This window comes from Neovison vison, chromosome 11 (genome assembly GCF_020171115.1).
Source record: "Neovison vison isolate M4711 chromosome 11, ASM_NN_V1, whole genome shotgun sequence".
NCBI classification, from domain to species: domain Eukaryota; kingdom Metazoa; phylum Chordata; class Mammalia; order Carnivora; family Mustelidae; genus Neogale; species Neogale vison.
Genome location: NC_058101.1, coordinates 174,945,283 through 175,521,998, shown reverse-complemented (window position 1 = coordinate 175,521,998; position 576,716 = coordinate 174,945,283). Strand labels below are relative to the sequence as shown.

The 576,716-nt window shown below is 41.3% G+C and overlaps 1 protein-coding gene and 2 non-coding genes across 4 annotated transcripts; 2 read left to right on the top strand and 1 right to left on the bottom strand.

Moving 5' to 3' along the window:
- Positions 1-176,290: 176,290 nt before the first annotated feature.
- Positions 176,291-538,305, bottom strand: ZMAT4 (zinc finger matrin-type 4). 2 transcript variants are annotated; one of them, XM_044225331.1, is made up of 7 exons: positions 538,187-538,305; positions 469,975-470,080; positions 406,540-406,629; positions 337,464-337,620; positions 310,505-310,732; positions 234,086-234,182; positions 176,291-178,373 (listed from the first exon to the last, which is right to left on the bottom strand). In XM_044225331.1, the coding sequence occupies exons 2-7, from the start codon at positions 470,074-470,076 to the stop codon at positions 178,358-178,360; spliced, it is 690 nt and encodes a 229-aa protein (XP_044081266.1). In that variant the 5' UTR covers positions 470,077-470,080; positions 538,187-538,305; the 3' UTR covers positions 176,291-178,357. The 2 variants fall into 2 exon arrangements, with proteins under 2 accessions (XP_044081266.1, XP_044081267.1); XM_044225332.1 differs by lacking the exons at positions 176,291-178,373; positions 234,086-234,182 and adding an exon at positions 310,275-310,295.
- On the top strand, positions 355,705-355,831 carry LOC122890815. Its single transcript, XR_006381236.1, has one exon. It is a non-coding gene; the product is annotated as a small nucleolar RNA SNORA32 (small nucleolar RNA).
- LOC122890651 lies at positions 372,070-372,208 on the top strand. The gene has a single exon (XR_006381115.1). It is a non-coding gene; the product is annotated as a U4 spliceosomal RNA (small nuclear RNA).
- Positions 538,306-576,716: the final 38,411 nt, after the last annotated feature.

The following is a 576,716-nucleotide window of genomic DNA, read 5'->3' as shown; positions in this document are numbered from 1 at the left end:
GCCTTGACAGCAACCAGCCTTATCGTACAGCAGATGCTGCAGAAGGCAGAGACGGAAAGAAACAGAGCCCCCAGTGACCTGAGGGGGTTGTTGAATCAAACCACCCCTGAGGCTGGAGTTTCCTTCAGCTTTTCCAGTTACGTAACACAATAATCCCTTTTTATTATTTAAGTCACTTGGCGCTGGGCGTTCTGTTACATGGAAACAAAAGCATCCTGAGTGACGTAGGTAAAGACCATGTTTATCTTTCTCACCACCGCATCTCCAAAACCTGACCCAGTGTGTAATGCAAAGCAGACAAAACTGAGATATATTTTGAGTGAATAAGCAAACTTCAGTTGTGCATTCTTGTTTTCCTAGCAGACTAAATAATCACAGCACATTCAGAAATTGTCATGGTTTGTTAAAGAACATGGCTCATATCATTCAGCCTGCTAAGCTACACACCCATGTATTAAATCTATGCTGTATACCAAGTGCTGTGTTAGTTTCTGGGAACATAGAGATTTTTGATAGAGAAGATGAAATCAATTATATGTTTACTGACCCCCTGAAATTGTCTGGGCACTGGGCAGAGTGCATTTACCTAGATTTTTTTCAATTAACCCTCACATAAGCCTCATGAGATATATGCTATTGTTCTTATCTTTTAAAACAAACAAAATGATCTCATGATGAGTAAATGATTAGACCAAAATCACAGAGCTAATTGGTGGGGAAACTGACATTCAGACTTGGATTTTGCACTTCCTCCTAAGGCATGGTTTGGTGCCCGAGCCCATGAGCCTCAGAGCCTTTCCACCTTGACTGGAGGCCTAGAAGGAACAGGGCTGCGACAGAAAAGTCTGGAGTTTCACGGCTGATCCTCTGCAGAGGAAACTCAGTAACTCATTGTTCCAAGGTCATCGAAGGGAAAAATAGAAGCCTTTGCCTCAGAGAAATAATAATGTTTGTTACTCACAATGGTTTTTGTCTTATTTTAAAATTTAATTAGTACTCCTTTTTAGCTTCTGTGACTGCCAAGTGACCAAAGAGGTCAGTTGCCCTGCTGTGGGGTTTTTAGCCAATTCATGAGGGTTATTTCACTTGACAAGGGTCCTGTTTTAATGGGAAGGGTTGTCACATCCTATCCACATCCTGTTTTTGATCTCACTGCAGCCAGTTTGGTCAAACTATTCCCCTGTCCTCAATATTGTCCCTTCCCAGATTTTTCTTTTAGCAGCCTCACTTTGATATGCAGGGAGAGCTGGTCCTGGTCAAGCTGTTTCCTGCCTTTTTGGATTTCCCCCAACACCTGAGTGTGCTGTTTGGCGTCCAGCAGCGTGGAGCCTGCCAGACTCCATGGCAGCTGCCCAGCCAGCTGCTTTGGGATTGCAGGCAATACAGGTGACGACCTTATCAGTCCTAGCTTCCCAGCCGTCACCGTCAAACCCCCTCCCGGGTTCAGGACCATTATGCACTGTGCTGCTCTACTTAGCGGTAACTTTAATTTCTTCTCAGCGGCAGATGCCATTGTTCTGTGGCAGACAAATGTCTTGAAACGAGTCTCTGGGTAGCCCTGTTCTCGTACACAGAGGCACATCAGCTTGGCGTTCCTTCTCAGGGGGGTGGGAACCTGAGTTGGATGACTCCATTAGCACCAAGAGACAACCACAGAACATGGGCCGTCAGAATTCAGATAAGACACGAACAAAGGAGAAGGATGAGTGGGAGAGGCAATGCGAAGAAAGGAAGGAGAGACAGGAAGAAGGAAAAGAAGGCATGAGGCTTGTTGAGGTAGGAAAGAACACGGTCTTGAGGAAAGTGGCCTCCTATCCTCCCTCTCACTGCTATCAGTCAGGGCCCCTTTCATTCAGGGCTGAACCCACTTCCTGGCCTATCGCAGGCCTGAGAGTACCATAGACATGATGGATGATTGCAGCTGAGGTCTGCAATTAGTCTCAGTTTAGTGGGGACCCTGTTCCTGGGGCAAACCCAGGATAGCCAGATACCTTTTGATCTGCAATTTTCCGCATAACCTCACCAAGCTGACCCAGTTGATATGTACAGGTTTCTGCCTGCTGTGCCTCTTGCTGGGACCGATGTCCTATACAGATTTCCAGACCAGGGGTATCCCCAGAACTGCCACAGAACTTCATGTGAATCAGGCTCATTGAGGTTGTCCTTGCACAGACTGTATGACCTTTCGTGACAGTCCTGTTACTTATACCCCAGCGCCCTTATGGTGGGGTAGAGGTGTTGGTCTCTTAATCCTAGATCTCGGCTAACTTCTTCCCCCACCAAGCCACTATGTCTGCCTCATCTTATTCAGAAAAGTGTCTGTTTTGCTGTGTACATCTAGGACATTGAGCTTGGACTAAATCAAGGTCAATCCTCTAATCCTGGGTCTTCCCACCCTTCAACTTCCCATCAGGAAAGCTTTATACAACAGCTGAGTCAGTTCTCCTCCTCCTGGTCTGGCCCACATCCTAACCCAGAGTCTCTCCTGCCCCACTGCTGGGCCCAGGAGGTCACAGTGGGGCTGAGAGTCCAGCTGCCTGAGCTGTTCTTCCTGCCCATGGCCCCACAGAGGACAGAGCGATCTTTCAAAGCACAAGCCTCTGCCGGCTGTTCTCCTGCTAAAAACTCTTCAGTGGCTTCCTCATGCCCTCAGAAGGAGAGAGAATTGAAAAAGTGAAATCAGAGAAAATCTAAAAACTAATCCATTTTGATGAAAAGTATATATTCTATCACATAAAAATAACAAATCTCTGGCTAATTTAATTTGAAAAATAAGAAAGAAGAGATATAGAACTATTATAAAATATATTTATATATAATATTTTATATACACACACATATATACATAAACAGTTTTATATGTACATACATAGTTATGTTTACATAAATATTTTGTACATATATTTATAGATATAGATATACACACATGATATTGTACTCAAATTAGAAATCTTGATAAAATTTAACTATATTTAGGCTTTCATATGACTCAGGTACAGGAAGGAAATCAAAATAGACCAAAAATGTGAAAGAAATTTTTGAAGTTTATGAAAGAATAACCTCTAAGAAAGATATCAGTGGGCTTTACAAGACAGTTATTTCAAATGTTCAGGAAATAGACAATCTCTACTATTTAACTATTACCATTTAAATGGTTCCTAAATGGGCACCTGGGTGGCTTAGTCAGTTAAGCATTTGCCTTCGACTTAGGTCATGATCTTGAGGTCTTGGGATCAAGACCATGTGTGGCTTCCTGCTCAGTAGGGAGTCTGCTTCTCCCTCTCCCTTTGCTCTCTCTCCCCACCCCACACTCAAATAAATAAATAATCTTAAAAAAAATTTTTTAAATGGTGCCTAAAGATTCCAAAGAAAGATTTTTTCAAAAGAAAGATTTTAAATTTCATTTCGGTTAGTATGATTCTGATATTAAAATCTGATTAAATTGTTTTAAAAATAGAACATTTATGTTTCTTATACCACTCATGAATATAGATGCCAAACATCTTAAAAATAATAGCTTATTAAGTTTCTCAGTATATTCTAGTATATTAACATCAGGAAATCAATGGATCAGAAGAATAATATACTTTATCAAGTAAGACTTAATATAAGAACATATGGCTAATTAAATATTAGAATACCTATGAACTTAATGTATAATACTCATACATCAAAGGAAAAGTATATATTTGATAGAGTTCAAATTTTATTCCAATTTTTTAAAATAGTATATTAAAACAAGAGTAGAGAACTATATCCTTAAGATGATTAAAAAAAAAAAAAGAATCAGAAAACAATGCATGTATCTCACCACATGACAAGAATGTTAATGGTATTATTCCTAAGTCAGACATAAAACCAAGAAGGCTTCTTTTTACTAGTACTATTATTATTATGAACATTTTACTCACTGTTCTGAAAATTATAATCAGTCTACTAAGTTAAATTAATTCTAGATTAAAAAAGGGAGAGCTACACAACCACATATGTCAATTATTTCTCACTAAAACTGGGACAAGAAAGGGAGAACAGATATTAGCAATCTTGCAAAGAGCTTTCTAGACAGTAAAGAATCAGACACTTTTAGAACCTGGTAATAAGAATGTTTGTGATTAAGCATTTCAGAAGGATACTTTGGTAATGGGTATATCAAAAATCTTGAACATATATATGAAATTCTTGGGTCTCAGACAAGCAAAATGGATATATGCTTACTTAATGCAGTGTTTTTAGTACTTACATAGGCAGAAAGTGAGATGATGGAGATTTATACATGAAATATATATTATATAGTTAGATCTACAGACAGAATAAAAGACAACACATTAATAGTGGCTCTGGGGACGCCTGGGTGGCTCAGTTGGTTAAGCAGCTGCCTTCGGCTCAGGTCATGATCTCAGCATCCTGGGATCGAGTCCCGCATCGGGCTCCTTGCTCGGCAGGGAGCCTGCTTCTCCCTCTGCCTCTGCCTGCCTCTCTGCCTGCCTCTCTGTCTGCCTGTGCTCGCTCTCTCTCCCTCTCTCTCTGACAAATAAATAAATAAAATCTTTAAAAAAAAATAGTGGCTCTGGGTAGTGGAATTACTAAAGTAGGATTTTCAACAAGGTAAAATTCATGACTCATAAAAATATAAAATGAACCACACAAACAACACTGTGTTCAATTCATGAAATAACGAGGGAACCAGTAAGATATTAAGACTAGTTCAGAGAAACGTTTAAGAAGAATGTTTAAGACATTTTTGGAAATTTAACAAAAGAATGTAGGATATAATCACCTGGCTCAAGACAGAACTGGTTAATATTCTACAACACAATATGGCCGGTGATGTTATCTTTCCTATGGGACAGAAATTATTCGGATCTCAACTGAACAAAAAATCTATGAGTTGGCCGATTTCACTAAGACTGGGAACCTTAACCAAAAGTAAATGAGTCAAACAAAGTAACTTTTCCTTGATCTATTGTTGTTCAATATGGTGGCTAGTAGTCGTATGTGGCTTTCAAACACTTGAAATAAGCCCCCCCAAACTGAGATGTGTTCCAAGTACAAAACACATGCCAGGTTTCAAAGAGTTAGTACAATAAAATAATATAAAACATCTCATTAATAATTTCTTATATGGATTACATAAAAAAATTGATAATATTTTGGATCTATGGGGTTAAATTATATTATAAAAATAAATTTTATCTGTGTGTTTTTAGTTTTTTCATATGGTTATTAGAAATTGAAATTATAGAGTGCCTGGGTAGCTCAGTGGGTTAAGCCACTACCTTCGGCTCAGGTCATGATCTCAGGGTCCTGGGATCGAGTCCCTCACTAGGCTCTCTGCTCAGCAGGGGGCCTGCTTCTCTCTCTCTCTTTGCCTACCTATCTGCCTACTTGTGATCTCTGTCTGTCAAGTAAGTAAATAAAATCTTTATAAAAAAAAAAAGAAAAAAAGAGATTGAAATTATATAGTGCTTCACATTATACTTTTATTGGTTCTAGAGAATCCTTGGGTGGGCCATTGCTCTCATCTGACGTTGAAAGCATGTGCCACCCATATTTATGTCACGTTTCCAAATTTCGAGTAATTTCTGTTAGGAGAAAAGGAGGTCATTTAATTTTTCTTCCTTTTTGGGTAATTTTACAAAATATCTGAAATAGGTAAACATTGATTTTATAATGTGAGAAAAGATCAATTTTTTTATATCCCACTGAAAATGAGGGGTAAAACACCTAAGTCAGGTTGGGAAATAAAAAGCACATGGAGCAGGGTTTTGAATAGGGCTCTAATGGCACGTTCAGCTATGTTAGTTCTAAAGTCCTCCTGTGAGTTATTTTCACTAATGATTTTAAGCAGCCAAGCATCTCTTAAAGTCTATTTCAGAGAAAATGAGAGCGGCCCCAGGCGTAAGCTATGAAAGCCTCATCTGGATGAGAAGACGCCTCACTGTACATTTCTCCAAGTAACACACTTTCTGGAGTAGCTATCAAGCCAGACGGCTCAGGACTAATCACACAGATAATTCAGGTGCTGATGTGAGTTTGAGTTGCAGAGTTTGGCTGGTGGAGGAGCAGGGGAGATCAAGATGTACTACATCTGGTTCTTAGAGAGCTCGGATTAGAGGCTACAGTGAACAATGGCCACAGCCTTAGAGTGAGAGAGACCAGGGACCCTCAGCTCCTCAGCCTCCTATATCTTTATCCTGATTGCTAGTCTACATATGACAGGTCTCATAGGTACTCATCAAGGTCAATGGGTAACTCCTAGCCCTCAGGTAGACTCTTTAAAAAGCTAGCTTTCATTTTTTGGTTTTTAGAGTATCTTCTGATCTTTGGGTAAAATTTTGGGACAGAAAAACCAAGCCACTAGTATTTGTGTTTTAGTCTACTATTATGCCCCCCACGGTCAACAGTATAAACCTTTGAATACAGGATGATAATTATACATTTAGAAATCAAGGTGACTTTCTTTTTTTTTTTTAAGATTTTATTTATTTATTTGTGAGAGAGAGAGGGAGAGAGAGCGAGTGACTTTCAATCTTGGATCTAACACCATACGTTTTCCAAACTATAGGCATTTTCTATGAAGTATATAAAATAAAAATTACTAATCATATTCCTAATCCCTTGGGTTTTGGAGGAGTGTGTAATCCATATAGAATTATAAAATTGAGGTGTCAGTTTGCTTTAAAAATACAAAAAGGGAACACCCAGGTGGCTCAGTTGGTTAAACATCCAACTTTTGATTTCAGCTCAGTTCACAGTCTCAGGGTCCTGAGATCAAGCCCTAAGTGAGGTTCCATGATCAACATGGAATCTGCTTGAGATTCTTTCTGTCCCTCTCCCTCTGTTCCTACCCCCTACTCACATACACACACTCTCTCTCTTTTTCTCTCTCTCAATAAATAAATAAATCTTTAAAAAATAACAAAAATAATACATTATATCTCCCTCTTAAAACAAAAGTGAAATTTCTTCAGTAAACATAATGTCAGACGAGATTTATCCATGTTTGTCTTTGAATTTTGAATTTTAAACAGTTGTCCAGATTTTCAAGTTCACTTAGCAAAATGCAGAACAGTTGAAGTAGAGACTGCTTCACAGGGGCTGGTTCACTAAAGCAAGCTAAAACTACATTGTCTTTTCTGTATATACCTCTGTATTTAGGGGCAAAATAAAGCAGATCAGGCAGCAGTTTCTGAGTTGGATGAGCTCTGCTTCATGTAGCCTGTTAGAACCCACCTTGCTCAGCCTATTTCCAGACATCCACTGGTGTAATTCCATTTTCTAGTATGCCCCTCTATGTCCCCTAACCTCTCACCTAACCCTTGTCTTCCAGTCTTCTAATACAATGGTTCTCAAAATAGGGTCCAAAGATTCTTATGGTTCCCATAATCCTTTCAAGGCCATCTGGGAGGTCAAAACTATTTTTATAATAATGCTGAGATCTTATTTACATTTTGCACTGTGTTAAAATTTTCATGATGGGTGCAAAAGCAATGACAGATACCTAGCCTTAATTAGGACTGTGGTCCCGAACCATACCATTACCATTGCCTCACCATTGTACATTGTTTCACTTAAGGAATGCCCTGAGTGAAATGGTAAACATTATTAATTTGACTAATTTTGACACTTAAGTACATTTCTTTCTTTTTATTTTTCTATGTAAAGAAATAGGAAGTACATGAAAATGTCTTCTGCTAGAGGAAAACTCCTTGGGTAATGAAGTTCTGGGACTGGCACACTAAAATCCATTAGTCCATACAGGCTAGAAACCACTAGCCTATATTCATACTGATCTATAAAAATCCCTTAGTCTGCTTTGAATGGATCTTTCACCTACATTCCGGTTGTAGCAGCATTCATTGGTCACCCAGAAAATATTCATTCACTGAGTTATCCAAGTCTTCCAAATAATGCCTCATTAGATATTTCACAAATTTAAGAAACGGCCTCTTGGAGAATTTTACAGGGGAAGGAGCAAAAGAGAATATTCACAATTAGCTGAAAAGAATATTAAAATACTCCTACCTTTCCAAGTTACATATTTGTATGAAGCCAAATTTTCTTCCTATACTTTAAACAAAAAAACATAGTATAATAGATTGAATGTTGAAGCACGTATGAGAATCCAGCTGTCTTTTATTGTTAGACACTAAACAGATAAGCAAAACATTAAATAAAGATCTTTGATTTCTCAATAGTTTTTAAGACCATGAAGGGGTTCTGAGACCAAAAAGTTTGAAAACGTGTGATCTCATCCATCTTGTCTCATCCTGGAGGCTTCTGTTTGTCTCCAGTATACTTGTTCCCTCTTCCTCTGGTATCTTCTAACATGATCCTCAAACTTTAATAAATATATATGCAGATCACCTGAGGAAAGTGCCCAATAAAACACAGATTCTGATGCTTCTGGAGTGGGGCCTGAACGCCTGCATTTCTAACAGGGTCCCAGAATATGCCAGTGCTTCTTGTCCACACACGCCCCCCTTAAGCCCCAGAAGTCCAACTCACATTAGTGCTGCTCACATGATCATCACTTGCTGCATTGTGACATCTGAGTTTTTGGCTCACTTCCAACATTATTATTATTGTTACCAATAATAAGATTCTTGGTATTATTATTGGCTCACTTCCAACATTATTATTATTGTTACCAATTTTGGTATTATTATTGTTACCAAATATTTGATTTGGTAACAATGGCTACTGGACACTAAGTTGTAAACTGCAAATCTTACATGTATTATCTCATTTAATGCTCACAGCATTCTAATGGGGTAGATTCCATTACTATTACTAATCCACAGTTGAGAAGACTAAGGATAAGTTGTTTGCCAAGATCACAAACAACTAGGAAGAGCCAGGATCTGGTACCATACCATTTGACTCCATAGCCTGTACTACTAATTGCTGTACTATATAGACTTATATCATTATAAGTCTCATAATATAATTTGTTTTCACGGTGTGTGCTTTGTCTTTCTATTTAAATTATATGTTACTTAAAACCCAGGTGTTACCTCACTCCTCTCTACATTTTGCCCAGCAATCTTTTCAGAAATCTACAGTGACCCAATACGTATAATATTTGTGCAATAAATGAATCAACATTGTTACAAAGAAAACCCCAGCCCAAATGGAGGCACTTATGTCAAGGCCCCACATCAGCAAACCCAAACTTGACACCTAACTGTAGTTTCAACCCCCACAGGATTGTAACCTTTAAAAAGCCAGCCTGGAATTTCCTGGTGGGCACTAGGGAATTTACTGATAGACCCTTTTCATTCCCCTTAGGAGGGCCACCTTGCCAAAAACAATGCATTCTTTGCTAATCTTTTCCCTTTTCTCACCCCCTCTCTGCCTTTAAAAATCTTTTCTTTTTTGCACCTCAGTGGATTGCTGCCTAATTCATGAATCGATTAATAAAGCCAATTAGATCTTTAAAATTTACTCAGGTGAATTTTTGTTGTTTAACAATGTAAATGTGCACATAAAATAATATCAAGTGACCCCGAAAGCCCAAAGCTGCTGCTCTTCCCACACCTTCAGTAAGGCACGTGCTGTGAATTCTTTTAATACCTGATGGTGAGACTGGATCTGGACTGATGAATTTTTATTCTTTATCTCTAGTTCTGACAGAAACATAGGTCCATGATGTCTTACCAGTGTCTTTTCTGTGGTCCCAGCAGTATTAGGTCTTTACCTCTTTTTCTTGTTCATCAACTGGTAATATTTAAGAATCAAGGAATTTCACATAAACGCCCCGAATCCACTGCTCTGGCTGTAATGGAGCCCATATTCCCCGTTAGCCTAATTGTATGAAAGGAAGTAGTAGCTGCAGGTCAGCGGTGGGGGGCCCAGCATCCCTAGTCCTGCCCCACTGCTCAGGTTCTTCCCTGGTACCATCAGCCATTTTCTGCATGTCTCCAATTTTAAGATACTGGTATGCTTTTATTTATTTATTTTAAGATTTTATTTATGTATTTAAAGAGGGAGAGGACAAGCAGAAGGTGGGGCAGAGGAAGAGGGAGAAGCAGGCTCCCTGCTGAACAGAGATTCCCGAGGAGGTGGGGCCATCCTGATCATGACCTGAGTCCAAAGCAAGAATCCTAACTGACTGAACCATCCAGGTGCTCCCTGGTATGCTTTTAGAAATGACATTCTCTTATCACCAAACAAGGTGTATGTCAAAGAGATGTGTTCTCTTACAGTCAATTCTACAACATAATTGTTGAAAACTTTGTCTTAAATATCAGCTCAAACCTTTTCTTGGTAGAGTTTCATAATTGTTGTGTTTCGGGAAGTCCCTGCTCAGGATGGCCTAGCTAGCCAGTTCTCTTGGAGGTTTTGGATTGGGAGAGGGGGAAAAAGAAAGAAGAAAGCAAATTCCCACTACGAAGAGGTGAGAACGGGGCTAAACTCTGGAAACAGCAGGGGATGCCAATGAGACCAGAAAGAAGGAAGATAGACAGAATATTCAAAATTGGGTAATTTGGAAGTTTTCCATTCTTTTTTTTTTTTTTTTCCTTAAAATTCCAGTAATTTATAGACTTTGTTTGAAAGCTCAGGGTCAATTTTGCCTTTCTCTGAAGAGCTTCATCAAGAAGGCCAACTGCTTTCTTAAGAGAGAAGAAAATAGCTACAATTAGCATTTGTATGGGCCTCTTAAAGTTTATAGAGCTCCTTTGCTTACATTAACTCAATTGATCTTCCCTGCAATCTAGTGAGGTAGGGATTATTACCTTCCTATTAAAGATGAAGCTACCAAGCCTCAAAGCATCTTCCCAGGTGCTCAAGGTCACTTACCTATTAAGTAGGTAGAACAATGTACCCACATCCAGTGCTCCCTCCCTTCTTAGCAGTAGCATTATAAAAGGCGTAAGAACCCTATAAAAGTATACACTTAGGTTGCATATTGGACTGGAGCTTATTGAAAGTTAATTGTTAACTTCTGTCTCTGAACCTCTATAAATACAATTAGCAAATATTTGATTACTTTAACCTATTACATTTAACATGGTTTTTTTGGTCACTATACTTACTTGTATTTAGAGAGGCTACTTTCCACTCTCTGCCCCCTTTTGCCTTGAAGTTTAGTTTATTTCTTTTTTTGGTGTTCATTGTTAGAGGGGGAAAAACTATTCTGAGCTTGTTAAAAGAATAAGGCAGACTTTATTTAGGGACCACTACAATGGGGGTTTGCAGTAGAGGGGATTGGGCTCAACTCTGACTATAACAAGGAAAAGTGGAATTTAAAGTCAAGGAGCAGAATTAGGCAGGGGGTTGGGGTATGTGGGAGGAGGTGGAGAATCTGGAGATGGAAAATTACTGAAGAGGGCAATGTAATTCCTTACCAAATTGATCTAGAAGATTCTTGCTAAAGGCAGGTCAAAGTGATCAGACATCACTTTGGATGGAGTGGATGGAGGATGGAGAAGGATGAAGCATTTGGTCAGATCATCAAGAGTGATCAGATTGAGCATGGAAGATTTTGGCTAAACCAACATGACAGGATTCGTGCTACAACTGGGCTCTTGAGGACTTACCCAAGTACAGGAACTAGTTGAAAAAAAGAACTCAGGGGAGGTTGACTAGAGTTTGGTCAAGGGGAGATTCTTTGTCATCATATTTATCAAATTAATAATATTTGAATGGAGAATCAATGGAAACCCTGTTGCCTTTTAGTTCTATTTCTAATGAGTATGTGTGTGTGTGCCTGTGTGTGTGTGATTGTACATATATGCATATGTATTGGGAGACTGAAACCAAACATCAGGTTTTATAGACATTTATCCCTTTATCCTAATTAACATTTGGACAAGTTTTTTTTTTGTTGTTTGTCTGTTTTCCATGCTAACTGTTGCCTTTACCCATAAAGCGAGAGACCTGGCTGAAATTTCTATGTCCCAACAAGCATTAAAACTCTTATGGGTCAAAATTTTGCTTTCATACTTTGTTTTCTATGACAGCAGTGGGAACTTCACAGAGTGATAAGGATGAGACTTTGTCTCCCCATCCCTCCCATGCTATAAGTCTTCCATTCCTTGAAAAGCACAACTGACATTTTTCAATCATTCATAAACTTATGTTCAAACTTAATTTCAAGGCAAACTTAATTTCAAGGTTCCTAGGTCTTCATTTTCAACTAAATTGCCACTACTAAGTTTCTTCTATAGAAGTCACTATATTCTGTAGTCCCCAAAAGGACACTCAGAGACATGTGACTGTGCATCTTTCCATAGCTGTCACCATGGGTCCTAAGAACATCACTCTCCTTATATGGTTGTGTTGAAGACTTCTTCAGAAAATCACATTTAGATTTGAAAGTATCCCCAGATGTCCTGAGTTTGCCAAAACTGCAGTGTTTCTGCATTGCTCTTTGGGCTAAAACTCTTGTCCCTTTCCTCATGTCTCAATGATAAAATTGGGTATCATTTAACAAATGTTTGCCTTGTGCCAAACATTTTCCATATATTATCTCTAATCCTCATAAAACCCATGCAAGATATAATTATACCCAAGTTTACTAATGTCAGAATTTGGATTCAGAAAAGATGGATGGTTAGACCACAACTGGAAATGACTCCAGGTCTGTTCAATTCCAAATCATGTGTTTTTCTGACTCTATCATGCAATCACAGTGTTCTGGCCTTTTTCTGGCTACAATTAACATCTGGGGATCCAAAGCAATTCATCTCTGGTATAAAACAGAGAAATCAGCAAATATGTCTTCTTTAGCACTGGGGCTTATTTACTCTGCTTACTGACTGTGCAGACTCAGACTTCACTGCCCCTCTCTGCTTCATCTGAAGGGGCTTAACCCCTTTGTGGCCAGGATGCTCAGGATCTCAGCTCTTCCCCCACAAGAGCTGGAATTTGCTTTAACTTTCATTGGTTCATCCTTAACTCATTCTGCATAGTGATCATTAACCATCAATAAAGCAGTAATGGGAATTTCTTAGGAGACTTCAGTTCACTCATGTTTCATCTGATAGGTCCTCACATGGAAGATTCCTATCTGTCCCCATGTAATTCAAGACTTTTGAGCAGAAATAAGCCCTAAAGATGATTTCTTCTATTCCTTCACTTTGGGGATGATTGAACCAAGGCCTAGTGCAGTGAAATGATTTTATTTACAAGATGTTCCAAGTGCATAGTGAAGGTGGACTGGGTCACGGGTTTCCTGACCCATCACATAGACCTTGACCACAACATCACACTGAAACCAGAAGCCTCCCCTGCAACTTACAAACCAGGGGGAATCATTTTTGCCTCTCTCCAAGCTCAGCTGAACCAACAGCCAATGTGACCATGAGATTTTTTTCCAATCTGAGAGGAAAGTCTGACAAATGATAAGCGTTGATCTAGAGCCCATTGTCCTTGATCAAACTGAAAAGCACCCTGCTGTCAGACAACCTGGTTAGAAACCCAAACAACACAAGGCATCCAGTCCTGTCAGCTAGAGACAGGCATCCTGCTGGCAAACTAAATGCTTTGAGGCAGTTACATTTTAACTTGTCTTAAAAACAAATGCTCTGAAGCCAAAAATGTATTGAACCACACAGAAAATAGTGCACAGCTGTAGTCTACATATTTCCTTCTTTTGTCATTGGGAAATTTGAAGTTTTGAAATTGAGGGAGAATAAGCAACCATAGCAGGGACCCCACATGAAGGGACAGTTGGATGGGAAAAGATGCCCAGTGGCAGAATTGTTCTTCACTGGTCCCTGGAGACTTGGGTTGCACTCAGGTAGACCTCTTTTTAATTGGAGACATTGGAGAGGTTACTACACCAGCTTCGGACTTAAATTCCTCATTGGTAAAATGAATGGCTGAGGTCTTTTCAGCCCTTCAAAAATAAATCAGAGAAATTTAAAATTTATCCATTTTCTTCCAACTATATTTCATCTTCACCTTACATACTTTTTGCCCCCCATAACCTCCAGTCTTTGATCCCTTCTCATCATGGAAGGATATAATTCCTCTCTTAGCTTAAACTGCTCATCAGTATTCTCTGTGCCCTTACCTCCTTGTCCTTCTGTCCCATCAACTTTGTTAATTGCTACTCTTTGACCAGCTCAGTCTTCTACTCCTAAGAATTGAAGTGGGAGAGAGGGGAAGAAATTAAGCTTTACTAATTGGACCTATTCCAAATTTATGGTTTTCTTCACAAGAAGATTCTCCATACTCCTCAGAAGTTCTCCTAATCATTTCTAGTTGGCTTCCTCTGACATTCCCTTTAATAGTAAGTCCTAACATTAATTATTCTTATTAATATCTTGCTTCTACTTATGATTATAAATTAGATGGTATTTTCTCCAAATACCTGAGAAATTTTATTGTACAAAGTCAATGACTATGAATTAAGCACTTAGTATCATCAGGTACTATTCCAGGTAGCAAGGATAAAATGAAATATTTGTGTTCTTAGAGTCTAGTAGTGTAAGGGCCTATTTAGCCAGAGTGATTCCATCCGGTTAAACTGATTTTGTTGTTTATGCAGTAAAACTGGGGAACCTACTGCATAAACAACAACTTTTGTTGTTTATCCAGTCCCAGATAACAGAGCCCAAATACATGGGTGGGTCAGGTCAGGTGGAGATAACAGAGCCCGGGAATGCAGGGATGAGTCAGGCCAGTTGAAGACATCCAATCGGTAGGGCATGCATACTGTTTCCCTAGCTACCAAGGAGTGTGGGCCCCACCTTTTGGGCACCTTTTGGGAGCCAATTCTGACCAAGGTGATAGCTAGTTCAAATAGCTACTATGGGGTGAATTGTAATTCAACTGGCCACCCGTGTGTGACCTAGCATGACTGTGCAGTTTTCTCTGTATGTTGCAATCTCATTGGCCACCTGCATGTGGCCAGGCCCAACCACATGGCCTTTGCTCTATAAAAGTTAGTCTGTAAGGCAAGGGGAGGAGGTGACTCCGAACAGTCGGTTTGATTCTCGGTGCTTGGCATGAAATAAAGCTCTGCTTGACCTTTGCTTTGTATCAGTCTCGCTCCTTTCATCACAGACCTATAACTGGGGAACCTTCCAGTAGGAAGAATGGAAACAGACAAACAAATAAGTAAACCTGTAGAGAAGATTCATTGTCTTGGTTGAATTCCAAATTGCTCAAGTATAAGGCCTGGCTCCATGACATTGCTCCCAGAATAAATATTGGGAAACTGTAAGCCAAGTAAAAGTTCTGGAGCTTATTCAGGACTTGGAATTTTGAGTGTGTTAAGTATCGTTAAGAGCTATGGAGAAAATAAAGCAGGTAAAGGAGAATAGAAAGTGTTGGGGGGTGAGGTATATATCCTATATGAGTTCATGAAGAAAAGCTATATTTACAGGTATTTGAGGCAAATACTTGAAAACAGTGAGGATATAAATCATGTAGATAACCAGAGAAGGAACATTTAGTGATAACTGTAAGTAAACACACTGAGAAATGAAATTAGTGTGCTTGCAGAAGATCAAGAAGGCCAACACATCTGGTTTGAGGGGATGAGAGCTAAAATAAAACATGAAGTCAGAGAAGTAACAGAGAGGTCGATGATTCAGGACCTTATAAGGGGCTTGAGAGAGACTTATACTTTTATACTGGATAAGACAGAGACTCTCTAAAGAGTTTTGAAATAAAATAAATAAAAGGAATAATAATAAGATAGTATATTGATTTTATTTATTTTTTAATACGCTGGACCTCTGTTTCTTTCTCTGATTCTTATAGGGTAATTGGCACCAAACCAGCCCTCCCACCATAAGTACTCTAAAAATTAACCAAATATATGGAACAGTTATTTTCAGATTTTAGACAACAGATAGAATGGGACTGTGCTCCTGTAAAGAAAAGAATAGGAAGAATTAATTGAGTGTCCTGAATTTCTGCCCAGAGGCCCCTTCTCAATAGCAGCTCAGGACTTTGGAGTCCATACAAAGTTGGGTTCCATGTAGGTCCATACAAAAACTATCATACAGACTGTGATGGTCTTATAGGATTGCAAACACATAAGTCAGAGTTTGGGGTAGCCGAGGAAAGTGGAATTTGTAAGGCAAATTATCAGAAAGGTAGGAACTTTGCAGAGAAGAACCTGAGGAAATTGATTAGGTGCCCCTTTAGTCTTGGATGAATACCAAGCTTCACATGTGTAGAGCAAGATTTTATGGTCTTGAGTAAACAGTAAGTATGGGGGAGCTATGAGCCAAATAAGGATTCTAGGAGATGCTGGAGTTCTGACTGGCCTAAGTAGAGAGATTTGCTGAATTACAGAGACATTTAGTAGATATTTGAGAAAGGATGTACTCCTGAAATAAGGCTACTATAATCCAACAGGTGTTCGAGATTCTTCTGAACAAAGCTTTAACGAATTCAGTATAATCAAAATAATCCATAACAGGGGCACCTGGATGGCTCAGTGGACTAAAGCCTCTGCCTTCAGCTCAGGTCATGATCCCAGGGTCCTGGGATCAGCCCCACATTCGGCTCTCTGCTCAGCAGGGAGCCTGTTCCTCCTCTCTCTGTCTGACTGCCTCTCTGCCTACTCATGATCTCTGTCTGTCAAATAAATAAATAAAATCTTAAAAAAAAAATCCATAGCAAAATCCAACACTCAATAAAGGAGGACAACAAAATCTTAACACTCAAGATTTGAGTATTTACAATATCCAGCGAACATTTAAGAATACAAAGATCTCATTCATTTTTATGGTTGAGTAATGTTCACTTATATATATATATATATATATATATGTATAATCATTTTCCATTAATTTATGGAGGGACACTTCGGTTGCTCCCATATTATAACTAAATGCTTCAATAAATATAGAATACAAACAACATGGATGAACCTAGAGGACATATGCTAAGTAAAATAAGTCAGACAGAGAAAGATAAATATGGTAAGATTTCACTCACATGTGGAATTTAAGAAACAAAACAAATAAAGAGAAAAGAGACAAAGAAGTAAATAGCAGTCTCTTAAAAAATAGATAACAAACTGGTAGTTACCAGATGGGAGGTGGGTGGGGAATGGGTGACATAAATAAAGGGAATTAAGAGATGAACACTGAATACTATACAGAGTTGTCGATCATTGTATTGTCTACCTGAAAGCAATATAACACTGTGTGCTAATTATCCTTCATTAAAAAAATACATAAATAAACATTTATATACAAAAAACATTTGCATATGAAAATACTATATATGGAAAGAAAAATCTACCAATAAAAACAGACCCAGAGATGACACACCTGCTAAAAGACAATAGTATTAAAGAGATAAAGATTTTTCAACAGCTATTATAAATATATTAAGGATGTAAAGGAAAATATAATACAGAAGAAATATCTCAGTAGATGTGTGGAAGCTAAACCAGAGAATAAGAACTATCCAAATTGAAACATACATAAGAAAAACTATAGGAAAAAAATAAGAGCAGAGTATTGGTGACTTGTGGGTCATCAAACAGAACAACTTATATGTAGTTTAAGTCTCAGAACTAAAAATTTCTACAGCAATAATAGCCAAAACTCTCACATTGGAATATGTATATATATATACATATTCCAACAGATCCAAGGAGCCCAAGAAGCATAAACACAAAGAAAACCATCACACAAAGGGCTCGTAATATTTGTGGGGTGCTCCAATTAGGTGGAGGTTGATGACATGGGTTGTGAAGGAATTCACTCCAGGCAGAACAAAGAAAATAGAAGTTTATTGAATACACTGCACGGGAAGAGTGTGCAGGACAGGAAAGGAGAGACTGGGACAAGGCAGTGGTGAAGGGCCATAGTTATAGAGTAAGTGAGGAGTTATGGTAATGTTTGGAATCTTTCCTTTTTTGGTAATCTTGGGAAATGTGCCTGGTTGTAAGACCAATTACAGCCTAGGGCTCTTTCAAGGTGGGTCAGTTAATGAGCCTGTTTGCATTCAGCTTGGTAGTTGCTGTGGGTCCTTTTACCTTACTTTAACCTTCCATTACTCAAGACTTTCGCCTAAAAGCAGTCTTTAAAATATTCAAACTGTTAAAAACAAGTAAAAAACAAAAAATCTTAAAAGCAGCAGAGAAAAAGGATGCACATGAAACAAGAATAAGAATATTCACTTACTTTTCAATTAAAAAAAATGTGAACAGAGATCGAGTATTAAAGGAATGAAAAATAATATTTTAAAATAATTTTAATAATTGTATTGTTAAAATATGTTATATATTTTATATTTTAATACTATATTGTAAATATTATTTTAATGAGGTTCTGTAACCAGACAAAATAAACTTCAAAATTCAAAGTTACAATTTCAGACAAAAGTTGAGAAAATTCATCACTTTAGACTTGCATTATGAGAAGTAGTAAAGGAAAATTTTTAATTGATAATGAATTTTTTTAAAAAAAGATTTTATTTATTTATTCAACAGAGAGAGACACACACAGCAAGAGAGAGAACAGGAGCAGCAGAGTGGGAGAGGCAGGAGCAGACTCCCCGCTGAGCAGGAAGTCCAATGCAGGGCTCCATCCCAGCATGCTGGCATCATGACCTGAGCTGAAGGCAGTCGCTTAACCAGCGGAGCCACCCAGGTGCCCTTTGATAATGAATTTGACACTTATAGAACATTATATACACAGGAACTGAATCACTGCCTCAACCCATATGAAAAATTAACTCAAATGATTAAAGACCTAAGTGTAAGAGTTCAATCTACAAGATTATTAGTAGGAAATTTAGGTGCAAATATTCATGATCTTCAATTAGGTTATGTCTTCCTAATATGATACTGAAAGTATAAATAAAAAAAGAGAAAAAAATAGATAAATTGAAATACATCAAAATTTCTTTAAAAAACTTTTGTGCTTTAAAGAATACAATTCAGAAACTTAAAAGGTAACCTACGACATGGAAGAAAATATTTCAAATCATATATTTAATAAAAGTCCCGTATCCAAAATACCTAAGGAAATGTTATAGTTCATAATAAAAAGAACACTAACTCAACTAAAAAATGGACAAATTATGTGAATACATCTCCAAAAAAGACTTGCAAATGACCAATAAATATATGAAAAGATGCTCAGCGTTAGTCATTAGGGACATGCAAATCAAAACCACAACGAGATAAGACTTGATGTCCACTAGAATAATTATATTTTAAAAAGATAAGGAGTAACAAGTATTGACAAAATATGAATAATTGGGAAGCCTCATAAATTGCTTGTTGGAATGTAAAATGTATAGCCCTTTGGAAAACAATCTAGAAATTCCTGAAAATACTAAATATAGACTGACCATACTCATTCCACTACTAGATATATGCCTAAGAGAAATGAAATCATATATCCATACCAAAACTTGAACATGAATGTTCTAATATCATTACTCATAATAGGCAAAAAGTAAAAATAACCCAAATGTTCATCAGCTGGTAAATAGGTAACATGTGGCATATCCATACAATGGAACATTATTTGGCTAATAAAAGGAATGACTATTGCTACATGCTACAACATGAATAAACCTTGTAAACTTTGAGCCAGTCGCAGAAGACAGAAGGAACACTTTCCAAATAATTTTAAAAGATCAGAACTTCTTGGATACCATATCCCAACAAAAATATTACAAGAAAAGAACACTATAGACTAATATTACTGGTGAACACAACAGCCAAAAGGATTAGTCACCTATCACATCATCATAATATGGGAGAAGAATCAATGATAACGCAAAAAAAAAAAAAAGATAAAAAAACATTTGACATTTGACATTATTGTGGACAGAATAGTGTCTCCCCAAAATTCATATGTTGAAGTTCTAATCCCCAAAGTGACTGTATTTGGAGATAGGACCCATAGGAAGGTAATTAAGGTGAAATAAGATCATAAGAGTAGGGACCAAATCCAATAGAATTAGTGTCCTTATATGAATAGAAAACAAAGATCTTGCTCTCTCTCTCTCTCTCTTCATCATGTGAGGACAAGAAAAAAGGCAGTCCATAAGCAAGCCAGGAAAAGAACTCTCCCCAGGAACTTCATCCTTCCAGACCTTGGTCTGGGACATCTTGCCTCCAGAACTGTAAGAAAATTAAATTTCTGTTGTTTAAGACACTCAACCTATGGTATTTTGTTATGCAGCCTGGGTGACTATGACATTATTCAACATCACTCAATGATAAAAAATTCCAAGTAAAGTATGAACAGAAGGAAACATCATAAATTTAATAAAGACTTTCTCTGAGAAAACTACATCTCATATTCATATGTAATGGTAAAATACAGAACCCTTTCATTCCTAAAATTGGTAATAATAGAAGTTTGTCCAATCTCAACAATTCTATCCTTCATTGTACTAGAAATCTTAATCATTTCAATAAAAGAAAAGAAAAAAAGGCATACATATTGGAAGAGAGAATTTAAGACTTCATTATTGGCAAGCATTAGGTTGCATACACAGAAAATCCTAAAATTCAGTTGTTCTAAAAACCCACTAGTAATAATGAGTGAATTAATCTAGGTCACAAGACAGAAAATCAATAAAGTAAAACCAATTGTATATCTATGCACTAGCAATAGACAGTTGGAAAATAATTTTGAAATTTAATTCATAAAAACATTAAAGATAATAAATGCTTAGAGATAAATTTAATAAAACCTGTTGACTGAAAACTACAGTATAATACAATGTTAAGAGAAATAAATGACAACCTAAATAAATGGATAGAAATCTATGTTAATAAGATGACTATATTAGAAAGGTAACAATTCTCCCCCAAACTATCTATAGATTTAATGTCACTTTTGTGTGTTGTACAAATGGAAATTCCATCCCAAGAACATCTTTTTGAAAATGCAAAAGATGTAAAATGGGCAAAATCTTGGGAAAGAAGAATGTAGAATACATGAACTATCTGCTTTAAAGACTTAATATAAAGCCACAGCTATTAAGATATATACTGTTGATGTAAAGATAGATATGGACCGGTGAAACAGAATAGTGAGCTGAGTTATAGATCTGCATGTATATGGTTAGTTGATTTTTGAGAAAAACACAAAGGTAATTCAAGAAATACGATTACATATTCCTTAGATTGGCCAAAGCCCAGAACACTGACAGCACCAAATGCTAGTTAGAATGTGGGTGCTGCAGGAACACTCATTCATTGCTGATGAGAATGCAAAATAGTACAGCTCCTTTGGAAGACAGTTGGGAAGTTCTTACAAAACTGAGATACTGTTACCATATGATCCAGCAATTGTGTTCCTTGGCATTTATAAAAAGGAGTCAAAAACTTAAGTGCACATAAAAACTGGCACATGGATGTTTGTAACTTTTAAATTTTTAATTGGCAAAATTTGGAAACAACCAAGATATCCTTTAGTAGGTGAGTGGATAAATAAACTATAACCTCTGGACAATGGAATAGTATTCAGCACTGAAAAGAAATGAACTATGGAGCCATGAGAAGACATAGAAGGACCTTAACCACATGTTACTAAAGACAAGCAGCCAGTCTGAAAAGGCTACATACTCCATGATTCCAACCATATGACATTCCGGGAAAGGAAAAACTACGGACACAGTACAAAGGTCAGTGTTTGCCGGGGGCTGGAGGAAGTGCTCTCCTTGACTCCACATCTTCACTAGCATTTGGTGTTGTCAGTGTTTGGGACTGTGGCTGTTCTTTTCTTTTTTTTTTTTTCCTAAAGATTTTATTTATTTATTTGACAGATGGAGATCACAAGTAGGCAGAGAAGCAGACAGAGAGGACAAAGCAGGCTCCCTACTGAGCAGAGAGCCCAGTGTGGGTCTGATCCCAGGACCCTGGGATCATGACCTGAACTGAAGGCAGAGGCTTTAACCCACTGAGCCACCCAGGCACCCTGATTTGGGCTGTTCTAATAGATATGCTGTCATTGTTTTAATTTACATTTCCCTGATGACAGGGTCTGGGGCATCTTTTCATGTGCATATTCTGTCACCCATCTTTGGCCCACCTTTTAATAAGGTTTTTTTGTTTTCTAATTGTTGGGTTTTTAAGAGTTCTTCATACGTTTTGGATACAGTCTTTTATCAGATGTGTCTTTTGCAAATATCCACCCCCACCCCCACCCCCACCCCTAGTCCAGGCTTATTTTCTCATTCTCTTGACATGCCTTTTACACATTAGAAGTGTTTAATTTTAATGAAGTCTAGTTTATCAATTATTTTTTCATGGATTGTGCCTTTACTGTCATGTCTATAAAGGCACTGTCATACCCAAGGTCATCTAGGTTTTCTCCTATGTCATCTTCTAGGAATTTTTTTGTTTTACATTTTATATTTAAGTCTGTGATCCATTTTGAGTTAAACAATATTGTTTTATCAATGAAAAAGCTAGAAAGAAATAACATAGAAGTAGTTAACCCTTCCTGTGTTTAGAAGTAGTATCTATATATAAGCTATGGATCAAAGAGAAAATCAAACTGAAAAATGATACTATATATTCAAACTTATAGTATACTGTGAAAGCAAAATCCAGAGGTAAGTTTGTAGTTTAAAATATTTTTATTGGGAAACACAAAAGGCAAAAAAATAAAAGTCAGTATTCAACTTAAGATGTTAGGAAAAATAAACAAACATTAAAAAACCCTCAAAGTGGAAAGAAGGGAAACTATAAAGAGGAGAGCAGAAATAGGTGAAATAGAAATAAGATACAGTAGAGAGCCCAGATTTGGGTCTCTGAAAACAAAAGACATTGGCTAGCATGACTAAGAGAATAAAAGAAAAGCCATAAATGAGGAATTAAGGACTGTAAAGAGAAGTGTCATTAGGGAAAGAGCAGAAATTTAAAAGAAAAGTAATAAGACAAATTGAATAATATAAGTCAATAATTTTGAACAGAGAAAATGTACAAATTCATAGGAAAAAATATCTAATCAAAACTGACTTAAGGTGAAATAATGATTCCATAAAAACTATATATATTTAATTCTGAGTTAAAAGTTTTTTCCCCTAAGAAAATATCACATCTAAACAATATAATCAAATGCTACCTTTAAGGAACACATTCTAATCCTATAGCAATTCTTCCAGAGGAAAAAGGGAGCACTCTCAATTGCATTTTATGAGATTCTTACAGTCAGAAGACAAACCAGACAAAGACAGTACTAAGGAAAGAAAATTGGAGGCCTATTTCATTCATGAACATAGGTATAAATGTCCTAAGCAAAACATTAGCAAACCGGATCCGGCAATTTTAAAAGAAATAATATATCATGACCAAGTTGGGTTTACCCCAGGAATGTAAAGTCGAATCGTTTTAGAAAATATATCCATAAAATTCCTTACATTAGTAGAGTAAAGAGTAAAACAATATATCTCAATTGAAGCTGAAAAATTATTCAATTAAATGCTACATGTATTCAAGATTTAAAAAATACTATCAAGTCACTCAGAATAGGGGAAAAAAATAAAGAAACCACCTTAACCTAATAAAGCTTTAAATAAAAAAAGCAATAGCAAAAATCATATTTCATTTTAACTGTTTGAAATAGTCCCTTTAAAAACAGGAGAGAAGGCAAGAATATCTTGCAAAACTCTATAGAGTGAGAGGGTCACCTGGCTTCAAACCCAGTCTCCGCTGCCATTGGCATGGAATTCCAGCGCAGGGGTCTCTAGGTGACTGGGTTCAGGGACTTACCGATTCACTCCTGGTTATACTCTTCCTCTACGACTCTCCTCAACTTTCCTCCTACCAACTGATCCCATGTGACTCACTGTTCTCAGTTCTCAGGTGGTGATCGTCTAGGGAGGACTGCTCAGCCTCCACAGAAGGCCGTTTCCTTCTCTGTGAGCACCAGCCTTCCAGAACAGTTTTTTGGTTTTTTTTTTTTTTTAAGATTTTATTTATTTATTTGACAGAGAGAAATCACAAGTAGGACAAGTAGGCAGAGAGGGAGGAAGGAAAGCAGGCCCCCTGCTGAGCAGAGAGCCTGATGTGGGACTCGATCCCAGGACCCTGAGATCATGACCTGAGCCGAAGGCAGCAGCTTAACCCACTGAGCCACCCAGGCGCCCTCCAGAACAGTTTTGAGGGGTCCCAACCATGTGCCCTCTCATGTTCAGGTCTGTGCCTCTGCCCTTCCATCCCCTTCATTCAGAGTGCCTCTCTCCTCCCCAAGCTTCCCAACATGAATTCGCTGGATCCTTCTCAAAGGAAATTGAGAAAAGTCTCCAGGGTGGACGTGTAAACCAGCCCGGAGGTCATTCCCAAAGCAGTGTCCAACTCTCTTTGGACCACTAAGTGAAGTCTCATATGTGTAATAGATATATAGTCTCCCAAGGTGAGTAAAAAATAGTATTTATTTGACTGTTTATTTTCCGGCAGGTTTTTTGTTTTGTTTTGTTCTTAAGATTTCTTCATTTAGAGAGGGGAATAGAGAGCACATGAGGGCAGGGGCAGAAGGAGAAAATCTCAAGCAGACTTCCTGTTAAAGCGTAGCTGGCTATGGGGTTTGATCTCATGACCCTGAAATCATGACCTGAGCTGAAGTCAAGAGTCAGAGGCTTAAGGAACTAAGCCACGCAAGTGCCCTTCTGGCAGATTTATTTTTTTAGAAACAATTCACCATTTCCACAAAGCTATTTCCACATGAAACAAATTTCTCTTGCTTCTTAATGCTCCCAGTACTTTGTCTATTTTATCTATGCCTTCCTGACAATGCTGATCACTTTTTACCTTTTACTACAAATGTTTTGTTTATAAGTCTTATCTCTCCTGTTAAGCACTAAGTTCTCTATTTAATCTATCTTTATACATCTCAAACAACCTTACCAAACATGGCCAACATTCAAATAACGTTGGAATAAAAACTAATAAAACAACAGATAACATATATTGGATACTTAATGTGTTCTGTGTGCTCTGATAAGCACCTTACCTCTGTTACACACAAGCACACCATTTTAGGTAGATATTATTAACATTCCCCATGATACTGATGAGGAGAAAGTCTCAGAAAGGTTAAAAACCAACTTTGTCCGAGGTGACATGACTGGAATGACCAAAATCAGTATTTCAGCTGAAGATGTCATACACCTGTGTTATTATATCTCTCTGTCAATGGCCCTAAAAGGGGCAGCAATCTGTATAACCAAGCCCCCCAGTCTTGAAATCAAGAACTTCAATAAAAACAAAATAAGACAAAACAAAACAAAAAAACAAACCCCAGAACTGAACCCTTAATCTAGTTCTGCACATAACCACTGAGGCATATTTGGGAAATCACTTACCCCTCAGCCCTACTCTCCCCAGCTTTAAAATGAAGAACAGTCCAGGTCAGCTTGAAAGTTTCTTTCACCCCCTGATTCTACAGGCTATCAAACTTGTTAACCATGTTTCTCTAATACAAACACACTCTTGCACAGATTCCACACTACACTACATGCACGCGCTAACTCATCTTACCTCTGTTCCTTTCACTGTGTCTTCCCATTTTGAAACACCCTGTCACTTTCTCTTGGCTCCTCTATTTCCGGTGTCCTGTGAGATGTCATCTCAGCTCTATTTTTTTCCATGAAGGCCACACCAACTTACACAAGTCATCATTTGCCCTAAAGGATGTGACACTTCCTATTTCTTACTGTTCTCTAGTTGTTGACTGTTTGCTCTTTTGTGTTGGCATCTCAAATATAAGCTCCTCAAGTTCACAAACTAGGACTTTGCATTTTGTCTTGTTTTGCTTTATGTTTTATAATATGCACCACAGTCATGAACATAGTATCAGAGCTCATTCACATTTGATTGTTTAATTTAGGAAAAAATGTTTCATTAAGAGGAAACTCAAATTCAAAGAGTTTACAGAATCAGTTAGAAGCTTTAATACTGCATTCTTCAAGATCAATATGCATGAGGAGTCCAAATTACAGTGAATTGTATTGAAGTCATAGCTTAGAGAGTAGATCTCAGTCAATGTCTTTTGTTGGCAAAACAGATGATATAAAACTGAATGAGATTAATACGTATCAAAACCAGCATTCCTGAAAAGAATCGTTGGCTTTTCTTAGATAACACACACACACACACACACACACACATATACACACACACACGCACACAAACAACTTAAAAACTAAGTCTACTATAAAAGGAAAACTAGAAGAAAATTAAAGTAAATTAAATTATTAAAATCATAGTAAAATAATGATAAGCACAAATTTCCTTTGCTAACACAGTTTCTGGAGAAAAAAGATTGACAGCCTCGGCCATCGGAAAGAGCTGGTTCTTGGGTCATTTCCTCTGTAGTCAAGTCTGGTTGGATACTGGCCCGTAATTCATAATCACCTCTCAAAGGACCATCATTTCCACCTCATCTTCTCCCTAACTTATTCTGGGCAGATAAGCTCACTGTCTGCTTCACCAAGAAAATTGAAACCAAGAAAAGGAACTCTCTCCATTACATGATTCTATTTCCCCTCCTGCCTCCTCAGAGACTTCACTTTCTCAATTTTCTTTGAATTATTCTCAATTTCTCAGCTATATTTACCCATCCCACCCTGCTCTCTGTCCTAAAGCATTCAAGTAGCCTCAAAATCTCTCCTTTCTTTGTGGAACGAAGTCCCTCCATCCTGTATCCTATCTTCCCTGTTTCGCCTCTTCTCAGCTTCTTTGCCAAACTGAATAAAAATTTTAACTAAAACTTGCTCTCTTGCTCTCTCTCTCTCTCTCCCACCCATGATCTAGCTAACCAGCTGAAATCTGATTCAGGATATCAGCACTCCCCTGAAATGGTAAACAGTGCTCTTAAGGTCATTAACAGCCTCTTCTGTGGTCAAATCCCCTGGGTGAGGCTTCAGGTCCTTTAGACACTTGAATTGCAGCCCCTGCTGGGTTTATGACCTTCTGTAGCTGCTTCATTTCCACCCGTGTAAAATGAATATAGGAATGGCTTCATCAGAAGACTGTCACGATGATTCAGTGAGGGAATGTGTGTAATGAATTCAGCTCAGGTCTGAATATGCTGCCATTTACTGAAGGCTTACTATTGCTGATGTCTCTGCAGCTTTGATCCCGTTGGTGCTTTCCTCCTTTTTGACCTTCTATTTTCCCTTAGCGTCTGATGCAGTGAGTTGTTCCTGTGGTGTTGATCACATACTTCCCTGATGAGTTTTGAAAATTTGAGAAATATAATGGGAATAAAATCAGACTCAATACATTAGCTTTATTGCAGGAAAACTATTGGAGATTACCTAGGGCTAAAATGAGACTTCCACTACTTTCCCCAGGGTGCCAAAGTTTGGAGTCACATGAAATCACAGCTCCCTCTGTTTTAGCCCATTGCAGTTTACAATTGCAGACCTCTCCCACCCTCCCGCCTCCCCCTCATCACAGGCATCTTGCTGCCTTGGCAAAGCTAAGACAGGCAAGAAGACACTTGGCTTCTGCTCATGTCAATCCTGGAAAGGAGAGAAAGTCCAGAAAGTCTGAGTGACCCATGTTCACTCACTGTGGCCAATCTTACCAGCAGAGCAATGAGTAAAGAAATAGAAGCTGCCATCTTGTAGGAAAAAGTAGGAAGGCCAGAAGAGGAAGAAAGTGATACATACAGCCACATTCATCTGACTTGACTCCTCCTTGGCAAGCCACTCCTTTACAGCTTCTCTTCCTCTTTCCTCCCTTAAAGGTCAATCTTCTTAAGGAATCCACTCAAGCCCTCTCCTCATTTCTCTGTGTACACACTCTCAATGTTTACTCCCACATGCCCTCGTGGCTTCATGAATGTTCTGGGGACTCCAAAACTTGCATTCCTATTGTTGCATTGCAAATCATCACAAATTGTATTCATTAAAGCAACACTTAATTAATTAATTAATTAATTAAGCCTTCTTGTGAGCGTCCATGCCAGGGGAAGGGCAGAAGGAGAGGGAAAGATAGAATCTTAAGCAGACTCCACACCCAGCCCACAGCTTGACATGGGGCTCGATCTCACAACACTGAGATCATGACCTGAGCCCAACTGAGCCATCCAGGTGTCCCAAGCAACACAAATTTATCATAGTTTCTGTGGCTCAGAATTCTGGACACAGGTTTTCCCCCTGTGGATGTAAAATCACACATACACACACAAACACACCCCTCTTAGAATTTCCAAAAAGAAAAAAAGAAAAAGGAAAAGAAAAAGAAGGAAGAAAGTTTTATTTGAGCCCAAGTGAGGACAGCTGCTGCCTGGGTTACATAGTCTTCACAAAGAAGAGAGTGCTCCAGAGAGGGAATGCTTAATATAGGGATATATATATATATATATATTTTGTTGTTGTTGTTGTTGTTGTTGCTGTTACATCTAGAGTTACAAATCATGGCGACAATGGACATTTCAGAAAATTACAAGCTTTAACTTATACTTGAATATATGAAAGGTCACAGTGGTCAGAGGTCTGGAAGCAGGACCTGGAGAGATTTCTACTCTTAACTTTAGTTCAAAATGTCTATTTCGAAGTTCAAAATGTCTATCTTATGAAGCAGATGTACAATGAGGGCTCCGGGCAGCAATAGAGCCCATGCCTTCAAGTTTGGTGAACTTGGTAAATTTACAGTTTTCTAGGAGCCAAGGAATAGGGCCCACAAACATTAAAAGTTGAAAATTTCCTTTAGCAGTCATTGGCACAGATTCTCACTAGGCTGACGTCAAGCTGGTGGCTGGGGCTGTGATCCCATCTGAGGCTCAGTGTCCTCTTCTAGGTTTGCCTGGTTGTTGGTAGTCAAGTTTGGTTTCCTACAGCTGTGGTTGAGGTGCCCGTTTTCCTGCTAGAAGTTAGCCAAGAACCACTGTCATCTCCTAGAGGCCATCACAGGTCCTTGTTATGCGGCCTTCTCCATAGGTTTTCTCACCAAATAGCAGCTTGCTTCTTTAAGGCCAGCAGGAGACTCTGTTCATCAGGGATCCAGCTCCTCTGGGATCCGGTCTAATATAATTTTGACTATCTCAGAGTTAGCTAGTTCATCTAGTCATGAAATTAGAATACCAGTGCATTCACAAGTCCTGCTCACACTTAAGGAGAGGGGCTTGTTCAGGATATGTGCTCCAGGAGGCAGACATCTTGGAGACCATCTTAGAATTCTGCCTACTGCACAGCACAGCTCATGTCTTTCTTCCTCCTGAGTTCCTTTACACACGCACACATATCTCTGCACAAATGCCTGTTGAAAGGGACCTCCAGACAGAAGTCCCAATGGCTTCTCAAAACAAAGAACCCAACTCAAGTTGTCTTTCTTCTGTACTCTAGTCTACAGTGAAGTTCACAGACTTCACCATTACTGTCAGTCATATTCAACTCCTCTAAGAAAAACAATTTCGATCATGAGTAAATCACATTCTTGGCATCTAAATGGAAGGACATGGCCCTGTTATTCTAACCAACAGTGACTGGACCAAGAATTTGTGCATATCCTGAAGTCAAGTCTGTAAGAATGAGAAACCAGCTATCATTGCAGTGGGTGGGTAGTGATGAAAAGGCATTTCGTATGGAATAATGGTAAATTGGCCTTGTCAAGTTTATGTTTTCAGTAATAAAATAATTCCTTCCTAACCAAGGAAATTATCTTTCTGAAAATTATCATATTCAGGAAAAATCAGTCTTTAAGGTTAAGATACCATAATTAATGCAGAGTAAGAGTAAAAGTAATTTTAAATTGCCTTATTCATATTAAAACGATGGTAAGTAAAAATTTCAAAGACACCTATCTCTATTTAAAAAAAAAATCAGATAATATAACATTAAAGTTTTTGTCCTCTCAGTCATGAAGAAAATAATGAAATCTTGCCATTTGCAACACCATGGATAGACCTACAGTGTTTTATGCTAAGTGAAATAAGTCAGAGAAAGACAAACACTGTATAATTTTACTTATATGTGGAATCTAAAAAACGGAGCAAGTGAACAAGCAAAACAAAGAAGGAACAGATTCATAGATATAGAGAACAATCTGGTGTTTGTCAGAGGGAAGAAAAGGGGAGAACCGAAGAGAATATAAAAGGTGCAGACTCTCTGTTATAATATAAATAAGACAGGGAAATGAAAAGTACAGCTCAGGGAAGATAGCTAATAATATGTAGCAACTTTGTATGGTAACAGATAGTAGATTTATGATAGTATCACTTCCTAATATATATATAAATACTGTACACCTGAAACTGACATCATATTGTATGTTAACTACACTTCAATTAAAAAAAAATAGATCTTGTAAACCCTTTTTCCCCCCTGAATCACCTTGTTTAGTTAAAAAACATTGTTTCTTATGTATGACTTGACCAGGCAGAATTCCCCACAAGTTTTACCCTGTCAAGGGAAAATTCTTCCTCTTAAGATTAAAGCTTTCAAACTAGGCTTTCTTGGTTGAAATCCAATGCATTTGACCTCTGGGCTCTTGTTTTGTTTTTGCAATTCATGGAAAAATAACAGCGTGTCCTTTGCAGAAAATATATCGATGGGGTCTGATCTTCTAGTTATAGCCTAGGTCTGGTCTCTAGTCGATGTATGGGCAGGTAGAGCATAAATGCGGGCTCGCCTGTCTGCGCTCTTTGGAGCTTCATTTAGCAGACTCTGTATTGTCCATCCATTGATACCTAAATTTTGGATAAGATTGTGATGCTTCTGGGGTCAAATGCACCTATTGGTCCTAGAGCTGCCTCTACAGACAGAATGTGCAAAGCAAAGTCAGGAGCAAGAAAACAATGTTTGCAAGTCAGAAACAATCAGTGGGCATCTGCTTAAATTTTACTGAGCTATTTCATTCGGATGCCATATTCAAAGCCTTCTATGGTTTTCTTTTGTTTTTCCATAGCTTGCAAACAGAATGCCAATTCTGTAATGAACCAATCCTCAGGCTATATAACAATATATGTAGTTTATGTTGGAGGCATGCTTCAATTTTCCTCACAGATTGTGTTTCAAAGAAATTCTGTTTGCATCGGAATTTCCCTAATTGAAATATATTTTAAATGTAGTAGGGATGGAATATTCTATAAGCAGTTAAGAGTATCTGAGTACTGAGAAAATAATCCTGGAACAGGAATTATGAGAACTGTATTCTATTATCCATTCTGACAGCACCCAGCTATAATCGTAGCTCTGGACAAGTCATAACCTATAAAGCCTTTATTTAATTAAGTGTAAAATGAGAAGTTTTGATAACTAGACTCTGTCCAGTTTTATAAATTCTGTAACAAAGCATTTGATGCATACCTATTTCATGATTTTTGGATGGAGAATGTTAGAATGTATTAAAACCGAGGCTAATCTATATCTTCATTCATATATTCTGGAATTGGGATCTCACTTATTTTTTTTTTTTTCCAATGAGCAGAAATATTACCAATGCTCTGCTTCCTAACCCTGGAGAGCTGCCTTATTATGAAACTCTATCTAGAAAATAATAGCTTTGCCTCCACTAAAGATTGTGACAGAAATAAATCTTTTGCGTGTAAGGAAACCAAGGCTGCAACAGCCCATGATCAACTGGGTCAGGCCCCAGCAAGAAGATTCTCACTAGCCGGCAGCCGGACAGAGGCCTCCTGACATTCACCACACAAAAGTCAATATGCAGTTACAAAACAAAATAGCAGGATGTGGGCAGTTTGGTTTAAAAATGGATTCTTGGGGCATCTGGGTGGCTCAGTGGGTTAAACAGCTGCCTTCAGCTCAGGTCATGATCTCGGGGTCCTGGGATGGAGTTCCACATCGGGCTCTCTGTTCAGCGGGGATCCTGCTTCCCTCTCTCTCTCTGCCTTCCTCTCTGTCTACTGTGATCTCTCTGTCAAATAAATAAATAAAATCTTAAAAAACAAATAAAAATAAAAATAAAAATGGATTCTTGGGACACCTGGGTGGCTTAGTCTGTTAAGCAGCCGACTCTTGTTTTTGGCTCAGGTCATGATCTCAGGGTGGTGAGATTGAATCCCAAGTCCGGCTCCAAGCCCAGCTCAAGATTCTCTCTCTCTTTCTCTCTCCCTGCCTCCCAGGCGCCCCTCCCCCCACTCTAAAAAACAAACAAATAAATAAAAGTGGATTTTTAAAAAAATTAATAGTATTTTAAAAATTTTTTAGAAGATTTTATTTATTTATTTATTTGACAGCGAGACAGAGATCACAATTAGGCAGAGAGGCAGGCAGAAAGAGAGAGGGGAAAGCAGGCTCCCTGCTGAGTAGAGAGCCGGATGAGGAGCCTGGGATCATGACCTGAGCTGAAGGCAGAGACTTTAACCCACTGAACCACCCAGGCTCCCAATAAAAGTGGATTCTCAATCTCAAAACCAACTTTCCATGGAGGAACAGAGTCCTAAAGGTGGCCTTCTGCTAGGTGGGCTGGGCTGTGTGGCTGGCTGTCCAGTCCTATTCAGTGGGAAAGAACAGATCTCAAAGAGCATGTGATATCTCAGAATTGCACATTATCTTGATATTACATTTATGACAAGATTCTTCTTATGGTAGGTTAAAAAGCACATGTCATATACAATATCGAAATCCAAATCGTTCCATCAACAATCATACATCTGGCCAGCGCTCTGTATGTCTGGCCCCTATGGTAAGTGCTTTGGATACAGAGATCCCTGCAAAACTGCAAGCTGCTGGGCTCACCCAGGAACAAGCTATACCCAACACTTGACATCTAATACAGCATTGATACAGATGAAGATTTAATGACCGCTGAAAGAACAAATGAACTAGTCTAATTGCATGTGGCCCAGGGAAACTCCTTAAGCTCTCTTTGCTTTCATTATTTCATCTGATAAAATAGGAATCATAATAATGCATATGTCTAAAGTTACAGGGGAGATTAAATGAATTAAGACAGGGAAAGTGCTCAAAAAGTGCTAGCCTTTATAATTAGTTGGGGCATAAGATGAGCACATACATAAAACAAATACAATTCGAGGGAAATAATAAATTGCCCAATACAGTGAGTAAGAAAATAAGGGAAGTATGTTGAAACGGGTTTTCCTGGAGTGAAACAGATAAAGCGTAAAGTCAGAATCGAGTAAGAGAAGCATCAGCGGGTGCTAGAATCCGTACTTGGATCTGGCCTGGAAGGATGAACGGGTAGTGGCTAGGCAGATGGAGTATAACAAAATGAAAAGTTGTGAATGTTACCTCGGTATTAGTTTATAATACAAGTGAATATTTAGGAATTCCTACCAACTTTAAAGTGCCAAAGAAATCTACACACAGAACATCCTGATGAATATAATCCTATGTAACTTACATTATTGGAAAGACTCTATCCTCATGCTATTGTATGTGTACCCGCATAAGCTCACATGCTTAAATTTTAGAATGCATAGCACCTAATAGGTCCAAGGCTTATCTTTCCCCACCTTTCAGGGTCAAGGGAAAAATGATCTAATGATTGTGAAAACGTGTTTTTAATAAGACTAGATTGCATCCTAAAATCCATCTGGATGTGCTCAAATATAATCAAGTATACTGAAATATGACTAAGGTAAGATAGAACTGTAATGTCGTATTTGCCTCATGTCATTGGTCTGGAGGTAATCGCATGCCCGGCAAGTGGATCAGCTGAAGGTATGAGCGGTCGTACTGGAAGTGGAAGAGGGGCTACGTGACAAGTTGTGCATAACACTCCTAAGGGTCACCATGAAGAAGAAAGTGGGCTGGAGTATTAGCGTAAGAGGGTAAGGCTTGACTGGTGTCCTTAAGTATCATGATAATGCATCACATTTATATTTATTTGATGTCTATTGGTTGCTTACTGCGTGGCATGATTAAGACCCAGAACAAAGTAGAAGTAAACACATGTCCAGCCTAGTTGTTTAATCTAAATTACATGATTAAGTGGATGGCATCTTTGTAGAGTATGAAAGGAACTCACAAAGAGCATTCAGGGTCCATGTCTTTACTAGAAGGCAAATGAATGAAGGGTTTATTATTATAACAACTAGGACCACTCAGGCAATTGGATAATCTTGCAGTTTTCCGAGAAGAAGCCAGAAGACAGCTAGGGTATGACGAGCCCATGTTAGCAACCAGACTTCCTGCATGATTCACATGAGTCCTTCTGGCATAATCAGAGAGATGTGTGGGGACCATTTGACCATGCCCCATTTTCTAATGCCTCCTTCTCAGGGTCATTTGTGTGTCCATAGACACACACACACACACACACACACATCCACGCCAAAGTCATTCTGGTACATGGAGAAATAATGTCCATTATTCTCACAGGCAAGAGGTAGAAATAGATAGAAGAGTTCCCAGTTCATTACAAAAGGATGGGACAGTGCATGAGGCTCAGCATTGCCTCCTGGCTCTCTCTGGATTAGAACAGGGACAATCCTCCAGGCTGAAACGAAATATTCCTCAAGACAACACAATAGTGCATGTTGTATATTTCATGCTCCCCAAAGCAATTTCTATTTTCAAATGATAAATCCAAGCAAATACTTACTAATATATCCCAGTGCTATATTTGCACCAAGCAATATAGAAATAAACAAATGTGCATACAGCCTGGTGAGAAAAATGCCTCTTCAGCAGGTAATTAGGGTAATTAGAGGATAGTGAGTGCCTCACATGAGGGGTGTCTGATGCCTTGGGAACATTTGCCAGGGGCCTGCTGCAGTCTAGGGGTGAAGCACTCCCTATGGAAGTGATTCTTAAGCTGTGGGATGAGAGAAGCTTAGCTGAAAGACTGACAGAGGACAGGAATAATGGTGCTCCAAGCAGAGGGATCCAATAGGAGGTAAGAGCAAAGGTGAAGGGTTGGGGAGATGCCCCATTCAAAAATCCTAGTTCGAGAAACGATTCTGTTTGATTGTAAATCTGCTTCCTATGAGTCTGGTAATCATGAACAGGTTCTCCAGCTCAGTTATCCCCCTGAAGCTGACAACAAAGGGTCAGATTGGGGTCCTGGTTGGCTGGTTGAATGACCCTGTGATTGCACAAATGGGCTGGCATGTCCATCTTTCCTTACATCTTCATTCGGAAGAGCTGCTGGTTGATCAAGTGTACATAAATTCAATCATATTTTAGGAAGGACATGGCAGGAATTTTGCAATAAATCCTTTTTAGCACAGAGACTTATGAAGAGTAGGGTAAAGACTTGTATCATAAGCTACACCCAGTGCAGGCAGTGCCCTTCCTGTTAGCCAAGCCGCTTCTTCAGTATGCTCTGTGATTCATTCTCCTCTCCCCAGTGAACCTGCTTGTTCCCAATCATTGCTGATGGCAAATCTCCCTCAAAGACAGAAACGTCTAATAGGAAAGAGATAAGAGGAAGGAACCCTAAAACATGAGGGTAAGAATCTGTAATATTTTCTCATCTGTGTTAATGAGCTATTCGCAGAAACCCCTTTCCAAGTGCTCCTCATTGGCCAAGAGTGAGCACCACTCTGGTATTAAGGGGGTTGGACTCCAAGAAAAACCAGGGCCCCTCTCTTGGGAGGTGAAGCAGGAAGTAGCAGGTAGAGAAAGGTCCTGTCCTTTTAAGAGCAGCTCTAACATTGAGGAGAGTGTCTCAATGGCATTTCTGTTTTAAGAGGTTACTTGCAAATTGTTGTCAGCAAATATTACCTAGAATTCCAGGTTCTCCAAATTCATCCCCAGCTGTATCTTGAACCTCTCTATATTTGACAGATACTGTTAGTAATTAGCTCAATACTCATTTTCCCCTTAGGATAAGTATGACAGAAACCTTCCTTCTGACCTTCTAGATTCTTTCTCCTCCCTTCTCCCTCTTGATATCAATCTCAGGATACTGACCTATAATGGACAACATCAAAAGGTTTGTCCTCTGGCTTCTGTTTGGTCTGGCCAATAGGGAGTTTGGCAGAGAGGAGGAAGGGTGGGAAATAAATACAGGTTATCAGTCCTTCGAGTTTCAGTCCTCTGAGTTTGCTCTGATTGTATCCTTTAATGAAGTTAATCCCCCTTTCAAGGGGGCATCCTCTACTCCAGCTCTTCCTGGTTCTCTGTCACTCTCTCTTCATCCCTTTATACCTAAGGATAATCTGGCACTAGTCCAAGGTTACTGTATCAAGCCTTCAGGATGCCCTAGACCCAGTTGTAGTATTGTGTAGTCTTAATATTTTCACTTGGATGTGCCATCTTTTTCTTATTGTATGCTTACTGATACAGATATATTGTTATATGAAGCATACAGAGCCATAATCTGTTTAGGGTAACAATGGGATGATCTTAAAACCAAAGCCTAAAACTCAGCTTAATTTCTTGTAGCCAAGAGTGGTCATGTGACAAGTGAGGTCAATGAGAAGCAACCCAAAGTTGGGAGGGGGAGGGAGACTTCTGGAAATGCTCTTTAAAAGGAGATGGATTCATCTGCACAGTCTCTTTAGCCCTTTACCTTCTTCCTTCAAGGACAGTAGATGTTGTGCCCATTTTGAGTATGAGAATGAAAGCTGCATACTAGGGATGGAGGAGAAAAAGCTAATGAGTCTGGGAGCCTTATGGCATTGACATGGTCACAGCACCAGCTCTGGACTTCCAATTTCCAGATTACTCATTACATAAGAAAAATAAATCCATATTTAGATTAATCACTGTGGTTGGGTTTCTGTCACATGCAGCCAATGGGATCCTAACTTATACCCAATACTTTCTCCAATGCTGCTTGCTTTATGCAGACTGTTTATATAATCATCTTTTTTTTTTTTTTTCTCCCTCCAATGTCTTCAAGTTTGAAACTAGTTACCAGCTTCTCTAGTTTTGGACACTTCCTTCCTGCTTCTTATTTCCAGGTACCCCGACCTTGTGCACTTTCAGATGAACCACTTAGAAACTATACCCTCTTTCTTGACTTCAGGATACTTTCTGATAAACCTCTTTTGAGTTCAGTCCACTGAAACAGCTCCAGAAGTCTAGACTCTAAGAAGAAAGTAGAACATGGCAAGATAATGTAGTCAAATACTCATGGGAGTTGGAATCAGACAATATGTAGTTATTTCTCTATTACTTTCTGCTTTGTGACCAGGGGCAAGTTAATAATCTCTTAGGGTCAGGTTTTACCATGAAAAAAAAAATGGATAAGTTGGTTTTACATGCAATAGAGTTGTTTTGAGATTCAAAATCAAATAAAAATGTTTTTCAGTTTTGAAAAAATAGTTGCATGGTCAGCATACTAATTTAGGGATTATTATTGGGATCTTGGTGCCAGAAGATTGGGCAGGAGCCAGGATGCCTAGGCAAATGTGAGCCTAGAGGAGTCAGTTAACCTTCTGGTACTTCAGAGCCTCCAGTAGCTAAATAATGATATTATTAATATCATCTGCCTCACAGGGTTTTAGGATATTCCCTACCCCAAATAAGGCTTTCTCATGGGCACTTGACTTTTCCCCCCCTCTCTCTGTTGAGAGCATAGCTAGTGTCTTAATTGGAAGTGGTAGGGAGGGAGGCATTAATAAATTAGTTCAAAAACTACTCCTAATTACGGCAGGATAAAAGAATCTGGGTGTTTGTGACAGTGCAGTTTATTTCCTCCTATGGAGCTGGAAAAAAAGAGGCATCTGGCAGATATTTCCTTTTGTCTGAATCAGGCTTTCTCTCCAATTCATTTGGTGCTCTCAGTACCTGACCAAAGTCACAGCCAATTAACTTCGATTCACCAAGTCACTAAAGTCCTATGCGGTATTTCCTCAGGAATTAATTTTAAGAAATGAATCTCCATCTAGCTTTTCCTGCAAGTTGCATACCGAAAGGACTTAGTAGAAGCGAGTGCTGCACACACAGCTGATGCTTGTAGCACGGAGGCCGGTCTGGTTTATGCGGTGGAGCAGGAGTTTGCTGCCCATAACAAACATGCCTGACTTCCAATTCCATCTGCAGCACTTCTGTTACGACTGAAGTTACTTAATCTTTCCATGCTTCACTTTGCACTTTTACTAAATAGAACTGATAAGAGTTCCCTCATCATAACTTGGTTGAAAAGATCATATTATAAGCAAAATGTGTGGACCGGTGTCTGCCACATGGTAAGGCTCCACGGGGTTTTCCAGATTTCACCCCATTGTAACTAAGTGGGAAAGTGGACCCACTGTTCCAGATGATTCAGTATTCAAGAAAAACTAGACGGTGGATGTTTATTGTCATTTTACATATGGATACCTGATTTTAAAAACCTTTAAAAAAATTTAAAAACCTTTAACACTGTGCCATACCAAACAAAATATGGCTGAGGGTTGATATCAGCCTATGGGCCTCTACTTTTTCTGTGAATTAGAGATACTAAGAGTAGATGTAAAATATCATCTAATGATTCACAAATTCTGGGTCCCTATTCCTTGGAAATGTCGGCGTGAGTCAGGGCTGCACCTAGATCTTGAGTGGAACAAGTCAGTAGGAAGGAGGAAAATGCATACCTGCTGTGTGCCAGTTCTTTGCCAACACTTGACAAGTAGAATTTTATTACCTTTTCACAATAATATGAGTCATGGTGTAATATTGATTTATAATAAGAAATCTATATTTGGTCGTCAGGCCCGTTTCTGGTACAGAGCTTCTAAAAACCCTTGGAATTCTTGACTGTTGAGAGCTTGAGAGCTGTAAAGGTGTCTTTTGTCATGTTAATGAGTTGGCTTCCTGGGCCACTCCTAAATCTATGGGCCAGGAGAACCAGCCATGTTACTAGAGGCTTCGAACTTTCAGTTCCAAGAGGGGAGACAGACTAGAGATCGAGTAGATCTCCAATGGCCAATAATGTAATCAATAATGGCTATGAAATGAAGTCTTGTAAAAACCTAAAAAGAGAGGCTTCAGAGAGGTTCTGGATTGGTGAACACATGGAAGTGTTAGGAGAGCAACTCTGAGATAGTGTGGAAGCTCCATGTCCTTTCCCCATATTTTGCCTTATGTGTCTCTTCATCTAGCTGTTGATTCATATCCTTTAACATCCTTCACAATCAATCAGTACTCCAGTGGGAAAATGAGTTTCCTGAGTTCTATGAGCTACTCTAGAAAATCCACTGACCCCAAAGAGGGGATCCTGGGTACATTTGATTTATTACCAATCCATCAAAAGCATGGATGACAACCTGGACTTATGGCTGGCATCTAAAATGGAGGCAGCCTGGTGGGACTAAGCCCTTAAACTGTGAGATCTGATGCTATCTCTAGGAAATAGATCAAAATTTAGTTGAGTTGTGGAACACCCAGCTGACGTCCAAGAATTGGTGTGTGAGAAAAACAGGAAAACAAAAAAACAAAACACTCTGGAGTTAGTACCAAAAGCCCTTAAGTAGGCATCATCCTTTCATAGATGAGAGAACAGAGACTCAGAAAGGTTAAGCAACTTGCCCAAGTTTGCACAGCCAAGATTGGCAGAGCAGGAATTCAGACTCAGATCTATGTGACACCAAAGCCTATGTTCTTGACCACTTTTTCAAAGTATTTGTCAATTAAACCAAAGAAAGGAAAGGAATATTTGCCCCTGGTATAATAGATAAATTCCAACATCTACCGGCTTTCCTCAGTAGGAGGTTATTTCTCACTCATGTAAAACCCAAAAGTATGGCTCTGATGAGTGTTCAATCATTCAGAGACCTGACTCCTTCTCTTCTAACTTGGCCTTGTCTTTTATTCGTGGTTTCCAAGAAGAGAGTGAGGGAAAAGAGCATGGGCTATATTGCATCATGGGTATTTATGGGCAGGGCTTGAAAGTGGTGCATATCCCTTCCAATCACGTGCCCTGTCCCCCATCTAGTCATGTAACCATACCAGGCAAGAGAGGAATCTAGGAAATGTAATCTGCCTATGGCCCAGAAAGAAGGGGAAAGTGGTTGGTAAACATCTAGAAGTTTCTGCCACAGAGGTATGTCTGTCAAAATCCCATCTGAGATGTGGTAACTTTTTCACTCACCTGAATCCAGTGGATTCTTCCTGGGTGGGGCAGGGAGGTAAGACTTTGAAATTAGGTGATAGGATGGTCCATGAGATGTTGATGGAATCTCATGTATAACTATTTTCTCAAGAACATGTTTAGATTCTTCTGAATTAGCATCTTACAGAGGCCATTTCTTTCAGAGAGTTTATAACCTCAAAAAGTTACGATGTGGACATTTCTTTAAATCCCACAATCCATCATCAACAATACTATTATGTAGTAACTCCCACTTTTAAATTGAATTTTAGTGCTCCCCATTAACAGTTCACTAGAGAGAAATGACAAATAATTTCATGGCTCAAGAGCAGCAGACAGATGAGTTCAGCAAAAACGAGGTCTGGTATCATTGTGGGGGGTGAGCAAAATGTGTAGCCTTCAAATTAAGGGTATTTGCTCTCCATCTTTCTAATTGCATACTGTAGCACTGCTAAGGGTCATTAGCCCATTACTTTTAGATAAGCAACCCAACAGGATCTGTGTCTTTGTTGCCACTCTTCCTGGTTGCCCCATGTTTTTTTACAGCAGTGGGCTCAGGAACCTTGCAAGGTTAAACTCTCTGCTTCAAGGTATGAACCGGTTTCTCACTCTCATTTAAAAGGAAGATGTTCTGGAGTACCTAATCTTTCCCTCCTTTGAGATTTTTCTTTCTTTTTACACTCTTCCAGAAAGAATAGCGCCATAGCCTTGGTTTATTGGGAAGACTTGTAAATGCAACTGGGGTTTGGCTTCCTTACACAATGTCTTTTTTTTAATGCATGGAACATCCCCCTAGGACACCAGATTCACTCAGCACAGCTGCCTCTGCATTCGCCCCAGAGGAAGGAGGGGCAGGAGGGTTGTCTTATGTAACCTTTATCCTGGGGCCTCCATAGAAGGCAGAAACTGGTAACATTATGGCAATTTATCCTTATTCTCTAGGAGCAAGCCCCCACCAAACTATGGGTTATCTACTCCATAGCTTACTATTCCTTGACCTCCAAATACTCTGACCACTGTGGGGCTATGAGCAGGGTGCCCCAAAATGTGTCACTTTGACATACTGATTACTTCAAATAAAAGCTGTGTATGAGATAGTCCGTGCAGGAAGGACATTCAGACCTTTCTCTGTCCCCCTGAAAGCAGGAAGTATGTCTTCCACATAAAAGATACCCTTCCCCTACCGGAAGGTAGAGATATCTTTATCATGAGAGATGGGAAATTTATAGAAAAGAAGGCTGTGTAAATGACCCTTGTTAGATTTTACTAATTGACTATCCCACCCCAAATTCTATATAGAATCCCTTACTCACTGAAACTCCCAAAGTTCAGTTTTCCTTGACTTGTCAATTCCTCACAGACTTATTGTTTCTGTCTGAAAAGTATAAAGACTGCCTGCCTTGGCCATTTTTTTAGGTCTCAATTTCATTTTTGGACCTCCGTACACACCTAAAACAACTTTGGTTTTTCTCCTGTTATAATGCCTCATGCAAATTTAATTCTTAGTCCAGCTGGAAGACCTTGAGGGTAGAGGAAGAATTTTTCCTTCTCTACAGCACAGTATTGGGAAAGGAAGTTTAATTAAATGACAGGAAAAGCAAGTGGAGTAATTTGTTTAACACTAGGAAGTAAAGAAACAGAAATTCCTGCCATCCCTTCGAGGCTCATAAGAAGCTATTCTCTGCATCACTTCCTCTCACTGGAGAGAGATATAATTTCATCCAAGTCCACAGAGGTCTTGTGGCACGGCCATTTCACTGTCCTCTACCAGAAAATCATGTCATCCACCCATTCCATAATACCCCAGACATTAACCATCTTTCTCTGCTGCTATACTTCTCACTGAGAAGTCAGCCCTCTGACTACTGGCATGTAGTAAACCAAAGAAAAAATTTCAGAGAACCCAAGGGGAAAAGTCTTCATATCCCCTTCCAAAGCAGTTCTGCATACTTTAAAATCATCTGCTCCTCTTAGACTCTACCCTTACTCACTCTGAAGAACTATGAGGCTGGCAAATCTGAGATCAGGGTGCCCCTGTGGTTGATTTCTGGTAAGGGCCTTCTCCTGATTGGTAGACAGCCATTGTCTTGCTGTGTACTCTCATGGTGGAGGCTCCAACCTCATGACCTAATTAGCTACCAAAGGCCCCATCTCCAAATATCATCACATTGGGGATTAAGGTTTCAACATATGAATTTGGGGGAGAACACCAGCATGCTGTCTAAAACGACTACTTAAAAACCATAGTGAGATACCCCTTCACACTCACTAAGATGGCTATCATAAAATTAAAAAAAGAAAATAACGACTTTTGGCAAGGATGTAGAAACATGGGAACTCTTTCATACTGCTGGTAAGAATGCAAAATGCCATAGCTACTGTGGAAAACAATATAGAAGCTCCTCAAAAAGTTGAACACAGAATTACCACTTGACTCAGCAATTCCAATCATAGGTATACACCCAAAAAAGAATTGAAAACAGATATCAAACAAATATTCATATATGGATATTCATAGCAACATAATTCACGATTGCCAAAAGGTGGAAATAATCCAAATCCCCATAAATGGATGAAGTAAACAAAATGTGGTTTATACACACAATGGAATAATGTTCGTCCCTACAAAGGAATGAAATTCTGATACGTGTTGCCACATGAATGAGCTTTGGAAACATTATGTTAAGTGAAAGAAGCCAGATAGGGAAGGCCACATACTGTGTGATTCCATTTATATGAAATGTCCAGAATAGGTAAATCCAAAGAGACAGAATGCTAAGTATTGTTTCCTGGGTGCTGTGGAGAGGGAGGAATAAGAAATGACTGCTTAATGAGTATGAAATTTTCTTTGGGATGACAAGATATTTTGCAACTGGCTAGAGATGGCGCTTGTACAACATTAAGACTCCATTAAATATCACTGAATTTTAAGCTTTTAAATGGTAACTTTATGTTATGGAAATGTTGACTAAGAAAAGAGGAAGAACTAAAATAAAACAGAAACATTTATTTGGGGTCTTAGAATTGCAACTTGGGGAGCACAGATTCTGGTAGCAATCCAAATAATCTCCCATTAGGGGAACAAAAATCAGGGGTTTTTACAGACAAAAGTGGATGCCTATATACATGTTTACAAAGAACTTTGATTGTTGTTGGAGGTAGAAAATGAATCTTGGCAAAACACAAGTGTTTGTTGAGGCTGTCACTAAGCAAAAGTCCATTACTGGAGCAAGTTGCAGGTGCTCCTATGGAGTCCTTGTAATATTTGGGATTTAGACTGGTTCAAAAGTTCATGGTTCTCCCCGCCAAGGAGGACATGCAAAAGACTGACCTCCTTGGTGGTTTCTTGGCTCCATTTTAAGACCCATTCACCTAAGTGAGTACATTTTATTACACCTTTCACAAAACTTCACCTCAAAAAAAACCAACCGAACAAAAAACAAACAGAAAGGTTCTGTATATACTCACAAACCCATGTGAATTTCTAGTCTGATGATATTTGACCAGAGCTTCCAACACTTAGATTTCCCATTCCCTCCTTTTCCTGTGTGTTATAGACTGAATGTCTGTGTCCCTCCAAATTCATAGTTGAAATCCTAACCTTAAATGTGATGGTATCTAGGAGGTGGAGGTTTTGGGAAGTAATTAGGTCATGAAGTCAAAGCCCTTATGAATGGGATTCATACTCTAATAAAAACGACCCTACAAATTTAAACCACAATAGCAAAAAATGGGCAGAGAATCTAAATTGACCTTTTTCCAAAAAATACATACAGATGACCTACAAGCACATGAAAAGATGCTCAGCATCACTAATCATGAAAGAAATGCAAATCAAAACTACAATGAGATATCACCTCACACCTGTTAGAAAGGCTGTTATCAAAAAGACAAGAAATAACAAGTGTTGGTGAGGATGTGGAGAATACAGAACACTTGTGCTGGTGGGAATGTTGGTGGGAATACAAAATGGAATAGCCACTATGAAAAACAATATGGCGTCTCCTCTAAATAAATAAATAAATAGATAGATAGTAGAATTATCACATGACCCAGCAATTCAACTTCTGGGTATTTATCCAAAGAAAAGGATAACTCAAAAAATATATGTACTCCATATTCATTGCAGCATTATTTATAATAGCCAAGATATGGAAACAACCTAAGAATCCATCAATGAATAAATAAAGAAGATAAACACACACACACACACACACACACACACACACACAGAGGAATATTATTTAGCCATTCAAAGAAGTCAATCTTGTCATTTGTAACAATATGGATGAATCTTGAGGACACTGAGGACCTTGAGGACGTTGAGGACCTGAGAACCATGAGGACATACTTGTGCAATAAGTCAGACAGAGAAAGACAATACCACATGGTTTCATTTGTATATGGAATCTAAGAAACAAAAGAAACCCACGCTCATGGATACAGGTTGGTGGTTACCAGAGAGAAGATGACTGGGATGTGGAGGGTGGATGAAATGGTTGAAAGGAGTCAAAAGGCACAGATTTCCAGCTATAAAATACATAACTCATGGGGATATAATGTACAGCATGTTGATTACAGTTAATACTGTGTTGCATATTTAAAAGTCGCTAAGAGTGAAGTCCTCATGATGAGAAAAATAATTGTTACTATGTATGGTGATGGATGGTACCTAGATTTATTGTGATCATTTTGCAATGTATGTTGTGAAAATTAATAAAAGGAAACCTCATTTAGAATGGAGTTGGAAAGACATCAAGGGGAGCTTCCATGCCCTACCACTCTTCTTCCTTTGCAAACCCATTAGGAAAAGGGGAACCTTACAGAGGGATGCTACTTCATTATCTCAGCAGGAGGGAGGAAGTTTTCTTCCACCCCAGCAACAACCTGGGCAATGAGAGACAGTCACAACTCAGCTAATGAGAGGCCACTATACTTTGAACTCCCAGTTTACCCAGTGGGCTTTTTGTTTACAACAGCCAACCCAACTTCTCCCTTTCCTCTCTAAAAGAGTCTTCCCTCCTTTGTTTTGTGGCCTGGCCTATGGTTTTGTCATAGCTTGCTTGTTGGGGATTGCAATTCTCTGTTATTCTCGAATAAACCCATCTTTTGCTGGTGAAATAACTGGCAGCTTTATTCTTAAGATCAACAATATAAACTTCAAATATTTATGTTGTACACCTGAAACGAATATGATGATATATGTCAATTATACTTCAACCAAAACACAAAAGATTCCAGAGAAGCTCTCTCAGCCTCTCTGTCCCTCTCCACCACGTGAAGATATGAGAAACAAAAACCAAGCTGAAAGTTTTCAACAAAACCCAACATGCTGGCACCCTGATCTCAGATTTGCAGTCTCTGGAACTGTGAGAAATACATTTTTGTTGTGGATAAGCCACCAAGTTGATGGTATTCTGTTCCAACAGCCAGAATGGACTAAGACACCCTGTGACCTCACCACCAGCCAGTCCCCTTGGGGGACTACATCAGCTCATCCACTCATCTTCACTATCTTTACCCATCACGGACATGGTCTACACATGGTGGGCGCACCAGGGGCAGGACAGTTCATCAGTTGCATTGGCTGCCAAAGATGTTCACGCTGATATGCAGCCAAAAATAACCGGGGCAGGCAGAATGTTTCTAAATAGAAATGTGATACACTTGCAAGTGGGCATGAAGCAAAATGTGGCAGAGCCCCAGAAAGACAACAGATGGGTGGTTTAGACACAGCTGCTGTCACTTGGGGGGGACAGGCTTGCTGATTACCATAGAGATAAGGGGCAATGAGGATTTATTTGGGGAGAATGTTTCAGGGCATGAAGAATATAAATGGTCACTTTCCACCTAAAACCCAATAAAGGGATTATAATATCAGATTCAGGTTGATGGAATAGGAATTACAAGCTTGTTGAAATGCAGAGTCTTAAGGTAAGTGATAATGGAGTCTGGAATGCAGAGGATCTCATGGTGTGGCACACACCAAGGAAGTAGTGACTGATCCTACTAAAGAATCTGAAAGGACTTAAGAAGGAAGTTTACATGCTAAAGGCATTATTGCATTTTTTTTTCCCCTAAAGTGGGGAGCAGAGAATACTTAAGTCACTTTCAAGCAATTTTCATCTGGTCAGGCTTATCTTTCTCTCCAGACTTTCAGGCAGACTTCTGTGGTATCATGTAGGGTGGGGGGTACATGCAGAGAGCCCAGGTCTGGACCTGCCCTCTCTCCTTGCCAGCATCTACTAAGATGCCAACTCAATGCATCTGGTCTTCAGTCATCTGCAGACTTTGTTCAGACTGCTAGCACCTCCAAGGATTCTATAATTTCCTTAAAATTACATCAGCCTAAACAGTGTGATATTATTTGTGCTTAGTTAAATCCACATTTTAGAGCAGTCAGTTTCTGTATTCTCACACTCCTGGCGTTGTAGGCTGGCACAGTTTATGGGTGGTTGCTAGTTTCTCCTTTTACTTAAACTGAACAAATACATGTTCACTTTATGCCAGGTGCTAGGAAAAATGTTTTGAAAATACTAAGTCATATTAATGCATAAATAATACTGTGCACAGAGTAACTACCTTTGTCTACCATTGACCTCAGAGGTTTTAGAAAATAGCATGATGGATTCCCATGGATTAGTGATATTCAATAGGTAGAGTTTAGCTAGAATGTCATGGAGACACCCTCTCTTTTGCTTGAACATCTAACCAGCTTGGCAACATTTTTTCTAAAAGAGAGTACTTGAGGCTTGATCTCTCTATGGTCCTGTGACCAGCTTTAGGATAGAAGATTCTGGTTATGTAACATTGAGTAGTCTACTGATAACATAATCCTGTCTCTAGGCAGGATTTAATGCAGAATTGCTTTGATGAGCTTTAAGGACAGAGAGCTAAAGTTCATTCCATTATTTTATGCCTACTTGCTAACAAATGTTTGTCTAGAATATGTCCAAGTGTGGGGAAGAATTTAGTCTAAGACTTTATTTCATTAAAATCCCACAGCACGATGTGTGGAGTGATAGCTAATCCTCACCCATCTCATACTTTTTGGTGGCTACCATTATCTCCCAGAAATAACCTAAACTGGCTTAAGGAGAATCGGGCTCTGAACTGTACCAAGAGTAGTCTTCACCCCATCTGTAGCCATACACTCTTACCACAACCATGACATTGCCCGGAGCCCTCTGCCTCTCAGGATTGTAACATTGCCTGTCTCAGACATACGGGAAATGATTCCACTGATTCCACTGCTCGCCACCGGCATGTGGGACCTAATTGGTCGAAAATTTCTCATTCTTCCTGGCTATAGTGGCAGGAGGAGTGCTGTAATGCTGCTTATTCTTGGGATCCAGAGAAAACAACCATTTGTCTTCTGACAGCTTATCCTCTGTGATGACCTAAGCAACCCCTGTGGGGCTCCTAATCACCTGCCCCATCTCACACTACATGTGGTAGCCAGTGTCCAAAGCAACCCCATAACCTGTGTCTTCTGGTAGTCATACCGTCCTGTAGAGCCCATCCAGATAGCTCCAAGGTTGGTCTGTGAAACCAATAAAACACCACCACCACGACTACCATGACAAAATGATATATCCCTTCTAAGACTAGGTAATAAAGGATACGGTGACTTTCATTTTGATTGCTGTCTCTCACTTCTACAGTTGGACCAGAGGACCTACCAAGAGGAAAATAAATTGCTTGTTATGCAAGACCAGGATGGTTATGACCCCGGCAAAAGAACTGTATGACCACATAAAAAAAAAAAGTATCTCAGGGAGCCTATTGGTAAGGGACCACCATGGGGATCAATCAAATATTTACCCAAATGGAACTAGAAATCCAGGTGCCTGAATGCCATTCCCATAAACTTTGCCTTTCACCAAGAGAGAAGATGAGATGGTTGTTGTTATTATGTGAGTGGCAATGATTCAGCAATTTCATGAATTCACAAACCCACCTACTCCAACACTGGCCATGAATAGACTAAAGGTTTCAGGTATGTGAGAAGGTCACATAGTCGTATTGAGGGTCTTTGGATCGGGGACAAATACTGTTATGTAATAGGGTGACCTTTTGTCCCTACAGTTTCCAGGACTGAATCTGGTCAATTATGGTTGTGACTTTGGGAAAGTCATATAGTCTCTTGAAGTTTTAGCTTTATTATCTGTAAAATAGACATAATAATCCATGCTCTAAATACTTTGTAGAGTTTCCAAGAGAATGAAATGAGTTAAAATTGTGTGCAAGTGTCTGGTAAACTATGAAACTATATAAATATAAAGAATTATTATTATTTACCCATACCAATTCAAATACCCCAGTCTAAATTTACAAATTAGAAAGTCATTTGTGCTAAAAATATTGTTCCAAATCTAATTAAATTAGAACAGTGGTTCATTTGTCGATTTATGTTCTAAGTATCTAAATAGCAATGCTATGGCATGTAACCAGTGAATAGGAATAAACCAAAACGATGAATTTGTTACATAGCTAAAGCCTCTACCTATATTTTAGCCAGGTCTTAAAAACAATCTTACTCAGAATTCATTTTTTGAAAGACTGGAAATCAGTGAGTTATTAACACCCAGGTTACTTAGGCCTCTTATAAACAGGGTTAAATTGTATTCCAAATTTTTATTGGCACTGCACTTTACAGTTTTCACAATGTTTTCATGATGATTATCAGGAAATACTTTGAAGCTAACAAGACACATTTTATCCCCAACGTATATGTAAGAGAAGAACTTGAGCTTCAGAAAGTATGAATGTCATTCCTAGGTCATACAATGATTATGTAACTGGTTTGGCTGAAATTCACTCACCGGTTTTCACTTCAAGTTCCATATACTTTCTATTATACCACAGATATTGTGAACTCTGTGGATGGGCGATCTTGATTGTTCAGCTTCTCTTCCCACTCTGGTCTCTCAAGCAGACACACAATCATCTCCACTCTCAGCAAATCAGCTTAAATCTCCACTTCATTTTGGCCCAGGGAGCGAGAGTCACTAAGTTCCCTTTGGCCAAGTCTGAGCTGGGAAATCTTTGCAAATCATACTAGTTTTACTTTTGTTTTTTAAATACATGAAATGTCCCCATTCTTTGTACCTTCTAGTGTTTCATGGGCTTTGTGTGTAAATGAATTTAGTGCCAGGGGCTTTGAGGAGCAGGGGTCCCTGGTTTATTCCAAAAATAGAGTTGGAGATAGTAGAAGGGATTCTGCACACCCACAACCTAAGCAGAGAGGGTAACAAGGAAGGTTAATTCCCAGTATCTATTCCCCTGGCAGACTCATGCATAGAAGAGAGAAGCTAACATTTCGTTTTTCTTCCTTTCTTTCTCTTTCTTTTTTTATTGTTATTTTTAATGATTTGGTGTCTTTTTAATACATGTTTTCCTAACAGCCTCTCCTTCACCCCCTTACTCCATAGAAGAAGAGATTCACCAATTTTAGAAGGGATAGGGGTAAAGCCTGCTTGTCAGATTTTTGTTTCTACCGGGGTGTCCACCCAGTCGATTTGAAGGAGCTGAGTCTGGAGGACTATGGTGTGGACAGGTGCCCTGAAGTCTTGTACTCATTTCACTGGGGCTTTTCTAGCCCCCTGGTTGAGAGTATAATCAGGAGATAGCCACATGGGCTCCCTTCTCTCCCATTTCTTTTCTGTTTCTGTTTAAAATAGAAAAGAAATACAGCTTCAATGCTTCTATTTACTCCACACAATAGAGATAAAGCCCATGGGTGGCAGATTTCTTCAGGGAATATAATCAGCCGAGAGTAGAAGGTGCTGCTGGAAGCATTTATTTCTGGCAGACAATTCTTCATTTGATGGGGGATGGGAAGAAATGGAAATAAGTAAACATATTCACTTGAGGCCTTTAAAACAAAATAATGATTGGAGGACCAGGCTTGTGAGAGAGTGGGTATTCCTGGGACAGTAAGAGGAGGGACTGGATAAACACACACACACACACACACACACACACACCTGTGTAGGGACACCAGCAGTCCTAACCTTGGAGACAGCAGCTGTTTCTAGATCAGTGGTTGGGAGCAACTTTTCAGAGAAATCCTACACCACAGTGTGGTTAGCTGGCTTGCACTAACTCATAAGGGCCTACTTGAGCTCACACATTCTTGAACACTGATGTTGTTGATAAGGATTGCAGTATGTTACAGTGTCCCTAAGGGAAAGTGTCTTCATCTTTTCTAAATCAGGAAGTTCTTGCTTTTTTTCCTTAGAAAAACAAGGATTAATTACATGTAAACCACAGGTTTAAGGGAAGCAGTAAATGTTGAAAGAATTTTAATCATGAGGAATTTCAAGTACGTTAGTGCCTGACAAATTTTGTATTTAAGTTTAATTTATTCCAATAAATGCTCACTGGTCTCACGTTAGTATCAACTGGCTACTGTCCTCCCTCCTCCGTGATTCCTAGCTTAGACTTCAATGAAGACTGGCTTCGGGTGGATGCCAGAAAGAGGTGTAAGAGTGCAGCTTAATATAGATGTGGATGTTATGTGAATAGTTCAGAGGAACTTTTCATCTCCTTTCAGAACTTCTCCAGTCTTATATGTTTGATCCTCAAGACGGCCCCTCGACATCAGGCTCTCTTGGACAAGGAGACGCTTCATGTTCCCCCATGCTCCTCTTCTGGCTTTAAAACCATCCTGCACTTGTATTTTAGGCAATTTATTTTCCTCCAGGTGGGCTATATGGTCCAACCATAGAAATCTAGCCTCCAAGCTGATGTCCTGCTTAGTTTCATCTGAAACACATCCATCAGCTACATGATTTAGTTGTTTCAACCCCACCATGAGGCTTCATCTTCATTCTACACGGCTACAACCATGTTTCCTATCCTTCTTTTGAAACCAGCTGCAGATGCCTGCCTTTTCTGTTTCAGGGCTGGGGACCCCACCATAGATTCAGGGGAGATGAGATCTCCCTTCATGCTTTGAGCCTGAGGAGCTCTCCTAATCCCAGCTGCCCCAGAGATGATTAGTCTACCCGTGGTCCAAGATGCCATCAATCCAGCCTGACCCAGCCCCCAGTTCCTTCGGAGGATTGATTATTGTGTTCACCCATCCATCCCCGAGCATTTAAAATAGTTTCATTTTGAGTTAATGTACGTAATTTTAAGCCAGGGGAGAAGAGGTGACTTCCTCAAAGAAGATTGTCTCCATGATACTCCAGGAGGAAGCAGGACCGGGGCTAAATTGCTGCTCTGTGGCCAGCTGAGTCTCGGCGTGAGAGGAGAACGCTCAGCTGGGTTTGCAAGACAGAACCTGTGAGTGTGCTTGACCCCAAGATCTGCCACCAGTCAGACTATGACTCTTGCTAAGTATCTGTTTCCTCTCCAATCTGTCAAAACACCCTCACAATCTCATAGTGATAAGTGAAAGTAAATGAGAATGTGCTTTAAAAAGTTAAAGCTGAGATATAAATATCAAGTGTTGTTGTTTATGCTTATATCTAGTCCAATATTATAGCTTCAATGAAATCCACTGATATATTTTTCCATCCACGGCCACATTCCTTTTTCTATATCACTTTATGTATGTGGCTGTGTGTCTAAATGCAGACATAAACATATTCATAAAGAAGGATGGCTGTGACTGTGGTTATAAATGTGCTTTTAGCTTTTTTATCTCCCTGGTGCAGATGACTATGTGTCTTAAACCCCTCAAGTGAGCTATGTTTTGCCTTAAAAAGCTGGTGCTCCTAAAATAAGGCTTGGGCTGAGTCATCAAGCCTGGATCTAGGGAGGAGATGTGATGGAGGAGGGGGTAGGAGGCCTTTTCAGTGAGGATGGGCTTAACAAACTGGGAGGACTTTGTCCCAAGGAGATCGGCAACCTTTGGCCCACAGGCTATGTTCTACCCTTTGCCGGTTCTGTAAATAGTGTGAGTGGACCACAGTCGCCTTCATTCATCGAGATACGGTCCTTTGCTGCTTTCGTGATACAATAGCAGAGTTGAATAACTGGTGATAGAGACTGTTTTAGGCTTAAAAACTTAAAATATTTGCTATCTGGACCCTCAAGTCATTTGCTGACCCTGCTTTTTCCTGATACCTGCAAACATGTCATATTTTCCCCATTGTTCTATGCTTTGACTCATTTAGCAGCGTCATTCCCTAATGAGTGTCTGTACGTCCAGTTTGCTGATGAGGAAAATGAAGCTCAGGGAGATCATACAGCTTGTCCCAATTCTATCATCTAAAACTAGCCAGGGGGACCAGCACTGAGATTTCTCAATTCTCTGTGCATTCATACTTCACTTCAACTTCTTAATGGGATCCTTGGGGGTGTAATTGGGGGTGAATACTCTATCTATCATCTATCTATCTATCTATTATTTATCTGTCATCTTTCTGTCATTTCTCTACCATCTATCATCTCAGCTTTCTTGAGGTAGGGAGGGAGGAAGAATTGAAATTCAAGTTATTAGACACGTCCTTTCGTAGACTCAACACTAACCTAGAGTGTAAAGAACACTGGTTTGGGACCCCAAATTCGCACCCCTAACTAACTGAACAGCCATGGGGAAATCACTTGGTTCTTCTGGGTCTGAGTTCTCCATCTATAATATAAGTGGGTAAGTTAAAAAAAGAATATTCTAAATTACTGATGACTTGAACTTTGAACAATGTGCCTCAGTTAACCTCCCTCTCCGATACCATGTACCACAACATTTCTTGTAGGGTCAGCAATCCCTGGTACATCGACAGTGGCTGGCAATCTGTGCCGCGGTGGGGAGGCAGCCGGCAGCAGGAAGGGGTGGTGGTCCTAAGATCTTCTGTCCCTCCCTTTGTCTTTTCCCCCTTCCATGGGTCCCCTTACTACAACTAGCTCTTGTCCCTCATATTTCCTGGAAAATTGCAACTCTGCAAAGAGTCTGGCGAGGGGGCTGGTGTCTGTATAAAAAAAGGGACAAAGAGAACAGTCACTTATTTTGTTACCAAAGAGTCTTTCTTTTTTTTTTTTCTTTTAATGGAATGTGCTATTTTTAAGTCCCCGTCAGCCTGCGAGTGCATGTGCAGCAATTGCCCCGAACACATTTGAATAATGTCCCTGCATCCTTCTGTGATGTGGTGCAGAACGACAACTTTGTACTTTGCATTTTTATTGTGATGAAGATATTTTATGACAGTATTTGAATTCCGACAAAAAAAAAAATAAATTCCTGAAAACAAGGCATTTCTAGACCACTTACACAGAAGGAAGGGGGCCCAGAGCCCAGATCAATCCCCTCTTGCAAAGTTTGGGTCAGGGTAGGGCTGGCCCCCCACGGCAGCAAGGAGCCCTGGGAGGCAATTTGTAGAAGCTAGTGACCCCTCCATTGAGAGCCTCTAGTGGCCCCACTCAGACCCCTGGCCCCCCTTGGCAGCATTAGGGTCAACCCCAGGGCAACACCAACAATTCCAAAGTCAGCTTCAATACCAGCAAATCTTTGTTTCTCTCCCCTCTGTCTTTTTCCTTTCCCTAATCCAGTTGAATTTGTCTTTTAGCATGTATCAGGCAGTTTCCAGTCAACAGAAATATTTCAGTATGGGGAAATAGAAAATATGGGAAGAGATAAAAATTCAAAGAGAGCTCTGTAAGATAAATCATATAATTGGCAATACTGGACACTCCTATCACATCTAGAGCTGGAGAGGCACAGGGAGGAGATGCCCGTTACCAAGGCTTAGAAGCTAGAGCTATCCAGGGAAACTGCGCCCATGGCTCGGGCTGCTGGTAGGAGTTGGGCCACAAGAGGGTTGTTTGAGGTGAGCTGCTACCAAGGGGGAACATATAGTCACTTCCGGAGATATAGACCAAAGCAAAGGGAGTGAGGGAGATAAATTCCCTGGCCTCTCCCTTCTTTCTGCCTTCCAGTCTCCAGCCAGTGATTCCCAGTTGTGGATTCAAAAGTTAACAAGAGAGCCTTAGAAATGTAGTTTTCAGGTCAGCTTCTTATAACACAAGTCATGCTAGAGAAGGAGGGTGGGGGAGAAGAATTAATTTGAAACATTAATTTGAAACCTTCTTTAAAAAAAAAAAAGAAAGAAAGAAAGAAAAAGAAAAAAAAGGAAAAGAGAAAAAGAAAAATTATTTTGGATATTGTACATTCTGTCAAATCTATTACCCTTAAAAAATTCTCCGTTGTTCTGGAAAAGATTCCCCTCTGCACCTAGTACATGCCAATGACCAGAGGTGACAGAAATAGAGCCAGGAAAAACTGACCTGTGTGAAGACCTGGGTGTAGGCAATGGGGGCGTGCAGTGGAGAGACAAGTATCAGATGGATTTCTGTTGGTGTCTGGAAGTATACACTAACAGGATTGGTTGAAAAGAGGCTGCAGCAGAAATCAAAATTATAGAAGATTCTTATGAGCAGAGATTATGATTACATCATGCTTCTGGTGGCCAGCTCATAGTTGGGCTTGATTCCAGCTAGCAGCTAGTAGTGTATGGAGCAGGCTTCCTGAGGGAGTCATTGGCATGCAGTGAACTTAGAATTTAGGCCTCTATTACATTTAAGCAGGGCTTAAACCTTGGCCCCAGTCCAAGCAGTGTCAACCGAAGCCTGGTCCCTTACACTGAACCAACACATTCATGCACAATACCCAGTAGGCTTATAGAAGCCAATTTCAAAACACCAACCTGGATTAAAACAACTGTCTAGGCTGCCTAACCAGTTTGCACTTAAATTATTGCTTCTTGGTCTTAACTTCCTGATTCCAAAGGTTTGATTTTTTTTAAAGACTTTTTTTTTTGAGGGGGGCCCCTGGGTGTCTCAGTGGGTTAAGCCTCTACCTTTGGCTCAGGTCATGACCTCAGGGTCCTGGGATCAAGTCTCACATCTGGCTCTCTGCTCAGCAGGGAGCCTGCTCCCCCCACCCCCAATCTGCCTCTCTGACTACTTGTGATCTCTGTCTCTCTGTCAAATAAATAAATAAAATCTTTTTTTAAAAAGATTTTATTTATTTATTTATTTCAGAGAAGGGAAGAGAGAGAAAGGAGGAGGAGGAGAGGGAGAGAGTCTTAAACAGACTCTGCACTGAGCTTGGAGTCTGACGCAGAGCTCGATCTCAGAACCCTGAGATTACAACCTAAACCCAAACCAAGAGTCATGCCACCTAAGGCCCCCTCAAAGGTTTGACTTTTGTATCTACCTCTGGCTCCTTCAGAACTGTTTTTCTCTGCTGCTTCTGGCTTAGTCTGCTCTTGTTGTCCTGTTACTTCCCATTGTCTTGGGAAGAACTCCCGGCTCCAGCTCCTTGGCCTACAGAATGTTCCCCGGGCTCTGTTCTAATGCCCATCCTCTGCCAGCCATGGCCAGCCCTCACCCTTCATGAGGGTGCATTCTGAAGGCAAGGAAGCAGTGTGTCAGGCAGGGAGAGCATTGAGTTTCTGTTGGATAGGCTGGAAAAACACATTACGGGCCAGGGAAGACTGAGGTCCCTAATATATTCATCCTGGTCAGTCAGCAAGATGTGGCTGTCAAAACTTAACAGATTATCCTTTTATACATATATCCCAGGTTTCCTCGCCAGTCAGCAATGTGAGTACTCTTCTATCTGTCCCAGAAATTCAAGGAAATCCATCATATATCCTTTCCTTTCCAAAATGGCAGCCACTACCTCTGTTTTCAAGAGTTTCTTTCTGTTAAGAATCATGAAGTCTGGCCTTCTGTTTTTAAATACTAGTCTCACCATGGACTACACTTGTGACTTCAGAGAATCGTTTAACTGTTATAAGACTCAAACTCCATATCAGTAAAAGATGCGGAGGGTTGCTTTAAAAAATTTAAATTGAGCGATTCCATAAGGAACTTAATATAGTAAATGTTGATTGACACCACCACCACTACCATCATCATCATCATCATCATTCAAGCCCGAGCAGTAAAAATAGTCTTCCTTGATCTTCACTCCCTTGACACTTCTCACAATAACATTATCAGCTTGCTTTTAATGGTTTTTACAAATCACTGTTAGACAAAAGATAGCAGGGTTTGTATAAGTCACTAAATTAAAAAAAAATTTAAACTCCTCATTTTCACTGTCCCTGGTCAGTAATTTCTACATTTTTATGTCTTCCAGGTCTCAGTAGACTTGTTGGCTTTCTATTTCTCATTTGGAAACATCAGAACTCCCTTGGCTCTCCTTCTAGTGTCTGATAATTCTTTGCCTCATAAGAATCTGACTCTCCAGTATCTATGTTTATCTATGTCCTAGTTCATGTTTTCATTTCCTTGTGGCTCATCTGTAGGTGATTGCTTATCTCTTAGGACTCTCTCATCCCTCTACAAACTCAACTTTCAAAAGTTTCCAAAGAGACTAAACCCCATGTTTTTGGGAGTTTGGGACAAAGAAAGAAGGTATCATTTATAAAAATCTCCAGCATAACTAGCCTTCTGAAACTGGGTATCTCTTGGATGTCAGCTGAGTCACAAGGTGATTGACTTCTAGGCACATGTCTTTGTTTTCCCAGCATATTGCTCACCATTTGAAGATCAGGCCTTCAAAATGTGGGTAATGAATTGACAAATAAAATATTTGTTTCTATCTGAGCGATCTTGCAATCTGGGATAAGAACCCAGAATCTCAGACTCAGCCCAGTGGATTTCTCATCTGATGTGCTTACTAAAAGATTTAAAATCCCAGTGGAAAATGGACTGTAAAGAGAAGAAAAGAGTAAGAAAACTGTGAAATAGCTGTGACCTGAACTGATCCTATAATTAAGAACTAAGTGAATGGGGTGCCTGGGGGTGGGGGGGCTCAGTTGGCTAAGCATCTGGCTCTTGGTTTCAGCTCAGGCCATGATCTTGTGGTTATGGGACTCAGGCTTTGTGTCAGGCTCTGCACTCAGTGCAGAGTCTGCTTCAGATTCCCTCTCTTTCCATCTCCCTCTTCTTTTCCCTCTCTCTCTCTCTCAAATAAATAAATTAAATCTTAATAAAAGAGAACTAGGTGGACATACTACATAAACTAAACTGTAGTTCCAATACCTATTAGCTGCATGACTTTAAAAAAAGGATCTCAATGACCTCAGCCTCAGTTTCCTCATTTGCAAAATAACTTTATTTTGGTGGTGAGGTTTAGATGAATTAATACCTATAAAACACTTAGAACAATTTCTGACTGGCTCACAAAATTAAATAACATGACATAAATAATCACAAAATCTCAATGGCATTTCCATATGTCTACGGATCAACTGGGGTAACTCAGAGGTGCTCGTTTCTCTCATCCTCCTTGGGCCAGTTGGCTAGGCAGAAATAGTTTTCTATTTCTATGGCTTTAGAGGGCAAGCCCAAACAAGTAAGCACCCTAACCCCTGCTTCTTTCTTACCTGGTGAGGTCCTGTTGTCCAAACTGTTCTTATAGATGAGTCTAAAATCAAGAACCAGGGAAATATGTTCTTTTATTGTTGGTGGTGGCACTGTGAAGTTACATGGTTAAGGACATGGATTTGAATGGGAGAAAGTATGAAGAATTGGGACCAATAATTTAGTCTACTACATTGGCATATAATAAAATGTAATTGATATTAGCTATTGCTAGTAACACTATCCTAGACATTCTTGAAAGAAGAAGGTTCTGCTTTTCTACTATGTTTATCTAATACCCTCTTTCTCTTCCTGAGCACTGTTTTCATATACTCCCATTACTTGCTTGTTAAGAAGTGACCCATGATGGATCCATCTTGTTTAGGGTCTCTATAGCAGTGTCCAATGCAGGCTCACACTGGCAATACAACTTCTCCTAACAACTTTTCCCCTAACAATATTTAATTGGCCTACATCCACTTTCTCCTCTTCTCTAAGATAGGTGCAAGTTGACAGAGACTCTGATTAACATCTGGCAGATTTATACATTAACACTGCAAGTGGTCCATTTATTTTAATAGAGAGCTCTTGACAAAAGTTTTCATGGAAAAAAATTCAGTTAATAGGAGAAACTTGCAGAGGGAGACATTCAGGGATCTGGGAAACATGGATCAAAAAGTACTCAAGAGGATATCAAGTTGACTTCAGTGTGTCCACCTCTTAATCTTTGGAACCAGTGAATATGTGTCCTTCTCCGGCAAAGGGACTTTACAACTGTGCTTAAGTTAAGGATCTTGAGATGAGGGAGATTAGATTTTCCAGGGGGGGTCCAATGTAATCCAAAGGGTCTTTATAGAGGGAAACTCTAAAATTGCATCTTTAGAAGGCAATGAGATGATGGAAGTAGAGGGACAGAGAGAGAGAGATGGGAAGATGGGAAGATGTTACATGAGTGGCCAGGAAGATGGAGGATAGGACCACAAGCCAAGGAATGAAGGAAGCTTATAGAAACTGAAAGAAGTGAGGAAATAGATTCTCCCCTAAATTCAAAAAGAAAACTGCTCTGCTGACTTTTTAGGACTTCTGACATTCAAAAATATAAGAGAATAAATATGTTTTGTTTTTAACCACTAAGTTTTGGCAATTTCTTACAGTAATGATAGGATCCCTATCATTTTGTAAAAAATGAAATCAGGCAATAGGCCATAGTGCCTGTTTTCATATGGCCATAACTAAAACTGGAAAAGACTAACATGAGACTTACACCTCTTTTTCAATAACACTGATACAGTGCTTTTAATAAGACAAAGAGTTAGGGGACCAAGCATCTAGGCTCCATAGACTACTAGCAAGTTGGCTTGAACACAAACTTTCCTAATGTCTGTCTGTCCCATGTCTCAACCTATCAACAGTTCCGTTGCCCAGCAGATCTAGACGTCTTGTGCATAGCCTGCTTTGTTTCAAAGAATATGACCCATGTAACCCATATCCAGGTTTCTTCTAAACATGGGCTTTTGGAATCTTCATTCTCAGTATATATGGACTGTTCGGGCTGGAAGTTCTGTGACTACCGAGGTCTGTCTTATGGATAGGCCATATAAGCAAGCAATGATTTGTGATGATCATCCCTGTTACCATATAGGACTTGATCAATATGAAGATGATAGAGAATACCAAGTGGCTTAAATAAAATGGATTTATTTCTTATCTCTTTTAAAAGAAAAGAAAAACTGATACCAGGTAAGGAAGACTAATATGTAGGTGTGCTTAGTAGGGAGCCAATCTCCTTCTTTCTGTCCCACCATCTTAGAGCATTGCTTCATACTCTAGGTTGATTGATACTCAACGCCAAGCTGATTGGCAGAGCTCCAGCCAGTTTGGCAGGAATAAAGAAAAAGAGGAAACGTAAAAGAGCATGTCTCTCAGAGGGAGCATTCCCCCTTTTAATTAGCTTTCTTGGAAGACCCCCATGACCAACACTAACACTTCATTAGACATCCTTAGCTTTAAGAAAATTTGTTAAAAGTAATCTCTCTCTCCCTCTCTCTCCTCCTCTCTCTCTCAACGGGGGCATTGTCTCAAAGAAGAGTATTCAAATTCTGTTAGAAGGAAAGAAGGGGAGAATGAACACTGGTTAGACAATGTTTCTGGCATAGTCTACCCCTTTGCTATCCAATATCCATAAAGACAATGCATAAAAGATATCCGCCACCTCCTTGAAAGAGTCAGTTCAAACTTCTTATCAGATTGTCCTATCTAGCTCAAAGTTCAGGATATCTGGACAATGTGCAGTTTTTCACATCAAATCTGGGTGTTTCTTCTTGTGGTCCAGTTGCACATAAACCTAAAAGCAGTTACTTACTCTACCAACACACCGGGATGAAGAAAGAAATAAACAAATAAACACAAACCTTCTATTTGAAAAAGGGGAGAATGAGGAACATCAATCCATAATGATTTCAATTCTTTTTGGGTAAAAATAATAAGGACTCCTAGCCCTGCCCGTGGAGGATTTCAGTGGCATGTGCGATGTGTTTGTTTATCAGGCAACCTCTGCGCTGCTCTCTGGGAAGAACCCTCTACCTTGTCTTCCTTCTGCTGCTGCCCCTAGCCCTGCATGCTAGAAGTCTTATGATTGCTCATCATCCTCTGTGACCGCCTAGAGCATCCTCCCTTGGAGGGCTGTATATCTCTCCTAGTCCACTTGCTGCTGGTGCAGTTTTGGAGCCCAGAGATTGCTTTGGAGATAGAAAAGTCTTGGGCTGCTGATGGCCCTGTTTAGGTTTATTATCATTACTATCTTGTTTTCTCTAAAGTTGACCAGGCTTCCACTAGTCTTCATTGTCCATAAAGTAATTATAGGCTAAAAAGAGCTGTTAAGCAGGAAAGGTTTCATCTTTTATTTACTGGACTCTCTGCTCTGCTATGCTTTGCTTTCTCAAAATAATGGTCACTTCCTGGATGCATCTGAAATAATGAGCTTGGATAGGAATTTTAATACCCTTAATCCTATGTTTCAGCTGGTTTCTAGCTTCCTATGAAAGGAGATCTATCTTATGTGCTGTAAATACAGCAATTGTACAGCCATACTTAAAACTGCTTCATTTTGAGATACAAATGCATTTGGCTTTTTCAACTCTGCAAGACCTAAATTATGAGACTCCTGTTCTACCCAGCTTGCAGACTACAGGAAGGAATATCTCCATCAGTAAACAGGTACTTCTCTCCCTCTGTGTTTTTAATGTGTGGCTAGCTCCACTCTGTCCTTCTTTCTCATTTGTAAGATGCTACAGAAAGCTGCAGGAAGAGGCTAGCTCATATCAACATTTTAAAATTTCCTACCATTTTCCCGACTTCAACCTTGGCCAGCATGCCATCTGATTTCCGAGGCAGAGTAGGCAACAGACTGACAAAACGGTTCACCACTGCAGTAACAGGGGCAGCATGGTTTCCAGAGTACAATATTGGACTCCTTCATATCTTAATATCCATTCAGCCAGATTGGTATTTTGGGTTCTGTTGTCTCTAGCATCCTATTTCTAGCAACCGAATTCTGTATCAGTTATGAAGTGTGTTTCAATTGCATGTAACAGAAAACCCACATAGGCCATCTAAACAAGGTAGGTAGACATTCATTTTTTTCTCACATGATCAAAGTGGGTGCCCTGGGACTGGTATAGTAGCTCTAGAGACTTGACAGGACTAAGTTGCCTGTACCCTTCTGCTCCATCATCTCCAAGGTTACCTCATTGTTTTAAGTGTTTGCAGACTCTCTAGCCATCACCTTCAACATTCCCAGCAAGAGAAAGGAGAAGGAAGAGAGGTGCTGAACAAAAGTAAAGCCTACCAGCTGAGTCAGCTTGACTTAAATTTCCTTCCTCTGTGCTTGTCCCAGTGACTGTTACTTACATCAGTTTGGCCACATCTAACTACATGGGAGCCTGGGAAATAACATAGCACATGGCCATTCAAAATAAAATTGGGTTTCTGTTAGCAAAAAAGAAAAGAATAATTGGCAGTCAAATCTCTGTTCTTTCTACATTTTCCAGAAATTCTGTGATCTCCTGCCTTGTCCTGTTAGGAAAATGGCCAACACCCCATCTGCATTGTAGCTGATTGCCAGAGACCGAAGCTAAATATTTCCTGAGGTGGGGGAGAACAATGATTGTGAGTCATCTGCACCTTAATGCTAATGTATTTCCCGTCATTTCCCGAGAGAGTGGTGTGATGTAAGAGAGGGACAGAGGTGAAGGGGAGCCTCAGGAAGGGCACAGCCACCAGAATAGAGGAAGGGATAGGAAATGGATACCAGAGTCTGTCGGGGACCGCCTCCGGCCGGGAAAGTCCCCACCATTACACGATGGTGCTTGGCTCACTGCCAGCAAAATACGCTGCAAGTGAACACCGAACTTTCTGGTGAAGCCCACCTGAAGGAGGACATAGTCATTGGCTGTTTCAAATTTAATCAGCATAGTAACAGGACTCTCATTGGCTCTCCCCATTGTTTGGCCCCTTATTGGTCACCCTGACACATATAAGCTAAGAAAGTTGTCGAAATAAAGAGACGAAGCATTAACACCATGCCAGGCTGGTTGTCGTTCTTGCAGGCCGAGGGCGACAAGAGTCTATCTCATCAATTTCTCTGAGGTGACCTCATGCCATGGCCATGAACAGATGACCAGCTCCTCTTTCCCATCTGAGTGAGAGTTGAACAGCATGTTTTCTGTCCTGTCACTCCCCAAGCAACCTTCCAGATCACTTGTGTTGCACCATCCTGTCTCTAGGGAGATGGAGCTGGGCAGTATCACATGTTAACTCCTTCTTGGGTTGTTGGGGAGAAGTGATTTGAACAGGAAACCTAGTGCCTTTATAGTGAAGTGGTCACTGTACTCTGGGAATATCTTTCACACAGTGGTCACCTCTTAGCAAACAGTACACCAGACCCAGAATATCTCACTTCTGACAATGGATTTGTCCCCACCTTGCAGTACCAGTACCATAATCATGGTGAAGGTCTGTGAGCGCCCATTGGTTGGATGTTCTGGTGCACTGTCCAGGACTGGGACACTTATTTCCCCAGCCACTAGGAGTGTTAGTGGCTGAAGGCTCTCCCCTGTGTCCTTCTCTAGGATTTGCCTAGAGAAAGCCACTTGACATAAGGTCACGCGCCTTCCCCATGGGGTGGAAGGTTAAATAAAGGCCGGACTCCCTTACCTCAAAGCAAGACAACTGAAAAGGACCATTCCAGCTCCAGAGTCTCTCACAAGGTGCAGGGAGATCTGTCCCTGTTGCTGGGAAGTGATGGCCCAACTTCTCCCGCTCCTCATTTTACTTCCTACCCTCCTTCTAGGCATGGATTTTTAAAGCATTTCTGTAGGAAAACTTCTGCATGCAAATCTAAGTCTCTGTCTGTTTTTCAGGAAAACTGACCTGCTAATGCCCAGGAGGTGAGGAGGCAAAGCACGAATTGCTTTCCTGGGTCATTGTCCACTTGGACCAGGGTCATCCTTTTTCATAGCAATGCCTGGTTACCTTCACCGATAACAGCTTCTAGGGCTACAGATGATCTCCAGACTCCATCATCTCCTTTAATAATCATAAAGGTCTATCAAGAACTTATCAAGATCTCATGTGCCCATTACATTATTTTAAAGATTTATTTATTTATTTTATAGAGATAGCATGTGTGAGTGGGAGGGGCAAAGGGAGAGGGAGAGGCAGAGAATCTCAAGCAGATCCCCTGCTGAGCTCAGAGCCTGATGTGATGTTCAATCTCAGGACCCTGAGATCATGACCTGAGGTGAAATCAAGTCAGATGCTTAACTACCTGAGCCACCCAGGCACCCCCATGTGCCCATTACATTTTTAATCTGTATCTCCCACTTAGGAAATGGGTTCTGTAATTTCATTTTACAAGGTTTATTAAGGAGTTTTTCTTAAATGAAACCCCTTTCAAACTTTAAAGAATCCTTGCTTATAATGGATTATAAACAATGCCCTGTGCCCTACCTGTATTATAGGCAACACATAGACATTCTTTCCTGAAATGTACCCCTTGTTTTACACTAACCTTTATCAGCCCTCTAACAGATTACTATATTGTAGGTGTAGGGAGGAAGTGTGAGGTGTCCCCTAGGAGCTTGGAGAGAAGAGAAATAAGATTAGCTTTTAAGGATTCAACTAGTAAAATCCACACACAATGTTTAAAAACCTGGATGAGTAAATAAGAGCTTCTCTGTAAATATGTGACCAAGGGATTTGCATTGTCCCCTAATTCCACACAAGGTGACCTGGATCTCAGAGATGCAGGACAGGAATGTGGTTAATATTTAGTAAGCAAAGATCTAATCAATTGTATTACAATGCATGAACATAAAGGAACAGTCTGGATCCCAGAAAGTATCGCTCAACAGGACAAGACTTGGCAGTGTTTTCCCAGCATTGTCCAAGCTGAGAAGACACTGAATCTGCAAGACAACGTTAATTTAATTACTAGAGAGGTGTTCTGTAGCAAAGGGCAGGGATGATTCATCATACCGTGCCATGGCCTGGATAAAATCTCTCAAACTCTCCCTATCCTTTGCTCTGATTCTCTGCTTACCATGCAGCTTGAAAGTGAGTGTTTTGACCTCTCCAGGGAGGGACTGTCCCTGGGAAAAAAAATGAGAATTCCTCTCATTGGATCTAAGTAACTTCCATGGTGTACTAATAAGCTTTCAACCTCCTGCTGTGTTTTGATTTTAATTTGGTTAGTGTGAGTGAGTCAGTGTCCCTGCTCCGTCTTGACTTCAGGACAATGACAACATTGGGATCCCATAGGCACAGCAAATCCATCCAGGTAACACTGTCTTGTGAGATGACTTGGCAAACAGCCAGCTAATCTTCCTCTTATGACCCTTACGTAGCAAAGTGGGCAGAGACCCTTGAAGAGTTTATCTCTGTCTGCTTAATGATTTACATCCAGGAAATGCTGAAATGCTGAATGTCGTTGGCAACTTGGAGGATTTCTCTGTGATCCTGCCCTTCCAGATGGCTCATAAAAACAAGAGATAAAATGCCTCCCAGGCTGGAGAGACCTGTTCTACGTATACTTGTAAGTGCAACGCCTGTTCATTTCCATACTTGATATCATAAATATATAAAAATATTACTGTCTTTGACAAAATATTTTCCTCCAACCACAGATGCTTGGCTGGAGCAGGGAGTGCTTCCCAAAAGCTTCAGGAAAGCTTGCATTAATCACAGTTTTGGGTGCTTTCTCTACTGGGTCCTTATGCTGGATCTTTAGACAATTGGGGCCCAAGAGGCCCCAAAACCAGATTGCTCAAAGCGCTGCACATTCCTCTTGGTATGACTTTTCTTCTGGTCACCTGGCCCTGAACTCTTGGCTTCTTTTCTCCAGTCTGTCTGCCAGATCTGGCCTGCCCAGATTCGGTGCCCTTCTGGAACTTTCCTCAGTGTTCTAGCCTCAATTTCCCAAATCCTGTATAGACTAGCCCGTACCCCAACTCTGAGGATTAGCTCATCTCTGGTTCATTATCCATGACTCAGCCTCCATTCCTTTCTTTTCTTAAGACTGAGGAAAATAATTCATTTTCCTGAAACTCAACCACTTCGGGATTTTGTCTTCCATGTAGGAAAAATGAATGAAGTTGCTCTCATGTCCCACACTTGTTGCCTGTGGGAAGGTAAGGCTGACGCTGCAGGACAGAGGTCAAGTTGGCGGGAGGGTTAGTAGAGCAGGTGGGACCTAGAAGCAGCACTGTGGAGCAGTCCCGTGGCCCTGCTTTACATCCCAGCAACACTAGAGGAGTGACTCCTGACATTCCCAGGCTTTCTTACAAAGTGACAATCCTCATGCATTGGCTCTGTATGAGAGGATAGTATTTATAGGTAATGCTTCCTCTTCCTGCCACCCCAAATTTCTTATTAGTTTCATTTCTCCTTTTATCATCCCAAGAGAAGGTTGATTAAAAAAAAAAATAAGAGTTAATTCTTGACTTTGGAAGAATGTAAGAAATAGAACAAGTTTTCTGTGTTCCTGAGACTATAATTGATTCTCTTGGTTGAGGGTGGGGAAGGAATCAGAAAGGAAGCCAAGATAATTTAATGTTGGAGATGACCAAGCCTTGAGGAAGAAATGACTGAGAATGTAGAAAAGTATGGAGACGCTAAGATTAGAGGGGATTGATGACATCCCTCTGCATCCCCTATCCTTTCCAAGGCAGGTCCCACAAAGCAGAAAAATCAAGGAGGAGAAACCAATGGCCTTGTAATGTATCTGAGGAGGTGGGTCTGAGACAGATTTGTAATTTTTCCCAGGAGGGAAAGAGTAGAAGTAGAAGAATGCCTTCCATGTGCACATGGCCCATGGGGTCACAGCCCACCGGAGACTCTGCAGCTGGAATGAGAGGCTCTGGGAGGGAACCCCATGGATTAAAGAAGATATCAAACACCACATACCCACTCTCAAACCTTGGCATTATATAAGCCACTATATTAAAAGAATTTTGACCTAACTGAAAGTAAGTTTTCATTAACTGGCAAAGTTGGAACTCAAAGTAGCAATTAATATTAGTTACAGGAAATAAAGAAATTTCCATTTCTTACCCATCTATGAATTTGTGGATCTATTTATTTATTTATTTATTTTTAAAAAGAATTTAATTTATTTATTTATTTGACAGAGAGAGAGAGATCACAAGTAGGCAGAGAGAGATTGGGCAGCAGGCCCCCTGCTGAGCAGAGAGCCCGACAGGGGACTAGATCCCAGGATCCTGAGATCATGACCTAAGCTGAAGGTAAAGACTTAACCCACTGAGCCACCCAGGTGCCCCTGAATTTGTGGATTTAATATCACAAGCAATATGTTGGACAATCTGGGTTTACTAGGAAGCTCCATGGAGTAATTTTTGCCAAGTCATACTTACTGCTATAAGTGGAAAAAGGAATGGTTCTTCTGCCATAATTTGGCCTACACGTCCAAGGACTTGGTATTAGTCTGCTTCATCTGCCATAACAAAATATCATAGGCTGGGTGGCTTCAACAACGGAAATTAATTTTCTCAAAGTTCTGAAGCTGGGAGTGTAATATCAAGGTGCCCACAAAGTCAGTTTCTTGTAAGGCCTCTCTCCTGGCTTATAGATAACTGTTTTTCTTCTCTGTGTGTGTACATGAGGAGGAGGGGAGGGGGAAAGGGAAGGGAGAAGAGAGCCTGAGTAAGAGAGGAAGGAGAGAGGGCGCTCCTGTCACCTTTCATAAAGACTCCGAGCCCACGGGTTTAGGGCCCCACCCTTATAATCTCATTTAATCCTAATTTCCTCCCCAAAGGCCCTATCTCCAAATACCATCACCTTGGGAGTTACAGTTTCAACATAGGACTTTTGGAGGGACACGGTTCAGTTCTAAACAGACCCTAAGTATTTCAGGCCACTCTGTAGAGTATGATGAACAATTGACAATGTTTCAAAATGACCACTTAAAATTCTTCAGTTGTCCCTCCAAATCTTTCTCCAGCCTTCTCTCCCAGATCTGGCCCCATGGAGCCAATGCCCACGGACTGTTCATCCAGGGATCCATTCATTGCCTTTTGGTTTCCAGTTGGGTTTACCCAGTAGGAGATACTGAAAGAATTAGAAAAGGGAAAGTTTGGGGCACTTAGTCTTCTTGTTCCTTCCCTATTAATAGCCACACATCCTATGGGGCAGACCGCTACTTTCTAGGGTTCAGTAACAGCTTCCTCTTCTTGCCCCTTCAGCCTAGGTATGATAATGCTTTTCCTATTTTTAGTGTCTGGGTATTTCATGGTCCCTTATTAGTCGAGTAACAGTAGCTACTTCTCCATAGAGTCCCTTCATTAAATCCTTTGAGCATGCCTGGACCCTGATTATGTAGCAAAGTTCTCATCAAGCTGAAACTCAGCAGCTGAGTGGTACTATCCAGTGCTACTGACTGAGCTTCCTGCAAAGAAAAAACCCACAAGAGTGTGAGTGACTGACCACTCTGGCTTCTCTGAGAGGTTATCGTGGCTTGACATTATGACAAAGCTCTCTCCTGTGACAGGATGGAGCAGTGTCTGATGGTTCCCTGGTGCATCCATGCCTCTCTTAGGCCACAGAGCCTGGTTCAATAAATGACCACAGCTCTGCAGCCTTGCTGTAAACATTGCTCTAGGGAGGTGGTGCGATCCATAGTTGGAACACGAGCAGATTAAGTGGCAGGTTACGAGGAGGAACAAAGTGTAACAAGAGCTACAGAAGTGAACTCACCTCTACCTTCAAGGGGCTCACGGTTCAGTGGGAAGGTAGGCCAGGAACCAGTTATAGCACAAAGAGGATCAGAATAGAAGCATCTGCCAAGGGCTTTTCAAGATGAAGGGAAGGAACACCTCCCTGCCTTATGCTGACTCTTGGAGAAAGGGGGGTTTTCTCTAGTAAGGAAAGGGTGGGAAGAATGCTCCCAGCAGATGAACGGCATGACAAAGCACCTTGGTGTGGAGCAGGGTAAGACAGTCCAAAGCCATAAGTAGCCAGTCTGCATGCGAAGGGAGGCTTGCCATAGTCAATGTAATCTTGGAAACTCCTTAGGAGACTGATGTATCATTCCTTACTAAATCTAACAGAGATTGTTTCCCAATATTGAAACAAGATTGTATGTCTTCATTTAAGCAGCAGATGAAGGAGTTGGCTTGAGTTTCAAAGTCATGTTCAACAAAATGTATTTATCTTCAAACCTTAGGCTGAGTGGTGGCACTCACACTGGGAGAAGCCAAGGAGTGAAGACAGCAGAAGGAGGGGGCTGGGTGGGTTTACAGCTCCCGTCTCTCAGTGCAGCTCAGGACGAATGTTCATCTAGCACAACAGGAACGAGGAACACCGTCCGTTTAAACTATTGCTTCCTCTCGCTATTCCCATTTTTCTCAAGGCAAGTGTGTACCGTGGAATCTGCCTGGGATGTGGCCACAAATGGCTGGGCTCCAGCGTCTATACATGGCCTGAGGGGTGGCAGCTGGGAGCAGAGGGAGAGGAAGAATCAAACAGGAAGTGGGAGTTGGTCAAGTGCCATATTGTGATGTGTCTTGTGTCCCCTGCTGTGCACTTTGGACATTGTCTTTTAAAAACTAGGAATCTGAGAAAGGGTCTGCATACCATCCTGATGGAAGCAGAAAGGACGGATTAAAGAGGGGTAGAAAAGGAGGCAGGAAAATCATTTGTCAGGAAGCTGGGAAACCCAAACCAACAATGTTTAAGATCTCAGCCAATAAGACAATTACTGGAATAGAAAGGAAATGTCCACTTTCAGAAATATGTGTGTGGTGTACTTGACAGGGCTAGGTGACTGGTGGGAATTAGGGGGATGGGAGGGTGGGTTCAAATGACTTGTAGATTCTTGATTGGGCAGCAAGAAAGGTATAGGCCCTGAGTCAGTGAGAATTCCTGGGAGAAAACAGATGAATTCTCCAATTAGAATAATTTGAGAAGGTTTTTTTTTGTTTGTTTGTTTGTTTTTTTGTTTTTTCATTTTGTTTGGTTTGGTTTGGCTTGGTTTTACAAAGGGTCTCCTTACAAAAGTATTGGCAGGGTGCAGGGGGACCATGAGGGACTATACAGGAAATTGGGGTGAGGTTCAAAGGGATAGGGAAGAAAATAGTGACCCAAGGCAAGGGGGCAAGTCCTATAGAGCAGACCACCTTGAAAAGAGTATTAATCTTCTGATAAGGGATGCTATCTGCCCAAGGGAAGGGACCCTTAGGTCCTTATAAGGTCCTTATAATAAGGTCATTATTCTCTCACTCCTTCACCCTTCTGCTCAGGCTCCCTGCTGACACACCCAAATGGAAACAGTGCATGGGAGCCTGTTGGTGTTAAGTTTTTCAGCACGTCTCCAGGGACAGAAAGCAAAGTAGAAAAGTGTAGGAAGATGATCTCGTGCCAGGAAAAGGGGTAAATTTAAGATCTCCTGCCCAAGAGTTTTCATATGGATCAGGAGTTAAGGAGGAACAGTGGGCCTGCTGGCAAAAATAACAAGTTTAGTTGACACAGGATGAAGATTGGGAGAGGCAGGGTCCTCGTTCTAACAGGATCCAAGGAACGCCAGGAAGTCAAATTTGGATGAGCACCTAGTACGTGCCAGACCCTATTCTATGGGCTTTGCTCAACATAGCTCATTGAAGTCTTACCACAATAGCTCCAAGAAACATTATCTCCACTTTACAGATAAGAAAATTGTGACCTCGTAAAAATGTGACTAGTCTAACATCAAACTCACAAGTATTACAAGGCAAGATTTGCATCCCGCCCTGCTCTGCTTATGTGCTCCTTCCTGTCTGAAAATTAATCAAGGCTGTGCAAAAAACAAGAGAGGTTGGAAGCTCTAACATCCCACTTCAGTGCCTACAATTATCCAGACAATTTATAAACAATTTCACACACTTCACCTCCAAGTTCGGATCAATGTCTATTTTCTATGGCTTTTTTTGCAGTGGTTCGTTTACCCATCAGTTCCCTACAGACTTGAAAGGCCTGTTTGATTATGATATTTGGGGTTTTCTGCAGCCTCAGGCTCCAATGAGAACAGAGGAAGGGCATAGAGAGAGGTGGGGTGAACGTGAAGGGAACAGGAGCCACGTGACAGCACCTCACAGGGAGAACCTTGCTGGGTAGGATCGCTGCAGATGGTTTTGCATTCTTGGCACCTGTGCAGTGCTTCCCTTTGATGCCAGTGGCCATGGTGAATGGCAAGGTGACCTATGTGTCTCATGGAGCTGATAATTCATAAGGCAGAAACTTAGTCTTGTTGGTCAACAGATTCCTGGCACATTTTTCGTGTGTTCTTAATCAGCCTTAGATCTGATTAATCTAAGGGAGAGAAGGACAAATTCCAGTTACACTTGGTTGCTAGTTACAATCCTGCTTACAAGGTTTTCCTCTTCAAATCTGAAAGTTAACACTTAATAAAAACACACACACGCACAAAACCTCCCACTTCTTTCTCTTCCTCTTCTTCCTCTTCTTTTTCTAATTGTTCCTCCCTTCTCCTTCTTCTTCCTCCACCTCCTTTCTTTCTCTTTCTCCTTTTCCTGATCCTTTTTTTTTCTATCTCACTATATCCTACTAACTGGGTCAGGATAAAAGATTCTGATCTATGAAATTTAAGCCCTCTGTCAAAACCTGCTGAATTTCTCAAACCATTGGTACATGAGAAAGGGGATTACGGTCCTCATGCCAGCATTTGTAGGATGGACAGACTGACAATGACACCAGCTGAACTCAATAACATGTCAACCTGAAGTATAGTGGTTAGAGCCTAGGAAGCACTACATGGAGGCTTTCAGTGAAAAGCATCCCTCTGGAAAACAAAGAACAGATGGCAGGGCAGGGATGGAGGGAAAACAGGAAAAGCAATATGGTGGTGGAGTACTGGGAAATGAGCTTTATCATCTGTTAGACCCACGGAAAAGTGTTGGCTAGGCATAGGAGGATCTCTTTATGGCTCACAGATTCTTGAGGAGAGTAGCCGTAGGAAAGATGAGGCTGTTGTTCCAGTGACTGAGTGGAGAGGAGACAGCATGAAGTCCACGTGGGTCTTGAGAGGTGGGATCCTAAAAGATGAATTAAGTGCACCTCTGGGCCTCAAATGGCCACCTGGACTAGAATCTCCATGGAGATAGCAGACGTAAATGGGTTTCATAGTCAAATGTAACTAGAAATCACCAAATTCTTCTTGTAGTCTATTCTCTTGGCATTTTGTATAGTATTTTCTATTCACTACACTCCTTAATGTTACACGTTGATGTGTGTCCATTGCTCAGATGTTCTCAGGAGTACAGAGATAGGGGTGAGGGATGCTCTCTGGCAAGAGCCCATGAAACTGATCACCTGGAGAAAATTCATGTCACACAATTACTTCGGATGGTACACACATCTGGCATTTTTAAGGAGGATGAGAAGAGAAAGATACCACCTGTTTGGACTGTAAACCTTGTCCCTGTGTAAAATATACCAAGTGCCCCTCTTTTGAGATAATTTTCATATCAGTTCATCAAGTTTGGGTGTATGGGAAGAGAATTTCTAGGAAGATCAACATTGCTAGTTTTGTTCATCATTATCTACCACCTCGCACCAAGGGTTAACTCTGTAGAGGGTACTTAAGATCCAGGAGCAAGTAGAGCTAAATTTTCTCCGTAGAAGCTACAAGTTGGGATCCTTTTGTCATTGAAAATTATACACCAGTAGATTTTGGCTTCAGCAACCCAAAAAAGATGCAGTATGGGGGTGCCTGGGTGGCTCAATGGGTTAAGCCGCTGCCTTCGGTTCAGGTCATGATCTCAGGGTCCTGGGATCGAGTCCCACATCAGGCTCTCTGCTCAGCAGGGAGCCTGCTTCTCTCTCTCTCTCTCTCTCTCTCTGCCTGCCTCTCCATCTACTTGTGATTTCTCTCTGTCAAATAAATAAATAAAATCTTTAAAAAAAAAAAAGATGCAGTATGTTTCTGCCACTTAACATTTTTTTTTTTTTTCTCTCCCAGTCCGTTTGCAAAAATATAGGTTGCTCTCTGAAAACAGTTATTTTTCCTACCTTTCGTTTCGGTCTGGGAAGCTGTATTTGACAAGCCTTACATCACGTGTCACAGAATTTCATCACCTTAATAGCTGAGAGTTCTAGTGAGATTCCGGCATATCTCTGATGGTGAGACCAGAAAAAACAAACAAACAAACAAACATGGATGCCGCTGGAACAGGAACATGAAATACCTTTGATGATCAGGAAGAGAAGCCAGGGCCTCCAGGCACAACCTGCCAGCCCACTCCCTCTCTCTACATGAGGACAGGAGCTGTGAATGGAGCTTTTCACTTGTTTCTCCCTGAGCTGTGCCTCCACTGGCACCGCCTGGAGCCACGTTTTTCACAGATGCACCTCCTGCACAAGTGCCACCATAGGGTTCAAGCAAGAGCTGTCCTTGTCTTGGCTCGTATTTGCTTTAATCTGTATTTCTTCCCCATGAGTTCCTCAGCACTACCTCCTATCTTCTCAGGGCTCACTTCATCCACTTAGCCTGCCCTTGACCCCTGCCAGCTTCTTTCTCAGGCTTCTGATGGTCTGAACACGTTCTCTTTGAAAACCATCCTTTTCTATCCGTGTCCTATTGCTGCCATAATGGAACACTACAAATGCAGCTGCTTGAAGCAGCCTGAATGTGTTATCTTACAGCTTTGTAGGAATCCAGCACAAGTCTTCTGGGCCAAAATCAAGATGTTCGGAAGGCTCAGTACCTTTCTGGAGGCTTTGGCGAAGAATCTGCTTCCTTGCCTTTTCTCGCCTCTAGAGACCCCCCGCATGCCTAGGCTCATGGCTCCCTCCCGCCATCTTCAAAGCCAGCCCTGGCAGGTTGAGTTCTCACCTCACCTCAGTGATCACATCTTGTTCTCCACCTCCTCTCTCTACTTTTAAGAGTGTGTGATTTCACTGGGCCTACCTGAATCATCCAGAACAATTTCCCCAATGCAAGTTCCTTAACTGGATGACAGCTGTGAAGAGTCTTTTGCCACGATTGGTGATATGTACCTGGGTGCCAGGGATTAGGATGTGGCCATCTCTGGGATGCCATTGTTTGGCATACCATACCCTTCCTGACCCCATTCCCTAGGATTATTCTAGGTGACTAACACTAATTTATAATACGGGAATCTGAGGTACACTGGTGGGCATGGGGAGGTGCCATTCTGTTTGGTGTAAACAGAATGTTCTAGCCCCTCAAACCACAACATACTGACATTTGCTTGCTTTGCCTAAGGCCACATACACTTGCCAGGGGACCTTCATCAGAGCATGTAGCTTTAGGATCCAGACTCAGCATCACAAACTGGGGCTGAGCAGCTGTTTGGGGGACTGGGTCCTGTTCTTTGCTTGTTCCAAGTGCCTGCTGCAGGAAATCATTAGAGCAAATGACATTAATTTCTAGAGAAGAATAAATCCTTCTGTGCTGTGTTCCTCCTCAGGTAGGGTAAATTTCTTGAGGGTAAAGGAGAGTAGATATTATTGATCTCTGACTTTCAAGTAATGCATGCACAGACCTACGCATACACGCACACATTCATTCATACACACCACACATCTGAGCATATGCATATGCCACAGGCGGCACTGCAGTGAGCCCAAGCCACTTGAACTTGGAACATTTAGGACCATCTCCTCCATTTCTGTTCTGGATATCTCAGAGAGAGCAGTACCAGCCCAGGAAACAACAAGGGGAGATGAAAAGTGTGGAAACTTTGAGAAAGGTTTGCGGGGAAAACAAGGCTATCGATTGCTGCATGATGAGAAAATGAAGAAGGATGTGGCACATTTCACGATATTGATCTGACCTATTAGCAACAGTGACAGGTCACTCCATTCTCCCCAAATCCTCTCCAAGTTCCAGGCAAGGGCGTTGTGTGTGTATGTGTGCGCACATGTAACAGAGACGGAGAGGAAGAGAGAACAGGAGAGAAAAGAACTAGAAAGAGAGGAGTATTTGGAATAAAGTGGACAAGTATTTGGAGTCGATCAGTTTTTAACCAGAAAAATGGGCAGTTCAGCACAGACCTCTCAAATTCTTGAGAACTTGAAGAGTAAGTAATAGTCTAAACAAATAGCATGAGGAGACACCACCATCTCCCAGAAGCACACACACTGGCCTGTACAGCTAGATTTCAGAAGCTTTTGGAAGCCTCTGTTCTTTCTGCAGTGGTTGCTATACATGAACGTCCATTAGTGATTCATTGTGGGAAGGGAAGGGAGCTCTGTCTTTGCAAAAATACCCATTTTAGAAGGAAACCAGTACTCCTTGGATTCGGAGCTTACTTGATCTGAAGTATTGTTATCAGAAATGATCTTCAATTGAAGGGAAAGCAGCTGGAAGTGAGGAGGTTGATATTTTGAAGAAGAAGGAATAGTCAGTAAAAAGCCCAGAGAGACAGAGGAAAGAGGAAAGTGATTTAGGGAAAGAAGAGTAGAATATGAAGCTGGCCAGGGAGACAGAACAGAAGAAGGGCTTTGTAATCAAGACCAGGATTTGCATTGTGGTTCTGCCTCCTGTGTGTTCTGGCTGATAAGCTCCTTAACCTCCTTGAGACGCTGCTGCACAATTTTTCCAGCCCGGGAAGTAGAGATAGAGCTCTGGGTTGTTGTGAAGATTCGTGTTAATGTTTATGAAGTTCAATGCCTGGTGCTTAGCAGGTGCCAAGTAACGGGTGGTTTCTGCCCTGGAGGGGAGACTAAGGATTCCTTCCAGGAGATTAAGGGTAGGCTGAGATCCAGGTGGGGAGATTGGAAACGCTAACACCGATGATGGTCCGGGACACTTTTGAAGGGTGTCCACATTGTCCTGTAACTCAGTCATTCTCCAAACAACCCCTCAAAGTTGATTTTGGAAGAATTTTCAGGAAGATTCTGACCCCATTTCCACAGATGAAACATGAGTTAAGATAAGACTTCCTTCTAGGTATTTTCCCTCCCCTCATTTCCTGATCAGTTCTTTCTTCCTCTTCTCAGGATATTTCCCATCATGGATGGGATGGGAATTTGCATGATGTGATTCACACATCTCAAAAAATATTTCTCTTGACTAAGTTTTCTCCCTGCCTTTTCTCCCATGGTTATGTTCCTCTTTGCAGCAAAATCCCTAGAGAAAAAAAAAAAAAAATGTTTTTCTTCCTGTCCAAAATTCCTCTCATCCTGTTATCCCTGAAAGCCATTGCCATTAGGTGTTTGCCTCCACCTTTCCATGAAAATGGCTCTTGTCAAGGACACCAGTAACTTCCATTTGCTAAATCCAAAGGTCCTGCATCTCATGGGACACATAAACTTCATTTGACGCAGCTGGTCACACTCTGTCTGGCTTCCAGAATTACATTCTTTCTACTATTCATCCTACCCTATGGCTATTTTCTTTGCACTGTCCTCTGCTACTTCTTCCTCTTCTCCCAAACCACTTAATGATGGAGAGACCCAGACTCAGTCCTTTGTCCTCTTTTCCTCACTATTTTCCCCTCATTCCCTTAAAGATTTTATTCAGCCTCAGGCTTTATACATAATCTGTGCTGTTGTTTCTCTGTGTAGTCTCAACCCCAGATCCTTTCTCCACCCTCCTTTGCCCCAAGAGACAGGCTGATGCAGGCATTTCCCAGGCCCCCTTGCTGACTGGCTTCTGACTCTGGCTGGTAGGAGATGGAGTTTTCCCTGGTTCTACTCCTCCTGGGGTTTCAGGCACACCATTCCCTCTCTGTTTTTCCATCAAATCTGAACGTAATAATGGCTTTCCATTTAGCTGTTCCCTTGATGCCCACCATGCCTTGTAAATCCCTTTAATCCTGCCAGCATCTCTGTAAATAGCTCTTTTATTAAATTCTTTTTGGTTAAAACCTTTGAATGTGTCAGTGTTTCCTGCAGGAGTTTGCCTGATAATACCATCTAGAAGACTGATGATTCCCGCTTTTAATACGTTCAGCTCAGGTGTCTCTTGAACTCTGGGCCATATACCCAATGGGATACTTCAAAACTTTGTTTAGATATCTCCCAATTATTTCAAACTTGACATGCCCCAATGTGAGCACATAATATTGACCCCAAATCTGCCAATGTCACTGTCTTTCCTATCTCAGATGACATAACAGCCTCCTTCCAGAGCTTCATCCTCATGTCCTGGGAGTCATCTTTGACTCCTCTCATCTCAAATCCCACATAGAATCCATAAAGAAAACTTGCTGGTTCAAACCTCACAGTAAACCCAGATTCCAACCAATTCTCTCCCCCAGCCATCACTCCCATCTCTGGCCAAAGCCACCTTACACTTGGAGCTGGGTACTGTGACAGCCTCAGCAAAATGGGTCTCTTGACTTCCACTTGCCTCTGTATAGTCTATTTTCAGCATGGCGGTCAGAATAATCCTTTTAAAAAGTGAATTTAGGTCATGTCAATCCCCTTCTCAAGACTCCACCATGGCTACCCATTTCCTACCAAGTGAGGAGCAAATCCTTTACAACAGTGTAAGAGGCCCTTTGAGAATTCCATGCCCACATCTCTGACTGCACCCCACCCCAGCTACTCTGGACACTCTGGCCACCTGCTGCTTTTCAAATATTCCAGGTGAACTCTAGTTTTAAGGCTTTGACACTGTCCAGGTCCTCTGCCTGGAATTTTCTCCTCTGACATCTGCTTCACAAACTCCTTCACTTTCTCCAAGGTTTTTTGTTCATTTGTTTTGTTTTGTTTTTTTAATCAAATATCACCTTCTTAATGAATCTGAGTCTATCCTGGTCACCATATTTAAAACTGCCATGGAAAACCCTGATATTCCTGATGTCCCTTCATTGTACTTTCTGTTTTCTCATAGGACTTCTCAGTTGTTAACAAACAACACAATGTTTTTATTGGATTTACATTTGTATGTAATTTGTAATAATAGCTCTCATTATATTTTTAATGTATTTATTAGGTTTATTGTTTATCATCTGTACTCTATGCTGTCATTTAAGCTTTATGAGGACAGGAGTCCTTGCCTGTTTTCACAAAAGCAATGCTTGGGACATAGAAGACACTGTACAGTTGTTTTTTTTTAATAAATGAATGGAAAATAAGTGAATTACAAAAGTTTACTAAGGGCAGATGTGCCATTTAGGACCCTATCTTCTCCTCCCACCCCTGTGTTCTTTTAACCACACTATATATTCTACACATGATATAGTCTTCCCTACATACTCCATATAAGATAGAGTCATTACTGTATACGCCAAGTATGATAGAGTCTTCACCATATACACTCTACCCAATGCAGCCTTCAACAGCAGAGCAATGTGGTTAGTGGCTGTATCTACAGGCAGACTGAGAAGGTCTGGATCTCAGCTATCCCACTTACCCACCGTTGGGTAAATTACTTAACCTCTCGAAGATTCATTTTGCTCATCCATAGAATGAAATGCCAGTGCCGAGACTTCGGGTTATCACATGGAGTAAGTCAGAAATACGCATGTGTGCATGCACACATTACACTTAGCACAGGGTCTGATCCAGGGTAATTCCTCTGAAGTGCACCGAGGAGAAACACTGCAAGTGTGGGAGGTGGCATTCAGTGTTCATACACATTTACAGGCTTCTTTTTTTTTTTTTTAAAGATTTTATTTTTTTATTTGACAGACAGAGATCACAAGTAGACAGAGAGGCAGGCAGAGAGAGAGAGAGAGGGAAGCAGGCTCCCTGCTGAGCAGAGAGCCCAATGCGGGACTCGATCCCAGGACCCTGAGATCATGACCTGAGCCGAAGGCAGCGGCTTAACCCACTGAGCCACCCAGGCGCCCCCATTTACAGGCTTCTAAAGAGGAGGTTAACTCTGTGTAAACCTGAAGATCACACCACTCCCTTAACACTGGACCTTTGGAAGTTATTAGTTCTGTGATCAACATTTATCTTTCAAACAGGTTAAAGACTTCATAAAACCCTATTCTTGGAGGTTACTGAGTTCTTTTCTTAGCCATTGGGACTAGGAGCAGTTGCTTAAAGTCTAAGACAACTTTTCCTATATCCTGAAACTATCCTGATCCAGACAGAAGAGTTTTGAGAAGATTGTGAGTAGGTTTTGGTCAGCTGCCCTAAAAAGTGTGCCTGTGGATACCCACTGGTCTTGCAACCTTGGATACATACCATTTATATATGAGCTCCTGCTGCTCACTCCAGGATGGGATTCTGCCTTGAACTTAGGCCAAGTGATGGAGCCCTGACATCTGCATGAATCTTTTAAGTACCCCTTCTGAGAATCCTACTCCCTTACAGTACTAGTTGCAGCCTAGGATGTTTCCCAAATGAATAGACTACACTGAATTTACCACCACCATCTTTTCCTGACACCCTTGTGGAGTATTCGGACATCCAACACCTTGGACATACTTGGATAACAGTGCCATTCTGGGTCATCAACTGTGACCTTTGACATTATCCAGAGCCTGGTTTAAGCCCAGGCTTACCCTCTTTCCTACTCATATCCACGGGTCCCACCTGATGGGATTATGGGAAGAAGAGATAGGCTACCACTCATGCCAATCCGGAAAGAACATTAAAATATCACTTAGATAAATAGGAATTATGATGCCAATTAACTCAGGTTTCCATAAGGACTTATTAGGTGACTAGTAAGGTGTTAATTGGTCCTGCATTCCAGAGTGCCCTCAAAGGTAATTTAAAAATTAAAAATTAAATACTTGTCTGTTGCACGTGCAAATCTGAGATATATCAGATGATGGTCCTCTGAAATTGGCATTCAAAATCTAAATTCCAAATCAGAATGATGCTTGTTATAAGCCTGTCTGCTAAGCTTTCTTCACAGCACAAAATTAGTTTCAGACAGTAGCAGTGAATTATTAGGTATATCTTCTCTGGTTATTTACCAATAGAAGTATTAATTGAAAAAGTTTCCAAATAAATATATCACCAAACAAATCCCATCTATTAAATGTTGAATAAATATTTGAAGAAAATCAATTTAGAGAGGTATGAAATGCTTTTCGTGTGTTGGCGCAGTCTGTCCTGTGTTGACTTCACCATGCCTCATGGTAAAGAAGTGTTTTCCAAGTAGAGCCCAGCTCCTCTGGTGTAATAAACAGCAGGTGGCTTGCCCAGTCTAGCTCTACTAAATCAGGAGGAAAAGACTGTGATATACATTTTAACAAGTCACCACAAGCAATTCTCACACATAATCCTAATCTGAAGGGCTATTACATCAGTAACTAAAAGGTTAGTAAGGAAGGGGGAGGATAATGAATGAATGAGAACAAATGAATGATAGAACCTAATATGCCACTTTTCTTGCCAGTGGAAAGGTTTAAGAAGCATTCTTCTCCTCAGAGGTGACACCTTTCACCTTCTTCCCATCCCCCTGCAATTTGAGTGGACCTCACTTTGGAGTGTGGGGTTGCTGAGCTAGGGGCGGTGACAGTTCTCATCAAGCAGCCACTGGATTCTCAACTATCTCTTCTGGTAATTAATTCTACTACAGGAACATTTAATACAAAGGAGAGAAATCCTTCAGTGCACAGTTTTGCAAAGATATTACAAAGCCTAATTGAAATTCTTTACCTTATTTTGAAAACAATCTTCCCTAAAAGGGTTTAGAAATATTTAAAGGTAATAAAAAGACAGATTAGTAAAATGAGCTTCTGGTTGTAGAATAATCCCAAGATGCATCCATGTCTATAGAAGCGTTTTTAATTCATTGGAATGCTGGGTTTAGAATCAGAGATTTATTTAAAAGTAGAGCTGGACTAGAAGTAGCCAACATTGCATGATGCTCATACTGGACCAGGCACAATTCACTATTCACTCTGGATCAGGCACTCCACAGGGAGGTTAACTGACAGCCCCAAGGTCACAGAACCGTTAAACTAGACTGTGAACGTGGGTAATTTGCTCTCCACCCCTGCACTGACTCTCCCTCAGAGAGCCATCCCACCCACTGAGTTTCCAAATGGAGAAAGCCAATCCAAGGAAATATGGTGGGTGCACGGTCACGTGGCCAGGGAGCAGCTGCGCTGTAGTGACAACGGGCTTCCTAGTCCTCTCCTCCTGCCCTACCGTGAAGCGCCTATCAACAGCAAGAGCACAGAATTGCAGTGGAAAGAGCAGCCTAGATTTCACTAACTCTTGAGTCCACCTCCACTGAATTTCCTAAGGCATGTGTCAGGACTGACCCTTCAGTTGTTTCTCGTTAGCATTGAAAAAACTTTTTTTTCTCTTTGGTTTAGCAGCACTGTTCATGAGATCCTTTTCCAGCTGGGAAAAGTCCTCTAAATAAGAAAGGTCTGAAGTTAGGACAGCTACCTCACTTTCTCTCTGTTACGGTTTTGCTTCTTCTCCTGCTGGTCAGCTAGCAGGACAGGCTTTCCTCCTGCATCTGGGTGTGTACACTGGAGAGGGAGGTTTTCTTTATCCCAGCACTGTGGTGGGGACGATTAGAGTCCTCATAACTCCCAGAAATCTAGCAAACTGAGATGACTTTTCACTCTACACATGTTTGTGTTTTCACTCTGGATTTGATAGAATGAGATCCCCATACTTTCAGTTGGACTTGACCTTAACATTCTTTGAGCTTTTGCTAAGGCCCTCTCATAAGATTGTCAAGCTTAATTTGTTACAGCCAAAGGCAAAGCCACCAACTACAAGTTCACCAAACATTTCTTCATTCCAAGAGAAGCCATTGGTCTATTAACTGTAGTTGATTATTTGTGTCACAAAAGGATTCCAAACACTTTTACAATCTGTGAAGTATTTATTAGTTTAGGTCAAATTTCATTGCTGCTAACTCCAAAATCCTTTCTATACTCTTTAGTGTAAGTGAATTTTGTTCCGGGAGAATGTTGCTTTAAAAATAATGAGCTGTCAAATGGAGCTTAAAAATCATTTAGTTTTGTAGAAATGTTCACTGCACCAGCTATCCAAATTCAAGAAACACCTCTTTGATATGCAAATGAATTTAGTTAATTCCAACCTTATACTTTGGCCTTTTCCAAAGATGAATTCTTATCTTTGTCTCTCCTCTCTGCACACTTCCTTGGGTAATCTTGTCCAACGATGACCTCACAGTTCACCTGTGTGCTATGTAACTTTCATATGCTGATAACTCCCAAATATGTATCTCTCATCCAAACTCTCTTCTTAGCTCCAATATGTTCAGCCGCCTACTTCCTATCTTTACATGGGTGTGCCTCATGCCCTTCAACGCTGATCTTCTGCCAAAACCTGTTTATCCTCTTTCATTTTTTATCCCGATAAATCTACGTAATTATCCAGTTTAGTAAATCAGCATTGTGGTGGCCAATACCTTCACTTCCCCAGTCAAAACAATTACCACTTGCATTTAAAAATGTTGATTGTCTACTACACATATACATCCTCCTGTCCCACTTCTAGGAAACATTGGTTTTGTTCAGATTTCAAGCTGCCACTTCCCACCTGAAACTTCCCTCCCTCTACACACACACACACACACACACACACGCATGCACGCACACACAGTCCACTTATTTCTGGGGGAGTCCCACCATCAACTTCAGGAATGTTCCTGACTGGCCCGACCATAATCCCATTTTCCTTGTCATTGATTGATTCTGGGATGGGCACATGACCCAATCTACCCAATCTAGGCTAATGAGAATCAAGAAAAGTTTATTAGGAGCTTCTGGGAAAGTTTGTCCCTATTTGCTGGGCAAGGTTCTGGAAATAATTCTCTGTATGGATGACTTCCTGCACAGGTAATAGGCCTAGAATTGCTATAACTGTCTTACTACCATCTTGAGAATAAAATCAACACAAAGAAGTGAGCACAGAAAATCAAATGGATATACAGAGTAGGCATCCCAGTAAACAACTCTGAAGTTAAATGCTTTCTGGACTTAACATGTTGTTAGTAAGGAAATTTATTTATTGTTAGGGCTAGCTTGTACTGTTTATTTTCCCATTATTTTCTGCAAAAAGCTTCCTAAATGATTTATCAAGTCTTATCAGTATCTAATGTTTGTCTCCCCATCTTTGTCTCTAAGACCACTGTCTTATTTCAGGTTTTCATCATTTTTCACTTGGATTAATAGAACAATCTTCCTACCTGGTCTCACTGCCTCTAACCTCAATCTGCAACAATCCATCCTCTGCAGCTGCCAAAGTGATCATTCTAACATTAAAGAAAAATCTTTAAAAAAATTTAAAAAGTAGAAGTCTGCTTATTTCAAACTCTTACTCAAAATTTCTTTAGGTTTTTCCTTCCTCTTATTTTTCTTAACCCTCGATCAATGCAAAATGACTTTATGGTTTACACTTATTTGGAAAGCACTAAAAAGGTGGGATTAGAGAAAGAGAAAGAGCTAACTTTGCTCCAGATCAAGACAGAGGCTTGAGAAAAACCCAAGGAAATGGAAGGTACAGCAGCACGTTGGAATGACTTTAATCAGGACTGGGTAAGTCTTCAATCAGACTGTGTGGTTAGAGGCTAAAGCATGCGGACTCCACAGTGTCTTTTTCAAGATCAAGGTCAAGGTGTGTTCCAGTTACAATGTAATAGTTTATCTACATCCTGTTGTCCCAACACTGAAGACTTAGGAGGTACTCAACTCCCTTATTCTTCATCACCAGCTCTGAAAGAGTAGACCGTGCAAACAAAATTCTCCAGAACAAACAGAAGAGTACGGATTATAAGAGTAGAGGATACAGGGTGCCTGGGTGGCTCATTGGGTTGGGCCGCTGCCTTTGGCTCAGGTCATGATCTCAGGGTCCTGGGATCGAGTCCCGCATCAGACTCTGTGCTCAGCAGGGAGCCTGCTTCCTCCTCTCTCTCTCTCTGCCTGCCTCTCTGCCTACTTGTGATCTCTCTATCAAATAAATAAATAAAATCTTTAAAAAAAAAAAAGAGTAGAGGATACAAACTTAGACCAATTAATCAAGTTGTATTGCCTATAGGAAATTGAAAGCCCTTGGCATATTATTTAATGTCATAATGATGGTAGCCTAGATTTTCTCTTCAATGATAATGGACAACTACTGTTGTATTTTTCTAGCATGTCAATAGCCACCTACCCCTTTCTTGGAATGGTCTCTTCTGCCTGAGACTATCACATTTTCAACACAAGCTTTCATGTTCCGATAGAACCCTGATGTCCTGCCTTCATAGCCTCAGTAAATTGTTTCAGAGTTGGGTCTCTGACTCTAGCAGGAAAGTCAAGTGACTTCCCTGGGAACTTTTGAACTAGAATCAAGAGAGGATGTCAGCTGGTTTAAATGTCTAAACTGTGCACTCTAAAGCCACTGGCAGTGAAATTTCCTGCAAAATAAATTGAAAAAGCAAGAACGTTGGTAAAAAGAGAGGGAAGAGGTAGAGGGAGAGAGAGAGAAATCCAGAAAGAAACAGAGAGGTGAGAGGAGAGAAATGCTTGCCAGGGTCTAAGTCTTCTGCTAATAGTTGCTTCTAAGACCTGGATATATTGCTGTCCTTAAGCTCACTGAGATAGTACAGTTCTTTATGACAAATAATTCTCTCCCTTCTTCTCTACCTCTTTCTTCTTCTTTTTTTTTTTTTTTAAAGATTTTATTTATTTATGTGACAGACAGAGATCATAAGTAGGCAGAGAGGCAGGCAGAGAGAGAGGGGGAAGTAGGCTCCCTGCTGAGCAGAGAGCCCGACATGGGACTCGATCCCAGGACCCTGAGATCATGACCTGAGCCGAAGGCAGAGGATTTAACCCACTGAGCCACCCAGGCACACCTACCTCTTTCTTCTTGCTTAAGCTATTTCTACTTGACATTTATGACGCTTGAAACCAAAATAGTGCTAACTAGTATGGCTGTCTCTTACCTCACCACTTAACTCCATGCAGCCCATGCTGCAGACATATGATGGCCTGGTTCCGTATATCCCTCTACCGAAATCTATGGCTCTTCCCAGTTGATCTTCCGTCTCATGCTTCTACCTTTGCCTTGGCCCATGATTTCCCTGTGGTTCTTTTCCTGGAATACGCATGTGACCCATTCATCATGACATTTCTGAAATCTCTTTTTACACCTGTAACTCAAGTTATACTCCTTCCCCATGCTCTCTCACAGTGCCCTGTGTATAACTGCACCATTATTCTTAAAACACTTTCCCAAAAATGCTGTGCTGTACCACTGACTTAGATGCTGAGGTCTGTTTAGGGCACCGGACTTCACCTGGCTTGCTTTCTCCAGCTTCTGGCAAAGCATTTGATAAATAGTTCTTGATGGACTAGTTCATCCAATCAATCAATTGACAAAATAAATACTATAAACTATACAACAACAGGAGTGCATTTGACAGTTAGGCAAATTAGCAAAATTTTTAAAATAAATAAATAAAAGACAAGATGCTGAGAGTCCTGGAAAACTGGCACACACACATAGTGTTGATGGCATTGTAAATCGGTATGTCCCTTTTGGAAATCAATGTGATAATGGTTAGCAAATGCTATAGACATGTTCACATTTCTAGTCCAAACATGAAAATTTTTCCTAAGAAAACAATTCTATACAATTGAAAAAAATCAGACATGCCATTAAATAATGGCAGTAATTTTTAATAGCAACAAAGTTGAAAGAGAAAAATTATTACATTAGAGTACACCATCTTGGTAACATATTAGTTATTTAAAGTAAGAAGTGAAAACCAAAAATTGGCAAAAATGCTGATTGTATATTAAATTTTATAAAGCAAAATTGCAAAAAGGGCAAATTCATGATGGTTTTTAAATTTTCAAGCATGGTTTTCAGTATTATCAGTATTGTATTCTTTCTCAACATTTTATTTTAATTAAAAAGATGTAATTGCAATAATATTAATTTAACAGAGGAAAACTTACTACTGTCCTCCATGTTGTGAGTCCTTCCTAGTCATTCCTGCAAAGCATTCCTCTGAATGCGGCATGGTTCCCCCTGCTGAAAAACTTCCTGAAACATGGAATTCAGTACATTCAATTGAGAACCATTGTACCAACTCAGTCACAGTTGGCATGATTGCGTAATAATTTATGGACATTTGCCCTAACAATTGTGTGGGGATATGAAGCAGCTGTTCACCAGCTTGGTTTTGGCTTTGCTAACAAGAGCTGGACAGCACTGGTTAACGAAAACAATTGCTAATAGATAATTCCAATTTTTCCTTTAAGTGTGCTTTGGTATTGCCAGTACACAGTGAGTTAAATAGAGAGACAGATCTACAGCCTCATTCCTGCTTTACCCCCTGGCTGTCTTCAGACTCCAACCTCCTGGGCTGGACATTATGGGGTGATTGTTCCAGAGGCAAGCTGGGAGCACATTGCATGGGAGGGGCCTGGATCCTGTTTCAGCTGATTGAAATAAATTATGAACCCAACAACGTAGATTGGGTAGTTTGTAAGGAGCTGGCAAGGAGAACAAGGCTCAGATGACGGCTGTGAAAGTTCCAGCCTTAAACACCAGGATCCTTCTTACAGGTTCTCTAGAAAGTAAATGTCACTCAAGAACAGGCATAGGAAGCCAACCAACCCTAAGACAGTGCTCTGACATCCAATGCTCAGGACCCATGATTTCTACCCTTAGCATGGCCATCTTTGTTGAATGGCTCACCCTCTTTAAACCTCAGATCGCGGGGCCACCTGGGTGACTCAGTGGGTTAAGCCTCTGCCTTCAGCCCAGGTCATGATCTCAGCGTCCTGGAATAGAGGCCCACATCTGGCTCTCTGCTCAGCAGGGAGCCTGCTTCCTGTCCTCTCTCTCTGTCTGCTTCTCTGCCTACTTGTGATCTCTGTCTGTCAAATAAATAAATAAACTCTTTTTAAAAATTGGGACTGAAATTATTGTAGACAGATTGTCTTTAAATGAGCCCAAACACATTGGAGACATATCTGTGATTGCTGAGGCCCTCAGTCATTTCTTCTGAGTATAACTTATGAGTTTTAGTGCAAATGTGGAATGACAATGGGACTTAAATTAGAAATTGGGTAATTGGTGAACTGTGCAGTGAAATATTTTTAATGTATTGCAAGTTTCAGTTCATATACCACAACTTAATTTAATGTGCCCTAAAGTCCTTAAGTTAAAAAAAAAAAAAAGTGCAGAAACTAGCATTTTCAAGATAAGTGTGGGACCTTAACCAAACTCCAAAAACAAAATGGTAGGTTTTTGAAAGGCTAATAACATTTTTCTAATCAAAGCAATAATGGAGATATAGAGACTATTCTCTTTTTTATGGTGTGCAAGAGAGTTCTATCTCAAAGGCAACCTGATACCCTCAGGAATTTGGTTAAGAAAAGAACATCTTTGCAACATCTAGAGTAGGACCTCCCTTGGCAGAGCTTGTGGCTCAGTCTACTGCCCCAGTGAGGTGTGTTTGCACAGATCCTAAGGCCCTATACAACTGGGCCCCTCCTCCTTGCCAGTCCCATCTCCTGCTTCTCTGTTTCTTGTCCTTTTCCCATTACAATGTTCCTGAATTTCCAGTATTTTTGTATGCTGTTCCCTTGGCCTGAATTCTGTTCCCTCCTTCCCCAACTTTCCTGCCAGAAAAACTTCATCCCAATCCTTTGAGAGCCAGCTCACCTGACTTTGCAGCCAGTTAGACCCAACTAAACCTCTTGGCTCTACTGCTTATTATTGGTGTAATTTGGATCCACGCTTTTGTGCAAGGGACTCACATTCTAGTGAAAGAAAAAAAAAATAGGTCAGCTCTGAGTTGGATCTTCAAAGATGCACGAGTTTGCCACGAGGACAACAAGGTCAACGACCTTCTAAGAAAAGTCAATGGCATGCACAAGACATAGAAGATGGATAAAGAATGGAACATTTAACATAACCCAACACAACCAGAGCACAGGATCGGGCAGTAAGAAATAATATGGAGCTGAGGTAGAAAAGTTAGGTGAGAACCAGATAATGAGGGACCTTTTGTGTTAGTCTCAGGAGTTTGAAATATCTTTAAAGAAATGGAAAGACTTTGAAAGATTCCATTCTAAGGAGCCCTTGATTCCTTCTACTAACTCTGTAATAGTCTGACAGCTTTTCAGGATTTCAGTTTCTCTTTGGGAGCAAATGTATGTTCAGGGTAACTCCTCATCTTGGTTTATTTGAAACAGTCTTGGTTTTACCTGTTGTCCTGGTTTAATTATTAATCGTGCTCCACTTTTATTCTCAAAAATTTCCCAGACTGTACACCCAATATCATTCTTATCACCACAAGAGATTACATATGAAGAAATTCAAAATTATTTCTAAAAGTTTAATGGAATAGTTTTGAAAGGAAAGCCAGAAATCATTCTTAAGGGAAGCTTAAAGATCTCCAACTGCCGAAGGTTATGGATAATCAGATCTCAGAGAGGAAGGTGGGTGGCGTGGGGGTTCAGGGTGATTCAGCAGCCTGGGTGCTGGTTATACATCTGCTTTCTGTGTGTCCTTGGATTAAGTACTTAATTTCTCTATGCTCACCCAGTTTCTCACCAGAAACTCACTCAGTTTCTCACCCATAAAATAAGGAAGAATTAACAGGGCCTACCCTTGTGAGGCTCAAAAGAGTTAAAATAGATAAAGGCTTTGCAAAGCTTAACGTCAAGCAGGAACTTGATAGATGTCAGTATTTATTATTGGATTGGTAGTTGAACATGATTTTCCATGTAGATGAGATCGGTATGTTGTGATTCTGCTTCTTGTGTCTGAGTAGTCCTTACTTTTCTGTGTTCTACACAGATCTGGGATGGCACACCTTTAAAAAACATATTAGCATCTTCATTACTTATTTACGTGAAGTTTTTCAATGGAGCAAATAAAGACAAAGGCTTCTTTAAAAAAAAAAAAACAAAACTTCATTAGGGACAATGCAGGTATAGCACGGGCTCACACTGCTGAACTTGTTTCTTCCACGCTAGAAGGAGCTTTCTAGGAGCACAGGGGTGTTTCGTACCCACCTTCATGTTTCATACTTGACCTTTTACCTGGTTGATAGTAAGAACACAAGAAGTCGAGGATTATTTTGGAGAGAAGTTGGGATTATTTCCAACCTAAACGAAGCTGTATTCTGAGGCACAGCTATGTGGTTGTCATTCAATGACTTTGTTACAAGTTTATGAGATTTCTCACCCGGCAGTCAAGTACACAGTGCCCTCTAAGAGCCAGGATCCTTTAATTGGGTGATACAGAATAAGCAAGGTGAGCAGTTTATGTAGGAGACTTCTAACACCCCTTTAGCAAAGTTAAGGTTTGATTTAAGTTTTTGGAGAAAGGTAGGAAATTGCAGCAACACACTCAGCAGATAGGAAGAGATTAGTTTTATTTTTTTCATTTTTCTTAAAGATTTTATTTATTTATTTGGCAGAGAGAGACACAGTGAGAGAGGGAACACAAGCAGGGGGAGTGGGAGAAGGAGAAGCAGGAGCCTGATGTGGGGTACCGTGTGGGGCTCGATCCCAGAATGCAGGGCTCATGGCCTGAGCCTAAGGCAGGTGCTTAACGACTGAACTACCCAGGCGCCCCAGTCACAGCAGTTCCTGTGTGTAGCCAGTTGTCCCTTTCCCTGATAGCCTATCCTCATCCATTTATGTTTCCTCTTAGGAAGAAATTCGAAGGGGAAACTGTACGGCTGAATTCAGTACCAAATGATGTCTCAGAGCATTAGTGTCTCTCCTGCCCTATGGCTCCCCTGACACATCAGTGGATATGATGCTTATGGGAGAGGCAGAAACAAAGCAGGTGTCACCAAATAGCCACGAAACTCATCTCTGCCTTAGTCTCCAGGGCTGCTTTGGGGGGAACTTATCAAAGTCTGTGAGTTCTCATGGTCACTATACCTACTGGCCTGCCTCGGTTTCCTCTGAGGAAGTCACTGTTGTTCAGGAACGTATCTGCTAGAGCCTCAAAGACAGAGATGCAGGGGCAGCACGGGCCGAAAGCAGTGCTTTCATGCTGGGGGCTCTTCGGGCAGACCTCGCTCACAGGGGCACTCTGTTTGGACTTCACTGTCTTAGTAAAAATATTTCACCTTGAGCTTGGAGAAAAGACTCCCCAGACAACAGACTATCAAGGAGCTATTGTCTTTGTGGCATTGAAACCAGTGTTTGAAATCATGGTATCTTCTAGAAAAGTTCTGCCTTTCCTTCCTTTAAAAAGAAACCAGACATTGGATCGTCCTGGGTCTGAATTTCCACCTGGCAATAAGGAGCTGAAGCAAAATAGGGACTTTCCACTTCGGATATGGAATATTTGCCATAGTCAGCCCCATTTTCTCTTACCTGATCTGGCTGGTTTCACTCTTTTATTTTACTTTTCACTGCAGACTTTCCAGTTTTCAACCCTGGACCTAAAGTTTTCTGGGATGTGATGGCTATTTATCATGAAAATTCAGGCTCTTGGACTCAAAAGGTATTTTAAAAAATGATCTGGTCTAAACCTTGTGACCCTGCCTCCACCCACAAACGTGTTCATTCAATACCTGTTTGGGTTGGCTTTTCAAAACCGGAATAGCTTTTTGGCTTTATTAATATTGTCATATATTTTCTCAGTTTTAAAAAACAGACATAGAGAAAGGAACTTAAAAATTAAAAAAAAATATTATCACATGACATAGAGATGCACTAGAAATTTGATGTATGTCTGAGGCACCTAGAGCAGAATGGCTCCCTGAGGTCGATTTAAATTCCTGTAGCAAGTTTCACTTCATTTTAGAATAGGGAACTGGAAGTCCCATATTTCTCAGGCTTCCTTAAACCATCTGCCCCCAAGTCAAAGCACTGTGCGAGGTCTGGAAGGTGGAAATGAGTTGAAGCTGGAGCTTCTGCTGTGTCTGCAGTTTCCCCTGACAGCGGCCCAATTGTTGAATCAATAAAGGCGGGGGCACCCGGCCCCTGTTGTGCTAGGTCCACATGCGGCAGAGGGCACTGACATCTCAGGCATGGTAGTAGCAGAAGGGGTAGGTCTTGAGCAGCAGAAGGGGTGGGTCTTGAGCCCCAGAAGGGGTGGGTCTTGAGCAGAGGAAGGGGTGGGTCAAGGCCGCTGAGAGTGGCAGAAACAGTGACATCTTGGCTGTCTGTTCTACAATGCTGTTTGGAAAGTCATCACTGGAAGGTCAGGCCAGAGCCTGCTGCTCGCCCCTTCCAATGACTCGGCAGCACTTAATGCCCTGTGTTAAATTCCTCTGTTACTAAAGAGCTAGAGTGGACTCTGTTATGTGCAACTGAGCCCTAACACTGTATTCTTCCAACTTTCAGGTTGCAGGTTTTATAAAAGCAGGCCCCCTTTTCATATAGTAAATGATGTAAAAGTCATTTTTAAATTAAACTTACTTTGTGATTATTTTTGTTTCACATACAGTTGTAACAACTAATACAGAGAGATTCCAGGTACCTTTTACTGCCTTCTTCATGGTACTATCGTGGGAAACTATAGTGCAGTGTCGCAACCAGGGTATTGACACTGAAGCAATCTACTGATTTTATCCTGATGTTCACTGTTGCACTTGTGCTCTGGTGTGTGTGTGTGTGTGTGTGTGTGTGTGCATGTGTGTGTCAATGCAGTTTAACACATCCATAGGTCATGGACCCATCCCTACAGTCAAGGTACAGAACAGATGCAACACCACAGGGATCCCATCACATTGCCTTTCTGTAACCACGCCCACCTCCCCAGCCTCTGCAATCTCTGACTCCACCAGTCTCTACTCGGCTTTCCAGCTCAGTGGCACTGTCATTTCAAGAATGCTTAATGAAGAGAATCACACAGTATATGTTCGGTCAACATAACACCCTGCTGAGTCATCCAGGTTACTGCGTGTATCAGTAGCTCCTTACTTTTTAGTGTTCAGTGGTAGTTCACCATTCGGATGTCCACAGTTTGACCATTCACCCGCTGAAGACATGTGGATTTTTCCTGTGTTTGGCTATTATGAATAAAGCTGCTGGAATATTCATGTGCAGATTTTTGTGTAAATAGAAGTTTTAATTTCACTGGGCTAAATGCCTCCGAGTATAATTACTGGTTCATATGGTAATTGCATATTTAGTTTTGTAAGGAACTGCCAAACTGTTTTCCAGAGTAGCTGTAGCATTTTACTTTCCCGCCAGCAGCCAATGAGTGGTCCAGTTTCTCTGTACATTGGTCAGCATTTGATATTACCACTTAAAAAAAAAAAAATTAGGAGTGCCTGTGTGGTTCAGTTGGTGGAACGTCAGACTCTTGGTTTGGGCTCAGGTCATCATCTCAGGATCCAGCTCCGAGTCAGGCTTTGCTGTCAGGATGGAGCCTCCCTAATATTCTCTCTCCCTCTGTTCCTCACCCACCCACAATCATGCTCTTCTTCAAAAAAAATTTTTTTAAGTTAGCCATTCTGGCTATTAAAAATAAAAATTAGCCATCACTGTGTGCAGTAATATCTTCTTATGGACTAGGCATCATTTTATGTCAATGTATGCAATACTACATTGTAATTTCTGTGGTTGTATATAATTTTTATATCATTGTATTCAGACTTGCTATCCCACAGTGCTGCCTCTCATTTCCATAGCATGTTCATATATTTTATCTTGTTCAATTCTCGCTGCTTTATGGCTTATTATCACCATTCCCTTTTATGTGATGAGGATATGGAGACAACAAAGATAAATTCGGCAAGGTCAGAGGAATGAAACTATGTTTATTGAGCAACTACAGCACACAAAGCACGTGGTATCATTTCCTTCAACTATACCAAGATTTCTGCAAGTGTATACTATTGTTCCTCTTTGAAAAAGATAAGAAAACACATATTGGAGCTACCAATATGTGATTGAGCTAAAATTGTCATATATTTCATATATTTTCTTGTAAAAAAAAAATAGAGGTAGAGAAAGATACAGAGAATAAAAAAGAAATCCACACATTGTCACATGATATAGAGGGACCCACTAGAGATGTTTATCTCCATGTCTGTGGCAGGTAGTGCAAAATGGCTTGCCAATCTCTCTTTGAGCTGTGTGGCTGTGTCTCCTCCACTCTAGTGCTCAACAAGCCATCTAAGGTGCTGGAACCGGAACCTGGGTATCTGATGTCATGGCTTGTATGCTTTCCTTCACAACATAGTCACCTTTCCTTCTAATCTGAGAAGATTAAAAAATGTGAAATGGAAGTCTTAGGGGATGTTCTAACTCTGTATATCTACTTATTAAACTGTTTCCTCCTTGATGTTCCATATTTTCCACCTCCTGTGTCTGCCCCTGAGATAGCATCTTGGGCAAATGCTCTATACCCTAGCGCAGCACCTCACAGCAGGATGACTGTCCACCCTGGGGAAACTTGTATGATTCCAGAATTCTGGACCTCATCACTTCATACAGTCATGAGGGCTGTGAGGTGGGCTGGTGGGAGGAGGAGACAGAATGGAGAACAGAGGGTCACAGGTTCAAGAATTAACCAAACTTGAGCAAATCAGATCACTGCATTCTTAAAATACAGCATTGGGTCAAAGTACCTTCAGGTTCCCTTCCCACTCTTTGACTGGCTTCCATTTGTCTTTTGACTGTAATGCCTGCTGTACTTTGTAGCCTTCAATGAGCAAGGGAAGCTGGAAGTCGTCAGCATTGGGGAATTTCATGGATCCCTGACACTTTGGCCCCTTCTCAGAGACAAGATGTTGAGAGAAATGAAATTTCATTTCCTAGGGAATATGATTTCAAACAAAGACAAGTACATGTAACTACAGTCTCCCTTCAAGCATTAAAATAAACAAAAAGAAAGTGAATTTGAAAGCCTGTATCTCATTTCTAATGATCATAAGTGACTTCCCCTGAGATCCCTGGGATGATACTCACTTGGAAGATGAATTTGTTACTTGTTCATGTCAGTCATTTACTTGGCCATGAGACCTGGCCTGAGTAGGAAAGTAGGCACAGAGACAGTGCCTGGATCTCTGTAGTAGAATCCTATTGGTCCACTATGATCCTTCTTCGTTTTCCCATACTTTCTGTAATCAGGAGGCAGTGGGTCATAGGAACCTTTAGCCTCCAGCCTTCTTGGTGCCATGCTACTACAATGATTAATAAATTACTATGAAAGCCATGACTTCCTCTGCTGATGTGGGATCCTCCAGAGCCAGTTCTTTTCCAATTGTTGTCACATCCCTATAATTAGGGGCCAGCATCTGCTCAATGGTAATCCTTAATTGAAGGCACATGGTGGAAAAATAAAATCAACCCCTAGCCAGCCTCCCTTCCTTATACTGCTAGAGGCAGGAGGGACTTGGAGATCATTCACGCTAGTACATTCATCTTAGAGACAAGTAAATGGAGGTTCAGAGACTGACAGCTAGATAGCAAGAAAGCCAGGCTGGAGCTCAGGTTTCTCAGTTGCACTATTTTTTCAGAGCCTCCCTGCATTTGGTCACGTGACAGCTGCTAATACCAAGGCCACTACGAAGAACCTGTTTCAGTTTTGTCTTGTTCCTGGCAGTGTGATGGTGCTATTTTGGGGGAAGTACACCTGGGGTGGGGAGCTACATATTAACTACTCCTCTGCTCCTAAGGAATCAGATCCTAAATATTGGCAAATCACCTCATGGCAAAACTCCAAAGATGTCTGTGTCTCCACATCAATGGCCCAGCCATGATTTCCCGAGTCCTAGAAACAGTATCTTAAAAATATGGATCAATATAATGATTCTACCTCCTGGGATCCATTCCATTGGTGTGGAAAGGTCAAGAAAAGCATCAGAAAAAAATACACTAGAAATGCACCATAGGTTGCATATAAGGAAGGCAATTCTACCAGACACAGCACCTGGAGTGGCTTGTAATCTTGTTAAGATTATTGCTTCCAACCCATGGGACAAAATAGAAAACAATTTACAGCAGGCTAGGGTTGGGTGGTACAACGATGCAGGCAAAATACTAGAACTCTACGAAAGTGGGAAATATAACTTGCTCAGTGTTTTATTTCTAGCGCTCCCCCCCACAGGGCTCCTGGCACCTGGTAAACCCTTATTAAATTTAATATGCCATCTACTCTAAGGTAGCATTAACGTAAGGGCCCACTGTATTTTATCCTCTTAAGAAACAAGAGCAGTACCAATTAAACACATCATACAAGTTTTACAAATGTTAAAATTTAAACAAAACATGCATCTTAAAATCAATGAAATTTAATAGTTAGGAATGAAATAATTAATGACTAACTCGGGTTAGAATCCTGGGGCAGCTCTCCACTGCATGTGTGATCCTGAGAAAATCACTTCAAGTTTCATTATCTTGAAATTAGAAGATAATGATAATAAATCCTACCTCACAGGTTTTTCACGATGATTAGAATATGTAATTCATGATAAGCACTTTGTAAACTCTGAGTTTTAATAGAAAATGTTAATTAGCTAAGTTTCCAAATTAACTCACATACAATAATTGCAATGGTCTGGTGGGGGAGGGTATTATGGGACCTACAGCATCAAGAAAGGCATGTTGGAAACCACAGGACAGGCACTGTGCCTTGAGGATGAAGGTGATTAGTACAAGTGGCCATGTTCTGCAAGCTCTGAATTGTAAGTGCAAGTCTGGTAAAAGCAGACCAGCAGAGACTGGCATTAGGCCCAGACCCAGAAATCAAGGGTAGAAAGAAAGACAGTTGCCCCAGATGTCTGTCTCTAAAAAACAAAAAGTCGAAGAAATGTGGCATCACTTTCCTCATTTCCAGGTACAACCTGTCATATGACTGGTCAACCACAAATTGCTTCTGGTCAACCACAAGTTGCTTCTAAACCAAACCAGTAGCAATAGACAAGTCTGGAGCAGACCTTTTTTTTTTTTTTTCTCAGTAGAGTTGACACAACGTTACGTTATTTTCAGGTGTACGACTTGGTGATTCAACTTCTCTCTCCCTTGTGCTTTGCTCACCACAAGTGGAGCTCCCATCTGTCACACACAACGCTATTACGATTCCATTGACTGTATTCACTATGTTCTACTCCCTGTGACTTACGCTATCCAGTGTGTACCTCCCACACCCCTTTACCTATTTTGCCCATCCTCCCACTGCCCTTCATTATGGAAACCGTCACTTTGTTCTCTGTATTTATAGGTCTGATTCTGTTTTCTTGTTTGTTCATTCATTTGTTTTGTGTTTTAGATTCCGCATATAAGTGAAATCATATGGTATTTGCCTTTCTCTGTCTGGAGCAGACGTTTAAAAATATTCCTCATTAGTGCTGACTTATGTCTATTGAGAGTTTTGTGTCACTCATTTTGGAAATCCCAGTTAACTGAAGTTCTGAGTCAAACAATGCAGGATGTAACGTGACTTACCAAAATTTAATGATTCTTTTAATTATGTACATTGTAAACTATTAATGTATCCCAGGGAGTTGTCTGGTCCTGGAAATAATGAAACTAAACTGGAAAACAAAGAATTAAGGAAAAAATAAAAAAAACTTTTACAGGTTTTTTTTCCCCATGAATATTGACTCTGCTTTAGCAAATAGAAGTAAATTAATAAGCAGAAGCATTTCCTTAAAAATTGGTTATTGAATTCTGTCAAGATAGTAACAGAAATCCCTTTGTTCCCCCCTCTACTAAATAAAGAGTGAATACATATTTAGGAAGTGTTAGTTTGAAGATGGTATGCTGTCTGGGATACCCTCTTTTTTTTTTTTTTTAAGATTTTATGTATTTATTTGACAGACAGAGATCACAAGTAGGCAGAGAGGCAGGCAGAAAGAGAGGGGGAAGCAGGCTCCCTGCTGAGCCCAGAGCCCAATATAGGGCTTGATCTCAGGACTCTGGGATCATGACCTGAGCTGAAGGTAGAGGCTTTAACCCACTGAGACACCCAGGCACCCCTGGTATACCTCTTATATTTATCTGGCCCTCGTGTGAACTGAACCTTAATTTTTCTAAGTTGATGTTTGGAGGAATGTTCCTTCTGCTCAACCTACACAGGAGAAAGGCTGAATAAGCATTCAAAAACATAGATTTCTCCCAAGCCACTTTTCTTTTTCTAGCGATTATCCCTTCAGGAGGAATTTTGATTTTGTTTGAAACAGTGGTTTGGGCCAAGGATAACTCAGGAAAAAAGGGAACCAACCATTTAATGAGTAAGCACTGAGTGTTTAACCTGGCACCACCCCACTTTGACCTGCCTGGAATTTGAGATCAGGGATGCAAGAACAGCAATTTCTGTCATGGAGTTCCCACCAGAAGCATCATAGGAGGTTCATATCCTGATGAATTCTATATTCCCAAGGAACAATCCAGAACAGATTCACTCACTCAATGGACCACTGAAATTCTTGAAAGCTGCCAATTCCTATTTTCCCTACTACTGTTTTTTGTTCACTGTTTGCTGTTTTCTTGGCTATATGACAAACATGTCCACCTCCTAGTATGGTCCTTGAAATGCACCCCTCCACCAGTGTTCTGACCAACTGGCATTCTCAATAATTCTAGACCTTTGCGTCCCTCCTCTCTTAGGGAGAGGTTCAAGGAACCTCTTCATCTTCTACATGTTGTACAAAACAATGGTGAGAGAAGACCATCTCTCCCCTTTGTTATGATAGAGGTGAATAGCTTCCTGGGGCTGCTGTAACAAACCACTAAGAACTGAATGGGTTAAAACAACTCTAAGAAGTGTTGGAGGCATGAACTGTTAGAGGCAAGAAGTCCAAAATCAAAGTGGCGATAGGACTGTGCTCCTTTGTAGGCTCCTGTCCTACCTCTTCTAGTTTCTGGTGGCTCCAGACTTCCTTGGCTTGTGCCGGCAACACTCCAGTATCTGCCTGTGTCTTCACGAGGACTTCTTCTCTGTGTCTCTCTTCTGTGTTTCTCTTATAATGACACTTGCCATTGGATTAGGGCCCACACAGATACTCCAGGATAATTTCATGCTCAATTACATTGGCAAAGACCCTTTTACCAAATAAGGTCAGATTCACAGGTTCCAGGAATTAGAACATAGATATATCTTTGTGGGGGCTGTGGGAGAGGGCACAATTCAACCAACTACAAGGAGCGGGAAGGTCTTGTTTTCTTAGTTAATGTCTATATTCCCACTGCAGTAGCTCTTACTTAGCTCACTTTTTGGCTTCTCCCATTCTCTTATGGAGAAAATTCAATTAAGGTACATGAAGTGAGGTGATAAAAGTTAAGACAGGGGCACCTGGGTGGCTCAGTGGGTTAGGCCTCTCTTTGGCTCGGGTCATGATCCCAGGGATCGAGCCCCACATCGGGCCCTCTGCTCAGCGAGGAGCCTGCTTCCTCCTCTCTCTCTGCCTGCCTCTCTGCCTACTTGTGATCTCTCTCTCTGTCCAATAAATAAATAAAAATCTTTAAAAAAAAAAAAAAGTTAAGACAAATTGTGCCCTACATAAAAATATTTTTTTTTTCCAAACTTGGCCTTTTTTTTTCAGAAAGGTTCTGTTTGCATATAGGCCAGAATGTTTTATCAGGTATCACTTGATATATGACCCTGACCTAATGGTCAGGAATGTGCAGGACATCAGGCATATGTACAGGGATCAGGCTGCCCCTCCCTCTTGAGGAAGAGAAGGAAATTCCTTAGCCAGTGCCACACCCAGCTAGTCCTACCAGGCTGCAGCTGTCCTAAGAGGCTGAGAAAAATATGCAGACTTTTTCATCTTGGCTATCTTGAGGTTAACTGCAAGATCTCTCCGATACCTTCATCATTGTTGCAAATATAAACTTCTCAGGTCATTTAATTTTTTTTCTTTACGCTCATGCCCCAAATTCAGCACACCTCCTTTCTCTTGATCCAACTTCCCAATGCTCTCCTGCAATCCCCTGGAATGCACGTTCCAAGAAAAGCAGACTAACCTACATCCTTAATTTTCTTCCCAGCACTCCTAGGTGATGGTCCCTAAGTCTGTTGATCACCAGAAATTCTAAAGAATAGTTAAAAATATATGCCAATTCCCCATTCTAAACCTATTGAATTAGAATATCCTGAAGCCACAGGATCCCTGTGCTTAAAAATTCTCTACATTAATGTGTTCATCTGTTGATTATGGGCCATAGTCAACATCCACTGGGAATTGTAGATACAACTAATGGGAAATAAAAATAAAATAGCTAGAAAGTCAAATTTGGACTTGGCAGTACTACAGTAATATGAAATCTAAACTTAAACTTTGAATCTTTTAATGGAAGGAACTGCCAAGTCCTATCTGTTCTATATTCTTTGAAAAATATTGCTCCAGTGAGGAGTTTCTACCATACTCACTATTAACTTTTCGTGTAAAGAGCAGTTCTGTATATTTCGGTGGAGATTCACAGCTGGTGGTTCTACCAGGGACTTATCCAGAGACCATCTTTTCTTCCTCTGGTAAAGGTAGCAACAACAAAAGAAAGTCTCCTGGATCAGCAACTTATTTTATATAAGCATGCCTTTCACTTACTCACATTAAACCTCTCAGGTTTACCTGGATCCAATTCTACCAGGATCCATGTTACACAAGTTCTCCTGAGGTTCCAACATTGTCTTCTACACCTTGGATTTAGAAGTCTGCTAAGTTTCTGATTCATACCTTGCTTGGCATTAAGCCATTCATTTAGCAGATGGTTTCTTCTTTTGGTTTGTAAAGTTTTGCAGACAAGCCAGAATCATCTCTGTTTCTCTCTCTCCCTCCCCACCCTCTCTCCATGTCTCTTTTAACTTCCTTATTTTTATTCGAGTTTCTAGTATTGCTTTCAAGCTGATGTACAAAATTATTTCATTTTGGGGGTAAAGGGCATATGGACAAATTTACCACTCACACTTGTCTGGAACTTCCATAAGAATAAGATGAAGATAATACCAATCGCCAGGAAATATTTTATATGTGATTGTTCTTTTGAAAAAAGACAAACCAACTACTAGTGAAAAACACAAAAAGACAAGTTTTTGCATTTCAGCTGATGATTCACTTTCTCCTTGACTTCAATTTCCTGGAACATACTATGAATGAAATCTCAGTGTCTATTTCCATTAAACGTCTCTTACCGAAGGACTTTTAACTTTCAGAACCCATGCAGTGCCTGCCTCCTCTGAGAATTTTAATGACCAAGTCATTCCTCAGTGGCCACTGGCTTCTACCCTGGATTACTTATTTGTTCACTCTTCATGTTTGCAAAGTTTTCTCAAGCTCCTACAAGACACGGATTGCATTTACATGCAGATAGTTATAGTGTGGTAGACTCTGGATTCAGAGTCTAAAATCTTGATAAAGATTTAGGAAATTTATTGTGAATGTTTCTTTCTATGTAATCCGAGGTTCTCCATCTTAGATTTTCCATGCCAATTAGATGCAAAAAAAAAAAAAAAAAAAAAAAGTAAAAAGAGAGAATAAGGGCTTAGTGACTGTTTTGAGCAGAAAAATGAGCCAATAAGTATTTAAATGGAGATTAGAGAACCAAGCTTATCTTCTAGCTGGTTGTATCATTAATAAGTTACATAAATCTTTAACACATGCTAACTTTATATTTGCATAGAAGACATAGATTTTAGCTTTTCGAAAATGATATTTGATGCTTTTGGAAGTCCTACTGAGATGTCCATTGGCTTACTTCCTATCGCTAATTAAACTCTGCTGCCCAAGAGGTGCCCTTTGGGGGCGGTTTAAACCTAAACAATCTTTTCTTAACTTTGAAGGGTGAATCCTTAGAGGCAATGCAAATTTGCTTTTGCTACCTCTCAGTTTCTCTCTCTCTCCCTTCGTTCTTTCCTTCTCTGTTTTTACTTCTTAACACTGTGAGGTTTTGTTTTATCTTTGCTTCTGGTTCTCAGCTCTATTGGGCTCTAGTTCTTATTTGCATGTGTCGCGTAAGCTCACTGATGGCAAGGTTGACCGGTGGTTTTATGACCTGACCATTACGTCATCTCTATCAGACAGAGACAGAGATCTGTCTCGATAACAACCTAATTTCTTAGATTTTTGGTTTGTGTGTTTGTGCAAGAAAATGTCTTACTTCCACTGGAAATAACCATAAATCATTGATGTTAAGATTGGTACATTTTGCTTTCTGTGTTATTCTGTCCTGTTGCTGCAAGGTTTCTGTATTTGTAGTTAGGAAAAACCTTTTCCTCTCATTGTGTTGTGTGTGTGTGTGCATTTATATTAGTATACAGAATATATTAATAAATTAATTTATAAATTCTCTTAAAATAAATGAGCTCTGTTCTCATAGGTTTACAAAGGTAAATAAGAGTTTATTTAAACCTAATAATCTCATAATTCCCAGAAAACAAAAAAACTAACCTTCTAATGCTTCAATTGTGCTGACTTTTAAAGGAAAAAAAAAAGCGTCTCATAAAACTGTTATATCAGAAGCTACATTCATACAAATGAATCCTTGGTCAGAGCAGACTGGTGTGATAAAACGGCTTTTAAAACAGTGATATGTATTTCCCTGGTTTTATCAGTGTGGAGTATAATACAAATACACATTTTATTTTACTTTTTAAAGGAAGATGTGGGTCGGTGTTTTGTGATTTTATTTTTACTTTTTTAGTAATGAAGTTGGTGAATTTAATCTTCTTAAACTTCTTATGCTGGTTTATTTACTAAAGAAGCTTATATTACTCCCATAAATGTTTCTGATCATGAAAAACCTAAAATGATGTGTTTAAATTGAATCATAATTCTGGCAAATGTTTTTATATCAATAGTTATTATGTTTGGCAGCATGTCAATTTAAACATAATTGCCAGATCCCATGGTTAATTTTAAGATCTTAAATCAATATTAATTGAGTTGCTTAATATATATAATTTTTGAATACTTGGTTAATTTCTAAGTAAGATAGAATACTACCAAAAGAAGCTTCTTAGCTTTTCATTTTCGTGCATTATAGAGTGGCTAGCTACTTCCCTGTAAGGTCAACAAAAGCATTCATTTTTCCACTTTAGAAAAGTAAAAAGGTGTAGAAAATACATATTTGTGGCTCTAAGAGTCATGCGATATATGTAAATGAGCTTTGCAGGGTTGCTAAAATGTTTGATATAACAGTTGTCACCTTTCTCCTAACTCTTTCTGTGAAAGAGCTGTTGCACACTTTGGTGAAAAGGTATAATTAACATACATAACTGAGAGGCTACTTGAAGCAATAATAGCACAGAGGTACAACTTAGTATTAAGCTAAGTAGATGTGCCTTTGTTGACTTAAGTGAAAAAAAGAGGAGAGTTTCGTTTAAAATGAAAAGAATGGTTGTTCTAAAATGTGAAAGAAGTTATTGAAGAACAAAACCTGAATTGCTTCTGCAGAAGGGAATTTTATTTGCCTTGAATTACGGCATATGCAAATAAGTCTGAAATGAAGTCATGAAATGTATTGACATATTGCCAAAGGTGTCTTGGTTTTAATGAGTTTATTCAAAAGATCTTTTTAAAGAGCTGTCATTCCTTTAGTATCAAATATTATACTGACACAAACCTGGAATTAGGTTTTCTCTCTGTTAAAATGACAGATTTGTCTTGGAATATTGGTCAGTTCTTCTTTACCTTCTGTGAAATATGACAAGAAAGCTGGGCTAGTTCCTGTTCTATGTCTTAAAATAGAGTTTGGCAAACTAGGGCCTGTGGCCCAAATCCAACCTGCCAACTGTTTTTGTAGATAAAGCTTTATTAGAACATAAGCATACCCGTTCATTTATATATTGTCTATGGTGTTTCTGTGCTACAACAGCTGAGTTGAGTAGTTAAAACATAGACCTCATGGCCCTCAAAGTATAAACTATTTATAATTTGGACCACTATAGAGAGTTTTCTGACCCCTGCCTTACAACTTTCCTATCCATATGGGTAGTAAGGAAAGGACGGGCCAGGAGCCTGAGGAAAGAAGAAAGGATTTCACCCATAATTATACATACTGCAGATAAAACTGGTAGAGATGAATGTCTTGAGTTTGATTCCCTAGCCTCAAATTAGAAGAGAAAATAAGAACAATGTGAAACATCTGTGAAATACTGCAACAATTTCATTTCTCCAGGCAGAAGTTAATTTTCTGGCCTTACCAGTTGCTTAACACCATAGGGCCTTAGATTTGCTGACAGCATTAAAAGGTGTCTTATATATGTAAATTAACACCTTTTACTGCAGTTATGTAAATGAATTAGGCCCCAGCACAATGAAATCCGCTTTTCCATGGTCACCGATAATCTTTAGAGATATTCGTGATTAAAAGGGAGACTTTAAAGAAAATTATCTAAACTATAAAAACAGACCAAAAAGATTATTGAATGTTCTTTCTGAATGTCTTCTGGCAGGCCTTTCTGTGGATTGTGGGTTCTCCAGGTCAGAAGTCTACAAAGTATGTCTATAAGTCAAACATGGCCATCACCTTCTTCATGTAATAGGAACAGCCATGTTCATTTATGTACATATTTTCTATGGTTGCATTCATGGGTTGAGATGAATAGTTGTACCAGAGACCATAGGATTCACAAAGCCCTGAATTTTACTATCTTGTTTTTTATTAAAAAAATTGTGCCCATGTCTCCTCTTAGAATGTTGTTCTTTGTTTGACTTGTTACTTACTATTGGTTAGGATAGTTTACAACTCCGAATGGATAGATGATAACTTATGAAAAATTTAAAGCACTGCAAACAATTTTTGTCTGATGGAAATGCCAAATTTTTTGATTATTTGTTTGGCATAGATGCAAATGATTTCTTTATCATAGGGTGAATGATCTCCCAAATTGGAATATCATTACACAATAGGATCTTAACTAGTTTTGTATGAACTTTAGCCATCTCATCCAAGCATCGGCCATGACAAACTCTTCCTTCTCTCCAATTCTCATGAACACTTCACTATTTTGTTAGTTTTCTCATTAACTAATAAAATGTATCAGGTGTTCATTTTAAAATAACAGATGATACTATATAATTTTTTTACCTTAAGAGGAAATATTGATCAAATCCTTATGTAGTTATGATTTCAACCTTATTACTGATCAGAAAAAATATACGTAAGTTGAAACTACCCAAGATATTCAATGTCATAACCAGCATTATTGACAAACAGTGAAATCTGATAATATCAAGTTTTGGAGAAATTATGGGAAAAACTATATTATTTGTGGTTTATGGAATTATATACTAGTAAAACCACTCGAGAAAATAATTTGTACTTATCTAGTATCTAAGAAACTTCAGGTAAACTATGATAGAGTCTTCTCCTGCATACCAACCCTAAAGAAACCTATGTACTTATGCATGAGGGTCCATGAGCAAGAATGTTCATATCAGAGTTGCTTGTAATATCAAACAGGAAAAAATCTAGAAATAAAAATGTCTGCTGACATTAAGAAAAAAATTGTAGTCTATGCATACAACATCAAAAATAAATGTATTATTACTCTACACTACAATACCAAAGAATCTCAGAATATAATATTGAATTTAAAAAGGAAGACAAAGAAGAATATATACATCATATTTGCACTTACAGAAAGTTGAAAATCATATAAAACCACAATATGTAGAGATATAAAAATGTGATAAAATTATAAAGGAAAGGAAGGGAAGCTAACACAAAATCCAAGATGGCGGCTACTTCTGAATGTGTACAGAAAGGTTTAGAATTTAGGGGAAGCTACAGAGAATTTTTTTTTTTTTTAAGATTTTATTTATTTGACAGACAGAGATCACAAGCAGGCAGAGCAGCGGGCAGAGAGACAGGAGGAAGCAGGCTCCCCGTGGAGCAGAGAGCCCGATGTAGGGCTCGATCCCAGGACTCTGGGATCATGACCTGAGCCGAAGGCAGAGGCTTTAACCCACTGAGCCACCCAGGCGCCCCGCTACAGAGAATTCTAAACAGCCATGTTTTCTTTCTTAAATTGGGTGTCAAATAATTGGGAGTTTGAATTGTGGTTATTCTTTAAATCTTGAAAATACTCTTTTTTTGATTTTCAACATTTCACACAAGTAAATTTTAGAAAACATTCTCATCAAGATTTTTTTTTAAGATTTTATTTATTTATCAGATAGAGATCACAGTAGGCAGAGAGGAAGGAAGAGAGAGAGGGGGAAGCAGGCTCTTTGCTGAGCAGAGAGCCTGATGCGGGGCTTGATCCCAGGACACTGGAATCATGACCCAAGCTGAAGGCAGAGGCTTTAACCCACTGAGACACCCAGGCACCCCTCATCAAGATTTTTTTAAACTGCAGTATATAACACTGTGTAAGTTTAAGGTGAACAATGGATTGATTTGATACACTTATATATTACAACATGATAGCCATTGTAGCATCAGCTAACACCCCTATCAAGTCACATAATTATCATTTATGGTGGGAATATTTATGATCTAATCTTTAGCAAGTTTGATGTTTATAATGCAGTATTATTGTCTATGGTCACAATATTAAGCATTCTATCTCCAAGATTTATTTATCTACTAGTTGCAAATTTGTACCCTTAAATCAGTCAAGATTCTTTAGGTTGCAAATGAACAATAATAACAATAAAAAAGGTTTAAGGAAAGAGGGAATTTACTGGCTCAAATAAATGCTAAGTCTAGGGGTTCAGCCATAGCTTGATGGAGAAGGTAGGAAGGAAGACTGTGGTCAACTATGTCAAGAGATTCTGACTTCTCTGAGCTCTGCTTTCTCTGTGTTGGAGCTATCCTGAGATGGTTTCCTCCCTTGGGTTAGCAAGATGGTTGCAGAAGCTCTAGTCCCACATTCTCTATGTTTGGGCCTAGAAAATAATCCTTTTATCCAACAGTCCTGGTAAATGTCTTTATAGTATCTTACTAGGTCAGTTTGTGTCCTGTGACCATCCTTGATGAGCCACTGGTGGGGAGGATGGTTGGTATACAGTGTTTGGATGGGCTGGAGCTAAACCACATGTTCTCACCTTGAGCTAGGTTTGGAATGAACTTCACGGTTCTCCACTCCATGGGAGTGGAGAAGAGATGACTGCCATAAGAAAACAGATTTCTTTTCTTAAAAGAAAACAAGTCAATTCTAGGCAGCCAAAATTAAAAATCAAATCTACCATGGAATCAAACTTTTTCTCTCAGTGATCCTTACCAGAAAGTCCAGTCCAGTATAATGGAAAGTAGGGGAAATGGCCCAGAAAGTGAGTACTTGTCTACACCCAGGTTCCCCAAGGAGTTGGGCCCAAAGCAGAGGATTTCATGCTTTTAATTCACTAGGGAACTTCACAGAACAGGACACAAGAGTGAGGAGAATGAAGAAGATAGAAGAGGGAGACAATCTAAAACATCCTGATACAAGAATTGTCATTAAACATGATGGGTGTTTTGTCCTCAAGGACACTCCACCAAGAAGTGTAATACATTTCTTCTATCTCCCCCACACCAAAGTTTCATGCCACAGGTCAGGCATGTAAGTTGTCAAGTCAAGAAGCCCTGAAATAAGGAGCAAGGGGCACCTGGTGCAGGGGTGAAGTGAGGTTCTGCTAGGCTGGACTTGTGGGAAGGTATAGAGCTGCTTTCTATAATGCCAGCTGCAACAGGAAGTGGGAGAGACACAGCAAATCCAATACTGTGCCTTGGTTAGAGAGACACATGGGTGCACCAAGCATGACAAGTCCTTGCTTTACTCCAGCATGCTTTTCATTGTGCTGGCAGCCAAAAGTCACAAGAGGGCTCTGTCCCAGAGGTTTTCCTCCCTCCTGCCCCAGAGTCTTCAGATCTCCATTGGTCCAGTAGTTGTCTCACAAAAACCATTGAGAAGCAATGTTCCTTGTCTGGTGTAGCACAGAGGGTCAAGTGAGAGGACTCTGTTCTCTGACTTTCCGGATGACCCGTCTCAAGCCAAGGTTCTCGTAGGACACCTCTCACTTTGCCCTATGCCCAACAGTCATAAGCAGAAGTGGAGAGCTGGAGGGACATGAGGGCAGTATGGTGATAGCAATAAAATGATATAGGGCACTGAGTGCTTTGACTGAAGGAAACAGAGAGTCTTCTAGAATCTGTAGCTCGTAGAGTCAAGAGAATGGCACTCATGGTAAAAGCACTGTTTTCTTGTTACATGAACTGTTATAGCGCCTCGAAGGTTAAGTTTCCATGTAGCACTCTGCACTGCTCTGATGCATAATTGGTTTCTGGGAGGTCAGCAGTGCCCTCTGAAAAAACCCATTTGAAAAAAAATCAATCTGAAACATTAAAGTGGAAATAATTCCATGCTTAGCTACAGATACTACGGAAACACATTTCATTGATGAAAAGCTTTTAAAAATAATATAGACCTTCATTTCCTAATCCATAAAACGAGGGGTTGGATTAGGTGCTCTTGGAGTTCATTTGTTTTTCTTTGTCTTGGTTGCTAGGAAGCTTAAGCTCCGGTTGCTGCAGATTTTAAAGAAGAGTTTGGGGTTTGGGTTTATGTCTCTTCTTTGTTGTCTCCCTTTCACCTTTTCAGTCTTTGTTAACAGCGTCAGTATATATGGATCTCTGTGTTTATGGTGAGCCATTGCAAATCCCTTTGGTAAGCGTTTATAACCAAGATTGCTTCTCTTTCTATACTCTGATTCTAATAAGCCAATACGTGCTTTTCCCATCTGAAAAATACAAGCAATAATTCTGCAGCTCTCTCTCCCCAAGTGCTGAGTCTTGGGTATACTGAAGCATCAGATGTAAATAGCAGCTCTGAAAGGTTCCAGGGTGCCCAGAGCACCTTGTCAGAGCTCTGACCTTGACTGCGACGGTCCTGGAATGCACAAGATGGTTGTTCGGTGTCCCAGCTTTCATCATTACCAGACTCCCTCCTTAAGCACAACCTTCTAGGTCTGCCATCCTGCTTTGAAATTCAGCCACAGAATTTATGGTGTAACCTTCTTACACTCGATTTCCTATATCAGGGGCACAAAGACATCTGGAACACTTCTGGCTTTCTTTGCCCGTGTCTTTCCGGACCTTGAGAACCACCAGCAGTCTTGGTGGCAGTGTAATGAATCATTCATTAGGGCAGCAGGGCCCCTTCCTGGGGTGGCCTGTCTCCATTTCAGAGCTGGTCACCTGAGTAGGAGGCTAGCAGGTATGAAGAGGTGTCGCTTGATCCAGATTTCTTCCTCTTTCTTTCCTGGCAATCCCCCCTTTGCCACAGAGCTCCTGTATCTTCCTCCACAGACCTGAACTCTTTCTGTAACATTCTGTTTTAGTCACCATCCTTGAGTTTCCCTTGGTTTCCTTTGTCTTTTGATTCTATCTTTTTCTTCTCCCATCAAATGCCCCTTCCCTTTAAGAATAGCTTACACATTAGCTCGTATTCTATAGCTGAGGCCCCATATTTTTAAACAGAGGCAAATGACTTTCATATATTCTCTTTGGAGCTCGTTGTGGTAGTCTGAAAGGAATGAGGTAGGTCGGTGACCCATCCCACTTGTGCTTCCTGGGCCTGTGCCTTTCAGGGATGGCTATTGGTCCTTGTAAATGTAAAGTTTGAAGGCGCCACATTAATGCACATTTTCTTCTTGCCAACTCAGGTGAAAAATCTACTCCTACGACAGTTGTGACCTGGGCTCATGGAATCTCCAGCAGGGTCCTGACAGGCAAGTCCTTGTTGGCTTTGATAAACCAGGGATGGTGGCGGAAACCGTTCTTTCCTACATGGTTGCCTGATGAGTGAGAGCAAGCCGGGGTGGACAAAGGAAGGGCCGTGGCATTTTTACGCCTCTAATACACACTAGACCCTTTCCTATGCTCATAAACTATCATTTGAATCCAGTGCAACCAATGAAGAAAAGATGCGTAAGCCATTAAACAGCCAAATGAAGCGAGTCTCTTACGACATTTTGTCTTCCCCGAAGTCCTGCTGCCAGTAGACGGCGAAGCCAGGATTCCTGTATAGGTCAGTCCAATGACACAGCCCACGATCATTTTACCCGGCATTGTACGAAGTGCTTTACGTATGTTTTCTGAAGTAATCATGACAGCAACCCTCTAAGATGGGGACTAGTATCCTTGATTTACAGAGAGGGAAACCGAGGCCCAGAAAGTTCCATGCTGTGATGAAACGGCAGGGAGCATCCCCACTCAACTCTTGTTCCAGAATCATCATCTGCGAAGGGCCCCACCAAACAGCCAACACATTTAATCCCCAGGGAGGTGGCACTACACGCTCAGCACCTCGGGCTCAGAGCAGGCAGTTCTGGCTGTGCAGCAGGTAAGATCTTGGAGGCATTCTGTTCGGCTTCCATCAATATGTACTTAAGCCCCAGGGAGCTTCCCAGACAATCAACGTGCTGTCTTCTCATGTCAGGCACCATTTGTTCAGCACACCCATTCCCCACAGCCCCGAGTGTGCTGCTCTGCCGGGGCAGCTGCACCATTAGCAGCCCATATGGCGGAGCCGCAACCCACTTATCTGTAAAGGATGCACCGAGAGAGTCTGACAAAAGGCAGCAGCTTAGCTGCCCGGGGATGATCCCATTTGGAAACCAAAGCAGGGGGCCTGGGGTCCTGCAGTCATGACACCACACGCCCAGCCAACCCCTGGCAGCAGGAGCCAATTGCCAGGGGACAAATCTGCTCTCTTTGGTGCCTAGGAATTGCTAACCAGATTTTCAGTCACTCCTCCCCCTCCCTTCAGCGCATTATCTATGGAGATAGAAGCCAACAGAAAAAAAAAAAGAACACCGCAAAATCAGAACGAATTACAACTTTCCATAACAAAATGGCTTACCTCCTGAGTTCTAGGGTGTCTGTCCTTGTGGTACACTAAATTTCCATTGTAGGAATGGATTTTTCTTCTTCCCCTATTTTGCCATGCCCTTGTAGCTGTTGAGCCCTCCTTTGCATTATTTCCTTAATTATTTATTATTATTATTAATCATTATTAATTATTTCCCGAAGAACCAGCCAGAAAACCATTAGCACGGCACAGGGAAAAGAGGAATGTTGGGAATAAGGGCACTGACCTAAGAGTGGACTTCGATAAGGTGGCCTTCTCAGAGCCCCATCCTGAGGCTGGATGCCAACTGATATGCCTTTAGGAGCAAAGGAGCCACCAAAAAGAGCTCAGAAATCTCAGCACAGCCAGAAAAAAAGCCTGTGTATCTGGGAAGTTGTGAAGTTACACACTGAAATTCTTCCCAGGATGTCAAAATGGTCTCACTTTTTAGATAGGCTACCTGTAATCCATCCTCTGATGGGTTGGGACAATACACGTATCTCTGTCCAGAAGGAAGCCATCCAGAGTGAGAGATACAGCAAGTGTTTACTCCCGTGGACAGGAATGAGCAGTGGTGGTGTTGACGGGGACCGGGTGTGGAGGGTGACAAGGCAAAGCCAAAGGCACATGGGGACTGAGGAACAGGGGGGTTGGTTCCAGAAGCTCCAGGCCATCTCCCCTGCCAAATGTTTGTGTTAGCAGAGTGAGAGGACTGATTCCAGCATGTGGTGTGTTTTGGCACAAGGCGAAGCTGCATTAATGAAAAATACCTTACGCCCTGGGGCAGTATGTTGTTTCTCCAAGATTCAAAGAAACTTGACTGGTAACACGAGGGGAAAGAAAAAAGAACGAGATCATGGGAAATGACGGCTTGGGAGTATTATCCTCACAGTCTGTTCTCCACAGGGAGGCCCTGAGATGCATCACAAAAGGTCATGTTTATTCCCAGATGAGCAATCTTAAAGGTTAGAGATGGCCCTGAAGCAAATAAGTCCCGGCGTCTAGAAGCTGAGACAAGTATCCTTTTTACTAATGTGGCATAATGCCACCTGTCCCAGGCAGGCCAGGTAAATAAGAAACCAAACATTCCTCCTGGCAGAGGACCTCCCCAGGAGGAACCCTAGCTAAGGATGCCCGCTGGGCACTCAGAGCTTCCTGAAAGCAGCTCCATACTGCCTAATCATCAGTCTCGGATGCACAGGGGGCGTCCTCTATCAGTGTTCAGGCTGACGAAGTTACGATTGCTTCAACCAGTCATGTACGGCAGAAATGATTCCAGGTGACAGGTCTCAGAAAGACTGGGCAGCTTTCCCATAATTCTCTTGGAGAGGCTTGCTCACAGGTACTCAGTGACTATTCTGCAAGAAATTTGTATCCCTTGGAGATGCCATGTGCAGGTATTCAAGACCTCATGCCACCCAGCCCAGGTGTGAGAAGATGGTGGCGGAGAGGAGCGGTCCTCCCTATTGAGGAGGCACTTTGAGACTGGAGAGTGAAGCAGGCCATGCCATACAGTTAGCCTGGAGTTTTTTTCAGGGTAACTTACTGACGGGGGGGAATTGGGAGGATGACAGTCCAGACACCGTACAGAGACTCTCCCCCAAATCCAGACCCAAGTCCACAGATTTCAGAGCAAGGGGACGTGCACGAGGACACTGTAGTGAAACCAAAGGGTTCACGTGCACCTAACTGACAGATAACTTTTAATTAGATCTTGGCGTGCCACCTGTGGATTAAAAAAGGGTAATACTCTACTCTGTAATAGATTTATGGGAGCCCAAAGCAAGCCTCCCCCTATCCTAGCCTTGGCAGGCATTTCTAATTTAATCTGTATTAATCTCTAAGGCGCCCATAACACATAGCCTCAACAGAGGCCATCAGGTGAATGTGAGCAAGGTAGCGGGCCAAAGATGGAGTCATACTGTTAATGCTCCTCACGAGGTACCAGACATGTGAGCGAGGAAAGCCTCTGTTGGTTCCAGCCCCCCGCTGTTGAAGGCACCCCAGCTCAGGGCTGAGGCACTATTGAGCAGAGACATGACATTCCCCCCCCCCATTCCCGGTCCGAACTTCCAGCCTTCGGAATCGGTGAGTTCAATAAAGTGGTTATTGTTTTACATCGTTAATTTTGGGGTAGGTTTGTCATTTTAGCAGTACTACGTGGGGGACCAGCTGACACCAGCGTGCTCAATTTACAACAGTCTGTATCCCTTTAATGAGACCATAAGCTATATCTTCTAAGGTACTAAGAAAACTAATTAGACATCAGAAACTTGCTTGAAAATCACGGGAAAGAAGACTGGTGGTCTCAAGGGGTGTTTCATTCAGACCACAGTGATAGGGTCCGATGAAAGACTTTGACCTTTATTTCAAGTCAGCAGTTGTATCTTCCTTTTGAGAATATATTAGGAGCTAGACACTCTGTTAAGTGCTCAATATATAAAAACAAAAGGTATTCTATTTGTTTACTATTCTAAAGATTTTATTTATTTATTTATCAGAGAGAGAGGGGGAGAGAACGAGCACAGGCAGACAGAGAGGCAGGCAGAGGCAGAGGGAGAAGCAGGCTCCCCGCCGAGCAAGGAGCCCAATGTGGGACTCGATCCCAGGACGCTGGGATCATGACCTGAGCCGAAGGCAGCGGCTTAACCCACTGAGCCACCCAGAAGAAAGTATCAACATGTACACTAACACTCTCAACAATGAGTTGAGGTCTATGAGACAAGCAGAAACAGAGCCGAATAAGGAGATGACAAGTGAGATGCATCTTGATGAATTAGTAGATAGTCAGCTGCAGAAAGGTGGAAGGGTGTGCTATTCAGGGGAACTATACATGCAAGGCCTGGAGGAAGGCAATCATAGTGTTTTTAGAGGAGCCTGAAGATCTTTGGTTCTCTAAGGTATAAGCAGGGAGGAATAGGAAATAAAATCCAAATGAGAAATCTGTGACTATGCCCATATATCATGGTAGGAGTTTGGATTTCAGTGTAAATGACTCAAAGCCAGGGAATATTTAAAATTAGGAAGGGATATGGCCAAGTCAATCTGGTGGTTGTAGCCAAAAGGGCAGGCATGAGAGCACAGAAACTCACTGGGTTGTTATTTCAGCAGCCCGAGTAAGAAAGTATAAAAGATTGAACTTGGGTAGTAGGGTTGCCAAGGAAGGAATGGACTCCAGAATATTTTGTAGGTAAAAATTTTCATAAGCAATTAGATGTAGGATGAAGAGTAAGGAGGAATCAAAGTTTATGAGCATGGGATAGGATACTTGGGAGATACACACATGAAAATGCCCAGCAGCATTTGAATATTTGAGTCTGAAATGAGGGAAATTAAAATTTAACAATGGAATGGAAAAATAAATTCAACTGTAGTCATGGAATAGAGTGTAATACACCAACGAAAATGAATGCTACAGCACTCATTTTTTTTTTTTAAACTAGGATTAAAGAAAAATTCTTACCAACAAATTGACAAGAAACATCAGTATGGAAAAGATACATGACATAAATTATATAAAGTTGAAAATGTGTAAAAAATTAACATTACATGAATCATATATCTGGGTAAAACTATGGTGGACGAAAGGAGAATGAAAAACACATAAGTCAGAATAATGGAACCTCAAGGTGGACGAAGAGGGAGTCCACTGCAGACAAATACACTAGGGCTCAGGAGTGCGACTGACACTCCATTTCTTAAGACAGGCAAAAGTGTCCCAGCTTCTATGCACATGACATATATTGTTTTTGGATATTTCAAATACTTCATAATACATTTTAATGAACCAGGAAGTGACTTGGAGAAACTCTTAAGTAGGGACGCCTGGGTGGCTCAGTTGGTTAAGCAGCTGCCTTCGGCTCAGGTCATGGTCCCAGGGTCCTGGGATCGAGTCCCGCATCGGGCTCCTTGCTCAGCAGGGAGCCTGCTTCCCCCTCTGTCTCTGCCTGCCTCTCTGTCTGCCTGTGCTCGCTCTCTCTCCCTCTCTCTCTCTGATAAATAAATAAAATCTTTTAAAAAATGTTTAAAAAAAAATTACTCTTAAGTAGCTCGACCAACAAGAGAGAGTAGATGGAGTTTAGTTAGAGGAAGGCAAGAGACGAAGATGTTGTCCTTAGAATGATAGTGATGTGAGCAATTGTTCAGATCCAAGGGACTGAACACAGGGGAAAGAGAGCTGCTAATGTGTGGTACAGAGATCCTGGGGAGCCCAGTAGGAGGACTAGATATCTATTTTTTTAACTCTGCTTAAAAAGTAATAATTGGATGGGCCCAGGAAACCTTCTTTGGTTAAATAGTTTAATTTTCAGAGGAACCTTATTTCCTGGGAGAGTCAGGAGCTGTTCTGGACAGTGCCTTCTGAGGCCCCAGCAGGAAATGATCCTAGATGCCAGATAATTTATACTCCAACCAGACAGGAATAGGATTATTTCTCTAAAACTCCAGGAAGAAGGAAACACAAACTATCAGTAGGTGACCCTATTACAAAATGTTCAAAGTCACTCAACGCTTTGACTGATCAGAGTCATGCTGGCATGATGTCATTCTGGTTTTCATTTCCAATCGCTCCTTGCTAAAGGGGTGGGAATAGCCCTCTCATTGCAAACGACTGGAAGCTTCAGTTCAATGTCTGCTTCTCTAAGCCATTATCTGTCACCCACCCCTAACCTTGTAACAGATGGCACATGGTGCCCCCGCTGCACTTCCTCGGTACCCAGTCATCCAACTACGGGGCTTTCTCTGCTTTGGTTCTAGAATAGCCACTTTGCACTTTGGGCTGCCTTTCTTATTTACTTAAGGTGACTGCTAACTTTATTCTCTGGGCCTCATTTACTATTCTTTCTCAGTCTCATTTTTTTGCTGATCACAGTATTTAGAACTACAGAATGTTTGAAAGTGTTGCATGCTCAGTCTTCCTTGTGTTTATTGCCCCAAGCTCACCTGTCTATACTCTCATCTTGAATTATTGGCTCTGTAGCTAGGTAACTATGAAGGGGGGAGGGGAAGGAAGAAAGAAAGAAAAAAGAAATATCATCTATCTTAACAGCTAGCACAGAAATTTGTCTTAGGTTTGGATATTTTTATTTTAGAAAACACCATCGGTCGGTCACTTGAGCATGGAAGGTAAGACCTTAAAAAGATGCATTAGAATAATGAAAAAAAAAAAAAAAAGCCTGCAAGAAATAGTTAATCTTCTTAGCAGAAAAGATGAAAGCATCACATCTTAACAAAAACAAGAGAGTTTTACTTATGGTATAAAGGCATAAGCCCCTAACTGACCCACCCACAATAAACATTGAATACTTTACCAAAAATGACCATCTGAAGGCACTGAAAATGAACAAGAGCAGACAGATTTTGAAAGGAAAACAACAAAAAAAAGCATCTATCTTTCTGTACATAAGAATGAAAGGAAAGTGCATGAGGAAGCCCAGCCACCAGAAGTGAAGAGAGAAGGTGAGAATGAGAAAGCGGCCAAGAAGAGCCCCAAATCCCTTATGTAAACTTTCCCGGAGTTTCTGGCTTGTCCCTGATGATTGCACATGTTAGACACTCAAAGCTGCTTTCAGCAAATACTAAAAGATGTGATCTGAGCTTTAAGCCGGGCCCTCCGCAGCTGAGGAAGGACTTAAATCTGAATCTAATCAAATGTGTTGTTTGCTAGAAAAAATATATATATTAACAGTCTTCAAGAAAAAATAGTGGAATCCAGAGTTGCATAAAATAACATTGATAATATCCACTATACTCCAAAATCACTTGATCTAAGAATAACCAGGAGAACAGAACTCATTCTTAAGGGAAAAGACACAGAACAGAGCCTAATCCTGAGAAGTCCCACATGTTGGAGTTACCAGAACAGGACTTTCTAACCACTATTGGGGAAATACAAAAGAGATAGAAAATATTTTTAAAAAGTAATATGGGAATTCTAGAACTGAAAAATGAAATATCATTCTATTATGTACCCATCTTAATCCTAGCTTTTTAAAAAATTGTATTTATTTGTTATAGAGAAAGAGTGAGTGAGAGAGACAGCACGAGCTAGGGGGAGAAGCAGAGGAAGGGGGAGAAGCAGAGGAAGAGGGAGAAGCAGACTCCCCGCAGAGCAGGGAGCCCGATGCAGGACTCAATCCTGGGACTCCAGGATCATGACCTGAGTGGAAGGCAGACACTTAACTGAATGAAACACCCAGGCACCCCATGTACAAATTTTAATCCTAAGCCAAAAAACAAGCCCCCCCAAAACTCAACAGTACCAGTTGTTGGCAAAGATGTTGTACAAATGTATCTTTAATACACTGTTCATGGTAAAACACAAAACAAACACTTTGGCAGGTTTTTTTTTTAAAGGTTTTATTTATTTATTTGACAGACAGAGATCACAAACAGGCAGAGAGGCAGGGAGAGAGAGAGAGAAGAAAGCAGGCTCCCCTTGGAACAGAGAGCCCGACGTGGGACTCGATCCCAGCAACTTGGGACCATGCCCTGAGCCAAAGGCAGAGGCTTTAACCCACTGAGCCACCCAGGCACCCCTGGCAGTTTTTTAAGTGAAGCATATGCTAATCATATGACCCAGCCGTTCCACTTCTAGGCATTCACCCAAGATAAACAAAACGTGTCCACAAAATGTCTTGTACACAAATGTTTCAGCATTTGGGGGATTTGCACTGCAACAGTCCCAAACTGGAGACAACCTCAGTGTTCATCAGCCGCTGCATGGGTCATGGAATGCGGTGTATCCATCCAATGGTGTACTACACACATTCTCAGGAATAAACATAGGTGAATTTCAAATCATTATACTGAGTGAAAGAAGCCAGGCAAGAAGAGAAACACAAGATATTAAACACTGCGATTTTATCAATATATTAAATACTGTGATTTTATTTTTAGAAAATTCTATAAAATTCTAGGGGGTAACTGGTGGCTTCTGCCTTTGGCTTAGGTCATGATCCAAGGGTCCTGGGATTGAGCCCTATGTCGGACTGCCTGCTCAGTAGGGAGTCTGCTTCTCCCTCTCCTGTGCTCGTCCTGCTTGTTCTTGCTCTCTCCCTCGCGCTCTCTCTCTCTCTCTCTCTCAAATAAAATCTTTAAGAGAAAAAAGAAAATTCTGGAAAATGCAAACGAATCTATAGTGACAAGAAGTCACCTGCATGGAGGGATTGCACAAAGCTGGTGGAGAGAGAGGCTGGGTTGTGAAAAAAGCATGAGGAAACTTTTGTGGGTGATGTAAGCCTTCTTCATCTTGATTGCAGCACTGGTTTATTGTGCATACATTGTCAAAACTGATCAAATTGTATACTTGGAGTGAATACAGTTTAGTTTCTGTGAAATAAACTAATAGAGTTAATTTTAAAAATGAACAGTAACTCAGGAGTCAGGGCAAGGCAGAGGAGAGAGGAAGGACAAGTAGCAGAGAAGTCCAGGGGCATCCAGGAAGCTTTGAAGGGCATCACTTCTTAAGGTATGGGATGTGATTTCCCACAGCTTGTTCCCCCTTCCACATAACTTCTGTAATTCTGAAAATTGTACAATAGTCTGGGAGGGGGTTTCCATGAAACTTAAGGGCAGGAACGTAGCTGTACATATGGTCTGATGTAGGATGGAAGTAGGACAATGCAGAAAAAGAAAACGCACATATACACACACACGCACACACACGCACACACATGCACACACACACACACACACACACAGGCCATAAACTGAATGGTTTTAGCAGAAATTGAAGCTTCAGGCCAAAGGTCACCAGGCAAATACAATATTCCTCTAGTTGGAAGAAATCGCAGTGAGGCGGTGGTCTTTCTGTGGGATTTGTACAGAGGATTTGAGACAACTGTATCCAGATTTTATTTTATTTTTAAAAGATTTTATTATTTATTTGACAGATCACAAGTAGGCAGAGAGGCAGACAGAGAGAGAGAGAGAGAGAGAGAGGAAGAAGCAGGCTCCCCGCCGAGCAGAGAGCCCAATACGGGGCTCAATACCAGGACCCTGAGATCTTGACCCGAGCCAAAGGCAGCGGCTTAACCCACTGAGCCACCGAGGCGCCCCTGTATCCAGATTTTAAAGGGCAGCATATGTGTGGCTAAAAAATCTGAGCGATAGCTATAAAAGTTGTGAATGCTAAGCTTCCCCTTTGGTCACTTGTATCTGTGGATGTGAATCTATTTTTTTAGAGGTAGTAATCCTCAGTTGGGAGAACACATACAAATCTCCTGGGGGCTTTTTAAAAATCCAGCTCAACTAAGTCATTATCTGTTGAATATGGCCTGGGCATGTTTATTTTTTTAAATGGCTCTAGGGAACTCTGCACTGGCTACTGGGTCACGGAGAAAGGACCAGATGGTTCGCATTTTGACCCAGATGTGTCATAAACCACTTTAAACACCAGGGTTCCTGACCTCCCTGGAACCACAAGTTTCAGTGATGGGCTGGCCTGAACCTTCTGGTTACACAGTCTGGGTCACTCCCTGATGAGAAACCAGTCTTCAACCCAGAAATCCACTGGGCAGAGAAGGGACTCTTTAGGATACACTAGAAAGCTATACTCTAAGTGACAAAGCTATGCTGTTTCTATAAAGTGCCTCTTGGCCCTTCATTCTGAAACCTTCTCTCTTCTGAATTCTGAGCCAAGCACAGAAAGGTCATGCTTCTAATGTGCCTGCTGAACTCCTGCTATCCTGCTAGAAATGCCTTTCCACACTTGTAACCACCCAGCTCCTTTCTGTCCATGAAATGAACTGTTCAAATACCCAGGACTGATGATTCCGTCGAAGGAAAACTGAAAGAACAAACATGAAATAATGTATAATAATGTATGGTTTTCTAGAATTTGACATCTTGACAAATAACAGTGTTTTTAAAATTTTTTCCATTTTTTTGCATTCTCAATATGATTCTAAGATTAATATGTTGGAATAATAATTTCTTGGCTGACATTATTGCTTCCCATATGCTATGTATTAGTCAACATTTTACATGTATTAAGTAGTTTAATCATCATGACCCCAAGAATTAGTGATTATTTTTAGTCTTACTTTACAGGAAAAAAAAAAAAGAAGAAGGAAACTGAGGCAGAACAGGATTAAGCAACTTTCCAAAGATTTTTTATTAGGTGGTAGAGCGGAGATTTCAGCCTCTAGCAGTCTGATCCAAAGACATCGCTCAATGTCTAAATCATTATGCTTTGTCAACTGTCTGGGCTCCAAATAGTTTTCTCTCTACCATTTCTCCAGGATCACATTTGCTAAAGAGTGGCATTTGAAAATATTCATGGAAATATCTGGAGTGGTTTATTCAATTTTAACCTGCTACAGTATGTATTATAGGGATGCTACATGGTCCAGTATCCCCCTACATTAAAAAAAAAGGTAACCTAAAAATCCATGCAAGAAGTTCTTCAGAACTGAAGACCAAAGATAATCTTTGTTCAACATAAGAAAAGTATCACTTATGTATTGTGATTTCCTTCCATGCTCTTATGCTTTTTTTTTTTTCCCCCCCTGCTTGGACCACCAGAAAACTCATAGCTTTAATTGTGAAACAATGTTTCAAAAGCATGGGCCCTTTTGCCATAGTACATGTTTATTGGGCTTCCTTTCTCATTTTTTTTCTCTGTTTTTACTGATGTGACTTTTTATCTTATCTAATTCACTGAATTTTACATATTATTTAATGGGGCTTTGAATCCTTGGTAATACAAGGGAACTATGGAGTATAAAAGCAGAAACTTTTTTTTACTAGAAATTCAAAAAATCTCAAAGCCTTCCAGATAGCACATTTGGATTTAAAGACAAAGAAATAGTCTATTTTTTTCTAAGAAAGAGTTTATCTAGAGCCAATTTCTAATTGATAGATCTCCTCTTAAAGATTTCTTCTTCCTCTCTCTTTGTCTCTGTCTCTTCCCATTCCTTCCCTCCCTCCTTCCTTTGTTCTTTCTTTTGTTAAAATAACACTACAAATATTTTACTGTTAAACACAGGTTTCCATATTTATGTGAATATCTCTTCAGAAGAAATTATTAAAATAAAATTATTGAAGTCCCAATTTGTAAAAGGTTGTTTGTTCTTTGTCTTAACAACTTGAAATAATCATATATTTGTATATATAGAGTAAATCAATCCTTTATAAATGCATTGTAGATATTTTTTGGGTTGTCACTTCTTTTTTTATTTAGTTTATTTTTTTTTTATTTTTACCTCTAAGGAATCAAATAGATTAATTTTTTAAATGGTTGTCTGGTTTTCTGTCATGTTTAGAAATGTCTCTCATACTGCAATTGTGTAAAGAAATTTATTTATATGTGTTTCCATCTTTTCACATTCAAATCTTTAATATGTTTGCCACTGATTTTTTTTCTAAAGACTAAGTTGTCTTAATGTAATTTAAATGATATACCTTTCCCCCACCACTAACTTTATCATCCACAAAATCCCCAGTTATATTAAGATCTATTTCTGACTGTTGTATTACATTGATTGGTCTATTTACCTATTACTGTGCCAATATAAATATTTTATAATTTCAGTATGTTTAGATTTTCAGCAAAGTTTATTTTACTCTGTCATTCATCTTAAAAAAAAAAAAGGTATTTCTGCAGGTTACTTTCAAAATATTGTTATCAATTTCCCCAAATCCCAACTTGGTTTATTGTTGCAATTTCAAATTTATATTAATTTAAAGAACACATATAAAGAATTTTTTTAAGATTTTATTTATTTATTTGACAGACAGAGATCACAAGTAGGCAGAGAGGCAGGCAGAGAGAGAGAGGAAGGGAAGCAGACTCCCTGCTAAGCAGAGAGCCCAATGCGGGGCTCGATCCCAGGACCCTGAGACAATGACCTGGGCCGAAGACAGAGGCTTAACCCACTGAGCCACCCAGGCGCCCCAAGAATTTTTATGTTAGTGAACTTTCTTACTTTGACATATATATGTCAATTTATTCAATATTATTTAATTATCTTTAGTAGAATTTAAAGTTTCCTATATATCAGTTTTATATATTGCTTATTAATTTAACTCCTAGATATTTCTCCTACTTTAAACAGCTTCTTATTTTTCTATTATACCTTATAACTGATTGGCAGTGGACATATGCTTTTATATATTCATTTTGTAACCAGACTTATTAAACTTTGCTATAGCTTTTAATATTTTACTAATTATCTTGGATTTTCCAGGTGTACAGTTATATCATGTGCAAAACTAACTTTAACATTTGCACTTACTTCTTTTTTCTACATGTGTTGGATAATACTTCAGAATATATATTTTTAATACTTCAGAATATTATTTAAGAACTGTTGCTAATAGATGTCTTTATTTTGTTTCTGATACTAATGAGAATTCAGTTTATTCATCAAATCTAATGCTGGCTTTTGCACATAAAATCATGGCAAGGGGATTTTTATTTTATTTATATTTATTTTTTATTTTTATTTTTTATTTATTTATTTTTTTCTTTAAAAACTTTTTTTTAAATAATTTTTTTATTTTTTATAAACATATATTTTTATCCCCAGGGGTACAGGTCTGTGAATCCCCAGGTTTACACACTCCACAGCACTCACCAAAGCACATACCCTCCCCAATGTCCATAACCCCACCCCCGTTCTCCCAATCCCTCTCCCCCCAGCAACCCTCAGTTTGTTTTGTGAGATTAAGAGTCACTTATGGTTTGGCTCCCTCCCAATCCCATCTTGTTTCATTGATTCTTCTCCTACCCACTTAAGCCCCCATGTTGCATCACCACCTCCTCATATCAGGGAGATCATATGATAGTTGTCTTTCTCCGCTTGACTTATTTCACTAAGCATGATACGCTTTAGTTCCATCCACGTTGTCGCAAATGGCAAGATTTCATTTCTTTTGATGCCTGCATAGTATTCCATTGTGTATATATACTACATCTTCTTGATCCATTCATCTGTTGATGGACATCTAGGTTCTTTCCATAGTTTGGCTATTATGGACATTGCTGCTATAAACATTCGGGTGCACGTGCCCCTTCGGATCACTACGTTTGTATCTTTAGGGTAAATACCCAGTAGTGCAATTGCTGGGTCATAGGGCAGTTCTATTTTCAACATTTTGAGTAACCTCCATGCTGTTTTCCAGAGTGATTGCACCAGCTTGCATTCCCACCAACAGTGTAGGAGGGTTCCCCTTTCTCCGCATCCTCGCCAGCATCTGTCATTTCCTGACTTGTTGATTTTAGCCATTCTGACTGGTGTGAGGTGATATCTCATTGTGGTTTTGATTTGTATTTCCCTGATGCTGAGTGATATGGAGCACTTTTTCATGTGTCTGTTGGCCATCTGGATGTCTTCTTTGCAGAAATGTCTGTTCATGTCCTCTGCCCATTTCTTGATTGGATTATTTGTTCTTTGGGTGTTGAGTTTGCTAAGTTCTTTATAGATTTCGGACACTAGTCCTTTATCTGATAAGTCATTTGCAAATATCTTCTCCCATTCTGTCAGTTGTCTTTTGATTTTGTTAACTGTTTCCTTTGCTGTACAAAAGCTTTTGATCTTGATGAAATCCCAATAGCTCATTTTTGCCCTTGCTTCGCAAGGGGATTTTTAAATTGTATTAACAGTTTAAAAAAAATTTATTCCATTTTTATTATTTTCTAACTAGTAATGGTATATTATATTTTATTAAATATCTTTCTAAGATCTGGTGAAATGATACATTATTACTTCCTTTTGTTTATAGAATATAGTTCTTGAAATGCCACCTTGACTCAGTTTGAAGGCCCCACTGAGAGGGCCTTTGACTCCCTTCTTGAGCAGCTAATTAAGTCTGCCTCACCACCACCTTCCTTATGGGAGATTTTCCACTCTGAACCATCATCTCCAGCCCTAATCGCCCCAGGGCCAGGCACCAGACACCTGGACACAGTCCCTATGCTCCAGAGCCAGCTGAGATCATTTGAGTAGCACACCCCAAATCTGCCTGCCCAGCCTTGCCCCTTCCTTCCTGCAGAAATGAGAATGAAAGTGCTCGCCCACAGTTTCCTTCTGGGCCTTGTGACCTAGCCAGGGTTTCCCCCCAGGGTCCTGGAGAGTGTGCTGAGCTTCCCCAGGGAAGGGCGAGTAACAAAACTTTAAAACTCCTTCCTTCATCTGGCCTCACCATACCTCGCTTAAGGTAACAGGGTAAAAATAACGTTATTGACATGGGGACTGATATTGATAGATTTTATAATAGTTAAACCTTGACATTCCTTGATGTAGTATATTAATCTAATATGCTGCTTGATTCTATGAAGTAGCATTTTATTTTAGAATTTGGGATTTTTATGGTAAGTGCAGAGTCATAAGGTAGATTGGTGTGTGTGTGTGTGTGTGCGTTTTAACCATGCTTTATCAGGTTTCATTATCAATACTATGCTGGATCTATAAAATCAGTTTGGAAGATTTCCTTTTTTTCCATATCCTGCAACTGCATCAATAGTATAGATATTACTTGTTCCTTGACGGTGTGAAAGGATTGACCTATGAGAGAGTTTGGGCCTGCGAGGACGGAGGCGAGCAGGTAGTGTATAGCACCGGGAGCTTTCTTTGTTCCACAGTAATTGTTCTGTTCAGCCTTTCTATCTTTTCTAGGATATACATATCTTATACTCTCTCACGGGTGCCCAGTGGGGATGGGAAGGCAGAGAAGCTCATACACAGGCACGACACTTTCACCCAGCCCCCCCACCACCCCGGCTGTGCTCGCTGTCAGCTCCCGCTCGCTGCTGGCCTCTGCCCAGAACACCCTTCCTGGGACGGAGGGGTCCATGCTCTCCCAGCCAAAGCGCGCTGAGACACTGGGCTGACACTCTTGGATTGTGACTGGAAAGCATTGGAAGCATCCATTCATCAATATTTGGACAGGACCCACCTGAGACCCAAATAGAATGGTTTTCCTATTTTTTTGAGTCTGTGCTGGTGAGGCCTGAGAGGCAGCTTGAGCTGCTAGTGCTTTCCTAGCTCGGTACCAGAGGCAGGGCCAGAAGGATGTCTGGAGTGAGCCAAGATTCTTTCTAGAGTCCAAGACTTCTGTGTTGATCATCGTGATCACCCCTTGGAGGGAAAGGCCTGGACAGTGGAGACTCTGGAGTCATTCACTCTGAGGAATGCTGCGCCCAGAGGAGAACAGGGTGACGGCAATACTGTACATCAGATGCTTTGGAAAAGGTGGAGGATACAGCCGTTCTCTGAGTACATAAAAATTCAGCTGTGAACAGAATATTAGCTGATGGGGTTATCTCACTTACAATTTGATTTTTATTAGCCAAGCCATTATTTGAAATGAGGCTAGAATGCATTATATAGTTCATTATTCAGATGTGAAGTTAGACCTGAGACTTGCGTCATCTTCTCTATCAATGGATCTCTCCCTATTGGGGACCCAAATTCTATCCCACACCCTGACTCCAACAACAGCTGACTTGCTCATGCTCCCCAACACTAACTTTCCCAGTCACCATGACTTTCCAGAAGCATGTGGTGAGTAACTGGGTGAAAACAATGGGAGAGTAATGCGTCTGGCAAGGCCATTCCTCTGAGCAACCTAGTCTTGGGGTCACATGAAAGAAAACACCAGTTCCAAGGGGTAGAGAAGTAGGATGTGGACCAGAGATGGGGAAAGGGTTTCTTAATAAAGACTTCTACCCAGAAATAAAGGTTTATGAGTGTCTCCACAAGGTGGTAAAGGGGGGTTGTTTTCTATTCTCTCTACGAAATAAGGAAAACAAATCACAATCAAAAATTGACTCCAATAAACTTTCTCCTATTACAGGCTGTGATTGCTCCTGTGATATCATGTGCTGACCATCTGTGGTCTCACAAAACAAATGTCATTCTGCCAGAAGGGGACAGTTTGGACAAGACCCAGGACTGTTGGAGAATCATCCTCCATCCTTTCTCATCCCTCATCCACTACCCTCTGCCTTAGGAAAACCAAAAGAGAGTTAATACATTCCAGGGAAGGGATTTGAAAATATTGAACAGGAGGGTCAACTCAGCACCAAGAGGCTGGCCAGGAAATGTCCCTCAGGTCCTGCAGAGTGGAGCCACACTCGGTTGGAACTTGGGACAGAGCTCTTCATGTGAGAAGAAAAACATTTCTCTTACTCCTAAGATAACTTCCATCTATGAGTTCAGCTTCCTAGGAGCATTTCTATATTCTGAGGTCATCATTCTTATTCTCTCCTGATTCTAGGTGCGATCTTAGGTGAGAAACCAGTCTGTGTCTCTGCCCTCATATTTGTTTCCTGAGAAATTATTTTTAGGGTACACACAAAAAAAATCCTTTTACACCTCTTTGGAAAAGTAGCATGTGAAATGGGAAAATTAAAGTCAAAGCAGAAGAACCAAGCTGTGGCTCTGGGACTAGCTAATTGAATGTCCTTGGACTTGTCATTTCTCTTCTATGGGGTTCACCTATTCAGTAAATGGGTATTCCATTAATTCAAGCAGAAAACATTTTCTGAGTATCTTTTATACAACAAACACAGTAAAAGGCATTGGAAAATGAAGGTGAAGATTTCATCCTGATCTCCAGGCAGCTCAGTGTGTGTTTATTTTTCTATAGTGTAATACATGTTATAATTGAGAACAGTGCAATGATTTTCTTTTGGAAGGGTGTACCAACATTTGGAATGGATAATCCCCAAGGTCCATTTATTTAGGTGTAATTTTCAAAAATATTGAAAAGCATGTAAGAGAATTCACTGCCAAAAAAATACACCAGCCTTATGCACCAGCTGACTGTCATCAGCTCTGCCTTTATAGTCACAACTCTGTTATTTGGCTCCATTTCTTCTTTACCAACAATGCTCTGTTTTGTTCAGGGGCAATATACCAGGTCTCAGGAGATAAACTGTGGCCATTCTTCATCAAGCATCAGGACCCCATTTCTCTATCCACAGTTGATCTAGGGGTAGTATTGGGCCAGTTCAGACCAGTGAGATGTAAGGTGATGTCTGCTGGGGAGTTTCCGGATGATTATGTATGAGAGGGTCACAAGAAGGACTCTGTCTCAATCATTCTTACTCCTTACTCTTACTCCTTACTCCCTCTCCCTCTTTCTCTGTCTCTCTCTGCCCTGGCCATCCTCCTAATTCCTATCCTGGGGCACAGCCATACAAAGAGCTGGTACCTGGAGCCAAACTAGCCATTTGGTAACATTGTGGGAACGCTAAGGAAATCACATACATATCAGCCAGGTGTAGGTTGGAGCTGCTTTATCAACCTAGAAATCAACTGCCTGTAGATTTAGTATTAACTATAGTATCTACCTATCTACCTATCTATCATCTATGTATCTATCTATCTATCCATCACATGATTTGAGCCACTTTATTCAAATTTTGTTTCATGATGCTTAATGCATTCCTAATTCATACAACAATAGAATATTGTCTGCTTGGGCACCTGGGTGGCTCAGTCAGTTAAGTGTCTGCTTTCAGTTCAGGTCATGATCTCAAGCTCCTGGGACTGAGCCCTGCTTTGGGCTCGTAGCTCAACAGAAAGCCTGCTTCTCCCTCTCTGTCCGCCACTCCCTATGCTTGTGCTCTCTCATGCTGTCTCGTCAAATGAGTAAAATCTTTGAAAAAAAAAAAAAAAGGACTATTTTCTGCTGCAGAACTTCCAATGAGCAAGAGACTCTTACACAAAATGGAGGTTGTAACTTCATCTTTCAGCCTGCCAAACCCAGAGATTCCCTTGGACTGGAATATTGGAATTTTTATCTTCTTTAAATAAATCAATACAAGAGAACCCCTTTTCCCTTTTAGGAAGCAAGTCATTCTGCCCCAGTTTCTAACTCAGCATTGCTCTAGAAACATGACTCCTTTATGTCTTATAAAAATACATTGTCAAAACATCTTTTTCTTTGTTCAAAGGTGGATTTCAGGCTTGGCCAGGGACAAAGGTAATAGAACAGAGTTCTCTGTCCCCTTCATTCTCTATATTTCTTTCCCATATGGACCTTGTGTGGAAGAGATTAATAGCATTTTCAAAAGTATGCTGCCAGAGAGTGAATAACCTACAAAAAATTTGTTTTTAGTTTGTGTTACTTCAGAAAGCAGATCCATCAGTGATATTCTAAGTCGAGGGAGAGAACCCCAGCCATCAGATCCAGACTGGTCTACTTCGGGAGATTGGGCTGACAAAAATAGGACAGGCCATGTATACTGTGCTTCAGATACCAAAAACCTATGAAGTTTGTGAGTCTGGAATGGGAAGGGAGTGGGCCAAAGGGAGATACTGTAGGTCCCCAGTGGATAAGGAATTTGAACTACAGTTTAAATATAACGGGGAACTGTAACAGGAATAAAATGTCTCTGAGGTTAGGAACTGCAGGGAACCGTGGAGAGTCTAGAGGTGGTACATGGAGTAAAAGTCATGAAACTTAAGTAGTTGCTTGCTCTGGAGAAACTGTTTGGCAGATTAGAAACTGCTGAGGAAGCATGTGCTAAATTATTGACCACCTGGCAGAAAAAGGATGAAAGAACTCCCCAGTTTTTGATGAGGTTAGAATTATTTTTACATATGACATTGAAAAGAAGGATGTCATAAGGTGAAGTTCCATGAGAATTACAAAAGTGCTGGTGGAAATCCCATAAACCCCAGCTCTGCTAACAACCTTATGGATTTTTGAGAGGATGGAAGGATTCACCATTATTTCAATCGACTTAGGTGGAAGAGAAGAATGTGAAGCTGCCCACAATCAGAGAAACCCGCAGTGTTTGTCTGGATTGAAGGGAGAAGCAGAAGTTTGCAAGTTTCTCCTTTCACAAATTAAGAGTGAATATCTACGCATGTTCATGGACTCTCCTTAGTCAAGTGAAGACCCATCTTCTACATCTTTTGCATCTGTAATATAGATGGCTTTGTGGGGGAAAAAAAAATCAGAAGTTCAAGTGGAGTCAGACACTTGTGAGAACCAACCAAACTCAAGAAATTCTTGGTTTTATTCTATGTGTCTTCTCCTAAGCCCATTCCTTCAGAAAGGACTTCAGCCCCTCCTCCATCAGGTTACTGGTACCTCGTATGAACAGAGGGAGTGGTTTGCCAAGCATTGCTGGACAAAGTATCAGATATTTACAAACACCAATCACCTGTGAATGATATTTGTTCCACATTTAGATACCACAATCCAGTGGGACCTCTATGATTTGAGGTAGAAAATTATGTTATCTGGCTCTCTCTTTTTATATACTTTCATGCCATATTTCACCCAATAAAATTCTTGCATGTTTAACCTGTCTTTGCATCTGCTTCTCAGAGGATCCAGACTAATATCTTCCCTGATACAGGAATTTTCTAGACTCTGTATTCTCAATGTGGGTAATATCAAACCCAAAGAAGATGAAAATTGGTTCTTCAATCCACAAGAAAACTTTGATATTGCAATTGTTTATGGAGAGTACATAAAGAGATATACTACATCTGTGGTATTAAAATTTCACGGAGGAGAGGCAATTAGGAAAAAAAGAAAATCAACATAAATTCCTTGAGGGAGCAATAATTTTAAAAAGGTTAAGAAATTGTTCTAGATGAATGGTTCTGTCAGAAAGCAATAATTTCAGAGCTCATGTTAAAGACCTCTTTGTATTGCATTAAAGCCAAACCTTAGAGTTAGTGTGCCTCTCCCATTGTGATGTATGGAGTAAAGGACACTGAACAGGTGAACTCAGACTGATTCATATACCCTGCCCCAAGTTCAGAAGGTTTTAGATTCTCAGTATGAATCCAGTGGTTCTCCGACATTAGGTCTAAGAAGTAACAACTTATTCACATGCTCATTTCTCTCCTCATACTGGTACACATCCCTCTAAAACCCTCTGGAGAGATTTTCCTTGGTGGAGGAGATCAGTACAACTCCAAGTCTATAATCATAATCATCCCTGGTTAGCCAGTAGTACCTTGGATAACTCCTTGGGTGTCTTGCATTTCAGCCACATCTTGTGATGAACAATTGACAGCTTACTTCTAAACTATCTTCCAAACTATGTAGGGCAAACATCTTTTTAAGATGGCAGGAGTGTCTTTTTTCCAAGGACGTAAGAATATTTGTTTCCTGATCAGGATAATAAAGATAATTTCTCCTTCAGTTTGAACACATTTGCTAGAAGCCTCCTTGTAAGATTGGAGGCTTACTAAGCTGGGGGTTCCTCAACAGAGACAAACCCATTATGTATGCTGCATCTACCTGGGTCCATCAGCACATTCCCCACATGGGACCTGGAGGCAAGAGGAAAAAATGGGAACATGAAACTCATGTTGTTTGCTGAGTAATATAGTAATAAAGTGAGTAATAAAGTCATTGGTCTCTGACCCAGGAGTCTTGTGTCTTCTTCCTATACTTATAAAACTGTAGCAGGCTAACTCAATTGGTTTGCAAGTGGAACAAAATCTCAGATCCTTCATGGCCCTCACCAGAAACATTACCAGGCAGGAATTTCATCCTTTCCTAAGTGAGAAAGCAGTAATTAGGCAAGAAGGTGGAGAGAATTGACAACACCCTTTTTTGAGGGATGCTGGCCCTCTTCCTTCTGCAGCGCCAAAAAAGAGTAAGCCACTACCCACACACCTGAACCTAGAAGACTTAGAACCCAAGCTTGCAAACCCAGATGCTGTGTTCAGGATGAGAACATGCTGAAGATAGAGCATTATCTCAGCTATGTTTTCTATGTGGCTGTGTTTCCCTTGTCTGACATTGAGGATACTATGATGTAACTGTTCCTTCCACTGGGCTCTGTCTAGTAACTATTGTAAGACAGAATGGAACTCCATAATTATAAAGTTCAAAAAATTAAGGTAGAGGGTTAGAGTGGAAAGGTTACCCTTTATGTCCTACATTGTGTTACATCCTTATGTGAAGAAAACAGTTTTGTTTTTTTTTTACTTTAATAACATATTGAAGTTAATTCAGGGGATAATCCATAAACAGAAGAGAGTTCTATCCATCTTGTAGATGTTCCATGCTGAAGAATCCCCTAGAGCTGGGGACTGTGGCAGAATAAAACTGAGATGATGGAAGGAGGGGTATGAAGGAAAAGAAAAGGAGGGAGTAAACCTATAAAAAAGGGAGCAATGGGACACCTTGGGTACCCATTCAAGGTTTATCTCATTGGATATATTAGAAATCTAATACATACTAACTCAATTAATCTCACTGAGAGTTTGAAGTCAGAGTTCAGAGTCAGTCAGAGTTCTTCTCATTTTATAGATGAGAAAATAGAGTCACAAAGATGATGCCAAAAGTTACAGTGTTAAGAAACTCAGATCCAGGCAGCCCTGTTTCAGTACCTTCACACTTGACCCCTACACTGTGCAGTTTCTCTGATATTCTATTTCTCCCTCGCAGATACTCCTAGATCTCTTGCTATCATGAACCCCCAAACAGTACTATTAAAAAACAAAATTCTAGTAACTTTTACTAATTCTTTCTTTTTTAAGATTTTATTTATTTATTTGACAGACAAAGGTCACAAGTAGGCAGAGAAGCAGGCAGAGAGAGAGAGGAGGAAGCAGCCTCTCCGTTGAGCAGAGAGCCTGATGTGGGGCTTGATCCCAGGACCCTGGGATCATGACCTAAGCCGAAGGCAGAGGCTTCAACCCACTGAGCCACCCAGGTGCCCCAACTTTTATTAATTTTTAAAGAGAATACTGAATCTCTTTAGACTTTTTTTTATATTACATAATCATTATGGAGAATCCCAAATAAGCATTTCAAAATAAGAGGAAAAGGCAGAGACCAAATATGAATGTGAGTAGAATTCCTGAGTCATACTTTGACATTATTCTTTTTATTAGAGCCTCGGTATCCTCATCTTCAATAAGCTGACGGGATGACAATAGTTATATATGGTTATCTTGTGAGGATTAAAAGTAATAATGCGCATAATGGCTTTAGCGGACTGCCTGGTGAGTAAGTTCACAACTTGTAGCTCCAACTATCCTTATGATTGCCATAAAGAGAGGTCCCTGCCTGAGTCCATGGAAGACTTCATAAAATCTGTAAAACCCCTAGAGCTGTACATAAAATTGCCCTCAAAGACTCATAGGCATTTTTTTCTGGGTAAAACATTCATGTGTTTCATTGGATTTTCAAAGAGAACCCTTAGCAGATGGTTTGAACTCATTAAATCTACAATAAAAGGTTTGGAGATTTTGAGGTAGGGAGAGAGGGAACTTAGTGTCAAAGTACATTTTGCATTTCTTTCATGTGTGCATTTACATATGGGTGTGTTTTCTCAGAGACTGGGCTGCTCAAGTTTCTTCCGCCATGTAGGGTTTTTTGTGTTGTTGTTTTCCTTACGCTGGGTTTTTCCTGAGGAAGGGGACCTGGATTCCCCCATGTCTGCATGCTCCAGGAGGGCAGAAATACCTTTCCTCAGCATCTAGATACAGCCTGGCATGGGACGGGCCCTGAGGACACATGAGTAGAGTGAATGAAGCTGACGGTGTGTAGGCTGGCAGGAAGGAAGGCCTTTAGAAAAGTCGGGCTAGGAGTACAGAGCTGTCCGTGACCATGCGGGATTTTGGCAGGAAACTGAACCTGTCAGTCTTACTGCTCAGACAAGGCCCTGGTCACCTTTGCTGATGCCTTCACCCCTCTCAGCTTACCATGAGGCCCTTCAGAATTTTCAGAGACCACCTGGGGGATCCTTGAAATCCTGCCCTTTCTCACAGGTCTTCATGAGGGAGGCTCAGTTTTCATGGAGCTGAAACCACCAAGGAGTGTTGTTAGAGGCCAATTGTGCCCTCCACCAAATCCATCCGTTGAGATCCAGAATGTGACTGTATTTGGAAGTCTTGAAGAGAGAGTTAAGTTCAAAATGAAGAGAGAGTTAAGTTCAAAGTCATACGGCTGGGCCTCAGTCCAATATAACTGGTGTCCTTTTTTCTTTAAAACTTTTTAAAAAATTGATTTATTTGACAGAAAAAGAAAGCACAAGCAGTGGGAGCTGAAGAGGGAGAAGCAGGTTCCCCACTGATCAGGGAGCCCGACGTGGGGCTTGATCTCAGGATCCTGAGATCATGACCTGAGCTGAAGGCAGACAATTAACAACTGAGTCATCCAGGTGCCCCTGACTTGTATCCTCTTAAGAAGAAAATAGGACACAGACACACACTAAAGGGAAGACCCTGTGAAGACACAGGGAGTAGTGGCCTCGGCTAGGCCAAGAGAGAAGCCTCTGAAGAAATCGGCCACTGTCCAGAACTGTGAGACAATGACCTTCTGTTGCGTAATCCAGCCAGTCTGTGGTACTTTGTTATGGCAGCTGGCATCAACCAACGCATATGAGTTAGTACTTAGGGTTCCGTTCTTGCCTATCTATCTATCGTGGTGTGGGCAGTGCTTCTCAAAGCCCCGTTCTCAGAGCAGCAGAATTGGCAACAGCTGTGTGCTTGTTAGAATATAAACTGACAGGATCCACTCCAGATCCACTAAGTCTGAATGTCTGGGAGTCCAATAAACTGTTTTAAAAGGCCTCCTATGTGACTCTCAGGCACGTGAACATTTGAAGATCCCTGGGGCAGAAGTGATGGGGTGTGGGTATCATCATGATGAGCTGGGCTCAGCCGTTTCCCCTCACGTTGCCACAGTTCCCTTCAAGCTCTGCAAGGGATAAACGTGATATGAATGTTGTGATTGGTGACTTCATCTGAAAATTAGAAATGTAAGGGCTGTCTGGTATTGAGGCAAGACAATGAACTCACCAGGAAGCATCGTGATTCTGTATATATATGGAACCAATGGACCTGAGAAACCACACTGTTGGCAATTCAGTCAAGAGAATAAAAAATAATTAGCCTTTTCCTAAAGGAAATCAATAAAAAATTGAGTTCCCCTGCAACAGAAAATTCTAAAAATCTCTGGTGCTTCAAACCTTGTCTAATTGCAGGATTCTCACTAGGTCTTTTTGCCCAAAGAGAGCTCCACTTTCCTTTGCCAGGAAACATACACTCACATTTGAGGCTTATTTTCCTCTTTCTGGATGGGCAATTTTAACGAGTGATTATGCTGATAAAATTTGTAATTCCTAGAAAGGTGAAAAGCCAGGGCAGCTTTTTGGCAAAACTTCATAAATGGCAAAGTTTGAAAATGAATTTGGAGTCCCCAACCCTACATGGTTACCCAACTGTTCAAACACATGTATTCTCTTAAGGCACCCAAGACCCTAGCCCAAGAAGAGACTGTGTCTCACTCTGTGTGACTTCACTGTGTGCATATGTAAATGGGCTGCATCTCCAGAGATTTATAGTTTTGCTTCTACTTCTCCTTGACAGTAAAAAAGACTGATCTCTTTTCCAGACCAACAGGCAGGAGAAGTCAGCACCTTCTCCCTCTGTGGTCTCCTGGACAATTCTGACACTTAACTCCTATAGTTTCAGCCACCACCTCTACCAAACACCAGCCTTATATCTTTGGCCCTGAACTCTTTGATCCATTTTATGAATCAGTTGTGGTGATCGATGTCCAAATAACTTGTAAGCAACTTAAATTCAATATGTCTTAGACTTCCACATGATAAAAAACAGCAACACCTCCATAATTTCCAGGCCAAGTGGCACACTCTTCATTTAGCATTTCCTGTCTACTTACTCCCTGCAAGCCATGGGTCCTGCCATATTTTTAGTCTCTCTTCTCTCTACAGTCCTCCTTTCCCTACTAACCCAGTTTAAAATAATCATCCCCTTCATTGACCTTCTTCCGCCTTGACCCTTCATTCTATTGTCATAATAATGTTGCATAAAACCTCAAATTTTGTTAACTTCAACTCACCTTCTCTCAGTACCTGAGATACAGATAAACCTGGCTAGGAAACAGAACAAAACAAAACATATAGATCGATCTCACTTTTAATTTATGAGCACAGATCTCAATGTGACCCTTATTGTTGTCTAGTAATCATATTACATTTTATTCTCCTACTTTCTGAGATGACTGTTTCTTGCATTCTCTCTCCTCAAACCTCCAAAAACCTCCTCTGCTTTGCTGCTATTCAACTGATGCCTGTTATTTCACTGAAGAAACAAAAGCAGAAACAACCTCCATAATCTTCCGCCACAGTGCTGCTCCACAACCTCTGTATGTGCTTATACACCTGCTCCTTCTTCTATTAATGAGGATAAAGATCATCTGCTCCTACGTGTACATGATCTTGACCCTTCTTATCCACTCAAAGACATGTATCTAGAAATCATCCCCTCTCTACTGCATCCAATGTTCCTACTCTTGCGGGGTCATTCCCATGTTCTTATAAACACGGAATTATTTCTGCATCCTAAGAAAGAAAGAAAAAAAGTCTCCACTTCCTGGTCTAGTTATAGTCCCCTTTTTCTCACTTTCTTCAAGAAAATTTCCAGAGAGTTATGTGTATTCACTGTGGCTCAATCATCCCTCCCTCTTATCTTTTGATCTCATGCCAATCAAATGTTCACTCCTACTTTGCCCTCCATTAAAACTAAATTTTCTCATCAGGATCACCAGGAGCCGCTTAGGCAACTGATCTAAGAGTTAACCCATCTGTCTTCACTACCTAAACCAATCGCTTCTGAGGCCCCAAATTCTTCTCTACACCACACTTTCTGCATCCATTCACCCATCAACAGACACTTAGATTGTTTCTATATCTTGACTATTAGAAATAACGTTGCAGTGAACATGGGGGTGCAGATATATTTTCAAGTTAGTGTTTTCAATTTCTTTGGATAAATACCCAGAAGTGGGATTTCTGGATCATAGAGCAATTCTATTTTTAATTTTAGTGAGGGGGGGACTTCCATACTGATTCCATAGTGGCTGCTCCAATTTACATCCCACCAACAGTGCAAAGGGTCCTCTTTTCTCTGCATCCTCGCCAATACTTGTTCTTTCTTGTCTTTTGGAAGTAGATTTTTACCAGGTATGAGGTGATAATCTCATTGTGGTTTTGATTTGCATTTCCCTGTTGATTAGGGATGTTGAGTACATTTTTGTGTACCTGTTGGCCATTTGTATGTTTTCTTTGGGGAAAAAAATATCTATTTAGATTATATGCTCATTTTTTAATTAATTTGCTTTTTCACTACTGAGTTACATAAATTCTTCCTATATTTTGGAGATTAACCACCTATCTGATATGTGGTTTGCAAATATTTTCTCCCTTTCCATTGGTTGTCTTTTCATTTTATTGGTTTCCTTTGCTGTGCAGCAGGATCAGTTTTTAAAGCTGTTTTCTTCTATATCTTTTCGCACTTCCTTACTGACCTCATCTGTTCATATGGCTTTAAATATTTTTAATTTGTTAGTGCTCCAAACTTATATCCCTAATGTAGGACATTTCCGTGAAAGCCATAATGAGTATCCCACCGCTTACTCATAGCTCTTCTTATAAATCTAAAAGTCATCTCAACTTTTCCAAAACCAAAATTCTCTTCAGATTTCTCCATCTTCTGAATTCAATAAATCGTTACTCCATATTTTTGAGGACTTTTAACAAAAAATCTTGGAGTCATTTGCTACCATATTCTATAATCATCCCATCAGCTAATGGTGTCTGCTTGACCTTGAAAGTACTTCAAAAACCTAACCCCTTCTTACCCTTTTCTTTTTTAAAAAAGATTTTATTTATTTATTTCACAGAGAGAGAGAGAGAGTACAAGCAGGGGAACAGCAGGCAGAGGGGGAGGGAGAAGCAGGCTTCCTGCTAAGCAGGAAGCCAGATGTGGGACTTGATCCCAGGACCCTGAGATCATGACCTGAGCAGAAAGCAGATGCTTAACCGACTGAGTCACCCAGGCACCCCCACTTCTTACCTTTTTAACTTCTGCTTTGCAAACTTGTCTAAGTCACCCTGCTTTGTCACCTGGATATTAGCAGTAGCCTCCTAATGGATCTCCTTCTTCTACACCTGCCACTCCATATTATCAAGGTAACATTTAAGACATTAAAAATTAATTAATCTTAATGTATGTGTATTTTATTTTATTTTATTTGAGACAGGAGGGTGGGAAGGAATGTATGGGTGCAGGGGAGGGGCAAAGAGAGAGGGAGAGAGAGAAACCCAAGCAGGTTCCATGCCCAGTGTGGAGCTCAGTGCAGGGCTCAATCTCACAGCCCTGAGATCATGACCTGAACTGAAATCAAGAGTCAGCCACTTAACTGACTGGGCCACTCAGGCACCTCATACGTTTTATTTTTTATCACAGTTTAACATCTCTGAAATCAGGATGAATCTTACAACCATTGGTGTCTGATAGTCTTTATCAGCCAGATTATATTACTCTACACAAAACCCTCAAAAAGCCTGTCATCCCCCACTCCCAGTTAAAACCAAAATCGTTACAGAAGTGCACAAAGCCTGCCAGGTCAGGCCCAGGGTTCCTTCAGCCTTATCCGCTATAGCTCACCCATTCACTTCACTGTGGCCATTGTGCTTTCTCCTTTTTCCTCCATATTCCAAGTGCATCTACACAGGAAGGCCCTTACACTTCCACTTCCTTCTAGGACTTCCTTCCTGTCCAGGCCGTTCTCTCATCTTCTGTGTATATTGGGTTCAAATGCCATTTCTCCATGAAATTTCTCCCCACCACCTCCACCCAATATTTCCTATATCCCCCACCCCAATTTATTATGTAACGACTTCATAACCCTTACAATAACACATAATCTGTGTCTTACTTATTTTTCTTGTGTAGTGTCTGTATCTATTATGATATAAACTATATGATGACAGAGTTTTAGTCTGTTTTGTTCTCTGCTAGAGCGTCAACATCTGGATTAGTGCCTGTCATAGAATGAGCAATTAATAAATGTGAGCAATTTAAAGAAATAAGCAAATTGAATAGTAAGTTAATATCATCTACTATTTTATTTTATTTTGTTTTTAGTTTTTTTTTTTTTATTCATTTGAGAGAGAGAAAAACAGTGACAGAGAGAGCACAATAAGGGGGAGAAACAGAAGCAGACTCCCCACTGACCTGGAAACCTGATGTGGGACTTGATCTCAGAACCCAGAGATCATGATCTCAGCCAAAGACAAATAAATGCTTTACTTACTGACCCACCCAAGCACCCCATTTTTTACTATTTAAAATACTAATATAAAATAGATAATATTTGTTGAAAGAATGAATGGGTGACAAAACAAATCAGTTGTCTTCTTTGTAGTTTGTCTTCTGTAGTCCATGCTGAGCTCCCAGTCATCCCAGAATCCAGGAGCCATGCATTCTTCCCCCAACGGCCTTATACAAAGCTCCCAGGCAGTTACTGAGTCCTGATCAATTCTACCTCCTTATTGTTACTGGAACACATTCCTCCTGCCCATCATCATTTTTCCAGTCTTAGTTAAGCTAACAGAATGTCCAGCTTATGGCTAGAGGCTAGGAGGCAGTGCTGGGGATGGAGGCAATGGGAGGGTTGGTGAAGCACCTGATCTGACCAGCTTCCTCCTGGCTGGCTGGGCAAGACTGAGACAATGTCTGGGTTACTTGCTGGCTGGGCATCCTGGCTTCCTGGCAGCATACCCTTTCCTTAGTGGAAAGGGAGTATAGTGTTCTGAAACCTGGGCATTTGGGCTACAGAAACCATCCAGGAAAGGAACTTGTGCAGCCTTGGCAAGGTAGAGCCTGCTCTAAGAAGCTGGTTGCCTATTTCCTCTCATTAATTAAAAGCTAAACTCTGAGGCCTTTCTCTCTGACTCTCATGAGCAAAGCTGAATGTGCCATGGTCTGGTGAGCGTAGAGACAGTCATCATGGAATTTGAACTCAACCCTCCTTTCCAACCCTTTGGACAGGGAAAAATGTATTGTGGGGGGTGCATGTTAGCTATCTCCCAAAGATTTTAAGAGAGAACAGTGGTTGAGGCTTGGGTCTTTATCAGTGACTTCATGTGCTAAGTGAACATGAGATAACTTCATTCAGTGAGTGGTGAGAATTTTGTGTGTTGTTTTCCCAAGGATTTTTCTGGGACGGGGTGGGATAACATTGAGCTGAAGGCAGAATGTCCCTGGACCCCAGCTTGTAAGATTTTAGGGCTGGAGTGAAGAGTTTTCCATCCAATATTACCAAACAATGTCTAACCAATGAGGACAATAGAGAAGAGCAAAAAGCCAAAATTTAGTTCACTAAAAGAGGATTTTAAAAATTGTTCAGTGGAAGTAGCCAGAATCAGTTAGCAAAGCAGAGGAATGTGGCCAAAAGCCATAGTGCCATGGAGCTAAAGAGCAAGCAGATCACCCATAAACTTAGAGGGATCTACAACAATGACCCAGTACTGCACGTTATTGTTAGGAATGTCTGGGCACTCTGTAGCTCAGCCTACTGATTTTGAAGATGTAGGTAAGAGGAGCCCCTTGACACACAAGATCTAGCCCTATCAACTCTACTTCTTTTCTTCAGCCTGGAATTGAATGTGGGATGCCCAGTGTCGCCAAAGCAATACTTTTAGGTAAATAAAGTTAAGATGATATGCAACAGCAGAAGACCCTCTGAGACACTGTAGAGGTAGCTGCCCTCACTGCTGATGCCAGCAGCTGGCCCTACCCAGCATCTGTTCACAGTTCTCCAGAGCCACTGGGCATTGACTGAACTGCAGGACTCTCCATCAGATGAGCCGAGAGAGCAATAACTCAACTCAGTTCCAGTGGATCTCATCCAGTGACTTTTTGTCTAATGGGGAAATAATTTGACCTGAATGAATGAAGATTTATCTCCAGATGTCACCAGGAACTGTAGAGGAAACAGTCTCCCAAATCCATTAGCTATTGAAAAAATGAGTCCCATTCAACAAATTAAATCAATCCTTTACATGCCTACTACTCAAGCTGTCGTAAATATGGCAAAAGAATGGCTGTCAATACAGAATGGGTCTATGACTTTCGACATTATTGGCCAATGATCACGTGGAATGGTAACCAGAGAGCCACTGTCTTCAACAACTATTGCATTCCACCCAGAGCCTGAGATCAAAATGCAGCAACTCATACTTTTTCACAAAAGGCCCACTCACATGAAAATCCACTGATTTAGTACCACATTGGGACACACACTAAATGTCAGGTGCAGAGAGTTGGTTCATGTCTTGTTGGGTCTAACTCATTGCCTGTGTTAGCTTATCTGAAAAAGGTAAGCAAATAATTTTTTTTTAAGATTTTATTTATTTATTTGTCATAGAGCACAAGCAGGCAGAGTGGCAGGCAGAGGCAGAGAGAGAAGCACGCTCCCTGCTGGACAAGGAGCCCAAAGCAGAACTCAAACCCAGGACCCTGGGATCATGACATGAACTGAAGGCAGCAGCTTAACCGACTGAGCCACCCAGGCATCCCAAGGTAAGTAAAGATTTTTGATAGTGGTGACACCTTCCTCCTTTTTGTCTAATTCACAGATCCTATTTAGTGATCGAGTTTCAAGTAAAAAAAATTGTCAAATTAACCCTGGACACAATTGGATTAGAATATGGACATTTCATATGATTATATCATGCCAGCCTCTCCAATATTAACAGCAATTGTCTCTAGAACTTGATAATATGGCTGATGTGAACTTGTATTTCTCTGTATATTCCAAACTTTCCACTAAAAATACATAGTATTTTATAATTTAAGAAACTATTTTTTTTTATGAAAAAGGTGAGTAGGTAAGAGAGGAAATGAGAAATTTCTTCTCAACAAAGAAAGAAAAGTGGACAAGACATCACCACAGTTTGAATCCAGAAGTGACAGAGCAGGTTTAATGCCAACTTCTCACCCATGTCTATGGTCTTATGATTTGGTCTTACATTTTCTTGTAGATCTTTTGAGGTGTAATAGCTTCTGTATTTGCATTATCAAGGGACTACAGAAAATAGGGGGTGATTGACAGCCAGCAAAGAGCAGATTCTGGAGGCCATTACTCATCCCAGTGGCCCCTTCACAGCAGGCAGGCATCCTCATGAATTCCTGACACAGGAAAGGACAGGTGTTCACTGACGGGTGTACCAGCTCCCAGAAGAAAGCTCTTGGCCACTGCATGGGTGTCTCCATTATCCCTCCTTGACTCTCTCCCAGTTGCATGGAAGATGATTACATCTAGACTAGTAGATTTGATGTCTATTAAAACAAGCTGATGTTTCTTGGTTGAGATTTTAACCCCATCACCTATCAAACTTCTCTGCCTCCAAAACTCTCTCCAGGTTAAAACCCTCTTACCATCCTGCACAGAGCTTTGTACCTGAGGAAAGTGAGTTCTTCTTAAATACTGACTGTAGACAAAACCAATACCCTTGGGCTGGGTTATACAGTTCTTCCCTATCTTCAGTTTATGATTTCAGCTTTACCTCTACCCAACTCATCTGACAGTTCAATTTTACCAGGCTAACATCTGTCTGTCTTGACCATATGCTTTCATAACTTTCTCTTCAATTTTTTTTCCCTCTGCCAAAAATATAATCCTTTTGTATTGTTATTCATTTGGAAAATTTCTACTCAGCCATCAGTACCTAATATTTTCAGATGTCTCCCAGACCGAAGAGTAAACCCCTGCCCTCTTCGGGATCCCATACCACCTTGTACCTGTACATGGATTATCACATTTCCATCTAACTGGTGGTTTGTTCGCCTTCTTATACATCCAGATTTCACAGGGGAAAACCACTCATCTCTATGTTCCCAATAATCAATCACATAGTAGCAGTTCTCTGAATGTTTGATGAATAAATGAATGCTTTCTTCTGCCAGGTTTTCAAATGCTGTGAGATCATGAATCCAAACCTAATATGAGTGGAGTTGAGTTTTTTTTGTTGTTTGTTAGCTTGTTTTTTTAGTTTTTGTCTTTGTTTTAAATGTCTTCCATTGTCACTTGATTATTTTGACTTTGTGTTTCATTTAAAGGAGTGAATGATTGTAAATTTAAGCAAATAAATAAATGTGGGTGACTATAGGCCACCCATCAACAAACACTGAAACCTTATTTGAGGCCAATTATGTCTTGGGTACTGGGAAGACACATAACTTATTAGGCAAGAAAGAGAAGGAGCATAGTTCTAAGTGGGGAGATGAAGCTGAGAAGATTTAGATATGTATCTATTTTGGCTAATTTAGATTAATAATGTGAGTCTGATTTACATGTCATTACAGTAGTGCCTTTCAATGAGGGCATCGGTTCAGGGCTAGAAGGATAAAGGTAACCAGGGGAAAGCCAACACAAAGTGGGGGGCTGCAGCAAATCCTCAAAGCACTGAGGCTGGCACATAAGCCTATGTGCAGAATTGGCATGAGTGCCCACGCAGCAGAAGGAGAGGAGCCTTTGTTTTCTCTGCGAGAGGCTGCCTGTCCACATCTGGGACAGGTTTTGTTCAGCAGATTGATTTTCGACAGCACAGTTTATCCACCTCAGCACTATTGACATTTTTGGACAAGTTAGCTCTTTGTCGTGGGAGCCGTCCTGTGTATTTAGAATGCTGAATGGCATCTCTGGTTTCTACCCACCAAACGTCACAGAAACCCACCCTATTACCTCCATTATGTCAATCAAAAGCATCTCTAAACATTGCCAATTATACTCTGGGGGACAAAATATCTAAAGGTAGCCATGGTAAATGTGCCTTTGCTTTTGTGGAGCATTCTTCTGTTTTTGTTAGAATTCTTTCAGAAAGAGAGAGAAATTATGTGGGTTACCAGGAAGACACCTCTTAAAGATTCAGTGTTTTTGTTTTGTTTTGTAAATAGCTCGTATTAGGAAAATGAGGAAAACACACACTATTCACTGTATATTTCCTAGCGTTTATTACTCATCCAGGATGAACTGATAATACTCCAGTGACATGAAAATGGTGCCCAAGGCCATTGAATGTGACTTTGAATTAAGCTTTGAAAATATTCCTAGCAACATATTTAATTAACTAGGATACTTGGTTTATATTAAATCCACATCAACTAATATTAAAAACATATATATTGAGGCTTAACAGCTTCAGGAGGGCTCAGGATCTGATTGTGATTTTATTCATTTTCAGTGTACAGGTTCATTGAATCTTTCGAAATTGAGCATTGGGGACTGAAACATTATCACTGATTTGGAAAGCAAAGTGGGGAAAATTAAAATCTTGTGTAACAATGTTTATATTTCTAAACAATGTTTAGAATCAGCTTTAAAAAGAGATTGGGGAACCTTGCTTCATTGATTGCAGTTTTCTTCCTTCTGTCTCAAAATGTCTGGGTCTCCCTTCCTTAAGCAAATGCGAGACACACATCGTGACAAATTGTGAAGTAGAGTGACCTTCCCTATTTATAGGAGAAAATCTTGCCCCCTGGCTAAGTATAGTTCAATGTCCATGATCTTCATGAAGGCTACCCTTTATTGGACCTGAGCTTAGAGGAGAGAAAATAGACCAGAATCAGGAAGCAGGTCATCCCTGCCTAACCTAGATGAGATAGGCATTAGGCAGTGGGGTTGGGATGAATACCAGGACAGGGAGGATGGCGGTAGATGAGAAAAGTGGCAAAAGAAATTTAAAAAAAAGGTTCAAGGTTCATTTGATATTTTACCCAACAAATATGGCAGATCTTAGTGTAGGTCATCTGATGCATGAAATTCAGTTTAATGGTATAAGCCCTCTTAAAACAGAATTCTTTAATATTTTGCTTAATATTATAACTTTGTCTTACTTCTCACATTCTATTGTCATCAAATGCTCATTAATAGTTCCTTATGTGTTAGCTTTGTTGTCTCCAGAATATTAGAATCCAAAAGATGGAATGAGAGAAGGTAGCAGAGACTGCCCAAAGGAGATCTCAACCCCAGATTCCTGTCTGGGCCTCATGCTCAGGAATCTGTTGACTCTGCACTGTGAGAGTATCTTTGGACCTGCCATAGTCACCAACATGGGAATCCCTACGGGCTGCTGGGATCTTAGTGCCTGCGTGGTCCCATTGCCCTGATTCTCAGCCTGTGCCCACTAACATGATCCTCAGACTGTCAGAATACTGTGATCTAGCAAAGGCCTGCAGCACCTCGGTCCCATTCTCCCACCAGGTGCCTAGCAGGGCATTTTCCTAGACCTGGACCATTGTTAAGGCTCTGAGAAGCTGTAATTATTTTTTCAAAAAGATAACAGGGCTTGTGAGGTTTTTCTCCTAATTACAAGAGACAAAGCGTTTTTGTGTCAATAAATTCCTACAAACCGCAAGAGCTATCTGCAATTTTTATTTCTGAGTAATATTGTCACTTCTCGACTCATAAATCCATGTTTTGACTCAGCAGACTCTGGAAGGAATCAATACAATTTTGTATAGGTTTGGCTGCTTTACCGAAGTAGACAAGTGTGTCTGTGCTTGCCCACCAGTCAGAAGAAAGGAGCAGAATGGTCTTATTTATAAGTTCTTTTTTTCTTCCTTTTTTAAAAATAGAATTAGCCCATAATTTGGAGTCAGTGTAACTGGAGCACAATGGCATAAAGAAGGGAAGGGTAAAACAATGGGAAAAAGGGGAGGGAGCCTAAAGGCATTTAACAAGAAAAATTCCCATTGTCATTATTACATCTTAAGAAAAAAGACACATGTCATGTCTCCAGCTTGGGATTCTGAGAGGTTCCTCTCCACTTTGAGATCCTGTTTTGGCTAAGACTCACCTTTCTTGCTTATTTCTTTAACTTGATGCTTTTTTAAACCTTTGGGTAGAAATCAGAATAGCCACCTTATTAGGTGGACTCCCATTTGTACTTTTCAGCTTTGGTTTCATAATGCAAATCTCAGCCAAGCATGAATCTCAGCCTTTGTTCCTGAAACTTGTGCTTTCCCTGGTTTTAAGGCTGAACAGTGGACCGCAAGGCACACCTGGTACAAAGTTCAGAGGGGGATGTCACCGAGGATAGGACAGGATTATAGACAGGAATAGCCCATGGGCATAGCTCCAGGAGAACCTGTCAGGTGTCTTGTTTCCTCTGCCCATCTTTTCTTAATGCTCCAAAAAATCTCACACATGCACATGACCTTCAGAAGCCCCAAATTCTGACAAAATAGGAAGCTCTGGGCAACATTTCCTGTTTGCATCCTGATAGGATTTAATATCGCACAGACAGTCATCTTAACATTGGCTGCAAGCAATAATCCTATCTCCCTGTCTCAAGGGTTGTTATAAAGCAGAGCTCCTAGCTCTGCCCCATCTCATTAGAAGGGGATGGGAGACTTCACTGAGAAAGTTGATGTGTATGCAACAGACACAGGTATCTTTTTCCTTTCTTTATCTTTTCTTTCTTTTCTTTTTTTTTTTAAGATTTTATTCATTTATTTGACACAGAGAGAGAAAGATCACAAGTAGGCAGAGGCAGGCAGAGAGAGAGAGGAAAGCAGGTTCACAGCTAAGCAGATAGCCCGATGCGGGGCTTGATCCCAAGACCCTGGGATCATGACCTGAGCAGAAGGCAGAGGCTCAATCCACTGAGCCACTCAGGTGCCTTCTTTTTCTTTTTCTTAATCAGTTTCAACTCTGAGGCACAGCATTGAGATTGCACAGAAGTACCCCAGCACAGGTGCATGCAAGCACAGAGGCAGAAAGCTACGCGTAAAAGAAGAGCAGGATCATGTGTGTACCCCCCTTAACACCAACTCATGAAAACTCGGAAAAGTCAATTAAAAGTTAAATCCCTTTTATAAAGTAAAAGAATTTGAGCTTGAGTTTGGCCAGTACAGCGCACCACAGGACCCCATATGGTCCATGGTCCTCTGTGCTTCTGGTTTGCACGTGCTATTCTATCCGGAAGGCTTGCCCACCTTTAGCCACTCAGTGAAAGGAAAACCATTGATAGCATGGCTCCCAGGCAATAAAAGCTGAGGGAACAAGGAGCACACCCATTAGCAACTTAGCAGGAAGTCACATCTGGCCAGGAGCAGATTTATGTAAAGGTCAGTCCCAAACATTTCTTTCTGGTTCTCCAGGAGTCATGGGCCTTCTCCTGTGTGTTTGCAATTTTCCAGTCCTAGGTGTTATGATGGTCTTTTCCCATGTACCCCTACCCCCATTCTCTGCTGCTCCGGTTGAGGTGGCGGTGAATTCTACAGCAGCATTCTCTTCTGTCCTGATGGGAAATAACCCCTCCGTGGGTGCTGGCTGTACAAGGTCCCTGGGTGTTGTCAAGTCTTCAGAGCAGAAGTGCCTTGGGCTCTCTGTCTGTAAACCGGATTTTGGTGGTGCCTCTGCATTGTCAAGATGCCCTTTCTCAGTGACTGTTCTTCTTCTCACACTCATGTCCCTCAGGGTGACTTCTTTGCCTTGCGGCCTCTCTCAGATGACTGAGGAATTTGTCTTAGGAGGCTGCCAAAAATCTTTCAGAACAGACACACAACTCCTTCCCTGGGCCACATGGGGCTTAGTTTCTCCCTCTTCTGTGGCTCTTATGGAGGCAAAATGTTATTGTCTGCCTACACATATGTCTCTCCAAACCGTGGGCATGAGCTGTAGAAAACGGAATCTATTCGTCATTCAACCCTTGTACAGATTTATGTATATAACTGACTACCTCACCTTTTCTTTCTTTCTTTCTTTCTTTTTTAAGATTCTATTTATTTATTCATGAGAGACACAGAGAGAAAGAGAGAGAGGGGCAGAAGGAGTAGCAGACTCCCCTCAGAGCAAGGAGCGCAACGTGGGACTCGATTCTAGGACCCTAGGATCATGACCCCTGCCGAAGGCAGACGCTTAACCAACTGAGCCACTCAGGTGCCCTACCTCACATTTTCATTCAGGTATCTTAACAGACCTCCTAATGCAACTAGTGCAAAACTGGTTTTCAGCTCAAAATTCGTTCCTTCCCAAATTTTGTGCAGCGCAGTAAGTGAAAATCCGATTCTCCAGCTACTCATGATAAAACCCCTGGAGCCACTCCTGACTACTCTTACGTCTCACAATCCATGTCCGGTTCAGCAACACGTCCCACCAGCTCAACTTTAAAACACACAGAATCTGACAACTCATGGCCACCACCGCAAGCGCCTAGTCCAAACCACCATCTCTTTCCTGAATTAATGAACAGCCTCTTAAAGAAGGACCCTCGCTTACTGAAATCTCTAATCCTTGCAGCAGGCTGTAGAAGACGGAATGATGTCCCCCAAAGGGATATGTCCATGTCCTAATCTCCAGAACCTGTGAATGTGATCTTACTTGGAGAAAGGGTCTTTGCAGATATAATTACACTAAGGGTCTAGAGATTAAATCATCCTGGATTATCAGTAGGGGCCCTAAAACTGTGAGGAAATGTTCTTATAAGAGGTAGTCAGAGGGGCACCTGGGTGGCCCAGTAAGTTAAACATCTGACTCTGGATCTCAGCTCAGATCTAGAGCTCAACATCATGAATTCAAGCCACACACTGGGCTCCATACTGGGCATGGAGCCTGTTATAAATAAATAAATTAAATAAATAAATAAATAAATAAATAAATAAATAAATAAATTTCAGAGACCAAACCTTGGGAGGAGAATTGGTGATGTGGAGTCTGAGCCAGAGATTGGAGTGATGCAGCCACAAGGGAAGCAACAACCACTGGAATCCAGAAGAGGAGAGGAACGAACATCCCCTCTGATTTTTAGAAGAAGAACAACCCTATCAACACAAGTACCACCCTTGATTTCAGACTTCTGGTCTCAAAAGCCATGAGTGATAATTTTTCTATTGTGGTCCCAAGGTCTGTGAGAATTTGTTATGGCATCTCTAGAAAACAAACCACGGTCTAAGGAACACTTTGGGGTGTCATGTCCTTTATGTTCTACCAATATTCTCCATCCCAACCCAGAAAGTAATTTTCATCTGGCTTCTTTTTTAGGAAGTTGAGACAAAGTTGCTCTTTAAGAGAATCCAATAAGCCTTATAATATCAGTGGGAGGTGCTTCCCATCCCCCGAAAAAGGCAACATCAGCAGTGACACGGGTACCTGTTCCATGTCTGCTACTCAAAAAGAATCACCAGGCCAACAATGGTAGGTCAGTGAGTGACAAAACCAACATCAGATGGTTCAGTGGAGATGTTGGTAGAGTAAAGATGGTAAATTGAAAAGCAAAGAACACTAGCTATGGCAGTGCCTCATCCTGGCCAGTGGAGGGAGACAATGATGGCTCCACTCCAGTCAATCTGTGTCTGGACACTCACTTTCTTGAATGTAGGTCTTGAAGATTCTCCCTCAGGTTGGTGTGGACTAGGGAAGTAGGAGAACTAGGGATTTCACTTAACACTTACAAAGCTCTTTACTTTATACTATTTTTTTTTAATATTTTATTATTTTATTTATTTGACAGAGAGAGATCACAAGTAGGCAGAGAGGCAGGCAGAGAGAGAGAGAGAGAGGAGGAAGCAGGCTCCCCGCTGAGCAGAGAGCCCGATGCGGGACTCGATCCCAGGACCCTGAGATCATGACCTGAGCTGAAGGCAGCGGCTTAACCCACTGAGCCACCCAGGCGCCCCTACTTTATACTATTTTATTTGAAAACAACTATTACTGAAGAAAGATGATATAAAAGTTTATTTATGTATGTATTTATTTATTTTTTGTCTTTTGGAGTTGATTTTTTGCCTCAAACTTGTCTCAAGTTTATTTATTCAAGCCCATTCAAAGCTTTAGTTCTCAGTAGAAGCAAAGTAACCAAGTAGTTGGAGATAGATCAATCTACCATTTTGTCATTGCGGTTGTTTGGGGTCAATTAAATATTTGATACTAAAATTGAAATATCCTAATTAAGAACATTTTTGACATTCCACAAGAAATCCTAAATACTCTACTTGTTAAAGACAATACTGACTTTCACAGTCAATGAGATAGGATGTCTATATTGTTGGCCCAATCAGAAAACTTTTCACTATGAATTTGATTGCACAATTTTGCTGGTCAGTCTAGAGGAGAAAAATGCATTTGGAAGGAAAGAATAAAAAGCAGAAATCAATTGCAAGTCACTTACAACTTTTGGAAGAGTATATATGATCAAACTTGTTCTAAATTATTGTGCTCATTTTTAACGTCTGAACAGGGAATGAAGGGGAAAAGGGCAGGAAACTAACATTCTTCTATGTTCTAGAATCTTAGTGGTTAGTAGACTTATTCTTCATGTAGTCATTTCATTTAATCCTCCCCATGATCTACTTGGTTTAGAGATGTTTTAGAGATGAAATATATTTATATATTTGTATATATGAGATATATATGGAATATGTATAAAAGAGGTTAAATATCTTACCCAAAGTCACCCGGTTTATAAATGACATTTTGAAATAAGCTGCCATCATACATAACTTCCCTTCACCTTGGGGGCCGTGTGGGTATCCTATGAAATACCACAGCAAAATGTGAGTTTCTTCTGAGAAGTCCCACTTAAGGTTTCTTTTTTTTTTTTTTCCAATTTATTTATTTTCAGAAAACAGTATTCATTATTTTTTCACCACACCCAGTGCTCCATGCAAGCCATGCCCTCTATAATACCCACCACCTGGTACCCCAACCTCCCACCCCCCCGCCACTTCAAACCCCTCAGACTGTTTTTCAGAGTCCATAGTCTCTCATGGTTCACCTCCCCTTCCAATTTACCCAAATTCCTTACTCCTCTCTAACGCCCCTTGTCCTCCATGCTATTTGTTATGCTCCACAAATAAGTGAAACCATATGATAATTGACTCTCTCTGCTTGACTGATTTCACTCAGCATAATCTCTTCCAGTCCCGTCCATGTTGCTACAAAAGTTGGGTATTCATCCTTTCTGATGGAGGCATAATACTCCATAGTGTATATGGACTTAAGGTTTCTATATAGGAAACATTTGTTCACAGACCGGGTGACCAGTCATTATTATCAAGCAAACATCAGCAGCATCTAAATCTTGAGTGACATCCATGAGGAAGGAGTGAGAACGTGCCAGCTTCCTTAACCCCATTCTTAACAGCGTTCTTCATTAACCTGCCAATAAAGTCAATAATGGAGATCTCTGTTGTTCTAGAAATGAAACCTATTGGGTTGCTTCTTCCTCCAGGACATTTTGGCCATTTATGTTCCTGGACATTTGACTCTGAATTCTGAGACTTCCTTTTCGCCATTTGTACTTTAAAAAGGCTCTTTTCAGGGCACCTGGGTGGTGGAGTCAGTTAAGTGTCTGACTCTTGGTTTTGGCTGAGGTCATGATCTCAAGGTCATGAGACTGAGCCATGAATCAGGTCTTCCTGCACCCTGCCTTCTTAAGCGCAGAATCTGCTTCAGACTGTCTCTTTCTCTCCCTCTGGTCCTACTCCCACCCTCTCGCTCTCTCAAGTAAGTAAATAAGTCTTTAAAAAATAAAATAAAACGGCTCTTTTCCTGGTGCTTGCTCAGTTTACCAAGGTTTTCTCATGCATTAACTCATTCAAACCTTTTGACAACCCATGGCACATTGGAATATAGTCACTTTTCAGACCAGTAAACTGAGATTCACAGAATGTCAGTAATTTGCATAGAATCATACAAATAATGAAGAGTAGAGACAGGACTTGAACTCATGCCTTTTAACTTTCATGATGGTCCCCCTCCCTGGACCTATCTATCAAATGTCTTGAGCCACTGAGTAGTACAGACACTAGAATACAGGCGCGGTGTTCTCCAGGGGTACCATGGGTGTTTTATTTCTTCTTCTTCTTTTTTTTAAAGATTTTTATTTATTTATTTGGCAGAGAGAGATCACAAGTAGGCAGAGAGGCAGGCAGAGAGAGAGGAGGAAGCGGGCTCTCTGCTCAGCAGAGAGCCCGATGGGGGGTCTCGATCCCAGGACTCTGAGACCATGACCTGAGCCAAAGGCAGAGGCTTAACCCACTGAGCCACCCAGGTGCCCCCATGGGTGTTTTCTAAGAAGAATGTTAATGAGGCACACATCTTATGGTGCCAAGTTTAGTGCCAGATCTTGCTGCTTACTCATTGCCTCACCATACTTGAGACCTCCTTTACTCAGAGCCAAATTAAATAAAACTAGCAGATCCCAATGATTTCCTATAGTTTTTCAATAGAATCCCATACTGGCTGTGAAATAGAGAAGTTCAGATCCTTTTGTTTTGATTTTTCATCAGAAGGTGTCCAGTTCCCTGGGGATCTAGAACACGTCTCATACTCCTCAGATCCGCATATCTATCCACCTTCAAACTTCCAGACTTACAACACATTTGCTCCTTTCTAAGTCTATATATTAAGTCTGTTTTACCAGGAGGAATGAGAATCCCTGGAGAATAAGTTAAGGACTTAGTATTCCATTTCTACAACGAAAAGTAGCTTCCCTATTAAATGGCAAATCCTTCATGTCAGAGGTTGAATAGAACAGCCCTTAAAAAAGACTTCCAGCTGGTTACATTTAAGGGGCTGGAAAAAAAGGCCATTCCCAGAATATCCACTGGCTCGAGGCTGTGATGTATTTTTGTTTGATACTGAATTGGAAACATTGCACTTGTTCTTTCTCCCCCATGTAATTGCGTCCTGTGGACACGAGACATACACGTGGAAGCCTGCATGGCCCCAGTGTCCTCTGCCATCAGAACCCCACCAAACTGGCTTGCTCTCCCCACCACTGCCAGGCTGGGAAGTCCTCCTGATCATAGCCCTCTGTCTGAGGAGAAAAATGCAAGACTGAAGGCTGTTTTGCTGTTTTATTTCGCTATCACAAATTCTTCCCTGATAAAGGCTGTAAGAATGGGAAAGTAGGGGCACCTGGAAAGGCTGTAAGAATGGGAAAGTAGGGGCACCTGGGTGGCTCAGTCAGTTAAGCGTCTGTCTTTGGCTCAGATCATGATCCTAGTGTCTTGGGATCGAGCCCCATATGGGGCTCCCTGCTCAGCAGGGAGTCTGCTTCTCCCTCTTCTTCTACCCCCTCCCACCATTTGTGGTCTCACTCTCCATGCTCTCAAAATAAAGAAATAAAATACTTTAAAAAAAAAAAAAAAGAATGGGAAAGAGCAGTCCCTCTGGTGCAGGGGATGTGGGTTTGACTTCAATACCTCTTTGGGATTCGTCACTGCCGACCACCACAGCTGCACCCTCCCTTGTCTCCCTCACATGACCCTACTATCCTCCTATTTCCCTGTTAAAAGACTCTCTCAATGTTCAGGCTTTTCATCGTTGGTCATTTTTAAATCTCTTTTTCTCAAAAAAAAATATTGAAGAATAAATCGGACTCTGTCTTCTTCCAAATATAGCTGCTTTTACTTTTTAAAAAAATAGTGTCCTATTTTTAAAAAGACAATAAGAGTTAGAATGTTTTGAGACACAAAGTTTTGCTGTTAATGCTACTTGCTGACTCAATTGTCTATATATATCTGACCCTTGGTTTAGTAAGTAGCTGCAATTATGTGTTTGTCTATGGAGTTGACTCCCAAATCTGGACGTCTGACTGACCCTTTGTGTCAGCTTCAATATCTTATGCTGAACGACGTCCCTAACATTTTGAATTTTGAATCACACTTTTATCATTAATCATCACTAAGGAAATAGTCATAGTCACTTATCTTACAAGAGTTCAAAGAAACCAAGCAGCGAGCCAGTTCTAAGGCCAGAATCTGGTGATGACTGGTTTGAGTGATTCATACTCAAGAAAGAAGGGAGAATCCAATCTGGAGAAGAAGGATCAAGGCTACAAATTCTAACCCATTCCAAGCTGACATCTATAGTGAAGGGATCTGATTCAGGTGGGAACAAAGTGCTGTACGGCAGTGGTTCTCAGGATTGGGGAGACAGCAGAATGTTAAATCAAGGTGGTAAGTCTAGGTGAAGTAGAATAAGGCAGAAACAAGATGTAACCCTGGGGAAAAGGCAACAGGAACTTGGTAAAGCTCACTGAGGTGAACTTGCTCTCAGACATGAGTTCTAGACCTGATGCAGGCCTGAAATAGGAGCATCAGATTCCGACTTTGGGTGAGTTGGCCACACAGAGTGGCTGTGAGAGGTGGGGGCTGTAGGAAGAGGTCAGGGGACAGGCAGACTATGGCAAAGCCTTCCCCCGGGAGAGAAAGGTCTCCTGGAGAGCTTTAACTCTGGGTTCTCAGTGGTGCAGGAATGAGGCAGGGCTGAGTCTGCAAGAGGTGGGCCTTTGTGTTTTTGGCCAAACAAGACAAGGGCAGGGTACAGATGAGCACTTACCAGTGGGAACATCACCTGCTTGAACCCCAAAACTCCCAAATGGGCTTCCTGTGATGATAAATCCCTACTGCTATTTTCTCAAATATCTGAAAGCTCAGTTAGGTTTGAGTCTTCACCCCTCACTTCTTCATATCTAAGCTGCCATTAAGTCCTAATAATTGTTCCTCCATTTCACTATTAGTACCTTTCCTCTCTCCCCCAAGATACGCAACCATGCTGGTTCATGCTGGTTAGTTGTTTCAACTAACATATCATCCACTTAATAGTTTTCTTCTCTCCAGACTCTCCCACCAACCTGGCTTGCATGGTACCAGATTTATTTTCTTAAGACCTAAAATTCTTTATTTTTTTAATCATGCCATCCTCCTTTCAAATAGTCCCAAGGACTTGGCATTATCTACAGAATAAAGTCTAAATCCTTTCATTCAGCTTTCCAGCCATGCCATGACCTGGTCCTCACTCACTTTTCTCCTTTGAGCTCTCGCCCAGTCTTAACAGAGCTCTCTCCATTGAGATTAGTCTGCCCACTATAAATAATTTCTACAAATTTTCATCTTACAACTTCTGCCCATGTGGTGTGTGTCCTTTGGACAGCTTTACCAGCCTGGACACTTCCTCATCGCTGCTCCCATCAGCCTGACCTCTCTTATTAAAATCCTACTCACCTCTTCTCTGAACTTCCATTACCATCCCCACCCACAGTGACCCTTCCTAGCATTAACTGCCTATTCCTTTATTTTGGTACACCTATAGCCCCTTCTCTAGGTAGTTAACCATCCGTGTTTCTCATACTGCCTCCTGGTAGCTAAGTACCATTGGGGATCCTACCTTGTGATCATCAATTTCTACCAGAGCACCTACCTCCAGGGAAGATGAGTAATAACTATTTTCTCAACAAATAAATGTTCTGTTTTTTTTTTTAAATATGGATATTTACAAACTGTAATGGCTGCTGTTACATTGAATACACACAAGGTAGTGATCAGTTCCATTTTTCTTACACAAGGTCACATTTTGAGTTACATTCCTTCTGGTGGGAGTGGACTTGTGTGGATCCATTTACACAATTTCATGAAGTTTCCCCTGTGACTGATAAAGTGGATTTATGATATGGCTTCTTAAGGTCATAACTTCTCAAAATGGGTTTTCTGGTTTTTTTGTTGTTGTTTTTGTTTTGTTTTGTTTTTGCTTCTTTAGAGATAACTAAACATAATGGGCTTTGAACCCACAACTTTGGCTTCTGTAACAGAACAGTTTAACCATCAGAGGCATATGGGCCCTGGTCTATTTCAGTTTGGTTCAGCTATTTTCCATATAAATTAGCCTGATTCATATAAATGAGTACATGAGTCCATGAGTACACTCAGTATAGGCAGAGACCCCATTTCTCCTTCTATTCCATCCCTAGTGAGCAAAGGGAAAGATTCAGTATAAAAAAAAATGATTTTAACTTTTCCATGGAAAGTTATGGGCAAAGGGAGATCAGAATGGGAAACAACTCAGGGAGATACAACACCCAGAGTAATAACTTGATCGTCCTCATACAAATAAATCAACTATAGAATCCCTCCTGACTTGGGCATTGGTCAAGTTACTCCCACGCTTGCTTGTGGATATATTTCTTTGGATTAATTCCCTTTCCAGCTGGGTCTTAAATAATATGTTTCTGATCCTTAAAACTCAGGAGAGAAATAATTCATTGTAAAAGAAAAAAAATCACATGTGATTAAAAAAAATATATATATATATGTATATATACATTGCCAGAAAATTCAACAGAAAAATGCTTCCTGAGTAGCCCTGGGGAAGCCACACTGTGCAGAGAAATGGAAAACTCCTATGAGGGGAAGCCAAGATACTGAAGGTGCATCTGGAAGGACTGAGAAGCACATGGTGGGACTTCCCAGAAGGACGAGCTCCAACCTCGATGTAGGAGAACTCCTAAATATCTCAAGTTGCGTTTCTTGTCCCTTGGTAGGATGGAAGCTGGGAGTCTAAATTAAACTATTTTTTAATTTAAAAAAAGATACAATATCCTCTGCACACCTGAATTTGAGAACCGAGATCCCTATCCATTACACAATGAGATGGAAAATCAGAAGAGTCTCACAATGACTTTAAGATGGAAATGAATCTGGACGAAAAGTTATATAATACAGAAATCAAAGGTAGGATAGAGAAAAATAACTTTAAGACTGAAAATTCTCAAATGTGACTTGTAAACAAGCCAAGAGCTGAGGGCAGAGGCTGGCTCTTTTCTGGGATTTTTAGATTTCTTCATTTGTTTAGTATAATCCAATTTTGCCCAGTTACTGGAGTTTACCCCTTGGTTTTTGTTTTGTTTTGTTTTGTTTTTGTTTTTGTTTTTGTTTTGTTCTGGTGTCAGGTAGAGTAATGCAGCCAAGAGGCTCCTAGGGGGCAGCAAAGAGACCCAGATTGCATGAGATGCTCTAGCAGAAGGGCCATCAACAAGAAGATGGGGGTGTGGGGGCTTCATTGCCCTCATCAGTGAATGAGAGACTCTCAACCTGTACATTAGGCATAGGCCACCCCAGTGAGAGGAGTATTTCATCACTGGCATTAGAATTACTCGTGCCTGGATAATAAAAAGCAGCCTGACTTACTCCTTTTTTATTGTTTGGAATTTCTTTCCAGATAATGCATGCCCTTATCGCCCAAGGGCTCAGACCACTCCCTCTGCTCCTCTTGATCCATCCCTGCCCAAAAGCCTTTTTCAATTCCTGCAGTCTAGGACTCTTCTTTTCCTCATCAGCATTTAAAGGTATCTTCTGCTTCTCTCCCAGCATTTTCCTGCTGGACTGAGAGAGAGAGCAAAGCAGGATTGTGTGGGTTACCAGCAGACATGATCTTGCAAATTGGCAGGGAAGGAGGCATGCTTTAGCCTGCCAAATGGTGAGTGTTATTGAAAGATGTAAAATACTCCATGACTTTGATAATGTGGAGAAATGGCTTGACATGAGCTCTAACTGCCAGCCAAACAGAGGAAGTGACAGCTGATCCATTAGGCCTTCTTAGTTTCCAGGCATGAAGGTTCTTGTTGGTCCCCTGTGGCTTATTCAGAATCTGGCCTCAAGTACTAATTTGCAACCTGCTAAGAGAATAGTGAACTTCGATAAATACAGATAAATACAAGTCAACACATTTTAAAATGCTCTTTTCCTTGTTTTGTTGATTTTTCTCCAATGGGTTTAGTATTCCCGAAGAGCTCTAAAGTTGTTTCTTGCATTCCTAATGCATGATTTTTACCAGCTCTGCCAAGGAAAAGCCCTAAGTGTGCAGAGGCAGCAACACTGAAGTTTAGCTGCCGAGGGGCCAGAGAACAGGGAGCAACGTGGCCCAAGGGCAGAAACCTCAGAAGTGAACAGTCTTGGGGCGCCTGGGTGGCTCAGTGGGTTAAGCCGCTGCCTTCGGCTCGGGTCGTGATCTCAGGGTCCTGGGATCGAGTCCCGCATCGGGCTCTCTGCTCAGCAAGGAGCCTGCTTCCTCCTCTCTCTCTCTCTGCCTGCCTCTCTGCCTACTTGCGATGTCTCTCTGTCAAATAAATAAATAAAAAATCTTAAAAAAAAAAAAAAAAAGAAGTGAACAGTCTTACGTCAATTACCACCCCACTCCCCTTTTCTCTGGCCTGCCCCAGACCCCAGCGATGACATGGGCTCAATGTTCATTGTTAATTGCCCATCTAGCTCTTCTTTTCTGTTTTCTTTTTCATTTTTTGGGTATGTCCACATTTTTTGGTTTTGGGTTCTCATTTGCCTTCCAGGTTATTCTTTTTTCTTTTAGAGAAAGATGGAGAGGGAGAAGGAAAGAACCTTAAGCAGATTCCCTGCCCAGCAGATTGTGCCCTGACACAGGGTGCAATCTCACAGCTCTGAGATCATGACCTGAGCTGAAATCAAGAGTCAGATGCAAAACAGACTGAGCCACCCAGGCACCACCTTCCGGGTAATTCTTAATTCATTTAACTTTTGTCTATCTCAAAGTCCTTACTTTTTAAGTTTTTTTTTCAACCCTGATGCCACCTTTCTTTCAGTCCCTTACTATCTCAGAGTCACTGCAGGCTCTCAAAGACCTGAGACACCAGTGACCTGCAAGACCCCATGACAAATACTTACACATGACAGTGGGACCATCGCTGCTGATCCTGTGATGCCAGGAGCTGACACGGAACCTAGAGGATGAAGGATGAGGGAGGAATAAAGAATAAAGAAGGAGGGAAGACGAAGGAAACAGTTCAGAACATCGCACCTCCTTTTATCCTAGGAAAGAAGCTGGGCCCAAGATGGGGGCTGTGGGTACTGGGAGATTCTGAGGGGGTAGGAGGCAAGGGAATTATAAAGATCCCAGGTTAGTGTGGTGTGGAAAACAAACAGGTCTTTGGGGAAAGTCTTTACAGGCAAAGAATCTGTAACAAAGATAGCATTCATATTCCATTCGTGTTTTTATTGAGCTGATAGGATGTGCTAGGCACCACACAGGCACGGGGTTGAACACAGTGGGCAAGGCTCCTACTCTCATGGAGCTCACACTCGAGTACAGAAGACAGACAATTCAACAAGCCATTGACTGCAAGCGTGACACATATCACAAAACCGAAGTTACAAAAAGCGGTTGGAGCGTCTCAATTTGGAAGAACATTTTAACATTAGGAAATGAGGAAAAAATCCCTAGATGGTCCTTCCAGGGAAAGCATGGGGTAGAGTAACAAAAGGCTCTGAATTCCACCAATGCACACATTATACCGCTGCAAGAGGCCAGGTTTCCCCGCTGGACAGTGGCCCTGGCTGGATTAGCCTCTCTGCAGATACAGGTGCTACTTCCATGGTGTGCAACTTCTGTAACTTCCACTTGGCTGCCTCTGCCTGCCCCCACATCTTCCCTTTCACCTGTGTCTCATTCAAGCCAGACCAGTGCCACCTCTCACAATATTATCTGAAGGGCAGAGGCTGCAGGGAACCCACTGCCTACAAACTCATTTTAAAAAATCAATATAAGCTCTGTTTGCATTACATTGTTTCAAACTCAGTGTTCCATTAATCTACAGCCAATGATTAAGGAAGGACGGAACCAGGGTACTACTGCTGATCTGATCTGATCCCTTCGCAGAATCACAGAATGCCAAAGCCTAAGGGGTCTCTGGGGACAATTTAGTCCCATGGTTCTCACCTGGAGTGGGGAGTTTGTATCCGAATGCCTGGCAAAGCTTTTGCAAAGTTTACATCCTGCCTATACCCTCCTTCAACCCTGATACACTTGAGTTAGAACGAGGGAAGGAGGTTGGCAGTCTGTTCAGAACATGATCTCAGATAGTCCCAGTGTCTCAGATAGTCCCCTCCACCCCTCCCCATGCCCTCGCTGATCTAATCCAGTTCCTCCTTTTACAGACTGTCTGGGACTAGAGAGGTTAAGCGACTGTGTTGCACTTCATTTACCAGTAAAGCTGGGAGTGGAACATAGCTCATAATATTTTTATTGTTTTTCCATGCTTTGGGATCTAAAGGCAGGACTAGCTTTGAGGCTCTTTCCAGGCTTAATTGGCAGCTGGCATTTCTAGTGACAGCAGTGAACACAGAGAGCGGTCCAGATCTCTGCGATGGGCGGGGCCTGGGGACAGGAAGCAAACACCCATCCTGTGCTGGTCTGTCTCAGTGCTGCTGAAGCCATGGGTCTTTGCGGCTAGAGTAGAGTGATTTGCACTCCTAACACATTTACTAGGTAGCCTTTTACAGAAACAGGTTTGCTGGTTCCTGACATAGAGAAAAGAAAGATAGAGAAAAGTCATGATGGGAGGAGGATTTGTCTTCCTCCCCCTGAGGCTGGGGTGTAACGAGGGTCTCTCTGGTAGGACCCTCAGGTCCCAGTAACGAGAGTCTCTCTAGTAGGACCCTCAGGTCCCAGTCCATGTGTCTTCTTTCATGTCACCCGTATCAACCTCTGCTCTGCATGTTCTTCCCAACTGACGAGAGCTGGTGATGTCAGTTTTTACACGGAAACAACAGAGAAGGAAGCCTACCCTTATGCTGACAGTGACACAGGCAATAGGCGCTCAGTCTGTCAGGAAACAGCCCTACCCTCGCATGCAGGCCAGTGGACTGGGGCATTTTGAATATATTCTGGTTTTCCGTAGAAAACCGGAGGATAAGCATGCACGTGGGCAAGTGACTAGTTAATTAAGCCCATCTAATCTCCAGCTCTGACCTTCTCACCCATCGTCAAGTCCCGGATCACCCACATATCTCTCAATAAACCCGTGAGCACAGGACTGGGAAAAAGAAAATGCACTTGGATACTGACTCTCTATGCCTCCTTGAAAATGAGGAACTGCCATTATAATTGGTATTCTTTGCCGAATGACCCCTCAAGCTCATTATCTCTTAAGAATCCTATAAGGCTAGTACCATTAATCTCATTTTAAAGAAAACTGAGCCTGAGAGTCATTTAATCTACTTCCTCAGATCACCTTCCACTACCTTCCTAACAAATGATGAGATCCAGTTTATTCAGTTCCAAGAACTGTGCTTTTTTATGATATTAAAAAGAAAAAAAATCCTTGTTTCTTTCTGCTCCTCAGTTTCCTTATCTATGAAATATGACTATGGTACATTCACTTCAAGACTCTGTCCGCAAAATAAATTTTGTTGATCCTGAAATCCTTAAAAGTTCTATTGGGCCACTTAGTAAGGCATGAAGATACGCCTTTTCTACAGTCTGAGAGAATCCATTAAGATCCTGGGAGCTCCAGGGAAAGGGCAGCGAATTTGCCGGATACCACTGCCTTCCTGGACTTTTGTCTAGTCTACTCTGGCTCCCTCTCCATATGGCATGCTAGGATTTCTGATAATTCTTCTAGACAAATAGAGTAGAAAGAAGTTTTATTTGAAAGCCAGTAAAAACATTCATAAAAGAAGAGATTATTCCAAAATTGTACCTTCATTCTTATTAAAGGAATATATTCGATGCTGTATGTTTTCTGAGCTTCCAATTAGGTATTATGCCAGCAGAGACATGTATCCTGCAGGGGGCCCAGAGAGCTGGAGGCGAGGGAGGGAAGAGCAGAGAAGAAATGGAAAGAGAGTGCAGATCCTGGCTCCCAGGGAGGGAGAGGGTCCCAGAAAGCCAAGCCTGCATAGGCACACTCAGATGAAGACAATCTCGATTCCAACAGGCATTTGACCTTTCCCTACCTTTCCACTGGAACAATCTTTAAAATAAAAAAGCAACTTAAATTACACTCTCTGTGGAGAGAGGAAGATTGGTGAATGGTCTTGTCATTCTTGTGAAAAACATAGGTAAAGCTTTGGGGTACAACAACGGACCATGTAGACACAGAGGAAACTTCCACTATTCCTGCCATCTGTCCCTTCTTAAGATGCAAGGGGTTTTGGTCAGCCAAAAGGCCAACAGCTAGACCTCTATTGTAAGCAACTGTTCTTCAGTGGGCAGGGTCTTTTCCCTCCTTTGTACCCACCCACCCATAAATGCATGCCCTGACACTCTCTCCCTGGGACTCAGTCTCGATGAGCATTATTTTCTTCTGGGAATCAAATTCCCAGTAATGGCCAACATGAGAAGTGGATAAAGGGGAACATTTCCCATCTGGGAACAGTAAGAATGTAATAAATGGGGTGGAGAGAGAAAGAACATGGGAATGATCTGTACAGTCAGGGACGTATGCTCAGATGCACTTTACTCTCTAGCACGGCAGTCAAACAGAACCTTCTGCAGGGACAGAAATGTTCTCCATCTGCATTCAGTGCCGATCAAACACTTGAAATGTTGCTAGTGCAAACGAGGAACCACATTTTCAAGTTTATTTAATTTTAATTTATGTATAGCTGCATGTGCCGAGTGGCTTCTGTATTAAACAGGGGAGGTCTAAAGGATACACATTAGGGCGCCTGGGTGGCTCAGGGGTTAAGCTTCTGCCTTCAGCTTGGGTCATGATCTCAGGGCCCTGAGATGGAGCCCCGCATTGGGCTCTCTGCTTGGTGGGGAGCCTGCTTCCCTCTCTCTCTCTGCCTGCCTTTCTGCCTGCTTATGATCTCTCTCTGCCAAATAAATAAAATCTTTAAAAAAAAAAAAAAAGGATACATTTTAGACAAATAAATTCTAGGCACCAGAAATCAGCCAAACCTTCTAAACTTCAACATATCCTTCTGCTTGAGATCTAACATGCAAAATCAAACAGGTAAAAACCAGGGAGCTAAGAAATTACATTCTTTCTGAGGGCAAACCACAGACCCTCATATCTCTTGCCTTGTTTAAGGATGAATAGCAATAAAAAGAAAATAAACATGAGACCCAAGCATGTATTTTGAGACATAAAAGCACAAACACGTATTTTTCATCATGTAGTGCAGGAAACAAAAATATACTCTGAAAGTATTGCTTAATGTTGCTTAAACTCCCAATAATACTCAAGAATAGGAGAGCTCTATAAAAGGGAACTTGAAAGATTAGCTGTTGAGATGAAAAAAAAAAAAGGTAGCTGAAAATCAGGAAAAGAGAAAAAAAAAGTCATGAGGTGAAATAAGGGAAGATTATAGACAGTTAAAATGCAGTCATAAGACTGCAATCTGCATAAGAAGTCCCAAAACACATAATATTGTAAAAAATCAAAGGAGGAAATCTGGAGGACACAGTTTCAAAGCTCCATTATGACTGTAGATTAAAAAAAAATGCAGAGAGATGCAAAAAAACTGAAGTTGAGATGAGTAAATGGAACAGAAACCACAATCAAATACATAAACAGGTGAAAACATTCATAAATATGAAGACAGACCCAAGGCACAGACTGAAAGAATTGCTGAAAGTTGGCAAAATGGGTGGAAAGAAACGAAGAGCTAACATACCGTGTTTTCTTTTATCTTAATTAATTTATTTACTCTACAGAGGGAATGGGTGAGAGTGTGAGTTGTGAGGGAGAGCGGCAGAAGGAGCGGGAGAATCTCGAGCGGCCTCTGCCGAGTGTGGAGACCAACCCCGGGCCTGATCCCTTTGACCCCGAGGTCACAATCTGAGCTGAAACCAAGAGCTGGATGCTTAACCCCCTGAGCCACCCAGATAACTCTTTTAATTCTTTTTTTTTAAAGATTTATTTGAAGAGCCATACATACCTCTAATAAAATGTTTATATTTCAAAAGTTAATAAAAAACTAGAAGAGTGTTCAAGTATACTATTCTTCCCCCAAACCCAAAAGAAAAGTGGATGACATACAAAAGAACGACGCAGCTAGTATTTCTGTCCAGTTCCGTGACATTGTTCTTGACCGTCAACTGTGTGTTTGCACGTACGAGCTCCAGACTTTTCACTCGTCCTCAGTCTTTTTCCCAGATATACAGAACAGAATCATTTTTAAAATAAGAAAAAATACTTTTAAAGTGATAATGTAATAAGGAAATTAAAATGCTAATATGTTGAAGGGGTATTATTATTTTTTTCTCAACAGGCAGCATTTCATCGATAATATTAAGGCTTTTTCCATGTTAAAATATGGATGGGGCTGCCTCACCAGCAATTCTTTCAAAGATTGTTCAAGATGATTCCATTTCGAATCCTTCATAAAACTACATTTTGAACAATATTCAGAAATTAGTCCAAAATGGGCTGTAATTTTTCATAGTTATATCTTTTATGACTGCTAAAACTGTTAAACTTTTATGTGTCATGATAAAACTAGATCAGAAGATTCTTAAGGTTGAACTTCCCTTGTTAATCTTGCTCAGAGTCCACACAGGGCTTCGTGCTTAGTAGGAATTTAAAGATAATTTTAACATGCCCTTGTAATCTGCATTTTCAAAGTAACAATTCATTGCAGTACACTGAATTGTGTCTGTTTTCAAATATCTCTTTCCCTGAAACTTCCGAATTTGGCACTTCAGATTCTTTCATCTCCCGGACAGTGGTGACCTTCTCTCAGCCCTGCTTCAAGCAATCTCCGTGATTTGGCCACTTTCCTTCATCCCATAGACCCTCCCTCCCGAACTTCAGACCACAGGAGTGAGCAGAGCCAGGCCTGGTGTCCCTGGGGACTGGGGAGGTATCCCTCCCTCCACCTCCCCAATCTCCTCCTCTCTCCAGTACCTTGGGACTTTTTTCTCAGTCCTAAAATCCAGAAAGTTCAGTTGATTTGAATTAGATTTCTACCGCTTGCCACTGAAAGAGACCTGACTAATTATATACATAAATAAAACTGGGGTAAAAAAAAAAAAGTGTACATAAATTTAGATTTGTAGGCTTCTTTTGGTTAGAAAGAGGTGCTTATTGTTACAATTTAATTTACTGTCTATTCTCCTAGGCAGCGAACATCATGCTTCCACACTGGTTTAAAACTGTTTCTATGTGTACTTCTCTGGGTAATCTATTTCTGTATAGCAAATGATTCTCATCCCAAGTGGCTTAGAACAATCATTTTATTTGATCTCACCATATACTGGGTCAGGAATTGAGGCAGGACTTGCTGAGTGAGTTCTCAGCTCACTCAGCATGGGGTCAGCTCGAAGTGTTCAGCCAGCTGCGGGTCTGGTCTGGAGAGTGCAAACAGTCTCACTCAGACGTCTGCTCTTGGTAAGGATGACTAGGAGCTGGGCACCTCTTCTGCCCTGTACAGCTCCATGGTCTCCCATGCTCCCCTCAACCCCGATCAGACTTCCTACACAACAGCCTCTAGGGTTCCAAGAAAAAGGACCTGGAAACTGGCAGTCTGTAGGGCCTGAACCCACAACGGGCATGTCATGGCACCTGCTATTAGCGGGTGAAGCCAGCTCAGACTCAAAAAGGGGGACAGTGTCAAAGAATTGGTGGCCTCTTTTATCATCTGTGTCTAGTATTGTCTGAGCATGCTGAGAGCAAAACATGTGCTTCACTGATCTTTGCATCCCTGGATCAAAAACCAGCCAGAAAACACAAGTAAGAAAGGTAAAGAAGTGCAGTCAGAATCTGGACCCTTGGAAACATCCTTAGTAGCTACACTAGCTTTGGACTGTCCCCGTCTCAGCTTCCTGATACATGAAAAGAAAAACAAACAAAAAAACTCCCACAATCATGTCTTTAAACTATTGTTAATGAAAGATCAGACTGGACTTAAGCTTCCTCATCTGTATCAGATCTTAGAACACAATTGAACAATGTTCACAGTAGGGTTTTCTTGAAGGGGGCAAAGAGGCTCAAACAATTTTTACCTAAACCATGCTGATTTCTTAATTTCATGTTACGGAAAATTATTTTTTTATATCAAAAATTAAAGAAATATACATTTGAGTACAGGATTAGAAAACCTTAAAGGTAACCATTACAAAGTTTAAATTTTAATTTAATTGCAAATAACTAGAGGAAAAGAAAGGAAATACAGCATGTATAACTCAGAGAATACAAAGGAAACAGATGAAGCACAAAACAAAATGACCTAAAATTAAATATTCTGGGACTGCCAAAGTATGTAATGGTTTAATTCTTCTCGTAAAAGACAAGAACTTTCAGTAAGAATTTTTTTAAAAAAAGAACTAAACCCCATAGTAATACACGTTTTATAAGAGACGTAACTAAAATAAAATGACACAGAAGACTAAAAAGCTGGGGGAGTGGGTTGGGGTGGGGTGAGCACAGTCAGATAAAATTAAAAGAAAAAAGAATGGGACAATCTTAACAATGGAAAATATAGTCTAACCTATTAACCAAGATAAGAAAGGTTAGTTGATAATGTTAGCAATGCTAGAAATACAATACAATATGATATCATATGATATTATAACATAACATAATACCAATGACACTTCTCTGCCAAATCATTTTGAGATGCTTTTGATAAGAATATAGGGCTAAGCACATTTACAAGTATTGTCTTATTGAATTCTTGCAACTGTACTTTACGATAGGTATCATTATACCTGAGTTACAGATGTGGAAATCAGCGATCCTGGCTTAGAGGACAAGATGAAGGTGAAGCTTTGGAGGTGCAAATGGAAACACACACACACACACACCCTCCCTGGGCAAAGCTGTGGCCATGCTTTGAATTCTGCCCAAATGAAGGTGAAGCTTTGGAGGTGCAAATGGAAACACACACACACACACACACACCACACACACACACACCACACACACACACCACACACACACACACACACACACACCCTCCCTGAGCAGAGCTGTGGCCATGCTTTGAATTCTGCCCAAAACAAAGGAACGTTAGAGAGGAGTAGGGAATTTGGGTAAACTGGAAGGGGAGGTGAACCATGAGAGACTATGGACTCTGAAAAACAGTCTGAGGGGTTTGAAGTGGCGGGGGGTGGGGGTGGGAGGTTGGGGTACCAGGTGGTGGGTATTATAGAGGGCACGGCTTGCATGGAGCACTGGGTGTGGTGAAAAAATAATGAATACTGTTTTTCTGAAAATAAATAAATTGGAGAAACAAAAAACAAAACAAAACAAAACAAAAAAAAAAACAAAGGAACCTGCAGGAATAAAGCCAGCAGCAGGCTTTCAATCCCGAGGCTGTTAGGGAGAGTGAAACCTCATTTGAAACGGCATCCAGAAGCCCTGCAGGGGGCGCGCTCGTGCAGGTGGCCTCGTCCAGGCTGTACACCCCGCAGGAGGGAAGGAAGGAAACTGATTTTGACAAGGGAGGACATTTTTCACATAGGGTTTTTATGTCCCGCTTTTAAGAAATAGAAGGAAGAGTCCTCTCTGCCCCAGCAAGAGCTGTACCACCGCTTTTAAGAAAAAGAAGGAAGAGTCCTCTTTGCCCCAGCAACAGCGCAGTACCACCACTTGGAGCCAATGAGAAGCCACCATAACCTCGATCTTTTGTTCTTCCCCAGTGAACTTCTGTTCAAATCAATCCTCCCCAGTTTCCTCCTAAAACCCAATAAAAGTTGACCTTCCCTTTGTCTTTGTAGTCTTGCCTATGGTTTGCCATAGTTTGCTTGTCTCAAATTGCAATTGCCCTGCTCTTTCTGAATTAACTCATTTTGTTCATAAAGTTAACGGGTGTTTTATTTTTAAGGTTGACAGGAGCATACCTTCTCTTCCTCTAGACTCCAGGGTGGGAAAGGTAACAGAGATTCCCAGGCTGTGGGAGAGACCCCAGGACCTAGGGTGTGGGTGGGAGGAGGAGGTCTCCACACGCCCACCAGAGGAGAGCTTAGCCAGAGAAGGGGTGGTTGGAAGGAACGCTGTCCTGACCTTGTTGCAGACAGGGTCGGGTTTTGCTCATGAGAAAAATCCCCCAGGTTCTCAGATGAGCTGAGGACTGAAAGCATTCAGGCTGCATCCTAGTACCAGTTGCTGGTATCCTGCCCCTAGGTAGGGCAGTTTGAAACAGCTTTGCTCACTCTTTAAACAGCTAAGAAATAGCTCAGGGCCTATTTTTGACTTGGTACAACTCAGCTACTGAAGTTTCTCTGCTTACAAACCATTAAATAATAACATTTAGAGGAGAAAGCAGGACTACACACCGGAGCAAAAAAACTATCAGCTATGGCTACCACCAAAAGGTGCAGCCTTACGCTTATATACTCCAGCCTGATCATTGTCTTGGTTGGCTGGTGGGTTCAGTTGTGCTTGGACCTTGCATTGAAGTGTTGAACAAACATCATTAAGCACAACGGGTGCAAAAAAGAACCAGAAGAATTGTTGAAAGAACCAATAGGAAGAGATGTTTGATTCAGATGGAGGGAGAAAGTAAAGAGGATGCATGAAAAAATTAAAAGTGGATTTTTAAAAATGAACAATAGGTATGTGCTTTTGCTTATGGAAATGAGCCATCGATTGGGGCTTTTGCAAGGATTCTACAAGACAACTGCAAAGTATATTGTGCAACAGCGACAGCCAGGAAAGTGGTGAAAAAGGGACCACAGTGGGTATTCCTTTGGTGGGCTCAGATGGCTGGGGGACATCATGGGACGTGCCATGGAAGCATGGCCCACGTGAACCACGGCAGCACAGTGTTTGAAGGCAAATGTGAACTGAACAGCTCACCTACCGCACGTGAGGATCATCAACACATTCACAGGGTGCTTCAAACTGCTGTATTCTAGGAAGAGGCGTGGGCTATGACGTGTACATAATAAGCAAGGAAGAGAAGTCTCCGTTTATGTCAAATCTGTAAAAGGTGCCTCCTGTTTCCCTTCTGTTGCAACGATACCCTGGACTACAGGTTACACTTTCTCATCATTGGTTAGGGATTACAAACCTTTCAGAGCTTTGTAAGTTCTTCCAGGTTTCTCTTTGGGGCTTGGTTTCCCAGGTCTCAATCCTCAGGGGAACATAAAGCATTTTCAGGGCCTGACTTGTCCCAGAGGCTGAGGCCATGAACCTGTGGCCTTCTCTGACCTTGTCCGAGCTCTGGTATGGAAAGCATCCAGCACCATAGTTCACAGAGTGAGCACACCTCCGAGGTTCTAGCCCTATTCTGCCACTAGTCAGCTGGGACTTTGGACAAGTCATCTCTCTTGTCTTTGCCTCATTTTACTCAGCCCAAGAGTCCCAACTATAACCATTCCAAGAAGTCTACAGTTGGAAGAGAGCAGGAATATCCTAAGGACTTGGTCTTAAAGAAGGATGCTGCAACCTACAGGTGAGGACATGTCTGCCGAAAAGCCTCCCTTCTCTCTAATTCATTTTTAAGAGACTCTGACCAAGTTCAGTGGGCACATGGTAGGTATGGTCATGTTAATTACTTCTCACTATCTATCAGCTGCTTCCATGTCTGATGGCCATCATGTTTCCAAGACCACAATTACTCCGCCAAGTAATGGATGAAAAAAACTGGTTTCCTGCCTTCAGCCTCTCATAGAAGTCATTTTGCTTACTTTTAGAGGAGGATTAATGAGGCCTATCCAATTTTCTTTTGCCAAAGTTACTATATTTTATAGACTTTCTTCATTGAAAGGCCACATAGATGATCTATAGCTTTCTGTAAATGTGTGAAGAACTAATTCATTGTTTCACTGCATGGTTTGATTTGATTTCATCTCTTTTTTTTTTTTTCCCAAATTTTGGGGAAAGTTTTTCAAAAGAAAAAAAGGTAGCTCTTCCAAAACAATGGTTAAAGTTTTAAGATACTGACTGACTCATATCAATACCTTAAATTGGCCTGGAATATTTCACAAATATTTCACTCTGGAGAAAACTAACATGACAAGTTATTTTTTTGGGAATACATTGGTCTTTCATCAAGTAGAAAGCACTTCATTTATGTACTTGAGAGCTTCACATTACTCCAGTCCAGTTCTGTTGATCTCTCAGTACAATATGCAGTTACACTATCTGCATGAATAAATTCAAATATTAATTATGTGATTAGCAATTGCATTTCTTTTTTTTAGCAGTTGCATTTCTAATTAGAAAATTAAGTTTGTGACCATCAAACACAGCTTCCTATTTAACCTATGAGAATGTTTCTCTCTCTCTCTTCTTTCTAAAAAGATTTTACTTATTTATTTGTCAGAGAGATAGAAAGACAGAAAGAGAGAGAAAGAGTGAGCACAAGCGGGGGCTACAGCAGGCAGAGGGAGAAGCAGGTTCCCTGTTGAGCAAGGAGTCTGATGTGGGACTCGATCTCAGAACCCTGGGATCATGACCTGAGCTGAAGGCAGACGTTTAATGGACTAAGCCACTCGGGCGTCCCTGTGAGAATGTTTCTATAGTATATTTTTAGCTTCTGAAGTACATCAAAATAAGAACAATATCATGGAATGTTACATACAAACCAGGCCTATCTTTCGGTACTAATTTGAGCATCAACAAAAGAGCCCAAGTTAGCACTTATATGCAGCTGCTATCCAGCTGTTCCTCTCCTCTCCTCTTAATTCCCCATGGTCCTCCGTGCCAGGGCGCTGTTCATCAGCAGCTCTCCATCCACTGAGGCAAACCTTGCAGCGCCCGTGTCATCCCCGTGTCTTGGCTTCTGAGCACCTTGGCTAACCGGACCATCCGGCCAGGAATGACCTGGAAAAGTAATCTACCATTGACCCCATTACACACCGTTATGAGCAGAGATGCTCCAATTCCTGGAGGGGGGCCAAAATTCTGCAGAAATAGGAAGAGAGATCTGAAATAAAGTTGAGTCCCTCCAACTATTTGGTAGAATATTGTGGATGTTTTGGGAACTGGTTCCACTCTCGGAGCTCCTGCCCTAGGCCCTGCTCACTTTGTCTCCGTGGTGCCCACACTCCTCAGTGTGCCCATGAGATTCTGGGCTTCCTTCAGTTCTCTGCCTGCCTGTTCTGCATTGCCTCCATGCCTGTGTGCTCTCTCAGCACTCACCCCTGCTCGGTTCCTGCTCAGACTTCAGCCAGCAGGTTGTAACCTCCTATTCCCTGCAGCCAGCACCAGATTCACATAACCTGGGCCCCCTGTTCGGAGCACCAGCTGAGGAGCCACGACCAACCCCAGATAGGACACCTGTTACCCAGCTCTTGAGGTTGGTTGGTTTGTTTAAATTCAGAGAGCAGGATGGCAGTCCCCCCTCTTTCCAGTCTCTCCCTGGCAGCTTTGGCTCCGCTGCTTGGTCTTTGTCACACACCCGTGTTCAGACCGCACCCTCTCACTGGCTAAGAACGCTTTTCTAAATGACACCTGAGTTTTCCAAGGTCGTCTGGAAATATCATAATGGCTTTTCAAGCATTTCTGCCTGTGACAAGTCCTTGCCATCTGGTCATTCTCCCCAGTGTCTGCCCAGATTCAGCTGCTCCCTTGTCCCTGCTGAGAGGTGATGCTGAGGTCCCTGGGGCTTCACTTGGGAAGGCATCCGAGATGTGATGACGCCTCATGCCCAGGCAAGGCCACAGTGCCATAGTTTCCACCGCAGACCAGCGACCATCGTTGACCAGAGGCTCGCTCAGCTCCTCCTTTTCTAAGGGGCGTAGAGCTGACCAAGGATGATCACTTGGGACAGAAAGTTAGACACAAGCAGAGTGAGCTCTCCATCTGTTTTGCAGAGAAAGTGGGCTCCATTTAATGGCTTCTTGACATATCCAGAGGATAGGAAGCAGCACGGGCTGGTGAGAAGTGACCAGAACAGGAGCCTGTGGGTCATCTCCTCAGGGCCTACCTTGTACGGGCAAGAACAACAAGGCTTCGAGACGGCCTTTCCTGGAGTCTCAGAGTTGGCGGCAGAATTGGAACTAGAATTCTGGTGTCTGAGCCTTTTCTAGACCTTGGGGGCCAGGGTACCTCAGAAGATGACCCACAGGCATTGTGTAAACTCTTGGCTTGTCCCCGTTTTAGGTGACACTGAGGAAGTTCAGTTTTCAACTTGTCCTCTTCGGACTAAGGGCAAGTAGCTAAAGAAAGTTCTGAACACTCATACTTTTCCCCTTTCCTGAAGCCCTGATTTCACCCGAATTCTATTTTCCCATCCTCCTTCTTTTCCTCCCCTGCTCCCCAACAATCTAGAACCTTTATGTGGTTACAGTTGGTTCCACCGAAGCCAGTCCTACCTCTTGCCCGCAGAAGTAGAAACTAATATGGTGTCTTAATATTCCTGGGGAACATTATTATCATTTGATATGCCCTTGTGATAATGGGCAGATTGCCAGTCTTGTCATTTTAGAAGCAAATTGGCTTAAGTAATCACCTAAAACCTCCTCTTCCAAGGGACTTCCTCCCCCCTCCCAACATAGAAAACAGCATCTATCATTTCCGACTGTGAGGCGCGGGGAAAATATTTCCCCTACTAAGTAATATAAGGGATTTGTTAGAAGCTTCTGCAGGCCTCCCATTCAAATAAAACTCCTTTTTTAAAAGATAAAAATTCAACGCACACTCACAGGATTTCAGTGTTGTCAAATATTCAATTTAAACTTGCCCTGTTATTTACATTTTCATCCTAACAATCATTATTACACAAGAGTGTTTTTTTTCCCTGCAGAGAGCATTCATGCAATGTGGTACTGGCGTTATTACCCAAGCGATTCTTGTCTCCTGTATGCTGTGTTCCAAAGCCTTATCTCCATTGTTCCCTTTGTCCCTCCAGCGCCGAGTGGGCGTTCTCCAGGACAGCAGACAGCGATTTTTCCGTCTCTCAATAGTCAGCCTGGTTCAAAAGGTATCGATTGGAGGGAGGCAGAGTCTGGAAACCACTGCGGGGCGCTGGGCCCAGGGGTGTGGAAGGTGCCTGCTCCCCTGCCCTGTTCTCACTGTGGCTTCCAATGTGACAAGTGCCTTGCCTCTTCTCTTCCTCATACGGGCATTTGCAAGCATGCCCAAAACCAGGCTAAAGAATGCTGCCTCATTTCTTCTCAAAGGGCTCTCCTTCTGTATGCTGTTTCTTCCTAACTCAGGGGCCTGGAAGTAGTAACAGAATATTCTGTTTGGGCTGCGACAGGCAGGCGGTAACAGGAGGACTCTTGGCAGTGATTGATGGCAGCTCCATGTTTGCGCTTTTGACGACATCCAGGCTGCAGACCAGTCTAACTGTCACTGGGGCTGGGAGGACACATTTCCTTCTGCTGCCCTTGAGCTGCACATGGGTTTGAACTTGGATTTAAGGCTCTTTCTTCAACTGTTTTCATTGCTAACATTTTTGACATATTACAGTAGCTCTCTCCTGGTAAACTGAAACCAAGGGCATCCTGGACAATCACATGGTCAAGAAAAAGAAGAACAAATGAGTCAGAACCGTATCATGTGAGAAGGAGGCAGAGACGGCCCCAGGCCACTGTCCTGTCACTGCTAAGGGCACAAAGCAAAATACCAGAAATGCTCTGGTATTTCTGGTATCCAGAATGTCTGTATCCAGACATTTCTGGATGTCTCTAGGAGTTTATGGTAGTATCATATTCTGGGCAAAGGAATTGCAAACTCCCTTCAGTAATACAAGTAGCTTCAGTGCTACCCCCATGTGATCCAATCTTACGAATTTGTCTGCGTTCCTTTAATTCACGCTCCCGAAGCCTGAAATAATCTTGAAGCAGGACGCAATGCTTCATTATATGTACAACGGGGGAAATGCACAGTCACATTCTTTAATATTCTATTGACTTCCTTACGTTATACAGTAACGGGAGCCATCTAGTCCATACTCATCCCTCTGTTTCACCCAAAAAAAGCTGGGCCTGGGGAGAGGAAAGCAGTTTGCTTTATGAAAGCCCACGTTTTTCTCCTGGCAGAATATGTCCAGCTCCCTTCTTGCAACTGCACGATGATGCCTCCTACTTCATGAAGTTTCAAATTAAATTTGTGATCATTTCTATAAATTATTTAACTTCTTAAGATAATCAAACCAGTGAATCATTATGTACTATATATATTCTATATATATTAAATGTGTACAGACCATCTACTTGCATGGCTCTTTTCTCCCCTTCACTTGTCAGGACTATCACGGTCTCATCCAGTGACAATGACTAGGCTAGCAGGAAGAAGGTTGTAAGCTAGGAATGGCTGGTGCAGAGAGCTAACCAGGAGAGCAGGACCCAACTCCTTAAGGGAGAAGTTGGCAGTCCAAGTCAGCAAGACAGAAGGGGCTGGTGAAATAAATGCAACTTCTTTGAGGGGACTGGGCTTCAGGAGTGAGGAACGGAGGAATGGAGGAGCTGGGTTCTAGACACAGCAGTGAGTTGCTCTGCACTGTCCTTTGAGGGCTGCACAGAGAGACACGATCTGATGCTGCTTGAATGTTAGTCTGAATAGCTCAGGTCCTCCAGGCCCCCCAGGCAGAAGGCAACAGTATATTCCCAGACCTGGCTCGCTGCCAGGCAGGGTTCTCATTGGCTCAGAGACAAGATTGGGTGGGACTCCAAAACCCATTTGTGCCCCAATGGGACTGAGCAGAGGTAGGTGGTACAGCCACACAGGAATTCACTCATCCACTCCCAGTCATGAGTGCTTAAGCTCTGTACCATACCTGTCTGTTTCTCTAATATCCGTGATGCAGAGAACTTGAATCGTAGGTCACATTTCTGCACAAATGCATGAGGAATTCTAATCAGTTAACAATGAAGACAAATTTAGGGTGCCATAGGGCAGACATGTTTAGAGAACTGGAAGATCTTTGAACTTCACGTCCATTGTACTACACTAACTTTTTGAAGTAGGGGGCTCATGTCTAGTAAGCTGATTTATGCAGTGGGTTAGGCTCACACTCACAAAGTTTATGACTCAGCAATGTCTGTCTGACATTTATTACCACTCAACAGACTGGCAGTCATAAATCCAGCTTCATTTTTACAGTTAAATAGCTCCTATCATGAGACAAAGGAACAAAGGGAAATATTCCACAGCTGTGCTATTCATCCTGCATCTTATCAAAAACTAGAAAAAAGGATAAAAAATGAATAGGTCACGTTGTAACAGATCCATATTTATATGCATACATGCATGCATATGATATACAAATACTATAGAAAAACACGTGCTGAATTCTGCCTGATGCTGATGCTCTGCCTATGGGAACATGGTGAGGAGCCGCGGGTCTTACCCTTCGCTGTTAGGGTAAAGCCGTCACAGGTGCTCCTGGCTCCCTGCAAGTGTGAGGTCCTTGTGCTAAGTCAAAGCCCAGCAGGTCGACAGAGCTCCAGCTTGGGGTGGAAGTGGGGCGAGCAGAGGAAGAGAAACATAGAAACTTGCCTCCTGGGTAGTCACACTGATAGCTTCTGGAATACTCTGGGTCCTTCTCTTCCAGGAAGTTTTCCTTATTGGAGTTATACCAGCAGCGATCCTCTCCCACATTAGGTTCTATCACATCAAGTAATTTTTTTTTTTTTTTTTGCTACACAACATAATTTTTAATGCTACACAAGGAATACTTAAATATAAGTGTAAGGGCGCCTCGGTGGCTCAGTCATTTAAGCATCTGACTTTGGCTCAGGTCAGGATCCCAGGGGTCCCTGCTCTCTACTCAGTGCGGAATCTGCTTCTCCCCTGTCTTCTGCCCCTCCCCCCGGCTCAAGCATGTGGTGTCTCTCTCTCTAAAATAAATAAATAAAATATTTTTTTAAAAAAGAAAAAATAGGCCCTCTTGAGCGGCTCAGTTGGTTAAGAGTCTGCCTTTGGCTCGTTCATGATCCCAAGGTATTAGGACTGAGCCCTACATTGGGCTCCTGGCTCAGCAGAAAACCTTCTCCCTCTCCCTCTGCTTCTCATTCCTCCTGCTTGGGCTCTCTCTCTCTCTCACTCTGCCAAATAAAATATATATATTAAAAAAAAAGGACAAATAAGTATATAAGTACATACTTCAGCATGTACTTTTTTTAATATTTCAAGTTTTTATTTAAATTCTAGTAAGTTAACATATAGCGTCATATTAGTTTCAGGAGTAGAATTCAGTGATTCATCACTTACATACAATACCCAGTGCTCATCACAGGTGCCCTGCTTAATCCGATCACCTACTTATTCCATCTCCCTGCCCAGCTCACCTCCAGCAACCCATCAGTTTGTTCTCTATAGTTAAGAGTCTGTTTTGTGGTTTGCCTCCCTTCCCCCCCACCTTTTTTTTTTGAAATAAAAATGAGCAAAATGAGAGAGATGGGCAAGATAGTTTGATAGGTGTCCTCCAGCTCTCACACTGCGTTGGTCTATTTTACATTTAGTAATTATCAGCTTGTTGGATGGTGGAAAAGAGGGGAAAAGACAACATAACATTGTTAGATTGTTTAATTTTTGTAATTCTATAAGAAAAGTATCATTAGCTCCATTTTAAATATTGAGAAACTGAAGCTCAAAAAACTTACATAACTCGCCCAAGATCATAGAGTAAAGAACCATATTCTAAATCCAGGTTTGTTTTAATTCTGATATCACTTCCCCTATAGTCTACTCATTGTCTGAAATTTTGTATACTCTAAGTAACTACTAATTACATATATGTATATATGATCAACATAACACATACAACTCCTTAGCATTTGTTATAAACTAGATTACTAGAGTTTGAAAAAAAAAAAAAGAAAGTTAAATGGATTTTGGTTTTGGTTTTCCCCTTTGAGGGGTGCCTATCTCTCCTCTCAGGAAAAAGAAAATCTTTGGCTGAAGATCATTGCAAAGGAGAAATGACTTGTTTTCTTCAAATTCTAGGAATATGTCAGAGAATACCCCAAATTTACAAAAAAGTAGGAACTGTGCTGTGTTGCACTCAACATCTACAGAGAAAAGGTGTTAGAGTAGCAGAGGCACGTGTTACTACACAAAAATGGGTAAAGATTGAGTTTAAGTCCTTTCCAGAGAGGCTTACCATTCTTCAGGGAAGATAGGCAGCTTCTGAACCAGTGAGTGACCGGGAAAAAAACTTAAGTATTTGGCTCATTCACACTTCAAAACTATCCAAGAGTAAATGGCTGATGCAATTTCCCAGGCGGAACACTCACCTTATTACACACCCCCACGGGTGGCTCGTAAAGTGTCCTTATTAGCTTCATCACAATTAAACTCTCTACACCTAAAGGACACAGAGAAATGGTAGCTTATATAAAGAAGTAGGAGATGGGCTTCTAATTGGCCTTCAATCAAGGGTAAAGAAGAGGATAATGAAGACAGAGGCTTTAAAAAAGATACCTAGTCAAAAGAAGAAACTTGCTGAAATGGCAAACATTCTCCATGTACTGACTGTATTTTCCTGTTACTTACCATTTTTTAAAAATAGCAGCAAGTTATAGGTAAGCAAAAGAGTAGGGGAGAAAAGCACAAGTCACTCTCAAGTTCTGAGTATGTGCTTCTTATAGCCAATCAATATAAGCACAAAGTAAATCTAGTGACAAGAAGAATTAATTGGGAAGAAGAAAGGAGGGAAAACTTGAACCACTTGTTCTTGCTCAGGAAGCCAACTGTGGGCATGTAGAGGACAGAAATCATCTTTTCTTAACAAGGTGTGCTCTCTCTCTGATGTTCTGACAGTTCTGTCTAGAATGAGAGTTCTGTAGATTACCTTCCTTCCATGATGACTGCCATTCATTCCATTTTTCTCACGCTCAACCGAGGAGATTATATTTTTGACAAAGTAGAGGAAGATCCCTACTACTTTGCCTATATATATACAACATTAATAATTTCCTTGGAACTAATATTAGGGAGGCTAATCCCATCCTCCCGTCTGAACTTCTGGGAGATGATTTGCCAGCAAAGTAGTGAGCTGATAGGACATGGGGTTGACCCAACATGGTGAATCTTTGGAGTTTCAATAATAAAACCGTTAACACTAATGTTGTTATGCACACTGATTAACCCTCACTCTTAGCTGTGAAGACAACTTCAAGAAATATGAGAATATACAGTAAAACATTTGATTTCAAAGCAGAATACGTGGTCACTGAGTTGACCACCACAGGAAAACTTATCTTACCATCATTGGTAGTCTGACAGTCAGAATTTAATCATTTGAAAAGTGACAATTCAAGTAGAATGTGTGCTAAGAAAATAGCAAGGATGCAAAACAGGAATTCATTATTGTGTGTATCAATTTCACTTTTATTTCTTTAATTAAAAAAGGAATAAATTTAGCAGCCAAATGTCCTACATTTTTACATTGCTTAAACATTCTGAAGTTGAAACAGCCTCTGCGGAGCCCAGTGCCCACCTGTGCAATGAAGAAATATGACCAGGACTTCATCAACCTCAGATGATGTCAAAATTTGACCCATAACAATAGACTGTTCTTCAGAAACAATGTAACCTGTTAGTGATAGCTGGAGATGGAGGGACAGGTAAAATAGGATTTTTTTTTTCCTTCACTCTATAATTTTAAGATTACAGAATGTGGTTTCTAAAGGTCAGAATGAATTGCTAATTAAGTTGAGGCATCTGAAATTAGCAAGTAAAACTGCTACTCAGAATAGTGGCTAAGGAGTAATTAATCATACAGGGGAAAAAATGGCAGCAAAGTAAAGCCACAGTAAAATTAGTTTTTAAATAATCGCCGTTGCCCCCTCAGATGATGTTACTAAGAAGCAGTGAGATATTAATTCCTTTCCTTTCTGTTTAGGCTGTATCCTTTCCAAAAGAAAATGTTCAAAGTTTTTCTAGAAAGATACAAATCAAAGCAGATGTCCAACCGAACAACCTCTCTTGTTGGTATTCAGAGACATGTGGACTAATTATGACTCTTCCCTCTGTGTCTTACTCAACAGTTATCCTAAGCATAACCTTAAACCCACTCTCATTAATTTTTAAATGTAAGTCACTGATAATTGTTGGCATTTTAACTATTATAGTACAAAATTATTTAATACAAAAACCAGTGTTGACCACCCCTACCCCCAACCTTTGAGAAGGCCTGCTTTAAAATCTGCTTAAGAAAACATTTTGGTTTTGCTTCTAGGTGCTTTTTGTTTCCTTAGGTGCTACATTGGCCAGACTTGAGTTTGAGTCCATGCTGGGGCTCTCAGAGTCTCATTTTACATCAAGGTATTTGTATGTTAAATTTAAAGACAAATTTATCAACATGAATATTACAATGAAATATATAGATAGTTAATTTGACATGCATATCTTAAACTAGAAAGCCAACTAAGGCAGCATTTATATAGAGATTTATATTTTTAAGCACTTGACATTTATTAATTAGCTAATCCACACCACAAACCTATGAGGTAGTTTAGCATGACTTTAGTATGAATAAATTAGGTAAGAAGCCAAAAAAAAAAGAAAGGAAACATAACAACCTGTCTCCATAGTAATATGTTGATCAAACCCTCTCATTCTGGTCAAAAAAGAACAGCAATCAATTCTTTGCTCGAGCTGGTCAAACAAACTGTGAATATTCAGCTTGGATGGAATGTAGAGAGGGTAGTTATTTCATTATCTGACAGTTACAGACAGTTTGGTATTGGAGTTTGAACATGTTGTGCTCACAGCGACTTGTCGGTAACAAGGTAACACCTTGAGCTATGGCCACTGCCCCCCACCGACCCCCATCCAGGGTTTAAGTATGCCTCTGGGAGTATTAGCATTTTTTCATCGGCCTCCTATTCGTCTTCTCTTGGTCAGAATGGTCAATGAGCTGAATTCAGTAGAAATGTGTAAGGACCCTTGCAGTTCCAATTTACATTTATATATCATCTAAGAGGCAAATGAAAAACAAATCCTATATTGGTCTTTGTGGTCAAGCAACTGCAGATGGGAGTTTCATTACTATTTTTATCAGCAAAAGGGATCACTGTGGTCCTCTCTACTTAGCAGACTGCTTTATGATGATGGTATTTATTAGTACACCGGGCTGCGGAGGTTATATATAATGAAAACTCATTCACTGGGCTTCACTACCATGGCATTTGTGGCCTCGGGCAGAAGCTTACGTCTGTACTTGAAGAAGAAAAACTCTTTGAAAAGTTAAGAGAACTGCATGACCAGGTCTGTGGGAGTATTTTGCCTCTAAACAAAGACACAGACGGTTTCAACCACTTAGCAAGTATCCTTTTAAATAGAAAGAAAAAAAAAATACTCTTAATAGAAGGATGCCGTTAAGTTTCTGCATTATATTCATTTTGCATCATTGTTCCCTCATTGGAGCAAAACTTCAAACATCAGTAGTTGGTTACTTTAGTTGCCATGACTCCAAGTAGTCTGGGATGGTAAAAAATACGTATTGATCATTTGGACAGTTTCTTTCAAATTGATAGCGTTTTCCCCTAGGTCCCTAAATTGAGGTTTTATGGAAAACCCCAGGACTCGTTCTTATCTTTCTGAGAATCTCCGCTGTCCTCAGGTGGCCCCACCCCAGAAGCTCCGCCACGGCCGGGTCTCATGGGTCTGTTCCTCTCTGCCAGAATTAACTTGGCTATTTGAAAACAATTATCTTCCATCTTACTCCCATTGGTTCCATTATGACTTGGAACGTAAGACATGACCTAATTAAACAAATACAACCATACTACTATTACTATTACTACTACTAATAAATAAGGACAAAAACAACAAACAGTTAGTTTTCCAAGTAGAGGCGTCTCCATCTAAGATTTCCCAAAATATAAATAACATTCACTGGCTCTTCTTGTTTAAGACAATATGTCAACTCCATGGTACATTGGAACAATCATTTCCCTTATTTATGCAGAAATAAAAAAAGAAATTTGACAACAAACAAACGAAATGTTTGTTTTCTGGCAGGATATTCACTTTCACTTGACAGGTTGCCAAGGAGCAATGGTATTTAGATGAAGAATTCTGAGATGATCTGATTATTATATCCGGAAGCTTATCTGTAAAGGCTTTGGCATAGCCTCTCTGTAGAGCAAAAGAGATCTATGTTCACAGGCTCAACTAGATCAGGTCATTAAAAACAAAACCAAACAAAACACTTGAGGGTATGAGCTCACTCACTAAACACAAACAGAAACAATGTGGGTTTTTTTTTTTTTTGTGGTTTTTTTGTTGTTGTTTTTTGGGGTTTTTTGTTTGTTTGTTTTACTTGGATGATGCTTATTTTACAGCGGACTTGACAGATAAAGCATTATTTCACACATTGGAAGAAAAGTCATCATTGCAGGTTTGTAGCTCTGTTGTGTGCTTTCCAAAACAGCAAGATGGACTGCTTGCCATCAGACCCTCCTGCCTTCCCACCGGACAGCACATGGCTGGCGCAGCTGCTTCTCTCTGTAGGCACAGAGGCTAACAACCCTGATCCCTCCTGAGTGGGCCCTCTCAAGGGAGTGGTGCCAAATTTCAAACACCTTCGTAACAACACGGTGCATTTCTGAGTCATTTCATTTATTGCTCAGTGAATTGTGACCACCTCGGCTCTCTGCAGAAAAATAACGGATGTCCAGAAAATCCTGACACCGGGAGATCAATGGCCTGTGGTCACCATGTACAAAGGGCAACCCCAGCCAGAGCTCTGAGAAACACTGTAAAGAGTTCAATGTTCGGCTTTGCGGACACCAGATCCAGTCACGACAGAGAAGAGTTAACCCAGAGAAGGCTTCAGAATTTACACTCAGAGGCATTCCCCATCAGAAAACAACAGTTTTCCAGGCTATCATACTGGCTAGTGGTATTCCTTCCAAAGTGACTGAACCTTGGCTCAGCAAGAGGACTTCAGTGAGGAACAGAGGAATAGGGGGACTCACCATACCCAAGGCTGTCATTCATTCTTCAGAACTTACACAGTTCTTCCGCAGTCATCAGCACCCCACACCCAAGCCCACAGTTCAGGCCAACTTTATAAGAAATAGTCATTTATTTCCCTCTCATTCGGGGGTTTGTAATTCTTCTCTTGGATGCCTTTGGGAAAACGTTTCGTCAAGGTCAACGGCTGTGAAGACATTTTTTGCCTAAGAGGATCATCATGCAGGCAAACTAATTCTTTTCCTAAGCTATGATTTTGGCAGCTTGCAAAGAGGACTTGGCTTAACCTTGAGAAACTGTTCTTTGAGTGATCAGAAAAAAAGGATGGGCTTCTTCCTTTATTCACCCTCTTTATTCTTGTCATTCAGATGGCAAACCTCGCTCACAGTTTTGAAGGTGAAATGAAGGAGTAGTAATTGTGTCCATTATATATCTTCTACAAGTAGTGACTCGTTCTGGTTCCGTGCGTGTTGCCACCAATCATGATCAGTATGATGGAAAAATAATGTGTATTTCTTGATAAAGGTGCTTTACATCTCAAGCATCAAGGACTTAATGGAATAATTATATGTTGAAGAAATCTAGAGTAAATTGGAAATTGAGATCTTCCCACTGTCTTTAAGTCTGAATGATGTTCCCACTGTTTGTTGTAGGATTACAATTTAGAACATGTGCTAAATAGATCATCAGGGAAGAATTAAAAAATCCATCAAATATCATAACTTACCACAAAATTAAAAGAAAGAAAGAAAGAAAGAACGCTCATTCACTCTCCAAAACTAAGATTAGTCATATGTTAATCTGTGAATCCTCATAAGAAATGTTCATTGTTCAAGAAAGAATCTTCCTCTGGTGGTTGATAAGCAATTCTCCACGGCAGAGAAATCCTGACTTTTTTTTTTTTTCTCATCTCTTGATTGATGTTTTCACTACTTATTCTTCAGGCTATAAGACAGAAGGGAACACAGTCTTACCTTCTTTCATAATTACATATTCCAACCCTCCTTTCTCCTTCCTTTCCCCTCTCTCTCACTTTCAGTCTCCCCCCACATCACTTTAGCCATCAAATTAAAGTAAAGCTGAATTTATATGATGAATCTTTTACATTCTAAATTACCTATAAACATAATAACTCAATTACCAATGTCAACTCTATGTATGTACAAGAAAATATACGTATATATGATCCTATCAATCCAGACACGAACTAAATTCATTCTGAAAGTTCTTAAGATGAAAATGACAAATTGGTTTATATTTATGGTGGACAGCATCTACCCATCCTTAAGTTTCAGCTATGACGACTTGCAGAACCCTCTTGGTGGGAGGGAGAACAACGTTATAGCATTTAGATTTCAGATTATTGTTATAAACCACATTCTCAGTTCATTCAGAATGTTCCCTGTTAGATAAATAGGAAAAAAGTGTTTTCTGGCTCTACTCTCAAAATGTATTGATTAAAATCAAGTATGGACTCTGAAAAACAATCTGAGGGTTTTGAAGGGGCAGGAGGTGGGAGGTCGGGGTACCAGGTGGTGGGTATTATAGAGGGCACGGATTACATGGAGCACTGGGTGTGGTGCAAAAATAATGAATACTGCTATGCTGAAAATAAATAAAAAATAAATTAAAAAAAATCAAATAGGTAACTACTTCTTAAAGGTTTTTGGTTTTGTTTTTCTTTAAGATAAGACCATTTATTGCATGCCTACTATGTGTCAAGAACTTCATATAATTTTACTTATAATTTAATCCCCACAACCACCTCTAATTTGGATGCGTTTTCTTCCCATTTTAATGGTGAGAACACTGAGGCTTAAAGTGGCTGAGTGAATGGCACATGTTCACACAGCTGCTTCAGGGGGTGGGGCTGAACCCTGGAAAAGATGAGAATCTCAAGGCTTGTTGGCATTCTGCGCAGGGAATTTTTCTCATAGAATAGAACACGTCCTCTAGCTGCAGTGAGGCTGCCAAAACAGCCTTTGCTCATAGTTGACAGTTATCCCTAAAGCTCTATTTTTAGAGGGGAGGGGGCCAAAAGTGCAGGAGCAGGTTGGATTCCTCACATAGATTCTCCTATCCCTCGTCACTGAGAGCTATATCGTAGTCAAAATCCGGCAAATGAAAATTCACAAGCTACAAAGGAAAATTCTATCACTCACCTAGAAGCACACAGCATATCTCACAATTTTATTTTCCAAAAAAAGTGCTGTCACAGAATATTCTTAGGATGTGGATAAGAGTTTGAATGTTGTTGTATAACACAAACTAAAAGAAAATGTAAGCTATATGCATTTCTGGGTAAAAAAAAAAGTTGTTTTGGAATTTTGCCTTTGAATGACCCTGATAAGCACAGCCATTTTTAAATGGTTGTTATAAAAAGAAAAATCCTGTTTTGGAATCCCATATTCAGTTTCTGCTCCATCCGGTCATGACCTGAGGAAATTCTACAGTCCTTGTCATTTTTGTGTGTTAATGTGACATAAAGGTTGAAAGTTCTCACTAAGCAAACAAGTATAATCTCATTTCTATAAATTGCATAGACCAACACTTTTCAAATTAAAATCAGTTTAAAGTGTCCCGCTCCTTATTACAGGGAAAGGGCCAAACACACATACAGCTGAGCAGTCTTCAGTTATGATTACATCATTAGAGGAAGCTAAAAGAGGTTTGTTTTTTTTTTAACTTATAGTAAAAGTGGTATATTAAGAACTTAATCTCATAATGAGCAAAAATAGCACACTCGTCCTTTTTATAGTCAGAATGATTATTCAGATCCTTTCTGAACACAGAATTAATGACAAATTAAAATGTCTTTCAATTTCATATAGCTTTTATAATTATTCATTCGTTACTCTTATTATTGCTGAAAAGGCTCCCTCATATTTTAGTCAGCATCCCATTTGATACAAAAGAACATGGAAAATTTTACTGCTATTAATAAATATGCAGCCAACCAATCCAAGAAGAAAATTCTTTTTCATCTGAGAGATAAGCTGCATAATTCATGTATTTTCAGAAATTCCTTTAAATAGAAAATTGAAGAAAGGCATAGGGAAAAAAGAATTCATTATACAGTTTCCATTTGTGGTGAGGGACAGTCTCTGTTCTCAGAGTCTGCAATTTAATTTGATCTGAAGAGACTTTCAGCTGCATTGTATATGTACCAATACACTCATAGAGCTGGCTTTATTTTTGACATATATCATCATAAAAATGATACAACATAGCTGCCACTTCACTTAAAAAAAAAAGTTACTGAAGGTTACTAGGTACTTTTCTTTGGGTCTTGGAAAGCAGTTCAAAAAACTCACAGCAATCTGGAATGAGTACATTCTGCTTTCCAAAGAGGGAAATGCCCACGTCCATGAACTGGGGGGCTCCATTTGACTCTGTGAGCTCCAGCCCCTGGAGGAGCTCCCCCTACACCGTGACTTAATGGCCTTACAGATAGGTCTGCATTCTGAAACCCCAAGCTGAATGAGAAGCACATCTGCAGGACCAGTTAAATTAAAAATCTTCTCTTGGGGCACCTGGGTGGCTCAGTGGGTCAAGGCCTCTGCCTTCAGCTCTGGACATGATCCCAGAGTCCTGGGATCAAGCCTCACATCGGGCTCTCTGCTCAGCGGGGAGCCTGCTTCCCCCCCCCCCCCGCCTGCCTCTCTGCCTACTTGTGATCTCTGTCTGTCAAATACATAAAATCTTAAAAAAAAAAAAAAAAAAAAATCTTCTCTTTGTATTAGCTGCCCCTTTGTCCATTCAGACCCGGAAGGTTCAGAGAGGCTGGTGCTCCAAGCTGGGCATGGGGTTGTAGTCTTATGTACACTGGTAAGGACTTCCTTTTTTTTCTTTTTTTGTAATTGAAGTGTAGTTGACACACAGTGTTACCTTAGTTTCAGGTGTACAGCCTAGGCATTCAACAACTGAACAACTGGACACATGCCGCGCTCACCACAAATGTAGCTCCCATGTGTCACCGTACTACCTATTATGATATTGACTATATTCACTATCTACCTTTCATCCCTGACTTACTCATTCCATACCTGGAAGCCTGTACCTCCCACTTCCCTTCACCCATTTTGCCCATCCCCCTTCCATCCTCCGTCCTGGCAACCACCAGTGTGTTCTCTGTATTTACGGCTGTATTTCTGCTGTTAAAAAACTTGTTTGTTTGTGTTTTAGAGTCCACATATAAATGAAATCATACGGTATTTGTTTTTTTTTTCTTTCAGTCTTATTTCACTTCGCAATACCCTCTAGGTCTACCCATATTGTCATGATTGGCAAGATCTCGTTCTTTTTACCTAAAATGGAGTCTTCAATACTGAGATTTCACCATGGAAAATGCCCAGAAATGTATGTGGTCTTTCTGCTATGTTATCAAGGTGGTGGGGAGAAGGTGGGAAATATATCCTTACTAGTGTGTCTGGAGACGGCTACTGAAGAAAAATTGATGTGTTTGTCCCACACTGGATTTAAACTGTTCAATTTAAACTGCCAATTAAAAAACAAAGCAGAGTGTCCTCAGCTATGATGAAGCCTAGTGTCTGAAACCCAGAGAGCAAGTTTACAGGGATGTGAGAAATGAAATCATGGACCACAACTTCTATGAAATGATGCGGCCAGAATGTGTTAGTTGTGTTGGATGAGAAGCTATGTTCCAGACACTTCCACACACATGCTGCTGAACAGTCATGACTTTGAATGTGCTCAATCTATTGCCTGAGATGTGTCATGAATGACATCCGAGAACTAGTCATCTTTGCTCGGTTTAGTATCACAGACACAGATAAACCAAATTAAACTACATTTTCCAGAAACAAAATAAAACAAAACAAATAAAAAACTACATTCCCAAATCAAGTTTCTCCCAATTTCTATTCTTTCTTTTCCTGCCTTCCCTAACCCAACAAATAGGAGTTCAAGGCAGAAATTCAATTGTTTTCCCAAGTTTGTTTCTTTTTCTCTCCCACCCCATAACCAGTCAGCCACAAGTCTTATTGGCCTCCTATTTCATTCTGAAATATGTCAAGTCCTTTGCACCCCCTGCCCGTGCCTGATCCCAGGCCCTTGACACGACACTTGGCTTCTCTCTGGCATCTTTGATACCAGCTCTGCTGCCTCATCACACTGGTGTTGTAGTGCTTCACTGGGTTCCCTCTGATGAGGGAGCACGAGTCTGGCTGAAGACAAAGCAAAAGCTGGCACCTTGCACCCCCCTCATTCCCCTCTCCATCTGCTCCCCCTCAGTCCTATGTGTAGCATCCCTCAGGCAGCCCTGACAGCCATGAGCAATAAGCAAATAGTTAACTTGCAGGATCACAATCCTGCAAGACAGGAGCCCCCCTTGGCTTACAAATGTCCTAAATCTCATTAACAAAGACGATTGATAGCAGGATTGTGACAAGCCACCCTGGGTGGCTCAGTTGGTTGAGCGGCTGCTTTCGGCTCGGGTCATGATCCCAGCGTCCTGGGATCGAGTCCCGCATCGGGCTCCTTGCTCAGCAGGAAGCCTGCTTCTCCCTCTGCCTCTGCCTGCCATTCTGTCTGCCTGTGCTCACTTTCTCTCCCTCTCTCTCTCTGACAAATAAATAAATAAAATCTTAAAAAAAAAAAAAAAAGTCGCCCAACTATCTTAATGTTAATGTCTGGTCTAAAGACAACATTGATCCAGCCAGGAGGGCAAGGCCTCCGGTAGGCCTGGGACATCCTGGCACCTTGTAGGCCCTCTTTAGCATATGAAAACTCCATTGAAACCTCCCTTCCCCTCACCTTCCCCCAACAGGGTACATAACCTGCCATCCCTCACAACCCGGGGCAGCAGCTCTTCCTGCCCATGGGTCCTGTCCCTGTGCTTTAATAAACCACCATTTTGCACCAAAGATGTCTCAAGAATTCTTTCTTGGTCATCGGCTCCGGACCTCAGCCCACCGAACCTCACCTCCTGGAGAGAAGTGGAATACACAAAAGTCATTTGTGATGACACCCCTGTCTTCTCTTCCAGCTCCATCTTTTTGTCACTGTTCCCTGTAATCACACTAAACTCCCACCACTGAGAGGTACTTGAAGTTTCTGCACCTGCCACACTCCCACGTGCTTCTAGGTGTGCACACTCTCTTCCTGGGAGCTCATCCTTCACCCCAGGCTTCTCCAGCCTTTCCCAGTCCTCTTAGAAGAAACGTGCTTCCTTAAAATATCCTTGCCTTAACCTACCTGGACCCAACCAAATGTATTTGGAAGGTTTTGAACAGCCACTCGGGAGTAGAGAACAAAACCTCAAGGGAATGCCCAAGCCACAGCAAGTGATCAGTAAACTGCAATGCTTCAGACAAGGGGTACAATGTGTCTTGATTCTGAGAATGGTGAAAGGCAACGGAAGAAAGGAGATTGGAGAAAAAAAGAGAAGATAAAAAAAAAATGTGGGAGAGAAGACGAAACGTGGAGAGAATGGAACCAGGAAAATGGATTTGTTCTGTGCATGGTGCTACCTCTGTGTGATGCCTTAATCTTTGAATTTCATCTAGACAAATAAATACTTGGAAAATGTTAATTGTTAGTGGAAGTTGATGTAGTCTGAGTGACGTGGCATGGGGGTGGAGGGGAGAAGCACTCAAATGTATAGGGGGAGAAAAATGTAGAAAGACCACAAGACACTGGGAGTTAAAAGCAGACAGGACTTTGGATCTTAACAGGTTGTTGTAAACTTTGTTGAGTAGGTCCATGCCAATCCAAGAGGACTCAAATTGGGGTGAGTTCAGCCAGCCCCTCAAACATATGGGTAGTGCAAGATGAATTTCTCCAAATCCTTCTTGGAAAAACAAATCCTATATATTTATAGGCCACTGAATAAAGAAATCCCTTAAGGAAATTTAAGCTAATTCAGAGAAAAGTAAGATAGTATGAACACTCAAGAAGCCGTGAATATTCGAAAGTATAGAATATTTAAAATGAATGCAAGTCCATCACCTCCTAAAACACACAGACTAGCAAAGTTGACAAGAATGATTTGTAATTAACTTACCAAAACACCTAAGAAAACAAGCCGCCTCTGTTTATATAGAATTTGCATTGCTTATATGCAAATGAATGCTCCTAAAGTGCTTGAGAACAATTCATTCCCTTAAGAAGGCAAATATTCTCTCTATAATCTTGTTTACACTATTCATTTGCTTTGCAAAACGTTTTTCATAAAATCACAAAATAATGAAATGTTAGACACAGAAAGACCCTAGGGATCATATAAGAAAGACCAAAGTCCTCATTTTATAGACGAAAAACTCAGTGGAGCCCTGACACACCTGTATACCCCTAGCATTTCCGAGGCCCACATCCTCACATCCCAGACCCCTTTACTGAGGGGATTGCACTCCTCCTACAATGGTGTTCTAGTCACAGCTGGGGCAGAAGCAAACAGCAAAGGAGCTGCAAAGCACTAGGCTTTGAGGCATCATCGGGACCCATCAGCCTCCTAGATCTAGGTGACAGTCCAGTATCCCTTTTCCATTCACTTACAGATCTGGAGGCCTGGTTAGTCCTGGTTTGTTTCTAAGCCTCAGCTCCTACTTTGTCTCCTGCAGGAAATCTTTCCTTATGCCCTTTTCCCTAGCCAGTTGTTGTTAGGACCCATCCTAAGTGTTTTCCTCTACTGTTTCCCTCAGTACATCATATGGTCATCTTCTGTTGACTGCCTCTCCTCCCTACAAATTAGCCTGGGACTTGATTTCTGTATTTCATCCTGCAATAAGGCCTGATACAGAATCAATGCATAGCCTTCTCCAAATAAACACAGGAGACCAGAGAAGGAATCGATTGGCACGCTGGGGAAAAGCCTAATTCCCAGATATTCAAATTCCTTCATTCCCCGTCCTATATCTTGGACAAAACCACTCCTGGCCTTCATTTACAGATAAAGAGGAGTAACTAAGAACATTCAAAGCATCTCTATTCTTTCTCTATCTACTATTCTTACAGATTCAAAGTGCTTATGATTTAAAGTTAGAAAACTTGATTTTAAACTATTTTTATACCATGTTTTTATCTTTATTTTGTTTCAGCTTATCTGTCTATAAAACAAAGACATCAATGGTATCTTCCACATGGAAGAGTCATGAGGATTAAATGAGACAGTATATGTGAATAAGTCCAGTAACTATAAAAAATTAGGCGCGCCTGGGTGGCTCAGTGGGTTAGGACACTGCCTTCAGCTCAGGTCATGATCTCGGGGTCCTGGGATCGAGCCCCACATCGGGTTCTCTGCTCAGCGAGGAGCCTGCTTCCCCCTCTCTCTCTCTCCTGCCTCTCTGCCTACTTGTGATCTCTCTGTCAAATAAATAAATAAAATCTTAAAAAAAAATAGAGATTCTTCTGTCCTCATCCTTAACTCTTAATCACTTAAAAGGAAAATTTCTGAAGTAGCCATTATATAACAAAGAATTTATTTATTTATTTATTTATTTTTGTTCCAGGTTCCTGGAGTGGAAATAAGCCCTTGGAATTTCCCAATTTATTAGGAGTGTTTTTGCTTTTTGTTTTTTGTTTTTGTTTCTAACATATTCAAAGTGATATTTGGCTTTTTTCCCCTGTGTGTACTTATTTATTCATTTATTTTTTAGGTGAAATATAATTGGCATACAATATTATATTAGATCCAGGTGAACAATATATACATCATGAAATGCTCACCATGACACAAATAATTACCTTCCGTCACCATAAAAAGGATAGTCAATTCATCTATGACAAAGGAAACAACAGCGTACAATGAGGAAAACAAAGCAGATTTCAAGACACATTACAAAGCTATAGTCATCAAAACAGTATGGTATTAGCACAAAAACAGACACAAATAAATGGAACAGACTAGAAAGCCCAGAAATAAACCCATATTTTTAATGGTCAATTAATCTATGGCAAAGGAAGCAAGAATATACAGTAAATAAATAGTGTTGGGAAAACAGGATAGCTATGTGCCAGAGTGACATTGGCCTACCTCCTCACTCCATACTCAAAAATAAACTCAAAGTGGATTAAAGACCGAAATGTGATGCCTGAAACCATAAAACTCCCAGAAGAAAACCTAGGCAGTAATCTCTTTGACATCAGCCCTAGAAACTTTTTTTTTTTTTTTTCTGGTTCTGTCTCCTCAAGGCAAGGGAAACAAAAGCAAAAATAAACAATTAGGACTACATCAAACTAAAAGGCTTTCGCACAGGAAGAAAGACATCAGTAAAATGATAGGAGTGCTTTTGTTATTCACAGTGGTCCTGACAGCTTACGCTAATGAGGTGACTCATAGTGAATCCCTACATAATTTCAAGATGGAGGCTGGCCATGCAGGAAAGATCTACCATGAGATTAGTGGGTTAAGGCTTTGAGCCAAATGACATCATGACCTCTGTAGCGGGGAGGAGAGGCTGTCGAGTTCAGTCATGTGGCCATGGACTCAATATATCATTTATCATGAATAACAGGATCCTAGTAAAAACAGTGGACGCTGAAGTTGTCAGAGGATGAGCTCTACCATTAAAAGCCAGACCTCAAATCACAGATCTTGCACTCAGTAGCTTTGGGGTCTTTATTTCAGTTTCCTGATCCATTAATGAGGATGATATAATAACAGCATGGGTCTCACAGGCTGCTATGAAATTGAAATAATATATAATAGTATACATGGAAGTATAAAATACCTCGTCCATATGGAACAACAAATGAATGTTGTCTCTTATTATCATTACTAGTATTAGTATTACTCTGCTACATGGGCCCCTGCTTTAGGCTCAGTAGATTACTGTATCTTAATGTAATTGGCAGAAAGAAAAACAGGGTGCTGAAGTAAGACATGGTTTCTGGAACCCAAGGGCAGCTCTGGTTCTACATGTTTTCAGGACGGGAGAAGAATCATGGGAAACAATGGCATACTACACAAAGATAGTGGGGGTGGGATGAATGCTAATATGTGATGGGTGTGCAATATTCCCTCATGCCGAAAGAAAAAAAAAAAAAGCTAACATGATCCAGACTATACTGTCCACTGCCATACCCCGTAGTTACATGTGGCTATTTAAATGTAAGATAATTAAAATTAAATACAATTAAAAATTCAGTTCCTCAGCCATACTGGTCACATTTTAAGTATTCCACAGCCACATGTGACTAGCAGCTACTACATTGTATAGAACAGAGACAAGTCATTTCCATCATCACAGGGGGTTCTACTGGACAGTGCTGGTCTAGAAACACCAAAAGTATTTGAAATCAGATATGTTTTCAGATATAAACCATATTTCTTTTATACATTCTTTTATGTATATTTATATACATACAATTACATATATTATATATATGTATGCCTATATAGTTCATGTATAATTAACATACATTTGTATATTAGTTTCAGGTGTGCAACATAATGATTCAACAATTCTATACATGACTCAGTACTTATCATGATAAGTGCACTCTTTATTTTAAAGATTTTATCTATTCATTTATTTTAGAGAGAGAGCACACAGAGGGGCAAGTTAAGGGAGAGAGAGAATCTCAAGCAGGCTCCACACCCAGCATGGAGCCTAACATGGGGCTTGATCTCATGACCCTGAGATCATGACCTCCTGAAACCAAGAGTCTGATGATTAACTGGCTGGGCCACCCCGGTGCCCCTGATGGTAAGTGTTCTCTTAAGCCCTTTCACTCACTCATCCATCTTTTCACCCACCTCCCTCTGGCAATCACCAGTTCATTCTCTGCCTTTTTTGTTTGTCTCTTTCCTTTCCTTGTGCATTTATTTTGTTTCTTAAATTCCACATATGAGTAAAAGCATATAGTATTTGCCTTTGACTAGCTCATTTCACTCATGTAGCATTGTACCCTCTAGATCCACCCACGTTCTTGCAAAGGACAAGACTTCGTTTGTTTCCATGGCTGAATAATATTCCATTTTATCTATACACCACGTCTTCTTTATCCATTATCTATGGCATTTTTATATTTAATTTCTTCAGGAAACTCCACACTGCTTTCCCCAGTGGTTGCACCAGTTTACATGACCTCTGACAGTGTACAAGGCCTCCTTTTTCTCCAGCTCCTTCCCAACACTTGCTGTTACGCTACTGTTCCTGTTTGTCATTTGATCCCTTTTGACAGGTGTGAGGAGATATCTCATTGTTGTTTTGATTTGCATTTCCCTGATGATGAGTGGTGTGGATCATCTTTTCATATATCTGTTACACATCTGTATGTCTTCTTCATAAAAATGTCTGTTCGTGTCCTCCACACATTTTTTTTAAAGATTTTTATTTATTTATTTGACAGATCACAAGCAGGCAGAGAGGTAGGCAGAGAGAGAGAGGAGGAAGCAGGCTCTCCACCGAGCAGAGAGCCTGATGCAGGGCTTGATCCCAGGACCCTGGGATCATGACCTGAGCCGAAGGCAGAGGCTTTAGCCCACTGAGCCACCCAGGTGCCTCCCTCCACACATTTTTAATTGGATTATTTGGGGTTCTTCGGTGTTGATGTATGCGTTCTTTATATATTTTGGATATCAACCCCTTATCAGATAAATCATTTGCAAATACCTTTTCACATTCTGTAGGTTTCCTTTTTATTTAGTCGATGGTCTGTGCCAAAGCTTTTCATTTTGGTATAGTCCAAATAGTTTAATTCTGCTTGTGTTTCCCTTGCCAAAGGAGACATGTCTAAAATAATGTTTCTATGGCTGATATCAAAGTGGCTACTACCTAGATTTTCTTTTGAGAGTTTTATGGTTTCAGGTCCCACATTTAGGCCTTTAATCTATTTTGAGTTTATTTTTGTCTATGACATAAGAAAGTGGTCCAGTTTCATTCTTTTTCAGGAAGCTGTCCAATTTTTCCAATACCATTTGTTGATAAGGCTTTTTCCCATTGTATATTCTTGCCCCTTTTGTTGTAGATTAATTGATCGTAAAAGCATGGGCTCATTTCTGGGCTTTCTATTCTGTTATATTGATCTATGTGTCTATTTTTGTGCCAGTGTCATACTGTTTTGGTTTCTAGAGCTTTGTAATATGTCTTGAAATCAGTGGTTATGGTACCTCCAGTTTTGTTCTTCTTTTTCAATATCGCTTTGGCTATTTGGGGTCTTCGTGGTTCCATATAAGTTTTAGGATTATTTGTTCCAGTTCTGTGAAAAATGTTTATGTTTTGGTAGGGATTGCATTAAATCTGTAGATTGCTTTGGGTAGTACAGACATTTTTAACAATATTGGTTCTCTCACTTCATGAGCATGAAACATCTCTCCTTTTGTTTATGTTATCTTCAATTTCTTTCATCAGTGTTTTATAGTTTTTGGAATACAGGACTTTCACCTCCTTGATTAAATTTGTTCCTAGGTATGTTATTCTTCGTGGGACAATTGCAAATGGGATTTTTAAAAATTTATCTCTCTGCTAATTCATTTTTAGTGTATAAATTTCTGTATATTGATTTTGTATCTTGTAACTTCATTGAATTCATTTATCAGTTCCAGTAATTTTTGGTGGGATCTTTGGGTTTTTTTTCTGTATAATACCATGTCATCTGCAAATAGTGAAAGTTTTACTTCTTTTATTTTTTTTTCTTGTCTCACTGCTGGGGCTAAGACTTCTAGTACTATGTTGAATAAAAGTCATGAGAGTGGACATCCTTGTCTTATTCCTGATGTTAGAGGAAAAGCCCTCAGTTTTTTCATCATTGAGTATATTGTTAGCTGTGAGTTTTTCATTTATGGCCTTTATTAATTGAAGTATGTCCCTTCTAATCCTACTTTGTTGAGAGTATTTAACATGAATATCTGTTGTACTTTGTCAAATGCTTTTTCTGCATCTAGTGAGATAGTCATATGGTCTTATGTCCTTTCTCTTATTAATGTGCTGTATCATATTGATTTGCAAGTATTGAACCGTCCTAGTAACCCCCTTGATTGTGATAAATGTTTTTTTTTTAATGTACTGTTGGATTTGGTTCGACAGTATTTTGTTGAGGATCTTTGCATCTGTTTATCAGAGATATTGGACTATAGTTATCTCTTTTTTTAGTGTCTATCTGGTTTTTGGTATCAGGGTAATGCTGGCCTCATGGAATGATTTTGGAAGCTTTCTTTCCTCTTCTAATTTTTGGAATAGTTTAAGAAGAATAAATATTAACTCTTCTTTATATGTTTGGCTGAATTCACCTGTGAAGTCATTTGTTCTTGGACTTTTGTTTGTTGAGAGTTTTTTGATTACTGATTCAATTTTATTGGTAATAATCATTCTATCCAAATTTTCTATTTCTCCCTTATTCTGTTTTGGAAGGTTAAATGTTTCCAGGAATTTATCAATTTCTCCTATATTGTCCAAACATTGGCATATAATCTTTCATGTAAAATATATAATCCTTCATATTATTTATAATCCTTTGTATTTCTGTGGAGCTGATTATTATTTCTCCTCTTTTGTTTCTGCTGTTATTTACTTGAATCTTCTCTCTCTCCTTGATGAGTCTAGCTAATGTTTTTTCAATTTTTTTGATCCTTTTTATTTTGCAAATCCTGACTGATTTTTATAGATAAGATTGATTTCACAACTTTGTGGTTTAACCTCCATACTGTTTATATATGATTAATCTACTATTTTTACTATGTTTGCACTTACCCGTGAGATTTTTTTTTCCTCTCATAACATTCTTACTACTTTTCTTTCTACTCTAAGAACTCCCTTTAACATTTCTTATAAGACTAGATTCATGGGGATGAACTCCTTTAACTTTTGTTTGTCTGGGAAACTCTTTATCTCTCCTTCTAATTCTGAGCAATAGCCTTGCTGGATAGAATACTTTGGACTGAAGGTGTTTCGTTTCGTTTTGTTTTAACTTTTTGCATTTTGAATATATTATGCCATTCATTTCTGGCCTGCAAAATTCTGCTGAAAAATCAGCTGATAGTCTTATGGGGTTTCCCTTGTATGTAACTATTTTCTTTTCTCTTGTTGTTTTTAAAATTCTTTCTCACTATTTTTATTGTTTTACTTTCTATGTATCTTGAATGGACCTCCTTGGGTAGATTTTGTTGGAGGCTCTCTGTGCCTTCTGGATCTGGATTTCTGTTTTCCTCCCCAGATTAGGAAAGTTTTCAGCTATTATTTCTTCAAATAAATTTTCTGACACTCTTTCCCTCTCATGTCCTTCTAGGATCCCTATAATGTTATTATGAATATTATTCATATTCATCTCTATGAATGTTATTATGCTTGATGATGCTGCTGAGTTCCTTAGTCTATTCTTGTTTTTATTAATCTTTTTTTTTTTTCTTTTTCTGTTCAGCTTGGTTCCTTTCTATTACTCTGTCTTTCAGCTTGCTGATCTGTTTTTCTGCTTTCTCTAGTCTACTTGTTATTTCCTCTAGTGTATTTTTAATTTCAGTTATTGATCTTCATCTCTGGTTAATTTTTATATTTTCTATCTCTTTGTTGAAGTTCTCACTGAGAGCCTCCATTCTTTTCTCAAGTCTAGTAAGTAACTTTATGACCATTACTTTGAATTTCCTATCAGGAATATTACTTACTTCCATTTTATTTAGCCCTTTTGCTGTGATTTTGTCCTACTTTTTCATCTGGGATGTTTTCCTCTATCTCTTCATTTTGTCTAATTCTCTGTGTTTGTTTCTATGTTTAGAAAAGCCAGCTATGTCTCCTGGTCTTGGAAGTACTGGCCTTTCGAAGAAGAGGTCCTGTAGTGCCCCACAGTGCAGTGTCCTCTGTTCCTGAGATCCAGGTGATTTGGGGGTATTTCTTATGTGTGTTTTGTGCCCCCTACTTTTGTGATTGAGATGCTTTTGCTTTCAGTCCAGTTGGCTGCAATGGTCTCCTTTGTCTTTTGTGGGCAGGGCTTGGTACCTGTGCCTTAGGGACCAGTCTAGGGCTGCCTTAGGCTTGTAGTTGGGTTAGATCAGATGTCTGTCTTTAGTCAGTCTGTTGGGGTTGCAGTGACCTGAAGCTACAGGGCTCTTTCCCCTTACCGCATGGGTTTTTTGTTGGTGAGTTGGGCTCATAGTGAGATCAAATATCTGCTTCCAACCCACTGCTGGGGCTCCAGTCAAACTGGTGTGTGTGGTTATCTTTCTCTCTACCTAGGGCAAGTCCTAGTCACTGTTGGGGCTGCCTGCAGAATGTCAGGTGTCATCTTAGGACTCCCTCAAGTGGGGTAGGTTGGTTAGAGCAGATCCACAGGAGAACATAGGGGCAGGGTGTGCTTTTAGCAAGCTAGGTAGCGAGTGTTCACACATTGGTTCTGGCAGGTGTCAGGATATCTAGGCTGAAGGTTGGAAGGTGAGAAGAAATGGCACCTGCTAGCTCTTTTGTCCTTGGATAAGTTTCATAAAGACTCCTCCACATCTAGTGCATATTCTGAGATTAGTAAATAAACATCCTTTCAGTATACCCCTGCTATTTCTATGCTGTATCCACAGGGCTGTTTGTTATGCTGGATCTTTAAGAGCAGAGGCTCAGTTTCCTATTGCTCTGTTGCTCTCCCATTGCTAAGCCTGCTGATTTTTTTTTTTTTTTAAGCCTGCTGATTTTAAAGTATTCAGAGTTAAGCCCCACTGATTATAAAAACTAGCATAGTTAAGTCCCTCTGGTTCTTTATGCTAATTGTTATGGGGACTCATCTTCCCAGGACAGGTCTCCCCATGTCTGGGTGTGTGGTGTGCTCCTTGCCCTTCAACATGCTCTTGGTGTCCCTCCTATTTATGGTTGTTCTCACAGGAAGTTTAGTTCCTGACCACATCTCTGCCCTTCTACCATTTTCAATATGGCCTCCCCACTATGCTTGACTATAGAGAGGTTGTTCTGATACATTTTGGTTATTTTCTGGGTTAGTTGCACTGATGTGGCTGTGATCTAGGTATATTTATATGACATGAACCTAGGATCCTACTTCTCTGCCATCTTCCCAGGCTCTTTGCAGAGTTCCTTTTTTTTTTTTTTTAAATAAATTCCACAACCATGTAAAATTCAGTAACTTTCCTCAAATGGCAAAACAAAGTGAAGAAAAATAATGGGTGCACTTTATGGAAAGAATGGCCACTATTATGCTCAAATAATGTATAGTTGTCTCTCTAACATTTCAGTGCCTCTAAGCTCAGGGATCAGGAAAGAAGAAATATCCAAACTCTTGATATACTGTCTTCTTCTCCTTCAGCTCACATGTAAATGTCCTGGAGCACATGTCTTTTGAGAAACTGAAGGCCAGCAACTCCAAATGATGCCTACTATGCCCAGGTCAGCAATGTAGAGGGGGAAAGCCACTCCTCAAGGCAGCCCTTAGGCAGAGAGGGGTTCAAGTCCACAAAGCACAGTTGCAGAAGCAAAGGAATGAGTTGGCAGAAGCATGTGTTGGTGGGATACATGGTGAGCTCATAAGAAAGGAAGGACAGGGAACCAGAGTGAAAAAAAAAAAAAAAAACAGAAAAGAAATACTGTATGAAGCAGATTGCTGGGAAGGGGACTGTGAAGCATGGTGGGATGGAATATAGCCAGCTTGCAGGGAGAGATGCCAGGCTGGGATAGATAGAGAAGAGGAGAGCCAGAAGCTGACAGAGGAGGCATAGGGTCTGTACCAATGCAGGAGTCATCAAGGGGGCAGGGAGGACTCTGGTACTTGGGTTGGCCTGCTAGTGGTAAAAATAGGACTTCAACAATAGTGCAATTTTCTTAACATGTTATTTGACAATTACTATTTACTATCAAACCCCCAAAAGGTGCTATGCAACAAGTGAACTCAGGAAAAGCATTCAATTAGGATCTAAGCCTGGATTTACTGCTAAATTGCTCCACTGCAAGTGTAGCTTCATCCCCACAGCCCCAAGCCTCAACTTCTTCATCTATTCAATGAAAAAATGGACATAGCCATTCCACAGGCTCTTTCACCTCCAACATGCTGAATTCCTGGAGCTGGGGCAGACCACGTCCTTTGCAATATTCAATTCCAAATTCAGCAGTATTCTGTCAGCCCACCTAAATTTCCACAAACTCCAAAATGACAAATGTACAGATCAAGAAGTTTCTGAGAGGATTCTGTACTAACTTTCTTTTCCTCTCTTTTGTGTTCCCCTTCAGGCTCCACTCATTTGTTAATCAGCACCAACTACAAACCAGCGAAACCTTTCAGGAAATGTCCAAATCCACTACTGAAAGCCATCCATACATTTCTGCAAACAGAGTCAAACTCTGTCTTATCCATGTACTGATAGGTCAAGGAAGAGGATCAAGAAAGCCAGCACAGGCTCTCAGAGAGTCTTGGGGAGACCATGCTCTGATGCAGCGTTCTCCAGGGAACTCAGGTCTGGAGTTCCCTGGAGAACAGAGTCTGCACTGCAGAAGTCATTGCAGTGTCTATAGTAGGCCCACTCAGTGATGTGGAGACAATCAGCCACATGTAGAAATCATCCTAGTGAAAATCCGCCATGATCCCCACTCCAAGGAACTGTCCCCTTTACATTGACTCTTGTAGGACATCTGTAATGCAGAGGAGGTACACAGGGATGGAGTCTGGAGTCCTGGTGCCACTTGACACCATCTAAGTCAGATAGAAAACACAGAGAAAATGACTTGCCCTTCCCGAGCCCCAGTTTTATACCCTCTAAATTGGGGTTAGGACATCTCCTATATAGGAGGACTTTTGTGAGGAACAAATGGATTACCTTTGTAAACAATAAGTGGTAAAATTAGTGGAAAAGCTCTTCAAATGTAAATCATTAGATTTATAACTTTATATAACTATATGAATTTACTACTCTTAAAGTATATATCTTTTCACTGAGATAATGTAGTGGGGATAACATATTAGCTAACTACAGCACTGTCAATGGTTTGCTTGTAAGATGAATCTATCATTACAGATCTCTAAGTGTCCAAGGACTTGAATCTAATATACTTGAACTTTTAGAAACAAGATCTTTGCAAGCTGAGGGTACTAAAAGTGTTGGCCTAAGTAGTCAGGAACAGCAAAGGGAAGTGAAGCTGATGGGGGGTGGGGGGAGTAAAGCAGGGAGATGCTGCAGAGAGCATCTGTATTTATTCCCAGTGTGTGTGTGGGGGCGGGGGGCAGTGGCTATTAAAGTACATTTTCCACCGCACAACTTGGTCTTGACCAGCACTAAGGAATTTGGGGATCAAGCCCTGTTGTAGCCTTTTCTTACTGCTTACAGTCAACTGCCAGAGTGACAGACTGAAGGAAGAGAACTGCTCTATGAAAAAGAGCCAAGACTTGATGACTTTGAAAATTCCCAGTGTCTCTGGACAGCAAAAGATGTGCAAATTAAGAAATGGCTTCCACGTAGTCAGGAAAATATGGTCTAGAGATAAAGCTGAATGAGACAGCATTACCTTTGGTGAAGACTTCCAAATGATCAAAGGGTCAGACCATTGGTCTGTCCCACCCAGAGGCTGATGCTAAGCGTAAGGGCATTACACACACATTGTCCCAGTGGAATAACAGGGCCTCTGGGAAGTGTGAGGGCTTTGTCTCTGTCTTCTCAACAGGGCCCAAAGCTAGAGAGGCTTTTCTCTAAGACATTTCAGGGCGGTACTTTTTTTTTAGTACAACAAACCCCAGTAAGAGTCACAGAAATCTCTCAGAGATTTTAAGACAACTATAGCAGTAGAAATGCTGTTATTTTGGACTAAAAGGAATAGAGAAAGTAAAAAAATGAAGAGGTCAGCAGACCCCAGAATGTCTACTGGCAAGAAGCAGGCAAAGCAAACTAGCTGGGTGCAAACATGTACTGGTTTTCGTGAAAACGGATGACCCAGAGGGCTGACCAAGGTAAGCAGCTTTGGAAGTGCTACCTAAGATCTCTATATGCCGGTTTGGGTGTCCTGGTGCCATCCCCACCCCCCACTGAAAGGCAGCAGAAGCTGGGGTGCAGCAGGTAGAGGGAGAAGCAGGCTTCTGCTGAGGAGGGAGCTTGATATGGGACTCAATCCCAGGACCCTGGGATCATGACCTGAGCTGAAGGTTGACGCTTAACCCACTAAGCCACACAGGCATCCCCCCCTATTCCCCTTGAGCATGGGCTGGATCTGGCGACTTATTTCTAACAAATGGAATATGGACAGTGTTACTGCATGATTAGGTTATAGAAGACTGTGATTTCTCTGTTGTTGCTTCCCACACTGTTCCCTGCCTTCTTGCTTGTTTGCTCAGTTGTTGTGAGCTGCCCACACCCAGAAATGCCTCTGGCTAGTATGCCCTGAGGAATGGAGACCCTCATTCCAACAACTCACCAGGAACCAGATCCTGCCAACAAGCACTTGAGTGAGATGAGGGGAGATTCACCTTCCATGCAGACTTGACCGAAGACTTACAAAAAACTCAGAGCCAGAAAACCTAGTTACACCGTACCTGGATTCTTGACCCCCAGTCACTGTGAGATGGTAAATGTTTAGGGCACCAAGTTTATTTGTTTTTTTAAGATTTTATTTATTTATTTGAGGGAGAGAAAAAGAGAGAGAGAGAACGAAAACGAGTGGGGGTGGGGCAGAAGGAGAAGCCGAATCCCCACTGAGGAAGGAGCCTGATGGAGGACTTGATCTCAGGAATTTAGGATCATGACCTGAGCTGATGTCAGATGCTTAACCCACTGAGCCACCCTGGTGTAGAGCACCAAGGTTAGGGATAATGTGTTAAACAACGAGAAATAAAAAGGATTGTTGTGCAATAGTGTTGTGGATTTAATTATGCCCTCTTAGCTCAGAATATGACCTTATGACCTTATTTGGATGCAGTCATTGCAGAGGTAATTAGTTGAGTTATATTGCAGTATATTGCAGTGCAACCATGGTCCTTACAGAAAAGGGAAATTTGGATACAGACACATCTATGGTGGGAAAGGCCACGTGAAGATCGGAGTTAGGCTGCCACAAGTGAAGGAATTACCCGAGTGAGAGGCCTGGAGCATCCTTCCCAGCACCTTCCCAGGGAGCATGGCCTGGGGACACCTTGATCGTGGACTTCTAGCCTCCAGAGCTGTGAGCGATTAAACTGCTGCTGTCTGTGTCACTCAGCCCGTGCCCTTCGTTACAGTCATCCTAGCAAACAAGCAGTCAGTAAATAGGCCAAGTGGGGTTGAGGAGTGTCAAGTAGAAGAACAATGGAAGTTTGAGCTGCTCTCATCCCTGAGACACTGACCTTCCCTCATTAAATCCTGGCAGAGAAGCCACCACACAGACAAACAAACCGAACAATCTATCCGTGCCTAATCAGACGCCCTCAGCACAGGCCCTTCGGCTCGCAGCAGTCACACGGCCACGGCCACGGGTCGCTGGTGGCCTTGCCCCCCTGCCTCACAGTCCCCGTCACGCAGAAAGGTACATGGGGTAGAGAAATCAGAGGAAAACAAACCAGGGCACCGTGGAGGCACAGTAACAAAGAAAGGTCTATGTAAGGAGAATCCACATGTGTCTTGTCTCCTCTACAGATTTGTCCCTGAAATAAATAAATAAGTGGAGAGGATTTGACTCTTTTGTGTAAATTTACAGCACAAACTGACCCATTTAAAGAAGCACAGGGTGAATCACTCCAACAACAAAAAAAAAAAAAAAACCCAGCTTCTAATGTACTTCTTACATAAGGCTGGGCTCTGTGGAGAAGCGCACGCCAGCCATGTTCTGAAAGCGAATGAGCTGTCTCCTAGGGATCAAGATGCAGCAATTCTCAAACTCTATACGTGTTCACTTTCAATTAATAAACAAAAACAAACAAACAAAAAAAGAAATTGATTATGGAAAATTCAGGGCTGAAAAATAGACATTGTGATTAAAATTCATGCTGACGGCTCTCCTCCAGGGCTGGCAAGTCCTGATGGGGGAGAAAAAAAATCCTTTTTTTGTTGACTTTGTTAATACTTGAGAAGACAGACAGAAGAAATGAATTACATTCCAGGGGTCCTCAGAGGAAAGCGCTCATTCCTGAGGCAGTGTAATGATCTGAGTCTAGCCTCTGACCTTTCCTCCCTGATGCCCCACAGAAGGAAGGGAGAAGGGAGCCAGGGCTCCCCAGGACTCCGTGTCAGCTGTGAGTGCCAGGAATTGCCCTGCTCCTAACCGATTGCTACAGAAATGTAGGTTATGTGCAGCACAGAAAGCTGCATTGAAATACGGTTCAATACCGTTTCTGCCAGATCCTCTGAACAGACTCAGACACAACCTGCCACCAGGGGCTGGTGCGAGGAGGCGTATAATTTTTAAAAACATTGCACACACACACCAACCAAACATGGAAAGAATACTGAAATGCAGTCATGCTAAGGAGTGACATTTCTCAAAAAAGTGCACCATTTGCAGTATTTTAACTCTCATTTCTGAACGGCAAAGCAGCCTCTGTTAAACCGTGAACTCCAATTAGACGTCTGTGAATGCTGGTCTAAAAGGAACCCCTGGCTGCCACGTCTGTGTCACTAGTTTTCCCACAGTCTGTGTGCCTGCGATCCAGCCAGGGTGTGGGGAAATAGCTTTCCAGTGAGGTCATGCAGATCCCCCACTTTGTCCTTGGTACCATTTCTTCCTTTCTTGGCCTTTCACACAGGTCCCTCACAGTCTGGCTCCCGGACCAAGAACTCCAAGTCTAGAGAGAAGCAGTTCTCTGAATGGAAACTGTCCCCAACCCACCCCCTCTTCATCCCCAATCCTATGGAAGTATTTAGCTGGCAGTTTGGAGAGGAAGGAAACCTACAGTGGCCTAAAGAACCTGCGTCTTGGGGTCAGACAGACCTGGGTTTGATTATAAACCCTGCTGTTTACTAACCATGTGACCTGGGAAAATGATTTTGGTTTTCTCAGTTAAGTCACCCATCTGTGAATGGGAATCGTGAATATTCTCCTCTTTAGAGCCTGGCCCTGTTGTAATGTGATGAGGACACAGCAGGAAATCAAAGTAGCAAATCTCCATGCCTTATACTTTAGTACAGAGAGACTCCTGATGGATGAAAATAATGAAATTATATGGTGTACTGGAAAAGTGATAAGGTCGATGAATAAAATTACAGCAGGGCAGAGGATGTGGATGATGCGGGAACAAGAGTTGCAATTTTGAAGCCAGGCAGATTGCTAGGAACTTGCCAGGTGACACGTGGTTGTTGGGAGGAAGAGGAATCAACAAATCCAAAGGCTCTGAGGCCAGAGCACTGCCAAGGACTCTAGGAGCAGCAAAGGGGTCAGTGTGGCTGGAGCTGAGGGAAGGAGGGTGAGAAGCTGGGGGAAGGCAAAGGGATAACTAGAGGTAAGAGGGTTTGAGTGTGTGCCAGGCCTTGCAGGCCAAGGTATAGGCTTGGGTTTTTAGTGATGAACAAGATGGAAAGCCATTAGTGTGCTTTGAACCAAGAAGTGGACTGATCACTAAGGATTCAGGTAAAGATCAAGATGAAGAAGATGAAGAAGAGGAGAAGGAGGGAGAGGGAGGAAAGGAGGGGAAGGAGGAGAGGGGGAGAAGGAAGAGGAGGAGGAGGAGAAGGAAAGGGGAGAGGAACAAGAAACATTATGAAGTACTTAGCACAACTAAGTACTTAAAACCCTCTTCACACTCCCCAGATAATCACACTAATCTTTCTTTCTCTTCCCCCTGGCCCAAAGGCTGTGTGATTTATGCATACAGTTTTGGCTGGCAATGTTTCTGTGGTCTGGATTAATGATATGAAACTTAGGTAACAGGAAGGAAGTCTGGAAGCAAAACACATTGTTTTGTTAGAGATTCTGATGATTTCTGTGGGTGATTTCTGCCCTGCTGGGGCAAGGAAGTCAGATGTGTTTCACCATCCATCCATCAGCAGCTGTCCGGAGATAAGGCTGCCTTGCCCAGTGTCTGTAGATTCACTCCACATATTGGTCTGCGGAGTGCAAGGCTGTGTCTCCCAAAACAAAGACAAAGACAAGGATGGGGCAGACAGAGGACCTTGTCCCTTTGGTGAGAAATTCGTTCTGCAATCTCATGATCTCATAGTCCTTACATTAATCTGTGGCTGCTTTTCTCTTGACTAACTTCTGCTAAGTAGACAAAGGTCAGAGAGAGACAGGGATGCAAGAGAAGCAAGCTCAGAAGTACCCTCCCCCGACAAGCTTGGAGGAAGTTGGCCAACGGTGCTGGGTCATTAAAATGTCTCCTGAGGAAGAAAGGCTCACAGCTCCTCAGCAAGCAACTGAAGCCTCAAGTTATCTTTAGAGCACTGGGCGAAACAGTGCTGAGACACCTCAAAGACCACACTGTCCAAGACTCTTTCGTTCCCAAAACTAGTGTCTCTCCATGCAGTCCCTGGCTAAGAGAACGGCTCCACTGTCTAGTCCCATGCCAGAATGCTGGGAATCAGACTCCTCCCGCATACCTGGTAATCCAGCGATGTTTGTTCTACTTGTCCAATACCTTCCTGAGCCTCTGCGTTTCTAGTGTTGTTGTGATCATTCGGAACATACGTTTTCCCACCTACTCTTCCTCTCTTTCACATCTTCTAATCCATCCACTGATTTATTAAAACCTGATTAGGTCCCTTCCCTACTTAAGATTCTCCCATGTCTCCTCATGGCCCAAATCCCTTAGATTTACATATTAGACTGTAATCTGGCTACTGACCCTCTCCAGTATTCTTTCTCAATACCTGCCTTCTTGCTCCTCCTTTCCCTAGCCAAATGTTCCTTATACTCCAACCATTTTGAGCTTGGTGATCTCTTAAAATGCTCCAAACTGCTTTAAGCAAATCCTTTAATCTGGCCTCTCTGCCTGGAGGGCTGGTTGTCTGCAGTCATGGGGAGCAGAGTTGACCAAGGGTCTCCATTGCTGAGCTCTGACTGCTTCCCCCCAGCTCCACTCAGACCTTGACGGAGGGCGGCGGAGATGTTAAGGCAGATCTTTTTCCGGAAGACTGGCGTTCCTTCTGAGGCTGACTTGGACTCTGTCATCCAAGGGCCATAGAGTGGTCTAGGATACTTCCACCCAACTTTCCTCTTTCCCTTACTCAGGACCAGACATGCAGTCCGACAGCTTTCCCCGTTTCCCTCGCATCGCATTGCACTTTGTCTCTCAGATCTTTCCCTTAATGATGTGCTTGCACATTACATCCTCTCAGCTGCTGCTTCTCTGGGGACCCAGTCCCAGGCTCATGCAGTGACCATCTGGTGGTCACTTTTACCTGACATATTATGCTGTCACCCCTAGATAAAGTGATACATCCTATGTAATAGCTGTCTATTATATATTATAACTAATAAGAGCACTAGTAACATTAGAGATGTAAATATTCATACATCTCCCCTGTATCCTACTTGAAACTCTATCACATCTCCTATTATACTGCATTTGCTCATGATAGTGATGCTGTCTTACATGACATCTCTGTACCTACAGAGCCAAGCAGTGGTTGGCTCACAATTATAATTGGTTCATCAGTAACTAAAAAGGTGCTTAGCATGTGGTAGATACTCAATAAACACATACTGAAAGTGTGAATGAATGATGTTCATTGACTCAGTGAAGGAATGCCCAACAAATGGCATACAAGCCTGGAGGGCAGGGGTGGAAACCAAAGGTTATAGAGGGAGAATGGAGAAAATGCTTTCTTTCCTCAAAGGAATAATCCTGAATGAGCAAATTCTAACAGATAATGATTATAAGAAAGATATCAAATTGCCCTCTTGATGTTTTAATTAAAAGTATAAATACAAATCAAGTATTTGAAATTTTGTAATTGTAGGCTGGCTGGTGTTAGTAGTCAGACTGTCATTAGTTGTTATGTGGGAGAAGATGCATTAGGATTGGGTATAGCCTGAATGTTTGAGAAGGGTGGGCAATTTGCTGTGGGGAGCACACAACCTTATTTCTGAATGAGAAAGATATAAATGTGCAGATGAGACCTGAGAGAGAGCCATTACCCCCATTTTAAACTGTGTTGTCAAGGGCAAGGTACTCTTCATAGGACAATGGAGCTCCAGCTTCCCTGTACCACTCAGTCTTTCAATTAGGAGTTACTATATTTCAAGAAATAATAGTGAATCATCAGTGTATCTGCATTTGCAATTTCTCATTCAAGAAATGAAAGCTAATAAAATTTAAAAACTTGGGATTCAAATTCCAGTGTTTCCTTGCTCTACCTATGTGACATCAACTCAGGAACATAACCTCCCAGAACACTAATCTCCTCCAAGAGGAGAATAAGAGTAAAACTTTCCAAACGGTGTTTTTGATGATTGAATGAGATAATAGATGTGTGCCCCATAAGAACAGCATCTGACACACAATTGCTGCTCAGTAAATGCTGGCTGAATTGACAGCCAGTGCTGTGGTGGCGTCCAATGCATTTTAAATGTCTGAGACGAATTTACAAGCTGGTATTTCTCCAAAATTGAAATCTACTTGGAAAGGTTTCTCATAATAACCCTCTCCGACTCTTGTGAACCCACTCACTCTTTTGGGCTGGATTCCCAGCTCCAGTTCTGAGGATAGCTCTTCTTTTGCAGGGTCTGAGAAGTTTCTCCAGTATGGTTCCCATTCTTTAGGTCATCAAGCCACCAATGAAGCTGCTGCAGCTACTTCCACTTTTCAGTGAGTTTATTCCTCCTCAGGACTCACAGTCCAGCCCTCCACAAACACATGCTTTTGTGAAGCTGTGCTTTCAGTGACTAATTCTTTCCCTTCCCCCACTTGGCCCTACCTCATCCCTGTTCCTATGCTCAAATCCTCATGTCCACTCCCTAGTCCACTCACTAGAACCGGTCTCCTGGAAGGGATCAGAAAAACTACTTAGAGATCTTTCAATAAATTGAAATAATATTTATATAGATAAGTCTCCTCATGCTAAATGTATCACCAACCAGTACAGATATCCACACACTCTGCTGATGTCCAGCAGGGACCCCAGGTGATCACTCCTTGACCTTGACTATAGAGAGGTGAGGTGGAGGTAAAGTATGTCCACAGATTCTTTCACATTCCTCCTTTCAAGGGGAGAAGCCTAATCTCCACTCCAACTCTCCATGAATGTGGCTGGACTTGATGGATTTCTAGAAAAATAGTATAGTTAATGGCTTGAATCTTTAGAGACTTGGCTGCACAAAGTACTGTGTCTCCCTCCTCACTCTTCTTCTTGGATTTCTCCCTCTGAAAGAAGTTAGCCACCATCTATGAGGAGAGAGTCCTGTGGTGAGGAACAGAGGCCTCTTGCCAATAGGCACAAGAGTGTGCCATCTTGAAAGCATATTCTTCAGCCTCACTCAAGCCTGCGGATGACTCTTGATTCCAGACTCTATGAGAAAGCAACTATTCCTCATTTAAGCTGCTTGGCTACTTGGCTTCTGAAAATTTCTTACACAATAATCATAGTTCATAGCAAGGAAACCTGAATATTCTGAGGTTTTAGAGTTATTAAGTCATAGGTGATACATTGTGTTCTAAGGTAGCTGCTGAGTTTCTTGGCCATCACAAAAAAAACAGGGCCTGAAAATGCTGAAGAGTTCTAAGACCATGGCTGACTTTTGTCCTAAGATAAGAATGTCTATTAGGTGGTTTTAAGGATCATAATAATGACACCTTACATTCATATAGCTTTTCATGCCTGATGTCATTTGATCCTCACAATAATCCCATTGGGAAAGTAGGAAAATTATTATTCTGTATATAGAATATAAAATCTATATATATCTATATATAGAATATAATTCTATATATCAAATATAATTATTATTCTAATTATTATTCTATATTCTAGTCTATGAATAGACACTATTCATCTATCATTTTGTAGATGACTTAAAGTGAACTGCTTCAAGTTTCATAGAATAGAAGTGATATGGATGGCATGAGAATTCAGGACTCCTGAATTTAGTGTAACATAATTTCTTCTATATCATACTTTGAGCATGACTCCATTCCTATGCCAATACAGGAGAGAAAAGACAGAAATACTTACCAATTATTCATTCTGTGTCAAGAAGTACACCAGGCATTTCACATACTTTATTTCATTTAATCATCACATCCAACATCAGTTTTCAGATAAGGATGCTTGAAAGTGAGGAAAATTAACAAGAGCATTGCCAATACCTACTTCTGCCACCAAGGGCATAGATATTACAGGTGTCAAATGTGTCAAAGTCGCTACTGTTCCATCTTAGTACTTCTGTCCCTAAAATTCCTTATAGTTACAACCTGATGTGATAAAAGATGGGATTATCCCTAAGTAATTTTGTCACTTCAAGCTGTTTGTATTGGGTAAAAGGCAAGGAAAGAGTAAGCTTCAGCTACAACAGCAATCAAATCACCAACTTCTGCTTCTGCTTTGGGCAATTACAAACCCATAACTGTCTTTAAAAACAAACAGAAATTCACTAAACAACGCATCTAGATTTTGGAAACTCATTCGTGAGAACACTAGACATAAACTTTTGTCTTCATGGAGCTCACCTGAAAGTGTTAAACAATCATAAATACACCACAGTCTTTGGGGGGAAGGTCATTCTGCCTCACGCCACTTCCTCATCTATCCCAATGGGATTATCAATAGCATTTGCCCTCCCCCCAAAAAAGTGGCATTTGCCAATCTTTTTTTATTGATCCTTCATCAACCACCTTTCAAATACTTCTTAGTGACCATCCCAGATACCCTATGCAGTCTTCAAGATCAACAGTGACAACAAGAGCAGCAACAACATACGGAGCTTGCCTTGACAGACCACTGTACTTAGCTTTATGGCAATGATCTTACTGGATTCTCATAACCCCATGAGATCGGCACTGGTCTCCCCATTCTACAGATTAAGAAACTGAACCCCAGAGAGGTTAAGCTACTTTCCAAATGTCATGCGACTCATGAGTTATGTGACAACTGGTAACTGCCAGAGCCCTTGTTCTTCACTAGGAAGTGTACAGCCTCTCTTCCAGACCATCAGGGTCCTTCACTGATGAGATTGAACTCATGCAGTTGAAAATTCCCCTGCCTTCTTCTCTCCAATGAATAATGTGCCTAGAATCCCTCTGCTCTTCCTCCGGTCTCAGAGAGTGGGGACCCTTCCTTCTACCCAAGGACACGATCTTCTCTTTCAAGCCTTGAGTTCTCTGCCCCATTTTCTCTAGGTTCTCTTGCATTCTATGCAAAGTTAAGTCATCCAGTGAATATTCCCTCATCTCTCCTTCCTCACCTCTCACTTGCCCATCAAATGCCAGTCTATCTTCTCTTCCTGACCCCTCCCTATACTGCCTTCACTAAGGTTATCAAAACAGTGCACTTCCAGACTTCCAGACTTATGCAGATAACCTTTGACCTGTCTCTTACCAGATTTCTCTCCTATCACTTCCTCTTTGCCTCCTTCTTAAAAATGACTATCATTCCCTCCTTCTTAAAAACCATCCAGTGTTCCGAGATTTTAGCTGCAAGATTTCCCTACCTCTGTAACTATTCCTTTTTTATCTCCTTCATGTAATTTTTCCCAACCACACTTAAATTTTCCCATTTGCCAAGGTTTTATCCTTACTTGCCTCTGTTTTATTCTATATCCTCTTTTTATTCAATGCACTTGTGCTTATCATGTGAGCGAGCACCTCCATGGGTATTCCAAAATCTCTATTTCCACTCCTAACTGATTTTGCAACCTCCCGTCCAAACTCTTATATCTAATTTTTATTGGAAGGTTTTTCTTAATGCCGCACAGATATCTCAAACTTAACAGGAATAAAAGGGAACTCATGACTTTCCTCTGTCTCTCTCAAATCAGCTTTCCCTTCTTTATTCAAGTGATATCACCAGCCCATGAGGTGCAAGTCTAAAGTCTGGGGTTGTGCACAAAGCACCCCCCCACACACACACCGGCATACATCTGTCCTACACTGCAGGGCGCTATTTCTGTTTAGATGGCGCCCTTAGCCCTTCTTTCACCCAGGGCTGCAACTGCCTTCCCAGTTCAGAAGCTCTGCGCCTCTGCCTGGACTACCTCACTAATCTCTTAATTGTTGTCTCTGTTTCTAGGCTTTTCCAATCTGCTGCCAGAGCGATATCTTTAAAGTCCTTCCATGTGACTCCACCCTATAGGATAAGTATTATCTGTCTGTCTGTCTGTGTCCCCCTCATTCTCTTTAATGACATTGAGGACCACTTATTCTAGCTCCTATCTCTGGCTATTGTCTCTGACCTATTTTTCTCTCTATATACTCCAGACTCTTTTCTGAAGGCATAAATCAGACTTTTCTAATGGTGATGTCACTTCTCAGACAAACATCTTTACCTTTCCTGTACATTGATTCATTAAAAACCCCACGTTAAGTTCCACCTCTTCCAGGGAAGTCTTCTCACAGGCTGAGCTAGCTGCCCTTCTGTGCTCCACAGTGTTCTTTGCCTTCCCCTGACAGGATATTTCCTGTTTTATATTGAGATGTTTTGACTCTGACTGTCTGTAATACTAGAATGCACCTCTGGTTTTCTGCGGGTTGGTCCCTTCTGGGCACTGGAGATATAGTGGGGAACAAGATCCAGAAAAATATCTACTCCTTTGCAACTTTTGTTCTATTTGTGAAGGTGTATATAGATAGATGGATGGATGAATAGAGAGAAAGAAATAAAGAAATAAATAAATAACCAGGTGGTGGGTATTATAGAGGGCACGGCTTGCATGGAGCACTGGGTGTGGTGAAAAAATAATGAATAATGTTTTTCTGAAAATAAATAAATTGGAAAAAGAAAGAAAGAAAGAAAGTGAGCAGAGGGAAATGAGTGCTAGGTAGAGAGTTAAAATAGAATGACATGACAAAAGAACACCTGGGAGACACTGACACTTAGAGTTGGTTGACACGACAGAGCTGGTCACGTGGTAATTGGTGGAAAACCTATCAGGAAGAGATTCCAGCTAGTGTAGGAAACACAAAGTTAAGGCAGAAAAAAGTTTGGGTGTTTGAAAATCAGAATGGAGGCTGGTCAGCATTCTCAGGGTACAGTGTGGAGGTTGGGGGTGAGGGGGTTGGTCTGAGCTAGCACAGATTGGTGGTAGAGGACAGATCACACTGGGGCTGTGTGAGTCAACAGGAGGAGTTTGGTTTCTCTTCTGAGTTCAATGGGATGCCTTCAGTGGATTTGCAGGGGAAAAGAATAAAATCTGACTGCATTTGTAAAAGCTCGCTTTGGCTACTGTGTGAGGAATGGCATATAAGAAGGCAAATGTGCCCACAGGCAGCAAGTTAGGAGGGCGATGGAGATGAGTCCAGAAAGATAGAGACTGGAGGCTTGGATTAGAATGCCAAGAACAGAGACGGAGGAATGAGATACACAGAGGCAGGGTCATAGTACTGGCTGATAGGTCAGACAAGGAAATGGGGGGAAGGAAAGGCATCAACGTTAGTTTGCAGACTTCTGCCTTGAAGACCTAGACAAATGGCAGTGTTGTTTAGAGATATGGGGAGCCCAGGGAAGAAGGAGGTGTAAGGTCGTGGAGGGAAATCAAGTGTTCTCTTTTTAGTCATGTTAAGTTTGAGATGCTCAACTACATCTAACTGGAGATTAGAGGAAAGGTGAGAGCAGAATCTGATGTATGTATTATATGGATTAGATCTCTTCTGGAAACTGTGCTGATAGAAAAGAATAGAACACTAAGGAAAGAGCCAATAAGCCCCTCTGTGACCAACATCTGTGCCACCTAACAGGTCTCTAGCCTCACCTGTTCACAAAGTGGTGAAAGTATTTTCTTTAGAATGAGCTTTCATTATCCTAATTCAATTATTAAAAAAAAAAAAATATATATATATATATATATATATATATAAAATAGGCAATTTCACCAAGGGAAATTGAATATTTTATCGTAACTTGTTGTCCTGAACAAGTTACATAAATAATAATACTTCCAACCACAGATGGTCCATTTCCCATGAAAGCTCTGCAATAAATCCCTGGGCCATAGCACCAACAGAATTTGTGTTTTGCTCATCAATGAGAAGACAAATCATTGTATCTCTCCCTTCAAATTAATCTTAGTATGCAGATAAAATCATGTATTCTCCAGGGGATATTTTAATTTTTTAATATTCTGGGTATATAATTCATTCCTAGCGGGATGTCAATTATCTGACACATGTGAATCTAGAACATTTTCATTAAAGACATACGGTTTAGTTAAAAAAAGAAATGGTCCTTTATTTATCATTTTTATACATACCTAAAGCAAGGATTTCTACAATGGCACTCATTAATAAAACAAGTTTATCTTCCTGAGAAAATTGGAAACCTTTGAAGTCATTCTATTTTTGGTTTGTTTAGTTTTTTTCAAAGAGGGACAAAACAACAGTACTTGATGCTTTGGCCTTTCATCTGGCATTTGACTCTTCTGCCTTCTGTTGTTATTTAGCAGCTTTCTTAGTGTACTGTGGTGGTATTGTTGCGTGGCTACAAAACAAATAAGCTACGAGGCATGACTAGGCTTCATGACATTTCCTAGGATTCCCTTCCCTGTCCATTTCTGGTTTTGCCTTTTCACACTCATAAGGTCAGTGCTGGCGTAGCTCACAGTGTCAGATCTCCTGAGGAATGTTCACTCCACTGAGGTCGAAGGTGGTGGCCATTGACATGCTTCTGCCCACCCTCACAGTTTCCAGCTCATGCCTGGAGGACCATTTGTGCTTGTCCTTGCTCTTCCCCCACGTTATACCCATTCCCCTTCCCACAGCTTGTCCTGCATACGTCAGGCTCCGGCATCCGATGTAAAAGGAATAGTGTTAGAGGATGCCTCACTAGCTCCCTCAATTGTCTAAGATCAAATCTCTATGTGTGTGTGTGTGTGTGTGTGTGTGTAAGGGTTGTGTGTATGAATGTGTGTTTGTGTGTGTGTGTGAGAATGTATGCGAGAGACTATGTCTCTGTGTGAGAGTGTGTCTATGTGTGAGTGTTTGAGTACATTTGTGTGAAAAAGTGTGTGTGCGTCTCTGTGCATCTGTGTGTGTAAAGATTTAAGTATGTGAGAGTGTGTGTGAGTGAGACTATGTTTCTGTGTGAGTGTGTGTGTATGTGTGAGTATGTGAGTACATCTGTGAGAGGTGGTGTGTATGAGTGTGTCTCTGTGTGTCTTTGTGCATCTGTGTGTTAGGGTATGAGTGTGAGAGTGTGTGTGAGACTATGTCTCTGTGTGAGAGTGTGGATGTGTATAAGTGCGCACTTTGGTATGAGTATGTTTGTGTGTTAGAGTGTGATTCTGTGCATGAGTGTGTATCTGAATATAAGTGTGTGTCTGGGTGTGACTGTGTGCCTGAAAGAGTGTGTCTATGTGAGAGTGTGAGTCTGTGTGTGAGTGTCTATGTGTGAGTGTGTCTGAGTGTGTGTCTGAGAGAACATGTCTGTGTCTCTATGCGTCTATGTGTATATGTGAAGGAGGGTGTCTGTGTCTCTGTGTGAGTGTGCATGTCCGTATGAGAGAGTCTGTGTGCATATGTGTATATGTGTGTAAGACAGAGAAGAGGGAGGTACCTCCTAGTGGTTTTGCTTCTCTGAGTGAATCCTGGCTGATACAGTGTTCATGGTGTTGCTGTTTCTCTCTGCCCCTTTCTCTACTTTGGAGGCTACACACCTGCTCTCCAGGCTTGAACTTTAACCGATCTACGTGACTCCAAAATCTCCACTGTAAGCCCTGGCTTGTACCTGAATACCAAACTTGCTTCTAACTACCTACAGCACTTTCCCACTTGGATAAAGTACCATTACTTCAAATGCAATGTATCTAAAACTTAACTCACTAAGGCTCTTCCAATCTCTATCAGAACTGCTTCCATCCCCCAGGCTGGAGAAGGCAGGCACCTGTGACTCTCTCCTCTTTTGTCCTGCCAACAATGGTTGTCAAATTGTTTCTCAGCTCTAGAGAACAGCAGGGCCCAGAGAAAAGGTTCAGTGGGTAATACCTCTGACCTGATATGTCTACTTCTAGTGGAGTTCTTTTCGTATGAAATTCTACACACTATTTATTTTAAAATAGGGTTCTCCTATTTAACCTGAGCTCTCATGCAAACCCTTCCTCTCTGCCCATCACATAGCTACACATCCCCCTTGGCCCTTCTCACTGGGTCATCTCTGGGATGGCAGGGCCCTTTCCCTCACTCTGAGTAAGGGAAACTCTTACACTGGTAAGGAACACTTTTACTTCGTCCTTGCCTCAGCCATGGTGGTCATCATGGCATCAAAACTTCAGCAAGACTCCCCTGGCAAAAATCAACCATTACCTCCTAGGTGACAAACTCAGGGTTTTTTAGTCTTCTTCTTACTTGACCTTTTAGTATTTAGTGACTCTGAACTGAAATGTTCATTTCAGCTCAACTCATTCTTGAAATGTTTTCCTTCCTTGACTTCTAAAGCACTAATCTATCCTGTTCTCCTACTTAGAAAAGAAAGACAAAATGTGTCATTATAAGAAAAGGCACTAGTTTCTCTTCCTTTGTCACCCGTGTGTGTGCGTGCATGCATCAATGTGAGTTTATCCTTGGTCTTCTCTATACACACTCCTTGAATGATCACATCTATTTCCATCTCATCTCCTTCAATAATCTGCTATGAGCTGATGATTCCCAATCTGTATCTGCAGCCATCACTTATTTTCGGAACTCCAGACCCATAACCCCAAATGCCCACTGGCATCTCCACTTAGTTACCACAACTTAGCCCCCCCCACCCCAAACTGAACTCATCCTTGTTCCCCAGCTCATCTCATCCAAGAACTTTTCTCCAGTTATTCATGTCTGCACTCACCACTCCCTTCTCTCAGTTCTTTGAGTGATATTATGTAAAACCACTCTCTTCTATTAGCATTGTAATGCTCTTTTCTTGTGTGTGTCTGTTCATTCGTTTTCTCCATTACACTTTATGCTTCTTGAAGGCAGGATCACACCACTGGTGAGTCTTCTATCCTTGTGATATCAGACATTAGCTAGACATCCAGTAAACATACAGAACGGAACTGAATTGAGAATGCTCAAGTATTACAGCTTTAGGAAAGGAGGATATGCCAGGAAGTCATAATTCTATCTACTATCTAAATCCAAAGGTATCAGATGCAATTCATTTTCTTTGAACCACATGGTAGAAGAAATAGGTTTAAAGTAAAAGAAAAAAAAAGAAGAAGAAGAAAGAAAGAAAGAAGAAAGAAAAGGAAATGTTCTAAACTAGATTTTATAATTTGACTTAGAAAAATGTTTTAAAGATTGTTTCGGTCTGCATGATTCTGCATGACCTGATGTATTTCCCTCCCCCTCCAACTCTCTGATTGCACCCACGCAGAGGGGAATGGATGATAAGGACATGATTTATTAGGCTACAGTGGTTCTGTCCTTTGACTCTGAAAACCAGTCAGAGACTACAGCAGTGGAGAGGAGGCTCAGAAGCAGAAATGGGACCCCTTGGCCCCTTCCCACCCCTACCTTTGTTCCCCATGGTCAGACTACCCACAGGGGCAGACATTGGCCTCTACCCAGTGGCTGAAGGAGGAGGAGTCTTCCTTACTCTCTCATCCCAGGTTCCCCCAGACTCTCGGAGACCACATATTTGCTATCTCTTCACTTCTCCCTGACTAAAATTGATAAAGGATCTTCTTATTCCTTGTCTTTCCAAAGCTTAAAAGCAGGTAACTCATGAGGTCAGGTGCATCTATGATTATCTCAGAAAAGTTGAAATCTTTGCTTTATGAGCACTAAGCTAGAGAAGCCAAAGAAATCATAATGCAGAAAGTCGTGATAGTAAGGGAATCCAGAAATATTTTGTGTAGAAAAAATATTTAACTCATTAAGCACCATATTTTTCACTTGTCTTTATATACATCCAGAGTATAGGAAAGCAAATATTATCTCTTTAGTCTTGTCTGGCCCTGGGTCCAGACAGGCCAAGTTTGCCCTTGCCAAGTCTCAGGTCCCCCTCCAGCTTTCTCTACCTGACTCGATGATGTCCCCCATATTTCTATCTCAGGCCACTCACACCTAAACTTCTCACAGGTAAGATTCTCATATTTGTTATTTACACAATCCATATCCCATTATGCCATTATCCCTGGGACTTCTATGAGAAAGTAGACAACAATATTTTTCCCCCTGTGGTAAAAAGTAATTTGACAATTAGCTGGCAGGTGTGGATGTGGGGAAGGGTATCACTGTGAGAGAAGAAAACAAGTCCCTGAAATCACATCATAAGGCAGGTCGAGTGTTATGGCCTGTCACATCCCTCCTGAGAACGAGGAAATTATTCACAATTAGCAGAGAATATTGTGGAATGATATTCATGATATTCATTGACTTCAGTCATTCAAATCCTGTGCTGGCCTCAACCCTAATTAAACAGTTGAGAAAAGAAAGAATATTAATTGTTGAGCATTCATTCTGGGCCCAGGATGAGATATTTTAATCAAAAGATCCAGGAATAATCCTACTTCTAGGTTAAAAGAAAAATTACCCACATGGATAGTTAAAAAAAAAAAAAAGACAAAACAAAACAAAATGAAAGAAAAAACCTGCTTTCGAACAATAAAGCAGTTCCTGTTATGAAAATCTGATTCAGTCTTACTCTTTTATCCGTGTGTTATCTTATAGAAACTCATCATTTGCTGTCATTTCCTAGAACCACACACTAGAGAAAGTGTTATAGGCATGAAGGCAGAAAGAATAATTAGAGTGGTTTCTAACAGAAGCTGGACAGATAAATGTCTCTAATCATCATTCTTTGATCACAAATGTCATTTATTCATAACATAATTTTCTTTCCTGGTTTCTTCCCTCATTTAATAGCAATAAAATATCCTATTAGGTGTTACAAGATTTAAATTACCATAAATAAGTAATAAGGGTTCTTAAAAAAAAAAAAAAAGAACACAGAAAATGTGAAGTTTTGAGGAAAGAAAGTAGTTTTTTGGGATAAGGCCTTGAAGTCCATACACAAAACAGCAAGCACTTCTTGGTGCCTCATCTTATTCGTACCTGTTACCCCTGATGGCTCCTGAGCCTGACTTCTTTCCTCCCTTCATAACTCAGGTTCAAGGCTAGTTTGGGCATTAAAAGCCGCACTTAGAACCTACATTTCCAGCGATGACACCATGCAGGCGGGCACACTGGCCCATGGTGTGCCCGGTACCCCAGCCACACTCCGTGGCCAGCTGCTCAGAGAGCTCCCTGACTTTCATCACTGAGTACAGGCACCAGCGTCCTCTCCAGGAACTTCAGTGAACCCAAGAACTGAGGGATCTCTCTGGAATCACAAAGTTTTAGGGCTTAGGCATTTAAAAAAATTGCATAAGCACTTTAAAGATAGGAAATGTAACTTATTGTTATTCCCCACTAAATGATTTAGAACCTATCACACAGTGGGCCTCTTATTTGTTAAATTATTGACCTAATCAGTGAATGTTCTGGTGTTCCTTCACCATGACATGTCACCTTACAGAAACCTCCAGATTATGAGTCGACCAAATTCCATCCACAGAAATGAACTCTATAGATGCACTACAGAAATACCACTTGCAGGGTCTAGAAGGTTGACTCCTAAGTTACCTGCAACAGGGTTTCTTGAGAGTTAAACTTGAAAGGGGCCTCTCCACATACGTTGAAAACATTGACATATCTTTTCCTTGTATTGATGTTCTCCTAAGATAGTGGCATAAGATAGCATGACTTCTTTTCTTCACTTTTTAAAAAAAGATTTTATTTGTTTATTTGACAGAGATCACAAGTAGGTGGAGAGGCAGGCAGAAAGGGTTGGGGGAGCGTGGGAAGCAGGCTCCCTACTGGGCTTCATCCCAGGACCCTGGGACCATGACCTGAGCTGAACTCAGAGGCTCTAACCCACAGAGCCACCCAGGCACCCCCTTTCCTTCACTTTTAAAAAGGGAACAGCCTGGGTGTCTCAGTCGGTTTAGCAGCGGACTCTTGATTTTGGCTCAGGTTATGATCGCAGGGTTGTAAGACAGAGCCCCCTGTCCAGTTCCTCATTAGGCATGGAACCTGCTTAAGAATCTCTCTCTGTCTCTCCTTTCCCCCAATTCCTGCACACACTCTCTCTCAATAAACGAACAAACAAATAAGTAAATAAATAAATAAAGGAACAGATGTCAGCCACTAAATTTCCTGGCCATAGTGAACACCTCAGATTACATTTTTATCTGGTCTTTCTTTTCCATGGGAGGCACACTTTCACCTTCAGGCCTCTTCCATAATGTGGAATAACACAATTATGACACCTGGTTCCACGACTAAGAAACTGAAAACTGTATAGTTGATTTCCAAACCTTCCAGGTCTGGAAGCTGCTGAAAAATCTGAAGATTTCCCCTACTCAGCTGCCCTAAGAATTATGCTGACCTAAACCTGGATTTAAAATGAGTAACTTTAGAACACCCAGCAAACCCATCTATGACCAAAACCTAAAGTGTCCTTTTCTGATGTAGATACTCAAGGACATAGATTCTAATTTAGTAAGTTGTCTGACCATGAAAATCTTACCTATTAGTAAGTTTATCTTACTTAGCACTGAAAAGATGTTAGGAAACGAAATCTATTATTTCAACTTTATCCATTGTCAGGGAAATAAAATTAGAGGTCTGAAACTCATCTACTTCAAGGTTATTATAAGATCTTTTTGTTAGAACAGAAATAAGTTCGGTGGTGATGGTTTTGGAAATCAAAAAGAGTAAAGTGCACATGTTATCCTGTTAGGTGTCTTTAGAAGAAAGGGCACTTAAATAAGGAAGAGAAAAGACATAGATCTCTGGAGAGTATAATAGCACCAGAGGCTGTGGGTAGAGCTTTGAACTACTTCTGTCCTGAGCTTGAAATATCACCAACATTTCCGAAAGCTAGCTTTATAGATTTTGATTTGTATTTGACTACTCAGCATGAAATGGGCTGAGATTTTTCTGTGACCCTAAAAGCTATAGAAAAACACACATTTTCTATTTGCTGTTAAGGACTATTAAGAGTGACAGATATACATGACTATAATGATAGTTATGTAAATTTATATTCTGACCGAAGTCCAGATTCTGGCTGTATTTGGCTATTCTTAACACAACATAGAATGGTCTAGACGATATTAACTCAGAGAAAAAAAAACACAAAAAATCTTCAAAATGTTTATCATTAAGTTATAACTTAAAGAATAGTGGCCTAAGCTTAAAGAGATGCTATCTTCATACACAGAGATCATTTGTTTCCTGAGAAAACCCTTCCAATTCTGAAAGATCAGGCATTTATCAAACACCACGACTCGAAGGAAGTTGATTTAATCAGCTAATGCTGAGATTAGCCAGAATCTAGTATAAGTACATACATGCCTGAGTAGAAAGAATATACTTTTTAAATGATAAAAAAAAAATGAAAACAGGAAAGAAAAATAAATTCATGTATTCAGAATGATAAAGAAACTCTATCCAGGGAGTCTCAAAGAATGTTAGGATAGTGATTTTTGGAAATTCAGCCAAGAGGATTCTTCAATTTATTTTTTTTTCAAGGTTTATAATTCATGGTGTTTGGAGCTAAATGTGCTAATTACAGATGTTTGACAAAATGCAACTTGTAATCAGAGCTGGATAAAGCAGAAAACCTGAGTGGAGCTAAGGTGTAAAGACCACATGTAATAGGGGATATTCAGATAATGTTCTCTCTGGAGTTGAGAGACTATATATCAAGCTTGAAACTGTTCTATAAAATGAGTACCCAGAGAAGGTGGAAAGCATGTGAGCACAAGAGACTCATAATGAGGACATTCTTGGAAGGCCTCTCTCAGATCACTCTTTATATCTAACTGTCTGATTAAGCTAAGTTTGGGTTCTAATCACTGAGCAGACTTGCACTTGTGTCTGAGTACAGAAGCCCCAATCCTGGGCAAGAAAGGAGAGTTTGCTACCAAGAAGTCTGGGACAATCTTGCAGAAACAGTACTGGGAACTGAAGGACTAAATGTTACCTCAACATTCACCTACTCATTCATTGAGGCACATTTAAAATGCAATTTCATTAATATGAAATACAATGAACACTTATTGACAAAAAAAAAATCATGTCAAGTACTGTACTGTCTATACACTTTAGTATTTTTTTGCTATTGCTGTTTTTGGTATTCTTAAAAGTCAATTCTTGTCCACTTGGGTGGCTCAGTCAGTTAAGCATCTGCCTTTGGCTCAGGTCATGATACTGGAGTCCCGGGATCAAGCCCCCCATCAAGCTCCCTGCTCAGTGGGAGTCTGCTTCTCCCTCTGATCCTTCTTCCTCCTGTGCTCTCTCTCACTCGCTCTCTTCCTCTCTAAATAAAGTCTTTAAAAAAAAAATTAAAAACCCTCAATTCTCACTATAGTTTATTAAGTTTTTTATTTTATTTTTTTTAATAATCTGCTATATTTTCCTAATATGGAAACTAAGTCACAGAAAGCCCTTTGAGTAACATGCTCAAGGTACAGAGTTAGCGGATGGTGGAGCAAGGATTGAACCCAGATGGTCTCATTCCCAAACCACTTCATGGCACTCACTTCACAAGCACATTTCCTAATGGTCACCAATCAGATGCAATGACTCCTTCCTCTGAATTCCAACATTTTGTACCTCTTACACTTAATATATCCTATGTGGTTCTTAAATGTAATTGCTTGACTACTTGTTGCATCCCCTCAACTAGCTTTTAAACTTGATGGAATGTATAATTATCTCTGCCTCTCTTTCTGCTATCCCCAAGGCCTGTTTAATGTCCTGCACACAGTAGGTGTTCAATTGATTCTGGTAATGGGATTGAATTAAATGGGGTGAGGGACTGATATGTCCAATCACTCACTACTACCCCAACTACACTATGGAAATCACAGCCAGGTGGACCTGCTCAATCCTGTCTTCCACACTGAAGGAAGATGGTAGATAGCTAAACAAGATAATACAACCAAGGGCAAGTTTCCACTTTCGTCTCATGTCCTCTCCTTACTTCCCCAACAAAACTGACCTAAATGAAGTGAGATCTTTCATTTATTTAATCCAATTTCCTGGCATTTCATGTTTCAGGATAACCTTTAAGAGATTAGACAAATGCTGGCAAAACTCAATATTCTACTGAAGTCTGGCTAGAGTAAAAGTCAATGGCAGCTAAAGTTAGTTTACAAATGGACATACTCTCATTTCTAATGAACTCTGGTGAAATGTGAGAGAAGTAGTTATAGGAACTTACAGAAGACCCAGAAGGAGTGCGAGTCCAAAAGCTTCAACTGCTCAGGTGAAGCGCCAAGGTCTACCTTAGAACCTTCCTGACTCCCTCTTACCTATTCTTATGCTTAAGAAGCCACTATGCTTAAGAAGCATTATGCACCATATTCATAATTTGGAATAAAGTTAAAAATAAATTTCTTTATCTTTTTATACAACCAACTTCAATCCCTTTTGTCCAAAGTCATAAGCATTTGACGAATTCCTCTGTCTTTTGTTTAAGACCAGGCCTCCAGGACACCTCTCCTCTCATAGGGCTAACTCTTCAAGGATTTGTCAGCTTCTGGGCCACCGGGCAGCAGAGAAGGAAACACAAAAGAAGAATCATTTTACAGCCAATCTTCTGGCAGTTGAAAAATATGAAAAAAATTAAAGAAGCTTAAACCTCAAAGTCATAAAATTAGAGAATGTTAGGAATGACAGAGACTTTGATGACTCCCATTTTCCGGCCCCTTCCTGTTTCGATGAAGACACTGAAGCTCAGTGAGGCGACATGGTTTGTTCACAACCACACAGAGAAAGAATGAATGGCTGCCACACACAACAGGGCAAACACATCTCCAAAACATTATGCTGAGCGAAGAAGCCAGACAGAAAAGAATGCATAACATATTATATTCCACTAAGTTCTGGTGCAGGTCAAACTAAGCTGTGGGGACAGAAATCAGTGTTTGGCTGGGTGGCTGGGAAGGGTGGTGAGCCTAAAAGGGGCCCATGAGAACTTTTGGTGGTTATGAAAATACTATTCTATACTTTGATTGGCTGCTAGTGACGTGGTGGACACAAGTGTCAAAACGCATCCCACAGTACCCCTTAAATCTATTCATCTTGTATGTAAATTGAGTCTCAACAGATTGATTTAATTTTTTTTGAAGATTTTATTTATTTATTTGACAGAGATCACAGGTAGGCAGAGAGGCAGGCAGAGAGACACACGAAGGGAAGCAGGCTCCCTGCTGAGCAGAGAGCCCGATGCGGGGCTTGATCCCAGGACCCTGGGACCTGACCTGAGCTGAAGGCAGAGGCTTTAACCCATTGAGCCACCCAGGTGCCCCGACTGATTTAATTTTTGTTGTTGTTGTTGTTATTAACTTCCTAGGGTGTGAGACGCGGTGCTGACATGGGGACTTTCGCTATGTGCCTCCCAGGCCAGGCCTGCTGGGCTCCACCACTCTCCTTCTAGTTCTTTTTCTTCTCGACGCAAATCCACTCTTTGGAACCACGTCTTGGTGACTGGTCCCGGACAAATCACTGAAGCAGCATAACAAAGACAATTCCACAACTGTCTCCATAATAGTCCCCATAATTAAATCTAAGACACTAAACTATCAGCTAGCAACTTCTCTGGAGACAGCCATGACTTCTGCAAATTTCAGGCAGGACAAAATAATGATTATCAATCCCCCCGAAAAGGAGGGGGCTGGTAAATGAGTGAGCTAAAGAATATTGGGTACCAGTGGTAATTCTAGAAGTAATATGAAAGAATGAAAGTGCTCCCAATTTAGTTCTTCTCAAGCCTGCAAGGGCCTAATCTAGTCACATATGGTAATTATAATGTATCCCTAGGTATGGCGTATATAGCAAAAGCATGCAAGTGAGACTTGGAAAAATAGAGCTTTCAGAATTGTGCATTAGTGCTATATATAGTGAGATGTATAGCTTTTCTCTGGCTTCTCTGGAATTCTCTCTATAAGCTGTTGTGTCTTTTTTTTTTTTTTCAGCATAACAGTATTCATTATTTTTTCACCACACCCAGTGCTCCATGCAAGCCGTGCCCTCTATAATACCCACCACCTGGTACCCCAACCTCCCACCCCCCCGCCACTTCAAACCCCTCAGATTGTTTTTCAGAGTCCATAGTCTCTCATGGTTCACTTCCCCTTCCAGTTTGTATCTTCCTTTTCAGAAGTTGAACTCTGTTTCATCAGAGGCCTTCCTCAAAGAAGGAAGGGCTCCTGACAGTAGTGGATTTGAATGTTCTGCCTATTAAAAACAGGGCTAGAGAACATCTCTGACCCACAGGCCTGCCACAACCCTGTACCTCATGCCTGCAGCATGCTCCCTGGTTTTGTTTTTGTTTTAATTTAAATTCAATTAGCCAACATCTAATACATCATTAGTTTCAAATGTAGAGTTCAATAAATCATCAGTTGTGTATAATACTCATTGTTCACCCCATCACAGGCCCTCCTTTATGCCCATCACCCAATTACCCCATCCCCCCACCCACCTCCCTCTAGCAACCCTCAGTTTCTTTCCTAGAGTTAAGAGTCTCTCCTGGTTTGTCACCCTCTCTGATGACTTCCCATTCAGTCTCTCTTCCCTTCCCCCATGATCCTCTGTGCTGTTTCTTATATTCCACATGTGAGTAAAACTATATAATTACTGTCTTTCTCTGATTGACTTATTTCCTTCAGCATAAGACCCCCCAGTTCCATGTCAGTGTAAATGTTAAGTACTCATCCTTCCTGATGGCTGAGTCATATTCCACTGTGTATATATCCACCACATCATCTTTATCCATTCCTCTGTCAATGGACATCTCTGTTCTTTCTACACTTTGGCTGTTATGGACATTGAGCAAGCTCCCTATTTACAGTGCCTGGGATTCCCTTTGGCTAGAAAGGCTTGGTGACACTCCATAAGCCCCACTTTCTAGAAGAGCCATTTTGCACAGCCAGAATCATAATATGGGATAAGCAAATCAGTTGCCTTAGGTTCTAGATTTCACCCTTGATTCTAAGCTTTTCCTAGCAACTTATAAGTTATCAGCTGAAGGGAAATAACTTGACCCTCTTTGGGAAAGGTGGCTCTGTTTTAAAGCCTGTCATAAGCCCTGCTTATCCCAGCTATTATTGGTTATATATATATGTATACATACATATACATATATAAAACATAATTATATATACACACACACACACACACGTGTGTGTGTGTGTGTATATATATATTTTTTATGTTTTTCAGAAAAGAAAACTTTGTTATGGAAAAATATAGCACAATACCAAAGTCCCAAACCTTCTGATTATTGAAATTCTTGGTCAGGAGCACCTGGGTGGCTCAGCTGGTTAAATGTCTACCTTTGGCTCAGGTCATGATCTCAGGGTCCTGGGAATGGAGGCCCCATATCAGGTTCCCTGCTCAGCACGAAGTCTGCTTTGGATCTCTTTCTCTCCCTCTTCCTCTAACCCTCCCCCACTCGTGTGTTTGCACTCTCTAGCTCTCTCAAATAAATAAAATCTTAAAAAAAAATTTGGTTAGTGCCAATAAACCACATTGAAAATTCCACAAAAAATATCTAGATCTTTAGCCTTTGGAGACATCCATGCATTAATTTCTTCATTCATTTGTTTGCTTCTAAATATTTCTTGGGGTTTTAAACTACTTTTATTTATTAAAAGTACAGACAGTTTTTGATGGTTGCCATATTTGTAAAACTATCTTATTTATTATTGTACACTCCTCAGATAACTAACGGCTATCCTAAATGCAGGAACTAAATTCCAAGGAATTTAAAACATATTCCTGGGCGCCTGGGTGGCTCAGTGGGTTAAAACCTCTGCCTTCTGCTCAGGTCATGATCCCAGGGCCCTGGGATTGAGCCCCGCAATGGGCTCTCTGCTCGGCAGGGATCCTGCTTCCCTTCCTCTCTCTCTTGCTTGCCTCTCTGCCTACTTGTGATCTCCTACTTGTAATATCTGTCTGTAAAATAAATTAAAAAAATCTAAAAAATAAAAAATAAAACAACCATATTCTAGCTCTGAAAATTAGTCTAAATCTCCATTCAATTACTCAATTATTTATTTCACTTAAGAAATAAATGAATATGATGGGAAAATGAACAATATGAAGACTCTGTCTGGAGGAGTCATAAAAGCTGGGAAAAACTGCAGAGAAAGCAATGGATATTGGCATTCAAAGCTTCTTTTCAAAGAAGAACATTTAGAAATTTCTACTAACTTTTGGTCAGCCTGATTTATTCTCTTAGACACTTGTATCTCATTTTCAACCAACTGAAGTATCAAAGTAAGTAATGACAACTTTTATATCCATTATTTCTAGGTATTATAATGTCCTGAGGCTTGAAGTGTTCCCTAAACTCAAATTTAAGCCCATTATGGGAGAATTGTTCATTAGTCTATGGTATGTACTCATGTGCCTTTAAATTTCATTTTAATCATTTGTACTAATTGACAGACTATATCCCCTGGAAACCCTGAAAAATCTACTAATAGGCAATTGCTTCATATGTCAGTATGATCATTTGCATTTCTAAACCTTTAATATCATTAGATACTTAGTATTTTTCTTGTTAATTAATTGTGGAGCAAAATTTGACTGCCATTTTGCTGTTTATGATATTTGCCAAAAAAGAAAAAGTCTCTTTACTACTAGTAAAAAGCAATATGATAATAATGGTATTATTTAATTATTATTATAATAGTAATAGTACTAATGGCCGATAACTTCTACTCTTGGGTCTGCCAACCATATTTCTGGGGTCTTGGACAAGTCACTGCTGTGAATCTCAGTTTTCTAACATTTGGCCATTAACAGGGATGCCATGCGTATTATATACAGTAACACTTTCAAAGCATTTTAATTTGTTGCTATACCCCAGTTGCACAGAAGTTTCACTCCAGTTAACAGTGGTGGCACACTTGCCATATCCACCATCATCATGGTCATTGTCATTGTCATTGTCATCATTACTGGCATAGACAAGGAAGAAGGTACCCAGAAAAACATGACTTAGGGATACTTATGGAACAAGGTAAGTAGGTTTCACAATGTATTCATTTCCCAGGGCTACCCTAAAAAAGGCACAACAAACTGGGTGGCTTATTTTCAGTTCTAGAGGATAGAAGTCTGAAATCAAGTCATCAGCAGCTCCTTCCAAAGCTCTAGAAGAGAATCTTTCCTTGCTGTTTCCAGCCCCTGCTGGCTCCTGGTGTTCCCTGGTTTGTAGAGAGAATCCCAGTCTCTGCCTCTGTCATATGGCCTGCTTCTCAGTGTGTCCCAATATCCCTTCTCTTCCTTTCATAAATTCACCATGCATCAGACCCAGGGTCCCCTAAATCCAGAATGATTTCATCTTGAGATTCTTAACTGTTTATATCTGCAAAGACGCTATTTACAAAAAAGTTCACCTTCTGAGCTCCTGGACATAATGTTGAAAGAACATTGCTAGCTCCAAGGAATGCTGAAGGCTGACTGGGGACCTGTGTTGAAAAGAATGTTAAGGTTGAAGTCAGGATTAGTAGAGAGGAATACCAGGATCATGAGCAAGGTATGGAAAGTGGACACACACTTGTCATGTTCTTGTCATCACTAAGCACTTACTACAAAGGAATTGAGACCTAAAGAAGATTTGTCACCGTCCCTGGTCACTCAGTGGCAAAGTTGTATTAGAAATAAAATCTCCTGACTCAAAATTCAGTGCTCTTTCCACTACAAAATTTAATAATCTCTCATCTCAACACCTCTCTAGAAGTTATTACTAAAAATATAAATATAAGACCTTGAAAATTACTGACACCTTAATACTTACATTGATTTAATCGGTCAGATTAGGGTCATTAAGAACCATTTGGCTGACTTCCAGTTCCAGCTCTGATACTGTACAAACCTTTCACTTGAGAAAAAAATAAAAGCTGGATAAAATTTAAAGGGAAAGGGTGCCTGAGTGGCTCAGTGGGTTAAGCGACTCCCTTCAGCTCAGGTCATGATCTCAGAGTCCCGGGATCGAGTCCCACATTGGGTTCCCAGCTCCACAGGGAGTCTGCTTCTCCCTCTGACCTTCTCCTCTTTCATGCTATCTCTCATTCTCTCTCTCAAATAAATAAATAAAATCTTTCAAAAAAATTTAAAGGGAAAACTTTGAAAGCTTTGAAGAATTGGGGGCAGCTTTGAAGAATTGGGGTCAGTATACTTTAAGGAAAGTATCACTAGTAATGAACGACATTTCATGATGACAAAAGGTGATAAAAAGGGCCAATTCAAGGAATATTTTGAAAAGTTCTTAAATTTGTAAACATCTAATAGTGTACCTTTAAATATATGAATAAAAGAAATAGAATTGAAAAGGACACCCAGGCAAATGCATACCTACAGTAAGAAGTTTTTTAAGTCCTTCTATTTCTCATGAATGTAATAAGCAGACAAAAAATCAGTAAGGACATTGAATATTGAACAAGATTTAAAGACTTGACCTAATTGATATATAGAATCATTTAGCCAATTACTGAAAAAGGCACATTCTTTTCAAGGGAACATGAAATTTTACCAAAATTGAACATTTGCCTGGGGCATAGAGCAAGTCTACACAAATTTTAGGAGATTGAAATCATTTAGAGTATGTCCTCTGACCAGAGGGGAATCCAGGTATAAATTAATCCCCCAAAATATAAATAGAAAAAGCCCCTACATATTAAGTGGTAAGCAGAGCATTTCTAAATAGTCATGAGTAGAAGAACTTACAGTAAAAATCAGAGAGTAAGTTGAAATAAATAATAATAAAATATAGTACCTAATAAAACCTCTAGGATACAAAAAAATAACTTGTGGGTTGTAGCTAAATCAATGTGGTAAGGGACATTGAGAGCCTGAAATCCATATATTAGGAGAAAGGATACAGTGGAAAATTGATGATCTATACTTTCCTATAAGGAAGCTAGGGGGAAATGCAAATTAAATCCACAGGGAGTAGAAAGAAAAGAATTTTTTAAATGACAGAAAAGAACTATACTCAGAAAAAATCAACAAACCCCAACATTCATTCATCAAAAAGACTAATAAGGATTGACAAACTTCTAATAAAAATGGTCACACATTTTTTAAAAAAGGAAGAGATAAATAATATTAGGAATGAGAAATATCCTACAGACAATTATAAGCAAAATAAGGGATATCATGAACAACTTTATACCCAATACATTTAAAAATATAGATAAACTGGCAAATTCACTGACAAATAACTAATTTAAAATCGATACAAGAAGAAATAGAAAATATGGGCTTGTTTCATTGAAGAAATTAATTTTTTTTCATAATATAATTTATTTTTTACTTTTTTATAAACATAAAATATATATATATATTTTTAAAGATTTTATTTTTTATTTGACAGAGAGAGATCACAAGCAGGCAGAGAGGCAGGCAGAGAGAGAGGAGGAAGCAGGCTTCCCGCTGAGCAGAGAGCCCGATGCGGGGCTCGATCCCAGGACCCTGGGATCATGACCTGAGCCGAAGGCAGCGGCTTAACCCACTGAGCCACCCAGGTTTTATCCCCAGGGATACAGGTCTGTGATTCACCAGGTTTACACACTTCACAGCACTCACCATAGCACATGCCCTCCCCAATGTACACAGCCCCACCCCCTTTCTCCCAACCTCCCTCCGCCCAGCAAACCTCAGTTTGTTTTGTGAGATTAAGAGTCACTTATGGTTTGGCTCCCACCCAATCCCATCTTGTTTCATTTATTCTTCTCCTACCCCCTTAACCCCCCATGTTGCATCTCCACTTCCTCATATCAGGGAGATCATATGATAGTTGTCTTTCTCCGATTGACTTACTTCGCTAAGCATGATACCCTCTAGTTCCATCCACGTCGTCGCAAATGGCAAGATTTCATTTCTTTTGATGGCTGCATAGTATTCCATTGTGTATATATACCACTTCTTCTTTATCCATTCATCTGTTGATGGACATCTAGGTTCCTTTTCTAGTTTGACTATTGTGGACATTGCTGCTATAAACATTTGGGTGCACGTGCCCCTTCGGATCACTATGTTTGTATCTTTAGGGTAAATACCCAGTAGTGCAATTGCTGGGTCATAGGGTAGTTCTATTTTCAACATTTTGAGGAACCTCTATGCTGTTTTCCAGAGTGGTTGCACCAGCTTGCATTTCCACCAACAGTGTAGGAGGGTTCCCCTTTGTCCGCATCCTCGCCAGCATCTGTCATTTCCTGACTTGTTGATTTTAGCCATTCTGACTGGTGTGAGGTGATATCTCATTGTGGTTTTGATTTGTAGTTCCCTGATGCCGAGTGATATGGAGCACTTTTTCATGTGTCTGTTGACCATCTGTATGTCGTCTTTGCAGAAATGTCTGTTCATGTCTTCTGCCCATTTCTTGATTGGATTATTTGTTCTTTGGGTGTTGAGTTTGCTAAGTTCTTTATAGATTTTGGACACTAGTCCTTTATCTGATATGTCGTTTGCAAATATCTTCTCTCATTCTGTCAGTTGTCTTTTGGTTTTGTTAACTGTTTCCTTTGCTGTGCAAAAGCTTCTGATCTTGATAAAATCCCAATAGTTCATTTTTGCCCTTGCTTCCATTGCCTTTGGCGATGTTCCTAGGAAGAGGTTGCTGCGGCTGAGGTCAAAGAGGTTGCTGTTACTGCCTGTGTTCTCCTCAAGGATTTTGATGGATTCCTTTCTCACATTGAGGTCCTTCATCCATTTTGAGGCTATTTTCATGTGTGGTGTAAGGAAATGGTCCAATTTTATTTTTCTGCATGTGGCTGTCCAATTTTCCCAACACCATTTATTGAAGAGGCTGTCTTTTTTCCATTGGACATTCATTCCTGCTTTGTCGAAGATTAGTTGACCATAGAGTTGAGGGTCTATTTCTGGGCTTTCTATTCTGTTCCATTGATCTATGTGTCTGTTTTTGTGCCAGTACCATGCTGTCTTAATGATGACAGCTTTATAATAGAGCTTGAAGTCCGGAATTGTGATGCCACCAACTTTGGCTTTCTTTTTCAATATTCCTTTTGCTATTCAAGGTCTTTTCTGGTTCCATATAGATTTTAGGATTATTTGTTCCATTTCTTTGAAAAAAATGGATGGTACTTTGATAGGAATTGCATTAAATGTGTAGATTGCTTTAGGTAGCATAGACATTTTCACAATATTTGTTCTTCCAATCCAGGAGCATGGAACATTTTTCCATTTCTTTGTGTCTTCCTCAATTTCTTTCATGAGTACTTTACAGTTTTCTGAGTATAGATTCTTGGCCTCTTTGGTTAGGTTTATTCCTAGGTATCTTATAGTTTTGGGTGCAATTGTAAATGGGATTGACTCCTTAATTTCTCTTTCTTCTGTCTTATTGGTGGTGTAGAGAAATGCGACTGATTTCTGTGCATTGATTTTATATCCTGACACTTTACTGAATTCCTGTACAAGTTCTAGCAGTTTGGGAGTGGAATCTTTTGGGTTTTCCACATATAGTATGATGTCATCTGTGAAAAGTGATAGTTTGACTTCTTCTTTACCAATTTGGATGCCTTTAATTTCCTTTTGTTGTCTGATTGCTGAGGCGAGGACTTCTAGTACTATGTTGAATAGTAGTGGTGATAATGGACATCCCTGTCATGTTCCTGACCTTAGCAGAACAGCTTTCAGCTTTTCTCCCTTGAGAATGATATTTGTGATGGGTCTTTCATAGATGGCTTTGATAATATTGAGGTATGTGCCCTCTATCCCTACACTTTGAAGAGTTTTGATCAAGAAGGGATGCTGTACTTTGTCAAATGCTTTTTCAGCATCTATTGAGAGTATCATATGGTTCTTGTTCTTTTATTGATGTGTTGTATCACATTGGTTTGCGGATGTTGAACCAACCTTGCAGCCCTGGAATAAATCCCACTTGGTCGTGGTGAATAATCCTTTTAATGTACTGTTGAATCCTATTGGCTAGTATTTTGGCGAGAATTTTTGCATCTGTGTTCATCAAGGATATTGGTCTACAGCTCTCTTTTTTGATGGGATCTTTGTCTGGTTTTGGGATCAAGGTGATGCTGGCCTCATAAAATGAGTTTGGAAGTTTTCCTTTCATTTCTATTTTTTGGAAGAGTTTCAGGAGAATAGGAATTAGTTCTTCTTTAAATGTTTGGTAGAATTCCCCCGGGAAGCCATATGGCCCTGGGCTTTTGTTTGTTTGGAGATTTTTAATGACTGTTTCAATCTCCTTACTGGTTATGGGTCTGTTCAAGTTTTCTATTTCTTCCTGGTCCAGTTGTGGTAATTTATATGTCTCTAGGAATGCATCCATTTCTTCCAGATTGTCAAATTTGTTGGCGTAGAGTTGCTCATAGTATGTTCTTATAATTGTCTGTATTTCTTTGGTGTTAGTTGTGATCTCTCCTCTTTCATTCACGATTTTATTTATTTGGGTCCTTTCTCTTTTCTTTTTGATAAGTCTGGCCAGGGGGTTATCAATCTTATTAATTCTTTCAAAGAACCAGCTCCTAATTTCGTTGATTTGTTCTATTGTTTTTTTGGTTTCTATTTCATTGATTTCTGCTCTGATCTTTATGATTCATCTTCTCCTGCTGGGTTTAGGGTTTCTTTCTTGTTCTTTCTCCAGCTCCTTTAGGTGTAGGGTTAGGTTGTGTACCTGAGACCTTTCTTGTTTCTTGAGAAAGGCTTGTACCACTATATATTTTCCTCTCAGGACTGCCTTTGTTGTGTCCCACAGATTTTGAACCGTTGTGTTTTCATTATCATTTGTTTCCATGAATTTTTTCAATTCTTTAATTTCCTGGTTGGCCCATTCATTCCTTAGAAGGATGCTGTTTAGTCTCCATGTATTTGGGTTCTTTCCAAATATCCTCTTGTGATTGAGTTCTAGCTTCAGAGCATTGTGGTCTGAAAATATGCAGGGAATGATCCCAATCTTTTGATACTGGTTGAGACCTGATTTAGGACCAAGGATGTGATCTATTCTGGAGAATGTTTCATGTGCACTAGAGAAGAATGTGTATTCTGTGGCTTTGGGATGAAATGCCAGTGTATCATTTAAGGCCTTTATTTCCTTGTTGATCTTTTGCTTGGATGATCTGTCCATTTCAGTGAGGGGAGTGTTAAAGTCCCCTACTATTATTGTATTATTGTTGATGTGTTTCTTTGATTTTGTTATTAATTGGTTTATATAGTGGGCTGCTCCCACGTTAGGGGCATAGATATTTAAAATTGTTAATTCTTCCTGTTGGACGGATCCTTTGAGTATGATATAGTGTCCTTCTTCATCTCTTATTATAGTCTTTGGCTTAAAATCTAATTGCTCTGATGTAAGGATTGCCACTCCTGCTTTATTCTGATGTCCATTAGCATGGTAAATTGCTTTCCACCCCCTCACTTTAAATCTGGAGGTGTCTTCGGGCTTAAAATGAGTTTCTTGTAGGCCACATATAGATGGGTTTTGGTTTTTTATCCATTCTGATACCCTGTGTCCTTTGATTGGGGCATGTAGCCCATTAACATTCAGGGTAACTATTGAAAAATATGAATTTAGTGCCATTGTATTGCCTGTAAGGTGACTGTTACAGTATATTGTCTCTGCTCCTTTCTGATCTACTACTTTTAGGTTCTCTCTTTGCTTAGAGGACCCCTTTCAATATTTCTTGTAGAGCTGGTTTGGTGTTTGCAAATTCTTTCAGTTTTTGTTTGTCCTGGAAGCTTTTAATCTCTCCTTCTATTTGATAGCCTAGCTGGATATAGTATTCTTGGCTGCATGTTTTTCTCGTTTAGTGCTCTGAATATATAATGCCAGCTCTTTCTGGCCTGCCAGGTCTCTGTGGATAAGTCTGCTGCCAATCTAATATTTTTATCATTGTATGTTACAGACTTCTTTTCCTGGGCTGCTTTCAGGATTTTCTCTGTCAGTAAGACTTGTAAATGTTACTATTAGGTGACGGGGTATGGACCTATTCTTATTGATTTTGAGGGGCGTTCTCTGCAACTCCTGGATTTTGATGCTTGTTCCCTTTGTCATATTAGGGAAATTCTCTCCAATAATTCTCTCCAATATACCTTCTTCTCCTCTCTCTCTTTCTTCTTCTTCTGGAATCCCAATTATTCTAATGTTGTTTCATCTTATGGTGTCATTTATTTCTCGAATTCTCCCCTCTTGGTCCAGTAGATGTTTGGCCCTCTTTTGCTCAGCTTCTTTATTCTCTGTCATTTGGTCTTCTATATGGCTAATTCTTTCTTCTGTCTCATTTATCCTAGCAGTGAGAGCCTCCATTTTTTATTGCACTTATTAATAGCTTTTTTGATTTCAACTTGGTTAGATTTTAGTTCTTTTATTTCTCCAGAAAGGGCTTTTATATCTCTGGAGAGGGTTTCTCTAATATCCTCCATGCCTTTTTCGAGCCCAGCTAGAACCTTGAGAATCATCATTCTGAACTCTAGATCTGACATATTACCAATGTCTGTATTGATTAGGTCCCTAGCCTTCAGTACTGCCTCTTGTTCTTTTTTTGTGGTGAATTTTTCCGCCTTGTCATTTTGTCCAGATAAGAGTATATGAAGGAGCAAGTAAAATACTAAAAGGGTGGCAAAGACCCCAGGAAAATATGCTTTAACCAAATCAGAAGAGATCCCAAATCGTGGGGGGGGGGGGGAGAAAGGGGATAAAAAGAGGTTCAGAAAAAAAAAAAGGTAACAATTAAAAAAAGAAGACAAATAAAGACAAAATATTAAAAAGAAAGAAAAAAATATATATATGAGATAAACTAGTTAAAAACGTTAAAAAAGAAAAGGGTAAAAGTTAAAAAAAATTTAGCAGAAGAAGAAAAAAAAATTGAAAAAAAAAATTAAATTAACTGCGAGACTAAAGAATCATGGGGAGAAAGCCATGAGTTCTGTGCTTTGCTTTCTCCTCCTCTGGAATTCCGCTGCTCTCCTTGGTATTGAACCTGCACTCCTTGGTAGGTGAACTTGGTCCTGGCTGGATTTCTTGTTGATCTTCTGGGTGAGGGGCCTGGTGTAGTGATTCTCAAGTGTCTTTGCCCCAGGCAGAATTGCACCGCCCTTACCAGGGGCCGGGCTGAGTAATCCTCTCGGGTTTGCTTTAGGGAGCTTCTGTTCCCTGAGCACTTTCCGTAGAGTTCTGGAGAACGGGAATGAAAATGGCGGCCTCTTGGTCTCCTGCCTGGAGGACCTGAGAGCCTGGGCCCCACTCCTCAGTGCGCCCTCAGAGAACAGCGCCCAATTATTCCCGTCTCCCTGGACTCTGGCCACGCTCCGAGCTCACCCAGGCTGCTACCAGTTCAAGGTAACCCCGAGTTGTGAGCTAACTCCTTGTCTCTGTCTCTATAGCGGCTTCCCCGTTCTAATACCTGCAAGCTCTGCAACACTCAGACACCCCCGATCCTTCTGTGACCCTGCGGGACGTGAGGCCATGCTGACCCCACGTGGGCTTCACCCCGGTTTAGCCTCTGGAGCGATGTCCCTCAGCGGAGCAGACTTTTAAAAGTCACGATTTTGTGCTCCGTTGCTCCGCCGCTTGCCGGGAGCTGGCCCCTCCCCCCGGGGTCTATCTTCCCGTCGCTTTGGATTCACTTCTCCGCCAGTCCTACCTTTCAGAAAATGGTTGATTTTCTGTTTCTAGAATTGCTGTTCTTCTTCTCTTCGATCTCCCGTTGGATTTGTAAATGTTTAGATAAGCTCTCTAGCTGATCTCCTGCTACCTGAAGTAGTCTCAGCCTGCTACTTCTCCACCATCTTGACTCCACCAAGAAATTAAATTTTTAATAAAAATATTCCCACAGTATAGTCACCATAGCTTCCCAATGAATTCTTCCTAAAATTATTTATTTATTTTTAAAGATTTTATTTATTTATTTGAGAGGGAGAGAGAGAGCACAAGCACAGGGAGTGGCAGGCAGAAAGAGAAGCAGGTTCCCACCGAGCAAAGAGAGCTCAATGGGGGACTCATTCCTAGCACCCTGGGATCATGACCTAAGCAGGTGGCAGATGCTTAAATGACTGAGCCACCCAAGCATCCCCTTCCCAATATTTTTTTTTTTAAGATTTTATTTATTTGTCAGAGAGAGAGAGAGAGAGAGAGAGAGTGAGTACAGGCAGACAGAGTGGCAGGTAGAGTCAGAGGGAGAAGCAGGCTCCCTGCGGAGCAAGGAGCCCGATGTGGGACTTGATCCCAGGATGCTGGGATCATGACCTGAGCCGAAGGCAGCTGCTTAACCAACTGAGCCACCCAGGCGTCCCCCCTTCCCAGTATTTAAATAAGAAGTAATAGCAGTTTACTACAAACTCATTCAGGGTTTAGAAAAGAGGGAAAATCTCTCAACTTGTTTAATGAGATTAGCATAAAGTTGATGCCAAAGCTAACAGGGAGATTACAGAAAATCATGGAAGAATTTGTCTTTGAAACACACACACACACACCCCACACACAATACCCCTTAGCTATAAGGGCAGATGAAACAGTCATGTGGCAAGGGCTTTTTCCCCTCGATTCACTCATTAGAAAGAGAGCAACCTTGTGCTTACTGTGGTAGGGACAAGTATCTTGTTTACTGGAAAGAAGGCAGCATTGGTAGGAGACGAACCTTTCTAAAGTCACGCATATTTATTAAAGCCACCAGGAAAGTAATGCTTTCTTTTTCAAAATTCATCATTATACTCTACTGGCAGTCCTCCATGCCAGGCCTGTCTGCAGTAACTCAGAGAGATGGGAGAAGCAGAAGCCTGAGTCAGACACTGCTAAGTTCAGTCCTGGTTCTGCCATTTTTGGCAAGGGGATGTTCAGTTAGTTCTTTGGTCTCCCTTAGCCTTCGTGTTCTTGTATAAAATAATGGGTTAATGCTATTTATCTGAAGGTAGTTCAGGGGATTCAGTGAGAGGATGGATGTGAAAAGGCCTGTACACGTGGAGAGGCAGAGAGTCTCCTGAAGCTGGAGATACTATATGCATGACGTATTTACAGAATTTGTGCCACTTAAAGTCACTATTCTCTACCATTTTCTATTTATTAACAGCAATAAACACATGTTCCTAAAAGACTTTCACTGACTGTTGCAGCTACCTGAAGTGCATCTCTGTGTCCATCAGATGCCTATGGGTTAGAACGCATTTGGTGCCTCTTACAACGTGCTAGTTAGAGAAACAATGGATAGACTGTCTGGGGTAGGGCAGCAGTGTCAGTATTCAATACAAGCATTCCGGGTGCCCCACAACAAATCAGAGAAAAATCTTCTTTTTTGAAGAATTACCTTGATAAAATCCTCTGGGGGCAGATCAGAGTACCAGCAAGTCATGAAAGGGGCTTTGACTCATGAGAAGGCATAAACTGAGGGAAGTCTGAGAGTCCATCACTAACTCGGGGCTTAAATTTCCTCACCTACTCTAGACCCCTGAACCCTATATCTTTATAATAGCTTTGCAAAAAAATAAAATAAAATAAATAAAGTCCTTGTCTGGAAAGCACCTTCCTCATACACCTGCATAGAAAATTGTTACTCGTTCTTTTAGAATCACACACTCATTCCATCAAAAATGTTTATGAAGCCCTTCATATGTACTGAGTACCAACAAGACACCAAGGTTATTAGGATGGTGAGCAAAATCAGACCACAACCTCATTTATGTGTTCAAGCTCAGGCTCTGTACAGATGTTCCTGTCACTCTTGCCCTGGTTGCTCCCTCCTGGGTACTCAAAGCTCTGGGTGTTCACAGTATTAGAGAACAATCCCTGTGCTCACATGACTATTTCCTCAGCCTGGAAGGGAGCTAGCTCTGCAAGAGAAAGACCTAATTCAGTTCAGCTTTTCTTCCCCAGGCACACCTCAGAGTCTGACATGTAGTGGGCACTCGATAAATGTTTGTTGACTGAATCATTCATTATTCATGAGGCCTTGATACAGTAAAATCTGTTGAATGATTCTGGTAATGAATATGAGAGAAATCAAAATAATTATACTTAGGAAAATTACATATTTTTGAGATTTTTTTTGTTTTTTCCTTTTTTATTAGATTTTCTCAGTAGTCCTCAGCAGCGATTTTAAATACTTACAAAGCTAACATCACTGATCTTTTTTTAAAGATGCACAGTATAAATATAGTTGAAATTATGCCCGATAGCCTATTCTGGTTTAAAAACTATGAGAATTTGGGAGGAAAAACAGAACGAGCTGTCATTTAATTAGAAATAGCTATGCATTCAAATAACTTAAGATACCAGAGAATTTGTTAGGTTTCTGTACTAATCAACAATTTTCACCTAAAAATGGTAAGTGGTAGAAGATATTCATAGAATTTGACTTCACAACACCGAAGCCTGGCACATCTCCCAAACAGAAATAACATTGTTTCTTTAAAAACACTTAGAATAGATCTAAGAGTTTCCCAAAGTTTGTGAAAATGTGCTGAACTGTTCTTGAAAAAATTAAAGAATGAAAACAAGCAGATGAAAGAGCCTGTCATTACTTGTGCTAAAAAAGGAGAAGCCATCTTTAAGTTGTGCTAGGCAGGCCCTAGAGGTTTCAGTGTAGATATCAGGGGAAATTTTGAGATAAAGAGATGTGGTTTCCATTGACTTATTTTGAAATAATTAAAATGTTTAGCCTTTATTTTTCCCCACCAGGCTATAAATTATATATAAAAGGATCGAAGGGTGAAAGCATGAAAGTACCTACTTGGTCTGGTGTTTTGATCCTTTCAGATGGGCATGATACTGTTCTATGGAGTTTAGAGAGACACTGCAGATCGTACATCTGTAATTGCGCCTCAGACCTGCGGACAACAGACACACTTGATTAGCTGCATCCTTGCCATCACTACCTGAATGAACTCCAGAATCTCTGGGCAGAGTATCTAAAAGGGCATCTGGTCTACCCCACCAACACTTCAATCCTCCTTACAAAACCTGGCCAACACTTCCCTTAGTAGAAGTTAGAAGCAGGTTGCTCCATTTCTGGATGCCTGAAATTATTAAGATGTGGCAAACTGAATGTAATTAAATAAAAAAAAGGGGGGGAGAACATGCTTCCTGAGATACAAAGTTTCTGGACATTTTGTAACCCAAACAAAGATAATACTACTTTTTTCTTAAGCATATAGACATGGTATGCTGTCATATCTGCAAAGAAATTTGAGACTCCAGAGAAAAACTCTGTCTTGATTACTCTTTCAACCCTATTCCAATGGCAAAATCACAAATTCAGCTTTAGATCTCATTCACTGGAATTCTTCCAGGATCATCTTATAAAATGCAAATACCCAAGAGATGGATAATAATCTAATTCGCATAAAAGCTTACTTTCCACAAAGAGTTTTTAAAAAAGTTATTCATTAATTTGTTTATTAATTTAAATCATTCAATTCATTCATTAATAAAATATCAACTTTGGACCAGCCACTAGGGATTCTGAGATGAATAAGATGTTCTTTGCTTTCAAAGAGTTTAGTAAATATGCTGACTTCTTTATAATATTGATTCATCTAGTCAAATGTGTTAGAAAGTAGCTTTAATCAAACTTGAAACATTTGCCACAGCTCAGAGACCCCATGAAATGCATTCCTTCTGCTAGTGTGTCCCATCAGAGTAGAGAGAAAAGTAAACTGTGAGTCATGATCTGAAAGTTTGAATTTAAATCTTGGCTCCAGTCCTTCCTGGTTGTATGATCTAGGGGAAATCATGCAATTTCTTCCTGGTCTCAACGTGAAGACAAAACCATTCACATCACAAGGCTGCTGTGAGAATTAGGCAAGTAAATATATTTAAATGCTTATCAAGTGACAGTTGTTATTAATTTTGCTCCAACATTCTATGTCTTACCATTGGAAAGCCAGAATTATAAACAGTTGTAGCATTTTATTCCCCCTGATGAATGCATAGCATTTTCTTTCTGAGAAACAAAATCGTTCTCATTTTTCTAAAAGGAAAATACACAGCATTGGTAGAATTGTGTAACCTACAACCTGGGTGACTTTATATAAATTAGTTGACTTCTCTGGATTTCTCATTCCTTAAAGGATCGTGGGAAGGACTGAGCGAGATAATGCATGTATGAAAGAGTAGCTGGCACGTAACAAGTGTTCAACATAAATTAGCTATTATTATAATTTCAAAGGGATATTAAAATAGAATTTTTTTCCCTCAATGTCACAGAGGAAGCCCTAAGTTGAAGCCCAGTCCAAAACATCCAAAGGAAATAGTCAAAAATCAATTTCTAACCCAGAGCTGACTACCCACTACCAGTCTAAAAAAGGTTGAAGAAGAAAGAAATAGGTAGAAGATTTCTTAAAGGAGCCATATTGTACGGTTTTACTTACCCTACTCCTTGTGAATTGGATGTGCCCTTCTCTCTCACCTCAAACCTATGGGAAAAGACTTCAGTGGAACTAACCCCTAAAGAGCTTCAGAAGTGCCTCCTTACACTTGGGAAGCCAGGTATTGCACTCTTGATACCCCCTGCAAGATTCAAAATTCCAGAGTCTGTGGCTAGTTAGCAACTTTGATGGCAAAGCAAGAAAGGTGGCAGGATTGGGCACATTGTATTGTATTCTCACAGCTTGCCAGAGTCAAAGCTATGTGAGAGCTTCCCACGGACCCATGTGTGTCCTGTGTATGAGCAGAGCTGGTCTGGTGACGTTGAGGATATCGGAGTTGGAAGCAGTAAGACCTCAGCAGAAAGATGCTAAAAATGTTCAGCTGGATATCTAGAGGCTTCCAGTGACCCCAGAGGAAATATGTAGCTCATATCAAGTAATGCTGAGTTCCTGAAAAGCCATGAAATCACCCCATGAGAAGAAGAGACAGTTTGCAGCCCCTGCCAGATCAGGCAGCATCTACGCTAGCCTTGTCTGTTTATCTATCAAGTCAACTTTTGTCCCCCTCACCTTTATAACCTGATACCCTGCTTCCCACAGCCCTGAAGGAACCTGAGGCAGGCAACCTTCTGAGCTAAAGGGATACAAAGCAAAACCCTAGAAGGAAAGCAAGAGCCCTCGTGGAGAAAAAGAGAGGAGCCTATGGATCTTTCTTTTCTCACAAAAATGCAGCCCAAGCAGATCAGAGCAGAGAGAGGGGAAAAAACCCAACTTTTAATAAAGATTGGAGATACCTGAGAAATTGTTTTTCTATCCCGAATAGATCAATTAAAGGCATAGAACTTTTATGTATTTAGGAATGAGAGTAAAAAAACTCTTTTCAGCATAAAAGAAAAGAAAAACAAAAAGAAAAAAAAAAAAAAAACCTATGCCACCACGAAGAGCTGTGCTTACATCACCTTTCGATTTCACAGGAGTGCATGACTCAGAACGATGACTGTCGCCCCCAAACCCAGAGAACATAAGTTATCACAACCAGCATGTGAGCTGTTTGAATGCTTCTCTAGGGCTGGTCCATTCCTTCTTTTATGCATGGAGTCAGAATATGAAAGCCAGCTTCAGGCCTTCCTCCCTGGGTTTTCCATCAATGTTGTCATAATAAACAGTAACTACTATTTCTACGGGTCCTCTTCAGACTACAGACTAATCAAAGTTTGCCTCATAACAAATGGAGGTTCAGCTTGGCAGCAGACATAAATATTTATGTTTAAAAATGGGCATTTTTAAGATCACCAACAAATCTAAAAAATATTCTGATCTGTGCTTTTCATTACAGTTCTCATGCTCTGCAGCCCGACAGAGGCGTGGGCAGGAAAGAGCTGGCACTTTATTACGATGTAAACTACAGGAAGCATAAACTAGGAAGGCAGTGGGTATAAACAAGAACAAAGGCAGGGAAGGGGCCGAGGAGTCCTCCCCCACACATGACACAGTGTCCTTGGTGGGAAGTTAGGTCTTTATTAATGCTCAGTTGAAATCCTAATTAGTTTGGAATTATACAGCTCCTTTTTCCTCCGAGAACTAGAGAATCTTATTAAACAAAAATGCTAACTTTCTCATTCACCTCGTTTTCAGTGCAATACCATATTAAGAGCATCCTGAAACCTTTGCATACCTAAAGGTTATTTCTGCAGGATTGCTGGTTATGTGTTGGAGAACTTAGCCACGGCTGCAAGGAACTGGCAGTCAGCTGGACAGAGAGCAAAGAGCAACAGTGCAAGGTAGATCATGAAAAGTACCATGGTCAGGAGTGGAAGGTACGGGAATAGAGGAGGACACTGTTTCTAACTCAGAGAATCTGGGAAAGCTTCTTGAAGATGCATCACTTTTGTATTTATATTCTTAGCACAGTGTGTAAAACAGATGGTCCTGGAGTGTTTAGCAGTATGGGACTACTCAGTGTGTCTTTTCAAGTTTCACCAAGCCAGACTTCAATGCCCCTGCAGCTTCCCATGCATCCATTTTACATCACAGAAACATCATTGCACCTTTATGACAATGCCAGGTGATTTTGCTAAACGCCAAGAGTGTAGGAGAGAATAAAACGGACCAAATAATTTTTGATGGAGCTAGGCAGATTCAAAGGCAATAAAAAGTAAACAAATAAACATATTATTACACACTGTGAAGGCGTCACTCAGGATGTAAACAGGCTAACGAGAGAGAAACAGGGAGGAAGGGTGGTTTTGGATGGTATGGTCAACAGAGTTGTCTGAGAAGTGTGCAATGAAACCGGAGGGATGAGATTTCAGCTGTGATATGAAAGACTGGTTAGAGTTGTCCAGGGAGAGTGAGTTGTAAGCAGAGAGGGCCAGGGATAGAAACGGGCTCAGACTGTTCAAAAAACAAACAAACAAACAAACAAAACAAAGCAACTGCTAGCCCAGAATTCTATATTCTACAAAAATATCCTTCAAAACTGAAAGTGAATAAAAACATTTTCAATAAATGAAAACTAAGAGAGTCGTTTGCCAGCAGACCTAGGTTACAGAAAAGCTTATAAGGGTCTTTAGAGGGAAGGTAAATGGCACCAGATATACACTCAGATCTACAGGAAAAAATGAAGGATACCATAAATGATTAATATGTGGGCATCCATCTTTTTTATTCCTCTAAATTTATTTGAAGACAGAAAACAATTAAAAAAAACTCTAACATCATATGTATATTATGGTGTTTATAATGTATTTCTATGTGTTAAATGGCAACATAATACAAGAATGGATAGGAGTAGAACAATACTGCTAAAAGATCATATTTTACATAAAATGGTAAATATCAGTTATAAGTAGTAAGTGATCATTCGAGGATGAATATTATAATCCCCTAGAAACAAACAAAGATATACAGCTAAACAGCCTATGGAAAGATTACGTAGGATAATAAAAAACATTTGATTAACCCAGAAGAAGGCAGGAAAAGAATAGAAAACAGATGGAAGAAATAGAAAATAGATAGCAAATGGTTTAGTTAAATTCAACCATATCAATAACTATATTATATGTAAATGGACCAAACATTTAAAAGGCAGAAATTATCAGTCTAATAAAAAGCAAGATTTAAATATATACTGGCTCCAGAGGTCTATTTTGTACACTTATAGGTTAAAAGTAAAGGGACAGAAAAAGGCATACCATGCAAGCAATAAGCATACAGAGTGGAGGTGCCGTATTAATATTAGGCAAATAGATTTCAAGGTGAGAATTGTTGCCAGAGAGGAGGATGTTTTAAAATGATAAAGTGAGAAATTCATCAGGAGAACCTAACAATTCTGAGTGGAATTTAGCTAAGAATAAGGCTTATGGATACATGAGACAAGAACTGGTAGAAAGAGAGGAAGAAATAGACAAGTCCATAATAATAGGAGACTTTGACACTACTCTTTCAGTAGTTGATAGAGCAGTAAGACAAAAAAGTCACTAAAGTTTAAAAGATCTAAATAAAACTATCACCCACTTTGTACTTATTGATATTTATGGAACACTACGTTCAATAATTGCAGAATACACAAACTTTTCAAGTATATATAGGAAGCAAACTAAAGGAATGTGATCGGCCATTAAAAAATTGTACTAAATATCAAGTAATTATATTTTGTAGAAAGGTTTCTTTGACTGCAATTGAAATAAATAAATAACGGTGGTATTTATAAAAAGAACTAAAGTTTTATAAATAACCTTAAAGAAAGAAAATACAAATGGAAATTAGGAAATATTTTGAATTCAGTGATGATGACAATATTACATATTAAGCAGTTAATCAGTCTTTAATCAGTTTTTAGAGGGATAGCTTCATATCCAAAAGGAAGAGAGGCTCAAAATCAACGGTCAAAATTTAAATCCTATAAAACTAGAAAAAAACAATACCAAATAATATCAAATAATATAAAACCAAGTAGAAGAAGAGAAGAAATAATAAAGGGAAGAAATCGACAAAATAGAAACAAATAACAGAATAATTAACAAAACCCCAAATCTGCTTTTTAGAAAGGATTAATACATGTATCAGGGCAAATCGTCAGAGGTTATAAAAAACAAGGAACATAAATTATGAAAATATAAGAATTGTTATTAATTCAGGTCCTGCAGGCATTTTAAAAAGATAATAAGAGAAAGAATATTATGAACAATGTTATGTCAGTAAATCTGACAAAGTATATGAGATGGACAAATGTCTTTAAAAATTCAATTTATCAAAGCTAACACATGATGAAATATAAAATCAGGACAGCCATTTATCTATTAGTGAAATTGATTTTCTTGTCCAAAATTCTCCCACAAAGAAATCTCCGAATCAGAAAGTTCTTTGGACAATTCTACCAAACATTAAATGATTTCATAATATCACTTACACAAACTCTTTTAGTAAACAGAAGAAGAAATATTTCCTTACTCATTTTTGAGACAACATAACACCAATAAAAATTGTGATAGACTCTAAAAGACAATAAAATTGCAAACCAATGTTTGTCATGAATACGACCAAAAAAATCCTTTAAAAATTAGAAACACATAACAGATATAGATATGTGGGTATATATGTAAACAAATCAGTTCCATCATAACCAAGTTTGTTTATTCCAGGAAGTTAAGAGTAGTATGACATTTAAAACTCAAATAATATAATTCACTACATTAACACACAAATGAGAAATAATATAGTCCTAATAGGTGCAGAAAAAAGCATTTGACAAATGTTGATATCCATTAATGATCAAAATTCTCAACATAGTAGAAAAATGTTTTAATTTAATAAAGAACATCTATCAAAAACCTACAGCTAACATATTAAATGCTGAAATATTGGACAGTTTCCTAAAATCAGAATAAAGCCAATTGGTATTACAACGTTGCCATTTGTATACAACGTTGCACCAGAGATTTGAGGCAGTGCCGTAAAAAAAAAAAAAAAAAAAAAAAAAAGAATGAAAGGCCTGCAGATTTGGAAATGAAGTAAAACTGTCTTTATTCATGGAAGATTATGGTTTAAAAAAATATCCTAAGAGACCTACAAATAACTGCTGCTAGATTAAGTGAGTTTAGAAAGGTAACTTTACACAAAGCCAGTAGTTAAAAAAAAAAAAAGTATTCTTAAAACGGTTTCAAACAACTGGAAAGTAAAAATGAAAAATGCCATTATAATAGTATCAAAATATTTTAAAACACTTAAGAATAAAAGGAATAAATTTAGCAAAAGCTGTACAAGACTGAGAACTACAAAACTTTGTTGAGAGAAATTAAGAGCTACCTAAATAGTGACCAAATACACCATATTCATGAACCAAAAGAACCGTTACTATTTATTATATCAGTTCTCCTATAGATTCCATGCAAACTTGATCAGAATTTCAACAGGCTCTTTATAGAAACAGACAAGTGTATTCTAAAATGTGTGTGGAAATCTAAGTACCTAAAATGGACAAAACAATTTGAAAAAAGAAGATTCTGAGGACTCACACTTGAGGATTTTAAGATTTATTACAAAAGTTGGTGTGATCATAACAGTGTGGCATTAGCATCAGGATGAATAAATTGTATCAATGGAACACAACACAGAGTCTAGAACTAGAACTAGAGGTACACACAAAAAGTCAATTGATATTTTTTCCAATTTTATTAAAATGTAATTGACATATATCCCTACAGAAGTTTAAGATGTACCCCATAATGACTTGACATACATATATTGTGAAATGATCACCTAAATAAGGTTAGTTAACACCCATCATCTCATATAGATTAAAAAAAAATAAAGAAAAAAGAAAAAATAGATTTTTCTTATTGTGAGAACTTTCAGGATCTATCTTTTTAGCCACTTTCAAATATACCATGTAGCTGTGCTAACTATAGTCATCATGTTGTACATTACATCCCTAGTAGTTATTTATTTTAGAACTAGAAATTTGTACCTTTTGACTACTTTCATTGATTTTCAATAAAGGTGTCAAGCCAATTCAATGGGGGAAAGAAGGCTTTTTCAACAAACAGTGCTAGAACAACCAGATAAATGTATGAAACAAAAAGATGAGCGTCAACCTCTGCCTCACAGCACACATTAAAATTAAGATTAATTATAGATTTCAATGCAAAAGCTAAAACTATAAAGCTTCTAGGAAAATATAGGAGAATAGCTTTATGAACTTGGCATAGGCACAGATTTCCTAGGGAACAAAACACACTGAACATTAAAAAAAATAATAAAAAATGAAAGTGTCTGCTTATAAAAAAAAAAAAAAACATAAAGAAAACAAAAAGGTGAGCCACATCCTAGAGGAAAAAAATATATATATATTTGGAATACTTACATCTGATACAGCACTTGTGTCCAGAACATGTAATTAACTCTTACATACATGCCAATAATAAAAATATACAACCCAGTCTTTCAAAGGAGAAACTACTTGATTAGATTAGTCATAAAATACGATATAAAAATGATCAATAAGCATATGAAAAGGTGCTTAGCATCATTTGTCACCAGGGAAATAAAAATCAAAAGAACATCTAAATTCTACCTCATGCCCACCACCAATGCTAACATAAAATAAAACAACAATACCAAATGTAAATGCCCCATGCAGAACAACTGGAATTCTCATACCTTCTGGAGGAGACTGCAAAAATGGTAAAACTGTCAGTTCCTTATAAAGTGAATCGGATATTTACCCTAAGACTCAGAAACTCTATTCCTAGACTATTTATGCTCAGCATGTAAAACAAGACTTGTATGAGAATGTTTATAGCAGCTTTATATCTAATAGCCAAAATCTCAAAACAATCTAAATGCTCATCAGTACGGATTGATAAGCAAATTATGATATACTCATATAATGGAATAATACCCAAGAACCAAAACAAAAACAACAAAAAAACCCAAAATAGAACAAAAACCTAATTTATGTAACAACATCAATGAGTCTCAGAAATATAACCTGTAGGTAAGGAATTCAGATACAAAGAAGCACATACTGTATGATTTCACTCCTACAAAGTTAAATAACAGCAAAGCTATACTCTAATAACAGAATTCAGAACAGCGTTGTCTTTAGGGAGTGGATTGACTGGAAGGGGGCACAAGACAATTTTCCAGAGCCAAGTACTTGGTTGGGATGGTAGTTATGGGGCATATTCATTTACTAAAATTCATCAGATTGAATACCCAAGATCCTCACATTTCATTTTATTAAGAAAAGTTAACAGTTGTGGTTCTAACCAAAAACCTCAGCAAACTAGAGACTCAAGTTTTGCCAGTTTCTGTTCCTCCTCATTTACACCCTACAAATTCTATTGTTTCACATTACTAGAAAGTAAATTTCATTTTCCTATTTATGCTTTGATAACCTTATAGGATGCCAAGAAATATTTCCATATGTTCTGTATTACAGTGCTTACTAAAGCTGGGACCATTTTGAAAGATGATTAATAATACAAAAGTAAAAAAAAAATAAGGCATTTGGCCTTGAATTATTTCTTTCTCCTCTATTTCTTACACATTCATTAATCAAATGGTCCTCTAAATGGATTTGTCATCTTCCAGCATAAAAAATAGTTGCTAATAATTACATTACGTATGCCATACATAAGCCCCATTGTGCTCACTTTACCTATTTACTCTTTGCAACACCCTATGAGCAGACACTACCATTATCCTGATTTAAAGATGAGGAAATTGAGGTACAAAGACTTACTTAAAATCACAGAGCTGGCTGGAGACACAGCTGGATTTTGAACCCATGTATTCTGTTCAGGAGTCAATCTCCTGTTATTCATTCTGCCTCCCGTGACATGTGACTGGGAATGAAGTCACAGAAAGGCTCTTTAGGGCTTATCTAGTCCAGAGGTCTTCACACTGGCCACTAGAGGATCAAGTACAAGCTGTTAACAAATTCCAGGTGACTGTGATTCAATAAATTCAGAGTGGAACCTAGAAATCTACATTTTCTAAAGTTCCCCAAGGTGCAAGTTTTGGAGAAACCATTGGTATGGTCCAAATCCCCATGGTATGGACACATGAAGTTTTTTTATAAGCAGAATTGTTTGTTTTGACTTGCACTTGAAGGTGTTCTTTTTTAAATATGGCTGACTTCAGCCACTGGCCTCATTTCTGCTTTGTGCACAAGTTTATTACCATCTCTTCAAATACATCAGATTCTTTTTTTTTAAAGATTTTATTTATTTATTTGACAGACAGAGATCACAAGTAGGCAGAGAGGCAGGTAGAGAGAGAGAGAGGAGGAAGCAGGGTCCCCGCTGAGCAGAGAGCCTGATGCGGAGCTCAGTCCCCGGACCCTGGGACTATGACCTGAGCTGAAGGCAGAGGCTTTAACCCACTGAGCCACCCAGGTGCCCCAAATACATCAGATTCTTGAGGAAAGTTATCATGTCCCCTAAGGTTCTGCATACCAGGTTGAAATTCTATTGGCACTTCAACAATATCCTTCATTATAATATAGTTTCAAATTTCCAGCATGGTCTCTATCATTATCTTCTGAATGGCATTTCCTGTTTGTTGATGGCATTTTTAAGCTATAAACTTCAAACTGAAGACCAAGTCTCTAGTGTGGTTTCATCACGATACAACATATAGCAGAATGGTCATAGCCCTTTCACACCATTAATTCTAACAATACTTTTAAAGCTTTGAGAGAGAGAGAGAGAGAGAGAGAGAGTGCGTGTGTGCGTGTGTGTGTGTGCGTGTGTGTGGCAACAATGACCCATTGTCATTTCCACACAGGTTTCTGCTAAGTCTTTTCCACATAGGTTACTGCTAAGCCTAATTTTCATTTCCTTGAATTTTATGTTTGATCATTTAGATATTCCTGCTTATCCCCATTAAGCTCCATCTCAATAAATTCTACCTATTCCTCTGGGGACAGAAAATATAATGTAGCTCATGTATCAATTCTGATTGGTTGGTAGTGATTGCCAGAGTGCTATGAAAAGATTACGAGCCCTCCTTCCAGATGATAAAGGAAGATCACCATCATCTACTAGCCATGTCTGTCATTGATGAGGGGTAGAGGGCCAGTGGTGTGCTTTTGATGTCTGTATCATTCCGGCTCCAGCATATTAATACAAATCATAGAAAATTCAGGCCAAGGAATATTTTGGCAAACCAGGAAGTCATCAAAATGTAGGTGGTAGTTAAAACTGTAGCAATGGTTAGATCATCTATGGAGATGGTATAGGTAAAGGGAAGATAATATAGAAGTTAGAATTTCTTGATGTCAGAGCACTGATGACCTGATATCTCACCCTGACACACAGGGTAGGAACCAGGTCCATGGATATCTCCTGCTCCCACTGGATCTCCACTTTTCTTGTCACTGAATCCAGGGCCAGATGTGGGTGTGGGAAGCTGGTGCCAGGTCATGCATATCTTTGAAGCTGGAGCACCAACATGCAGACACAATCTCAGTTCCTGTTTTCCCTCCTGAGTAGTTTATCTTTGCTCTTCCCTATCTCACAACCATTTTTCCTTCCTGGCAGCTGGTCCTGCTGATTTCAGGTCCAACACTAGATGCAGAAGAAATGGCTTTACATCCACTGCCTCACCACTTGCCATAATTGCATAAATTCTGATTCTTACAATGAGTTCCTTCCTCTATACCAATCATGGTGCTTGTACTCTTCTGATCAAATCCTAACTTAAAGAGGTGGTATTGAGAAAGCAGAGGGAAGAAAGCGTTTCTGGAAAAGTGAAGAAGTCACTATTATCATATATTTTTTTAAATTTAGGAATTATTAAACATGACCCTATTTAATGATTTAGTAGTAATAATTTAATAATAATAATTAGTAATAATTTAATGTTGCCTTATGAACATTTTTAGCCCAATTTACAGATGAGAAAACCATAGTTTAAAGACATTAAGATCACAGAATTAAGAAGTGGAAAAGGTAGATCTGTATCTATTTCTGATTTCAAAGCTAGTGACCTTGATAACTACATTAGCGCTTTTATTAGAAAAATGGAGGTAAGAGAAGGAAAGTAGAAGATTCCCGCTTCTAAAACACACACACACACACACACACACAGATAAAATTTGAAACTTATAATGTAAAACAGACAAAGCACAGCTGCTCTAGTCAAAATGGGAATTAGGGGGCTCAAACACCAGTCAGTTTCCCACCACCACAGTACAAGCATAGCACTTAGGGTATCCCAAGTAAGGGATGGTGTGGGCTCTGTAAAGCAGAGTTGGACAACCACTGCATTCTGTCATGCTACCCCTCACAAAGATAACATGAGGAACATACATGCCTGTACGTCCAACACTAGACTCGCACTATGGAATGTCTCTTCCCTGTGAGTTTAAGCCAAGAAGACTTCACTAGGGTCAGGGTTTGATGCAGTCCTGGTTAAAGGAGAGCCTATGTTCCTCCCTCCTACAGACATTACTGTGTACAGGATACTTAAATGTTAGCTTTCTGAATTCATCCCATTGCCCATGGGCTAGACTGCAGGGTACCAAACAGTCAATTAAACAAAGAACACACATTTTCTAAAACAGCTCTTTCTCTGCTTAAATAGTATATATGCAAAGCCTTGAAAATGGAATCAGGACGCAAATGGCTTTGCATCTTCAAAAGCTATTTCCAAACAAACAAAACCTAAAGCTATGGAATAAATGTATTCTCAGTAATTAAAAGACAATTTCAGCCATGTTGGATGCCTGACCCAAGAAAGGACTGGAAAATTGTCACCCTACTGGGAAGAGTCAGAAGGGACAGAGTAGTTTATTCTAAATATTAAAAAGCTGCTTTAGTAGAAAAAGGTTTAGACATTTTTCTACATGGCAGAGGATAGATACATTTTCATGCTTTGAGCATATCAGCCCCCATACAACCTTGATCTTAGCCTTAGAGGTTATCATTACTATTATGATAATACCCAAAGGATTAAACTGGTTTTTCTTTTATTTCTGTGAGCTGAATTAAATGTTAAGAAAACAGAAATAAAACTGATCTGAAGCAATCTATTATTTGAATTGTACTCAAGTGATTTTTAAAAACACCGTCTTCCTGGTCTGGATCTTGATGTACTACAAATGGAAATTCAAGAACATGAAATGTGCCTTTTCCTTGGAGTCCCACATCCACGGAGCTCTGTGGATATAAACAACTAATAACATAGCTGCATAGCTGGGACATATTTTTTTTTTTTTACATAAAGTGTTTTCATAAAATTTATTTTTTCCTACAACACAATTGCTGATTACATTACACTTAAACTAGCCTATACTCCTAACATGAAGTTATAAGTTATGGCATCAAATTAAACAATGGGTTAAATGAAGGCTCAAATCATCATTTGTAACCCATAAGGTATGTAGGAAAGCACAGATACACAGATCTTCCCTTCTCCTCTGTCCTGCAGGGGTGCCTTTCCACACCATCTCTCATTTCTTTCCACGGGCTCAGGATCACAGGCTGCTGTGATTTCCCTGAAGAATTGTCAGTAGTGCTATTAGGGTCACAGCTGTTAAAGAATCATGGTATTGACATTTTAGGTGCATCAGCTGAGGATACAGAGATTGTCAACTCTTTCAGACATCTGCTGGAAGTCCAAATGCCTCGTTAGCAACACTTGCTCGGGAGCTCTACCAGCTCCCTGGTCAATCAAAAGGCCCCAGGAAGCAAGAGAAGTTTTGGTGGCCATCTCTAAGACATCTCACCCCAGAAGGACTCAAAGGTGAAGTAGGAACAGCAGAAGTGTCCTAATTGTCTGTATGTCCTTTGAATCACTTTGTGAATGAGATTGTGCTCTTTCCCTCTCTATCACTTACACACAATGCAGCCATTAGGTATAGGAATATAATCTTTGGTGTCCTTCTAGTTCTTTTGTTAGTTAATCCTGGCTGCTTGTAGACATCCATCTCCAAAGGCCAAGTCTTTATCTTACTTTGAACAGACAACCTGCATTATGTTGAGCAGACAATCTCTGTGTTAAATCTTGGCTCTATGCTGCGTCCCTGCAGGACTGGCCCTTTAATAGGGATGTTTGAAACTAAAAAGTCTTCAACACGTGAAGAAAATAACTTTAAAGGCGGAATTTCTTGTTTGGCCAGGTGGGTGGAAGACACCTTTTATGAAGTCAGTGGCCTTGAAATCACAAACGCCGAAACTACCTGTTCAGCTTTCCCCTGGCACATACCCTGACACATGCAGCCCCACTGTGACCGGAGGAAGTGACTTTTCTCCAGGACACATGGCAGGAGAGCTCCCTATTTAATACCATTGTCCAGCGGCCTTACTCTTTATAGAAACGTGCCCAATCTTGTTTGAGTCATAATGTCACAGACGATAGCAAAATGCACAACTTACAGGGTGAAGAAACATGATTTTAGAAAAAGAAAACATTATGAAAAATCTAGGAAAGACTGACTCAGTAGTTCTCAAATACACTGGAGCCTAAGAATATAGGAAACAAATGACATGGAGGAAGGATGGACCCATCGATCATTTTCAGGAAAGAGGAAACTATTTTTCCTCTTTGAATCTATACTTGTTATTTAAACCTCAGAAGTCTCCATTCCCTCATCAGTAAGTTAGAGATAATAATTGTACCTACCTTAGAGAGTTTATATGAAAAGTGAAAAAGTTAATATAGGCGAATAACAACACAACAGCTCAATAAATGTAAACTACAACCATTATTTTTAATAATGACGATTCTTTGCCTTGGAGAAAAATACAGCCCTAATTCATGAATGGGAGAGTCATAATAATTTAATATTCTGAAAGAATTCTCTTTTTTAGAATTCTGAGGCGTATTCAAATTACTCTGGCAAGCTTCCTTCTCTACCGATGCTATTTATACACGTCTTTTTTGACAGATCAAATGCTTCCTTATACACTAATCATCCTATATATTTGCTTGGCACAGAGTTGAACGGAAAATTATCTCTATTCTTCATTTAAAAATTTTTTTTGAAAATATGGAAGATATGACATTACATGAACTGCTTCTTAGAAAGCTGTTGACACAGTGGATCTCAATATATTTTCCCTGCTTTGTTCCTAAATTGAGTGATGGAGGCTATTGAATAGGTAATTAGCTAAGTTCATAAATTAGATAAAAAAGAAAATGCAGAAGGGTATATTGGAAGCTGTGTAATTGCATCTTTTTTATTGTTAAAGAGTGCACTTGAGGATCTATCTGAAGGCTTGGGTTTTTTCTTTTACTAACAGCCTCTGTAAACAATGCCATTTGTTCTCTAGAGTCCTTGAAAATACTGAGCAGGCAGTGGCTCTGGTGAGAGTGGCAATTCCTTTCCAGTTGCTCAGACTGACTTCCCAGTAGACATGGATGTATCTAAATAGAATATCTATCATCTATCCTCTATCTTCATCTATCATCTACATCTATATATTATCCACATACCCGCATAATGATATATGATACAATATGACATGATATGCAATATCATTTATGGATGTATATTTACAAAATCACCTACTCGCTAAAACTTATTTATAATCCCCGAATCAATACTGGCAATGCTCTGTGGTCATTCACAGACATGTACAGAGAAGCCCACATGCATGTTCCCAAAAGAGGCTGAACACATGACACTCTGCCTCCTTGTTTCAGCCGTCCCACGAGGCAACCAGAGGATGGAGATGGCAGGGACCAGCCAGTGCAGTCCAACAAATCCAGTTTCAGGGCCAGCTGATGCGTTTGAATCCTAGCTCCAGCACCTGTTCGTGGGACGGCCTTAAGTCCTTAACACCTTCATGATAACAAGAAAATAGTCTGCTGGTATGAGTGGTTTCTTGAGAAGATCATAATCTGAGATGTGTGTACAGACAAATGTCCATGTTTCCCCTGGGAGCAGTGGTTCAGTAGTGGCTCCGTCAGTATTGGGTGGAGGAATTTATAGAACAAGTAGTGTGGCTAAAGAGAATTGACTGTATACACTGGCAGGGGGAGGTTGAGACAAGGTGAGGATCTGCAGGCCACTGTAATGGAGAGCTCAAAAAGCATAAAATGCCAAAAATGAGGTTAGACTAGCCCCTACTCCCCCCACTCCCAAAGAAGAAAAGCAAGAAGAATTTTACCTAAAATGTCTGTGTGTGTAAAACCAAGCTTTTTGCTTTCCATTCTGAACCATTCCTCCCACAGCGCTCTGCTTTCCAGGCTGCTCAGACTCAAACGCGGAGACCCAGCCTCCAAGCTTCTCTCCACCGCATCCCGCTCCACAGCCTGGGCTTTCCTGCAGGACCGGCTCCGTCCTCTAACATCTAGTTTTACATTTTTTAAAAACGTAAATTGTTTTGGGGGCGCCTGGGGGTGTTTACTGGGTTAAAGCCTCTACCTTTGGCTCAGTTCTTGATCTCAGGGTCCTGGGATCCAGCCCCGCATTGGGCTCTCTGCTCAGGGGGAGCCTGCTTCCCTTCCTCTCTCTGTCTGCCTCTCTGCCTACTTGTGATCTCTCTCTCCCAGCTCCTCCATCAAATAAACAAACAAACAAACAAACAAAATGCAAATTGTTTTGATTGTGGTAAATACACATAACGTAAATGTGCCAACTTGACCATGTTGAGTAAGACAGAATTCTGCACCCATCACACAGCAACGCCCCTTCCTCTCTGCGCCAGCATCTCGGAACCACTGTTCTACTTCCTATCTCTGAATCTGCTCCTGAGAGTGGATCCACACGGTATTTGTCCTCCTGTGATTGGCTTATTCTATCCTTAGATAGATAGGTACAGTTTCATCCGTGTTGGAGCCTGTCAGTCTCCTTCCTTTTCAAGGCTGCATACTATTCCATTTGTGCATGTATACATTTTGTTTTCCCATTCATCCACCAAGAGAAACGCATTGCTTCACCTTCTGTCTAGGAGTGAATAATGTGGCTGTGAGCGTGGGTGTACCCTTCTTCGTTTGAGTCCTTGCTTTCAGTTCTTCTGGGTAGATACCCAGAAGCAGAATATCTGGATAAAATAGACTCCAAATCCACTCCTGACACCTCTGCTGCTACCACCTTAGACTTACCCCTAATTGTTTCCCATATGAATGATCACAATTGGTGTCTACCGTCCCTCTGGTGCTGCTATTTTCCCTTCCTTAGTTCTCACCACAGAAGTCAGAGTGATCCTACGAATATGCCGGTCCAACAGCTTCCTATCACACTCTGATGACGGGCCAGAGTCATCTCAATGGCCTCACACTTTCAGGCTGACCTGACCTGCCTGCTTGTCTCTATGCCTCACCTCCTTCGACCCCACCCTTTACTCAAACCCCTCCCCCCGCCTCCCCCCACCCCTCACGTCTGCTCACAGCAGACTGTGCATGGCTTGTCCTCAGCCACCTCAGATCTTCATTCAAGTATCATCCTCTCTAGGAAACTTTCACTGACGGCTGTGATTGCTCTGCAAGGCTCCTCACCTCAGCCCCCCACTTCATTCCCCTCAGCTATCTTTTTAGTACTTAGCATCACCTAATATATTATATATTTTACTTTTTAAAATAATTTTCTGGGGGCACCTGAGTGGCTCAGTGGGTTAGAGCCTCTGCCTTCGACTCAGGTCATGGTTTCAGGGTCCTGGGATCAAGCCCAGCATCGGGCTCTCTGCACAGCAGGGAGCCTGCTTCCCCATTCTCTCTGCCTGCCTCTCTGCCTGCTTGTGATCTCTGTCTACTAAACAAATAAAGTATTTTTAAAAAATAAATAAAATAAAATAATTCTCTGAAATGCTGCATTAAAATCTAAACTTCAAGAAGGCATATAGTTTTGTCTTTCTATTTGCCAAGCTCAGAAGAGTGTCTGATACATAGTGCCACTCATTAAATATTTTAATGGACAGATGGATGGATGAACAACAGAGATGAATAACCATTGAAAGGCAATATAGAAACCAACAGTGCACTGTATGCTCACTAACTAAAATCTAAATTAAAAAAAATAAAATAAATAAAAGGTAATACCAGTAAGTTGAACACTGGAGAAATGCTTAATCTTTAGAGAAATATCCAAATGATCCCTTCTTTTTTGATTTCCTGGATGAGAAAACTCACGTAACTCTTATGTGAATTTCATGCCTATTTTTTCTTTCTAAGATCTTGTTTTAAAAAAATTTACTTGAAGGAGAGAGACAGAGAGAGAGCACAAGTGGAGCAGGGGAGGGAGAAGCAAGCTTTCTGCTGGGAGGACCCTGGGATCAAGACCTGACCCTAAGGCAGATGCTTAACCTACTGAGCCAACCAGGCACCCCTATTTCATGCTTCTCTGAAACTAGTATTTGTTGATGGGGGAGTAGAGTGTTAAAAATAACTATAGTGCCTCTTTACCTCCCACCAAAATTCTAATGTGCCTCTCCTAAAGGAAATATTTGAAGAGACAAAGTGTATGCGTATTTTTAAAAACTCCCTGAGTTTTGGGGTGCCTGGGTGGCTCAGTGGGTTAAAGTCTCTGCCTTCGGCTCAGGTCATGGTCCCAGGGTATTGGGATCAAGCCCCGCATTGGAATCTCTGCTTAGCAGGGAGCCTGCTTCCTCCTCTCTCTGCCTGCCTCTCTGCCTACTTGTAATCTCTGCATGTCAAATAAATAAATAAAGTTAAAACAAAAAACAAAAAACAAAAAAACTCCCTGAGTTTTATGATATGATTAGACTACAGATTGGAAAAAAAGAACACATACAATTCATTTTTTGTGTGTGCCAACATGTGATATGCTTATTTTGAACATCAAAGTAATACACAATGTACCTTATTAAAGGGTACCGTGTATTTGTTGTGGAATTTTATGTGACATATTAGGCCTACAAACCCATGAGAGAAAATCTCAACAGCTCCACATTTCTTTTTGATGTTTCAACGAACAATTTCTAGGTATAACTATTACCAGGTAGATGAACTATCACAGGACTTTTCCAGATCAGCCAATACAAATAACAGATCTTTAGCCAACAGTTATAATTTAGTGGGAAAAACTGACAGGAAAATGGCTAATTCAGTAAGATAAGTGAACCTAGTAAAATCAAACAACAGTTTTTAATTTGAGATTGTTAGAACTCTTACAAATGTTTGACATTGGCCTTTATTCTTACATATTTCCAAAATAAATACTTAGGATCCCAGATTCACTCATTGCAATTTCTCTCATCCTTTATCCTTCTTTTTTCTCCATTGCATTTTAATTATCTAATGCTCTGACCTCTGGTTCTTCTTGATTATAAATCCCTGGAGAAGAGGGAATGTCTGATTTATTTAGTGTTTCTAACATAAGGTTTGACATATAGTAGGTATTCAATTTAGGTCTATAATTAGGGTTAATCAGGAGGGCTCTGATTGTCAAATACACACACGAATACATACATGTACACACACACATACATACATACACATACATATACACACAGACACACACATATAGACTTAAATGTTTTCTATACCACTTTTTAGGAAGTTGAAAAGTTGAATTTCCAAGGTAATATTGAAGAACTTCACTGAAGAAGGGCTTTGCTGGTATAAGGGGTCCTCCCTACTCAAAGAGCTAAAGTTTTCTTTCTTTTGGTAAAAAAGAGGATAATCACACAGTATTATATCATCTTAGGGAACATCCACTCTTTGATCTATGAGTAGGAGTATGCTGAGAGCTCGTAAGTATGTGGCTGTGTGGGGTCCCACATGTGGCTTCCTTTCCCAGGGCTTAAGCATGCACTGTATTAAGGGGAAGGCGGGGAGGCAGACAGGATGCCCATCATTTAGTCCCACCAGCCTTCGGTTCTGGCTCCAACTCCTTCTTCCGTATGTCCTTCTTCACCGTGCACAGAGCCTAGGTCATCCCCTGGATCCTTGGGTAGTGACTGTCTCTACTCACCATGCAGAGTCTGCCACTTCTCTTGGTCCTGCGCTATTCAAAGGAGTATAATTTAATTTCTCCTATGTTTGCATTCCCTATTTAAACTGAAAGCTGTCTTGAAGCAAGGATGGCATTTCAAGACAGTCGTGCTTTTACTCACCCCAGCACCTGCGAAGAGTCCTGCTCATAGAGCTGCTCACTGAACAGCTGTTTAATTAAATGGGGGGGGGGTGCAGGTGATGGAGAAAGTTCTTTTTTGCCTATTTCCATGAATTAGAACATCTGTCATTCCTTCTAGGGCAAAAGCAACAGACAAGGAAGGTGAAGTTTCCCCTGAATTCAGATTTTCTCTGTTTTTCTATCTGACCTTTTTAATGGCCTGGGACCTATCAACTTTTATCTTCAAGTTCTACCAAGATAAATATGGACCAACTCAGGCTTTCCTACACAACTCAGTCCATGAAGCTGGCAGGATCCTGCTGGGTCTCAGCTCACATATCCTTTTTCCTCCTTCGCAGCTGGGCCCGACTGCCCTTAACCACAGGTAAATGACACACTACCTGTAACATCCGGCCTCACCTCTGCAGTCCCTAGAGCACTGTTCAGTCTCAGGCAGGAGGAAGTTCTAGTCCTACATGCCTCCCCCCACCAACCTGCCAGGACTGAGCAGTCAGCCAGTCATACTCACTGTCCTCGGAGCTTACTGTGGTGTCCCACATAATGAAGCTTCAGAAGGACTAGATCTGAGCACTGAAATGTCAAGCATACAACATAGACTGGCACAGTATAAGACTCATCCCCAGCTCCTCAATTTGAAAATGGCTTTTATTTTCAACACCCTTTATTGCTGGAATATACTTAGTTGTTGAAGGAAACCATTTAAGGGACATAAATAGAACTGAAAGGCTTTATTTAGTTGACGTGCTATCAGGGAGTCCTGAAGACTGGGTGGGCTCCAGCTGAAACAGGGTCAGGATTTTTAGAACAGGGTAAAGTTGAGTGCGTCCCACAGTGCCCACTGAGGCTACAGTCCGGGTACCAAAGACCATCAGCATAGTATTTTCTGAGAAGTGTTTCAGTAAGCCTTATCATTTATTAGGTGTTCAAATTTCCCAGGCAGGGAGGGAGACAACAGGGGGAAAGGAAAAAAAAAAGGAAATGGGCAAAGGTGGAAGGCAAGAAAGAAACTGGAACCCACTGAGGTCTGCTCTATTTCTCTTATATCTATATATTTCTCTTATATCTCATAGTCAAGAGATATTCTGAGCATCTCAAAATATCTGTGGTTAAAGTCTAGATATTTTTCATTTATATTGACTTTTAATTCTCAATATGTTGCAGAGCATACATGCATAAAATCCAATAAAAATTAAATTAGTAGCAAAATAAAATAAAAAACCAAGACATGTAAGATGCAAGCCCACAGTTTTATTATTAGACCAAATAGACTTAAAATTACTCTATAAAGTTACTGTAAAAAGTTTCTAAATGTTTACTCTCAATTTCTAGACCTACTTCATTACAGATCAGTAAAAATCAGTTTCCGGACCAGCACTAGTCCATGAACTACCTTTTGAGTAGCACCATTTTAATTAACTGAAGTTTCTTCATTGCCTCTAGATCTTGAAACCATATTCCTCCTGCCCAGGGGAACACTCCTGCACTTCCCAGTGGGCATCCCTGAGGCTGGCTGTGTTTTACTGACAGCAGCAGGCTGACCACTGCCCAAGGGCTGGTTCCTCACTTTTTTTTTTTTAAGATTTTATTTATTTATTTGACAGACAGATCACAAGTAGGCAAGAGGCAGAGAGAGAGAGGAAGGGAAGCAGGCTCCCTGCTGAGCAGAGAGCCCGATGCAGGGCTCGATCTCAGAACCCTGGGATCATGACCTGAGCCAAAGGCAGAGGCTTAACCCACTGAACCACCCAGGTGCCCCTGGTTGCTCACTTTTGAGCAAGAACTTAATCCCCAAGCCCACAGTTCAGGCTCTGATACTGGCCAATTGGACTTACTGTCAGCCCTTTGACCTTGGCCAAACCACACATATCCCTCACAATGACAGAATAGCAGTCAGATTTTTTTTTTTTTCCTGGATTCTTCTCAATTTCCTTCTTACCCTAACTTTTTTTTTTTAATTAATTAATTTATTTGACAGAGAGAGATCACAAGGAGGCAGAGAGGCAGGCAGAGAGAGAGAGGAGGAAGCAGGCTCCCCACTGAGCAGAGAGCCTGATGCGGGGCTCGATCTCAGGACCCCGGGATCATGACCCAAGCCTAAGGCAGAGGCTTTAACCCACTGAGCCACCCAGGCGCCCTTACCCTAACTTTTTGATTCTTCGATGGATAACCGATTCAAGGTCCTTTGGTCTGTCACGCCTCCAGACTTCTCTCATAGCACCAGACCTTGGCTTCCCTCAAGTTTTCAAGCCCTTTCCATTCACTCAGTTACCTTTGAGACATTCCCTGTTCCAGATGAGCCCACAGAGTGCTAACTCAGAGAAAATGCAGGTCACAGAATTTGCTGTACCAATGGCCAAATAGTCTCTTCTTTATGCTATCCTGATGCATTTAATCAATTCTAAGGTAAGACAGCATCTTTAAACTTTATAGTTGTTAGAAGATTAATCAGTGCACTCCAATTTTAACAGACTCCAAATGGTGAACTCTACATGGCTTGTTTAAAGAATAAAAACAAAACAGAAGTATCTTCCAATAATACCAATCCTTAAAAAAAAAAATAAAAAGCTATAAAGAATCCACAAATAAAATCCATTGATTAGTGAATCCAGGGCTTGGAAAGCTTCCATTTTATATAACATGAAAACTGAGAAAGTATGCACAGAAACACACATGAATAAACTTAAAGAATACCAAAAATATTTTTCACATGCATAAAGAACACCTGAGTGTACACTCATCTTTCATCCTAGAACAAACAGGCAAAGCTTTGTATGCACATCACACCATAGGTAGACACGCTATTACAAAGCAAAAATGGGTTGTATAAGGAGCTATGCAGGGTCAGAATTCATCCCATGACGGGCTATCCAAAGAAAATCACACAAAAATATCCTAATCAAGTAGATGATCCATCAAATTATATACATTTTTTTGATTGCATCTGTCTGGAAAGCTTGATTGCCAGTTGAATCACTTAAGGGAAAATGAGTCGTCTGCTTTATTTGGATGAAAGCAGGAACAATTTCTTTTATAAATGGCATGAATACAATTTAATTCTGTTATCTCTTCTGCTTGGGTAAAGTGCCTGGATTTCGCACAGAAATAAGAATTTGATGTTTGCACATTTGCCATGTTTTCCTTGAGACTGTAAATAAGAAAGAGATGGTGCCTCATGCACTTCTCAATCTTTGGATGTGTCTTTGATTCAAATTCGCAGACTCTATAAGCAACAGAAAGGTGGGCAATAGAGAAAACAGGCTGTGTGTGAAACCCAGGATAGTTCTAGAGTAACTTTCTCCGTTCACCTATTCTCAAACTATATTACCATATTTACTCTTTTGCATTAGTTGTCTGATCTTAGCTCAAGTGTATGATGGCTGTTACGGCGACTTCCCCTCATTACCACATGCCAAATATAGAATTACCATTTTCAGAAAGACCTAGAGTAGCATCTGCACTTTCCTTGGAGTTCTGAGAACAGTGGTCTGTGCCTAATTTGAAAAGTTTCTTTGACAAATGCAAAAGTTTTGGAATCTTTTGCTATAGTCACTTAAATGTAGTTTTAATGGAGCATGTAATAGCTTATTTCACTGTGCTCTTTTATTTTAGCATAAGAGCATAAATATTCCATTCGGATGTTAAAAATCTATTCAAGGCAAAAATATAAGCCCAGCATGTCAGCTACCGCATTATTTGGGTAGTGGTCCACTTAAACTACATTAATGTGTCATCATTAATTATGTCTGCCTAGAACTTTTACATATTATCTGTGGAACACATCTAGTCTCTGAAATTCACACTTCAAATACTGCCTGGTGCATGTAATCACATTCAGAAAAACATTATTCTGTCCTGTACCATATCGAGGTGGGATTTCCTTCTGGAGAAAACGTTTGTTTGGCATTCATTATTCTGAGCACTAGTGAAAGAGGTGAGTAAAGATGAAAAGTAAAAGTTCAAATGTTCAAATGGTTTCTCAAGAGAAGTTAAAAATAAAATTTTACTATCATCTATTTTAGTTTTACAGACAAGCAGCATAAGTGCAGGCTAAACTAAAAGAAATAGGGTCTGGAAGGAACTCTCTCTTCAATCTAGAAAGCTGGTTTTTCAGCACGATTTTTAGGGTCAGACCCCCATTGCCATAGTTGAAAGGCAGAAGTCATCCAGTGTAGGGGAAGTACCAGGACTCTGGGTTCAAACATGCCTGAGGCTCCAGTCCCAGCACCATTACTTACTATTTCAGGCCCTGAGGCCAAGTTTCCTGCTTTGTAAGAAATAGGATAACACTGTGCCCTTCACAGGATTAGTGTAAAGGGATGAAGTTGGCACCATATGTCAAGTGCCCAGCATAGCTCATGATCTAGTACAAATACTCAACAAATTCTCATTTATATTCTCCTTCTTTTTCTCTTTTTCATGAGTATGTGCATACTAAATAAGTATGTGCACATTTAAGGGTGATATTTACAGGCCCAAACACTCAATTCTGTGTCCACACAGAGAGCGGGCAGGAAATGCAGGTTCCATGTCAAGTAACTTACTAGTGACACCCGTAGGAAATTTCTAATTCCATAACTCTGACAACTCTTTCTAAGTGTCCCTTATTGCCAGCTCTTCTCATGCATACACAATATTCATTCCTTGTACATTGATATTCCTCAAGTTTCTGTGCTTGGCCTACTTTTCTCCTTGCTCTTATCACTGATTTTATCCACTCTAGGAGGTCAGAACTCCCTCCGGGCTGATGACCTAAAGTCCCTATGGGTAGATGTGGCTTTACTCCTAAGCTCCCCTCTTGTATCCAATGACCCACTGGCATCTTCACCTGAGTGACCCACAGGTGCCTCAAATTAAACACGTCCAAAAGTGCTGTTGCTCCCTCAACCCACTCAACTTTTTTACCTCCTAATAAACAGGTTTCTCTTATTTCCTATATTCCAGTTACTTATATTTCTACTCAATCATGAAAGCTAGGAATTCTTTTTTTTTTTTTTTTTAAAGATTTTATGTATTTGACAGAGACAGAGATCACAAGTAGGCAGAGAGGCAGGCGGAGAGGGAGGGGAAGCAGGCTCCCCGCTGAGCAGAGATTCCCTACAGGGCTCAGTCCCAGGACACTGAGATCATGACCTCAGCTGAAGGCGAAGGCTTAACCCACTGAGCCACCCAGGTGCCCCAAGCTAGGAATTCTTCACTTGTTCATTTAAAATGGTTAAATAAACTTTGCCCTCTTCCCAACATTCTTACATTTAACTGTTCTACTGGCTATGGATTTTTATTCCTTCAGGCCTTTCTTCCACTCTACACCTTTAACCTGTTCCCTACTTCCGTATCAACTTGTACATCAAATGCACATCTTCTCTATAATATTGAATTTCTTCAGTTGGACAGTTTCCTAGACTTGATGCCACCACCAGGGGTCAATAAGTCACTTGGCATTACTGAGAGTGGTGGGCAAAGCACACGTCCTGAGTTCCTGGCTCCTTCAACAACTTCTGAACTTGAATGAAACATCACACTGCAGAGAATCGGATCTGGCATCCCAACACAGACTGCGAAAGGGTTGGATAACACACTCTGGAAGGATGAAAACATTAGCTTTCCATTGGGGCCAATTTTGCCCCAAAGAAAAATCAGAAATGGAATGAGTCTAGTCGAAAGACTTCCGCCTAGTTCCTCCCTCTTACAGTCTTGTTTAAGGTAAGTCTCCTCAATACAGACAGTCCAGAGGTATTCTACATGCTGAGTGACAGCCTTGCTGGACCACCTGTATCTCTTCACAGCTCATCATTAAGAAGCCCCCCACATAGCACTGTATCATATTTATTGCCTCATATCTTTCTTTGCATTCCTTCCATTTCCCCTCACTTCTGCCACCCTGGGTTTGCACCTAGCAAACAAACCATCAACATTTAATCCTTGCCTTAAGCTCTGTTTTCTAGGGAATCCAGGACTAAGACAACGTCTAAAAAGGATTTTATGCAACTTTAAAGGGAAGCCTCTTTTCAATAAGATAAGAACGTTTGGCTCATTTTCCTTTTCTGCATCAAGTCTTAAAGGAAAGGAAAAATGAATATTTATAGTTTAAAAGCCTATTGGGGCAAGCTTTAGTAATTTCAAAACATTTTGCTTTAGTTTTTCTAGCAGCCAGAATGAAGAAGGAAAAATAAAAGTTTTACAAGTGAATAATAATTGGAAGTAAATTTATCAAGAAAATTGTTACTAGACCCTGAGCTTTGGGAGAAATTTCTCATGATGTCATGATGATCTTTACACAAGGGCCATAAAGTAATGTAGTGCATCATATTCTTTATATTACATATTTAAAAAATACTTAAAAATACACAGAGTGCTCCCCATGTGTTTCTGTGTTCTTTATATTAGAATTTAGGGAAAAGCAATAGTAAGATTTCAGGGTAGTGGTTGTTAAACATTGATGTACAATAGAAGCTTCTTAAAAATACATATTTCTGGGCCCTTTTCCAGACTCATGAACCAGAATTTCCAGAGCGAAGGTCTAGGTATCTGTATTTTAGACAGGATGAATCTAATGTTCACCAAAGTTTGAATATTGCTAATGTCCAACAGTCCTACCTAAATTTTTTCTAAAAAAAATTGTTAAAAAATTAAAAATTTGTAGCAGAGGTACCTTCTGAGAATATATTCTAAATATTACCATAGATGGGTGCCTGGGTGGCTCAGTGGGTTAAGCCTCTGCCTTCGGCTCAGGTCATGATCCCAGGGTCCTGGGATTGAGTCCTGCATTGGTCTCTCTGCTCCACAGGGAGCCTGCTTCCTCCTCTCTCTTTCTCTCTGCCTACTTGTGATCTCTCTCTGTCAAATAAATAAATAAAGTCTTTAAAAAAAAAATATTACCATAGAATGGAAGATCACTACAGAAATAGATACCATCTTTTGGATTTTGGGAATTTCAGAATGTATATAAAGCTAAAATGAAATGGAAAATTGTGGATCAAGAATAGTATGAATATTCTTTGAGCAAGTATCTGTGAAACACCCTCTGTGGTTATGACGCCTTAGTTAAGTAAGTCAGGTGATGGGGTATGGCATATTTAAGAGCAGAAGCAGGGTCCCCACCATAACAAGCTTCTAGCATAACTCAGAAGAAAAGTCACACAACTAAATATTCATATCACTGAGACCAGATGATATACTATGAGCTAAGCCCACAGACACAAACTGTTTTTTGAATATGCAATCCAGTGAGGAAGCCCAAGGTCAGCCAAATATTTTATCTTTTGTGAAAGGAAGTTTCCCTCCCACGGGTAGTTTTGCTATAGACAAGTGGCCTGAGATTAAAAATAAAAGCAAATAAGGCACGTGGCATAGATCAGACCATTAGAATTTTCTCTCAAATTCTACCTCACTCTCCACCTTTAGAATGTAGGATTATCACTATTGCTTCTCCATGTGAACCTGCTGGCCCTAGGTTTCCAGTCTGTGTGCGTTTTAACAAGCCTAACAATCTTTAGAAACAGCATCATCTTCATCTGACTTTTCAGATTCGATATTTAGAGATTCTTAAAAAATGTCAGTCCAATTAGAACAAAAAGGAAAAACAAAAATTTTTTTTTCCCGGGGTTTCAGGACAAAGGCAATATGAGGTGGTGTTTTTCTTCTTAACAGAGAGTCCCACAGGAGCCATTGGTATTTATCTCCTATACCACCGCTCTAAGAGGCTAAATGCTCACAAACAATTCTGTCAGAGGGTCTGGGAAAAAGAGCAGACATAAATAATACTTCCTGACATCAAATATATTTCATCATGTCTAACCGATGCTCCTGATTTAAAAAATGAAACCATGGTTTAAATATCATTTAAAGAGGATGCAGTTTGTGTTGACAGAAAATCGGATACTACTTAATACAAGGTTTTTAATTGTCTTTTAATACTTTTAAACCCAAGCTACTCATTTGTTTAATATGAAAATTGAAATTGCATGGTCATTTTAATGGAGCATATTATATTTTCCTACAGCTAGAAAAAGAAAAGAAAATATGGGGTCTGTTTAGAGATCCACTCCACACAAAAGGTAGGAAGGAGAAGAGAAGCAAAGGTCTGGCTCATGCAAGCCAACCGTTCATTACTCTGAAAAATAGCTTCCTAAGTCATGTCCCTACGGGGTACTGTTTAAGTGGCATCTTAGTTTGGGTTTCTCCAGAAGTGACTGATTCAAGGAATTGCATTCAAGAAGTTCATTCTGGAGCCAATTCAGGAAACCTTTGTGAGGGGATGGGGAAACAGGTAGGTAAGGAAAACAGCTAATGAAGAGTTTGTTTTCCAGTAAGTGAGCTCTAAGAACACGGCTGGCTCCCACTGGGGACTGGGAAGTGAGTACAAAATAGAGTGTCGGGTGCCTGGGTGACTCAGTGGATTAAGCCTCTGCCTTAGGTTCAGGTCATGATCCCAGGGTCTTGGGATGGAGCCCCACATCGGGCTCTCTACTCAGCAGGGAGCCTGCTTCCCCCTCTCTCTCTGCCTGTTTACTTGTGGTCTCTCTCTGTCAAATAAATAAATAAACAATAATAAAGTACAGTGTCTGCAGAGTGTTGCAAAGGAATCCCAGCTGAGGTGCAAAGGTCTTAGAGGTCTTAGACACCAACTCTGGGTCAATCATTTGAGATTAGGTTCCTGGGGTGAGGGCTGCAGGAAATGTTCATTCCCTGATGCCTTCAGCCTACCACAGGGATGGGAATGTGGACTCTGGTGATCAGAAGAAAGCCCCCAGACAAAGAGATGCCAGCAGCAACAGAGTTAAATCTCAAATGTGCACTGAGCAGTTGCAGGCTTGGGGGGGGGAGGCCAGGGAGCTGGGGTTGTAATGTGGGCACAGCACCTATGGGATTGGCCCCAAAAGGACTCACAGATGCCTATTCAAACTCTTTGGAGTCTTCAAAATTCAGGAAGTTACCTCAGGACATAGAGGAGGCAGGAAAAGAAACAAGCCAAATAAAATACGATGAAAGCAGAAATAATCTGGACTGCTCTACGTGGGTAGAACACCCTTGGCACCCTGAACGCTGAGGCTGTGCTGGGTGGGATTCAGGCTCACATATGTGCTGAGAAGGCAGACACTGACAGGACGCTGTGAGTCCACGTGTGGACAGCAAGAAGGGACAAGGGGAGAAAGACTGTGACAGAACCTCCTTCTCAGTCACCGCGTAGCACAAAGTGGAGATGGTGTAGCCAGCAGAAACCAGGTCCAAGTAGGCAGGTGCTAGAGAGAAGCAGGGACCTGCGACGGTCAGCAACATCTGGGGAAGAGTGCTTACCAGTGGCATTTTGTCCCACCCATTCTCAGCACCAGCTATCCAGGGCTGATACTTAAATTCCAGGCATCAAAGGGGACTCAGCCATTCTGCACTCCTCTGAGTGAAGCAGCATGCCCCGCAGAGTGGGGAGGGATCTGCGTAGAGCCCACCACAAACAGCCCAACGCACACTCTTTAACTGGGGGTTAATAATGTGTTTTCCAGACTTACAGCACAGCTTGCGGCCAGTGGCCCGAGATAGCTCAATCTTCTTGTTCTGAGTGAATCACTAAGTCGCAAGAAGAAAGCACACTAGAAACATTTGGCTTCACAACTGTGAGGCCACCAGCCAAACAAAATCCCAGCATTTGGAGGGTGTTTGATACAAAATGTAAATCTAGATTTTTCTTGTTAGCCATATAGAGTTCAGAGAGATCCCAAGACATGATCCTAAGACATGCCTCAGCTTATTTACGAACACTGCAGGCTGAGAATTGCTAGAGGGCATGAGTACTCACCCGTTTTGCCATCATTTCCCCTCTGCCACTCTGGATCCTGAAGGGTCAATGGCAGAGGGGACCTTTAAAGTGAAAAATAAAAGTCCGGGCAAGTTAAAGCAACAAGAGAGTTGATGCTGGAGCAAAGACTGATATGGGAAACATGTCAGCCTTCCCCAGAGCATAGCAGGCCTCATGGCCGTGGGCCACAGAACCAAGATAAAATGAGGTCTTCCCTGCCTAGGGCTAAGAGATGTTACCTGATTAACATTGCTTTTATTACTCTGTCAGAGAACATTTTGGTAGCTCAGGACCCTTCCTAAGATCTAGGAAACCGATTTAATAGCAAGGCAAGGATTTTTTGAAAGAAACAGATTCATTTCAGATTTTGAGGTGTTCCCAATGCAAAATCTACCATACGTTATTATAACATAAATTATCCAACCAACAATTCCTCGCTCCCAGTTGCTCGTTTTACAGATTTTATTATTAAGCTCTTGATCGAGCCGCTTAGTTTCCTATTGCTTCTATTCGAGTCATCCCACAACAAATATCCCTGATAAGTTATAATTCTGCACTTTTAGTGCTTAATATAATCTGTATGGGAACAGGCACCAGAGTGTTGAGGGAGATCTGCTTGTATTTCGTGGTATTCTCACACAAGCCTTTTTTGTGGCTGAGGCTCTTTCGAAGCCTGTGCTGTACATTTATTTTTCAGGAGAGGCATTTGATTACATATCCCCTGCTGCTTATTCATTTGAAATGCATCTTAGACCATTTGGAATACTAGTAAAGTCTTGACAGAATTATTTATATTCTTATATTATCAATGTTCTGTTTCAAACAATGGGGGCCAACATCATTTTATTAGAAAAGTGACAGCGGGGCGCCTGGGTGGCTCAGTGGGTTAAGCCGCTGCCTTCGGCTCAGGTCATGATCTCAGGGTCCTGGGATCGAGTCCCGCATCGGGCTCTCTGCTCAGTGGGGGGGCTGCTTCCCTTCCTCTCTCTCTGCCTGCCTCTCTGCCTACTTGTGATCTCTCTCTGTCAAATAAATAAATAAAATCTTAAAAAAAAAAAAAAAAAGAAAAGTGACAGCCACATTTTTGGGTTTCTGTCATTCTAGCTTAATATGAGTTTAATACTACAGATGGTGGGCTGGAGAGAAGGAGAGACCCTGTGATTCTAGTCTCAGTCCTACCAGGGGACTGGGGGGACTCTGGGAAAGTTACTCAGTGCCAGGCACAGAGCTCATACTCACGAGATAGACCAGCACACACAAGGACCCCTTGTCTGGGGAAAATCCCCCAGGCAGAGAGAGAGGAGAGGATGCTGGGGTATTTGGCAAGGCCAGATCTTGCTTCACTGAAGGATGAATACCGACACAAGAGACCAAAGAGAGTCCGAAGCCAGTACATCAAATCTGGAGAGAAATGGCTGGAAGCAGGATATAATTCTACTAGCTAGTGCTCTGAAGTGAGTTCTGAGTCTGAACAGCTGGTGATTTGCAAAGATTCAAGGGTTCAGAAGTTGGAGCACATAATAAGGACGGGGAAAGAAGAGAGATTCCCCCCTGGTGGTACTGAGCAGGGCCCGAAATTTAAAGTACCAAGGTTAGGGTTGAAAGAAGCAATGATAGTGACACCATATGACATCATCGCGTTGATGGCATTGAGTCCTTGGGTCTTACGCTTGGGCATGTTTTGACACGCATGGGCACGTCATCTAGAGGTCACTGGGAAATAGGGTGCGGAATCAGGAAAACATCGCATATCTCCTCTTTGGATGTTCCCCTCGGTAAAAATCAGTGACTTGGACCAGACCTCTAAGCATCACACAGGGTCGAACATTTAATTCATCTAATGATTCTTTCATGCTCTCTATAAATAATTGTTCAAGGTAGGTCAAACCATATGTTTCCTAGTATCACTTGTGTTAGAGCTAACACACCTTTTACGGAGTCACTGAATTTACTTAAAGGACCCTTTCAGTTACTTTTGGTAAAAACAGAAACCCTGCTCTCATTTACTAGCATAACAGTTATCACAAGCTTAGTAGTAGGAGTCAGTTCCAAGGATGTAATAACACGTGCACTGCACATCAGAAATACCTGAAAATGCAACAGAAAGTTTAGTTGGTAAAAGACCACCAGTTACTATGCTTATACTGTAAATGTATGAAACATAAAGGAAACAAAATAGTTTATTTTAGACATCCAGAGTTTACATTTGCATCTGATAAAGAAAACAGTGGAGAGGGTGAATATATGTGTGTAGGGCCCACCAGGGAGAGCCTGGGAGGGGCCACCGCCCCAAATACCTCTTTCCTCAAACACTGAAGGGGAGGCCCTTCTGAGGACATGGTGTGGCTGGCACAGGGTTCGGGAGAGGAAAGAACTCTGGGCCAAGAGTCTGTTCTCCTCAAAACAACGGCACTCATAGGGTGAGACCTTTTACAAGTCCTTTCCTTCTTGGAGTTTTGTGCCTTATTGGTTCAAGAGGGTGTTGAAGGCCAGTTCAAATGTTAGGATTCTAAGAGGTGATACGGCGTGAACACTTTTCATGAAAAACATGTATTGTCTCCCTCTGAGGTGTCAGACTGTAAAGGGTTGAAACATCAACATTGAGGGAACAGCATCTGAAGCCTCAGAAAGCCTTCTGTCTAGCGAGAGGCCTACCAAGGACACTGCTAACCACTGAGCAGAATGAAGATGGGGAAGACAGCACAGGATGCCGCCAAGACAGAGGAAGGGTCGCTTAATTAGCGCCTGGTCATCCGAGTACTTGGCTTCCTGGCAGCCACAGGGGACAGCGTGTGACACTAGGACAATATGGTGCAGACGCAAGAGTACAGACTAGGAGGTTTCTCTCGGTCAAGGACGGTAACCACTCCAAGCATTCTTCTGTGAACCTGAAAAACACGACTAACACCATTTTCCTTGCAGGGTGAGTAGGATAATGCATGAGAAAATACTAGCAATAATCACTAATGTGATTATTTTACCCATTTTCACTTTTACTAATGTGCAACTTACCAAAAGAGGAGCCAAGAAATCAAGAGGCAAACTTGGCAACTTTGCCTCAACTTGGCCTTGCTTAACCTGGCGGGCTGAAGTAGTCATCATTAAGCCTGTAGCTCCCCAGATCTATCTTTCTTCTGACTCTGGGGAAGTACCATGGGCATGAAGGAGTGCATTAAAATATTCTGGCAACCACCAGGAAACAGCATTTCTCTCAGTTGTGGGAAATTCATCATACCGGGGCATGAGACATACAGAGGTCCAGAAACCACAGGGACCCCTGACAGGTCACATTAATCCCAAATGAAATAAAGGACCCCTTCTTCCTCCAAGCTCCAGTGCTGCAGTAATAAACCACAGAAAGAACAAAGTCCCTGCTTGCCCCATGCAAACACCACAGTACAAATGTGTTGATTCCAGTGGCAGACACTTTCTAGAAGACTGGTGGCCCTTTGTCCCCTGTGTCCCACAGACACTCAAAGAAGCTTATAAGAATATCAGTTTGCCAGGATCTCATTACTGGCCCATGCCACTCCTTTGGGGAAGCAACTGGACTGTCTAACCCCTGCTTGCACTGCCCTCTCTTGCTTGAGCTCCACAGCAGCTCATGTCTCCCTCTGTTGGAGCACTGCAAGGACCTGTGTATGTGTCTGCTATGGACTGAACTGTATCCCCCAAAATTCATATGTTGGGGTCCTAAGCCCAGCTGTGGCAGTATTTGGAGATGGGGACTTCAGGAAGTAATTAAGGTCGAATGAGGTCACAAGAGTAGGGTACTAATCCAATAGAATTGGTGGTCTTATAAAAGGAAGAGAGAGAGAAATCTCTCTTTCTTCCCCTGCACATTCACTGAGGAGAGGCCATGTAAGGATATAGCAAGATGGCAGCCATCTACAAGCCAGCAAGAAGGCTCTCATCAGAAACTCACCATAGTGGCACCCTGACCCTGGACTTCCAGACTCCAGAACTGTGAGAAAGTTCACTTCTGTTACTTAAACTATCTAGCCTTGGGTATTTTGTTTTAGAAGTCCAAGCTGACTAAGAAAAGGTCTACTTCCTTTATGAAATGGTGAACTCCTTAAAGGGAGAAATCATGATTTACTGCCTTTGTTGCCCAGCCCCTAATGCCCAACCACCTTTGACCTTTAAGAAATATTTGTTGAATAATATTTGATTGATTAGTTGTAAATAGACTTCAAAGTGCTTATAGATTCTTCTCAGACCTCAATATACATTTTCTTCCTACCTGCCTTAGGAAATGAGCTGATGGGATGGGACAACATAAAGGAGTTTTTCTCTATGAAGGAAACTTCCATGTTTTCATCCAGTCACTGAAAAGGCAAAGCAGCAAGAGTTGGTTGAACCAAGCAGTCACTCAACCAACACATAGTGGCTGTGGACCTTCTGCTGGTCAGGCACAGATGCAGCCGCTAATGATATGGCCATGAAGATGTGAACAGTCACTGGCCCAAAGTGCTTATACATTAGTAGACAGAAACAGATAGTGAACATGTGGGGGAAAAAATCAGATAATTTCAGACACTGACAAGTGCTCTGAAGAAACTGAAATAATGTAAAGCAGTAGAGCAGAATGGAGTAGAGGCTGCCTTTCCTGGAGTGCTGAGAAGCATCTCTCAAAAAATGACATTTGAGGTCAGCCCGGATAATGAGAAGGTGGCCTCCGTGTATGGATGCAGAGATCTGGGGAACAGAATTCCATGCAATTAGGAACAGTAAATTCAGAGGCCCTGTGAATGGAACAAGCTTGATGTACCCAGTGTACAGAAAATCAGCAGCTGGAGAATAGTGAATCAGGGGGAGAGTGGAGAGAGGGGAAGGCAGGCACCCAATTGTGTGGGCCTTACAGTATTTTACTCAGTTTCAAGAGAAGGCCACTAGAAATATCTTAGCAGGGGTATTTAACCATATAATCTATGCTTTAGAGATACAACTCTGACTGTCCTGCAGGACAGGAAGAACACAGAGGCTGTGGCTGTGGTCAGAGAGTCGAAATAGCTTAGACTGGGCTTGTCGTGGGAGAGGTGCTTAAACATGACCAGACTATGGGTATGTATTTTGGAAAAGAGAATGGATGGGTAAATTTGTGGGAATGGAGGGAAAGAAAAGAATCAATCATGACTCTTATCCAGGTTTTTAGCATGAGTTAACTGCATGGGTGGGGTACCACCTACGGCAACAAGGTGAGACACAGGTGGTGGGTGCAGAGGCAACTGGTTTGCTCTAGACAGGTTGAGTTTAAAATACTTTTCAGACACCAAGTGCAGATGTAGAACAGGCAGGTAGATACACCAGGGAAGAGGTTAGAGGAAGATAAATAAATCTGTCAATCATCGTGTTAAAGACAGTATTTGAAGCCATGGGACCAGGGAAGAGCATTGAGGGAGAACATATAGATAGAGAAAAGAAGATGATAAGGATGAGGCCCTGGGGCACTTCAATTTCTAGAATCAGATATGCAACAAGAAGACAGGGAGCCTTAGAAGGCACAGCTATTGAGAAGGAAACCCAGGTAAGTGTGGCATTTCAGAAACCAACAGGAAATAAAAATGTTCCCAGTTGACTAAGATGAGGATTCTGACAAAATCGGAATTCATGTAGCTGCTTTCTAGGAATAGCAACATGGCAAGCGATTTCAGTTCTCAACTAAGGAAACCGAAGAAAAAAATCTTTATACAGATGATCTGTATATCCTCAAGGATATACAGGTCATCTGTGTAAAGGGCCAAGACTAGTAGCTCAGGATGAAATTCACCTGCTAATTGACAATCCTGCCTTTTTGACCTGCCCACCTGTCTCATCGCTGTCACTCTTCCGGCCACCGTGCCATGAGCAGGAAACACCCAGGGCGTGCGAGGAGGGGTAAGCCAGTTGTTTAGGGCTCTATTTATTTGTGATTGAGCTCTGTACTCATCACATTGCTTGAGAGGACAGATTTTTTTTTTTTTTTTGCAGGCTCCCTGCTGAGCAGAGAGCCCGATGCGGGCCTCGATCCCCGGACCCCGAGATCATGACCTGAGCCGAAGGCAGCGGCTTAACCCACTGAGCCACCCAGGCGCCCGAGAGGACAGATTTTTATCCCACCAGTGTGAAGTCAGGTGTCAGACTAAAGGAAAATGCCTGCATGTCTTTTGAGTGAAGAGTTCGCAAATTTGCAGGTACTAATGGGAGATGTCGGGTGGATAGGCAGCAAGCAGAGCAACTAAGGAGAATGTTTAAAAAAGCACAGAGATGTGGGTGGGCTGGGTCGAGCCACTCACCACTGCAGCCCTCCACAGGAGAAGCCACAAAGGAGGACAGAATGAGGAACTATGGAATTGCTCATATGATGAACTAGATTTCCAAACTAGAGTTTAGGTCATATGACCCTATGAAGCTTTTCCTGATAACCTCATCTGAGTTATTTTGTTCCCTTTGCAGTTTTCCCAAGTAATTCTGTTTATAAAATTGCATTGCTCTTATCTGCATTTGCACCTATGTTCCCCATTATAATGTGCCTGGTCTAGCAGATAGCTAATAAATGATTATTAAAGCAATCAACAATCAAACAAATTGGTCAAGAGATTTGAGATTTGATTTGTCCTTGAAAATCTGAGATATGTATCTCAAGAATATTGCTGTGGAATATTCTATAAGAGACTGAGTTTTCAAGGACATTAAGCACACAAAGAATGTATCACCACATTATGTCACTAGAACATTTCAGAACCACATATATCTTATAGTCAGACATTAGAATCTTATGTTTAAAGATAAGAATATATATACATATACACAGTCACACATACATATACACGAAAGTATATATTCACATGCTATGTGTATATATAGAGAGAATATTCATTGTTTTACTGTCCTTATGGACCAGAAAGATACACACTCCTAAATTTAATATTCAGTAACATTTGTTAATAATACTATAATTCATCATTTGAATTATATTTCTTGTATCATTTAGAATTTTTCAACTGTGTATTACCAAGGAATATAATTAAAACATCTTATACCTGTGAGATTTAAATACTTTCTAAGCTAATTTTTCATATTTGAATTATTTCAGCTTGCTAATATGGACTTTAAATCTGATGAGAAAAGCATCATTTTTCATATAGCAATAAGCATTCTCTGTGTTCAACAAATAGGTATGTTAATAAGACTTTGTAATTGATATAGCTCTATTTCTGAAAGCATCTTTTGAGAGGATGGGGGAGGAGGTAAAAGTAAATCTACAGGTACAGAGGCAGGAGCCCATGGGATTGACCATCTGAAGTTCTCAATTTTGTCTCTTTAGGACAAGGTGAAGCCACCTGCTGACAGAGAACACTGCAGAGGCTAAAGACTTCAGACAAGTTGTCAGCCTTGAATTGTCTATTCACAGGCAATGGGATACACAAAAGAACTGAGGTCTGAGTTAGGAGCTAAGGAAGGATTGTGTTAACTTATCATGGCCCAAGTTTTAAGTGATTTTTCCCATTGGAACCTCAATATCCTGATCATAGGCAAGGAGGTAAAGAACACAGGAATGGCTCCAGGTTACACCCTGAGAGTGTGTAAATATAAGAAGGCAAGGGACCTAAGGGTATTAATAAAAAATGTATTAAAGATTGAGAGACATGCCCACTTCTAGGCTAAATAAGGAATGAAATGAAGGCAGGAATGATTTGTTAAGATGGTAATGTATGGTTTAAAGGACTAAAGATCATAGCACCGAACACCAACATTTTTAGAAGGCTTATTGTATACCAACTATGGTGCTAAGCACTTCAGAGACAACATCTTATGTCATAATAACTTTATTAAGGATACACTATGCCTATTTCTATTATAAACTCAGAGAAGTTAAGCAGATTATCCAAGGCCATACTGCTAATAAATGGTGGGACTAGGACTCAGCACCCTTATCTGCTACATGACAAGACCACATGGTGAACAGTTATTGTAGAATTAAGAAACCCTTTTAAAGTTTAGAAAGTCGTGGTCCAGGTGTGAAATTTTGGATGAAAAGGAGGAATTGCTGGAGATGACAAGAAAGTTTACAAGTTGGTAGCCTGATGGCAGGAGACTCAAAGGAGCATGATTACTAATTTGGAATGGAGAGATGGGATTTGGAAATGACATTAATAAACTAGGAGGATGTCCATATGGCTTCTGGGTTCTTTGGAATTTAGAGAGAATGAAACTAAAGAGTAGCCATGAGGAAAAATGTCAACACAAATCTATATTATACAGAATCGCTACTACTTAAATCTAAATATGGTTATAAAGATACACCATAGAATGGAACTAAAAGGATTACATTTCTATGGAAGACCATATAGAAATATATTCTAGTATCTACTTGAGAGAGTCTTAGTCTCAGTCTTCCTTTTTGATCTTAATTCTCTCTACTTCCTCTCAGAAATTGTATTTTCAACATCCTCTTAATTATTGGCTGTTCCATTGGGCAAGTTTCATGTCATTCATGTCAGTTTCTCCATTTGAAATATCCAACCCTCATCTGTATTTAGGTAAACTCTCTCTTGTCTGGACCAAATCCCACATTCTACACAAAGTTTTCATATATATGTATATAGATAGATATAGATATAAATAGAAAGATAGATATTCCATATTATATATATATGGGATTATATATGATATATATGTGGGATTATATACATATAAATTATGTAATATATATTATATATAAATATATTAAAATATGTGTAAGCCTGCCTATAGTACTATAATCATAATTTTATTTGTAATTAAATCATAGCTATATTCCATAATTAAATAACAGCTCACATTCATTAAGCACATATTCCCTACCAGGCTTAGACCTGATCCTTTTAAGTGAATTATCTTCTCTAAACCTCAGACATATTCCATAGAGAGGATGACTGGTATCAGTTCCATTTTATAGATGAAGAAACTGAGGTTTAAAGAGATACAGTCACTTTTCCAAGCTCACACAACCAAACAGTAGGAGACATAGTATTAAAACACAGGCATTGTGATACTTGATATTTATCTTGGGCTTATCCCTGCAGTAGACTACACCACATACACAGACTGGACATTCTGTATATGTGCAGGTTTTTAGATGTATATCCATGCAAATTAAGAGCACACATGGCACATGATCACTATATGCAACTCTGGACATATGGGCCTTAGTCTCAAAACTGTTTTGCATAGATATTATAGAACAGTGCTAAACAACAGAAATACATTGTGAGCTACATACATAATTTAAATTTAAATTGTAGCCACAGTAAAAAAAAATAAAGCAAAACATATGAAATTTTAATAATGTTATTTCCCCTCATATTTCCAAAAAGCTGTCTTTTTAACATATAATTAGTACAAAAATATTAGTGAGAAATGTACATTACTTTCAAGTGTCCAACAGCCACATGTGGCCTGTGGCTATCACATTAGACAGTACCATGATGGAAAGTTAGAGCTGGAAAGGCCCAGAGGGACTATCCATTCCAAAACTGTTATTTTATAGTTTAGACACTATGGAAGAGTGAGGTTGAATGACTTGCTTAATTCCACTTAGCTTTAACACAAGATAGTTTTAGTTTTCATTTCTGGCCAGTTTCCTCATTGTTTCCTGTTTGAATGGAGGCATATGGAGATAGAGTAGGATAGTTCAATTTGTTTTTAAAACTTCTTGACATAAGAGGAGCAAAATGGTACCATGTGGTCCAAAACTCTTATTTCACAAATGAGAAAGAGGAATGGAATCACATTTCAAGGTTTCACATTCCAAGATTTAGGGGATTAAAAGAGAGCTCTGATTGGAAAACTACCCCTTGGAAGGTTCCTGAACCAGGTCTAAGCTGGCACCCTAATCTTGAGATGATGACAACTAACTCCTCAGCTCAAGGTGAATGCTCCAGCTTCAAATACAAAGACAAACCCTCTTAAGTCAACAACGCCCTGAAGATGTTTTGTGTCTATGTGTAAAAGAACTAGATTTCCACTTGCCTCTTCCTTCCAAGTTAAATGACCACAGGGAAGCCTTTTCTGCCTTGTCCAACTAGTTAAGTAGAACCAAGAATTTCTGTGATTCTATTTATAGGGCTGTTAATAGTTGAATAGACAGGGCTGTGGATTCCTGGGGTGGAATATTTGATCCTTGATGTCCTGAATCCAAGCTTTACAGAACTCATTTCTAGATGCAAGGATTGTACAAAGGATAACCAGGCATACAGAATTTTTTCAGGAGTGAGGGCAGAGGAAAGTTTAGAAAAAGGGAAATTAGTCCAGGCGCAGAGTTTTATTGATTTTTTGAAATCCATGCTATTTTCCTTTTTTTTTTTTATTCCTAACAGATAATGTATAGACAATATTATCACAGGAATAAGAAAGTATTAAAAGAGAAAAATACAAATGAAACAAAATGGGATGGGGAGGGAGATAAACCATAAATGACTCTTAATCTCACAAAACAAACTGAGGGTTGCTGGAGGGAAGGGGGTTGGGGGAGGGGGGTGGGGTTATGGACATTGGGGAGGGTATGTGCTATGGTGAGTGCTGTGAAGTGTGTAAACCCGGAGATTCACAGACCTGTACCCCTGGGGATAAAAATACATTATATGTTTATGAGATAATAATAATAATTAAACAAGAGAGAACAATACATCATTATAGTGCTTTGGAAAGTGACCTTCAAAAGATATGTCTACCTAAAATCTCAGAAGATGACCTTATTTGGCATAAGGGTCTTCATAGATGTGGTTAAGGTAAGGCTATCAAGATGAGATCTTTTACATTTTTGTCTTTTTTACTTCTCAGTCATCTCTGCCTTCCTAGCTACCTCTTCAGTATAACAGTTGGGTATAAATGGAGAGTTGTGGACTATGCAAACGTGTGTTCGTGGAGAGGTCCCTGGGCTCAGTGTCCTTCAGCAATGCTGACTTCCAAGGTGATGTCATTCAGCCATTTGATTGTTTCCCTGCTGGCACTGGCAGTTGTAGTAACTCATGGTCTAGCTGCTTTCTGAGCATGGACAGATCATAGTAGTGCGCCTGGCTTACTTGGACTCACTTCAGCTCCCCCAGATACTGGAGACATCTTGAGACTCTGACTGTGACAACCACTTATCTCTGCCTGGGTAAGCTGTTTAGAAGCTCTTCCTTTGGAGCCATGCTGCCCCTACTTTGGCAATGCCTTCTGGAAGCTCCCAGCCAGGCTTGCCAATATTTCTAGAACCTGCATATACCATTAGGGAAGCAAGGGAAGCTTGGAGACATGAAACTTTCAGGGCCTCTTAGCTTGCTTACATCATGCCTAAATCACTTTGATGTTGCTGCACCAGTTTTATATGGCGTGGCCCATGGATGGTAATGGAGTGGAGAAAGTCCTCTTCTGCACTAACACCCTCACTTAACACACTTCTGCCCAGCAGTTGACTAGTTCTTTTCCCTAGACTGTATCTTCTCTCTGCCAGCACAGAGCATGGTTCACTGACAAAGGCCTCCCTCATCAAGGCAGAAGAGGTTTTCTACCTCTGGGAAAACTCTCGACTTGAGTTGCCCAGGCTTGGCTTTCTATATACTCAGAAGGGTGGATTTGGGGGATGGACTTGTGGGCAATGATAGAAAAAAGATAGAGGGATTTTGGAAAAATACCCATTTTTGACATTAGCCTACTTTTCATGGCCACTGTATTACCGACAATCATAATCTGAATGTCAAAAGGTTAATGTTAATTATTTGTCTTTGCATTTCTTCTGCAACAGATCCTCATCTGCTGCCCATTCCAACTCAGCTCTCCCAGTCCTGGAAGATTCTTTGGACTAACTGGATGAAAACCACACCCAACAAAAAAAGGAGGCCCCTAGATGGCAAGAGCCTACTCTGATTGGCACATTGAATATGCTCAGTAAGTAATAGCTTTTCTTCCCCTTTCACTGGAACCCATACCATAACACTAATCTATCAAATACATGTGCAAATGAGAAATACATAATGGAGACAAACAATTGTTGGCTTACAGTGGAAAGGTAATCTCTAGCTGTATTTATTTCCTAAGGTGGTTGTAACAAATTACTACAAATTGCATGGCTTGAAACAACAGAAATTTATTCTCCTGCAGTTTGGGGGCTCGAAGTCAGAAATCAAAGTGTCAACAGAGTCCCATTCCTTCTGAAGGCTCTAAGAGACAATCTTTTTGGTAACTTCCAGCTTCTGGTAACTTCCAGATGGTAGCTCTTCGTTTTCTGGTAGGCATAATTCTAATCTCTTCCTTATCTCTTATCTTCAAAAGGCTTTCCTCTCTGTGTTTCTGAGTTTGCTTTTATTTTTTTCCTGTCTCTTATAAGACATTCATTATTGGATTTAGTGCCCATTAATCCAGGATAATCTCATTTTGAGATCTTACCTTAACTATATCTGCAAAGACCCTTCATCCAAATAAGGTTGCAGGTCTGACATTCTGGGTGGACATCATATGGGAACCACTCTTCAACCCACCATGCTGACAGATTGTTCTCTTTTATTATTTTCTTATACCTATGATAGTATGTTTTTTATATTATCAATTGGTAATAAGCAAGAGAGAATATAGCATGGCTTTTAAAAAAATCTATAAAACTATTCAGCCAGGATGAAGGGGCAAAAAGAGGTATGAGCAAGTACCCTATAGATGGAAAGTTATCTAAAGGTGGTTAAAATATCAGATACAACTAAGCTTTAAATACCATTGGACTGAATAAAGTTAATTTCTTTTTGGTCAACAGCAGTTAGAGGTACATGGAAAAGATCTAATAGGTTTAGACAAACAAAAGAGCTTCCTTTCACTATGCATCTAAGAACTGTGTGAATGAACTTGCATTTACCCCAGGTTTGTCCCTTTAAATAGCTGGGGAAAAATATCTTCTATTTGCTGTCACCTAAGAAATTATCTTTCACAGCCCAGAAACACTCCTAATAACACCAATCCTGAGAAAGATTATTTCCACATCCTTAATTTCACCCAGAAATTTAAAAGTAAGTCAAGGCAATAATGTTATGCATCCAGCAGTCATTCTACATGTAATTAAGAGGCTCTAGAAGTTCTTATTCTGGATGTGGGGAGTTGGGCAGGAAATGTGCACTGTTTGCAGGTAAAGGTTCCCTTTTTGGTAGACTCATTCAGCACAGTGATCTTAAGCTCAACTGCCTTCTTTGAATTCATAATACCTCTGACAACTTCACAGAAAACAACTCAAACATCAATAATCTCACACAATTTACTTGCGCGTAAAAGCTACTAAGGAATAGAGCCATCCACCCAGTTATAGAAAAGTTACTAATGCATTATTTATTCTGCAATCTAGCTTGTTACAGATTCTTATAAGTCCATTACCCACATTCCTTTAGCACCCTGCACATCATTTGCGGTATACTAATTTGTATACATTTACAGGAGTTTTCTAGTGATAGTTCTAGAGTCCGGTCATATGTTTTGATTCTGTCTCCCTATTTAAATGGTAGATGATCTACTCAAAGTCAAGGGCAGCAATTTCCCAGCTTTCCCAGTCAGCTGCTAACACACACAACTCAATGCCCCCAAGTCACATGGACAACAGGTTTTCCCAAACCTATACAAAGGTTTTCCACTCGTATGATTCCTGAGAGGCCCTCTTAGCCAAGGAACCAACTTGGCCTAGGAAGTGATTTTCTATTAATCTTGATCATGCCTTTCCCCAGGGACCTGAAAACAAATGGTGAGAATGACTAGGGAAAATTTGTTACTGCTTCCTTCCCTCTTACTTTGTGCATCTTCTTTCCCCCTAACAACCACCTGCTAATTCCTCTGCTCTCTGTGATCTCTTTCCTTTTAAAGAAATACCTCTACCCCACCGCCTGCAGACATACTCACATTCTTCAACCTAGCACCTAGGCCTGCTTACGTTGTAAGATACCCTGACCACCGACTAAGGTCAATCAAAACCGCATCCTCTGGAAGTAGAGGTACACCAAATATTTATGTAAAGGAATTCCCACTGAAAGAGTGGCTGCAATGTTCCAGAAGAAGCACTGGAGTTCAGTTTGAAAGTCCTGGGTTTCCATCCTTATCATTTGTTAATGCTGTGGCCTTGAAAAAAAAAATTATGCTGCATCTTCAGTGACCTTCTTGTTAACTCTGGTGTCATAGCCATGAAGAGACTCCTGAAAATATCTGCTACTATAGAGCAAGTGACAGACTTCACTTTATGCTTGTGTTCTGAAAAGCAGTGTTTTAAAAGGAGAGCTTATTGTCAAATAAAGTATGATCTAATTAGTACAAGTTTGAGGAGGAATGGCTACTTTCTGAAACATTCTGGGTCCCATCGCTGCCTACCAGAAAAAATGTCAGTGGCCCGGGCCCTTTTCTAAAGGTTACAGACATCTGAGTAAGCTTCTCGGCTAACTGCTGTAAGATGTGTTACACAAAACTGACAAATTCCAGCAACCAAAATTGAGGAAACTTCCAAAAGAGCTCATGATCATTCAAACACACTTCTCAACATGTCATTGCTTTTTCATTTAATGGACATAAGAAAATCCCTTAGTAGAAATTTCAGTGCGCGTGCGCACGTGCACACACACACACACACACACACGTGCACGCACACACACACACCTCGTATGCCTTTTCTTCAGACACGTGCTTGCACTCACAGAAGTGACTGCAATTGAAAAACCACCTCCACCAAGCAGGAGGGGTTGAAGTATGATGTACAAAAGCTTTCAGTTTGGAAAAAACCCAGCATCTCTGACACAAAGTCAGAGTTGCCTTAAGTCCCACATATATCCATAATTTTTTTTTAAGCCACTGCTCAACTTATTCTGACAAACACAATCAAAACTGCCTTACAATAGCTGTTCATTTGGGGTATTTTTGGTGTTCAGAAGGTCAGCTTTAAACGCCTTCACATTTCTTCAGCTGCCTTCTATTATTCTTCCAGGAAAATAAACAACAACATAGAAAAAGAGGATAATTTGCTGTGCTTGTGAAAGCTTCTGAAGCTATAAGAGGAGAAAAACGGAGGGTGATCACAAATGGCACAGCCCAGAAGAGCTCATGATTGAGCTGTGGAACTCGGAGTGCCAACCAGGAACCATGGACACTGGATTAAAGCTCTGGGAAGAGTGTGTGTGTCAGACAATCAAGTGACAGTCTAACAGGTGGGTACATCTGGGGCATTGAGAAATCTTTTATGAGAGACTGGGGCCCTGAGATCAACTTTAATTTCACTGAATTCATAAGACACAACTGCCAAGTTTTTTAATGAAAACCTTTCATCTTTTTAACAAACACCTCCCTCCAGAGGGAGTCACAGTACCTTTTTCTGATCTGAGAGCTGCCAAATGCAGAACTAGGTATCCTTAAAAAGTAATTGCTTCTGTAGCTAAGGCTCGAATGTGTAATTCTTGAGGAAATAACCTCCTTCAAAGGTTCCAGAAAGAAGAAGACAGTCTGAGTCTCAAATATAAAAAATAATGAAATAGATTAAAAAAAAAGAAAAACTCTGCAATTCCCATGAGGGTGCACAAAACCCATGAAATGTCTTCTCTGTCTTGAAGTTACATTTCTCAGCCAAATTGCAAGTGTCAGAGAAGGGCTTGGAGGGAACACTACAGTAATATGACCAAAATAAAATAACATGAAATTAGTTTGAGATTATTCTCAGAATTGAACCAATTTCAGAGAGACAATACAAGTCAACAGTTGTCACGGGAATTGCTGAGCACCAAATCAGAATTAATGACAATGAGGCTGACAGTCCCAGTAAATAGTTGACTTCTACATGGAAGTCTCCGCATCACTCAAGGTCTGGATATGACTTTAAAAACGTGTTAACCTAAAATTCCTTAAGGGTATGAATCCGCCACTCCCTGTCTTCCCCCAAAAAGAGAGAGATTAATGGACTCAATCAGAGAATTATTAAAATTACATTTTAGAAACATAAATCCCCCCAGTGCCATATTGAAATAATTATTAAGTGGGTCACTTGCTGCAACAGAAGCTTATGTGCAAAAAGCCCTTGAGACGGTCCAGGCTGTGATGACATCCTGGGCGAATGGCTGCCTGTAAGATTACCTGAGCCACTCACGTTGCTGTTGGATGGAGGGCTCCTTCCTCCCAGACCCAGCACCACACTGTGGACCAGTCCCTGGGAGGTCAAGCAGGTGGAGTATTATGCATCCTAGTGCTGCAGGAAGATTTTCATGCCAACCCCCCAAAACAAAAATAACAAATCTTTAATTTGTCTTTACTTTACATTCATCGACTGGGAGATAGAGTCTTTCATTGCACAGCTGAAGTAAGGGCTAAAAAGCTCCTCTCGTAGAAGGGAATCCACGGAGAGTCTATTCTACAAGACAAGCCATTGCCTGTGGACACGAGAGGACACGTGCCATGAGACACAAAGTGGGGAGGGTTAGAGGCATGGGCAGCAGAAAGACAGGTACTGTAGGAGAGGTTCTGTGAGAGCACACAAGGCGTCCAGAGAAACAAATCAGAGCATTAAAGTCAAACTTCACCCACCTTTCAATTTTGCATTTCTCAGGCTCAGTCTGGAGGTCAATGCCTCAGAAAACGCTTCTGGTGTTTTGAAGAAAATGTGCATAAACAAGAGGGTCAGCAATGAATGCATACACTGTCTGGATTTCTATTAAATAGGGAAACACTGAGTAAGTGTAGAAGGTTCACAATTAAAGGTATAAAAAATGACAATAAATAGAAGGAAAATTATAAATATTAAATGCAAAAGAGAAGCTTTGATGAATTCAGTCTCTTACTCAGTTGTGACGAGTCTAATCCATAACTGTTAGGTCATTATGGAATAATGGAATAATTATTCCACATTGCAGTAAGCTCACTCTATTCTTCTGACATGCTCTACGCTGCCTGACCACAGGGCAGACAACAGGGCTTCCCCTCCTGCCATGCAGCTCCCAGGCCTCTGACTGCAGGCCTGGCTCTTCTGCTTTGTAAGCTGAGCAAAGCCCAGAGATGGAAGGGACTCCTGCCATGACTGGCAGACCACTCCTTAAATGGAATTCCTGCATTCACCTTTTCTATCTCTTTAGCTTTATTTCTGGTCTATAACAGCTTAGACCTAGATGGGAAAATTGGGGATATAAAAATTGTACAGTTTTCTACAGGGCTTTGAAGGAGAACGGATATAGTCTGTGAGATGGCCAAACCCTGCTGGGACTAATGCACCCAGGCTGGCTCTGAGTACTCAGACCTGCGTGAGGTTACCAAACCAATTCAAGGACCCAGCTCAGACAGCAATCCTTGAGTTTCAGAGTTTCCACCATTTTTGGTCATGGGGATTTTTCCAACAACTCTCTACAGAAGTGGAATGGAAAGACAAAAAGATTCAACCAAGGTAAAATTGGATTTTCCCAAATAACTTTTTCTACAAAAATAAAGAAGCAAAGGGGAAGAATGAGGGAAGGCAAGAACACAGACACACACACACACACACACACACACACACACACACACACACAGTTAAAATTACCTGTATGTGTTCCTGCCTACCTGGGTCTAATCCTTATAACTTTGAGAGTGGATGCTCAGCTCAAACTAATGAAAGGACTTTATACACATATATACATACATATGGGTGTATATATATTCACACATATTTTACACAATAGAAAGATCAAGGAGAGGACTCAAGTGAAAAGGAGTTGGCTTTGGGGTTTTTGTTTGTTATTATTTTTTTTTCTGGGCAAACCATTACTGGAAAAATGCAGTTTATTCTCTACAGGAATTAATGTTCTACAATCAGCGTGGTATATAACCATTTTTAAATTGATAAATTTACCTTCTATTCATTTGCTAATAAGACTATTTCCTCCTCTGCCTATATTAAGACAATCATAATCTCTTTTCTACTTAATATATTAGCACTGTGAATAATGTCAATAGGTTTTTAAGATTTGCTTATTTATTTGAGAGAGGGAAGAAGGGCAAAGGGAAAGAATCTTAAGTAGACTCCACACTGAGCGTGCAGTGGGCTTGGTCTCATGACCCATGACACCATGACCCATGCGATTATGACCTGACCCAAAAGCAAGAGTCAGATGCTTTAATTGACTGAGCCACCCAGGTGTCCCATCAAATGAGTTTTAAAAACAAAAAGGAGAAAATGACTAACACAAGTCACTCCCTTACCCTGACCTCTGTCTTTCTCTGCATTTATCTTAATATTCATAGAAAACCTACAGAGTAGGTAAAGGCAGGAGGTAGCTCAGCAGAATCTAGTATGTGCACACACGTTAAGCGATGCTTGAAGAGACACAATTATGAAGTCCTCCAATAATCACTCTGTCTTGATTGCAAGAAGGAAGAATCATTAGCCCAAGAGTTGCTTCTTCCTTGTATGGCTCTTATCACAAAGATAGAACAATCACTGCTTGCTAATAAACAACTAACAAAAAGCATTATCTATCTATCATCTCTCTATCTATTTATTTTAGAGAGAGAGAGTGAAAACAGGGAGATAAGCAGAAGGAAAGGGAGAGAGAGTCTTAAGCAGATTCCCCACTGAGTGCAGAACCCCATGTGGGGCTCAGTATCAGGACCCCTGAGATAATGACCTGAGCTGAAATAAAAAATTAGATGTTCTAACTGAGCCACCCAAGCACCGCATTAAAATAAAGCATTTTTTGATGTCTAGACTTGGTTTGTTGCCAAGTAATTTTAAAGATATATCAGAGCCTTTTCTTGTTAGTTCTAGGAAGTTCTTGTTTGGAAAAAAAAAAACAAAAAGAAGCTTTTGTTAACTCAATTCTCTTTTTAAAAAAGGCAGAATATATCACAGCAGCAAAAACAAAGCAGGAGACACATGATTTGCTTAAGAATTCATAAACTTTTCAAATCAAACTTTTTAAATATTTAAGAGAATGGCTAACACTAGCTCAATCCCAGTAAGAATCATTCTGTACATGTGTTAAATATTTCCAGTATCTCTGCAGCTCCCTGTGTAGGTGGCAGATAAAAATCATCTGAGAAAAGTATAACAAAGGTTAGTAATGGACAAAATTGATAAAACCCTTCAAAAGTAAAGAGGAGATAGCTAGGCTTTGATGTCACAATAAAGTGCAAAAGAAATAAAACTTCATGGGGAAAAACATTTACATTTATTTTGTTTAGGTTACTTTTCAAATCCTGTTAGAGGAAAGGAAATGTAGTAAAAGCTCAGAAGTGTTTATATACTTTAAACTTCCCAATAATTTGCACAGAAATAAATTATTTAAAACAGTGTTGGTAGCTTTATCCTTTTTGTTTGTTTGTTTTTTGTTTTTAGAATGACTTTGCAGGGCACCTGGTTGCTTCAGTCAGTTGAGCTTCCATTTCTTGATTTCAGCTCAGGTCATGATCACAGGATCATGATATCCAGCCCCTCCTGGGGCTCTGTGCATGAAGTCTGCTCTTCTCTCTTTCCCCCTGTCCTTGCCCAACTCATGCGCTTGCATTCTCATGCGTGTACTCTCTCTCAAAATAAATAAGCAAATAAATCTTTAGAAGAAATGACTTTGCAAATTTGGGGATCATGAGGAGCCAAAGCTGATATAAAATTGCAGTGAACCCATTTTCTTCTTCTAAAATAGTCCTTTAGGAAACAGTCAACAAAACTAAAAGGCAACGTATGGAATGGGAGAAGATACCTGCAAATGCCAGTGCACATAAAGGGCTAGTATCTGAGATCTATAAAGAACTTCTCAAGCTCAACACCCAAAAACAAATAATCCAGTCAAGAAATGGGCAGAAGACATGAACAGAGATTCATGCAAAGGCATATGAATGGACAACTGACACATGAAAAAATGCTCCACATCACTTGGCATCAGGGAAATACAAATCAAAACCACAGTGAGATACCACCTCACATCAGTCAGAATGGCTAAGATCAGTAAGACAGGAAAAAACAAACATTAGAGAGGATGTGGAGAAAGGAGAATCCTCTTAGACTGTTGGTGGGAACACAAGCTGGTATAGTCACTCCAGAAAACAGTACGGTGGTTCCTCAAGAAGTTAAAAACAGAGTTACCCCACGACCCAGCAATTGCACTACTGGGTATTTACCCCAAAGTTACAAATTTAGTGATCCAAAGAGGCACCTGCATGCTAATGTTCATAGCAGCCAAGTCCACAATAGCCAAACTATGGAAAGAACCAAGATATCCATCAACAGATGAATGGATAAAGAAAATGTGGTGTTCGTGTATACAGTGGAATGTTACTCAGCCATCAGAAAGGATGAATACTTAAAATTAATAGTGATGTGGATAGAACTGGAGAGTATTATGCTGAGTGAAATAAGTCAATCACAGAAAGACAATTATCATATGGTTTCACTCATAAGTGGAATATAAGGAACAGGGCAGAGGACCATTGGGGAAGGGAAGGAAAACTAAATGGGAAGTCATCAAAGAGGGCGAAAAACCATGAGAGACTCCTGACTATAGGAAAAAAAAAAAACAACAACTGAGGGTTGCTGGAAGGGAGGTGGGTGGGGGGTGGGGTAATAGGGTGATGGGCATTAAGGAGGGCATGTGATTTGATGAGCACTGGATGTTATATGCAACTGAGAAATTATTGAACACTACATCTGAAACTAATGATGTACTATAATTTGGCTAATTGAATTTAAACTAAAAAAATATTAAGGGAGAAAAAAATAAAAAAAAAAACAGTCCTTTATTCTTGGATTGAAATTCAAACCTTTAAAGATATTTTGGCCTGAAGGATTGGGCATGGCAGTAAGTTAACCAAATTTAGCCAAAACAAACAAACAAACAACAACAACAAAAAAACCAAAAACAGGATGCTTAGTTAAATTTGAATTTTGGATAAACAAAAAATGATTTTTAGCATAAGAGTATCCCAGATATTACATACTTGCATATTTATATTAAAAATATTTGATTATCTGATATTCAGATTCAAATGACCATCTTATATTTTACCTGACAACCCTAGTGGCTATTAAAAAAAAAAAATTGTACCTGCACCATATGGCCCATTGTTCTAATGGATGAGCACTAAATAACATAGGTTATTGACAAAATGATTATCCTGGGTTATCAAAGACAGAGAGGAGGAGAAAAATATTAAACAGTTAGTCATTCTAATTAGCATGGCCAAGAGGGACAGTACATACTTCTAGGAGACTAAAGAAACCAAACACTTTAGTGAATTCAGCTGTGCTGTTTTCCTCATGTGACTACACAAAGCCAATCCCTTGAAGATAAATATATCCAGTTAACTCCATTTAATACCAAGGTGAAAGACTTTTCTTTTAAATCTGATACACAAGCATGTTCTCCTTCATGAGAAAAACCTGGTAAATTTGGCAGCTTTAGGCTCTCTGCTGGAAGAGCTATCTGTTAGAGGAGGGTTATTAACATTCTCTCCATTCCCCCTCTAAGGTAGATCTAAGTTGAGAGGAGAGGACTGAAGGCAATGTCTATCATAAACTATCAAGTTTAGAGGAAGAGCATTGGTACGCATATGTTCAGAAGGAGTAGAGATCATTTCCATTCAGAGAGCTCTGGAAACCTCACATTCGAGCCATATTTCATGAGAGCAAAATGACTGTCCTAGTTTCCCAAGGAAAAAATATTTTAAAGGATACCAAAGTTTTCTGTGGGTATAAAAGGGTATGGGTGAGCAATGTCAAACCTTAACTGTTTGTTCTTGTGTTAGAGTCTTCGTGAGTGTCTAACAGTCAAGGGGAAAGTGTAGACGTTTTGGAACTTGTTTGGTAATACCTTTGAGATCAGGCTCTATTCTGAGCCATGAGGTGCAGGTGTAAATTTCTTGGCAGCTTTAGAATTCCTGTTCATTTCTCATGGCTGGTTTCCCAGTCTGTTTAACCAGGCACATGCCCACACACTAGATTAGAACTGATCTCAAGCAGCCCAGAAGTTGCACTCTGCCTTCTGTTTGCATTTGGAGATGAATAACAAGAAAACTAGAAATTCTGCCTTATTATGAGTAACAATAGATAGGTTGCGTCAACTGTTCACATCTTTCCATTATGGAGGCGATGTCTCACATACGGAGGGGTACTCTGTCTACAGAAATTTATATACATTTAACACTTGACAAACCTTTGGAAATATGCCACTATATCCTCGAGACCGGCATGACGGAAAATGCCCTATGAGTCACTTAATGATTCACTAAACAAATGCTTCTTATCAAGTGTTAAACATTTGGTTATGTTAGTAATACAGTGATGAAACAAATGTACAAAGTCCCTGCCATCACAGAGCTTTCTGTCTGAAGGAAGAGACATGTGAAAAAGATAATGGTCAAACACTGTGATGAGGGTGTGACAAGGAGCCAAGGTAACTGTCCTTCCTGTGGGAGAATGTAGGAAGGGAGGCCCGTTTCTAGGAAGATCATCCTAGAAGATGATCATCTAGGGAGAAATCTAGAAGTTGAAGAGGAATCTATCTGAGGAGGTAGGAGAGAGAGAGAGAGAGAGAGAGAGTGTGTGTGTGTGTGTGTGTGTGTGTGTGTTTGTGTGTTGGCAAAAAGAGAGGAGTAAGGGCAGTGTTCCAGGAATAAAACTATGCAAGGCTTATAAGAAACTAAAATTATTTCAGTATGGATGCAGTGTAAACTGAGAGTGAGAGTTTTTAGAGGTGAAGTTGGAGAGGAAAATAGCAACCAGATCCCAAAATTCTTTCCAACAATATTAAGTTTAAACTTTCTCCTGAGGGCAATGCTGAGCTTATGAAGGTTTTTAAGCAGGGTAATGGCATAATGAGATTTACATTTTATAAAAATCCTCTGCCTGCCAAATGGGAAATAGATTGAAGAGAGAGACCATTTAAGAGACTCTTAGAGTAGAGGAATGATGAGCTAAAGGGCATACATGGAAATTGGAAAAAAAGAAAAGATAGGGCGCCTGGGTGGCTCCCTGGTTAAGCCGCTGCCTTCAGCTCAGGTCATGATCTCAGGGTCCTGGGATCGAGTCCCACATCAGGCTTTTTGCTCAGCAGGGAGCCTGCTTCCCTCTATCTCTCTCTCTGCCTGCCTCTCCATCTACTTGTGATCTCTCTCTCTGCCAAATAAATAGATAAATAAATAAATAAAATCTTAAGAAAAAGAAAAGATAAAGTAAGAAAAAAACTGAAGAGAAAGAATTTGACTAGATGGAATGAAAGGGAAAAATCAAGATAAGCAGGAAATCTAGAACCAATTCTTGGTTTCTAGTATCATTCTCTTAAAGAAAAAAAAAAAAAAAGGAACCAGAACACCTTCCAGAAAACACTGATTCTAGAACCAAGGCAGGAAATTTAAAAGATGAGCCTCAAAATCTTGTTATGCCAGCAAGTAAAGAAGTGCAAATGAAACAAATAAATAAAAATCCCAATAAATCAAACCCAATAGAACTCTCAGCAATATGTGAGTACATCAAAGAGACAGGAGTTACCTAAAAGAGTCCTTCATTGTAAAATCTAGAACAATCTGAGGAACAAATAGAGTAGAATTGGATTATAATCAAAAGTAAAAAATAAATATACCCATAAGTTTATAAATAAATGATACAAATTAATGACTGGATAAATAAATGAGGAGAAAAGACAATTCTCCCATGCAGAATAATACCAGTTAATTTTTGTAGATACTCCATTCTCACAGAGGTGTGGGATAAGTCCCCCATTCCTCAAGTGTGAACTGTGTATAGTGACTTCCTTCCAAAAAGTGCAGTATGACCAACATGATCATGAGGCAGGTATCAAGGTTAACATCAACAACTTTAAGTCATATTGATAACTTGTACATTTAATATGATGTGATAAGAGCAGCATTTTATTACCATTGTCTTTGCCTCTAAAACCCATAAACCCAGTTGAGTCACGAGGACAACACCAATGAAGAGGCATTCTTCAAAATATCTGGCCAATACCCCCAAAACTATCAAGATCATGAAATGCAAAGGAAGTCTAAGAAACTTTCCCAGCTAAAAGGAGCCTAAGGAGACATGATTAATAATTATATGCAGTATAGGATTTTGAAACAGAAAATATATACTAGGTAAAAATTAAGGAAATCTCAATAAACTGTGGACTTTTGTTAATAACAAAACTGATTCATTAACTGACAAATGTACTTCACAAACATAGATGTTAATAGAAAAAAGTGGGTGTGGTGTCTATGAAAACTCTCTGTCCTAGATTTACAATTCTTCTGTGAGTCTAAAACTATTCTAAAATTTTAAAAAAGTAAACAACAAATGAAAATAAGAATGAGAACCATGAATTATTGAGCTGAGAAAGAACTAATTTGCTTAGCAAAGGGACATAAGGTTTTATGGAGATCCAGAACATAATAAATTTTGTGCTTTTAAAAGTTAAACTATATGGGGCGCCTGGGTGGCTCAGTGGGTTAAGCCGCTGCCTTTGGCTCAGGTCATGATCTCAGGGTCCTGGGATCGAGTCCCACATCGGGCTCTCTGCTCAGCAGGGAGCCTGCTTCCTCCTCTCTCTCTGCCTGCCTCTCTGCCTACTTGTGCTCTCTCTGTCAAATAAATAAATAAAATCTTTAAAAAAAAAAAAAAGTTAAACTATATGGATTAGAGAAAAGATGTAGAAGGGCAAATAGAACAGATAAGAAATTTAGGTCCATTGTAGTAAGAGTCTTTATTTGGTTAAATATCTGTACAAATGGAAAAAAATCAATAGGAGGGAAATTTAATGTTCGGCCACATTCTTGCTTGGGGAAAAGAACTCTCTCTTTAGCCCAGGAGATGGGCTATGGAGAGCCTTAAGATAAAGGTATTAGAGGAAATGCCTGATTGAGATATAACTGGAATGCTTCAAGTGGGGCAGTAAGATTTCCGGCAGTAGGTAGATGTTCATATAAGGAAAGTGAGCTACGTACAGTTCAACAATAACTCAAGAGGGACAGTTTCTGTATAAAACAAAATACATTAAAGTCAAAATTCCTTTGACCACCCTTAAATCATCCATAAAGTATATGCATATCCTTATATACTATCCATAAAGTACAGTATACAAGGTTGTGTGTATATATATATATATATATATATAACCATATGGAGTAATATGTATATAGTAATGTAACAGAAATATAATGGTAATTTTGTAGTAATAATACACATATATTACCAAAAGAATCATATTTTTTTAAAGATTTTATTTATTTATTTGACAGACAAAGATCACAAGTAGGCAGAGAGGCAGGCAGTGGGGTGGGGGAAGCAGGCTCCCTGCTGAGCAGAGAGCCCGATGTGGGGCTCGATCCCGGGACCTCAGGACCATGACCTGAGCCGAAGGCAGAGGCTTTAACCCACAGAGCCACCCAGGTGCCCCAAGAATCATAATCTTTTTACTGTGAGTAATTCTCACTACAGGAAATAAGCAGCCCTTCTGAAAGAAATTCACACAAAGAAGTGACTCCATTTTAAGCTAATAATGTTTACATTTTCATTGTTTTAGTTGAGTCTTAGATTTTTTCCATTCTGAAAATGACTTTTGATCCATTTACATTTAATTTAACTATCAAGTTGGTCAGATTTGGGGTCCTTTTTAACTATTAACTATTATTTTCTTTCACCTCATATACTTTGTATTTCCCTGTTTCTCCTTTCATGTTTCTTCAGATTTAATTGATCTCTTTTAGAATATCATTTAAATTTATCTCTTGTCTTTTAGTTACACCTCTGTATTTTTGGGTGGTTTCTCTAAGGATTATTATACACATACTTTCATTTTTTATTAACATATAATGTATTATTTGCCCCAGGGGTACAGGTCTGTGAATCATCAGGCTTACACATTTCATAGCACTCACTATAGCACATACCCTTCCATAACCCAATCACCCTATCCCTACCCCCCACCCCCCACAACCCTCAGTTTGTTCCATGAGATTAAGAGTCTCTTATGATTTGTCTCCCTCCAAATCCCATCTTGTTATTTTTTATTCTATTTAGAAATAATATTGTATCACTTCATATAAAGTGTTAGAACCTTACATTTCCATTCTTTAGGCTATAGTTGTCCATTTTATTTAGTGTAAATATGGTATAGAGATAAAGAAGGACATTTTATAATGATAATATAACTAAAATATCAGCAAGATATAACAATTATATGTACACTTAACAACAGGGCCTCAAAAACAGTTTTGCATGAAGCAAAAACAGACAGAATATTAAGGAGAACAGATAATTCAACTTTAATAACTGGAGATGTCAATATCCCACTTGCAATATATATAGAACAACTAGGAAAAAGATCAAGAATGAAATTGAACACTTGAACAACACTGTAAACTAAGCAGACCTAGAGACATTCACAGAACACTTAGATCATCTATAGCAGAATACTTATTCTTCTCAAGGACACATGGACAATTCTCCAGAACAGACCATATGTTTGCCCCTAAAGAAGTGTCAATAAAAACTCTAAAAGGACTGAAATCATGCTAAATATATCTTCTAACCATCATGGAACAAAATTAGAAATCAGTAACAGAAAGAATTATGAGACATTCATAAATATATGAAAATTAAATCACACATTCAAATAACCAATGATTTAAAGAAGAAATAAAAATGGTAATAGGATATATACACTGAGATGAATGGAATGAAAACAACATATCAAAATTTCAAAATTTATGGGATACAGCAAAAGCAATACTCAGATAGAAATTTATAGCTATAAATACATGCATTAAAAAACATAATAAAGGGGTGCTTGGGTGGCCTAGTTAGTTAAGGGTCCAGCACTTGATTTTAGCTCAGATCATGAACTCAGTGTTTTTTTGGTTTTGTTTTTTAGAAAAAGAGAAAGAGAGAGAGGGATAAGCAGGCTCCATGCTGAGCAGGGAGCCCAACCCAGGACTCAATCCCAGGACCCTGGGATCATGACCTGAGCTGAAGGTAGACACTTAACCAATAGAGCCACCCAGGTACCCTCAGGGTTTTGAGATTGAACCTTGTGTCTGGCTCCACACTGGACATGGAGCTTGCTTAGGATTCTCTCTCTCCTTCTTCCTTGGCCCCTACTCCTCTTAAAAATAATAATAGTAATAATAATGAATATCTGAAATCAATAACCTAACTTCCCATCTTAAGAAACTAGAAAGTGAGCAAAATAAACACTCTAAAAGCAGAATGGAATAAATAATAAACATTATAATGGAAATGCACAGAGACATAGAGAAAAACATTAAAGAAAATCAACAAAACCAAAAGTTGATTCCTTGAAAAGTTCAACAAAATTAATAAACTTTTAGTTAGACTGACAAAAATGAGAGAGAGATAACTCATAAATTACTAAAATCAGGAATAAAAGTGAGAACATCACTAATGATATAGCAGAAATAAAAAGGATCATAAGTGAATATTATGGACAACTGTGTGCCAACAAATAAGACAATCTAGTGAAATTAAATAAATTCTTAGGAAAAAACCACAAAAACTGGTTCGAGAAAAAATAGAATATAGAATAGACCTATATCAAATAAAAATCAAATCCGTAATCAGACTTTCCACACAAAGGCAATAGGACTAGATGGCTTCAATGGTAAATTCCAATAACCATCTGAAGAATTAACACCAATCCTTCAAAAACTCTTTCTAAAAACAAAAGAAGTGAAACTAACTAACTCTATGAGGCTATATTATATAAATGACCCAAAGATAGCCCCTGTATATTGGCATTATGTTGCTTCCTTCCTTCTTGGCAGTGGGCTAACACTTATTAGTTCAAAGCTCACCAACACTGAACTCAAATTTTTACACATCTAATTGTTTTAAACAGAGCTCAAATAAGCAGATTTTAGGCACTTAGAGCCTGCCTGATTTGTACACCCCATGAAACTATATTCCAAATCTGCTAGGCATAGATAAAATGCATCTTGTAGATATAAAATCCTAATTGAAGTCCTGCTGCCTTCAGAGATCCTGCAAGACTGCCCAGAGACATTACTTATAATTAGAGGTCTGTTCTCCCAACCTTCCTTCCCTTAGTAGCTCCCTTGACCTTCTCTTTCTGCTTAGTGATACCTGTGCTATAGCCTCTAGATGGTCTTATACTATGAGGGACTTTCTCAGCATGGAAATCTGTTTAAGGACCACTCAAATAAATCTCCCATGTGCTACTGTCACCTAGTGGTCTCATTTTTTCCCCTTGATCAGTCCCCAAATTCTTCAATCTCAATCTCACCACAGGCCTATAGTATACCCTGACACAAACCCCAGACAAAATCATTATAAGAAAACTATGCCAAATATCCCTTGTAATAAAAGTCCTCAACAAAATACTAGCAACTAAATTCAGAAAAGTAAGAATTATTCACCAAGACTAAGTGAAAATCATACCTGGAATTCAAGGTTGGTTCAACATATAAAAATCTATGATTGTAATTTATGATATAAATAGAATAAAAGACACAAATCACTTGATCATCTCAGTGGATAAATAAAAAGCATTCAAAAATTCCCCGTAGTCTTTCTTGATAGAAACACTCATTAAATTAGGAATAGAAACGAAATTCCTTAACTCAGTAAAGAGCATCCATGAAAAACCCACAACTAGCATCATACTTGCTGGCGAACTAAAAGCTTTCTCCCTAAGATCAGGAACAAGATCAGTATGTCCACTCTTATCACTTCTATCAAAAATTCCCTGGAGATTCTGGCCTCTCACTTTGCAGATTATATGATTTTGGATATAGAAAATCCTAAGAAATGTACACACTCACAAACTACTAGTATGAATAAATGAGTTTTACAAAGGTGTAAGATACAAGGTCGATATAAAAAGTTCACATGATTCTATTTCTATACACTTGCAATGAACAATCCAAAAATGAAATTAAGTAAACAATTCACTTATAGTTGCATGAAAAATAATACAATATCAAGAATAAGTAATCTTAACAAAATAGATGGAAGACTTGTACACCGAATACTACAAAATATTGTTGAAAATTGTTTAAAAGATCTAAATAAAGGAGAGTCATCCTGTGCTTATGGAAGACAATATTGTTAAGATGACAATATTCCCCAAATTGACCTATAGAACATAGGCACTATTAAGCTTTAGCTGCTATTTTTATTTTTTTTTTATTTATTTTTTTTCCCCAATTTATTTATTTTCAGAAAAACAGTATTCATTATTTTTTCACCACACCCAGTGCTCCATGCAAGCTGTGCCCTCTATAATACCCACCACCTGGTACCCCAACCTCCCACCCCCCCGCCACTTCAAACCCCTCAGACTGTTTTTCAGAGTCCATAGTCTCTCATGGTTCACCTCCCCTTCCAATTTACCCAAATTCCCTACTACTCTCTAACGCCCCTTGTCCTCCATGCTATTGGTTATGCTCCACAAATGAGTGAAACCATATGATAATTGACTCTCTCTGCTTGACTGATTTCACTCAGCATAATCTCTTCCAGTCCCGTCCATGTTGCTACAAAAGTTGGATATTCGTCCTTTCTGATGGAGGCATAATACTCCATAGTGTATATGGACCACATCTTCCTTATCCATTCATCCGTTGAAGGGCATCTTGGTTCTTTCCATAGTTTGGCGACTGTGGCCATTGCTGCTATAAACATTGGGGTACAGATGGCCCTTCTTTTCACGACATCTGTATCTTTGGGGTAAATACCCAGGAGTGCAATTGCAGGGTAGTAGGGAAGCTCTATTTTTAATTTCTTGAGGAATCTCCACACTGTTCTCCAAAGAGGCTGCACCAACTTGCATTCCCACCAACAGTGTAAGAGGGTTCCCCTTTCTCCACATCCTCTCCAACTAGCTGCTATTTTTAAAGGAATTAAGAAAGTGACCCTAAAATTCATATGGAAAGGAATAGCCAAATAAACAAAAAAAAAAGTTTTGAAAAAGAAAAAGTTGCAGCACTGTTATTTCTTGATCTCAAAGCTTACTATGATGCTACAGTAATCAAGATTGTACTTCAATAAAGACAGACCTATAGATCAATAGAATAGAATTAGCAGCTTAGAAATAAACCCGTACATTTATGGTCATTTGATGTTCAGCAAGAATGCCAAGACAATTCAATAAGGAAATAGTCTTTTCAACACATGTTGCAGGTAGAGCTGGATATTCACATGCGAAAGAATGAGTTGGACTCCTACTTCAAACCATACATAAAAATTAACTCAAAATCGATCAAAGACCTGAATGTAAGAAATAGAAGAAAATTTGCTATAAATATTTGTGACTATTAGATTAACCAGTGCTCCCCTAGATAAGACAACAAAAAATGCATATAAACTTAAACTAAATTAAAAATATTTGTGCTTCGAAGGATACTACCAAGAAACTGAAAAGACAACCCACAGATGAAAGAAAAAAAATGCAAATCATGTATCTGCTAAAAGTCTAGTATCCAAACTATAAAAATCCAAAGATAAAAACACAAATAAATCAACTAAGAACTTGACATAGGGGGCATTGGAGTGGCTTAGTTGATTAAGCATCTGCCTTCAGCTCAGGTCATTATCCCGGAGTCCTGGTATCGAGCCCTGCACTGGGCTCTCTGTTTAGTAGGGAGCCTGCTTCTCCCTCTCTCACTCCCCCTTGAGGGCTTGTGCTCTCACTCTCTCTGTCTCTGTGTCAAATAAATAAATAAAATCTAAAACAAAACAAAACAAAACAAAATTTAACAAAGGATATGCATACGTATTTTTCCAGGAACACACAAATGTGTGCCAATATGGTAAGACGCTCATGTCATTAGCCCACTAGAATAGTTGGAATTAAGAAGATAGATAATAATAAATGTTGACAAGGAAGTGAAGAAACTAGAATACTCAGACATTGTTGGTGGGAATTATAAAACAGTGCAACCATTTTTGGAAAACAGGTCTGTAGTTTCTTAAAAAGTTAAACATAAGAGTTATCACATACCCCAGCAATTCCATTCCTAGATCCAAGAGAACCAAAAGCATACATCTACACAAAAAGTTTTACATGAATGTTCAAATTACTATTAATCATAATAATCAAAATATGGAAACTACCCAACTGCCCACTAACTGATGAGTTAATGAGTGGGCAAACACTGTCCACTGATGGGCAATGGACAAACTGATGAGTGGCTGAGTGGACTGATGAGTGGATAAACAAAAGGGGATCCATACAACAGAGTATTATTCAGCAATGAAAATGAGTGATGTGATGTACACAAAAACAATATGCTAAGTGGGAAAAAAAAGACACAAAAGGGCACAGATTGTAGGATTCTATTCCATCTGGACATGAAATGTCCAGAACAGTCAGGATCAGAGACAGAATGTCTACTCATTGGGAGCTGTGTCAGGGAAGCAAGGAAGAATGGGGAATGACTGCTGATGATAGAGGGCTTTATGGGGGTAATGAAAGACTCTAAAATTGACTCATGTTTGGATATGTCTGTGAATACACTAAAATCCACTGAATGGTATACTTTTGAAATGGTGAATTACATATCTGTTGAATTCTCATTTTTTTTCAACAACAGAGGCATAGGAAAGGATCATATGTATTTCAAAGAAATTAAGAAAAAAGAAAGCCTGTTATGCTAATCTACATATTTATCATGCCTGGTGATTTTCCTTCCTTCTTGAAGATATGATTTTCCATCTGGCATTTCTGGATAGCCCGAAGAACTCTTTAGCACTTTTTTTTGTGCAGATCTGCTGGCAACAAATTCCTTAGTTTTTGTTCATTTGAAAATGTCTTTATTACACCTTTATTCTTGAAGAACATTTTCACTGGTCGATTAGTTTGTTTCTTTTTCTTTCAGTACTTTGAAGAGTTTCACTAGCTTCTGGATTTAACTTTTTTGTTTTAATGAGAAATCAGCTATAATTCATATAGTTGCTTTCCTTGTAGTATGTGATTTTTCTCTATTTTCAAGATTTTCTCCTTAATCTTTTGTTTTCAGCAGTTTGACTATGATATGCATGATTCTAGCTGTGGTTTTCTTTATATTTATCACTTCACAAGCTCCTTAAACATGTAAATTTGTGTCTTTCACATATATTAGAATTTTTGACATTGTCATACACTGCTATGATGTCTTTGTTCTTTTTAAATATTTTTTCTGATTTCTTTAGCTCAGATGATTTCTATTGACCTAACTTCAAGTTCACTGACTCATCAATCCGATTAATTATAAACACAGCCAGTGCAGGAGTAGGGGGAGGATAAACACATCAAATAATTTTTAAATTTTGAATTTTTTATCTTTCAGATCTAAACTTTTCACTTGGTTCTTTTTGTTTCTGTTACTAATTATATTTTCTATTTCCCTACTCATTTTGAATATATTTTCTTTTATGTCTCCCAGTATATCCATTAGATGGACCATCTCAGTATTTCTCCATTGACTGCATTTTCTTTTGAATATAAGTCACATTTTCCTGTTTCTTCATATGTATATATATTTTAATTTAATACTGTAACTGGACATTATGATTCATTGCATAAACTCTAGATTTTGTTATATTTCTCCAAAGAGTACTGATTATTAAAGAAGGCAGTGCACTTAGCTGAACTCATACTGCAAACTTTGCCTCCCCAGTGATATGCATGTTGGGAAGGGCAGCAGTGAAAATTACTGTTCAATACTTTCAGCCTTAACTAGGCTGTTTGTAGCTGGCCTCATGGATGTGTTGCTTAGGTATTAGGTACAAGTTTAGGCAGAGTACATACATAAAATTTGAGCCTACTCCTCTGTGGCTTTCTCCTTTCTTTAATTTTCCCTCAACATCCCAGTGCTATGTACTCCATTACTCTTTCCTCTGGTTCTTCAAGCCAATAAGACCATGGGTTTATAGCTGACCAGCTTGGCGCTGTCTTGGATCAGCCCAAAGTTAAAAAGCTATAAAAATGGGAGAAATCACTCAATGTTGTTTTCTTCTTCCAAATATCTACTTTCCTGCTTGTTTTTGAATGTTCTTCATTGCCTTCAACTAAATAATTTTAATACTTTGATCAGAGTTTATAAGTATCAGTAGGGGTTGGTTGGATAGGAATTACTCCACTATTACTAGAATAGATCATGAATGGGTAGCAACAATGGTGAATACCATTCACATGGTAACCATACTTGGCAAAGGTGAGAACAATTAAAACAATATATATGAGGGGTGCCTGGGTGGCTCAGTTGTTAAGCATCTGCCTTTGGCTCAGGGCATGATCCCAGGGTCCTGGGATCGAGCCCCAAATTGGGCTCTCTGCTCAGCAGGAAGCCTGCTTCTCCCTCTCTCACTCCCCCTGCTTGTGCTTCCTCTCTCAGAGTGTCTCTCTCTGTCAAGTAAATAAATAAAATATTTTTAAAATTATATATATATATATATATATATATATATATATATATATGGTTAACAATCATGTATGCATATGTGGGTACATGAGTATGTGCATGTGTGTTATAGAGATCAATGACCACCGATTCCTTGGAGAACTTTTATGTCTGAGAACTAAAGTAGGAAACTTGCAGATGTGCACTTGAAATTGAGGCAGGGCTATGGGACAAAGACCAGATAAAGGGATGAGTAAAAAGATAAAGTTGGCATTGACTTTTGAGGATTGTCAACAGTCTTAGGAATGAGGGAAATAACTTTAAGTGCCTCCCCTGTTGGTTTGCCAGTTGGGATATAGTTTGCTCAGATTCAAGCTAATACAGATCAAAAGCTTTCTACTCTCATCACATAACCTGTATCAATTCTTACACTGCCCATGGACCACAGAAGTCCATGGTTGTCAAAAGAATAGAGAGGGGACAAAATAAAACTCTTTCTTATGGGCCTAAGGTAGGATCAGTTCACTATTAAAACTGCACTTGGACCATTTAATACACCAAATCCTATTCTGGAGGTGAAACTACCCATAGGCCTAGCAGGCAGACTCCCAAGGAAGTGTTCCTCTGTGGTTCACACTGACCAAGATGGAAACTCAATGGAAGATGTGAGAAGAGACACTGGGAATGACCCAGCCCAATGCCTTCATTTTATAGAGAGGAAACTGAGGCCCAGAGAGGTAAAGCAGATCATCAAGTTCTCACAGCTACTTAGTAACAGGACTTGGAACTCACCTCCAAGGTGACTTTGAGTCCTATGTACTGAACCTTAATGATTCACCAGGATTTTGTGAAACCATGGCTTTCCCCGAAGGGGTTCATACTGAGCAATAATGCCTATCTTTCATATCTAAAGGCAAAGGAAATCAAGACTTATTTACAAAACAGCAGTGCTTGATAACTCATTTCAAATCATTTAACAGTTTGCCAGCTGGTATCTGTGAAAAGCTATGCTACCACTTCACTGGTCCATTAGCTATTTCAGTAAATGTATCATTATTTGTCATACTTTGTAAAAATAGACTCCAAATTCAAATTATTGCATATTTTTGTTCATTATTCAGGTCTAAGAGCCCACTTAGCTAATGTAGGCATCATACACACCTTCCAAATAAAAGATCTGTTTTGGTAAATAACGTTTCTATTGGCAGCACACCACCAGCTTCTATATTTCCAAAGAGATCTTTGGTTTTATTGCTTTGTATTTTTAAGTTAAAGAGGTTTTTCCAAGATTTTAGGAGAAATTTTTCCATTTCTTATAGTAAAAGCATGTAAACCATTTGGGGATTTTAAACACAGCCTTTACGTAATATTAAAATGCTTGAATTTCCTACTAACAAGGAAGTTTCCTGAAGGCAAGAACCATGCTTTCTTCATTATTGTATCTCCAGCATTAAACATGATGTCTATAATAACATAATAATCACCTAGTAAATATTTGTTGAATGACTAATGGATGGATAAAGAAAGAGATCTTTCTTTCAGGTGAACTCCATTATAAAAAGCATCTACAGGATTGAGTTTCTCCATTTCCATGGAGCAGCTCTGGTCCTGGGCATACAGCCAATCAAAGGTTCCAGACACAATTTATCAGGATGTCTGCTGACTCCTTCCTTACCTCAACCTCAAATATAAAATCCCATTTTCTTGGGAAAACATTCACAAGAGATGATAATTGCCAGTAGCAGAACCCATTTGAAAAATAGATTGAAAGTGCAGAACGGACTACATTTTGTCTGTTGTTGTTGTTTTTTTTTTTTTTTCTTTCCCATTAATCTAAGCATTTACATACAGAAGATATGCCAAAATCTTCAAGTAGAAAGCTTTTACAATATTTCATCTGCCACAGCAATCACAATGCTGTAGGCTTCTTGAAGACAGAAGAATGTCTTCTTTCACATTCCAGGACAATGTCATCTTTATATTCCAGGGTTTATCACAATGTCTGTCACATGGCAACTGTTCATTAAAAATTAGTCAAAATAAGACAGTGAACAAAAACATCAGTAGGTATGTTCTACTTTGAGTAAACCAGACATTTGTTTCATATACTTTAATATCAACTTACAATCAACTTCGTAGAATCCTACCTACTGCAGAAAATTAGGTCTCTCTGTAGCAGATTTAAAATAAAAGAACATATACACTGCTTTTTTTTCAATGGAGTTTAAGCCGCAATTTTAGAAACAAACAGTTTTCCTATTTGTTGAAGGACAGGTTTCTCCTGATTTTGCATCTTTTTGCAAACATCCTTTCTTTTGTCAAATGAATGCATGCTGCTAACAAAGCCAAGAGCTATTTAAGATCCAGTGCAACAGAGACACGTTCCTAGAACCTTAGGAAAACATTGTGCTGAGCTCTTGCAAAATACTATCCTAGTTCTTGAGCTTAAACTAAACAGTAGAGATCTGCAGTCAACACTGAAGAGGGGCCTTAAGGCACTGAGAAAGAAAAATGACTCGGTTAGCAGCTTCACATAATACCATCACCTTCCTCAATGTAGCCCAAATTGGAAACTACAGATCAATTAAGTGGCTTGGATTTTGGTGGGTGTTTTGATGTGGCTTTCGTCCTTTTGTTGGTAAAGCCCTCAGAGCCATGGACTTTGATTCCACATACCAAATTTGGGGCTGTCTCTAATGTATTAACCAATTCTGAATTTAGACATCCAAGTTGGTGTGCAGTTCTCTGTTTAAGGGGTACCCACACAAGACATACATGGATGCAGAATGATTTCATTTTAAAAGCCATGCTCATCTTTTCTGAAGCCTAGTCAGTGATGATAAACACTTAGCCAAGCTTCTTTAGACAGTGTTCCATTTATTACCTTCATTAATAACAATAATGGACACGAATCTGTCGAGGCTAAAGGAAGAATTGCCCTATACGATGTAAACAGACTACTGTGAACGTTTGACTACATTCCTTGTTGGATTTGAGATTAAGCAGAAATTTAAGTTATTACTCATATTACTCATTACATTCGTATTTTTTCCTATTAGTGTTCCCAAGGCCTTGCCAAGGTGTCTTTCAGAATTTTAATTCTCCTCCTCCCTTAAATTTTGTTGAGGGTAAGAGTACACTGACTGGTAAAGAGATAAATATATTTTCACTGCCCCACTTCTCCTCTAGCCCTCCAGTCCTCCACAGGCCTTCAAACAGGTGCATTGATTCCATCTGGTTTTTGGGCTTCTTGAATCTCCCACTCCAGTCCATTACACAGTAATCCCCCTAAAGCACATGAGACTAGCCATATCCCTACTCAAAAAAAAAAAATAAAATAAATAAAAAATAAATGTCTGTGGCTGTCAAAAGAAGTACAGGTTTGCCTGGCATGCAAGGTTATTTATAATTTGGCTTTGCTCTGTCTTCTCAGCTTTGGCTCACTTATGCATCTAACCCCACTGAACTTGATCACTAATTATGCTCACACTTTTCCCTTCTTTCCATGCTTTTGGTCATTCAGCTCGCTTGGCTCTGGAGAACCTGGTCACCAGTTTCCATGTGTAGGATGCTAACTCTAAGCTGGAAGTAATTTCTCCTTGATTTTCAAATCCCAATGCATTTGGCCGGAGTAACTCCCAAGCTCTCATTTCTTTTTCATATTTTGCATTATATTTATTTCCATAACTGTATAATCTTGCTCTCTTCCCCTTCTTCAGACTTTAAACTCTTTGAGATTTAGAAGACAAGTCAGACATTTCAATATTCTATATAATTTCAGCCACAAAGCCTGTACGTAATAGATACCTAGTAACTGTGAACGAACAAACGAACGAACCAATGAATGAATGAATGAAAATGATCTCTTCTATATCATGCTATTTTCCCTCTTCAATAATATGACAGGAACATGAGCCATTTAAGCCGTTGAATTATCTAACCCAAAATGTGGGCTCTGAAGATCAGAGTGAGTCTATATGCAACAGCTGAGGTGTCAAAACACATTAAAAATAATAATGCAAAAATAACCAGGTGTAATCTAAGCTGAGTATTTTCTTCTGGCACCTCTTCCCCTACCATTCAATTTAGAATTGTGTTCTATAATTATCATATCTGCTTAAAGGTCTTATTTTCTGCTGATTCTTAACTAGATAAAATACATACAGCTTTCAGAGATTGAAAATATTAGTACAAGGAATGGACTAATGTTTTTGTTTTAATTTATTAAGTACAATAAAGGTACCTTACTTGACAAAGTGATTTTTTATCAAGTATTAAGCACTAGGAAATGTTCAATCATCAATTTGAGACTCATAATTTTGATTGTACTTGAAACTGGAAAATATAGAGTATGGTCTTGAACTTGGTTAACAGGATAAGACCATTCAAATCCCTGGCCATTCATTCAGGACCTTCTATCAGCAATATATTGTGCTAGAGTCTGTCAGTGATGCAAAGAAGAATAAGACATAGGCCACCCTGCCCTCAAGAAATTTTGACAAGCCGAAACTGGGTTAAAAGTATCAGGACTGATAAAACCAAATGCTCAGAGCTGGTATTCATGCTTCACAGTAATGTGGGATGTGGCATGTAAGTTAAGAGTAAATCAGGCCCTGCCATGGAAGGGCTCAACTGCCTACCAAATTCCATTGAACTCACAATCAGTTTTGGGTTTTTTTTCTCATTTTGTTCCCATTACTTACATGCTCAGTGCTACTATTTTAATTCAATTTGGCATAATTTATCACTGGATTAAATTAATAGGTTTCTAAAAAATCCCCATCTTCTGTCTAACTCCCTGCCCCACCACCCTTCACACTGCTGTCTATAACAACGTCTTTTAGAAATACAAATTTCCTGCCAAAAATCTTGAAATCACTCCCACAACATTCAGTGTTAAATGAAAGTATTCAACTCCTACCATGATCTGACTCTATTTCTCCAGCTACATCCCCCATTAATCCCAAACCTGGCATTAAGAGCAGCCACACCATATATCTCACCAAAAGGACTGTTTCCCTCGCCACCATGCCTTTTCATAGGTTCTGTCTTCATCCTGCAATGCCGTCCCACTCCACTGCCCAATCTGAGTATCTTCCAGTTGTCTTTCAAGGCTCACTTGACTCCACTGATAAGAAAATCTAGTAGCTTCCCACTGTCCCCTTTACATTTTTTATACTTAAGTGGTCTGGCTCTTCTACTTGCCCAAGTAGACAAGGCTTAATCAGTGGCCAGAAATCTCTGTTCTAAAATGAAGACTTCAGTGCGTACTTGTTAGGTCCATTTTCCCCATGAATCAACTACCCCTACCATGCCCAAATACACCAAATATGTTCCAACTTCATAGCCTTGCTTCATAGCCTTGCACACACTGTTCCTGAACCTAGTTTCCTCCCAATTCAATGACTGCCAAGAAATTTCTCTTCTCCAAAGCACTCACGCACTCATAGCCAACACCACAACAACAGTTGTTCTTTCCTTTAAATACTAAAGGAATTCCAGGGTGTCTTGTTTTGTTTTTAGCCCTGAAAACCAGGAATGAATGATGGTTCTCTGGCCAGAAAGTGTTGCTACCCTAAAAATCAGCTAGCGGCACGAGAAATGTAGCCTTGAAGTAAGTTTGCAAAAGGTGTATTCACAGGAATGACAGGAGCAAGACGGAAGAGAGGTGACCTAGAGTGGAAACGAAGCAAGCCCATCGGCAGAGGAAAAGTGGATCATGTGGATTTACAAGTAAGATGATCTGCCAACACCTACATGCACCTAGAATAAATGAAAACTCTTCACAACGACACATTTAGATCTGCCCACCATGACTCTATCTAAACCCAGTCTCAGCTTTTAGCCCTCTTATTAGCTTCAGGCGCTCTGATGACCATTAGTCCTCAGATGTGCCAAGCCCCTTCCCCACACAGGGCCATTTGCACTCGCTAGCACCTCTGCAAAGAATGAACAGACGCTTCATCTCTGGACCTCCCCTCCCCCATTGAGATCACAGTCCAAAAGGTCAGCTTCTCTGTAAAGCTGTCACTAATCAACCCATTTACATAACCTACTCCTCCTTCATTATTTATTACATCACCCCACTTTCATCCCTTTAGCATTTACCAGAGGCTAAAAATATTTTGCTTCTTTATTTTCTGCCTTCTTCCCAAGATAGAGACCTTTTTCTCTCACTCACTGTAGTATCTCCAGCACTTTGTGCCTGTTCTACAGTAGGAGTTCAATATTAGCAGATGAACAAAAAAATGAATGAATAAATAAATGAAGAATCAGAGAGGAAACCGAGCAATAACATATAACAAGCCTTCTATTTCTAAAATCTTGATCGGAACTTCTGTTTCTATCAACTTATATGGATATTGGGAGCCCACAACCAAGTTGTTAATGCCAATTAATTTGGTCCCCAAATCTTTGGAATCCCTCAGGCCTATTGGATTGGCCAAGCACAAAAGGCGTATGGTTGTTGGATGAAAAAAGGATGGTTGTTGGGCGAAAGCACACTTCAGATGGTATGGTATGTCCCGTCTCTGCTGACCCCAGTCGTGATATCTATCCATCAGGGCAATCCCAGACCTTGGGCAGAGGAACACAGGCTGATTTTTTGTTTTGTTTTGTTTTGTTTTGTTTTATGTTCTCATGAGGCTATGCGGAAATCTCTGTTAGATTTTAGTTTAAAAAAAAAATGAAATCCTTGACTTAATGTGTCTAATTGCATACATTAATTCCAACTGTAGATGAGATGTTCTTCAGGCTAAAGTCTACAAGAGTGTGGCAGAATAGTGGGATCACATAGATCAGTTGTCCACTTGCTTTCCGACTGATTGTGATGGTTTGAAAATGTCCCCACATTCTCTGACAATCCTTTTCTAAAAGATGGTGTCTAATGGTCTACCAGCCCTTGAATAGGGTCTGGTATTGACTTCTGACGAATAGAATGTGACGCAGGTTGATGTTAGGCAACCTTTAAGTATTCCACCTGATCTCTCTCAAATGTCTCGCTCTGTGACATTTCTTGCTATGGCCACCATAGCAGGGGCATCTAAGACTAATCCTGGGAAAGGACCATGAGGAGAAAAACTGAGGCCTCCTGGCAACACATGAGTGAGGCACCTTTCTTTCTTCTTTCATTCAGTTTTTTAAATTTTCCAGAATCACCTAGCTAAGCCACTCCCAAAAGATCCCCCCTGCCCCGACAGAAACTGGGAGATCCATTGTTTTTTTTAAGCCTCTACACTTTGAGGTGATTTTTACACAGTAATACTTGGACTGGTTGCCTTTGAAAACCATTTGCTTTTGTTGTTGTTGTTGTTGTTATTGTTTTGCCTGTAACACCTTTCTTTCCACTGGAGCAGACCCAATGCCAAGGACCTCTGTACAGGTATCTTAGGAAACAAGACATAGAGGGACATCACTGAATGATGGAACTAAGCTGTCTACCACCTGAGATATGAGCAAAGACCAAACTAAGATTAAGCGGGACAAAATATGAGACAGACAACCTGTTATCACCTGAAAGTCCACAACAGAAATAGCTCAAAGAGTAAAAATCTCTCACTCCAGTGTTCTGTTCATTTTCAGATAGGTCTGCTCTTTCTGACCCATATGGGTCAGAAAATCTAATGATTTGAAGTCCTATATAAGCTTCTTGTATGCCTTGGAAATTAATCCCCACTCCCACTAGTAAAGGCAGAAACTGCATTATAGAGAGAGTAATAAATTCTAATGACCCCTCAGGGAATATGTTTTCTCCTCACAGAACTTCGCTTCCCAATACCAGGCCCTTGTGAATAGTGAATATGATTTCTTTGCATTCCTATATTCACTCCAGCTGAGATGGAGTCATGAACGTGGGGAAAACTCTTTTTATTAAAGCTATATAAGGCACTTTGTAAGTGATTCATTCCCAGAATACTGAGAGTTGACCATGCCCGTTCTATACTTTAGTTCAAAGCAAGTTTTATGCATTTAAAAATAGGTATGTCCCCAAACTCAATTGTTTCTTTTTTTAAAGAGTTAATTATTCAGAGTTCTATTTGGTCAATGATGAGTCACTAGAAAATAATCAGAAGTTGTAGGTCTAGCCATAATTTAGAAAGGAAACGGTCATGTCATTTCTCTGGGTCTCAGAATGCTGCTCTGTAAAAAAGATACAAAGAGAGAAAGAAGAAAAGAAGGAAAGAAAGGAGGAAGGGATGGGGCACCTGGGTGGCTCAGTGGGTTAAGCCGCTGCCTTTGGCTCAGGTCATGATCTCAGGGTCCTGGGATCAAGTCCCGCATCGGGCTCTCTGCTCAGCAGGAAGCCTGCTTCCTCTTCTCTCTCTCTCTCTGCCTGCCTCTCTGCCTACTTGTGATCTCTGTCAAATAAATAAATAAAATCTTAAAAAAAAAAAGAAAAAGAAAGGAGTAAGGGAGGAAGGCAGGCAAGGAGGGAGGAAAAAGGAGTATAATCCAATGATGTTTGATACCCTTTCCAACACTATCTGTTTATATGTTCAGAAATATTATTAAATTTTTGAATGAGATCCTTTACTCGGTATCTTCAGATGAGAATTGCAGCAGATTTCTAGTTTCCTCTGAAACAATGAAATGACTGTATTTTCTACCCTACAATGTTTAAAAGAGTAAGTAATAAAGATCTGCAAAATGTATAATCTATATCCACCTAACTATAGTTTCATAGTTTATATTGTCACTATTTCTAAATAAGAAACTACCTAATACTTGTGTTTTATGTTAGCAAGAAGAATTTAAGTTATAAAAACCTCTAAAGTACTTTGTGATCATTGAATTTTGTAATTTCATAATTCAATGACTTCCTTTGTTTTCTACATTGTACTCTATATTCAGAGAAGGGTGATTATTTTTCTTGTTAAATTAAAACTTCAGTGTGGAGACATCTGTTTTCTGGAACAAATAACACTAAAGTTGAATCAGTAAACAGGTTATGCATATTAATAACCATTTAGGCCAATCCCACTTAAATTCTTTGCTAATCTACAAGAATCATTTTTAAACTTATATTTCCCACTTGAAGCAAAGGAAGGCAAGAATGCTAACACAATTCTATAGAGTTTCCAATCACTAAAGACTGTGAATACCAAAAAATACAAAAGGTGCAATTTCTTGGGTTATTTAATTATATACTAATAATGGGTAGAAAGCTATGTGTAGATTATAGGAATCAAAAGCAATATAGAAAAATCAATTGCATTTTCTATATCAGTAATCAACACATAAAAATGAAATTTCAAAAAAAATTTATATTAGCATTAAACAGAAAATACTTGAGATGTTTTTAAGTGTGTAAAATGTTTACACTGAAAACTACAGAATGTTGCTGACAGAGCTTGAAAAAAATCATAAATAAATAAATAGAGGATGTTCATGGACTGGAAGACTCAGTACTGTGAAGAAATTAAATAAATCTCCCCCAAATTGATATATAGATTAAATTTAATCCCATTCAATATCTCAACAAGCTTTCTGTGTAGAAATTGACAAGCTGATTCTGAAATTTATATTGAAATGCAAAGGATTTAGAACAGCCCAGGCAATACTGAGGAAGAAGAACAAAGCTGAAGAGCTTGCATTACCTGATCTCAAGACTTCCATAGTGCTAAAAGAATCAATTCAATGTGGTACTGGCATAAACAAAAAAAAAAAAAAAAAAAAAAGAAAAGAAAAGAAAAGAAAAAAAGAAATCAATGGACCACAATAACTTGGTTATAAAGAGACTCATGTGCAATCAATAGATTTTCAATAACTGTGCCAAGATCACTCAAGGAGGAAAAGAAAATATTTTAACAAATTTTCTGTAAGAACTTGGTAAATGCATGAAAACAAAAATGTATTTCAACCCCTATACACAAAAAGTTAGTATGAGATACATCATAATCCTAGATATGAGAGCAAAACCTATGAAATTTGTAGACAAAAACATGTAATACCATCTTTGATCTTGAGGGCAGGAAAAGTTTTTTCAGATCTGACACAGAAAGCCATGATCATAAAAGGAAAAAAAAGATTAATCAGTCTTTTATAATTTAGTAATGTCTGTTCACCAGACATTTAAGGAAATGAATAGCCAAATTGCAAATTAGGAGAAAATATTTGCAATGCATATATCTTACAAAGGATGTGAATTGAAAATATATGAAAAGCTCCTACCTATTACTCAATAATAAAAAAACAAACTACCAACACTTTTTTCAAGTAGTCAAAAGACATGAACAGACAGACACCTCACAAAGGAAGTTATAAAATGACCAATAAGGACATTAAAAGTGTTCCACATTATTAGCAAACTTGGAAATGTAAATTAAAGCCATAATGAAATACTTTTCTACACCCACTAGAATGGCTAAAATTTTGAAAACTGAAAAAACAAATATTGGTGAAAATGTGGAATTTGTGCTGCTTTGGGGAATGAAAAAGAATGTAGCTACTTCAGAAAGTATGTCGACCATTCCTTACATAGTTAAAAATACTCCCAACTTTATGACCCAGCAATTCTACTCCCAGATATTCACCAACATAAGAATTATATCTTAATAAGTGTGTGGGTTATACAGGGGTTTCTATTGTCGAAATCCCCTGAACTATATAACACTTAATGTCTGCATTTCACAAGATGTAAAATAGATATCATTTTTAAAAATCAAAAGAAAAAAATAATAATTTATTGTAAAAATCATATGGTCAGTATCTTTTTGGAAAGTAAAAATGATTATCAGGTTAAGAATGTAGGCTTTCGGGTGATTTTTAAAAAATTTTTGCTTCTTCTATCTACTCGGCAATAACGGAGTACCTACTATCCATCTGTCATTATCCTAGGAATTTTGAACACATCAGTGAGCAAAACAGACATCGATGTCTGTTTCAATCAATCTATAAGAGTAGGGAAGAAGACAGAAAATCAGGAAAACTGTAATAAGTAATTAAGCGGTATAGTGCTTAAAAGGCTGAGAAGTTCTGTCTCCCTCCTGATCCCATCTAACCTTAAGGGACTCTTAATCTCACAAAACTAAACTGAGGGTTGCCGGGGGGAGGGGGGTTGGGAGAAGGTGGTTGGGTTATGGACACTGGAGAAGGTATGTGCTATGGTGAGTGCTGTGAAGTGTGTAAACCTGGCGATTCACAGACCTGTACCCCTGGGGCTAATAATACATTGTATGTTAATAATAAAAATAAATAAATAAATAAAATGAATTGGAAAAAAACTGAGAAGTTCTAGGAAAGAGAAAATCCGAAATGTTGCCATATTGTGCTCTAGCTGCATGACATGAGGTTTTAAAAAGTTATGGATATACCTATATTCACTAATTAGTAGTTTTGTCCTTAGTCATTGACTGATAGTGCATTAGAAGCATTACAGAAATAGGGGGATGTGTGTGTGTGCATGTGCATGCTGGTTTATCGTCATTACTGTATTCCTCAAGCTTTTGTAATATTTAATGCCTGAATAAACATATATCAAAATGTCACTTGGGGTGGGTGAATAGGTTGGCTTCAAGGACACGGTGTTCGATGCTAATCGTATCTCATGTGCTACTGAGTCACAGTCACATTGAGTTATCAAGTCAAAGAGCAGCCCTTTTTGTCTTCTGTATAAAAGACAAGCTGCTCAGATGTTACAGAATTCAGACGCCCAAGTCATTAACTGTGGTTGTACATAAAAGATGCAACACTGATAATTCAAAACAGACAAGAAGAATGTGCTCTAGAAATAATTCTTCTACAAGTCATAATATCTGGCACAAAACATAAATAAAGCCCTATTTTTCTCCTTCAGTGCCCTGCCGTGAAGGAATCACTGAGCCAACTTGTTATCTGCCAGTAACAGCGAGTTTCGGGAAGGCCTTCAGCTATGGAGAGACTCTGTATTTTTTTTAACAAGACATAGACAGAGAATACAAGAAATCCCCCAAGAAAAAGCAAGAGCACCAACAATTCAAAAGGCTCTGAGATGAAATTAGCCAACATTCTGTCATATGAAGCCCTGTGTTGTTTTTCTATAGCTAAAAACAAACTCAGAATAAAGTGTTTTTAATGTCTGTTCTTATTTGTAGTTCTTAATGACGTATCTTGGAAAAATCCATCTCTAATCAAGCTCTATAGAAGTACTAATGGACTTCCAATCCTAAATCTGTACAGTATTAGATCATTCTTTTATGATTACGTGTTTATTTGCCAGCTTATGCTTCCCTGTCTCTTCGCCTGTACATATATGATTCTGCTCACATGGAAGGCTCGCTGAAATGCTACCCACATTTCTAGTTCCCATTCAAATCCCCTTCCTGGGTGAAGTCTCCCTCAACCAACAAAACGAGAGGTTTCCCCACCCCTTCAGCTCACCCAGCTGATCTTAAGTCCTATTTATCTGGTCTAGAATTATACCAGCGCATTTCCTGACTACGATGAACCCTCTTGGAGGCATAGCCCAGTTAGTTGAAGAAGTGTAGGTTCCACACAGACCCCAGTTTAAACTCAGACTGCATTCTCAAAATTCTCAAAATTGAATTGCAAATTTTGTTATTAGCGCTATTAGGAACAAGGATCCTTGGCCAGCCCATAAAAGCTCATCTAACCCGTACAACACTTGAGGTAGAGTACTCACAGCACCTTTCGCAAAATAATTTTCCTGAGAACGTGTATTTTCTCAGAAAAAAAGTATTTTATGTGATTCTGTTCTACTTACACACTGCCAACATGAACTGATCAAAAATGTTTAGGTGACCAAAACATGTTTAAATGGTTGTTGGTGATGAAAGACCCTATCAAATCTCACTAATTGGTATATGTCTTCCTAAGGAATCCACGAGAATGATCCTCCCCTAGGGTTCCCAAGTCTCTACTCAGCAGCTTCTGTGAAACCCCATATGAATTTCAAATGCCGCATGTTTTCCATCACTTGAGAAAACATCTGGCAGGGTGCGGTAAGGAAGCTGGGTATTGACCATATGCTGGAACCATCTTACCTCAGCATCCTAGATACTTCTGTTAAAGGAACTTGGGTTTGTTTTAAGCTATTAATTCGACTCAACATGCTGCGTTCATTTGGGCTGGATTCATAAAGCCACAAAAGTTGTAATAAGATAATGTTCTTTGGCCCTTGTAGCATCTTCTCTCATACCGTCATTTACAAAAGCATTCCTGAGCAAAGGCATTTAAAGATAAAGAAGAGGTACGCCTGGGTGGTTCAGTGAGTTAAGCATTTGACTCTTGATTTCAGCTCAGGTCATGATCTCAACATTGTAAGACAGAGCCCCGTGTCAGGCTCCGCTTGGGCACGGAGCTTGCTTGAGATTCTCTCTCTCCATCACCCTCTGCCCCTCCCCTTTCCTTCTTTTTTTTTTTAAAAAAAAGGGGGGGTGGGTAAAGCAGAAGGAAGGTATCTGGTTCATATGTGGGTGGCTTCAATCTGAAAAATAGTCAATAAAAATATGAAAATAACAAAGAGTTTGAAATGAAGGAGATTATAAAAATCAAGCTAGTTTTCTGTTCATTTCCTTTCCCTTCTATTCCTTTTAGATGAGCCTAGATTTTTCCTTAGTAATCAATGCAATCTGTGAAAACACAATCTTTCTCTGAAAGCCCAGTTCTGAGGCAGACATTAAGAGTTTCTCTTACCTCTTAGTTCCCCCATATCCAGAGTTGTCCCAAGTTGTTCTAATAAAGCAACTCTTGCTGCATTCTTTTTGTGTTTCTTGCCATCGTAATGTTGCTGGGCCATGAGAGGATTGTTAAACCAGGCTGCACAGAGCCCACAGTATCTGTCCGAATCTCTTCTTTGATAGGGGGATGCGACCACTGGAGCAGTGTCCACCCGTGGAGGTTTAAGTGAGTTCAGGGGTGTTGCTGTGAAGGAAAACAACCAGAGAGAACCACAGGACAGGTTAGCCCATTACTAAGTATACTCAGTCCATTACTAAGGATACTTCTCTTCAATATCTGAAGATAGAAGAGTCTCAAGTTCATTCTAGAGCTCGAAATCCAGAGCTTACTGAAAGCAGGAAAATGATCTTCGCCAGCCTTCATTTCTGAAGCTGGGATACCACTGAAAATTCCTGATTTATTGAGATCAGATTTCTCATGTTGTTATGCTTAAATCTGATAGTTTAGGGGACCATCCCTTAGGAAAAAAAAGAAACTTTCAAAAATAAACTCTTGGAGGGAAGAGAGGGATCCATCAACCAAATTGCAGCCAAAGCTTGAAGTAAACATTGAGCACTAACCGCTTGAAAGATTCAGAATGAATGAATGAGACATTTGTATGTTATAACTGGAAATAACCAATAAATAAAGGATTTGCCCAAGTGATAGAAGAAGATCTTTCATGTATAAGAATTGTACCAGTCGACAAAATCATGCTAATTTTATTGTCAGTTTCTTCTGTTTACTGTGATAGGTTATTTTCAACTCATACCTGCTAAAATTGATGTTGAAAGTACAATATTGTTTTAAAAGACCAAAAGACAAACAGTGTAGAACAGATGTTGCTTATCTAAACTGAAAAGGCATAATAACGCTATTTTAAGATTGCTCAGCCCCAGCTATTAATTTAACACATTCCATTGTGAGCTTTCAGTTATTTTTGGCCCAGAAGCAAAAAAGAACCTAACTCGAAGGAGTTTACTAACAGAAAGTAAAAATAACTTCCTTGTGCATTACAAGATACAATTTGCTTTCATCCTCACAGTAACTACGACTTGGATTACTGTTCTAGATCTCACACGACGGACTTCCGAGATGCCAAATCATTCCCTGGATGATGACATATCTAGTTATGTGAAGGCAGGAGGACTCCAAACCAAATCCTTAACTTCCAAGGCCAGTGTTCCTTATAATACCTCTCAAGACTCTTTTTATACTTCTTAATAAGCAATTTTATAATAAGCAAATTTATCTATTTTTCTAGACCTCAGTCATCTTTGTTCCACATAGGATTTAATTTTGGAAAAAGGTTCTAATCCAAATATTTTACAAAAGAAAAAGCAATTTAAATTCTCATATGGCCCATTAGTCATAATGCAATATAGCAGTACTTTCTGCTATGTAGGAGTGCAGTTGGCAAACCATGGATATTAGGTTCATTCCAAGGAAAAGCCGAAATCTGAAACCTCAATAACAAGTAAACACTTAATCAACTCCCCAAGCTTTCAAATCAGTTTAACGTGGGCTTTTTTTGTTCTCAGAATAAATAACAGATATACAAATAAATACTTGCTAAATAACATTTTGGGTCAAGAAATGACTAGTATTGTGGCAATACCTTGAAAAAGTATTTTCTTCTCTCTCCAGAGATTTTTATCAGATAGAGAAGTTTTAGCTAGCTTAGATGAAACCAAATGATATTATTTCTATTGGGACTTAGAGAAACGGTACGGTCTCTTAAAAGCCTCATTGCCAGATTCAGTCATATATCACCATGTGAAAATAAAGCCCCAAAGTGGGTCACACCACCCCAGCAGCCACCCAGTATCATCTGTTATGACTTAGAAATGCTAATAAAAGCTACACAGTTGACCTGTATGTAAAAGGACTTCTACCCACTTTTCTGAAGAAAATTGAATCTTGCTTCCAAAGTTTCCTGCAGCCTTATCAATTTTTGAGGATTTATATCTATCTATTGTTTTTTTTATGGCAGTGGAAAACACATCAAATGCCTGCCATAAGAATGAATGTTGCCTCTTGAAGCATAACTTCCTTTTCTCTAATCTGGGACCTAACAAAACATCTGAGTCAATTTTGTCTATTGATATCTTACACACCACTTTTGGCAGGGAGGATGCACAACAGAATATCCATCAAATAAAATAATCTTATCTTTCACACTAGGTTCATGATGTATCTGTATTATAGCTTCTTCTCCTTAATACAGCTCCAAAGTTTAATTTTTCTTAAGCTCCTATTTCCAACAGTCACCAATCTCATTAACCAAATCTCAATAATTGGAACAATCTCAATAAAAAACAAACCTGGTTTTTATTTCCTAAAAAGGCCAACAAAGGCAGCAATGTGAGGGAGTGGAAACCACCTTGACTCAAAGTCAGAAATCAAGGTTGGGGACACCTGGGTGGCTCAGTGGGTTAAGCCTCTGCCTTCAGCTCAGGTCATGATCTCAGGGTCCTGGGACTGAGCCCCGCATCGGGCTCTCTGCTCAGCAGGGAGCCTGCTTCCCCACCTGCCCCTTCTTGCTTCTCTGCCTACTTGTGATCTCTGTCTGTTAAATAAATAAATAAAACCTTAAAAAAAAAGAAATCAAGGTTGGATTGGATTCCATCAGCCACTCAGCTGTGTGACCTTTGGCAAATCTCTGATGTCTCTGGTTTCCACAAGGTTAAAATTCAGTGTCACCATTTCTTTAAAGCACATAGTGTGGGGTTGGAACAAATTATAGAAACTCTCTCTCTCTCTTTTATGGCTTTGACTGGATGCCAAATTGTAAGGTTATATGGGAAGAGAGCAATTTCCAGAAAATAATGCTAAATCTGTGTGTAAGCCTGGATCATAACCTGGTAGTTCTTTGGCAAAAGTATATTATTCTAATAAAATGAATACAAAGTAGGGGAAACATTATTGTTTGGTTTGAAAACACATCTTGGACAAAGCAGTTTAACTGATGTATGGTTCATTATTATTTAAATTTCATGGTTTATGTTTTTATTTTCATTGAAAAAAATTTAGTTAAGTATTGACTTTACCTCCTCTCTGTACAACTTAAAACCAAGAGTTCATTCATCAGAACCAGTAGTTTTCAACCTTGGGGAAACATTAGACTCAGGAGGAACTTTAAAAATCTCCATGTCCAGACTATCCCCAGGCCAATTCTGTTCAATTACATTAGATTCTTGGGGTAGGAGCATCCGGATGCTTTAATGCCCTCCTCCCACACAACCTGGTCCATGTTTCCAAAATACAGCCAATGTTGAGAAGCTCTGATACAAATATTGCCAGCTTTGTTGGAATATGACTATACAATAGTCTTCCTAGATCTTCACTACATCCTTCATCCAACAGCAACAGAGCCAGTTATTTTGTAGGCAATAACAGTAATGCCACATCTTTATCTATGGAACAGAAGGAAATAATAATCACTTGGCATTTTTTAAAACCCTGATCAATTTCTCCGTATCTCCAAGATATAAAGGTTTCTCCAAAATAGCAGCTAATGTTCTATATTAGTATTATAAAAGTTAAATAACAATTCTGATCCCTGGTCCCAAGCAGAAAGTCAAATGCACATTGAACTGCTAAGGCACTGTACTGCCTACCCTTGACTGGTACCATCCCCAGCCTGGTCTACCATCCCTCTCCTCCCAGCTAAACACCTGTCCTGCAGGGTGCTGTTCAGTCCTATCTTCTCTGGGAGGCCTTGACAACCCAATCAAGAAGTAGTTCTCCCTCCTTCAAACTCCAAGCACTTTACTAACTGCACAATTCATTTGGCATTTCTTAAGCAGCGCCTTATAATCTTGGTTGTCTACACCCCTGTGTGTGTGCGTATGTGTGCATGTATAACAGAAATTAGATCATAATACTTACACTTCAATACCTGATATTCTGGTGTGTGCTGTCTTCTCTATTACATGTTCATAATCCCTTGTTTCAATGTAGAAAAAAATAAAAAACTGCTAAAATTCAAATTTTTCTTCATGATTCATTTTTTATTAAAACCTGACTTGAATTCAGAAGAGGCTATATATAGTCTTTATAGAAATATATATATGTGTGTGTGTGTGTATGTGTGTGTGTGTGTGTATAAAATATATCTTATATAAATACCATATATATTTATATATAATTAAATATGAATATAAATTTATAAATTAAATAAAAATAAGGAAATAAAATGTAAATAAAATATATGATATAAAATATGATATATATAATTACTTAATGTAAACACACATACATTTTGCAATAGAATTTACTGATGTCTCTAAACATGCAGTGCTGTCTTAGATCTGCTGAAACACAATATATGGTATCTGTACCTAGTTACATATCTAAAATCCTAAAATTTCTGATTCTCAAAACACATTCAGCGCCCAGTATTTTGATCAGAAGACCATGGATCTGGAGCCAATTCAGAGTAACTAAAATAAGCCCAAGTTGTTCTAATACTCGAGACAATAGAAACAAGTCAGTCTCTAAAACTTGATTTCTAAGAATCACCTGACATGGAATCATTTTCAATATCCCTTTTATGTCTTGCATAATGCTTGTTAAGAAGCAAGTTCTCAACTGTTTGCTAAGTTGTCCTGAGTAATAGTTTAAAATAATATGCATCTCTGTCCTATATTTGTTTCTTCCTGGTAGAATAACCTCAGTTGATCTAAGGACAAAAATACTTTCAGTGCACCCGGTGTGTGCCTCTCTCAGAACACTTCCTCACTCTGGAACGTAACACTGTGTACAACCAGACTCTCCATGACTCAGCACGTTGCATGACGTCACTCACATAATGTATATATCCCATGCCTTTCTAAATGAATGGATGGATGGATGCTCTTTGCAACAGAAGTAAATAAAGTACCGGCCACCCAGAGTTTTCTTGTTTCTTCTAAATTGTATCATTCAGGGCTTGAGTACTAGTCAATATAAACACAAATACTAGCAACCCAGGGACCAGATTCTGGGTAGAGGTATGTGTGGTGGAGGGGCTGAAGACTAAACTGTGGAAAGGTGACATATCAAAATGTAGACACTCATCCCAGTCTCCCTGTCTTGTGAATTCAACTGGATATACCGAAAGTCAGTATTATCCCAAACTTCTTTTTGCTCGGGCAGCCTGTTTCTAGGCATTTTTTAGACAGTTCAAAATGCACATCATTCTGGAAATTCTACTTTCAAACAGGAAGCTATTTGCTCTGTTCATTTAGCATAGCATCTAAACTCTGCACTCCAAGCTTCTGGCTCAGTACCAACCATCCCTGTTTGCCCGGAATCGAGAAGGTTAGCAAGACATGGGAATTTCAGTGCTAAAACAGGGAGAATCTGAGGCAAATTGGAATGAGTTGGCCATCCTACATTCTGGGGTCACACCTGATTATCACAGTGGAGAAAGGGATTAGTAAAAATTTTGGAAAGAACTTCCTGGGACACTAGAGCAGGTCTTCTTTCAATAAACCAGACAGGATCTAGCAATAGATCTCAAAGCTTTACTGGTCAGATCACTACATGGATGTCCTTAGCCAGAGAAGGGGATAACACAGTCGGCAGGCAATAGTATTCTCACCTGCCTGTCTGCCCTCTGGACCATGGCCTCAGAGTGCCTTTCAACCCCAAAATGTGCAACTTCCACTGACATTCCCTACTCCCCCACCCCAATCTCTCCTCTCCCTTCTCCCTTGTCCTTTTCTTTCTTCCCCTTCCTCTCATTCCTGATGTTTTCTAGACTTTAGGAATTCAAAAAATTAGTCCATCCTCACAAAGGACTTACCAAAATAGTTCTGGGAATTTACTTCTTTTAAAGTATGTGGCTTTGTCACCTAAGATGTTCTTATCCATACTTAATTCTTCAAGTTTGTATGATACTGTACAGTTTATTGCATTCTGTCTGTTCCGTGTATTTTCTTCTTTACATTGTCCCCAAACCCTGTTTGACCAACAAGGCAGCTTGAAGCTCAGGGAGAGAAGTCAAGGTCACAGGGCCCCATAATTAATAAACCGTAAAGACAATGGCAAAGATCAGATCTTTTGATACAAAGACCAAGCACCATATTTTAATGCCAACTAGTTTCTTGTAATGCGGAGGAAGTGATAGGCCAAATAAACAAAAAGATTAACTATAGAGTCAGAACACATTTCCCAGGCTTCAACATCTGTTCTTAGTGGGGATTATTTGGAAATATGCATTTTCTCTAAAACAATTTATCCAATTTCCAGTCCCTAATGATTAACAGCCTTTCCTTTTTCTCTTTTTTCCTACCCTAAATCAAATTAATGGCAGTAGGAATCCTTTAGCAAGTATCACTGTTTTGTTTTGTTTTGTTTTGTTTTTTTTTCCAAATGCTGTTGACAACTAAATTTGACTGGGCCATTCAACGCTTGGATGAGGAGACAGCTGTCAGTGTGGATGGACAGCTCAGTCTTCCAGGCTCTTCTGTAGCTAAATGCCTCAACTTGATGTAAACTGAAAAGTCAAGGCTCAAAATGTACATTTCCTTTGTATCTTTAGCAGAGGACAGGGCCTCTTGTGTAAATGAAAGATGCTCTACAAACATGTGATGGATAAAGGAGGAAAAGGACTAGTACATTTTACTTAATATCAACTTCATGGATTTTCATGTTTTCATAAATGGCTTACGATAGCTACATTTTAAATCTTGAATGATTTCTTTAGACTTTACAGGGTTAAAAACAAGTTAGATGATCATATGTGGATATAAATGAAGTAAATTATGGGCATCTATACCCTGAAACACCATAAAGCAATTGAAAACACATTTTAGAAAAAAAAAAAAAACATATTCAGTGATCTGCAGAAATGCTCAGGATATAAGGTAAACTAAACTGTGTTTATATGGAGAGTGCAAACCTAATTACTTATTATTAGATTATACACACCCACCTATTTAAATTACATAAAGACCAGAAGGCTACAAATCAAACTCTTAGCAAAAGTTACTTCGTAGTTGTGGATTATGGTGATTTGTTTTTTACTAGAGAATATACACTCCTTGATGCAGAGGGAAAACATTTTTATTTTACAACTTACCTATAGGCCACATTTCATACTAATTTGTTTTGGAGCAAAGTGAAGAAAACACTGCTTAAGGGACGTGTGACGCCACAACTAGGTCTTAAATTAAATCGCAGAAGATTTTACTTGCAGTGATTTATTTATTAATTTATTGTTGATTTGGGAGAATATGGGCTGGGAGAAAACTGGGTCTGTCAGAATATGATGTAAACACTCAGCTTCTCCTATTTCTCCAAAAGATACAGGGGAAAGCTGTTTTCCCATTGTATGGCAGACCCCAAAATCACTCTCGTTATTTAGATAAAATGAAGTAACATTCTTCCTTCTCATATGTTTGGAAGTGAGTTCCAGTATCCAAGACTGCAAAATAGAAAAACCCATGTGCTATCTCTTTTTATGCCGTGAAGGAAATTAAAGAACCCTGTAAAATATTTCATGTTCCAAAATACATGCCATTAAACACTTCCTGAGAACAAACAAAGGCAAGGATGACTTAACAGAACCATCATTCCAATTCAATTTTGTATCAAAACTCTAATTATAATCAGCCTATTAACAGGAACTGCTTCCTCACCCACACTACATTCATATATCATCAGTCTTCATTAATATAGTATTCATAGATCATTGATTTTCATTAATATAGAATAATTCCCTCTAGTTTCAGTCACTGATTAGGTTCTAAATATCTTAAGTATGCCTGTTTCCTGCAGAATCCTGATCTTTGAAAATGAGCCATTAAACAGAACTTTAGAGGAGACGAAAGTCCTTTTATAATTTTCTCATGTTGTTTGACCAAAAAATCCTAAATCTGCAATACTCTGTGTTCTTCCATGGGGTAAAAATAGAGGATACAGAATGTAGGTTTCATGACAAGAGCTTGATCTATTTTGTCCTCTGATGTATCCCAGGTCTCCAGAACCAAGCCTGGCACACAGTTAAATAAACCCTTGTTGAATGAGGGGAACAGTTGATTCACCATAAAGCTATCTGTGTAAGAGAAGGAATTCTGCTTTAGGAAATTCTGCTAGTAGGAAGGCATCCTCTCCATCCAGACTGATCTTCAAAACACCTGCTGCATTATGTGTATAATGCATTCATGCTGTTTGGTCTTCAAATACTACTCAGTTAAGGCGTTTTACTCCCTCTGAGTTCAGACTCAAAATCTTTAGTTATGGCCACAGTTTCTGAACTCCGTACAGAGGTACCTTGGGATGATGCAGTGAACATACAGGGGAATCATAAGATTATTTAAAATTATGAGAAAAGCATAGAAACATCCATTAGAGACCAAGGGAGTCATTATCTTGAGGAAGTTCAAGGTTTCGACATTAGATGCTACAGTCCTTTGAATGAGTTCACATTCTTGTAACGCTGGATACCTGGAGGCTGCTGCCTACCTCCAATCCATCCAGCCAACCAGGGAGGAGGAACAGGAAACAAAGGTAACAATGTCTAATCTAATGCAAAGATTTGAGAAGTTATGCACTGTCCAACAGGCAAACGCATCCATTAGCAAACGTGGTTATTTAAGGATGAAATACAAATATTAACTTTCCCTTCAGTACGTGCTGGCTGAGTTATTAGGACATAAATACTTATTAAGTTGTTTGGACACTAAGAGTTATGACATTACCCTAGTATATTTGCTTATTGCTTGAGCCAGAATCAATGGCCTGCTAATTGGGAGCTGCTAGAAATGCCTCTCCTCATGAACCTCAGATAAGAGGCAGAGTCCCAGAGGGAAGAGTGGGTTTCCCTGGCAGGGATTCCTTGATTCACTGGCACCCCTATGTCCAAGCCAGCAGATGCTATCCTTGGAGGGAGGAGCTGGAGGACATGACCCAGATCAGACAGTGTTGGCAGAGTGGGGGAGGACCGGTGAGCTGAAACCTGAGGACTGGTACCAGCTTTTATTCTTTCGTTCTGCTGCCATCATCCCTCATTTCACTTAATCTATACCCCATGCTCACGGATGGGAATGATTTACTTATCCAACAGCATCAGCTATTCAATGAGAGAGCCAACTTCCTGGATCATTTCTTATATCCTATGAATATTTATGGAGGATTCAAAGATGAAAAAAGCAAGCAGCTCCAGAAGTACAGCAGAGATAAAGTACAGGCTAAGTTCAGAAGTAGACAGCGAGAGAGGGTGGCCCTTTGGACTGAGCTGAAGGAAGCTGAAACCTTAGAAGTCATTTTAGAGACTTTAGTACTGGTACCATTCCCCCATGAGAATGTGTATATCTCTACTTCACTCTCAGCTGGCACGCTCCCCTAATCAGTTTTCCCCATTAGACTGAGTGTTGAATGACTTTCTTCAGCCTATATCCCTAAAAGTCGCATTGTCCTTAATAACCCACGGTCTGCAGGGTACCAAAACTGCCTCTACTTCATATTTAAAACTAAATGAATGTGATTATTAGCTATGCATATCTTTTGTGTGTATTTATTTGGATTTAATCTAGAAATAAAGTACTTTTTATTAAGTGCCACTTGGAAACTGCTAAATCTGAAGGTTCAATGCTATTCTGAGTTAGCTCTATAAAACCACGAAGCAATTCTAGAACTTCTGGAGGTCTTCTAAGACAGATGGAGCTACTGTGCTCCATCATGTTAGGTACTCCCAACACTTGGATCAGGAGAATCCAGGGTGTCAAATGCCGAGGACCTCTAATCCCTACAAGTTTAAGAAGGTCCTCCAATCCCTACGAGTCTAAAGACCATTTCCATATACCACTGCTTCTCATATAAAGCAATGAAGTTGGTGGGCAGAGGATGATGGCAAAAAAAGAAAAGGTTTTAAGCTAGATAAGACTTTGCAAATCGATGTTAGAAAATCATTAGGTTAATTTAGTCCCTGGGGGAACAGAGGCCAACTCAGAGCCTGAATTATTTAGATGTATCATCCATAATTGTTCATTTAACTATGGCTTGACCACAAAATGCGTACTTCATTGTTGCCATGCAGAGACAGCCAAAAGGAAGTGTGCATGAGAGAGAATATAAATGATTTCTGTTGGAGAATTTTTAGGACAAGGGTGTCATTAACAGCTAATGAAGGTAACGCTGCTTAAAATTTGCAACTGCAAGTGTGCTCCACAGACCACAACATCACCTGGCAGTTTCATGGAGATGAAAATCTTGGGTCCCACCCTGAGCCATTAGATAAGAATGGACATTTAGGAGAGTTTCCAGTGACTGGTATGCAAATTAAATTTGGAGAGCACTGGATTAGAATCAGCAGTTCTCAGCCCCTGTAAGGATTATAACCATCTGGTAGGCATTGAATGCTTACAGACTCTAGGTCCCACCTCAGGCCAATTAAATCAGAACCCCTGGGGGTGGAGCTGAGTTAAACCAGCCTCTTAAGCTTTTCAGGTGTTTGTACTGTGCAGCCAAGGTTAGAAAGGATCACCCTGGACAGACAGGACCTGACACGGACCTCACTTTACCCCATCTGTATTTTTATGTTTCATTCACTCAGCTCCACGTATGGGCACCATATTCCACATTAGCATACAACCCCAGTCCTCCTGCAGCTTGAAATCTAGAATGAAAATACTATTTTTTCCCCCAATGGAAATACGTTTAACAGAACAATTTTATTAAGTTGCATTAATTCTACAGAAGCCTATTCACAAAATCGTAAGAGGCAACAGATAGAGATAACAGATAATAGCTTTTGAAAATAAATCAAACTAGATTTAACTCAGGATAGGGGGATTTTCTGCAGCCAAACTATTTCCTAAAATAAAATGGGGCTAATGGTTCAACCTCGTCATCTCTGTTGTGCCTGCTTGATAAAAGTTAGTTCCCGGACATCCTGGCCACAGAGAAAATGAAGACCGGAACCAAGATCTCCTAACTCCTGCTTCATGTTTTCCCATGTCCCACACTGACATCGGTTCTGCCAAACGGACACACTGGCTGCCCTCAAAGAGACCAGGAACACAGTGAGCATGAGACAAGGGAATGTGTGGGAAGACTAAGTCAGAAAATCTCACTCGCTGATCATGAAACGTTCATGTATCTGTTCATAAGGCTGTGGTGACTACAGCAATCTAAGATTCTTTCAGAGCGATCCAGGATGGATTGTAGAATACTAGGAAGTAGAGAGAAGAGCCAGAGAGGTGGCTTAAGAAAGAAAGGTGTATGAGTAATAAAGGCTTTGGGATTACTTAGCCAGAAGAGGAGAAGCTGAAGCATTACTTAGTAACACTTGAGACACATAGAGGATTATAGTATTTAGACTGATGGCCAGCTGTTTTTCCAAAGCTGCTAAAAAGGAAAAACAGACTGAGCCTGAATGGTAGGCCTTTAGAAGACAAGAAGCTTAAGACACGTCTACTGGCCCTGGGGTGGGTAGCTGAGGAAGGTTTGTAGAATAAGAGCATTATTAATACCCAGAGGTGAAAGGGAGAAGATTGAAACCATGCCAGATGATGGGACTTTAGAGTTAATGGAATCTTGCTGGAAACAGATGGGTAAGATGGTAACTCAGGATTCTGTGGATTTCTACAGACAACTCATTCTCCATGCTAGGCACGGGATGAAACAACATTTTTTAAGGCAAAACTTTTGAATATTAAATCATTAAGGTTAGGCATATGTATGGACATCTTTCTTTCTGACTTACTTTGACTAAAAATGATCTCCCCTTTGTGTTAAGGAAGATCAAGTAAAATGTTCACATATATGCCGGAGTTCATTCTTGTCTCCCCCGTCCAGCAGGATATTTGATTGTATGAGTTTTACCAACTGAAAATGAAAGGTCCAGGCATTAGGATTTCATCAGCTCTGTTGACTGAGAAGCAAAACGAAGATGATAATCATTAGCACTTTACACTAATCAAGATATAATTACAGCAGGAATTCATGAGTACACCTTTAACTCCAGGCTCCTGCTTCTCAGTCATGAAATCCCAACACGTGCTGTAGAGCAGCAATCATGCATACAAATGACTGAGGACTCTCCCAGAGACGCCCCTATCTCTCAGCTCTGAGGTCTGCACTCAGAACTCCCAGACCACATCTTTAGCCAGTATCACCAACAGTAAGAATGGCTGCAACTCATGGTACCTCGAAGTGGTCAAAATCCTCTTAAAAGCCTACGTGGGTTCATAATGACAGCAATAGGACTCAACAATGTGTACATCCATCAGACAATTAGCAGGAAATCCTGCCCAAGAGAAGCAGTTTCTCTGAAGGCTGAGAGTAAAGTAAGAAAACAGAAAATTCCATCTTTTCTAGCCTTCAGATAGACAAACTGGGTTGGTATCTATGTCACAAAACAATTCATACAACAAAATAACCTACTGAGAAATTAAATAATTGTCTTGTTTCCCAATAGACTCACTTCATAATAATGAAAGGTGTTTTCCACTGTCTTCTGAAATGGGGGCTAAGTCTTGAAGTCTGGCTTTCCCCACCCCCAGGACAGAAGGAACAAATGCACTTATTCTGGGCTGTCTGAAGAGCAAAGGGATCAGAGTGTCAAAGGGTGAGCTTTCTGCTATCAGGAAAGGGATTGTCTTTCCTGGGTAGGGGACTGGGTAAAAAGAGAGTTGCAAGTATGGGTAGAGACCTGGGCATCTTAAAAGCAGTGTCTAGGAGTGCCTGAGTGCCTCAGTCATTAAGCATCTGCCTTCAGCTCAGCTCATGATCCTAGGGTCCTGGGATCGAGCCCTGTATCAGTCTCCCTGCTCAGCAGGAAGCTTGCTTCGCCCTCTGCCCCTCCCCCTGCTTCTGTTCCCTCTCTCGCTATGTCTCTCTCTGTCAAACAAAGAAATAAAATCTTTAAACAAAAATTATGTCTAAGGCAGCAGGACATTCCCCAGAAATGTATATAATGGATGCTTGGCCTTCTTTTCCATAGCCTCACTTGGCACAAAGGGGATGAAATCATCAGTGGAAGTCTCTAACCGGAAGGAATATGCCACCCTGAGAGGGAGACAGAGAAGTTGAGATCCACTTCTGAGGAAGCCTTGGGGTTTCACCCATAGCCTGTGGACCAGTGCACAACAGCATCCTGGGTGATGATAAAGTAGCCAGAGCTCACAGGCTGGGAGAGTTCTTCGAGGGTGCCCTTATACCTCTAGGCCCTTGTGTGGCCCTAATGAGGGAAGAAAGGGTACTCCAAAGGATGACCAAGACTATTCTTCTAAACCTTGAAGACTATTCTTCAAGCCCTGAAGATCTAAACCATCTTCAGGGCTAGAGAACAGGAGTAACCTCCACTGATTTTTGAAATACAAAGAAATATAATATTTATTGTACTTAAGTGCTAACCAGTAATTCATACTTATTGTATGTGATCATTAAAGAAACCAACCCAAGTGTATACAAGATTTTTGAGGCTTCCATGTAAAATATACAGATATTTCAAAGGATAAGAATATAGTTTGGGACACTACCAGTTATTTTAGGTAGAATGCTTACTTTACAAGTGCCTTCTCAATTTCATAGACTAGACAGTTTTAGGGTTCTTATCTTTAATGGTTGATTTAAGAGTTATTGCCAGAAAATCTCTCACTCAGAGTTTTTTCTGAATAGTAATGCATTCTATGTATGGATTCTATGCCCTCACCACATCTCCTATTGTCAGTTTCAGTGTAAGCACAGGAAACTGACAATTTTATTGTTCTACTCTATTCCTTCATAAAAATGTGTTAAAGAACACTTTCTGGAATAAAGGTATAACCACATCATAAAAGCTGCTGAAATCATCAAGTGTCTTATACCACTATTTGATCATCCAAAAAAGAAAAGTGAGTTTATGCTATTTAAAAGGATTTGTGAAAATCAGCTAGGCAGTAGTCTCATTGTTAAAGTCTTTAATTCCGTTCAATCTTTGATCTTTTGTTTCTCTGGTCATCAAATATGAAATAAAAAAGACAGTAGCCTTGATCTAATCATTGCTCCAAGCCTCTTGTGATCCAGCGTTCAAAAGTAGTGGCCAAAAGAAGTTAGCTCGCCTCACATTGCTAATTTATTTAAACCCCATTCACTGTACGATAGTCAGTGCCCTGATTCATTTGTTTTCTCCTGACATCGTGACACCATGGAAAGATTACTGCACAACAAAAGTCTCTTTGCCATCAACCCGTTATATCCCCCTGGGCAAACGGCTTTACCTCACTAGGCCTGTTTCCTCATCGGGAAAATGAGATGGTTGAAACAATGATTGGTAGGCACCTTCAAGCTCTGCGATTCTATGAATTTATTATTTGTTGTAGTTGTAAGTCTTAGAAAAGCCAAAGACATCATCGGAACAAACGCACTGATCTAAAGAGGACATCTTAGAACATGCCAGCTTTTCTAATTTAAAAGAAAACGCACCGCTATGAAGATCTGCCTGTTTGACAAACTATTGTTTGCATCTATTAAAACAAGTATCTAGACAGGTTATGCTGGCAAACCAAATAACCTGATTCAGATATTAGAACTACTGCAGTGTACGAAATCTTATATGCAAATAAGAGGTGCTGATTGAACCTGGAGTACATATATTATTTAAAATTTGAATTTATGTAACTTACAAACTGATCTAGAATACCCTGATCTTTATTCATTCAACAGAGAACTCAAATAAGCAATTCCGTGTCTGGCATAGAAATTTATGGAAAAGTTCCGAAGCTCTGTCTCTCTCATTTTCAGCAGAAAATAAGGAAGGAAAGAGGAGAAGCAACAAGACTGCAGAAGAGGAGGATGATAAACACACTTACACACAAGACAAGCAGAGTGGACGAGATCATTGCTTATCTGTTCCTTTCCCCACATTGTTCACTGTTCCTACAAATGAGAAATACTTGCTTTAAAGTTTATAAATCTATCTTTGTGGTTTTGTTTTCTCCGATCACTTTAGTGAGAGCCTTCGAGTCTGAACTATGCTGTTCATCTGGTGAGCAACAATCTGTAGGTCATTTTTGAAGCATTATTTGTCACCACCTCAAGAGGAAGGAAAGGTCCCAGAATGTACAATCAGAAGCCCTGGGTTCAAGGTCCAGGTACGCTATTTTACTGCATAACATCAGGCAAGTCCCTTTACCCTGTCCTCTTAATTCCCTTACAGGTAGAGAGAATGATACTTCAGACTTCGTGCTTTTTATGAAGAGCAAGTGAAACAATGAATGTGATGTTTCTGATAGAATGTCTTTAACATTATCAGTGATGATTACTTACTTTATTATTAGTTTAGATTCTCCCCTCTCAGCTATGGTTTTACCTCACCTTAGGATATTTAAAATGTTCTACATCTTTATTCATTTTTGAGTGACGAGCAGATTTTTTGGACTGGTTTTTTTGGTGTAATGAATATAACTTTTGATATAGTCAATTCCTGTTATTCCTGGTTAGCTATGTTCCTTACAAAGTCTCCAAAGAACAGTGAATAAGTAAATACCAAACCATGGCTCTTTAGGGGAAATTCGGGCTTAGGTTACTGTGAGTCTAGGGTCACATTTTGGTCAACTGATCAATACAGAACCTTGTTTTATATGTGCTTCTGTTTAAAGACACCTTATTTAGTATATACTTTGATTCACTATCATTTAACTCAAAGTCAACAACATATAATTCATGCCTAAACTAAGCTAAGCTAACTGGGTCTTGTATGTAAGTGCTGAACCACTGAACTCTATTCCTGAAACCAATACTGCACTGCATGTTAACTAACTAGAATTTAAATAAAAATATGAAACATAAAGAAATTAATTAATTAAGCTACGCTAAATGCACGTATTTTTTACCATGAGTTCACCTAGGCATAACCAGATTGTACAATGGAGTCGACATCAGAGCCTTTGTTTATACTCTACATTACACGGCATTTCACCTATTTTACCAGGAGAAAAAAAAGTTTCTTCCAATCAAGCAAGCAGAAAAGATAGGCATGACACTTCCTATAAAGCTAGGAAACCACTGCTCTTGATCATTTTATTCATCAGAATGGAAGGGGCGGTGAACCATGAGAGACTATGGACTCTGAAAAACAATCTGAAGGGTTTGAAGTGGCAGGAGGGTGGGAGGTTGGGGTACCAGGTGGTGGGTATTATAGAGGGCACGGCTTGCATGGAGCACTGGGTGTGGTGCAAAAATAATGAATACTGTTTTTCTGAAAATAAATAAAAAATAAATAATAAATAAAGAAATTTCAATAACCAGGGTAACTTCATTCAAAAATAAAGCTAAAGGTATTTAAATGTCTATCATTATTCTCAATTATGCTTCCAATTCTCACTCACCCAACAAATAATTATTAAATGCCTACTGTGTGCCAGGGAGTGTTCTATGTACACTCATCAACAGAGCCATAATGCCATAATGCTTTCGGAAGTGTCTGCTATCAATCTTGCACTGTTGTTAAGACATACACACATTACGGCAACTTCAACTCTAAAGGGTCAAAATGAAAGAAAGGTTACTGCCAAGTCTGATGCCATTTCCTGTCAAGCCAATGATGTCTGAGAATTACATCAAAGAGAGTGCTCAGTATCCATTTCTGCTAAGAATGATAGATGTATTCATAAAAGCTTGTATGTGAAACAGTAACTTTAAGGGACAATGAATCAACCAGGATAGATTAGGCTCTCCTGCAATAACAAACAACCCCAAAGTGTCACAATAAAGGCATCTTTCTTGTTCTTGCAAAGTCTAATGTAGGTTGAATGACCCTCCTCTGTCTAGTAGCCTGGTCTTAAGGTAATGCATGTTACATCTACACACAATCAATTCAAAGTCTGGGGAGTGTAGGAAGCAAATGGATTTTGGATGAGGAACTTGTCTGCCACAAACACAAATTAATTTTCCTGTTAATCCTAAATAGAATACCTAACGATAATATCAGATTATGGATAAACTTAAAATTTCCCTTTGATTAATGGGAGACAATGGGGAATACCTGTGATTTACAGCTTTCTTCCCTATGCTTTAGATTTCTACTATGTAATTCATATTCTCTTCAAAATAATTTTTTTTCACAAATCAATTTTTTGGGTATTTTTTAAAATTTATTTATTTATTTTCAGCATAATAGTATTCATTATTTTTGCACCACACCCAGTGCTCCATGCAATCCGTGCCCTTTCTAATACCCACCACCTGGTTCCCCCAACCTGCCACCCCCTGCCGCTTCAAACCCCTCAGATTGTTTTTCAGAATCCATAGTCTCTCATGGTCAAAATAATTTTTTTTTCCAATTTATTTATTTTCAGAAAAACAGTATTCATTATTTTTGCACCACACCCAGTGCTCCATGCAAGCTGTGCCCTCTATAATACCCACCACCTGGTACTCCAACCTCTCACCCCCCCGCCACTTCAAACCCCTCAGATTGTTTTTCAGAGTCCATAGTCTCTCATGGTTCACCTCCCCTTCCAATTTACCCAAATTCCCTACTTCAAAATAAATTTTTTAAAGAATAGCTAAATGATGTCTTCTTTAGAATTTCGAGTAAGAATACAGTCTCCTCCTTATTTCAATGATCTTGTTTGTATGGCTTTATCACGAGAAAGGGGGGGAAAACATGAGCGAGCAAGCATCATCTCAGAGCCTGTAGCCTTTGTCATGTGCTATCAGTGAAAAGAAGTTGGCCGGGTACACGTGCACTCAGTATTTCAGAATGGGACCTCCTTTGGAAACAAGATCTTTGCAGATAATAATTAGTTAAGCTGAGATGAGGTCATACTGAATGAGGGCAAGTCTCAAATCTAGTGACTGGTGTCTTTACAATAAGAGGAAGGACACAGAGACACACAGGGAAGACAGGCATGTGGCAGTGGAAACAGAGATCAGAGCGGTAAGGTCAGAATGCCAAGGGAAGCCAACAGCCACCAGAAGGCAGGAGGAGGCAAGGAAGGACCCTTCTCTAGAACCTTCAGAGGGAATGTGGCCCGGCCCTCAACTCAGTCTCGGACTTTCAGGCTCCGGAACTATGAGAGAATAAATTTCTGTTATTTTAAGCCACCCAGCTTATGCTAATTTGTTGCAGCAGCCCCGGGAAACTAATATAGATTGGATCATAGATTTCATCAAAGAATTAAAAATCACGAGTTATAAGCATACTAAGATTTTGGCAAAATCTGAGTAATAGTCATCTGTTTAGTCTTCATAAATGTTTTAGAATTTTAGACTTAGTGGAGACATTGGCTATCAGTTAAGTCTTTTTAGCTTCTCTGGAGAACTTTCTTGCTCTTAACAAGGGGAAGGATCCCCCTCATTCTCAGCTCTTGGGGTAACTCCCCAAGGGACATATCTCAAACATTTTTCGGCCCTCAGTCACTTCTATCTGCTGACCCCTGTCAGGCCTGCTGCCTCCCCCTGCTCCTCAAAGGTTTGTAGAGTCCAGAAAAATGCTCACATTTTAAAAAAAATATTTTATTTATTTATTTGACAGAGAGAGGGCGATCACAAGTAGGTAGAGAGGCAGGCAGGGAGAGAGAGGGGGGAAGCAGGCTCCCTGCTGAGCAGGGAGCCCACTGCGGGGCTCGATCCCATCAACTCTGAGATCATGACCTGAGCCGAAGGCAGAGGCTTAACCCACTGAGCCACCCAAATGCTTGCATTTTATGTACAAATCCACACCAGCACCATTCCTTGCTGCCTCTTCCTTGAGATCATTCATTATCAGGATCAGAGGTCAACAAATTTTTCATGTAAAGGACCACGTAGCAAATATTTCAGGTTTTGTGGACCATGTGGTTCCTGTCACAACTATTCAGCTCTGCCACTGTAGCCCAGAACCAGTCTTGATGGAACATAAATGAACATGTATGGTTGTTCCAATAAAACTTTATTTATGGACTGAAATATGAATTTCATATTTTCCCAGTGTCACAAAATATTCTTTTGATTTTTTTAAACCATGTACAAACAAAAAACATTTTTGGCTTGCAGATCATACAACAGGCAATAGGTCAGGTTTGCTCCTCAGGCCAAAATATGCTGATTCCTAATCTACACCAGTGGTTCTCCACTAGAGTCAGATTTGCCCACTATGAAGCATTTGGTTATGTCTAGAGACTTTTTTTTTTTTTTTATGGTCACAACTAGTGGGGCTCTTCTGGAATCTAGCCAGGGGCGCTGCGAAACATCCTGTGGTGCACAGAACAAACCCTCCCCCAATCGAGAACGTTTGCAACTCCTGAGATAAGAAACCCAGGTTGTGATCAAGGATTCCTCTGAGAAACTGATACCCTTCCCCAACAATCCCCATTGGTTAGACAGTTACTTATTAAGACCTTACTTAATTGGCTCTCCTCATAAATTCTTCTCAGAACACTCCAACCACAATTACTTGAACCTCTTCAATATCCTATTCTATTTGCAGACCTTCCCAGTGTGTTGGTTATTGTATTTCAGTGTCCGTGTTCCTTCCTACTCCATGGGGAGCCTCCAGAGAGCAAGGGGTATCTCATGCACCTTTGGGCTTCCAGGACTTAGGGTGTTTGCTGAGATGGATTAAGTTAAGAAAATAATGAAATGACACCTCCACATTATGAATTCTCCTCTGGCAAGTACCAGATGAGGGAATTTCAACTTCGATGGAGAAATGACTTCTATCCCTTGGGGTGGACATTTTCTGTCTGAGAATGCCAGCTTCGCTGGGTGAGTCGGTCACCAACAGAGGGTTCCATGCTCGATGCAGTCTGAACTACCTATGACCAGAGAGTCCGGTGGGGACTGGAGCTGGCTGAGCCTCCACTCAGTGAGAAGCTCCATTTAGAGGCAGCTAAGGACGTCCTGCTGCCACTCCTGGAGGTAAGAGTGACACATCTGAAGCATCGGTTGCGCTCCCTTCCAGGAGGCAGGGGCCACTGACAATAATGGATTCGGCAGAACCACCCAGCCCTGACTTTCCTCTGCCCTGCTCCCATCTGACATAACTGATGCCCCTTGGATTCCCAGCTCCGCTTCCCGCCCCCAGTCCCTTCCTTCCCACCCCAGTCCCTCGCCCTGGCTGTGCTTCCTCCTAAGACTGCTGGTATCAGCTCGTCTGCACCCTGGACGGCCAGCCCAACTCACTTATTAACAGCTCCCTGCCTGGCACACAACCAAAGCCCCCAGCACACAATCCAAAGCCTCAGTGGCCGGCCTTTGGAATATTCAGGCTTTTTCTCCCATCTTCCAACTTAACCTCTGCTCAAATCTGATCTCCTGCTTATTTCTCTTGGTTCTGCCCTTTCCCCCTATCCACCCAGTCACAATGGACTAATGTTTTGTTTGGCAGATTTCTGGAGCGGTTTATTCTTCTCCTCGTCCTCACCCCGCACAGGTTTTTGGGACCCTGTACCCTGGCCCATACTTCTATGCTGTATGAGTCCTTAAGCAGGGACTGAACACCAGATTAAATTTTTCTGTTACTATCCTGGAGAAGAAAGTGGCAGGCCAGCCTGTGTAGAAGAACGTGGCAGAATTCAGAGCAAGTGTGGAGAAGCGGTTTCTCTGTGAAGAGTGCTTAAAGACCCATGAGTGAGGTAAACTCACCAAAAGGAAGCAGCCAGGGACAATACACAATAAGATATTTTAAGTGCAAAATTATACAGCACAGTGTTCAGAGAAGAGTAAATAAAAATAGCTCCGTTTCCTGAGTGGACAGGGCTAAGATTTATTGAGCACCGTGACAAGCACTTTGCATTTCTTAACCAGCTCGCACAATCATCATGGAAAACCCTTAATACAAGTCATAGCATATACCCACTGGACGGAGGGGGAAAAGGAGGCTGAGGCCCATGAAGTCCTCTGCTAATAAAGGGGGACCCACCTTTGTGATTTCCAGCAGCCATGACACACTGCAGAGACCGTGGGAGGCCTGCTCCAATGCTGGGAAGGTGAAGCTATGGAGACCAGAGCAGGAAGAGGGAAGGGTCTCTGGGTTATAGGACAGTGGCAGGGAAGGCACAGCAGGCCGGTGGTGCAGGACACCTGTGTGCCAGAGCACTGGAGAAGGTGCGTGGAGCCGAGAGAGGAAATAAGCTGGGAGGTCCAAAAGAGCTGGCGTGTTGGCGCTCCTGCATGCCAGGAGAAGGAATTCACCTCGCTACCGATGGAAATAGACCAGAAGTCTTGCACGATATAGTGGTAAGCTGTATTTGGGGAATAAGGCCCCGATATGAAGATAGACCTTTTGTTCCCCAGGCAAGTCCTTGGCCAGAGTGATGTCAGTGCTGCCTACGCTGCTTCCGAGCTTCCCTGAGGCAGGTATGTGGAATGCACATCGAGGATCACCTTGTTTGGCCGAGTATTTCCTTGGATCTGTGTCTATCCTGAGGCTGTTATAACAAATTACCACATGTGTAATGGCTTTAAACAGCACCATTTTATTTTATTATCATTCCAGAGGCCAGAAGTCTTAATTCCATATGCAATCCTAAATCCTGGTGTGTAACACCTATTCATAGACTCTGGGGGTCAGGAGGGGTGCGAGCTTGGAAACCACTGCCTGGTCTCCTGCAGGCAGAGATCTTGCCTTCAGGGCTGAGTCACCGGCAGGACTGAAGCCCTCTAGCACACACCCTATGCACTGCCACCCAGGCAGCCACTGGGGAAAAGCCACAGTGAGGTACCCAGGATCCCAGAATGGAGCCAATCACACAGCCTCAAGGCTCTGTCTGGTTCCTCGTCCTCCTCATTCTGTTGGAAGTGCTCACCTTCCCCCACAGACTCAGCTCCTTGTGAGGGGTTTCCAGGGCCAAATTCCAGTCCTTGGGGATTTGGAATTAACTCCGCAGAATTTAAGCAGTGGCAGCCTGGACCTTCCAGCCCTTTATCACTTGGTGTTTTGACTCTGCTAAAGAGCTGCTTCCGCATTCCCGAGATCTGTCCCCTCTGTGGGCCCTCATTTGGCTGTCTGATTCCTTCTTTTATCCTTGAAGATCTTGAGTTCTAGTCTTGAAAATGATTTACTATTGCATTTACTTGTCCGTTATCAGTTCCAGATCCGGGGGTTGCCCCCCAGCTTAGTGACGGGGTCTCTCTCCTGCTGATGGGTCCTCTTCACACCTGGGGCCCTTTTGTCTCCTCAGCTCCACGGCCATTCCCTGCCCCCTCCATGCCCACCAGCACTGCCTAACTCCAGTGAGCAGCTCCGGTGCCAGGCCCTGCCTGCCTTGGCTCATGCAACTCATCCCAGAAAGGCTTGTCTCCAAGGAGACACACACGATGTCCCTTTGTACCTTCCCAAGATAGTATGTGAACAACCCCATGTTAACCAGGAAGTCCCAGTCTTTGACAGAAAGGGGTTAGGCTGTCCCTCACCCCAGCAACTTATTTACCACATGGTCACATGTGAATAACCTACTTTCCAAAGCTTTTTTTTTTTTTTTTTTTTTTTTTAAGATTTTATTTATTTGACAGAGAGGGGTCACAAGTAGGCAGAGAGGCAGGCAGAGAGAGAGGAGGAAGCAGGCTCCCTGCTGAGCAGAGAGCCCGATGCGGGCTTCGATCCCAGGACCCTGAGATCATGACCTGAGCCGAAGGCAGCGGCTCAACCCACTGAGCCACCCAGGAGCCCCCTTTCCAAAGCTTTTAATTCTATAGTTTGCTCCATAAAAAAAGGGCCAGTGAGGTAACAACATCTGGTGTTAGAATGAAATGACAGATGAGGAAAGTGAGGTTGGAAAGGATAACGTACCTACCAAAGATGGCATAGCTCCTTAGGCCGAACCTGGGCCTGAGCTCCTGTCTCCTAACTCCCAGGCCATTGCTCTTACCGCCTATCAGATCAGTGGGTCAAGCCTGCAGATTGCCTTAGGACGAGAATCGGGGTGGAAGGACTTTAGATGTCATCTAGGCTGATGTCTTTGGGTGGAATCCCCTCAGGAAATGCCCTGCCAAGTATCAGCCAGCTTCCGCTTCAACAACACCCCCGACCCCCACCCTGCTTGGCCCCATATCCCGCCCAAGTCTGATGTCAGTCAGCTCCAGGGCCTGCCGTTCTGGAGGAGCAGCTTACATAGCTGCGGACCTGAGCTGCTTTCTCCAGCATCTTCGTCCAGTTGGTTGGCTTTCCTTTAATTCTCCTCTATTTCATTAGAGAAATCCAACATCTCTGGAACTTAGTAATCTTTTCCTTGTCTTGAGTTCAGATCTAATTCCTTCAATTTTCTACCCACTCATTGGGCACATCTGTTGCATGCAAGCACACACTCACACACTCCCTCACACACACTCACACTCACACATGCACCCACGTTCTCACATATTCTCTCACGCACTCGCATCTTCTCGCACACTCTCACACCCATGCACACACACAAACACACATACTCTCATAATGCTCTGGCACTCACACACACACGTGCACACTCACATATTCTCACACAATTTCTCTGACACTCACACATGCACACACATATAGTCTCTCACACACATATTCTCACACACTCCCTTATACATATACCACTCATATACTCTCACACCCACACACACAATTTCATGTATCCTCACAATGTTCTCTCACACTCACACATGCACACACATGAATACACTCTCACCCATTCTCACACACTCCCACATTCTATATACTCTCTCACATTCACAGACACACACACAATGTATCTCTTTTTTCATATAACAGCCTTCCAAAGATTGGCCCCTGAGCAATCTCTTTTCCGCATTGAACCACCTCTGCTTCTTTATTCTCCCCCTAAAGAGAGGCTTGTCATGGCCTTCCCTGTTCCAACCTCTGGACTACGCCTCCTCTAAATCCTTCTCATGGTGTGGCGACCTCTGGCCAGCCTCCAATCTGGGCAAGACGTCCACGCTGAGGTCTGTTGACCCTCCAAGAGCACAGCGGGCCTGGAATTCTCCTTAAGCTTTCGTCTTACAGCAGGACGTAGAAGAGCACGAATGGGAACAGAGATTCTGAAGCACACTCACCAACAAGAATGGGAGCTGGTATTTGTCCCAGCAACTGTGTCAAGCATTTCAGAAATTCTAGTAAACATGCACCCATCTGGAGAAGACAACTGCAACCATGATAATTCTGCAGGATACCCAGTTGATGCTTGAGCAAAGCACATCTTGAGTGGGCGGAAAGGTAATGATTCACAGACACCAATTGCTCACCCTCATCAGATGTTGTAGCTGGAGCTGGGCGAAGCACTGAGTTGTGCATCAATTTTCCCTACCCAGGTATAAGGACAGCTCAAGAGCCTGTTATTCCAGGAGGGGTAGCTCACATGGCATACCTGAGCAGGACACTTGCTTCTTTCCAGCATCTTAACTCAGTTGGTTTTATATGATCTTTTTTTTTCTCTTTTGTTTTCATTACAGAAATAATTTCAAGCTAAGCTTCTTGATGAGGCAGAGCTGTTCCTGGATGTGCATAAGGCAGCCACAGCTTAGAGGGTGATGTCCTTCAAAAATGGCCACCGCAGGCAGCAGGAAGTGATGGCAGGCCATCTGGACTCTATTCAGGGAGCTGGAGGGACTGAACTTAGTAGGTCAGGAAATGCACAGCCTAGGTGTTCTTTTCTCATGCCTCTGGGTCCTTATCCTTACTTACAGTATGTGAATTTGTGTTTGAGACCAATCTTCAACCTATATCCTGTCTGGAAACCAGGTTCCTGATTTGTTCCTTACACCTAACTTGTAGCCCAGTCCTCTTGTCTTAAATTATGATGATCTGTCACACTCTTAACAGCCTTTACTTTCACCAGCCTGCAGCCAGGGTCCTGCCAACACCTGCCACTTTCCCTATGCCAGTACCCAGCTTGTTCTCTGCAGGATCTCTGTCCCTAGACTCTCCAATGCTAAGTCCCACCCTCTTATTAAGCCTTCAGATCTTATCCTTTGCCATACCTCCCACCCTCTGCTTATCCTCGTACCTAATGACTCACCTGGCTGGCTCTAGCAGGATACACTGCTTCCTCTGCTCCCTGCCAGCAGCTGGGTTGACACCAGCCCAAGCCCAGGGACCAATTTAGCTCCCAGACCCTCTAATTCTGTCTAGTGTTGCCATTCTCCAAGACCCTTTCTGCTCCAAGCAGCTTTAGAGAGAACAGATGAGAACCTAAGCTACAGAACGGGGATACACAGCCTGGGCACTGTGAGTTAGATGAGGAAGGGAGATGCTGGCATAAAGCAGCTGAAATCTGTCTTCCCAGCTCAAGCTACAAGCTGATAGAGCTACTTACCTCCCACCCCACCCCCATCCCCTTCTAGCCTAACTGGCAACCCGATTTTGGTCACACTGAGGACTGGGCCAGCTCTGTGGACACCAAGACAAAGTCATGAAGTAAAGGTTGTAGTTTAAGTGCTCCTGATTTTTCCTTTGGCATATACTGATGGGAACTAACAAATTACATCTAAGTTATACTTACCAGATTGGAGGGTATCTGAATTCAGGAAAACAAACTGATGCTTGATTATCTGGAGAATGTATTTAAATTTACAAAGAACCATTTGTGCCATGTGGCGATTTTTTTTTTTTTTACAGAAATAATAACTCTACCCTTTGCTAATTGACATGATAAACAAAGATAGAGCTCCTCCTCTTCCATCACTATCGCCAAAATTAAATTTAACAGCAATTCTCTGCTTAAGCAGAAAGAAAAAAATGGGCTAGTTACTCATTCGTGGAAAAAAGGTAAAAATTTTCCAGTGACTGTTTCTTTGAGGTGTCTATTTTAAGAAATTTGTTGGGGAGTAGGTTACAAGGTGAATATCTAACCTTTCAGAGAGCAAGAATCAGGAGTTTCAACCGAGTGACTGCTTATAAAATGCTAAGACACGGTGTGTGCCCAGGAACAAGCCCGGTTCAGCTCCAGATTTCAGGTGTTTTGTAACCCCATCCTATATCTGAATGTCATAGCCACCTTTACAAAAACAATACCCTTTAGTTAAACTAAGTAGAAAAATATAGTGAAAAGATTCCTCGCTATTCTCTAGGTGAAAGAAGATATTTTTCTTAAGGAAAACACTGGTGAGAATAAAAGCCAAGTATTGTTTTAGGCTCCCTCCAATCTCCAAAATACCATTTAAAAAATAATTACGCCCACAATTTATGCACGATTCATTAGACAGAAAGATAAAAAGCACTGCTACATTTTAATTGCATTAGAAGAGTAGACATCATGAAATATACCCCCAACTTCTTGGGATTACAACCCAGCCTAGGAATGTCTTCACCACAATTTAAACCCTGTCTAAATAGTCTAACTCGATTCAATTATAATATTTTAGTTTCATAATTTGACAGACTTATGAAGAATTATTTTAGTGATGCAATTACAGGGTTAAATGATTTTTTATCAATAGTTCAGCTTTTTGTTGTGGAAGTGAACAGGACTGAATTACAGACAACAGCAGGAACTGTCACCTCTGGGGGGAAAAATAAAAATACAACTTAGCTGTCTGCACAGTTCCCCTCATCTCCACCCTCACCAAGATAAAGGCAGGATGACAGGCTGCGTTACACAGACACAGGCAGGTCTAGTCTAGTCTTTAAATTCACAAAGAACCATTTTATTGCTAAGTCGACCCACTAGACACAAAACACCACACGCTAGCCATGCAGATGACACACTGAAGCTATGGAAAAAACAGCATTCATTACATAATAGGTACCGTATCTTACATAATATATAATCAGTGTGATAGACAACACCTTGCAGGTTGCAAACAGCCTTGCAGAAGATGCCAGCTGCTGAATTATTAATCTGAAGGAGCCAGGGTGAGAGAATAAGGCCCTGTAATTGTACTGAATAGCCTATGACAGCAAGGTCTGCGGGGCTCCTTGTCCAGCCCTTTAGGTTTCTAAGGGCATCTACCTTTAGACTCTACTCAGGCAGCCTCTGCCGAAGAGGGAGCACAATTAGTGGGACAGACGCAGCGCCCCGACTTCACGGTCGCCCGTGATCACTATTTCCACACATACCTGTGGTCTTTAGTGGGGTTTTCTCTCCTAGCAACAGTTTTAACCTTTTGGCATGGATTTTGCCTTGATAATGTGAGTCAGCCACCACTGCCGAGGTAAAGGACATGTTACAGAGCGTACAGCACTTATTCTTATCAACCATATCGGCGTCATTTCCCTGCAGAAGAAAGAAAAAAAAAATAACATTAGAGGGAATCCCAAGTCCCAAAATGTCTTTTTTTCCCATTCCATTCTGTTGCAAATGAGATGTAGCACAGATTTTTCTCACTGAAATGCAACCTTTTTTTCTTCATGACAATCACCATCAAAACATTTTCAGGTAGTGACTTCAACCTACATTATTTAGTGGGTAGTAGTGCCAGACCCAGGGAACAGAGGACACGTGTGCAGATATGAGTTGCGCAAGGAAACAGGGCCCACGATGAGGCGAGAGCACATTGTGTCTGGCACCGTGAGGGAGACCGTCTCTATTTGCACCCATTATGCTCATTAAAGCAAGTAAAATATCAGAGTGCGGAGGGCCTGAATTATTTAGCAGAAATTATCATTTGGCATTCAGCTCTGTCTTTCACCAATTTTAGCCTCACTGGGATACACGGCCACATGTTCAAGATCTTCTTTTTTAAGATTTATTTAAGGACTTGAACATTTTTCATAATTAACTGGAGTATAGATCATAAAGTTATGATGTCCACGCTGGCTGAATTTTCTAGGAGAGTTTGTATAATTTCCTTTTCTTTGGGGAAGGTGATTCGTTAAACACAGCACAAAACACTTAAATCCAGCTTGATTTTTTTATTCTTCTGTAAGACAATGAAAGTGAAGCATGAATCAGAAAAATAGAAATCCTTTATTAGATCATGTGACCTGGCTATTGTGCACAAAGATCATCAATTACACACATTATATAAGGGGAAGATTACCACGGGCTCCCTTCCTGCTAGTTAGAAACTGAGGGTAAGGCAGACTCTCAGATAAGGAGTTAATCTATTCCGTAATGGGACAGCAATAGCGAAGCATCTTACTATTAAAGAACAGCCTTGGATGAGGACCCGGCCCCACATTAGCCCCTTCTCTTATTCTAAGCAGGGCCCAAAGAATGCAATTGAAAACGGCATGAGCAGAAGGATGAAGGTGGGGATAGAATGGAAAAAAAAGGGAATTACATATTTTCTGCAGAGTAATAAGATGTCCAGACTGCAGGAGAGAGTGTTGCCTTGCAAATTATGTGGCAGTCAGAAAAAGAACTCCTTTCTCTTCAAGGCATTCATCTGCAATATCTCTCTCATAATTAAGGTTCATCTTTGGGAGACTATTGGTGGTGGGGGGAGTACCTACTGCCATTTATTCTCTTGACTTAGATTATTAAATCTTAGTTTGCCTCCCTGACCCCTTTATCAAAGTTAATAGGTGAGAGTTGAGTAAATATACTGCTAGGGGTTAAGGGTCATTGAGAGGAAATGGACCCCCATATAGAGACGAGGAGCTTCCCCCAGAGGTCCTTTCCTGGACAGAGACAAATATTTAGGGCAGGACACCTGGTTAAGGCATGAGGCTACATCTCCTGAGTCATCCTTACTGATGATATTTAAGGTTTTGAGTTGTTTTGAGTTTTCCCTTCACCCTCAGTAATACATACATATACATACATATATACATACATACTTGAAATCACTAATGCTTTCACACCTTTGTGCTATATACTATGGAAACTAACTAGACCAAGCGGTACAGGGAAGAATTAGCTTTCCTTCACTTACCTCTCCATCCATACCTAGGAGATGCTACAGAACCCACAGAGGGAGTTAGAGCCTAGGGATACCAGGAAATTACAAATCAGGGAGTTACTGAAGGGTTTAAGCCCAGTAAATGAAGAGTGGATACATCAAAAGGGCTGAAAGACCCAAACTGGTACTTTACATTATATGTTAGGAGATATTGATCTTACATTAAAAAAAAAAGAAAGAAAGAAAAGAAAAAGAAGGTTGTTAAGGTAAAAGTCAATGCTTGAATTACTCATTTTTTACCTTACTATGCATAATTTAAGTCAAAGCACGTAATTTTTCTTAAAATTAGGAAAAAGCTCTATATCTATTTACAATCTGTGCATCCCTTCTGCACTTCTAGCAAAAGTGCTGGCCAAACCTGGCCCTTCTCCTTGGAACTCTTAAGATGCAGACATTTCTATAGAAAGCCTGGAAGGCCAACATAGGGGCTGGTATCAGTAGATGATGTATACTCAGAAATAGTTTCTAAGGCAAAGAACTGCCTTTAAATGGGATAATGATCAATTGGTTTATGATCAGTTATGATCAACACTCGTTCATTCAACACATTTTTAAAGGGCTGCCAAATATGTTAGATGATGTGTTAGAGGAGTTTGACTCTGTTCTCCGCTATTAAGGAGGTTGGGAGCAGGAGAATTAGAAAGGGCATCAGAAAAAAATAAAAGGAAAATAGTGCAATCCTGAAAACTTACTCTGCTCACACTCTCCCAATAATAAAATTTTTAAAAATGTAAATTAAGGCTGTTTGTGTGGATTTTCATCTCCAAGCCTTTCTCATGCCTTCCTTATCACTTCTTGTCTAATCTTGTCTTTCCAGAATGGGTACAGTTTAATCATTACTTCCTTGAAATTAAGCTTTTCCTGCCTCCTTCTATAAAAGTAAGCATCGACCTTAGGTCTGCTATGTGTCTTGCACATCTTTTATAATAGAACACTGAATTATTACCTGTGTTTGTTTTCATCTTTGGTCCTCTCACAAGCCTACAAAACTCCTCTAAGGCCAAGGAAACCATTTCATTGGTATTGAAGCCCCAACACCCGGCACAACGCCTGTCACACAGGGGGAATTATAGATGATCATTGAATGAGTGGGGCTCAGGGTTGGTCTGTGGTGGGATTAGTAAGCCTGACATGAAAATCAAAAAAGAAGATGGGGGTGTCTGGGTGGCTCAGTGGGTTAAGCTTTTGCCTTTGGTTCAGGTCATGATCCCAGGGTCCTGGGATTGAGCCCCACATCAGGCTCTCTGTTCAGCAGGGGGCCTGCTTCCCTCTCTCTCTCTGCCTGCTTCTCTGCCTACTTGTGCTCTGTCAAATAAATAAATAAAACCTTAAAAAAAAAAAAAGAGGAGATAGATAAAGCAAGGAGGTATAGTTGCTAGCCAAAATCTTTCAGACTGACAGGACAATGGCCAGGAAAAGAACCAGAGATATCAACAATTTATAAATTAACTTCAAGGTTTATGTAGGGAAACACTGTCCTAAAATTTATGGCAGTTACATCATAGTTTTAATACATAATCCTAGCTGTCTGCTCTCCTGGGCAATATGATCCTATAATCATATAGGAGAATCAAAGGATAATAAAAGAACCAATAATTAAGCAAGAAAATATCATGGAATATAGCTATGCCACGGGTGTAGAAGAGGGACCAAGAAAGTTTTAGTCTCAGACAATAGAGAAACTATAGCAGTGTCCTGAGAAGTGAGGCAGCCTTTGAAGCCAGCAGAACGTGTTTACTGGGTATTTTGCTAAAGAAGCCAATGTGACTCACATGATACAAATGTAAATACGACCAACTGGACTATTCTAATGATCCTGGTGGAGACACAATACCCCAGAAAGAACTTCAATACTAAGCAAGTGCCTGCAAAATGGTAGAGTTTAACTGTGTACTCTAGGCTATCTAAATCTCAAATTAATGGCTCCTTCAAGCTATAGATCATACCATATTTACTGGAGTCTCCCACTGCACCCAGACCAATGCTGATATATGGCTCAGGGCAGACATTCCATAAAGTTTGATGAACTGACCTCAATGAATACTTTAAAAGTTTCTGGCTTAAGGAATTGAGAAAGGCCTCAAGATATCAAATAAATGAAGGAGAGTCTAAGATTATCCTAAATTATGGATTTCAAACTGGAGCCAAAAATTCAGACTTTTTCAGGGTAATGTACACATTGCTGGAAGAAAAAAAAAAAAAAGTTGTGGAATATCCTAAGGCTGAATAGTCAAAGCATTTTGCAAAGGTAAGAAGTTTTCAGAAAAATTCAATTAAGGTAGAAAAAGCTGGCTGACTCTGGCCAGAAATCAAGTCCTGAAAGTCCTTTTTATAACTTGTAAGTTTTTTTGTTTTTGTTTTGTTTTTGTTTTTGTTTTTGTTTTTTTTACTTAATTCAGATAACTGCCTTCATTCTCCTTCAGGTGCATACAAAAAGCCTGAGAGGGATTTTTACTTCCAGAATGTCAGAGTGAGAAATTCTGTACAATTGCTCGTGGGAAAACAACCATAACTCCTAAAGATTAAAAAAATAATTCTTTAAAGTCTCTGGAAATTATGCTAAGAGAAAACAGCAAATTAAGAAATATTTATTCAAAAAATGTATTAATTCCCAGTAAAAATAGTGAGTCTATGGCACTTTAGAGATAACCCTTTTCCTCCCTACCAACTGTCCAGGTAAGCATGACAGATGTTCCATTTTGATTGGGTGTGGTCAAGAAAATAGGGATCCCTCTCCTATCAGCTCCCAGTTAGAGGATATTAGGAAAGTCAGACCGCAAACATTTATAGGCCTTTAGTTCCAAATGCAGAAGATAAATTCCTAACAATGCAGCCAGGAATCAGATATTCTCTTCCACCACCCACCCTCATTCATAGGACAGAAGAGATCAGATATTCTCTTCCTCAACCCATACTCATTCATAGGACAGAAGCTCTATCCCTGGAACAGCAGACAAAGAATATTGAGACCCTGAGTGCTCTTGCCCAATTTGCTTGTAGAACCAGGGTTCCATGCCAGAAGAGACAAACTGAGACCAGACCCTGACACTTCTGCCTAGCCAACAAAGCAGCATTGTCATTCTAGGAGAAGCAAACCACTGTCCCTATTCCTTACTCTGAAGCAGTGGCTCAAAAATGTTTCTGTAAGAACAGATGGGGAAGAAAGAATCCATAAGAACAGAAAGCTTTTATACTCTTTCCACAGAAACTGGCATCATTTGAAACAGAGTTCTGAAAGGTTTAAGCCTAAGGTTGCTCTCAAAAACAATGATTTTGCTGGTAAGCAATTAAGAGAAAACTGATAGTTCCATTAGAGCAACAAGCTAAACCAGCTAGCTTACCAGAAAGAACCAGGGAAAGAGATAGCTCAGGAGAGCCTTTCTGGAGTCAGGAAAAACTTCAAAGACTTCACTCAAAAACTAGCCTTACAAAAAGTACAAAATTTAATTAGATCACACTGTGCAGCATCTATACTCCAGGGCATGGACAAAAACAACAGAGCAATCATCCAACAATTAGCAGAGCCTAAAAGATGAGTACTATTCCAGTAGTGGCAGGAAGTTTAACAGAGATCAGAGAAAGAAACAGTCAAAAAAAGTCCTATACAAATCATTGCCATCCCACAGTGACTGTCTCGTCCCTAAGACTGAGCTAGTGAGCCAGGACATTAGTGGCTGCACATCTTGGAAAAACAGATGCTATTAAAATAGGCTTAGACATTAAAGTAGCCAATACATTGGACAAATAAATAAACAACAAAAACAAGTTCTGGAGCATGGGGTAATCAGTACCTAGCATCACTATAATATGTTAACTAAATATTCAGTTCTCAACAACAACACTTATAAAACATGCAAAAAATTCAGGAGAATATAACCTATACACAGGAAAACAACAACAGAAAGGGCTCAGATATTAAATTTCACTAGCAAAAACTTCAATGCAACTTCAAAGATTTGTGCTCAAATTACAAATGTGCTCAAAAACTTAAAGGAAATCATTCTTAAAGAAGTAAAAGAATATATGATGACAATGTGTTATCAAATAGAAATTACAGCAAAAAATCAGATGGAAATTCTGGAGATAAAAAGTACAATAACTGAAATGAAAAAATTCACTAGAGGAATTTATTTATTTATTTATTTATTTGACAGAGGTCACAAGTAGACAGAGAGACAGGCAGAGAGAGAGGAAAGGAAGCAGACTCCCCACCGAACAGAGAGCACGACGCGGGGCTCAACCCCAGGACCCCGGGATCATGACCTGAACCGAAGGCAGAAGCTTCAACCCACTGAGCCACCCAGGCGCCCCCACTAGAGGAATTTTATAACATATGTGAGCTTGTAGAAGAAAGAACTGGTGAAGTTCAAGATTTATCAATGGAAATTGTGCAATCCAAGAGGAGGAGAAAAAAAAAGAAGAAAAGAAAATTGAACAGGACAGGTTCTCAGAGAAATGTGGACACTACTAAGTTTGTATACTAAGTATACAAACATATGCATAAAATAGTAATACCAAGAGAAGAGAAAGAGAAAGGGGCATAAAAAATATATACATAGAAATAATGACTGAAAACCTCCCAAATTTGAAGAAAAACACCCATCTACACATCCAAGAAGTCCAACAAAATTTGAGTAGGATAAGTACAAAATGTCCTACACTGAAATACATCACAGTAAAAATGCTAAAAGCCAAAAGAAAGGGAAAATGCAGAAGTAGCAGGATAAAAGAAATTATCACATACAAGAGAACCACAATAAAAATCACAACTAATTTCTCATCAGAAATAACGTAGGCCAGAAGTCAGGGGGGTAGCATACTCACAGTGCAGAAAGAAAAATCTAACAAATAAAAATCTTACATCCAGCAAAACTATCTTTCAAAAATTAAGGTAAAATAAAGACATCTAGAGATAAAAACAAACAAACAAACCCTAAAAGAATGTGTTACTAACAGATCCACCTTATGAGAAATTCTGAAGCAAGTTCTTCAGGCTGAAAGCAAGTGATACCAGAAGATAATTTAAATTCTTTTGAAGAGGAAAAAAAGGCACAAGTCAAGGCAGATATGTAATTATAAAAAAAAAAAAAACTATAAATATATATTTCTTCTTTCTTAACTAATTAAAAATTGTATGTATAAAATAACTATTTTTTGTAGTTGTTCCAATAAATATACATATATAATGTATTTGACAATAACAGCACTAAAGACGTAGGTGGAAGCAAAGCTGTGCTGGAGTAAGGAAATGACACCATACTGTAATCCTCAAATCCACAGAAACAAATCATGAGAAGCAGAAAGGGTAAATAAGATTAATACAACAAACACTAAAATATATCTAGCTCACATTTCTTTTTGCAGCTTCTTTGAAAGATACAAAATTATATAGGTTAGCTGGGGCACCTGGGTGGCTCAGTCAGTTAAGCATCTGACTCTTGATTTTGGCTCAGGTCATGATCTCAGGGTCATAAGAATGAGCCCCACACAGAGTCTTGCATTGGGCTCTCCACTGACTGGGGAGTCTGCCTGAGATTCTCTCTCTCTCTCTCTGGCCCTCTCCCCATGCTCTCTTTCTCTCTTTTTCTCTCTCTAAATAGTAATTCTTAAAATTATGTAGATTAACAATTATAACAATATATTGTTGGGTTTATAATGTAAATAGATCTAATATGCATAATAATAATAGCACAAAATGGGGGAAGAGAGAAGACAGCTATACATTTCTATATCTGGGTACAATTAAGTTAGGATAAATTTCCAATAAATTGAGATATATACAGTAACCCCTAAAGCAACCACTAAAGAAAAAGTCGAAAATAATATAGGGAATAGTCACTAAAGGAATTAAATTTTTTCAGTAGAAAATACTTTAACGCAAAAGAAAGTGGTAAAGAAGAAATAAAAGAACAGAAAGACACTATTCCTAAAAGTAAAATGGTACACATAAATCCAACTGTAGCAATAATAACACTGTACTTGAAAATAATATAAAATCTAATAAAAATATAGTGATGATAAGATTAGATTAAAAGGAAAACATGACTAATCTATATGTTGTATCAAGGAGATAACACTTTAGCTTCAATGATACAGATGGATAAATGTAAAAAGAATTAAAAGTTATATCAGGCAAACAGCATCTACAAGAAATTTGTAGTGGCTATCAAACTAATATCAAAGTATGACTTTAAAACAAAATTTTTTTACTAAAGTTAAAGAAGAACATTGTGTAATGATTAAAGTGCTGAGCCACAAGGAATATATGATAATTATATATAGGCATACATATAACTACATAGGTAGTTAGAAAATTCAGGAAGCAAAAGTTGATAGAATTAAAAGGACAGCTAGACAATTCTGTATGTATCTGTTAGGTCAGGTTGTTTTAAATTTTCTTATTCCTCCTATTTCCTTATTAATCTTCTGCCTAGTCATTCTATCCATTACTGAAAGCATGGAATTGAAGTCTCCTTACTGGTATTGAAAATAAACCAAATTTAAGTTTGAAAAGATCTGAAAAAACACTTCTACAAGGAAGGTATATAAATGGCCAATAACAACCTAAAAATATGCTTGACATCATTAACGATCTGGAAATGCAAATGAAACCACAATGAGACACCACGTCACAACCACCAGGATGGCAAGGATGAAAAAGATGGGTAATAAAAAGCATGAGCAAGGATGTGAGTATTAGGAGCCTTCACACACTTCTGGCAAGAATGTAAAATGCTGCGGCCACACTGGAAAGTCATCAGGCAGTTCCATAAAAATTTACATACAGAGTCACCATATGACCCAACAATTCCATTTCTAAGTACACTCAATCTTTGTTACTCATACATACGCATTTGCAAATTTACCTACTTGCAAATATCTCTGTGTAACCCCCAAATCAACACTTATGGCATTTCTGTCATCATTCATGGCCATGTGTGGAGGAACAAAAAGTCTGAGTCACCTGACATGCATGATCCCAGCTGAGATTAAACAAGGCAATCCTCTGCCTTCTTGTTTTACCCCTTATGTTATATATAAGTGTTCTATTCATGGTCTATTTAGTGCCACATATCTTTGCATTTCTGTGCTTTTTGTTGGTGATTTCACTGCCTAGTGTTCTGAAGCACAAGAAGATCATGAGGTACTTTACAGAGGAAATACATGTGTTAAAAAGGCTTCACTGAGGCATGAGTAATAGTAATGTTGGCTGTGAGTTTCATGTTAATTGATAATACTGTACATCCAGAATAAGGAAGAGGAAATTCCCTGATATGTACGTGAAACCACTCCAGAAAGAGCTAAAACATTATCTATAGTGCACAATGAGGCTATGGAATTAATAAATATATATTTATTATATATTTTTATATATATATATAAAAAGGAAAGGATGGACAAGTGGCTAAATGTGTGGATGTGTGAGATAATAACTGACAGTAAGAGCATAATGAATAGCATTGTTGTAGAACTAAAAGTCAGTGCTATTTACCATATTTCCCAGAGTCAGGAAAAGGTTAGCGTCTTCTCAGCTAGGGTTTTATTATAAAGAAGTACTACATATAATCAATAATTTGTAAGTAATATATTCAATAAGTCATCTTTAAATAAAAACACACATAAAACAAATTTATGTATTGATCAGCTGATGAAGGTCTTGTAACCAGCCACATGTAGGCACCTAACCCCATATTCCACCTAGGAACAATGGCTCAGTATTTGCTAATTCAGAGTTGGTGACTTTATACAACATAGCTACCATGAAAAGTGAGAAATGAATATATACTACATGCAAGAGAAATAAAAATATATGTCCACATAAAAATCTGTACACAAGTATTCATAGTAGTATACTATACTATAGAGTATGCCCGGAAGTGGGAACAGCTCCTATGGTCATTGACTGAAGTACAGGCAAACAAAATGTGCTCTAGTCATACAATGGCATATTATCAGAAAAAAAAAAAAAAAGAGTACCAACACATGCCAAAAACACACACGAACCTTAAAAACAGTATACTAAGTGAAAAATACCAATCACAAAAGACCATAACCTGTATTATTCCCTTTATATGAAATTTTCAGAATAGAAAAATCTATAATTCAGAAAGCAGATTAAAGATTGTCAAGGAGTAGGAGAGCATGGATAGAGAGGTTAGGGAACATGGGAAGCAAACACAAAAGGGTTTTCCTTCTAGTGATGATGATGCTCTTGTTATTGTGATAACTACACAACTGCATGAATATAGTAAAAACCCTTGAAAGGTGTTCTTTAAATAGGTGAACTGTAGATATAGATGAGTTATAGTTCAATAAAGCTGTTCTAGAAAAGAAAAGGCCTAACAGATGCATTTATAGGATTTCAAAAGCCCAAAGAAATGACACTTGAAGCCTAAATTTTCTTTTCTTTTCTGGGCATTTTCTGCTTGAAGGCAGAGCCACTGAGGGCTCCCTTGTAATATTTGGAATTCATCTGAGCACTAGCTGGCCATCCTTGGAATTCTGGTTATTGATATTTATTTTGGCCAAAGGCATTTTACAGCTATAATGGAATTCTACCTGCAGCTGCTACAGAGCTACAACTAAAGAGAAGAGCCATCCAACAGCCCCTGCTAGAGCTGGAAGCAACTGTACTTCTCAGCACATACCCTATAGTGAGATGAACTGTCCCATAAATGCAAATTTTTTCCAGTGTTGTGCATGTTGTTGTTTATAGTCTGGTACTTAACTTTGAAAAAGAGGCAGGAACAGGAAAAGATGTCTCTTTCCCTTCTCTCCCCCTTTTTGGGACCTAAAGACCCAGAAGTCATGCTTCCTGCCTGACTGCAGGGTCCTGAGCAATCTTCTCTGCCACTGTCTTTCCATGCATCCTGTTCCATCCCATTTAGGTCAAGCTGTTCTCTCTTCTCCCAGTCTATTCAAATCACATCTAGACAGCAGGACCAATTTTATCCAGGGGCATTTTCAGGACTTTTGTGAACTTCATCCACACCTTCTCTGCTGACCTCCCTCCCTCAACATCTGTGCTATAAGTTTTGATTAGGTCTTGGCTGTTAATTGTTTTACTAGTGCTTTTTTAGAAGTCCAATGTGCTATCCATTGCGCCACGGAGCCACCTTACTAGTGCTTTTTTAAAGATTGTCTCTCCAAAAACATCTTGACAAGATTAATTTTGGAATTATCTTTCCCTTCATCTCCATTGTCTGCCACGGGTCTGGATACACAGAGGAAACTCGATAAGCATGACAGAAATAGTTGCTGAAGGAATGACTTGAAGGGGCCATCCATTAACCAATTCTAACTCAGCCATGCAAATCTGTTTCCCACATAAAATAACCTCTCCTTTAGTCTTTACTAAATGTATTGCTTTGTCTCAGGAAAAGACAAATGTCATTTGGCATAAAGTTCATACCCAATACTGATATGTATATTATAGTGGCCATGACATATTACAGTGTGATCGTGCCCACATGAAGAAGTGTTCTGCTGGTTAGAGAGGTGAGTGTGTCTGGATATCCCACTGAGAAGCTGTATTATCTACATCTTCAGAGTCTATATTAATGCTGGCATGAGTGTTATTTTCCACCATTAACTAGAGAGATACATACGTTGTCACTTGGCTAGAAACCATCCTCTCAGTGGATGAAATCCTCTATTTCCATAGTACTGGGGGGAAATGGTCATTTTTGACAATAAAAGAAAGATAGAAGGAAGATTTCTACTCAGGAGGGATGCAGAATTCACTGTGTGCCTTTGGTATTTGGAAGGCATTGGTTTGTTTTTCAGTCACTGAAGAAAAATTTAAACAGATGGTAACCGTACTTATAAGACCCCAAATGGGAGAAATTAGCCAGGGCTCCTGAGAGAGGATAAATACATAAGTTAGATAAGCCCCACTAACAAAGAGAAGTAACTAGCAAAAAGTGTTACAAATAAATAGATATGCCAGAAAGAACAAAGATGGTACGAGAGGCGGTTGGGAAGACAGGAAGACAAATGTCTGAAAACATGGATGTATCAAAAACTACCAAACATTTTATTTCTTGTTTGAGACATCACTTTAAGATTGGATAGAGATGAAGCAGCCTTAATATTGGAATGGAATCCATAGAAGCCCTATTCACCATTATCAGGCACACCTTCAGACGACATACGTGAGTACAGCTGCCATTTTGAAAGTCATATGTACTAATTAAGCATTGTATTAGGTGCCTTATAGGTTCTGTCATGCTTAGCTTTCCTAACGGCCCCCAGGTAAGTGTAAGATTTATTCTTCTTCCCCTTTTCCTCCTCTTCTAAATCCAATGCATCCATAAATCCATAAACTTCTCTAATTGTACCCCCAAACTGTCTACTCTTGATCTCTCAACCTACTTTTATGTTCTTTTCTCCATCACTCCTGTTCAAGCCTGAGTGCATCTCTACTAATGCCCTTCTTTTACATTCTTCACAGAAACTATTTTGCATTCTAAAATTAGGTTTTTTTAAATTTTATTTATTTTTAAATTTCTTTTCAGTGTTCCAGAATTCATTGTTTATGCACCACACCCAGTGCTCCATGCAATATATGCCCTCCATAATACCCACCACCAGGCTCACCCAACCTCCCACTCCCCCGCCCCTTCAAAATCCTCAGATTGTTTCTCAGAGTTCACAGTCTCTCACAATTTCCCCCAACTCACTTCTCCTCTCCATCTCCCCATGTCCTCCATGTTATTCTTTATGCTCCACAAGTAAGTGAACCCATAGGATAATTGACTCTCTCTGCTTGACTTATTTCACCCAGCATAATCTCTTCTATTCCCTTCCATGTGGATACAAAAGTTGGGTATTGATCCTTTCTGATGGAGGCATAACACTCCATTGTATATATGAACCATATCTTCTTTATCCATTCATCCGTTGAAGGGCATCTTGGTTCTTTCCACAGTTTGGAGACTGTGGCCATTGCTGCTATGAACATTGGGATACAGATGGCCCTTTTTTTCACTATATCTGTACCTTCGGGGTAAATACCCAGTAGTGCAATTGCAGGGTCATAAGGAAGCTCTATCTTTAATTTCTTAAGGAATCTCCACACTGTTTTCCAAAGTGGCTGCACCAACTTGCATTCCCATCAACAGTGTAAGGGGGTTCCCCTTTCTCCACATAGTCTCCAATACTTGTTGTTTACTGTCTTGTTAATTTTGGCCATTCTAACTGGTGTAAGGTGGTATCTCAATGTGGTTTTAATTTGAATCTCCCTGATGGCTAGTGATAATGAACATTTTTTCATGGGTCTGTTAACCATTTGTATGTCTTCATTGGAGAAGTGTCTTTTCATGTCTTCTTCCCATTTTGTGACAGGATTATCTGTTTTTTGAGTGTTGAGTTCGAGGAGTCATTTATAGATCTTGGATATTAGCCCTTTTTCTGTACTGTCATTTGCAAATATATTCTCCCATTCCATGGGCTGCCTCTTTGATTTGTTGACTGTTTCCTTTGCTGTACAGAAGCTTTTGATCTTGATGAAGTCCCAAAAGTTCATTTTCGCTTTTGTTTCCTTAGCCTTCAGCTAGGGTAACTGAGGCAGAAGACAGAATTAGTGATCTAGAGGACAAACTGATCAAGGAAAAGGATCAGGAGGAGGCCTGGAACAAACAGCTTAGAAGCCATGAAAACAGAATTAGGGAAATAAATGATGCCATGAAATGTTCCAACATCAGAATTATTGGAATCCCTAAGGGGGGAGAAAGAAGGCTAGAGGAATGTTGAACACATTCTCCATTAAAATCTTCCCAATGTGGCAAATGGAACCAGCATTCATGTTCTAGAGACAGAAAGGTCTCCCCGCAAGACCATAGAATCTAGAAAGACCTCGAGACACCTAATTGTGAAACTGATGAATCATGATTTTAGACTTGAGCTCTTGAAAGCAGCTAGGGAAAAGAGATTCCTTAAGTACAGAGGAAGGCCCATCAGAATAACATCAGGCCTGTCCACATAAACCTGGCAAGCCAGAAAGGGCTGGCAAGATGTATTCAGGGCACTAAATGAAAAGAACATGCAACCCAGAATACTTTATCCAGCAAGACTGACATTCAAAATGGATGAAGAGATAAAGAGCTTCCAAGACTGGCAAGGTTTAAAAGAGTATGTGACCACCAAGCTTGTACTACAAGAAATATTAAGGTGGGGGGGATTCTATAAAAGAAGAAAGAACCCAAGAGTATTATTGCACAGAAATTTATGGAGACAATATATAGAAACAAGGACTTCACAAGTAACACGATGTCAATAAAAACACATCTCTCAATAATCACTCTCAATGTAAATGGCCTAAACACTCCCATAAAATGGCACAGGGTTGCAGATTGGATAAAACGACAGGACCCATCCATATGTTGTCTACAAGAGACCTATTTTGAACCTAAGGATACATCCAGACTGAAAGTGAAGGGACGGAGAAGAATCTTTCATGCCAATGGGCCTCAAAAGAAAGCTGGGTAGCGATTCTCATTTCATATTAATTAGATTTTAAACTAAAGACTGTAGTCAGAGATACAAAAGGACACTATATCATGCTTTTGATATTTGAAACTAAATTACTAAGTACTGTATGCTCAGTACCTAGAACAGCACTGTCATACAGCATATAGTTCAGGCCACAAATATGGTCACATTAAAATTTTCTAATAGCCATATTAAAAGAAACAAGAACTTGTGAAATTAATTTTCTAAAACTATATTTTTTATTTAGTCTAATAAACCTAAACTCTTTTCCTTTCAACATGTATTCAACATAAAAATTATTAATGGGGTACTTCATACTCTTTTTTCACACTAAGATTTTGAAATCTGGAATATATTTTACACTTATAGCACATATCAAATTATCCATGTTTTAAGTTCCAACTATCCATGGCTCCACAGGCTAGTAGCTACTAGACTGGGCAGTATAGCTCTGGAACACAATGAGTAATTTTTAAATATTAGTTGAATAAAAAAATTAGTGAATATATGAAGGAAGGAGTGAGTGAATAAATAAATGAATAAATTCCCATTTTTACAGATCATGAAAATGAAACTTGCCAATGTGTGATACTTTTAGAATGTGGGAGAGCTGATTTTTGAATCCCTGTCTAGCTAAATTCAAAATGGTACTATTTCCATGATCCTGCATTGGCATCTTGGGTCAGTCTTTTCATCAAAAATGTTCAAGGACTCTTTTCTAAGGAAAAATAAATTCCCTACTATGACATTTAGAGTCTGCTACCAACTAACTCTCAACATACCTTTTTAGTCTTTCTCCTCTGCACTGCTTTTCAAACATAATATGCTCCAAGAAAATGGATTTCTTCAAGGTCAGGAACACAAAGGACCCTGCCAAGGGGATGGCTCAAAATCCCAGCTCTAAATTTTCCTTCTCCCCAACTCCTAGCTGCTTGCTCCTATTCAACACTGCAAGTGAGTGAAGATTTGATTTGTCAGGTCTCATCTTTATATCAGGTTAAAAAGCAGTAGTCTTCCTCACTAGACTAGACTTCTTTCTTATGTCTCCTTTTGTCTCTCCCCCAGGACAGTACCTGACACCTAGTAGCTAGAAAGTTGTTGAATGAGTATATGATAGAAAAAATAAACCAGTGAAGGAACTCTAGCTATCTTCCAACTATATCGAGTACATCCCTACATGTCTTTGTTCACATGGCTCATCCCACTCAAAATTCCTTCAGTTTCTCTATATGCAAGGGTCACTCAAACACCATCTCCTTCATCAAGGCCCCTCCCAGTAGCTTCTTCTGGAGAGAGAGAGACCTCATTCTTCCCTCCTGCCTGAAGAACTTCATTTAACCTTCTCCCACACACTAACATCATTCAGCATACATCTTATTCTCTCTTATGGAATGTTAATTCCTTGGACTAAAAATGCATTGTCCCTAGCCTCCAACACAGTGTTTTGTGTGATGTGGTATGAAAAACATGAAATATTAAATTAAAGAGGAGCAGAGTTGGTTTCAAAAAATGCCCTGACTTTAGAAGTACTGCATGTCACTTATAATTACTGAGTCTGAAATTCCTCCCCATCATGTGGGAAACAAATTCTACCCTATTTGTGAAATAAAAGTCAGGATGAAAGAACGCAATACATGAAAACATGTTTTGTCATTTAGAAAGTACTATTCTAATTTTTTACATATATATGTCAAGATGGACTGAAGATTGGTTACTTCTTACCTTTTAGTATCTTCTTAATGGAGCTTACTTATATCCAATATTTTCTCACTTTTTTACTGGTATATATGTTTAATACCTATCTACTTTCATTATAATATATGCTTCTTGAGGGCAGGAACGTTGTTTTGGTCAGAAGTATAACCTCAGTGTCTGTAAGAAGACCTGTCATTTAATAAATATCTGATGGTTACAAGATGGGATAGGGAGGGAGACAAACCATAAGTGACTCTTAATCTCACAAAACAAACTGTGGGTTGCTGGGGGGAGGGGGGATGGGAGAAGGGGGGTAGGGTTATGGACATTGGGGAGGGTATGTGCTTTTGGGTAAATTGGAAGGGGAGGTGAACCATGAGAGACTATGGACTCTGAAAAACAATCTGAGGGATTTGAAGTGGCGGGGGGGGTGGGAGGTTGGGATACCAGGTGGTGGGTATTATAGAGGGCACGGCTTGCATGGAGCACTGGGTGTGGTGAAAAAATAATGAATACTGTTTTTCTGAAAATAAATAAATTGGAAAAAAAATAAATAAATATCTGATGGTTGATGAAAAAAATATACATAAGGAGGATCCTGAGATGTTGGCAGCAGTCTTTTTATTATTATTATTATTCCTCTAAATCTCCCAATAAAAACAGAACTGGATAGCCAAAGGGGGGGGAACCTCACAGACAATGGTCATAACAAAACTAGGTGACAAGATATTTCTATGAACCTCAAAATACAAGCAAATAAAAATAAATCAATAAAAGCCATAAAGATACTGTATGATATCAGCATCTGTACAGGGACAGAGAGTGAAACTGATGGACCTCAGACTAGCAGAACCTCCAATAGCTAGTGGGTGCTCATGAGAAAGTGACATTCCTTTGCTTCTATTTCAAAGCAAAATAAGAAACTTCAGGAAAATGATATAAGAGATGAAAGAGCAACATAAGAATGAGAAAATTCACAAGTTAGGTATAAGAACCACAAAAATAACTGGAAATAAAAGAATAAATCACTTTGGAAATAAAGACTAAATAAGAGGAAAGAGATTATGAATACACACAATGAATAATTCTCTAAGAGAAGTAGAAGTCAAAATGAAGAAAACTTTGTAAAATTCTTTTTTTCAGTTTTTTTTTTCCAATTTATTTATTTTCAGAAAAACAGTATTCATTATTTTTTCACCACACCCAGTGCTCCATGCAAGCTGTGCCCTCTATAATACCCACCACCTGGTATCCCAACCTCCCACCCCCCCACCACTTCAAACCCCTCAGATTGTTTTTCAGAGTCCATAGTCTCTCATGGTTCACCTCCCCTTCCAATTTACCCCAAAGCACATACCCTCCCCAATGTCCATAACCCTACCCCCCTTCTCCCAACCCCCCTCCCCCCAGCAACCCACAGTTTGTTTCATGAGATTAAGAGTCACTTATGGTTTGTCTCCCTCCCTATCCCATCTTGTTTCATGGATTCTTCTCCTACCCACTTAAGCCCCCATGTTGCATCACCACTCCCTCATATTAGGGAGATCATATGATAGTTGTCTTTCTCCGCTTGACTTATTTAAACTTTGTAAAATTCTTAAAGAAGAGATACAAAGAGATTTAACAGCAAGTCACAAATTGGAGAAAGAAAAAAATTATCCAATATAATAATATAAGAAACCTTGAAAAAATAGCCAGAGGAAGGGGGAAAAGAAACCAAGTACACTGATATTTCCTAAAATTAAAATTAAGAAAGTATATATCAAAAGAGAATTATCTGAATATTGATTCAGAACAACTACTGAACTTTTAGAGTAATGTTAAAATTTGGTTGGGCCTTGGAGAAAATAACTTATTTACAAGGGAAATAAAATTCAATCACCATCAGACTTTTCAACTATGATGATTTATTCCCAAAAACAAATGGAGTAATATATCTTACATTCTCAAGAAAAGAAATGTGACCCCAATTTTTTATATCCAGCAAAACTAACATTTGAATTTAAAAGGCCCAAAGCGAAAACAGACAAGAACTCAGATAACTTTGTTTTCATGAGACTTTCTTGTATCTACTGGAATAAAAGATTCAAATAACCAAAATGACTGGAGAGACATCAATATAAGAATTAATGATAGCATGATTTATATAATGACTTATAGAATCAAGATAAATGGAGGTTCATATATATAAATGGAAGCCCATGTAATGACTATATGTTCAGATAACATGAATATAATTTTACAATTTAAAAAATGGGGAGAATTAATGGTCATTATTAAGGCTTTGAGAGTGCAGTTTCTCATTTGCTGTGGACAAGACCATAACAAAAAATTTCCCACTAGGTTTTTTTTCTACCTGCTACTTTGCTAGCATTCAGCCTACTGGGAACATTTTATCAACTCTGTTCACTTACATTGCCTAGATCAGCACTGTCTAGTATAAATGTAACAGAAGCCGTATGTGATTTGGTAATGGTCATATTTCAAATTCTCATCTGACTATACATGACTAGTATATTGAACAGTGCATGCCTAGATCTCTGCTCTTGCAAATGTCTTTTGCTAAATCCTTCTGTATTGCTAATAACCATGCAAGTTGTAATATAATTGATTTGGTAAAGGGAAGCTGGCTTCAGTTTACATGATCGTCTCTGGAAATGGAAACTTACTTCATGCTCCTGTTATACAAGCATGACAGTGACACCTGTGGATTGAACAAGTTCTTTTCTAAAGGGCTATTTTGAAGATTATGATTCTCACTTTGGAGGAACTATGGTGATTGTCAGTGACTGGCAGCAGAAGGAATCACGAGTAAAAACTCCTTAAATAAGAATTTATTGACTTTTAATTTAAAAAATGGGGAGGATATATGCTGTAAAAAAAGATTTACCAGTTAATATATAGTGGTATAGTATTAATATGGTTATTTTGCTGGATGTTATGTGTGTAATATTGGATAAAGTAAATGAGTGCTTTGGGGATATTCTAATTTTGTCATTTCCTGAGGCTTTGGGAATCAAGATGCTCACTGTGGGAAAAGAGTAAACAGAAGATAATGGGATAGTAAGCTCAAAACTCTGTATTTCTTAGTTCTGTCCACTAAAGAAACCTAAAAACAATCATAAACTTAATATGACATCCCTAGCACTCAAAAACCATACCAATCCTGAAATACCATTCCACACTAAAAGAGACTGCCTTTAAGAGGAAAAATAGGCGATTCCAAGAAGGCTGTAAAATGAGCTTGGGGAATCCTGCCCCACTACCCAACAAGGAAACTATCCAAGATTACTACCACAGTCATGACACAAGGACTGGGGGCAAACTTGAAGAGGCTTCCCCTGGCAAACATGAGACAATTTAAACTTCAAATGAGGTAGTAACTGCAATTGATCAAAACCCATCACATATGTTAAATCTCTGCATTCATAACAGTATTTCTTAAAAGCCTGCTTGGTCGCCTTTGCAGAAGGATAGGGAATCAATTCCTTAATTGGAAAATTGGTAAAATAAAGGGACAGAATCAAGTCATTTTTTTTCTGCCTTTTCTAAAGGAACTATAGTACAGAGTATGGACTAGAAAATGAGGAAAACTGCCTTGTTCAAAATGAGTGAGGTGGATTAATGAAAAAGAAATGATAAAAGAAAACCATTTTGCAACTTTTGGTGAATTAATGGATCTAGGCATTCCATGTCAGCAGCTGCTATCGTCACAAAAAGAGAGACCATCAGATACTATGCACTTTTTGATGAAAGAACCAACACCAACCCACTACTGCTAAATGCATCCAACCCAAATCCTATCAAATTTCTGGAGCCACCTGCCCATTTGCAAGGAACAGAAAGGATAAAGTGCTAAATGAAACCACACATACATAATCAGCAAAATCTATACTTTAGAAAACTCTATGGGTCAAATGCCCCCTGAGTTCTTTTACAAGTAAATTATAAGGAAAAAAGCAAATGGAGGGAAAAAACTGATAGATACCCAAGAAAAAAATATGTCAAGCTTTTAAAAAAAGGGGCAAGACTAAATTTTGGTAATTAGGGAGGCACACTTTGTAATCTAACTATAAAAAAACCTGAAAAAATGCTTATGGAAAAGGCATCAGGACAGCAGTTATCCTTTGGTGGAACAAAGAGATTCAAGACAGGGATGAGGCAAACAGACGAACCAATGGGAAGATGGGCTACAGTCTATTTCTTGACTTGAGTAGTGGTTATGAGGGTGTTTGCCTTAGTAATACGTTCTTCTTTTGTAGAATTTTAGATCTCTGCTTTATTTTTAATGAAAAAGTACAAATTCCAGTTTGAAATGCTCCTAACTGGCACCCCTAAGTGTTTCCCTAAGTATGACTCTAAAATATTAATGAAGACTGAAAAAGATAGAACACACACTAAAAATTAATTTGATAGACCACCTGATGCCAGAATTTAAAGTGAATTTCTGCCTGCTGCAAGGCATAAGGAGTTCAATTGAGATAAGCTATAAAACTAGAATAGTAATAAGATTTCCTTCATAAGATACTAGTGAGGATTAAATGAATTTGTATGTAGAAAGTACGCAGAATGGTGCCTGACCTAGAGCAAGAGCTATATTTAGGAATAAGCTATTGTTTTTATTATAAACCTCTCCAGAGTTGCAGCTCATAAAAGAGAAACCCCTCAGAAAAGATACTGTCTGCACTCCCCATCCTTTGCCCAAGCTCAGATTTGTACCAACAACAAAAAAAAATCAAACAACTATCCGTGGTCATATGATTTCTTGAACCGATAAACATTTACTGTTTGCCCTCTTTCTGCATATATCTGTGGCATTCACTCCCAATTCCCAGCTCAGTTGGGAAATGCAAACTATTGCATATCTACTGGTAGACCAGGCTTCCCATCTCACCAGCGAGAAGATGGGTAATAGGGGCAGAGACAGGGGAACCTGCAGTGACTCAACATCTTGGGAATGACAGTTTTATTGGGAGGCATGGATTCCTACCATTGGAAAACCTGTCAGCTAGGGTAGGAAAAGATGCTTTCCAACCAAGCAGACTTCTGATGAAGTTGAAGAATTTGCAAAAACTAGGAACTGGCCAGGAGCTATGCACATAGAGTCACATTTAATAAGCTTTAAAAAAAAAAAAAAGATTAGATAATTAGCTAACCAGACACCAAGAGAAGTAATTTCTTCCCAAATTTATTTACAAATTTGATGCAAGTTTAACCACTGGAGAAAAATGAAAAAAAAAAAAAAAAGGAAAAAATAATTCTGAATTTCTTCTGAAAGCAGAAACAAAACAAAACAGTAAAAAGCTGTTATTATTTTAAAAATTAAAAATTTGAGGACCGATTTAGCCTCAAATATGGAAAACAGATTATACAACTATCATTTTTAAGGTATGTTTCTGCTACAGAAAGGTGCAGGTTTATAAAACAAAATAAAAGGAGAAACAACCAGAGAGTACATTCAAATTACTATGTAATATAGGGAAATTTCAAGTCAGCAAGGGAAACATTATCAAATAAATGGAAATGCAAGATTGATAACAATTTAGGAAAAGTAATAAAGCCATAAAACAACTAGAAGAAATATACAGAGATAGTCAGATAATCTCAGGATGGGTTGAGATTTTTAAACATAAAATAAAAATAGTTTGAAATAGAAAAGATACACATATCTCACTCCGTGAACATTAAAATGTTCTGCATGTCAAAAAGTACCATGAAGGTATTTAAAAGAAAATGGTAAACAGTATTAACCATATGCATTTTAAAAATGCTTATTTATATAAAGAGCACCTGTAAAGCTGTAAAAGAAAGCTGACCTCTTCCCCCCACAAATAAGCACAAAACACAAACTAAAAACGTATAAAAGAAGTATGCATGGGGGTGCCAATGTGGCTCACTCAGTTAAGTGTCCAAACCTTGATTTCAGCTCAAGTAATGTTTCCCAGGGTCATGAGATCAAGACCCACACTGGGCTCCATGCTCAGCATGGAGTCTGCTTGAGATTCTCTCTCTCCTTACATACTGCCCATCCTCCAGCTTGAGTATGTGATCTCTCTCACTCTAAAAGAAATAAAGTCTGTAAAAGAAATATGCACATCCAGGAGTGCCTGATGGCTCCATCAGTTAAGCATTAGCCATGGGCTCAGGTCACAATCCCAGGGTCCTGGGATCAAGCCCCACAGCAGGCTCCCTGCTCAGTGGAGAGTCTGCTTTTTTCCTTTCTCTCTGCCCTTCTCCCACGAATCATTCTCTCTCTCTCTTTCTCTCTCTCAAATAAATCAAATCTCTAAAAAAAGAAATATGCATGTCCAATAAAAATATGAAAAAAAATCTTACCAGTAATAACAGAAACATTTATATATTTTTTAATGTTACCATTTTTACTCATAAAGTTGGGAATTTTTTTTAATATCTTATAGTTTTAAAAAATTTCATATTATCAAAGGGGAGGAGAAATCAGCTTTCTAAATCATTTCTTTGAGAAAGATATACCTTTTTTGGAGAATGATTTGATGATACGTATTAAAAAACTCAAAGACACATTCTTCAACAAAAGAAAGAAAGAAAAAAAGAAAGAAAGATTCTTCTTGACCACTGGAAATTTATCCAAAGAAGATTATCAAAGATTTGAGCAAATATATACAAGGTTTTTTGCTAAAGCACTGACTACACCAGTCAAATAAGGATACATTTACATTCTGGAATTAATCGAGGATCATATTCAAATGAACTATGGCATATTAATTATTAAACTGATGTTTAATAAACTGCAGTGTATTTATACTGGTGTAGTGAAAAACAAAGTTATAAATGAAAACAAAGTTATTCAAATTAGGATAGATGGTATTCATGGACATGGACCATGATTCCTCATGCATTGCTAAGTTTCTTCATTTGACAATTTTTTAAAAGGTTTTATTTATTTATTTGACAGAGAGAGAGATCTTAAGCAGGCAGAGAGGCAAGAATGGCGTGGGAGATCGGGAAGCAGGCTCCCTGCAGAGCAGAGAACCCAATGAAGGGCTCAATCCCAAGACCCTGAGATCGTGACCTGAGGCGAAGGCAGAGGGTTAACCCATTGAGCCACCTATGCACCCCTCACCTGACATTTTGAAACAAGCATTCATGGAGTTGTCAGCTCTGCACTGGGCATAGTACAGGGAACAATGGAGGTAACGGTCCCTGTCACGGAGCTCATACTCTAGCTGGGGAAGCTGATAATAATTAAGATAAATAAGTAGAACATGGAGTATGTTTGTCATGATTGCTCAGGAAGAAAAAAAGAAATGAGGGGGAATACAAGGTTTGTGTAAGAAATGTATCATATTTTAAAGTGGCCCAAGAAGACCTCATTGTGGAGGGCACTTCTGACTAAAGACGTGAAAGACGTGAGGAAGGGATCATGCAGGGATCTGGAGGAAGAGAGCAAAAAGTAGAGGGAACACCACAGAGAAAAGTCCCATGTGTTCCTGGTGCAAATCGTAGGTCAGAGTGACTGACACTAATTGAGTCAGAGGTACAATCATCTACAGGCAACAGCCAGCATGCTCCCCATGCTGCCACATACAAAAAGCAATAGCAAGAGAGAGATTTTACTTATCCATATGTACATGAGATCGGGGAGAAAAGGGTGAAAACAAAAGCTGGAAAAATGTGCCTTTGAACATCATTGTAGCTATATGATTATGTAACATGTATTTTTTCTTTATCATTGATAAGTTATCTAGACATTCTATACTGACTATGTATTTCTTTTCTTTTTTAAAAAAAGAAAACAAATTTTAAAAAATAATTTTTACAAGAAAGAGTGAGCACATCTTGACTCCCACCATCTTGGAAGTTCACAATCAAAAGGGGAGAGATCACGCATGTTTCAATGAGATTCTCTTTCCGCTCTCTGGGAAGAAACCAAGCAACAGATGGAGCGGATCTTTAGGGATATCTAGTAAGCAGAGCCACAGTATGACCCACTTCAAAATCTGGGTCCCCTGTCTATGGCCCCTTATCCTACAGGTTCCCAAGTGGGTCAAATTACTTACCTATGTAGACTTCTGAACAAACTGCAGGGCAACGTGGTAACACCCTCACTTTGTAAGATCTGAAGAAAAACTGCCAAGGCAGCAAGATGTGTGGTGCATTTTGCCCAAATCTAAACCCCCCCGTGGTTTTTAATCTTTACCTCTCCAAATGCCTTTCTTCCCATCTTCAGTATCTACAGAGAGGACAATCCGAAACAGACCCTCGGACTCCACTCCCTGCTGCTGTCAGTACTGCTACAGCACTGGGGGAAAGAACTAAAAGGAGAAGCTCTGAAGAAAAAGAAAAACAAAACAAAACAAAAAGTAATGGAGGGTTTTAAAGGAAAAATAAATAAATATATCAACCAGATTTACCATGAATATTCAGAAAGAAAGTCTACATTCTCACAGCGTAGTACTGTAGCGTCAGCATTACCCGAGAACATGCTACAAGTACAATATCCAGGGTCCCACCGCTGACGTGCATCATCAGTAATTTTCCCAGTGGGACAGAGCTCGAGTGATTCTGTCCTATCTAAAGAATGCGCCAAGTCCACTGCAGGAATTGTTTTCTCAGACTTTCCCACCCTCTACGTAAGGGAAAGATCATTTGATTGAGGGCTTCCGAATGGCTAAGAACTTTCTGTCAGGAACTCTCCATCACTGCTCTGTGCTCTGTGGAGGTTTCTGAAAGCGGGGTCTCCTGATGATAGCCACACCTACCAAGGCTCATTTACTTTGCTAGTGGTCTGACTGGGCTGAAGCTAAGCCATTCACACCTTCTCTAGGGCAGCCTGAGGAGACCACGTGCAGTTCTGCTTTTCTCCTCCTGTTCCCTCAACTGTGAGTGAGCATGTCTATCATTGTGAAATGTTTCGCTGGTAAGTTTATCTCTCTGGATAATAAACACTGTCCTCTTACGAAAAGTTCTGAGCCCTTTCTTTCAACAAGGAGACTCGATGAAACATTCTGTATCTCTGTTATAATCCTGTAATTTTATCTTTGATTGCTCAGTAATACTTTCTTCTCCCAGCAGGGTGGGATCATCCCTTTGCTATTAAAACTGGCACACACTGAAGGCCCTTAAGTCCCAACCTGAAGGGGCCAGATGGAAGGTATTCTGAGATTCTCATTTACCATTGAATATGTACTTGGTCTCTGAGGTCGCCTGTACAAAAAAGTCAGAAGAAATTACAAACTCACTCGTTTTTCTGTGTCAGTTCAACTAAGCAAGCCATCCAAAAGAAATACCTTCTAATAGGAAATATGCAAAATAAAACAATCAGTAAAATGCCTATTCCTTGAAAAAATAACTTATGTAGTCATAATTTCAGAGAATCTTTCTACATCAGACAGAGACCAAGTTTAGCATAGTAAGGGTCCTATGAGCTTGGATGGTATGTGCCTTTTTGTTTTATTTTTAAATAAACTTTTATTTTTGAATAGTTTTAAATCTACAGAAAAGTTGAGATGGGATAGTACAGAAAGTTTCTCTATGCCCTTCACTCAGCTTCCCCTTATGTTAACATCTTACATAACCATGATACAGTCTTCGAAATGAGGAAATTAGCACCGGTACATTACTATAACCTCAACCCCAGACTGCATTCGGCTTTCACCAGTTTTTCCTCTCATGTTCTTTTTCTGTTCCCGGATCCAGTCCAGGATACCACATTGCATTTAGCATGTTGCTTTTTAGTTCTCTTTTGCTCCTCCCTGCCAACTTCTGGATTGGAACTTCATATAGAATAGCCACTTATAAAGGGCTGTTAATTAACTAACACAGCACCCCGTGTTTTATAACTGGTAGCAATTCTGCTCGGCACATGAGGCGACCCACCCTGCAGTGTCACCAGTCGGCCTCTGAGGTTCAGCCAACCTTACCCAGACTTTGACACCATCTCAGCTAGTCCTGGGATTGGAGCAAGAAATCTATTTTGGGCTCACATAAACTGGACAATCTAACCAAGCACTACTGATTCCTATCCTTGAAGATAAAATCCAGTTTGTTGGGGGGAGCAGTTCTTTGCAATAATACTCCCAGAATGGCTGGAATGACAAATTGTTTAGGAGTCTATAGTTTTGTTTTTTTTTTGTTTTGTTTTTTAATTACCAGTTTATTCAAAGGTTACAATATGACCAGGATCTGGGGAAAGGTAGGAAAAACAGAAATCACCCATGATTCCTTGGATAGGATCCTCTTGACAAACTTCCTGTGCAGTTACCTCCTCTCTGGCCTCCCACACCCTCTTCTCAGTGGATTCACCTCTAGAACAATGAGGGAATGAGAGAGAGACATGCAGAGGAAAATAAACAAAACCTTTAGCCAAAAGTGAAGTTCAAAAACAGCCCATCCATACCCTGGTCCTCAGGGCGGCTCCAAAGGGATGGTTTCTGGGGGTACAAAAATGGCTTCCTGAGTGGAAGCAAATGTCTCTCACATCACTGTTAATTCAAGTTCTTCAAAATCTTTCTCTTTCTCTCTCTCTCTCAATATCTCTCTCTCTCTCTCTCTCTCTCTCACACACACACACACTTCCTAAGGTTCAATTGTGGCATTAACACAGGATTTCCAGGACCCTTAGATATGAAAAAAGCAAACAATCAAGTCTAATTCTTGGAGATACTTAATACTAACCACCCAGATGGGAAATGGGGAAGGCCTGGAAATCAACCGGGGGCACTTCTTAAATGCATTATACCAAACTGAGGATTTTCCTTTTTTTTTTCTTTTTTAAATTAATACATTGGCATGAGTTCAATGACAATGCATTAGAGAAAAGAAAAAAAAAGAATTTAACTAAAAATATAATAAAATTTTTCAATGTAAAAAAATAGAAAGCACTGGAAAATATGCAACTGAACAAATAGAAAATCAGATGGAGAAGATACTCAAAGCCCTCTTAAGTGCAGCTCTCCCATGAGCCACAAGGCATAAACCCCCACACTCCTCGGAAGCTCTATCCTTCCTTGAGGCTATCTCTGGCCAGGTGTGAGGCTCTGGTACATCTTTCTCAGTAGGACCAAGCAGCCACCTACGTAATCTTCAACTTCCCACCCCTGACGTGAGTGTAGGTCAACAACAGATTTACGTTTCCTTAATTCTGAAGTAAGGATGAATGTCTGCATCTGAACCTACTTACCAACATCTTGGCCATATTATTTAGCTTCAAAAATTTGTTGAATACACCAGCACTGTTAATGGTCCTTAGTAAAGCAATCTCATTTAGGTGACTGCTGTCATCATGGGTGATGTCAGTCAGCATTGTTCAGTATGAACAGCACTAGGATTACTGCACCATTCAGGAAAACTGTCTCCAAATTTTGCTTAATAATTTTTTTTTAATTTTCTAGAAAATGCTATGATTGCTTTGTATGAATACAAGCATTCGTCTGAGGTCAGGAGCACTTGCATCATCCCCCACTTCTGTTGTCATCACCCATTTGAGTTACAGAAAAAGGATGACAGGGAGTATGACATCAATGGCCAGCTAGGTCACGGGCCAGACAAAATTTCATAGCCATTGCGTAAACCTTTTTAGAAGTTCCTGTCTCCTGACAGCACAATCTGAATGAGGGGGGTGGGGTGGAGAGACAGGCTCAGAGGCAGAATAGCAAATGTCCTGAGAAAGCTATTTTTAAGCCTTAAAGTGACGTTGAGGTTAGAGGTTTCCTGAACCATAGAGCTTTATCTTAAAGCCAAACCATATGTCTGCACTGTAGTACCATTAGCTAGAAGCATCTTAGGCGGGTAGGAATTTCATGTTTATAACAAGGTAAGTACACAATCAAATCACAAATACTTTAAAATCACTTTTCCACCTCTCTCCTTATGCTTGCAATGTTTTTGTAGCGTTCTCTGCTTCTCTTTATAAAGCGCTCCAAATGTGTCCTTAAGTAAATTGTCCTTAGATATAAGAAAGTCACACCTAAACCATTCTCTTGTTTTCCTGTGATACACAAAAATAAAATTAGGTGGTGAGACCCCAAGAGGAAAAGCCAGACTCGGAACACCAACGAACAACCCTCTCTGGCCAAGAGCAAAAGGAGAAAACCATGGAGAAGCGTAGCAGGCTAAAGGAAACACCAATGGAATGATGGGACTCTACGTGTAGAACAGACTGGCACAGGGACGCAAACACTGTTTCCAGCCATCTCTATCTGTGAGCCCATATTCATTCTCCACACAAGAATGCCGCACATAGAAGAACACAAAGAGCTGGAAGCCCCACCCCACCATGGGAACAAGGCCATTTCATCCCCACCTGACTGACTCTACAAGTGCATTTTCACTCAGAGAGAATCCAGAAATGGAGGAAGGTCTTCTCTGACTGCAGTAGCAGAAGTGTGGCTTGTTGAAACCATGGGGAACGACTGGTCCTCCAGACAGCAGCTCTCAGAGCATTGCCCATGAATATCAAGAGCCTAGAAGCCTCCTGAGTCAGGACAGAAAAGAAGCAGGGAATGAGCATCCCTCTCCCAGGCCCAAAACATGCCTTCTCATAGAAATTACCTTGGAGAGATTGGTTAAGTATAGTCGAAAAGGTTCTCTTGATTCTTGGCCTCAGGTACACAATGAGCTAATGAGGATGAGTAAAGCATGTGGAACTCTAACCAGCGTTTAGAGTATTAGTTCTATGGATAAAAGGTTCCAAACTCCAGACAACAGATTCACAAATGAATTATTGAACAAAATACACGTGTACTTTGGTGACTACTGAAGGGCTGGGACAGGGGCTTTGTTTTTGCCCGTCATCTTGAAGAAAGGCACTGCTGGGGGAGAAGGTCTGTGACACTCTCCAGTGTCACATCTAAAATTGAACTTGGATAAATGCCCCCCTCCCGTGTGGACAGCAGTGTCCTCAAGCCCTGTGGTAGTTGCCCCTCCACATCAAACCCAGCCAAGACTATTCCCCCAAAGGCCAGGTGAGCTACCCTGCTTCCTTAGCACCTCAGTGTTCTCCTGGGCTCTGGGGGATTGTCTCCTCTGCATTTATACCTCTCTGTACAAAAGTCACTTCCTCTTCTCAGTTCTTGGCCCAGTCAAGTCACCCTGGGATAAAGAACCATGGGAAAACAGGTAGACTGACCACACTCTGGGACCACCCTCGGTGATGTAATCTTGATGAGAGGGAGGGGAAGGGATGACAATGCCCTGCAGGGAGCCAGATCTGGTATCTGTGGTCGACCTACGCCCCACAGGAATCAGGGTGTAAAATTACTTCCTTGGCTTTGAGCAGGATTTAAAGTTTATCATATTACACATACGTGATATGCTCTGTCAGTTCCCCCAACCAAAAAAAAAAAAAAAAAAAAAAGTTGGATTTTGTCCTAATCTGTTTCGTAGATCAGTACATCTTTGGACAATGTTTTAAGATGACATCTAGCTTTTCAGTTGTCTGACATATTCACAGCTACTTATTAATTTTCTAATATTGCTGGGCATCAAAGATGAAAAGATATAGGCTCTGACCTTCAGAAACCCATCAGGAAAGGAGAGAGAATGACACATAACTGGGTCAATTGATTTCAATATGTGATATGTTCTATCATAGACAAGGGAAGGCATGGCAGATAGAATAACTCTTCCTAAGAGAGCTGATGCTTTCCTAGAGGAACAAATTTTGGTTTTTTTTTTTGTTTTGTTTTTTAAAGATTTTATTTATTTATGTGACAGGCAGAGATTACAAGTAGGCAGAGAGGCAGGCAGAGAGAGAGAGGAGGAAGCAGGCTCCCTGCCGAGCAGAGAACCCAATGTGGGGCTCGATCCCAGGACCCTGGGGTCACGACCCAAGCTGAAGGCAGAAGCTTTAGCCCACTGAGACACCCAGGTGCCCCCAAATGTTTATTTTTTAAAAAACATTTGTTTGTTTGTTCACCTGCTTATGATGGGAAGGGGCAGATGGAGATAGAGGAGAGAAGCAGACTCCCTGCTGATCACAGGGCTCGATCTCAGGACCCTGAGATTATGACCTGAGCTAAAATCAAGAATCAACCAACTGAGCCACCCAGGCACCCCAAAGAAGAAATGTTTAAAATGCATTTTGAAGGATGGGAGAGACTTTGCCAAACCTGTGAAATGTGGAGACGAGAAAGGAGATGGTGCCATCTGGAAAAGGGAAGAAGTGAGGCATAGGATACTTGAGGGAGGGTATAATGTGGACGGATCAGCACCGGCAGGAACAAAGATAGGCTGGAGATCTAGGATGAGAAGGGAAGCTGGTGCTCACAGCCCTCCACACCCATCTTCAGAAGAGCTGTTTTGACCGATGGATTGCTAGTCAAGATTATACTTCTTGTGTAATCCATTTGTATTTCCACTAATAAAGCTGGCACAACGACTCCTTTCCCATCACCACCTGACTTGTAAGGGCCACTTTGCAAGAGAACCAGCTAGGAGCCAAGCTGCAGGGAGCACATTCAAGAGGGAAGTCATTTCAGAATCACCAGGCATTAGAGCTGTGCTTCCTGAGACACCTGTAAGTGTGTTTATTCCTGCTAAGTCAGCAACTTCAAAGTATAGGTTTCTCAATTAATTGTAAAGTGGCAATCAGGCTGTGGGGAGAGCGACATGGAAGAGTTAGAGGGATTCACAGTGGCTGTATTCACTCAATCCCCAAAGAGGCAAAGAGGACCTAATTAGAAACAAAGCTAATGGAACATTTTTCCTGAGGTGCTTTTCACAGGGAAACTTCTTACACATTCTTCTTGTGTATGTTTGTATCAATCAAAATCCATGAGGGTGCTGGATACAAATATCTTATGGTAGCTGCATTACTCTGACACAATATAGACTGTTCTAAATGTGGCGCAAGGAGCCATTGCTTGAAATCACAATGCTTACTCCGAGATACACAGACCTCACTGATCCTGAGCTGCCACCATAGGGTAGGACCATCCGACCATCCTTTGGCGGCTCTCACTCTGGGGCTATGTACACTGAGGAACTCCTTTAGAATCATGATTTCATTTCTACCTTCTGTCAGAGATGGCATTGCATTTAAGGAACCAGGGAGAATGAGAGATAAGAGAAGGACTTTATAAAACCAAGAAACATTCTTCTGAACAATTATATAATCGTATAATTTTGATAATATTTATCATTATACCATCTAAGCTGGGATACTCTAATTTCCATTCTACTTTTCCTCTCTTTTTTTTTTTCTCAACAGATACCCATCCATGGTACTTTCCTAGATCAAGCTTCGATCTGATTTCCACTACTGCCATGTTGTTTTTGACATTATTACAGACACCTGTAAGTATATTTAAACAGTTCACTGGCTAAATGAGACAAATGAACACTTTAAGAAATAAAATCTTTCCTATTTCCCTACTTAAAACAACATCCTTACAGACTACCCAAATGCCCCTGTCCTTGTGCAAACTCTGAAGGCTAATCATGTTGCCTTTATTTGGTCAAAGAGATTGTGTGTTAAACCACATGACCTGGAGCAAACTTGCTCCAGATGCATCTTTTCTCATTCATTCAGTGCCATCAAGTTCATGGGCTTTTCTGGACAAATGGTTTCAAAAAATGTAGCCAACCATCAATTATTCAGTAACTGATTAAGTAGGCTGTCAATTACATGATTCTCTTATTTCTCAATTTTCTCTCTCTTGACTTTTGGCCTCTCCACCATCTTACTGCAGATAGCTCTTTCCCAGAGGACACACACTGCACGCGAATAGAGAGAAGATGGGAGTCAGGCTGGTGGTCTCGTAATTAGCTCCTCAGGGCCCCATCAGCCCTGAGCATCCCTGGAGAATGTACTTTAGGTCAGAGATCCATAGATTATGGCCAGCCCAAAACTGGCCCACTACCTGCCTTTTCAAAAAAAGTTTTATTGGAGCATGGCTATGCTCATTTGCTTACAAGTTGTCTATGGCTGCTTTTTCACTACAACAGACTACCCTGGGGTCACGACCTTGCCTTGTGATGGCGGAGTAATTGCAATGGAAGTCAAATGGCTTCAAACGCTTACCTCTTGGCCCTTTATAGAAGCAGTTTGCTAAACCTGTCTTAGGCACTTGGGCTAATAAGTTCAGCTTCTTAGAGCATGTTCTAATTAAGATGAAGCCTTCCATTCTCTAGTTCGTTTCCCAGATTTCACACTGACCCCCAGTAGGAATCTTCTAAATATTAAGGCCACCCTAGTGCATCAGAAATGTAGAAAAACCTATTTTGGAAGGATACCATTAACTGCAAATAAAAGAAAACAGTTAATCAAGGAATTTTTTATTCTAAGGATTTTTTTTTTTTCTCATATAATAAGTCAAACAGTAATTCAGCTCCTGGGTTACTTTTGTTAGTGGCTCAGCGACTCAGTTATTTTGATCCTCCCAGCTTGCCATGCTTAGTCTATCTGATTCGCGCTTTAGGTTACCTCTCCTTAAGGCCCTAAGGTGGTGGTTAGAGTTCCAGTCATCTCATGCTGACACGGCAATGTCCAGCAGTAGAACAATCTTCTCAAGTCTATTTTTAAGATTGAGTGAAACTATTCCCATAACTGCCATTCCTACTATCCAGCTGTCTTGCCTTGTATCTCAGTAGCCAGCATAGCACCGCATGCTACCATATTCAAATGATGACTGGCAAAGACACAAGGGCCACTGCTTACTCCAGTCAAGATTGAGCCCTTGGAGCTGGGATGGATACCTCTCTCTCCTGAGGCTTATGGCTTAGCTTAGAAGGACCCTCATGTGAAACATACAGAGGGCTCTGCCAGAAGGAAAAAGGAAAGGGAACATCAATGTTGAGTAGGCAACCAACGTCAGCTGTAGATTGGTATGAATCCCTTTTCACCCCTATATGCATAACTCACAGGGTATGTCCAATTAGAGATGAGCAAGTTGCTCACCAGTTATAAAGTACAGTACTTCATTATAACAATAGAGAATATTTTGTATTTTGATAAAAATAGTTCCATGAACTATCACCATGAACTCAAGTACATCATTTTCTCTCTCTGGACCTTAAAAGGTTAAAACAAGATGAAAATCTCTTCCAGGTCTGGAATACAAAAACCATTATTAATTCAAAACCTTGAATAAAGGAACATTGGGTATTTGAATAAATATTTTATTTATATGTTTTTATATTTATAAGCTGCATTTTTACACAAAGGATATGAGCCAACCTTAAAAAACCTAAATACCAAAAGGGAAAATAAGTAGTCATGGGAATTGGTGCTGACAGATAATAAGGGAAGGAAAACATTAACGACAGAGGTAAGGAGAGCATACAGAAATGCAAACCGCATGTTCCTGGAGACTTGCAAGAGAAGCCACCTAAAAATTGAGTACCTAGCTCTCCATAATTTGAAACAAGAAGGGAAACACAGTAAGTTATAAGACTGACAAAATCCATTAGATAAAATCACAATAACGGTTTAGAGACAGAAGAGATTTTCTTGACATTAAGACTTCAGATAAATTTCATTCATGTCTCCTCATAAAGAGCACATCGCAATAAATAGTATTCTTAGTATCAACATTTTATAAGTATGATATTTGGTTAAAGTAATATTACCCACTGAAACAAGCAAACCCTAATATTTCAATACCTTAACATTAAATACAAAAAATTTGCTCTTGCTCATATAACATTCAATGCTGGGGTTTCAGGCCACTAGTTTTCCATCTTGTGGATGCATTCCACTCCAGGGGCTCAGAGCTATCTGCATTCAGCTACAGCAGATTTTCTCAACTTTGACACTATTGGCATGTTAGAGCAATGCTCTGTTCTGGAGGGCTGTCCTGCGCATAGGATGGTGTTTAGAAGCGTCACAGGCCATAATCATGACAATCAAAAATACTGTCAATAGTTCCCTGGGGGATAAAATTGCTTCTGCCTGAGGACTGCTGAGCTAAAGTTTGGGTCAAGAAAGAGCAGAGAGAGCAGATCTCCTTTTTATTGACATCTAATTTACACACACAAATGATCAGATCGTAAGTGTTCAGTTCAATGAGTTTTGAAAATTGTTACATCTCTGTAATAATCACCATCCAAAACAAGATGTCAGTCATTTCCCACCCCTAGAAAATTTCCCTGTCTGGTCAATCCATCATCCTCTCCCAGGCAGCTACTTTCTGGTATCACCATAGGATAGTTTTGTCTTTTCTTGGGCTTCATATAAGTAGAATTACTCAATATGCATTTGTTTGTATTTGGCTTCTTCTGCTCAACACAGTACTCTGAAGCTCACTCATGTTGTTGCATAAATCAGTAGTTCTTTCCTTCATACTGGTGAACAGTATTCTACCGTAGGACAATACTACAGATGTGTTAAATTTATTAGCAGCTGCACCCTTTCTTTTTTAAATAATTTTTCCTGAGAGTGATGTGCGTCACTTCTGTTCACATTTCACTGGTGAGAACTAGTAGTATAACCCATCTAAATGTAACAAAGTCTGGGTAGTGATGTCTTTACTGGGCAGACCCTTGTCAGTGATGATTCTGTCCTCTGAAAGTTGGAACATAAATCTTGGAGGACAGTTCATTATCTCTGTCATATCTAGTGTTCAAATGTGAGATCTATTGATTGTTTTTGGCCTTTAGGCTAAGAGGTGAAAGTTGCTTGAAGTTCTTCCATCACGTATATAGTAACTTTTGAAATATAGCAGTGGCAGTATCGTAGCCAATGAGGTTTATCCGAGGCGCGATTATTGCTAATTGAAATATAGCCTCAAAAACTATCAGCTGGGGTACCTGGGTGGCTCAGTCAGTTGAGCATCTGACTCTTGACTTCAGCTCAGGTCATGATCTCAGGGTAGTGAGACTGAGCCCTGAGTAGGGCGCCATCCTAAATGTGGAACCTGCGTAAGATTCTCTCTGTCCCGGGGCGCCTGGGTGGCTCAGTGGGTTGAAGCCTCTGCCTTCAGCTTGGGTCATGATCCCAGGGTCCTGGGATCGAGCCCCGCATTGGGCTCTCTGCTTGGCGGGGAGCCTGCTTCCCTCTCTCTCTCTGCCTGCCTCTCTGCCTACTTGTGATCTCTGTCTGTCAAGTAAATAGATTAAATCTTTAAAAAAAAAAAAAAAAGATTCTCTCTGTCCCTTCCCCTCTGTTTCTCCCCCACCATTCATACATCCTCTAAATAAATAAATAGAAGCTATCAGGTTTGCAAACATTTACTAGGCAACTATGTTAAGTAACAAAGTAAACTCATACTGCAGTTAATTACCCACAAGTTCTAACCAAATATTAAATAACCAATCAATACCCAAAGCAACGAAGAACTTTTAGCTAATGAATTAGTGCTTTTCTTTGTACATTTTTCCTGAAGTCTCAATATTTAAAAAATAAATTGTTCTTGATTAGAACATGATTGACAAGGTATAAACAGGAATATATTTGAATAACCATATAATGTTTAAAATCTGCAGAACTGTGACACACAGAAGACTCAACTTGAATTTCATAGATCTAAATATATTTGCTTTAACTTAAAGAAAAAATATGTTCATAATAATAGAAATGAAAATCGAATATTTATCACTGTTAACTATGAATGGAAATACCTATTCATGAATTCATGAATATTTTCAGAACAAAATATTTCCCACAATTAAGGGGTTGTGACCCTAAAAATATATTGAGAAAACATAATAGTCTTTTCTGTTTAAATAATGCTAAAAAGTAAAACAGACCAGCATTCTGTTTTATTTTTACTAATGATAATATATTAAAAAACTCAATAAAAATACATAAAAGTAAAGCTGTGATTAAACATGAGTTGATATAAATATATTCCTCATTTCAAAAGATGAGTGTATCTATTGCATCATATAAAATAGACTTTTTTTTACATATTTGCACTAATATGCCACCATATGGTGATTATTTTTGAATTGCCTAACCTACCATATTCACAACACTTCATTCTTTATTGTCTAAAATATTTGATTTGTACACAGTGTGCATTTCTGTATATATGAGTTTTTAAATTTGTTCTCAACATGTATTCCATAAAACAGCTCAGACCTCGGTGTGTACATGGTGGGTCTGGCTGGTGTAGGCCTGGCAAGAGTCTCATAAGGATCTAGGGAAGTTCCAGGGAAATATCTCTCCCTGAAAGAAGGATCTGGCTCAGAGACAAAGGGTCCTGAGAAGAGCACCTGAAGAAGGAAGGTCAGAACCAGTAGCAGGTACTGGGAGGACAGAAGTCCCAATAGGTAAAGGAGAGCAGGCTTAGGCACACAGTTGACTTTAGAGAGCTGGAGAGCACACAATGAGGATCCTGGGGTTGCAGCTCCAAGAAGCCTGAGCAAAAAATTAGGCACCTGATGTTAGGACAGCTGGTCATTAGAAGCAAACTCCAATCCATTGGGCTGCATTTGTGTCCAGGACTTTTATGGCCAGGAAGCATGGGCAATGACAGGAATGGGCCACTGCCACAGAGTGGCAGGCTCTCAAGTAAAGGAGGAAGGACAATTTAATAGCTACCTAACGTATCCAATGGTCCATGAGGTCAGGATAAGTCTTAAAGCAGGCATGACTCATACTTATTTTAAGAGTCATGGGACAGACCTTCATCATCCCTTCCCCAAAAATGGTCTGAGGCTGCCCCAGCTGTGGGAAGGAAAGGAACACAGAAGTTGGGAATCAGGGACACCCAGAAACCACAAGCTGAGCATGACCTCCCATATTATTAAAACAAATAAACAAACTTAATGCGGTTGAAGTAAATTGACATTCTTTTATAAGAGCCTGAGTGCACCTTTGTAGGGAGAAAGCTATTACAGGGGTTCAATGGGCAAAGTAGACTCCATTCTTAGGCCTCCATAAGGTCTGATACTCTCTTTGCAATAATCAGAAACTTGTATATTTCAATTCCAAAATGCCTTGAAACTCCATTATGTTCTACATTTTAAAAAGTCCTTTCCCGAAAGATGGTAACTGAATCTAATTTGCAATGCATGCCTAGTCATAATGTTAATTCACAGAAGCTGTATTAATAATATCATACACTTCAAAGTGAATCCTGTATATTCTATCGAATTAACTGGAGTTGTTCAGGCGCCTGTTAACAAGTTGCTGAAATGCAGAAGCTTTTGGGTTTGTTGGGCAGTCATAGCCCATTACAAGTTGTATCAAGGCAACTCCAGGGGCAGGCAAAAAAAGAACTGCTTCTCTTGGTGAAGGCTTAGGCACTGCTTTTGGATATCATTAAGAATGACATATCCATAGATTCCAGATAACTATTATATGTGGGCTTCATTTTAAGAAATATTAGTTACAAAAGGCAACCTTAGAAAATGTCTAAATTAGCAAGCAGTTATTTGCTTCAATAAAGGATTTTCTATTTAATCAGTAACTATCGTTCATTTATTCATTCATTCATTCATTCAATAAGTGTTTCAAGACATGATCCTTGCCCTGTAAGAGTTGACACCCCTGAAGGCAGATATTAACAATTAGGTATATCCAGGAGGTGACAGGTACAAACAAGATGTTCACATTAAAATAACAGAGGCACAATTTCCAGTAGGAAGTTCAAGGAAGGCTTCATAAAGAAGATGGTAAAGACTCAAAGATAGCAGGATTTTAATTGTTAGTGACTGCAAGCAGAAAAGATTAACAACCTAGACATGCAGAAAGGAGTGGGCAAAGAATGAGAACAGGAACAGGAAGCTCTAAGGCATGCGTGGGGCATGGCAAAGGGATCTGTTTGTCTGAGTTTGGATTTTGAACAAGAGTGGGAGTTAGAATTGTAAAGGTATGTTAAAGCTGATTCAAGAAGAGCCATCAATGCCAGGGAAAGGAATGTGTGATGGATTTTGTTAGAAACCAGAAGCTGCTAAGCTTTCTGTGAAGAGAAAGAACAGGATTAATTCTTACTTAATGAGAGAAACGTTTGCCTCTGAAATGCTGTGTATCTTCCACAGGGACAGGAAATGGAGAGCAGCAATATCAGATAAAAATGTCACCATATTTGGCAGAGAAGTTATAGCGGCCTGAGCCCACACAGTGACAGCCAATGTCACATGAGCTGTTGCCTGGAGGAGGTTCAATTTTGCTACACGAGACGTATCACAGTCCTGCCAAAATGGAGTTTAAATTTTCAGTTGGGGCTTCAAAGAACAGGAGGCTCTTCCTCCCCAAAGAGTTTTTCAGTGGCTCCATCATCACTGGCCTTGAGAAGATGCTGCCTAACAGTAGCAGAGGGGCAGAGGATCAAACCATGACCAAGTTATGGGTGAGAATCTGAAGAAAGTACTGGACATTCCAGGACAGACCAGACTCTTTGGGGTCAGATCAGTGGGAGCCTCAGAGAAGATCAGCTCAGAAATGACTTTCTTGGAGTTACCAGTGAAGGATACTCATCGATTCTTTAGAAGGGTGAACTACAGACTGTTCTGAAAACCCACTATCTATTCTTATGTTCTGCTGCACATAAGGCTATCCAGAAAACCGAGTATCACTCCTGTTGGGGTATAGATGATATTATTCACAGCACATCCTCTCATCAGGGCTAGAGTGCCATGAAGAATGACTTCTCTAGGACCGATCTGAAATTTAAAGTCAGGATTCCTGTGTCAGAGAGCATGTGTTTGGAGGCAAGAACAGTAAGTTATGGTTTTAAGCTTGGATACATGAAGGATAGGAGTTAAGTATGACTGAGTGCTTGAGTTTGGGTGCCTGAGAGAATGGCGACACTCCCATCAGAAGCTAGTTGGGAAGAGGAAATTATTTGGGTAAAATGATGATTTCAGTTGAGAACATGCTGAGTTGGGCTGGAAAATCCTGAGAAAGATGCAGGCACTGGAAAGATAGGATAAAAGATCAGCAGTAGGGTCAGAGCACAAGATCAAACATTTCTCTAAACAAAACACAAACCAATAAAAAAAACTACTCTTAGAGTAGAAAAATTCACTTACATATAGCTTCCTAGAACTATCTCCAGTTTTAAATGAGGTACACCTTAATAGTATATTTTTTTATTACTATGTTCAATGAGCCAACATATAGTACCAATATTTTGCAAATTATTGATTCTTAATTTATGATCAAAAGCACACCTGAAGCTCAGATGTCTTAAAGCATCCACTACATCTATTAAAGATTAAGTTATTAGCAACTGTTGCATACTAAAATTTTTACTATCTGAGAGTATTACCTCAGTAAGTGTATTGACTAATCCAGGAATGAAAAACATACACATACATATGTGTATGTTTTATATGAGTAAACAAAAATATACATGAATTTTACAACTCTAAAAATGTAGAAAAGGACTTTCAATTTATACATACAATATATTTGATATTAAATTGAAAACCCTTTCCTATATTTTAGGGTAGTATGTAAAAACACTTTTTTCAGGAATTATAAAATTCATAATTTATAAAATTTGCAAAACATGATTTGTGCTCATAATTTTCAAAAACACAGAATGAAATATCCAAGCTCTATAAAGAACTTCTCAAAATCAACACCCAAAAAACAGATAATCAAGTCAAAAAATGGGCAGAAGACATGAACAGACATTTCTCCAATAAAGACATACAAATGGCTAACAGACACATGAAAATATGTTCATCATCATTAACCATCAGGGAAATTCAAATCAAAACCATACTGAGATACCATCTTACACCAGTTAGAATGGCCAGAAACAACGAATGTTGGAGAGGATGTAGAGAAAGGGGAACCCTCTTACACTGTTGGTGAGAATGCAAGTTGATGCAGTCACTTTGGAAAACAGTGTGGAAGTTCCTCAAAAAAATTAAAAATAGAGCTACCCTATCATCTGGCAATTGCACTACTGGGTATTTACCCCAACGATACAGATGTAGTCAAAACAAGGGCCATATGCACCCCAATGTTCATAGCAGCAAATTCCACAATAGCCAAACTGTGGAAAAAGCCAAGATGGCCTTCAACAGATGAATGGATAAAAAGATGTGTTCCATATATACAACGGAGTATTACTCAGCCATCAGAAAGGATGAACACCCAACTTTTGCATCAATATGGATGGGGCTGGAGGAGATAATGCTGAGTGAAATAAGTCAAGCAGAGAAAGTCCATTATGATATGGCTTCACTTACTTGTGGAACATAAGGAATAGCATGGAGGACACTAGGGGAAGGAGGAGAAAAGTGAAGGTGGGGAAATCGAAGGGGGAGACAAACCATGAGAGACTATGGACTCTGAGAAACAAACTGAGGGTTTTAGAGGGGAGGGTCATGGGGGGATGGGTGAGCCTGTGATGGGTATTAAGGAGGGTACATATTGCATGGAGCACTGGGTGTTAAATATAAACAATCTTGGAACACTACATCAAAAACTAATGATGTACTGTATGGTGACTAAAAAACATCATCATCATCATCATCATCACCATCATCATGAAAGACACATGCAGATTGAAAAAAAACACTTTGTGTTTCTGTCTTATGGATTTTCCTCTCTCACTGTCCCTCAGAGGTGTAGACTATTGGAATTAATAACTTGAAGTCACTCTGGAAATAGAATTTTTAAAGTGGTTAGTCCTTCAAGGCAGCCACCCGTCTCCTTTGTACTTAAGGCCATCTGTGCAAAATGCCCATCTCCCTTGTACTTAGGCCATCTGTGCAAATGTTTTCCAACTCTGCACTCAAAATAAAAATAAAATACACCTAAACAATCTCTTGAAACCAAGGAGACACCAGCCCATTATCTTGCTAGATCACTCCACTTCACAAGGACGAAGACTTCATTCATTGCATCCTCGATGCCTAGAGCAGTGTCTGGCACGTCCCAACTCATCCAGATTCTGAGTTAGAAAGGTACTACCAAGTGGAGACAAAAAAAGGAGGAGTGACCAGCTAGTATGGTAGCATGTCTTACATTCCGGAAGACCGTGGCAAGCAGCCCTCTCTCAGGAGAAAATATCCATCAGTCTACTCTTCACCCTCGATAGAATAGCATGTTGAGGGGCGCCTGGGTGGCTCAGTGGGTTAAAGCCTCCGCTTTCGGCTCAGGTCATGGTCTCAGGGTCCTGGGATCGAGCCCCAAATCGGGCTCTCTGCTCAGCAGGGAGCCTGCTTCCTCCTCTCTCTCTCTCTCTGCCTGCCTCTCTGCCTACTTGTGATCTCTGTCAAATAAATAAATAAAATCTTTAAAAAAAAAAAAAGAATAGCATGTTGAGGTTTATAGTAAAAGTCAAAGGGGAAGTAGGATTCGCTTTACATTATACAGCAGCTTTTCCAAAACAGAACTACTCCCTAGGGCTACAGATAGCTACTCCAGGGGCCAACCTTGAAAGTCCCCTACTGAAAGAAGTCTGAATTGTCAAAAATTTAAGACAGTAATATCTTTAAATATATTAACAAAGAAATTATATTTTGCTCTGAAAAACAATCTGAGGAGTTGGAAGTGGTGGGAGGGTGGAAGGTTGGGGTACCAGGTGGTGGGTATTATAGAGGGCACGGATTGCATGGAGCACTGGGTGTGGTGAAAAAATAATGAATACTGTTTTTCTTAAAATAAATAAATTGAAAAATAAAGAAAGAAATTATATTTTGCAATAATGCTTCCTTTATTGAATTCTGCAACAAGTATTTTTGGTTTTTGAATTAAATAAATGTACAAGGATTTGAAAAATACCTTAAATGTATCATGGGGGCCTATATCAATTTTTATTGCAAATAAGACAATAAAATCAATAACTTTTGTGACCTAATAATTATAGAGCTTGTTGAGTTTGAGTTTTGAACAACATAAACTATTTCCAGCTTTTTCTTGGGAGAAAACCTATGACTAATGCCTAAAAGGCCAGCTCTGAGGCATGGCTGACTCCACTTGTGTCAGATGGTCCCCTGAGACAATCTGAACTGCTTGCCAAGTTGGATGTTCCAAGCAGAAACTCTACCTTATCATAATTCAAAACTCTATGTATTGCATGTGCCAGCAAAATAGTCAAGTTGTGTAAGTGAAGCCATAATAGTAAGGCATGGTGATAATAAGTAATAAGTAATGGTGGTAAGTGGTTCAGTAATGGTGGTGATAAATCTGTGCATACTGAAGGTAGTAAATACACAATACTTAGCACTGTACTTGGCACATATTTGGAGATAATAAATAAGTGTCAAACAAAGGAATAAAAGAGATGTCCTTAATTACACAGAAAAGTTACATTATATTCAATATTTTCTGTTCACAGAGGATACCATAATGCTCCATATATTTTATAAGGATCCCATCAACATGGTTAAATATTTTTAGTGCTCATAGTAACCAGTTATCTGAAAATGATTGTCATCTAGAAGAGCCCATTTCTAGACAGTAAGACATACTAGTTTTTTAGAAGTTTTTTATTTAAATTCCAGTTAGTGAACAGTGTAATATTAGTTTCAGGTGTACAATATGGTGATTCAAGACTTCCATACAACACTTGATGCTCATCTCAGCAAATGCACTTCCTTAATCCCCATCCCTGTCTCACCCATCCTCTCCCCACCTGCCCTCTGGTAACCATCAGTTTGTTCTCTGTAGTTAAGAGTCTGTTTCTTGGTTTGCCTCTCTCTTTCCTCCCCCCCAAGTTTGCTCATTTGTTTTGTTTCTCAAATTCCATTTATGAGTGAAATCATATGGTATTTGTATTTCTTTGACTGATTTATTTCCCTTAGCATAATACTCTCTAGCTCCATCCATGTCATTGCAAAGGACAGAATTTCATTCCTTTTTATGGCTGAGTAATATTCCATTGTATATGTACATGTTCTTTATCCATTCATCAGTTAACATACATTTGAGCTATTAGCATAATTTGGCTATTGTGGATAATGCTTCTATAAACAACAGGGTGCATGTATCCCTTTGAATTAGTATTTCGTATTATTTGGGTAAATACCTAGTAGTGCAATTGGTGGATTGTAGGATGGTTCTATTTTTAACTTTTTGAGGAAATTCCATATTGTTTTCCCCAGTGATTGCACCAACTGGCACTCCCACCAACAGTGCAAGAGAGTATCTCTTTCTCCACATTCTTGCCAACATCTGATTTCTTGTGTTGTTGATTTTAGCCATTCTGACAGGTGTGAACTGATACCTCACTGTAGTTTTGATTTGTATTTCTCTAATAAGTTATGTTGATAATCTTTTCATGTGTCTATTGGCCATGTGCATATTTCCTTTGTAGAAATGTCTACTTGTGTCTTCTGCCTATTTTTAATTGAATTACTCATTTTTGCATGTTGGGTTTGGTAAGTTCTTACATATTTTGGATACTAACTCTTTATTAGATATTTTATATGCAAATATCTTCTCCCATTCTATAGGTTACCTTTTAGTTTTGATTGTTTCCTTTGTTGTGCCAATTTTTATTTTGATGAATTCCCAGTAGTTTATTTTGCTTTTATTTCCCTTGCCTCAGGAAACATATCTAGAAATAAGTTGCTATGGGACAGTGCCAGATTTTTTTTTAATTACTAAAATACAAGATATGAGTTAAAATCTTGAAAAAAATGTTTGAGAACTGGTTTCATGGATTTAACCAACTGTAAAGCCTAAGGAAATATATTTTGTGTTGCATTCACTTTTCCAACTCTCCTCACAGAGAATGGACATTTGAGAATCTACCTACCATCCCTGGCAAAGTATGGTGTTCAGCACAGGCAACAGTCCTCTTAAAGCAATGAGCTAAGCATCGCTCTATTAAGACACTGCAAACAAAAGCATATGGGCGTTTAACTACAGGAACCACCACAGTACTTAAAATCCCAGAACATCATGCCAGGATAGAAACTTGGAAAGCATCTTTCTTTTACAGAAAAAGAAGCAGGCACAGAGAACCTGAGTGACTTATTCCAGGCCACACAGTAAGCTGGTAATTGAGGTGAGAATAGAAGTCAGGATTTTTTTTAAAAGCTAAGCATTCCAGATGAATTACAGAAAAACGCAAAAAGGAAAGATGAGATAGCAATATAGAGCAGCAGAAACATGATACACTGTCTACCTTCTGACTTTTCAAACTTACAGTCCACCAGATGGAATAAGGAAGAGCCTGACTCAACTTACCTGAGCTCGATGGTCTCGGGAATATGAGGAAGGAAGGACATCAGAGGAGTACATTTACTGGCTGAGGTCCTGAGTCTAAGGAAACGTATAAGGCCTACTGGTAAAAATGATGATAGCTCCTCTAACTTTTGATGGCCTACTGCAAAAGGCCCACCATGAAAATGCACAGGATATTAAAGGGAAGAACCCATGGACAATGTTATACCAATAATAAGGAGTCAACATCAGTCAGAAAATGGCAGGTTCTTTCTCTCAAATTTGATATTACCCAGAAGCCTTTGCTTTCCTGGTATTGCTATTTATATCTTTCAGCACTAACGTTTAGCTGCAATCTCAAAGTAGCATCCTGTGATCCTCATTCATTCAGTAAATATTTATTGAGCACCAATTGTGAGAAAAGTACACAGCAAGCACTGGAGATACAGAATGTAAAGGAATGGGGATTGCTTAGGAATAAAGTAGTCAAACCAGAAAAAAATATATAAACACACACACACACACACACACACGCTGGAAGTATTTTATGCCAAGTTATAGAAGAGGAAAAGGAAACATCCCCCAAGAAGGAAAGCAGGTGAGATTGGAAGTAATAGTATAAACAGGGGAAAGGTCATGAAGGAACGGGTTTTAAAGGATCAAAAAAGAAGGATCTTCTGCCAGCTATGTAAACGATGGTTAGGGGTAAAGCCAGGCAGGATGCAAAAACCAGAATGACCATAATTGGAGGAAACATGTCAGAGAGACTGAGTACATAGATAGGACTTACTTATGCACTGAAAGCAGTGGATGGAAACAAGAATGACCCCTGGATATCCAGACTGGAGCCTCATTTACCAGGACTGGAAATATAGGGGATGTATTTGGATCTGATTAAATATAAGCAGCATCTATGGGACTTCCAGATACCCCATATGGAGAAATCCATGAGGCATGTGGATATCCAGATCTAGAAGTAGGAGGGAGGGCTGAATGTGAGTAGGTAGGGTGTGATTGAAGCCATGGCAGCAAGTGAAAGAATACAAATAAAATATTCAGAAAGAGAAGAGATGGGAGCCAAGGGTGGTGTCTCTAAGCATATCAGAATTTAACAACTTAATGAAAGGCAAGTCATCAAAGGGGAATGAAAAAAAAAGTCAGAGAAATAGCAGACGAAAGATAAGTCATAGAATCTGAGAACGAGTCTATCTGTTTGTTTTAATAATATTAGAAGTCATTGCTGTTGTATGCTCAAATCAGGTGAGCCAAGGACTAAAAAGTCTCACTGGCCAACATTCCCACGGTGCTTGTTGTCCCTGTGGGTGGGAGGTAAATGAGATGAGAAGCCAGTGTAAATGTACCCAAGGTAAGGAAGTGGAGAGAAGATCTGATTTAATATCTATGTATCTATAGGCATATAGATATACCTATAAACACAGATATAGATATATAGAGATTTATCTAGAAATCTCTGTGTGTGTGTATATATATATATATAGAGAGAGAGAGAGAGAGAGAGAGAGATCGTAAAGAATGACAAATATCAGCTCTGTAACTTTTAAACTATTTGATATTAAGCAAGTTACTTCATCTATTTTATCCTCAACTTAGTTTTTTTAATGGACATAATAAGAGTACCCACTTCAAAGAGTTGCAAGAAGACTCTTAAATGCGGTTAATGTAATGTAAATGCAGTTAAGGGTCTAATGCCCTGGCTGTACTCAGTAAAGCGAGTCACTAATATGGCTACCATTGTCACTACTGCTAGGACACTGAAGGCACTGGCAAAAGACTGGTTTAGGAGAGCACTAAAAGCAGCAAAACCAATAGGTAAGAGCTGGATGAGCTGAAAAGGAAAAGAGTGAAAGGGTTGGAGATCCCAGTGTGGTAAAGAGAAGGTAACTTCGCATGTAAGAGTTGGAGAGCCAGGGGAACAGGAAGTTGTGACCAGAAGTTTCTATGTTGCCTTTTTAACACCTCTGAAGAGGTTCAGTGCTGGGTAATGATGAAGGCATTGGGGGCAATGAACTGGAATGGAAGACAAAGACCATTCATTCATTCTAGGTAGCAAATCTCTCTTTGAGAGATGACGATGTGTTGTCTGGGGGGCTGGAGATACACCTAGAACAAAGCTGAAACCCTGCTTCAAAGCTTGGAGTCTGGGAGGCAGGACGGCTTGTTCAACAAGCTGTGACAGTCAGTCAAGGTGATGGCTGGACAGCAGCAGGGAAAGGAGACTGTAGATTCACCAGTCAAAGGACACATGAGATAGGACCATCCACATTGGTTTAAGTAAAGCTAGAGGCTGGTGTGTGTGGCTGGAACGATCTTGGAAGGAGGAGAGGGCTTTGCAGGATAAATGGAAGACATGGGGAGCTAGGAATAGGCTGAACTGAAACGTAGGCCCCATGGAAGGGAGTAGCCAGCAGCAGCTGCTCCTTTGGATGGTGGCTGGAAAGAGCCCTCAACACGGAGGAAATTTCAGTCAAGTGAAGGAGGTGAAGGATGTGTTCCATGAAAAGGCTGTTTCTGGAAGCATTGCCCCACTGGTAGGACAAACAAGTCCTCAGGGCCTAGGTGCTTTCCACTGTCCGCAAAACAGACTTTAAAAAATCGGTTCCAAAATAGAAAAAGAAAAACTACAAAATCGCTATTACTAAATGTTTAATTAAATGTACATAAAACATATCACTATGTCAACTTCATTAATTGTTAAATTTAGTGCTCATAAAAATTTTATTACATTTAGAAAACAATTTGTATTTTGGATTTTCCTACTTTGCAAGAACCCCTGAGTAAGCACAACGGTTGTCAAGAAATCACAGTCAGTTGTAAATTAAATTAGTTTCTTATAATCAAGTAATTTAAAAAGTAAAATTACTATAATTCTTTCAAATGTTTATAATAAAAATGTATTTAATGTGGAATATGGATAGATGCTAATATATTTGATAGAACATTTGAAAAGCTTCCAGGGGCCCACAACAGGTATTCCAGAGAAGGTAGAAGGATGCTGGGAAAGGAGGAGTCAAGGAAAAGGAAGGAACACTAACTTCTCATCAAGAAATAAGTTAGAATCATCTAGTAACTCTACCACTTTCTCCAGCTCAAAGATTCCTAACTTATATATGCGTTGGATGCCTTTGGTAGTCTGATGGAGCCTAGAGACCCCTTCTCAAAATAATTATTTGTAAATACACAAAACAAAACATACAGGATTATAAAATAAACCAATTATAGTGAAATGCAACTATTAAAATATTTAATGTTTTTTGTTACTGTTACTCAGAAGAGTGACTTTTTTTAATAAAATAATAAGATTAGCTTCACTTCATAACAGTGATGAGCACAAATTATAATACAAGATCTTTCGAACAGCACATGATTTTAGAACACAGTGGTGGTTTTCATTGGTGTCAGCTATCAGGAACTGCTACATATTACTACGGCTGGTTGCTCACATTTATAGTAGAAAGAAATACTAAATTTCAAGATGTCAGTGCACATAAAGATACAATTTTTTTCCCATCTAACTTTGCAGATCTCTAGAATTATATCAACAAAGCCCATGGAAGTTCATGGATTCCCTGGTTAAAAACTATAGCTCCTGTGCAAATACAATGAACAGACTAGGGCAAATGTTCGAAGAATGAGAAGCAGGAGCAGAAACATGCCAGCTGACTCACAGGGACCTCAGGTGCAAAAGTGCTCCCCTACATTTCCATTTCCTCTTTCTAAACTACTTCATACATTCTGGCAGAATTTGTTTCAGTTGATTTTGGTTTCATTTCTTTCAGCAAAACCTCATCTGAACAGTATTGGCCTTTGACAAATACACACTCACATACACACACACACACACACACACACACACACACATCTCTCAAAGTCAGATGACAATTGCCCAAATGGTGTGGGGTGGGGAGAGAGACAAAAAACAAAAAAAAGTACAAGTCAGTAATTAAGGAAAAATGACATAATACAGAATTTGGAAAAGATAATGAATATTTAGGAAAGATGAACATACACAGGACATGATAATCAACCTTGCCAGTCAGTAATCAAAGCTGTATCAAATAATGAAATCTTATTTTTAAAACCTAAAAAATTCACAAAGATTAAAAGATCAATAATATCTAGCATTTGTGAGGATAAGGTAAAATGGACAATTTAATACACTAATAGTGGGAATACAATCAGTCCAATCTTTTTGGTGGGCAACATGACCATGTATCAAAAGGCTAGAAAATGTGCATACACTTTAACATAGCAATGTCATCAGTAGGACTTTAATCAAAATAAATACTTGTAAAAGTGCACAAAAATATAATTTAAAAGTTGATATAACATGCATAACCATTAATAAGAGACTGATGGAATAAATTACAGAATATTCATTCAATATAATATTAAAAAGAGAAACCATTGAAAATGACAAGATGTATCTGTTAAGTGTTTGAATAAGAATTTGACTGAACTGTTTTATTAGGCAGAACATTACCAATTGTGACCCTATTTTATATATACTACCTACATATATACATATACATTTTGGCAGAAATATTTCTGCCAATATATAGATAGTATATAAATAATATATATAGCTTATATATAAATGTTATGTATGTATATATGCATATGCAACTATAGAAACATAACTATCAAAATTATATATATATATATATACACACATATGTGTGTGTATACATATATATATGCATGCAGTTATATTCAAGTAAAGAAACCAGAAAGGATCTGTACCATACTATTAATGATAGCTCTCAAGAATGGGATTTTCACAAATTCAACACCCAAAAACACAAACACTCCAGTCAAGAAATGGGCAGAAGACATGAACAGATGCTTCTCCAATGAAGATGTACAAAAAACCAACAGACACATGAAAAAATGTTCAACATCACTTGGCATGAGGGAAATACAAACCAAAACCACAATGAGATATCACCTCACACCTGTCAGAATGGCTAAACTTAACAAGACAGGAAACAACAAATGTTGGCCAGGATGCAGAGAAAGGGGATCACTCCTACACTGCCAGTGGAAATGAAAGCTGTTACAGCTAGCCGCTCTGGAAAATAGTATGGAGGTTCTCAACAAGTTAAAAAGAGAGCTACCCTATGACTCAGCAATTACATTAATACCTATTTACTCCAAAGATACAAATGCAGTGAACCAAAGGGGCACCTGCACCCCAATGTTCACAGCATCGATGTTCACAATAGCCAAACTGTGCAAAGAGCCGAGATGTCCATCAACAGATGAATGGATAAAGAAGATGCCGTATATATATATATATATATATATATGCACACAATGGAATATTATTGTATGTAATGTATGTAATGTAAACACTGAGGTTTAACAGAGGGAAGTTGGTTGGGGGTTGGGGTAATTTGGTGATGGGCATTAAGGAGGGCACATGATGTGATGAGCACTGGGAATTATATGTAACTGATAAACTATTGAACTCTACATCTGAAATTAATGATGTACTATATATTGGCTAAGCAAATTTAAATTAAAAGAATACGATTTGCATTTCCAATGAAAATAAATAAATAATTAAGACAATATAGAGAAAAAAATCATTGTATATCATTTTATAATCAGAAAAGGAAATAATAAAATAGTTCCACTTGACAAAAGGTAACCTGGTTTCTGTGTCTGCAAAATGTAGACTTCTTTCAAAGGAGTCTGTGAATAATTGAGCTTTTTCTCTACTGAACAAGAATTCGGGGTTTTAAAACACTTGCTTAATTGGGTCATTTCGGTTAACACCTGAAAGCAGTAACCCAAGATGACAGCTGAGCAGGGATCTTCCTTCCTATTTCCTAACGGTCCCAGAATGTCAGGCAAGAGCCCCAGACAGCTGATCTGAGGTCACCCACAAAGCATTTCCTAAGAACCAAAAGTCTACTTTAAAAGTAATGACATTCTGCACTGACAGATGTCTGGCTGAAACCCAAGGGCCATTCTCTCATTCATAGATTCACTCACCCCATATGTGCTAATAAGCACCTCCTATGGAAAAGGACTAAAATAATCCCTACCCTCTGGGCCTTATTATGGAGAGAGGGGAGCCCTTGGTATACAGGAAACATACACACACACACATATATTACAAAAAAGAATGCTGAGGAGGGGTCGTAAGTCATGGTAGTCTTCATGGTGCAGGTGTATACAAGCTGTATCGTGAATGAGGGTGGGCTTCTTGAGACATGAAAGGGGGAGAACAGGCATTCACTCTGAGAGGGTGAACAGCCGTAATAAAATGAAACACAGCTAGTGGTAAATCCTAGCCTGTGGTGAATGAAGAGTATCTGATTTGACATGATCTTAGGGTCCATCTGGGTAAATGCCAGGAGCTGACTTCAGAAGGACCAGGATGGGCTAAAGAAAGCCCATTGAGAGACTCTTTAGAGAAAATCCCATACCTGGGACTGACGGTTCCTTGGCAATGCATGTTCAATGTCTCTTTCTGAAGGAAAGCCAAAGGGATTCACAGATTGTGTCTACTGTCTTAGGTTTTTTATGCAGATTCTGTAAGAACTCTGGGTCTCCAGGCAGTAGAGACAGAAGATAGCCCTGCTCAGGGTGGGAGCTGGGTATTGGGGTGAGGAACTAGAGGAAGAGGCCATGGGGTGTGACCCATCTATATGCCCCCAACTGGTTATTCATGATGCTTGATTTCTTTTATGTTTCTATAAAATACAGGGAAACACTGCTCATCAGTGTCCCGAATGAAGCAAAATAAAAGTGATCAGATGTATTCAGGGGCCTGCTATTTCTGTCCTAAGTAAAAGAATACATGAGGTCTGATCCCTCTACCACTTCAGCACCCCTCTGTGGTAAAATTGCCTAGAACAGCTTAGCAATAACTCACAAGTATCCCTCCAACTGAATGACTGAGCTACACTTACCCTGGATATAGTTCCCTTGTATAGCTCTAGAATTGCATCTTCAGACAAAGGCACAGAACTATGGACACCATATTTGGCTGGAAATGAGGGTGAATGAAATTCTTCAGCCAGTCTTTGCCCTTAGTATCCTGCAATTTCTACTAGATTTCAAGCAAAAATAACAGGTGAGTCAAGCCCTATTTTGGCAGCCCTCAGAAGGGGTCATGGATGCTCTGTTATCAAGTTTAGCCTTTATCCTACAAGAAAGTGCATCATCGAAGCTTTACAAAGAGGATGAGGACAAGATCAGATATAGACATAAGAAAGGCAATCCTGTCTTGTTTCACAGACCTGTACCCCTGGGGATAAAAATATATGTTTATAAAAAATTAAAAATTAAAAAAAAAGAAAGGCAATCCTGGTGACATTTTTAGGCTGGTTAGAAGACAAGAGAGATTTAGAACAAGGTGAGGAGGCAAGAGACATCAAGCCAAGTGGGATCTGATGAAGGTTTGATCTCCTTCTGAAAGAGCAGGAAGGGACAGAGATGAGGTGAAGAGCATTATACTGGGCAGAATCCCAAGATTAGAATATGGCAGGTGAGTGAGGCCAAATATAATTCAATAGTTTTCAGCCTGAGGAAATGGAGGAAGTTTGGTATTATTAAATCATAAAAAGATATGTAAGAGGGGAAACAGGATTTTGTGGGGATAAAACATAAGTCCACTGGAGTGTGATTATTCTAGATTTGAAAACATCTAAAAGTCTATAGTTCTGTGACCATGGGGTTCTATTTTCAGTATATAAAAGCAAATTGCAGAGTAGTAGTCCAACTAAGTTGCATATTGAAACATCTTCCCCATACTCATATAATTGCATTTTTCAGAACACAGAGAGATTTCTTCTTGTTTAAGATTTAGTGGTATAAGTCATAGACACACAGAGGGAGGAATATTACTCAGCCATAAAAAGGAGTAAATTTTAGAGGTGCCTGTGTGGCACAGTCAGTTGAGCATCTGACTCTTGGTTTCAGTTCATGTTGTGATCTCAGGGTCATGAGATCGAGGCCTGAGTTTTGCTCCTCACTTAGCGGGGAGTCTGCTTCAGACTCTCTCTCCCTCACCTTTTGTCCCTCCCACCTGTGCTCACTCACATTCTCTCTCTCTAAAATAAACAAATCTTTTATAAAAAAGAATAAATTTTGTAGTTTGTGACAATGATGGGCTTTGAAGACATTATGTAATTAGAGAAGGACAATCACCATATGATCTCACTTACTTGTGGAATCTAAAAAAAGAACAAAAAACAAAAATTATCAAAGCCATTGTTTTAGATACACAGAACAGATAGGTGGTTGCCAGAGGAGGGTGGGGGAAAGGTGAAGTGGGTAAAGGTTGTCAAAAGGCACAAATTTCTAGTTATAAAATAAAATCATAGATAAAATCTAGTTATAAAATAAAATCTAGTTATAAAATAAAATCAATGTATAGCATGGTGACCATAACTGCATATTTGAAAGTTGCTAAAACATTAAAAGTTAAAAGTTTTCATCACACACACAAAATTCTGTGATTATGTGTAGTGACAGATGTCAACTAGATTTATTTTGCATTATACACAAATATTGAATTATCATTATATATCTGAAACTAATGTAATATTCTATATCAATTATAACTCAACTATCAAAAAGGACTACAAAATACTTAGTGTTCTACGTAACACAAAAAACTTTATGCTTATCGGTCATTCACATCTTAGTATGAACTAAGCTTGTAAGGTCCTTTCCCAAGCAAAGAACTTGGAGAAGTGATGAGAGTATCCAAGTGTCAAGCACAGAAGCCCTGAGAGGAACACAGAAAGCGAGCTTCAAGCAGCACACTTCTTTCTTTACTAATATGCCCAGAGCCAGAGTTGCCAGGCAACAAGGCCCCACTTCCAGCCAGAAAATGGGCTTATGCTATCACATCTCTAATGTCATTAAAACTACTGTCCTTCAACCCCATGTGCCAGAAAGTAAGAGAGCCAAGGGACATTTAATATTTGTTAGTCCTCAACACTCAACTCCCCTCTTGAGGAAACAAAAATAGATCATTCAGTATTGTACTGAACATACAGTAGTAAAATGCAAAAATTTTCTTTTATAGCTAGTTTTATCCTCTATCACTACTTTGGTAATAATCAGCTAAGCTTCCCTTATACAGCACACTCCTATTTGATGTCACTTCCTCAAAGTCAGCACATCTAAATTAAACCGGCTCTCTTTCACAGTCTCCTCTCAGTGAGCAGCTTCCGTATCTACTGCTATGTAACAAACCATGCCAAAAAAAACAATTGTTTATCTCAGTCCATGACTCAGCAGGTCGGCCATTCAGGCAGGGCTCAGCTGAGTGGTTCTCCTGGTCTGAGCCAGGCTTGCCTGCTCTCCGCATTTGCCATCAGCTGTTTGCTTGGCTGGTGCTGGCTTGGTTTCCAGGTTTATGATGGCCTCTGCTGGGATGCCCAGACTCTTTCCACATGTTCTTTCATCCTCCTATAAGCTAGCCCAGATCGGTTGCAAGAGTCCAGGAGCATCAAGAGCCTAAGAATAATGCATGCATGTTTTTCAAGACTCTGCTTATGATACACTTGCTACTGGTCCACTGGCAAAATTACCTAGCTAAACCCTGACTTCAGTGGGGAGGATAATACCAAAGGGTGTGGATATAAACAGATGGAAACAACTTAGGGCCCTCTGTGCAATCAGTTCTCCATCCCTGATGATGTTCACTTTAACTTCTCTCATATCTGCTCACTTCTCACCTCTGCTAAGTTCTAACTCCCCTAAAAACTTGATAACAGACATGTAACAGGTCTACCTCACTCCCACTCTGGGACATCCTTTAGTCTTTTCTTCACATTGCAATAGAGTGATTTTTATTTTTATATTTATTCTCATTGAATAAAAATTGACACAATTTCATGAGTTTCAGGTGTGCAACACAGTGATTTGACATTTGCATATATTATACTGATCACAGTAAGTCAGTAAGTCTAGCTACCATCTGTCACCATACAAAGTTAATACAATATTATTGACTGTATTCCCCATGCTGTACTTGTATCTCCATGACTTATTTATTTTATACCTGGAAGGCTGCACCCCTTGATCTCTTTCATCCATTTTGCCCACTTCCATCCCTCCCTTCCATAAATCATCAGTTTGTTCTCTGGATCTATCCAGCCTGGGTTTCATTTCTTTTCTTTTTTTTTTTTTTAGATCTTACTTTTAAGTGAAAATGCAGTATTTGTCTTTTTCTGTCTGGCTTATTTTATTTAGTATAATACCCTCAAATTCTATCCATACTATCACAAATGATAAGACTTCATTCTATTTTATGGCTGGGTGGTATTCCAGTGTGTGTGTGTGTGTGTCTGTGTCTGTGTGTTTGTGTGTGTGATATCTTCTTTATCCATTCATCCTCCACTGATGGACACTTGGGTTGCTTCCATATCTTGGCTACTGTAAATAATGCTGCAAGAACATAGCGGTCAGAATGATTCTTAAAAGCCAAATCTGAACATTTAGTCTCCTGACTTAAAACTCTTCAGTGGATTCTGGTTGTACTTAAAATAAAAAACAAAACTTCCTAAAATGGCTTTTAAGTAGTCTTCCATCCTACATATTGGCTTACACCCATTCTTCCAGCTTCATTATCAATGGTGCCCTTTCACATTCAGAGATGTCCCAGTTTGGATGATGAATTACATTGTCACCTTTCCTAAAAACCTCAGTGGTCTCCAACCTACTCTGTGACTCTTCTAACGTCTTCTACCATCACACCTGCTGTGTTTTGCCCAAGTTACACTTGCCCCCAGATGTTGTTCCTTCTCCCTAGAAACCTCCCTTACCCTTTTACCCAGTTAATGCCTGTGCACTCTTCAGATGCCACTTGGGAATCACTACTCGGAGAAGTCTTCCCTCAGTTCCCAGACAGGTCACCTCTCCTAAATGATCTCCCTCAGCACCATGTCCACTCAACCAGAGCACTTATCAGAGCTGATATTTCAATTTAAGGCAAAGACTTTGGGTCTGGCTTTGCTCACCACTTACTCGATGTCTGGAATAAGCACAAAGCAATTATTAATGGTTTATATGGATAAATAATTAATGCATTACAAAATAAGAGAAATATCTGAGATTATAAACAATGCACTGATCCAGATTATTTATGAATCATAATATTGGTTACCAGAAAATATTTAAATTGCAATTAATTAAAATCAGAAAGCAACAAGTGGTCATTTAGTCCAGAGGAGGAAACAATCCATAAACAATTAATGACCCATCCAAGATCTCTCGCCCTTTCTTGAAGACCAAGTGAAATGTAGACTGGACTAACAATTTTCTGTTTTATTTCTATGTGACAAGACTGTAGAGAACTCCTGTCCAGTACACTATGTCATAATGCAAAACAAACAAACAAACAAACAAAACAAAACAAAACAAAAACATAAAAATGAAAAATCTGTATGGAGAAATGGATGGGTAGGAAAACCCATTAAAGACTCTTATTCCCTGGTTTTCAGAAAATTTCAAGTCTTAAATCCATCTTGAATGTTTCCATCCCTCATTACAACAATGGATACAATGGATAATGGGATATCAAACAAACTAATTTGTCAATTCCAGGATGTGACATCATGACCATTCATTTCTGGAATTGCTAATGCCAACCAGTGACCTTCTAGAATTATGTACAGCTGAAATGTGAAGAGGAAATTTAATTAGAAAAGGTCAACCATCACTCAATGCACCAATAAAACAAGATTTTTTTTCCTTTACAATAAAATTTCAAAATTAAAAAAAAATAATATCTTCTGATATACATTCAGTGCCTATAGCCCAAACTATAATGACTATTTAAATTATATGGAGGATAATATTTGCTGAGCTCTTGAGTATCTGAAGCCATAGACATTCCTTTAAAGGTCAACTGTAAAATCAAGTTAATAACTCTGAAGAAAAATGCCTTTTTTTTTTTTTACCAGGAATTCACAATAAAAATAGTCTCCTTCGCTACACAATTTTAACTATGCTTGGCAAAAAGACAAAACTAATAGACAAATTATACATGATTACAAGACTCTTTGGCTATTCAATGTCACAGATCAAGAGGAACAGTTCCTGTTGCAGCAAGTAATGGCCCAGGACCACACTCATTCACATATGCTTCCACAGAGAGTTTCGATGGGGTTTCGAGAATGACACGCTCAAACAGCCACATTTTTAATATCTATTAAAGTCAGTGTGCCATGACTGAACAACGCCACCTGTGAGCAGAAGGGAGGGGAACACGAGCAACCACGCTGTGCACGTGGCTGAGGGGAGTGCACGCTGTCACCCGGAGCTGTTCCAAATATCTGACTCTCTTCCAGCTAGACTAAAATATTGGCGCTGGATAACAGCCAAGGAACGACAAGACATACGTGTTCCTCCAAGCAAGCCCCAATGTGCTAATGCCAACACCATATTTTTCCCTCTTTGTATTAGTTTAGGTTCTTTAAAACAAGAATGTTATTGAACACTGCAATATTTTCTCAGTTTCTCTAGTTCCTTGGCAATTACTTATGGCTTCTACAGAAAACATCTCTCTCGACAGCATTTGGTCCTCGAAAACAGACTGATTAATTTCCGTACCTGCTCACTTGCATCAGTCTAGTGTGTGTATCTCCTGATCAAATAGAGTATCAGAAAGAATGTCTCCCTTACCTAGTGCATTAGATAGGGAAAAGAAGTGACGGTTGTCAGGCACCTAACCCCAGGCCCTGCCCTCCCTACTCCTTCTATTTTCACAATCACTTCATTCCTCACCCAAGTCATGGGATAGATGGGCTAACTAAGTCTACAAAAGATCAAGAACTTGACAAGGTCAACCCACTAGCAGGAAATAGAGGATATATTCATCTCAGGTCTTTCCCCAATGCCTCTGCTCATTCCTTTACATGACATGGAATCAGGAGGCCCCATAGTATCTGCCTCTTGGATTCTCAATACGTGTAAGGCTATCAACCCTCAGTAGGGACCTGAGGGGGAAAAAGTATGCGATTAGGATGACACAGTGAACATCACCCCAATCCACTGGAGCCCTGACTGGAAGAATTCCTTGGTCCACTCCCATAAAGAATGTTCTACAGGAATCTAGCACTACGGGGCGCCTGGGTGGCTCAGTGGGTTAAGCCTCTGCCTTCAGATCAGGTCATCATCCCAGGGTCCTGGGATCGAGCCCCGCATCGGGCTCTCTGCTCAGCAGGGAGCCTGCTTCCTCCTCTCTCTCTGCCTGCCTCTCTGCCTACTTGTAATCTCTGTCTGTCAAATAAATAAGTAAAATCTTAAAAAAAAAAAAAAAAGGAATCTAGCACTACTAATGTCACCAACATGGGAAATGGCTGAGTCAGAAATGAAAGCGTGTTCTTAAAGAAATGCAATGCATCAAAAGTTGCATGTAGAAAATGCCCAAGAGTCAGATGACCTCAGTTTTGTATGTTTCTTTCCTCTCTGAACCTTCTTGATCTCACTTACAAAATGGGCACCATAATGCTCACATGATAAAATTCTCTGAAAATTATGTAAGACCATGTACATGGAGCTCCCTGTATCATCTGTGATAGAGGGCAGGGGCATGAGACAGGTTTACTGGATCCAAGCTCAAAAAGACATTTTACTTCAAATTAGTAGAACCCAGTGCATCATCCCTATTTTTTAATGTGTTTTCTCAAGGCTTTCTGGCGTTTATCAGGGCACATTCATCATTGTCTCAGCATTACCTGCACCAAATCCAGGTCACACGAAGTTATAAATGTATCTTGTATTCTAATGGCACAACCCATGGCTGCTTCTAGGGCAAGAAGAAAAAATATATATTCCTAAAAGAACACATTGACCTAAACAAAGCCAAACAGTCACAAACCGGAATGTAGTGAAGGAAACAGACTTCTTTGTTCTGCAAGAATAATATTCTGAGCATGAGGAATGCCCAGAGGTTACTAAGGAGAAACAGAATGGGCACATGGGGTCGCCTAATGGGAAGACAGCGGGCATGATTTATGACATTGCCTTAAGAGAGTAAAGACTCACTGCACTGTGTACAACAAAAGGAAGAAGGGAGGCAAGATCTTCTCACACCCCTCCCCGCAGCCAGGGAAGAGATGGAGATAAATGGACCCAGACACATAAGGGCAGACATTTGATTAAAAGTGAGTGGTAAAATTTTTTCAGGAAAGAGCTGGGATTTAAGAGAAGAACAGACTTCTGTTCTGTGAGATTCTAGGATATGAACCAAGAAAATCCATCAGGGTAAAAAACTGAGATAGGAAAGATCGCTTGAGATGCAGACACCTGGAAAGAGGAAACAGCAGACAGATAAGAGAGCCGAAGAACCCGGTTCCCACATGCTAGTGAGCCATCAAGCTGCGTCTAGGGGCTCCCACACTCGCCTGCTAGCCTCTCGGAAAGGAAAGGCAACATAGAGACTGACATCTCAGAGCTGAAGTTAGAGAAGTCTATGGTCCCCAGAATTCTTTTATTCTAACTGCCCTCAACAAAACAAAACAAACAAAAAATTTATGATTCATTTTCAAGAGCCCATTTGGTGTGCAAAGTGAAAGACACATGTTAAGGCATTTGACCTCTACTCGTCCATGTTTCACCACACCCCGTAAGTCTGATCCACCTGCTTGCCCTGGAGGCAACACCAAAACGTCCTCCAGAGAAGAACTTCCAGACTCTGTTTCCTTTTTTCTTAGGGCTGAAATAGGGTGGGAAGGTGAGAAGGAAATGTACCTCCATTAGTTGCACATTTGAATAGTCTCGATTTGTGGTACACTAGGGTCAAGCTTCCAGGGCAGACAGGAGAAGACATGCAAGAGTTGGTCACAGTGCAGCCACTGAGAGGGCAGCTAATAAGTGAGTGGGGTGGGGGGCGGTGGTTACAGACAGGAGAGATGGAGCCAGAAGATGTGGGTGACCCCCAGAAGCACTTGCTGGAGAGACCAGCCTGGGCAATGACAGCATAACCTCCCAAATCCTCCCCCTGCCCTTATATATTTTGGGCACACAATGACCAAGATGAGACCAAGAACCTGGTAGAGATCCTCACAGAAACAATGTTCATGACTTCCAGATTTTCCTGAACAAACCCAATTTTATAAAATCTCGGTTTAACAAGGCACTTTGATAGGGTTATAATTAAAATATAATTTCATGGTAATACTCTGTAAGATTCCCCATACAAATGATAGGTTTTTATTAAAACTATTTTTAATCATAATTGTTTTGGAGAAAAATAGGATAATACCTTACTATGAAAATATAAACAATAATTTATGGAACGCCTCTGTGGGAAGAGATAAAAAGATGAATAAAGTACGGTCCCTGCCCTCATAAAGTCTAAAACTGTGAGTCTTATCATTTCTGCCTTTTGAACTAAGGAGGGACAGAACAAACCCACTGGAAGTCACTGGATCTAGGTCCTAAAACCATATCTGAGTTATTCCAACTGTCTCAATAATCCCAGTCCTCCTACTAGAAACACGTTATTTAACCACCAACGACTTCAGCATCTGTCTTGCTAGAAGCCTCCAAAGAACTCTCTGCTATCTTACTTCAGGATACCAGAGCTCCAATTCTCTCCTCTCCCCACCCCCTGCACTTGGTAACTGCTTTGAATTCATTCAGCACCCTGTCCTGACCTTGGACATCAGTGCACCTGTAGGGAAACTCTAGCCTGCCTCCGTGAGATCCAGCTCCTGGGATGGGCACCTGGCTTGGCCTCACGCTCCAATAAAAAAGGAGAAACCCTTCACTGAAGAACAAAAGTTTACCAGACACTTCTCCCTTGCTGTCCCCTACCCTGCGGCTGGAGGCAAATTCACCTCTAGGCAACTTTAGTTCTGCTCAGCCGGGATCGACATGGAATAGCATGGAGAAAGAGTTTTCCTCAAAATCCATCCCGATTCTCAGATCTTCCTGCTCTCTTTGCCCTTAGGGAAGAAAACTACCCTGCCTGTCAGAGGGACAGCAACCACCTAGGGCAAGTTCTGAACTGGAAGTTTTCAGAAACCTCCTTCTGTTTCAGATCCATTACCCAGTCAATTGATTTTTACCAACTTATCCCTCAAATTCATGTATTTCTCATCATTTGCCGCTGCCATCAGCCTCACCCACATCCGTACTCTCAGCGGAACCGTTCACCTCCACTCTTCTCTCCACTGATCCCTTCTCCGCATCTGAAGTCACTGCCTGTTTCCGTTTCTGAATACCAGCCACACTGGCTTTCATTTTCTACCTTAAGTGTGCCATGATTTCTTTGACTACAGGGCCTTTGCACATGCTTCTCCCGCTGCCTGGCATTCTTCTGCTTCCCCCACTCAACTTTCAGACACAGCTGAAGCATCAGTTGTTCAGGCAAAGCTTCTCTGATCCCAAAGACCTATGATTTCCCTAGTCCATGCTTTTCCATTACTGTCCTTCATTTATATATTTGTATGCTTTAAAAAAAAATGCCCATTTCTCCCACTATCTTATAAACTCTGTAAATTGCAACTGCATCTGTTTCCTTCATCATGAAATTCTCAGCAATCTAAATAGTACCTCTTAGTAGGAAGTCACTATTTCTTTAAAAAAAAAAAAAAAAAAGAATAAATAAATGAAGCCTATACAGTAACACACAGCTCCAGTTCTAGTACCAAACAGTACTGTGTTTGAATTTGGCTGTATCATTCTCAAGGTCTGGGAGTTGAGATAAGGTATTTGACCTAAGCTTTAGACTTCACTCCTTTTTTAAAAAAAAAAATTTTAGGGTTGCCTGAGTGGCTCAGTGGGTTAATCCTCTGCCTTTGGCTCGGGTCATGGTCTTAGGGTCCTGGGATTGAGTCCCGCATCAGGCTCCCTGCTTAGCGGGAGCCTGCTTCCCTTCCTCTCTCTCTGCCTGCCTCTCTGCCTACTTGTGATCTCTCTCTGTCAAATAAATGAATAAAATCTTTAAAAAAAATAAATAGTAAAATAAATAAAAAATTATTTTAAAGATCTTTTTTTAATTTTTAAGTAATCTCTATACCCAACTCACAACCCCAAGATCAAGAGTCGCATGCTCTTCCAACTGAGCCTTCCAGGTACCCCTTAACCCTTTTTTAAATAGATGCACTAAAGATTCTTAGTTGCATTTGTCAAGTTCAAATGACATTTCTAGCAAGTATTCAGCATAGAGCTTGACACATAAGGAGGGCTTAATTAGTGACTAGCTAACAAGGGAATGATTCAAGGATATGTCAACAGTAGAATCAAAGACCCAAAGACCCACTACACTACTTCTGTTGTAGGGGAAAAAAAAAATTCATAGCTGTCTTTTGATACATCCTTCTCTTCTTCCCCTCTGGATCAGATTTTAGATCAAAGTAATAATTATGATATAAATGAGTTTCAGAACCACAGTCCCAAGCTAGAGGTCTAGTCTGGGGCCCAGAGAGAGTCATGGATAGCCGAATGCCATGCTGCACATTCACATTAATGAGGAGTTCTGGGGTTTTTTCCATTTAAATTATTATCTGGTGTGTCTGTATAACAAAATTTTGATTCCTCTTTTGGGTACACTTTAGAGAGGAAATATTGGACCTTGCAGGACATACCCTTGATTTGTAGGGACAAGAATGTGTATTCTGAATCAGGATGATCTCAAAAAACCAGGAGTTCTGGTTTCCCCTGAGCTGGCCTTGCTGTGTGGATGGCATGAGAAACCGACTCTTTTCATTGCTTCCACAGTGCTGCTGGCTTCAAACAAATTCATCTTAACAGAACTCGTTCCGACACGTCAAGCTATCTGCATTAAGAGAACCTAAGCAAAACACCACGTGTCTATTCTCGCTCAGAGGTTTGGAATGGTACTTCCTCCTGGCCAAAACCTTCAACTGGCCACGGGGAAACTAAAGCTCTAAAGGAACAAGGACAAGGCAGCTTTGAGAGGCTGGAATGATGTAAAGGGATCCTTCCTGCGAGTAGAGAGACACCCAACGAGAGGAGGGACAGAACCCCTCTTTCTTCACCAAAACTACCCAGCTTGCACAGGGGTCAGCAAGGCATGTTCTGCAAAGGGCCAGAGGGGTAACATTTTAGGCTTGTGGGACATCAAGACTATTGCAGCAACCCAGCTCGGCGGCTGCCCCGTGAATAGAGCTGTTAACATTGAACATGGCTGCATTCCATAAAGACTTGATCTGTGGACATGAAAATTTGAAGTTCATGTACTTTTCACATGGCAATATACTCTTATTTTAATTTTTTTAATTATTTTTATTAACATATAATGTATTATTTGCCCCAGGGGTACAGGTCTGTGAATCGCCAGGTTTACACACTTCATAGCACTCACCATACATAGCACATACCTTCCCCAATGTCCATCACCCAGCCATCCTCTCCACAACCTGCCTCCCCACAGCAACCCTCAGTTTGTTTCGTGAGATTAAGAGTCTCTTATGGTTTGTCTCACTCCTGAGTCCATCTTATTTCATTTTTTAAGACAATTATGATCTCCCTGATATGAGGAATTTGAGAGGCAGAGTGGGGGGCTTCGGGGATAGGGAAGGAAAAAATATAGTCTTCTTTTAATCCTTCCCCACTCTCCCAACCCATGGGCTTACGTAAGGCTGTAAAAACCTTTCTTGGTTTGTGGACCTCACCAGAATAGGCAGTGGTCTGAGGCTGACAAGCAGTTATTTCTGACCCTTGTTTTATAAATCCACATGACCTCACCCGTACTGATGTCCTAACTGCCCTTCAGGTATCCTACAGGAAAACAGCTGGCCTGCCCCTACTGGACTAGAGAGTTGTGTATTGCACAGTGGGAACAAAAGATGGCAACCAAGAGACAGAATGAAAAACCCAATGAAAGAACAGTCCACACATACTTTGCCATTTATCTTGCAGCTTCATGAAGAGGAAGGTTTTATTTGAGCCCCTTAACGACTCTGAGAGGTAGGCCGGGCAGCGCGTTCAGAGGCCCTGATTACAACCACAGCAATTAAGGTTTACAAAGTCCAAAACAAAGTTATAAAACTAATATATGCAGCCAAGCCAGGGACAAAATCCCCACTTCTAGCTCTCAATGCACAGCTGGAAGTTGAAGCACACAGCTCTTATTGGTAAATGCACCTCTCTTTGAGAAATGCTCATGAACTGAGCTGCAGACCTATGGAGAAAACCACATTTTGACAAAGTAAATGCTAATATTATGCATAATATACGTCTGAACCTCTCCCCACCATCCCACACTTCTGTGCTCCTCCCACCCCACGTTCACGTCCACCTTGAACAGGTGACACTGGAAAACAGGGTCTCTGCCGATGAATTAATTACAATGAGATCATACTGGATTGTTACAGCGGGCTCTAAATCCGGTGTCAGTCGTCCTTACAGGAAGAGGAGAGAACACACAGAGACCCACACAAGGAGGAGACCGGGTGAAGACAGAAGCAGATTGGCGTGATGCAGCTATGAGCCAAGGAACGCCAAGCACTGCCAGCAGCGAGGAGAGAAGCATGGAACCGATTTTCAATCAGAGCCTCCAGAGGGAGGCCCTGCCTACACCGTGATTCAGACTTGTAGCCTCTAGAACTGTGAGAAAATAAATTTCTGTTGTTTTTAGCCACCCAGTCTGTGCGACTTTGTTACAGCAATCCTGGGAATCTGACACAGCCGCCCACTGGCATTTACGCTCTAGAAATACCTTCGAATTTGGTTTCCCTGAAGACATTACTCATGTTGACTCCACACTCAGACGAACCTTTTGCGGGGTGCCTGGGTGGCTCAGTGGGTTAGTAAGTATCTGCCTTCAGCTCAGGTCATGATCTCAGGGTCCTGGGATTGAGCCCTGTGTGGGACTCCTGCTCAGAGGGGGGACATGCTTCTCCCTCACCTTCTGTCTCTCTCCCTCTCTCTCAAATAAATAAATAAAATCTTTAAAAAAAAAAAAAAGAGCCCTTTGCTGCCCCTATTCACTGGACTTGCCCCCACGTGTCCCTCAAGAATCAGTTTGGTCCACTTTCTCCAGGCAATTCCGTCCAGCCTCATTCTACCAGAAGAGGTTGGGGACCCGTGCAAATATGCCAGACGTTGCCCCAGGAGATGTCTGTGGTCACACCTGTGCAACTATCACACTGTATTAGAAGACATGACTGCACACTGGACACTGCCCCCCAAACAGATCCTGATCTCTGTTGGGGAAGGATCCGTGTCCTTTCTCTCTACATGCCTCGCACTTATTAGCTGCTAGCTACCTATCTCTGGAAGTGACATGGGGAGCTTGTTTGCAGTACCAGAGGAGTTTTCTTTTGTATTTCCCCAGCCTTGTCTCTGCCACTTACCGGTGTTGTAACCAGAGTCGAGGGACTGAATTTCTCTCTTTCAGTTTGCTTTTCTGTAAAGTGGGGATAATGATAGTTCCTACCCTACACAGCAGTGAGGATTAAATGTGTTAATGTATGTAAAGCATTTAGAATGGAAGTGGGAAGTGCGTGCTAACCACCAGCTATTATTACTTTGCCCCAGAACAGCATTGCTCTCTGGCTATGAACCCAGCAATGGCTTCAACACCTAAATAAGATATCATTTCAAGATATGGGGGAGAAGCATAGGAATAGAACTTAAGGGAAGCAGGGAGAGTGTCAATCTCAGGCCTGACCAGTTTGGGCAAATCATGGTGCTGCTTAGGGACTTATTTTCACTTTTGGCCTAAGATGGGGAAACCCAGGATTTTAGGGACCCATAAAAGTGATCCTGGAGGTTCTCCAGCTCTGCGGAATGTTCCAGACCTATAGGTAATCATACAAGTATTTAAAAGTGATAAGTTTGAACACACTAACCAAATGTTAAGTTTCTCCATTCAGAAGGAATTCTATTAACTCCATGTCAAAACACTATTTACTTAATACCGACTGGTGATTTTTGCTGGCAGTTACTTACTCTTACAGAATAAAAACAAAACTAAATCATCTTTTTACTTAAAAATGTTGTTCCATAAGTAGACATTTCTTTTTTCCCAAAGCAAGTGAGAAGATACTAAAAAGTAACTTGAAAACCTGAGACTTTCAATGAACTAGATGTTCTTTAAAGTCCTTTTTGGCTCTAATGCTCACAAGATTACAGAAAATTTCTCTAAGGCAATCAACTATAACAATTTATTTCACATTTAATTTTACTCTGTGGCCTCAGGAGGAAAATGACTCACTCTAAAGTTTCAGGGGAAAAAATTTAAAAAACGAAAACAAAAAAAACAAACAAACCATAGAATATCCAGATGAGAATTCTAAACAGTAAAGCATATTAAGGGAGGAATTTAAAAAGCTGGGTATATCAGGATAGGAGGCAGAAATGAACTTTGTTTTTGAGAAATAATAAGAAAGTCAAATCACCTGGAGTAGAAAGGACAATAGACCTTGGAAATAGTAATAGGCACTTCTGTTCATCTGGTTGTAAATTTGGAGTTGCTCTGTATTCCCAGAAGGCTAAGAAGTGGGAAGGAAGGGACAGCTGCTGTTACTTATCAGCCCTATCAGTTTTAGGAATCAGTGTGGGCCCCAGGTTCATGCATAGTCAGGGCGTAGAAACTCAGCAACAAGCTTTCTGTTTTCAGAAGTCACTCAATTTTGGGGTAATCAGGGCAGCCATGAAACTGTTCTCAGTAAGGTAAGACTGGGATACAAACCCATCATAGCCCCTGGAAACAGAGAAGTGGGAAGGATGGACAAGAATGGAGAGACATGTGAATAGAGTGTTACATTCTTCTAAGAACACAGGGTAGTGGTAGAGAGGGGAGCAATGATGACAACTCCAGGGAGAAGGACCTTTGAAAACGAAGTCCTGAATAAAGGAGCTATCTAATTGGGGCCTTATGAGAAAACTGTACATTAGATGTCCTTTTTATCCCCATTTTGCAACCCTGTGAAAATAAAGACCAACTGAATGAGAAAAAAGAAAGGCTATTTATTCAGAGCTTCCCATAGCCAGGATGTTAGCCTCGATCACATGCATTTGGAGAAGATTTATAGGTAAGACAGGTGAGAAAGGTATGTAACAGTATAAAGGGGCGGCCTCAGGTATGCCCTGATTGGAGGCTTTTCGTGTGTGAAAGCTATAAATAGGCAAACTACAAGTGCGTATCCTTATGTGATAAGGTAGTGCCTTGTGGTGCCTATTTGGCTTTCTCTGGTTGGTTCCAAGGTGGAAGCAGGGACAAAAGTTAGGAAAGCTATCAGGTATTCATCATGTCCAGACTATTTGGGGCCTATTGTTTCAGGGGTTATTGTTTGGCTTCCTGGATTGTTACTAGAGATAGTGGTCTGACTTCCTCTAGGTTTAACTCAGGCAGGCTTCCTGGGCTGGTTACTATACATTGGTTGGTTGATTTCCAAGGCTGGTTGCTATAGGTTGTGGGTCAAAGTTCTAATTTTATTTATTTATTTTTAACTTTTTTTCTTAGTTATAGTTGAAACCCAGTGTTACTTTAGTTCTAAGTGTATAAAAATTCTCTTTCTCTCTTTATATATGGCTGGCTATTGTCTATTTGTATATTGTCTTCTAATCCTTGGGTGTAAGTCTGTAAAAAAGAAAGTTGGCCAAATAATTACCAATATTAACTTTCACAGCCATAGTGAGGGACTGGAGTGGCTTCCATGCTGTATCTGGTATGTCAAAATGCCTAAGGCAAATGACATATTCACCTACGAAATGTATACACACCCTAATAAAAGCATCAAATATCTCTTTCAAAAGTAAGTTCTCTATGGGGGCACCTGGGTGGCTCAGTCAGTCAAGTGTCCAACTCTTGACTTCAGCTCAGGTCATGATCTCAGGGTCATGACATCAAGCCCCGTGTCAGGCTCTGGATTTAACACAGAGTCTGCTTTACTCTGTCTCCCTCTCTCAATAAATAAACAAAATCTTTAAAAAAAATTTTTTTTTAACTAAGTTCACTATGCCTCTTTTCTTGCTTACTGATTTATCCTTATGTTATGACTATAAAAAGCTATAGAAATTATTTAAGAAATAAATCATTAGTAGATTCAAGTTTTCAAAGATACACAGATTCCAGGATACACCAGAAGCAAAAGTTCTCAAAGGGCTCATTGGTAAAGGATCTTTGCATATACTTTTTGCTTTGAAAATCCAAACATCTTCCCCTTCATAAACTGTCCCCAACACTACTTGCAGAACCAGAACCTGAGTGGAGTAAATCATGGATCTGACCAGATCCATGTCCCCAAGTGCCCCCTATCTGTCTGCCCAGTCAAGCCCTCCCTAGAAGCTCTGACATAAATAAGTACAGAGTAGATAGAAAATGAGTAGAACTTGAGTAGATAGAAAATGATCCGTGTTCAAAGAGCTAATTGTCAACTGTCTATGAACCCCACACGAAATGGCTACTGAATGAAGGGACACGAGCATCGTCACTGGATGACTTCAGGGAAAAGGAACTAATTCTGTTCTCTCTGCTAATAGATCCTGATGGAGAGCAGGGCTCTGCTATAGCTATAGGATTCTGAAATTACATGAAAGCTGGCTCAGGCCAACTTTGCAGGGGGTTAGTAAGTTCTTTTGATCGGAATGTACCCAAGAATGCACCCGTCTGCTCCCTCGCTCCCAATTCCGCCAACTGGTATAATCCATTCAAGCCCAAAGACCCCTAGCTCAAATACCAATTCTCAGAAACACCATCTCTGAGTGACTCGTCCTGGCATGGATCAACTTGCCTTTTGTCTCCATGGAGCTTTGTGCAGAACGTTAAATAAACACCTACATAGTGGGATTATAGCAATTTTTTTATACAATGTTTATGTCCCTCACTCAACTCTGAGTTTCCTTAAAGCAAGTCTGTGCCTTATTCATCTTTTTTTTCCTCAGTATTTGGCATGTAAGTGTGCACCTCACAAAATCCAGTAAGGAAAGTGTGATTATGATAGCCTCATTGAGGACACGGGTTCCAAGAGATCAATTATTTGCCTAAGGTCATAAGGCTAACAGCTGACAAGAACTAGTCTCTGTCCCATTTCTTAGCAGTTTAAAAAGTTTTCATGACATCTTTTGCCTCTAATAAGCTCTAAATGCTGCCTCACCAAAGCAGTCAAGACAACTTCACAGTGTTCCGGATTAGTCTGGGTATGAACAGCACGATTCGTGATTTAAGATATGTGCTTGGAATTCATTAACACCAGCCCTGATGCTCACTACCTGTGGTCATAAGGAGTCCTCTTGTTCTCTCTTTTTCTCCTGTGAAGAATACACAAGCTCATTTCTTGTCAAGTTTCTTCAGTGATCATATATTAATTTTTAATAAGAAAAGAAGACCGGTATCTATCTGGCAGCAGAAGGAGAAAGGGATCACAAGCACAGGCGAGAGCGTAGGGTATAAATTCCATGCCTGCAGCCTCCTCAGAACTCAAAGGACAAGTGATTTCTGTTTAATCTGCAGTGTTTATCACAGAGGACCTCTGCAATGGATGGATATGAATATTCCACTCGTTAGGAAAAGAAACCCCTGCTGAGAGGAAGGAATATTTATTTTATCAGTCCCTGCCTTGGCCTGGCTGAAGTAAACCCTTCATCCTAACTTTACATCCTCAAAGCAACCTCCTAATTGTCATTTTCTTCCCAAGTGAATGTTCCCTCGGGGAGAGGGGCACTGATCAAAAACCCTGAATATTGTTATTTGTAAGATATGCACAGTCTTTATTATAAATGAATAAACTCGCATTCAGTTTTATACACCAAAGGAAAAATAAAATATGTAAACAGCAAAGTATCTCATATTTCTGACAGGATTTCTCCTTAAGCCATCTTTCTTTCTCTTTTTCTTTTGACAGCTCCTGCCTCCCCTCCCCCGGCTGCTCTCTGTCCCCTCTGGACGGTTTTTCTCCACTCTGCTCTGGCACAGAATCATCGCAAAGTCCCCCAACACCATACTAGAACATTTGGGCAGAGAAAAGGAAAAAGCCTTGCTAATATGTAATATTTTCTGTTGTATTTAATGAGAACTATTTCTGCTCCCTTAGCTCTCCTGCTAAGGTAGACGTGACTTTACTTCCTAGACCTACAGAGTTCTCAGCAAACTGAACAGATCATCTGAGGATATTAGAGGGTGCCAGATACTCACATTTTCTGACCGGAGCCTCTTGGCTGGACACCCACCATCCCTGGGGTGAAGCATGTAATACAGTCGGACTTTGCTTGCATGTTTTCGACTCTGGGAAGGAAAAGCAGAAGCAGATACTATGAAAGAGAAGGCATTTTAAATCCTCAGACACATAGCCAGTGACTGTATATACAAAGTAATAAAGTTTCATTAAAAACACTTCCACATGCTCCTGAGAATTATGCAGGGTGAAGATTCAGATAGGTTAAGCGACTTGTCCAAAGTTACAAAGCCAACATAATTTCAGAATTAGAAAAGACAGTGAAAGAAGAAAGCTAAAAGCACTAGGATGTTTTTTAGCACTAGGCTAAAAGCCTGGAGTGAATCATATATTTAATTATCCTCAAAATAAGAACAGGGCAGAGATAGAATAGTACAAAGATGGGCTGTGATGGAAGGCCAGGTGCCTGGCCTTGTCTCAAACTCCCGCTGCCCTGCCCTAAGGAGCTGGGGACAGACAATGCCCCCTGGGAGTCAGCAAGCATAGCATCTCCAACAGAAGTCTCTTTGTCTGGCTCTCCCATTTTGGAGCCTCATTAATAAGCTATTAAAAAAGATTTTCCAGATCAGACATCATGGGCAAAAAAGGGTATCAAATGCAAGTGTGAGGACTGATCAGAGCCCAAACTGCGTGCAAGCAGGCAGAGCAGTTCAACCATAAAGCCCCATCAGCCACAGGGTTAGCAGGACTCTGGGTTTCTACTTGTACTGACGTGTCCAGGCCCAGCATGGAGAAACGGATCGCATCCTAGTTCCATCTTTTCTCCACTCCTTTGCTCCACTGAGAGCCCTCCTGAACTTCCCTCCCCTTTAAAGAACCATGAGAGACTGTGGGCTCTGAGAAAGAAACAGGGTTTTGGAGGGGAGGGGGTGGGGGATGGGTGAGCCTGGTCACGGGTATTAAGGAGGGCACGGATTGCATGGAGCACTGGGTGTGGTGCATAAACAATGAATCTTGGAACACTGAGAAAAATAAAATTAAATTAAAAAAAGAAAAAAAAGAAAGGACACTACAGCTCTAATTTCCAAGCTGCTACCTGAGGATGGCCGACTGACAAGAGCACAAACAGTCCCACATTCGGAAGCCAGGCACAGCTCTGCGGCTCTCTGGCTGGGTGATATTCAGCAAGTCAGTCTAATTTGTTTATAACTAAAATGAGTCTCATTTTCTCTGCGTACAAAATGAACATAATATTTATTAGGGTTTTTCTGGGAGAATCAAATGAGGCAGTGCGTGTGAAAACCTGCAATCCACATTATGCTTAACTTAACGTGTCTCACCAGCGCAGGCACCAATCCCGAACTCCGAATCTACGGTGCTAGGATGTGAATTCTCCTAGAATCCATCGCTACCTAATTCTGATCCCCGAACCCCTCCCTTTGTTCAGGACTGAATTCCTCCTTCTCCAGGCCTTGGTTCAATTTTGTCTTTACTTACAGCCGGGGACCAGCCAATCTCATGCATGATAGCTTGCCTTCACAGATTAGCCACAAAGGCAAAGCAAGCAGGCAGAGCAGAGAACATTTCAGAGAATGCACAGCAAATTGCAACTTGTTTACAGGACAGGATATGATGTAAATCCCTCAGCCTGGTTTTCCTTCTTTATTACTTTTTTCATTCCTTTATTGTGCTTCTAAAAAACATGGTTCTAACAGACACATGAAAAAATATTCATCATCACTAGCCATCAGGAAGATTCAAATCAAAACCACATTGAGATACCACCTTACACCAGTTAAAATGGCCAAAATTAACAAGACAGTAAACAGCAAGTAAGTGTTGGAGAGGATGTGGAGAAAGGGGAACCCTCTTACACTGTTGGTGGGAATGCAAGTTGGTGCAGCCACTTTGGAAAACAGTGTGGGGATTCCTTAAGAAATTAAAAACAGAGCTTCACTATGACCCTGCAATTGCACTACTGGGTATTCACCCCAAAGATGCTGATGTAATGAAAAGAAGGGCCATCTGTACCCCAATGTTCATAGCAGCAATGGCCACAGTCTCCAAACTGTGGAAAGAACCAGGATGCCTTCAGTGGATGAATGGATAAAGAAGATGTGGTCCATGTATACAATGGAGTATTATGTCTCCATCAGAAAGGATGAATACCCAACTTTTGTATCAACATGGATGGGACTGGAAGAGATTATGCTGAGTGAAATAAGTCAAGCAGAGAGAGTCAATTATCATATGGTTTCACTTATTTGTGGAGCATAAGGAATAACACGGAGGACATGGGGAGATGGAGAGGAGAAGTGAGTTGGGGGAAATTGGAGGAGGAGACAAACCATGAAAGACTGTGGACTCTGAGAAACAAACTAAGGGCTTTGGAGGGGAGCGGAGTGGGGGGATGGGTGAGCCTGGTGATGGGTATTAAGGAGGGCACGACTGCAAGGAGCACTGGGTGTGGTGCATAAACAATGAATTATGGAACACTGAAAAGAAATTTTTTTTAAACAAGGAAAAAAATTTTAAAAAGTAAAAAAAATAATAATAAATAGTCATTGAACACTTTCAAGGTCTTTAAATGGGTTTAAAAGTGCTAATGGAATGAAAGATATTACAGATGCATAAAAGTACTGAAGTATGATTTTGAAATACATTTGTAGCTATTTCTAGGTTGCATTGTAAGTTGTAATCAAGGGTTACCTGGAGTCTCGTTTGCCCACGAGATTGGTAGGAAGAGAAATAGAGACCTATGTGGACTTGTGCCAGATCATTTCAACAGCACTGTTCAGCTTCTGCATGCTTTTGAGAATGATGCAGTGCAGACTAGTGACAGTTTCTTTTGCAGAGAATTATGTCAATTACTAAAATCTATATACACTTTCTAGTTTTGTTTTGTTTTTTGTTTTTTTTTGGAGGAAGGGGCAGTGGGAAAGTTAAGAATATGCCTGCAGTCAAAAAAAGAAAAAAGAACCTTCAAAAACCTGCAAGATGCTGAATATGGTCCCAGAGGATGGGCTGGGGAAAAGCACAACAGACCAGTACTTAGTGAAAAGACAAAGTGATACCAGCATGAGCTCAAATGAGGCTGAAGTGGGCTTTCAATGTTTCATTTGTCACCCTAGAAGAATGGATCTCAGTACCTAACACCATCAATCTGCTCAAAGCCCTGGATTCCCAGAGAACAAAATCATTGCAAAATTCCAAAAATTGGAAATCTTATAATGCATCCTGTTTTGTGGTTGGATTTCTTCTCTTTGCTAAAATATTACATATCTTTCAAAAAGACTCTTTCAGGCAAAGGCAGAGTTCACTGGGATATTTAACTGCAGTTGGACAAAACTGGTAAAAAACCATTAGATGAGCAGAAAAGGGAAGTATATAGTAAGCTCTGCCGTGAAGCCGTCAGTGATGAGAGATGTTGGAATCGAAGTCTTATTAGTAATCTTGTTCATTTTTCTCCTTCAGCTCTCCCAGCCTCCAGTTTTTTTTTTCAATTTATTTATTTTCAGAAAAACAGTATTCATTATTTTTTCACCACACCCAGTGCTCCATGCAATCCGTGCCCTCTATAATACCCACCACCTGGTACCCCAACCTCCCACCCCCCCCCGCCACTTCAAACCCCTCAGACTGTTTTTCAGAGTCCATATTCTCTCATGGTTCACCTCCCCTTCCAATTTACCCAAATTCCCTTCTCCTCTCTAACGCCCCTTGTCCTCCATGCTATTTGTTATGCTCCACAAAGAAGTGAAACCATATGATAACTGACTCTCTCTGCTTGACTTATTTTACTCAGCATAATCTCTTCCAGTCCTGTCCATGTTGCTACAAAAGTTGGGTATTCATCCTTTCTGATGGAGGCATAATACTCCATAGTGTATATGGACCACATCTTCCTTATCCATTCATCCGTTGAAGGGCATCTTGGTTCTTTCCATAGTTTGGCGACCAGCCTCCAGTTTTGATGGAAGGACTGACGGCCCTCCAAGTTCTGCCTTTGCCCCTGTGTACGGGTGAAGAAAAAACAGCTTTGGAAAATCCCACCTCATTCTGGAATGATGGTGGAGGCATTCTGGTTCATCATTTAGCTGTTTTCCTATTGCCTCTGTCCTCCTGCTCCTTTTCCCAGACTGCCAGGGCTGGACCCAGTGCCACACAAGCGTACCCTGACTTAGGGCAGGAAGTAAAAACCCAGAAGACAGTCCACTTCTCAGTGACGGGAGTGTGGAGTCATTCCCTTCCAGTTAGACCGACTGAAACCCAAAGCCACTCCCAGACGATGTCCGTTGACAAGGATACAGAGATTGCTAGCCGATGGCTCCCAGGTGCCCTAAACTTGTCTGCTTCAGCCCTGGGGTCTTCAACACCTGGGTGCGGCTCATCTAGTGAGTCCTCTCCTTCCTTCCTGGCATTCTCACCTCTTCCTCAAAGCGGGACACACTGAGTCGCCCTCAGCATCTTCCTCCAACGGGCCTCTCTCAACTCCTTACCTACCAGAAATTGCTTGAACTTTGGCCTGGTAACCTCACTCCTTCGAACTGATTCTAGAAACAAACAGACAGACAGAAACCTTCCCTCAAAAAAGTTAGACTTAGATTTCAGTGAAGACGTTCATTGAAGCACGACAAAGTAGGAACAGCAAATCAGGGAGACAGTTACATGTTGAACAAGAGGCTGTATGTTCAGTGAGAAGTTGAAGAAGTGCTTTCTACCTAATGCATGCTGAATGGAAAATGCTAAAACAAAAACTGTTCTCATACTGTGATTAAGATTATATAAATATCTGTAAGTATATCAATAAGAAGTGGAAAGGAGAAAGAAAAACAAGCATGATTTATTAAGGAAGAGAAAGTACGGATGATTTTCTTTATTTCTACAACAAATTTTCCCTTACCATAAAAGTAATAACTTCGCAATGCTCAAGCCATTGTAATTACAATATAATTCCATTGTACATTCACTTTCTACTCATAATGATTGTAATTAGTAAACAGCACACTGATCTGGAATGCTTTTATACTCATAAGTTCATATACTGATACAGTCGACCACATTTCCCTCTATCCTTGCTAATGTCTTATCAACATTCAAAATGCACTGCATTTTTTTCACTGCGATACTTGGTGACTGGATAAGCCTACTTAACCCAAGAGCAATACATATTACTTTAACTTTTAAAACTTTGTCTTGGTACATACAAAGGCCACGGTAAACATGTGTCCTCTTTACAATGTGATCATTCCATTTCCTATATATAAATGAGGATTATGGGCACAGTGGACAAACCTCTATTTCAGATGTATTGTGTGAAAGAAGGAGGTGGACCACATCGAAATGCCGTCTAGAAACCAAACTGGAAGGAAAACCACTTCTGAGATGTATTTATGTCGTCCAAATAACTATGAACAACAAAAACAAATCCTTATGATTTTTTCAAAGATTTGTCAATACCTAAAATATGCACTTCTTTTAAGAGTTTAAAAAGACAAATTACCAACTAAAGGAAATATAAGGAGTAAAAAGTACCTTACATGTTAAGTGTATATATTAGAGTTTCGCGGAAGAAAAGGGTCATTTCTTCAAGGGAAAAGCCACAAAAAAGAAATTGCAATCTCTCTCGCTTGCACCAAAAGTCAGTCCCTGGCTCTCGCATTAATATTTGCATTTTAAGCAAAAGTCATTACTTTCATTCAAACCACATCAACTTTAAGCTTCCCAGATAGGCCAGAAATTACCAAGTCTTCCATTTTAATTAAAGCCTTTGCCCCTGATGCTGGGCATTGTGCAGGGGGCAGACCTATCTGCAGATTAGTTTCTTTGGCTCAAACAATCTCCTGGCACTCAAAGAAATCATCTAAAGTGGAAATTCAGGCCAGCCTTCTCTTTGGGGGGATAAAGAACAAGACAAACCTCTATTTCAGATGTATTGTGTGAAAGAAGGGGGTGGACCACATCGAAATAGAATGGCTTTGTGCTTCACCTAAATAACCATCTTCCATTATCACATACCCTTAAAAAATTCACAACTCAAATTTGCTTCCAACAGGGCTACTGGTTTCTGGTCTCATAAAATGTGAAGATAACAAAGTAACTTAGTATTTGCATAATGCTCCAAACAAAACCCCTGTGACATTTACCATCTCATTTTATCCTCAAGTCACAGTTGTGAGGCTGGCAGGAGAGGCGTTATTTCAAATAAGCTTTAAGATCCATTCCTGATTTCCTAGTTAAGTCTTCACCATTTTATTTCATCTTAGGTATCTAATTATACCTCTTCCAGAAACCAGCTAAAATAAGCCAAAGACTATAAGAAAAAGGGAAAACCTGAAACAGACTGATAATTACAGAACAGTCATCCTCACATGCTACCGATTTTGAGCTGTTTCTACTCATTCTAGGGTAAAGAAGAGCCGATTAAAGGAAGGACAACAAATACCAAGGGTTTAACTCCCCAGCTACCTGAGAATGATGGGCAGATGTGACATGGGGACTCCAGCTCTCAGGAAGAAGGCGGCACCCTGGCACAGCCCCGCATAACACTCCCAGGTTGAGGGCCTCAGGGCTGAGCCCTGGAAAAGCCAGAGTACAACTTCACTAGGAAGTCAAGATTAACAAAGAAAACTACAAGTGTCGGAGATCCCTTCTGATAACTGGGACTCTTCCCAGACTGATGCATCTCTCCTTATTAACACAGGGAAGAGGCTGGATACAGAAACTCCCTTTACTTGGGGTGGAAGATTTACTTGGGCTCAGAAGAGAAAGACCCTGAGTGAGGAAGAAAAAAATGTCCTCTGCTGGAACTGTCCAAGGACCCAGGTTCCAGGCCTCCTACATAAGCTACTGAAGTGGTCCTACAAATGGATCAGATCAGAAGATCCTGCAAAATTTTAGGTGTACCATGAAAGGATCAAAGGCCAATCCTCACACACTAGGGACAAGTAGCAGGCCTTCATAACCTCTCTTCTCCCAACAATCAGTGGCACCCAGGAAAAACTTCTGTAATGGAAAAGAAGCCTTCAGAAAACTCTCAAGGAAAAGACATAAAGCAATTACTTGTAAAAATATTTCCTACAATAAATGGAAGTACATTTTAAATGTACATACTTCATTCATTTAATTCAAGAAAATACGAACTGAGGGTAAAAGCTAAAAGATGAGATAGCACAGCTGACGGCAATAAAGATGCACTGCCTGAGTTAATAAAAAAGGACATTAAAAATATCATGGTTTCATTCTGAAGGTCTTTCACATCAGTACAAGAGCAGAATCAACACTGCAGAGCAGGGTGGAAGTCAACATAGAGACATTTCCTAGAATGCAGAGGAATAGGATAAAGAAGTGGGGAAAAAGGAGTCGCCTAGGTGGCTCAGTGGGTTAAGCCTCTGCCTTCACAGGTCATGATCTCAGGGTCCTGGGATCCAGCCCACCATCCGGCTCCCTGCTCAGCAGGAAGTCTGCTTCTCCCTCTCCCACTCCCCCTGCTTCTGTTCCCTCTCTCATTGTATCTCTATCAAATAAATAAAATCTTTTTAAAAAATAGGTATTTTTAATCTGAAATACATACAAGAGGCAAACCATAAAGCAGGAAAAATATTTGCAATATGTAAAATGAAATGGTTTAATACCTAAGAAACGGTACTTTAACAAATTCACTAACAAATATTAAAACAGGAATAAGATATAAACAGGAATTTCAGAAAAGCAATAACTAAACGACATATAACAAGTTCTCCAAATTCTACCTTACAGTTCTTAAACCGAAAAAATACCTGTTTTGCCACAAAGTGGACAAATATTTATAAAACAGACATACCTATATTGGTGAAGATACAGGAAAATGAAGATTCTGGTACATAGTTGCTATGTTTTATCAATTTCTGCTAAATTGATAAAAGCTTCCAGGATGGAAATTTTGCAATACATATTCAAAACAGAAAAAATTGCTCAATCCAACAATTCTACTTCTATAAATTGATTTAAGGAAGGAGAAACATGTATTGCGATTTATTTATAACGGTGAAATTGAGAAAATAAATTAAGTATCCTAAGTGAGAGAGATAAATATTTTATCTGTATGATAGATTACCAAAACTGCTATCATCAAGTATATTAATAATACTAATGAAATTTTTTTAAATCTATGAAATAATATAAAGAAAAAAGTCCTATTCAAACAAGAATATAAATGATGTCAAATTTTTTGAACAAATATATATCTGCACAGAGACATAGAAAAAATCTAGGAAGAAACATACCAAAGTGTTAACATTGCCTATCATGAGTCATAGGTGATCTCTATTTTTCTATGTATGCTTTTAAATTTTTTCTGTCACCATACAACACTAATACAATACCACTGACTCTTTCCCTATGCTATACCTTTTATCTGCATGACTTACTCATACCATACCTAGAAGCTTGTACCTCCTACTCCTCTTCACCAATTTTGCTCATCAGTCCCCTTCTGCTCTGGCAACCACCAATTTCTTCTCTGTAATTAAGGGTCTGTTTCTGCTCTTTGTTTTTTAATTTATTTTGTTTTTTACATTCTACATATAAATGAAATCATATGGTATATGTTTTTCTCTGATTTATTTCACTTAGTATGATACCCGTTAGCTCCATCCATGTTATTGCAAATGGCAAAATATCATTCCTTTTTGTGGCTGAGTACTATTCCATTATACACACACACACACACACACACTCATGCATACAACATCTTCCTTTTTTATTTACCTATAATTAACATAAAAGGTTATATTAGTTTTGAGTATACAATATAATCTCAGTACTCACAAAGATAAAGGTAATCCTAATCCTCTTTATCTATTTACCTATTATATAGTGTGTGTGTTTGTGTGTGTGTGTGTGTGTGTGTGTGTGTGTGTATGCCACATCTTTTTTATCCATTCATCTATTGCAATAAATAGGGGTGCATGTAACTTTTCAAATTAGTGTTTTCATTTTCTTTGGGTAAATAAATACCCAGTAGTGGAATTACTGCATCATATAATAATCTTATTTTTTAAAATTTTTGAGGAACCTCCATACTATTTTCCACAATGGCTGCGCCAATTTGAATTCCCAATAGTGCATAATGGTTCCTTTTTTTCCACATCTTTGCCAACGTTTATTATTTCTGGTCTTTTTTATTCCAGCCATTCTGACAGGCATAAAATGATACATCACTGTGGTTTTAATTTGCACTTCCCTGAGGATTAGTGATTTTGAGCATTTTTTCATTTGTCTGCAATCTGTATGTTTTCTTTGGGAAACTGTCGATTCATGACCTCTACTCATTTTTTAATAGGATTATTTGTGTTTTTCGGTGTTGACTTGTAGAACTTCATTGTATATTTTGGATATTAACTCCTCATTGAATATAACATTTGCAAATATCTTCTTCCATTCAGCAGGTTGTCTTTTTGTCCTGTTGATGGTTTCCCTTGCTGTGCAAAAGTTTTCTATTTTGGTGTAGTCCAAATAATTTAATTTTGCTTTTGTATCCCTTGCCAGAGAAAATATATCTAGAAGAATGTTTCTATGACCAATGTCAAATAAATTACTGCCTTTGTTTTCTTCTAGGACTTTATGGTTTTAGGTCTCACATTTAGGTCTTTAATCCATTTTGAGTTTACTGTATATGTTATAAGAAGTGGTCCAGTTTCTTTCTTTCGCATGTAGCTATCCAGTTTTCCCAACATGATTTGTTGAAGAGACTTTCTCCCATTGCATATTCTTGCCTCCTTTATCGTAGGTGAATTGACCATAAACACATGGGTTGATTTCTGGACTCCATCCTGTTGTATTGATCAATTTGATCTAAATGTCTGCTTTTGTGCCCGTACCATACTCTTATGATTTGTAACTATAGCTTTGTAGTATATCATCTGGGATTGTGTAACTCCAGTTTCGCTCTTCTTTTTCAATATTGCTCTGGCTATTTAGGGTCTTTTATAGTTTCATACAAATTATTTTAGGATTACTTGTTGTAGTTCTATGAAAAATATTGTTGGTATTTTGATAGAAATTGCATTAAATGTGTAAGTTGCTTTAGGTGATATGGACATTTTAAAAATATCAGTTCTTTGAATCCCTGAGCATAGAGTATCTTTCCATTTTTTGTGTTGTTTTCAATTTGTTTCACCCATGTTTTATAGTTTTTAGAATACAGATCATTCACTCCCTTAATTAAGTTTACTTCTAGGTATTTTATTCTTTGTGGTGCTATTGGGAATGGGATTATTATCTTAAAATCTGTTTCAGCAATTTCATTATTTTTCCATTTATTTGTATCTTCTTCAATTTCTTTAATGAGTACTTTATAGTTTTGTCTCTTTGGTTAGGTTTATTCCTAGATATCTTATGATTTGGGGTGCTATTGTAATTGGGATCAACTCCTTAATTTCTCTTTCTTCTGTCTTATTGTTGGTATATAGAAATGCAACTGATTTCTGTGCTATGATTTTATATCCTGACACTTTACTGAATTCCTGGATTAGTTCTAGCAGTCTTGGGGTGGAGACTTCTGGGTTTTCCACATGAAGTATCATATCATCTGCATGGAGTGAGAATCTGACTTCTTCTTTGCTGACTCAGATGCCTTTTTATTTCTTTTTATTTCTTTTTGTTGTTTCATTGCTGAGGCTAGGACTTTTAGTCCTATGTTGAATAGCAGTGGTTATACTGGATATCCCTGCCATGTTCCTGACCTGAGGGGAAAAGGTCTCAGATTCTCCCCACTGAGAATGATATTCGCTGTGGGATTTCACAGACGGCTATTATGATATTGAGGTATGTGCTCTCTATCCCTTCACTGTGGAGAGTTTGATCAAGAAAGGATGCTTCACTTTGTCAAATACTTTTTCTGTATCTATTTAGAGTATCACATGGTTCTTGTTCTTTTTTTTATTAATGTATTGTATCATATTGATTAATTTACAGATGTTGAATCAACCTTGTAGCCCAGGAATAAAACCCACGTGGACGTGGTGACTAATCCTTTTAATGTACTGTTTGATCCTGTTGGCTACTATTTTGGTTACAATTTTGCATCCATGTTCATCAGGGATATTGGTCTGTAATTCTCTTTTTTGATGGAGTCTTTGTCTAGTCTTAGAATCAAGGTATGCTGGCCTCAAAAAATGAGTTTGGACGTTTTCCCTCCATTCCTAGTTTTTGGAACAGTTTCAGTAGAAAAAGTATTAATTCTTCAGTGTTTGGTAGAATTCCCCTGGGAAACCATCTGGCCCTGGATTCTTGTTTTTCAGGAGATTTTTGATTACTGCTTCAATTTCCTTGCTGGTTATGGGTCTATTCATGCTTTCTATTTCTTCCTATTTCAGTTTATACATCCCGAGGAATGCATCCACTTCTTCCAGATTGTCTAATTTGCTTGTCTATAGATGCTTATAATCTGTTTTTATAATTGTATGTATTTCTTTGGTGTTGGTTGTGATCTCTTCTCTTTCATTCATCTCTTTTCCTTTTGATAAGTCTGATCAGGAGTTTATCAATTTTGTTGATTCTTTCAAAGAGCCAGTTCCCAGTTTTGTTGATCTATTCTCATATTCTTTTGGTTTCTCTTTCATTTATTTCATCTCTGATCTTTATTATTTCTCTTCTAATGCTGGGCTTAGGCTTTATTTGTTGTTCTTTCTCCAATTTCTGTAGGTGTAGGGTTATGTTGCATATTTGAGAACTTTCTTATTCCTTCAGAAAGTCTTGTATTGCTGTATAATTTCCTCTCAGGACCACTATGTCCCAAAGATTTTGAACAATTATGTTTTCATTTTCAGTTGTTTCCATGAATTTTTAAAATTCTTCTTTAATTTCCTGGTTGACCCATTCATTCTTTAGCAGGATGATCCTCAGCCTCCATGTATTTGGAGTTCTTTCTAACCTTCTGCTTTTGATTGAGTTCCAGTTTCAAAGCATTGTAGTCTGAAAATATGCAGAGAATGATCCCAATCTTTTGGTACTGGTTGAGACCTGATTTGTAACCCAGGATGTGATCTCTTCTGGAGAATGTTCCATGTGCACTAGAGATATATTCTGTTGCACTGGAATGGAATGTTCTGAATATGTCTGTGATGTCCATCTGGTCCAGTGTCATTTAAAGCCTTTATTCCTTGTTGATCTTTTCTTGGATCATCTGTCCATTTCAGTGAGGGGCGTGTTAAAGTCCCCCACTGTTATTGTATTATTGTCAATGTGTTTTTTATTTCATTATTAATTTACTTACATAACTGGCTGCTCCCATGTTAGGGGCATAGATATTTAAAATTGTTAGATCTTCTTGTTGGACAGACCCTTTAAATATGATATAGTGTCCTTCCTCATCTTTTATTATAGTCTGGTTAAAAAGGTAATTTGTCTGATATAAGGATTGCCACCCCAGCTTCCTTTTGATGTCCATTAGCATGGTAAATAGTTTTCCAGCCCCTCACTTTAAATCTGGAGGTGTCTTTGAGCCTAAAATTAGTCTTTTGCAGACAGCATATTGATGGGTCTTATGTTTTTTTGGTTTTTTTTTTTTTTTGGGTCTTATGTTTTTAATCCACTCTGATACCCTGTGTCTTTCGATTGGGGCATTTAGCCCATTTACATTCAGGGTAACTGTTAAAAGACACAAATTTAGTGCCATTGTATTGTCTATAAGGTGACTGTTACTGTATATTGTGTCTGTTCCTTTCTGGTCTATGTTACTTGTAGGCTTTCTTCTTTGCTTAGAGGACCCTTTTCAATATTTCCTGTAGGGCTGTTGGTGTTTGCAAATTTTTTAGTTTTTCTTTGTCCTGGAAGCTTTTTTATCTCTCCTTCTACTTTCAATGACAGCCTATCTGGATATAATTTTCTTGGCTGCATATTTTTCTCATTTAGTGCTCTGAATATATCATGCCAATCCTTTCTGGCCTGCCAGGTCTCTGTGGATAGGTCTGCTGTCAATCTAATATTTCTACCCTTGTACATTACAGACTTTGTTTCCTGAGCTGCTTTCAGGATTTCCTCTGTCTCTGAGACTTGTAAGTTTTACTATTAAATGTTGGGGATTTTACCTATTTTTATTGATTTTGAGGGAGGTTCTCTGTGCCTCCTGGATTTTGATGCTTGTTCTGTCCCTAAATTAGGGAAGTTCTCTGTTATAATTTGCTCCAATATGCCTTCTGCCCCTCTCTTCCTACTTCTGGGATCCCAATTATTCTTTTTTTTTTTAATTGACCATTTTATGATTTTTTTCCTTTTCAGCATAACAGAATTCATTGTTTTTGCACCACACCCAGTGCTCCATTCAATATGTGCCCTCCCTAATACCCACCACCTGGCTCCCCCAACCTCCCACCTCCTGCCCCTTCAAAACCCTCAGATTGTTTTTCAGAGTCCACAGTCTCTCATGGCTCATCTCCCCTTCCAATTTCCCTCAACTCCCTTCTCCTCTCCATCTCCCTGTGTCCTCCATGTAATTTTTATGCTCCACAAATAAGTGAAACGATAGGATAATTGGCTGACTTATTTCACTCAGCATAATCTCTTCCCGTCCCGTCCATGTGGATACAAAAGTTCGGTATTCATCCTTTCTGATGGAGGCATAATACTCCATAGTGTATATGGACCACATCTTCCTTATCCATTCGTTTGGTTGAAGGGCATCTTGGTTCTTTCCACAGTTTGGTGAATGTGGCCATTGCTGCTATAAACATTGGGGTAAAGATGGCCCTTCTTTTCACAACATCTGTATCTTTGGGGTAAATACCCAGTAGTGCAATTGCAGGGTCATAGGGAAGCTCTATTTTTAATTTCTTAAGGAATCTCCACAGTTTTCCAAAGTGGCTGCACCAACTTGCATTCCCACCAACAGTGTAGGAGGGTTCCCCTTTCTCCACATCCTCTCCAACACATGTTGCTTCCTGTCTTGCTAATTTTGGCCATTCTAACTGGGATCCCAATTATTCTAATATTGTTTTGTCCTATGGTATTACTTATCTCTTGAATTATCCCCTCATGGTCTAGTAGTTGCTTATCTCTCTTTTTCTCAGCTGTTTATTCTCCATCATTTGGTCTTCTGTATCACTAATTCTCTCTTCTGCCTCATTTATGCTAGCAGTAAGAGCCTCCATTTTTTACTGTACTTCATTGATAGCCTTTTTTATATCAACTTGCTTATATTTTAGTTCATTTCTTTCTCCAGAGAGGGATTATCTAGTATCTTCTATGCCTTTTTTTCAAGCCCAGCTAGTATCTTTACAATCATCATTCTGAACTCTAATTCCAACATCTTACTAATATCAGTATTGATTAGGTCCCTGGCAGTCAGTACTGTCTCTTGTTCTTTTTTTGAGGTGAGGTTTTCCATTTTGTCATTTTGTCCAGAGAAGAATAGATGAATGAGAGAACAAAATGCTATAAGGGTAACAACAACCCCAGAAAAATATAGACTTAATGAATCAGAAGAGATCCACAACTGGGAGGAGAAGAAAGGGGAAAAAAAAAAAAAAACGATCAGGCTGGTGAACAGAACAGAGTCACACAGTAGATTCTGGGTATATTTTGTTATGTTAGAAGAAACTGCCTCCCAAAACTCTAAAGAAAGAAAAACTTATATATATAAAAATAAGGGTAAATATGATTAAGGAATGGAAGATGATGTAAAGATGAAAATGGAAAAAGATTCTTTTAAAAATATTTATTTATTTATTTGAGAGAGAGAGAGAGAGAGAGCGATCACAAGTAGGCACAGAGGCAGGCAGAGAGAGAAGAGGAAGCCGGCTCCCTGCTGGGCAGAGAGCCCGATGCAGGGCTCGATCCCAGGACCCTGGGATCATGACCTGAGCCGAAGGCAGAGGCTTAACCCACTGAGCGACCCAAGTGCCCCTGAAAAAAAGATTTTTAAGAAGGAATTGATAAGATAAGAAGTTGGTTGAAAAAAAGAAAAAAATTTTTAAAAGTCAGGGGAAAGAATGCGATCAGGCAGGAGACTAGAATAAAGCCATACACTAGATTTAGAGTATATTTTGGTGTTTTAGAAGAAACTGTACCCAAAATTTTAAAGAAGGAAAAACTTACATTTATACAAAAAATAAGTTTAAATACAATGAAGATACAGAATATGACTAAAAAGGAAAATTTTAAAAGATTTTATAAAAAGGTATCAATAAGATGGTTAAAACGGGAAAGAGGAAAATAATTTTTTAAGAAAGAAAAAGAAAATTAAAATATTAACTCTGAAATACTAAAGAATCATAGGGGGAAAGCCATGAATTCTATTTGCTGTTTTCCCCTAGTGCTGGAGTTTTGCAATTCTCATTGATCAGTAAACTTTGTGTTGGCTGGATGTTCTTGCTGATCTTCTGGGGGAGGAGTCTGTTTCAGTGACTCTCAAATGTTTTTTGCCTGAGGCGTAATTGCCTGCCCTTGTCAGGGGCCAGTCTAAGTAATCTGCTCAGGTTTGCTCTTGGTGGCTTTTGTTCCCTGAACGCTTTCTTTACAGCTTTGGAGGACAAGAATGAAGAGGCGGCTTCCCGATCTTCATCCCCGTAGGAGCCCAGAGCCTGGGGCCCCACTTCTCAGTGCATCATCAGAGAAAAGTAATCAATCCCTCCTTTCTCCCTGGTCTCCATCCACACTCCATGCTCACCTGGACTGTGACCAAGCATTTCTATCTCTGGCACACAGGCCCATTTGTAATCTCAAAACCCAGCAGATTCCTGCAGCATGCTCCCACACTGCTCCTCCTGCAGGAAGAAGGAAGGCATCTCTCCAGATCTGCCACTTGTGGAGTCCCTGCTCGAAGAGCAGTGCCCCAGATGTGCCCCAGATCACACCTGGTAACCCTGTTCCAATACCTGAGAGCTCTGCCACCCTCAGACACCCCTGGTCTTTCTGTGACCCCAAGAGTCCTAAGACCACACTGTCCCTGCAAGGGCTCCACCCCTGCTTAGCCTCTGGAGTGACGTCCCTCATTGGGGCAGACTTCTAAAAGTTATGATTTTGTGCTCCACTGCTCTCTCACTTGCCAGAAAATGGCTGACAGAGTCTACTTCCTCCCCCCATCCCCACAGTCTATCATCCCATTTATCACCTCAGAATCACTTCTTCACACATTCTACCTTCCAGAAAGTGGTCACTTTCCTGTTCACAGAACTGCTGCTATTCTTTTCTTCAATCTCCTGTTGAGTTTGTAGGTGTTCAGAATGGTTTGATAACTATCCAGCTGAACTCCAGGGACCAGAGGAAGTGTAGGTCTCCTACTCCTTCTCCATCTTGCTCCTCCCCTTGGTTTTTGTTTGTTTGTTTGTTTTATTTTTTGTTTTTGTTTTTTAACTATTGTTGGATTGGGTTTGCTAATATTTTGTTGAGAATTTTTGCATCTATTCATCAGGAATATTGGCTTTTTTTTTTCCTTTTATGTAGTGTCTCTTTCCGTTTTTCTTTTCAGAGTAATGGTAGCCTCATAGAATGAATTTGGAAACTATCTTTCCTCCTCTATTTTTTGGAATAGTTTGAGGAAAAATATGTATTGACTCTTCTTTAAATGTTTGGTAGAATTTACCTGCGAAACCATCTGTTCCTGGACTTTTGTTTGTTGGCAGTTTTTTATTACTGCTTCAGTTTCATTGTTAGTGATTCATCTGTCCAAGTTGTTTTTTGTTTGTTTGTTTTTGTTTTGTTTTATTCCAAATTCAGTTCGAGGAAGTTAAATATTTTTAGGAATTTATCCATTTCTTCTAGGTTGTTCAATATGTATTCATACAGTTTTTCATTATATTCCCTTGTCATCCTTTTTATTTGTGCAGTGTCAGTTATTTCTCCTTCTTCATTTCTGATTTTATTTATTTGTGCTATCTCCTTTTTTTGATGAATCTGTCTAAAAGTTTATCAAGTTCAATGATCTCTTCAAAGAATAAGCTCCTGGTTTCATTTTGTTCTATTGAGCTTTTTTAATTATTATTATTTTCTGTTTCATTTATTTCTGTTTTAATCCTTATTATTCTCTTTCTGCTACTGACTCTGGACTTGATTGGTGCTTTTCCTAGCTCCTTTGACTGTAAAGTTAGGTTGTTTGAGATTCTTCTTGCTTCCTGAGGTAGGCCTGTACTGTCTTAATCTTTCATCTTAGTACAGCTTTTGCTGCATTCGAATAATTTTGGACTGTTTGTGTTTGCATTCCCATTTGTTTCCGTATATGATTTTTAATTTCCTCTTTGATTTCTTGGTTGGCCCATTCACTGTTTAGTAGCATGGTTTTTAATGTCTCCATGTATTTGTGTTCTTTCCACATCTTTTTCTTGTGATTGATTTCTGGTTTCATACCATTGTGGTCAAAAAGATGCATGATAGTATTTTAATCTTTTTTTTATTGAGACTTGATTTGCAGCCTAACACGATCTAATTTGTAGAATGGGGCACACCTGGGCCACTGTTCCATGTGTACTTGAAAAGAATCTGGATTCTGCTGTTTCAGATGAAATATTTTGAATATATGTATTAGGCACATCTGGTCCAATGTGTCATTCAAATGTTTCCTTCTTGATTTTCTGTCTATATGATCTATCTGCTGATGTAAGTCAAGTGTTAAAAGTCCCCCCCAATATTACTGAATTACCGTCAGTTTCTTCCTTTATGTCTATTAATGGTTGCTTTATGTATTTAGATACTCCCATGTTGAGTACATAAATATTTACAATTGTTATTCCCTCTTCTTGGATTATTCTCTCTCATAAAGTTGTGTCCTTGTTAGTCTCTTGTTATAGTCTTTGCTTTAAAGTCCATTTTGCACTGTTGGTGGGAATTCAAGTTGGTGCAGTCACTTTGGAGAACAGTGTGGAGATTCCTTAAGAAATTAAAAAAACAGAGCTACCCTATGACCGGGCAATTGCACTACTGGGTATTTACCCCAAGATACTATGTAGTAAAAAGAAGGGCCATCTGTACCCCAATGATCATAGCAGCAATGGCTACGGTCACCAAACTGTGGAAAGAACCAAGATGTCCTTCAATGGATGAATGGAGATATATACAACGGAGTATTATGCCTCCATCAGAAAGGATGAATACCCAACTTTTATATCCACATGGACAGGACTGGAAGAGATTATGCTGAATGAAATAAGTCAAGCAGAGAGAGTCAATTATCATATGATTTTGTTTATTTTTGGAGCATAAGGAATAACATGGAAGACACTGGGAGATGGAAAGGCGAAGTGAGTTGGGGGAAACTGGAGGGGGAGACAAACCATGAGATACTATGGACTCTGAGAAACAAACTGAGGGTTTTGGAGGGGATGGGGGTGGTGGGATGGGTAAGCCTGTTGGTGGGTCTTAGGGAGGGCAGGTATTGAGCGGAGCACTGGGTGTGATGCATAAACAATGAATGTTGAAACACTGAAAAGAAATGAAATTTTAAAAATGGAAAAAAAATAAAGTCCATTTTGTCCAATATAAGTATTGCTACCCTTGCTTTCTTTTAATTTCCTTTTGCATGGTAAATGTTTTCCATTTCTTCACTCTCAGTCTGTATGGTCTTTAGGTCTGAAATCAATCTCCTGGTGTTTTTTTGTTTGTTTTGGTTGGTTGGTTGTTTTTTTCCCCATTCATTCAATCACCTGTGGGTTGATTGGAGCATTTAGTCCTAATACATGTAAAGTAATTATTGCTAGGTAAGTACTTACAGACATTTTTTTTACTTGTTTTATGGTTGTTTTTGTTCTTCTCTGTTCTTTTTTTCTCCTGCTCTCCTTGTGGTTTGATGGCTTTCTATAGTGATATGCTTGGATTTCTTTCTCTTTATTTTTTGCCTATTACAGTATAGCATCTTCTTTATCCATTTACCTATCAGAGGACAATTGGGTTTTTTCCATATCATGGCCATTGTAAATAGTGCTGCAATAAACATAGGGTGGCATACATCTTTTTAAATTAGTTTTTTCAATTCATTTGGGTAAATATCTAGTAGCGGAATTACTGGATCATAAGGTAATTCTATTTTTAATTTTTTGAGGAAACTCCATACTGTTTTTCACAGTGGGTATACCAGTTAACATTCCCATCAGCAGTGCATGAGGGTTCCTTTTATTCTACGTCCTTGCCAAAATTTGTTATTTCTTGTCTTTTGATTCCAGTCATTCTGACAGATGTAAAGTGATATCTCATTGTGGTTTTAATTTGCATTTCCCCCATGATTAGTGATGTTGAACATCTTTTCATGTGTTTGCCATCTGTATGTCTTCTTTGGAAAAATGTCTATTCATGTCTTCTGCCCAGTTTTTAATTGGATTATTTGTGGGTGGAGAGATCTGGTGTTGATTTGTAGAACTTTTTTGTATATTTTGGATAATAACCCCTTATTGGATATATCATTTGCAAATATCTTCTCCATTCAGTAGGTTGCCTTTTCAGTTTGCCGATTTTTTGGTATTTTTTTTAAGCTTTCCAAATTCTTTAAGAGATCTAATCATTCCAGGAATGGGGGGATCATAATTTTAAAGATTCACTTCAGCATTGATGATTTACCATTCTAATAGTCCTTCCTATCTTAAGATGAGCGTAGTAAGTCTCAAAAAGTCTGAAAGACTTGCTCAAGATCCCAAAAGTTATAAATTCTCAGAGAACAAAAATTATATCTACTTTGTTCATTGTTCTTTCCCCTTCAACTATCACACATAGTCAGTGTTCTAAAAAGGTTTTTCAGTTGAGTGACTGAAGGCCTGGATCAAAGAATGAGGAAATCCCAGAACAAGAGCCCAAGACCCTTGATTAATCAAAACAACAGTTTGAAAGGGGTATGTATGTAATTGTTACACATTCCCTTTCATTCTACAATGAAATCAAACCCATCAATCATCTGTTTCCATCTCTGCACCCCACTACTGCAGTGCAGGTTAGAGAGAAGCAGTGAGCCTGCAGACCAGAGAGAATTCTAAGCCACAACTCCTGCAGACATTTTGCTGAGCGTGCACATTGTAGGAAAAACTCTCAGCAGGTGAATTGATGAAGGCTGTGCATGAAGCATAAACTGAAGAAACTGAGGAACTGCTATAACTGATACAAAAGTCAAGCTTCAGAGTAAGTCATATTGCCAAGGACACCATGGCACCTACAGATTCAGCTTAGTAAGGTAGAGGAGGCTTGGGAAAGGACACAGGCAATTCCCCCACTGTTTCCAAGAATTCTCCACTCATCAGATGCTGGCTTGGTAAAGATTCATTTAACCTGTGGTCAAATATGTAAGCTATTGCTAAGGTAATATGCTTTTTAGTTTTTACTTATAGAATCCTGGGCATTTGTTCTGTATAGGCTAACTGTTTTCTCTCCCAAAATTCACACTGAAGCCTTAATCTTCAGTGTTATTGTATATAGAGATAGGATCCTTAAAGAGTTAATTAAGGTAGAATGAGATCAGAAAGGTAGGACCCTAATTCAATAGGAATGGTGTCCTTTTAAGATGAGGAAGAGATGCCAGAGATCTCTTCTTCCCATATGGACAGATTAAAGACCTTGTAAGGCCACAGCAAGAAGGCAGCCCTTCTGTAAGCCAAGAAAGAGACACTACCAAAAACCAGCCCTGCTGGCACCTCACTCCTAAATTTCTAGTCTCCAGAACTATGAGAAGGTAAATATGTGTCGCTTAAGCCCCCATTCTATGGTATTTTGTTATAGCAGCCTGAGCCGACTAAGACATGTGCCATCCTATTAACTAGGGGCTCCATTGGAGGCTTTCTCCTTATATACAGTAGTCGGTCCATTTTTGAAAAGCAGAGTTTCTAGCACTATGTCATTTCACTTTTTATGAAATATTTTTGAAAAGAATGTAAATGAGAATGCTTATCTTAAACAAGCATTAGGAAAATTAATTTTTGTTGGAGAAAAATCTATATAGTGGGATGTGCAATATTCATGACTGTGTAAAAACATGTTTGCATTAAATCTGTACTTCTGTCTGCCTACACAAGTGACTACATCAATGCATTACAATTTTAAATCAAAGTCTTGCAACTCAAAAAATTAAATTACCACCAAAATGCGGAGGAACCATTTTTCTGTGGTGTGAGGATGGAGCTAAATATGTCTCCATGATGTCTGCACATTTTAAGCAGAATCACATAAAAAATAAGAAAACACTGGAGGATAAATAACGTGGCATGTCTCATCTAGACCTCTCTTTTACTGTTTGGGGAAAAAATGATATTTCCCCAGAAGCCCTTTGTACAGAAGTTAAAGTTAGAGATGAGGGAAAAAAATAAAGCCAGTGTGATCAGTAATTAAAATCAGGGAAGACTGGGTGATTTGAAGCAACAAAGCTATAAAACCCTTCTGAAATGTGAAAGCTTAAGCAATATGAGCCAATCTTGGGCTATCATTTCCCAAGGTCTCATGGTTTCTCATATGAAATTCTTGTCTGGGATAAGAAAAAATTCAGCACTTTATAAAAACATCACTGTGGAAAGTCCTCCAAGATTAACCCCATCACTACTATGGACAGACATTAGTACAGTCTCCACCTATTTGTCTGAAGGAAAGTTTAGTCTGGGGAGAAATCAAGGTAAGAGAGGGTCCCTGCTCTCATGAAACAGATGGCTAGCTGAGCAAGGCAGGGCAATCACTCAGACAACCACAATATGGACAACAGCAGCAGGAAGGCTCACATGTGGCCTCTTTGTGCTGTCTAACATTTTCACATTAGATTCTCTTTTTATGCTATTATTTTAGACTCTTTGGCATGTACCACATAATTACAAAACTGTTTTTGTGACTGAATTCTCTATTTCTTGTTAAGTTTTATAATTCCGATCCATCCCTAAAATGCACCTTTAAAAGTTCTGCACACCACAGTTCCTCTATAAATGCTTGTTAACTACATAGCCAGGTGAGGAGAAGCTTTTTGGTTCTCTAGTCTGTTTTTGTTTTATTTCTTTTTTTTTTTTCTTTTGTTGCCTCTCCTTTTATTGTCAAATCAAAAAAAAAAAAGACATTGCCAACACCAGTGTCAGAGGGCTTATCTTCTCTGTTTTCTTCTAGGAGTTCTATGGTTCCAGGTCTTGTATTCAAGTTTTTACTCCATTCTGAATTGATTTTTGTGTATGGTATATGATAGGGACCCAAATTCATTCTCTTGCATGTGGCTGTCCATTTTCCAAACACCATTTATTGAAGAGATTATCCTTTATCCACTGGATATTTTTGTCCCTTTTGTCATAAATTAAGTAATCATATAGTTTTTGGTTTATTTCTGGACTCTCTATTCTGTTCTATTGATCTATGGGTCTGGTTTTATGCCTATATCATGCTGTTTTAATTACTACAGCTTTGTAGTACAGCTGGAAACTAGGAAATATGATGCCTCCTGCTTTGTTCTTCTTTCTCAAGATTGTTCAGCTATTCAGGGTCTTTTGTGGTTCCATACAAATTTTAGGATTGTTTGTTCTTCTGTGAAAAATGCTATTGGAATTTTGATAGAGTTTATAGTGAATCTGTAGATTGCTTTGTGTAGCATGGACATTTTAGCAATATTAATTTTTTTCCAATCTACAAGCATAGGATATCTTTCCAATTTTCAAGGTGTCTTCTTTGATTTCTTTCATCAATGTTTTGTAATTTTTAGCATGCATATCTTACACCACCTTGGTTAAATTTATCCTTCGGTATTTAGGCTCTTTTTGATGCAAATGAAACTTTTTTTTTTTAATTTTTCTTTTTGATAGTTTGTTGTTAGTGTATAGAAATACAACAGATTTCTGAATATTCATTCATCCTGCAACTTGGAATTTATTAGCTCTAACAGTTTTTTGGTAGAGTCTTTTGGACTTTGCACATATTAATATCATGTCATCTACAGGGAAAGGAAAATTTACTTCTTTTCCAATTTGGATGTCTCTTATTTTTCTTGTATGATTGCTCTGGGTAGGGCTTCCATCACTGTGTTGCATAAAAGGGGCTAGAGAGGGCATCGTTGGCTTGTTCATGGTGTTAAGAAAAAGCTTTCAGGTTTTTACCACTGAATTTTAGCTATATGGTCTTTATTATGTCTTTATTACATTAGCTATATGATCTTTATTATGTTCCCAGTTTGTTGAAAGTTTTTTTCATAAATGAATTTTGAATTTTGTCTAATGCTTTTTCTATATTTGTTGAGATGACCATATGATTTTCATCATTTGTTCTGTTAATGTAGTGTATCACACTGATTCATTTTCAGATGTTGAACCGTCCTTACATCCCTGGAATAAATTCCACTCGATCATGGCATGTAATCCCTTTAACGTACTGTAAGTTTGGTCTGTTGATATTTTGTTGAGGATATTTTCATCTGTGTTCATGAAGCATATAAAGCTGTTATTGTCTTGTACTGTCCCTGCATGGTTTCAGTATTAGGGAAATGCTGGCTTCATAAAATGAGTTTAAAGTTGTTTCATTCTGGTTTTTGTTTGTTTTGGGTTTTTTTGGAAGAGGTTGAGAAGAATTGGTATTACTTCTTCTCTAAATGTTTGGTGGAATTCACCAATGAAGACATCTTATCCTGGGCTTTTCTTTGTTGGGAGGTTTTTGATTACTGATTTAATCCCCTTATTCACAATAGTCGAGATATGGAACTAACCTAACATCCATCAATGAATGAATGGATAAAGTAGATGTGGTCTATATATATACCACGGAATATTTTTCAGCTGTGAGAATGAAGGAAATTCTGCAACTTGTTAGATATATTAATAGGCCTCAAAGGCATTATGCTAAGTGAGATAAGCCAGACAGAGAAAAAGAAATACTGAGTGGTATCACTTACATGTGGAGTCTAAAATACGTAAGTAAAAAGTCAAATTAATACAAACAGAAAGCAGAAGAATGGTTGTCAGGCCCAGGGAATGTGGGAGGGTGTGGGCAAAGGAAAAATTGGAAGAGGTTGGTTAAAAGACTACAAACTTATAGCTTAAGATGAATAAGATCTGAGGATCTATCTAATCTAAAACATTGTGACTATAGTCTACAACAATACATGGTATAATTGAAATTTGGTAAAGAAGTAGAACTTAAATGTTTTTATATATATTATATGTATATAGTATATTTATATGTGTATTTATATATTATGTTTGTACATTAAAATATACTTAATATATTAATATATACATATGTATATAAAATACATGAGGTGATAGATTAACTGGATGGGGGGAAATCCCTTCATAATGTGTAAATATATCCAATCACCATGATGTAAACTTTAAATATCTTATAAATTTATTTGTCAATTATACCTCAACAAAGCTGAAATAAATAGGTCAGTCAGGTTATATAACATGAACTCAATTAGGCCTCAGTGTAAACACAACAAAAGTAAAAAAAAAAAAAAAGAAGAAGAAACAAAAAGAAAAAAAATTTAATAGACTTAACAAAACAGTAGACTCTGCCTGACAAAGAGACTCCATAACTTACAAAAAAAGTTCTATAGTTTTATATTTTAAAGTCAGTTTCCACTGGTGTACTTGAAATGAATATAATGTCAAAGAAGTAATCAGCAAATTCATTAGGAATATTATTCAGTGTAAAATAATATTCACAGAATGACATATCCATTTCTCCCCGCACTACTGTTTCCAACAACGTTTGAGCTAGATTTTTTGCACATGAAATTAACCCACTGAAGTGGGGCAGTGGTGGGAATCCTCACTGTTGTTGAATGTGGAAGGGTCTGGCTGTGCTGCTAAGTACTGGTAGTTTTGTTCACCTAATGACCAAGAAAGAGAAGGCTTCTGCTGTTGTTGTTGTTTTTGTTGTTATTTTTTAGAATCCACAAACAGAGTCAAGAATCCAGAAGCATATTTATTTTCTCAGCAATAGTTGTTCTGTTTAGTACTACCCTGCAGACCCTACGGGGAAACATGCACGTGGCTGCCAGCTGCAACCCTGCTATCACCGGCTGATCCACCACCACCTGATTTTCAATGTGCTTATTCAAAATCCCTGATTTTAGTCTGTTTGCTGGTTGCTTTAAACTGATAGCATGATTACAGAAAAATTGGAAACCTCTGAAATAATCCAGCCTCTCTAGGAGGGTGGTTCAAGAGATACATGTGTTCAGTATCAGACCATTCTATTCAATAAATGCTCCCCAGATGTGCCCAGAGTCCCTACAGCCACTCCTTGCCCTCAGTTAGTGGGACAAGAGAGAGACACAGCAGGGGTTTCCATTTCCAGATGCAGTGTAATGCTTGAAAGAAGGCTTTGGGCAGAGGCACTGCTCTGACATCTCTCAGCTCTCATACCCTACAATGGCCACTTTTCATTTCTCACAATCTCCTCTTTCCCTCTCCCTCCCAACACCCACTCCCTTCTTAACTGCCTTCAGAACATTCCCTTAGTCATCCTACTATCCTGCTCAAATCCAAGACTTCCAAAAGGAAGTCATCAACTTTCCTCCTGGGTCTAGCTCCCCTTTCAAGTTCCCATCTCTAGCTGGGACACCAGTGCAGGCAGACACAAAACCAAGTGAAGAAAAGATATTGGAATTTACCAAGCAAAAATTTAAAATATGATTAATAAATATTTTAAGGAGTTGAGAAGACATTACCAATATGAAACAAAAACACAAAATCATAAAAAAAACAAAAAGCAGAAGTGTGAGATAGTAGGATTATACCCCACAACCACGTGAGATGTGAGGTATAAGAGATGAAGACCCAACAGTGTAATAGCCCACATTCATGAACACTGAGCTGTGTGAAACTATTGTTTCTGTAAGCGAAAAAATGATCAAATACTGACAGTTCCATTTGGATCAACCTTTTTTCCTTTGTTAATCAGAAAAGAAGTCTTGATTTCCTTTAATTGAAAACATGTCTATACAAAAACCTGTATGTGGATGTTTACAGCAGCTTTATTCATAATTGTCAAAATTTGGAAGAAAGGTATTTTTAAAATACTTTATTTATTTTAGAGAGAGAGGGTGCAAGTAGGGGTAGGGAATGGGATAGAGGCAGAAGGAGAAGGACAGAATCCCAAGCTGCTCCATGCCCAGTGGGGAGCCTGACTGTGGGCTTGAACTCACAACCCTGAGATCATGACCTGAGTTGAAATCAGGAGTCAGACGTTCAACCAACTGAGCCACCTAGCCATCGTGGAAGCAAGTTTTGAGATGTCCTTCCATAAGTGAATGGATAAATTGTCCTACATCTGACAAGGGGCTGTCATACAAAGAAATGGGCTGTTAAGCCATGAAAAGACATGGAGGAACTTTAAATGTATATTACTAAGGGAAAGGACCCTGCATGAAAAGGCAACATCCTGTAATGTGTCCAACTATATGACATTCTGGGGAAGGAAAAAACCATGGAAAGTGAATTTTAGCAGTGAAAATACTCTGTGATATTGTAATGATGGATATATGTCATTATACATTTGTCCAAACTCGTGAAATGTACAACACCGGGGATGGTGCACTAAGGTAAACTATGGACTCTGGGTAGTTATAGTGTATCCGTGTAGGTTTACCAATTGGTGCACAGATGCACCAACATTGTGGGGATGTTGATAATGAGGGAACCTATACTTGTTTGGGGCAGGGTGTCTATTGGAAACTCTGTATATCTCTCTCAATTTTGCTGTGAACCTAAAACTGCTCTAAAAAATAAATAAATAAATAAATAAATAAGAAATAAAATACCAACAAAGTCTATTGAATTTTGTAAAATGTATATGCCAAAACCCTTAAGTAAAATTAATAAACTGAATACAACACTGTGTTTTTTTAAAAGGTGATGTGTCACAATCAATCACGGATTATCTAAGAAGTACAAGCATGGCACAACATCAAAAAAAATCAATGTTATTTACCACATTGGTAGACTAAAGAAAGAGAAAAGTCATACCTCAACAACGCAGAAAAATCATATGGTAAAATCCACCATCTATGTATACTTTTTAAAAAGCTTAAAAAACTGGGGAAAGATATGAATGTTATTTTCTCCAATAGGTCATATGAAGATTCTACAACAATTATTACATTTAATGAAAAAATTCTGATTATATTCCTTTAAAGACTAGTAACAAGACAAATATAAGTCCTTTCATTGTTGCTGCTGAACACAGCACTAGAAACACTAACACCTCCGGGGAAAAAACAGAGAGAGAGAGAGGAGAGAGGGAGGAACAGTGAGAAGGAAGGAGAGAAGGAAGGATGAAAGGAAGGAAAGAAAGAGGGGAGGAAGGAAGGAAAAGAGATCTAAGAGTATGAAGGAAAAAGCTAAAATTCAAACTAATAAAAACATTTATCTAGAAAAATTGAAGGAATCAATAGATCAATTTGAACTCCTAAGAGAGTTTAGTCATTTTGATGAACATAGAGATACACTACTCAGATCCTCTTCAATGGAGAATTTGTTGCCCCTGCTATTGGGAGTGCCGTCAGCACACAGCCCTCAGCGGTCAACCGCTTGCAGGTTCCTCAGCTACAGAGCAATGCCTTGCTCAAGGTCAAGTCTTTCCTAGCATACGGGCATAAAAGTACATAAGTAAAAACCAGGAGACACACCTTGCACAGACCAATTTGGAGAATGCATTATAAACTCTGAATGTGATTAACTTATCCCTCTGTGCTTGATGTTAACTTAAATTTAGCTTGTACAAGGCTGCCCAACGAGTAGGTTGCATAGAGCCAGAATTTGAGCCAAGGTTTTCTGATTCCAGAGACTGTCTTAACTACAATGCCATACCAATAGGATAACTTCCCTCTACTATCCTAAGATCACAAAATGTATACTTTTCCTGTTTCTGTATGTTTGCCGATTGCCTTCCCAATTCCTGGACACTCAATAGCTCTCACTACACCCACATGTAACAACATTTTTACATCTCTTCCAAGACTGATCCCTCTATGAACTCTTCCCCAGTTTGCTCCAGACACTGATTTCATCCTATTCTAGCCCCTCACAGCTCTCATTGCGTTGCCTCTTTATTATTTTCATTAATAATTTCATATTATATTCATAAAATACTCTCCTGCATATCTCATACGTATCTAGTAAGTCCAGCACAGCTCATGTAGCCCCAAACCACAACCACTGGCAAAGGGCAATGCGTGAATTTTCCAAATCCTTACAAGGCCTAATATACAGTAGATGTCCAATCCTTCTTGATTTGAATTGATTACATAGTGTGCATTAATTAGTCCTGCTGTCTGAAGACTGAAATTAAAGCAAAGAAAACAGAACTATCAAACTTGTTCTGCTTGCCTTTCTCAAACAGATACTATTCTATGATCTGTTCTTTACCCTCATCATTCTTGACAATCCAATTTGACTCAGAATTTCTTCTCCAAAGTCAATCTCCAGATAAATATGCATCTATAAAGTCAGCCCAAGACTACTGAGAAGTGTTTAGCCCGTGTAATCAGGCATTCAGGCGGGACATTTTCTCATCCAAGGAAAAGAACACCATCTTCACCCTCGCGTTATCGGCACGACACAACTACGCAACACCATCACAACCCCTTCCCTCCTGCCACCTTTTTTTTTTTTTTTTAAGATTTTATTTATTTATTTGACAGAGAGAGACCACAAGTAGGCAGAGAGGCAGGCAGAGAGTGAGAGAGAGGGAAGCAGGCTCCCTGCGGAGCAGAGAGCCCGATGCAGGACTCGATCCCAGGACCCTGAGATCATGACCTGAGCCGAAGGAAGCGGCTTAACCCACTGAGCCACCCAGGTGCCCCCTGCCACCTGCTTTTAACTGGATTTCAAGTAAGCCCGCCCCACTTCTTTTCACCTGCTGATTGGTTTTCTGTTTCATATAAATGTACTAAAAATTTGAAAACTGGTGAATAAGGGTATAAAAATTATGATTACGATTTTAAAAAAGGATAGAGGGTTTAGCTATCTTCATCTCCTCAACAGCCCATTGCAGTTGTTTCTGGCTTACAGGACAAAACACAGCAGCCAAGGGGAGGCTGCGGCTGCTGGTTCCTTTCTTCTTCGCTGAATTAGGAATCCAGCAGAAATTAGTGCCTTAAATACAACCATCTGTTCTCCTCCATGCAGTCCTTTTTCTGGACTTCGACAAGGGGTGATATGGTGATTCTAAGTCACGTCTAAATCCAATTCCTAGTATTTCAAATCTTATTCCTCTCAGCTGAGAGTGTATTCATGAAATTAGAGCCAACATGAGAGAGGAAATTAACTAATGTCGGTTCCCCATTAACTTTCTAGATTTCTTTGGTAGATTAAATCAACTTTACAAAAAAAAAAAAAAAATCCCGTGGTATTTCAGCTATGAGAGGAGTTAAATGGCCATGGGCTGAGGCAAGTAAATAGTGTGTACAACTACATGGCAATCCTTCATTCCTTCCTTTGTTCTCCAAACCCTTGAAGCATTGAGACAAGGGTCAAATTATCAGCCTAAGTCTTCTGGCACATGGATCATTTCTGGTTGAGTTATGGGTAGCAACAGAAAACACAGCCAGAACACTCCATCTAGTTATTCTCTTGTGAAATCTCAACATCCCCTCCCATGACCACTCATTTATTTACCCTCCTCATTCAGTCCCGTGCCTCCTGAGTCCACTTAGCTCGTTTTCTTCTGCCTGGCATTTCCTGATCTTCTTCTGGCTTTCATATGTCTAATGGCACCCACTTCCTTGAGGGTCTGGGCCCTGGCACAGATGCACAAAAACACAGGTCACGCTAACAGGAGAAAACTGGAATTGCATTTTACCAAAGGCTACTCCACATCCAAGAATGAGTAAGTAGAATATGCTTTTGAAATCTGTTACAAAGATTAAAACAGAATAGAAATGTAACGTTTGTTGTCTGAGTATAAAAGTAAGTTAACATTCCCAAAGAGGTTTCACGAGAGAATTACTTTTTGAATTGTTTGAACACTAGTGGAGAAACATACATTAGCTTTGAAATGATGACAAATTTATACCTTACCTATAAAATGCAAAGATAGAACATGACCATTTTTAATGTCCCAATCAAAGTTAACACTGTGATCCGTGATATAGAGAATTTGAAAATGCTGTGGCAAATTGAGAGCACTAAATGCTTATCTTAAAAAGGAAGAAAGGTCTCAAATCAAGGACTGCAAATTCACTTTATAAAATTAGAAAAGGATGGAGTATCTGGATGGTGCAGTTAGTTAGCCTCCAACTCTTGGTATCAGCTCAGTTTGTGATCTCAGGGTCATGGGATCAAACCCTGCACTGTGTTCCATGCTCAGCACGGAGTCTGCTTGAGATTCTCTCTCCTCTCCCTCTGCCCTTCCCACTTGTGTTCTTGCTCTCTCTCAAGAGAGAATAAATAAATACACAAATAAATACACAAATCTTTAAAAAAAAAAAAAAAAAAAAAACTAGAGAGGGGCGCCTGGGTGGCTCAGTGGGTTAAAGCCTCTGACTTTGGCTCAGTTCATGATCCCGGGGTCCTGGGATCAAGCCCCACACTGGGCTCTCTGTTCAGCAGGGAGTCTGCTTCCTCCTCTCCCTCTGCCTCCTTGTGATCTCTGTCTGTCAAATAAATAAATAAAATCTAAAGATTTTGTTAAAAAACAAAAACTGGAAAAGGAACACTAATCCTAATGAAAGTAGATGATAGAAAAATGTAACTATCAAAATGAAAATCAAGGAGCACCTGGGTGGCTCAATGGGTTAAGCCTCTGCCTTTGGCTCAGGTCATGATCTCAGGGTCCTGGGATCAAGCCCTGTATTGGGCTCTCTGCTCAGCGGGGAGCCTACTTCCCCCCACACCCTACCCTCCTGTCTGCCTACTTAGGATCTCTCTCTCTCTGTGTCAAATAAATAAATAAAATCTTTAAAAAAAAATGAAAATCAAGAAAGAAGAAAACAGAAAGAAAATGGAGAAAAATCAATGTAAGCAAAGGCTGTTTTTTGAAATGACCAATAAAATTGATGACTCTTTCTTCCACTGTATATTTTTTCCTGTTTTGTAGAAGATTATTTGACCATAGAGTTGAGGGTCCATATCTGGGCTCTCTACTCTGTTCCACTGGTCTATGTGTCTGTTTTTATGCCAGTACCATGCTGTCTTGGTGATCACAGCTTTGTAGTAAAGCTTGAAATCAGGTAACGTGATGCCTCCCATTTTATTTCTGTTTTTCAACATTTCCTTAGCGATTCGGGGTCTCTTCTGATTCCATACAAATTTTAGGATTATTTGCTCCAGCTCTTTGAAGAATACTGGTGGAATTTTGATCAGAATAGCATTAAAAGTATAGATTGCTCTAGGTAGTATAGACATTTTAACAATGTTTATTCTTCCGATCCAAGAGCATGGAATGGTCTTCCATCTTTTTGTGTCTTCTTCGATTTCTTTCATGAGTGTTCTGTAGTTCCTCCAGTACAGATCCCTTACCTCTTTGGTTAGGTTTATTCCCAGGAATCTTATGGTTCCTGGTGCTATAGTAAATGGAATCGATTCTCTAATTTCCCTTTCTGTATTTTCATTATCAGTGTATAAGAAAGCCACTGATTTCTGTACATTGACTTTGTATCCTGCCATGTAGCTGAATTGTTGTATGAGTTCTAGTAGCTTCAATAAATGGTGCTGGGAAAACTGGGCAGCTATATGTAGAAGAATGAAATTCGACCATTCTCTTACACCATACACAAAGATAAACTCAAAATGGATAAAAGACCTCAACGTGAGACAGGAATCCATCAGAATCCTAGAGGGGAACATAGGCAGTAACCTCTTTGATATCAGCCACAGCAACTTCTTTCAAGATATGTCTCCAAAGGCAAAAGAAACAAAAGTGAAGATGAACTTTTGGGACTTCACCAAAATCAAAAGCTTCTGCACAGCCAAGGAAACAGTCAAGAAAACAAAGAGGCAACCCACGGAATGGGAGAAGATATTTGCAAATGACAGTACAGACAAAAGGTTGATATCCAGGATCTATAATGAACTCCTCAAACTCAACACACACAAAACAGACAATCATATCAAAAAATGGGCAGAAGATATGAACAGGCACTTCTCCAATCAAGGCATACAAATGGCTCTCAGACACATGAAAAAATGTTCATCATCACTAACCATCAGGGAGATTAAAATTAAAACTACATTGAGATATCACCTTACACCAGTTAGAATGGCCAAAATTAGCAAGACAGGAAACAACATGTGTTGGAGAGGATGTGGAGAAAGGGGAACCCTCCTACAGTGTTGGTGGGAATGCAAGTTGGTATAGCCTCTTTGGAGAACAGTGTGGAGATTCCTCAAGAAATTAAAAATAGAACTTCCCTATGACCCTGCCATTGCACTCCTGGGTATTTACCCCAAAGATACAGATGTCATGAAAAGAAGGGCTATCTGTACCCCAATGTTTATAGCAGCAATGGCCACGGTCGCCAAACTGTGGAAAGAACCAAGATACCCTTCAACGGACGAATGGATAAGGAAGATGTGGTCCATATACACTATGGAGTATTATGCCTCCATCAGAAAGGACGAATACCCAACTTTTGTAGCAACATGGATGGGACTGGAAGAGATTATTCTGAGTGAAATAAGTCAAGCAGAGAGAGTCAATTATCATATGGTTTCACTTATTTGTGGGGCATAACAAATAACATGGAGGACATGGGGAGTTAGAGAGGAGAAGGGAGTTGGGGGAAATTGGAAGGGGAGGTGAACCATGAGAGACTATGGACTCTGAAAAACAATCTGAGGGGTTTGAAGGGGCGGGGGGTGGGAGGTCAGGATACCCGGTGGTGGGTATTATAGAGGGCACGGATTGCATGGAGCACTGGGTGTGGTGCAAAAATAATGAATACTGTTATGCTGAAAATAAAAAATAAATTAAAATAAAATTGATAAGACTCTAGTCAGACTGATCAGCCAAAAACGAGATAAAAGACACAAATCACCAATATCAAGAGTGAGAGAGGTAACATCATTGCAGATTCTATAGATACTAAACAAATAAGAAAATATTATGAACATTATGGAAATTAATTCCACAATTTAGATAAAATTAAAAAAATTTCTTGAGAAATACAAACTACCAAAGCTAACTCAAGAAGAAATAACCCAAGGGGCGCCTGGGTGGCCCAGTGTGTTAAGACCTCTGCCTTTGGCTTGGGTCATGATCCCAGGGTCTTGGGATCGAGCCCCACATCGGGTTCCCTGCTTAGCAGGGAGCCTGCTTCCTCCTTTCTCTCTCTGCCTGCCTCTCTGCCTATTTGTGGTCTCTGTCTCTCAAATAAATAAAATCTTAAAAAAAAAAAAAAGAAGAAGAAGAAGAAGAAATAACATATCTATTAAAGACACTGGAATTGTAGTTAAAAACCCTCCCACAAAGGAAATACCACACTCAGGTGGTTGCACTTATAAACTGTACCAAGCATTTAAGGAAAAAATAATGCCAACTGTACACAAGCTCTTCCAGAATATTGAAGAGCAAGGGAATATTTTCCAACTCCTTCTGTGAAGCCAGCATCACTCTGATACCAAAACAAAAAATACGACAAGGAAGGAAAACTGGATTAGTATTCCTCATAAACATAGATGTTAAGAATTCTTGACAAAGTTTTAGCAAAGCAAATGCAACTATGTATAAAATAGATAATATATTATGACGAAGTCATTTACCCCAGGAATGCAAAGTAGGTTTCTTATATGAAAATCAGTCAATGGAATTCACCAAACCTTTAAAAAGTAAATAAGAAAAAGGAGAGAGAAAAAGAATAAAACTCATGTGAAAATCACAATAGATGCAGAGAATACACTTGAGAAAATCCAACATCAATTCCTAAAAAAAATTTTAGCGTACTTGGAATAGAAGGAAACTTCCCCAACTTGATAAAAAGGCTAAAGCTACCATTATACTTAATGGTGAGAAAAACTGAATGTTTTCCTCATGATGTATTAGGCTAGAATGTCCACTCTCACTTCTTGCAATATTGCACTAAAGATTCTAACCAGTGGAACAAAGTGAGAAAAAGAAACAAAATGCATCCAGATTATAAAGTGAAAGCTAAATACACAAATGGACAATGGCCAGACTATATGTAAAGATGGTCTCCGACACATAATAGTAGTAACCAGTTATGAAAGTCAACCTACTACCTGCAGTAACTGGTCCAGAAAGTCAAAATTCTATTTGTACAAACCAGTATAAGAAGCCAAACAGTAATGCCTGTAGCAATAGCCCAAAACTGTCAGAATGTGATTAATAATTGAAGCTTCCCTAATAGTTTCCCCTGTTTTCAGGCTTAGGATCAACTGAAGAAAAACAAATGTCAGTTCCAAGCCAATCACAGGAAAGCCCGCTTCTGGTTAACCCACCTATAGCTTCCCATTGCCAAGGGCCTCCAGTCAGGGCTTACCCGAATCCTTACCTTTTTTCAACTATAAAGCTTTCCCACTCCTCTGTCTGCCTTTGAGCCTCTGCCAAAAGCAAGTGATGATGGCTGACTCCCTAATTATAGCAACCTATGAATAAATAGCCTTTGCTTGTTCTCATTTGAGTGGTCTTCATTTATTTCTGCATAATGAAGAAATAAAAATGTTTTTGTTCACAAACAACATGTGTAGGGAACACAAGAGAATTTTTTTTTTTTTAAGAAGCGCCTAGAGCTAATCACTGAGTTAGTAATGTTTCAGGATACAAGACTGATACTTAAAAATCACTTCAAAGGGGAGCCTGTGTGGCTCACACTGCTAAGCATCCACCTTCAGCTCAGGTCATGATCTCTAGGTCCTGGGTTCGAGCCCCACGTTGGGCTCCCAGCTCAGTGGAGAGGCTGTTTCTCCCTCTCCCCCTGCTCATGCTCGGTCTCTGTAACTCTCTCACATTAATAAAAAAAAAAAAAAATCACTTCCATATGTGCTACAACTAAAAAACCAAGGATTATTTTTTTTTTAATTCACTATCTATAACAGATCAAAATATGAAATAGTCGGGATAAATCTGACACAATATGTGCAAGACCATACACTAAAAATTGTCATATCCTACTGAAAGAAACTAAAGAAGACAAGTAAACCAAGAGATGTACTGTGCTCATAAGTTATAATACTCAACTCTGTTAAGATGTCAGTCCTGTAAGTTCTCTGCAGACTCATTGCAATTCCAGGCAAAATCCGTGCAGTCTTTTTATTTGTAAAAGCTGTTGAACTGATCATAAAATTCATACAAATCTTTGCAGTGTACTTAGAATAGTCAAAACAATTTTGAAAACAAAGGACAGAGTTAGAGGACTTATACTACCCTACCAAGATTTATCATAAAGCTACAGTAATCAAGAGAATGTGGTATTAGTATCAATATTAAAAAAAAGATCAATGGGAAAGAATGGACTGGTAGAAATAAACACACACACGGGAAACTGATTTTTGACAAAGATACAAAAGCAATCAATAGAAAAGGGATGGTCTTCCCTATTGGAAAATAGAGATGTCCATAGGCAAGAAAACAAAAAAAGAGGAAAAAGAAGACTTTGATCCATACTTAATGCCACATTAAAGCATGGACTCAGATGGATCAGAGATCTAACTGTGAAATCTAAAATAATAAAAGTTCTGGGAGGGGGGAAAGTAGAAAATTTTGAAACCATGGATTAGGCAAAGATTTTATACATAGGACACAAAAAGGACAATCCATAGTATATGAACAGAATCAATTAATTAAATTTGGACTTAACTGGAATTAATAAGTACTGCTTTCACAAAAGACGCAGTTAAGAAGCAAAGACTTTGAACAGACGTTTCTCCAAATGCCCCATAAGCACAGGAAAAGACACTCAGTTGACACCATTTGCCGCTGGGAAAATGCCACGAGGAAACCACGAGAAAAGACCACTACACAGCTAACAGAATGCTAAAATTACAATGACTGGCCATAGCAGGGTTCAGAAAGATTTGGAGCAACTAAAACTTTCCTTTGCTGCCAGTGGAAATGCAAAATGGTACAACAACTTGGGGAAACAGTTTGGGAATTTCTTAAAAAGTGAAACATGCACCCCACTGTGTTAGTTTGTCAAGGCGGCCGGAACCACTATCCCCGACTGGATGGTTTAAACACCATACATTTATATTTCCCCACAATTCTAGAAACTAGAACCTCAAGACTGTCACGTTGGCAGCTTTGATTTCTTCTGAGCCTCTCTCCTTGGCTTATAGAAGGCTGCCTTCTCCCTCTGTCCTCACATGGTCGTCCCTCTGTCTGCACCGTCTATGTCCTAATCTCCTATTCTTATAAAGACAACCATCATATTAGATAGGACCCACTCTAATGATACCACTTTAACCTAATGAGCTCTTCAAAGGCCCTCTCTACAAATACATTTTAAGGGACAGGGGGTTAAGACTTGAATCTATAAGTTTTAGGAAGACACAGTTCAGCCCATAACACCTACCATATGATCAAACCATTCTACTCCGAGGTATTTACCCAATAGCATTGAAGCGTACGTCCATACAGAGACCTGTACATAAAGTTCATAGCAGCTTTATTATTATATATTTATTATTTATTATATATTTATCATTATAACTAAAAACTAGAAACAACCCAAATGTCCATCAGCAGGTAAATGTATAAACAAATATATTCATACAGTGGGATACTATTTAGAAATTAAAAAGATCAGACTTTCGATACTCATAATATATAAATCTAAAGTGAAAGAAGGGAAAGGAAAAGGATTATGTATGATTTGAATACATTTATTCTTTATATTTTATATTTATTCTTTATATTCTTTATATAAAATGTGAACCAAAGCATTGTCACAGAGCAGATCAGTTCGCTCCTGATACAGCTGAGGGGAGGGAGAGTCAGAAGGAATTTTAAAGAGACACAATAAACTTTTGAGACAGACAGCTATGGTCTCAACCTTAACTGTGCTAATGATTTCACAAATATATATATAGAGAGAGATACAGACGTAGATATCTATATCTGTATCTATATATATATATGCCCATGCTTATAAAAGTATACATTTTTAAAATATACATTTTAAAATATACACTTACCTTCTGTCAAAATTGTTAAGAAAAGTGATTCCCGTGTCTGGCAAATAATGACAGACCTTTATCAGAATGGTTCTCAAGTGATTACCCGTGAAAATAGCATGAGGAATGTTTAGGCCCTCCAAGCACTGATTGAATAAATGTCAAACCATGCTACCTTCCTGGGAAAGATGAGGTGTATGCTGGGAGCGATTTCCCCAGCAAATCTACTTTCCCTCTACCCCCGCTATTCTGGGGGCCTCAGGATGTTGATCTGTATAAACTTCTCCTGCCAGGCTTCTTGCCCTCTGGCCTGTGCTTAAGTTCGGTCCCCGGGTGGCAAGCAAGCAGGGCAGTTTCATGGGATGTGACCTGAGTATAGTGCATTAGTAGAAAATGTGAGCTATAGTAAAGCCAAAAGATCAGGCTTTGAAAGATAGTCCATCACTCACAGTTCCCAAGGGGAGAGGGCATATTACACTAAGGAGGTACTTTGGGGGTTTTGTGTGTGTGTGGATTAGCAAGCAATGTCTTGAATTATTATAGTTTGAGATCTGACCATCTCTGTGACCACCTGGATCCTTCTGGGTAGAAATGTAAGAGACCCATAGGGTCTTGAAGCCTTGGGTTTTGTGCCCTGACTTGCCGGCAACTCTGAGGCCAGGAAGCCTCGGGGAACCACACAAGGAATCACCGGGGCAGTCATGACATAGAGGGAGGGGAACTGTGGGCAACAGCTTTTACTGTGGTTTGCAGAGGAAGGACTGGGCTCGGCAGAGTTAGCAAGCCTGGGATTGGCTTGTTTGACTAGTTCCATATGCTCTGGGCCACAGAGGTTGTCCCCGCTTGTCTGGACCTGGCCCTGGGATGATTGAGACAGATGTGTACCGGCTGAGGGGAGAGCTCAACGAAGGAGGTCATCATGTGTGTGGACTCCAGGTTGGCTGGTTTGTATTTGAAAAGTGGCCTCCTGAGGTCAGGGGCAGAGAGGAGTGAGGCAGGAGGCCAAGGCAAGGTGATTCAGGCATATTCCTCAGGTTGTCCAGAACAAGGCATTTCTAGTCTATACTGCAGAGCAAATGTTAAAACATCAAGTTGATAGAAGCCATAAACATGGTCAACACAGTGCAACCCACACAGTCACAAAGGCCGTAACACTCAGAATGGCCTTGCGCTTGGTTTAATACTCTGCTGTTGCCGTCTTGAAATTCTTCTTAATTTTTGAACAACATCCCATGCACTGTATTGTATAAGTGGTTCCTGTGTGGAAGAGCAGAAGAGAAAGAATCTAGGGTCTCTATTCCTGCCTCCATACTACCTCCCCACTAGGCCATGCTTTTCTAGTGCCTTCTTGGTTCTGCCACCAAAAGCCACAGCTCCTGCCACCTGGCCCTCTCCAGCTGCTCCAGAATCCCCAGGTTCTAAGGACCACAGAGCTTCTGCATCTCCTGGAGTGGTCAACTGCTGCTGGAACCAGGGTAGGTTCACTACTCCTCACCGGTTTTCCTAAACTCTTATCTTGCCTTTATAAATCATTTTTATATTTATAAAATAAAGCCTTCTGTATACCCCTGTCTACAGCCTGGCTGGACCCTGCCAGAACACTCGGAGCAAATGAATGCACAAGGGGAGGAGTGAAGACCTACAAGATGACCAAAGAGACCCCAGGGAGAAGCACAGACTAGGCAGGTTCCAAAACCATACAACAGAATTAAAGGTAGCTTGTAAACTAAAATGCACTCGAGTTCCCGAGGCCCCCAGCCTATGAAAGCCCAGCCTTTGCAAAGCAGAAGTCGGAGTTTGAAAGCCAATAACCACAGATGTGACCCTGAGAGAGCAATGCATAATTTACAGAGTAATTTCAAATATACTAGCCCATCTCTCCTGATCCTCCAAGAACACAAAGGCTCAGAGAGGCTGAGCAGCCTGCCAAGGTCACACAGGTCCTTCACGATAGCTCAGGCTGAGTCAGGACATTTGCTCCCATCTCCCCTCTCCTACATCCAGACCTCCTCAGTGAAAGCTCCTCGAAGGCAAGGGCTAGTCAGAATTGTTTGTTGTCTCTCCAGAGCTTGAAACAATACCCGGCACATAGAGGCTTTTAGTGTTTGGTGACCTGAGGCCAGTGCACCTTGCAGGACACGGAGCAGTACGTCCCACAAGGGTTTTGTCTGCTTAAACGCCACAGACAGAGAAGCCATAGAAGTCCAGGTCTGTGCCTTGGTGCCTATGGGCCATCTCATCTGTCAGGTCAATGTCAGCATGGCTGGCTTAGCCGGGATAGTCACGGCATGGCTGAGGGCTGTCATCTCCAGGGGAAGGAGGTGGCTTCAAAATGCAGTGGTATTGCTGCCCAGCCGAGATGCTCAGTGAGCAGAGAGAAGGTTCTGCCTGGGAGGAGATGTCTTGGGCCGAGACAAGTCTGGATGGTCCCCGAGACAAAATACATCCTTCCTCTAATTTACTCTATTACTTTACCTATAACAAAAATCCTATTCCACTTTTAGTTTTCAATACTCCCATATTCGAGCTCTAGCCTATGAGCATACATTATGTGCAACCACGTTAAACTGCTATCCTTGTGAGTGAAAAAAGTCAAATGTTGGGAATTTCTTATGGTTCAATTTTATGTTTATCTGATAATCAGGGGAAAAAAGTCTTGATTTAAAGAAGAAAAACTGAAAACTTATGGCCATACCAAAAATCTGCACCCAGATCTTTATAGCAGCTTTATTCATCATTCTCAAAATTTGGAAGCAACCAAGATGTCCTTCAGCAGGTGAGTGGATAAGTAACCTGAGGTACACTCGGATAACGGGCTATTTGTGCTAAAATGGAATGAGTTATCTAACTGTGCAAAGACATGCAGGGAAATTAGATACATATTACTAAGTAAAAAAAAAAAAAAAGTCAGTGAGAACAGGTTACACACTGCTCGATCCCACCTATCTGATATTCAGAAAAGATATTATGGAAACAATAAAAAATTCAGTGGTTGCCAGCGGTAGAGGTGGAGTCAGGGATGAATGAGCCAAGCATAGAGGATTTTTAGGGCAGTGAAAGCAGTCTGGATGGGATTATAATGATGGAGATACCTCCTTATGTTTCGTCCGTTTCGTCCAAAGACACGAAATATGTAACACTATGAGAGAAACCTTCAGTAAACTAGAGACTTCAGGTAGTTGTGATGTGTCAATGTAGGTTCATCCGGGTTTAAAAACAAAAAGTCCTACTTTAATGAGTGATGTTGGCAACAGGGGGTAGGGCGTGCAAAGTGGTATATAGAACTCTCTGTTCCTTCCTCTCCCTTTTCTAGTAAATTTAAAAGTAGTCTTTAAAAAAAAAAAAAAAAAAGACTGCAACATTTACTTTTTTTCTGCATTAGCCACATTCTCCTATCAATTTTAGCAATTCTAATATAATCTAAAGATTAAACACCTTACCATTAGCCACCAAGATGTCTGTCAGTCTGTGAGTGGATAAACGGACTATGGCACACCAGACAACAGAATGTTACTCAGAGAAAACAAGCAACGAGCTGCCGAGCCATGAAAACACCGAGAGAAAATTTAAATGCATATTGCTAAGAGAAAGAAGCCATTCTCAAATGACCGCATCCTGTAGGATTCCAACTCTCTGACATTTTGGAAAAAGCAGTGCTAGGAAGACAGTGAAAAGACCAGTGGATGCCCGGGGCTGAGGAGGAGGGAGGGATAAACAGGTAGCGCAGCAGGGGTGTTTGGGGGCACTGAGCTCTTCTGCGTGGGTGGTTCTATGTTGGAAACATCCTGAAAGACCACAGAATATACACCACAAAGAGTAAAGCCTCAGGTAAACGTTGGACTTTCGGTGATAATGATGCGTCAGTGCACGTTCACCGACTGCAACAGAAGTACCATGTGAATGCAAGATGAGAATCATAGCAGAAACTGTGAGGTAAGGGTTTGTATAGGAATTGTCTACTCTGTTCTTTTTATTTTTATTTTTTTGGTAAACCTGAAACTACTTTGGAAAAAAAAAAAAAGTTAATTAAAAATAAATAAATAAATAAAGGGACGCCTGGGGGCCTAAGTTAAGCATCTGTCTTCTGCTCAGGTCATGATCCCTGAGACCTGGGATGGAGTCCCACATCTAGCTCTTTGCTCAGCAGCTTTTTCTTCTCCCTCTGCCTGCTGCTCCCCCTGCTTGTGTTCTCTCTCTCTGACAAATAAATAACATCTAAAAAAACAAAAACAAAAACAAAAACAAGCAAACAAAAAATCCTTGCCTTTCATCACCCAGCAGAGAGCTGGAGGACAAGGGAAGAGAGACTGGGATAGGCTGTGTGTTTCTGGAGGGGAGCAGCAGGCTCCGTGTCCGCTGAAGGGGCCCTCAAGGAGCACAGGCAAGCCCCAGAAAGACACGCTCCATCAATTTTCCAATCTGCCTAAGGCTGACCTTTCTTTCCTAATAGCACGACTTAACAACTGCCTTAAAATCCTTTTGCGAATTTGCTGCTTCCTTTCGAGCATTACGAATTTTCCATTTGGGGGTGTTTCTAAAGCTCTGGTGATGTTAAATCTTATCTCCAAGTCATGCTTAAAAGTCCGACACTTGCAAACATTTCCAAGTAAAATGAATAGCTCGTGACAAGCCACGTCTCAATGTTTTTAAACCTACGGGTCTTGCAAGGACTATGGCCACTCATTTTTTATCTACGTCATTTTTCTGGCCCTGAGGTTTCTCAAGGTTGAGGGGTCCCCTGAGCTGTGACATCTGTAATTACAATCCATCTAGATTCTTCTCATTACGTTCTTTAGGAAAAGTGTGATGGACTTGCCCCCCCACCTTTTTGCTATCTTGGGAGAAGCACACATTTGTGTATTTTCTGCCCCAGAACTGCACGCTGCTCACGGACATCTGCGAGCTTCCATCCGTGGAAAACAAAACATGTTTATTTCTCCCCATCCTCCTGCATTCTCATTCAGTCCAACAGAATGTCCACTTGCACTGAAAAGAGAATTTCCCTTGGAATTAGTTATCTGTGTAGGCTGATTTAGGTGAGGTTAAAAGGCATTTTTTATTTTTAGCTTTAGAAAAATCATTCAAACTGAAATATAGATATCACTAAATAAAATCCTCTGATCTATTCACATCCGTCCATAACCTGGCAACTAGGATACTGCCACTCGTCAGCTTTCCTGGGATGTTGTGGTACGTGAAGGAGGGAATCACCCTCAATGATACACAGCTTGTCTGCACCCATCGTTTGAAGAGACTCCATCAGCATTTGGAGGCACGGGGCTCTGCCCTGGGATCTGCTTCACAAATGTTTTTTGCTCAACACACTACAGAGCACCACAGGTCTCTACTACGGGTACTAACTCAAACCTGGAACAGAGGAAATGCATACCCACTATGTTGCATTTCATGAACTATTTTACCAGCCTGAAAGTCCCAGGCATGCTCTGTAAAGGGAGGCAAGAGTTAGGCTTCTTTAGGCTGCTTCTTGAGGAGTTTACTTGGGTTTTTCGTTCCCTATGTACCAGCTAAGGGATAGCAGAGAGACAACTAAGGAAGAAGCTACAGGCCTTTCAGCAGGGTTTGCTGTTCGGACCAGGAAGGCAGATGGTGACAGGGTTCAGACACAACATTCTGGTGCCCTTCTAACCCCCACTCCTTACGGACACAGGTGTTCCCACTCCAGGCATGCCCCAACCTTGGAGCTTCAGCTCAGCCCTCTCCTCCTTGGGGCTCCGACTCAGCTGGGGACCAGATGGCCAGCAGTTATCAACGCAGGTGTGCTGCTATTGTGTGACAGGTCATGTTAGTGGGGGTCAAGAACCCACAGATGAAGCAGTGGGGAGATGTGGGGACAGTGGTGAATGGAACCTCCTCCTCCTGACAACAGAGAAAGCCGTGGAAGCTCAGGAAAGGGAGAGGAATAAATGCAGAAATACTTGGTCTCACTCAGAAACCGAAGGCAAGGGTGCCTGGGTGGCTCAGTTGGTTATGCAACTGCCTTTGGCTCAGGTCATGATCCTGGAGTCCCAGGATCGAGTCCCTCACATCCAGCTCTCTGCTAAGCAGGGAGTCTGCTTCTCCCTCTGACCTCTCCCCTCTCATGTGTGTGCATGCTCTCTCTTTCCCAAATAAAGAAAATAAATCTGAAAGAAAGAAAGAAAGAAGCCCAAGGCAAAGCCATCAGAAGCTCCCCCTGGGCCTCTGCTTCCTAATCTGCCCAGTAAACTCTCATCAGCAATCTTATTTTATGGTCCTGTCATAATGGTCATCACTTCCCAGACCCTTGTCCAATCACACATCTCCTCCGGACTTGGCCTTGATAGCCCTAACCTTGAGCCTACATTTATGGCCACGCATCCCATCATACCACCTGACCTGGGGGCGGACCTTCAAGAGGGTCATGACTAATAACAGCCTGAGCATCCCTAACAATGCATTCTTGCAAAGAGGTCCCTCTGCACCTGCTTCCTAAGTACCCAGATAGAAACGCCACTGCAACTGTCCTATCAGGCATTTAAAGGCACAAACTGAAAGCTGCAAGGTATCCTCATGAAATACCATGATCACCAGACCATGAGACTGCTTTTTAGTGCAATTTCTAGCCCACATAGTTAACTCTAGAATTTACAGTTACAGAAATTCGATTCGGAGCCTCAGCTGTCCCTAGGCTGAGGGAAGAATTTAGTGTCACACCTGCTTCCTCCCTGGGGGCTTCCTTTTTGCTCTGACTGGCTGCACTGATATATCAAATGGGGAGCTGTTCTCATCAGTGGAGTATTGATTTAAAAGTCTCAAGCTCTGGGACTCAGGGTATAAACCTTCTCCCCAGATTTATTCTGTATGACCCATTACATTAATGTTGCATATAAGAACTTCCCCATACTTTATAATAAGCATTTTCCATTCTGCAAATTGCAAACCAATGGCATTCTCGAGCACTCAGTGTGATGTTTGATATTCCATTCACTATCACCACAAGTATCTTAGGGTTTATTCAAGATGCTGCCTGCACAGGTTTTTGTCCCTTCCTATCGCAAAATGAACCTGGAAAGCAAAATAAGTGGTTTAAAATATGGCTGTGACTTTTGAATTTTCCACATTTTCTATGCCCCCACCACTCTTCTCCACCCCCACCCCCCATTCAGTCTTAAATAGCAACTGGGACATGTGAGGAGATTCGGAGGTTTAGGCTGTGATCCCTGTGGATCAGAAAAACCTCACTCTCTCCCCATCTGGCTGGCTGTGGGGTTGGAGCAGCTACATGGAAATTGGAAATCTCGTGCCATGTTTCACCTGCCTTAAAAGTTGACCTGAACAGGTGTGCATCTGTAGGGGAGAAGGCACCTACCAGAGGACCCAGGATTTGGGGCTCTTGAGAGAAAGGCAGGACCTCACCTCTGCTGCCCTGCTCAAAAGGGAAGCCATCCTCAATCCTTCCCTCTCCCACCCCCGCCCTTCCCTTCCCTTCCCTGCATGAGTTATCCTGATCGGCACTGAAAACGAAAACAAGAAATTGATATTCCATCTCAAGATGTCTCTTTTTGTACGGTGTAGCACAGAAGAAAGAAAGGAAGAAAGGAATGAGTGCTTAAGTCAGCAGTTCATAAAGCAATTCACGGAGTTGACCGCCAACCACAACCCTTGAATTTCCCCAGGCCCTTTATCACTGTCTCCGTGGTATTTAAAAACCAAACCAAAACAAACTTCCAAAACTGCAGACCTAGAGTTCTGCCTTGAGGGCACTAATTAGCATGGTATCTCCTTCCCTCCAGGGCCACCCCGCACAGCTGCTCCAGAGACCCCGAGGTGAAGGGCCCGGATTTGCAAGCCTGACGCATTTTTCACAGCATTTGCTTTTGCCTATTCATCGAACCCAAGCTGGGATTTTTTCCCTCTTCTGACCAAAGTCCCCTTGTTTTTCTCCCTTCCTTTTGAGTGTCTGGAAAGCTGCATGATGTTGGAGGTCAAAGGGCCACTCGCAGTATTTGGAAGATTAGCTTCAGGGCAAGATGTCCCAGTCCCAGGCCTGGAGTCTCCTTTCTCCATCCAGTCTCACAGCCGAAACCTTCCTCACTCTTCAGAGCCCGGCTCCGCCCTCCTCCGAGCATCCGGCATGATGACCCCCCCACCACGGGCCACAGCCCGCCCCACCAAAACACAGCGCGGCTGCTGTCCCAACATCGGGGGGCTCAGACCTGAGGCCTGAGGCCCCCTGAGGTGTCTAACAATCCTGCACGGGGGCATCCTGGTCCTCCAGGGGACCCAAGCTATGACAGAGACAGCACCATTCATCCCGTATTCTTGGGTCTGAGGCTCAGGGCCTGGTACATTCTGAGGGGACAGCACACACTTGCTGAAGCACCACAGGGTCCCGGTCCCTTCTCAGACCTAGAAAAAGGGGAGTGTGACAGGACCCGGCGAGGCAGTACTGGGGAAATTTCCTAAATAGCAGGGCCCAGGTACTGTCACACGGGGCAAATCATATAACTTCTTTGAACTGCAACTTCCTCAAAGCGCAAGCGCAAAATCATACCTACCTTGAGAGTCACTGAGAGAATGAGATGAGATGATGGCTACAAAGACCGGTACGGGGCTGATCCTTGGTCAGTGCCATAAATAGGCTCCCAGGCGAGGAACAGACCAGGCAGGGAGTCAGCTGTCCAGTCACACACTCCTCACCCGTCAACAGCCTCCACCATGAGACTGGTTTGCTGGTAAATACACTAGAACAGGCACTTGGGACCCGGGGCAAGACCCCCACGTACAGGCCAAAGCCCTCCATGCGTGAGCAAGGTGGGAAAAAGGCGAGGGTCTCAAGGGTCCTACGAGAGGCCATGTCCCAACCCAGACCTTTCATCCTCTCTAGGGCCTCAAATACACCAAAGAGCCTGAGTGACCAGCTCTTTGCTGGTCCCCTGCCTCCTCTTGGCCTGCGCAAGCCTTCAAAGAACTTTAAATCCAAGCATGAACCAGGGCAGCTGTGTCAGAGACCTGATCTGCAAGTTAATGTCCACACACACACACACACACACATACACACACTTAGGGAAGAACTTTCTCGTGTCCTCTTTCTGCTCCCGTGCAAATATTTATGAAACCCCACGGTGGGATGTGTTCCTGCCAACCCGCGTGGCTGTGTTCCAAGGTCCTAACACCAGGCTGTTAATGTACGACAAGCTGCAGTGGGCAGAACATCTTATTTTTCAAACCTCACTTGCAAGCCAGATGAAAAAGGACGTTCTGAAAAGCGGGAAAGATCACTTAGACACCAAGAAATATCTCTACCCCCTGGCTGATTTTACCTCGAGGAGCTGCCTCGAGTTTCCATATGCTGCATAAATCTACCCTATTTTGGAACCACGGAGGTCCCTGCTGAGGCTCCTCACAGTCCCAATGGCCTCCGACTTCAGTGAGCCCCGACACAGGAAATCTTCACTGATGAAGTAGATGACACGCATTGGCTTTCCCAGCGCGGCACTCGGTGGACGTCAATCTTCTCTCACCTTTACTGCTTCTCTCTTCTTCAGCATTACCTCCCAGGGCTTCACCCTGGGCCAGCGCAGTGTCTCACCAGCCAACAAAACAGTGGCTGAAGTTACAGGACGGTCACCTTCCTCCACCCCTCGACCCCTTCTCCGCTCCAGGTTTCTGAACACTTCTACCTTCCAGGGTCTTTGTTTGTTTGTTTGTTTTTCCCCCACAGACCAAAGCCTCCTCAGCTGACTGTGAAGAGGATATGTTCTCAGCTCCTTCTCCCTTAGCATCGACTTCAGCTTCTCCCTTGTGTCTGCCTGTCTGTGTCCGTCTCTCAGAGAGATAATACGTGACGGAGAGAGAGAGAATCAGAACCGCTGCTTCTCTCTCTAATACATGGACAGAGACACATATATGGGACATCCCCAATATGTATGGATGGAGAGAAAAAGAGTCAAACAAGAAGGGAAATACTTTTTTTTTTCTTTATTCCAAATGCACAGAGGTGTCCTTTTCACCACGGGAGTTTGAGCTCCCAGGGCTCTCCTAAATGGTTTTCTGTTTGAATACACAAAAGAAAGGCAGCCAGTCACAAATTTTTCTGTATAAAAAAACTTTAAGACATCACCAACATACCTAGAAAATTACTAAGTCAACCATTAAATCAATCAATCTAGTCATCACTTTAGTAATATAAATCATTGCCTGACCAGCTTTGGAAATCATTGGCATAAAAGCAATTTAGAAATATTAAGCCCCTAAAGAAAAGGATGGGGGTCCTCAGAGGGGGAGATGAACCATGAGAGTCTATGGACTCCGGGAAACAAACTGAGGGTTTTAGAAGGGAAGGGGTAGGGGGATGGATGAGCCCAGTGATGGGTATTAAGGAAGGCACAGATTGCATGGAGCACTGGGTATTATACACAAACAATGCATCACGGAACACTGCATCAAAAACTAATGGTGCACTGTATGGTCACTAACATAACATAATAAAATAATTAATTAATTTAAAAAAATTTTAGAAAAATAAAAGCATTCCAAAAATATATCTATAATTTATTTTAAATATATCTATATTTAATATTATATATATAATCAAATAGTGAACTCCAATATGTGGCGATGGTTTAAGCCACTGTTTCTCAACTGTAAGTCAAAGAAGAAATTCTCAAAGATCTGATGACTCCTATCTGAGAAACAGTAACTTATTAATCTAAAGTCTTATCTTGGGACGCCTGGGTGGCTCAGTGGGTTAAGCCGCTGCCTTCGGCTCAGGTCATGATCCCAGGGTTCTGGGATTGAGTCCCGCATGGGCTCCTTCCTCGGCAGGGAGCCTGCTTCTCTCTCTGCCTCTGCCTGCCTCTCTCCCTGCTTGTGTGCTCTCTCTCTCTCTCTCTCCTTCTGTCTGATAAATAAATAAAGGAAATATTTAAAGACTTAGCTTACAAAAAATGTCTTTTAATTGTTATCACGGGAAAGAAGAAGGTTTCATCTTTAAATCTGATCAAATATAGGCATTAAAAATTATCCTTAAAAAGTTTTAAAGTCTAAGGGCTCCTGGATGACTCACTTAGTTAAGAGTTGGTCTCCTGATTTTGGCTCAGGTCATGATCTCAGGGTCGTGAGATCGAGTCGCATGTCGGGCTCTATGAGGGGTGTGGAGCCTGCCTAAGAGTCTCTCTCTCCCTCTCCCTCTGCAACCCCCCCATTTTAAACAAAAAAAAAAAAAGTATAAAACAATATGAAGAATCTCAAGATTACATCCATGTGCCCACTTGGAGAAACCCCATTCCAAATGTCTTATATATGGACAATTCTCAGTGCTACAAACTCCTAAAATTCTAGGGAACGAAACACTAAGCATCACTGTAAGTTGTTTTGTTTCCTCTCCTTTTTTCTCTTTTCTTTTCTCTTCTTTTCTTTCTTTTTTAACTCAGGCATTAGAAATGACTATTTCCTGAAGACATGGATAAGTACTTCCTTATGATCACACGCAGGATGAATGTCCCAGTTATAAAAAGCAAGGTTTCCTGAAGTGTGACCTTGAGCAGCCTTAACTTTTAGAGACATGCTGCCATAATCAGGGCTTTGTTCTATACGTGAAGCAATCACATTCCCCCTTTTTAATTATTTAATACATTACAATACATATCTAGTCTACAGACAAGACTCGGGCAGCTCTTCTCATTTTCACATTTCATTAAATAGAAACGAATAAGTCACATTGCATTTTCTTTCTAGCCAAGTCATCGTAAATCTCTGGGATAAATAACACAGACCCATGCTACTCTTGGGCTGCTTACCCCCTTCCCATTTGTATGGCTGTCATTTCTGGTCCTGCCTTCTTCACTCCCTACCCGAAGTAAGTACAGTTATCTTTGTCTTTTTCATCTAGGGAGCCCCAGAGAGGAGGCAAAGCGAATCTATTATGGCACGTTTGCCAAGAGCAGACATTCAAAAAATACGTTGGGAGAATAAAGGCCGGCAAACATCGGGGCGTTCATCATCACACCCCTAACTCAGAAGCAAATGTTCAGAAATAGCGGCAAGTCACCCACCTATCGGAATCCTGTGCTACTCGGTTGACCTACATAGAAGCCCATTAACCAGTGTGTCCTTCTGCACAGCATTGTCACAAAAACATGCTGCGGAGACTTGCAGCTTCCCACGTGAGCCTTCCCAGGAGGGAGGATGAGACCCTTCTGAATTCCGGAGTCCGCCGTACTAGGCTGAGAAGCCGGATGGAGGGAACAAGGGGATAGCCCTTACGACCCAGCACCGCTCTTTATTTTTTATTAAAAAGAGAAATGTGTATCTCTGTTGCATTAATATTTTAGCTCTAAGATTGCTTCTCTGAGAAAACATACTTTGCTCTTTAAGGTGCTAGTGTAGTACACATTATTTCGTACTCCTGCAATCAGAAAACATTTCGTGAAAAATTCTAAATGGCATAAAGACCCAGTGACATCAGATTAACCTCAAAACTCCATTTCCTCCTCCTCCACAGAATCAGAATATTGATTAGCCCATAAATACCACCACCAATGTCTCATCTCAGGCATGCCAAGCCATCCCAGAGACATTTGCGTTCTCCAAGTACTAGAGCCAAGGGATCTCAGGCTTCTGTCAGTGGCCTCAACTTAGTCAGCATCAGACTTTTAATTATTTCTTTCAAATGTGGTCCTGCCTTCTCACGACACACAGTCCCAAAGCAAACTGACTTGATTAATTCCTTGCCCAGTGACACAATCAGATTAAAACAGCTTTTAAACCAGGAAAACCTCATTATCACAGAGCTTATTATTATACACATTTAGTTAGGGTAAGGGTCAAATCATGTCTCTGGATCATCATAATTATATAGATTGGAAAGCAGACTCAAGGCGATAATAGCCATAAAGGGTAGGGGTCAGTCATACCACTAGCAAAGTAAAAAGGATCCACTACGACACTTTCTTTTCTCTCAAGAAAATAAAACTTTTTTTTTTTCCCTTTAGATCAAAGGAGATTATTACGGGATCACCTGAAACAGTAAAAATCTCAATAAAGAATGTTACAGCACTTTACAAAGAAAATGTGGTAATGAAAATGCCGCTTAAGGGTGAAATTGGAAAAAAAAAAGATAGCATATTTTGGCTTTTTATTACAGGATATTTAAGAGACAGCTTGGCAATAAATGTTCACATCTTTCTAATGGTTGGGAATGCAGTTGTATAAAGCTGAAAACTCACCTTGACTTATCGACACAGCAGAGTTTTAAGTTACATTGCTCATCCCCAGAGAAAATGCACCACGCTGCACAAAAAAAGTGCTTAGCCTCACTCGATAAATGGAGGTAGGCATGAGTTACTGTTACACAGCCGCATTAGGCATTTTGACCCAGGAGAGGCAGAAGGAAGGGGCAAGCAAACCAATCATAAAGAGAGAGGAAACGAAACAACAATGTAAAAAATAAAACAAGACAAAACCAAAAACCCTGGTATTCATTATGCCCCACTAGGCTGAAATAGTGAAGAAGAAGAAAAAAAAAAGAAGAAGAAGAAGAAATTAAAATCATGGCCCTCGTCTTCAACATGATTACAGTTTAACTGAAGAGCAATGATTAAATCTTAGCAAAAGAAAAGAATGAACAGAATGCATATATTATGAAGAACTAAATTATGCAACAATTGTATGTGTGCTCACATGCGATATGTTACATATATGATATGTTACATTTTAAGCCAATGTAGAAATTGGCTTAAAATGGAGGGAGTGCATAGATATCCCTACTTCGATAGGACACAATACTATAAAGATACCGATTGTCTGCAAGTTCATTCTTTTTTTATTTTTAAGATTTTATTTATTTATTTGACAAAGAGAGAGATCACAAGTAGGCAGAGAGGCAGGCAGAGAGAGAGAAAGGGAAGCAGGCTCCCTGCTGAGCAGAGAGCCTGATGTGGGGCTCGATCCCAGGACCCTGAGATCATACGTGACCTGAGCTGAAGGCAGAGGCTTTAACCCACTGAGCCACCCAGGCGCCCCTTCAAGTTCATTCTTAAATCTGATGGAATTCCAATACAAATTTCAGCTGAATTTGTGAATTTGTTCAAGCATTTATAGGAACAAGGAAATTACACACTGCAAACACAGCTAAGTCAACTCCACAAAAGAAGAGCGAAGAGATATGACTGGTCACTCTCAGATTCTACAACATAATTCCAAGGGATGGTAATGAAGTAAAGCATGGACTGGCCCAAATGACGACAAATAGGACCACGGCACAGTACAGAGAAGTCTGGGTTGGGGTCAAGCCCCTGAAGAAAATTAACATATGGTAAAGATGACACCACAAATTATGGGAAAGAAGGGGATGTAGATGGTGGTAGGAAAACTGGTGGACTACATACAGGAAAATCAAAGTGGATTCCTACTGTATGCAATATATATAAATGCAGGCTCCAAATAGAGTTAAGGACATGAATATGAATATAAAAAAGACAAGTGTCAAATTAATAGAAGCTAGTATACTTAATATTTAATGTTTCTGTGATCGATCAATGGGAAGAACTTCTTAAAAGTGTAAGGCAAAAAGTTTGTTAAATTTATCACATAAAAATTGACAAGCTTAACAAAAAAATTAACAAAGAGCATCATGACTACTTTTAAGAAGATATTTGCAAAGCCTAAATTCAATAAGGATGATATGAAGAAATTAAACAGGAAAATACCAGAATACCAGTAGAAAAATTGACAGAAGACCAGAAAAGGGAAAACAAAAGGACTAATAAGTACACACAAAGTTGTTCAGACTTCATAATCATTACAGAAAGGCAACTTAAAATAACAAGATATCAAATATCAAGCAGATTAGGAAAAAAGTGAGAAAGTGGAAGAAAGCCAAGTATTAACAGAGATGTGGATATGGGATCCCTTACGTAGCACCATGCTAATAAGCGAGGCTTAGACAAGTAAGCAATAATGATTTCCGTGCACTAGTTCCACTCCTGCCTATATCTCCATGCCACATAAGTTTCCACACAGGTTCTTTAGGAAACTTGTTTAAGGATGTTTGTTACCATGTTGCTTGGGTGAGCAGGTGAGCAGGACACCAGAAGCAACCTAAGTGTCCATCCCTGAAGGAACAGGAAATCAAAATATGATACATGGAAGACTTTTGACATCCTGCAGGAACATGAATGGCTCTTAGAAACACACTGCTGACTGAAATAACAAGGATGAGATTCACATCACGATGCCATTTGTATACATTAAAAATACATGCCTACACTACGCGTAATGACTTCCTTCCGAAAAGCACATTATAGAAAGGGAGAAAAAGTAAATTTACAGTGGATTAACCTGACAAACATTACCTTGAGCTGGAAGACCAAGGTGAACATTAACAGTGGTAAGTCATGTTGATAATACTACCCTAAATATGGCGGGATGAGAATGGTGCTTTCCTTCTGAGCTCTTCCTTACCAAGGATGCAAAACCCCAGACCGATCAGGAGAAAAACACCAAAAAAAATCTCCACTGCAGGTCATTCAACTAAATACCTGACCAGAAGTCCTCAAAATTACCAAGACCATCAATAACAAGGAAAGTCTGAGAACCTGTCCGTCTATGGGAACCTAAAGAAATGTAAGATCTAAATGTAACGCACACTCCTGGATGGGATCCTGGAACAGAAAAAGGAGATCTAGTTAAAAACTGGGGAAATCGTGGGGCGCCTGGGTGGCTCAGTTGGTTAAGCCACTGCCTTCAGCTCAAATCATGGTCCCAGAGTCCTAGGACTGAGTCCCACATTGGGCTTCCCCTGCTCTGCAGGGAGCTTGCTTCTCTCTTTCCCTCTGCCTCTCCCCCTGCTTGTGCTCTCTCTCTGTCAAATAAATAAATAAAACACTAAAATAATTTTTTTAAAAAAACTAGGGAAATCTAAATAAAATATGGACTTCACACTTTATAATACATGTTATATAACAATAATAATAATAACAATGTATCAGTATTGTTTCACTAGCCATGACAAATGCGCCATAGCAATGCACGATATTCGTAATAGGGGAAACTGGGTCAGGGTATACAGAAATACTCCACACGGTGTTTGCAACTTTTCTGTGCATCTAAAGCCAATCTAAAAATAAATAAATAAATAAATAAAATTTGAAATAAAAGTACACATGCCCACAAAGCAATATGTACTTTAAAGAACATATACAAATAAAGAACATCTCAAACCTAATAAAATAGTTACCTGTGGGGATGGGTATGAGGAGTGGGGGTAAAATGAAAGAAGACTCTATTATCTTCTCACATTATAGAAGAAGGTGCTAAAATTTGGAAGAGTTAAGTGACTTTGTTAACATTATACTTACAACACAGGCCTTCTGACCTTGGAACACACCAGAAGCTCCTTTTATAACTCAGCCCTGCTTGGCCTGCTCTCAGGATAAGCTGAGAGTGAATCTACCCCATGGATAGAAAACAGAGAGTTCAGCAGGTGAGCCAAAAAGGAGCATGAACTTTTCCATGAAGTGGAAAAAGAGGAAGATGCTGCTCTGGCGCTTTAAAGCAAATGACGGCATCCCAAAGGGCTCCTAGGTTAAACATGGGGGCAGGCTTCAGGGCCATAGAACACTGGGGAATTAGATAAGAGGCATTGTTCAGGCAGAACCTGGAGAAATGTAGTTTCTAGAAGATAAACTTGTTTGGAGTAAGTCAAGAGCTACAAAGAATTAATGAAAACATGAAAGGAGGGTTTCTTGGATCAGAAGGCAGGGCGACATTCCAGGTCAGAGGCAAAGTTTGTGGCTGCAAGGCTGGAACAGGTCCTCTAGAAGCCCAGAGGAGGAAGATTGGTAGCAGATAGAAAATAGTTTTGTTCTATGTTTCCTATTTTCTTAGTAAAAATCTAAAACCTTCAAACTACCTGTAGGTTTCTCAAGGTGAAGGAAGGACTGTTTCTATACTTGAATCAGTAGAGAGTGGACACAAGAGCCTTCTCGGCAGCTGGCATAGTGGAGGCTTCCCAGAGACCAAGGATTCCTGAAAGATGGAGCAAGGAGACGGGAGCAGTAGGAACAGAAGGAAGCAACTCAGAGGTGGCATAAGGTACATTTATGTCTTTATATGATCCTCAGAGAAAGGGATGGAATTCAAAGTTAGAAAAATTCTACCCAAAATTAAGTCATCTTAGAAAAAGCCTAAAGAGACTAATTAAATTCTCAAATCACTGAGAAGGAGGAAAGCATGCTGTCCCCAACACATTCTCCCACTATCAGAAGAAATGTAGACAAAGACACATGGCTGAAATCAACACTTAAGCCCACTTATTTAGGTCATTAGCCTTTAAGAATCCTCTGTCTGCTAATATCTTTTAAAAAAAATCAGCAAGCCCAGATGGCTTAGTGATGAGGAGGTCAGGAATGCATACGTTTTCAGGTGAATGCTGGGAAGGGAAAGCTGGAAGAAAAATCATCACTGTCAATAACCAAACAGCATAGGCTGGGATCTGAAAATCAACAGATATGTGCCTCCCTCAATGGGAGTTTGCAGGGAGAAAGTCTTTTTTTCTCCAGGTTATATCTGTGCTACCTAGGAGTTATCAGCCAGCTCAGTAAATATTTCTTTATGAATTATATTTATATAAGAAGAGCTATGCCACAATTAAAACAAATAAAAAATGAAGGGTCTAGCATGTCGCCATTTGCAGAAAATATTTCAAAGGAAAAATTTAGTTGCATCTATATGTGTAGAATATTTCAAGGAAAATTGGCACATAGTTTTCATCCGAGAAGAATAACAGGATGCAGAGGAACAGGTGGGAGACTTTTCTCCCACTGAAGCACTCTTTCAAGCTTCTTGAATTTTGAATCATGTGAATTTACTGCCACTTCAGAAAAAGGAATAAAATGCTAAAATAGAAAGATTAAATATTTACATATTTATACCACACTATTTTTGTCAAAGATTGTAACAGATCAAGTTACATCTACATCTAATGCAAAAGGTTAAAAGAAATAATTGAGAGATACAAATTTATAATAAAACAGGGCTAACAGAATAATAGTATCCAGAGGTAAAGTGAGTACAGTAAAATCCTACATAGAACCTTTGTCTAGTTGCTGGACATGCCATGAATTTGGTGATGAAAGCAAAGCAGGAAACAAGATCAGAGAGTCGACTGCCAATAATAAGCTATTCTCTCAGCAGAGGAACATTTCTCACAAGGGAGAGCACAAAGAAGTTTCTCTCAAACATCCATCTTTAGGAGGACTGAGACACCTGTTTGTGTCCTCAGCCTTGGCACACAACTGGACCCCTGTAGAAGTTGCTCCCAGACCTCCAGAGTGTGGGGAGGGTCTGGGGGACCAGTTGCCTGAGCCCAAAAATGTGGAGCAGAGGGGAAATCATACATGTCAAACATACCACTCACTACACAGACCCCAAATTCCAACTGGAAAACCTCTGTGCTTGACCAATTAAGTCAGGAATTGGAGAGAAAATCCAAATTTGATAGCATATTATTCCCTTGTCTTTTAGACTAAAATGTGTTTGCTTCAGTTTTCTACAGAGCACTGTAATGAACAGGTATCATCTTCACAGCATCCTCCAGACTCCTGATTTCCAGAATAGTTTGTTTCTTTTTTTTTTTTTTTTTCAGAATTGTTTGTTTCTTTGCTAAGCCCACTTCCTTTGGAATACACGGGCTTTCTTCTATTTCCCTTTTTTCTCCACCTCCATTTCATCCCCAAATACCCAAAATACCCAACGAAAGTCCTAATCACCATGTGCCTGTAGTGCCACACACATACGATACCCAGAGACAACGCTACATGCTCACCAAACTGGTTCCATTTTCCTCCTTGACACACACTGAGCCCATTTCTCAGCCTCGTTTGTTTCTTTGCTAAGCCCACTTCCTTTGGAATACACGGGCTTTCTTCTATTTCCCTTTTTTCTCCACCTCCATTTCATCCCCAAATACCCAAAATACCCAACGAAAGTCCTAATCACCATGTGCCTGTAGTGCCACACACATACGATACCCAGAGACAACGCTACATGCTCACCAAACTGGTTCCATTTTCCTCCTTGACACACACTGAGCCCATTTCTCAGCCTCGTTTGTTTCTTTGCTAAGCCCACTTCCTTTGGAATACACGGGCTTTCTTCTATTTCCCTTTTTTCTCCACCTCCATTTCATCCCCAAATACCCAAAATACCCAACGAAAGTCCTAATCACCATGTGCCTGTAGTGCCACACACATACGATACCCAGAGACAACGCTACATGCTCACCAAACTGGTTCCATTTTCCTCCTTGACACACACTGAGCCCATTTCTCAGCCTCTCATACAGTCAGAAGAAGATACAATTGAGTTCGGGCTTATGATACGCATGTGGACATGACACCTCTTCCAGGCCTGGCCCCCCACAATGTCCTGTACAATCACCCACATTGTCCTTCAGCCCCCCATGGACCAGCTGGATTTTGATAGTCAAGGCAATATCAGGAGCAAAGATGGTGGACCCTCTATTAGCATGAGTCTTAAATGCTTACGAGGTACAAAATCCCCCTCTGGAAACCCACAATGGGCTATAATGTGAGTAATAAATAATTTTTACTTCTTTGTTTATTACTACCTTTAGCCTACCTTGTCCAGCATAGAGATGGAGGTTCTCCCATAAAAAAGAAAAAAAAAAAAAAAACCTTAAATGTTTGACATTGACTTAGCCTAGATCGATGGTAAGTAGGGAGGGTACAAAAACAAGAGCTCCAGGTTAAATAGTGGCAAAACATGGCCAAAACTATTGACTACAATACCATGGAAGGTAGACACCTGCTCATTGAGCTTACCTTTCTAGGGGACCTAGATGGTTCTATGCTAGGAGACGGTTATAGTTCTAAAAGAACCAGAACAGCTTGGGAAGGCAGAACACTTGATATATGTAGTCTACTACTAATTTTCTGCTACTGATTGTTGGTCAGGTCTTTTACAAAAGAATCAAAAAACTCTAAGAACTGTAATGTGTAACTGGCACATAAGCAGACAGAAGTAAAAAAAGAAGAGTTATTCCGGAAATTTGAGACCTAGTTAGAAAAGCCATTTGCTAATTGCTTCCAGTAACCAAAAATGAAAGATGTGTAGTAAAAGACATTGCACGTTGAGCACCCAATGAGACTTCTCAGTTGCATATTGTGACTCAAGACTTTGGCAAACATTGGACTAAGGGTGTGATCTTTCCACCTACTCCTAGATAACCTGAAGACGGCCACCATGAAACTGAGAAAAGAAAGAGGCACAGAGAGGTTGGCCAACCATGAAACTGAGAAAAGAAAGAGGCACAGACAGGAGGAAGCAATAAAATAAACAGGCAACCTTGAAACTGTGTCTAGGAAAGAACTGTATGGTGACAACACATGAAGCTTTCTAAAAAAAATAAATAAATAAAGTAAATCATAAGCCACCCATTTTACTGAGATGCTGAGAGAATTGTGTTACTCAAGCAATTATTATTTTGAATTAGAAAAGCTTTGAATACTCTGCATGCCTTAAATCAGTCTGAGGAAGGACATGGGCTATGAATGCTGACAGTCACCAAGGAAAGTGTAGGACCCAAGATCCATTTCAGAAGTGACAAGGATATTGGACAGGGAAGATCTGTGAAGAACCAGGGCTCATTAGGAAAAATGAACAAGAAAATCCTTCTCACAGAGGAAGATCGGGATCTATTTGGGGAACTACCCCCCACCTTTCTGAAAAGAGGAACTTCCTAATTCCTGCTCTGCAGGATGCCAACTCTGCTATGGGCCAGTGATTACTCTCTGTCTTCTTTTCCTCCTTTTTCTGAGTAAGAAATATTAGCATTGTCATCACCACTCTACAGGAGAAGGAGGAGAGGTAACATTTCTGTTTTGCTCACAAGCAGCAGGACGAAGGAGAATCACAACCACATCTCATGGAGAGACCCACTCCCTTCCTGGAGGCCCTAAAATTTGAGCTGAGCAAAGTAACTGGACTGGAGGGTTAAAGTAAGGGGACATGTACTCTACATGTTAAAAGAAAAATGGAATGGATTTTTGGTGAACAGAGGGATAGACTGTGGCAGAGATGATTTCATGTGTTTGTTGAACCTATTTCATTTTCCTGCACATATTATTTTTCCCAACCTCTCCTGCAGCTAGGTGGGATCATGTGATGGAATTCTGGTCGGTGGAAAGAAGCCTAGTTCCTAAAATCCCTTGAGTTTTGTCATATACTCTCAGCAAATGAGAATGCACACAGCATAGCCTCTTCCTACCCTTAACCAGTGAGCATTAAGCACACACCATCTGCCAGCCATTCTTCACTAATGTGTGTGCTGCCCAGAGTGTTCAACCTGCTGTTGTTGTCTTCATTGTAGCCTCTTTATTATCCATTCATTCGGTGTTCCAGTGAACTACTTTAACTAGTGATAACTGATAAAATGACTGGACTTGCTGGAGTAAGACAACAGAGAAAAAAGAAATTTTTAGAAGCTCAAGAGTCTTCAGTGAAATGGTCAAGAAACAGAGGTAAAGACTCATAGGCAATGGGGAACAAGTTGAAGTCCTCTGACATTACAGAGGGTTAACAAGAATAGCTTTAGGTTCGGCGAATGAGCCAATAATTGTATTAACAGCATCTGGGAGAAATTAAGCATGTTATGACTGTAAGAGATTTGGAGAGACTGAAACAGTGATTCTCAATGTACGGCATAAAGAAGCATCTTCACAGGAACCTTGCTATAAAGATCTTTTACTGTCCTCACCCCGTTAGCATTTGCCTCTCCAGGAGCGTATCACCTGCAATGCCCAGGATGCCTGCTGACCCAGTGAGCCCTAACAGAACTCAAGTGCAGTTAGTACAGTACCTGATAGGATCGATGGGCTGCAGAAACACAACATGATATTGACTGAGAGCTCTCAAACATGGCAAAGGAGCTGTCCAGCCTGCGTGCATAATCAGTAAGGAAAAAGAAAAGGGAAAAGCAAAGTTGAGAAGGTATGAGAGAGGAAGGGAGAAAAGTCCTTCGAGGCAAGGGTAGTATAGACAATCATGATGCTTTAATCAGCACATATTAGGAACCTCAAATTTCACCTCCTTGTGTCTAACCACAAAGCATTTACATCCCATCTACTATCCAACTTACAGACCAGAAAACTGTCCTTTGGCTAGTCCCCTGGATTAAACAGAAGCTATGGAAAGCCAAAGTTCTACTGGAAGACAATCAAAACAAGAAAAATCCATTTCAGCATGCCTCTGTAGGTCCTACATGCTCGCTGAATCTGACTAGAGAACAATCCTGGACTCCACCTCTCCTGGGTCACTTAATGGGGGTCCATTTGTGAGGACTCACATTACTTCAAGATTCAGAAATGTTTGAAGGGTTTTGCATCAGTTTAGAGAACTGTCTCTCCTGTAACTACAAAATCATTACCTATACCTTGAGGCCAGATCCTGAGTACAGACTGATTCCCAAGGTATACCAGTACATCTTCTGCTGTACCCACCAATGCTTCCATTCAATGTGACCCCCTGTCTCCTTCCTCCAGTCCCCAGCCTCTGTCTCTTCATCAACCTGCAGCCTAAAAGAACAACAACCGTGGGCCCAACTCTACAGTGGGTGCTACAGAAGTAACTGAAGAAACTCAGTGCATGACTCTTGCCTACCCTCAGGCAGCTCACAATCTTGTTTGTAGTGCCAGGACACCTCGGCCACTGATTTCGCAAGGAACCATTGATTACCTACAAGGCACAGCAACACAAGGGACATTAGCATTCACAGGAAGGGGCAAGCCGCAAGGACTGTCACATTTATGCCTGACTTCATTGGGTCTGCCTGACAAGAATTTTCTCTTTCCTTCTAGATCACTCATTCATATTTTTCCTTTAGGTTTACTCAAAAAAAAAAAAAAATTCTCTGTCCTTTTGGTTTCATTTCTCATAGTCTTCCCTACACAAATCATCTTTTTCCTGCAAGGCCAGGAAACTACTCCTTCACTCTTGGAAGCAACTCTTTCCTTTTGCAGAAAATGATTCTTCAGCCACTTAAAACTACAACAAACCACTCAAGTCGTCTCACTGGGGAACTATTTCTAACCTCTATAATACGCAGGCCTGCTGAAAGGCACACGAGAAAGCTTTCTCTTCCCCTCTGTGTCTGTGCCTCCCTTGTTCTACTGCCTCAGTGAGCAGAGACAACATCTAATTATATTTTCCACCAAAACATTAACATGTTATTAATGCTTAGCAAGTAAGAAAAATAATAATGTCTTTATATGTCCCATTTTTTCCACTTTGGGATTTCATATGCAAAAAAGAGATTTTAAGACTGGAGCATAGAAGAGTTTGGTCCATTAGACATATATTAGGTTTTTCTGTTCTCCTATACAAAGGTTGAGGCTTTTAAATGAAGCATGCAACTCTTAAGCACTAACCCATCTGTTCTGTTTCTCTCTTTTACTTCAAAGGACTGGCACACAAATCTCACAGCCAAAGTCATACGAAGGCTATTCTTTTCCCAGCAATACACCTTGACCGCCACCAATGGACTGTCACTCAGAAACGCTCAATTATCCTGTTACGTTCCCAAATGCCACACAAGAGTACAAAGTGCCCTTTCCTTTTCATTCTGACACCCCACTACGTCTATCATACTACTGTGTGCACCTCCTCTCCCTGACACAGAGCCTCCCTCCTCCTGCAACCCAGCTTCTGCAATGCTCCTCGGAGATGCCAAGACTTCTCGTTCCAGCAACCCTAAACTTAACCCATCCATCAAGGTCTAGATAATTCATGACATTCCCAACAAAGCTTCCCGGACCATAATAGCTCTTGGTGGTGGGCTCACTCTTTAGAATTGGGAAGGAAAAGATCTAAAAAGTTAACAGCATGATGTAACACATATCAGAAAGTCAAATGGGCAGAAGAATTAATACAGTTTAGATCCCATAGGATCAGCTGCTCCGTAGGAACAGGCAGCAGAACTCTGTAGATCATGTTCTCATATCACACACATGTTCACAACACGCTGAACTACCCACGGCTTTTCCTCCCAAGAAGTTTATGAGTTTCGGGGGGGGGGGGCAAAGACTGTTTCTCACACAGCTTCAGAATCCCCTGTAATAACTAACATTAATAGGGCAGGACCTGCGGAAAGTACACAGCGGATTCTTTTTGATTCGCCCCGTAGGGAAGCTGGGAATATTTGCTAGTTGAGTAAAATCAAGTTAAAGCAATACATCAGTGATAAAGCATTGAGACGCAGCGTGACAACATTTTCGATGAATTGAGGGGGATTTCAGATCCACAGAGAACCACTCTTCATGTGATTTTCAGCAGAGAGAGTGTAGTGGAAGGAGGGGGCAAATGATTAGGATCAGATTATTCGTTCTCAAATGGCCTTCAAAATCGTTTAATGGAAGCCAACCTCTTAGAGATGAAGAAGTGACTGGGGAAGCCTCCCGAGTGAAGCCAGAAGACCAGAGATCTCAGGAGGCTTGCACCCTGTTCACATCCCCAACTGCTTTGCAGAAACAGCACACGTGCTGTTTGTCTCTGAAAGAAGTGCCTCACCTCGGCCTGGAAGCAGGGAGGGAAACAGCATTCAGAGTCCCCATCCAGGCTTAATGGCAATGCATTTAACATTGTTTTGATGATGTGTAACACTGTTAATTGCAGATCTATTGTAACTGCTTTCTCTTCTCTACCTCCTCTATGCTACAGGCAACAAACAGTAACACATTGTCTAAACAATTAAACTGTGCCACAGAAAGGATGCAGACTGGTAACAGGGAAACTTGAGTTCAGATAACTAAACTGTTAATGGAACAGCTAAGATCTTTCTCTTTAAAAAAAAAAATTTTTTTAATTTTCTGACTTGACTTTTCTAGCTCAGGTAACAATAAAGCAATGCTGGTCTGCGCCCCCAGGATAGTTTTGTAAACAGATGCTAAGGGCGTATGTGGGAGTTACAGGCACTGTTCTAGGAATTATGGAAGATCAAATGAATAAAACTCTGTTCCTGTCCTCAAGAATCTGAGGAGATAATTAAAAATGAACATAAAAAGTCTAATAAAGGGAGAACATAAAAAGCTAATAGGAAGCTGTGGAATGTGGGGGCAGGAATCAATTCCCTGATTTTTCTTAACTGGGGAAATCATGCTAATAAAACCACGTGTGTTTACAAAACAACATACACAGAAATTAGAAAGTTCTTAACTTCAGAAGATGGATGTCTTCCATTGGAGATCATTCTTTTGAGTTCTCATTTACTTCTAACACTTGATTGCCTACTGACAAAAGAATACGCTAACATTTTTCACAGGTTATGATCTTTAAAAGTTTTCTCAGGAGAGCAACTTTTATTTGTCCTTATCAGAATATTGCTGCACTGGAGTTAATAATGAAAAGCAACATAATTGTGTGTGTTACAGCACACCTTGTAACTTCTAAAGCATCTTCACAAATGGTATTTCAATGGGTCTTGTCTGGTCCCCATGAAATCCTGAGAAATACACAGGGTCTGTTTATTGTGCGTCTGGGTGTGTACGTGCACATGTTAATATTGTTTTCTTCATTGTGCACAGAAGAAACTGGAGGCTCAGAGGAGTATGAGTGACAGTGACAACTGGTATTTGTCATACTTGTCAGACAAAAAGAAAATTGCTGGCTAAGCCCTCCAATCTAAAATTACTCACAAGTTATTACACTTGAAAACTCATGTTCCCACTGGTGTATGTTCTCTTGAAAAGCAAATATGCCCTGGGCAGCACTCAGTATCTAGGGGGCCCCCCCAGCTTCCCACTGTCTCCAGGGGCAGCACCTTGTTCCCTCCCCAGACATTAGCCAACCTCTCTTCTCTTATTCTCTGTTCTCAACAGAAGACTGAAAGGCAGCCATTTATTTGTTCATCCATCCTAAAGAGCCAGAGCCACTGAATTAGGTCCTTTAAGAGCATTTGGATTTTAAAACTTTGTTATAGCTTTACAGGGGAAGTCTTTAGGCTGATAAACACATTTAGGGAAGTAGCCATCGTGTGTCAGGAATTTGGTGCTGATTCACGAATGCTGTCATCTCTCCGGACGATGATTAACAAAAAGCCTCTGAGCTTATCTTCAGGGTCAAAGAAGGAAAGGGAAGCTGGCACTAATGTGTCCTGCCCCATGTCCCCAAAAGGAACATCAGGGATGTACAATGACAGATTTAATGAGAAGAGAAAGCCCACTGAGTCTTCAGGGGCTAACGTACAAAAAAAAAAAAAAAAAGAATCTGGGAAGCAGCCAGAGCTGGGACTGATGTACCTAAGCCTCAATCCCAACCCTACTCATGCACGTTTGCCCCAGCCTGATCTCAGACTGTAAAGGCCCAAGCCCTGTGACTCTTAAAACCTGCCTCGAGACCCAGAGGAGCTGTCCTCCAGTCCCATGACCACAGGCCGCATTCCTCTTTCTTCCACTGAAAACACCGAGTGGGAAAAGTCATCCTTACCTCGTAATGAGCCACGCGCTGGGATTCAGATATCAGCTGTGCACTGCACACCTTGCAGTAACTGTCTGTAAATAAATCCTGATCGATATCGGAGGACTTCATCAGGCTAAAGGAGAATCAACAGAAAAGAAAAATGAGTCCACTGCTTTGATGTTTATGCAGGACATTAACTGTGTGAAAAAGCCTACAGCACAACAACAGACCCCAGGATGGTGGCAGAGGCGGAGACCTCCCTACTCCTTAGGTGATACCATGTCAGTTAACCACAGTGAAGTGTAGGGTTTATAATTTTCTCATAAGCGCCCAATAGAATTGCTGGTACGTACAAAACAGAAACACACCTTTAGTTTTCTCTTTCTGACAAATCAGACGCATTTTAAAATATATATAGGTGCACAGAAAAGCATCCCAGGAAGTTTTTAAGATTTTATTTATTTATTTGACACAGAGAGAGAGCACAAGCAGGGGAAGTGGCAGGGAGAGGGAGAAGGAGAAGCAGGCCTCCTGCTGAGCAGAGCGCCTGACATGGGGCTCAATCCCAGAGCCTGGGATCATGACCCAGGCAGAAGGCAGCCACCCAACCAACTGAGCCACCCAAATGCCCCAGTCCCAGGAAGTTTTAACAAAGGGTTAATAGCAGTTATATTTCAGAAATTATAGGTAATTGCTTATGTAATTTTATTTATTTTTTTAAATTTTCTACAATGGACATACATTACTTTTATAATACATGGAAATAAGTTAGCTTTGTCAAGAACCTTATAAGCAATAAAAATACTAGTTTTGAGTTCAGTAGTTATACTTACAGAATTAAAAAATAAAATCAGGCTCAACAATAACTTTTCTTGCAAGCTTATACATTTTAAAGTGAGAAGCCCTCACTGTTCATGCTCACTCTTCCACGTTTAGGGTTACTGATATGCATAAAAGCCACCTCCATCATTCTGCACCACAGTTGAGCCCACAAAAGTAAATAAACATATCATCAAATTCCAAACCCTGAATTGAAATGCAGCCAGGAGTCTCCAGCTTGTGAAAGTGATCTGTCACAAAGTTATCTCATAGCATCTGAAGCATAATGTTACCACCATAGAAATGCACAGCAGCACATCCAAATGCTTTCCTCCAACCCACAAACTCCACTCCATTTTACCTCCTACCAGCCAAGTAAAAAGTAAGGGCTATGCCTGATAGCATGCATACAGAAAGGCAAAAGAATTTCAAACAGGGATGTGGTAGGAACCATCCTGCTCCCATGCCCTCATTTTATCTGTGACACTACTTAAAGTCACATCGCTGATTATTGGCATGGCCATATACGCCACCTGGTTTGCATGATTTCACTTTACACACTCCAAATCTGTCTCAGGTCTCATACTCCTTGCCAGTCATGTGATATTGAAGTGAGCCATTAAATCTTCTAGGTCTTAGTTTCCTCCTACACAAATTGAGATAAAATATTAGCCATGCCTTTTTAGAGAACTGTGATGAAAATCAAAAGGAGAAATATAGGAGAAGATACTACATAAACTCTAAACCTCTCTTCATTTGAAAGGGCTCATCGTTACATTCTTAATAATATCCTGACATTGGCCAAATCTTAACCAATACAACAAAATAAAGGACAGTGGTGCATTTTAAATAATTTTTTTAAACCACTTAAATAGCAGAGTTATAAAATAAAGCACCTACCTGAAATAAAAGGCCTACTGCCTCAACAACTACAAACTCACTTTTTATCTTTGTCCTTGGTTGTAATGGTCCATTCAGAGCTTTGGATGCTCTACTCTGAATTTCACAATTCAAAAGGATTCACAATTTTGGCTCCTAAGAGACAATGGTAGCTCTGGTTTTTCAATGCCCTGAGTACCAACAGTAATGCCAGATAGTAAGGACTACTGACTCTCATAGCTGAAGTGGATCTGTTATTTCTGGAAGGCTCATTCCTGGCAGAAAGCTCAGCCAGCCTGGAGTCTAACACCTGCAGTGCCTGGAGACTTACTACCTAACATGGCAACCTGTTCCAAAGAGTCTGGCAACTCTCACGGTTAGGTACTTTTCAGGTTGAATCAAAATCTGTCCCACTGTAGCTTCACTCATTCATTCTGTCTTCAGGTGCAACACAGAAAAATTCTACTCTCCTTTTTCATGAGATATCCACTCTCAAGTGCTTGACGATAGCTCTCTTTTATCTACTCTCAACCCTTGTCCTGACTTATCATCTTGGTTCGTGTCTATTTCTTTATGGCCCATCTTCAAAGGCAGTGCCAAGAACAGAATAAACATTTCAGGTATGGTCTATTCAGGCGGAGGATCACAAATCCAAATGACCGTCCAAAATATCTACTGTCATGTATAATGGTCTCTAGTCACATCCCAGAATGCAAATGGAGAAAAGGTGTTTTGATGATGGGAAAATGTAGTACAACATTTTGAAATGCCAAATGGGAAAAGAAAACTTACTAAGGTGTATTTTTTAAGCCAAGCTTCTATAAGTAGTTGTGTTTAAATATCACATCATGTTCCCTGCTATTTCTAATAAAGAAGTGCACAAAAATAGATTCATGGGTGACCTGGTTAATAGGAATCTCCAAACTCACTGCACACTCCTTCCTCATTATACAACCGACTGCAGAAATCAAACACTGTGAAAGGATATTCAAGGTACGTGTCGGACCAAGTGGGGCCCGTAGGAGTCTGAGTCTCGGTAAAACAGCTGTGCAGCAGAAATAGCTTTAAAGGCAGAATATAAAAATGTGTATACTAAAAAAAAATTCAAAGGAAGAAGAGAATATCATGGCTTTTTCCACTGTTTTATATAAGAATATCGATTGGAAAGGGCCCATATGCAGTAAAGTGGCAATAAAGACCCCTCTGAAATCTACAAGGCCCAAATGGAAAACCTGAATGAGTTAAGTTACAGTGGGAAGCAATTAGAAGGCAAGTGTCAGCCTGGTTTGTGCATAAGGCCTTTTCCCCAAAAGAGAACTCTCTGTGTAGGTCACTTTAGACAAATAGAGAGCCTGATTTATGATTCAAAGAGTGGAATTCCGCAAGAAAAGGACTGTTCTCTTCTCCCACTTGCTTGGGATAGAATTCTCAGATCCTCTTGTCTTCAAAAGTACAGGTGATTAAAAATAGAGCTTCCCTACGACCCTGCAATTGCACTCCTGGGTATTTACCCCAAAGATACAGATGTCGTGAAAAGAAGGGCCATCTGTACCCCAATGTTTATAGCAGCAATGGCCACAGTCGCCAAACTATGGAAAGAACCAAGATGCCCTTCAACGGATGAATGGATAAGGAAGATGTGGTCCATATACACTATGGAGTATTATGCCTCCATCAGAAAGGACGAATATCCAACTTTTGTAGCAACATGGACGGGACTGGAAGAGATTATGCTGAGTGAAATCAGTCAAGCAGAGAGAGTCAATTATCATATGGTTTCACTCATTTGTGGAGCATAACCAATAGCATGGAGGACAAGGGGCGTTAGAGAGGAGTAGGGAATTTGGGTAAATTGGAAGGGGAGGTGAACCATGAGAGACTATGGACTCTGAAAAACAGTCTGAGGGGTTTGAAGTGGCGGGGGGTGGGAGGTTGGGGTACCAGGTGGTGGGTATTATAGAGGGCACAGCTTGCATGGAGCACTGGGTGTGGTGTAAAAATAATGAATACTGTTTTTCTGAAAATAAATAAATTGGGGAGAAAAAAAAAAGTACAGGTGAGGTGGTAAGATCAAGGAAAACCAGACTACCTTTCTTTAGCCTTGTCCATGGTCCTGAATCAGCAGCTAGAGCAGAGACAGAGCAGGGCCCTTAATTGGTTAGTAACTGGTCAGTCCCACTGTCTCATGGAAGCCAATATGTGGAGAACCCCAAACCTGGGGCATGTTGTCTGTACTACATTCTGAGGTCCTGGGGCATTCCGAGCAGGGAGAGAGAGCATGGGAAGTAAGGAGTTTGATTTCCTGAAGTTGAAACTGATCTGAATGAAAACTTCCTCAGTGTCCCCCACAACGGCACATTCCAAAGCAAACACCCAAGATGTGAATAACCTATCACTCTTCAGTATTCACAGAGGACAGTGCTACCTGTATTTTACCAAAGAATCCCAGAGAGAAGCTGGAGGCAGTATTTCAACAGGAGACTGATCAGATTCTCATGTGCTGTCCCAAGTCTATATAGCAATAAATCTATTTACATCTGGTAGAAGTTGACAGTGTAAGACTCAGAGGTGTAGCCAGGTCTAACAAGTAAGAGGAACATGGAGGGGAAGAGCTTTTGTTTATTCAATAGTGATTACTGAGCATCTACTATGTGTGAGGCATACGGATGGCAGAGGGCACAACTCCTGTCTTCCAAATCATTATGAGCTACTGAGTGAGAAGAGAAACATGCACACAAATACCTAAGGCACCGGAAGTGTAGAAAGCAATATAGGAGCTGAGAAGACAAGGGGGATTGTAAGGAATTCTTCAGGGAGGTTCTACAATAGTTAAAAATCTAAGAACAAACAGGATTAGAGTGGAGGGAAATGGGTTCAAACTCAATAGGTTCTGATTCTTTTTGCTGGCATGGAGACAAATATTACTACCAGTAGGCATGAGAAGATATATGCAAGGGGCTTCAGTGAAGCTTGTGGGGGAACATGCAACATAAGGGAAGGAGGCAGCGAAATGCAGGGAGAGAAAGGTACACAAAGCTCAGTCCCCAGATGGAAGAAGGGGAGACTGAGGGAAAACAGCAGGTCTCAAAATGTTTCTCAAGGTGCAAGGAATGGCCTTTTTTAGGATCTTTAGAAGCAGACGGGAAGCCTTCCCCTCTGTGCTTTCTGCTTCTCAAGAACAGATTTTAGGAACATACCCTAAAGAGCCAGAGAAACCTGAGGCTTCATGGCCAACAGTAACATTCTTCATACCATTCCATTTCTGATAATGTCAGGATAGCTTCTGACTCAAAGATCCCAAAACCCAGGCAGGGCTCTTCAGAGGAAAAAGGCATTAGTTCAAATGCACGTTTGGTTGCTTGCCGGCAAGATTTTTGAGTGTAAAGGTACATATCCTCCCTGAACCACAATTTCCTCATTTGTGAAATGGGAAATGTTCTCACAGGCTCATTGTGAGGATTAGAGATGATGTTGATATAAAGTATCTAACAAAGACTGTGGCATATGGTAGACACTTAAAAATGGATATTGCCACCATTATGATGAATATTATTAATTTCGTATTATCATTATTCTTATTTTCAAGAGGGAAGCTGTAAATATTTAAGTACAGAAATACACGGAACCACATTAAAGACTAAGGGGGAAGATTACAGAGTTGATGTGTTGAAGTTATGACTTTGATTGTCATCATAGGGTTTCTCTTTTGTATTAATCATACCACCCACAAAAATGGCTCACTGAGTTCTACAGCCAGCCGACACTCAGGCCTTATGCCCACGAGGATCCCACAATTCATAAACATCTAAGCCTATTCTTGCTGCCAGTAGGTGCCAATACTGGCAGATGGAAGAGTTTGATGAATACTCTCCCACCTTCTCTCTTGCCCACCAGAGCTCATCTCACTGGGTCCTGTCTCCTGGGGGACACAAAGGACAGCACACGCCATCCAAAGTCAAGTTTAGACCACTCTCTGGACCTGCAGCCACTCACTGAAGTAGCCCTGAGGGAGACACAGCAGTCCTGCTCCCTAGGGAGGCATCCCCCTCACCCTAGTCCCATGGAGGGAGAAGCCCCAGGCTTGGTGATCCCCACCAGTGGGTGTCGTATCACAGGTTTGGGCGTTTCCAATAAAAAACCCATTCCCTCACCTCACTAGCCCTTTTAAAAATACCATTTCAGGGTTGGTGGCTCAGTTGGCTAAGCATTTGCCTTCAGCTCCGGTCATGATCTCAGGAGCCTGGGATCCAGCCCCGTATCAGGATCCCTGCTCAGTGGGGAGTCTACTTCTCCCGCTCCCTCTGCCTCAGCCTGCTGCGACCCCTGTTCATGTTCTCTCTCTCTCTCCCTCTCTCTCTCTCCCTCTGACTAACAAATAAAGGAATTTTTTTAAAAAATAGTATTTCAGACCCATGGCAATTTCAACTAAAGAACTACTCTTGCCTTAAGGGGTAGAGTTCTGAATTTCCAAACTACTGCTCCATAGGACTTGGTGAAATCTTCAATACTAGGAACTGTGGGTCGTCTACTGATGCTCCCCTCCCAACAGCACTTGACCCTCATGAAAGCTCTGGGCCCAGAAAGAACAGACATTGTATTTTACTCCTATAAACATAGTAAGAGCTGTTCCTGAGCCAGGCTTAGTGCTAATAGACTTACCCCCTGATTTAATTCCCTCAAAAAAGCAGATAGAGTCATCAGCCTCATGTATGACGTGAGGAAACTGAGACTTAAGAGTTGAGTAACTAGGGGCGCCTGGGTGGCTCAGTGGGTTAAGCCTCTGCCTTCGGAAGCTCAGGTCATGGTCTCAGGGTCCTGGGATTGAGCCTCGCCTCAGGCTCTCTGCTCAGTGGGGAGCCTGCTTCCCCCTCTCTCTCTGCCTGCCTCTCTGCCTACTTGTGATCGCTCTCTCTCTCTGTCAAATGGGTAAATAAAATCTTTAAAAAAAAAAAAAAAGAGTAACTGCTCAAAGGTCACCCAGCTCCTAAGTGGCCTTCAGGGTGCCGAGCAAGTGTTGACTATGCCTACTGGCTTACCCTCACCCTGGGCTGCTTCTTTGTGGCAGAACTCAGCACCAGGAGCCCTTCAGTTGGTTCTCCTACTGCCAGGCTCCGGAGCAGCATTACAAATACTTAACATGAAAGTAGAGGACAGACATCCTCTCCAGAATTCACTTGTTGTAGCCTGGAGTGCGCCGACTGTCTACATGAAGCCATGCAAACTCTAACTGCTTACAGTCCAGACTCTCTTGCCTGTGTTGACTTGAACAAGGGGGGAATGTGTTATCATCTGCCCAGACACCCTAGTCTGCTTCTGCCTCCATAACCTGACCAACTGACCCTCAGAGCCACTATCGGCCTCCGCCCTCCCCCTTGACCTGACACCCTGAAAAACCACTGCTGCCTTCTGCACCGTCTGGCTGGCATCTCTTCGTCCAGTCTAAGACCTTCTAAGCCACGTCCCACTCCCTCCAAAGGGCCCAGCTCTGAAGGCTGCTGCTCTCTACAGCTCTGTACCAGAGATGGAACTTCTGTCTCTTTCAAATTTGACAAGCAGATGAGTAGATGAAAATGCCACCAATTAAAATGAACTGTCCTCTGGTTAGGAACATGAAACAGACATGAGCCAAGCCGCTGCTGTCTAAATTCAGCCACATTTTAAAATTACTAGTATCCAAAGGCTATCGAAACTGTCCCTGGTTTGTTTTATCAGTACTGAAGGGGATATGCCACTCTGCTCAGAAAGGGAAAAGATGTGACACCTGGCCCACCTTCAGCACAAAACAATTCAGGCTTTGTGATCTTTGAGTTTTCATTCCACCTGCAAAAGGGCCCCTGAGCCCGAATCCACCTTTGGTATTCTTGCAGTCATGGCCTGATCTCTGCTCCCTTTCCATTTCAGACCCCGCCACTGTCCTTTCACTCTAGCCTTCCTAGCAACAAAAGGAGGAAGATCTGGGGGACGAGCTTGTGGCTTCAGCAGGCATCTCCACCATGACCACCCACCCCCACTCAGGTCCTGGAGCCCAGAGGATGAGCTGGAAGCAGGGTCTGTCCTGTCTCCTTCACACCTCCCTCCATGTGAAGTGGGCAGCCCAGGGCTGGCTGCTGTGGCAGCAGACCAAGCAGCCTTAGAAGGAAAACAGCCATGAACAGCACTCCAGAAATGAAAGCGTTTTGGTCTTCAATGAAAGTCTGCAAGAGGAAGGGGGCAGGGAGCAGCGTAGGACGGCACAGATGAAGCTCAGATGCCCCAGCCCAGCTCAGGGAGCCTCCAGCCTCCAGCACATACTTGCCTTTAATGCATCACACACCCCATAGGTGGCCAGACAGGGGAACCTGGAACCTCCCCGAGAAGCAGCTGAGATCCGGCGAAGGTCAAATACAGGACCAGCTTAAAGAATCTTTGGATTCCCCCTCTCCGGTCTGATGCTGCCACCCCCATTCCTGATGTTGTTCAGACAAAGGAATTTGGCAGTCCCGACCCTTCCCGGAACATCATCCACACGCAGGTGCAGGATCTGCTAGCCAGCCTGAGCTTTGTTTAAGAGACAGAGAGAGAGAGGGAGAGAGAGAGAGAAAACTCCCCACACCACTCCTTCTCCTGCTTGGCACTGCCAAAAGCTGCATGGCTGACTCACACCACTTGAATAATTGCCTTTTAATGGTACCATTCCCTTTCCGTGTAAAACCGGGCTCTGTGATTCCTGACTACAAGGCCTCCGCCACTGCTGGGCACATGTGCCTCACCCTTGTCCCCGGGGCGTGGAACCAAATCTGCCACTCTTCCTCACAGATGGCACAGGCCAGCCTGGTGACATCTGGGAAGGAAATCAGCAAGTGTGCCCCCAGCCAGGGCCAATCGTGTGGGCACATGCACGTGCCTCTGCCACATTGGGGGGTTGGGGGGGGTGCCTGGCTCCTTGCCACTTGTCCCCTCCCCCACCCTTTGTCCTTTGCCTGAATGTGCAAGTCCAAACAGCAGGTTCCAGGGGCCATGGAGAGTCTGAGGCTTCAGACAACTCTAGCCCCTCCTAGATTTTGTGAGACAGTTCACCAAATGGCCTTGGCCCAAGTCCAGCACATTTGAAAGCCTCCCTAAGATTCCTCCTTTATTCATTAAACAGATTTTTATAGAGCATTTACTATGTGCATAGTCCTGTCTAGCCACTAGGTTTACAGCAATGAACAACACCTACAAGGATTGATCTTGTGGAAAATGTTCACATCCTGGGATCTGGCAGACACCATTCAACATAAACACAAACAGGATTCCTGTCCCCATCTACACATCAATAAAATATTCCCACCCACTGGTAGACAATGGCTCTTGCTCTCCTGTGTGTCATTCTAGAATCTCCACTTGCCTCACCACCCAAGATCCTTCACTAAGTGTGAGACCTTTGCCTCTACCTAACTGTAGAGACAGAGGCTATGCACGGAGGCAGAAAGGACAAGCAGATACTCCCAAGGATGAAAGCCATTCTGTCTGCATTTCCGAAAGGCCCTTTCAAAGGCCACTTTGGGGAAGCACCCAAGGCCTCCAGCAAGAACGGCACCCGGCTGACAGGTCTGGGCGGCGTGACACAGTGTTCTCATCAGGGAAGACATCACTGGCTTTGGTGAGATATTAATGGGTAAACTTCAGCCCTTCTGCCCATCAGCGAGTCAGAAGTATTTTCTTTTTCTTCACTTTCAGAGGGGACACATCAGTGGTGGATGGAGAGCTCGGATTTTTCCATAGGCTTAACGCTTTAAGCCAGAGCAAAAGCAGAGCCCCCACCAGAGGAGGAAAGCCAGAGTCAAAGAGAAACAAAAAGATCGCTAGCCCAAAAAGAATAGGAGGAGAGATGGAGGAAACAGGAGAGAGTGGAACAGGGGTCCTACGTTTTCTCTTGCTCGTTCTGTCAAGTAAAGGGCTGTGCACTCAGCTGGAAAAGCCACTCAGATTTTAAAGCACAGGCTCCCCCCTCCTCCACCACTCAAAGGAGGAAAGCTAACATGGACGGCTCACTTTCCAGCTTGTCAGCTACCTGTGAGAGGGAAGTGCCTACTCAAAACCGGTGGCTTTCTTAACAAGCTGAAAGCCAACAAGACCTTTCTTTCTAACAGCAGTTACAAGGCTTCGAAAATACCGTTCATAAATAAGTATTCCATTACTGTAACTTGTTTACATGATTTATCTTCACAAGACTGCCCCTACTGAACCAGACAGATTGAGGGCAGATTTAAATGCAGCTATCACATCCGGGGCTCGGAGGCACAGTTCTGCACCTGTATCCAACTTCAGAGGAGGGCACAGACAAGCTGGACCAAGCCGCTGCAGGGAAAACTATTACTTTCATTTGAATCCGTTCTCTGAGGCTGCTGCATTGGCTGTCAGTCAGCCAGCAGATATTCTCAGCTCCATGCTCCAATACAGCATACAAACTTGACTTCTCTGAGGAATCCGGTTGGGTCTCCATTTTTCTTCTGCCGCTTTTCCTACGATCAGCAAAATCGTGGCATCCACATATAAGCATCTGGAGCAGCCAAGATGGGAAGACACAGGAATTAGTATGTTGCCAGGTTAGGGACCACCCGTCTAGAAACTGACGAAAAGCTGTGTGTAGTTCTGCTCGTTCCATGAAATCTTTGGGTCAGAATTATTTTCCGATCTGAGAGATGGTTTCAGATCTTCTGTCACCTCTTGCTTTGGGAGACAGCAAGCAGTAGTGAAAGTGATGACAGCTTAGGGAATTCAACAGCAAGGAGAAAGCCAAGCACATAGGAGTATGCCTATTGTGCCCAATAATAAATAATAAAGGGATCAGTAACAATTAAAATATCTGACAATCTCAAGTGTTAGGAAAGGTGTGGACACACAGGATTTTTGCATACATCTATTGACAGGAGGGTCAGCTGAAAGTTGAGCATCATTTCATCAAGTTCAACAACCTGCCAACTGCATTCCTAGTTGACAGGCAGGAAAAGCTTTTGCTCATATACAACACAAGGCAGGTAAGGGACGATGATAGTAGCATTGTTCAAAGAGCAAAACCTGCAATCCATCCAAATGTGCATCTCCAGGAGCATGGAAAAATGAGCTGAGGTATAGTCGGGTACAAATGAAACTCCATAGCACATCAGAATACAGATGGATCCTAGCCATCTAATATGTATATGAGAAAAGTCAAAGAGCACATACACCAAGATCCTTTTCTTAAAATCAAAGCAACTAAAAAATACATACATCCTGAGGATACATGTAGATCAGATACAATTCTAAAAATGTTTGGCCAAGAAAAAAAAAAATGAGGACAGGATTCAGAATGAGAATTATTTCAGAAGGGCAGGATGAAAGAAAGTCATACTACAAAATACACATTGTTGCCAGATCTTTGCTTCGGAAAGTGTTGTGGCGGTGATCTTTCTGTTATTAAAGCTGGGAACTGATAAACAGATAGGTGATGACGGGTAGATAGGTAGACAGATGTCATGTACACACCAATGAGGAGACACGATTTTCTGGAAATGAATCCTCCACTCAGAGACATAGACAGAGAGACAGAGACATAGTTATTCATTTTTCTGTCCCTTTTCCCCAGCCACAAAAGATGAGGCTGAATTTCCCATCCTTTCCCAAAGTTACTGTGCCATGTCACTGAGTTCTAGTCAATGGAATATGGGCAAAAGGGACGTGAACATGTCTAGGAAGAGCCATTAAGAGCCTGCTGCATGGCCTTCTATCTGCTCTCTCTTCTGCGGGTTCAATACTGGTGCCCTGGTCAATCCGGGAAGCCACATGTAAACAAGGCAGGGTTTTTGAAAGCCAGAATTCCTGAAAGACTAAGAGGAGCAGAGCCCCATATACCCCAGCCATGAAACCCATGTGGGACTTCATGTGACTGGGAAGTCAACCTCTACAGCACTAAGACACTGTGACTCCACAGTATCAAGCTTTACCTTCACTCACTCAACTCAAACATTGGTAGCTTGACTATCTGGAAAACAATTACACAGAAGTGTACTTTTTACCTAATCACACCCTTAACATGCTTTATTGCATGTTGGAAAAAGCCAGAGACATTCAAAGGTCTGCACTTGGAGAGATTGGATTTTAACACTGCTTCTTTTGCTCAGTGCTCTAGGTCATGGCATTAAGACAGCCCAGAGCTCACAGATGATGCTCATTCAGGACAGTCCCAACCTATTCCTCATTTGAAGGGAATGCGATGTAAAAAAACAGGGGCTCTAAGATCAAACAATTTATGGGAAAGCATGCACCATTTTAGGACACGGCCTGTGTATTAGGCATTGACCAGGAGCCCAACTTTTTTATGTATTTTTAACTAGGAGCCCCTCCCCAGACAGCAGTGGCCCCTTCTAGAAAGGCCACTCCATTTCTCTTCTGTTCTGAACATATTTAGTGTACCTATCCCCTGACATGTTGGTGCTGGTGTCTTGCAAGTTCTGCTTTGCCATCTTGTGAGGGGGCAAAATGAGCAGATGGTCATGACCACTGGGACGCCAGGTAATGAGCAAGGGCCTCACGTCGGAGTACTGGGGTCTTGTCACCTAGCCAAAAATGACAGCTTGGCTGTCTGGCAACAGCCCTGATGTTGGGAGGAAGCATGCCTCTCACCACTTCAGTTCCTAATGTGGTTATACTTTCAAATTCTTGCCCCGAATTGATTCTTCTCATCTTTTCAGTTGAGGTGAGCACAGATTGGGCAGTTTCCAGGTAATGAAAGAAACCATATTGCTATAGATTTATCACCTGGCTGAGTAGTTTCTGGCTTCGGGGGAAAAAAAGCAAGTCTGTCAAGTAGAGGCTGGGTGATGCTCTTTGAAAGCCACTCCTTTCTCCTCTACTACCAGCCTGACCCTAGGTCAATGCCACCACCCCTGCTCCCTCCTACCTACCTTCCCTATTTTCTGGGAGGGAGGAGGGGCTGCTCAGCAGAACTGTAGATCAGTGTCATGGAATATGGACACTAGCTGGAGGCAGAAGTTGAGACAGGGGGAAAGTAAAGGGGCATGGGACTCAGGCAACCCAGAACTGAGGGGATAACAGAGGAAGGAGTCTATCTCACAACGGAGATCCATATAAAGAAATCAGAACACTAGAAAGGACCTCAGGCATCACCTAGCCTCATCCTTCACAGGCACAGAGACTCAGAAAAAGACACCCATGAAGATTATGGGGCTTAATCATATTTGCCCTGTAAGTCAAAGTCAAAATGGGGGCACCTAACTCCTAAAATACCATTCTTTCCTCACACCTTACTGCCAGTCCAGAACATTTACTATCTTCCTTTTAGGAATCATTTTGAGCAAGGAGGAAATCAAAGCTCCCCTCTGAAACCCGGGGAGATCCACAGGCTTCTGACTGACTGGATGTGAGCCAGTGATGTAGAGATGCTCAAGAAAAACCATCTTCCCAGGTCAAAGCCAGGAGGGTTGGGGAGAGGGGCCCAGAGAAGGAGCATCTGGGTAAGAGCAGGCTCAACTCTCCTGCCACATTCTCAGATTTTATAGGCAAGCATTTTGTCAAGAATGATAAAACCCAGGGGCACCTGGCTGGCTCAGTGGGTTAAAGCCTCTGCCTTCAGCTCAGGTCATGATCCCAGGGTCTTGGGATTGAGCCCCGCATCAGGTTCTCTGTGCAGCAGGGAGCCCGCTTCCCCTTTCTCTCTCTCTGTCTGCCTCTCTGCCTACTTGTGATCTCTGTCTGTCAAATAAATAAATAAAATCTTTAAAAGAAAAAAGAATGATAAAACCCAGAGACCTGTGACATGGGTACATGGTAGGGTCAGAGTGGGAAGTAAATTTAAGTACTGATTCCATGCAAAACTGAACCCCAGCAATGCAATTTTATCACAAGCAATGATTCCTATTTCTCACCAAGCAAAAATAATAGGCCATCTTCTCAAGCCAATGGGCTGAGACTTGCATACTGACTGAGTGGCTTACGCCCACATCAAGGTAAGTCCTTGGAACTTCCTGGTGGTGGACAAGGAGATGTGTGGCCCGGCTGCCCTTCTGAGGAAGAACCTGCCCCAATGGCTGGCAGTGGAGTTGGCATTCAGGCTTCAAGCGTCCTCCACTTCAGGAATGGTCTCTGCTGTGGAGAGCTGTCTCACCCAAGGTCGCACCTCTACCCAGAGGGCCCAAACCCAGTGACTGATGAATGCAAGGATGAAAAAGCCTGGCCACTGCCATCCAACATGGGACTACTACAGCCCCCAGAACTCTTCAGGAGCCCACTGAAACTACTGTGCCTGCACCAAAGCCCTACTTCTGCTCCTCACATCCCTGGGTATCCATCCCAGGAGTCATTCCCAGCAAACATTCTGGACAGTAAACTCTGTAGGTCTGTCTCCTGGCAAAATCTCACCAGGACACTTCTCACTTGCCTCTTCATAAAGCATACCTCACACAGTAGCTCCACTACGACCCTCAGCTTGTCAGAAATTCAGAGACCTCATCAATTCCCAAAGTTCCAGAATTCCTCCAAGAGGCCATAAATGTAATTGCAGAGTATCATTTGTGCAGTAATAGGCAAAGAATTGTTTCCGGATAATGCTGTATCTTGAGACAGGTTCCACACTATTTCTTAATGTGCAAAAAAGAGAAATAGATGCATGCTGAATCCCATCTCCCCATTCTTTTGATCTGAGGTCCCCAGTGCGGTTACAGTTACCATCATGCCATCTGACTTGAACTGATAATGATTCTAAGTTCCATAATGTCAAATAAGTCATATTTCAGCAACACTTCCTACCCATTGCTAAAAATATAGTTTCCTCCCACACAGTTATTCCTAATGAGATATTTCAAGCCACCTGGCACCCGGGGGAGTTCCTTGCTAATCTTCTGTGGAGTCCCACAAGACGGAAGCTGTACACAATAGAATCCCACTGGATATTCCAGTGTCAGAGGGTGAGGAGAGCAGTGACAACACAGGTTGTTTTGTCTTACAGTAAGAGGTGTTCTTTGGAGATGTCATTAGAGCGACAGTCACTGTGACCCTAGGGGAAAGATAGTACATTACTATGTGCTTCTGTCGTGAACACAAGAGGAGCTGGCCTCAGTTACTGGCTGGCTCTCTTCCAGGACCTTAACTGCTCCTACCGTTTCTGATGAGAACCGCTTTGAAACCTGAACAACTCTTAACTCCCACTGAAATGGAAATGCATCTGGGGACCAGGAAAGCCTCCTTTCCGGCTCCATTGTCAACAGATTCTAGCTATTCCCAAGGCTTGCCATGCCTTGCTGATAACGTGCCCTGCTTGCTCTCCCCTCCCTACCTTGTGAAATGTTATACTGAGTTCCCACCTCTTCAACAGCCCGTGAGGCCATGTGTTGGCTGTTCCTTCTGTGTGATACCCTCCTCCTCCTCTTGTCCTGCATCAAGGCCTTGGTAGGTTCTCCTAGCTCTCTGTGCAGACCCACAGATGACAGACAGGTCCTATGACTTGTGTGCACCCTCACTCCCTTGGAAGCCTCTAGAAGGAGAACCCTCTCTTCGCTGTACTCAGTGCCCAGTACCACTGTAGACACTTCAGCTAATGTTGTAGTAGCAAAACCAAAATGGTGGCCAACCATGTCTAAATAGCACTTTCTGGGGATGCCTGGGTGGCTTAGTGGGTTGAGCCGCTGCCTTTGGCTCAGGTCATGATCCCGGAGTCCTGGGATGGAGTCCCACATTGGGCTCCTTGCTCTGCAGGGAGCCTGCTTCTCTCTCTGCCTCTGCCTGCCTCTCTGTCTGCTTGTGCTCTCTCTCTCTCTCTCTCTCTCTCTCTCTCTCTTCCTCTCTGACAAATAAATAAATAAATAAAATCTTTAAAAAAACATTTTAAATAGCACTTTCTGGTTTTAGTCTCTGAGCCTTACCCTTAAAATTATTAGAAGAGCCCAGAGGGTGTTCCCAAAGGAAACAACTCCAAAAACACCTCCAGGACATCTCTGAGCTGCCCTGGGCAGGGCCTTCTCCAAGGAGAGCCAGGCAGCACACACCAACTTGTCCAGACATTCCAGTGTCTTAGAAGCCATGGAGGGGCTCTACTCTCTAATTATAAACTGGGGCTCTATGGTTAGGAGTAGGTCTGGAAGGGGAAGTCAGTATACTGTCTTCCCCTTCCCCATCACTAGTCCCTCCTTTACACTGGGTCTTAACTGAAACAGGAGGCAACACTTAGAGAAATAAATGTGCCTTTGGATGGCAGTAGCATCCCAGGAGTACCAAGTGAGTTCACCAACTCTTCCTCTTCCTGCCAAATACGCCACACCACCCCATGGCCTTAACCAAGCCTCATCCACTATTCAGACCACATCTGTGGAACATCTGGGAAAATGCTCCTAGATACCCATCTTCATAGCCAACATTTACTGACTTATGGGTTGACTTGTGTCTCTTAAAAAAGTTATGTTGAAATACAAACTCCCAGAACTTGTGAATGTGACCTTATTTGGAAATAGGGTCTTTGCCCAGGTGCTGAAGCTAAGATGAGGTCATACTGAATTAAAGCTGGTCCTGATTAGAGTCTTTATAATAAGAGGGGGATTTGGACAGACAAATGGGGTAAAAACACCATATGAGAACAAAAAGCAGAGACTGGAGAGTTACGTCAACCAGCCAAGGACTGTCAAGGATCATCCAAGAGCTTGAAGAAATAAGGAAGAGTTCTCCCCAAGAGCCATCAGAGAGAGCGTGGTCCTGCCCACACCTGGATGTCTTGGAAACTAACACACCGACCAGGCATTTTATGCCATATTCAGTAGTCCCACTTGGTGACTTTACACAAACCTCACAGTTGTGCTGGAAGGTGGCTATTGGGGCCCAGGAAGCCTTTGTGGTGTGCCCAAGGAAAGGTCAGGAGGAGGTCCACGTAACTAACATAAACAGAGCAGGGACTCCAGCCTTGTCTCCTGACTCTAAATCCAGCCATCCTTCCGAAGCTTTTAAATCAAATTGGTATTTCAGCATTTGCTTTAGGGGTCTTGAATCTTTATTTAAACATTCCAGGGATCTTCCCTCCTTCCCACGTGCGAAAAGGAGAAATAATCTGAGGCTCTGGTAGAATTCCAGATCTCCTGGTCAGGAGAGGCAAAGCCAGTTGCAGCTGCTTCCAGCCCAGTTTTGTCAAGAGATCCTGCCTGGGCTGCCCCACTTGATCCGGGGTCAGGAGAAAGCAGTAATTTACAAGCTGTCTTCACCTGCCAGTGTCGTAAAGGGAGCCCGTAGCAATTAGGCACTTCTAATCACTTAATCCACTTCAAATCTCTGCAAGGGGAAGGTAATAATTATAGAGCTCCTATCTGGCTGGTCCTTGCCTGGTCTTCAGTCAACTAGAGTTGTTACCACAGAATATTAGAAAATACATTTCCTAAATATTTCTCCAAAGCATCTGTAACCCTGAAATGGAGCCCTATGAAGGCTGGGAAGGCCAGCGGACAATCTGGGGTTTCCTTCTACCCTCTCCCTCCGCATGAAGCCTCACCATCTCAAAGTCCCTCACTGCCGGGATCTTGACTATAAATTGGAACCAGATCCTTCATCCCATCCCATCACGTGGATGACCTCCTTTGTTACCACTCAGCTCCCCAGCTCTGGAGAAAGGCCCCACGTGTATAATTTACCAGGTTCCGCTGGATCAGAGATCCAGTGCAGTCTCAGGACCCCACGTCCAGCTGACTGCAAGGTGGTGTCTGTGTACTGGAAAAGAGCACAGACTAGGAGGAGGCTGCGGAGGAGATGAATGCAACCCATTCCTCCAGGGAGCAGAAGGCTTTCCAAAGGCATGGACACTCCCTCGACCTGCTGGACTAAAAACTCTCCTCTGACCTTCCCAAAGAGGCAGGAATAGCAATTCTAGGTATTTCAGGGGTTTATCTCCAGGTCCTTAGCACTTCTCCAGCCTTCAACAACCACAGTGGTTATTCCCCAGAAGCACATTCTTTATTCAACATCTGCCAGGTCTGTACACTCAACTGTCACACCTGAGACTGTTCCTTGTCTTCTTTCTGGGGAAGGTGTGCCTGCAAGTCACCAATGCATCCCAGTGATAGGAGAGGCTCAGATGGAGAACCCCTCAAGGGTTATCAGTGAAACAAAAACTGGTTGAATGGATTTGCTGCCCCATGTGATTCGGGGGTAGGTAGGCAATTTGGAATGTAACAGAGAAACAATCCCAGTTACAATCCCAGTTAAATCCAGCAGGGCCATGCACTCATTCTCAGGATTGATCTATCCCTGCCTTCCTCTCAGGTATACAGGCTGTGTTATACACTACCTCCAAAAACCCAAAACTCATACCACCAAAATTGGAACGATTCAGCCATTGCCCAACCAATGGACACTGACCACCTTCTACAGGCCAGCCTGGACCTCTGAAAAATGCCCAAGGGTATATAACCCACAGGCCTGACAACTGAAAAATGAAGAAGAAGGGACACAGGCATATGGCAAAGAAACAAAAAACACATATGCACACAGGAGTTACACGAAATAATAGTTTGCCTTGGATTACCAACAAATCAAACTTTCTAAAGGGATTCCACATACCATCATAGCATTTTAAACCCACTCGGGGTAGTAAAAGTATTTTTAGCTCCCCTCTGACAGAACAGAAACTGAAGACTGATGACATTAAGTGACTCACCTCATGTCATGTGGACTGCGGCAAGGTCAACTACAAACGCAGGCATTTGTGGCCCTGGTGTGTGCAGAAACAACAGGTTCTTTTTTTTTTTTTTAAGATTTTATTATTTATTTATTTGACAGACAGAGATCACAAGTAGGCAGAGAGGCAGGCAGAGAGAGAGGAAGGGAAGCAGGCTCCCCACTGAGCAGAGAGCCCGATGTGGGGCTTGATCCCAGGACCCTGAGATCATGACCCGAGCCGAAGGCAGAGGCTTACCCCACTGAGTCACCCAGGTGCCCCAGAAACAATAGGTTCTTGCAGGAGGAGGCCTACAGTGTGATCTCACTACTACAGACTATGTGTCAATGGAACAAAAGCAATGATACGTAATACCCTGTGCACCAGGAAAGGGGCTATTTCAGATGAAGCCCCAATTATCCCGATTGTCAGGGGCTGAGCAAGGCTCAGAACTGCGGATCAACCACCAAAAAAACAAAACAAAAAAAAAAACAAAACCCACATCTCCAGTGCTCAGAGCCCTCCCTTCCAATGAGTTCAACTCTTCCCTTTCCTTGTGACTTAGGTCTTCTGAAAGAGGTACGTACATACCGTGGACCCGTTCCCAGATCAACATGGCTAAAGAGCATCAAACAGAACCCTTTATACATCTTCATTATTATGTTCAAAAGCTTCGCTTCTCCAGGGAAAATACTCTTGTTTCAAGAGTCAACGCTCTGCTGATTGCCCACGGTAGAGGACAACAAGTCTAAAGTTATTAGTGGCTATCGCCAGGCAATTACAAACCCAGCGCCCTCGCGCAGGCTCCTGGTCCTCCCGGACGCTGCATGCCAGTAAGTGCCGTGCTGCTTCTGAGAGATAAAGCAGTCCCCGCTGCAGCGGCTGAGATGCTCCAACCGACCTCCTGGCTGTGGCCACTTTGGAGAAAATAGCGGCATCCTGTAATTTGACTGCAGGCAAGACAGTTGCTTGTGTTCAGGCAAGATAGTCCTGACACGGTGAGCACCCCAAGAGACCACTGTGAGAACACGGTGAAAACCTGCGTTCACGGTGCCAAGGAATCGCAAAAAGCCTGTTATGAAATGTTTTGGCCTCCCAGGCTAAAGGCGCTTGCTAGTTGAAAACAAAAGCAAAAACTAAGACTGGAGGGGGTGGCAAGGGTGAAAATGCATTTAACAAAGACAGAACTGGGCGCCCATTAGGAGCAGCCCGGAAAGGAGGCAAGACGTCCAAAGAAGGCAGCAGCCAGCTGACACACAGGCTCCATGCAGAGAGGAGGCAGGACCACTCCTCGCCTGCGAATCCCGAATTCCCAGGTTTGGACCCCCACCCGGTTCAAACCCCAGAGACAGCGGCTTCACAATAGCCTTCCAGAAGCATCCAAGAGCAGACCTGCCAACGTTGCACTAAGTAGTCTGCAGACCGGTTGGCTCTGGCTGAGACCCGGGACCTAGCAAACTCTTCACGGGCTCCCTTCCCAAGTGTCCCCCAAATAACCCTCTGTTTTTTTCTACAACCTGAAGGTCACGCGTTTCTCTCTTCTCCATCCATTCTGCTGCTGCCCTGACCTTCACACCCAACAGTCTCGAGCCCCTCAGGGAGAGAGATTCCCTCAGTTTTCTCGTGTTTTTGTCCGACATGAAAGGAGCACAGAGGTCCTGGGGCTGGGGGCTGGGGACCCCGGAGGTCTGTTTTGCAGAGGGAGAGTGTTCCCCAGACCAGGCTGCAGCAGCCGTGTAGCTCAATGAGGCCGCCTCAGAGCTGCCTGCCTCTGGATTCCGTAATTAAAGTCACTGCATGTTTGATCACCTCCTTGATGCAGAGTAATTAAAACTGCTGCACTGTTTGTTTTTCATTTCCTTTGATAAATGGTGAAAGTGTTGATGAGCAAAAGGCCCAACGTTCCCTATGTTCCGCCCCACCCTGGCTTCCTCCTTTGCAGGAGTGCCCGCTTCCCTCCCGGTGGGGACACAGGTGGGAAGCAAGAGGGGAAACTCTGTGGGATGCATCTGACCCCAGCAGCCAGGGAAAAGGTTTCAGGATGACCTCTCAGGGAGAGCTGGCACTGTCCCTTTGACCTTTTAAGGGCAGAAAGCCTCCAAGTAGGTCTCTGTTCCGGAAGGAAAACGAAAAGTACAAGTTCAGGCTACTGTTGGGATTTTAAATGCCTCCCCCTTCCTCAAGCCCTCTTAAAAGAGAAATGGGGCCATGCAGGCACCCTGGAGAAACCAGCCTCTGTGTTGTATGTAGCCTCTCCATCGAGAGAACAGGGGTCGTCCTATTCATGCTGCTGACCACACTCGGGCGTCATGAGAACTAAGTGACACGTGGCACATGAAAATGCCACACAAGGGGCGCCTGGGTGGCTCACTGGGCTGCCTTCGGCTCAGGTCATGATCTCAGGGTCCTGGGATCGAGTCCCACATCGGGCTCTCTGCTCAGCAGGGAGCCTGCTTCCCCCTCTCTCTCTCTGCCTGCCTCTCCATCTACTTGTGATCTCTCTCTTTCAAATAAATAAATAAAATCTTTTAAAAAAAAAGAAAAGAAAATGCCACACAAACCACAGGGCTCCACATGATGTCGGTGAAGTCCCTTGCATTATTCTTGCCTCCCTGCCATGCTAAGTGCACAAACAGAGAGCCTGGCCATTTCCCAAAGCGACATAGTCTCTCTAGCTAGAGCCCTGCACCGAGGCAGGACAGAGAACCAGAAGAGGCAAGAGGCCAAAGGGCATTCCAGGGAAATTTCCACACTTTCCTCTGTAACAAGAGGAGTTCGCCCATTCCTCTTGCACACTTCCAGAAGGTGCTGCTCTAGGCCCGGGGCTGTCAGCTCGTCTCATGTAGTGGCAAGCTCCTCTCCCAAGGAGCTCCACTTCATTGGCAACTGCAAGAAAAAATGCCCTAAATGAAGGTACCTACAGAAGTGACTTCTGTCCTGGGAGTGCTCCCCAGCATCACGTCTATGTGGCAGCTAAAATCCATCCACCAGGTGCCGGCTGAACCTGCTTCAATCAAGTCCGTGCCTGCAGGGCTCTGATGAGAAAACCTGAGGTCAGCCCTTCCTGGCCTCCAGAGAGCACTAACCTGCCCAAGGATTATGAGAGATCTATTTCAAAAGCACAAGGGTACGACCTCTAATTTAAGCCCCAGACTTCTCCTCAGAACCACAGGGACCAGGCAACCTTCTGGCAGCAGTAATTTTGACAGTGAGGGGAGGTTTATCTGCTGGAACCCTGGATTTAGGTGCGCCTCTGTCTACCTCTCCGTGCCGTCAGCTGTCCTGGGAAATCAGTGTTACACTGAATGGAGAGAAATGAAATCTGGTAGACCAGGGAAACAAGGGGAAAGGGCTTTGAATGGGAAAGAGTGATATTTGGAAGGAAACGATCCTGCTCCAAAGCAACATCTGCCCATGAGAAAGAAAGCCACCGAAACATCTCTATGCAAAAGTCACACTCTCCTCTCCCTGACCACAGATTCCGCATGTCTGGGGGTTCTCCCTGAGTAGCTACAATGCAATAAAGCATTTAAATAAAGACCCCCACCAACACCAGCACCCAGAAAGATAGTGATTATTTTTAGTTCTTTGGAGGAATCTAGGGCAACTTAACTTTTGGGGGGAAGAAGCAGGACTTGAGTGAGGCATGAATTAGGCAACAGAATATAATAGAGGAGGAAAAGCACAGCGACATGTACATCAAGGCGTGAGAGCTGCCTTAGCTATCTGCTACTTATACAGCCTTGGGGGAGTCATTTAATCTCTGAGCCTCAGTTTGTCCATCAACAAAGTAGGACTGAGGAGGACAAAGAAGATAAACCTAAAAGTTTTTTGTGCATAGTAGGGATTAAATAATTAACCCCTGCTCTTACTACTTTGGCAGGGGGAACTATATAATTCTTCAGCCATTCCCTTCCTCAGATCAAAACTGCCTGAAGGTTTCTGTTCTTAAAGACGAAGCTGGCACCCGCATTGCTCCAGTCACCCCCAAAGAATCTGTTTTGGAGAGGACTCCAGAGTTGGCACCAAGGAGAGCTCCGAGGTCCCCTGCAGGTCAACGCTCTCTGTTCCTGGCAGATGGTAAATCGTGCAGGGAAGACAAGCTGCCATCAGGTTGGGGGACACCACCCCATGCTGGCGTCACAGGCTGCCAGATCAGACCTGCACAGCCACCTAGAGAGAGCCAGAGAGCCCAACGTGCAAATCTAGAAATGATGGAAGGGTTGGAGGAGGCAGGTGAGAAGAAAGCCAAGCGTATCAGACTCTTCCTAATCCGCACACACCGTGGCGGACAGCAGGTCACTCTTAACACACCCCTGCCCCATTTGCATCATCTTTAAACCAAACAAACATGGCCAGACACTCCACAAGCAACAGTTTTCTCTTCTGATTTTCTGACAACTTTCATTATTTACTCGTAATATATTTATAAGTAATGACATCCTCCCACCTGCCTCTCTCCCACAGACACAGGGAGGAGGAGTAAGATGAAATGCTCTAAGATTCTAGGAAGAAAGAGATAAAAGACATTACACTGCTATCCCTTGTGCTCCAGAAAATTGCAAAATGCTTACCCAAACATGCCACCTGTCCCCTGAAGAATATACACCACTTGGATTTCTAAATGTTCATCTGTACATGTGTCTCGATCAACATAGCCCTTCTAATGAGGTGGGAAGAGAGGAGAATTCACCCAGATGGCATTACTCACTCCACTTCTCTCTGCTTCCAAAGCATTACGATGAGAGAGAGAAATAAACATGATGTGTGTGTGTGTGTGTGTGAGAGAGAGAGAGAGAGAGACAAGGCTCTCCTTCAACACCCAGATCAGTGTCTTGAGCAGAGTAGATACTGGACCAATATCTGTTCCATTAGATTGTAGTGTATATACTCAGGTACTCAACAGGGCTCAAATGCAACCTGAATCCAAAGAGAACTAAATGCCATCTGGGAATTCACCTCCCTTCAAGGTTTGCTCATCGCAGCAAATGGTACAATCATTCATCCAGCTGCTCAGGACAGAAATTTCAGATCCCCCTTTGATTTGTTCTTTCCTTCCTGCCCACATCCAATCTATTAGGAAGACACGCTGCTTCTAACTCAAAAATGGATCCTGAATCTGATGGCGTCTTAACTATCTTCAGCAGCACACCAGGAGCCTGAGCCTCCATCATCTCTCCCCGGGACTGCTGCAAGGCACCTACCTGCTCTCCCTGTCTCTATCTTGCCACCACAGAGCCCATCCTTCATAGAGCGAGGTTGAGTTCACCAGTCAGACGCTCTCACTCCCCTGCTTACAGCCCAGTCAAGTTTCCCAGGCCAGGAGAATAACATCCAAACCCCCTACCAGGTCCATGAGCCCTACTTGATTTGGATGTTCCCCTCCTGACAGTCACATCTTCCCCAAATCTTCCCCTCACTTACCACCATCCAGTCATGCTGGCCTTCCCTCCATCCACTGGAAGGTACCAAGCTCATACTTGGAATGTTCCTGCACCAGACCTTCACCTGGCTGCCTTCCTCCAAATATGACCAAACCCACCTGTTTCCTACTGCCATTGCTCTCTACCATATCACCCTATTTTCTCTGCTTTAGAGCAAATACCAATATATTAGTGATTTTTTTTTTTTATGTGTCGTCTAACTTTCCTCAAAAGAATTTAAGCTCTTTGGAGAGAGACTCCCTCTAGCTCCTGGACAGCTCTATCCCTGGGGCCTGGAATGCCAACAAGTACACAGACAGAGCCCGGTACACATTTGTGGGCTGACCCAACTACGTGGCTTGATCTTGTGCTGTCTCCAGTACCCAGGTTCTCTCTTGGTGAATTTAGTTTTGCATGCCCATGTGTATTTATAGATTACACTGAGGAATGAGAGGAGGGAATAAACTCTCCAGAGACATTATATAAACATTCAACTATAGGACTGTCCTTATAGGCTAGCTGTTTGCAAATAAGATCACTCTCCTCTTACAGTATATTCTAGGTCAGTGGTTGTCAAGCATTTTGTTCTCAGGACCCTCTTACACACTTAAAAATTGTTGAGAATCCAAAAAGGTTTTGGTGCGTTACATCTATCAGTATTTACTGTGTTAGAAATTAAAACTGAACTTTTAAAAAACATTTAACAAACCATTATATTTTTATTTAATATTTATATAAAATTAATTATATTCTAAATGCAATGTGGTATCTGAGACTGGACCCTAGAGCCTAGAAAGGACATTGATAGGAAAACTGGAGAAATAATGTCCAAATAATGTCCATAGTTAACAATGCACCAATATTAATTTCCTAGTTTGGGCAAATAAACCATGATAATATAAAATGTTAATATTAAGGGAAACTAAGTGGAGAACACACAGAAACTCTTTGGACCATGTTTTGAATTTTTCTATAAATGTAAAATTATTTTAAAATAAAAGGTTAATATTTTAAACTGTTTTTTAAAAAAATTAGTGTGAAGAGTGGCATTGTCTTATATTTTTGCAAATCTCTTTTATGTCTAGCTTAATAGAGTTCAATTCTAGTATCTGTGTCTGTTTTCAATTATGTTGCAAGGTGCTGTTTTAGTTGAAATATATGAAGAAAACCCAGTTCACACCGATATGTAGTTGCAAAGGGAAGATTTAATAGCCTTATCAGATCATTATATGTATTTTTCTTTGATGCTACACCAAAATTTGACAAGGGTTAAGTGTTAATTGCAATGTGAAATATGAAACCATGATCAGTGAACTTTCTATACTCCATTACAGTAAACTCTGTTGGTTTATCTTGCATTTTGGACAGATCTTTCTCCCATCAACGATTTTGTAACAACATGCACTGATCATCTGGAAAACCATCACTGAGTTACATAGATCTTCCAAATGTTGACAAATTTCATTATCTAATGTCAAAAAAAAGAACATTCGCTAATATCAACCATCCCATCAGAAAAGCCTTTAAGGTTTAGAAAGCTGTCAAGTTGATCATGAGAGATATAAATTTTCCAAGACTCCAATTTTTGCTTGAATGCTTAAATAGTATCCTGGAAAAAAGTATATTCAGTTGTTTGCCTTGAAATGGAAGGTTCCTCAAGAACCTACTCTAATTATCTGTAGATATCAAGGCTAGGACAGCACAAAAGAGATGAAGACAAAGTCCTTTCCCTGGGTGTTTAAAATATAGTTATGTAAACGACAGCAATATCCCCTAAGCATATAAGAGAATGTCAGTAATAATAAAATAGAGATCGCAAAGAGAATTCAGAGCGCCAAGGCGATGCAGACTATGTGCCTGCAAGACTCAGGCGGAGTAGGTAGGTGGGGACTCCAGGTCAGTCCTTTTGGCAGAGTCAGTTCAGCGTTCTGGATTTCTCCTCCCACCTTGCTCCCAGCAATGAACCTAACATGGGTTCTAAAGACCATGGCCCCGACCCAAAGACTGCAGGTGGCACCGGAGCCAACATAGGCAGGGAGGAAGGACAGCAGAAGGATGCGTGCAAATTGTTCTTGGGAAGTTACAAGAATACAGAAGAGAAAAGCAGAAGACTCTGGCCAGATACCAGTGGTGGTCCATTCCTACATCTGGGAGAAAGAAAGAAAAAAGAAAAGGAAATACTGCGGGATGCCCCAAATGGGCTAATTTTTGAGGAAAAACAAAACAAAAGGACACACAGAGTATATTCAGTGAGAGATCAAAATCCAAGGACAGGTAGGGCATTTTTGAGATGAAGTTTATACCAGATGAACACTGTACACTAACAATATCTAAAACTCCCACAGCTAATTTGAACACAGTGGCTTTCACGGTTTTCCTCCATCCCCCGCTGTTTGTGTTCATTTCAAATGACACTAGACTTCAAAAATTGGCCACCTGCAATTGCACTCCTGGGTATTTACCCCAAAGATACAGATGTCGTGAAAAGAAGGGCCATCTGTACCCCAATGTTTATAGCAGCAATGGCCACAGTCGCCAAACTATGGAAAGAACCAAGATGCCCTTCAAAGGATGAATGGATAAGGAAGATGTGGTCCATATACACTATGGAGTATTATGCCTCCATCAGAAAGGACGAATATCCAACTTTTGTAGCAACATGGACGGGACTGGAAGAGATTATGCTGAGTGAAATCAGTCAAGCAGAGAGAGTCAATTATCATATGGTTTCACTCATTTGTGGAGCATAACCAATAGCATGGAGGACAAGGGGCGTTAGAGAGTAGTAGGGAATTTGGGTAAATTGGAAGGGGAGGTGAACCATGAGAGACTATGGACTCTGAAAAACAGTCTGAGGGGTTTGAAGTGGCGGGGGGGTGGGAGGTCGGGGTACCAGGTGGTGGGTATTATAGAGGGCACAGCTTGCATGGAGCACTGGGTGTGGTGAAAAAATAATGAATACTGTTTTTCTGAAAATAAATAAATTGGGAAAAAAAAATAAAAAATAAAAAAATAAAAAAAAAAAAAAAATAAAAAAAAAAAATTGGCCACCTGCCCACTTAACTTAGGCTCTTTGTAAATGGTTTGTCCAGACCAGAAGCCATTTGAGCCTGCATTATTTTTCTGACAAGCTGTGGTCTTCTACCCTGCAAAGCCAGCATGTCCTGAATCCTAATGGAGCCCACCAGAGTCCATCAGAGGTGGTTACGGGCTTTTCTGCTGGCTGCTTTGATGGCCCTGGTGCCAAAAGACTCAAAACCCCTCAGGCTCTCAGCTGCTAAGTTCCGGTGATTCCAAGCAGAGGGACAGAGACACCTCCAGCAGAGATAAAAACTATTTATCTCCCAGCAAATCCACAGGCACCGTGGGGTCAGGGAGTCACAGCCCTCCCCCACAGAGCCAACGGCACTTGGTAGAATCAGAGCCAATTCTCATGGAGGCTGGAGCATTTTCCCCAAGAGAATTGACCAGTGACAAATATTGATGACAGTGAAACTTGTCTATGGGTCTTGCCTGTACATGAATAACTCTATCCTTCCAGTATTTGGTGCTATCATAATGCTCACCACTACTTTTTTTTTTTTTTAAATTTCAACTAGCCAACATAGAGTACATCATTAGTTTCAGATGTAGAGGTATGTTAATCTTCAGTTGCATATAACACAAGGTACTCATCACATCACATGTCCTCTTTCATGTCCCTCACCCAATTACCCCATCCCTCTACCCCCGCCCCCTCCAGCAATGATCAGTTTGTTTCCTAGAGTTAAGAGTCTGAGGGTTTTGAAGGGGCGGGGGATGGGAGGTTGGGGGAGCCAGGTGGTGGGTATTATGGAGGGCACGTATTGCATGGAGCACCGGGTGTGGTGCAAAAACAATGAATTCTGTTATGCTGAAAAGAAATTTAAAAAAAAAAAAAAAGAGTCTCTCCTGGCTTATCTCCCTCTCTGATGACTTCCCATTCAGTTTTCCCTCCCTTCCCCCATGATCCTCTGCACTGTTTCTTATATTCCATCATATGAGTAAAACCATATGATAACTGTCTTTCTCTGATTAACTTATTTTGCTCAGCATAACACCCTCCAATTCCATTCATGTCGACATAAATGGTAAAATTTCATCCTTTCTAATGGCTGGGTAATATTCCATTGTATATATAAACTACATCTTCTTTATCCATTCATCTATTAATGGACATCTTGGCTCTTTCCACAGTTTGGCTATTGTGGACATTGCTGCTATAAACATTCAGATGCACATGCCCCTTTGGATCACTATATTTGTATTTTGGGGGTAAATACCCAGTAGTGTGATTGCTGGGTCATAGAGTAGCTGTATTTTCAACCTCTTAAGGAACCTCCATGCTGTTTTCCAGAATGGCTGCACCAGCTTGCATTCCCACCAATAGTATAAGAGGGTTCCCTTTTCTCTGCATCCTCGCCAGCATCTGTTGCTTCCTTACTTATTTCACCACTGCTTTTTAAAGAGTCCCCCCAGTGATCACGTCACACAAGACCCTCGCACCCTGGACAGTTCATGAGCCCTGGGAAGTCATAGTCCACAGAGGCTAGGTAAGACAGGGAAGGGGTTCAACGATGAACTCATGCTGGTACTATCTCATCCTCCAAATTTTTCTTAGCTCTCACCTTCCTGGAGAGATAGAAATTTGCCACTCATAAAACAGGGAATCAATGAGGGGGTTAGATAGTGTTCACTTTCAACTCCTTCAAAATGTACTCTTTATAATTTGCAATATTTGGTTTTTGTCCTTTACCCTGTATTACACTGTAAGCTTCCTGATATCTCCCAGTACAAGGAGTAGAACAGCCCCTCTCTCACTCATGGAGACCAGGTGGTGATTTTTCCTTTTTGCATTGACAGGTTTAGTAAGCAAGCATATGGAAGCACTTACGAAAGATGACAGGTCGAAGCATTATGTGAGTCTGCGAAGATGGACTTCACTTCTGTGGGTGGTAGATTCATGCATTAGTCCAGAGGAACAACTAACTGGAAGAGGATGGGCTCCATGGACAGCCAGCAGCAAATGAGTGAGGAGGTTTTCCCTACCCCTCAGCTCACATTGTCTGCTCCATCCACGAAGAGTTCACCTGAGTCTTCCAGGTACTAGCGAACCCCTCTCATTCCTTCTCTTCACAGCTCTTCTCATGTACCATGCTCACCTGCTTGCCTTTGTCTTCCTGTCAATACGATCAAACATGCAAAATCTGTCTACACTCCCTATCCATGGGTCTTTGCCATTTACCTTCTCTGGGAGACAAAAGGTGACCCTAAAGGACAGCCATGTTCACGACCGGGGTAAAGCGTCTTGTTTCCTGGCATCCTCTTACCTATCATTAGGATGCATTTGGCTTATATGTAACTAAATTGAGGCAGGGTCTCCTGAGGCCCAAAGATAGCGTTTGTAATTGCCCTTGACCATAGAATAAACACTATGTAAATGCTGTTTCCTCCTCAGCTGGGCCACGGCTGCCCAGGGCCCACCTTGCCTTCCTGACCTCAGCAACTTCAGAAGGATTGTGTTTTCCAGGGAAATTAGATTTATGCAAAATACCCAGGGAAGTCACGTGCCTGCCTTCAAGGTCTCCTTGCTAGCCTTCTGCCTCAGAAGCTGTAGGGGAACAAAGCAATCCCAGGTAATTCTCCCAAACAGGGATGGTCGGCCCCACCAATCTCACAAGAGGATGAAGAGGCTTAACCAGCAGTACAAACAGAAGAAAGAAGGCTGACAGAAAGAAGACCGGCACTCCTTGCTTTTCCTCTCCACTCCCTCCCCTCGCCACAAGCAGCACATGCATGGAAACCCAAATCTTCAATCTCCTAAGTTCCCCAACAGTGGCAGATGGAGGGTCTAGTAACACCCACCCACACACACACACACACACACACACACACACACATGCACACACTTTAAGGATTCAGAGCTAATTGGCAGACAAGAATTACAGGCCAGCTATTGCCTTTAGTGGCCTTTGAACAGCTCTCACTAAGAGCAGAAACCCAAGGTAAGAAACAGTAACTCTGCTATCAGTCTACCCATGTCCCATCCAGTGTCAAAGCAAATGTCATGTGTTCCCACGAGAGATGTACCAATTGCAAAGGCAGTGGTGAAAATGTTACTTTGCAGTATTAACCAAGCTCCTCCGTAACTAGCAACAGCCAAGTTAAGTCATGAGGGTTAAAGGTAGGAAGGACCGCAGAGTTCCACATTTCCACGTAGTGATGACACAGTACGTGTACTGTCAACATCTCCCATATCTACTTTTCAGCCTGATTCCTTAAACAGCCTTAAAATCCAGGAAAGGATGTTGAGGTTTGTTTGGAGGAAGAGGTTGTTAAATCTATTCACCAAGAAGTGATACAATTCTATGTGGCACAGCAGAAAGAATCAGGACTTTGTGGCCAGTTGGATCAAGGACCAAACCCAGCTCTGGGATCTGTGCCTGGGGCAAGTCACAGATGGTATTGGTCTCAGTTCCACATCTGAAAATATGGATAATATTTGTTTATATGTGGTATTTGGTAATGACCCCAGCCACAAAAAACCTTTTTTTTTTTTTAATAGATCTTCTAATCCAAAACAAAAATGATCATTGGTGTGGTTTCAGTACTAGCCTGCAGGGAGGCAAGGGACCCATCAGATGAGTGGCAGCCAAACTGAACCCAGATATGAACTAGTAGTCACCAGAGGCATTGTCATGCTTTGCCCCTCAGAATGTACAGCATAAATAATTTATGGATTAGAACAGACATTTTCACTTGTTACAATATCCACTAAGATCTTAGGTCCTTTCAAAGGATATGTTATTTCGTTTCATATTACTTCGAACAATGAAACGGCAATGTCTCTTCCTTCTTGCTTCCAGGGGCACACATGGAGTTCTGAAGAGCCACAGTGGAGAGTGTGACACATGGCTCTAGAGATGTGGGTTGGCCACCTTGTACATTAGGATAATGGCTCCCGAATCTGCTCGGCCCATGGAGAATTTTGGCAGGGAACACAGACTACATACTACAGTGTCTCTCACATTACTGGGGAGCTTACAACTTTACCTAAAATTGTCAACAGATATTCACTTGTGTGCTAAAATTTGGAGTTACAGCAAACCAGGTTCTCACCCTGCCCTCACGGAGCTTGAAGTCCGGAGATGGGCAGGTGACTGCAACACAATGGAACAAAAAATCTAACAGAGAAGTGTGTGATGTAACATGAGCCCTAAGGAGGCCATTAAACTCACAGTTGGGAAGGCCAGCAGAAATTTCTGGAAGGAAAGACTCCAAAAAGGAGCAGGTCTCAGATCTCCTCATTGCCTCAAGGAAGCCCTCCCGACCACTCCTCCCCATCTAAATGAGGCCCTTCCCAGACATTCATACAGCCCTTGTCCCTTCCCTCACTTATTGTCATTTGCATATTCATGTTTAATACTGGCTTCCTTGACATGTTCAAAACCCTAGGAGAGGAGGCACTGTATCTATTTTGTTCACCGGCCCTCAGTACAGGACCTGGTACATGCTAAGTGTTCTGCATGTATGTGTTGGATGAATGAAGACTGAAAAGATAGGAAGAAGAGGCTGTGCAAAAGATCGAGGGTTGGACCAGATAATGCATGCAGAGAACAGAAAGCCAGTCCAGTGATCCAATGACCTTCTGGAGAACAAGAAAAGTAGCAAGAGATGAGCCTGGAAAAGGAGAGGGGGAAAAAAAAAAAAGCAGGGAACAAACCAGACAGTGCTATGTAAGCCCTGTGCAAGAGTCTGAACTCATCACAAGGACAACATGGACTTTTGAAGAGCCTTAAGTAGGGAAGTGAGGTGATCAGATGGGCATTACTCTTACCATGGTGTGGAAAATGGTTAGAAAGAACCAAGACTGAAGGTAGGAAAACTGGTTAAGAGTGTATATAAAAAACCATGAAGGCCTACTCTAGAACTGAAAGAGAAAGTTGAGAAAATTGAAGTACAAAAAAAAAAAAAATAATAAATAAGTAAGAAGCAGAATTTGCATGTCTTGAGGATCCTTGGAAGGAAAAGGAAAGTCAAGACCTATGAGGTGACATTTGGCTTCAATGGTGGGCCCATTCACTGGGGCAGAGAACCACCCAGGAGGAGGTCGAAGGAGAATCCAGGAGGAGGAGCACAGAGGGGTCCAAATTACAACTGGTTAAGTTTCAATTCCTATGGAGCTTCCAGGGAGAAATGCCCAGGAGGCAACTCAATGTACAGAACCAAAGCAACTCAGAGTAAGAACTAGATCACAGATAGAAATTTGAGAGAAATTCATATAATGGCAGTCATTGAAAGAGGGGAAGAGATGAGATCCCCTCCCCAAATTAATCAGAAGAGTAAATTTTATGAGACCCAATTATGGAAGATGGTCTGAAATTCATTAATTCATGTCAGAAACCAAAGTAAAGCTATCTACCATGAGGACTCCTGATCAAGTATTCATTTAAAGATTATACACACAATTTTACTGCAGCATCTACCTATATAAAATAATTATCACACCTTATCGCTTGCTCAGCAAAAAGATCATAAAACTCTAGAATATGGGAATCTATTTGTATTCATATTTTATTCATCTCTTGTGCCTTGCACAATGTCATATGACATATGTCAATGACATATAGAATTCTATGTCATATGTCAATGTCATATAGAAATCTATATGTCAATGACATATAGAATGTAGGCAAGCAATGTCTGCACATGGCATGGAATTGCACGCTTTGATGAAATGACCTTCCCTAGTAAATGAACACATCTGACTTTTGCTTGGATAGAAATATAGCAGAGTCGTGTTGCTCCTGGCTCAGGAAATCTGGCCCACTGCACCGTGGACAGAAAGGCTGGTCCAGTTGCCAGTGTCCTGAAAATCAGCAGCAAATGGCCTGTCCTGTGATATACATTCCTTCTGAGAGTTTCTTCTTCTCCCCTTCCTGCACTAAATATATGCCCACAGAGGAAAATAACACTAAAATGTTACCTACCTGATACTGTTTGCATTTCAAAAGAATTTGGAGAAAAACCACTCTCTAACAGTGAGGAGGCTGTAGGAGAGAGGGTCCTAGGTCACCCTCAGACAGGTAGCCATGATGGTACCTCCAGTCCTCCCCATAGAGGTGGGAAGGGATGACTCTGATGGTTGAGGCAGCTTAGTGGCAAGACAGAAGAGGTCAAGTGCCATGCCTACCCTGTGTGGCGTGGGTACCTTTTGGTGGCAGCCGTGACTAGTGACAACATTGTGACTCCAGGTCATTCAAGTGGCACAGTGTCTCAATTCTAAATTCTTGGTCTCTAACTACAGCACAGTCATGACTTGCCCAAGGGACTGATATTTTTATGCACTGTGATGGTAGATGTTGAACTTGAGCAAATATAGAGACAGCCTCTAGCACATTAGGAGATGGCTAGAAAAAGTCTACAAATTACATTTCTCAAAAACTGCACTCCATGTCACCACATATCAAAAACTGAAAATGCACTGATGCCGATTTGGATGAAATGAAATTCTAATATTTATGAAGTACCAAGTCTCTAAAAACATAAAATCCTGAGCACTTTTATTGAAACACTTCTTGAAATTCTTTCTCTATTTAGGAAGTCAGTTCTTTGAGTAAAAGAGCGACCTAGCACATGGCACAAAATTTTACTGAATGAATACTGAACAGGGTCAGTAAAAAAATGGGAAATTAAATTGCATCGGCAGATTTTGATGCGAGATTTCCCCCAAAATGTCGCTGTGCATGAGCGCGCGCGCGCGTGTGTGTGTGTGTGTGTGTGTGTGTGTGTGTCTCGGCAAAGGCAAAGTCTGAGAGAATCAATCTTTTGCTGAATTCACAAGTTCTAAATGACTCATAGCAAGGTGGCAAATGCTCCTTTCTCCCACTTCTGAGCTTCACACGATGTTTTGCACTACAACGCCCAGGGCGAAAAAGAAGTCGTAAAAGCAGAATCAAATGTGCCAGTCCACGCCAAGACTGATATCCCTCAGAAAACATCCCCTTCAAACAAAATCTTGCACACAATTCCTCCATCCCTGCCACTGGAGTGTGAGGACAGCTGTGCGTGTCTGCAGCTGGGGAACTGCCCTGCCTAGTGGCAGAGAGGCGTTCCAGACAGGACATGATCTGACCCCCAGGGCAACCTGTCAGTGACCCCAGGCCTCTCTCCTCCCAGGTCCACAGAGGATAAGCAAGGAACATTGACTCCACATCTGTTCCATGCTAACCCCCAGCTGGGTGACTTAAACACACAGTTTATCTCTCCCAGCAGCAACCTGAGAGGGATCACATCATTCTCATTCTTATTTTCCTGGGACCAGAAGGAAGCCAGAACTTGGAAAATCAGTCCCTTGAAGTCCAAAGCCTCAGTTTATAAAGCAAAACCTCAGGCCCAGACTTTGTGATTCAGTCTTGGACTATTTTCATGGCTCCGAGCGGAAGATGAAAGTCCAAGTCCTAAAAGATGGACCTCCTTCTGCTACAGTTTGCTAAACATCAATCTGCTTTTCCCAACAGATGTTTGGATTATAGGATGCCAAAGCAACTAACTTTTCACGTTCTCCAAAAAAGAACCATGAAGCAAAATGAATGAGTCTACTAAAACCTCAGCTCCGGGAGCCACCCCAGGATTACAAGCCAAGCTCCAAGCCAGCCTGGTGTTCCCAAATATCTCCTGGCTGAGAGCATAGATCAACAGTTCTGTTTCCTAGCACCCGCAAGACCACAGCATCTTCAGAATATTATACTGTTGTTACCGACTGTCCAGGGCCCCTAGAAAGAAGGTGATTCCTGCAGCTCTCCTCTGGAATCAAAACCCATGGTTGCAAAAGCATGACATCTGCTGCTGCACTGCTTTGCTTGGGCCCTGTCTCCCTTTCCCATCTGCAAGGGTGGGTGGGCACCCAAGGATCCAGGGATGGGAACGAAGGTTCTACACACCGCACCGATGTCCCAGGGTTGGGAAACCTCGAGTGCCCCACTGTAAGTGGATCCATTTCCACTAATAGCTGGTGGATGTGCATTCCGAGCCCACAGGCACCCCAGGCACATTTCCAACAAACGATGTGGCACACACAGGAATTCATCCGAATCCAGCAAAAATCACTTAGCTTAATAACGCTGCCCTGATTTAATTTTAACTTTTCATAAAGCATGAGAGATGAGTGGGGTGTGTTTGGTGTTTTATGGATTACTGATGAGACTGGGCTCACATCTGGCTGTTTTATGTGCGTTTTTTTTTTTTTTATAACTTCCAGAAAGGAGGGGGTTGAGAAAGGAAGTAGATGGATCATTAAAAGGAGGGCAACACCTGCAAAATGAGCAAGTAAAATGCTCTACCCATGGCAAGGGGAAGTGTCTGCTTCTCTCCGGTGTGTGAGTAGCTCGCAAGAGCCTGGGAGTCCAGAGAGATTGCCATCTGTTAACGGGTTCAGTTGCTGTGGATGTGAATATCCACGGGAAAGGCAACACGCACGCACACACGCACACACATACACACGTACATCCACACATGCATGCGTACACACACATCCACACACATCTGACACACAAATGGAGAAACTATGTTATACTTTTTTCTGCTGGTCTGCATTTAAGCAGCACCCTGAGGGCACAGTAAGCCCAGTGGGTGCCCACAGAGTGACCGCGGTTTGCAAGCACTCGATTGGAATAGATGTGTTGACAAAGTCACCCTTAACTCTTCTTTCCCCTACTCTTAACTTCAGAATACACCCAGCTCTTCACCATCCCTACAGCTGTATTGCTAGAAGGCACCAATGTCTTTCACCTACATTATTATGATATTCTCCCCACATGTCCCTCCATGTCTTCTCCTACTATATATTTTTTGTAATTTTTTAATTTTTTATTTTTTATAAACATATAATATATTTTTATCCCCAGGGGTACAGGTCTGTGAATCACCCGGTTTACACACTTTACAGCACTCACCAAAGCACATACCCTCCCCAATGTCCATAATCCCACCCCCCTTCTCCCAACCCCCCTCCCCCCAGCAACCCTCAGTTTGTTTTGTGAGATTAAGAGTCACTTATGGTGGGGCACCTGGGTGGCTCAGTGGGTTAAGCCTTTGCCTTCGGCTCAGGTCATGATCCCATGGTCCTGGGATCAAACCCCGCATCGGGCTCTCTGCTCAGCAGGGAGCCTGCTTACCTTCCCCTCTCTCTCTCTCTCTCTCTCTCTCTCTGCCTGCCTCTCTGCCTACTTGTGATCTCTCTCTGTGTCAAATAAATAAATAAAATCTTTAAAAAAAAAAAAGTCACTTATGGTTTGGTGCCCTCCCAATCCCATGTTGTTTCATTTATTCTTCTCCTACCCCCTTCAGCCCCTATGGGGCACGTGCACCCGAATGTTTATAGCAGCAATGTCCACAATAGTCAAACTATGGAAAGAACCTAGATGTCCATCAACAGATGAATGGATAAAGAAGATGGGGTACATATACACAATAGAATGCTATGCAGCCATCAAAAGGAATGAAATCTTGTCATTTGCGACAACGTGGATGGAACTAGAGCGTATCATGCTTAGCGAAATAAGTCAAGCAGAGAAAGACAACTATCATATGATCTCCCTGATATGAGGAAGTCCTACTATATATTCTAATCTCCAAGGAGCAACCAAAGTGATCCTGATAAGCCTAACTGGGATCCCTTTGCTTGGGCCTCCCCAGTGGCTTCTCATATCTTCCAGAGCAAAAGCCAAAATCCTTACAGGGGCTGCAGGGCCCTGCACGCTGTCTGTGGTCTGTGCTCTTCCTCCCTCTTTGCCTGTTTGTCTGAGTCACCTACTGCTCTACCCTCACTCCTTAGCTCCAGCCACACTGGCCTCCTTACTGCTTCTAAAATGTGCCAGGCAAGCTCCACCACAGGGCCTTTGCACTTGCTGCTGCTTCTCTCTGGAAGACTCTTCTCAGATAGTCACATGGCTCACTCCCTTCTTTAGTGTCTTCATTCAAATGTCACGTAAGTGTTCTATGTAGGATTGCAATCTTCTGCTACCTTTCCCCCAGCATTTCCAAGTCTTCCTGTATGGTTTTATTTTTCCACCCTGCACCTACTATCTTGTAGAACACTACTGAATTTGCCTGTTGATTTCCTTTGTTTGTCTCCACGAACCCAGTGCAAGCTTCACAAGAGCAGGGACTGCCGTCCTCAGCTGTAATGCAGAGGCAAGCCCAGTGCCCGGCACAAATAAGCTAGACGATGTGAGTTTGAGTCACACAAGTCCACATATACGCAGATTTTTTTTCAATAAATCTACAGTATCAATAAATACAGTACTATAAATGTGTCTCTCCTCCTTATGATTTTCTGAATATATTTCCTTCTCTAGCTTACTTTCTTATGATAATACAGTATCTAATACCTGTGACATATAAAATATGTAAGTACATTAACCAATGGCTTATGGTAATTTGTGTTCTCAGCAAGGCTTCCAGTCAACAGCAGGCTATTAATAGTTAAGTTTGGAGTGAGTCAGAAGTTGGGATTCTTGACCACGCAGGGTCACAGTGCCTCCACATTGTTCAAAAGTCGAGCACATTAATATATTTGTATAATATATGCAGTAATATATTATTAATATATGTGTTGAATGAAGAATCAACAAATGATATGGAAGTATATTCATATAAGAATGTTTAATTCCATTAGGCTTTTGTCTTGGGTTATTTTCATGGCCCTGGGCAGAAGGTGAAAGTCCAAGTCCTAGATTCAAAATATTAACAGTGGACAAAATCAAGGAGAGCCACAAAATATCAGGAGACCCATAGGCAAATCCACCATGGGCCATAGCAGCTTGGAAACCTCTGAGGGGAACAAGTCATCCTCCTCTCTACCTGGTGCTCCCCACTGCTCTGGGACACCTGCCTGCAGCTACACTCTGCCCCAGAACTGTGAACAAAGAATTAAATCTGGCACACTTTCTGCCCCGCACCACCTGAGGGTTTATTCCAATGGCTTTCTTAGGACATAACACCTCCCTGTCCTAAGACCAGGATCAAGAAAGCCCATTAATCACAGACTACACATGGACATTGTCAGGGCTCAGACGGGGCCAGGACATGAAAGCTGAAGGAAAGAAAATATTTGGGTTAGAATTTTTAATGCAAAACAAAGTCCAAGGTCACAGAACTTTCCCTTCTCCCCCCATCTCAAACAAAGATCATCACAACCCCCTCCTGAGCCCTAAGCTTTAATGCTTATCTTAACAAGCCCCTGAGGAACATCTATCCATCCCTCTCCATTGTTCCCAAAGGCAGGTACATCAGTCAGCCTCCCTGACTTCAGGCTCTGCTCATCCAGTGTCTTCTGCCTTCCACCACCAGATTCATGACTTTAAACACCATCACTCTTAGGAACTGCCTTATTAAAAAGTTCATAATTTTACCTATGACACCAAACTGAAGCTCTCCTTCCCGACCTCACAGTCCTGCAAAATGGGCTCTGTTCTGCCTGTCCAACCCTACTGGTCACTGCACCCCTACCTGATCCCTCTCCTCCACTAACCATTCTTCCTTCTACCCTACATGCTTCATGCTTGTCTCCACCTACCCTCACCCATGTTTGTGCAGCTGCCTTTCACCGGAAGACCCTCCCTTTAGCCACACAAGTGCCACTCATGCTTCTAGAAGAACCAGTGCACCTTTCCTCTTCACCAAGGACATTTACTCCTCTTCTGCAACTTCGTACCACATTTGGTTTGTCTGCATAACACCACTGTGTTATGTAATATGCGATTAGTTGGATATATACATAAGTCTCCCATAAATATTTACCAATTGACTGTGCCTACCGCCTTTGTACTGATATCTGGAGGATTATTCTTTGCCTGTGGGTAAGGAGCATAACACGGGGCTGTGGTGTCAGACAGACTTAGACTTAAACCTCCAGCCTGCCACTTACTATGCCTGAATCTGGCACAGTCCTTACAGATTTAACTTATTTTAATCTCAATTTCATTCTCTGTAAAAGATGAATAAAAATATATACCTCCTAGGGTTATTATAGGGACAAAATGAGACGATCCCCAAACTCTATTAGGGCAGGGACTTTGCCTTAGTCACCTCTGTGTCCAGGACAGTAACTGACACACGGTTCTCCTCAGTAACAAAAAATGTGAGTGAATAATGTGCATAAAACTCATCATACAGGACAGCCTGGGTGGCTCAGTGGGTTAAAGCCTCTGCCTTCAGCTCAGGTCATGGTCTCAGGGTCCTGGGATCCAGCCCTACATCAGGCTCTCTCTGCTCAGCAAGGAGCCTGCTTCCCTCCCACACACACACCTGCTTCTCTGCCTACTTGTGATCTCTCATTCTCTGTCAAATAAATAAATAAAATCTTTTAAAAAAGCTCATCATACAATCTGCTGATAGATGACTAAAAAAAAAAAAAAAACAAAAAAACAGAGCTATCACTGATAGCCTTATTCTGATGCAAACTTAGAATGCCCTATGACCTCTCACTGAAGAAACCCTACCTGCCACTGGCAGTCATCAGCAGGACACCTCCCCACCTGTCTTCTGGCTGTAGCAGCACAGACCTGTGAGCTCTTTCTCATTGATCTCATTCCCTAATCTTTTCATCACCATCCTTGAGGATCTTTCCAATTTCACACAAGATAAAAATTAAGAAGTCTAGTTAATTCTGGAAGGGAAGATTATCCTTCCTTAGAAGCTAGTAATTTATTTCATCCGTGTCTTCCTTAGTACTACTCAAGACCTCTGTGTTAGCCTTTCTTTACACGTGTGGTATGTTTTCCTCCCCGATGGAAGCTACAAAGTAGTTCCGGCACGTGTTTGTCCATCAAGCATCACATATATAATAGATGCTGACAAAAATAAGTGTTGAGGAATTGAATGAATGTGCCAATTGATGAAGTAAAGCCAACTTGGCAACTTTGGACCTTAAAAATGGCGCCAAAAAGTGAGGCTAGACTGTGGTCTTGCAAATAAAGCAGAGACTTCCTTTCCAGTCTACGGAGGAGTCTACTAGAGCAAACACAGTCTTAAAAGACACTCTCTCTGAGGAGGAGCTTTTGTTTGCTGAGCCATCTGCTTATATTCCATCGTTATCCAGATGCATGTGTCACCCTTCCCTCCCTCACCAGCCCCCCTCTCTGTAAAGCTAGCCCCATGACCTTTCCACGACCTTCCAAGGAGGTTGGTTGATGAGTGAGACAGTTTACTTGAAACCTTCTCCATCCCCAGGGGAATGGGAATGCTTCAAAGGAAGCACATTATTACTCCACTGTCAGGTGAAGATGGAGCTTACGTCTGACTGCCTGACTGAGACACCACGCGAGAATTTCTATTTTAAAAGGGTTGCTGCACCATTTGCTTAAGAGTGATACGGGGCAGGTAGATGGTATAAAAAAAAGAGAAGGAATTTCTTAAGGAGGCTACTCCTTCCTCTTTCATAAGAATGCCAACACAACAAGGATAACTGGGGGCAGTGAAGAAAAGACCACCAGAATCTCTCTCCAGAAATATCAAGAGCATTTGGTTGCAGTGGGCAGGAATTCTCAAAATCTCCATGGCACTGCAGAGAAGGTTAGGGAGGAGTGGAAGCAAGGGGATGGTAGGAAAAAACCATGAAAAAGATTCCCCACCAGGACAGGAGGCCATGAATGACAACATCACCAACAGTGAGTCAGTCTCCCCAAGGACGAGTGAGACACGCCAGCCGGCCTGGAACGATGCCGAGACATGGATCTAAACAGTCTTCCACGTCCAGCCTGTTTTCCAGTTAGCGCTTCCCTCCTCTGCAAGGGAAGCCTACCAGACCCCTCCACTGCACGGCCCCAATTCCTCCTGCTCTTTCCTCCTCCATTAGAGAAGTGTTCTCAGGAAAGGATTCGATAAACTGCTTCCTGTGGAGTCTACAATGATAATAAGAACTCCTGAGTTACCACTCCTAAATATATGTTTTTCAGCTCAGATTAAAGCCTAATATGAAAGAAATTCATCACAATTTGGGGATTTCAGGGAAAATGTGTGTGACATGATTGCTGAGTAGAATAGGATACTGGAAATTAGGGCCAACATGGACAAATGTGGGAAGTGGGGTCACTGCTGCGATCGGTCCAAGGGGAGGCTATGGACTCTGAAAAACAATCTGAGGGGTTTAAAGTGGTGGGGGGGTGGGAGGTTGGGGTACCAGGTGGTGGGTATTATAGAGGGCACGGCTTGCATGGAGCACTGGGTGTGGTGAAAAAATAATGAATAATGTTTTTCTGAAAATAAATAAATTGAAAAAAAAAAAAAAAAAAGAAAGTAGAGGGCGATTCCAAGACCGATGGAGTTGCTGTTCGCACCTGACTCCCCATCATGGCCACCATGTTCACACATGCATGTGCTCACACACACACTCGATCAAATACATACTCACACATGTGCTCGTGTCCGTGCACGCTCACACACACATGTTCACACAGGCATGTTCATACGCACACGCTTATCCGTACACATGGTCACACACATGCTCACACAATGCTCGTGTGTACACACGCTCACACCCATGCTCACACGTACGTGTGCTCACACACGCTCAAGCACACACATGCTCATGTGTGTACATGTTCACACATGTGCTCGTACACACATGGACACATGTCCACGTACACACATGCTCATCCTTGCACATGATCACACATGCCCACACACTCAACACACATGCTCACACACCTGTTCGGGTGTACATATGCACACACACATATTTATATGTAAACATGCTTGCACACATGCTTGTGCGCACTCATGCTCACACACGCTCACACACGCTCTCACACGCACGATCCCACACACACTCACATACGCACACCCACACACACATCACACCTCAGCAGGCGCCTCTAATCAGGGCAGGAGAGCACACATAGTGAGTAACCCTAAGGGGGCTCCCCACAGAGCAACCCCAGATTTCCCTGGCTTGGGGAAGGGTACCAGAGAAAACCTCTTCCTTCAGACACAGGTCTTGTCACTGGATGTGGCTGTTGCTAGGTAACAGTGATTCCCACCACCCCCACACACACACCTCCTGCCTTCCCTCCCTGGACAGAAGCATGAACATCCTGGTAGATGTGTCCACTGTGCTCTCAAAGTCCCCTCCTGGGAAGGCAGGCCTCTGGCCTTGTCCCAGGGGGGTTAGCAGGGATGCCAAGGCAATGGGGACAACGCAGTGCTCCATCCAGCAGCCTCTCGTCCTGCATCCCCACGGGTTCTACCCAGACTAAACCCAGGCACCATTTCTTCCACTTCAAGACTATCACCAGATACCTAGATTTGAATTTGAGGACAGGGGGGCTGCCGGTTGGCAGTGGCAGGGAGAAGTGCAGGGGACTGGCTGTTTTTAGTTTTTGTTCACTGTTTTAGAATTTAAGGAAAGGTTTCATTCCACTTGGCCCTGAGAGCATGAACAACCACAGTGGTCAGCAGGGGCCAGCCAGCTGAACTCTCCATGGACCAGCACAGCAGAAATCGTGGCCTCCAGGATTTTAAATAATCAGGGGCTGTCACGACCAATAAACCTCAGTCTCTGAAGCCCTGGAGAGGTTAAAAAAAAAAAATCCTCCACGCAAGGTGACAAAGAGATTTAGATGAAGCATTCTTCTGGAAAAGGAAGGGGGCAGCCGCAGCTTGGAGGGATGTGTTGCCTGTGGCCCATCTGAGAAACCCCCCATGTCACCTGACTGGCAAGCCAAGCTCCAAATCAGGCTTCCCCAGATGCACAGCCACATGTGCACAGAAAAGATAATGTTAATGTTGCTCCTTCTTTGTTTTTCTGTCGACAAAAATGCCCACTTATGAGTATTTAATGGCTCTCAGAAATAAGCTATTTTAGAACATCATCCAAGATGCAAATGAGTCACTGAAAACAGTCGTTCTGACCTTTCCCTGTCACTGGGTAGGTGTTTCCAAATCAATAGCAGCCTTCCCAGTGGCCTTGGGCCGGGATTCCCTGATGTAGCAGAGCAGTGTCAAGGCTACACCCTCGCTTTTGCTTTGGGGAGTGACAGACCCCCAAATGGTCCACAGATCCTTGAAGAGGAAGTCCCTGCAGCCACACTTAGACAAAATGCTTTCTCCTCAAGAGGTGGCCTCCTCAGCTTCTGGGCCTCGATGAGAAAGCAACGTCATCTAGCAACGAGCGACAGAGGGAGATCCCCACAGAGAGTCTCCTCTGTCATCTGGAAGACCAAGACACACAGAAACAGGTCAAACAAGGTCTCCCCAGCGTGGTCCCAGAAGCTCTCCAACTGGCTAAACAGCACTGGGACTTGGGAAATGTGACCCTGCAGAGCCCACGCCATTGTTTTCAACTTGCACTGTTTTTGAGGATGTCAGTTCCACATTGACAACCTCCGTTCCACCCTCAGACACTTGAGGAGTCAAGGTGTTAATATTAATCAAGTAAGCGAGGCTCACAGGAGGGCATTCTACTCCTACCACGCTCCGACTGCTCCCACTCCAGAGAAGGAAAAGGTGAAGGGCATTGGTGACAGTGTGACAACTGAACTATATTTTCTCCTATCGAAGGTTCTTTCCCCACAGGAACACACTCACATGCCTTTTCTTCTCTTTAACTGCCACCCCAGACACTACACCTCATGGAACGTTCAGACCCGCTGGCAGAATCTTCCTATTTCTTGAGGTCGGAGAATCCACATATTAGGAGCCGTCCTAGACTCTTCCATTCTCCTCATTCCCCCAAGATTCCTTTCTCTTCCTTAATTTCTTCATCCATGAAATGGGATGATTTCACCTATCCTGGAGGCAGTAACAGATGTGGTTAAGGGCATGGCTTGTGAAATCCCTGCTTATGGGAGACCTCCAGCCTCTTACCCAAATCTGTGCCTCAGTTTCCCTCACATATCCTTTCTTAACAGTACTTCCTTATAGGGTCATTGGAAAGATTAAGTGAGGAAAGTTCCCAGCTCTTAGTAAATGTCATAATCATAACAGAGGAGTTTTAAGAATCAAAAGTAACCTAGGTACAGCAAGGTGTCAATGCCTCTCCAAGTGGTCTCCACCATTAACGCCCTAATCCAGGTCATCATATGGGCCTGGACAATTGTAAAAGCCTTTCATCTCTTAGACTCCAGATTGCACCTCTCCAACCCCTCTTTCTTGACACTCTAGGGACCCAGTCATTAATTTACATCATTCCTTTGATTAAAAACCTTTAATATCAGGGCACCTGGGTGGCTCAGCAGGTTAAGCCTCTACCTTCAGCTCAGGTCGTGATCTCAGGATCCTGGGATCGAGCCCCACATCAGCCTCACTGCTTGGTAGGGAGCCTGCTTCCTCCTCTCTCTGCCTGCCTCTCTGCCTGCTTGTGATCCCTCTCTGTCAAATAAATAAATAAAAATTTAAAAAAAAAAAAACCTTTAATATCTATCTGTTGCTTCTTTGTTGAAGAGCCTAGAAGGCTCTTCATGGCCAGGCCTGCCTCTTCAGCTTCATTTCCCATCACACTCTTCCCATCGGCCTGGAATGGCCTCTCTGTTTCATCCGCCGGAACCATTTCATGCTCTTCTCCACACAGCTCAACCGCCATCTAGAAAGCACCTCTGATTCTGGCTGACTTACTTACCTCTGCCTCTTCTGAGACTCCACTAAACCTATCCCTGTTTACACATCCACCTTCTCAAACAGACTGAGTGCTAAAGACAGGGACAGTGTGTCAGATGTCTGTCGTTTCCCCCATGACTGGGCAGGAGGGCTGCGACTGAGAAGACATTCCAGAAGTACCTGTGAGTGAAGAGTCTGCTCTTGCAATGACATAAACATAAGCAGGTTCAATATCAACAATCCTAATCACGGGTACAGCCCCACTAGCAATATTTTAACAAACCCTGAGTTATCCTGGGTATGCTTCCAGCCAAATCTCTCTACCAACAAAGTGGGATTCTGACCAGAAATCTCTGCAGCATGGGGCTATATGCAAACCCAAACACACCCTGCTAAACCTCCTCACCCCCATTCTAGTCTCTCCAGAATCCAAAAGGAACATTTAGTTTTTAACAGTACTTGCACTCTGTTGGCATACTAATTAACACCAATTAATCATCTTCATTAGGTGTGATAATGACTGGGAGAAAAAAGATTAGTTCCAACAAAATATTCTGTGCGTCCATCAAGGGTCCTGGTGGCTCATGAGATGAATCCACCTAAGATCAAATCCTCATCAAACTATCCCTGCTCTGCTGGAAACCTGTCACTAAACCTCTGGATGATGTCAAAGAAGCAAAAACGCCCAGCTGGGGAAGCAGCCAGACACAGAGATCTGATCCAAACAATCACTGAGGAATTAACTGATGTCCTCCCAAAGCCAGAATTCTTTGCAATCCTAATAGCCCCAGATTATGACACACCCATCAAGTACAGGTCCCGAGTCCCTGGGGAGATGGCAAAGTGCCTATGGTGTACCTACTGCTCCGTAGTTTCCCGTCCAGGAGGACCAGCTCCAATAGTCCTCACTGGCCCACGCCCCTCCTCACAGCCTGTCCCACCACCAGCACTGGCAGCTCCGGCCTTTCAACTGTTCCACCCAAAAGCGTTAGAGTCACTCTTGGTTCCTTTCTCCCCTATATCACTAACTATCCAATAAAAAAAAATAAAATAAAATAAATTTTAAAAAATTCAAAATATGCAAAGTCTCTGACCACTTTCTCATGGCCTCCACCCTAGCGCAGGCCACCTGGACCACTGCGATAGCCTCTCCACTGGTCTCCTGCTTCCACCCTTCCCTGACTTTGGTCTGTTCGGAACGCAGCATCCAGCGTGAGACATTTAAACAGTACGTCTTACCATATCACTCTTCTACTAAAAATCCTGCTTGTCTCTGGGAGTCCTTCAGATTGGCCTATAAGGCCCTATATGTTGTCCCCCCTGCTCTTCTCTGACCTCCTTCCCTGACCTCCTTCTCTGCTTCTCTTTCTCTTTCTGTCTATACAACAATACTGGCCTCCTTGGGGCGCCTGGTGGCGCAGTCAGTTAAGGTTCTGCCATCAGCTCAGGTCATGACCTCTAGGGCCTGGGATCCAGCCCCACACTGGGCTCCCCGAGTCTGCTTTTTCTCTCTCTCCCTCTGTCCCTCCCCACCACTCATTCTGTCTGTCTCTCTCAAATAAATAAATAAAATCTTTAAAACAACAACAACAACAACACTGGCCTCCTTGTTGCTTCCACCTTCGGGCCTTTGCCCAAGTCTTCACACATGGGACTCTCCTCAGGATCCCTATTTACAGACTAGCCTATTTAAGATTGTAACCTGATGCCATTGTCCCTGGTTCACTATTCCCAACCCTACCTCTTGCCCCCAGTATTCTGCTTTCCTTTTTCTTTTTTTCAATAACATTTACTTTTTTTTTTTGTTTCTTTTTTAAATTATTATTATTTTAAACAACATATAATGTATTATTTGCTTCAGGGGTACAGGTCTGGGATTCATCAGTCTTACACAATTCACAGCACTCACCGTAGCACAGACCCTCCCCAATGTCCATCACCCAGCCACCCCACCCCTCCCACCCCCCTGCCCTAGTTATCAAGCTTCTAAAACTGTATATAATCTACTTTTGTATCATTTGTATTCTTCATTATTTGTTTTCTCCAGTTAGAATGTAAACTCAGGGAGAGCAGAATTCTTTGATTTATTCATTGATTTACCCAACATAGAGAATAGCGTCTGGTACATAGTAAGTACTCAATCAATATTCACTAGTAAGTGGTAAGAACATTTAAGAGAAATACTCAAAAGCGACTAGAGCATCCTTGAGAGCCAAGGTCAGGAGAGGAGAGATTGGGGCAGTTTCCATAGAAGACATGACATTGGAACTGAACCTTGAAGGATGGTAGGATTTGAACCTGTAGAGTTGAGAGGTAGAGGGGTAGAGGGGGCCAATTCTGATAGTGGGCCAACAGAGGGTCTTTAGGGAATAGTTGGGGTTTCACTGGGCACAGGGCATGCCGTGGAGAAATGGGTTAAACAAGAGCCACAGCCTTGCCAGGCAGGGAAAGGGCTTGCAGAGGCCAGTTGCTCAGGATTCTGTGATGAGCTAGAGGTGTCCTTTCCCTTCACCACTTCTGCTTTATCGAAAACAAACTAGGACTGTTCTGCAAAGCATCATCACTCCTCACAGGCTAGTGGCCAAGAGACCTCAAGTCATTCTCCTTTTCATCTCACCTACCACGTTCATGCTTCTGCTCTTGCCACCTTCCCAGCCCAAGACCCTGGCTTCTTCCCTCTCCTTTCCTTCCTAAGTTTAACTAAGCCTAGCTCAACCCTTCCTTGTACTTACTCTTGCAGCTATCTCTGACTACCACCCAATGGTCACCTTCTTCTGTATGTCTGCTGCCCTCTCTAGGACCCACTCAACACGTCCTTGTCCTCTGCTCATTTGAGGTATGTCCCTCTCCTTATCTGCATCATGCAGCTCGTGGGCAGGGCCAATGGCTGAGCCTCTTGTGGCCTCAGCACACACCTGAACACTTGGGTGGGGGGGGCATCAAACGTCTGTCCTTCGGTGCTCTTCGAGAAGCAGAACCACTGTGGGCCACTGTGTCATGCGTAACGATGCACCTGTCACATCCAGCTGCTAAGATCATCACCACTTGGCATCCTCTTGAAGAAAAGAACCTCAGAGAGAGCAAGAGATACAATCTGGGCTCACCTCAAGATGATGGGGATGGAAGGTACTGGGAAAGCGTGTGTACATTTGTTTTTAAATGATAACGTGTACCGGGGAAGATCCCCGAGTGAAGTAAAACTCCAGGATTCACCTAGCAGTTTCTTACCATGTGGTTGGAATGATCCAGCCACTAAATCTTACGACTGGGGGCTCACAGCTGTGGTTGACAGAAAAGAATGCCCCCCCCCAAGCTAATGAGATGGAGCTTTCCTAACTTTCCCCTCACTCCCACTCCCAAGGAAAAACTACGAAATCTGCTTTACATTTGGCATTCGTTCCTCTGCATCCTTCCCAGGGCCGCTAAGCATACCTAATTTAAACACAATTTCTTAATGGTTACACTTTTGCACATGAATGCCTTTTGGCTACTGGAACTTTTTTTAGTGCTTGTATCTGATCTGTGGCCCAAGGCCTTCCCTAATTATAACTCTCCGTCTGACTGGCTACAGCAGGTGTGGCTTCTGACATAGCTTATTTTAGTAGCAAAACCAAAGAAGGTGGTGGTGTCTGTATTCATAATTTAACAGAAGAAAAATGACTCTCCCTCTTCCCATTTTCCTACTGGATTTTCTGGCTGTAATGCTTAGAACGTCAGGAGCAGGGCACAGGAACGCCCAAGAAAGTACATACACCTGCCGGTCCTCCATGCCCTGAACTTGTTTGTACTTGTCCCCAGAACTGGCCACTACATTCCCCTGCAGCATCCAGGAAGGCAGCAAGGACAGCCAGGAATAAGACTAAATATTTTCTTCTCTGCCACACCTGGCTCTATCCCTGTACTTCAGGTTTCTAGCTCTCCCTAGAGGAACTCTAGGTTCTTCCTTGGCTCCCTGTCTAAGTGTCATCTATGAGAGTGAACCTAAAATCTCCTGTCCAGGCAGGTATACTTACTACAAAATAGCCCTGAGTCTGAGTCTTGCCTCTCCCCAACACCATCCCCTTGGGAGTGATGACTGTGGGTATAACATGAAACACTGAGCAGGGAGACCAAGGAGCATGTCAGCTTGGTTCAGATATGGGAATGGGTTAAAAAGAAACAGCTAGTGAGCATGTGTCTGAAAAGCACTGGACACAATACAGCATATTCGTGTGAGCAGCTGATTAGAGAAAAAGAAATGAATGAGTGTGTCTGAAAAGTAGTAACTACAATATAGCGCATTGGTGCTCACAGCCTCCCACTGGCAGTGAAAATACTATTTATTACCTATGGGATTGCCAAGAGACGAAGAACAGTGGGGAAACAGGTGCTGTGTTGGTATACGGTGTCTTCACCAGGTGTGGAGAGGGGTGTGCAAACTAACAGTCAGAGCCTGGTGGCCCCGGAAGACAGCGAGGCTGGGCACCGAATGCAGATAACCTCCTCCCTGCCCTCTCTGCTTCCCAAGTCCCCCAGCAGGGCCAAGTCTGCCCACAGGACCCAGAGGTACCCATCTGGAGAAGGACAGGACCTCCCCCCAAGACATTCCTTAGAGAAGCCCACTGGTCAGGCTGCAAGGAGGCCAAAACATGAGGGAGAAAGAAAAGATGGAATGTCGTGCCCTTCAAGATGGCTATTAAGCCACTAGACCAGGGCTGATGACCAGCTGTCTTCTTTTTGCTCCACAGAAGAGGAAATGGGTTTGGCTACCATAGGGGGGATTGGGTTAGTAAAGTTAAATTCAAAAATAATGTGAGAGGGGCGCCTGGGTGGCTCAGTGGGTTAAGCCGCTGCCTTCGGCTCGGGTCATGATCTCAGGGTCTTGGGATAGAGTCCCACAGCGGGCTCTCTGCTCAGCGGGGAGCCTGCTTCCCTCTCTCTCTCTCTCTCTCTGCCTGCCTCTCCATCTACTTGTGATTTCTCTCTGACAAATAAATAAATAAATAAATAATCTTTTTAAAAAATAAATAAATAATGTGAGAAGTGGCAAGTCATTCCTCAGTGAGGGAAAAGGGGGAGAAATATTATCAATCTCAGGTGGTTTAAGGCCAGAAAGTCCCAGATGTACAAGTATCACCTAAAAGATTGTTGTTGTGGCTTGAACTATACCTCCTCCTCCAGAAAATTCACATTCCAAGTTCTAACACACAGCACCTCAGAGCCTGACCTTATTTGGATAGAGGGTCTTAACAGAGGTAATCAAGCTAAAATGAGGTCATTACAGTAGACTCTAATCCAGCATAACTAGGACCTTTATGAAAGGGGGAAATTTGGACCCAGTGACAGACGTGTAGAGGAAAGAGAATTCGAAGAGACACAGGAAGGATGGTCATCTACAAGCCAAAGAGAGAGGCCTGGAGCAGCTCCGTTCCTCAAACCCTCAGAATGAACCTGAGGCACCTTAATGCAAGACTTCCAGCCTTTCCACCAGTGAGAGAGGAAATTTCTGTTCCTCAAGCCACTCAGTCTGCGGGACATTGTTATCACAATCCTAGCAAACTAACACAACTGTTAGTGACTCTTTCTACAACTATTAAAAATCCCCAGGGGGGCGCCTGGGTGGCTCAGTGGGTTGAAGCCTCTGCCTTCGGCTCAGGTCATGATGCCAGGGTCCTGAGATCAAGCCCCACATTGGGCTGTCTGCTCAGCAGGGAGTCTGCTTCCTCCTCTCTCTGTGCCTGCCTCTCAGCCTGCTTGTGATCTCTGTCTGTCAAATAAATAAATAAAATCTTAAAAAAAAAAAAAAATCCCCAGAAATTTATAAAAGGAATCTTTTCACATTTTATACCTAAGAAGTCTGGTATGATTAGTTAGTTACTAATAAACCTGTCCTCTCATTGGCCTGTGAGTTTTGGTGACAGGGGTAATTTAATCGAGCACTCTGCCTGGACATTGTAGATACTTGGGAAAGTCATTTTGTTTTCTGTTGTTTAAAGTTCTTTAACTCCTTTTCACCAAATTCCTAAAAACCAAAAGAAACAAAATGCATATGTGTTTGAACACATTCAGGGTTTTTCCTTATGTCTAAATATAACTATTAGTGTGTGTGTGGACGCACGCACATGTGTGGAGAGAGACTTTCCTCCCAAGGCTCTCAGTGGGTGGTAGGAAAAAAAAAAACAACATCGTGCCAGCATTATAGCTGATGTTTGCTACTATTTATAGAGTTGGCCATGGCCATGTCAGGTCTTTAAAAGAAGCAAAACATCTGGGTGCGTTCCAAAGCAGAGAGGAAAAACCTAAGTCACAACATATTATAGAGAGGAAGGCGGCATCTTTACAAAAGTTCCAATTTACATTTGCTAAACATTATCCTGTATACCTCAGAGGATCTCAGGGAACCTGATTCTGGCTCTGAGTGTAATCCAAAAAATAACACAATAGCCATTGTATTTTCAAGTTTAAAAAAGTTCTGAGGTAAATGAGGTTCCAGAGGGCAGAGAACATACAACCTCTCTCCAGTGAAGGGCCTCCAAGTGGCCAGTGGCCATCAAGAATCAATCCAGAGAGAGCCTCATTGAACTCAAGTCAGCAGCCACCCTGACGTTTTCAGCAAGGCCAAAGTTAGAGCCAAAAATGTCCTCTCCACACCTCACTTGAAGGCAGGCAGCACCCCCTCCCTGCCCCATCTCGCAGGGATGTCATAAGGATGAATTAAAGAAAAATATTTAAACTTATATAACACTTGGGACACCTGCACTAAAGGGAAAAAAAAATCACTATTTCTACAATATCCCGCAGACCTAAAGCAAGTGTGTCCTACTTTCAGCAAAACCAATATATGAAAAAAATTCCAGATTTTGAAAGATATATATCTCAGAACTAAGTTGTCCAACACACAGAAAGAGTAAATTCTACATAGGTTCAGGTCTCTGTTTTATTCACCAGGTAATATCTGGTACCTAACTCCAGACCTGACACATGACACGTCCCCAAGAGGTATTTGTTGACTAAACGAATTATTTCTATGACATAGCCAGCCCCATCAGTACACTTAATGAATTAAAAAATTTGTGAACATTCTGCTCAGATGTCCCATGCTTCAACATGCATGATGCCATAGGTGAGATACCCCTTGTAACCTGGCTCAGGCTGGGGACCACAGTGTCCTGTAAGACACTGCCCAGTGGCCGACATCCTCTCTGGCGTCTCCAGCCCCCATGTTCTGGGAGCATCCTGTGGGCAGGGCTGCTGTTTTAAGATACCTCTTCCTGGTTTCCTGGTGACAATCGTAAGGAAAGAGGGCAGCAGGCTCCAGTCTGGGTATGGCTTTGGTAGTGACAAGACACGTGGGTTGTCACCATCTGCGGCTCCCAGGAAGCTAATGGATTTCAAGGCTGAGAGCAAACCAGGGCAAGCTATCTGCTTTGCTTGCTGCTGGCTTCACCACACATCCGCTTCTGCATCTGCGCCTCTAAATGTGTGTTTTTATCTCCAAGACATTGGTTTCTTCTGTGTTGGTCAGGGAGGTAGGGAGAGAAGGATCCACATACGGCCTCCCAACAAGCTTCAGGGGAATCCACACCAGGCCTGATCCCCAGAGAAATACTATGCAAACAGGACAAGCACCTGATCCATTCAGGTTACCAGATCTCCTGTTAAATTACTTTTATATGTATTTATTATATAAAAAATAATATATACTATATTATTTATTATATATTTAATATATAAATAATATATAAATATTTTATATTATTTATGTATTATTATTTATTATTACAAAAATTAATAAAGTCTCATTCTAAGTTATCTGAAGCTGCAGAAGAAAATACAGAAAGGAAAAAAATCATCCATAATCTCACCATCTGGAGAGAATCTCTGTTAACATCTTCATGTACTACATACTTCATGTACTACATATTTCATGTATGTATTTCATTAGGCAGTTTAGAAAATATCAAACCTACGACTTGATGGGCATGGTGTCATGTCACTAACATGCTTCAAATATTTTTATTTGGCTGCCTACTACTCCACTGTATGGATGTACCATAATCTGTGTAACTAGTTCCCTACTCTGGGGGAAAGTTGATTCCAGTGTTTCAGAAAAACCAGGAGCACCGCAGCGTACGCTCTCAGACACACGTTTCCTCACATCTCCGATCATTTCCCCCGGATAGAATCTTAGAAGTAATTCGAAAGTACGGAACTCCCCAAAATCATGCCTACCAGGAAGGCTGCACCAATTACAGTTCTAATAATAGGACCTTATACCGTTCTATCATATCTCCATGACACTGAGCAATGTCATTTTTAACCTTCAGTAATTTTATAGCTGGGAAAATGGCATCTCATTTCCATTTTAATTAGCACTTTTATTATTGTTATCATTGGCATTGTTATCAGTGGTAAGAGCTCAACAGGGCCTTACCTCACCACCACATGGCATCCTGGCAAGGTGGGCCCTCTCATCCTCCTGCTGCAGAGGGAGAAACTGAGGCCCAGCTGAATGACTTTGACAAGGTCTAATAGCTCACTTTCGGAGCCAGGATCCAAGCCTGACTCCAGAACCCCACCTGCCTAACTATTCTGCTGTTTGGATTAGTCACAGAGTGAAACATCTTTCTGTCTTGAGCCACCGTATTCCTCTTTCTCTGAACTCTAGTGGATTTATTTTTCTGTGTAGAAAAACAGCCCCCAGCATTTTGGATGTTTTGACACTACAGGCTTGTGCCAAGATTCACACATCACCCCCAACCCCTCCTTCCTCAGCCCAACCCGGCCACCCACCCATCTCCCCACATGTCAAGTGGGACACATCCAGTGTCTCCTCTCTACGTTGCAAAAAGTTTAAACCGACTTCACCTAAACCCGCTTGAGATTACTCAGAACGCCCTGGAATTTAACTAAACCCAGACTGGGAAATATCCATTCACAGTCAAAAAAAGTGATACTTCGTATCCACCGCGTGGGGCCAGACTGCATGGAAGGGCTTGAAGACGCAGCCCTGGCAAGGGCCCATGAGAAGCGTCCCCCCCTGCAGAGACAGGAGTATCTCCCGACAGACAACTCCCATGTCAATGCCACGTTTAAATGCACGGGCCGGGCTGGTCCCTGTCCACCACTGTCCCTCCTCAGACGCGCCCCCTCCAGACACACACACACACCCACACCCACACACACGTGAAATCCTCTCAGCGGATGAGAGGATTTCCCCAGAAGCTCTGCCACAGGCAGGTCAGAGAAACCCTCCTACCCTACAAACTACCTCGTGCTGACAGCTGATAGGGAACTGGCTGGGGGGCGCCCTTCCTTGGGGGCCCACCGGCTTGGCCCGGAATTCGTGCTGCAGGAAAGTTCTGCAGGGTCATAAACCAGCCTCGCGCCTGCCTCAGAGCTCACTGTGCAACGCGCAGCCATCGTTTGCTCGATGCGGCTCAGGTGAGGGAGATGGATGGGATTTTCCCACAAATCACTTGATCAGTGTGAGAAATCTATGTTCCTGCTGTTCTAAGCATTGCAGGGATTTTGGGTTCCCTTTAAATCTCTCTCAATATTATGCTTCTTGCAGCTCTCAGAGTTTCTTTCCCCAGATTTATTTTTTTCGAAGGCACTACACTATTTGGTAATTCTAGACTGTTCCTCTCCAGTCCCTTGACCAGCAATATTTGGGAAGAAGCCTGGAGCTCTGAAGCCCAGAAACAGATCTTCCAAGCTTTCCACTAGCCATGTGGAGATGGCTACTGCAGCAGAAGCACAGGGAATCTGGGACCTGCCTGGCCCAGGCTGACCCATCCCTAGAGAGAAGCCACCCTCACACCCTCACCCCTGTCAGCCTGCATTCCCATAGATTCTGGCATCTTGCTCTATTATCAGCATTATGCTGGACACTTTATACCTAATACTCCACTTAATCCTTACAACAAATCTATGAGATGGTATCATTTATTTGAAAACTGGGGAAATGAAAATTTGGAGCAGCCACACCGATGGTCTGAGCCAGGCGCATGGAGATAACTTAGGTTTGGACAAACCCTGGGTCCCTACACCTCTGTGTTTCCATATTCTCTACTTCATCTCCAAAAGACCACCAGAAATAAAACTTGGAGAAGAGATGAGCGCATCGCCTTCCTTGGTCAGCCCTGAACAAACTCCTTTAGGGCATTTATCACTCCTGGAAACAACCTCGTTCCCTAAGTGAGCACAGGGTTTTGGACCCTTTGCCGTCCCAGAATAGTGCCCTCCCTGAAACCCAAATGGGCCCAGGGACAGTCACGTGTCCTGTACATGCCCGGTTTTGTACCCGGCTATGCCCCTTCCTGGGCTGCACAGGACAGTGCATCATGGTAAACCCGGTCCTTCGGCACACTTTCTGAAGTCTCCGAGCATCCCCCACTCCCCTCAAGATGGGTTACCCACTCACAAGGCATAGTCTTGGAGGGAAGCATCTGCCTTGCTTTCTGCTGGGTCTGTGATCTTAGACTGTTCTCTTTTCTAAAGCCCCCAAGTCAGTTTCCTTCCACCAATGCCACTTGTTCCCTCACCTGTCTTCCTTGCTCTCTCCCTAGAGGCATCTAACTAGAACTAAGGAGGTGTTCTTTTTCTTTCTAGTTTCTGTGAACAGTTCCCACTTCCCAGACAATAGGGATTTCACCAGGAGGCTGCTTCTCCACCTCTCCCCTCCCTGTCCTAGGGCATCTGACAGGATGACACCAGCGGGTTCATCCCCCACCTTATGGGGTCCTCCCCACATTCAGATCAAGGACCTGGGGTAGGTCCCTTCTTTCCCCGGGACAATGTCTTCACATAAAAATTAGAGGAGGGGATGCCTGGGTGGCTCAGTGGGTTAAAGCCTCTGCCTTCGGCTCAGGTCATGATCCCAGGGTCCTGGGATGAGCCCCGCATCGGGCTCTTTGCTCAGCAGGGAGCCTGCTTCCCCGCCCTCTTTCTCTGTCTGCCTCTCTGCCTACTTGGGATCTCTGTCAAATAAATAAATAAAATCTTAAAAAAAAAAATTAGAGAGAGGAATCCTCCTCTTATTCCCTCCTCTCTCCTGCCTCATAAAAAGATGTAAACCGTAAATAAGACGTTTCAGATAAAAAAGGCTTTAGCAGGAGAGAAAAAAAAAGTGCAGTGGGCCACGCCTACCCATGCCCAACCCCAGGCCAGTGGTCTCTCTCACCTCACATAACCGTCTGAACCGTCTGATTTCGGAGGAGTTATGATAGAATCTCCAGTCAGCAACTCTCTTTCCTCAAAATACAATTGTTAAAAAAAAAAAAAAAGTAACCATGCATAGTGGTGGATTTAACTAGACTTACCGTGGTGCTCATGTTGCAATATATTCATACATCAAATCATTAGGTTGTACACCTGAAACTAATACAATGTTACATGTCAATTATAGCTCAATTAAAAAAAAAAAAAAAAAAAAAGCAGTACAAGAGCCACCTGGGTAGGCCACTCCAGGCCTGTGGGAATCTGAGACTCTTTGAGGAATCTAAATCCACACCCTCAACTTGGCCGTGTTAATTCAGCCTTAACTCTTCAGAATTTACAGAGCCCCCATGCTCCCCTGATAGCATCACCACGAACATTTTAATTTTGATTTGGAGACTCACACCCTCTTCATTGTCTCTGGACAGCCGCGCCTGCCCCAGTCCCCAGTCAGGGGTGATGGAGGTCTCCTCCTCCCCACCCTGCCAACCCCGACAGCTCTTGATCTTCCTTCCCAGTCACTGAGAAAATGAGCAACAGGAGTCCCCACTCTGACCCCCACCCATCCCACCACACCCCCCACTCACCCACCTGACTACCTCTCCCTCCCCTGCTGTCCACTCAGCCAGCCAGGCCACGCCCACCGGGGCACTGGATCCCAGCCCCTCTCCCTCCCCAGGACTCCAGCAATTGTCACCCACATCACCTTTGTACACTTGACTGGGTTGTTTCACCAGCACACACAGCCTGCTATTTCTCCCATTTTAAGCACACACACACACACACGCCCCACTTTTCCATAGGTTGTCTTCATGAGCTCTACCCAACCCTTTCCACCAGCCTGCTCCAAGGAGGCCCTCCCCTCACAGGCCTTCAGCTCACTGGCGACTTCCCTGCTACTGTTCTCAGTCCTCACAGACTTCACACCATGGATCACTCCCTCCTTGAAAATGCCTCACTTAAGTTCTGAGGCAACCTTACCTCAGGGGCTGCTCCTTATCTGTCTCCTTTGCAGGTTCATCCTCCCTTTCCAGAACAAAGGTCACCACACTAGGCCCTGGAAGTCAGGGGCCTGATTGTGCAAATGAAGTTTCATTGAAGAGAGTCACATTCATTCATTTATCTGTTATCTGTGGCTGCTTTCCTGTTGCAACTGGCAAAGCAGACTCACGGCTGCAAAGACCACACGGGCCAGAAAGTTTAAAATATTTACTCTCTGACTCTTCAACAGAAAGTTCACCAATTCCTATTCTAGATCTTTAAGTAGTGGGGTTCCCAGAATTCAGTCTCTGTAGCTCCTTTCTACACTCACTCTCAAGGTTACCTCATCTGGCCCCATTCCTTAAATATTACCAAGACACAAACAACTCCCAAGATTTTTCACTAGCATAGACTTCTTCTCTGAACCCTACACCCATAACCCAACCGACTAGCAGGCATTTCCTTTGGACGTCTAACATCTCCCCGAACAAAATTCTCACCTCCTGTGTTCCCCCAATTCGTCCCTTCCACGGATTTTTCTGTCTCATCCCAAACGCCTTGGAAATCATCTGTGAACCTTCTTTCTTTCAAACCCTACATTCAACCCATCACGAAATCCACCCTCAAAACATACCCACACTCTGACTGTTCCTCACCTCCCCACCCCCACTACTACCACTAATCCAAGCCACCACCCTCTCTGGCCAGGGTCATTGCCTCCACACAGCTCTCCCATAACATGCTCCCAGGGCACACACCAGGCAGCTAGAGCAACCCCTTTAAATCATATACTATGTTATTCCTTTGCTCAAAACTTTCCAGGGGCTTGATGAAGCTCACCTTGGCCTCATGGCTACATCTAACCCTCCCTGCCACCACGTCCCCCGGTATCTCCAGCTGCAGGACCTCTCCTGGCCTGCACTGCCCTTCCCTCAAACATCCTCAAGGGTCACCCTCCACGGCCCTGGGTCCCTGCTCTGGTGTTGCTTTGTCACTGAGACCCTCCTGGACACCCCCTCCCCACACACTCTCCCCGTTCCCTTGCTCTCCCTCATTTTTCCCCATTTTACATCTCAGCCCTCCTACAAACTGACTTCTTTGTTTGCCATCTGTCTCCCCTCACTGGAATAGTATCTCGGAGAGGATGGAGGACTGGGTCAGTTTTGTCCACTAACTGTGTCCTGAAACCTTAGAGCTGTGACTGTCAATTCTCATTATTTTGAGCAATGAATAAGTGAACACAGAACATTTCAGAAGCTCGCATCCCTGCTCAGGAAACTGAAGGATGAGAGAGAGAAGCCCATCATTTCCATCATGGTGAAATCAAAGAGCAGGGCCAGCCGCAAGCTCTCCTAGCCCTGCAGCCTGAGGCATCCCTCATGGACCTATCCCAAGGAATGGATAAGTTACTGGGTCCCCAGCCACAAGGGGCCTGCCAGCCAGCTGCTCCACACACTTTTCTGCAGAGCCTTCTGGAAACCACGAGGAGGCAGGATGGAGAAACAGATAAGGGGTTGCTCTGGAGGCAGAAGGACCCCCCCTCCTTTCCCTCTCCTAGACCCCCAGGGCCATCAGGCCTGGAGCAGAAGGGGGTAGCCAGACGGGCGGCACAGCTGACACCACCAGGCTGTCACCCACCACTGCCGGCTGTGTGACCCGCACCTGCCTCGGGTGCCTATTCAAAATGAGGCTGATGACCACAGCTTCAAAAATTTGAAAAGGGGGGCACCTGGGTGGCTCAGTGGGATGAAGCCTCTGCCTTCGGCTCAGGTCATGATCTCAGGGTCCTGGGATCGAGTCCCGCATCGGGCTCTCTGCTCAGCGGGGAGTCTGCTTCCTCCTCTCTCTCTGCCTGCCTCTGCCTGCTTGTGATCTCTGTCTGTCAAATAAATAAATAAAATCTTTAAGAAAAAAAGAAAATTTTGGAAAAAAAAGGAGAGTCTCAGACTCTTTTTCCTTTCTTATTTATGTCTCATCACACTTAAAAATCTACAATTTAGGAGCACCTGGGTGACTCAGTCATTAAGCCTCTGCCTTCAGCTCAGGTCATGATCCCATGGTCCTGGGATTGAGCCCAATGTTGGACTCCCTGCATCGCGGGAAGCCAGCTTCTCCCTCTCCTACTCCCCCTGCTTGTGTTCCCTCTGTCGCTGTCTCTCTCTGTCAAATAAATTAAAAAAAAAAAAATCTTTTTTAAAAAATCTACAATTTAGAAAGAGCTTCTGCTTCTGCTTTTTCACTGTGCTAGAAGTTGCTCCCTCGTTTCCAAACACCGCGCTTGAGTCACCCACCTCCTCCCCACTCAGCTCCCTTTTCCTTTCTTTTCCTTTTGGCTCATCATGTTTCCTTCCTCTTCTCATATTTTGAAAACCCTAAGTTCCAGGCAGACAGGGGAGGGCTGGCAGAATTGGAACCGGCGAACTGCCCCTTCCTGTCTTCTGGAACCCCATAGGGCAATTTCATTTTCAGCAGGAGCAAAATCAAGAGAGGCAGTGAGGAGGAGGGAGCCCATAGGAAAACTCCAACCCATTACCTCCTCTCTCCTGGTGGCATTGCCCGAGCTTATTACACAGGAGGGGTTCTGAAAAATGATAAAGCCTGGGTTGAGGGAAACACACAGATCCTCTCCCCAACACCGCCTGACCAGCCACACGGCCCCTCAGGGTCCTCCAGCATCGCAGGCCATTTCTCGGCTCCGGATTGCCACTCGCACCAAGAAGGGCCCTTCTCTGTCCCAAACGCTCTCATCCTCGGTTCCCTCATCCTCCATGAGCCTCTCACGGGCACCCACCTTTCTCAGCACCCACTGGACTCGGGTTCACAAGAGGACTCAGCTGAGTGCACCGTGTTCTGGAAGTCCCTTCATGTCAACCACATCACCAAATAACCGCCAGGGCCACACAGGATGCTGTGGCCCACCCCCGTGGCACCCAGGACATGCAGACAGCAAGAAGCCCTTGTCAGTTATGAGCAGGGCAGTGTCTGCGGACAGAAAATCTGGTTTGTGCCATGCTGGCTCTTCTGCCTGTTGCCCCTACAAACCGAAGCAAGTGGCTTTGCCTTTCCAAGTCTCAATTTCCTCCCCCGCACCATGAGGAGAAAGACAGTTGCCCCGTCTGCCTCTGAGGCCTGCAAATACAAAACACCATACAAATGTGCATTATTATTAAAGTAAATAGGGCAGCAAATCAGCCACATGGACCACACCACTCCTCATCCAGCCCTACGTTTTAGCAGGCCTCTCCACTCTCCCCAGGTAAGCCTGTGAAAGCCCCAAGGATGTGCCCCTCAGAGCCGCCCCCTGCCCTGTTGAGGGAAAGTGCCTCGGAGAGCCTCCACGCAGCCTGGGCACACACCATGGAGCCAGGGAGCCGTGACTTGCACAGAGAGCGGGACTCTCAGGCTGCCCGGAGTTTATGCAACAAAGGAAAGCACGGGGTGGGGGGGGCAAGAGTCGTCTGGAAAACCAGCCACAAATGAGGCACTCAGCAAGGAAGCCGAAGCAGGAGGGCACCGCTGGAGACCCTCGGCACCCAAAGTCACTCCTCTAAATGTGATAACTGTCGGGAGCTGTCAGAGCAGTCACTCGGTCTTAATTAATAAGTGAATTAAGCAGTAGGCGTGGCTTCTGGGAAGGAGGGGAGGGTGGCTCCGCACCTTCCTGCTGGAAACCTGCCAGCTATCCTCAGTAGGACAGAAAGCTCTACAAAACCCCCCGCTCCAGACTGGGAGCACGGGCTCAGACACCCAAGTTCCTTGTCCCCTGGCTCTGCCACTCACTAGATTTGGGACCCTGACCCTGACCATGTCGTAGCCTCTCTGAGGCTTAACTTCACTTAGGACATCTGCAGATGGGTGTGAAGCGTGCAAACACACCACCTAAAGGCGAAGCTGGGTCTGACACTGAAAGGAACAAGGCTGGCGATGTGTGTGGAAGGGGGAGGAGGGAAGGAGGAAGGAGCAAGCCTGCCCAAGCCCCCCACCAGCGGTCACCCTTCCCAGCCAAGAGATCCCACACTCCCAACATCGGAAGCCGACTTTGGGCAGGGGAGCCCATGCTGTACTCACTGCCTTTGCGCATTTATCTGATCTCACCGAATGGACTGAGGTCACCTGGCTGGCTGCCTTATGACTTTTAGAGAGCCAGATGGAGCCGGACACTTGCTACATGTATAGACGTATAGTCCCCACTCCAACACTTGTGGTTTGAATAACTGATTTTAAAAGAGTGCTTCTCTTCACTCTAAGAAATTTGGAAAATATAGAAAAGTTTAATGGAAGAATCAGATGTTTCCTAAAACCCGACATCACCACCATTATCACTCTGATATATTGTATTCCATTCTATTTTTCATGACCTGTATGAATCTTTTTTTTTTACAAAATTGTATTTATACCCTGTTTACCTTTAGACCTTTATTGACTTAATATATATTATTAGTTTTTTCCCATATTCTTATGTATTATCCAATGTAACTTTAATAGCTTCCTTGATTTCCATTTTATGGATGAGCCGTATTAGATTTAATTAATCCCCCCATACAATGTTTTGTTATAATGAATAATGCTGAAAGGAATATCCTTGATTAGAACTATTTTGCACAGCTCTGATTATGTCCGTAGGATAAATTCCTAAAAGGGGAATTGCTCGCTGGTTTAGAGGGTATATTTTTGAGATATGTCTCCCGTGTTTGCAAATGATCTTCCCACCAGCTAAGTCTGCAAATGTCCACGATCCTGGCACTCATAACAACACAGGGTGTATCGTTTTCATTTTTGCTCTTCTGGCAGGTGGATAATGCTATCTTATTTCTAATGTACTCTTGTAATTATTAGAGAGGTTGGTCACTTGTACGTCTTTTTCTGGACATTTGCATTTCTTTTCTCTTTGTTTGAACTCCCCCTTCGCATCCTTTGCCTACTCTTCTATCAAGGGACATTCTGGTATTTTTAACAGTAGATGGGAAGAGATTTAGTTCATAGAGGTCTTTGCTGACCCTGTCCCTGTGTTTAACAATCCCTCCATTAAGGCATTAATGCTAATGTCTAGCTGATATCCTTTCCTTGTGGCTGAAACCCATCCGCTCCCATCCTGTCTTCAGTGGGGGACACCACTCTCTTTCTCTCTCTCATCTACCCATGTGACCTTTCCTTGTCACCTGTCAGCTTCTCCTTCAGGGGATGAAAAATTCCTCTTCATTTTCACCTGACCAAGGACAAATTAGGAAGTCAAGGTATCACCCTGTGATGCTAACCCCCCCCTCTTCTCCCATTGCCAGGGTCTTCCTTCCTCCCTCACGCTGCTCACCTGGATGGCAGCAAATGACATAGGGACCAGCCCTTGAGCCCAGCCTCGCCTCTCCCAAACCTCACCCCACCCTCCATTCCATAACTCCCATGCCCTCAATGCAAATGGGACTGCCTTTCCCTGCCTAAAACCCTTCTGCTCCTCAGCGTGGCCAGCTGGTCCTTCCCTACCTGGGTATACTCCCACCCCCTCTCCCTCCCGCACCCCAAAAACATACCTCATGTGCTCAGATACAGCAACACCCAAGTATTACTCAGACTGCTCTGACACACCGTGCTGTTTCATACTTCTGAGCCTTGCCAGCGTGGCTGCCCTCCTCCTCCCCCACACCCCCCCAACCCCTGCATCCACCTGGTAGGATCCTACTTACTTCCCAAGTTCCTGTCGGGTGTCACTCTCTCCGGGAGGCCTCCCCTGACCATACCAAGTAAGGGTAAGCTGCCCATCTGTTTCCTCCAGCTTCTCTCTATGCATGTGGAGAAGTTCTTTCACCTTCCAGGAAAGGCACTGCAGCCCCTTGGCTTTCTGTCCTTTCTTGTGCTCTCCCCACCTCCCCCCTGCCTCCTGTCCCTTAGCTTCCCCAGCTCTCTCCACCCTTCAAGGCTGTCTCACCGCCCCCCCCCCGCCCCTCCCCACACCTCCGGCAGCCAGGCCTTTGGCGCCCACTTTGGCTCCTCAGACACACAGACGGCTTGGCTGCCTCAGAGGCCAATGGTCCCCCCTGGCAAGTTCCCACAGGACAAGGACCATGGCTATCCCGTTTCACACAGACTCCCCAGTGCCCGCCTCAGCACTGCGCACAGTGCACAGCATGCCTTTGTTAGCACAGAGACGTGCCTCTGGACACCCCCTTGCCACAGTGTGCAACATCCCTGGGGTCTCCCCGAAGGGTCCTCCCAGGGGGCTCCAAGCACACCCAACAGATCTGTCCGGACCAGTAATGAATCAAGTCTGGCTGGAAGGAATGTGGAATTTCAGCCCCACATCATAGAAGCTTCTCTCAGAAATGAGAATCTGAAGGCAATTCCAAATTCTGTTTTGTTTTTGTGAAGGTAACTGGTGATAGAAGGGCCTTATCTGGATCCTATGCGTGCTGTGGACCTCTCCTTTCATTCATCCGACCAGGAGCTGAAACTAGATGTCTCAGGTCTGTCAGCTCTGTACGATTCAGATTGAATAATATTTTTCATATCTCTCCTCCTGCTCCTCCTCCCGCTGTACCCAGTCCCCTCTTTTCTGTTCAGTGTCCGGCAGGCACTCCCCCAGCCCTGGCTTTGCAGCAGCCCTGCCCAGTCACCCACTCAGGGGAAGAGTTTGCTGCATAAATCAGGGAAGGTGGGGTTGAGTACACCGTGCTCAGAAAGGGCACTCCATAAACTCTGCTTAACGGAGGGCAGGTGTCCCTGTCTCCACCGTCGGGTCAGAGAAAAATAAGGAGCCCAGAAAAAGTAAATGGTCTATTCAATTTGGAAGCAAGTGAAAAAATGAGCTACAAAGCAAATAACATGGACTGAAGCGTTGGAGGACCTCAGTTTGGGTCCTGGCTCTGCTGTTGGGTCAGGGCGTGAGGACATCAAAGCCTGCCCCCTCTCTGGGACTCATTTGCCACATCTGGAAATGAAAGATTAGATTTGAAGAGAGAGCCTTGGGCAGCAGACAGGCTCTGCCAGTCAAGGCGGTACCTGGAGAGACATGTAGGCTGGCCACACCCATCCCTGCCTTGCCTTCCCGGGGACTCTGGCTCTCAGCCACTTTGACAGCCTCAGAGCAAAGGTGAGGTTCCTGAGAAACCACAAAGGGCCTCTGCCACCGCCCTCCCCCCTTCCTCCTCCAGCAAGGGCCAGGATCCCGGGACCAGACAGCCCCTCCTACAGTCTCCTCACAGCGCTCCGCCTCCTCCTCCAGCTGAATCTTCTGCTTATCCATTTCCTAAAGATCATCACGGAGGCTCCACAACCTTCCCTTTTTAACAACTCTTGCTGACGGAAAATTCTTCCTCATACCTAATCTAAGTCCATCTGCTGCAATTTCTGTCTATTTTCTCTCGTTCAATCCTACTGGAGATGGAGAACAGCTGGTCGCCATCCTCCATCCAGCATCCCCTCCTAAACCAAAATCAGTTATTACATCACCCCTCAGCCTGTTTTTCCTGTGGCGGAGCAGCCACCATCCCTCTGACCTGCCCTCACGGATCCCAGCTCTGACAGCGTCCCCGGGCGCTGTGGCCCGCGTTAGAGCCCACGCCGCAAGCTCCAGATCCCTCAGAAGCTCCACCATCCCCAGCTGGATCTAGGATTCTAGCAGCAACATCCAGAGAGAACAACAGCCCAGAAAGGGGATCCGTGAGAACGTCCGAGCCCCTAGCTCTACATATGAAGAAACTTGAGGTCAGAACAGGCAAAATAGGTGCAGTGCCCAAGGTCACGGCAGAGGGATCTGGTTGCGAGTGCTAGATGCCCAATATTGCCAGTGCAACCCCCGAGTGGCTGCAGCATGTCCTTGACCGGGCGAGAGCAGGACCAGCCTTCACTGAAAAACAAAGGTCCACAACTGCCCAGACACTCCCCGCCCAAATGCCACTTTCTGAACCCCGAGGCAGATGTCTGCGACTCCACTGTAACAGCTTTGACTTCCATTAAGAACTCAAACACTTCTGTCAGTGGCAACACTCTTCACTATTTACACCTTAGTAAGAATAAGGAGATTTGATCCTTTCTAGCTCTGGAGAGAGAGATTTAGGGGTCAGAAGGAAACAAAGAAGAAAGGGGCTGGGAGAAGGACAGGTGCATTTCACGGCTGGCTAATATGTCCAAGGTCAGTCCTACGAGTGGGTGTCAGGACAGTGGAGCAGCAGGGGTCCTGCTGGTAGGGTCCCTGGGCATCTAACAGGCCTGTGTTCAGAACCCTCCCCCCTGCCACTCTCGTGAGGGGTGCCCCCCAGGCGCTCTGGGGAGGTCTGCATGGAACAGAACGTATTCCTCACGGCTCCTGCAGGGCAACTCGATAGGCATCCCAGAATTCTTGACTCCCCTTGGCTAACCATTCTAGAAGTGAGGTAAGCAGGGTGTCGAAAATTAAATCTCAACCTCTAGGCTGCCCTTAAGTGACAGGAAGGAAGAATCAGAAGGGAAGGAAGAAGGAGAAGTATATATCAGATTAAGTAAAATCGTTCAGTGTGCAATAGACCCGAGTGGGGAGGGAGGAAGGGGGCATGTGTGTGTAAGAAAAAGAGAGTCCGGTGAAGTATTTATTAATAATTTGAGCTGTGAAATTTTCCCAAGAATGAAGGGGGAAAATAACCCTGTGTGGTGAGGACATTTCAGAGCCTAGATTTCAAAACAGCTTTCACCCTGTGATGAAAAAAGAAACACCATGCTCCAATCTCTTCACCTTTCAGGTGTGAGGGGGATATTCCAGACTATTTCAAACCTCCAGACACACACCCCCAGAACAACTGGGGAGTTCAAGCATTCACTCAAGAGAAAAAAGAAGACATCTCAACAGGACTCACAAAAACACCTAACACAATAAACGTGCTTATTTGATTTCCCCAAAAGCCACAAAATTAAATTTTAAAATAGAAGGACTAAAAGGTTCTTCTCAGATAAAAATGTCCGTTTGTTTTGAACCCTATTTTCAGGGGACAGTTTTCTTTAACAGCAAAATTGGCACAAAATGATGAGATCAAAGTAGGTTGGTGAAGAGATTATTAACTGAAGTGTTTATGATGAGAAGAGATGAAAAGAAAGAGAACAGAAAAGTAAGGGAGGGACTTTTACTTGCCAGGTAAGTCACCCAGGGCTTGTGAAAGCAGAGACAGGCAATCCCCATTCAGCACAGCAGTTAAAAGAGAGAAAGCCTAGTTGCCCAACTGGGGAGAGGAGAAAATGCTAGATCTATGGCTAATGCTTGCCAGGGTTCTGGCGAAAGCTACCATGTTCCGTGAAATGACGAGTAACAAATTTAATTTTCCGAGCACCCATCAGTCCCTTCACACACAAACGGGCACCATGCTTCACAAGGAACCAATCAGCCTAACACCAGAGATTGAATTCTCCAAAGTGGATCCCAGCGGCGGGGCTGGATCCTGGATCTCATGCCCCATCCAAGGTGAAGTTGCACGGGTGGTGTTTTGCATTTCATCAATTATTCTTCAGCTCCCATTATGCTTTTTTTAGTCTAGAGTTGTTATTTTAACGATCTTTGTTCCAAATGAGGAACTACAAGGAAGAGGAATGAGGAGGAGGGAGAAGACGAGGCAAGGGTTCCTCGTGTGTCCCACTTGCACTTCCCAACTCTCCCTCTGCTCCCTCCCCCAACCCTGCCTTTTTCCTCTCCCGGGCATGAGTCACCATTCAGGAGCTGGTTTAAAAGCCTTACTTTGAATGTCCTCTATCATGATAGAAATCTAGCAGATCAGCATCAATTGAAAGGACCCTCAGTTTTCGATACCAGTTTTTTGGTTTGAGGCACCTCTGAAACTCAAAAGCATTTTCTAGTTTTGTTACTGCCTTCTAGAAAACCGAAGTGCCCCCTCTCACACTCCTCCCCCCCCACCTGCTAGGTGCCACCTCTCCTGAGCTCTCTGGGGGTCCCATGCCCTAGACAGACCACAGGGGAGAAGGTGTGTGGCCAAATTCACCCCAACAGCAGACAAAAGCTCCACGTCCACTCCAGGCTCCCAAACAAAAAGGCATAATTTGCAGGGCTGCAAGTTTGTTCTGTTTACTGTCAGAAAACATGTGCAGAAGAGAAAGCTGACTGTATCTTGACCAAAAAAAAAAAAAAGTGAAGCAGCTGTTTTTTTAATCATTGTGAGTAGATCTTCGACAATAAGGACTCCCCTCTGAAATAGCTTTCTAAAGGAGGTGCAGGACCTGTTGTGGCCGTTAAAGAAAAGAATTAAAAGCTGAAAGTGATTTGTGGAACTAGAGAAGGATGCCTGTCATCTGCATTTCAGCAGGAAGAATGTCATAGGGACAAGGGGTTGCAGAAGGATGTCTCTCCCAGGATATTCACTTCTTGCCAGGACTGGGACTTGAACTCCCCAGCTTCAGGACTAGGATAGAAATCAGGGTGAGGCAATTCACCTGACTTCCCTCAAAGCCCCGGGGGCTTGTAAGATGGGTCCTGGACTGACAGCTCCAGAGTGTTCAAGCAGGTTTAGAAGCACACCTGGTGAAGGGCTGTAGGGCGTTCAAGTAGGAGCTGCCTGCGCCAAAGCTGGCAGGAAGTTCAAGACCAAGCACATCACCTTTCTCTCCATGGGGACTTCGCTTCCTAGGACGCCTAGCTAACACCTCCCATTTGCAGAAGCTCCAAGAAAGGAGTTTTCCTCGGACCCAAAAGTGGGTCTCAGAGCAAGTAAGGCCCTTGTGGTCCTGCAATTTAGAATGCATAAGGGTGTTTCGAGGCTGAACCAGCTGCTGACCGTGGCGAGCTTTTTGCTTGAAGAGCAATGATCAGAAATGGTGTGGATGGAGGTTCCTGCACCCTCCGGGGCACAGATGTACCTGCACACTTAAACAGAGGCAGCCCCTAGGGGTCTGCCCTCTGCCTCTTACAGTCACTGGTGTGTTCTGTCCTGGACAGCTCTTCTCTGATAAGGGTGTAACCTTCACAGGGGATACCATTTAGCTCCGTCCCCTTTATTTCAGGACACACCAAGCCCAGACAGTCTTCCAGTTTTCAGGAGCTAATCAATTAAGTAATTTCTTTTCCTCTGAGAACTGTTCCATCGGTTTCTCACCAAGTTGGGTGGCACATAAATGCCCATCAGGTCAAACAGGACAGCCGCCCACACCCCGGGAAATTTCTTTTCCCACCAAGAAAAAAAAAAAAAAAAAAGGAACGGAGACAGAGTGGGCAAAAGGATAGGAGGGAGGAAGGAAACAGAAGTTTGGGGAAGGACTCAAATTGAAGGTCACATAGTTGGGGGAAGGCAGGTCAAGGTAATGGAAAGGGGGCAGACCCTCTGGCAGAAAACCTCACCAACCAACTATTTCTCAACATCAGCCTCCACTGCTGGGTTTGCCAGGAAGCAGCACATCCAGGGGTCCAACTGCCTTCACCCAACAAACCCGAATTTACACCCCAACAGTGCAGTCACCCGAGCCCCAGCCTAGACCTATTTCCACAGACCTGAGTGCAGCGAATTGAGAGAGGAGTAAACAAAGCCAGTTTAGACAGCGCAGAAGTTTTCTAAATTGTCAGCTTGTTTTCATCCCAACAAAAGACGGTGAATTCCCACCTTTGTCGCGTTCTCTCCCCTAAACTTTTCTTTCTGCAATCCCTCTACATCTGCTACCCTGCCAGCCGCTGAGAATGGCCCCGCCGGGGGAGCAGCACCCCCCGGGACGCAGGCAGGAGTACCTTTTCCGCGGAGCGGAGGGGCGGGTGTCCAGAGGCTCGCTGCCCTGCGGAGCCGTGGAAGGATGCTGTCGGGATGGAGCACGCTGACGATTACGCGTCCCTGCCTCTGCGACCAGACCTTTCGGCAGCTCGGCCCAACTGTGCTAGCGATGCACTTAGCAATTATCTGCTGGCGCCGACGCCCCGCCCTCTGCTCCTGCGATTGGCTCTCGAGTCCCGGGCAGGACTGCATTGGTTTCAGCAGACCTCACTCATTGCTTTGGCTCCTACTATTATCTAAGCCATCAAAGGAAATAATTCCATGTTTCATTGACAACCTGTAAGGCTCTCCTCGGGGCCCGGGGTGGGGGCAGGACTGGGAGTCCAGTGGAGGGAGGAGGGGAGAGTAGAAAAAGTGGGGGTGGAGGGGAGGGGGGAGAAGGAGAGCTCTCGAGAAGGGGTGGGGGGTGAGAGAGAGAGGGAGAGAGGGAGAGATGGAGCTATCAAGCAATCAGATTCTTGCTCCAGCATTTTAACTTCCACAAAACAGAGCCCATAGCAACAATTTTCTGGCCTTATTTTTCCCCCAACTGGTGAATGTTCCTGAGGGCAGAGAGAAATAGAACAGTGGGGTTTCTGCCTGTGTCGGGCTCTGGAAAGCAGAGCAAGGTAAGAGCTGAAGGAATATAGTGATGTTTTTCCCGGGGCCACCCTGGAGGGCATGTGAAGGTCATTTTAGATTATTTGGGGGAACATATTAAGCGCCTTCACTGGACTTTGTCCATCAGTTCCTTCCCTCACGGTCCCCCTAAATCCCCAAAGGAAGACAATTTCCCTTTGCAGCCCATTCAGAGTCTCAGAAGAGCTGTTCTCCAAGTCAGTGAGAGTCTGGAATTCCTCACTGTTCTTGCTGGGAGGTCCAGAGAGACAAGCATTCCAGCGCTCACCATTCTGTTGAACCCTCACTTTTGCTTATTCTGACCTGGCTTCAATTAATGGTTTAGATTTATGACATCAGCCAAAGCAAGGGGAGAGAGGAGAAAGAACTCAAAGGGTGGGGACAGCCTAAACGCTTTCTCTTGTTCAACAAAAATTCATAAACCTCAAGTTTTGGCCTATATTTCCTTTAATGTATTTTTTCACCATAGGCAAAGGACATTATTTGGTAGATGAATATTTTTAAGAAGAAAAAAAGAATTTAAAAGGGATCTTTTCAAGAAAGCTCTTAGAGTGTCAAGTTTCAGATTAGTTAGAAACTAAGCCTTCACCGTTCTAGGATCTGTACATCTCTGAGCCTAGGCTGTAGTTTCAGTTCCTCCCCCCACCGCCTGCAAGCACAGTGACCCTTATCACCATCAAGCAAATGGATTGAGCCCCCCCGCGCCCCCCCTACCTTGTCCAGTGAGCTTCTGCTTCGTTCGCACATGCCTGGATTCCCTAAATATATTACCAGCCCTGCAAGGACAGAGACAGCATCATGTGTATCTTCATAACAACACAGTCACCACCTAACACCCAGTGAGCGGGATGACTAATAAAACCCAATTCAAAACAAAAAGTGTGCATGGCCCTATGCCTCGTGGAGTAAGCATAGCACTGTGAGCCCTCATCCAGCGGGGGCAGGGGAGGTGGGGGCCCAGCCTGGAGTCCAGCAGGCAAAAATTCTGGACTGACTTGTGACAACTGCAGCTAGGAAGTCCCTCCCAGTGCTCAGGGCCTCTGTTCTCTCTAGAAAATGAGGCAGCTCTTCATCAATGCCTTCCTTCTCCCTCAAGCATCAGAAGGAAATGAGATGTGGGATGCACATTTTATTTGTGAGACCTATACCACCCTAAATTAAGTCATTTCCATAACAGCTTTCCAAATATCAGTAGAGCTCAAAGGAGAGTGACTGTCTATTAAGAATAAAAAACTAGGACAGGAGATGTGGCAAAATATTTGTTTTCTATTTTATTCACTCGTCTAGGTGAAATTCTTACAAAGAGGCAGTGATGAAATTAAACTTAGCTATTCATTTAAAATTGACACTGCCCCAGAAAATCTGGCATGTTCGGTCATGGTGTAAAAACCATAAATAACACCTTTATGATTTAAGCAGTAAGATTTCCACATCCAAGAGAAAGCAGGCTTCGGCTTTGTTCCCTCACACTATCCCTCTGTTCCCTGTAAAATAAATAAATAAATAAATAAATATGAGAAATAAACTCTATTACAAGAACTCTCTTGAGCATCTCTCAAAAGTTCAGTTGTCCTTAAAGGAAAAGGAAAATATTTCAAGTGATTTTCTAAAATGCTTTGTCTAAAACAGCTTGTCCTTACATGTACTATTTGCCTTTTGAAGATGAGAGAGAGAGCTGCAAACAGTTGTTTATGTCAGTGCCTTTTAAACTGCCTGGTCATAAAATATTCTCTTTGAGAGAAGGATGATCCCTTTGTGTCCCATAGATCAACCGCTTAATTCTGAGAGTTCGAGAACGCATATTAAATATGCAGATTCCACTGGCACTTGCATTTGTATTAAATATCAGCTTCATACAATTTAAATGCACTGGGGTATGAAATGTACCGAATTCCATTTGAGCGGCCAGGGCCCCGGCAGAGTAGCCTGTTTTGACATGACAGTTTCAGCGTATTAGTGGTCCATGAGGCTCTGGGGGGTTTGTGTTCCACTTTGAGACATTCAGGCCAGAGTGTGGGTTTCTTTATTAAAACACAAACGAAACAGCAGCCCCGGGAACCAGCATCTTTCTTGCGGGTTAACCACTTGCTAGCACAAATCACCCTGACCTTCCGTCAGAAGCTGGGGAAGCCCTGCGTTGATGCTTCTGTTTATACCATTTTCCCAGTTATCATTTATTTACGCCGAATCCTGTTCCTCAAAGGGAGAAGAGGAGAATAAATCTAGGCAATGCCAAGAAAGAAGGAAATGTGTGAAAACATGAAGGGGGGGAAAAAGAGGGTGACATTCAACACTACATCTTTGCTAATCAAGTTGAGCCACACAACACCGTTTTGGTGAAAACATGATATTAGCAGGATTTCTTCAAGCCAGCATTGGATGAAAGGAAGGTTTCCCAGAAAACTTCTCCTAGCACAGCTCCCTAAGTAGAGAAACTTGGAGAAACATGCTCACAGCTTTCCCTTCCTGCTGATGGCTGTTGTGAAACTTTATATAATCTAATTCCCTCTCCCTCCACCCGCCCACTCCACCCCCCAAATCAAACCTGTGGAGCCAGTGACATTTCCACTAAGTACGAGAGGGGATTGTGGTTGCCAGGAACGTGTCAGTCACCATGAACCCTTCTTAATGATTTCATTAATTACTAATGAGTCTTCAGAAAGTTGGTATTAAAATAGACAGGGCTTCATGAGGCTCGAAGACCATAAGAAATCTTTTATTATTTAAAACACCCTGCTAAATAAAAGCAGGTGATTCTGACGGTTCAAGGCATGATTGTATTTATTAGTGAGCCAGAGTTGTAAATAACCTGCAGGAAAGAGAGAGAAAAACAGAGACAGCCAGAGATTTGCAAGATTAAATTGACCACCTGAATTCTGTTTTGCTTCCGTTAAATTCTTCTTAAGAAATATGGAGCTAAAAGCTGTCATTAAATATTGTCCAGCAGTGCACCACTTGACAGAAGTTGGAGAACTGAATTAAGAAGGTCAGCATGCCTTCCTGAGGCAGGTTGATCACATGTGGCATGAAGGCCCCTTCTAGAATTCAGGTCCACACATGTTCGTGTTAACTGCAAGAACCCATGTCTTAACATAGAAGTCTTCTTCAGAGATCCCTTGGACATGTTCACAATTCCTGCCATGTGTCATTTTCCCTTTTATAAATCAAAGTAAGAATAATTATTTAGAAGGCTGTTGGGAGAATGATGGAAAACCAACCTACAAAAGATTACAGAAATGTCCTGCCACTTGATATTAAGCAGTGAGGTCTTGGCGTGGGCCGCTGTGAATGTGTTGCAGAACCACTTTGCTCCACTGGTCCAGGATGTCAGATCAGCTCTTGGAGTGGGATCAGAAGATGCTCAGAGGGGCATAAAATATGCTCCAGGCCCAGGGCACAGCTTTGGGCAATGACGTTTCATTTCCTCTTGCCTAAGGAAATTCTCAAACTGCTCCTTCGTTGTACAGCAAGTGGAAGAGAGTACCCAGGATAGAAAGGCGTCATCTGGGTGATCTGCTACAAGCCAAAATTTTTTTTAAGTATGCATATTTTATTATTAAAGTAGTGCCAATTTTGTGTTCCACTCCAAATTAGATCCATGTTTGTTTTAGTGCATGGATTAAAGAATGATTTGCCCCAGGGGCGCCTGGGTGGCTCAGTGGGTTAAGCATCTGCCTTCAGCTCAGGTCATGATCCCAGGGTCCCGGGATGGAGCTCCACATTGGGCTCCTTGCTCGGTGGGGAGCCTGCTTCTCCCTCTCCCTCTGCCCCTCTCCCCTGCTCATGTTCCTTGAACTCTCTCTCTCTCAAATAAATACTATAAAATCTTTAAAAAAAAAAAAGAAGAAGAAGGAAGAGGAGGAGGAAAAGGAGAAGGAGGAGGAGGAGGAAAAGGAGAAGAAAAGAGGGATTTGTCCTAATTATTTGTTACACTGAGTTTCCAGGAAGATGCTTCATACCTGTGAGAAGCCTGGGGCTTGAGGAACACAGGCCTGAAGTTCCTGACCTCCTCTCTCTCTGGTTTCTGAAGCTGGATGACACCTGGCTGCATCCCACCTGTCTAAGCTCTTCCACCCTCATCCTCATGTGACCCCGTCCCTTCACAGTGCTCCTCCTGGCCTCCTGATTGTCCCCTGTCTGCTCCTCCCACTCCACCATCTCCTAAAGATACCACAGCCAGACTTCAAGAGCCAGGCACATCCCTCCTTCCCTCAGACTCCTGTCTGCTTGGCTCTTTCAATTTCCCTTTCTGGGCTACTCTCCAGAAGACAGGTGCTGGTTTCCTCTGTAACAACTTCCAGAACACCAGCTTCCCTTGGTTTCTCCCCACCAAGACCCTCATCAGTTTGCTGGTAGAGCTCTGAGCCTTTTATCCTCTGTCCTGAAAGGCTCTGACTGCTCTTAAAAGGAAGCCAGTAAGATCCCCTTGGGTTTCCCTTAGCCACCACCCCCCCACCAAAATAAATCTCCTTCTGCCTCAATGAGGAATGCTTCTGTTTTACCACCTAGTTTATTAAGGGAACCAAACACTTTTTTCTTTGACTTTATTTTGGGATCATAAGACAATTAAGGCCAATTTGAAACAAGGTCTCTTCACTTGTATGAAGAGTAGGAAATGACCAAGGACTTCTGATTCCCACAGAGACCATGGCAGAGGGCCTGGCTTTCGTCCCATGGTGCAAGACAGATGGGATAACTATGAGGAGACGCTCTTGGGTCCCAGGTTCCATCCAGTTTTCCTCTTATTTCTAAACTCCAGTGTATTTCTTATCCCCTCATGCCTTTCCCTCTCCTCTTCCCTTCCTTATGATTCCTGCTTTCCTTTTGAATTTTCCATCTTAGACCTCATGAAAAATGTTCCTAAAATTGTCTTCTTCCTCTTATAAGTCAGGCTATACTGATCATTGAGCCATTCAGAGAAAAGAAGATAGGAAAATCTAACCAAAAGGAATAAATAAAATGCCCCCCTTTGCCTAGATTGCCTAGAGGGAAAAAAAAGAAGAAGAGCACATGTTTGATTTTTCAAAGATTTTTGGCTAAAAGGTGTCTGCGAAGGCAGACTGACATAAGCCATATCGAGCATGTTACTGATTTTTCTCAGGAGTTGGGCTGGGAGGGCTATTCCCAGGGAGCCTCAGCAACTGGTTCTGTAATCAGCAGATTCACAACAACCAGCCCCATTTCTCAGCATGCAGCACGGATGTCTGAGGGGGCTGGAGGATCCTGCAGGGTCACAGATGAGGAAGGAAAGAATGATGGCGCCAACTTCTCAGCTTAAATCTTCTTAGCATTGGTTTTACAAAATGTCTGAGCGATGGCGTTGTGGAATCCAACTCTGCTTTTTAGCTATTAAAGAACTGTTAAGAAGGTCTTAAGCTTCCAGAGGAAAGCTTTGAAATCGACACAAGCTCCTTAAAACAGTCCCTATCGTTCAAGACATTGAAGGGCTAGAAAAGAATACATGTGCCAATATATTTATAGCAATGTTGCTGCCATGAGTAGGAGTGGCCTTTAATTTTTTTTTTTTTCCCCAACTTTCAAGGCACTGCTGGGTTTCTGTGATCTACAGCTTCTATGAACTGGTGTTCCTTTCATAGTTCTTCCCTCCTGGTTCCACTGAGGGCAGCATTTCTGTAAGGAAATACAGTCCTTCTGTCCTTGTAATAGGCATGGTGCAATGACCCAGTGTATGAGAATAAGGCATAAATGTTGCGTATTCGTAAGCCGAAGTCTGAACGAAGCTATAGTCAGTTGCCCAGAAAGGCTCAGCTGGGATTCTCCATTTTGGCATGTTAGAAACCTCTTTCTTCAGGTAATGAAGTGAATGTAAAGCTTCTCCAAAACTAGGCTGGGAAAATTCTGCTGGACTCCTCACTCTGATCCTGAAGATCTTAAGAAGTTGGGGACCCGGGTTGGGGGAGTGGAGTTCATAAACAAATATTTATCAGAGAGGCCTAACCAACAGAACATTTGAAAACCAAGATCAATGGAAATAATATTTGCTGTTCAATATGCAATAATACTGGAGGTTGGAGAATCCATGAGCAGTTTCCTGACCTGACCAGAGCACAGGGCCTGAAACACACTAGGGCTCCACAAGGCATTTATTGAAGGATGGATGAGTGGATGAATGAATTGTATCACTGGCTTAAACCTTTGGCCCATTTACCATGACTTCATCTTCTGGAGTAACAAATAATATGTTTGTAGGAGGGAATGATTTCCTTTCTTGACTTCACGTTTAAAGATTAGGAATGCCCCCTAAACATCACATCTTTGTGAGTTTCTCTACACATAAGCAACTCTACACAAAACTACCCTCACCTTTTCCAACTTATTTTGTCTAACATCCTCATCAAGTTCTGATGGCTCCCTAACGTGGCCTAAGATTAACTCTGGAGGGTTGGGTGTATGTGATTAATAAAACTTTCTTCAGTTGGTCTGGAAGTCCCCTCACCTCATTGCTAACACTTTATTTATATCTGATCACTGTCAAGTTCACTGATGCTAATGAAGAGAGGCTAGTGTTTGGAACTATTCTAAAATACAATATGTTTGTATTAGTCATCTTGGGCTGCCATAACAAAATACTGACTTGGAGATGGCCATCTTCTCACTGTGTCTTCACAAAGTGAAAAGAGAGTTTGCTGGAATCTCTTCTTATAAGAACACTAATCCTATCAGATCAAAGCCATGCCTTAGAACCTCATTTAGCTTTAATCACTTCCCCCAACCCCTATCTGGGATCATGACCTGAGCCTGAGCCAAAGGCAGATGCTTAAGGACTGAGCCATCCAGGCACCCCTCCCTTTCCTTTTCTTTAGCCTCTTTTTTAATTCCTGCTATTGTCATTATTAAATTGGCTAATTTTCAATATTAGACCCTTTAAAAAAATAATAGAACAAAACCCCCACTATTTGTGTATTACAATAAATGATACCCTACACTATCTGTAAGCTTTCCTCCTGCCTGCTTTATTCCTTCCTTCCATGGCCTCCAACCAGCGGGCGTTGGTGGTATAGTGGTGAGCATAGCTGCCTTCCATGGCCTCCAACCTTCTTCCACCTTTAGGGCATATCCTCAGAATCCCGGGTCTGCACTCTTTTTGAATAATCTCCTCCTCTGATTCCTGATGACCTCAGCTCTCCCAAGCCCTACAGCCTGTCCCTTTTATAAGCAAACATTCTGGGTAGCAGAGAAGCTCATCCATTGGGAGATCTCTGTGCAAGGAGGGCCTTGTAGAAACTAGGTGTTCAATGTATGCTTATAGAAGGAATAAAACAGCTCTCGGCCTGACATAATTGCCATTTTCAGAGCATACTAGGGAAAAAAGGTATGCTACCTAACCGATATTTGGTGCATTCTTTTTTTTTTTTTAAGATTTTATTTATTTATTTGACAGAGATCACAAGTAGGCAGAGAGGCAGGCAGAAAGAGTGAGAGGGAAACAGGCTCCCCGCCGAGCAGAGAGCCGGATGCGGGACTCGATCCCAGGACCCCAAGACCATGACCCGAGCCCAAGGCAGCAGCTCAAACCACTGAGCCACCCAGGTGCCCCTGGTGCAGTCTTCTTAATTTGGCAAGAGCTGAATGAGGAATCAGAGGATCCGTTGTTAATTCCCAGCTATGTCTTTTCCTACCCAGAGCAAGCAACCTTCTCTGAGGTTTAGTTTCCATAACATTAAAAGGCATATTAATGCTTGTCTTAAAATAGAGTTAGGAGGATTATTACATGAGCTAATGTATCTGAATTCATCAGCATAGTGCTGGATTTGAAATCGTCTCAATAAATGCATTTTGAGTCGGAATAATGTCACATGAAAACAATGCATTACTTCTTGTTAATGTATGCATAGGAGTTTCCTGGGCTATTTATTACCTTTTAGTTAAGTTCTCCTTGACTGAAATACACTGATACAAAGTAAATTACGGTTTCTTCCTTATGAATAAGACTATTATGTATCAGGTCCTCTTAAAATGGTTACTTAAAAGGACTTTGGGAGACCAAAGATAAGACCAATTTCCTTTTTTTCTAGTAATTTAATATAAAAAAATGTGTTAATCCTTTTAGATATGAACATTAAATCAAAATACAGTATTTGTATTAAGGAAATAAAATAATAAAGACAGTTTGGACTGTTAACAATTACCATTCTTATTTTAATGTGATCTGATTTTATTGTCCAAATATTGGAGTGGAAAAGTATTTCTTAATCTTAAATCTTAAAATTAAGTCTTAATCTTTATTCCTCTAATCAAAAGTCTTCAGCATCATGATACCAACTCTGGCATTATAGGGACAAATATCAGTTTGGCATTTACAGTCCTTAGCTATGAAAACATTATGTAGTAGGAACTACTGAAAACAACTAAAATAGTGTTTTGAAGAAAATTCCTTAAGAATGCATTAATAAATGAAATGTCCTAAGTACTTACATTAATAATGAAAAGAAACTGATAAAATTAAACATACTATAAACAAGTCAGAAATAAAAAACAAAATATACCTAAAATAAACAGAGACAATGATTAATTAAAATAAAACCAGAAATTAATAAATCAGGAAACTAAACATGGGAGGATAAATACATAATTAAATTGTTCCTTGACAAAAGCAAACAATGAAATTAATAAGCTGCTAACTCACCTAATCAAGCAAAAGAGGAAAGTAGAATGACTCAAAATATGAAATGATAAGAAGAAAATAACCTCAAATACAGAAGAAGCTATAGAAAGAGGATATTTTATTCATCTTTATGCAAATAAATTTGAAAACCCAGACACAATGGAAAGTGTATGAGACTAAAATGTAATATAAATGACATAGTAAATCAAAATAGACCCGTTACCATAAAAGAAAGAGAGAAAATTGTCGAAGAACTACACCTCCAAAAGACAACAGGTTGTTTACACAGGGATACTACCACAAACTTAAGAAAAAAGATAAATCTGACATTATTAAATCGAAGGAAATCATCTAAATCTTTCTATTTCAAAAAAAGGTAATACTGATACCAAAACCTGAAAAAGAGAGCGCATACAGAAAATATAGGCTAATTTTACCTCTGTGGCAAAACATAAGTCTTTTTTTTTTTTTAAAGATTTTATTTATTTATTTATTTGACAGAGAGAGATCACAAGGCAGAGAGGCAGGCAGAGAGAGAGAGAGGAGGAAGCAGGCTCCCTGTCGAGCAGAGAGCCCGATGTGGGACTTGATCCCAGGACCCTGGGATCAAGACCCGAGCCGAAGGCAGCGGCTTAACCCACTGAGCCACCCAGGCGCCCCCAAAACATAAGTCTTAAATAGAATACAAGACAAACAGTATCAAGTAGTTCATTAAAAAAATAATGCTCCATGACTCCATGAAGCTTACTGTAGAAATCAAAGAATGATTCAATATTAGGAAGTTGATTAATGTAACTTACCATCTTACCATCTCAAAGGAGAATTGACTACACTGGATTATATGCAGGTAGATACCTGTCTTTTCTGTTTGTGACTGTCTTCCCTGTAATTGCAATATTTCCTGGGACACGGTAGGTGCTTACCTGTTGAATGAATCAGATGCTTGAGAAAGGATCCTATAAAAAGTGCCATAGATTTCAAAAAAGAACTTGATGAAATTGAAATCAATTACTGATAATTTTTATAAAATTGAAATACATGGGTACTTCATTAAAACTATGAAAGTCTTATGTACCTGTTTGCATGTATTGGTATATAAATAACACCGCAAAGGCTAGCGTGAGGTTTACTGTAGAAACAGCACCAACATTCCCATTAAAGTAAAAAATGAAATAATGAAATATATTATCATCATTTTTATTTAACCTAGATCTGCAGGCACTAACCTATACAATGATAAAAGAAAGAAGAGATGCAAATTTTGAAGGAAAGGAAATACAACTAGTATTATGTGTTTATGACATAATTGTATACTTAGAGAATGTAAGAGAATAAACTTAAAAATAATACAAATAAAAATATTGATAAATATGTCTGACTATATAATTAACATACCAAACAAAATAATTTTGTATAAATAAAAATAAGTATTAGTTGGAAGAGATAATTAAGTAGCAGTAAGAGTAAAGCTAAAATACTTGGAAGATACATAAAAAAAAATGAACATCTACGTGATTAAAACTTTCAAGTGCAGTGAGGGACATAAAGGAAAAATTTAATGAATAAAAGACATACCATGTTCTCAAGCAGAAATATTCAGCATCGTTAAGATGTCAATTCCCCCTAAATTACTCATAAAATAATGAATACTTTTGGAAGGAAAGGGGCAAACAGGCAAATGGGTTTTATTCTTCATAATTAAAAATAAATAAGCAAAGGGAATGAACCATGTTTTTTAAAAAGTAGAACCTCACCAACTATTAAAATATATTGTGAGCTATAAGAGTTAGAATGTTGTGCTGTTTCTTGACTAAACAGACCAATTCATGGCTCCGAACAGAAAGGCCAGAAGCAGATTTGAATTCACGTAATAAAGTAGCATTTCCAATCAGTGTACTAAACATGGATTACTTTATAGAAACGGTAGTGAGACAGCTGTGTTAGCATCTGAAAAGATACAAGTATATTCTTTAATGCATATTTTCCATAAAATAAAGTTCAGATGGGTCAAAAATTTAAATATATTAATAAGAATACTAAAAAGTATTTGAAGTATACGATGAGGAGGTTTTGTATTACAGGTTTTTTTGGAAAAAGTGGAAAAAGTCTTAGTACATAGGACACAAAATCCATAACACACAAAATCCAAAGAGAAAGATCCATACATTTGCTCGCAATAGAGAAAGCTTCTGCATGGCTAGGGAGGGTGTGACAGAGAGACAGAGAGATCACAAGCAGGCAGAGAGAGAGCCTGCTGAGGAGAGAGCCTGACAAGGGGCTCGATCCCAGGACCCCTAGATCATGACATGAGCTGAAGGCAGAGGCTTAACCCACTGAGCCACTTAGGCGCCCCTAATTTTCTTAATATAGAGAAATTTCTTATGAACTAGTAAAAGGCCAGTTATCAGTAGGAAAATGAGCAAAACAAAGAAGCAATAATTATTTCTGTAAAGACTTAAATGTAAGGTTGTTCAACCTGACTCTGAATGCAAACGAAAAGTATAGGTATTTTGCACCTACCATAATTTTACATAGTCTTAAACAAAAAAAAATTTTTTTTAAAAGTTTGATAAATTTGTGTGTTGGCCATGGGTAGGGAAACAGGTATCACATTCTCTTCCAGTGGTATAGAAAATTGAGAAAATCAACAAAATGTAGGACACATCCCTTTGCCCCCATAATTTCACTGCTAGGAATTCATACTACGGATTTATTCCTACATGTTTAAAATGATGTATGTAGAAAGATATTTATCACAGCATTGTTTGAAAGCTCAGAGAGGACACAACCTTCAAATGCGTAAAAAAAAAAAAAAAAAATCCCAGTACTTCCACACAATAAAAGACTGTGTAGGCATTTAAAAAGAAAGAAGCACTGGATAGAATCTGACATGTTAGCATTCCCCAAGGTATGTTGCTATTGGGGAGGGGGAAAATTTTCCCCTAAACATCTAGATTCTTTTGGCTGGTCTAATTAAACTGACACAAGACACGTGTCTGGAAGGGAAAAAATTTAATTTCATTCATACGCATAACAGTCTCACAGATTAGCACCCGAAAGTGACATCAGCAGGCTGCTTATACACCTTTCAAACACAGAAACAATACATGGGTGCGGCACCTGGGCAGCCCTGTCCATTGAGCTTCTGACTCTTGATTTCATCTCAGGTCATGCTCTCAGGGTCCTGGGATGGAGCCCCACTCGGGGCTCCCCACTCAACGGGGAATCTCTCTCTCCCTCTGTCCCCCCTGCTCATGCTCTCTCTCAAATAAATAAATAAAATCTTTTTTAAAAAAAGAAAAAATAAACAATAGATTTGTGAAGAACTGACAAGGCAAAGTAAATTAGGTTAGGGTACTAATTAGTAAAACAACAAACAAACAAACGAAAAAAGCACGATTTGTTTATAACAGCCTTCCTTCTCAGCCCCGAATTCTCAGTCTCTGGTGGTAAGAATGTCTCTCTCGCAGGGAGGGTACCCTTCACGTGGAAGATTTATTTCCTGCTTTCACGGGGCAGACAGGAGGGTCAGAATGCCCTCCTTGCACTGCCTGTGTCTCAAGTAACTTTAATTCAAAATAATCAATATTCTGCTCTGGCATATTTAGGGGCAACCTGCCCTCAGCGCCGTCGTTGCTAAATGACAAAAGCAAGATGAAGGACGCCGTGAAGAGTGTGCTGTCACTGGTGTAAACCAGAAGGAAAAAGAAAGTGCGTATCTACACATGCACTTGTCCACGGGTAGGAGACTCTGAAAGGCACAGAGGGACCTGCGGGCAGTGAACCCCTCGAGGATGCAGAGCTGCCTGGCCAGAGCCAGGAACAAGAGGGACACCAGTTGCTAAATCTTTACCTTTTATAACTTTCTGATTTTGTGCTGTATGCACATATTGTTTTAAAAAATGAACAAAATAATGTTTGATGTCCTGATGTCCTTGACTTTGTTCTTTTCCTTAACAAGAACTTACTGACTACAACTAAAAAACTTAAAAAAAAAAAAAAAATTAAATATAGGGATAAAACGAGGTTTAAAGGCAAATGGTACCAGAGAGATATGGCCTAGGACCAGAAACATAAATGTTCTTCACCTTCTCTGCCTTTGACACACACAGCTTTTCAAAAAATAATAAAAGAGTTTTGCGCCGCACAGCTTTATCTCCTTGAGTTTCGTGCTCAGCCTCAGTTCCTGCAGTTTTATAATGAGATCGTTGGACCAGATACTTTCCAAGGTCCCTCTAGCCCCAGATTTGTATAAAACATCACTCGGATCTTTCCCTGAGGTCAACTTACTCACTTGCTTCAAAATTAGCCCACAAATCAGGGATTACCAGCTGCTAACTATTGCTTGAAACTTCTTCTTCATTTAAGTAAAATGACTCCCTCATCAACCTTTCTCTTAAAGCCAAGTTTATATGAACAGACTCTGCCTATCTCTTTTTAATTAACAAAGTTTATATTTATATAATTTATGCCATCGTCTCTTTTCTAAAAGCCAGCATCCCTTCTGGTTCAAACTATGCCTAACCGAAACTGAAAACTGGCAAAATTTATGTCTAAACTGGAGGTATACAGCAGTGTCTTCTGGGTTCTTTTAAAAGACAAGGCGTTGCTCCGGGAAGAATTGTTTGCCTCCCGTTAACTTAAACGACCCGCCGGAAAGTCCTCTGCTCTCCTTTCTGAAAGGCGCCTGGAGCCCAGGATGTGTCTCTCTTCCTAAGCCAGACCCATCCCTCACCGGAGGAGTTTCTAAAACGTGGGTCTGTTCTCCAGGGGGTTATTTAGCCAGTGGGGGTATCACTCATCTCCTTGGGCCCTTTTTCATTATTCCTGCTTGATTCTGCCTTTTCATAATTTCTTTTTTTTTTTTTTTAAGATTTTACTTATTTATATTTTGAGAGAAAGAGAGAGAAACAGCAAAAGCAGGAACACAAGCAGGGTGAGTGGGAGAGGGAGAAGCAGGCTTCCTGCCCAGCAGGGAACCCGATGCGGTTCTTGATCCAGGGATCATGACCTAGACAGAAGACAGACGCTTAACGACTGAGCCACCCAGGTGCCCTGCCTTTTCATAATTTCAGGTAAAGCACGGGTGTCCTATTTTCTGCTTTGGGGATAACCTTGAGGGAGATTTACTTAAGCTACTTGACCAAAACAATTTTTTGGAACATAGCCTTTTTCCAAAAAAAAAAAAAAAAAGAGAGAGAGAGAGAGAGAAAATTACCAGGATTCAAATCTCCGTTCAATGACTGCTAATTGTGACATGCCAACATAAAATACTTTTCTCAAGTCTCAAGCCTCTGCTTTCTTATTCATAAAATGAAAATAATAACATCCACCTTACAAGATTTTGGCAAAGATTGTAAAAAATACACACTACATGAAATAGATAATATTTGTAACATGTATGGTATATATAACACATATAATATATATATTATATATTCTATTATTTAAATTAGTGTAGGAGGTAAAAACATGGACTTTTGCTACTTAACCACACTGAACCTCAGTTTCCATTTCAGTAAGATGAACATATTCATTGCTGCTAACCCACAGTGTTGCCCAAAGGGTTAAATGATTGAACTGCAGCAAACAGTAGGAGCTCGACAAACATCATCTAATGTCATTATAGGGCAACAAGTTCCGCGTCATGCCATCAGCACGCAGGAGGTGGTAGGCATTGAGCTGGTTCGTTTTTTTCAGTGCCCATCCACTAGCACCCATGGAGGGTGCTAGGAATGGACCCCAGGCTGTACACCCTAGAGGAAATGACACAGAGCCCATAAGGCAGGGTTCGGGAGCCCATCAGCAGGATTTACGCTTCTTGTTCTCTCAGTCAGGATGGTCCCTGTCCCCATAGGGGACACACTCACCACAGTCACCTGGGTGACTCAGTCGGTTAAGTGTCTACCTTCAGCTCAGGTCATGATCCCAGGGTCCTGGGAGCAAGTCCTGCTCCGGACTCTTGGCTCCATGGGAAGTCCGCTAGATCTCCTGGGAACAGATGTTCAGAGGGAGCAGAGAAGCAAAGCAAGAGGGAAAAAACAAAAACAGAGAATGGTGGGAGGCACATATGGAAGGGGGAGCTTCACGGAGGCTCATTCTCCCGGCCCCCCAAGAAAAGGAGCTGCTTGGGAAAGAAAAGAATTTCATTGATCCAGAGGAAATTCCCTGAATTTCCCCTCTAGGAAAACTTCAAACCGCAAGGTTACCAAATCCTGCCGTCTGAGAAAACAGATCACAGAATGCAGACGGACGACAGGGCACACATTAGTGTCCTGGAACACCAGAAGTTTTGAGGGCAAACAGCTCTCTCCAGAGTATTGATTTAGCCACAGCAATGGGCATTCTGCTTAAAAAGAAGTAGTCTGCTCATGCATTGCTACCCCCCAGCCCAGACGGAGCAGATGAACAACAGCAAGGGTGGACAGCGGCAGCTGACCACATTGTCCCCACTATATAACTCCAGACACGGCCAGGAGCCCTTTATTGCTAGTGAGTTTTAGATCAGGAGGAGAACGCTTTTGAACTCAATTAGCATTTAATAGTCTTGATGCTCAATCACAGGCATTGGCTGCTGCAGAGTTACTAAAGCCAGGAACCTGGGGCTGGGACAGCCAGTTGTGTTTGAAATGTCAGTGCGTTTCAACTGAGACCACTTCCCCCCTTCCCACCATCCCTCCCTCCCAGTCAGGAGTCCTGATATTTAGTACATTTCGCAAGAGCTTCCTTCATCCTTCAGTCTTGGAATCAGGGACCTTGAAATGCCCAGGGAGTCAACTAGAGTTTTGCTCTGTATCTGGGAAAATTAAGCCAGCATCAAGATCTGAAAGGACCTGGGGACACGGGTAACACAGGCATGGTTCTGCAGCAGGCGTGGGCTCCTCCCAGAGGGTGTCCTGTATCCTGCTAGAGCTTCTGGGGGGTCCAGGGGCACCTAGGGTAAAGAAAAGAGCCTGAGAAGAGCTTTTGGGATGATGTGGAAAGACCCAAGCTCAATGTCTCTATAAGCAAAACATCATTCTCAGTAGTGGTAAAGGATCACAGGAATGTAACCCTTTAGGGGCGCCTGGGTGGTTCAGTGGGGTAAGCATCTGCCTTCAGTTCAAGTCATGATCCCAGGGTCCTGGAATCAAGTCCCACATTGGGTTCCCTGCTCAGTGGGGAGTCTGCTTTCCCTCCTACCCTCCCCCTGCTCCTTCTCTCTCTCTCTCTCAAAAAAATAAAATCTTTTAAAAAAATAATAAAAGAAACATAACCCTTTACATTCTAAAGATCTGAGAATAAGCCAGTATGGCTAGTTCTTAGCCAATATCCAAGTCCTTTCCCCTTTGCCTGAAGCGAGGGTCCTTTCACAGCCTCCTTGCACGAGGGCGGAGCTGTGGGGTGATGTCTCACAGGTGCACTACAAGCCGTCTCCGAGCTTCCTTCTTCCGTGTGTTTCAGAGCAGAAGACTCCGTGTGGGGCTCTGAAAGCCTAAGCAGGGGGGGGCCGGAGGACAGAAGGAGGCTGAGTATCTTCAAAGCTACCTGCGAAGAAGAGACATCCCCGCTCCAACCCTAGGCGGCAAACGGAACCAAAAATAAACCTTTCGTCTGCTAAGCCACTGGGATATTAGGCTGTTTGTTACGCCAGCTTCCATCAAGTTCCCTGACTAGCGAAATGACATCATCGGAATTACGGACAAAAATATTCTTTACAGATCTATTCATGAGCAACAAAATAATTGAAATGAACTCTCCAAAACTACAGGATTGGTTAAATAGATTATCGTACAGGATATAGCCATTAAGACACATGTCTTTAAAATAATGCTCGTGGAGACAGGAGATAAAGTGAAGTGAACCGAACATTTTTTTTTTTTTTTTTTGAACTACAGGGTCAAGCAATCAAAAAAGACTTGTAAAATAGCTCCGGTACTTCGTTAGAGTCTTTGAGGGGGATTTATAAATCACAGAATTATTTTTTAAATTTGTCTTTTCTCTTCTGGCCACTCGTCTTCATACCCCACAGTGGCTGCGCCCATACTTTTCCAAATTTGCATCAAGTCTCCTCCAGCATCCCGCTCGCCCATTCACCTGTAGCCCCCTCTCTCCTTCTTCCCCACTGCCCCCCTATGGCATCCCAAACCTAAAGGGCAGGTCTACAAGGCAGAAAAGGAAGGAAGAAGGAGAAGGAGGAAGGCCAAGTTCGGTAACCGTCATACGTCCGTACGCACCGTTCGCTCCTCACACATCGTACTTGTGGCAGAAGTTCCTTTTCCACACCTTCCCAACACCAGAATCTTCCTCATTTCTCCTCCAGGGTCAAAGGGAATTCTGGTCATCAGAGAATAATGAAGGAGTTCTTCATTGCCATTTAAAGTAAGAAGGAATGTTTTCAGATGAATTTCAGGCAGGGAAGGAAAGCATATGTAGCCAAGTAAAAGTCTTGAGACAGGGAAACCGGAGGGACCCATGAGAGAAAAAGCTGTTTTGGGTTGTTTTGTTTTTTTTTTTCCCCTTTGCTTCTTATCCAGCTTCTATTCTTACAAAGACCTGGACTCCCACCCCACTCTACACATGCCGCAGAATGCAAATAGCATCTGTCCTCCTCTTAATGGACAAGGAGTTAATGATTTTCCTGAACAGATAACATCCAAGGGAGGACCAGAAGAGAACGGCGGGATGAAGCTCTCAGAAGTGCGTTCCAGATCACTGGCGCTAAATGCTTCAGGGGATGAGTGACTTAGGATCACAGATGGACCTTGTCCTCATTCTGACCATTCCTGGATTCCTGAGAGGGCACGTGCACTAGACCACAATCATCAATAGAAACCCCCAGACCCTAAGCAAAGACTGGACTCCCTCCTTTCCTTTCTGAGTCTCCAGGCACCATCTCTCTCTCTCTCTCTACAGATGACTCATGTGATTTCTGTCCTGCGTGAAGCCAAGGACCCTCTTGCCGGGTCCTGTGCCCCCCCCCCACCAAGTCCTCAGGCTTGGCCTGCCTGCATCAGTCTGTCATGAAATGGGGAGGAAAGGGTCAAAGTTGTATCAAAATGAAAAATAAGATAGTTCTCTTATTGAAAGAAGTCATCTTCTTGGTGGTGAGGTAATTTTTATTTTTGGTATTAGGCGAGAAGGTCAGGTACAGCCTAGCGCCAGCCCCCTCCATGCACAGGTCCCATCTTTCACCCCACAACCCCACCCATGGATCAACAATGTCCCCACCTCCTGGGGGAGGGTGCCCTGAGTTGGAATTACCCCAACCTCTGGAGCCGTTGCCCATTATTTAGCAGACGACTTAAGCTTGAAAATGTGAAGACACAGAAAGGACCTGAGGGAACGGCATTGAATTATTTAACAGGGCGGGGAGACACATCCTGGAGAAAAGGATGCATCAGGAACTAAAGGAAATGAATAAGCATAGTGAGAGAAAAGGGGTGTCAAATGGGAGCTCCCCCAAATGCCCAGACAACCATGATTGGGTCCAAGAGAGTGAAACAGTATGATCAGAGGTATAATACTGAAGCAACTGACTAAAGTCTTTAATAAAGAATTGTTTACATTTGTACTGGGTCTCAGGCATTCAGGTTTAGCAAAATGGCAGCTAGCTTGGAATCATCAGTGGATAATAGTATCATTTTTTTTTATTCTAATTTGTTCAAAGATTTTATCTATTTATTTGACAGAGAGAGAGAGCACGCGTACACAGGAGCAAGGAGAAGAGAGGAGGGAAGAGCTGAGAAAGGAGAGGAGGGAGGAAAGGAGGGAGAAGCAGGCTCCCCACTGAGCAAGGAGCCCACTAGGGCCTCGATCCTAGGACCCTGGGATCATGACCTGAGCTGAAGGCAGATGCTTAACCAAATGAGCTACCCAGGCACCACAATAGTACCATCTTCTTTGGACACTGGATGGCAAGACTATCTTTAGGAAGACGATCAACCCAGCTAAAGGAATCTGCCCTCCTCAAATCCCCAGAGGGTAGCTAGAGGCACGGCCCATGGAACATTCTATTTCCCCGCGACGGAAGTGGCCCCCCGTAAAGCTGTGTGGGTGTGTTTTTCATTTACCTAGTTATCTAGTCAGCTAAAGGAGCTGAACATATTAAAAGTGGTTATCTCCAGGTGATGGGATTAAGGGCGAAATTTGTTTTCTTTTTTATATCTTCAGTATTTTCTGAATTCCCTACAATGAGAATAAATTATTTCACAAGGAGAACAAAGGAAACATCATTTATAAATAAAACCTCTGTAATCCTATTACAAGCAAATGTCTCCTGAGCATCCTGAGTAGGTAGCATCAGAGAGAAGCTGGATTTTTTTTTCCCCTCAAATGAATTAAGTAGAGCGGAAGCTTATCCTGGGGTAAAAATGCCACTTGTGGGCACCACTGGTTTGTAGGGCTCTCCATTAGCTCCCTGAGTCGTCACAGCATCCCTGGGTAGCTGGAGGGTACCACCCTCATAGTAGAGCTTGGCAGCAGGGTAAGAAAGTCACCCCAACTCGTAGTGAAAGGATCCCGATGAGAGTCCAGAGCATTGGCTTGGAACCTCAGGTGCCCCGAGCAGGGCTGCCTGAAATGGGAGGCTTTCCTATCTGCAACACACGCACACCTACCCCTAAACCCCCAAGGCTCACCCCCTCCCAACCGTCTGCAGCTGGGACCGAAGCGGGAGTGAAGGAGAGATTGTGATTGTGCACCCTGAACCATGATGTCGATGCTCCTCTTGACTCCCTTCTGAGGGGGGAGGAAGTGAGGTGATCAGCAGAACAGAGATCTCTCATCTTCAGAGGGTCAACGGCATCACCCTGGGGAAGCCGCCCCAGACTACCAGCTGATTCATCACGCTAGTTGGTTGCCTGGCATGTTTCAGACTGCCTGACCTACAACTCGGGAGCTCAGTCTTACACACTGATTAATAATAAGAGTGCCTGCCCACCCCAGGAGCCCTCTTCCTCCTCAGCTTCCACCTTTCTCTAATCACTTTGCCAAGGAAAGTGTTCTTCCCCCTCTGCGTGAATCAGTTTGGCTTGGAATGTGTCACTTTGTAAAGAAGACGCCCCAATACTTGTACGTAGAAAAGCCGGAGTGCCACTTCTGTCCGCCTTGCCACCCGTTCTGGGCACCCATTCAGAGCTCCAGAGTGATCGCATCAGCTGGGCCTTCTCAGTTGGTCAGTGTGGATTAGTTAAAAAATAAAGCTCTAGGCTGACGGGGGCAGGGGGGATAATTCGTAGTGGCTCATAGGACATGTATTTTGCCCCCCTTTTTTTTTTGAAGGTTTTATTTATTTATTTGACAGACAGAGATCACAAGCAGAGAGAGAGAGGAGGAAGCAGGCTCCCTGCTTAGCAGAGTCCAATGTGGGGCTCCATCCCAGGATCCTGGGTCCATGACCTGAGCCGAAGGCAGAGGCTTTAACCCATTGAGCCACCCAGGTGCCCCTATTTAAAAAAAAGGAGCTCCCCTTTTTTTTAAAAAAGGGGGGGGCACAATAGGGATCCTTTTCAACTAGGACCCCATCTGAGAGATAGTTTTTCCCACCAAGTATCAATTTCGGCCTCAAGAGGACAGGTGCACCTGAGCAGACCAAGCAGAACTCAGAAAGAGAAAAAGAGATGTAAGACCAGATCTTACAGAGGAAACCAACAGGCATTTTGCAGAAACCATGGTGTTAGGGGAAACCACTGTTTCCCTTTGACTGAAGATGACTCCGCTTAGAACAGAACTCTGAACCTCTTCCACTGCAGGCACCAGAATTCTCTCTAATTAATAAATACACAGTTTGCATCCTCTCTGTAGAGGATTCTGAGACAAGGCAAGCGATACGATGCTGCCGGTGAACAGAACCTGGGTTCTGAATATAGAAAAGTCCACAGTGGAAAGAATGGAGATCGTTGCACTAGTCACAAAAAGCAGAGCTCCAACCATCCTTCTGAAGAAGGTTAATACTGAGAACTTCAGGAAAAATTACTTAGACTTTGTCAATTAATTCTTTGGCTGTCTCAGTGAAAGCAGAGGGGGAAAGAGCCTCCGTAGTGGTCCTGACCAGTGTCTGGAGCAGGGTGCAGGTGACCGGCGACGGCTGTCAATGATATTACAGCCATTTGCTGAGGGTTACAATGAACTGGAGACTTGCAAAGATTGTGGCTGGTCTGCCCAACCACACAGTGGTGGAGGCTTGATGAGTCCCATCCTGCAGCGCAGTAAACTGAGGCTCGCAGAGGATACGTGATACTCTATTACAAGCATGGACTACAGAAGAATATAGAGGAAAGATGCCTCATAATCAAACCCCCACTGTTATTTTAATCACGATTTCTCTACTTGTATTATTAAAATTTTAACAAAATTGAAATACTCCATCTCGTATTTTGTGCCCTGTTTTTTCACTATTTCCTCCCATCATTACATATTCTTTGAGAAAATCATTTTTAATGAATGAATTGTTTTCCATTTTTTAGTTGTGCCATCAATTATTTATCCTACCCTCCTATTGTGGGAGTTTTAGGTAGTTTTTCATTTTTTTTTCTATTATACTAATGGCTGAGATGAATATTCGTGAACATAAATCTTGCACATAAATTTGATTGTTGCCTTAGGACAAAATCTTAAAAGTGAAATTACTGGCTCAAAGTCTATGAACGTTTTAAGGCTGTTGATACAAAAATTGCCAAATTACAATCCAGAAGGTTTGTACCAGTTTCTAGCCCCACCAGCAATAATGGATGAAAACATCCTCTTTCCTTGATCCCCAGCAGCAAATTCTGCAGGCTTTTTAAAAACTTTCTACCAATTCGATGGGCAGAAAAATTGTAGATTTAGAACTTTCATGTCTTTTTTTTTTTTTAACTTTCATTTCTTTGATGAAAAGAAGCGGAACATCTTTCCTTGTTTATTAGGCGTAAGCTTCTGTTCTATTGTGAATGTCCCTTCATGTCCTGTACGCATTTGTCTGTCACTGCTGGGAGCTGCTGGCATTCAGAACCTTCCAGTGTTTAGTGCAGTGCTGCTCCTAAAGAGACAGAGTCCTCTGTCCGAGAAAGATGGTTGCTCCTTAATAGGGAGCAAATGTTATCATCCCAGAGCCTGGCAGGGGGACTGGAAGGAAGATCCCCTTGGCTTAACCATAGTGGTTCTGCAGCAATTATCAGGTCCCTGGATTTAGGAACACACCAGCAACCAGGACTGGTAAGTCAAGACTAAATGACTATGCCTGTGTAATTTCTTGTGAACTTGACCGTACACCTGCCTTCACCCAGTGACTGAACGGGGCCGAATTGCCAAAGAGGCGCAGCTGTGGCTCTCCCCCTAGCAGGGGGGTGCTGAATGACCAGCTCGTGAGCAGACCATCCATGCAGATGGCAGAGATACCCTCTGGGTGACCCGGAGACACAGCAGGAGGGAAGAAGGCTGGTAGTCCTCACACTTCTGGGGAGAGAAAAATGCTCCAGGAAAGGACACCGCGGCCCCCGTGGTAATAAACACCAACCGCAGAACAACCCCGATGAACTTGACCTCAGTGGTGGGAATTAAAAAATTCCCTCCTCTGTGCCTTTCTCCACTGGGGCAGTTTTTCCCAGGATCTAATCATTATAGCTGTCGGTTCACACCCTCGTGTCCCCAGCCAGAATGTCCAGGGTAGGGCACCCAGCGCCTCGTATGGGCTGAACCCTTCGAGTTGCTATGGGTGAATGAATGAATGAATGAGTGAGTGAATGAGTGAATGAACGAACGACACAATGCTTTTCTAGCACTTCCCTCCGTGCCGCTGCGGACTCTGAAGGCATTTACATCTCCCCCTGGATGCCTGGCACCTAGTGGGATAAACGCTTCTCGAAGGACTGAATGAACCAAACCCCATTTCAACCATGATAACACCTCCTTGCGCTTGTCTTTTCAGAAGTTCTTACCTGTAAACGGCAGCGGGCTTCTCAACCATTCCCCATCGCCGTTTGTGCTGGACAGAGCCCCCTCCCTTGCCTGGTTCACGCAGGCCATGGGCAGCTGGCCTAACACGGTGTGACAGCTGCCCCCACAGGACTCGCGAAATAATGAAATGTCTGTCTTCCCAGCCTCACGCTGCTGAAAACCACGCTTCCCCGAGAAAGAGAAAGACCCGACCAGTGCACACCTGGATACACATTTGTTTACGTGTGCAGATAACGGCAAGCTAGGGCAGGACAAAAACCAGCTTAGATTCTGTCAGGACAGAACTCAAGGTGCCCCCCGCCCCACCCCCACCCCTCACCATCTCCCATGGCAGCTGAAAGGGGTGTTTGCCACCGACACTGCCTTGAACCAAACCCCAGACTGGTGCAGACAGAGCTTCTGTTCAAACAAATAGGCTGTTGCCACACTTTAATTATGAGCGTTGTCACAGGGAAGCACCCCAGAGCTCAAGCACGCTGGGGGTTGGGGGGGAGCCCCACATCACCTGCAGAGCAGGGCAAATGACAGGCCCCAGGCCTGGGGCCTACCCCAGCCAGAGCTCCTGGGCTGGGCACCCCAGTGGGCCTGACAGGGAAGTGGACCTCCCAGCGTGTTCCCTCCTTCCCAGCTTCCCAGGGAGCTCTCACCTTACTGAATAATTGAGCTTCCCATCCAAAGGAGGCTCTGTTCTCTCCTCGTACAAACATTAGAGCTTCTAAATATTTCAGGATTCCTGGGCTGCGGAGGGTCACTGGGCCTGCCCTTCAGACAGCGTAAAGCCAGCGTCAGCTGCTTCAGGGACAGCTGTGAACACAGCTGTATGGACGGCCCCTTCCTCCCTTTCCTCCCCCGTCAGGGCCCTTCCCTGCCGCCTTTGGTAATCCGTCTCTTTGGCGCGCACTGGGGGAGCACTGCCACGTAGGACGTTCCGACGTTCCCGCAAGATTGACGGGAAAGAGGAGGGTGTGTAGAGACGAGGTACTCAGGACATCTCTCCAATGCCTGCCCCCCGTGCTCCCCACAGACAAGGACTCACGCTGCCCCCCACATCCCTTGGGGCCTTGGTAACGGCTTCCCTCTCAGGGACTTGGTGGGACCCCACAGATGGAACCTCACAGAAACTGCTTCCTTCCTGGAAGAAGTATGGAGAGCGGGAGATGACCTGCACCCAAAGGTAGGTTCTGTAATGCTGGGTCCCTCGGAAAGAATCCCGCGGCCTCCCTCTCTGACCTGTCTTCCGTCACCTGCCTGGACACCTACTCTCGTGTCCCCTCTGAAGATCCAAGCTGAACTTCCTCCCGGGCAGGACCTGCAGAGAGCAGCTCTGCACAGTCAAAGCACTTTTTTTCTCTCTCTCTTCTCACCTCTGGACCCCTGTGCGTGAGGCTCGGGCCAGGCCACCGCTAAACTCACAGAGCCTCGTCTCCCAAACCCACCAAATGGTAAAAGAGGGGAAAATCCATGCTGAAAAATCCTTACTCCGCCTCCAGCGGGTAATCGGGTCCCGGAGGTTTTTCTTAAACTGGGTCCTGGACTTTCTTAGCCTCAGAGGTATGTGCACCAGGGATCAGGGTTTACCAGTACCTTTTTCCATCCCCACTGCCGTCCATCCTACCCTTGAGCTACACGGCTGGCTGATAGCAAGGTATGAGCTGTCACAGAGATTTCACATTTCCAAGGGCTCTTGGATGCAGAAAGAGCTCTAGGAATCAGAGGAATTTCACTCTAATGGTGAATTACAAGGGATCTGGCAAATACCTCTGAGCTAGAAGACTTACTAAGCATCCTTCCTTCAATCTCACCACATAAATATCTGCCCATCTGAAAGGCACGCAGGCTGAGGTCTCACACACGCCCTCCCGGCCAGGCTGGTTCTCTTAAGGATGCCTGTGATATTGACCGTCTGGTTATTACCTCCCAGCCGGAGAGGTAGCCTCTGGGTCCTCCTGGACCTAGGTCATCGGACGGTCATATTTACCATTGACCTACCACCTTCTTCTTCCCTTCCTCCCCCACTCTGGAAGCTTTAGCAAAACATATTTCAATTCCCACTTTAAACTGAAATTATTAGCATCTAAATAATTAACCTGGCCTCGATAGGAGGCCAGATCTGCATGGACTCCTAGGCTGGTCGATCCGCCCAGTGAGCGGAAGGAACAGAGTTTGCCCCCAGGGTTTTCTTAGAGCGTCAGAGGCTGAAATTCGAGGATGGATGAAGTATACAGGTTTGGGAGTGAAAGAGGGAGACGCTAACTGAAGGAGAGGAGGGAGACGCTCCGTGGTTTCCAGGTAGCAAGCTCTTACAGCAACTGGCACCCCTCCCACCACGACCCTGAGACACTAATCTAACAAACACTTCCATGCCCTTCTCCTAACACTACTACATTTTTAAAATATTTTAACTTCATGTATTGTTTGGCACAGGGGTTGCAGGGCCTGCCCCCATGAATAGCAAAGTTAATAACCGATACAGCCCGGGCGCTAGGGAGCCTCCTGGGACCCCAGCTGCCCAAGACCACTGTGCACTGATGATGCCTAGTCACTGGTCGTCCACCGACAGGCTCCCCGGTCAATCGCTTACAAGCCCTCCTCTCTCTGCCTTCCCACAAGCCAGTCCACAATGCTGAACTGTCTGAGCCCGAAGCATCCAGAACGTCTTCCTTTGGGCTCATGGAACACTAATCCTGAGAGACGCGCCACCCAAATAGGATTCTATGGTCAATTAAATGGGAAATCTAGCATAGCTTATGCCCTTTCCAGGGATCCATATCTTTTTTTGTGAGTAAAGCCTTTTAGATGACCTTCAGGAAGGACACCTACTTTTTTCCAAACTCACTAACCTTTCCCCATAATGAAATTTTTATTACTATCCTGCAGACTTGTGCTCCACAAAAACACTTGGAAAGGCTTTTCCAGAACGGCAAAGGATGATGATTGCACAACAACTCTTCTGCAAATGCAGCGGTGAACTTTGCACGATTGTTTCAAGGATGTTTAATTAAAGCCAAGGGCATGGTTCCTAAAATACAATTCAAAGAAGATAATTATGCAAGGAAATAAACTAATATGGTTCAAGCGATAGGCCTTCTGGTGGTCCGATGAGATCCACAGGTCTTAGAGTGCCTACAGGGATGGACAAGTTGGGGGCCTTTGGAAGTCACCCCTAAATAACCCTTCTCTCTCAGACTTTGGTGAGTACTGAAGAGCCAACAATTTGAGGTTAGACTCTCAGAGGGAAAACTGAAGAACCATTATCTTACTTTAATAATTGAGGGTAGGATCATATGCTTTGGAAACATGACAAGCAAATGGCAAGATGCCGTCCGAGTAGGAAAATTGATGAGCTGATCGGTATTCTTACCTGAATGGAAGTCTCCATTCTCCTCAAGGACAGGAGGCATGAACTCACTTGCCTAAGGTCACAACATGAGTTGGTAAGAGGAGAAAGTCACATCCAGATTCCTGACGGTCCCCACGATGACCCTGCTCAGTGATTACTCACCCCACCTGGAGTACCCCAAGACACGGCTTTTCTTCATTACTTAGAATGGAGTCGTTCACTGGGCATTTTAATGTGTCCAGAAGTTTTCATTGTTTTGTTTTGTTTTTATTAAGTAGAAGGGAGTCTGAGACCATGGGCAATGAGGAACCAAATAGGAAAGGGAAGGAAAAGAATAAGAAGAAAAAGGAGGTAAAGTGCACGCTCTGGAATTTGCTATTTGTGCCTCAAACTTCACTTTTGGGGACTCCCGCCATAAACATAGTGGTGGGTAGGAGGGTGGTGGCTAGGATTTCCTGAGCACCTACTCTGTGCTGGGTGCCATGCCCTAGCTTAAGCACGTCTTCCCAGACTCCTTGATGGTTTCATTTTTTTGACTTCTAAACCTCGGAGTGTCCCACAGACCACTTCCTTTCTCTTTCCTCACACATTCCCTTGATGATCTCATGCAGGACCAAAATTTTTTAAACTGTATAGACAATGGTGATTCCCAACCTTGTACCCTAGCCCCAGCCTCTCCCCTGGGCCCCAGACTGTCTTGTGCAACTGTCTGCTCTTCACCTCCATTGGATGTTGAACAGACACCAACAACCTCATGTAAAGCCAGACTCCCGACTCCAGCTCCAAATCCTCCCAACACACCCAACTGAAGTGTTTGCTTCCCACCATATTCCTCATTTCAATATATGACAAATCCATTCTATAAACTGTTTAGGACAAAATCTTAAGGCCAGTCTTTGCATCTCACTATTCACCTGCCCTATCCCACTGCCCGGCACATATTGTGGGTTCTACCTATGGAATAGATCCGGATCCTGACCAGCACCACTGCCCTAACCTGCTGTCATCGCTCACCAGAAAATGCAGTAGCCCCCCAACTGCTCTTCCTGCTTCTCCATTTACAGTCTTAAAATCTATTTTCCACTGAGCTGTCGGAGTGATTCTTCTAAAACATATGTCAGGCCATGTCATTTCTCTGATCAAGGCCCCCAGTGGCTTTTCCATCTCACTTGGAGTAAATCTGCAAGGGGCACATGATTCCACCACCCGCTATACACACACACACACACACACACACACACACACACAACCTCTCTACTCTCTTCTCCCCCATTCCTCCCTCAGCCCCACCCCTCTTGCCATACACAACAACTTCTTGTTCTTTAAGCTTTCCAGGTCCCCTCCTACCCCAGGACCTTTGGACATGCTTTTTCAAAGGTCTGTACGGCACCTCATTTTCTTCCGGTTTCTGTTCAAGTATCACCTTAACAAAGATGCCTTCCTTGACCGTGCTTGAAGAATCAGCCCCACACACGTACACTCTCTCTCTTCCCTCACCCTGCTTTACGTTCCTTCTTGAAAGACATTATTACCACCTGACACAGTGTATAATTGTTCATTGAGATTTTCATCTCCCACATTAGACTATAAACCTCTTACAAGGAGGAGACACTTGGTGTTTCCTTTACTGCTTTACTTCCAGCACCCAAAATACACCTTAGTATGTATTTAGACCTATTTATATTATTTGGTAAATAAATGAGTGCAGGTATCATAATCCAATTTTACAGATGAAGAAATCCAGACTCTTAGAAGTCAGTAACCTGACAAAGGCCCATAAGTGGAAGAGGCAGGATGTGAACCCGTCCACCAGGTTCCCGTCATACGTGCTTCCACTGTGGTCCCGCCTTGCTGTCCAGCCCCCCAGGGCATCACCTCCTCCATCATATCTATGACAGCTCGGAGCCTCTTCTTCCCAGCTCTACTCCCACCTTCGGGAAGTGAGCAGCTCTCAGGGGCCATGACCAGGAGACATACAAGCAAGTGCAACAGATAGAGAAGAGGCTCGGGCTCTTTGGGGATTTATTTGTGCCACGCGCCCTGCCTCTCCCATCTCTTGTAATCAAGACGCTGAAATGTCTGCACTGGCACAGATTCCAGAGCACCCACCTCTGAGGAAAGGCAAGGACTTTCCAGGAAGTCTGGAGGTTCCCCACAGTCGCGTGGTGGCCCCTCCTTCAGCCTACTCACCATGCACTCTGTTGGGCTCCTGCATGAACGATGAGCTATGGAAAAGAGCAGGAAATCTCCTCTGTAACTGCAACCCAGCTCAGTTCCTTAGGGCCTTTTCCACCTCAGCACTGTGATCCGCCTAGCCCATACTGCATCCCATTGTTACAGCCAAGGTGCCTCGACCCTCCCATTAGAACAGAGTGCACTGACCCACCATCTGACCAAGGCTGCAGGTGGAGAGCAGATGGAGTTCCCCGAGTGGGATCTGCACCTGCACCACCCTCATGGCAGGTCACACAGTCCCTGCAACACCCCCCACCCCACCCCCCATCCCACCTCCCACCCACACCGCCTGCCAGCTGCCCACTAGGATGGGGCTGGGAGAAACGGGGGGAGCAAGGGAGGCAATTTAGGATGCCCAGTCAGCCTACATACAGCTCTCTTTCAGGGAACACTGACCTTCCCCCAGGTCCCCCCAAGAGCCTCGGCCCCTACTCCACACGCTCGTGAGGAGGTCACTGCTGCCACGGAGATCTGGAGCTCTTTTCCTTGTACTGCAACACCCAGGCTCTTCCCTGAAGCCACGGGAAGAAATTTCATCAGAAGAATATCAATCTATGGATATGAGTCCTGACAGCCTTTCTGAACAAAACACCAAAGCCCAAACCTGTGCTGTCTCCTGCTGCCGGTACACCTGAAAGCAACTCCACTTTCCTGACCCTTGACCAGAGCTGTGGGCTGAGCTCTCAGGTTTCAGGGTCTTAACCCAGCCAGGCTATGATGTATGCAGGGGAGCGCAGGAGGGGAGGCAGCGATGCTGTCAACAGCCCTGCTGTTGCTCCTACGTAAAAAACTCCATTTTGGGGGCACCTGGGTGGCTCAGTGTGTTAAAGCCGCTGCCTTCGGCTCAGGTCATGATCCCAGGGTCCTGGGATTGAGCCCTGCATCAGGCTCTCTGCTCAGCAGGGAGACCTGCTTCTCTTCCTCTCTCTCTCTCTGCCTACCTCTCTGCCTACTTGTGATCTCCATCTGCCAAATAAATAAATAAAATCTTTAAAAAAAAAAAAAAAAAAAAGAAACTTCATCTTCCCTCCTGCTTCTGACCATTGCATGTGCCCAGGAAGCGGGCCCTGGGAGTCCTGCTTCTGCCCACCTCACAGACCGCTCTGAGAGCCCACGGACTCTCAGAGCAGCACACGGGGCCCTGTCTCACGCTGCTGCCGCCACAGCCCCTTTCAGATGTTTCCCTTTTCCACTTTCTACTTGCTGCCCTACTTGTAAGCGCCAAGGTCCAAATGAGTTCCCAGCATATTAAGAGTTGTCTTGTGGGGGGGAGCTGTGGAGGGGACTGTAATCACAAAGTAGGGAAAGTCAGCAAAGGAAATGTAAGCAGGTTTCTTTACCTCAGGACTTCTCAAAGCTCTTCATACATATATTTAGACTGTGAATTCCCAAGAGGAAAACAGGAGTACTCTCCTTCCTTATTCTATAAGGGAAGGTATTTTTCAAGGCACTCTGCTATAGACTCGGGCTTCAGAGACCTGTTTTGGCATAAAAATTGGCCTGAGGCACGGGGAAGAATGGGAGAAGCAGGCAATGCCACACCTCTTGTGAGACAGAGTGTACCCCCTTCAGAGAAGCAGAATGCCCAGTTGCTGGATATTCTGACAAGGCAACTCCTTGCAGCTCCGCCCTGCCAGGGGTCGCCATGTGTTTGGAGAGGAAGGGCTGAGGACAGAGTAAGGACGTGTATGCGGCAGGCATCTAGCGAGGACAGGGGACAACAGAGGGGACCAGGGAGCCGGGAGCCATGGCACAGTGGGTTAGCTGCCTCTTCTGATGTGTCTGAGACCACCCTCCACACCCCCTGCACACCTCAGCCTTTGGAAGAGTGAGGAAGGCCGACCTCGGAGGAAGGCTGGAGAAAATGTCAGACTGGGGCTCAGGGAGTGTCTGGAACCAAAGCCCGTCTCTGCATTTCAATTCATTTCCACCAGCATTCATCCAGTGCTTACCACGGGGCCAGCTCCGAATCACGGGCCATGAGGAAGAAAATGCAGCCCCGTGCAGCTTTCAAGGAGCTGGCAATGCTGCTGGAGTGACAGGACCACACAGGCTAATGCTTAAAGAACAAGAGGAGATTTGTCCAAGAACAAAAGGGAGAAATGCCCACAGTCGGTGGCAGTACGTTCAGGAGGCGGGAGCTATGCGCTGGGAGACCAGGGCAGAGGGCCTTGGAGGGTTTGCATTTATGAAGACATCTGGAGGAGGGGAGGCCTTCCTGTAGGAGGCATCCTCAGCAAGGCCTTCTGTCTGTCCAAAGTTCGATGGCCGGGAGTTTGAGACACCTGCAGACTTCTTAGTACACTTGGGTCTTGTGAGGAGGCCGGAAGGATGGTGATGGTGGAGGCCGCATCCCCTCCTGGGTGCCTTCAGCCCTTGTTGGAGGGCAGAGGGGTGGAGGTGGTGAGGGCAACCCCTCTATCGGCAGAGGATGGTGCTGGTCGGACCACCACCCGTGGGACCTTAGTCCTGTCCCCATTGGCCACACAGAATGTTTTAGCTTGAATTGGGTCTTCCAAATTTATATGTTGAAGTCTAACCCCTAGTACCTGAGAATGTGACTGTATTTAGTGATAAAGCTTTTAAAAGTGTTTAAGTTAATACGATCATATGACTGATCCCTAATCCAAAATGGCTAATGTCCTTAGAAGAAGAAATTTGGGCACAGACGTACAACAGAGGGCCTTGTGAGGACACAGGGAGACGACGGCCATCTCTCAGCCAAGGAGAGAGGCCTCAGAAGAAACCAACCCTGTCAACACTTTGATGTAGGACTTTGAGCCTCCAGAGCTGTGAGAAAATAAATCTCTGTTGTTCAAGCCACTCTGTCTGTGGTACTTTGTCATGGCTCCTGAGCAGACGAATAGAGGGAATCCTGCCATCTTCCGAGCTTTTCTTGGTGAGTACTGCCAGTCTTCCTATTTCCTGGGTTCCTATCCCTTGTCTCCCTCACTGAAACTCCCTTCTTCTCCACAGTCTTACCGTCAAGATGGAATAACACACTGAATGTAAATCAGCTTTGAATGAACTTCGTATAGACATCTGTCTGCTAGGACCATGCCCTAGGCCAGGCCGTGGCAATTAAACATGGGGAACATGGGGTCCCCACCCCCAACAAGCTCACAGTGGGCTGTGAGCAACATTCACAGACGCAAGTGACAGGGCTACTCCTACCTGTGGGAACACAGCAGAGTATTCTCTGAGGGAGAAAGAGCATGTGCAAAATCCAGAGGTGGGGCGCCTGGGTGGCTCAGTCAGTTGAGCATCTGCCTTCAGCTCAGGTCATGATCCCAGGCTCCCAGGATCGAGCCCAGTATCGGGCTCCTCACTCTGCAGGGAGTCTGTTTCTCCCTCTCCCTCTGCCTCTTTCTTGCTCTCTTTCTCTCTCTCAAATAAATAAAATCTTGAAGAAAAAAATCCAGAAGCCTAGAGTGCATGACGTGTTGGTAGAACAGTGAGGAGTCAGGGTGGCCGCACAGTCCACTTGCAGATGGTGGGAAGCAGCTGGGCATTCTGACCAGAGTTACAGTCCATCGATGCCTGGGAAAGGAGCTGGACGCTAACACAGAGTTAGTGAGGAGCCAGGGGAGGCTACCAAGAGGGCCCCCAGGATCAGCGTAGAGACAGCCCAGTGCAGGGAGGAGACCAGAGATCTATTTTTGGTGCCCTCTGGGAGCCCATGGTATGTCCATGCACCAGCCAGTGAAGACAGAGCTATGTAGCTTAGGGGAGGGGCTACAGGGGATGAGTCAAGTGGTGTAGACTGCAAAAAAAAAAAAAAAAAAAAAGGCAGTAGGACCAAAAGGGTGCCTGAGCCAAATATTTAACCCTTCTAGGCCTCAGTTTACTTATGAGTAAAATATGGGAAAAAGAGCGCCTACCCACATGACCATAAAAAGGGTGAAATCAGTAAAACAATCTGTGAGACGCTCTCAGCAAGGCCTGACAGGTAGGCTGGCTTGTGTTGCTCTCCCAAGTCATGGAGAGACAAGGGTGCAGGCCTGGTGGACATCCATCTAAAATGAGCAGTGGCATATTATACAGCCATCAAAAAGAACGAACTCTTGACATTTGCAACGATGTGGCTGGAACTACAGGGTATTGGGCTGAGGGAAAGAAGTCAGTCAGAGAAAGACAATTATCATATGATTTCACTGATACGCAGAATTTAAGAAACAAAATAAGATCTTATGGGAAGAGAGGAAAAAATAGAACAAGACAAAACTAGAGAGGGAGACAAACCATAAGAAACTCTTCATCATTGGTTGTTCCCTAAGCAACGGAGGGTTGCTGGAGGGGAGGTGCATAGAGGGACGCGTAACAGGGCGCTGGACATTACGGAAGGCACGTGATATAATGAGCACTGGGTGTTAGATAAGACTGATGAATCCCTGATTTCTACCTCTGAAACTAATAATACACTCTATGTTAATTAATTGAATTTAAATTTAAAAAATATATAAATTACAAATTTTTAAAAAAAAAACAAAAAAACGAGCAGACACTGAAGCCTGTTGGCGGCATGTTTGCCTCAAGGCCTCATTTCCCGAACTATGCATGAGCATAAATCCAATCACCCCTGACTCCAGGACAAAACTGGTTCTGGAGCCTGGAGGACAGCATGAAGCTCCTACTGCAGGGGGAGCAGTGTGGGGAAGTAGTGTGGGGGGGACTCGGGCAGGTCATTAGGGTGACAGCACTGCAGAGAACGTGCAGAGAGAGGGAAAGTACATGTACCGGAAGAGGCAGGGCAAGCCCTCCCCTCCAGGCACTGCTGTGTTTGCTACTGATGTGTTTGCAAGGTGCTAACTGTGTGTGCTGGGGCTGGGGGGCGTGTGGGTCTGGTGGCTGCCGCGGGCCCCAGCAGCCCTGTTGATGGAGACAGTCCAGGGCTGCCCTGGCCACCCAAGGAGGTACATAATTCACAATGCACCCTCCTACCCCACCCCAACCCCCATCCCCAGGGGAGCAACAAGTGATTTTCTTCTTTGCAGCCGAGCTGCGGCATTTCCCCTATGAGGTGGTAGGTACTCTCACTCCCTTTGCAACTTTGGCTGCCCGGCCCTCACCTTTTCTGCTGCATGGCTGAGTCAAAATTAAAACTGACAGAGCCCATTTTTACAAGGCAGACCAAGAAAAGGTACTTGAAATTCAACACAACGGCCCATTTAGATGTCTGGGATCCCCTGCATGGCGAGACTCAGCGCTTAATCATTCTGAAGTGTAGCACCGAACACATTATCACGGACTTTCCTCATCTAATTGAGGCTCTCGCATCGAATGCAAAAGTTCTGTGCAAGATTGACATTCAGAAGGTTAACCAGAAGCGTACTCTGCTTTAGGTGGCGCTGTGTGTTTTTTATGCAGTGGGTTCACCAAAGGTCAGAGTCTGTCTGGGTCTCAGTTTTACGGATTAATAAATTAAATTTTATCGGTTCATCTAGGGATGAGCCCATATTTGGAGACGAATGCATAACCAACAAATGCACAAGGTAATCCTTGCAAAAGCAGAGGCATGGCCCAGCAGGTAACCCATTCGGGTCATTGCCCAAATTTTATTTGGGGTGTGTGGGGGAGGTAGGTTCACACCCAAAATAAGATTGAAAATTCTGCTCAGCAAATATCTTCTGATCCTTATGATGAGCAGGCACCAAGCCAGATGCTCCCGAGGGTAGAGCTGTTAAGTCCCACATGGGTCATGCCCTCCAGAAGCTTCCTTGCACATAGATAGGATACAGATAAAAATGTGTGACAAGAAAGATGCAGAAGGGCTGCTAGGGGAGGGCAAAGGAGGGAGGAACGTTTCCAGCAGGGGATGGAGTGAGTGGGGAAGGATCCAGAACCAAAGGAGGAGGCAAGCTGTATCTTGAAGGAGGTGGGGAGGTTTGTACCCAGTGTTGGGGGTGGGGTCATTCCAAGGACAGCAGCAGGTGAAAAAAGACGCAGAGGCTGGGAAACGAATTTGATGTAGTAGAGAGGAGGAGGCTAGGAAAGTAAGCAGGTACCAGACTGTGCCTCAGAGTCACAGAACGCAGTGAGAGGGAGCTCTTAAGGCACAACCAATCAAGTAAGGAAAACTCAATGAAAAAGCTTTTTTTCCAGGGTATGGAGCCTTCTGTCACGCAGTCAGCACTGCCTGCTTGAAACTGCATCTTCTATGGATTGCGGGAGACACCCTGGCCTGCTCCAGTCTCTTCTGCTTTGGTCCCCAATTCTTTCTCAGTCATTAACGTCCCCTGTCACTGCCACAGCACCTGTGACAGTGTCTTACAGCTCCTGAGATTGTCGCTTACCTTGCGTGAGTTCCTCTGTGCACCGGTGTCTTCCTGACAGCATTCCAGAGAGCACCTAAGTTCTTAGTGACAGCCACGGGACCCTCTGTTCTCGCCAGCAATGCAGAGAGAGACTACTCTTGACAATGGGTTCCTTTCTGAGTCTGTGCACTTCCCCCGTTGGCAGGATTGAATTTGCTCCCGTGATAGAGGCTGACCTTTGCCTCCAACCTTGGGGTCCACGCTATCTGGGCTCCCACATACCTTCCCAACTGCCATGGGGTTGGAACTAGAGACAGCTCAGGGTGAGTCGAGCATGACAACCTGCCCTCCAAGGCCAGTTCCAGAAGGTCCTGTGTGTTCCTGCTGCAGAGATCCAGACACTGGAAAGAGCAGAAGACATGTCTACCAAAGGGCCTAGACTTTGTGTTTGGTGATATGTAGTTGGGAATTAGAAGACTGTGTTTAGGAAGACGGGTTCTAGGTTCAAACAGAACCAACTTCAAATCCCAGCTCTGGTCTTTTCCAGCTGTGTCAGCTGGGGCACATGACTTAACCCAAGCCTCAGTTTCTTTGTGTGTGAAGTGGGGATAGAGATCACACTCACCTCCGAGGGAAGTCAGGGAGAGGCCCATAGAGCAGCCAGCATAGTGCCTGGCCCGTTAACGAAGCTCGATATGTGTTAGCCATCTGTTACCCCAGACTTCTGAGACGGGAATGAACCATATCCGAAAACTTCCAGCCCGTGAGCAGAGCTGCAATCTACAGGCCTAGGAGCCGGGGAGTGCTGGATCAATCGCTGGCTTTTCCGCATGACGGCAGTGTGACTTTCCATGTGTGCCTTCCCTTCTTCCTGCACCTGACTGTGGGCCCCCAGACACGCCACGTGGCACTCACTGAGCTCAAAGGAACTCTCCAAAGCCCCGCATAATTCCCTGGTTCCTAACTTCTGCATTAGAGACCCAGGCTGGCACCAGAGAAACCCACATTCCTGGCCACCTGACGCATAGGTAGGCAAGATATCAGGTTCCATTGCAGCCGATGGTAAAAGGCATCCTGGCAAACGGGTTTCTAAACCTTCAGGGACAGCGGGACCAGTGATGTGCTGGGGAAGATGTTTCCCAGCTTGTGGGAAGAAACTGCTAAGTCTTCAGGAACTGGGTGAGCCTCTGGACATCCTGTTGGTGACATGAAATAGGTTGGGGTGAGAGTATTGACACCACAGAGATCGGCAGATGTCCCCAGTCAAGGGTCCTCCTCTGTCCCCAAGAGCCAGTTGTTAAACAATTACCTGCTGGGCATGACTGTTCTTACTCCCTGCTTGGTTGCCAATAACTACTCCTTCCGCCTATGCACCCCCTTTCCAGATGGTCCAGCTAAATCTCCAGTAGTCCTGGAAGATAGGAAAAGGCTTGAGATGGAGAGAGGGTGCTCCTTGTGAGCTGGTGTCAAGACTCTAGCTCGTTCCCATTATGCCCCTCAGAAGGAGGTTAGTCAGCTGGTATTTAAACGCAAGGATGTGTTGCACCCATCAGGGGTGAAAGATCTTCCCGCCAGTTCTCTGAGGTGAACACAGGTCGAAAAAGAAAACAGAATGGTGACTCAGAACACCAGAACATTGACCTCTGGGGGACCACACGGGGTGACAGGGGCTTTTAGACAACAGCCAGACACAGAAGGAAGTCCCTGCTCCAGGAAGAGCTTGTGGGGCTTGTGGAAAAGGGAAACTATCTGGTTTCTTCAAGTACCTGCAAGTTCAGAGACACCTCAGCTTTTCTGAGGCCAAATCTGGAGGCTGAGCAAGGTGGCGTGTGTCCCCCCCCCTCCAGCCCCCTCCCCCCCACCCAGTGGACACTGGCGATCCTCTTCCACGGGAACACCACTGAGCTGCATCATCTTCCAGGACCCGGGAGCCTCCAAGCCTGGCAGTGACACCAAGGAGCCCCCCTACCTCTGACGGGAATCCCTCCCCACTCCCTCCTCTCTCTGTCCCCAGGCAGGAGCCAGTTTCCTCTGCAGCAGTAGGTTTCTCCCTTAACTTTATCCTTAAGTGTATCTGGTACATTCACTCCTGCAATATTTATGCCTCCCATCAATTTTTCATCCATCCCATCACTCAGCTTTTCAGGCGAGTTTGGAAACTACTCTCCTTGAGTTCTCATTCTCCTTAGGGTGGGGTGGAGACCAGCGTAAAGCACCGGGGAGGGACCTGCTGTTCCAAGGCCGAGAAGGAATCCAGCATCCGCCACATTACCTGTCCGCCTGTCTGCCTCACCTCCTAAACCGTTCACAGTCCAATTACACCTCACATATCCATACTTACACCCAACTACTTCTTCCTATCTTCTCACGGTGTGCAAACACAGAGTTTCTCCTCCTTCCCCGGGCGGGGAGGGGGGAGCTCCTGCTGCTTTTGCCATCTGGAGGACCACTGAGCAGGGGGCCACATAGAGGGCTCCATGATCCACTCTGGGATCACAACTTGAGCCAAAGGCAGATGCTTAACTGACGGAGTCAACCAGGTGCTCCCCATCTGGAAACATTGATACAAAATTATCAGGCTCCCAAATCTCTTCCTCATCCCTGTACAAACAAGGAATGGTTTTCTTTGTAAGTCAGCTTGAGCCGCAATTACCAAACACCATGGACTGGATGGCTTCAACAACAAATACTTAACTTTCACAGTTCTAGAGTCCCCAGAGCCCAAGGTCAAGATGGTCAGTTTAGTTCCTGGTGAGGGATCTCCTGCAAACGGCTGCCTTCTTGCTATATTTTTACATGACTGAAGGGCAGGGAAGGAAAGCTCTCTGTATCTCTTCTTATAAGGGCAATAAGCCCATCAGAGGTGCTCCAACTAATTACCTCCCAAAGGCCTCCACCTCCAAATCCCATCACATTTGGGCTCAGGGCTTCAACACATGGATTTGGGTGGTGGGGGTGGACAGAAACATTCAGCCCCTAGCACCCTTTCATGCTCCTGCCAAGTGGACTTCGGTAAAGGACATTTGAATCACATGGGCAAGCATGGGGGAACTATGAGGCTGAAGAAAGGAACTGAATGATGTCTATCTGCAGAAGAAAGAAACCATCCCTCCTTACTCTCCATTATCCCCTTCCAGTCCCAGTCTCCAAATGCCCCCAAGGCAGGAGGTGGAACAATATTTTCTCAAGAAATAGAATTCTATGCAAGTTGGTGCAGCCACTTTGGAGAACAGTGCAGAGATTCCTTAAGAAATTAAAAATAGAGCTTCTCTATGATCCTGCAATTACACTACTGCGTATTTACCCCAAAGATACAGATGTAGTGAAAACAAGGGCCATCTGTACCCCAATGTTCTTAGCAGCAATGGCCACAGTCGCCAAACTGTGGAAAGAACCAAGATGCCCTTTAACGGACGAATGGATAAGGAAGATGTGGTCCATATACATTATGGAGTATTATGCCTCCATCAGAAAGGATGAATACCCAACTTTTGTAGCAACAT

Coding starts and splice junctions, on each gene's coding strand:
- ZMAT4 (XM_044225331.1), bottom strand. CDS start 470,076: ATGAAGTCCTCCGATATCGATCAGGATTTATTTACAGACAGTTACTGC. Junction 337,621..406,539: donor AGAGGCTCCGGTCAGAAAAT/GTGAGTATCTGG, acceptor TTTCTTCTGCAG/GGAAATGACGCCGATATGGT. Junction 310,733..337,463: donor AACCCCACTAAAGACCACAG/GTATGTGTGGAA, acceptor TTTCCTTCACAG/CAACACCCCTGAACTCACTT.